This window comes from Homalodisca vitripennis, chromosome 6 (assembly GCF_021130785.1).
Source record: "Homalodisca vitripennis isolate AUS2020 chromosome 6, UT_GWSS_2.1, whole genome shotgun sequence".
Taxonomy (NCBI): domain Eukaryota; kingdom Metazoa; phylum Arthropoda; class Insecta; order Hemiptera; family Cicadellidae; genus Homalodisca; species Homalodisca vitripennis.
The window spans coordinates 89021774-89598489 of NC_060212.1; the positions used below are offsets into that span (position 1 = coordinate 89021774).

Here is a 576716-nt window from a genome sequence, read left to right on the forward strand (position 1 = left end):
ATAAACTTTGAGCTCCTGGGTCAGTTGGATTTTGTACTGATCCAGGCCTAAATCCAGACGTAAAATTCGCTAAGTTGAAGTTTGCGAAGGCCGAGTTCTTGTGCACGGCGAAGAATTGACTGCAGCGGCGACGTTCTCGATAAATCTGATGTTCCTTTGACGTCTGGGTGTAGGCTGGTTGTTTACCGAACCGGTCTTCTCGAATTTAGCTACCAAACGTTGAAGAGTTGACATTGAAGGGCCTCCGCGTTTGCTGTAAAAAGATCGCAACGCACTTAACGTTTTAAATAGTTAACACTCATTTTGATAATACAGTTCTGTACGTGCTGCTCAATCTAGTAACTTGTCATGAAGTGGCAGCACTCACTGAACAACAATACACTAATGAAACAGTTGACACCAAAACAACATGGCTGCCACAGGCTGCCAACATCTACCCGCCTAAAATTAAAAACCCTTTATATTCCATATGTAGAAGTATGTTTCATAGTTTCAAATCACGTCGCTGTCTGTGTATTTTTATACTACTTTGCAATGTTGTAATATTTTAATGGTTACTATTCCGATCAGATTTTTACATTGGCTCTTAAGGGCCTTAAAATTGTTACATAACTTTCACTTCCGTCAAAGAGTAAGTATACACTCCACAGGGCCCCTCTTAGAGAAGTGAAGAGTTATTAGTTGCACAAAAAGTTGACTTTTAGGTACTATACTGGTAGAATGAGATTCTATTAAAACGAATTGTTAAAAATGATCAAGTGATCCTAAAGATCTCACTGAAAACATCACCAAATCATATTGCTCTTCTTTAGCAAGACTAAATTGCATTTATAAAATTATCTTTTCTATGATGCCAAAGTGTTGTATCATTTCTCACCAACTTTATGGGGGAAAAAATATTATATCACGTATAATATACTGCAATTCTTACAGAGTAATGCATACCCATGAGTACAGGATGTTACTGAATAACCCGATTTACCTTTTCCACTTGAGATATATAACAACTCATCTGAATTCCTCAGGAAATATATCAACGATTTAATATCAATATTGTGTAATTGCTTGCAGTAAAAATAATAACCTTTGTTTTAATACTGCGGACTATTTTATTTGATAACTACGAGATATTGTAAATAAGAAATGAATTAGCAATATTAAGTAAGATGTAGTAAATCATTTCCAGTCATAAACTATTCAATACCTTACTAATAATAATAATAATAACTAAAGAAAATTTACGAGAATATACAGGGTTTTTGTTTCTTAATAACTGTGTTACCAATTATATGCAAAGTTTTATGTTTACATCACAGTTTATTCTTCTTGCTCTAATACACCATTCAGCCACATGTTTCAAGCCCACCATATTTATCATTTGCGTAAGCTAATATAAATTAGTATACAGCTTGTATGTTTACTCTCCATGTTCTCTCTGAATCCTAGAGAAACAAAGCTATGAGAAAGAGAAGACTCGCAGTAGGAATGTCATTAATGATATATTGATATAAAATGTTTCTCTATTATATTATAAACTAAACCTTTGGACAATTACTGGCCAGGCTTTGGGATTTCGTAACTGTAGCAATACAGTACTTATGATTACGTAGTAATTGAATATCAATACTATTGCAAATGAACATTAAGTCGCGTTTTAGCTCATTTGATAGTAACTTATTTCAAGCAGCACACAATTCTTTACCTTCTACGTACAATTCTTGAATATAACAAACGAAGAAAGCGTGCAAAGTGACCGTTTTTTATTTAAAATATTGTATTCTGCTTGGATACGACATAAATTTAGAATTATCCTAAAGATAGGATGGCACAAAGGAAAGTTCGTGAAAACTGTGAGAAAATAATTGTTTAATCGAGAAAATTTATCGAAGAGGATCGCCAGGGAAATAATCTGCATCGTTTGTCGAAGAGAAACAGGATCCATCACGAGCAAGTAGGGTAATTTTATGTATATATTTTATGCTTTAGTTCATTCAATGGCTTACGGCACCATGACTTGACTGACGTACTTTAGATTGCATAACATGGATCTTTTTAATGTTTCGCAATTTATATTGCCATAAAACTTGAATTACTATATAAGAAGTTTATGTATATCATGTCTCATCACAAAGAATGTTACTTTGGTTGGTGCAGTATTAGGAAACATTGACATTTTAATCAATTTGGCACGAGATTAACCAATTTCAAAATTGAAATATCCAGTTAAAAAAACAATAATACAATTGAAATAATCACGTAGTAATTTTGGTATATTATGAAATCTAGTGCTATAATGGGGCGAAACATTAGGTGACTATATTCACGTTGAACCAACTCGATTAAGGTAGTGTATCTTTCGTTATACTGTATTATATTTCAATTGTTCTTCAGATTTTTAAACTTAATATCTTTGATGTTGACGTATACACATGACCATTGCTTAATTTACCCACGTTACTTTCTCGCTATGCATAGCATATTCTCCTATCTTGACCCACAGAACCCAAAACTACCATGGTCCAAAAATTATTGTGTACACATACAACTATAAAAACTATTATTTTTTTACTTTTTGATATCTCTCAGGGTTTCAATATGGTGAGCGTTCAAAGTTTGAAAAAGAATTGGTGTAGCTCAGTTATTATGTACAAGCACTTACCCGCAGCTTCGCTTGCAATTTCTCTGCATTACATCGCATCTAAAATTTCATGTATTTGATTGAATAGTTCCAACGATTTTAGCTACACTTGAGAACTATTCCAGACCAATGTGAAGAAACCCGCAAAGTCGAAGTTCTTAGCTTTCTTAGTGAAAGCGTTTATAATATAATACGATGGAGTGAAAAATGGACGAAATACCCTTCGACGATTTTATGTAACTAAAAATTGTATTTAATGGTTTTGTGATTTCAGTTGCAGTTGCCGCGACGTCGCACGCAATTTCGTAGGCTTAGTATTTTTTTGTTCCATAGTTGATTTTGCTTTGTTTCCCGATCAATAAAATATCGGGAGCCTGCTTCTGTCAAAATACAAATATGATAGATTGTATAATATGGTCTTTAAATGTATAGGAAAATTTAGATAGTAACCTGTGGACTAACGTAATGCAGCCTGCACCACAACCGATAAAACAGAAGTTTTACACAAATTTGTAGAAATTTCTAAGTTTAAGAGGACCTTATTATGATATTTGTTATTCAATCAACTACAGCACATTACAACCAAGAGTGCCGATGTAGCAACAGAGCAGCGCGACGGTGACTCACTCACTACAGCTCGGCGAGTCTTTGATGTGCACCGGCGCGGCGCGGCGCCTTACAAAAGTCTCGAGGTCCACCTGAGCCCCCACCACCGTCTGCAAGGCTCCTGTACACGCGGCACATACATATCTCTATACGTTTGTCGGCGCCGCAGTCAGCTTGTTTCAGTTATCCAACGCCAGTCTGTTATCTACTTTGCATGAAACTTATAGTTGCAGTAGTTTTTTTTTTGCATTCGACATTTTGATTATATTGTTTTATCTCATGTTATTGCCGTTATGCCTCGTTCACAACTTACTCAAAAGAGGAAAATATAGAACATGAGTGTAGAGTTTTAACGAACAGAGGGCTGTAAAATATTGTTTTATTGAAAGTATAGGAAAATCTCTTTGTTTGATTTGTTGGGAAAGTATCTTGGTATTGAAGGAATACAATTTAAAGAGGAATACAAATTTAATTTTAAGAAATATTTGCAGCAAAGTTAGGAAATTTGATGAATTCAGTTGTAAATATGTAAGCTACATTAGAAGCCGCACTTAACGACCGATAATTTAAAGAACTTGTAGAAAGTTGCATAGCAAATATTCAGATTCTATGAATGAAAATTGCAAATGAATCTGCGGGAATGTGCTAATCTTTAATATAATTAAGTGTAACTAATGTAGCCTATGCTCTGTATTTATGTTTAGAATAACCTGATAGCGTGTCTCAGTCCAAGCAATCTTGGAATTTCCTTTTCAAGAATCATAAATTGAGTCCATGATAATGGTTTCCCAGTAGGGTTCACTTCTGAGTGGCTTATACCATTCAATAGAACCTACTTATTTGGCTTAAAATGTAGTAAATATTAATCTATTATGACAATTAATAGTTACGGCGACAAGATTATATTTAAGTAACATGATTATGTGTAAGTGATACTGTAAACAAAGTGGAACTTTACTTTGTTTTGTAGAAATTTAGATTGCACCACTTATAATAACAGAGCGTTTATAAAAGCAGCCAGCCAAACAGACAGGCACAAGCGGAAATGGAATAGTCGGAAAATGGAACAACTTTAGCATAAATTAATGACGACGTCGGAGTGAAAACGTTTGTTGCTCAGAGCGGTGTTTAAATACTCGTGACAGACGTCTTAGTCAGAAGTCGTTATTATGTACTTTATTGGAGTTTATTGAAAGAAACAAGCACATTTAATTTAATTTAATATTTATAATTGTAGAAATCTTAAGTTACAACAAATAAGTAATAAATTTAAATAAAAATATTTGGTATTTTTAGAATAAATATTACCATTTACATAGTTTTATTCGTAAGGCCTCTAGTGTAAAATGTCCATACGTAGTTCCTTTGTGACATTTTTTCAGTTCTTAAAAATTATTCTAAAATCAAAATAATTATCCTTAGGAACGTAATGATTAATCAGACCAAAAGTGTTTAGCCTCTCCCTGTTCAAAGTATAACGGAAACATGTAAAGGCACAAATAAAGCATTTTTACTCTCATGTTAAGAAAAGAGAACGATTGTAACTGATTACAGATGGATTGGCTTTGTCCACGACACGAATATCCCAATAACAGCAACATCGCCGGTAGCTTTAATCATCGAGATTGGACACAGCGAGTCTGCCGGGAACTGATCAAGAATTTAGAAATAATCTCAAACAAATGTACACCACTCTTTGACGTTGAAGTTAATTCTCAGAACTTCCACGAATTCAACATTTTTACTTGACATTATGATTTTTATAAAGGCAATATTGAATTACTTGAATTTTCATTCAAGAATTTGGAATCAAATAACAGTTAAAATTGTAGAAACGCGGTCAACTTTAGACTATATGATAATATTATTTCCCAGTAGAGGGATATCAATTGATAACCTGAAAATGTTTATATTTATTCAGTCTCATGAGTAACTATGATGGCAACGAGTAAATTGCAAAATAAAATTTTAAACAAACTGAGTACAATAATTTGACATTTTAACATGTCACAGTGTAACACATTTGGCCTAATAAGATGAGATATAGACTTAAAACCTTGCATGCAATCTCTCCAAATGCTGTTAAGTAACACGTTGAGTGGCATACTCCTATGTTATATTAGTAGACAACATGATATGATATAAGCATTTACCGAAACTATTTTCGAAGTGTATTGCAGGTTGAACATATCCATGTTTGTAATAAAATTTCAAAGACGATGGCATTTACATTGCAAGAAATACAATATAATAAAATGGCTATATGGCTAGATATCAGATATTGCAGGCGTTCTTTGTAGTAACTAATCCAAATATCGCTATACTAACATTTCCCTAAACAGTCACCATCACTGATTACCAAAAATCGTCAACACTATTTTCGAGTATTCCGTGTAGACTATCTAATATATCCGAAAATTAAAATGATATTTTAACATCATGTAAGTAAACCAATACGTAAATCACCAATGCACAGGTTATGAGTATTCTACAATTTTAATTAATTCCTAAAAATCAGAACGTTCCAATAGTGTAACAGTTTCTTAATCACACAAATGTAAATCGCTTGTAAATTTTGTAAGCGTACAAAGATAGACACATGCGGATTCATAACTTCGTCGATACCTGTTACTAAAACTGATTAGATTTTTATGTTCAAAAGACCACAACGCTGAGTTATTAGAGTACTAAAATGTTTGGTATATTTACCCCACATGGTGTAAAATTAATTATTGCCTACATATACACTGTGACACTTTTGCCGCTTGCTATATATTTATGTGAGTATACAACAATGCTATGTTTATTATGTTATTATATTTTCTGTGTTAGTAATTTTCAGTCATCGTCGCCATACACTAAATATTCTTAAAATACACTCTCTATATACAAATTCGCTGAATACAGTATAAAAAATGAACGTTCTTATTTGATATAGTTTTAAAAGTAAATATTAGGTCACGTCTTGTCTCGTTTAAAAAAACTGATTTCTGCCTAATAATTAATTTTCAAGCAGTACGACATTTGTAAATGCTATGCACAATTCATGAATTTAACAACTGAAATTCGTGAATGTAGTCCGAATGAAGTACTTTGATATACGATGAATTCGGAACCTTCTCATTCTTTTTATATTCATTTCAATACTTTATCCCGAAAACGTCACAAAAACAATTGTTATATATTTCTATATTCATTAAAAGTAAAAACGTATACACTTTTTTAATGGTAGGGTTTTTAGATATTAGATTTTAGGAGACTATTGAAGATTAAATGGTTATTAATTTTAATATAATTAATGATTCTACCACTACACAACTTGCCAAGTAATAAAAGCTAGCTTCAAAACTAACGAGAGAAAAATTATTCAGGATGTGTGGGAACGAGAAGCATGCAAGTAAAGTTTTGATCTGGAATCCACATTACGCGGGGCTCATTAGCACAGACCGGGGCTGAAACAATCTGCCCAGGGCGATGAGATAGCAGTGCTGACGTAGATGTTAAAATAGAGAATCAGCTCTCTGATATGACAACTGTTACGACTTGGTAATCCCGCCACGAATTATACAATGTGACAGATATTGGAATATAGAAACACATCTTCACTGTAACCCAAAGGTAAACGAGTATTTATATTATATTAGTACCTGTTGAGATACAAATAAAATAAGTTACAATTTGTCTCAATTTACCAAGTGAATTTAGGGCTAGGAAGTCCCTCTCAAGCAGTTAACTGTGGACAGACGACTTCCTAACCATCACCAACGGCCGGGCAGGCGGGCTGCTAGATTACTGGTCACCCATCCAAGCAGCAGTTAAGCACAATATTACCTAACTCGGTTACCATGCGATGGCCGTAGTACCCACTATACTACGTCATTGGCAAATACAAGTATACATGGAAAAGACATTTTTTGTATACTTCCACATTTAATTTATTAAAATAGCGCTTTCGCCGGTTAAGGCATCATCAGTTTGACATTGTTTACAGAAAAAAACATATGTGTAAAATAGAATAAGCATATGATAAAAATAGAATAAAATTTAAAACTAACTGTAAAGACCAAAAACTAATAAATTATAAAAGAATTATGTAGAAAAATATGGTTTGCAATTCATAATTTTGGAATGGATTTCTTTTTTCACACAAGTATACATTGCTGTATACGTTGCTCACACATTGCTGTTAAAACCTACCAAAGACGGGATTCCTTGCATATCTCATGTAAAACAGATTGAATGTCAATTTAGACCGCCTTCACAATCTTTCTGTACATTGCCATACCGTATCTACATTGCCAGAATACGTGTATTGTAGGCGCTTTCTGTACTAATAGGCTGTTACGTCGCTGTCTTGCCAAACTCAAATTGTTTTATTCCTTACTGCGTATAATGGAAAATACAGAACAATATTTAGATTAATTTTATAATTATTATGCCTTCAACTTGTGTATAAACGATTGATGTTTAGGCCTACATTTAGATTAATCATAATATAAATATCTTTTTTCATATTAAAATATTCATTTATCTAATTGTTTCAAAATCGTTACATTCATTCAAATTTAAATCCGACATTTATACTATGAACAATTTTACAAAATGTTCAACGTCCCATTTTTTGTTAGTTTCAAAATAATATTAATGGCAACACTGTTTAATTTATTATTATCTTATTCATATTCACTCAATACGGTTTACCTCAGTGTCAACAAAACAGTTAAATTAATTATAAGTGACATATATAACTTCTATAAGGATTTATTTCATAATTATATACATAACGTTGAATGCATTACTCATATTCAACTATTGCTGGTCTCTTATAATTAATGGGTTTAAGTAAAATACATAGAATTTGCTAGGATTTCTTCTCATTACATTTGTTGGATGATTCCCAACAGGGAGAGGGAGGAATATTAACAAACTCAAAATATTCAATAGATACACTTTCTTTATAAATATGTTCTTAAATTGTACAAACGGATATAGATTATTCATATGTTTTGATACATTGAAAGTTTAATTCTATCTTATTAGGCCCGTATACCATAACAGTTTTTAACTCCAATATTAGGGGTAAGGATCGTTTTGGGTGAAAACATTGTGGGGAAAGAATTGAAAAAGAAGGTAATTGTGTAATCAGTTTGGACGAAGGACAACCTTTTTACCTCTGAGACTAACATATAATATTAAATATCACAAAGTACTTCGACATAGAATTATTTTCTGAGCTACCTTCTTGTAACATTCTAATCAATAAAAAGGTAGCATAGGTGGAATTTTTCACCCTTATTATTAATATACTTAACTTATTTAAGCATGATTATTGCGCTAAAGTTGTTTTGAATCAAAGTCTTTGTTAAAGAAATCCACCTAATTAGTCAACTGAAATGACCCACCTAATGTGAAAAGTCATTAAAAACAATTACTCCTTTGTGCTAGTTTTTACTCTGTGAGACCTTCTGAACTTTCAATAAACTCGAGATAATGGTGTTATAACAGCTTATTGTAACACCAAAGGTTGAAGTGTAGAGACATCTACTCACTTTTAACTCCACTCTGGTCCCTTCCCCCATCCCAATAACAAAGTTGTGTTTTTCATTATAATAAATCGTTTTACCTTATGTGTTTGACTAAAGGTATAATTACTACAATACAACGTTGTTTTAGTTTTTCCTTAATATCACAAGGATTTTAGGTGTGCTAACAACATTATTAGTTTTTATAATAACATGAACTGTAGCTAAATTGAAGGATTAGACTAAACTATGAATTTTATTTATTAGCCCTTAGTGTATAATCCTCAACCTTTGCTCACAGATAAAAAAACACACAAGTATAGTTTAAAAATTAATTGTAAAAACAAAAAAGAACAAATAATACTCTATGCTGTATCTTTTTTCTAGTCAGGCATTAAAGGTCAACAAGCTTATGCATGGATATTAAACTTGACTTTGATTTAACCTTAAAGATGTCTGTACTATTTGACATTTTTATCATAGCGGAACGACTCATTGAAAAATATATTTGACGCAATAAATAATAAAAACATGTGTGTTGAAAGTTTCATAATGTAAAAGTGGTAAATCAAGGGAACGAAACATTGAGTTTATATATATATATATATATATATATATATATATATATATATATATATATATATATCAGTAAGACATGATACGCCTAGATATATTCCAAATGGATTGAGATATCATTGTAAAATTGTCACTATACCTATTAAAATACTTTTTTGGAGAGTAAAAGTCAAAGTGGGATAGACCACTTCAGATTTTCAAATTGCAACCCATATCTTGTGACATGTCATTTTAAAGGTTAATTCAAAATAAACACAATGCCATGAGCAAAACATCTCCAGGATGACCCTAGCAAAAGTGATAGGAAAACAACCCCTTACATCTAAGGGTGTAAATTAAGTGATGATACGCCTGGATATACTATTCCAAACGGATTGAAAAATCAATGTATAACTTTCACCAAACTTCTAAATTAATATTATGGAGTTTTTTGAGGGCAAAAACTCACCCCCCTTTTCAAAATCTCCAGTGCCATACTATACGCGCGCGCGCGCACACACACACACACACACACACACACACACACACACACACACACACACACACACACACACACACACACACACACTTGGACTGCTTTAGTAGTAACAGTAACTGAAACATGCACCTGTGCCATTTTATGAGTACTCTGTAACGTATAATCGGTTACTGAAAGTATCGGGTACAGGTAGAAACCATAAGAAATAATGATTTCTAACCTCACTTTCGTAGTTTGTTCTTAACGATAAATTCAAATATTGTTATTATTGTATGTGCACTGTTGTGTATTTAGTAAATTAAAACAGTTATAATTATTGAATTAAATAGTTGATTATGATTTAATTGAAAGTTCAAACAGAAATGTATTTTTTTTCGTATATAGACTATTAGGTAATTGATTATTTAGAAATAATATGCTAAAGGGAGGGGGACAGGTCCTGATCGTTACCCGTAGGTGCGTCCATGTTACACATTGCTTTTAAAATAAAATAAAATGACGCATTTAAAATAAAATCTGAGAAATTATACATTTTAAAACTTTTAATGATACAGAAAAATAAATATACACAATACATTGTGAATAACAATTTTCATATAGATTTGTAAAGACTAATGGTATGCTTCTATTTATTTAGTTTTTGCAAGCTGTCCCATTGCTGTTTCCCATTTTATTTGACACAAAGATCCTAATTACCTCATTCAAATCCAGGTGTCTAATTTCTTCGCTTTAATGATTAGTAATTCAAGCCATTATGTCTCTCATGAGTCATAGAGCTATTTAAATCTTGTTAATTGATCTTCAACTTGGTAAATGGGTATTGTACACTCGCCCACCAATAAACATGAGGTCAAGAGCAGAATGGAAGCAGGGGGTAAATGTGGGTATTGAAGAGTAAAAAATGCAATATGAGTAGGTTTGCTTAGATATCGATCTGGCAAGGGTAGTAGCCTATCACCTAGTCTACTGCGGGAGATGACGGAGTTGTTGGGATTCCCTTAGAGTCATAGGTTCTTGCAAGCATTGACATAAGAATGCTGCCTACTTTGACTGGAGAGGCTGGTTCAGAACTAGCTTCCCCTTCTTTTGAGGGGACATGACTGGACTAATGCCTTATATTTTTCTTCATGGATCTCGACAGGAGGCGGCCTCTACTCCCAACATCATACATCCAGAATATCCTGTCACTCCGGAAGCAGCGCAATGGTCCTTTAAGGACATGTGTTTATGTGTATGTGTGTGTTTATGTAACATAAGTGATTGAAAAATCAACATTTCCCTTTATTCAAAAAGTGAAAATAGACATAATCTGTGACATGTTCACCAGTTATAGCAAAATTATGAACAAGGTTTTTGATTTTCGACTACAAGCTTTTATTCTCCTTCACACTATTTAGAGGGGTCACCCCAAAATACGTACCCTCCCATAATTTATTTTGTGTTGTAACTCTAAATATAGATTGTTTACTTCCATATCTATAAAAATAAAATCTGATCCATGTGTATGTGGTTTTTATGCGATTTTAGCATTTTGCAGTAGTAAGAATACAATGTATGAAGATTGGATTTCAGCTACCGATTTTCTTGTACGGTAGCTTCATTTGTATAGTAAGAATACAACGTGTGAAGATTGCATTTCAGTCACTGACTTTCTTGTACAATGCATTTGTATAGTGAGAATACTACGTGTGAAGATTGCATTTCAGTCACTGACTTTCTTGTACAATGCATTTGTATAGTGAGAATACTACGTGTGAAGATTGCATTTCAGTCACTGACTTTCTTGTACAATGCATTTGTATAGTGAGAATACTACGTGTGAAGATTGCATTTCAGTCATTGACTTTCTTGTACAATGCATTTGTATAGTGAGAATACTACGTGTGAAGATTGCATTTCAGTCACTGACTTTCTTGTACAATGCATTTGTATAGTGAGAATACTATGTGTGAAGATTGCATTTCAGTCACTGACTTTCTTGTACAATGCATTTGTATAGTGAGAATACTACGTGTGAAGATTGCATTTCAGTCACTGACTTTCTTGTACAATGCATTTGTATAGTGAGAATACTACGTGTGAAGATTGCATTTCAGTCATTGACTTTCTTGTACAATGCATTTGTATAGTGAGAATACTACGTGTGAAGATTGCATTTCAGTCACTGACTTTCTTGTACAATGCATTTGTATAGTGAGAATACTACGTGTGAAGATTGCATTTCAGTCACTGACTTTCTTGTACAATGCATTTGTATAGTGAGAATACTACGTGTGAAGATTGCATTTCAGTCACTGACTTTCTTGTACAATGCATTTGTATAGTGAGAATACTACGTGTGAAGATTGCATTTCAGTCACTGACTTTCTTGTACAATGCATTTGTATAGTGAGAATACTACGTGTGAAGATTGCATTTCAGTCACTGACTTTCTTGTACAATGCATTTGTATAGTGAGAATACTACGTGTGAAGATTGCATTTCAGTCACTGACTTTCTTGTACAATGCATTTGTATAGTGAGAATACTATGTGTGAAGATTGGATTGCGGACACCAACTCTATTATACCATTTTTGAATACAACGTTTGAATATTGGATTAGAGCCATCAGCTCTGTTATATAATATATTGTATGCAACGTGTGAAGGTGTGATTGGGGCTAAAGCCTCATATATAACGAAAATCAGACAAATGTTCTAACAATCAAGAACAATAAAAGTAGAGTATTTTAATATGATGTCTGAGATAAATTATGAAATTTCCTTTGAAAATAAGTAATATATTTGTTTTAAAATAATAATAAAGTATCATACTGTCAAAACGAAATTCTATAAAATTCTTGCGTTAATAAACAGACTGTATTTTTAACTTCAAATGGAGGCGGTAAACATTTAGTAACATTAAGGAGATGAAAAAGTAACCATGTTATGTAATCTAAGGTACGTGAGTAAAGTCATGTTGCCTTAAGCCATTGAACGAACTGATGCATAAAATATATAAATAACATTACCCCACTTGCTCGTTATGGATACTGCTTCTCTTTGAGAAACGATGCAGATTACTTTCCTGACGATGCTCTTCGATAAATTCACTTTAAAGCCAATTACTTTGCTAAGGTTCTCGGGAATTTTTCCTTTGTACCGTCCTACCTCTAGGACATCGCTTAAGTAACATTATGCCATATTCAAAGCAAAACATAATTGTTTTTATATTCGTAAATGTGTTTGCTTTCAATTCGTGTATTTCATTCGTTTCCTTTTTTCTGCACTATGCGAAAATGAACGAATAAATTATATAAGCTATTTCCAAATAAGATGGTACGCATAACATTTGAAAGCATTCATGATGTAATATGATGCCCTATGATAGTTTTAAAACAAAAGCAGGGATATTTCTGATACTTATTATTTCAGTGCCCATGATTAAGATATTATAATTTTAAAACAATTTTAATATTATATTTTAACATTTTTTTCTTATAAATAACATATCTGACGCTGCAATTGAGTTTGTATGCCATAATAGCACTAATACCCCGACAAAGTACATAATTTAAGGTCATTAGTAAGCCTTTGAAGCTTACTTCAGGTCCTTGCAATCTACTTTGTATTAAGTACGGCGGTAACATTTAAAGTATCTGTATCGTAAAAGTACCTATAACAGTAATCTATACCAGGAACTTTCTGTTTGCGGTTACTTGTACTCTCGGAACAGACGAGTATCTGGTACAAAGGTATCTGTTACAGTTGGCACAGTAGTGACTTGCCGAGCTCTGGGCAGTTCTGTACTGCGTTTGATTGTTGTCATTCGTTGTCACTAAGAAGTAACACCGCCCTGGGCAGTCTGGCGAAATGCGCGTTAAAACGAAATGTTTCCGGTTTAAAGTAAATTAACAAAACCTGCTCAATTTAATTTGTGTTAAAAATTAAACGTTTTAATACTTGTTTAAAAAATTAAACGCTCTAGATTTGACTAATGCCACATTTTGTGGCACCCGGTCAAGAATAAAAGTTGAAATTATAGTTTAATAATTTAATTCTGAAATTACTCTAAATTCTAAAACTACATACACAATTACTGTATACATGTCTTACAATATATTTCGTCTTAATCGCATCACAAGTTTCCAAGGTGTGAGCTTTCAAAATTCCAATTTGGTTGAAAAGCACTAAAAACCTGTATTTTTCGTTGTTATTGATATAAAAACTGGTTTATTAAGTTTTTGTTAGTAAACAGTTTTACATGTAGAAACGCAGAAATAAACAAACTAAATTTTATATAACTCCTGTTATTAAAGTTCTTTTACTTAGTTTGTTGTCACCTTTCAATCTCTGATATCTGTACTTTCTTATCAGAGGTAGGCTAGACATCAAGATTTACATTTGTCTTTATTTGTGATTTGTACTTAACAATATTGTTGTTAATGTTATGAATAATGTTTTAGTACAGTACGCTTCATATAAACTGGTGATTGGAGGTAGAGGGATTGTATTGTTAACTATATACACTCAGACCCGAACTTTTCTCTCCTTTTAGTAGTTCAGAATTAGCATAGAATAACTACTTTAGGACCTAATATTTCAAACAACCGGATGCCCGTACTGCTCTGGAGGGTTCTCTGTACCTCCAAGTCCCCGGTGTTCGGAATACCTCCAATAGAAGATTTCTGGGTGTGCATCTGATGTGTAATAGTAATTTCTTTAACATTTTTTAACAATTTTCAATTTTTATTTCCGATTCATGTTCCGTGTAAATTTTACTATACGACGTGTGAGATCAACAGCAGACAAATTAAACACGCTATATATAATGGCGCTAGAAAACAGTGTTATAATCTAGTAACATGGTTTCACACATGGCTTCTTACACGATATTCACGGGCCACTTATCGCACTCTTTCCCCATTAATATTCTCTTGATAATTAGATATGCTGGCGTTTCAAGTCGGTAATTATGGAAGAACAGAATTGTGGGAAACTGAAACTGTTGTACTATGAATTTAAATAATTATTGACGATGCCTTGTATTAATTTAGACTAGCCTTCGGCAAGGTGGGGATTTAGTTCCCAGATTTCTATTAGGGAGTTTGCTAAATTATTGGAAGTTAGCTTAATTTGTAAGTTAAGTTCACTTGATCAGTCCGACCACCAGCATCCCACCTAGAACAAAAAGTATTACCATGAAATATATTAACAAAAGTTCAAACTGATACTTTGTTTAATACCAAAATATCTTGTTTCATAACTTACCTTTCAGTTAGCAAAATTTATCCTAAGTCCAGAAAGCTATATATATATATTAAAACAATTTTTCACCACGGGCTTTTGCTATATGTTTATTAGAACGAGGGACAGAGTGCAAATGATAACATTTGAATTGTTTGTCATAAAATATTGTTTATTTTATTAGTTCCATTTTTAGGTTAATTGTAATAAGTATGATGATTATGATTGGGTTGTGCAATACGTACCGAAGCTAAATGTTTAGAAATTACATTTTATTTCATAAATATAAGCAAAAGCGAAAACAAAAAGCAAAAAAATCAAGTAATTGTTATTTTCGCAAATGTTGACTTACGTCAATCGTTTTTCCCGATAATTTTGAGGAAATGTTCAATGTTACAAATTAACCATCCTTATAGGCTACTTCATTTACATTTAGAATCGTATTAAGATTTCCAAACACAGGTACTTACTTAATTCATACTTAGGCTATGTAATCAGAATTTCTGGTGTATTTAAAAGTTTTGCGGAAACATCGTAAAATCACATTTCTTGACAACAATGTTCATTTTAATATAATAAAAGACCTATTGTCTTGAAACATGCCATGCAAATAACACACACCGTAAATCTGTATGTTTTCTTACAAAAGCCATACGCTGGAATTCAATACTCAACATTTGTTCAGTGTTACCACATGTAAAGAAAACTACCCCTATTCAAAACAACATTTTTAATCGTCGTCTCCAAAGTTTTAACATTATAATCCCTCATTATTGGGTTCTTTTTCTTCAACCACTGTCTTCTAAACAGATTTAGACCGATGGCACGGTTTGGATTCGACTTGGCGAGATACCTAAACAGAAATTTGTCCTTTTATAGATTAAAGTTTTATAATACATGTACCTAATGCTATTTATTTGATGATTATGATAATGAATACAAAGCTTTGTATTCATCTGTATTGGCGATTGTATTTTTATTTATGTAGAATTATTTAATTACTCCAGTATTTCTCATGTGAAACTTTTTATATATTTTATGAGTTATTCAGGAAAAAATTTTAAACTTTGTACTTTACGTAAAACGTTACAATTAAATATGAGAGCGTAAAACTGCACGAGATTTAACATTGCTCTTATGGGAAACAACTCAAGGTCGTTTTACTACAACTACCTCTTAACGATAACGTGGTCGACAAGAAATTCGTCCTTAAAATTATCAATACATTTTTGAATACAGGAGTTTAACTACCATACCCCCTAGTGAATTCCTAAAATAGTTTTAACCCACACCAAACTTCATGATTACATTACATTTCAAAAGAGGTAGACTACTGTAAGTATGTGTAGTAGTGATTGTAATGAGTGGCTTTACACTACAGTACCAAACAAACCCGTGGAGAATACAGTGAACCGATGATCGATAGTTCAAAATACGTCTACAAACATATCTTGAGGTGTAGAGTTAGTTTATCCTTGAACTATAATTCATATTTAGTAGAAAATTTAAATTAATTAAACTGTAATAAACTTTCATGATTTGTCATTCCCGCAGCGGAAGAATCAACGTTTGTATACAACTAAACAGAGCATTCAAACTTGAAACGAATTCCCTGATGACGTTCGGCAACAGAGAACAGAAAAATAATCTAGATAAAATATTTGAATGTCAATTGAATTTATTAAACCCGCGGGGAGTTGTAAAATGACTGAAATCAAGTAATTTGCACTGCGAGCAATAGTGAATATTGCAGTATTTTAATCCACAGAATCATCATTCTTTACTTTATGAAGTGAACGTAGTGCACGTCAGATACTGAAAGTAACAAGCTTGTATTTGATCTCGAGGGATATATACAATAGAGATGAATTTAATTAGTTGGTATCTCAAATATTTACAATGTAATAAAACGTAACTTTAATACGTTGGGACATTTGTCCAAAGTAATAAGTATTTATGAAACAAATGTACAAATCAATGGAATGTATTTTAGTTATTATTTTTTCTTTCAAGAAATTTTGAACCATTTCGTTATTTATATAAGAATCGCCTTAAGACTTTCAAGTGAATTTTCGAGGTTCAATGAAATGGAATTGCAATTGTAATTCATGAGGTTTGGCATAGCGAGACTCCCTACAAAAAACATAACGGTGTTAGAATATCTCTCTTCCCTTATTATGATGTTCGAAGACACTTTTTTAACCTCCGGGACATTGGCACAAACAGATAGAAAAGTTCCAAAGGTGCAATTTCCATCAATGGCCATTATCCTGACAGGATCAGAATTATTTGAGAGATTAAGCCTAAAGTAAATTGTACTGTAAAGAACGCCTCAATAGATTTCTTGATAGTCTTACTTGTCTTATTAAAAACGAAAGAAGAAGGTGGAAACGTGATAATATTTTCCAATATAATTAATTTTAGGCAGCAAATCACTGATAGGTTTATCATACTATTTATTTTGGTACAAACTGCAAAACTTTTAAATCGACTGCACATTTTAGTTGTTCTAAATTACCTTGCTTGTCTTACTAAAACTGAAAGAAGAAGGTGGAAACGTGATAATATTTTCCAATATAATTAATTTTAGGCAGCAAATCACTGATAGGTTTATTATACTATTTATTTTGGTACAAACTGCAAAACTTTTAAATCGACTGCACATTTTAGTTGTTCTAAATTACCTTGCTTGTCTTACTAAAACTGAAAGAAGAAGGTGGAAACGTGATAATATTTTCCAGTGATCCGTATAGATACCATCGAGGGCACTAGGCATGTCAATTCAATGTAAGGGTAAAGCACAATGTATATTCATGACTTTCGATACCACTTCCAAGCACGACGAAGCTTTGCAAAAAAGTATTTTACCTTTGACAATTTCATCCAGTGAGATAAGGTTATGTAGTGCAGATCAAATTTCTCGATGGGTTATATTTTTATGTTCGCTGAGAAATACAAAGTGGACCTGATCAATAGAAGAATTATTAATACTCAATATTAGTAAGACGTTTTTATCCATAATATATGAGGTGTAAGGATCAACTAGCTATAATGGTTTCTTTAAGTGTGTATAATGATTTTTCTAGTTTTGTGAATGACCTTAACCTTATTTTAGTGGTAAGGCTGTGTCTGTATGACCGATCAGGTCACAGGTTCGATTCTCTGTGGTATCAAACTATTTTGAAATGGATTTAGAAATTCTCCATTTGAACGATTAGTTCAACAATAAAACATTTGCAGCGCCTTTCAAACACACAAAACGCTATTATAATTTTCATACAAAAAGTGTATAATCAGGGGAATGGTTTAAAGAAGTACATTGCGTGATAAATCTGCAGCACATTAAAGTTCGATGAAGTGTCGGACGTCTAATGCACAGTGATTGTACAGTCCACCTCCACCCTCCCCCCCCCCACGGCTACACCTGTTAATGTTCAAATCGTTGTAGGAAGGGAATTTAGAGTTAGGATATGTATCTAAAGCGTTTATTTTGTTCCAACTGAAATCGAAGCATTACCGCATTTCAGATTCTTTATTAAATTAATTAAAGAGTTTACATGAATAGTAATTAAACCATAGTAAAACTGAATTAAAGAGCCATAAAACGTTGTTGTCAGAATTTTTATTTTATCTTCATGTTATCGCATATTGAAGATTTAGATATAAATTGGAACCACTAAAAATTGTAATAAAATCTAATAATTTCGGAAAAGCTAACCTTTGTGTGAAGAATACTCGAAGTTAAAGCATTTTAAAGCGATTGTCGCTATTTCACGTTGCATACAAATTTTAAAAAACTTGATTATATCCCCGTATTGAAGTGTTAACACCTATGCAAGCCTACTCTGGAATTTATTTAATTATATTGAACATTTATTTTGTTTATTGTTTACTTTTGGCCAAAACGTGTATGTATTCAAACGCTACAGGTACTCTAATAAGAGACAAGTATGTCTTATATTTCAAGATTCTTCGGGATTGAAATAGGCACCACAACACTTTATTAGTACTTATAAGCACACTAAAGTACACTTGTGTAATAACATCTTCATAATAAGATTTTTTACAAAAATAATAACGTGTTGTGATTTAATATCTCAATTAGTCTACCAGTGTCGAATTTTTAATATGAAACAGATTTTAAGTAAACTTTCATTCAGTTCCACGGTTAAAGTTTTTGCAAAATAATTTTATGCAAACGAATATATTTATTGGTACTGACGTAAATATGCAAACACACTTAATTTTTTCAAAATTATTATTGTAAGCTACGGGACCTTAAAAATTATCAATGTGTGATATTGTAAAAACACTGCGAAAATTGAAGACACCTGAACTAATTAGCCAATATTTTTTTAATCCGATCTACACAGTAAACAAATTTATTTAGTGTATCAGTTTAGAGTGAAAATCTATGCTTCTCCTACATGGGCAGTTAACTTATTTTCAATGTAATAACACTTCACATACTCAAATAATTTTAGAACACTATTTTTTATGAGATTTAGCTTCAACACGTAGTTCTATACAAAATATAAGCTTGTTATTGTTAACATTTTGTCAACTTCTAAAATGATAATGATACATAGACTCAAAATATTTTAAACTATTTTAGTGCTAAATTATTAAAACTCACGCGATATTTATGATTGAACAAATGATGAAACACACTACTTAAAAAGTATAAAGGAATACAGGAAAAACAAAATGTGTTTAGTAAACATCACTATAAACAACCGCGAGTCAGAGTAAGTAGCCTATTATTACATCTTCCCTCCTAACCTCAACACAGGACGGTCGGGCGGGCAATGCCGCGCGACCTGTACAGTGCTGCCCCTAGCGGCGCGTCAGTGTAGTGCGCACCCGGTCTGCGCAGAGTCTGCCGGGCCAGTTCAGTTCGGGTCGCGCGATCGCTGCTGATTCTATGCTCTCTCGACTAGTGCGTGCTTTTGATGAACCTGGATACGGATTGTGTTCAATCACCCTTCTGATAACGCTAGATTTGTGCAGTGATAAGTGTCAGTGAGTGTGACTGTGTTGGTTAAATGCAAGAACTGTTCCCGAGAAGTCGCACGTCGACATGGACCACCTCAAGGGGATGCTGTCTTATCTCTTTCTGTGCTTGACGTTTTCATACGGTAAGACGCCCTTTAGGTTAGGTTCATTCCTCTTTAGGGTTATCAGGGAAAGGTTCCTCCCTTATTGGCGTTCCTAACCTCTAAGTAAATCATTACGTAAATTATACGTTACCGACTATAAAAGAGGTAAACTTAATCCGACTAGTATTGCAGATCCCTTTTAAAAATTACAAGTAAAGCGTTCAGTATTTTTTTTAGTTTGCGATACGTTTTAGACTACGGAACAAATAAATTTACACGACGATCATTTACCATAGGACACGCCTAAATGGAGATGTCAAAAGGTCAAACGTTCAGTTCAGCGTTGTGGGGTTGGTGTTCAATAATTTATTTGATGCAACTATCAATAAATATTGTTAGATTAAAATAAAGTATGTGTTATTGCCATGGAAGCTGTAACCTGTAACATCAACATTCTTGAAATAAATCTAACTGAGAGGTTATTTAGCATCCCTTTACAGTTGGTACAAAATCCGGCGATTATATTTTATCTGGTGATTATATTTATCTTTGTATGATGTTTTAATTGTATTGTATGTTTGAATACAATTAATTCCATATGTATCGATAAATAAACATTCCTATCTGCACATTAGGTCTCCTATTACCCTTTACGGCCCTTTCCATCTACCACATTAACTTAGGTTATTTCATACATTCTTATCAGTTTGTTTATTTACCATTCGAAAGTATGGTATTTCTGTATACAATTTCAAAAACATTCGGCCATATTATGTAGTATTCTTTATTAAGTGTCATATTGCTTGAGTGTTTTCCCACGTTTCTATAGGGATACTAAACTGTCAATTACTTTTTGGCACAGAGATCTTTATTTGTACAAGTTTATCCCATTTGTTATTATGTATTATTTACCGTGTCATTAAATAGCCATAGCACATATGAAAAAACTAATTGAATCTTTCCCTGTTATATCGTTTCATTTCGGATTATTTCATAGAATGTTTCCCAATTTAAACTTTTTAATTCATTAAAAGAAATTTAGTAGAACACTTTTAAAATTATAAATCAACACTAAAAATCTGTCAAAAACCTAATAAACCATGCAAGTTATTTAAGAATCAATGTAATTCATACGTTGTAAACTAATAAAATGTTGATTCCCTGCTCAAAGTTGAATACTGCTGTAGTTGTCCCTAACAGATGCTAGCTAGATTCCTGGTTTTTTACCCTACGGCGAGACAAAAACCAACCGTTCCGCCCGCCGCTGTGCCTTTGTATAAATGTGAGATTCACAGGGCCCTGCTGGTTCTCGGGTACTCTTGGATCCCAAATTGTAGATAAAAAATTACGAATTATTAAGACATCATACTGGTTTTCAACATATAGTGTGATTTATCTATTAAAAAGGAGACATTTTGTATTCTAACTACCTTTTAATAAAATAAGTACAGGTCAGTGAAATTAACTAGGAATAAGTAAAGTACTTTTATTGTATTCATCCGTTGTTTATTATTATCTTAATTTTGTATTATTATATTATATAATTTCCCAATATTGTAATTTTACTAGAGACCTTCATTATTTTGGACACTTTCTGTTCTAGTTTATTTATTTATCCCTGAACATATTTTAATTATTGTGGTTTTGTTTTGAGCTATATTTTCATCGGTTGAAGATAATTAAACCAATATACATATGTACACAAAAAATATGAGGAGTTTTGAAATTAATTTTTATTCTATGACAGCATTAATAAACTTAGTAAACCAAAAGTATGTATATTCTAAAAATAAAACTTTTTTCACGGATTAGCTAATTATTTTAAGCGTTTAAAAGCTATGAATGCGAAATAAACCTTGTACTTAATTGTATTATTATTATACTTCGATTTAAAAAAACTTGTGACGTTTATATAAACAATAAAATTCATTTAATTGTAGGTACAGTCGTTTTTTATCTGTAATAGCCTTATGGGTAATCTAAAACGCTCCAGTCAAAAAAGATACCGGATGCGCCTAATGAAATAATTTTCAACAAGCCTTGTAATAGGTATAGAGCTGCCAAATTACGTGCACAGGGGCTATAAACTCGATGGCGTTATTATTAAAATGAACTTACAAAGTTGACGGCCTTGGATAAGACGGCATCCGGCGTGAGACACGTCTTGTTACGTTTCTTTTGTCTCACAGTGTCTGAGAAACGGGGCAATGATTACTAATTCAAAATGTAGCTAAGGACCAGTAGCGCATGAAAGATGCACAAGTTGTCTTATTGTTGTCAAAGAGGTCCAGGTCCTCCAGCGCCGCGAAGCCTTTTGTTTTGTCAGGACAAAATACCATCTCATTTGCGAAAGCACGAACTGGGACGCGCTCGCTTTTTTAGGGACAAGCGTCAATTGTAAAACTAAAGACGAGGCCATGAACTTGTTTGGCCTACTTTACAATTCCATACATTAAAATAAGTATATGCACTATAGTAATTTAATTGAACTTTTAAAATTCCATTCTTAACCTTGTATTTTAAATTTAAAATTAACTGTGCATAATTAATTAAGTACATGAGGTTAATAAATTAGTTGTAGGCCTATTATAATATTAAAACTAGCCTATTATAAATAAATCGATAATTTATGCGGGCACATTAGATACTCTATGTTTATCATATTTGTATACATTAGCATTATCCATTTGTGGAACGGTCGGTTTAAATTACTGTAAACAATTTTACAGAGTTGTTTAAACATATGACATCATAGGTCAATTAAATTAAATGTTATACTATATTAATGGTGTTCGGAACCCATTTCTAGTCATTTCCTGGTTTAAAGTTAAGTCGTTAATTGTTTTCATAGTTTTGCAACGATATTAAGTTGGCACCACTTATTTTTTACATGATTGGATTTAATTATTAATTATGAGATAGATATTTAAAAAATATCGTTAGTTAAGACATTCTGGCCGTCTTAGACAGATAGGTACACTGGACAAAACTGAATGAAAAATAAATAAATAAGATAATTAATATAAAATCGTAATAAGTGAGGTAATTGTACTGAGTGATATATTTAGTTATAAACAACAAAAGAAGAAGAATATTTGATCAAACTAGAATAAAAAATGATTCTTTTATACATTTAATTGACAACCGTTTAGGAGATTATTATCAGTCTAAAATTAAATAACAACCAAGCTTTTTAATCGTTTTATATTAATTTTACAAATAAAATAAGCTTCTTTAAGAAGTAAAATAATTAGCCTACCGATAATTGTTTAATGATTACATCAAGAAACGTTTACAGTTTAATAGTTACGTTAACAATTAAACATGAATCAATATCAGTCTAGTTCTCAATTTTTTTTTTCATGATTGCCCACAACAGCAATAATGCCACTATTTGCTAACCTAACTGATTATACAGGAACTATTGGCCAATAACAGTTAAACATGAACCAATATCAGTCTAGTTGGTAGTTTGTATAATTGTCCTGCTGGATGTACCCTTCAGAGTTATTACTGTCTACTCTGCGTGGAATTATTCCCGATTCCATTAAGAATCGTTTTATTGTGATTCTAGTTGATTTAAGTACCTGAAAATTTTATTTGGAAATTAATTGTACCATAATCTTGGAACAAAGTTACATTTATTAAGTCATGTCTGGAGATATTCAAGACATTTTCAGTAATGTAGGTTTCCTAAAATTCCATAGTCATAAACATTTGTTGCAGAAAACCTAACCACTGCGATCCTAATGCTCTGAATTAGATGACAGTAATTTGTCTATTACAAAGACAGAGATAATTTACTAAGTAAACTTGTAAAAGAGAAGAAATTTGAAGCAGCTTCCAGAGAATTTGTGCAATCTAAATCCAAGCATTTGTTTTATAGTACTGACAAAAGTTCATAATCGTATTTCAGATTATTCCTTCCAAAAAGGAAAATTATTGTTTATTTGGTAACATGGAACTTATTTGAAAAATATTTTTAAAATGTGGGACTTTCTAGGAGAGTAGGGTGATAAACGTGTCGCCTTTCTGAGTTGAAACATTAGAGGACTATGAACTTCTAAAATACGAACGTAAAGGTTTTATTTTCACCTCTTGAGTACACCCGAGATACTATGTCGCTTTTCAAATATGTTCAAATTTGGTATCCTACAACTGACTAATACACTAATTAACGGAATAGTGCAGTTAACACAATCGTGATTTAGCCCTTAAAGGACTCTGAAGTTGTAAAATATTTATTCTATGGAACAAAAACGTTTTATTTTGACTTCTAGAGTGCACCTTGTAACTTTATTTCACTGGTACAGAATACACTGTAGAATGTACTGTCGTGAAAACCTTCTAATATCACTTTTACATCATTTAGATATTTTGAAAACGTATTTAAGAAAATTAATTTCTGAAACAAGTTGGATTTAGACAACTTTATGGTCATAGGTGTTTCCAAAATCTCTAGATTTCTGAGCTCAGACAAGCATAATTGCACTGGGCAAACGATCAATCAGACCCGATTAATTGCATCTAATAAAAATTCAGATTAGACCCTTTGTTATGCCGCCATGTTTACCTGAAACACATAAATCCCTCAATTCCGACGTGTCCATGACGAATCGGCAAATCAGCGCCGTATTATTCACCGCTCGCGTTACCGCTGTTGTGCCATTAAAATGATGATGCAGTCGGCTGTATTCAGCGGATGCGGTTGTCTGAATTCAGCATTCAACGTGCGTTGTATTGCGGCTGGTATTTATGTCCGGTACGGCGCTGCCCAGCCAGCGGCGGATATGGAGGTAATTATTAGGTCCGGTTATGTCCCTGATTATCCGAATTGTGACGTCGTTCTCTGTGCTACAGTAGTTTAACACAAGGAGTTAAAATGTGCCGTTAGATGCTTTTACTAACAGGGAGGGTAAAATCAGTAGACTACTATTGGTGGAAATTATTAACCCGGCAAGTGATAGATCCGGGTTCGACTCCCGGCGGAGCAAGTACTTTTTGTGATTGAATATTTATTGAAATTAAATAAGGCTATTGCCATTTATACAATTTAATGGAAATTATTAAGAAATGGTGCGGGGATAACATTTGAATGTGTTTTTCGTCTAGGTGGGATTCTAAAATAGCATATCGTCATCCTAATAATTAGGAAACGTGAAAACTTTACCTTATGCCGGGTCCACACCAAACCAACAAAAGAAAAACAAAACAGCAACTCAATGTTTCCAACATTTTTGAAAACAAAAGCGAAACATTTCGGCAACAATTTTGTTTTGTTCGTGTTTTCAACAACTTTTTGTTTTCCCGTCGCCTGGCGGTAAAAGATCAAACTGTTGCTGTTTTGTTTTGTGTTTCTGGCAACTTTGTTGGTCTAGTGTGTACGCTTTCCACAGGAAGAAAACAAAACTTAAAATTTGTGGTTCAGTTTGTCTCGTGCTGTGTGCAAAATGACTTCATCGGGAAAAGCAATAAAATGGAGTGTTGAAAATACATGTAAATTAATCGAACTTTATAGAGAAAGTAAATTGTTATGGGATGCCCGACACCCTGATTATAAAAATCGTTATAAAAAGGCAGCAGACGCCTTAAAGGAAATAGGAATATTGTGTAATGTTTCTTCAGAGGAAGTAGACCAGAAAAGATAAAAAACATCAATACCCAGTACCAAAGAGAATACAGAAATTATCAGTTATTGAAAAAATCCGGAGCTGGTAAAACTTTCGTTTCGAAGTGGTGTTGGTTATTCACTATTAAGTTTCTTAAAAGATAAAAAAACAAGCCAAGACCAAGTGGGAATATAGGCGGATTATCGAATACACAGGTAGATATTTATTTATTTATTTTATTTATTAGATATAAAATTTTACATATATTTATGCATTAATTTATTTATTTACTTATATTTATTCATTATACATTCTATCATTTTATCCTTAAAAATCAGTAACTTTTGCTCAATAGATTAACAAAATTTTAACTGCCATGGAACTTGTTATTAGTTATTAATAATTAGAATAATAAATCATTAAATCAATTAAAAAAATCATTTTTCCCCTAAAAAATCAGTACTTTTGCTCAATAGATTAACAAAATTTTAACTGCCATGGAACTTGACCTTGCTCAGACATAAAATATTCAGCAAATTCTTTTCTTATTTCCATAGCTTCTACAGATGATTTTCTTGCAGTCTGTTGTAGATTAAAAAACGACTGTAAGTTTGTTGATCTTTTCTCCATGCGCCATCTTCTAGTGTACCACTATCAATATGTTCTACATCAAAGCTGTTTGGTGGATTATATTTATTTTTCGACAAGACACACCTTAGATAATTATGCAAACAAATGCATGCCAAAGTCACTTTTTCTACCTTTTCTGGTTGTAAACAGCATTGGTTTGCGAAACACTCGAAACACAGCGCTAAAATGCCAAACACATTTTCAACTATTCTTCGAGCACGTGAAATTCGGTAATTGAAGACACGTTCTATTGACCCCTTATCTTGATGGCCGCTATATGGTTTCATAATGCATGGTTTAAGGGGGAAAGCCATCATCTGCGACTAAAACATAAGGACTTTCTTTGTCCCTTCCAAGAAGAACACGTTTTTGTGGCAAATTTAGTTTTCCTTCAACCAATAGTTTGTAAAATGGCGTATTTTTAAAAACACCTCCGTCAGAGATTCGTCCTTGACAACCAACGTTTGCATACAGAAAATTATAATTTGCGTCAACAACAGCAAAAAGAACTACACTGAATGTTCCTTTATAGTTAAAAAATTCACTGCCACTGAATGTAGGTGCCGTCGATTACAATGTGCTTTCCGGTCCATTGCGCCTATGCAATGTGGAAAGTGCCAAATCTTGTTGAAATCATCGCTAAACTTTTTCCCATTCCTCTTCACTTTTAGGAGTCTGAAATAAAATACAAATTAAATTTTAATTGAAAGTTCTTATTATATATTTTTTTTAATATACATTTTTTTAATATATTTTTATGCAGTTTTTAATAACATACATTCTTTACTTTACAGGAAAGTGATGATTCAGACAGTGATGAAGAGGCAAAAGAATCCGAAACAAATGACGATGATACCGCTAGCGTCAGCCAGAGTACAAGTAATATGGGAGAATTACAAGAAAGCTACGAAGATTTGCAGGCTCTCAAAAGGAAATTACTGATAAAAACACCAAAAGCTTAAAAGCAAAATCTACCACACCAAAGAAAAGAGTTCTAACCACTAGTGAGAAGCAAAATGCAGAAGTTTATGGAATGCTACAAGAAGTATATAAAAAAATCAGCAAGGAACATCTGTACAACCCGATGATTTTGATATATTTGGTGAGCTAGTTGCTAGAAAAGTGCGAAAAACTTCGTACTCCTTATGCGCAAGCTACTGTGCAGCATTTGATCAATGATCTTCTCTACAAAGCAGAAATAGGAGAATATGACCAACCAAAAAACACAGAAACTCAAGAGCAATTGACACCGTTCCTTCATTTTCGATCTCCAATTGCAGTTCACACTAGTTCTACAGATACAAACAACCACAATTATATGAGTCCAGATAGCATTCGGTCTTGCGCAAGTACCCTTAGCGTTGGAACCTACTCAAATCCAGGCGGCATTACAACCTTATTCAAACCCACCCAGCGTTCAAACCTACGAGATACTGACTAGTCCGTCTTGCTCATCGAATCAACATACCACCCAGATTGATGAATTCCTGGCCAGCTACGCGGATAACAACAAATGAATCAGCTCAGTCATACATGTAATTTTCAGATACATTCCAAATAAAAGTTATTTTAAAAAAATCAGTTTATTTTTTTTAACAGCTACCTATTAATATGTTAAATTTTACCTTGACATATGTATTTAGGGCACTTATGAGAGCATCGCAGGTTTCTGGAATTATTACTGATATTGCCTGTTTGGATACTTTGAAAAGATACATCAGACTCTGGTAATACTCCCCAGTTGCCAAAAATCTTAAAGTAATCACTAAACGTTCTGTTACACTAATGGCATTTCGAAAATTTGTATTTTTCTTCTGTATCGAGGGTCCAATGATTTCTATTAGATTTTCAAGATCAGTACTGGTCATTCTTAAAAAGTTTTTGAAGCTGCATCGCATTTCTCCACTAATACTCTATCGTCTTTTCTTAAAATCTTCCAATAGTTCCTCAACATAGTTTTTTTTGTCGGTTCTTCAAGCTCGGCCTAACCCAAAAAACGTTTTTTCTTTTTTTTGGTTTAGGAATAGAAAAACCAGCTGCCATAATAAATAATTCATTGTTCCTTTGTAATTCCAAATTTCGAGCTCGCCACATTTTCTATCGGGATCACAAAGTTGACTGATTTTTGTTTTCATAATGTGGACAGCAGTTGACAATTAGTTCCTGTTTTCGAAAACTTGCAGTTTTGTTGTGTTGCTGATTTGTTGGAGTTTTTGTTTTGTTGGTTTGGTGTGGACCCGGCATTAGGAACAAAGTGATTTTATCCATGTTTAAAATTCCCTATTTCAGATTCTTTAAAACGTATTTTTTAAGTATTATAAAGCACTGTTGTAATGTTGAATGTTGTACTATCATAACTTTTTTTGGCATTCTGTAAAAGGAAGTCGTTTTAGAATTTAGTAATTTACTGCAGTAGTGATGTGATATACGTATCGAAAACGATTCGTGGTACATTGAATACGTCTAAAGTATAAATTTTACAGATAGTATAATATATAATACATAGTTTTAGCTATCGTGTACCGCATATAAATTTAGATTTTCTTTTAAATCAGAATTAGTGTCCACTTTCAGTATTAGGCTATTTGAGTATGAGGTCCTAAAAATAATTCAATAACATTACTCACTTAGTAATGTTTTCCACACTGTGCATGTTACGCTGTTCATTTCAATTTAAACATGTTCACAAAATACTCGGAACATGCATTGCTCGATTTAAGGAATTAGAGGTGACGTTTCAAAGCCTAACTTTGTTTATCCAAAATTCTTAGTAGGGTAACTAGACTTTGTTACATTAAAGTTCATAATGACGTAGCTTAAAATTATTATAAAAGCAACTGCAATATTGTAATAAGATGTACTTATTTATGTAGGCTTATTAATATTCATGTATAAGAAGTCTAAGTCTAAGAAAACAAAAATAGATAGGATATAAATCATAAATCTTGCTATGAATTGAGGTTTAATATAATTTTAGGTTTTTCGGTGTTTAGCTAAAAACCTAATCATAGGCCTAATATTGTTAGCGTGTATTTCACACATTTTTATTACATTTTTTAAGATTTTACCTAACGTTTGACCGCTAAACGTCATTTAGGTTAGTTCTTTTTTCTTTTAAAAAACTGGGCGGTTATTTTTGCACTACGCGACGCGGGGGTCTGTGTGTATACAATTGACTCGACCGAGGGACACATGTGATATCTACAGCCACATGTGCCGTAACACTGCCAGATTGGCAACTACCCCATGACTCATACAGCAGCTCTGTTACTGGCCCTTATCTCTTATCGCACCCCTACTATCCCTAGTGGTGTTGATGTCGCCACCCCCACCTTCAGTATCTGTGCAGCCCTATCTACTGTCGACATTTCAGATTTACTGTAGTCTCTCCCTGACACTCCTCATTCTTTACGTAAACACACAGACCCTCGTCTCCAGGAGATTGGAGGATACCGAACCTCCAAATCCACCCCCTCTTAATATCCACTAAAACTTTATTGGGCAGAGCGCCATCTATAATGTTAAACAACTTATTATTTTATGGCGTACAACAGACTGGTAAATGTTATTAAGAAGAACTATTTGCATAAAACAGATTGAAAATATAATTAATTTTCTACGTTTATCATAGTATTTATTTTGATGAAAACTGGATAATTTTGATATCGACAACACATTTTAGTTGTTCTAAACTACCTTGAGGCATCGATTTTTGTAAAAATTCTTTAAGAAAGGAGTCACTTGCTGTTAACGTGATTAAATACATCTTGAATTACAGTTGGATACGTTTGCTCTATTCTTCATAGGGCAATTTTGGGAGAAGCTGTAAATTTTGTTTAAGATAGTGCACTCGGTTTTTGGTTGGAAGTAGTTGCCTCCCTAAGGACCATAAACAAACATCTTTCGTCTATCAAACAGGAATTACACAGACTACGGTTTTTTATTGTATGTAGCCCTACATGACGTAAAGCTTCATGAAGTGGCATATTTTTTAAATGATTTGTGATTGAAGGAAGGTTATATGTTATATTCTTTTAATACAATTGTTATTTTAATACGGTTTCATTAAAATTTTACTTCTGGAAATTATTAGTTTAGTAGGAAAAACATGTAATTTCCTCGTGCTATTACGTATACCACGTCGCTTTTCCTTGGACCTGATTATAAACTATGCTAGAATGGAATTATCTAAAATCTTTTTCCTGTGTTCAGAAAAATTATCTTAAAAGAGCGATGACCTGAATTTTATAAAAGAATTATCTTAACCGGAAACCTATGGAGCCCTTACAACAAATAAAAACTGCAACAATTGAAAGTTAAATCCTGACCTCGTAGCTTAGGCTGTGTTTTGCCAGGTTTTCCGTCTGCGAATCATTACACAATGTCTGTTTACAAGTTTACCAGTCTCATTGTGGATTTTAGTCCTAATCCTGGCGTGCAAATAATACGGTAACCATAAAGCGGATTTATAAAGGGGCTACAAAAGCGGGGAAACCCATGATATAATACACAATGTAAAGTGTTTGCGCGAGGCGAGGACTACGATGCGATATTTATGTTAAGAGAGGGGCCGAGATGGTGTGGGGCCCGCCCGGTTTATACTGTGGCCTGGCCCCAGATCTTCCCTCGCACGTTTTTGCCAAGACCTGTGTAAATATTGGGCTCCCCCCCCACCTCTCGCCAGGCCTACACCCCTGTGTTTGTACAGAGGCTTTCTCGAGAGCTGCTTTCAGACAAGCGATGTTTATGGGGTAGCACCCAGCTTAAGCCTCTTTCCGATCAATGTCGGTGAAAGTCAGTGATTCTCATTAAATGTAATATTCTCTATTATTATAAGTGTAGCAGCTCACGGAACCAGCCAATTTGCAGTATTTAAGCACTCAATCTGTATTTAACGAATTCGTTAGAGGAAATCTTGCTAAAAAATATACTAGTTTGGTTGAGGTCAAAATGAGAGGCTTCGACAGAATTAAGAATATGAAACAATATTTTTTCATGCAGCTGGTGCTGATTTGACATTTTACCTATCTAACGTTTTGTTTTCAGTGTGTTGAGCTAAAAAAAAAAAAAAAAAAAAAAAAAAAACATGACCTGAGAATAAATTTAAATTTCCATCTTTTTTAACCCTTTAGGTACCCTCCCTTTTCAACCCTCCACCATGTAGCGTGACTGAAAATCGATTCCATTGCTAGGATAAATTCCTGTACGTATTTCAAGAAACCAAGTTGTATGCTTTAAAATTACAGTTGGCTCTTAGATTCTGAACTAAAATTATCGTACGATCTTTCCCTAAATTCTATATTCATCCACAGAGTGAAATGTAATTCTTAGCTCTAGGCTACTCTCCAGTTTTCCGGTACAGCAGTGATAAGTCGTACTATCGATTGTTTCTTAAGTTGAAAACTCTATAGCCTGTGTATGCAGTAGAAGTGTATCCTACATCTATACTGTGGAGGTTTACCAGATTAAAGCAACCTTTATTTTTGTTTTAAGTTAGTCATACTCTCATAGTACGAATTCTAATTCAAACTGTTTGAACCGTTCAGAAATTTAGAAAGTAAAGCATTCATTATATACGTGCCATTTAACACAGGTACTTTATGTTACGAAGAGCTGCCGCCGCAGCTCAAATCATTGCTTTTTCTAGAAACAGTAAAAATACGAGCTTCTCGATTTAACGGCATCTTACGCTAAGAAAAGCTCTTACACTAAGCTTGTCAACTTGAAGCGTACCCGGTTTGTTTTTTTTGTGCGCTTGTGATTCTATAAATGCGTTGAAATGGTTCAAACTAAAAATGTTGAACGTATGTTTATGGTATGTTGTTGGCTACTTTTCTACTTCTACTTATACAAAAAAACAAATCCATTATGTTTGTTAATTTTATTTCTGTTTGTTAGACTCTTTCAAGAGGGCAGTAAATGTTTATACAGTAGGCTGATAAGTTCTACCCCTATATTACATCAAAACACATATTTGTAAAATTAATATATCCATATTTTATACTAACTTTATTTTAATAAAAAGGCAGCGTAAAATGCATTACAGTTTTACAAAGGGAATAGGGAAAATGCAAAACGTATTATATCTTAACAAAGAGAGTAGGGAAACTGTTAAACGTGTTACATTTTAACAAAGGGAATAACGAAACTGTAAAACCGATTATATTTTTACAGAGAGAATAGCTAGACTATAAAGCGTATTATATTTTAACAAAGAGAATAGGGAAACTGTTAAACGTTTTATATTTTAACAAAGGGAATAACGAAACTGTAAAACCCATTATATTTTTACAGAGAGAATAGCTAGACTGTAAAGCGTATTATATTTTAACAAAGAGAATGGGTAAACTGTTAAACGTATTATATTTTAATAAAGAGAATAACGAAACTGTTCAACCTATTATATTTTTACAGAGAGAATAGCTAGACTGTAAAGCGTATTATATTTAACATAGAGAATAAGAAAGCTGTAAAACGTATTGTATTTTTACAAAGAGAGTGGTAGGGATACTTTAAAATATATTATAGGAGTACAGCAGGAACCCTGTGAAACGATTGTTTAGTTAGTTTACACTAAATCTCATTTTTCATTTATACACTGACAAACACGGGCTCCGACAAGGGCACAATAAATATTCAAATGTCCCTCTATGTAAAACATGTTTGGGCGATGACGGATTCGCAATATCAAAAATGCTCTATTCATCGTTAGGAATTCGCAACAAAGATGTCTAACGGACTGCGCTTTATCTTTGTTTCCAAAACATTTTACCGGGACTTTGTGTTCAGCGCGCTAGTCAAAGCGCTTTTGATGTCCGCTGATGTTGAAACGGAATATAAATTCACCAATTAGGCCTAACTGATGTTTCAGACAGATTACCACTTCACACGTCGCCCCGTGTCTGATGTTAAATACGGTGGAATATTCGAGTTTTGATTGAGACGCTATCCTGCAGTAATCATCTCTTCTGTGGATATATGTCTTGTGTAACTCTCACTTTGAAGTCGGTGGAAGAATATTAGACGAATCTTTTGAAACACTTCGTTCATTGCGAGAGTTATTTTTGTACAATTTAACTACTAAGTGCAGTACCATTAGAGGCGTAGTTTGCTTTACAGTGAATGGGGTTTATCTGGTGTATAGGAAGTATTTTTGTAATCAATTAGATGGAAAATTTTATATTTGTCTTTTCAGCAGAACTAAATATATCTAGTTAAAAACATTTGATTAAATGCATATTCCAATTCCGTCTTAAAGTGTCGAATATTATCGGCGCCCCCTTACAAAACTGACGACTCCAAAATATTTCCATCCTCAAATTATTCTTTATTTTCAAGGGTTAGTATGTAGCAATGGTAATTATTGTATATCAATAAGAACCTACCGATGTATGTAAGACTGAAATTTCCGGGATTCGGAATCCACGTGATAACGGACTCCTTGGTTGACATTGCGGCTCGTAATTGTTCGCTTAAACAATGGTGGGCCTCACCCAACCTTGACATTCACGCATTATTTAGATTTTTCTAATGCACACTTGACTGTGGTGACGTCAGAAAATTGAATTTCTTTAAGAAGATTCTTTGTACGCCAGTGGCATGTAAAAAGTTTTTTGCCCTCGGTTAGCCTGCCCTAGGTAAAAACCGAGCCCGCGGTTAGAGAACCGTAGTCTTACACGTACGCCGCGGTTAATGTCAATGTATTAATATTACTAGTAGTAATAGTAACATAGTACTGGATATCTTGTAGCGTTATTATGATTCTTGTTTTAGAAATAATTTCACTTATGCTAAGTATACTGTTGTTTTTTAGTGTTGACATTTGAAATTCTATCTATAAAAGGAATACAAATATAAACACTCTCTTTCACAGACTTATTTCCTTTTTAAGGATTTTAGGTATTTAATCACAATAATTATTTTACCGTTTAGCCTTGCCAAAAAAATTGTAATACTAACTCATTGAAATTTGTGGTTTAGAATAATATTTATTATATTAATATAAATTCCTTAAATATATAGTTTAAAATAAAAATGCAGTTCTGAGGATTTTCTCGAGAACGATGATGTCACATCGGTGCTCAGATACGACAGAAAGTAAAGCTTTGTCAGAGGTTAAAGTAACAAAATACACTGGTGGGATACGGCAGTATAAGAGGGAAAGTGAGTGAGGGAGGGTTGGCAGCAGCTTAGAGCGTCCTGAGATTCGAGCATTACTGGGGAAACATCCTTAGCAAATCTCTTGCACAAACAATACAGGACTACTCTGCTTGCAGAAGCTCCTTAGGGACGGAGTTCGGGGAGGAAGTAATGCATGTTGAATGTCGTGCAGCACACCTGCTGTAATTGATAGTAGCATTTAACATCTGCGAATGTAAGAGCAACTTTATTATTTGCCATCGGTAGGAAAAATCAATGAGGCTCGAGTTTTGCCAGTGGTTTCTTCACGGATGAATAAGCAATTATGGTAATAAAATACATTTCCAAGTCTTCAGTTACGTTCTGGCTGTTTGAAATATTCGTAATGATGTGGATTCTAAGGTTTTATTTTAATGTTAAGGACGAATCGCAATAAAATATTGCACTGGAAGATATTTTTGGAGGCGATTTATGAAATAGTAGGGTTTATTATTAATGATAAGAATGTGACTGTGGAACATTACATTTTAATATAACTTTTGACGCGATATGTGAAATGATTAGGTATACTGTTTGCACATCCAATCTTGCTCACTTTGGTTATCGTCTACCCCAAACACACAAGACAGATAATAAGAGTAAATAAATCTAGGTCGTTCAAGCTATACTACTTGAGCCTTGTTTTATAATGATTAAAACAAATATGGTTGCTGATGTAGTTATGTAGTTGTTATTGGTTTATAGGAGTAAGGTAGTATGCAAATCAGTATTCCTCGAATTCTAAACAGTGTAGATGTGCTTACATCATTACTATACATGTTAAAAAATACATAATTACGCAATTTACGTCGTCAAAATCAGTAAATATGACTAAAGGTTGTAGAAGAGAATAACACAAGTAATGTATGCCTGGTAAATTATCCCCTCAAATCTTCATCTAAAGGCTCAAAAAAGTATGTTCTTTTGTTATACACCCTTCTACCAAACTTTATCTGGGCCACCAACGATGGGAAGCACACCAAGGCAGGCAAGTACAAGATAATCATCGTTGACCCATAAATGAGTAGCTACAGGCTAGTTGTTGCTTGACTACAGTTATCGGGCTGCTACTCAGCTGTGACAAATATTTGCCCGGATACGACTATCACGCTTAGTCCACAGCTTGACCCTTTCGTCCAGCACAGTGTCTCCCACGCTTGACCAAACTTGAAATATCAACACTTGGATAACTTCGATACAACTTGACAACTGCTAGACAAATAAACTGGTAGACACTTGCCAGCAGGACGCACTCGGAGTAATGTCCAAGTTTTGTGCTTTTGTTTCTTTTCACACTTACAGTATTTTTTTTTCTTTTTTTTAAAGTCTATTACCCTTGAGAATGGTTGGTTTGCAACAGTTTATAATAGGATAACGGGATTTCGAACATTTACCATCGTTATGGTTACAAAATGTATAACAACACAACGTTTCGAGGACTAGAATTTATCCTCATCGTCAGGTGGGGGAGGAATTAGTACATAAAAAAACTTCTCCCACCTGACGAAGAGGATAGATTTCAGTCCTCGAAACGTTGTGGAATACCTTTTGTAACAGTAACGATGGCAAATGTCCGATATTCTGTTATCCTTCAAACCTTCCAGCGTCAACAACAAACTTTAAACAAGGCATTTTAATAGTAATGAAGAGATGAATGATGGGTTTGTTTGAGTAAGGAGGGCGTTGGAATTTGATTGAAAGCGCACCACACCGGGGAGTATGGAATATATCCAAATTAACATAAATTCGATAAGGTTAGTTCTAAACATTTAACCACTCTAATTCAAATCATTTGTATGACTGTTATATCTTTTATTGTGTGTGTGGGCGGAATGCTAACCACTTCGTCCTCCCTCTAGTTACACTACTGACTACATGAGCATGGCAGTTCTTATGTTAATTATATAATGTCTAAGATTGAACAAAACGTAGTAGTTCTACATAAATTACCATAGTAGCATTTTTCACCTTACTCATACACATGATATTTTACCTCATCCAGATTTTACCAGATTTGAACCTGCGTCATCTCCATGACATCCGGTTTTCCTCTAGTCAACGGGTGAGTTTTTGGTTCTTTTCCCTCCGGCGTTTCCTTCTCAATGTTCATCAGGAACGACCTAATCTCTCTCCAGAATGGCATTCCACCTCCATCGCCTACTTCTGAACTCCTCCACGATGTCAGGATCCATTTTGTGACCAAGGGCATCCACATCATAAACATTGGAATCATGCTGATTATTTCAACCAATTTCCAACTTTTAAGCCCACTTTAAAACTTAATAGATATCCTTGATTTTAAAATTGCCACGTTATTTAACATATGTTCCAATATATTGCCCATTTTAATAATTATTTAGATCTAAAGTTCTTCTTATATGGATGTCTGCTTTAGTTTTCTTTATTACAGTTTTTCTGGAACAAGGACAATTTTAATTAAAATACACTTACTTTTTACAATTTTGTTTTATCCTATCTTTTGTTTATATTTTAAAAATTAAGATCAGCTTATCTTCTACTAATATTCCAATTTTACAAACGAGAATAATTTTTTCACTCTATAAATGTCACTTCATTATTTACACTACTTTACGATTATATTCGCGTTGATATACCTTTTTAAAATGTTCTTATCATAAAGTGTTCGATTTTTGTTTCTGAACACTCCAAATATATGGGACCATCTTATTCTTAGAGCAATAAGCCGTTAGTGGTGTAAAGGTTGGTTTATTACATCTAAGCAGTGCACTGTACCCTATTGTTTTATACTGCCTCAGAGTAAATGGGGTTGAATGAAACATACAAAAATTCTATTATCCATCTCTCAACTTTCGCGACTCAGAAATGCACGTGTCGCGTCGCGTAGACAGGACGCATCGCACAGTCCAGTGTTACGTTCTGGAATGACATTCTTTATGGCGCGGTGTTGTCTTGAATGTTGCTAAGACATTTTTATGTGTCTCGGAAATCATAAAAGGGTCCTCTCTAGAATTATTACAGGAAAAGGTGCTCTCATACGGTGAGTCAAGAACAATATAATATTGAGTTTGTACGAGTAAAGTAGGTCTCTTTATTGTGCAGGTGCGAAATTGAACTTTTCCTCCGAGAAGTGCATCCTGAATTGCATTTCCTATAATAATGTGATCTTCGACACCTGTATCTAATGGTGGGAAGTTTTGAAATACCCATCTCTGCAATATCTACATTTTCTTTTGTCTACATTTGATATTTATTACATTAATTTAAACTGTGTTAACGGCTGCTTTTTCATAAATCAAACTATGTAACCTCCCATAAAATGAGTGAATGGTATGTTTACTAACTTGTATTCGTTGTCCAATTTTAACAGTAATAAAAGTGGCATATTTTTTATGTCAGTCAAAATGGTTTCGTCCATAAAAAGCAATGCGGATTTTTTAACCACGAGATCAGAGATCAGTAAAAATATAATTAACTGTTTCAAGTTATACCTGAAAAATAATTTAAAAAACTCCATATTTCAGGTTATAATTAAATGGAAGTATTACTTATTACACTATAAATAAGACACAAACTGTAAACAAAATGGGATGAGTACTCTGCTTATAAATCGGTACAATAAAGTATACTCTGTACAATCTAATCTTTCCTTCTATTAGCTGAATAGGACAGCCCGTTTCCGAGGAGCCCTCGCCTGCCTGACTAACGGATCCTTGTCACGCGATCCTGGCCTGGGAACCGCGGCAAGGGTCTTCTCGCCTCGTAAAATCCGGAGACCCTTCTCGGTCCTTACTGTTTATACCTCCCAGGCAATTTTGTTTGCCTTTCAGGTAGGAATTATGGAATAGCTCAAAACCAACAATATGGTTTGTGTTGAGGTTACCCAAACCTTTATAGCGATAAAGAGTTTTTTTCGAGTTTGTCAACACAAAGAAGTTTTATTTAGTTATGACTATGTGAAAAGAATTTTACGAAATCGTAGCTGATGCATTTGGTTTGATATGGAAGTTAAATAAAACTAAATATGGAGTTTGATATGGTCTAACAATAAAAATAAACATAGCATGTTTTATTTATATTTAATTCCATCAGGACAGTATTTACCATTTGTGCAGAACGTATTTAATAATACCATCTATTCATTTCTTTAAACTATAAGTGAGTTTGCTTAATCTCGCGTGAAAAATGTAATATTAATTAACATGGATTAGACATTTTATACAACGTATGGTATTAATGAACTGTAATTTTTTAACCGTTGATGCATCGAATCATCTAAAATCCTCATATAAGTATTGTAGCTGCTGTAACGTATTTTACTATACTGTAAGTAAATGTATAAACATAGTTCACGGACCTCGCGACAGGATAAACATAATCATACAAAGTAATGGGGGAAGTTGAAATGTGTGAGAAAGGTGTGAAAATGCGATAAGGAAGAAGTAGGTGAGTCTTATCAGGGTTTCAGGGAGCCAACAGGGGAATTGTGTGCGCCCTGACGTTATTGTGCGCTATCACCGGACACATAAATTGTGTACTTTGTTGTGTATCTAGAACTTTTGTAATTGTTTCATTCTGCTATCACGATCTCATGGTCTGAGAACAATAATCTCCCAGTATACTTAGTATCAACCAGTGTTTTGGTACGTTTTATTTTTGTATCACTAAATTACTGACAAGCTTTATTTATAAGAAAATAACACTTTTTTACTAAATTAACTATTTGATCAATATTAATATGATCAATTATCAATTGTCTTTAGTTAAGTTGCAAACTACAAATGTCTAATAGAAAAGGCTAATGTTAATATAATTGTTTTAATGATGTTTTAGTGACAGAATAAATAATTTGTTTTATAAAATATATTTGTTTTATGCTCTTCCTAATCAGGATAGACTTAATAATAATAAAAAAGAGGTCAGATACAGAAAATATTAGCGCTGTATGTAATTTTGATTCTTATGCCCGAAGAAACTCTAGTTTATTTAAGAAAATAGTCACAAACGTACATATGTGTATTCAAAATGTATATTATTCATATATTTTATTTTCTTCTAATATCCTGATGATAAGCGTATCGTACTTATGCTGCACCTAATACCACAAATTTGGTGCTGCGTGTATCAGGATATCAGAGCTTACACATTCCCCTCGATAAAGTAACAATTACGCAGCCGCCTAAGTTGTTGATTACAAAGGGAACTATTTAATGATTAATCTGGACTTGTAAGATACAACTGTTTAGGTCATGCGTTAATACTATTCAAATAAAAAGGTTTCTATCGAAGTAAACTATGAATGTGTAGAAACATTACACTGGTTATGAAGGCTTTTTATCTAAAAGAATTTAATCATCGAAACGATCAAATGTATATTTGTATTACCACACAGAAATAAAAGAACTTTGTAAAATATCAAAACAATTTTTGAGACATTTGTTATGTAAATAATGGAATTATAAAAGAAAAGTTAACTTATCAGTGTGAATTTGGAACAATCTTGGCAAGATTATAAGCAAACTAAGATATCTGCTGAAATCCGCAATATTGGTCGCGGTGGCGATAAAAAATTGCGACGTTCCAATCGTAGTGATTTCTCTTACTGGTTCACCGTATTAGACACTTTATTAAGTGGCCCTTAGTAAATCAGGGTTTCGCCTCGGAAGTGTAGCTTTTGAAGTGAGCACTTCCGATAGCTTATGGTTAGTTTGACCTGGATCCTAGTTTGAATGTAATCAACATACATTGTCCAACATTTAATTCAATTTCGTTGCAGTGACTTTCGGTGTAATTGATGTCGCTGTTCATTTAGTTCGTTTGTTTCGCGACTGCACTACAATCATTGTACAAATTTAATTTAAATGGATTTCACTCTGCCGTGATATATAAACTGACGCTGTTATCAAAGATGTCTCACTATTTTTAAATTTTGCTCTACGTACTTTCAATTTCTTGGAAGCCTACAAGAATTAATTATCCTGTTATGGAATGGAAAAACTAGTAATACGCTCAAAAGTCTAACTTTTTCATATATAACAAAAATAATTTTCATTCCCCTCAAATCTTTAAATAAACAGTTGTAATTTGTATTAAGTCAAAATTCCATTTTTATGTACATAACAGTAATAATAATAATTGTTTTATCGCCTCTAGATCTACAACTTGATTTATGGTTAGTTAAAACCTTTTATGGATCCTTCGGTGAAGTACGATTGTAATATGTGAACATAATTCTATTTTTTAACTTCCAGTCTTTCCCAAGGTTTATTTGCGTACTAAATTTGAATCAAATTCAGGGTTAAAACCAAGCCTATGATTGAGGTACTACACAGACACGGGCAGGATTTAGCTACCTGACTGAGTTAGTAAATTATCTAACGCTCAGCCATTTATCCGTTCTTAAAACTGTATAAAATAATATTTGTTAAAGGAATTATTCGCAAGTTTTAAAAAAAATGAAGTCTAGCGTTAGATATTGGTTGAAGGGTACATAATTACGGTTATGGCCAGGTTATGCCCGACAAGTAAACAACTATGTACTGCGGATGACATTGTCATTAACATTGATCAACGCCCAAACTCCCATAATGCGTACCAACCCTATAGTTATCGACGTGCGTCCCTCATTCTAAATTCCAGTTGGGTTCGTCGCCATTAACGGTTCCGCAGAGCCAATGTTTATGTTGCCCTCACTGTCAACTCGGGAAATTGTGTGTGTTTGGGTGGGCAGATTTTTACGGAACGCACGATGGAAAACTGTCCACGGTCTGGAATCTTGTATTATTGTTACAAATTCAATTAAATTAGTAATTTAGAATTAAAATAAATTTTCAAGCAATACTTTAAAAATATTACTCTCATACACTCTGCAATATAATTATATATATATATACACACAATATATATGTGTGTGTGTATATATATATATATATAAAGTTCTTATATATATATAAGTATATATATATATATATATATATACTTTAACACGATCATATAACAAATTAAAATAAATAGTTCGTAATATATGTTTAACAATCTATGTTCTAATTATTTCTTTTTTCTATTTAAGTTCCAAAATTTGATTATATTTTATATGTTTATATATATATATATATATATATATATATATATATATATATAAACATATATATTATATCTATGATCGAGTGAAAGTAAAATAATATATGATATGTACTGTACAGAGGAATTAATTTATTTAAGATACTTTGATGGAGACTACGCCAAGTACTCGCGTACTATGAAGTTGTTTTTTTTATGTTATACATAGTATTAAAAGTATAAAATAAAATATACATTATCATTACTGTACAATGCAGCATTATCACACTTACGTATTTTCTGCTGTATTGTGCGTGCATTATTTCAATTTTTTAATGTCGTTGCATAACGACAATCTTTAATTACTACATCATTTACCTTTTTTGCATAGCGAACTGAATGTATGTGAGAGAACGGAAATAATATGTCAAATCGTACAAAATAATATCTTCCAATCCCCGTTCATTCAATTACGTAACTCTACAACTTTCCCGGCGTCCCGGTTCATTTGTCGCCGTAGTCTATAACTTCCAGGTATATCGATGCAAGTCCTTTCGTAACAGAAATTGAGTTCCTTCAGGGAACAAGTGGACGATAGATTTCTACATCTGTACTCTGGCGACGGGTTGACCTGGTTTTACTGATTCAGTTCAATAAGATGTTATTGTCCAAGTTTAATCCAATCATCGTGAGAAATTACTCAGTACTGTTTCTCAATAATGATGTATCAGGTTTGTCGTTGGTTTTGGATTTGTTCATAGTTAAACTGCTTAAAATAAAAAAAAGGACCAAGCGAGGAACTCCCCGTTTTAACTTTTATTGCAGTAGATATGCCTGCTAAATTCCTTTATTGATCTTTGACGCTGACTAATTGCAATCAGCCGATACAAGGACGGAACCAAAAGAACATGACTAAAGGGTTTTCACACTGACGGACTCGGAAAAGGGCAGACTGCCCTTTATCCTTTGGACCCCAGTATAAATACAGTTCTTTTATATACCAAGATGAAACCGTATACCACATATTGAGTCCCTAGGACTCTTTACGTCAGGAATTATCTCACAGACAGATGGACAGACGGACGGAGAAACAACAATGTGATTTTAAGAAAGACTGACGCAGAAGGACCTGTATACCAAGTTTTCATTTTCTAGGATTGTAGGACTCGTTCTGTCAAGAAACTGACGAAAATGCAGATGGACAGACTGACGGACCAACAATGCGATTTAAAGAAGGACCTGTCGGGTCCTTAATAATCCGTTTCAAACGATATTCTACAGAAGGTACCGTTATTTCATTTTTTTACTATTGACTTGGTAACATGAATCTATTTCGGATATAAAACTTAAATCGTAATTAGAGAACAGAAGTTGGAAAAAAGAAAGAGTTGCCCAATTGGATATTCCGAAACTGCTTACAGTGTAATCAGATGGAACGCCAGGATCAAGAGGAATAGAAAAGGCAGGAAGGAAAAAAACGTAATAAGGGACTAAACAGGTTAAAATACGAGAGAGAGGTGTAGAAATCCGATAAGGTCAGAAGCAGGATCCTCATCAGGCCTCTGAGAGCCGGCGAGGGAGATGTGTATTCTATGTTACTGCAACCTACTATTGTGCCACCCTCCGTATAAACAGTACTGTCATGTACATGCCTTAGGGAACTTTATATGATAACAAAGCGAATTTGGTTATACCAGTAGTTTCAATTTGTGAATATTATTTGTATTTTGTATCTCACGGTGTTTTTGACTTTCTTGAATAGGCATATAGGCTGACTTTTGACCATGCTAGAATATTCTATATAGTCTGTCTTGGCATACTGTGACCCCAATGCAGTATATATAAAGTCATTTACTTCTTAATTTACACAGAAAATAAAGTCTAATAAACTCAATAATTTCCCGCCATTTAAACATACGTTTTGTCATTTGAAATAAAATAAATAATGTAATGTGATACTAGCATAAAGTTTGCTAAATATTTGAAGACGTTGATTTTCAACGTTATTTTTGGATTGATAGAATGTGGCTGGAGGTCTACTCGAGTGCGTTTACAGGTGTCGTGTTGGTGCGCACGGTAACACCAACACCAACAATTGACCTCCCCTCGTACCCTACCCTCGCAACTCATCCACCCCTTCATTGTGTGCGTACAAATATGCGGGGTGATTGGATGTGGCGGCCGAGCATGTTTACTCGTAGTTTTCTAGGATTCTGGGGAGGTTTCTGGGATTCCTGGCGAAATTTGATCTCAATTACAACGCCACATTAACCACGTGGTGTGTTCCGTGGAGATGGAACCTGAAATGTGAATTTCCGTGTAGTGCTTTTTTAAGGATATATTGGAGTTCCAACCAAACCACTGTAAAAATTGGGCTACTTTCTAAACCATTTGCTCACAGTTCCTTTCATTAGTACAAACCTATACATGCCAGGCCAGAGATGCATGTTTTTCTCTTTAAACAATTGTGTAAGTTCTGATATTAGAACATAAAAAATATTGAATTTAGAGCGTAAAAGTGTAATGTGAGTTGTGACCCCCATATTTCAGCGTCATTATCTCAAAGTTTGGACTCGATAAGGCGGTGCATCTTTCAAATTTTTAGTGTGTTCTTTAGCACTATTCGGACATTACAGACGATGTACGTAATAACTTGATGTAAGGTTGTTTTGACAATAACGCCTGATGTAACTATAGACTCGTAACTACTGTCCACTTGCATAATTACACCATTCGCTTTTGTTTTACTTGCCCTTATGATTGATCGAATATAGGTTTGCTGTATTACAGTTTCCTCTGGGAATATACTTGCCCCTCCCCTCGTACCATACCCTCGCAAACTCATCCACTAATTTTAATACTTGCTCAATTGCTATAGTTTTAATGATTCTAGATGAAACTACTATGTGTTACTTAAAACTGTACCAGAAGAGATATGTTTGTATGAGTAGAATTAAATTTAATTAGTAATACATATTTAGGGTTTTATTGTTATTTATGTTCACGTTTTTATAAATTAGTGGTGAATAGTTGATTATTGATTCTACTTGAGCAGGATGATTGCATTTCAAACATTTTCCTACAGTGGCAGTCGTTCTTCATCGGAGCAAAGAACCGCCGTGCAGTTTTTATCCTCGGATTTAAGAATGATCGAGTCTCTCAATCACTCCAAATTGTCTCCCCTCTTTGTCCCAGAACTATGAGATTCAGAACACGTGACAATCGCCCTGTAATCTGCCCTGCTGCCCCCGGTCATCAATGGTGTAAATGTGGCCAGTTCGTTAACGCGCTCAGGTCTGACGTGAACGCACAGCTCGATGCCAGTCGAGGAAGGAATGATAATCACCGGTTACAGCGGAGATGAGAGCCACGCATGGGCAAACAGAACTCCAGTTTCTGTGGAATCCTCGGGCTGGCTTCTGTCATTAGTTGTGTAATTCGTAATTAGAACGTCTTCTTCAGCAGGAATTCTTTTGGGGGTAGCAAATTTTTATATATGCTACTCATCAGAAAGAACTGCCAGAGAATTTTAATTTTAAATGAAATAATAACAGGCTATAATAGTCCAGAAGCCGAGAGCCAACTTACATTTTATAAACCCACAACCTATTATTTCTTGAAATCGATTGAGGAATTCTCGTAGGGTTAAAATCGTACATCAACCCCGCCAGTTTTGATAAAAGTCGAGATGGAAGGGGGTATCTAAAAGGTTTATGAAAACGATATCCTCTCCCCCTTCACGTATCATATTTTCCTTAGACTTATAAACTTAAAACCAACGTAAATTACTACAGATGTTTATCTATGTATGGCGGTCGGTTTTACGTGCATCATGCTATTGAGATATGATCCGGGCAGGGGAGGGAAGGATCATCGTTTCATACGTTAACCCTTTTGATTCCTACACATTTCAGACCTCCCCCCCCCAAAAAAAAAAATATAAGCGCAGCTGACTTTCGATTTCTTTCTTAGGTGAAACTCTTTAATCGATTAAAAAACAGGTTGTGTGTTATACAATGCCAATTGGTTCTCGATTCTTTGACTATAAAGGGTTGGTTTATAATTTAGTTTTTACATTAAGGTACTTTCTTATGTACTATATAAAAAGGGGGAAAATATACTATGTGTTACGCTCAGACTACATTGGCAATTTATATGTATATATTTCATTTCATTTCTCTTAAAAAATGTTATAAATTAAGATTCTGCAAGTTTTTTTTTATTTGGTATGAAATTCGTTCAGATAGTTATCAAAATAGGTTTCAATTTATGTAGGGGTGCAATCTGTTGTAAGACTTTTTCAGACTTTCGTGCCTCTTGTACTTCTGCCGATTGTCTTAACTCACGCCTAAAATATTCAATAGTGTTCAAGACAAATTGGTGTAGAACGTACTACACATAAAGTACTAACCGTTTTTATACGAAAGATATTAGCACTTTTAATGCCAATGAAGAAAACAAAGATCAACTGCGGTACTTCTACAATAGAATGGAACTGAAATATTATCCATACTTCCCAGTCGTATCGTCAAAAATGTAGAGTTACGATCGGAGACTTTGGCACGAAGATTATGCACCGAGGGGATTTATAGTTATAGGAGTGGTGAATGAATTCATGAGTCTCTCCGACCCCGACCTCCTCCCAACCCTCCTCTTGTACTGAGAGGCCAGGTCACACCGCAATTATAACTTTGAACACTCCCCACTCGTCAAGGAATAAACGCCAAGGAGAATGTCGTGTAATTAGGTTTGTTAAATTTATTCGCTCGGTTTCCTTAAAAGTTGTTTGCAATTTTTAAAGCACGTGTCCCGTTAGTTGACTTTTTACAAATATAATTGTTTAGGCCGCAGCCTTTATGAAAAATATCAGGCAACGAATGCGGTTTGCGAATCATTTTGACAACATAAGGTATTTTAATAGTTAGGCATTGTGGTGTGGAAATTAATTTGGTCGTTTAGCAAGTAGTTCGATCAATTAGCGAGGATACATTCTTCAGTTCGGAGATAAGATTTGGCTCTAGTGAAACGACCTCGAACTCTACTTTTACTAACAATGTTAAACTTGTTGTTATCCTCGTGGAATTTGGGAGGGGTTTCATTTTAAAGGTGTGTCATCATAACGCTTTTAGGGGTTGAAACAAATTAAATAGAAATGGATTCCAACAATTAAATACAAACAAGTTTTAGTCTCTTTTCTTAATAACCTTAAACATTCGAAGAACTACATAATATTGGGATGGGAATTAATTATATCTTTTCTTTTTTAAGAAGTCACCACTACGTCTAAAAATATGGTGTTTGAATTCTAACATTGTTATTATGAGACGGAACACCCTAAAGGGCAATAAGCATGGCTGCTTTTACAATCGACTCTTAAATATTAAAATATGAAATTTAATAGATTTTATCATTATTTATATGTGAATAGCTTTTATTTATATAACATACGTCTTGTTGATTTTTTTCTCTTAAGAGTTTTATATAGTTTGCAATGTGATGCACTCAAGTATAGAAATTTGTTATTAACAAGTTCCAAAAACGTGCTAAAATCAGTTAGTTCTTGAAATTACAGTTCAGAAGAAACTGAATAAAAGTGTACGTTTCGTTGATAAAATAGTTGAAATAAAGAGAACAGGATCGGATGAGATGGCAACTTCCGTTTCCTGTTCGTTATTACAGCAGTGAGGTACAGTAACAGCATTGACAAACTCACTTGACTTCTCTTCTATGTATCCCTCCTCTACTAACAGGCTTTTATTTTGTATCATCACTCCTTTTATTCTCTTGAATCCACACTTTTTATGAATATTAATGTGAAGCGTAAACTTGACGTTTACATTGTTTTATTTTAGCAGTATTATACACTCGTACCATTGTTTTTGTTTACAATATTAATGTTTATAATGGGGTCTGACCTATAAACGTGGAATATTCCTAGTCTAAACTGCATAGTGGATTTTAGGATTCTGAGGAATCTTTCTTCAACCAATCCTTTCAGAAAGCGAGCTGAATTATTACTTTGTTTAATCTTTTTTCATCGCAACCAATGAAATAATTATCTAAAATATTTGTTTATTAAAAGAAGTCAAGAAAAATTTAAGCGAAAGTTTTAATTGAATTGTATTATGACGATTTTTATCGAGGCCATTTACTTGTTTTTGTTTTCCGTTGTTCTTGCCGTAATGAAACGACTAGAACAAAGACAAGAATTATCTAACGGAGACTATGATCAGTAAGGAGTCTACTCAGCTCATTATACAGTTGAGTTTGATTACTGAATAAATTATAAATTCTCCTCAACCAGGTTCCACCCACCTGCGGTTGACGTGCCCGCCTCGGCGCTGACCTCCGCCACTCCTCAGTCCACCTGTGACCCACCTACAGTGTCGCTGCTCCATTTCGCGCCATATCGCTCGACCAGCTGATGACCGCGGTGACGTGGCAGAGCACGGCGCATGCGCTCGTGACCCACCTTCACGGTGAGGACAAGTGGCGCACGTTTTGTTCCTTTTCCCCATTGTCCTTTCCAGTACTTACACTTGATTAATTGCTCTCAGATAGATCACTTTTTGATGCTGGCGTCATTCCGTTCGACAATTGAGTTCTTTTGTGTTGCACTTTTTCACTATCCTCGGATTTCTACGGTGTACTTTGAACTTATTGTGTAATGCGATTAGTGTAAAATGGTTACTTAATTGCTTCTAGGATTTCAATATCCAGTCTGCATTTATTGGATCTCGAATGTGTCCTTTGGCTGTTAATTATAAAATGAAGAAAGTTTAGAGAATTGAAACACAACCAAGATATCACACGATGAAATGAAAAATTTAAATAGTCATTGTTTAATCAAATATATAAAAATCGAAATAATTGTATTGTACTATAAGAATGCCTTATCTCCAAAATATACCATCATTGTCCAATGTTGTTGAAAAAAATCTTTCAAGTTGTCCGTTTTACAATTTAAATCAATAAGCCAAGTTCTTGTAAACAGGAATAAGATCGCGCGGAAGATTTAAATAAAAGTGAGACCGTTCAAAGGAAGGTAAAGTATAAAATAAACTTGGAGATGATTAAATAAAAAGAATGAACCAAAACTAATCTATTTCCACCTCGAGTCAAAGACGTTATTGCAGTTCACTCAAAGAGTCTCGCCCAGAAATAAAACTCCAATTGGATATTGGAAGCTGCAGATTACTCAGAAATCCTTTGTTCCATTAACCGAGCTCAGGGCCGTGTTCCACTTGAGCCGCAATTTAGTATTATCCCACTCATGGCTTCTACCGCTGCCTAAGTGCGCGGGTCGCGTTGCTCAGGCCCGACACTTGTGTGTTATGTACTGATCTTGATACAAGAGCAATGCAAACCTGTGTAAGTTGCCACTGCTATCCTCGTTTGGGCTACTGCATTTCATGGAGCTTCCTAAATTGTGCTATAACAATTAAAATTTGTGAAAAATTGTTTCTCCGATTATTTATTTTATTTTATTTTCTGTTTTATCCAAACCAGTAAGTTTTAACTAATGATATAAATAATATGAACACTGAAAAAACGTTGAGTTAGTTATGTAACTCCAGTAAGTTGTTATTAAATAATTCCGAGATTTCAAGAAATTTTAAATCAGTGTATTGCTGATTTTCGATTGAAAAGAATTACTTGATTTGGGTTATTTGTCAGAACAGAATACAACGTGTCACAAAATGAAATCAGCCCTCGTCTCCAGATGTCAAAAACATTAATATATTAAGCAAGCACAAAATACGGCGACAGCCAAATCCAAAAATTTTACAACGCAAATATTTTTTACGTGAAAAATTCAAACGAGTACAAGAGATTCGTAGCTGTGCAAAAAGTAAAAGCCCGTAAACCTTCAAAACGCAAATGTATTACACAAATCATGCTACAGACTTACCACAGAAGTTGAGAGGCTAAGAAAGTATCAGTATCGGGAAATTCCGGAGCAAGGTGCATCTACAAAATTGTATTTGTTTAAGTTTCTATTTGTTCCCTCCCCAAGGATTTTTAACGATTGAAGAAAAGGAAGGATTTTAATCTTCGAAACGTATCGGCGTTGAATGTTTTAACATTTAAATGACTAAACTCCTGTTATCCTTTAAATGTTATGGAATGTTTTACCTACACTTTTAAAAAATCTTGCAAACTAAATTTAGTTCTTTTAAATTATCTATTTATCAATGCTTTGTAAAAAATATATATTTTTGTCCAAATATATTCCTATAGTCTAGGTTTTGTCACTTACAAATGTTATATGGATTTTTATATAAGTTCTAAATTATCTCTGTTGTGAAACTCGTTAAGTATCCTGTAACAACGTGGCATCTATTAAACAGTACGAAATACATTGAGTATCTACCATTTTGTAAAACGCTTACTTTGTATCGAAGGGCTTGGAAAAAGTAGAAGCATCGCTTTGAGATCTTGACTTTACCAACGCCCAACTCCCACCCTCGCCTCGACTCGACTATTTATCGACTTCTCTCCCTTGTTTTTCCCGGACTATCTCCTGTTTTAATCTTAATGCCTCATCAAATAGAGTTTCACAATTTACTAGCCAATTCTCTTCCTGAGCTTGGCTCCATGATAACTTCTGTTTCCCTTAGTTAGTTTTTCTCCTCTGGCAAACTCGCGAGTGTTTCCGTCGAACGATATACTGCAAAAGGGATTTTTTTATCTGTAAAGAACGGATTCCAATTTATTACAACTGGATTAGAATAGAATTATTATCTTGATTTCTGTACTATTTTCTGTTGCAGCCTATTGATACCAAACTGTAAATATTATTGTTTAATTTCGCATCCATTTCCGTTCAAAGAGATAATAGATTTTTGTTACGAATTTCCACAACAAAGAGCGTGGAAATTAATCCAGTATAGGCTACAACATTCAAGTTTTCTGTAAACTTGAGCTGAATCAGTTTACATTTGTGTTTTGTTGTTTTTTTTTTCAACACGTGGGATATTACGTAGGATTATTGTGTAACTCATTAGCTCACTTAATAATCGCAGGATCAAGTAACTACCATTGCTTCCACTTGTGGTTTATTAGGGATGATAATTAATTAACGCATCCTCTAGGGGAAGAGGTAGTTGGCGTTTTACCGCTTTCTAGGAGGAGAGAAGGAAGATGAGGTAATTTAGGATATCCTCGCTGATATAGTAAATATTTTACAACTGTTTTTATCGTTTTGTTTATAATCTAAGTTTATATCAGCAATAAAAGATTAATATGACTGTCATTGAAATTCAGAATCTGAATTCTAGTGTAGCACGGACTCTTAAGAGGATACGACCCTAATGTCTGAGAGGGTATATAAGGACTTCTCAGCAGTTGTTCGTTTTTCGAATAAACGTAACCAAGTTTGGACACATTTTCTTCCCTTTCACGTAGAGGGTTGCTAACAAGAGAAGTAGCCTAGGGGAGTCGTCGAGGGAGACATCTAATTTCACCTTCCTTTCCTGTACTCGCAAAATGTCTCGGTTCGGTCTTTATTAAAAGTGACAAATATTTTGCCGTATTGGAAAAATAGTGCAGGTTTCAAAGTTTTTCTAGGTTTCTTTCAACTATACCTACAACTTTGCAAGTCTGTCTCTTACTTCAAAAGTGATAACTTAATATTCTTTATTTCTGTCTCTCCATCTTTAGTTTGTTCTTAAATGCATAATATTGTAATGATTTGCAGTACATAGGTACTTGAAGTTTTCAAGTCGTTTAAAATTGTTCGGTTTCGACATCCATTTGCAAACCCAATCTTTAATACTAAATATTACACAATTACTTTTCAATAAAACTCTTATTTTTAGATCATTTGTGCTTTATGTGCGTCTTTGTACTTTTAGTGCTTTACGTTTGTAATTGCTTCCAAACTGTATTTTTAAGTTTTCTTTATCAATGAACTTGCAAAGACAAATAGTTGTAAATATACTAGAACATTGATAAAAACTGTAAATTAGGATACCTTTGTCGATAAAACGTACTTTCGACCTTTTATGATCTTTACAAGTACGTGGGATAATCACCGTTGTTGGATAATATTACGCAGTTAACGTGTAATCCAAACCAATGCTGCAACCTATGCGCTTGCGCGTCAGCAGATGACACGACACATGTGTCGCGATACCTCAGCAGAGTGGTGCTGATATTCAAATTGCTGATCACTCCGAATCAATAACCCACCGGTGAACCGTTCTGCCATGGTGCATAAATCACTTGCCCTCCGAGTTCACGTCTCGTATTCAAAAATCTGACCCTTATTTACAATCCATCTCAGTTTGGCCAGTCAGAGCAGTTAAAACCCGCGATTGACCTGTAATTGTCCTTCCAACGGTGGAACTTTGAGGACATTTATTTACTGTCGCATTTTAGATCTATCCGCTCTACCGATTACGTATTTATTATAATACTCAACTCTAGATTATTTTCAGGTCTCATTTAGTTTGAACTGGTTGATTTTTTGTGTTCTTTCTCCATCGTAATTAAAGGAAGGGACGAAAACATACTAAAGATTAGAGAGAAAGAGTATAAAATATATTTATAAAGTCCATATGAAACCATATAATAGACAGCAATTGTTACAACCGTACAAATTACTTTGTAAAACCGCAGACCTTATTTGGTTATAATAATTTTTTTTTCTTGAAGTAGAATCCTACTCATGTCAGTTGCACTAATTTGTAGATTAATTAGTCCATACACTTACAGTACGTTTCCATAGTTTTTAATGACACTTTTTAACAACGCTTTTACATTACGATTATTTTTAGTTCAGGGATTTAATAGCTTTTTATGATCATTTATAACAGCCTGAAAAATAAACTGACAGTTTTAATTTGCACAATACAGGCGAAGTAAAATTAAAAAGAGCGTTTCAATAAGTTCGAAGGTAGATCCCTGTGGAACACTCCACAAATGTATTCGCCGAATAGGGCGAATCCATCAATCAAATCCGACTGAAAGTCAATGTACAGATCTCATAGCAAACGCCAGTGATAAAACACAAAAATCAAACGATTATACAGTTGGCACGTTAAACAGCTCGGTCTGGAGTGAGGCGTCTCGCAGGATTTTATTAATTTTCATTAACAGAAAGCCCGGAGTCCCGGTCTCCATTGTATGGCGCTCGAGATCCAGACAAAGCCCCTGGTAATGGATTCATTCAAAGCAGGGTGACTTTTGTTAGTTTTGCTCCTCCGTTTGTCTGAACTACGCTGTGAGGAGCATTACCTAGGCTTTTGTCCGCTTTATATGTGCAGAATAAGGACTCCTCGTTCTATAGACAGTGACGGATTAGTGAGGGAATCTCTGAGCCATTCTGCTGATGCCGGTGTATCCAGCGATATCCCGCTGGGTAAATTATAACAAGCCCATACAAATATGACTTTCCGTTTCGACACGGTTTTATACGGCGTTAAAGATCTGTATTCCATTATACATGATTATTCGCAGTTTTTAATGTGCCACTGTTTTTCATTTGCGTTTATTTATTTTATCAACTTGTCCCCTTTATATGTTGGTACAATAAAACATACATTTAATACGTTTTGTTACTTATTGTGTACACTTATTTTGGAAGCAGTTAAAATAAATTTAGTTACGCTTTATAAACCGGTGATACCTTCAACTATGTGAGTAACTAACTCTTTTTTTGTTTGTTTTAACCTAGCGTTAAAACAATGGCTACACATTTGCCGTATATTCTTTGTCGCAGCAGGATTTGAACTAATGCTACCATTAAAGACGACGCTTTGTCGTAACACATTGCTCGGCAACCATTTGCGTAATATTTTAAACATGTAAAAATTTACCTTCATCTACCGATGTACAAGTACATATATTTAATATATAGTAGTCTATATAACTAAATGTCCCAAGATCATGTCTTGCACAACATTATAAAGTCGTACAATTTCATAAATCCAACTTTGTTCTCGACCTCAAGAACAAAGTACTCAAGCATATGTATGATTGGTCTATAAACTGTGTTTAGTTACAACTCCTTGCTCCGTGCGCGATATAACGGTCTAGCGCTCAGGTAACATACAGTAATTGTTAGATCCGTATCCTAGACTCGGCTATGACAAGTACACCTGAGGTCTTTGTCTCGAAATGCCAAGGCCCCGGTATTACCGCTCAGGTCACTTTTACCGTCAGTGGTGTACGCTGATCGATCATTTACGCGGGCCGGTCCATTACCGCCCTCATGGACCACGGTCGAGTGACCGTCGTAATGGACTAATGGACCCCACCAGGACACCACAGTCTTCCGTACAATCAGGCGTAATCTGATTACAATCGGCGCGAGAGTCCTCGTGTGGTCATCGGAGAGAGCAATCGAGGAGTCGGACAGGAATTAAGAATATTCGCTCAGAACTTTACAATAAGCAGTGATTCGACGGACTTAAAAACTTGAAAAAGTTATTCTGACGCTGAGTTTCTATGTAAACAAACATTATTCCGCAACAGTCCCGACACAAAGAAACCCGATCGGCTCCAGTCTCTTTACAAATGAAACTCATCGGGGTCTTAGCCTTTCAAAGGATCCAGAAGTTTGTGAATCCTTTCTCTTTCAATTAGCCTCAAGCCTCTACTGTTTCTGCTCGTCGAATATTTTTTAACGAACTCCACGATTGTTTTGTAGAAATCGTGAACATCGTGTAGGATTAGAGTGGTTAATGACGAGTTAATAAAAGCAAAACAGTAAAAAGACTATTATTTAAGTTTGTGTTTATGGATAACATTCATTGTTTTCTTACCCTCTGTACTGATCAGTATTAAATAGATTGAACCGCATAGAGAACAGTATACTCAAAACTGTATTATGTGTAGTCCGTTGATTGATCTTGAAAAAATGGCAAGAGAACCTTACCATTTAAATACTCATCTCCATCTTATTTGTTTTATCAATAAAAATGGTGTACGCGTTGTGACATTCCAGTGGCTTGGACATGCTCCTTATTAAAAATTATATCACAATACAGTGTGAGATTCCAGTGTCAGAAATACAGTTTCGAAACAACACAGTTTACGATCCCAGTAGGATAACGCATGCAATACAACACAGTGTGAGATCCCAGTGTCAGTAATACAAAACAGTGTGAGATCCCGGGTTCAGGATAACGCCTGCAATACGACACAAGTGTGAGATCCCACGTTCAGGATAACGCCTGCAATACAACAAAGTGTGAGATCCCACGTTCAGGATAACACCTGCAATACAACACAGTGTGAGTTCCCAGGTTCAGGATAACACCTGCAATACGACACAAGTGTGAGATCCCACGTTCAGGATAACGCCTGCAATACAACAAAGTGTGAGATCCCACGTTCAGGATAACACCTGCAATACAACACAGTGTGAGTTCCCAGGTTCAGGATAACGCCTACAATACAACACAATGTGAGATCCAAGTGATCTAGATTATGCCTCTCAAAAAGTCATAACGCAACACGGAGTCTGATCCCATCTTTCAGAAATTAATAATTTTGTGGTTACAATGTTATAGACTTGACTCTTTAGAAGACTTCTAACTCACTACATTACTTTTTTGGTCGAGTCCATTTTGATTCCTGGTGAATTCTTACAATCTGTTACTATGACAATGTATTTTTTATTCAGATTGTTAAACAATTTCGTCCTAGAACATATGTTCGCTTTTTTGTGATAATTATAGGTGCACGCAGACTGCGTATATCCTGCAGAATGGCAGGTCACATCCTGCCCGTCCCTCCTTACTCGGGTTTCAATCAATTAGCAGCCGGGTGGTAGTAGTAGCCATCTGCCATAACACTTTCACGCTCGCTTGAGATATGGCTTCCCTTCACTTCCCTTCCTATCCACTTCGGCTTATAGCCGCAACGGCAGCCCTTTGTTGTGTTATGTGCCGCGGGCATTAGAGAAAACAATTGCTTTAAATGGAGACCACGGCGGTATCTGTACCTGACATTTCTACTCATCGCTTGGTTGTTTTCTACATTAATTAATCGGGACAGTTGTTCTCTCTGATTGATTGTTTACGGTTTACGTTAAAATTTGTTTAGAAATAAGTTAAAATGGTTTAGAAATACATAAAACCTAACGATAAATAGAAGTTAAAATGTTCAAAATTTAAACCAGGGATTTTTTTACTTTTTTTGTACAAATTTCCTACACCTTTTAATCATATTAATGTTGAAAATTTAATTTTCAGTACGTTATCAATAATGCAGGTATCCACGCATACTTAATTCATTAATATTAAGGAAGTTCCAGTAGTAAGAATGAACTGCAATTACAAATAATTTATGTATGGTTGAAGAAGAAACATAAAATTGTGTGAACGTAAAATTCTGTGTTTTTAATTACTTTAAATATTACAATCAATATCTTGTTATTAGCGATATTTGGAGAGTAGAGTGGCGGGACGATATATTTTGTGATGACCGATTGCTGCCGGAGAGAAGGAGATACAGAGGGACCTCGGTGGTGGAAGCGATAAATGCTGCTCGTCGTTAGCGATAATTGGTGGGCAGAGTGGCGGGACGATATTTGTGTTGACCGATTGCTGCCGGAGAGAAGGAGATACAGAGGGACCTCGGTGGTGGAAGCGATAAATGCTGCTCGTCGTTAGCGATAATTGGTGGGCAGAGTGGCGGGACGATATATTTGTGATGACCGATTGCTGCCGGAGAGAAGGAGATACAGAGGGACCTCGGTGGTGGAAGCGATAAATGCTGCTCGTCCTTAGCGATAATTGGTGGGCAGAGTGGCGGGACGATATTTGTGGTGACCGATTCCTGCTGGAGAAAAGGAGATACAGAGAACCCTCGGTGGTGGAAGCGATAAATGCTGCTCGTCGTTAGCGATAATTGGTGGGCAGAGTGGCGGGACGATATTTGTGGTGACCGATTGCTGCCGGAGAGAAGGAGATACAGAGAACCCTCGGTGGTGGAAGCGATAAATGCTGCTCGTCGTTAGCGATAATTGGTGGGCAGAGTGGCGGGACGATATTTGTGGTGACTGACTGTTGCTGGAGAGAAGGAGATATAGAGGAACCTCGGTGGTGGAAACTATAAATCCTGCTCGTCGTTAGCGATAATTGGTGGGCAGAGTGGCGGGACGATATTTGTGGTGACTGACTATTGCTGGAGGAAGGATATATAGAGGAACCTCGGTGGTGGAAACTATAAATGCTGCTCGTCGTTAGCGATAATTGGTGGGCAGAGTGGCGGGACGATATTTGTGGTGACCGATTGCTGCCGCCGTGCCGCGCTGCGCAGAGGCGTCCTACTGATGAATTTTACGTCACCGTATTCAAATAACTTCAGGATCTGCCCACCACTTGTTTGTCTCGGGTTAGTTGCGTCTGGAGCAGGTTACAGTAAGCCTACACCAAGCCTCCATATGGTAATACGGGGCGATATCGAGAACAGTTAATGGGAGAGCTGATGGCCGAGCAGTCTGAAATTGACTTTTAAGTTGAGCTAGCGTGTGCAGTTTAAATCCTGCTTAAACCGTTTAAACCGTTGCTTTTTTATCAGTGCCGTAGATCTTGTACTGTATCGAATCCTCTCTTTAGTCTGTTTGATAAGAACTTGTACATGGCAGTGGCTCTTGAGGGGAGCCAGAATCATGACGAAAGGATAATAGAAATCGTCTGAACCAAGAGCACAGAAAGTCTGGTCAGTACCATTACAAAAGGACTGTAATATTTTGTCGACCATAATAGGGTCATAGGATTTAGTACTATAATAATAGCCAAATGAAAATTAGCTTTAGATATTTATGTCATACTAGTCTGATGAAATAGTAAGAAAATATATTACGAAAACGTGTACTATACATAGGAATCTATTTATGTTTCTTAATGATTGAGCTGCAGTATTTGTGCAAAACGAGCTGCATGATTATCACAAGAGTTACTGGTGATTCACAAAGTGATTATCAGATCAACATATGCTGATTGCTGTACATTGAGCATAGCTGGAATTGGTTGAGCTGTAGAAGTGCAATGTCACCAGTAGACGGCTTGTGATGTGTAGATCACAGGCACAGCAGGTGTATATAATGACGGCTCCAGACATAGAGCTGTTGCAGTGGTTAGTCAGGAAATTCTGAGAATTATTTAAATAATGTAAATATATTATGTTCTTTCTATCGATATTTCCTGGCCTCATTTCTTCTAAATCCACTTTCAACTTTTTCACCACCCAGCATAGTCATTTGAGAGCGATAATTGCAAGCATGGTAGGTCATGTGCACGAGCTTAATTATGCGACCATTCCAATTCCATTTTGAATCATTTACCTTATAAGAAGCACGTATGGGTGTTCTTATCCTAGTTTCCGACTGGTTTGTCGACCTTATTTCCAAGAGAGGTGTCCTTGGCTGTCGCACGTGCAAACGGCAAAATGCGCGTGGGATTGGCAGGTGTGGAAGTGGCCAATTGAAAGATCTAATCTGAGCGAAGCTATTGTGTAATCCTCAGTACTCCTGTATTTGTACATTTCCGCTGTCAATGTAGATTTCTCTTGTCTATCTCGTTGTACTCCAAGCAAGTTCTTGTAAGTACAGAGAAACGGTAAGAATTTAACTAATTAAACTCTACCTCGAATTATCTACTTTTAACGGAGAATAACAATTACGCCATTGTTAACTTGAATTGTGTTGTTAAGGTAATAATGCCAGCTTCAAGATCGGAACTAAATTAAATATAAAATTAAATTTATAACACCAGTATAAAACAAATGATAAATCATTATTATTAGATTAAAAAAAGGAAAATAAGTAGTGCCAAACCATGGTAAAACTTGTGTGTATTATCTCTTTACACAGCTCTTTCGAAGTCAATGTTGAATATTAAAAAATTAGTAATTCTGTGCTGAAGTGTATCAACAAATTTTAATTACTTTATATTAAAATTGCCAGACCCTTTGTATGTAAATCCTTTTTGTTTACTAGTTTTATAGGAACAGGGACTTTTGTCAAAATAACTAAGATATTTAAACTAAAAAGGCAAACAGTTTATCTAGTTATTCACTTATTTACCAAAATTTAGTTAAAAACGTGTTGAAAAAATTAATTATGGAATTCCAATAAGAATATTGTTACAAAAATGGAATTCCATTTACACCTTTATGATATATTCTTTACTACTCTACATGGGGGAGAGAAGAATTTAAATTAAAATGGTCTTCATATTACGTATTTTTACCCTGTTTTTTAGAGCACGTCGGACCGGTTGGTTGCACGTCTAATCAAATATCTGGTGTACAAGAAAAGTGAAATAGGCCAGTGGAAAGAAATAGAGGAAGATTTACTGGCGAAAAATTTATCGCATCTAACTGAGCTAGTACACAAGCGCAGTAGCCACGAATGTTGTATTCAGTCTCTATTATTGTGGGCGAGTAGAAGCCGATTGTTTCGGTAAGTATCCCATTGACAAGCCGCGGAGTAATCGCATTTCACCGATTCACTGATTACATCGAAACAATCGAATTAAGAACGGTTTTAGCGCTATATGTTGCAAACAACTGTATTATCAGTGCTAATATCGAGGCGTTGTAGCGACTAGCGTGTGACGGGCACACGATACGCTGGCTAGCTCGTGTAAAACTAGTGCTCTTGAATGTAGATTTAACTGTACTATAATCTACAACTCCTCTCCGGGGGGAGGGGGGAGGGAATGAAACCTGTATAGCTGCGTTAGGCGCTTTTTGTCAGGATTCAATCGAGTGAGACAAAGTTTACTCAAACTTTTCGGAATTCTGTAATATTAACAGCTGAATCAATAAACCGTTACCACGGAGTATCGTAGGACCGGACTGACTTTGTTCGCGGTTTAATGCAAATTTGCTGCCCTTGACCTTTTGCATCCCAAAATCTATAGTAGGCCAAGAGGATCCTATGTACCAAGATTTAAGTCCGTGGTGCCTTTCAATCAAAAGTTGACGCTCAGACGGACCACACGATGTTTAGTTGGATCTCTCGGGTCCCTAATAAAAACCTTTTGATTTTTTGTTTTTACTTATGGTGTGTAGTCTTGTACACTTTTTGTTTTTGTTTTTTAGTAAAATGCAAAAAAGAAAACATTGCAGCTAATCCATTACCTTAGAAAGGACGTCTGACTTCTTAAGTTGTTTTAAAACATATAATTATTACTTGTTGTACCGTAGAAAAACACTGTATTTCCAGATCAGTAAAGAAAAACATATTAAATTGAAATAACATCATGATCTAATCTTAATCCCTTCCCCTGTTGTAGAAGTCATTCCGGAAAGATTTACCTTTTAAGTGACTTTACAATGTGAGAAAACAAGTAAAATAGTATCATCTGTACCCAATCTACTGCTTGAATATATTCTTACCATAATGTATAAGAGACTCCTCCAAAACTGAATGAATACACCTGAGTGCAAGTTAGATGTGAGTCGTTGAAACCGTACTGTAAATGTTTGAAGTAAAACATTAACTATAGCGTTAATGTGAGTTTTATTTAAAACGAAGCTTCCATCTGGCACATCCGTCTGGATTTTGTAGATGTGCTCGGGTAAGTTATTGAATAGTTTATCCAAGAAACGGTTTGACGGGTTTTGGAGGGAGGTTGAATGCTCAAAACAATCTCTCCAACAAAATGCAGACTAACTAAAGATAAGTTCAAGTCTGTATCGGTTCTCAGAAACGTCGATACAGTGAAAATCTTATAAGCGGATAAGGGTAACGCTACTGATGTGCTTGGTACTTGTAAGGAGTAAAAATCACGGAAAGTCAAATATTTTTCTTTCTGGAACTTATTTTATGTTTAATACCAGTTTATTTATTTTGTTTAGCTGTTAAGTTTACATTAACCTTCTTAATATAAAATGTAATAGTGACCGTTTAACGTACAATAAACGAATATATCAATGCAAGCTGGACTTAAGTGGGTAAGATTCATACCCACGTTGATCTCAATTTTACTATGAAAACGGCTAATGGAATTGGGTGGATTCATCGTAATTGAGATTAGTACGGGCATTTTCACTGTTCAAAACACATTCTTGGAACTGTAATATAGAGAGAGTGAGTTGTTCTATCTGAACTTTCAGGGAAATTGCTAACAAGATCATCGGTTTCTTGCTTTAGGCGAACTTTGCTCGTGGAAAGTTGGCAAAAGTCGTGCTTACCCCAGCAGTGCTTTCATTTAATTACGCCCACTTCAATAAATTTCCTGATAGAACATGTTTATAGGAGTGCAAGTTTCCTGGTAACGTGTTATTAATTAATCAAACTTTTTATGTATATTTAGGATTACAATCCATTTTTGTGCTAAATAAACTGAGATCATAAATCAATTCTCACATAGAAAATCTTACTTACAAATATCGCTTGTTATTTAAATTTGTATTTAATTATTCGCCATTAATTCTTGGGGAAATGTATTTTGAAAGGATATTATATCCATATTTTATATTTTATTATGTACTCACTAATTGGCGATGGAAATTCTGAGAAAATACTTACAAAATATTCTTTCAGAATGGAATTAACATTATAAGTTTAACAATTTCACTGGGAAGTCCTAATGAATATAGTTCTTATCGAGTGAGTTCTACTACATCACGTATTCCGAGAAATACTTAAGCTTCTTACCATTAATAAAACAGGATTTAGTTCATCTAATACCCAAAGAGAAATTTTATCTTGAATTAGTTTTAAGTATTCATCCCGTGATTGGTGGAGCTTAATTATTTCTCTGTTTTGCGTTCCATTAAACATATTTTTATTGTATAGATTGAATAATTTCAAAACTGAGTATCGGGAATAGAAGGGAAACTAATTACTATTATGCAATTTTTAGTAAAAAAATCTAATTTCAGTCCAAATCAGGGTTTAAAAAGCTCAATTAGGCCATACAACCAGTTACTGTCCTCATATTCAACAAATGCGTCCTCATTAATGCGTGTGTGAATACCTATTGTCCGTGTACGCACCAGTTGAAAGTCCACACTCGTTGTGTGTATGTGGATGTGTGTGTTCACTGTAACTACTGAGGATGTACAATGCCATCTGTGAGGATGTACTACCCCCACTCCCCCCCCCACAGTTACGTCCCGACACTGTTGTCATGTTAGTCAGTTTTACGGTTATTGTGACGTTTTATCATTAGCTGTACGTTCCGGGAACATATTGTCGTCCTGTTATGAGATTCATTTTCCATTTTATGGTTTTGTTTTACGATCTTACAGCGTCTGTCTGGGGATGTGGGACTTGACCCGGTAAACGGCGAGCCAAAATAGTCGCTTAATACATTTATGGAATGCATGCGTCGTCGCGGCCCGTTTGATTGGTTTATAGCAGGACAGTTGCAGACGGAGACCAATCTTATATTTATTCTCCTTTGTCGTAGTGTGTCTGGATAGTTTTGAACTCTGTATAAAACCCTAACAATATTTCCTTTAATATTTTACAATAAAAAATTACTATTAGAAAACCATTAAAGGTTAAATTTAATCTCACCTGTTCTGTAAGTATAAATTTATGTCTTTAATCTATGATGCAACAATTAAAATAATAATAAAAAAAATAATGGAAAAAAATAATACAAATAAATATAAATGAAAATAAAATAAATAAATATAAATATTTAAATGATAAATAATACATTGTAATAATGGAATTTATATGAACGTATACAGAGTACGAAGCTGATGAAATGATTGATGTCAGAAATATCTAGGACAGCTGCGAAATCTGATTGGAACCGTATTGGTTTTAATTTACCTAAAAGAAGAAAATTTCATTTTGTTAATATAGAACACAAAGCTGTGTGCTTGTACTTTCCTGGTCGTATTTTTTAAATTTCTGTTTGACTAATATTCTTTTATGAACTTCTATTTCAGTCACACTGTACTTGTACACAACAATAAATTATGTTTCAATTTTATTATGAGTACTTTGTATTAAATATTTTTAATATGCATTAACTAAAAACGTTCTCTGGGGATTTGTAGGGCAAAACTTTTAAACCTTTCAGGTTACAGTATCAGGTGGTTAAATATAAAACTGGCTTGTACAAGACAGATATAGTGAAAAAACATATTACCAGAATCATTATGTCGTAGCACAAATTATTGCTTCTACATATATTTGTCAAATTAACGAAAAAGACCATAAACACCACTTCAGTTCACGTGTTCCACGATACTTGTTTAGGAACATGTAATAAACAAACTCGACTGGGCCGGTGTCTCAGTTCACGAAGTCCACAGTCGGTGTAATACCGGCCGTAAAGGCAACAGTATTTATTGAACCATTAAGGTCTGTTACAACCAGGTTTAAGTTCCTCCCATTGTTGGGGTTCAATCCTACTGTGCGGGATTACTTAAGTCCATTGTCCGAGGAGCTGTTTATAAATTAAGACAAATACGTTACGTTTTAAGAAGTCTGCAATAAAGAGACGACGAAAATATACTATTCCCTTGTGATTCCCAAATGGACCTGCCTTTAAAGCAGTGCCTCTTGAAATAATTACAAGACACTGTTACCATAATATTGGCTGACTATTTTAATCGAAAGCTCAGGAATTGTTCAACAAATTAGGAATAAACAAATCTGTTACATTACTCACACGTTTTATAAGTAATGCGCAAAACGTTTCAAGTAATTTAACTTTGGACTGCAGGAAAATACATTAACGAAAATACAAGTTATGTGTTTCATTTGTAATATAAAAAATACGCAAAAATAAAATTAGAATAAATGTAAAAATATCACCTGCATTCTGAGTAATACGCGCAATAACGCTCTTTCCTCGAAGTTCCGCAGAAAAATTATGAATATAGATAACAGTCCAGCTACACGTAATAAATTGGTGGTTGCCAGTATACGATTGATGAGGAATTCGACCGTTTATAATTCTTCCCAAAATTAACAAACCTCCAACAGTACGTAGTGTTTTTAATGGAATTAGGAGATTTCTCCCATTTTAGCATTGCAATTTATTGTAAATAAAGCAAAAAATTATTTCACTATATCAACGGTTGTTTCTATTCAAATTAGAATAAGCGTAAATTTATAGCGGAACATTTGTTTGTTTACTTATTTATACTTAGTCTAGATTAAAAAAGACCTCCGTTTACTACATTCAGTGCCATTGCTTTTTAAGTCTGCTGAACCATATGTATCAACCCCCTCCCCTCCCCACGAGTATATCTTTTGCATATGCAGTCTAACGTAGTTCCAATAAACATATAATTTATAAGTCATTACAGTATTTTTGTATGGTACGTACAACTTATTATATTTAAGCGAGAATCAGGTTGATGTTCAATAACAAAAGAAGAATCTCTCCCATTCCCCCAGTTGTATTAGTCCCAGTGTGGTGGTGATGGTGCTATGGAGGGCGATGGCGGTGGTGGGTCTTGGCTAGGGTTCAACTCGCATTTTCCCGACACCCAAGGCCCATTAGGCCTAATTACCCTCAAGTTATTGCTCGTTGCAATTATAATTGCCTTACTTTTGTTATTAAACCTAATTATTGTTTTAATTTTATTCATTAATTTATCTCATTAAGATTTTAAAGCCAATTGATATAAATGTAATGTAAAATGGTATGTAACACAAGCACGTTTATGAAAAATGGTGGACTTGTTTTTAATTAATACTGGATTAGAATTCTAAATTTTAAAGGTGTTTACTTATCTCTCAGTTTAAAAATATTCTGCTCTTTTCATGTTTATATAGGCAGATATTAAAGCTTATGAAAACTTATTGTTTTATCAATCATAACATTTTTAAAACCTGTTTTCAGTCTTCTTTCTTTACTAATTTTATGTAATGGTTGTACAGATTTCTGAGAATATCCTGTTCAAATCCGTTTCGAAAATTTTTATTGACCTCCCCGGGAATCGAACTCGTGATCTCTCGATTAGAGAGCCGCAACCTTACCTCTACGCTACAGTGAATAACAAGTAGCTTTAATGCAACTAACTTACAATCGTATGAACAGATACTAAACTATACCGGGGAATGATCAAGTGTCCATATCCAATGTTTGTTTCTCAGACGTGTTGAGATTTGTTTTATAATGTATTGCATATAAAAACTTCCCAAGGGCTTTAGCTGAAGTACAGCTTTATCTTGCCAAGTTCTCGTATAGTTCTAGGTCAATAACGTGTTGAGAAGTTTCCATTCGACTCGAGACCGCTGGCGACTTGATGTCACAATCTTGGCCGCGATTCAATATCTCACCACCCTTCCTGTGGTAGAATTGCTTACGTCACGGGCCGTGGTAAATAAGAGATCTAAAACTATACATTTCTTCGCGGTTTTATCTCTCTTTGATAATGTTAGTACCTGTCTAAATCCGTTCCTTAATGTATAATTTTTTAGCATTTTAAAAATTTTGTAAGGAAACCACAATAAGTGAAATGGAAGGCGAGAAAAGGATTATAAAATGAGATAGCCCTTGTAATGCCAGCAACACATGGTGGTGGACGACACCAAGACGGAGATGCCACATTAAATCGTGCGAGGGTTTTCCACCCTTCCCCTTACACCCGCACCCTTCAGCTCTGACTTATCGGCAGGAGACGATGCCAGGGGTTGTTTCAAACGAATTCTCCATGAAAAATATAAATTCCATCTCTATACATATAGTGAACATTGAAATTGATGATGTTTCCATATCCCGGTGTGTGCATTTTCAGAAACCCCGCCTGACGTAGAAGGTTCAAAAAGGAATAAGCCGTTTTGCTCAGGGTTAGTGGTGTCTTAAGACCGCATTATACCAGCTGTAGGGTGGAGAGAGTGGATAAAAGGCGGCGACAAGAATGAATCATGCAGTGGAACTGTTGCAACTTTCATGGCAGTCGACGTTTCGTCAAAACTAAGCCGCTCTTCCCTTTACCAGCCTCGGTTTTATCTCTTATTCCTCCGCTATGCTAGTTATTTGAATTTAAGTTTAGTTACAGCTATTGGATTTTGTGCAAAAATGTACCATTGTATGGTATAATTTGTAAAAATTAAAACTTTCCATAAAAGAAACCTAAATCAAAATTCCTTTAAAATCCAAATCTTACTCCGTTTAGCTGTGATGTTTGATACGTCTTGGAAAGAAGTTGTCTCGTAGTTTAAAACCTTTTCTGGAACGATTACGAGGTTAAGTACAAATACTAAGTGATTTCGAATTTTTAAATTGTGGATTTTACAACTTTCTACTATAAAAACTGCAATAAAATTCATATTGAAAGTAAACACCTGCAAACTCAAACATCAGGCCTATCCAACTCTCTCGCTCTCCTCTCTCTCAATTCAATCCAATTAACTCTGCCCTGCAGCTAGCGGCCTGTATGGTCCAATGATTGGCTACGTCTAATTTAGTCGCGTGTGGGTTTTTTGTACTTTTTTCTGTCCACGTATCACCCCCTCTCCCCACCCACACTTTACACATCCAGTCTACATTTCCATACTCATATTTACCACTAAAAGTTTTAGATTCTAGTTGTGTAAAGATATAAATATACTTAGGCGAGCTTTAAATACTTTGCATAACGTATTTATTAGCCATGAAAGGCGACGAGGGTTCCATCAATATTGATGGCTATAGCTCCAGGCAGGATATATAGACTTTGTAGTGGAGGGATGTTCTCGAACATCTGTCGTTTAATACGCTTTCGTGTTTGTAAGGGGGAGGGTGTGCAGGGAATTAATTTTTGTTTTTTGTTGGGCTAATTTCAACGCTATTAGCATTTTTAGTTTTTAAATCAAATAGATTGGGAAATAGATTTAGATACAATGAGCACTTATTTACATTTATGGGAATTAAATACTTGGCCTTTGGGCATCTCAGGTTTAATCATAGACTACTGAAGAGATCTATAAGAACAAAAATATTAGAGTAATACATTTTTCTATATCTTTTAACAATAGCGCTTACCAACTTAACATTCATAAACTCGTATTTATGGTTTTATAGTTGTATCGATTGCACCTGAAATTTTAGGCCATATCGTGTTGTAGTATGGATTTTATATACGAGTAATTTCATCTGATCTAAACCTCTCAGCGTGTTTAACATTGTTAACGACTCGTTTGATTATTGCGATCATTGAAAGTTGACAAACAACTGTTAATTTACTTCGATCCTTTCTTGAAACGATTTGATAATTGGACGAACTTCGTACGTGGCAATTGTAACTTTAGCTAAGCTGTTTGCGAAACGCATTAAAATAATTATTTGTTAACTGAAGTCAGTTGATCTAAAGCAAAGTTGACTGAACATGTAAACGGAGTATACTTAGAGTTCTTTTCCTTATTGCAATTATAATTCCAATTTGCATTACACTCCCTCTTCTTATAATGACATTTCTCATTAAAACTTCTACAATCAATCAGTCAAATGTATTGCCATAATAATAAGTAGAAATGAGATGTTGAGGGAGTTTATAAGTGTTGGTAAAACTTATCGCGTCATCAATAAACTACTTTTAAACTGTAGTCGACTCTAGATTGGGTTTTCACTGTCACAATCGAACAAACATTGACAGTAATTCTTCTGTTTTGTCGGAGTTGTGTCTTGGCTGACCGCTTGACAAACTTTGAAGTCCCGACGGCAAAGTTTCCATGACTTCTATCCTGTCGATTTAGCGAAAACTAATCATTTCAACCCAAAAATAAAAAAAAATTGTATTATTGAATTCAAGAATGAGTGAGTATGCATTTTGTTACTTTGTTTTTCTTTATCACTCATGTGTTCAATATACCGAAAATATAAACATTTTTGTAATTGTGATTTTGGGTTCTGAGGGCGTTGATATGATAAATAAAAAATACACTCGAAAGTTGAGTCATGAAGATTATTGCATTTTCCTTTATTTCCTTTCGTATTTCATTAACTAAATATATACTCACCTGACGAAGAGGATAGATTTCAATCCTCGAAACGTTGTGCTATACTTTTGTAACATAAAACGATTGCAAATGTCCGAAACTATTACCATTTCAAACCTCCCATCGTCATTAACAAACTTTAAACAAACAACATAGTGAGCTTGTAATTTTTAAATAAATGGATTTATGTGGCGAACCCAATGAGGTTGGTTTCACACTTCCACTAGTGAATATTAAAATGGTTATTGATGATTGTTATGGTTTTGTCGTATTTATTCATTAAATAAACGAATTTCACCTAAATTTACGGAAACAGGCTGAAAATAATTGCGGTAACGTCGTTTGTTATTGGAATAGAATGGTGCATTCAAATGAGATCATTAAATTCATTATATAAAAAATGGCGACGTGAATTATATTAATGAGGGTTTACGCAGTGTTTGATCAACAAATGGTGATAAAATATTCTCTTTTACGTAGCAATGTAGACACATTAAAACTTTTTTTTAAACGTGATGCAACAATGTTGGTCAACTTTAAAATTCCATTGTCATTTACAGTAATATAGTAATGTCATAAAATAAATTAGATTATATAACATAAACTGTTGGCAATTTATTTGTACCGTACTTTACAGGACTGTGGTTAATATCCTTTTTTAAAGACAGGAAATGTATGTAGCAGTTATGTTATTTATAAAGCTGAGTAGCTTATATTAGTAATTGATTTTTAAAATTCAGGTTTTTTAAATGAAATGTGTGCTTATTTTTAACTCCCCTAATAATGAAAAATAACTAAACGATCGTTTAATGTTTGAAAAATAACATGATTTCACGGTTTCGAGTCAAGTCAAGGAAATATCTTTATTTGTGAGTTTATAATAAATATTAATTTCTGATTTACAAATACAGTAATGCGTATTATATTGGTTCCATTATTAGCATACGACTTAGGGCATTTCAATTAATGTGACTTTTGAATTTTTAATTAAACACTAAAATGTTTGATGTGCACAGTCTAAGTACAATATGCTACAGTGCGATTACAGTGATGGGCTAATAGATTATAATACACCTCTCAAGCACCATGAAAATAAAAAGTGTTAACCAAGAAAATCATGTTAAATAACATAACATTGAGTATGGGTCTTGTTTCGTTCAGATTTTAAAAGATATTTTCAATGAAGATCATCGAATATCCATTGTTCCATGGGGTTTGTCCATATTGAACAGTTTTTTCCAACACAACTAACCCTCAATCATAATCTCAAGTCATCCACGCTACGTTCGAAATATTTATTTATTTTACTACTTTATAACTTATGTATGGTTTATTACATCAAACACTTTCATCGATCTGTTAGATTGTTTTCTTACGAATAATGAAGAGGAAGTGTGTCTAATATTCAAACTATTGCCACTCCAAGACAACGTTCTGTATGAAAGCATGAAGTCGATAGTTATCGATTCCAGTTTAAATTCCTTTATATTCCATATGAGTGCTATTCTGGACAATTGTATGTTGTAAAGACCTTGGATTAGTATTTACGTACATATGTCCCGTTTCTATATCAGAGTTCGATCGACAGTTGCTATCAGCACGGTTCAAATGTGGGTTTTAACAAGCAATCTTGGCTGTAGCGCGAACAGCGTGGGCGTCTACACTAGATCTCAACTGGTTTATTGACAGAGCTCTATTACACGCTCGTAGGGGCAATTCTTCAGCACTACCTGGAGATAACGAACTGTGCGTGGGGTCGGCAGGTGTTCCAGGAACTCAGATGCCAGACCTGTAACAGCGAGGTCTTGCAGTGACCATGGCACACAAGTGCTGTATGGATACATTTCGTCAATAATATTCCTACAAGTAGTTAATTTGCTAAGTAATGTTTCTTTTAATATTTGATGTTACTCAATATCTCCTTAAAGTGTAAAAGACCAATATTGTTAATTAAAGCATTCTTCATCAGGGATAGCATGAGAATCCTGTATTTTTGGCTAGTTCCTTCTTCCACAACATTGGGAGCATCATAGTGTAGAAGCATAAACCTGCTTTGTATTGTATAAGCACACATAATGTTTTTTTTTTATAGACAGAGAGAGACATTTCTTTTAAGAAAAAAATCGACTGTCAGCCTTGCCAAAGGTCAAAATTGAAGGGTAGCGAAAGTGTTACAAATATGAATATTACATTTTTCTCTGACCATATTTATCCTTACTTAAAACCACCTTTGCCACACAAACAAATAGTTATATTATCGAGTAGCTGACGCGGACTTTACATCATATACTTGTGTATGGTTGGTTTTTAATTTTTAAGATATTAAAATGTGACGTGAGAAAACATTTTTTCTTGTTTTAATCCTTTCGACACCCTCCCATTTTAGTCACCACCAAAAATAGCGCGGCTGACAATAGATTTTTCTTTGGAAAATTCCTCCACCAATTTCTAGAAAAACCAGATTATGTTCTTATAAAAAGCAAATCGGCTCCGGGTTCTTGGGTTATCATTGTAAACTTATATCCAAAGAAAATCGTAATTTAAGACAAATGTATTACATAATAAGGAATTGTGTCGGTGATACTAATAAAATTAAACTTTTTCGAATATTACTTATATTGTTTTAAATAAAACGCATATACTGCAGAAAACAATATTGTATATTTACATAATATCGATATGTTATCATTCCTGTCTGGCACAATACCACTTCATAATCGTGCCATTGTCTCAGAAATGTAGTGAATGAAATACACTTTTGATTGTTGAGTTCTATAAAAACGGCGACATTGTGAGCAAGAGCAGAGGTTTCTAGCTCGGGGAAAACTTTGTTCGAGCGAAGTTTGCAGGAGTAGTGCTCGCCGCGTTATTTCTACTGTTTCTGGGAATGTAGTCTACACGGCCCCGGTCACTTTATGTGTAAAGTCGGGACATTTTGAAATTACATGAAGAGTCTCAGAGCCAGTCTGTGTACTTTTTTTAATACAAATGTATTATATTCACTGGTTAAGCAAGTATTGTAATTAATACTTTATTGTGTTCAAATGATCTGTAAGTATTCATTCCTTAGTTCAAATGAAGTTGACAAGTGAGGTAACAAAGGATTCTCATCTTTGTGGATATCAGCTAGATCCATGGATAGGTAAATCCACACGGACATATTTACAGAAAGCACGCGATGCAACTGTCCGTATTGTGCCTTTGATCCTCTTTTACCTCTTGAACAATACACCGACATGTGTAAGGAAGCTGTACAGCTTGACGCTGCAGCGTGACGTGTGCTTAATTTAAAATTGAGAATAAAACCGTTCATTCTCCGATATGATTTATACAGTAGAAATTTTTACTACAGAACATTGCTTACAATACTGTTTTTCTTGCATTGTCTCTACACTATTTTAAATTAACACTTATATTGTAGAATAGATTTTTATTTTCAGATCCCAATCTAGTTGCCAATAAATAAATAATTCGTCTTCGACACGCCCGCCGTTATGAATTTTTAAGATTTAATAGAAACGGTAAGCTACTTACGGATATTAATCAGTTCTCGGTTCACTGCTTCGTGCGAAGTTTTTATCAAAGTGATAATTTTACCGTAGAGATTTTCCCTGTAATAGAAGAGTTGTTTTGAGCAACTGCAGTCTGGAATAATATAAACCGCTTTCAATAATTTTAACTTGGATATTCTACTTCTATAAAATTGTTAAGCGTGTTAGAATGAAATACGTATAAGTTTACTTTATTTAAAATTGTAGTGTTTAGCAATTTTCTGTTCTTGTTCTGAATTTTGATTGAGGATTTGTGTTTTACGTGTTTGCGAATTCATTCTGGGTCAAAATATATTACAACATTTAGTCAATTTTCCTACAATATTCTATTACCACAGTATGTTACTTGTAACTGAGGGTTTGAGTCATGCATTTCGTTGGAATGTTTTTGCACTATCGTTAAAAATTTTTACGTAGGATACGTAATTTTTTTATTGTTATGGAAGTATCCGTTTTGACGTACGTACGTATTTTAAGAGGTCATTTTATAGAGTTATAACAATATTTAAGTCTTTAATGTATTTTATTTTCCGCTAGTAATACTCATCGAAGTTACTTCGTTGTTGTTTGAATAATCCCGAGAAACTAATAATTTGGTTTCAGGTTTATGGAAATATAAATTGATGTGACAAAATAATACTAGCAACACATTGTAAAACGACAAATATAAAGTATTTGACTCGATTCGTAGTTTTCTATTGAATATTCATTATTCTATTTTCACTTTGAAATGGGAGAACAAAGAGTTTCATGGTATGATGACGTCACTAAAGGTCAATGTGAATACAGTAGTTGCCAATAAACAACATATAGGCAGACAATATGCTAAGCGGGTCGGACCCGCTATGTTGGGGTTGCTCCAGTATTTGTTTATTGAACTGCTTCACTCCTATGGATCTAGGTCGCTATGGACACTAGTCATGTTGTAATATTTCCAACCCTTATCATGGTTTACTTTGATAACATGGAAATGTGTTTCAGATGAACTTCACTCGCCGGTTCATTGTTGAGAATGTGTACTCGCATTGTACCATTATCTGTTTTTATTGTTTATTCTCCTAATGTGTTTACGATTAGTACTTAATGTGTTTAATGTAATAGAGCAAATTAATTTAATAATATGTTTTAAATGATATCCATAAGGACTCCGGCAACATACAACTTTATAATATAATAAATGTGATGTTAACGTACTGTTACGTTCTTCTATTCTCTGTTGTATCGGTATATTGTTTCAACTTTTTGCCGACTCTTAAAAATCCATTAACGTTTTTTAAGAATTGTGAGGCAGTGGTATAATAATTTTTTCCTTACTGATTTAGAAAGTTTACATTTTTACCGATAGTATAACAAATTTCTGGTATTATAACGTACGTTTCAAGTAATTTAAAACCACGAATTAATTATATTTTGTGTTCAAAAATATCTTTAAAATACTATAAGTGAAATTATAAACACAAATGAAAATAAATACATTACCTTTTTTACGAGATAATGTACGTTTCTTAGAATAAAAGCAATATTTGCTAGATTGATGCAAGCTGAAATCGTTACACTTCCAGAATATTGTGCGAGTCAGCGGCACAGGGACAGGCGCACACAAGCTTTTGTAATCGTTTGAGTCGCTAAGCCAGTGATGTAAGTTGTGCCTTTCAACTTTGCTGGCTCTTACAACATTCGAAGACCTTCCAACGCAAACTTCTTACAATTTCGTTTAGCTGCGACAAAGCAAACTTTCGCCACTAAAAAGTGAAAAGTTTCCCTAACTGGCAATCATATTCCCTTCTTCGTGACGATATAGACTCTCCTACCTCTATTTGCAATGTTTTGTTTTCCGTGTTTATGTAGTTAGCGACAGAAATGTGACGGTGTTAAAAAACCTCATCTAAATTTTTTTAACTGTTAAGTTGGAGCAAGAATTTGAAATCTAGCTACTCTATTACACCTGCACTGAATATGTATTTATTGTTACAGGTGAGTAATAATGATGACACGTTAGCGCTCTCAATCACTATGCAGGAACATCGGTAAGTAATTTATTTAATCCACTTTGTAATATAATTGTTATTCTGAGAATTTGAGTTTAAAATAAACCTTAGTTTAAAGTTTGACAACCATTAAAATGACAATATGAGATGCAGATTTGAAACTGTAAGAAAATCTAAAAACACTATAATAAAAGATGGATAATGTTTTATGAGGATATTAAAAAATAAAAGATAGGGAATACTTTAGAAGTTCATTAAAAATAAAGAGTTGTTGTGGGAGAGGCATTAAAATACAAGATTAGAAATACTGCAACGAGACAGTGCACACAATTATCATCATTGGAATTAATATCCACATTCAATATTCTACTTCCCAATATTAAATATTAAATGTTTCTTAAAAATATTTATAATATATTATAAATATATTTTTTTAATATTATTAAACAATACAAACCTGTTCTATATTATAATCTGACAATATTTCATATTATTGATTTGATTGATTAGTATAATTAATAGTAATTTATTTTCATAGATATTTAGGAAACGGTATTTAATAATCAATTGTACTAATTATAGTTATTAATAAGCATTTAATAAACGTAAATTTGTAATGCAATTTCAATTTGTTTCCGTATATGAAGGTTTAGAAGTATTAAAACTGCTTTATTAAATTCAATAATATTCCGATGAGATCAGTAATGAGTTCCTTAATAATGTAACTGGCTGTGTTGTATAGTGGTTATTTAAGGTTCTTGCATCATTAAAATGTTCAGAAAAGTGTTCCACATGTCCACTGTGCATTACAGTACGTGGGGAGTAATCCTCTCTCACAGACAGATAGCAATCGCATTGAGACTAAATGGACATAGACCACAAAGCTTGGAGTGAACCATATTGATTGTGTTATATGGGGCTGGTTTTAGTGTGGGGGAGGACGTGAGGTCATATCGCTATTGAATTAGGCGGTGAGTTCTATACGCTGTGAAATAGTTTGTGAAATTTATACTTGATCAGAGTTTCAAAATGGTATTATCGATCGAAAGTCCCAATAAATAAATAAAAATCTAGTCAATAAATACCCAAAGAACATTTTTACAACCAAGCTGAATAACAGGGTCTTAAAATCTAACTTTGTGCTTTACTTGCTAAAACAGTTATTGTATATAATATAATTTTTATCCTTAAAAATAATAGCTATTATAATAGTGGCAATATTGAATAAATACATACAATATTGATATAATATCATCTTTTGACTCAGATGTATTCTATAGAAATTTGTCATTGCTTTATCGAAATTTACATAGTCAGAGTTTCAAAATTGTATTGTGGATCAAAAGTCCCACTGGAACACCATATAAATTAATACAATTTAACTTTAGTTAATAAGTACCCGACGCACATATTTAAACCAAATTATATAAGCTTCCTTCAAATCCAATATACACCTCGATAGGGTTTCACTTGCTAAAATAATAATTTAATTTAATTTATTTTGTGTACTTAAAAATAGTGATTATTATAATATTGGGAATATTGAAGAAATACATATAATGTTGATATAATAGCATCCTTTCACTAAGATGTATACGACTTTGCCAATTATATTTATTTAATATCTGGCTCTGCACTAGGTTTACAATGACGAATACATGGAACATTACACATAATTAAAACCTTTTTCTCAAAATAATAAACAAGTTGCAGGTGGAAAAAATTACTGGTGTGACAAACTAACCTACATTGGAAATATTTGATTCTTTATCACAATTTTTTTAACAGATTATTTTAATATTATCAGAAACCTACCGTAACTCGGAAAATTTGCAATCAGAATAATACTGTGTTAAGCTGCGCCGTAATAGCTGCTGACCAGTTTTTACCGGACCTGTTCCAGTAAACAGCCAAATTGCGAATTTATCTATGTGCGGGTTGGATTGTATTCAATACGTAGTGGGGTCAGTAACCCATTAATTACAATGAACTGTTGCCTTCACGGCACGGGCGATTTAGGTAATCCATATACGAGGTGGAATAAAACGTAGAAAGTTGGGTGATGGAGGGAGTTTAGTTGTTGGGAATGTGGTGCATGTGGAGGTGGGGGTTGTAATGGGGGTGGTAGTGCGCGAGGGGGGGAACTGGCCTTATTTTATCTCCCCAAAATTAATGGCCTTCGTGACAACTCCCTGTAGTTTTCATTTTGTGCGGCATTGTGAGAATCCATCACCAGCGTCATTGTAGCATTGCGATTTATTTATAGAAAATCCGACATTGATTCGAGCGGCCCGGCATTGATTTATGTGGCGGTCGTCCTTTTATTGCAATCGCAGTTGGCGGGATGTTATTCAGCCTGAAATAAAGTTAAATCGCGCTGTATCCAAACTTTGCTTTATTTCTCCTAATTGACTGATATTGTTTTTACTGCTCAACATTTCAGCAGTGCTGTAATTAATAAATGATCAAGAGTTGCGAAAACTAGGTAAAAATTGGGGAATCGATTTCTTCGATCGATTATTGATTTACTGCATCAACTGTGGGTTTCAGTGCAACCATATCGGAGTTTCATATCATTGACTGATTTATTTCCTAGTTTACAAATAAACAAAAATAAATCTATAATGTTTTTCTGGGAGTTTTACCACATCAGCTGTGGGTGGGGAAAGGTTTTTATCAGACTGAACTAAAGTAATCACACTCAAAAATCTTAAATTACAAGAAGGTACTGAATTAACGTTACTAACATAATGTTTAATAACAAATGAATTAAAACCTAATAATTAAACGTATAGTATAAAAGAAATCTTAAGAGACTAGTGCATGGAATGCCTGTATCGATTTATCCAATAAAGATATTAAAACCCTGTAATTATTTGATTAATTTAGTTGTTTTTATAAGAAGAAAGGAATTTGATTTAATTAACCTTGTTTGAGATTGATCGATTATTAAGTGTTATAATACGCCTCTGCGTATTATAACACTTCCCACACCCATTCTGTAGAACCATTGGCCCCCCTAGGTCTATAACATCAGACGTCGGGTGTGATCGAACTTAGTCTGATAAACCAAAGTGTACCAGGTTTTCTTCAAGTTGAGACACACAAAGGTCCGGTCAGTCTCAAGTACTTACGCAGTCTGCTCGTGTGTATGTGCGAGATGGTACACCAGAGACTTTGCCCGTCCACCACTCACTTCCAATCTCCAACCTAACCCTGTATGCCAAAAGGATAAAACGTTGAACCAAGTCGGATATGACGTGAGGAGAAGGGCTTTAGAGGACAGTGGCTCAAATCCCGTATGTGGCACTTACTTTTCAGCTAATTCTATGTTATTAAATCCTCACACGTGTCTCGGGTTCATGGGAATTAACTTTACATTGATTATCGGAGGTCTCTTCTTAAAAATATAACGCCAGTAAGTTAATCACAAAATGAAATCAAATAAAATAAATAGTTAATCTCATCATTTTTTTACATCTCCTTAACAATTCTCCAACATAAGATAGATACAAGAGTACATAACATCCAAAGAGAGTTTATTTTGTTACTTCTAATTTTTATCTAACAGGAGGGAATGTTTAGAAACAGATGAGAGCGGAGAGGATGAGTATTTTCGCCCAGAAACTGTGGGGGGCCTCGCGGGTTCGGTGTGGCGGCGCAGAGCTGCGTTGCGTTGGTCTTGGCAGAGCTTCAACCGTTATTTCCTCGACAGGCGAGAGCCATTTGGTCTAATTACTCCTAATTTATGCTCCACTGCAGTTATTATCCTTATTGGTAAAACCGTTTAATTCAGTGCGATTCGTCCGTTTATGAGAAAAAATAAGCGGATGTCGTCATAAGTTCATCCTTCAAGAGAAAACTCGCCCTGTAAACCTCTACATATTTATTACCGTGTACTCTGGAAGCTCGGGTATCTCACGTGTATAAAGGCAGTAACGGCAGAAACAACGTCGCTATGAATCATTCATACCTTGTTACATCGGCCTAGCTCCAACTAAAGTTACTTTCATGTGTTACACTGCACGTATACAGGATACGGCTTTTGATTTACCGACAAAGTGCCAAAGGATCCGACCCTTTTGTTGGTGGATTTCATATAAACGTTTTTCGCTCGGGAGGGAGTTTATGTTTACGTACAAACACACCGATATTAATTAAAACCGTTTGGTCTTGGCAGTATGTTAAACATTTTTCATAATTATTACATTTACAGAATATATTGAAGTGTGTCTTTGAAGATGGAAAGTGTCAATTCTCTTACTGATGTACGGAGTGAATGGCTTACTTGGTTTACTTACTACTAGGACTAGCCAATCTATAGCGCTTCAAATTGATATCCAGTGATGTATAAAGGTATATCAAACAGTTTCATTGCTTGATGAAATTAATTTTGATATTTTGATAGATAATTATGACAGAAATTTATTGTATTGTTTTTTTAATGCATGTGAACTTGTAGCTATGTCCTTAGGAAAAATGAGAGTAAGCTTTTGGTACGCCTTGTCTACGTTTCAATATACATTGTTTTCCTGCGGTTTCGAAAAAGGTATCTACAAGAACAAGACAATAACAATCGAGGAAGGAGGCGGTACATCCTTTTATTCAAGTGTCAGCCATATGTCTTAAAATGTAAACTGCCCTTATTTAAAAATATGTTGTTAATAAATTGAACATAGATTTAAAAGTGTATATGTAATAATAGCAATATTTCAGTTCTCACGATATACCAACACTCTGATAATAGCACTACCAATTTCACTAATTAGCTAAATTTATTTGAAGAGTTAATACGGAGTTTGAGAATAACGCGTGATCGCCAGCCTTCCACTAATACTACATAGTCTACTCTCATTCCTTTTTTTTCGATCGAGTATTTTTCCTCGAACGGTTTTGCTTTACCAGCCTTGGCGTTGATCCCATCAAAATTGACAATAATCGCCTACGGCTTGATAAGGGCGGACAATGACATTGGTGGGTGGCGGACGGCGAGGGGTGGGGGGCGAACAGAGGGGTGGCTTTTAACCATCTGTCGCCTCTTGTATAATTTAGTGAGGCTGGTGCGTCTGCTTCTACTTAGGTGGGTGGGGGTGTTATCACTTCTGTAATTATAAAAATTGTGTGTTTGTATTTTCATACGATACATTTAGTATTCTAATATGTTTTAAATGTTGTCTGCTCATATATTGAAAATATCAAAAGATTTTTTAATAAATAATATGTGTTGTATCCTACACACAATGATATATCAATTGTTTATATAATGGAAAAATTGTAGCTATTCAGTGCTAACTATGGACGCATTCCCGGAAAAATAACATAAAGCATCATATCTAACTCCTTTTCCTGGTTACAAAAAAGCGAATTCCACTTATGAGACAAGTTGCGCAACACTTTGGGAAAATTCCTGTGTGAAGCTTAAAGATCTATAGATTGAAATTGATATACAAAAGGTATAAGTAAAGAAGGCCTTTTTCACCAAGGCAGCATTAGGATACGAAGCCATTTTAACACTTATCTTGGGACCAACTGCTTAAAGGTGGCTTCCAGAATCAGGCAGACGGGCTGCTTGCAAGGACAGGATCGCTCAGCGGTCACCCATCCAAGCAACAGACAGGCTCGACGTTGCTTGCTTGACTCGGTTATCTTGCGACAACCACCGCACCCACTATACTGCTCCATGTAGAAGGCCCTAGGAAGCTAAAGGAAGTGTTTTTCTCGCCCCGGAGAAAACTGTGCGTACCAAAAACCACCTTGAGGTCATCAAATTCTGCTACATTGGGAGCAGTATCGAATCCTGTGTACAAATTTGCATACAAAACGTTAGTCATTACTCTCAATTACTTGGTATTAGACCGTGGAAATTGGTATAGATCGCTTCGATTTGGTACGGCATGTCAAATAATGGCGTGTTACGAGACTTGTTATTAATTAACCTTTGGCACATCAGCTCAAGAAATTGTTAATATTTTTGTTTTAAATGCCGGTGGAGCAGAGCTCTTGAATTTTCGAGTGATTAAAAATTGTAAGTCTGATTGTTTTTCTATCTTTCGGTTTTGAAATTGTACATTTAACATTAAATCAAACGTAGGTCTTAATAAATTGAATGTATTTAAAAGCAAATATGTTACAGTATTTTATCAAAAAGTACCCAACATGCTGTTCGTATGTGAAAAATATCGCTTACTTTGTAAACGATATAAAGACTATTCTTTGCGAATGTTCCTGGATAAGGTGTTACATGTATAAAAATCGTCTATGATGCAATTGTGATGGAGTAAAATGTTTTAATCAGTTCACAGCGTTTTGATTGGATGTCTTCGTCATTGAATAAGATTGTTAATTCTATTCCCAATTAACGTTTCTAGGCTAAATTTCAAAAGCTAAAAATATCAAGCCTGATTTTCTTATTGGGTATAATACCATAAAAATTAAATTCATGGATGTATGCAGTGTTATCATGAACTTTTAAGAAATTTCTTAAATAGTGAGGAAGTAGAGTGGTATCTAGGGTTTAAACATAAATTTACCGCGCTACAAGTTTTCAAATAAGGAAAGCTCAATAAATATTACGCTTGGATGTTAGTTTTCACTTTCGGAATATTCTGGTTGTGTGAGAAGCCTCTTCAAACTCCCATCACCGGTGTGGAGAAAGGCTTTCGATTAGGAAAGTTTTAATTCTCGGCTGATCCAAATCAAACACGGTGAATTGTTGGAGAAGTTGATTACTTGTTTGCTTAGCTCTCCAGAACCCGGCTAATATCTTCCAGACGCGGCGATACTATTGAGCTTCCACATTTAAAATTACCGGGACTAAGTGCGATTAATTTGTCTTTAGGAATGTTTGGCTTAAAGTAAATAGGTACGTTTTGGATTAGTTAGTAAATGAGAATTGTATAATAAATCATTCACAATATTTTAAATTATGCTAATTCTTTGTAACCCTTTCTCATTTTAAGAAGAAAATAAGTTATCATTCTGAATTTTACAAAATTTATTACAAAGCAATGAACAATTCACAATCAGTTGATCAATGCTACAGTTTGATTTATGTGATCTTATCATAAATCGAATAAATAATTATTTAAAAAGTAAACATATCGTTGATCTTGCAAGTAGCAAGGTAAGAGGATTTTGTTAAATGGCATATTTCCTCGAATTGACACATATCAACCCCTCGTTTCGATAAACCGTTGTAAAAGTGTTTCCAACTTAGATTGGGTTTTCGTCGACGCTGCCGAACAGAATTGAAAGAAATCTTTCAGTTTTATTGGAGATATGTCTCGGATAACCACCGGACTAAGAAACTTAGTAACTGTTGTGGTCTCTCAAGTTTCCCTCGTCCCTCTGTCTTCGTAATATAATAATCTAATTTCCTTCATTCTTTGCAATTTTTATCATTTTTATTTGTATTTCATGAAATTGGAAGGTAAGATTGCCTACGGTTTTCATTGCACTTATACATACGATCTGCTTTTGATGTATGAAAAAATATTGTTTTCTTATCATTATATAAAAACATATGAAGTATATTTTTCTCGTGTTACAGTGTAAATAATTATTTAGAAGTATAACTTTTTGCTTTTTATAATTTATTTTGATTTTATGGTAGTAATTTTATTTTATAACATTCACGTCCATTCAGCCTTAAAGCCAGGTTACATATTTTAACTTATTTGGGATTTATTACTTTATAATTAACAATTAGTTGGTAAAAGCACATTTATATCAAAATTTGTTACAATTAATAGAATCCAATTAAAAGAATGAAATCCGCAAAACAAGCAATTTAATTCAATATTACATACTTATGTATAGTCTATTAATAATCTTTTCAGCTTAATCGGAAGAAGTAGTAGTTAATGTCAAATATTAATTCTATTCTCAAAGGATTTAAATATACTCAATATTTAAAAAATAGTTTATATAGACATTTTTTTATAATAAAAAGCTTTGGAAATATAAGCATTACGGAACAGTTTTTGTTTTTTCTTTATGTTCATAAATAACGTTGTGATTTTTTAAACAAGGAACGAAATATCATTGATTACAACCAAAATAACGATGCAAATTTTTCCATAATTACACTTGAAAGCGTTTCTATGTAGGTAATGTGAGGGAAATTTCACTTAAAGGCTACGCCCCTATTCACCCAATAATCTAAATCTCATTAACTAATTGAATTCTCACAGAGAAAATCAAATACATTTTTCACAGTGCGGATCATTTCTTCATGGTAAAATAATTAGTTAATCGCGTTTTACGTATTGTCTTATTGAGGTGGATTGTATCTCACTCTTTTTAACGAGGTTTATTTTGCCATATTGAGCGCCAAACCTAGTAAGGTTGTGAGGTGGAAACGAGTAACGAGTGCTATCACTACGATTGTTCATGTTTTAACAAACCCCTGCCAGAGCAGTTAGCGTTTTACTATCGCATTTTTGTTAATGATGTCGATTCTTTCTAACGTTAACGCGATGATTATATATGTCTGTTTGACACTGAGGAGCATTCTGTCAGGGAGTTTGACATTGAGGAGCATTCTATCAGGGAGTTGTTTGTGTTTACTGATAAACAAACTTCCGCGTATCACAAACACGTCTCGATTGAGTGTTTGTCGCTGTTCCAGTTTAGACTAATTTACCGAGTCTCAAGATGTCTCATCAACTTCCTCTCAGGTCCTCCACTTTGAATATCAAACAAGGAGCGCGGAACTGCAAATCTTAGTGATGCCGCATAGGATATCTTCGATGCTATTAATATCACGGTACTTGGCAGAAATCTTGAAAAACTTTAAATAGCGTATTTGTGTAATTTTTTTGGCAGATTCCGACGCCACCAAATTTAAGCTACTAAGTGTAGTAGTATGAATTCTATGGAAGTTTAGATACTTGGACCTGTACCATTAATCCATGACCACTGCATTTTTATCCCTTATTCCGTTTTTTTTTATTAATTACGATGTTCGGCTTTTATAATAATTCAAAATCAATAATTTAAGTATGCATCAGTATAAAAAAACCAATTTTGTTGACTTAACGACACATTGTTTCGCTCTGTCACAAAATAATTGGCTTTCAAAAAATCGTAACATAATATTCTCTCTGTGATATAATAAAAGTTTATTTTGGATTCATATAAACTGAAAAATGGTTTTTTGCCGCTATTACTACAGTGCGTTGTGGGGTCTCACCGGCCGAGTATCTTCCCACTGACCATCGCACGGCTTATCGCATTGCGATAGGATAAGACAGGAGTGCACCAGTTGGCGGTTGTTACCGACTTGTTTACAAGATAGAACTCCACATTGAAACAGCACACTGCTTATAATGTTATTTACATCGTAGTAGTAAATTAATTGAATAAAGAAAATACGTTTGGTTGTGAATTGACAGATAAGGTGCAATACTTTGAGGCGTTTCTTGTGGATAATTCTAAATTTTTTTTTATTGGTTATTAATTAAAAAAAACCTTATATTTGGGTTTTAAAATGATTAATTTTTGTGTTTGATTATTTATCTACTTTAATTTTTCTAAATTTACAATTATAACATAGACAACTTTTTAATAATTTCATATAAATGTTAAGAATTGTTAGTGAATTCTCTTTTTGTTAAATGAATCATGTTTTTCCGCCACAATATTGCACTTTTAATTTATTCAACTTAATTAAAAATCATATAACTTTTAGACCTAAATATATTTTTTACCTCAAATTTTGAAAGTTGTTTAAAGAATATCAATAATTCCTTTTTAATATTTTACCATTAAAATTCTCTTCAACCATGATGAGTGTTAAAACTAAAGAAGTAAGAAGGCTGAGAAAAACGACATTGTTGAGAAGCACCACTTGTGTTGTCTGCCACCTCATCCTTCTTCTCTATTTGACGGGACTTGTGAATAGTTTTAAATTTGGGAACTGATCCAAAATTGGTTTTACTCCCCTTAAATACAGTGCTTGGATCACCAACAGTCCAACTCTTGTTAAGTGGCAAGAACCACCAAATTATTTTCATTTGAAAGTCCTTTTGCTACAATATCTGTGGTAAACGGAATACATCTTAGTTGAGACCCAACTTTTAGTACTTCACTCATAAGGCTTTCAACTTTGCCAATTCTAATTTGTCAAGGAAACTATCAGTGTTTAACCTAAAATTGACTGTTTAAGAATTATTTTTTGTACTTAATTAATTTTAGAATTTAAAATTGCTGAAATATTCCATTTTATAAACTTTAATTTATTGCAATATCCAAAAATATCCAGGATGAAGATCTTGCTGTTCTACCACTAGCTCATAGAAAAATATATTTAATTCGATATTTTTAATGTAACTTTCGTTTTTAAACCCGTATTTCATTATTGTTCCGGAATTCTCAGCATTGCAACTGTGATGTTTTGTATTTTACTAAACTTATTTTAATTAGCTATAAGAAAATAAATTCAAAACAATATTCACTAATATTTGTAAAGGAAACAAAACTAGAGTATCTATTCTTTAGCTTAAGCATTCTTGTATCTAGACTATAGTATGACATAAAAATAACAGAAACTAAAACCAATTTTACAGTAATAAACAACACGTGTTTCTAACAATATATCTATGAATAACAGAATCAAAATTTCGTTTAAATTCTTCGGTTCTATATTGCGCGTACAGAATGTTGTGCCAAAGAAGTGTCACAGAATTGTAAAAAGACCAATATGTTAAAACGGTCTTGGCGGGTTGAAACTAAAAACACGCCTTTGAATTTATTCAATGTTTTGACATTCTCAAACGTGCTAATGATTCCCGACTTTGAAAAAGTTACGAAAAGCGTTATACCCTTGAGAGCGGATTAATAATTAATTGGTGTTTACTCGAGCGATGTGATCTCTTTCAATTAAAACTTGTTTTCTACGTTGGTTCCTATCAGAGAAAATTGGAATTTTCCGCGCAACGTAAAGCTAATTGGAGGTGTAGTTTGTAATAAAGAAATGTCAGAGGATTTATTTCAAATATGCTAAGTATGTACAATTAAGTTAAAGTAGCTTTTTTTATTTACATAATAATGAACTTTTTTTATTGTTTTTGTTACAGCAATCAAAAACATTTATTGAAATGTAGTCAGAATTTTCTGACTCGTCAACATTGTCATTTTCTCTTTGTGGGATTGTCAACACTTTATATATATTTATATTGTGAAGTATAGTATGTACATTTATTTTTGGTGTTCAAGAAAAGTATGTTCACCAAATTAATTGCCTCATCAAGAAGGCCAAGCAAATTCTCAGGAGGCATTCCAAAGTTACACTCACCCTAAAAAAGTTACCGTAACTTTTTTAACTTGGGAATTTTAATAATAAACTAAGTAAACTGGAAGTAAGTAATAACATCATATAAAAATAGTGACCTCCCTTCCAAACTGTGTGGAGGGGTAGATTGGCGTCAATTAAAAAATTGAAGTGGGATGACTCATTAAGATGACCTAAATGTAGTAACCTGCGTCCCAAATGTTATATTCCTATGCCAATTTCATAAATCAAACCATTTCAAATCTATTTTGGAACTAAGTTGAGAACGTATTGTATGAATTTCAAAATAATCTACCTTTCTCCAAATTGTGCTAAAGGGTGAACCCAAAAATCTAAATTGAATAACCCGATGATTAATATCTGCAAATATAGGTATTGGTTAGACAAATCCGAATACAGAAAGAAAATCAATTTCTGACCACTCTGCCCAAAAATGGGCTACGTTTAGCTATGTTTAAACAAAAGTAAAAGTGTTATGTAGAATAGATTCAGCTTCGATATCTCTAAGTTTAACTATTCCTTTTTCCCAAGTGTGGTATCACACGACGGGATTATTGCTAAACCCATTTTTACTCACCTCAACAACCCATTTTTGGGAAGGATAAAAATTCTTCAGATTTTTCAGAAAGCTGGCGTACAAGAAGCGAATGACCATGGTCATTTAAAATGATTTTCTGGACGACTGAATACTGATCACTTCATTTTATTTAATTTTGTTCAAATTCTTATAAATATTAAGTGATTGAGAAGATTAATAAGCTTTGCCAGTGGCACAGAATAACTAGTACAGAGATTATCGCAAGATAACCGAAATCCAAATCAAGCAACGTCGAGCGTGGCTGCTGCTTGGATGGGTAACCGCTAAGGGATCTTGTCCAAGCAAGCATCTCGCCTACCCGGTGCTTGGTGTGGGTTCATGGTCCCCAGGTTTTTTTAACGAGGCTTTCTTAGCCCTATGTAGGACATCCTTATTTTTTATTATTTTTTAAGCTTTATCCTAAGTTATTATCCGACGTGCTACCAATGAATGAATTGTGGAAACAATCACTAATCTGACTGGAAGGGTTGTTTTATTCTCTGGGTCTCTAATTGTATTGGTGTATTATTTTATGTACCGGTATCTGTTGAATATTATAATGGTTACGACAGAAGATCTCACACAAATCTGAGGCAGCATTCAGTGACAATAACAAAATGTAAAGCATTGAAATGCGCGGAGAATTCGTTTCTCGGGCACCTTCTAACATACGGCACATCATCTAATGGGCCATAATGTTTCGAAATCACGCCACCAGGTGGTGTCTGTGTGCTCAGACAACTACCGTTTAGCCTTCGTGCTAACAACCAACAACAAAGTTCCGGATTACGGGAACTTAAAAGGTAAATAAATTACAGCCCCGAGCACCTGCCGGGCCGCCATATTGCGTTAAATTAGTGCAACCCGGTGATTAATTTACTGGGGTCGGCGCTAAGCACCTCATCCCACCCTACACCTCCCAACCCCCTGGTGGAGAGGGGGGTGGCCACCCCCTGGCGGTAACATGCGCTAATAATGTTACAAATTGGGATCTCCATCATTCTTTCATCATTATCCGATTTGGGGAATTTTCGGATAAAGTTATTTAGCAAGGTTTCCATTACTCTATGACAGCCCTGTTACTTGATTTCCTAGAATAAGGAATCTATAACTAATTTTGAACAGTAAATAATAAAAAAACAGTCTGTTATCGTGACCAAATTTTTCCCTGATATATTTTCCCTTCAGTCATGATAACAGCTTTCTGTTAAAATTTCTATTTCAAAGCAGTTATAGATTCTTTTATGTAGGAAAATAAGTAATAAGATCGTCATTGGTAATGGAAGCTCTAGCCAAATACCTTTAACCTTAAATTCCCCCAAATCGGATGATGTTGAAAGATTGATGGAAATCCCAATTGATATAAAGAAAGCGTTTCTGAGAATACTGCTCTTCTCCTTTGTACCATATACAAAGTACCACTCTTACATATATTTTTGAAAACGTGTTAATAAGGGTTAAAAATTTGTGACATGTGTCCCTTATAACACCCTAACAAAATACCCCAACTATATAACGTTAATAAGGATAACAAAAATATAGCCTTTTCCTCTATATCAAAATTAAGCATTGATTATATATTTATTATTGAATTTCATTTAAACTACATGTAAGCATTATACGTTTGTGTATGGTAGGAAGGGAAGCGCAGTAATCCCAGGAATGCTGTCTTCTCGCTGCGATACGTAGCTCGGGGCAGAGACGGATCCACGGTTGTGATTTCAGTGGGAATTTAGGTAAACAGTATGCTGGGGAGTCTGGAAATCTCTCTATAATCCTCTTTTATGCCATCATAAAGTATAACATATTTCAATCCAGTTTTTAGCAGTATAAAAAGAGGTTATTTTAATGAGTCTAATTTTGAATTGTAGGTCTATGGAAAACACAACGAAAGCCCCCCTTTAAATCACTACTGGTTAGAATTCAGATAAGACCCTTGATTCAATTATAAGTCTTAATTGAAAGTCATTAAGTATTTATTTTTAACATAATACAGGTTTTGGGGTAGAGATCTAAGTGGGACTTATTGTCTCCGCTATATATACTTTTTACATACAAGTTACATATAAAGTTTAGACCGTATAGTCCTCATTTAAATAAGAAAAATCTACTTGAAGCTTGACTTTTCCCCTTTTGTTCATATGCATATTTTTATAACTAGGAGTTAGTTCGATAAATCCTAAAATTATATATTCAAAAGTAATATTAGTCTTTGTTGAACTGTTCCAACCGATTAAGAAATTTTAAAAACAAATTCGAAATATTCTATGCCTCTCAGAGTGTGTATAAGTACACCCCTTTCACCGTAAGCATTTAAACAATGGCGTACTTTTGTTCGAAACATAAACCACACACAAAGAGGCGGGTGCTGTATAAACGAGTAATTGACGCGCTAACAGGAGGTGCGATATCATCATAATTGGCCTTGCTAATTGAGTTAGACCAAGTGGTAATAATCGTTCCGTATCACAGTTGTAGTGCGATACGGTGCGCTACCGCCACGCTAGGGCGCGCTCACGCTGATAACTAACCAACGTTTACACGCATCGCGCCCCGACACGCCATTTACGACGGTATCGCACCGCGTATGCGTGTCCGCTTATCGTAAACGGGCAATTTGTTGCGCTACGTCGTAATCAGCAGATCGCGTGTAGGCCCACCTCCCTTGTAAGTCGTTTCTCCCAATGGCCTTTATGAGAAATGTATTTCTTATTTATTTTGTTGTTTTGTAGTCGTTCCCAACGCAATCAAGATCTTGAAATGTCGTTTATGGAGTACTTTGGACTACTCTTTCTACAACCAAAGTAGTAAATTTGTTTTCTTCTCTCCCTCTTTTACAAATGAATAACAACTGCGGCCCGCAATTATTTTTAAATACAGTACGGTATTAGAAAAAACCAGACTGGCCAATATTAAGTACATTGTGTGATAGCAAAGAATAATAGAGACCCTATGACAAATTACATTCAATGATGGTACATGAAGTGCGAAACTACTATATAACTATTTATAAACCGTACATTTAGTCGGATTTGTCCTGGGTTTGGACCCGTTATTAATCTCATAACAAAGTGATCCTTGCGCAAACAAAATATTAATGTATCAAACGAAATACAAAGTGATAAAGTGGCACCAAAACGTCAAAATATGAATAGTGACCAAGTTATGTTTACGATGATAATAATAATAAATTAATGAAACACTGTATGAATAGACTGTAATGTAATCAGTAACAATAAATCAGTAAAGGCTGGTTGTAACTTTTATGGTACACGAATTGGTGGCAGTCCACCATAACTTTGTTTGCTATACCAAAAATAGGTTGACTGGCAACTAATTGACCCTTGAGTAAAACGGTTAGTGGCCGAAAAGGGAGTACCATTAACTGGACGATCCTTTAAACACACCCACAGTAGATGCACAAATTGACCGATACAGTTAGTAAGCAACTTGGGCGTTACTGTGTGGGGGAGGGGGGCAATATGGTCCCCACTTTTCTGAAAGGTCAGTTCGCGCTAAAAGTTGTGTTATCGGGAAAGTCCAGGCACCGTTAACCGCAGCTTGGCAGTAAAACAAGGATTGGCCACGTTGTACATTGCTCTGGCGAGGGGAGGTGGTGTAAATACAGATATAACATTATATCAAAGTGGTATCAGTACAGAGAAAACATTTATTTTCCGTAAATAAAGTACAGTTAATCTGAAATGGACCTATAAAACTAATTGAAACCCGATTCTGATAAGTTATGTGTTTCTTACGACGAATTTAAAAAGTTTTCCTCTTGGTTCATTTAGGAAAAGTATATGACAGCTACCGGAGTGATTAAATAAGCAGCAATCTGTGAAATTGGTGTGAGAAATGAAAGCGTGAGTAAAGAAGTTGTAATTTTTTTAAATCGCCAATAATAGACATGAGTTAATAGAAGTTTTATGTAAATAAAAAAAGTATGCTTTTTTTGTTTATATCGTAATCTGTTTGTTCCATAAAGGAAGTAAAATACAACCTAAACGTATCTTTAAACGTAAACATATTAACTTTATTTATTTAGCACATTATTTACTAATGATATTTATTAATCATGCAGTAATAACACATTTTTGGTAATAGTTGTTACATTTTAGTTTGAATGTAGAAGGTTACATGATATTGGCATTCATAATACCAAAGGTTAATGTAACAGCCTTAGAGGAACCAAATTATAGTAAATACAGTTGAAACCTTTCCCCTTCTGACTTTGGATACAAACATCTGTTGATCTCGCTGAACCAAAGGGTTGGTTGACCTTTAGGGTTAATTAATGGTCTTTCATCTTCGCCGCACCCTACAGCTTTTAGTTTAGCATATTTACATTACCGACCCTCACTCGGGTTAACTCCGCCCTTTTGAAAACGTAAGACTACGTAACCAGTACGAAAAGTTTCGTATTCCAGAATTTTCTTTGTTTAAATAAATAATTTGCAAGTGTGGTACAAGTTCGTTGTTTTAATACCGAAACTGATTACATGTAGCGTATTTATATATCTTATGTGTTAATCAGATTAATGTTTAAGCATTTTAAACCAGTAAAATGTTAGTTTCCAATTATAAGTTATATTGTAAGAATATTTATGTAAACAGTATTAAGTTATACAAGGAAACAATTGACGTATATTAAAATTTTATTTCGGTTTGATTTATGTGAGGAATTCAGTAAGCAGAAGCGTTTGGGAACACTGTTTAGTAACGTAAAACGCTAAAGAACCGAATGTAGTTCAATTCATTTGTGGACATAACGTTCCTACCTTCATAACATAACGACGATGTTTCCTTTACTTATAAAATATAACTGAGTCTCACGAATATCGTACGATAAATATTCAAATCTTGTCATGATTGATTAAAATTCTGTAATTCCCAACGCTAGTTTGTTTAAAATTGCAGTTAACCGGGTATTCGTGATCGCACCTGAGCTATTAAAGCCTTCGAGCGGTTTGAATTAATTTAAATTCAAATGTTAAGGAACCGTTTTGGGGTCTGAAGATTTGAATCCCGTTAGGTTTTATGGAGAAATGTGTATATTGACAACCGAACGAAACACTTAACTAGCAAATTAGTTTTTAAATAATTTTGGAGTCATTATTTTTTATATGAAAACGTCAAGTCAGTTTTTAGAATGGTTACTTAGGCTTAGTTTAAGCTTCTGTTTACGTTACAAGACGAAAATAATGAATCTTGATCAAATGACTGTCATGCTTAACAACGTGCAGAATGTATAATTATTAATTTTTACATTAAATTTATAAACCTGTAAAAATGAATTTATGATTGTAGGACGATTACCGGGTGTTCTTCAAAAATAATATGATAGTACGCTTTTTCGAGGGCGTAGGGTGAGTATTCTAACCGTCAAAATAATTATTTACTGAAACTGCATTTTAGTGGCATAACAAAATATTTTTTTAAGCCATGTGCAAATTGATTTCATTTCTATCATTCGAAGGATTGAAACAGTAATAACCAATGTTATAACAGACTTGGCTGTGGTCGCATTCAAAACGTTAAATCTGTAGCTCATTCCATTAAGATAATGTGTTACTATGTCACATATTATATCGTTATGTGGTTGTACTCAATTTTTTTTTAAATGTGCACTAAAGGTCAATCGAATACCATGGAGTAACATGTGCTATTATTGAACAGGATATTGCTTATCTAGATAAGGAGGTTCATGCAAATTATCGTCTATAAGTTTGTTCTCGAGATATCTACGCGGAGATATAGAAATGTTTCTCCAGCCCCTAGCGGTATGGAATGACAGTAGATTACTGATAATGCTAATGAGCAACACTGTTTAGAAAATAATAATAAATGTTTATTGCAAAGCAATTTGACATTGTATGGTAATCGTCTGAAAAATAATTAAAACAATTTTATAGTAGTGGTATATAACATTTGTCATTCATTCTTCCATCCTTTCAACGTACAATTTCTACATTTACTCATTCTCATTCATTCGAATTGTCCCACTTCAGCATCTGGTCAGTCTGTCAATTCTCAGTCTCCCAATGATATTCCAAGAATTCGTCTGTGCTGTGTCTTTTGCAATCAACGCACTTTTCAGACGAGTTTTGAATGCCTTGAGCATTGGAGCATTTTTGCCAGACAATGTCAAATTTTCTTCGCAATAAACAATTTTTATTATTATTATTATTCTTGTTGTTGTTAGGATAGCTGTGTCCGCTGTTTGTGGAGCATAAGCGGGCGCATCCATTGTTGGGCTCGCTGAGCCCGCTGTTTGTGGAGTGTCAGCGTGCGCACCCTTTGTTGGGCTAGCTGTGTCCGCTGTTTGTGGAGTGTCAGCGTGCGCACCCATTGTTGGGCTAGCTGTGTCCGCTGTTTGTGGAGTATCAGCGTGCGCACCCATTGTTGGGCTAGCTGTGTCCGCTGTTTGTGGAGTGGTCAGTGTCAGCGTGCGCACCCATTGTTGGGCTAGCTGTGTCCGCTGTTTGTGGAGTGTCAGCGTGCGCACCCATTGTTGGGCTAGCTGTGTCCGCTGTTTGTGGAGTGTCAGCGTGCGCACCCATTGTTGGGCTAGCTGTGTCCGCTGTTTGTGGAGTGTCAGCGTGCGCACCCATTGTTGGGCTAGCTGTGTCCGCTGTTTGTGGAGTATCAGCGTGCGCATCCATTGTTGGGCTAGCTGTGTTCGTTGTTTGTGGAGTGTCAGCGTGCGCACCCATTGTTGGGCTAGCTGTGTCCGCTGTTTGTGGAGTGTCAGCGTGGGGCGGTGTTAATTGCCGTAGGAGTTTACAAAACAATCGAGGAAAATAAACTGTTGCAGCGCGCGCGCTGGAGATTCTCTCTAATCAAACACTGGCCGACAGTGTATTAACGGCGTGTATTGTCTCTGGACAGATGGACTAATTAAATGTTTCCCTGCAGCCAGCCCAAACAAACCCGAGCCGTCCGCAGCTGAAACCACACGCAGGGTAAATGTTCAAATCTAGTTGTGAGATTTGTGATTGTTTCTGTTTGTGCAGTCCCTGTTAGTTTGTGAGCTCACCAATGGTGTTATGTCGTCAGTGATTGTGTTCAGGTACCAGATGGCGCTGGCAAAATACTGGGGGTCCGTTCGCTTCGTTGAAATAAATAAATGTTAATTCTTATTTTATAGGTTTTTAGTTTACTAATCTGATTATCAAGGGTTTTATAACAAAATATAAGTTAATAAATTATAATAGTAAAAATTTATTTATATCGTTTTCACAAATGTGTACGTGCTAAATCTTAGGTTCGTAAATTGTGTATACGACGTGAATTTTCTAAATATGGCTTCTTTCTCAAAGAAATATTTTGTTGAAATTTAAATTGTCAAATAGGTCGTTCAGTTGAATTATAATTAATTAGGTTACGTTATCTTCGCTGAATTCTAATAATTTACATTAAGATTTGTTTAATTTGAGTAAAATTTATAAAATTGTATGTATTTTTAAAAATTGTATGATTTTAATGTTCGATTAAGTATTGTGCATTTTTTGACAATTAAATGTTTAGAACGTTACTGAAAAGTTAAAATAATGTTTGCGACAAAACAAATAACCAAAACCATTTTATGTTTTATTCGCGAACATTACAAATAAAACACTTCAATTAAACATTCAATTAACTCAAACGAGTCGGCCGATAAGGAACCGACTGGACATGTAAGCTGTCTGTTAAACAAAAAGGATGGGAGGATGAAAGTAAACAATATATCACGAGATTCTAATTAAACATCTGATGGCAAAGGAATTACATTCCAAATACGTCTTGGGATACCCAACTCATTGCTTTTTAAGGATGGTTTTAATTAAAACATTCCCTAAACACAACTCTGGCTCACAAGTGGGTCAACGAGTTGTGCTCCTATGGGAGTTCCCAACACTGCCAACATGGTGGCCCCAGCTCGGAGCCGCTCTTTGTTTATCTTCCAGAAACGTAGCTTTAACGAAGTGAGCTTCCTTAATTAAGGATTAGTTATTTATTTACTGTTTATACTCACACTGAGTATTTAAATTTAAATTGACGAGGGCGGATGGGACTTCATTACATACCGTGCTGTAAACCAGACAGCGCTTGACACTTAAGTGCTTTGTGTATTGCGAAAGTGGCCAAGATGAAAGGTTACCTATCATTAAGATTTCCTTTGTCTCAGAACTACATTAGCCCATAATTCGACCTTCTTGTCGCGCGGAATCACTTGTTGCATGATCTTCTCGTCATTCGGGATCACTTAATGGGTGATCATCTCGTCCAGCGTGATCATTTTGCGCGTGATCGTCAGGTTGTGCGGTAGGCTATCTCTTGGCCCGAGATTTGGAAAATATCGCCTTAGGGGAATTACACTTATAATCTATTGAGAGGACCATGGTAATATAAATAACATTCTTTTAATCGCATGTTAACGATATATCATATTGTATGACAAACGTCAACATTCCTGTATACAATACCTTAGTATACAACACATTCACACACGGATAGTTACACATATAATTAATACTGATTCGCTCATCATGAACTCCTCAACAGAATAAGACACCTAAAGGCGTTTGAAAGATTTTTTGAATTTAAATTTATTATTTGAATATTTTATATTTCAGCTAATTGATTAGACCGAGGCCGACTTGTCGCTCGATCTGCGTAAATGCTGTGTAAAACCGTCAGTCTATTGTTTTGGTCTCGAAAATTTGTGCTGCCCTTGTAATAATACTGGTGAAGGTCCCTGTTCCGAACCAACTCGCACATTGCATGGAACCATAGGATCACCTAATATATAAAGACAGGGCAAGGACACCAATCCAAACCCTGTACATAAGAATCTCTACACGACTCTGTGTGATTTTACAATTTATACAATGATTCTGACTGCTATTTTGTCTGAAAACTCGTTCAATTTTGTGTTTAGCACAACCCCAGCACAGTCTGAATTCGTAACAAAATGCGCATTAGATCAAAGTACGGCGTCATGTAGACTGCTCCGAAAAGCAAATATGCCAGATGTAACTTTACTATACACGTTGTACACATGATCCTCCCAGGTCAGACCTCGATCATATAAGTACATTCCCAAGAACTGGGGGAGTCAGTTTCCTGTAAAAGGATATCATCCACAAATACAGCAGGTAACTCTACAGACTCCTGAAGTACAAGGCATGGTTCCTAAAGGATTATAGACCATTTATTTATACACACAGCTGGCCGTCTTGAATGATGATTTTAATAATAGCCCCATGCGTTGAAAACTAGCAATACAAAATTATTTTTTAAAATCAGACAGCTCACTAATAGTCAAGTTTCTTCGTGTTCACCAAGAGAAGCTTAAAACTATTTGTTGACATAGCACCTAAAATGACGCTTTCATCAATAACAATTATAACTTCAGAAACTGATGAATTTCCCATACGGATCAAGAGTATTATACATTTATTCTTTTCAAACAAATCCCTTAAGCGAGTATGAAAGTTTGTGTTTGAATAGTGTTATAAATAAAAGTCGAGGGACCTGAACCCCTCTGGGTGCAAATTTGTCGACTCTGCAATAGAACTATATTAACATTGATGACCAGCCCGTAAGTCAAGAAGTTAAGGGCTTTGGGAGACGAGATATCGATTCCGGACTGTCGGGGCGCCTGGCGGCCCAGCCGGTAAGAAAAGGGGAAATCTTTATTGTTATTAGGTTTGGGGAAAGGGCGCTACTCCCTCGCTGTCCCTCTCCCTTCCCTATTCAAGGGCAGGGTAATGTCATGGCATCACGCACACATTGTTGCTGATAACCTTCATCTGTGTTTTCATTTAACCGAAGACTATTTTGTTTCATTTGGACTTTTCTGGCAATAGCGAATTTTGTGAAGTTCAACAAGCATGGTTCTTTTTTGCGGTATCCTCACATACCGCAGAAACGTTTTTACCAATTCTTGGTATCGCGGCCACTTTCTTTTAGGATACAAACATTAGTTTAATAGACCATCCATCATGCCAGTCATGGAATCCATGAAATATAGTTCGTAGAAAGTCACATAGGTCCTTCAGTAATTAAAGCGATTGTTATAGTTTGGGTATATTATGCAACTCAAGCCAGCGATACAGAAGTAATGCATTTTCTCCAGGGTGCGGTTTAGCTAAAAAGTTTATGTTTTTTTTCTGAGAAGAAAAGTTTCTTTAGAAACCACAATTTACCAAATTTTGTTGCCAATATCTGTTTATATTTTATAGAAACAGTGGTTTTTCAAATATCATACTGCTATTATTTTAGTTTTAATATTTATGTTTTCAGTACCGGTATGTGAGGGTTTGTTTTGTGGTATGTAATGAGAAAGTCATGTTGGAATCACAGTTAGTTGTTTTACGCGGTAGCATACCTCAATACATTACGAAATGTTACTTTTAATTAAACGAGTTTATTTCAATTCTAGGAATAATGTATTCGTGAACTTTGTGGAATCCCAGTATTTGAAGAGTATTTTTATAGTGAAAATAATTATTTATTTACATGTTTTATTGAAGCAATATAACTCTTGATAAAAACATTTATTAAACCGTTCTAACAGAAGACTGATCTGCTGAGGTCGTTTTGGAATTTCACTCCATCCGTATTACTGGGAATTCGCAGTCAAATGATACAAAAACATTTCAGTATACAATTCTATACAGCTCATGTACCTAAATTTAGTCGAGTCTCTTTAAAATCCGTTTAAAATTTAATGAATTCACATGACTGTCGTTGACTTATTTTGTTGCTTCGATTGCCTTTTGTCTAATTATACGATAATCGTGTTCACGCAATATGTGCATTGTTCTGAGCATATCGTTGTGTTGCACAGATGAACAATGTAGGACAAACCCTAACAATCCCCTGTCACACAAGTTTTCTGACAGGGTATTTACCACAGCTGTCTCCCGTCCGCTAGATTTACTGTCACCCTGAAACCTATACACTTCCGATGTTGAAAATGGACAGACATCTACAGACACTTTGTCAAAGCGTTTGTTTCGTCTCTTACAGTTTCTTTAATTTAAATACACACACTGTCTTATATGTGTTTGTAACCAAGGATTCACATCATGTCATATACAATTTGTATTGCTTATTCGCGAAATAATTTATTTATGTATTCGTTTTAATAACATCCTCTTGGTTACTTTTGTTACACAAACTATATTTCTTTTTCAATTTAATTTGCGGTATTTCATACCTCGTTGCTTTTACAATAATAAAAGAAATATGGAAATGAAAACACCATTCCAATATTTAAACATTATGGTGTATTGTTTTCATAGACCAATCTTTCACGGTTATGTTGGAATTATTCAACTCCAAATTCAAAATCTAACGAATGTTGGCAAAAATAAGCAATCTATTCAGTGTTTGATTTTGTAATGTTTTTACTGGCACAAAATGTATTCCTCAAACACTTTGGATACATGTATATGCCATAATATTTATAAAAAAAAATAATATCTTATAATTTTTGTTACTACTTAATTTAGAACCAAAGTGCACGGAACATAGCGATCATAACAACGTTGCTGTGGATTGCAGCACCTTAAGTTTAAATAAAATTAGTTCCCCTAAAAACAGAATTTTGGTGTTTCTCACAAAACACAACTCTGGCATCCGGTTTCAACAAAACTGTGCAAGGAAATAAAAAACAATAAGATGCGATTTATCAACCGTTTTGAGTATAACCTAATGTAAATTTATGAAATGTTGGTGTCGTTATGAGTTGATGGTAAATTATATTTAACAATTTATGATGTTTGTCATCTTTCCCATCTTGATTGCTTTTACATTATAACGAACCTTAAGAACAATTATGAAACCCCCCTTAAGTCTAGGGGAGAACAACGATTATAAATCTCTATAGTGTTAGAAGCACTGTGACAAGGCAACATTCAAACTGACCATCCGTAAATTGTCTGAAAATGAGAACTGCGGCACTCCTTTAGAGAAACTCTTTGGATAAGGTTCATGTACTTGTAGACTACGCGGTGTTGCAGAGGCTACAGTAAATACTCAGTCATTAATATTGTTCGATCTAAAAATGTAAGAAATATAGTTTTTCCAAAATGTTGTTTGGACAAAGTTTTGACACTTTGTAAGAGATAGTGAAAAAAGAACTACATTCACCTCCAACATTAATTTATATAAATAACAGTTCCTATCTTGCAAACATGGCTTTAATTTTCTAAACATTATGTAAATCTGTAACCAATTCAGTGGATTCATCAAACATTCGGTAACTGGAGAACAGTGAGTTTGTTAAAAATGTGAAAGGCTGAAAGCGAAAGGGCAAGGGTTCGAGGTCTGCTTTTATTGATACCGACTGTACTCACTCAGAAGGGCGGGACTGTGGAAGATTGTTATAGACGTCAGTTCTGTCTCTAGAATAATATTCTTTCAGATCCTCCCCTCCCTTAATAAACCGTTATATTGATTTTTAATAAGGCAGAACCCCTTGTACTTGCGTTATCTTTGATCCTACGGCATATCCAACTAAGTGGTTGCTTATAATACGCTTTAAATTTAGAAATACTCGTACAAAGACAGTGAGAGTTCTACAACTGGATGTCGATAAGAAACCTTTGATTAACGATTTGATGTAAATTAAAGATTCAAATATCTTAACTTTTTTTATTTGCTAAAAATTTTCAGTGTTGGCATGTTCAACAATTTGCAAAGTTTTTCACCAGTTGCCGTCGGCTGGGGTATATTGAGGTGGAGTCTGTATATCCTTATCTCTGTAATATTCTCACGTCTAAGGAAAATATGCGGGATAAACAAATCCTTTATCCTAGCCGTACCGCCATACATGTCTCGTGTCGCATTTTCTGCCAAGGTTCCTCACATGCTCTTGCTCTCTATGTCATAAATTATTAATGCAACAAAATGTTTTTATGTACGATACTTCTGTGAGTTCGATGATGGTGTAAGTAACTCCATTGGATGTGGCTGAACGTTAGTGAACATTTTTACACTGGTCTTATGACATTTTGGCATTTTGACATATGACATCGTATCACATGTCAAAATCATCGATATACATAAACACACTGAATTGATGGTACAAAATAGAAAGAACTTAAAAAAATAAATTAGGTATAGACTTGAAATTTTGTATGCAGTCTCACCTGCTTTGTGACACCGGGTGTGGCGTACCAGGTATCTTGTATTAACTACAGTCAAATTAATAAATTATAACTATCATTAAATTATTATTTGATAAACTAACTTTTTTTATTGATTTTCTCTGGTTTATTTTTATGGTTGAAAATATGTTCACTACTTCCTTTAATTGTTCGTCTTCAATAGTGCAAGGCTAGAATAATTTTATTACTCAATTACAAAAAAGGATATTAAAATTAAAGGTTTTAATTTAATAAGTAATGACTACAATAATAGCTTTTTAAACAAAAAACATGACCCTGTGCTTAAACCAGCCCATCAAAGATTCAACTGTATTTTGCTATTTCAACAAAGATAACAATGAAAATAATTGACAGAGTTTGCAGTTGAATCGCTTCTGAAAATATGCTTTTTAAATTGTGTATTATTATTGAGTAAGTCACAAAAAACATTCAATTTACCGGCGTAGTCGATACATACAATCAAACATACATGAGAACGTACCCGCAGACTCAATTGGAGACAACTTTCCCATTCTTCAGCAGACAGTCACAACAGAAACATACAATTTACGGTCAGATATCACTGCAATAATTGGCCTAGCATGATTGAGCACGGTTTCCGGTCCACTGGGCGATCGAGCTTGCCGCAACACGATACGAGCACTCGTTTATAATGAAGCCGTACACAAAAACGCCTAACATACATATCCGTGCAACCGTGATGTTTTAATGGAGAATCAGCGAAACTGTCGAGTGTTTTGTTAGAATATCTGATTTTCTGTACACCCTTATACAATTATATTATCAAAACAGTTGTAACGTTGTCTCTTTTATCTTTGGTTCGGAAGCACCGAGTGTAATATTGAATTCGCAATGTAAAAATGCAGTGACGATGCAGTAATTGAGTCCTTTTGATAGAAATATTGTGTGAAACACACATGATATATGCGAAATAGTTCTTTTGATTATTCTACTTACCGTATGTTATTGCCAGCATCAAATTGGATGACAATGGAAATAGGACAGGGTAAGAGTACGTCATACTACAGATTTCGCTAAGCCTCAGAAAATTTCAAGCCTATAGCTAAACTCATTCTAGGGAACAAACAGTCAATCATTTTGAAAATTTTCACATTCCCGGCGGACAAAAGGGAAATGTACCAGATTAATGGGTGTTAGGTTTCGGTTACACTGATATACATTCCATGGAAGGACATGGCAATTGTAGAACTCATTCCTATTTAGATTTAAATGAAGTTTCATGCAGAATTTAAAGTTTGGAGATGATATTTTGGAGACATCTTGTGGATAATTAGGCTATATGTTTTATTGTGTCATATGTTAAACTATCATATCGTTTGTCACACCACCTAACTTACCCACTTCAATCCCGTTAGCTATAATTAATAATGACTAATTAGAGTAATTAATTTATCACTTTGACTAGTGAATTAGATCATTATGCTTCATAACCAGACATTATATAATATGACCGATGAAGGAATCAGTAATTGAAGTCAGAAAATTTACATCTTCATCGTTACGAAATATTTTGTTGTTGATTAAAGTCCAGGACTGGTGTAATACAATATTCTATAGTGGGATATTTATAATAGGTGTGCTAAATCTATTTTGCTACGGAACGAATGGGTGGTGTGAACTGAGACGTTGGCAGTTTATAATAATTCATTTCTCTGGCACTGGCGAAGACACCTGGGCAGGACAATATTTTACCACATTACTCGCCTGTCCTTCTAGATGCTCGACTTTTCACACCGTCGTCGCGGCTTTGGCTACCTTACGCTGGTATTTATTTTACTATTATATCCCATTGTGCGACAGTGATATTAGTTTGGTAATGAAAACTGAATATAATATTAACACCGTAGTAATATTTTAGACGACAATTTGAAGAAATGTTCATTACAGTGGTCTGGTTCCTTGTTTCAAAATAGCTTTCATTTTAGATAAGGAACATGTTAAACTTGAAGTAGTGTTACAACAATTATTTTGGACGCGTCAAATTATTAATGTTTTATACTTTTTTATACTACAGCCTAAAGTAGGCAAAGATGTGTTACTTTTATGAAATCTCATGTTTTATTTGGTATATTGTGCATTCCCTTCTTTATCATTACAATCTTCATGATACTTTTGGTCCACGCATAGATATTAAAGAAGGCTTCATGAACGCGTATATCGAATTTATTATATCCAAACACATACATTACTGGATATCGGATTGAGATCCTGTATAAAAAGTTTCGAGTAGACGTAAAAAAATGGTTAAAACTACAAAACGTATTATGTAATTTTTTTATACATATTTGTACACGTAAAAGTTTTAAGAAGATTTTAACGTGTAATTTAATAAAAGTCTAATCGTGTTGTAGAATTGTTCTGAAGTCTACAAAATGTATTAGTAGAAGAATAATTTTTAAAAGACGAATTTATCATTGTTTCAGAAAATGAAGGGAGAATTTAAGTTTTCATGGTTCCTATCGGCCGACAAAGACTAAGACAAAGCTAATGTTTGATATGATTCTACCTTTGAGCGTCTGATGAAGAGCAGCACGCTCTAGCGGTTGTTTAGCGAAGCTTAGCCTTGTCCTGCACCGTTAGATGCTCAAGGGATGGAAACGTACTCCTTTGTGTCCTCCTTAATATTACTCTCAATTGTTGATCTTCCATTCTCTGTTTAAAGCTCATAAATTCATAGGTGCGCTCTATGGAAACTTTAGATTTAATTCCATAAGAGGCTTTTCTGGTAATCTAAATTTGCCGTAGCGTAGGGGTAAGGCTGTTATGATTCGGGGAGGCTTTAAAAATTAGTCCGTGGTTTTGAAACATTTGCCCCTTAAAATGTTTGTAGTAGTGAAAATTAAAGTAGCTTTAGCGTAGAAAAATCCCTTGCTTGGAAAACGCATCCTAGTCATTTTAGATTATTGGTTCAATTACTAACAATAATTTGTATAAAAATTTAGATAAAACCAGTAAATAAACTAAAAAACATTGTAAAATTATGACTTTGTATTTGAGAATTGGGGAAATAATTTTTATGACATTCCATTTTTTTCTACTCTCCAGACGTACAGAGGAAGATCCCGAAATACACTACCAAGTGACTTACAGATTGTAAGCGAAAGATTTAGCGAAAACGGCGGCTGTAGTCGGTATTCCCTGTATTGACTGTGTTTGACAGACCATTGTGTCTTGATGGATGAACTGGGACTGAGTGCGTGTATGGTAGATAGTGCTTACTGCAAGATGGAAAAACATTCATCATCTGGGTTCTAATGTAAAGTACTTTAAGAGGTTGTATAAAGATTCCATGTTTCCATGGCAACATAAGTATGTCTCTGAAACCTTGTTTATTTTCTATCACAGTACGACTTTCTTATACTCTTCATCATTACATTGTATATTATTTTATTTCTGTATTGTATTTTCCTCGTTCTGTACAGTTCCTTCCCTAATTTTCACATCCAAATTTAATACTTAAAGCATCCTTTTAAAAAGGATATTTTCAGAGTACGCCAGTAGCGTAAGTAAGGGGAAGATGGGGGAATAGAACCCCCTCATTGGACTATAAATTTAAAAAATTTATATAAAACAATCCAACCGGTTTTAAATAGTGAAATATTTTATTTTAAATTAGGCCAATCCAATTGGTTTAAATTTAAATTTATTAGATTTATTCCATACCACGGTGTGGTGTGCTCTTCAAAAATATTCAAGCCTCTAAAGCCAAGCCCTAAGTACGCCACTGGATTACGCCCTGGCAAAAAAAGTTTCCAAAATTAACTACTCTATTACTTTAAAAAGTAGAATTTTAGAATATTATACTGTTTTAAATGCGATTTAGTATCCTCTAACATCTGACAGACTAGGTTCACTACAGCCCAGAGTTTGTTGGTATGATTCAGTGTTTCAGTAATGTTCCATAGCATAAAGTAGATTTGTATGACCATACCGGTAAAATAATGTTGCGGCCACTGTGAGTGGCGGTGGGGGGGGGGAGAAAGGAATATGGCCACTTTTCCATGACTGCATTGTTTGTTTTGTGCCCTTGGACGTATTGTCTCTTTTGTAATAACGAGGTCAGAAAAGAGGAACACACTTACCGCTCGAGTTGCAAACAAACTTAGTCTTATACTTTGGACATTTAATATTAAAACAAGGTCCTTTGTACAAATGTTAATCTTTATTAGTTGTGGAGGCGTTACATTTTTTTGAACTCATAGAACTGTAGTATTGTTTTGTGTGCGTGCGTGTGTGTTTTTGTGCAACTATTTGCATTTATGCCACTGGTATAAATACATTATATTAAATATATGTATGTATTAGTAGGGATGGTAGTAATACATTCATTGAAGTGCAGGTGGATAAAAAGTTAAACATAAAAAAATCTAATATTTATGTAAATATAAACGCACCAAATTAATGGACAACAACTGATTAAGCTGTACGTCACCAAAACCCAAGAATACACCAGATGAAGTTTAGTAAGTTACATTTAACGATGTCAAATATCTGAAATACTATTATTCTTTCAAATTTTTCAGCGTCATAGCAAAGGTCAAACAAAATAATTAATTCGGTCGTGAACAGAGTTTATGGATACATGAAATGAGTTGCAAGAACTAATATTGTATGTGCTTAATTCATAGCGTTTATGGAACATCAATGGAGTTGCACGAACCAATATTGTATGAGCTTAATTCATTGCGTTTATGGAAACATCAATTTAGCTGCATGAACCAGTATTGTATGATTTAATTTATTGCTTTTATGGAAACATCTATTGAATTGCATAAACCAATATTGTATGAGCTTAATTCATTACATTTAAGGAAACATCAGTTGGTTGACTGAACCAATATTGTCTGCGCATAGTTCATTGAGTTTATGGAAACATCAATTGAGTTGCATAAAACAATATTGTATGAGATTAATTTATTGCGCTTATGGAAATATCGATTGAGTTGCATGAACCAATGCTGTATGAGCTAATTAATTTCGTGTATCGAAATATGAATTGACTTCATAAAAAAAAAATTACAGGTGGTGAATATTTCACTGTACAAAGAAGGTGAGCGAGAAATTAAATTAGCCGTGTTTTACACAGATTCCCCGAGCAAGGCTTTTTTAACTGGAGGGTTGGGGGTAGAGCTGATGCTGGAGGTTAGGTCGTTGGTGGGAGAGGGAGGGGGTTTACCATTACCATCAGTCAGTGGGCGACATCACAGACCCCGCTCCTATTACATGTAAACCTCTCCCTGCACTTTTTCCTGATATTTAGCTACTCACGTTTCCCGTGAATTCTCCATATTTGCGCATCAAACTGTTTAGAAATTGCGGTTACGGAACACGTTTCTTTTCTATTACTCATAGTAAAACTATACGATTAATAACTTATTCGCGTTTTAGAAGCTAGTCACACCATAAAACATTATTTCTTAAAACTAGTTTTCACATGGAAGCTAAATTGAAAACAAGCCTCTCTGGAAAGCAAAACACATATAAACGAGATCCTTATATTATTTTTAATTGTAACATAAATTTATGTATTATTAAGTAGTAGATTCTCATAATTTTATACAAAAATCGGTTAAATGTGTTAGTTAAAAATTGACCGGGCAATAATTTGTAATCAATTTGATTAATGGGTTTTCCACCTTATATTTCAGTAGTGTGAAATCAGGAAAATAACTGACGATTAATACATTTATTGTCATTAAGACAAAAAGCTTGTAACACTAAAAACATATTTGTATATATTTCTATAAAGTGGTAGTGTTGAGGTAAACTAACATTGACATTAAACTTACTTTACAGAACATATCTGTACTGTGTATATATAGTAACCAATTCTTTAATGGCTTTCAAATCACTCCATTCTTTAAGTCCTATATGTGCGTTAGCGTTAAAGGCATTATCTGTGGTTGATATAAATACAAGTAGTGATCTGGCTGTAATGGTCTGGTGTTTATCTTGATTTAAACCTCATACGATAAATGTTATACCTCTAAAACTTCTACGCTCTCGTTCTGTGATTTTTTTCTTCATCGTTTAAACTTTATAATAGTATGATAAGAAAGAATAGCGCTTGGATGCGTATATTTGTTTTTAAAACAAGACAGGTCCCATGAATCTGAAGTTTTGCTTTAACATTCACTGTATGGAGTAAAAGTCAAGGTAAATTCACTGCAGCCAGCTCTTATGTAAATTAGCCAATACTGGAAGGAACGGGAATACCAGTTTGCTTTGAAGAGACGAGGAACCATCAAAATGGAATGTTTCAGTAACTCAAGGGACGAGTCCCCAAGTCAAACAGGAGTGCAAATGAAATGACAGCACCGACGGAAATGATTAATCAGGGAAGGGGGCGAGCTAGGAGAACCCAAGGGACCAGGGGACTCTTGAGTGGTAGAGGGGTCGACGCTGTCGTTAACTGCAGAATTACAAGTGACTGCTCAACGCGCTCGGGAATAAATTGGGCGTGGGTGGTATAACCTGGTAATCTGTGGAGTTCTCCAATGATGCATTTCCATCTGTGGAGTTCACAAAAACCAATATCGTTTCCTCATTTATTATACGTTAAAGAGCTTGTTTCATATTAATATTCAAATCTTACTTTCTCTTATTTTAATGTCTATAAACTACAAAATCAGGTGAATTATAATATGAATTATAAATTACCAAAACTAAATTAAGAATCTCTAGTGAAAAATACAGTACTATACACTACCTAAAAGAAGGTATCGATTATTGCATTTCAACTATCTGCAGTATCGGATACGACTGCAGATTACTTTATCCGGACCTCCGCTTCATTGATTTATTGATGAACATCAACAAGTAAAATGCGAGAGACGGTCCAGTATTTTTAAAGACACCGAGCACAACTGCACGTTTATCTGCAACATCAAATTCGTCTAGAATTTTTGATATAACTTGATATAGAGATATAGTTGGATCTCAGCTTCACTGATTTATTTATGACCATGGACGAGTATATTGCAGGAGAGAGTTGGTGTATTTGTGAATTCCCAAATCACAACCATGTTTATGTGCAATATCAGATACGTCTGTTATTCTTAAGATGGCTTTACCTGTCCTTCCGCTTCGCTGATTTATTGATGTCCATTACTGACGAATCCTGGATGAAATCCAGGAGACGGTCGATATCTAGTTGCAGTCACCGATCACTATTGTCTGATTTTCTGCAATATCAGATATGTCCGGAACTCTTGAGATGGGTTTTACCGGCCTTCCGCTTCAATGATTTATTGATGAACATCACTGATAGATGTAGTCCAGGAGACGGTCGATATCTATTTAGAGTCTCCGATTATCTACAATATCAGATACGTGTGTTATTCTTGACATGCTTTTATCTGGCCTTCTAATTCACTGATTTATTGATGACCTTCACTAAAGTATGTAGGTTACAACTGTCCGATCATCTGCAATATCAGATACGCTGATACTCGAGATGGTTTTATCCGGCCTTCCGCTTCACTGATTTATTGATGACCTTCGCTAAAGGATGTAGTTTACTACTGTTAGGTTATCTGCAATTTCAGATACGTCTATTGCTCTTTATTTGGTTTTATCTTGACTTTCGTTTCATTGATGAGCTGAGATTACGTAGATAATTTATTTACAAAATAAACATGTACAAAAGCAGAGGTAGATAGGTGAATCCAAGAAAGCATGTTTGCTTTCCTGCATTGGGGGATGCTTTAATATGGCATTTATTGACTATCATGATGCCAATCAGGATTTAATTGACGTCTTTCCTAATATTAAAAGCTACCATTTTAGTTTTTTTTTCTTTCAAAGTGGAAGTTTTTGTGATTACATTCAAAATTCTTCATAAATAACAAAGCCTTTTTAAGTCTATACTCATTATTGTCCTAGAAATATTGTCTAATGCATTTGCAAAGCCAGTGACTTATATATACCGGAGTTGATTAAGGGAACATCCTATACGTCATATAGAAGTCAATCTAATAGTATAAATCTATTTTTACTTATTTTTCTAGATTTTACTTTTGCTTATTAAATAGTATTAATGAGCATATTAATTCTAATAGTTTTGATCGATTGAATTATTGTATAATTTCTATTGAGTAATTCTGAGAACAAAAACTTGTAAGCAATGTTACTAGAAGCCGACTTACTAATACTAAACATACACTTTAGTGGTATATTTTCGAAAACGACTAAATTAAAGAGTTTAGTCCTTGAAAAATCCCACTATTCTATATAATTCCGTGATAACTAAAGCTCTTCCTTTACAGCAGTTTTAATTAAACCTCTACGTCAGATGCTTTTCGCCCAGTCCTTCTGTTTGTTTTCCGGAACGGCTGACTCGAATGTTTCTCTAATGAAAATTTCTTTCAGATCTGATGGCAGTTCGCCAGACGTTGGTTACGTTTTCCACTTTTATTTCATCTCTGTCTCTCTAATGAAAATTCACCATTTGACATTAAACAGTGTGTAATGATGTCATACAGAGTTTGTAAAAAATCTGAAGTTTTATTTATAATGTCTGTTAAAAAACATTAAAGGAAGAAAATTCCAGTGCCGTGATTTAGTACTGCATAAATGTAACAGGAAGTAAATTCACCTGTAATATTCCATTGTTAAGTTAAAGGCCATACTACAAGTAATTAATACAAATATGGTAATTAAAGTATAAATGTAATTACCTATTATGAAATATTGTTAATAAAACTTAAGTGATTTTTTGTACATTGTGAAGGTTGAATTGGTTACTTTGTACAGTACCCAACTCTTCATCTTAGTCAACTAAATCGTGGAAATTTCATTCGCTTTGATGGACTCAAAGTACTTGTTAAGGTTAAATTAAGTTATTCAATTAAATTGTAGGTATTTAGTTTTTCAATGTTCCTTGTTTAGTCTTCATTTCTAATCTCTTGATAGAGCAATATTCAGTTTTCGTTTAATCCTTTTAACCTTACTGAGTGATTAGTATTTCTTTCTGTTACATCTCGTTTTAAAAATACATTTTGCATTATTAAAAGGTTAATGTAAGTAGTGTCTTAAAATTCCTGAAATTATTAGCAAATGAAACATTTAAAAGCGTTCACTTATAAAAAACGATTTTAAAATAAATATTTAAGTACGTATTAAATATTACATCATCAGAACAGGGTCTAGAACTTCTTACAAAGTTTAGTTCTTAGTATGTAAACGACAATTAATTACTTGAAACAAATTAAAAACCCGATAATTTATTTATATTTAAATGAAATAAAATTAAATGAAAAATGTCTTTATTAGAGGCGAAGTATATTTATAAGGTCTATATTTTATTTTTTATGTTCTCATTACATATTAACGTATCTCGTACATACGTATATAATTAACTATGAGTTACTAATGGACGTACCAGAGCTCTATCTCACATGTCGTGTGCTTATAACTTAGTCGTATTAATGCTTAGCTATTTAAATCATGAATTATGGTTTGTCAGCACTGAATAGATGGTTAAAGCATGTTAAGGTGAATACTACATTGTACATATAGCAGTATTGTTGACAAGTGTAAGGAATATGCACAAGCTTTACGAATATTTATGCTGAACTTGATGCTGCATCGCCTGATGAAAATTAACAAGTTACTTTACGTGCTAAACCCAGACGTTATTAAACAACAATTCCTTGTAGTTATTATCATTAACATGTTTGTCCAAGACGGGCGGGTTTGATAGATTAGGTTATACAGATAACACCACACAAACATGTTTGATTTTTCAAACCGCATGTATTTTACAGAATACTATACCACCAAACAACTCGTTATCATAACAATGATAGTATGAAAAACAACTAAGTATATCCATATATATACATTTGCTATATACATTGTACTTATAGCAGTATTGTTGACAAGTGTAAGGAATATGCACAAGCTTTGCGAATATTTATGCTGAACTTGATGCTGCATCGCCTGATGAAAATTAACAAGTTAACTTTACGTGCTAAACCCAGACGTTATTAAACAACAATTCCTTGTAGTTATTATCATTAACATGTTTGTCCAAGACGGGTGGGTTTGATAGATTAGGTTATACAGATAACACCACACAAACATGTTTGATTTTTCAAACCGCATGTATTTTACAGAATACTATACCACCAAACAACTCGTTTATCATAACAATGATAGTATGAAACAACTAAGTATATCCATATATATACATTGCTATATACATTGTACATATAGCAGTATTGTTGACAAGTGTAAGGAATATGCACAAGCTTTGCGAATATTTTATGCTGAACTTGATGCTGCATCGCCTGATGAAAATTAACAAGTTACTTTACGTGCTAAACCCAGACGTTATTAAACAACAATTCCTTGTAGTTATTATCATTAACATGTTTGTCCAAGACGGGTGGGTTTGATAGATTAGGTTTATGACAGATAACACCACACAAACATGTTTGATTTTTCAAACCGCATGTATTTTACAGAATACTATACCACCAAACAACTCGTTATCATAACAATGATAGTATGAAACAACTAAAGTATATCCATATATATACATTGCTATATACATTGTACATATAGCAGTATTGTTGACAAGTGTAAGGAATATTGCACAAGCTTTGCGAATATTTATGCTGAACTTGATGCTGCATCGCCTGATGAAAATTAACAAGTTACTTTACGTGCTAAACCCAGACGTTATTAAAACAACAATTCCTTGTAGTTATTATCATTAACATGTTTTTGTCCAATGACGGTGGGTTTGATAGATTTAGGTTTATACAGATAACACCACACAAACATGTTTGATTTTTCAAACCGCAATGTATTTTACAGAATACTATACCACCAAACAACTCTCGTTATCATAACAATGATAGTATGAAAACAACTAAGTATATCCATATATATATACATTGCCTATATACATTGTTACATATAGGCAGTATTGTTGACAAGTGTAAGGAAATATGCACAAGCTTTGCGAATATTTATGCTGAACTTGATGCTGCATCGCCTGATGAAAATTAACAAGTTACTTTACGTGCTAAACCCAGACGTTATTAAACAACAATTCCTTGTAGTTATTATCATTAACATGTTTGTCCAAGACGGGTGGGTTTTGATAGATTAGGTTATACAGATAACACCACACAAACATGTTTTGATTTTTCAAACCGCATGTATTTTACAGAATACTATACCACCAAACAACGTCGTTATCATAACAATTGATAGTATGAAACAACTAAGTATATCCATATATATACATTGCTATATACATTGTACATATAGCAGTATTGTTGACAAGTGTAAGGAATATGCACAAGCTTTGCGAATATTTATGCTGAACTTGATGCTGCATCGCCTGATGAAAATTAACAAGTTACTTTACGTGCTAAACCCAGACGTTATTAAACAACAATTCCTTGTAGTTATTATCATTAACATGTTTGTCCAAGACGGGTGGGTTTGATAGATTAGGTTATACAGATAACACCACACAAATCATGTTTGATTTTTCAAACCGCATGTATTTTTTACAGAATACTATACCACCAAACAACTCGTTATCATAACAATGATAGTATGAAAACAACTAAGTATATCCATATATATACATTGCTATATACATTGTACATATAGCAGTATTGTTGACAAGTGTAAGGAATATGTACAAACTTTACGAATATTTATGCTGAACTTGATGCTGCATCGCCTGATGAAAATTAACAAGTTACTTTACGTGCTAAACCCAGACGTTATTAAACAACAATTCCTTGTAGTTATTATCATTAACATGTTTGTCCAAGACGGGTGGGTTTGATAGATTAGGTTATACAGATAACACCACACAAACATGTTTGATTTTTAAAACCGCATGTATTTTACAGAATACTATACCACCAATCAACTCGTTATCATAACAATGATAGTATGAAACAACTAAGTATATCCCACTTTATAATGCTACAGAAAGGTAAAAGTAAAGAACGTATTTATTTTACCAGGCGAGGTTAGGGTTAAGAAGCCCTCTCTAACACTTAAACAGGGGGGGCCAACAAGTGAAACTTAGTAGGCCAGGCGAACCAACTCAAAATCCAAGTGAAATATGAACAAAAGAAGATGACACTATACACAAATACCGGTGCTGTGTATTTTAAGTTAAATTTTTATGTTGTTTATAGCATAATTTTGTTTTATTTTTTAACAATTAGGGATAATAAATCTTATACGTTAGTTTCTGACACTCTAAAAGAAGATATCTAATATTTTTTATACTTACTTAATAATGTTAAGGAATTGAACATGTACATTCCACTATAGATTACTTAATTTAAAGTTAATTTATCACATAATAATGTGACACTGTACATTTTCTACACAATACAAATACCTGAACGAAAAGTGACTATACAAATACCCAGTCAAGTGTATTAAATAAAGCGACAGCATTTGTTCTGTCACTATTGCCGTATTTGTGTAGTATACAAACAAAATTATCATTTTAAAAAGTTGAAGTCAAAACAAAAAGCATTGCTGTTGTTTTCGTTTCCTTTTGTAGGACTAAAATACCTTAGTGATAACATAAAATCCCGTATTGGAACGGTTCCCAAAATATCACTTATCGCTTTTAAGATTTCTTCCCCCGATATTCCCTCCCTAACGCCGGGTAAGCCTTGTGGAGCATTGCGATAATACCCTCTCGACTCGAGTGCAGATTGTAGGCGAAACGTTCCTGTTAAAATGGCGGCTGCTGTTGGGCTCTCGGCATTGGCTGCATTTGACAGACTGGTCGTTGTATTGATGGATAGAATTGTGTGCTTGGCGTGTTCTTGTTAAATTTTAAACTCTGCAGTAAATTTGTATAATTAGGTAAACAGTATTTTTTGTGGCAAAATTTGATTAGTGTATTAGAAAAGGCTGTTGCTTTTTTTGTTCCGGATAAAAAATGTATAACATCTGGGATATTGCGTATTTACGAAATTCAGTTGTAAATAATCAAAATTCAGTAAAATATTTAACAATATACGTTACGCTCATATAACATTTTAACGAAATACGGTACATTACAAGGCTATAGTGAGAAGTGACTTTCGTACAGTCTATTGTAGTAGGTCTAATGGAGATAAAACTGCTTGGTTTATTATTGCATTAATTGTTAAAATATAATGTGTATGTACTTTGAAAGTGACAAATGACTCATTTAATCACAACTATAATAACTAGTTTTTTTAAATATCAAAAAATTAGAATGCATCTAATCTGAATATTTGATTCTTGTGTTCTGTCATTAAATTGTTTTTGTGTACGCGATAAGGACTCTCTCACTTCTTTGAAATATAAATTAGCCAGTAGTTTAAATTCCAATTTTAAAAATGTGTTGTTTTTTTATGCGTTAGGAATAACAACTGTAAAGTGGCGATACAAATGATATTGTGAAATCATACAGCATGTACAGGTAGATTTACTAAGTTTTTGATACTCAATTTGGATTTATAGATAACCATAACCCGTAGTGTTACGCTGCTATAAGGTAAGTAGCTTGCATGATTCATCAGACTCTATAAAGATGATTTGTACAATTGTACGGTGAGGGGCGAAGCGTTGTGGTTGTCACAAGGGGAAATATAGCCTCCTTTCTGCAACTTATTACATTGTGTCGTAATGCTTCAAACTAAAAGATGTCACTTTTGTTTTAAAAAATGATACCATCTATATTTTTGACTTGTGACTAGCACGGTAGACTATATTGCATGTTTGCCTTAATTTATTGTTTTGATGATTTAATGATTTTGTATATTTCAAATTTTTTTAGTAAGTTCAGTTGTTGACAGATTGTTATTAGATTCATATTATTTACAATATAAATAAACCTAATAGTTTTATTTCGTCAAAACGTTTAATACTTAGTACTAAATTAGGTTATAATTCACGGTTTGTGAATTGTGAATAATAACTCGCTTATGAAATAGTAATTGTTTCTGAACGTGTATCAATTCAAACACTACTGCTAGTAACTGAAATTCGCTCCAGTTTAGACTGACAATTAAGTTTGAATGGTCCAATCTCGAATCAAACAACTTGTGAAGCGATGTTCAATCAGTATCCTTTACCGCCGGATACTGTTATGGCACATATTTTTCGCTGAATATTACGATTTTATAGTTTACTTATAAGGTACTTTTCCATACAAAGTGTCCGGAAATTATTTTACCAAACTTCACCGATTGATTTGTTAATCTAAAAATAGACGAGAAAATTCTGGTGACGTACGGTTCTTCGTCTGTCTGTACAAATCGAAGAAAAATACGCTTGTCTAAAGCGGTTTAAGCTATAGTGTTTCAATTTGGTATGCATATTTATCACATATAAAACATATCCTCACTGGTTTCAAAATAATGATTGTTTTAAATTCGAATGCTACGTTTTGAGAAATTGAATCCATTGTCTTCTTTAGGTGTCAAAAATCTTAAGGCATAAGGTTAAACATACTCAATTATATATATTTCTAAGGTCAATCTTAACAGCAGAATAAGTTGTTTGTCATGAAAATGCAAACATGTGCCTTGGGGATCTACTTAATAGACTAATCACAAACCATCTCATTACAAAATGTTTGGTGCGCTATTTCAGTTTTAGTTACTTCAACCAAAAGGATAGCATCAAATTATCGAAAAACTGGCAGTTTGTGGCAAAGAAACCAGATCGATCAATTTTATCGTTGGTTGGTTAAGCTCAGTCATTCCCATTGTAGCCCTTTTAACTCGCTTGTACAGCTGGGTGCGTATTGTTCACAGTTTCGGTTTAACATTAGTGACTGACAATAGCTCACTAAGAGGAGGCAGAAGTATTTCAAAAATCGTGACGTGTGAAGCAGAAAACTTGACATCATCCGCGTAAGCCTAAGATAAAGGCACCGTATAATTGAGTTTCAATATTAGTCAACCAAGTGTTATAATTATATTAAATCTGTTTTGTAAGTGCTGTAAAAATAAACTAAACAAGTGTATTATGTTACTCCGACATTTTGTCCCGACAGAATAAAGGCGGGGTGAGCGAGAGAGAGATTAAATTAGCCGTGTTTTACACGAGTCCCCGGGCTGGGATTTTTTAAAAGAGGGGTGAGGTGGAACTCGGTGGATCGTGGGTAGGGGTGAGGGGGGCGCCATTATCATCATTCAGTTTGAGGCATCAGAAAATGCGCTCCTATTACACGAAAACCTACAGTTCAACTTTTAACTCATAGTTTATCGTCACATTACAAATCGACAATTTTAGTTATGATTTGATTACACGTTGAATGATTGTTTTTAAATTAATGGTTTGTGCAATGTTGATAATTTTAATAATCGGTTTGAACAATATTTTACATTTATGAATTTTTAATATAAGGAGCGAAGTATGTTAGACCTTTACAGAATGAGATTGACCTTTGTATTAAGTGGATTATATACTCGTAGCATATTATTTAGTTAGTTACGTTATTATATAACGTTGGGTTCAATATTGTAAACGTAACAATATTGAGAAATGAGTTTACTGTACTTAAAATTAAATAAGTCGTTTAAAATACGTCATTTAACTTTATTGTGATAATTTGAGGGTTGCTGCAAATTGTAAATATATTGTTTGTACTTCTTCTGACACTTAATGTCTGCCAGAAATCTGTAATAATATAACTTGTGTTGTAGAATAAAACGGAACAAACCTGTTAATTATTCATCAACCAGTACCTCAATGGAACTATTAACATTGGTAAAGTGCTTCTCTTATTTATTTACCATAACATCATTTCCAAATATCTTTAAAATTGTTCTAATATTTGGCCTTTATCTCGTTAATTATCCAATCTTCTATCGTGTCTGTCTCAGTAGATAAAGATGTTTTTTAAAAGTTTAATTTAAGAATTTTGTGTGAAGGCCTAGCTTTTTTCTAATAAGTTAAAAATTAGTGCGATTATTTAAATGTACATTGAATCATGAAATATTGCAATGCGGTAAAATCAATAAGCAAATACACATTAAATAATTAACATTACTGTATAGTGAAATATAACATTTACAATCATTATGTTAGCTGATCTTACTCGTATGAAGATTAATTTGTATAAACTGGCTCTGTTGCCAGTAAAGTAGTCTAGTTTGAATTTGGCAAGACTTCGTAGTTTACTGGAAGATTGCAGTAGTTAAACTGAAGTTTATATTGCAATATATTCAGAATGACATGACCAGTTTTACTGCCGTAATATTGTACTATAAAGTAACTGATCCCAAAAAGAAAATAACTATTATCTTTTAAAACTGTTTTATGCGCTTTTATAAAAACTAATTCTCGGAAGAAAAAGAGTTTTATGAATCGGTTATAATTTAAATTGTAAGATATAATTTAAATGATTACATTGATTTTGAAATTGAACGGTCAGTCTCTAAATATAATGCTCCCGCTTGCTTGTACATTCACTAAGTAATTTGATCGGTTCGTTACAGTCTTTATAACGAATACTTAGTTTTATTACAGCTTTCAAGTTGATTTCAAAGTTTTAAGAATTATAAATTATATCCCTTTTAAATGTTTACCTCCGCAAGATTGCTCCTGTTTTAATGATAATCGTTAAACCGTGATGTTGTAAAATGAAGGAGTACGGCCGGTGTTCCATGGACTGGTTTATTGGCTGGAGGATGTTAAGGTGAAGTCTGCATATCCTTATCTCTGTAATATTCTCACGTGTAAGGAAAATGTGCAGGATCAACAAACCCTCCATCCTGAACGTCTTGCAGCATCTCTCGGGCTACATTTTGCTCTCTAGTGTATCGCTCTTCCTTTCCTTACGATAAGGTTTGCAAACTTATTCCATATAACAGTTTCCTTGTAACGGTATGGATGACGCAAACACGTTCGCGGAAGTATGATCTTCTGTAGAACTTAGTTTTTCGCAATCATTGAAATTAATTAATGACCCGATTAATTAGTGCACAGTCTAATCATTTATTACGAAGGTGACGGGAACGTAATTCAGAACAGAGAATTGATTAAAAGGTCTCACATTAAGATACCTATAATTTCATTCATTAAACAATAATATATAAATTAATACTAAATACATTTGGGGAGAAATCAATACTATCTTCTAGTATTGCATTATTCATTGTAATATGTTTTGGATTAATAAATACTTTTTCTAGTAATAACCGGGTTTATTCAATAATTATTAGCATTAGGTTGACTCATGCATTTTAAATTTAAATTCTATTACTAATAGTATGATTTAGTTCAGAGATAACTAAAAAAAATTTACATTATAATATTTGATGACAAAATTAATAATTTATCTTTTATACTGTTATTTTTTATAAAAAAAAGATCAATAAAAAAGGTTATAATTTATTTTGTCTTGAGATAAAATCTCGGATTTATGACCGTCTCAAAAGCATGTTACGTTAACCGTTACACCTCAGAGCCCCTACGTTTTCTCTGTTATTTCACATTGGCCATTTTCTATCCCATATATTTTTATAATAACTAATTTGTTATTGGAAGACAATACATTTCAAACTAATTCGAACACTTAGTTTATTCTTGTAAGTCTATAAATACATACACCAATTTATACTCGCTCTTCATGAAATTATAAACATCTTTTGAGTAGTTGTAAGTTAATACAAGAGTTCTAATTGTAACAAAGAAACTACTCTCGTTACATATCTACAAACGTAGAACTGCTGGGAATATGATTTATTAAAATAAAGTAATTATTAAACCCATATAGTGTATAATCTCTTTTGGTGAGCCAAAATATAATGCCTAGTAATGTAAATTTAGTAATAAAAGGGTGTACATTCTTTGGTTAGGTTCCAGCGTTAGAGAATGTATAAGCTGTATTAATATTCATTAGAATAAATGTTTTTGTAAATAATATTATTGTGATCTAATGTTGATTTAATTTTGCAGGTAAGGACTACACCATGTGAGATATTTACACCAACCAGTATTAAACAGGTTTGTGACCGTAAACTGTTAATTTTCCAAAAAAATCTAAGAATCAAAAGTATTGGCAACGGTAAAGTCTTAGAATAATACAAGCGTCTCAAATTCACCAGTTTGCACGTGACTGTACAGGGGTCCAGTGACGGTAAGAGGTAGGGATGGTCCCGGTAAATGATGACGTGTCAGCCGTGATGACAGGAGGCCCGGGACTGATGACGTACGTTATTGGACAACTGCTCAGAAATATGACGTCACATCCAGTCTCTTCTCTCTACCTCCAGGTCTCGAGTGTCGTCAAATTCTCATAGGGACAGGAGCTCATATGTTGGAGGGAAAATGAGTGTACTTTCTACAATATAAATTAAAAAACAAGTAAATAATACAAATTTTGTAACTTTAGTGTCAGAATTAAAGTTTAAACATAAAAAAGTATTTAGTAAGTATAACAGCAGTTTTGTAACTATATGTGACATTGACTATCAGAAACTAAAATAAACTGCTGGATGATGACAAGATGTATGACAAGTAAAGTAGTGACCCACTTGTTGACATTTCTTTACCAGCGATGGACTAGATTCAAGACCGACAATCATGCAGCGGCCGCTGCGAGTCAATAAGTCTGTGCGGTGATTGATCCGGGATGATCGTGCACGTTTCTGTCCTACTGAACATTAAGCCTTTCTGTCTGCCCTCGATACGGTCCATTCACTTGCGATGGCAGCCTTACAAAACACATATTCCTCAGTGAAGTCCGACAAGAGTGGTGATGTGGCTGTGACGGTCACTCTGAGGATAAGATGAGATTTTGGGCGCTAATTGAATAAAACATGAGCAAACAAAGGACCCATACTTGGACATGCTGAACGTTGAAAGTAATAAAATCTTTTGTGATAGTCGTATGAACCGTTGACTTATAATGAAAGAAAGATTGTCAACTAAAAGCCATTATTGTTTTATTCCATCAAAAAAACTTTCAATATCAAGGATGAAACATTTAGAATCTCTTAAATGCTTGCAATTTGTGTTTATTAAATTTTATATGCAATATAATAAATACGAAGGTTTTTTTCAAATATAATTACTGTATATTCATACAAGTTTTGCTTGATGCCTCTGCCCCAAGCATTACAGCATTGGTGGTAGATCATTTTTATACAAATTAGTTTTTGCTGCGATTATTTTTCTTATGCATAAAAAATACACCAGTATGGTGTAAAAGTTTTAAATAACCTGAAAACGCCATTAGTTACATTGTTGTTTTTTTTGGGGGGGGGGGAGGGAAGATATGACATGGTCTTTCCATCTGTCACTTTAACGAAGACCCCCACATTTCAGCTCCTTCGGTTTTATGTAGAGAAGATGGAACAATTTGCTTTTGAAATTATTGTTAGTTCAGAAATTAATTAATATTGAAAGTGATTCGGAATTTTTAGACTAGTATCCTCGACCCTGGAAAAACTCGATTCCGCAGCGAAATTTTTATCTGCATTTTAATCTTTATAAACTTTTGAGCAGGAGTGTGTAATTCAAAATTTACCTTATCCTACTTGTCCACTAAGATTACGATTTATCATTCATATCTGCATATAGTTGTAAGGACTTATAGTCCGTAGATTAAATCAATTTCCGTACGGAACAGAATGGATAGAGTGAACTATGAAGCCGTTTATAATAATTTACTCGGAGCACGGCGAACACCTGCAGCCAGATCGTATTTTAGTACCTTGTCTACAGGGTGGGTGTCTGACTCCTTATGTAGTTTTGTGAGTTCTTCATTAAACTTTATTTCCTTCGCATAATTTTTGTAGAACGAAATATAAACTATGTTATTCTATATATTTGAATAATTTTAGATTTGTAAAAGTAAGACAAATACTTTATAATTTTCTTCATACTTTTTAATTCCAAAGTAGGTTCATTAAAAAAAAAATGTATTCTATGATCAATTCCAAGTTGGTTATTTTTATTTTATAGTTTCACTAATAACACCGGTAAACAGATCTTTCACGTCATAATTAATGTAGAATAATATTGTATGCACTCCATATAGACTTTGTAATGCAGGTTAATCATTTTAAGGTGAATTTAGCTCACAAGCGATGTACCACCTGGTAAAAAGTGAACAAGAAGTAACACCTTGGTTAACGAAACTCCGTGAACGGAACAAAGCCCAAGTTTAACCTCAAGTGAGGGATTTGGCAAACTGGCACGCTTTAGCGGTGTCCAGCGAGGCACGTTGTACTCTTCCCCGAGTCATGGGTGCCCCAGAGACGAGGGAGAGCTACTTTACAGACTTTACTACCCAGCCTATACTCATCGATGTTGCCATGTCTGTTATAGTTCTTATCTGTAATTTGAACTCTTCAAATTTATTTGCCGTTCTTCGCGTAATAAATAAATGCGTACTTTTATTTCAACAACTAAATGTATAAGATTTAGAACCACACCCATGGTAAAAACGGATTTCTTAAATGTGTTTGAGCCGATTGTAGTGCAATGTAAATAATTGAATTAAGACTGAATTAATAGTTTTCCTAGATATTCTCTAATGGTTTCACGTTCCCCATATACTTTTTTGATAATGGTACTCTAAATTAAACTGCTAAATATATGTTGTTTGAGGATACCGCTTGTCAAAAGGTTTCCGCTTTCAGGCACAAACCTTCTAACGGACGGATCTGTATAACCAGTTGCCCCAGGTGGGCGAGAGACGCGATGTAGACTACATAGAATTAGGACTTGTGGTACGTTGCTCCAAAGAGCTCCTAACAACTTGGCAGCTAAAAAAGGGATTTCTTGATGACGCTCCATTTGGGGGTACAAATCCTGTAGACAAGAAAGGTTCTTCCAATGTCGGTCACTCACCTTACTTATAATTTAATTAATATATCTAGGAAAAGTTCTAGGCGTTTTACTCATTTCAGTCAATGCAGTAAAATAAATAATGAATGTGAATTGATATTAAAAATAAAAATTGTTAAACTTTCATAAATATTAGGCTATAGTCTTCACAAATTATGATATTTATCGATAGGAAAGCTACGAAAGGATTACCCATTCAGCTGAGTCCTTTTCGTTATTGAGCATTTCCTTTAAACGCAGAGGGATACTCATAATACCCTACCGAATGGATGCAGATTGCAGGCAAGATATTCCGACAAGATGGCGGTTGTTGTTAGGCTGCGTTTGGCAGACGGGCTGATAGATATCGGTGTCTTGATGAATAAAATTGTGCTGAGTGTGTGACCTACATGTTTACAGCCTTCTGTAAGGAAAATTGATGGAATTATAAGACAACATAATAATTTATAGTGGCCTGTCAATATATGTTATGAGTTTTATGTAAAACAGATGATATCGTGTCGGTAAATATATTTGTATCAAAGCTGTTTCATTTATTCTAAGTTATTTTAAATTATTAACATAAAAAAGGTTTTTACTGTTTTTTTCCCACAAATCTGTATGAATCATTTTTAGGTAGCATCAAGTATATCGTATTCAAAAATGACAAAGCATAATTGAAAACAAAATAAATTATCGGTGTAGTGTATTTTAATGGTATTTTAAAGTAGAATTGATTTGAACCAATCCAATTAAACCCTTGTTTCCTTCCAGCTTATATTTGCAGGCCTCGGTGATTATTTGTTTAATGGAATAATAAATACAGAATGCAAAACAGTGCAAATAGAAGTGCTTTGTTAATTGGTCTTTAGTTATAACGAAGGCCCTTGAGTTTGCGAATAAATTGAGAGTAACAATAATTCATTAACTGCACCAATTAAATTAGAACAAACCTTTGCTTTACTATTATATAGTCTAGTGCATTTCTAGCACGGTCACACTTTCTGTCGTTTTCTTGAGAGCCCCTAACTCTTTCCCTATCAAATCTGTTTTTAATTACAGTCACTGTCTTGCGGTCTTTTTTGTGTATTTCCATTAATGTTTCAAATTACTTACTCATCAAGCATGTTTTTGATATTGACGTCGTTCGCGGGAGGGTGTTAACTGCCAGGAAGAAAAGTAGACAGGATTGCTATCAGCCATCCTGTAACACAACAAAATAATTTTGTATAACACCTAAAACCTCTGCTTGCACAAAAACTATGGTTTCTATTTCCTAACTAAACAGATATGCTACTTGGAAGATTACATAGAAGTCTTATATAGTGAATTCCTAATATAATTTTGTACCTTTTTTGTATTATAGCAGTAAGTAAAAAGTACAAAAAGGAGAGACGTTGTGATGAAATATTCGGTCAGAATTTGGAGCGGAATGAAGAGGAATAAAGAAAAAAGTTAATCTATTTTTGGAATTAAGCCTATCACTCGAAGACCTGCACAATTTCATGTCTGTCTGTGCACACGAAATGTCGGAAATGATTTAACCAGATAGACAGAATAGTTTTTCATTTCCATATAGCAACAATAACATGGAACCATTAACAAATTTGAATACAATCATATGATTTTTTTAGTTCCTGACATAGTAGCACATGTAGCCTAATGAAATAATAATATAGTTGATATTTCCCATATAACCTTGGCGAAGCCTATCATGCCATGGCAGTGTGTTGTACTCCTACCTTGAACTAATTTTAAATTTTATCTGGTGATGCACTGCGGAGGATTATTGTAGTGGGTAATGTACTTTACATAATGTCCTTGTTTTGGCTAATTATACCTTGTTTATAGTCAAACTAAAATAACTAAGTATTGTGTCATAATTTTATCTTTTCTCCATGTAGACTAATGTCAATCTACGAATAAATCGTGTGATTTATAAATATTTTTGAGATTGCAGTATTTTAAATAAACTCTAACAGCAGAGGTAGTTACATTGTTATGGAATCTTTCATTCCAACTGCACGTGGAGTTGTCAGGAAGTCACTGGCGAGAACATGGAAATATTGACAGGAATCATTACAACACCAGAGAGAATTACAGTGTTGTGGAATCTCTCCAACAGCACGCGGAATTGGAAGGAAGGCTCTGGCGGGAGTACGGAGGTATTGACAGGAATCATTAATCAGACAGAGACAAAGCGCTGGCAGGGAGCACAGTGTCCTGGGGGACCAAGGGGAACTGTTAACACTGGAAGCGGGAGAGCGTGTCGTTAGCGGCAGAATTACAAGTGGGTCTCCCCTCGCACTGTGAATACATAACACGTGGGTCGAGTGGTGTGTTGGTCGTCACCGTGCTCACTAGTTACGCAAAACTACTGTTAAAGCACGTTTTTGCTAGTTTAAAACCTAGCCGTGCATGTCTTACTGGTGCCTTAGTGAGTGAATAGTGAATGGCAGGCCTGAAATCCTACTAAAGGCTTTTTCAATTTCAACATTACACGCATTAAAATAGAAATGTACAATTATAACATTAGAACCGAATCTTTATTTTATAGATGTATTTTTATTTTTGTCATGACTTATTAACGTTTGGGTAGGTTAACAATAATCCCCTATTTGAGAATTTTCTCAGCTATTTTTCTAAAAGCACTTCTGTAAATGAGAATGATATTATTCTATCGAATACTGTCCAATATTCTTCTACATCTAAGGGATTACTGAGCCCGTTGGGTTAGTCCACGTAATTCATGGGAAATATTTCAAATATATAATTCAGTGTTTTGTATAAATTTTTGAAATCAATGCAAATAATATACGGTACACCCCGACCTTCAAATTTCAAAATAGGGACGGGGGCACCTAAAACATTATAAACTGGATAATCCGTCAAGTGAAAGTTCATAATGAGACAAAACCAAGACTGCCAATACCTGACTGCACGAACCAAAATTGAAATCTTTTGAACCAAAGTGAAGTTTTTACTTCTATTTATTGATAAAGTCAAATTAAAAGGACTAGAAATCTGCATTTTTCTTGTTTTATCAAGACGTGTGTTAATTTACACGTAAGCTTTTACACTTACGACTTGTTTTAATGAATGTTATATGTAATGTATTTATAATTAATAATTAGTTTAATGTATGAATCAAGTAAATATTTCACTAACCATGTTGTTTTTGATGAAATGCGTCCCCATTAAAGGAGAAATGTATTTATTCAAGGAATAGTTGGAGATCCATATGGTTCAACGATAATTAAAAAGTTACAGTATATATGGTTCAGTGGCACATGCGTATCGTTCCTTCTGGTGCTATCAGCAGCCTGCCTCACTGATTTATCAACAAAGCACTCACTCTTAATTGTATTTATTGGATGGTTAATATAGCAGAAGAACTGGTCGATAGTTAGGTTTATCGCTATACCACAACGATATATAGGTTGTGCTTGCTTTTACGTACAGATTTTTCGTGTTCTTAAGATACACAATTATTTGACTTTAGTACTGTTTTGGAACAAAACAAATAATACTCAATGTCTCTAGAGCTAGACGAATAACATATCGGTGTCTCCTGTGTTAGACAAATAATTCTACATTGTCTCCAGTGCCAAACAAATAATACATAAAGCTACACAAATAGTACTTCACTATGGATGTTGGGTTTAGCACCAGTTCACATTTCTCTTAGCCTGACGCTGTCACAGACTTTAATTTAAACAGTTTCGACATCTGAGACACCCATATTAAAAACTTTCAAAATGTATGTAGTCTGTATTATATATTTAAAAATACAATAAAATTATAATAAACAAATATTATTAATCTTACAAATATTGTATTATTTATTACGATATATTTTATTTCATTTATACAATTTTTTAAGTTCATTTATATAATTCATTTATTTAATTAGTATTATATTAAATATATTTTGCAATCTAGGTGTCTCTGATGCCTAAACTATAATATTGTATTATTGTATAATATAATATCTTATAAATATTGTATTATTTATTACAATATATTTTATTTTATTTTTAAAATTCACTTCTATAAGTTATTTATTTAGTTTGTATGTTGTCGTCGACTTACTTTTTTTATCACTTCAAACGAACATGACTCCAGATATCAGGAGTCGTCTCTGACAGCGTCAGATTCCAGACGCTTTAGTGAGAAGAAGGTGAACTGGAGCTTAACTCAACATTCGTATTGAATCTACCCTCCCCACCGTAGCTACGTTAGGTGTTTAATACTTCAATGTCTCTAAAGGTGGAAAGATAATACCGTATTATCTCCAGAGATAGAGAAATAAAACTTTACCTCTTCTAGAGCTGTAAAAATAATAATACATCATTGCCTCTAGCGATAGACAAATAATACTTCACTCTCCTAAAGCTAGACAAATAATACTGCAGCCAGAAAAACACTACCAGAACGTAGTAATAATACATATCTTACATCAGACCGTACAACTTGTATATAATGTCATATTTAGTGCATTTATTTTTAAATCCATTAAAAAATTCATGCCCAACTGTACATCCTCTTCTTTTTAGTTCTTAGAAGTAAATATATGCTTAATTTGCGCTTGAATTGGTTCATACCATGTCTAAAAATATGGAGTTGTTTATTAATAACGAATAAATGTGCCTTCACAGAAAAGTACTTGATATCATTTCGTTTAAAATCGTTTTAAACTCGTTTAAAGGAATGTTATCCCCATCCAATTCGCAATTAGTGTACCAAGCGAAGACGGCCTAAAGTTTGCCTAGTATATTAGACCTTAATTAGACGTTACAGAAGTAGTTTGCTTTTCTCACTCCATAAAATTAAGACTCTCTATACTAAGTAGCGAACATGAGGGAGTGGCCTTACGTTTTTATAAGAACTAACGTGTGTAGATTGTATTTGTGAAACTTAGATTAAACCGCAGTTGATGAAGTCCACAAGTACTGCATTGGAAGAAGAGCGTGTAATGTCGACCGACGATCGAGTGAACAAAAGTGCGGTTTCCGTGAAAAGAGCTTTGAAAGGTGCGTTGATTGCTGTTTGTGGAGTCTGAAGCGATCTTTGATCAACGTTTCTGCAGAACGAGGCCCGCTTGACCCAAACAGCGTCGCTCGCACATAGAGTTGAGTATAAAGGAGATACCCCTCATTAAAAGTCCCTTCGAACGTTTGGAATACGGTTTATATTTGTGCATTGCTTCCGTTCGTCTTCAGGTTTGTCATTATTTGTGATGTTGAAACTTTTTTGCATTAACCTGTGATGTTGGAATCAGTTCGAACGTTTGGAATACGGTTTATATTTGTGCATTGCTTCCGTTCGTCTTCAGGTTTGTCATTATTTGTGATGTTGAAACTTTTTTGCATTAACCTGTGATGTTGGAATCAGTTCGAACGTTTGGAATACGGTTTATATTTGTGCATTGCTTCCGTTCGTCTTCAGGTTTGTCATTATTTGTGATGTTGAAACTTTTTTGCATTAACCTGTGATGTTGGAATCAGTTCGAACGTTTGGAATACGGTTTATATTTGTGCATTGCTTCCGTTCGTCTTCAGGTTTGTCATTATTTGTGATGTTGAAACTTTTTTGCATTAACCTGTGATGTTGGAATCAGTTCGAACGTTTGGAATACGGTTCGTATATTTTTGTTGCCTCTGTTCACCTTTACGTCTGTTATTATTTTCGATACTGAAACTTGTTCTGTGAATTAATTAGTTGTGTTACAACCCAGGTTATAGTAGTTGTAAATGGGTACACTACCGGGCCTCGGATTGAAATCGCAAAAAATACAAATACACACAAAAGAAAATAACTTTTATTCATGTTAGTCAAATCAAGGCCGAATTCTTAATGAATTAATCGTACTTAGTTTAACTAATATTGTTTTCCCACGATAACGGGAATAATTTACGTGTCTAAATTTATAACATAAAGAATTTTCAAGAATTCTTGTACCTAAGGAAAGTTCAGACTATGTCGTAGGCAAATATTTTGCCCCATTACTATTATTACACAAAAGGTGCGCTCTTTTGGGAACACCCACTTCTATTCCTTAAAACTTGTTTTACATTAATTAGTTTCTTTATATTTATCTATATAGTTTTCCTTAAGATTGCGTCCTTTTGTATTTCGGAACATCAGTAATTGAGACGTAAACTGATAATAAAAAAAACATGTTTCGCAGTGCTTCTGACGTTTATGTAGTAGTTAAAATTGAATTGCGTGCCCATGTAATTTCTGTTATTACTTAAGAGACAGCAGTCCATCACTGACAGGGCTGTAAAAATAACACAACTGATACGCGATCGGTCGTCAGAAAGAAATATCGCTGTGATATTATGCCCTTGGGAGAGCCAATCTGTACCCAGGACGTGAGGCAATGATGGACATCTATGGTCCCTGACGCGCCGGACCGTGTCGGCCGCCTTACATCTGCAGAATGTCTAAACACGGGCTCGAGTGCTCCTCGGGTTATAGCTCTATACAACATTGGCTTTACGTGCACGCGAGTCTTTCTCCGAAATAAATCCGATATTGCCCAAAATATCGCGTCGCATTTTTTAAAATTTGTATTATACGTCATACTATAGTATTACATTAAGGTGGGGTACGATAAGCGGACCCGGTATTTATATCGAAATTGGCAAACGGTATTACTTAATCATAACCATTGATATAACCAATCGATACCGATTAATTATTTTGAATAATTAATTTAATCTAACATTGTAAAAGTTAACAATTAACTGTAAACACAGTCAAATAATATACTTAGTCGTATTATTATTATATTTACGATTACGTGTATATATAACAATAATTACGTGTGTATAATTATAAACAATTCAATAATTATGACATAAACAATATGAATTGTGGCTCATAATAAGTTTTCCTGTTTGATCATTCTCGTTATAGTTCATTTATTATGTATGTCATTTCTGAATTATTTGTGAGTTTTCCTATATTTATACATATTTATATTTTAAATTAAAACACATTATTGTTATTTAGGACTATACTGATACTTTTATATCAATTGATAGGCTAGGATTCGAGATGCGAATATTAGGTATCGATTATTATATTCTTCGATATAAAAAACCGGGTCCGCTTATCGTACCCTACCCTTATGTTAACCTAAGTTATATACTCTCATTGGAGGATAATGTAATTGGTCATACAATTCTGTTAATCATTTATTGGGAAAGAAATAATGATAACTCGAAATACACATCTATTATAATAATAAATATGTAACTTTACTCAATACCTTGAAGTATTACTATTAAATTATTAATTCTGTAATGGTCATATCCTATTGGAAAGCCCTATCCTTCTACAAAACACACAATAGTGGTTATGGATGTTTATGTTTGAAAATGCCAGGAGAATATATTTTTTCAAAATGGGTCCGCATTTTGTGATGTACGAGAATACACTTTAATATGTTCTCTACACTCGATTCGTCTATGACGTCACCGAAACCTTTTTGAATCGTCAAACTATTGACAGATTTACCGGGAAGGCGGGGACTTGGAAAGATCGAACATTCACCACCACATCCTTCATCAACTGTTTAGTAAATAACGCCCTTTGCAGGCACTGTAATTAAACCTCGCCGTCAAAAGTTTGCCGCGCAAACCCCTTGTTTGTTTTCAGCAGAACCTGACTCCAGTGTTTCTGTAATGAAAATTCTTTCAAATCTGTTGGCATCTCTCCGGTCTCAATTTCTTTTACTTTTCTATTTGTTTCACTTCCTAGTAGTTTTAATAAGCGTGGAGTTGAAATATACAAACTAAATTACAAATGTTTTATTTATATAGGTTGATAGAACTAAATATATGTAGTTGTTTAGTTTTCAAATGTTATTTTATATCGAATCTGTATAGGGTACCACAAGGTACATTATTGAGACCCTTATTATTTCTGGAGGCTAAAGTCTGTTTCTATACATTTTAACGTTTATGATATGTTTCAATCATCATGAAATAACAAATATTAATTATATTCTATGTTACATTAATTAACATAGAAATATACATTAATTTCTAAACATGACTAATCCGTACTACGTATATTTTTGCAAAAAAGATATATTTTGGTAAAAAAGTAGTATCGGTCGTATTTACTCTGCTTATCTATAAATAGATATTGTAGTGGATTTAGATAGTTTTACTCGGATGTATATAGGTATGTGGTCCGTATGTTCTAATGTAGAGGTCAGTTGTGACCAAGAAAAGTTAGGGTTAAATTGAGGATATTATGATAACATGTAACATAGTAGCTTTAAAATGAGCTATCATTCAAGTACAGCTCGAGGTCGTAAGCGTAAAGTTTCTTTTGTACATTTAGATAATGAATGGTACATTCCGGGGAAGCAGCAAATGGAGAGGCAGTATTGCTGGATAATGTTGATTTATATTCCAGTTATCATAACTCAGGGCTGGGACAGCTCCAAGGCATGTCCTGCATTATACAGCGATGAGAATTTTATGGCATGTACACGATGTTATGAGATGTTTGTAACTAAATCATTTCTAAAACTCAGACTTGTTTAAATTATAATTATAACAACTGCTGAAGTTAGTGTTAGTTATTGTCCTGTTACAAGTGCAATGTTCATTATATCCCTTGTTGACTAATCTCTTTACTTGTGTAGATTTATCTATATACTGATTTATCATTTAGACAGTCGACTAAGTACATACACAGCAATAGTTCAACTTTCTGGGTGAATCAATTTTGTAAAAATGAAAAAAGGTAAACTTCCAGTACAGTATCAAATTAAGCATTTATAAATTATGACTACTTTATAAATGTACAGTTTAAATCATAACGTGGTGTTAGTGAATTATATCCCTAATATGATTCGTGCCCGAACACATTCTATCACGTATGGTGACGCTAACTAAGCACAAGTAATGCACCCGAGTCACATGTTAACCACGAAAGCGTTTTCCGCATGAAACCGTCCTCAGTTAAACAGAACCCAAGAAGTAGCAACTGTAAAACTAAATCATCATCTAACAAACTCTAACTCAATTAAGGCAGTACGCTGCCGCAATGCCGTTACCGCTGGTGCAGTTTGCACAAAGTGCACTTCTTGTACGGCGATGTTATGTATTCCAGTTTCGCTTTGGCTTTCTCTCTAAGGACATTCCTTTTTATTTCCGCGCATATCGCTGAAGCGCGGCGGTGTTTCAGAATATTGCAGACCAATAGACCGTGTACGTCGCTCGTGTTTTCCATCGTCATATCAAAACACCTGAGACAAATGGACTGGCTCTGAATTCCTTAGAAAAAACTTCATCATTTTATTCATCAATATTCTGAACGATATACTCTATTTTAACATAATGTGCACAACAAATATTTCGGTAAGCGATTACCAATGTTATCCGAATTATCGGTAGAGGACTATCATGTGTATTCAACGCAGCGTGTAAACACCATTAGCAAAACACGATGTTTAATTCGGTTTAAACCTATTTTTCGTTTTCAGGCTAATCATGAGTGGTGAACAAGTTCAATAGGTATTTGTTTAATTCTACGAAATCTTTAATTTGTAACGCTTAATGGTATCTATTTGTAATTCTGTTGTTAATTCTCATCTGTTATTTAAACTCGTTATTGTTTAGTACTGTTGAATGTTTACCTGTTATTATTACTCAACCCAACGTTGATGTCATTAATATGTATGTTTCAAATTTAGGATTGTCTGGTTACATAAAACTCGTGCAACTCTAAAAATGTTGCATCTCGCTGAAATGCAAAGCAAATATATTTTTCTTTTTAGTCTGTGATTTTTATAGTCAAGCGCTACAACTTCTCGTGGGACTAACCACGAACATGCTGGTTTAAATTTATATTGTATAAAAAACGACAATGAATAAAATTTCCTCCACAATCATTCCCACAGTTTATAAGTTTGCTCAAAATCCTAAAAGTATAGGAATATTATTATTATTATTAATTTAAATATTATAACTTCTTGTATCTAAAATTCTGGGTAGAAATTATACCCATTGGGTCAACGGTGAAGGAAAATATAGATTGAGCAACTGAGTTTGACTTTACACAAACGACAAGTTGGGTTTGAAGACTTTTCATTCAATAAGACTTCACCCAATAACGATGCGGTTCGTTTCTTCAGTCATCGATCAGACTAATGTAAGACTAACGATGGCTAACAGTTCTACCTCATTAGACTTTCGCAGAACTCTCTTAGACTAACATTTACTTTGTTCATACAATGTTTTCCTTAGATAATTTGTATAGGATTTTAATTATTTAACAATTTTATTTTAAATCGAATTGTTTTAGAGTACCACAAGGCACCCGACTGAGACCCTTGCTATTTGCATTTTAATTTCTTAGTTCTAAATTAATAATAACCTTCTTAGTTCTAATTGGTCTCGACCTTAACCTGTGAAAAGTAGGCCTACTAAATAAGAACTATCATAGAACAATCAATTAAGTAAAAAGGGAAATAAGTGAATTTGGTTTATTAATTTTCAGTTGTGATTTTGAATTATTGAAGTTTTTTACAATTAAATAGTACAGACAATATTTAGTTGATTCTAACAATTTCCAATGTAACCATTGTTAAAAAAAATGTAATATTATAAAAATAAATTGTATTCGTTCAGTACATTTCCCACCGTTGTTCGGCACAATGCCGGTTTGGTTAGGAAGACAGAAATCTAGGAAATAAGCATAGACTTCCTCCGGTTCCACCGCCTTAGTGCGTTAGAATTACTTTTCTTTAGAATTATGCAGGTCTAGATGTATGAACAGAAAATATAGGTCAAAAAGTAGACAAGCATATCTTTCTATACAAGACTTGTTCGTTAGTCCTATATTGGAGTATGTGTGCATACATCGTATGCACTGTAGATTCTCTCGATAACGACGTAGGTTTTTATTCACTTCTCAAATGCTATTTTATATTGAATCAGTACCCCACGATACTTTACCGAGACCTTCATTATTTCAGATATACGGATCTATTTAGATTTAGTTTCTGTGTTCCAAATTAATAGATTGTAACTGCTTTAGAATGACTGCATTTTCACTCAGCTTGTTTTAAGTGCTACGTTTCTCAGCCGTTTGATGTTGTTTTGCTATGGAGCCGATTTCAAATATAGATGTTTCGAGAGTTGTGCTGATTGGGCGTCAATGGCCATCGGTCAGTAAGAGAATCGGTGAGATGTTGAGAACCTCTATATAATAATCATATATGAGCTCTCATCTCACTGAAGTGGGGTATTGTCTATAATAGCACGTACAAATTCATACAAGATAGAATAGTTTAAAATGTCAAGAATATAATAATGGTGTTACTTATTCAAACAAGATCTTAGAAAATGTCTTAAAATACCGAGCGGAAACAAAGGTTCCTTGTCTATTTAAGGATGTTTTTGAGGTTATAATACCTTGTGAATTGTTACAACCTCTATATCGAATCTTAACCTTATTGAGACGACATTTCATGTGAATGACGTCGCGCCGCGTCTCGTTCACGGATGTGTTAATTACACGAAGACAACGCCACCCTCCGCGTAGCGGTAACAAGCTGTTGGGTATATACTCATTAGTGAGAGAACTCGAGTATGAATTCGTCTCCGAGATATGAATCTTTGATTCGGTTCATTCCGAATCGATTGTTGTGCTCTGACTGAGCTTTATTAGATATTTTATCGATCCCTTCCCACCACCAGTCTGAACTCGTATCGCGTGCGGTTTGTTGAAACATGTCCCAGCTTTTGTGTTATGAGAATGTAATCTATCTGTCGTTACCCTTTATAAAGGCATCACGGTAAATTCACTCATGAAAATCCGGTTTCATTACAGTGGCATTTGGAATCCGATCCGGAATGTTTGATGAAATCGGCGTTTATTGGGTAAAGGAAATTGTTATTTTTAATTTGCATTGTTTTACCAAGCTAAGTTAAGTTTTAACGCTGTAAAAAACAGACATCAAACATCTCAGGCAGCGTTCTTAAGTCTGTTCGTATTTATTTTGATGTTACTTAATCTGATATACTCCTAGATAAATACATGGTTGATACAAGTTCTTCTCACTCTTTGAAAATATGTGTTGTTGAAACTTTACCAAGTTGTTATTTATAGGAATGTCCAATTATTTTTCCCTATCCTCAGATAATTATGATCACGAATGAAGAAATCATTGCTTGTTGTTAACGTAAAACTCGGATGTAGATCTACAAAAAACTTCTGGTGTAAAAACCATCCTAAATGAGCGAATCCTCGTTTCTTACATTTAGACAGGAATATACTTGTGTTGATCTTGTACTTTAAGATCTTATTTTGGTAATCGAGTGAAATATAATCAGTGAGCTGTATATATCTGTGAGCACTAAACACTGGATTTCAGCTAATACAACACTAATACACTCACGATATACCTAATTTAGTGACCGAGAGGTTAGGGATCCGGGATTAAATCCTTCGTCATTTAAAACAAAAATACACATCATTGCCTAGCCAAAACATTTATAAAATTATTCTTCTCCTTGGTTCTGCATTTCACTTACATCAATGGGGAGGACTCCCTTGGATGGCTTAGATTATTGTGTTAATATAAATTAACAGTTTTGCAATGAAACGTTTAATATTGCCTAAGACTAGATACATGTCGTTCAACTATTATATTCAACTCTCACTCTGAAGCTTTTACATAGTGCCCGTTACAACCTCAAAATATTATAAATGCCTTAAAAGATTATGACCACATTTATTTTTGTATGTCAGATAACTTTGGTTGTGTGGACATAAACCTTACCTTCAGAAACCTTTGGATCTCGCTTTGCCAGACCCTGCGGTTCAAAATAGTCAACAGAGGCGTCACTTGGAACCTACAGCAAGATTGGGTAGTGATTGGTATGGATCCCAGAAATCGGTTATGAACCTTGAGTTCGTCGTGTAGGCCTTTGGGTCCTAACAGAGAATTATCAAAAACCTTCAACAGGATGGTAATGGTCCTATCTTTTCATCATTTCTTTTGCCATCAGAGCCAATGAAAACAGACCATGTTTTATTTTAGGTACTCGCCATCGTGTTGTAGATATATTACACATTATAAATCTTAGAAAATAAATCTATAAATAATATTGACTTAAAATTTATAGATTAATGTAACTATAAATATTATATATATATATATATATATATATATATATATATATATATATATATATATGTGTGTGTGTGTGTGTGTGTGTGTGTGTGTGTGTGTGTGTGTGTGTGTGTGTGTGTGTGTGTGTGTGTGTGTGTGTGTGTGTGTGTGTACACACACACATATATATCATATATGCCTAATCTTGAAACTACAAAACGGCTGGCATTAATTTAATACTGTGTATGCTGTATATATTTAGACAGAACGTGTTTTACAACTCTGAGTTAGTGGCTTCGCTAACGTTCAGCAGGCAAATATAAACGTGTTTTTATGAATAATATTAGCTTCCTGTGAAGCTATAAATGTAAATGAATCAAGTTGGTACTAAGCCTTTCAAAGTGACGCATCGAAGATGCCGCCATCTTGGATCAAACTGTTACAGTCCCATAAAGCCTTCCAAATCTCTTGTATTGCAGACGCTGTATTATGGAAGGTTATTGTGAACGTTTTTGCATGGAACACTGCATTATTTTATCTCCGTTCCAGAAATATTTGTTTGGAGGCCCTACCCATATTGCCTCTAATATCAGATTTATTCTTCAGAGAAAACTTTTCATCCGAACGCGTTTGCATATTTGGTAACAGTTTATCTGCTCGGTTCTTTCGTAAAGTGATCGTATTATTGGATTATCTCTGGGTAGGCCATGTAATATTTGTATCAGCATTACAAATATATCGTGTGGGATTGAAAAACATAGTAGACAACATTGAGAAAGTGTATTATTTACAATTTGTTAACTGAATTTACATATTGCATCCATTTACGTATTATTGTATAAGTATCATGTTTGCACTTGATAGTAAAGTCGTAAAATTTCTCCTATTGAAAATAAAAGTTAGAGAAATTGTGTACACGAATGTACTTAACTTAAATGTTATAGTTGTAAAAACCAAAAATAAATAAATTGAGCAAAAATATTTATCATGTATTTTGTACATTTCATTCGTACAGTGAAATTGATTTTTACTAGTTTATCGTAATTTTTAGTGACATTTTACTACTTGTTAATAGATTTATTAACACCTTAAAGACCTAAATTATACAAACCTTCAACTTGTCTTAGGACTTTTAGCCATCGTTTCAAATCCAAAAACGTTAAAATGATGTGAAATGCGGTGAGGTCACATCCTTTGAGAATACATTAAAGAAGCCGAACTAATATTTGGTTACGAATCCGTATTACTGAACAAACAGGCTGCTATCTCTGGCCATATTTTCTTTGCGCCGCGCCGCGTCGCACGACTGGTTTTTACTGTGTGACAAAAGCCTTTCCGGATCTCTGCCAGTGTAAACTGTGTTATTGGGAAGTAAAAACTAGGATCATTACATCGTATTGCACTTGCGGTCGTTTGGACTTCTGTTACGCTCGTTTTATACGAGAGTGTAGTGTCCCGGGCGCTTATTGGTCGTTGGGTGTTATTTCTATTCTCGGCGGTGGATGGTTTCGTCGATCTGACGTTTTCCATTAGCTACGAACATTTTCGGTCCTCATAAAGCTTAATAATGTGTTATAATTTTTTGATTGCAATATCGCAAGTAGAATTTATTTAGAAAATAATGTTATGTCGTTGTATCTCCTCCATCTCAAAAATAGCTTGCAATTATATACTCTTTGATACTTAAGTTACCATACATTACCTCTCTTTCTACTCATTTCAAAATTTTTTATGAGTTTTTAATAAAACTAATCTAGAAAATGCCACGTTTTTTATACAAAATATCCAAATACAAAGCTTTTATTGAATAGCATCTGGTATAAATTCTTCTTTTCTTCTTTTTAAAATAGTATGCAGCTAAACTTACGGTAGTTTTCTTTTTATATTTTACCGATGTCTTCAGTAGCTAATCAGTGAGCGTAAAAGATTGCCGTTTCAGATTCTTGCGTGGACTGAAATTACGTGCAGGATTTTATTTTAATGTGTTGAACCATCAAACAGCTTTTCTAGGATCCCCACCCGACATCATGCCACTGACATTAAACTGCTAACAACGAAGTTTAGTACCGTCTCTAATCAGTACCTCTAAATTACAATCCGATCATTTAAGAACACCCGTTTCCGGTCGTAGTCTAAATTGTATTGACCCCGTTAGCAGACGCTAGGCAAGGTGGAGGATAGCTGAAACAAAGATGATTGGGCCTCAAGCTGGGCACAATAGGATTTCTAAGGGCCAGCGGTGGCCAGCAGACGGACAGACAGGTGGTTGGCAGGTGCTCTCGGAGGTGAAGGGGGGGGGGAGGCGCGTGCCACCACCTGCCCAGGCTGTCACCTGCAGCGTGCATACGTCTGACCAGAAACTGCGAGTCTGGAGATCCACAGAGATACTGAATCGTATTCAAGGCCGTCCTGTCAAACCGGATCCTACCGAGAGAGATTTAACATCCAAATAGAAAAATTTTGAATAGAAAAAGACCATAATTGTGATTGAAACCAGTTTCTTTTATGAAGGTGTGGAGTCTTCCGTGCATCAAGGTGTGTTCAAAAATTTAGAGGCAATCTTAACCATATAAAATACATTTGAGTTGTATCTGTTGAAAAGCCTACCAAGGTCTGAAAGTGCCTAAAAAGCGAGATAGCTAAAGATAATTTCCTGATTAAAAAAAAGCCATGACGTGGTTGTTCGTAGTGAGTTGTAAGTGATATTTTTCTATACCACTGGATTTTGTGTTGGTCTCAGAATAAAAGGGGAGTTAGCTTAGACTTCTTTGATTGAGTTAACAACGTATTCCGTAGCTAAAGATGTATTATAGTTTAACACATTGATGGAAACTAAAGTCGGTACGTGATTTGAGTCTTAGTAAAGGTAGTAAACTTATATAAAGTCAATAAAAATCGAATTACCTTTAACAGGATGTTTTTATATTATATACGGCTATTTCTTCTGTAATGTAACAAACGTTTTGACAACAATAATGAAAAAATTTCACTTTCCTTTGGGATAAATTTTTAGTGTATTTCTCAAGGGGCTGCTGAGTTGGAAGAGTGATTTATATGAACGCATTGCACTCAATACAGGAGCATGCTGCAGCGACGGAACTGCACCGATAAGCGTCAGTATAATCTATGGCACTGTGCATGGCTGTAGCCTGGCCTGTTTAGATAATTAACTTGTCAATATTGCATTGTGCTCTGAACTATATTCAGTAAGCTACAAATATTCAGAAGGTACAATCGATTTGCGGCTAGTATTTTAAAAAATTCTACCTTAAAGAATTACCGGTATCGGTACGATGTTCGGACGATGAAAAACTGTAAATTTTTTGCAGTATGTACAATACTTCGTGATTTATAGCTGCAAGTGTTTTATTCATTTATAACTCAATATAATTTAATTTTTAATGATTCTTTCCTCTTAAAAATACTTTTTGTATAATATATTCTTAGGTATATCACATTTGTATACAAAATTTCAGTCCCTCTATCCATCTTTCATATACCTTATAAACTTAAAAAAGTTTATATACCCGAACATATCTTCAACTGACTTGCTTTGGGCGCTACCATAATATGATACTCCTGCTTTAACTGCTTATTACCATCCCTCATAGAATGATAAAGAATTTCATTCTTCAAAAATGGTAGAGACTGTAACAAAAGTTTTCTTAAAAAAACATATTCCATCCGAACACCGATTGAACCATATAGAATCTCTTGAGCAAATTTGAAAATTAATGACAGATTAAAATGTGAAACTGGATGCATGTTATGCAGATAATGATTTCGCTACGGTAAGTGAAAATTAGCCGAGTTAACTTGCCTCAGCAAGGATAAGTTCCACTCGCGGACGGTTCCCTTGGAGTACGCCGTCCTCTGTAAGCACACCCTGGAGTCCTGTTTGTTGGCGCCATGTTTTTGTTTCCCAGTAATCAGTCGCTTTTTAGTTTCTTTCATTTAGGAAATGTCTCCGTCGGGCGCCATTGCTGCAAACTCATCCCGGGATGATCTTTACTCAAATGAAATAATTCCGGCGATTAATATCCGGCGTTACACAAAATGGGGAAATTTCAGAATTTCCGTGCTGACTCGGAAAAAACAATTGTGTGTTTCTAATATATTCCAGTTTGAACAAACGTACCGAAGTGGATTTAATATCGAAGAGTTTCCTGGACGGTGGAGCCTGTAAAACACATCACGTGCCCGCTTCCAGCGAAGACACTCTCCTTCTCTGATATTACTTCTGATACATTGTTCAGAGCTCGTCTACGAAATACAGATACATCTGGATATTAAACTGCCCCGGAGTGCATTGGCGTTGCTCGCCGTTTTGCTGTTATTCGCTATACGTCTTACTCGAGTTGGGAAGGTTGTTTCAGCAACCGTGTGACGTAATACATCAACGTATACGAGCAGATTGAATTTGACGCGATTGAGATAAAATATATTTGAGCACTCAATATATTTGGATTTATCTAGCACAACGTATTGGAGCCATACTCGTAGTACTTTAATGCTTTTTTTCGCCCTGGATAAATTTATTTTAAATATTTTGCACAAAATCTCCAATTGTAAATGTTTTTAGATCGATTTTTTTGTGAAAATATTTAAAATATTTCACGGCAAAAGGTGAGTGGGTCTCTAAAATTAACAGTTTTTTTCAATGAAGACCGTTAAAAAAGTCCTTTCTGATTTATGAGTACCCAGCTAAATACGACAAAGTTAAGAGTGTATGAGCTATTTTATTTACTACACGGCAGTTTTCAAGATTTTTGACTTTTTTAGAATGTTAAACCTCATCTTATAAGTTCTATAGAAAATTAATTTTTTTAGACTGGAATTATTCAAACAAACATAGTTTTTGGGATGTATAGAATTTGTGACATTAAATATATTAAAACTTCTCTCCTTTCACAACCAAGAAGATTTTAAAAAAAAATATTTTTTCTGCGCAACCTGATTGAGTTTTAATATTTTCTATCCACTTTTTTAATATTATTGTATATGTTTCAACTTAATTGAATACATTTTATTGCTTAATGTATGGTAAATTATACTCTTAATAGGTTTTAATGCTTAATAGGCTCCGATTTAATTTGTAAACTTTAAGCATGATTAATGATCTTAAATATAAAGTTTGGCCTTATCATAATCACATTGTCGCGTAACAAAACTCTTGCAAACAGCTGATTATATTGATTTATCGTTTATTTAGTTTATTCCAGAATAATACGTATTTAAATTATAATTTCTTATATTGATATTTCCATTGAGTTTCAATCTTAAGTGTTATTTAATATTTAATCTTTGCTCGATCGAATCACATAAAGTTGTCGGGAACTAATACAAAGCTAATAAACCGAGCAGTAAGATTAGGAACCGAATGAAGTTGTCAATTGTTGTTAGAGAATATCGCAGCACTGCGAGGGATATTGCTATTGTATCGCGGGGATTAGAGGCATAATATCACAACCACAGCCACAGCCTTGCATATTGCAACCGCAGGCTCCCCATGGCTGATATATTGGGACTGACAGAAAACTTCGTTAAAGACAGTACCTTTCAACGTAAATTCCAGCCATTAAAAATATAAGGTAATTTTGTATATTATGAAACAAAGTTTTTGTTTGGTTAATGCAAACATCGATGAAAAGCGAGGAAATCTTTTGAAATATTCAACGATATAGAACTGCCATTACTATTCGGTACGCTTATAAGTTCTTGAAGTAACTATTTTAATAATTAAACATCAATAAAGTAGAGCTTATTTATAAACATTTTAAATGATCGTTTGCCGATCCCTTGGGTTTAATCCTATAAAACAATGTTATTTTAAAAATACTTTTACGTTCTTATATTTGATTGCGGAGTTAGAAATAGGTGTCACATATTATAGAACTTATAATAGGAACCAGAACGCTTTTCAGTTTCTTGTGTGAAAAATATATATATATATATATATATATATATATATATATATATATATTAATTCAACAGTTATGATTTTTTTCTTAACTACCAATAACAGTATTTATATAAATTAAATATGTTGGATCAATATTAGTATTTATTTCTAATCATCATACGATTAAGAATATGGGCGTAAAAGTATTTTAGATATAACATTGTTTTTATGGGATTAAAAACAAAATTACCGTCAGTACAGTCGGTTTTTATGCCTATACCGTTAGTAATGTTTTGTCTCTAAACATTTGGCTGATATTTATGTTTCCTTATTAATAAACTTTTCTATGTATATGTATGCAGGTATCTATGTATGTCTGCATGTATTGAGAGCATACAGAAACGCGACTTCGCGAATAAAAACACCCAGCCTGAAATGTTGTACACAACTTCGAATGCAGTGTATTTTTAAAATATAAACAATACAGTTTTATCCTGCAACAGAAATGAATCTATTGCTCCTTTTTGACAGATGACAAGTGAATATTAAAAGCAACAGAAATATAGTTCTCGTGCCCTGTCACATGCCGGGGAACTGACTCCGCGCCGACATCTGCATATCATCCTGCTTATGTACCTGACCTACTTTGGTGCCTCGAGTAAGGAAAATTGCTCCAGGATATATTATCCTGTTAGATGTGTCATACAGCGGGACGCTGGTGTATGTCATTTTATTATAGTTTTGAAGGAAATCAAATACCATAAATATTGTTGTGGTTTCATATTATAGTGATTTGCTACCACTGCTTAATCTCTTGCCTCATTGACCTCCAGATTGTCAAATTTTCTTTCGTCTGGTTATAGTTCTGTAACTTCCTAGTACAGGTTGAATACTCTTGTAGATATTTACCTTAACAACAAAGGATATTGATTTCACTGTAAGATTACAATAACACTCATGTTAACAATGTAGGAGTACGTCACACCGTGTTGCCTAACAGGCTTCGCTGAATTTGCATTCAAGAGGTCTCTAGATCATTCAATTCTGGAGATGTCCTGTGGACAGACACATGATCATGTGACAGAAAAGAAATATTGCCAGTCTACTAAGTGATATGCGTCAATGGTGCTCGGCGAAATCCCTTGCAGTAACACGCAGCATCATCAATGTCAGTATGACCTAAATGGAAATTGAAGTTCATGCAAAATTTCAAGTTTATAGCTCAATCGTGGGCGAGATAACGTGCGGACAGACAGACAGATCTAGTATTCTAGGCTTCGATAAACGCTCAGCCAAGAGATGTTAAAACCCCATTCGAAATCTATTCTCGTAATTAATATCGGCTATATCTTGATTTATAACATTCATTGCAAAAATGAAAAATAAAAAATGCTCTATGTAGTTATTATTAAGACTAATATACGTTAATTACACACAACCAGTTATCCAATATCATCAAAGGATTACTATTTCCTCAAATAGTTTTGTAAATTTTAATTTCTCCAGTTCATTAGGAATCTCTTTGATAGAGAGCCGTCTGAAATAAGATAATAAACAATCTAAGTTCCACCCTTATCAGATTGATTTTGATTTTAATTTTTAAAGTTAATTAATTTATCGCTATTTTCCTTTAAAACATGTAATTAACTTGAAATCGAAATCAATAGTATCGTATAGGGAAAATGTAAGTAATTATTAAACTTAAATTAATGTGATGAAACTCAATTTGTGGTCGAGGAATATTGATGAACATTTCTTTGCCCGTAGGACAGCAAAACAGAAGGATTTTCAGTAATATATAAAGTCACCGAGGAGAGTTTTATTTTGCGAGCAAACATCAAATCTTTTTGACGTATTAAGATCAAAGTGGTAAGCTCGATTTTGCCTTTTTGGCAGTCGTCGAGGGAATAGACAACTGCAGATATTACACTCTCCCCATCCCACTGCGAGCTGACCGGATATGTCGGCAGTGTCCCCTCCTGCTTATAGTTCTGACCCATTTTCTGTCAGGCTATTTTCTTGTCATCTTTCGTGAGTTTCTGCGATATGTAGCCCTATTACCAGTTTCTATTATCTCGGAAACAGAGCAAGTATAGTGAACGAGACCGTTTTTAAACCCCAGTCCATTAGAACTTATGTTCCTCTGCAATTCCCAGAAATAGAAGCGTACTCGACGCCCACTTAAAAACATGATAAATTTCCCTTGAATTTCATACATACATACTCAACCGCACTAAAACAAGTGGAATTTTTTTAATTGATGTTATAATTCTTATCATCTCGGTACACTTCACGTTACCAGTTTTCCTTAAATCTATGTATTAAAAGGTAAACTCTGTAATGCGTGTACTCAAATGTTGAATAACGAATTTCGGGTTTTTTTAGTATAACAAGTACTTTAACGTTATCTTAGCTTTAATCGTAACATAATATAACATAAATAAAAATTTGAGGTAATAAAAATTTAATGCATATTGAAAAGTGAAGTATAATTTGTATATCTATATTACAGTAAAGATCCTCAAAATATTCTAAATATATATCAAAAAACGAGACAAATCCGAGTTTGAAAAAATAAAATGTCAAATATAGAAAAATGATAACTATGTTACTGTAATATAAATTAAACAAATGTCTGAGTATTTCTATGTATATAATTACTAATGTATTTTTTTTAGAGCTTACTAAATATTTTTACACTGACAATGGCTTAATACCTAAACATTCGCCTATAGTAAAAAATATTTTTTGAATTGATTCTAGTGTATTTGATTTATTAATGAAGAATCAAAATATTAATATTATAGTTATTCCCACAACTAACCTAGCAAAGTTGCTGGGGTTTATAATTACATATCTGGGAGTGAACTAATAGTTAGAATATAATCTGCTCGCCCCACTTGTTTGGTATTACATACCATGAGCAGTCTGCCAACTTTGAAGTATGTAAAGTACTTTACGGTGCCGACGGCAGACAAGTGCTGTAGTTGGTTCCATTTTTATAATTGTATTCTACTTAATTTATGTAAATTAGCAGTAATAAAGTCTGGAGCTAAATATTTGTTAAATATTAACAGATGGAGAAACAAAAAATAAAGTCAATTAAGAATAATACGCTTGTATACCCGTATTTTGTCTCCTAACTCACACGATAATTACGTAAAAAATAATTACTATACCTTTCTTGATGCTCTTTGAAAATCAAGTAATTGGTTTCATAGGTAATTTGAAATCGAATTGTGTTTATTGTTAAGGATGGAATTACACAAAGATCCTCTCTCTAAATTTGTCCCTTATTCAATTGTGTAAGATTTAATAGCATATCGCAAAGACAATCAACATACAGAAATAGTTTACTGCAAGACACATAATCTTTATTTGTGTAACTTACTCGCTGTTGGATCTGCAGAAAGACTCAGGGACGGGAGAGTAGAGTCCTGCACGATATCTCCAAAGTGTTTGTGACAGCGACAAAAGGTTTTACTCGTACAAAACCCAGCCAATCGATGACAATCCATTTTATACAGGACGAATGTCTTTTTTATGGGCCATTCGTTATTGGCAGTTCAAATAAAACGTCCCACTTAATGCTTAGGGTAAACCACTGTCTCTCTCAGTACAAGTTCCTGAATCCGTTTTGGATTTATTTCCAATTTATTTCTTTACCGTATGCACTGCACGATTATTTGAGAGTATAGTTTTTATATTTATTTTTAATTTAAGTTCATTATGGCACCTATTCTGATATGTAAAAAGTATGTTTTGCCAATGTAGACTTTTTTAAGTCGATGAATATTTGAAACTAGTTCTCGTTTTACGAAGATTAACTTAGCACAGTTGGACTTTCGGTGGAAATGGAATATGCAATATTAACTGCAAAGTAAGCGCCGGATTAGTTGACGACCGATGTTAGAATAACTGGGACAATATCGTGGCAGCGCGGGGATATTGATATTGTATCTCGGGGATTAGAGGATAGTATCAAAACCGCGACCGCAGGCTTGTATATTGCAACCGCAGGCCCGTCGGAGCTGGTATTGGGAATAGCAAAAAATATCAAAAACCTTCCGCAAATTTCGTGGGATAATTATTTTGACACATTATTTGAGCTAAGAAAACTGTAATATAATCGATCATCATAGAGTTGTATTACTCAACACATTATTGGTTGATTAAAAATTATTAATTTCACGTTCATAGAAAGAACCATAAATGACAAAGAAAATATGCTTTGGCCGTCAATATTCAATGATGTTTCGCCACTAAATGATTAAAAATACTTATCTATTTAAAGCTTAAGACATTTAAAAGTAGTGCTTCTTGAAATGGCGCTTCAATGCTGCTTTCAAAATAGAGGATTTTAAAGTACTGTGTTTCAAGCCTCCCCGGAAAAATAAATCGTAGTTTTATATTTTACTGTTGATTTATTTTAAAATAATTTGTGTTTTTCTGTGTAAAAAATATCTTGATATTTAAATTCAGTCTCAAGGGTACTTAGATTTCCTTTACAATGGAATAATAGGTCTCTATGCAGTGTGTTTCTGAAAACTTTAATGCAGAAATCGACTTCTTCGAAATGTAGGTTGAACGGAATATGTCGTCTGCATCGCATACAGATTCAGATTATGACCTGTTTTTTGTACCTCGATATGAGCAGGAACACCGCTCCAGGGCAGATAAGCTCTATCTGCAGTTTATTGCAAGTGCTTCAATTTCTGAACAATGTTATTTCGCAATAAACATCGTATTGAGGTTTTGTAAACGGCATCTTCGTAATATTCGTAGATCGTAAATTTGGATCTTTAGCTCTCTAACGCAACCTCAAATTAAAGTTATAATCAGAATTTTCATGTTTGAAACATCCTATTGGCTATTTAATATGAATTAGAAATAAAAGCATAAATTAATGCGAAAGACAATAAAAAAGGTACAAGCATCGAAAATGGAATATATTAAGTATACTCGTGCATGGCCTCCAACCATTACTACTGCATTTGTTATTGCGCATTTTATGCCTTTATGATAATGAATATAATACAAATTCTGGAGTTTGCTTTATTTTAAAACCGATGAAGAGCTTGAAGAGCTGGATTTTAAAACCAGTTATTCTAGCTGTACGAAAACTGTTATAACAATTTTTTTACTACGCAGGAAAAAGATAAATTTCCATATTATGCACACAAAATATCATCCATAACAATCCCCTTTAAAGTGTTGATCTTCATTTAAGCATTTCTTTTAACATTCAGATTTTTATAATTACAGTCTCCTTATTACAATTTTACTTTTAAAGTGGAACGGAATGATATTGTTTGTAATGGAGTATTTATTTCCAACATAGTACGCCACACCACGTGTTTTACAGAATTGCATGCAAAATTTCAAAACCAGCTTATTTCATTCTCGAAATGTCCTTCGGGCAAATAAAACAAAACAAAAAAAGAATGTTGTCACGAAATGTTTGTATAATGGAACGTATTCTTGTAGAAATGAACTTTCATGCAAAACTTAAAATCTACAATAAATGTCTATGAAATCTTTCTCGACATATCTTGCCACATGATACATTTAGATCATCATTCATCAAATTGTTTTTCATATCAATGTTTAAATTATACAACTCTACACACCAAGTAGTATTAGGATTGTTAGGCTACTTGTATTCATGTATCACATTTGTGAATCTCTTAATGGGTGTATCTGGTTTTTTTACATTTGTATATTTCCTGTCCCAACGAGTGACAGACGTCGCTTAAGCTCAGCCAATAATAAACTATACTTGACAAAACGATACACTAGTTTTTTGCTGCTAGGAAATTCGTTGATGTGTGTTTATTTACACATTTCTAATCAAATGACTTTAAAAGATTCGCTAAAACAAGGGCGTTTCTTGTAATACTGCCTTTTGATCATAACGTCCTTAGGTTATCTTATGTAACACTAAACTTAGCAGCAATATGAAATAATAAAAATACGTATCAAACAATAAAAGAATTTGAGACAATGGGAAAGTCGCGGAAGCGAGGGCGGCCGGTGGCTAACTGATGCAGCCAGTGCTGGTCTGAGATGCGACGTTTATCAGCCTGACATGACAAATATTGGCCGCAACGAGATATATTGTATCGTGGAGATTACAGGGATAATATCACAACCGCAGCCACGGGCTTGTTGTACAATACATGGTAACCGCAGCCCGACATAGCCAATACATATTACGAAAGTTAGACCGATAGTTTTTATTATAAAGTTATGTAAGTGCTCATTTAGTGCTCTTGAACATTGGGCACTTTCTACTCACATTGTGACACAATCTGTGTACTTGTGTGGTGTAAGTATTTTGTTATCGCGTTTCACACGAGAAATTATTTTTGTGGTTAGCCCTTTGTGGCGCCCCAGCAACTCCATGCAGTAGGAAACATATTCTTAACTAAACGTATATAAGGACTCTGTTTTTTAACTACAAAGATTAAATAAAGCAAAATAAAAAAATAAAAGTAAGTTTTCTAAAGTAAATACTTTGTAACAATACTCGATCGATATCGAAATTTCACTACCGGTAGCTAAATTATTCGCCAATATAACGAACGATAACTCGTATTACACGACAGTTGTAAAATATATCTATTTTATTAAAAAGTATAAAAATATCTGTTTTACAAAAGGTTTTTTCTGATATTAAAAAACGCTCGAACGTCCCACGGAGCGAAGCTTAAAATATGTTGTCAGATTTAAATTAATTTTCCTCGAAAACTAAGGTAGAACAAATTTAAGATCTTTTTACAAAGTTGTAACATATCTGTCCAACTAGTTACATTTAATGGAACGCATAATAAAATGCTGCAATAATAAATAGAACTCTCAAAATCAAATTTTTTAAGTTGCATTCTAACAGTAACTAAACATACCCAAAATAATGAAGAAAGGAAACGGTTGTACCGAATTACCTGTCTAAAAACAATACTTCCAGAACTGACCCATAATATTATACAGCTAAAAGTATGGTGCTACATACAGTATCAATAATGTTTTTGGGAAAGGATGTATTTTGGTATGTAAGAAAATGAGGTGAAACAAAAATATATCGATGGGCTTAAATTATGTGCAAAGGCCTTTGGACTTGGTATAAATATTATAATCCATACATCTTAATACTCAACGTAATAAATATATCATATAACTCAAATATATATATATTCATACATTTCTAATCAAATGACTTTAAAAGATTCGCTAAAACAAGGGCGTTTCTTGTTTTAACTCAAATATATATATATATATTTTGAGTTATATGATATATTTATTACGTTGAGTATTAAGATGTATGGATTATAATATTTATACCAAGTCTAAAGGCCTTTGCACATAATTTAAGCCCATCGATATATTTTTGTTTCACCTCATTTTCTTACATACCAAAATACATATATATATATATATATATTTATTTATATGAAAATATTACATTCCATAATATTGTTCAAATGTAATGTTTATAAATATTTTCTTAGTTACTCTGTACAACGTATTTTTTTACATGACATTTTGACTAATAAAACTATAGCTTCGGGATTTCAAATGTTTATTTTATTATTAAAGTTTTTAATTTCCACTACAGTAGAATCTTTGCCAGCTCTAATTGCCGTTGACATCAGCCATTGTAATTAAAACTGCCAAATTATCACGTCTCCCTCGACCGCCTCTGAATAATAAATCAATTAAATTCCCAAACCTCATTTCCACTTTAATTAAACTTGGTTATAGGTCCCAATCAGTTTTCCAATCCGGCAACATTCGCAGTCCGTCGGCGTTGTGAATGAAATTTTAACTTCATTATCGGTGGAGTTCTGGAACAATTTCCGAAGGTCCAGTTCATAATATCTTAATTAAGTAAGTACTCTACACCCTACTGTCGCAATAGTAATTCGGTCGTCTTGGCTGTCTTGATCAGATGTCTACGTCGTTGTGGTATCTTGAAACTTTTAATAGCAGACTAGAACTAGTGGACTTCTGAAAACATCAACTTGGCCACAACTCTATTTAGTCAGACACAAGGCATCATTTGGAATAAATAAACTTTAACATCTTCATCCTTTAGACATTTTTGCGAATTCATGTCTTTTCTATTGGATACTTCAATATACACCTCAGCCATCAGGTTCAAGGCATCTTTTAGTTTATATGAACTTTCCGTATTTCGTCCGGGATTATTCATGACATCTTACTTGTTATCATGTTCACAACTTAGATGATATGTTAAGATTGGAGAGGTCACCTATATAACTAATTGGGTAGAAATGCGGCCGGTCCTAATCCCCTGAACCTGTGTGTTGGTATAAAACTATTTGAGCCTCGTCCCTAATCGCTATTTGCTAATATTATATTAAGATTTATTTATTTGCACTACTTCTCTAATGCTCTCATTGAGAAAGATAATTTCTGTGTAACGATAATAGGTAGATATGAAAAGGATGCTTCCCTTCCTTAAATTCGTGTAACTTTTGTAAACTTTGTATCGATTTAAATTAAGAGATTCTCATAATATTGCCTGTAGTACATTTATACATTCAACGCAATTTACGTCGTAACAATATAATATATTTTCTCATGTATTCAACTCTATCTACGGTTAAGAATATGTTGTAAAACACTTTTTGGAATATCTTCAATTGATAAGTTAATTATAAACTTAATGGATCCGGTTTGGAACTAGACCATCGCTCTCCTACAAGTACTCAACCAACAGTTCTAATGGATTCGGCGTTTTAACAAACTTTAATTGAATTTCCCATCAGAGGTGCATAAACCTATAATTAAATTTGCATGGTTTGGCACTTTCCACTTACTAGTAATACGGGCTGCAATCATTATGCAATCAAGCATTATGTTATTGCAGATTAGACTTTAAAAGCCTGGTATTAGATTTAGCATTGACATTCATTTATTCCTTTGTGCAAAAGTGGCAAAGTGTCTATCAATTATTTACAAAACCTATAAATAGAGTAACATAGGATTGAAAGAGTGTATACATTTTGTATATCAATTACTATGGTCATAGTTACAAATCATGTTAATTATCGTAGTTAATTAAATTTAAATTAGATAAGGAGTTAGTTACCTTATGTTTTAAAAGTTGGAAATATTCTCCAGTTGGAGTGAATGTCTTAAAATAATTAGAAAATAGTCGAAAATTTATAATTGATTGCACATTTTACATGATTTGTATAAAGCGAATACAGTACCTAGCTTGTACAATCAAATACTATATTTCTTATACATGGATGTGTTAAGCAGAAATTAAATTAGTTGAAATTAACACAACTAAAGTATGTGTATCATATAAATAATTCTCTTGTAATCCAATAAGTGGTTAAATACTTTAAGAATACAGAATTTTCTAGCTGGAGTGGAGAAAATAAACCAAAGATGGTTCGAAAATAGTTTAATTCCAGATTTTTTTTCCCTAACTTCCTAAGTTACATTAACAATTAAGTCATAGCTGTGGCTATATGGGAGTAACAGACCTAACTTCTGAAGTAAACTGTTTAAACTTTATGATATTTTATAATGTTTTGGATATTATTTAAATTGTCTTAATAGTTTCGAATGGTTAGATTAAAAAAAAATATTTTTAAATATTAAAACTAAGTCTAAAATAAGCGATATAACACTTGGGTCTTTGTAAACAGACTTTTTGGGATTTTTAAGCAAAAGACTAAAACCACTATATCTCTTAATTGTTATGTAGAATACCAAAATTTAATAGAAGTAAACATATGGTAATGGTTTTATAAATCCTCTTTCAATTACAGATTTTACCACTGTAAGACAGATTTTCGTGTGTGGTTTAAATCGCGTTAATAGAAGTGGTAAAACTTTATGTATTCTGGAGAAGAACGCTGGTCCGCGTTAGGAAATGGAACTGTCATTTGTAGTTTGCGAAAGAGTGGCGCGGATCTCCGGAAAGCTGGGTTATTGTGCCCCCGAGCTCCAGCCAGCATATTGCTTCTCCGACACGACGCGCAGCTCCCTGCTAGCGAATCAACCGTTCTGTCGATTTCGGCCATCGTCACAAATCCGTCGGAAAGATTCCTTATAATGTCTGATGTCGTTCTTGGATGATCTTCTTGTGTCGTACTCGTATATACTCGGCAAATTGATGAACAGCATATTTATTATCTCTATACAAAAGGAAAACATTTTCGGAAAGGAAGACTTGATTCACTTTATTATTTTAACTAATAAAAAGAAATTCAGTTCATTGATTTAAGACTAATTAATAAATAATTAATTATGGATGCTTGAACGACTATGAGCACACACCATTAATACGAGTGCTTTAATCATTTCACTCGAGTGACTCAAAGCCTATCGCGACATTCACTGTATCAAGTGTTCTAGTCGTGTGTGCTGAGCAGTTAGACGTGTCGGTGTAGACTACAGTATATACCCTTGTGAAGGGACAGGGTATGCAATGTGTACACATCTCGGATCCTGTTAGTGCAGTGTACGGCAAAGACAGAGCACTCTGGGGACGAGTAGCGAACGTTACTGAGCACACACCATTAATACGGGTGCTTTAATCACTTCACTCGAGTGACTCAAGGGCTAATCGCGACATTCAATGTATCAAGTGTTCTAGTCGTGTGTACTGAGTAGATAGACGTATCGCTGTAGAGTGCAGTATATGCCCTGGTGAAGGGACAGGGTATGCAATGTGTACACATCTCGGATCCTGTTAGTGCAGTGTACGGCAAAGACAGAGCACTCCTGGGACGAGTAGCGAACGTTACTGAGCACACACCATTAATACGGGTGCTTTAATCACTTCACTCGAGTGACTCAAGGGCTAATCGCGACATTCAATGTATCAAGTGTTCTAGTCGTGTGTGCTGAGCAGTTAGACGTGTCGGTGTAGACTACAGTATATACCCTTGTGAAGGGACAGGGTATGCAATGTGTACACATCTCGGATCCTGTTAGTGCAGTGTACGGCAAAGACAGAGCACTCTGGGACGAGTAGCGAACGTTACTGAGCACACACCATTAATACGGGTGCTTTAATCACTTCACTCGAGTGACTCAAGGGCTAATAATCGCGACATTCAATGTATCAAGTGTTCTAGTCGTGTGTGTACTGAGTAGATAGACGTATCGCTGTAGAGTGCAGTATATGCCCTGGTGAAGGGACAGGGTATGCAATGTGTACACAGCTCGGATCCTGTTAGTGCAGTGTACGGCAAAGACAGAGCACTCTGGGACGAGTAGCGAACGTTACTGAGCACACACCATTAATACGAGTGCTTTAATCACTTCACTCGAGTGACTCAAGGTCTAATCGCGACAGTGTATCAATCGTCCTAGTCGTATGTGCTGAGCAATTAGACGTCTACGTTATTCATTTACTTTACCAATCAATTGTTTAGCATCCGTCAATAGTGTCCACCGATAAATACAGAATGTATATTTCTGTCATCTTGAAATATTAAGTTAAAGTTAAATTATTGAATTGTTAATTTTAACATTTCAAAAGCCTACCGGCTCGAAATCATACAATAGTGGTTTCAACATCTATGGCGTTTTAATTTTGTTGTTTTATTACGTGAACGTTATCAAATTATCTTTAAAATTAGATTTTTTCTTTTAGTCAAACTATTTCCAAAACTTTTTATTCGCTTACATATGTTGAAGTTGTGGATCTGACATTCAAAGTAATACTACACTGTTTATTTTTCGCGCAGATTCATCAACATTTGACTTGCATACAAATCTGAAAATACAAGATTACAAAATATTTATCGTAATGATGTTCAAATTACAGGCTCTAGACAACTAAAAATAGCTGGTATAAGTAGTTTTTATGACTGAGGACCACAAAGAGTCTTCTAATGCGTAATTTGATGCAACGTGCTTAGTATTATTACAAAAAAAATTTTATTCACAACGTATTTAGACGTTTTTTATATTATACTAACAATCGTATGCGGATAAAGATTCAGCCAGTCCGCCAAGGGCTGTTCCGGCTCCAGCTCCCGCCGCTTCACACACGAACCAGCGGGAGAGCGGGTTGCCGACCTGAGGCCGGAAGTGCTGCCCCGGTTTCCGGTGACGTCAGGTCAATGCTAATGCGATCTTGAGTCATCAGATGCGAGTCGTGCAGATTTACTGCAGCGCAGACTTCTCCCTGTCGGACAATGCCTGAAACTTGATCCGTGCTGACAGAAGCATTAGAGGATTGGTTCGCCGACCTGTTCTCTGATTCTTGCTCACTAAGAAAGAAATCTTGTGACATCCATTGGTGTAACGAATTACGCAAATTGTACTCCCAAAGAAATTTAATATTTATAAATAATGTTATTCAAATCTAATTTTAGAGTGAATCTTATAATATCCTATAAATATTAAAATATTTATTAGCTGTATTTATATTTGTCATATGCGACCTCGTGTCGTCGCAACAGGAAGAGGGCACCTTCCAGAGGAATAATAATTAACTGTGGATCCGCCACTAGATTCCCCCTATCCAAACCTCACCAGCTTTGATGACGAAAGATAAACTAACAATTTAGATATAGTTCCGAAAAGTTCCCTAACAATTATACTTAATCCTAGACAACGTACGTTCATTTCTACCCGGTCCTCTCTACTCGATCGCTGCACAACGACTCCCCACACGACCTCCGGTCTCTGCTTGCTAACCTAGCAGGAATCATCCTACCAGAACCTGTCCAGAAGAATTCCGGATGGTAGGAGGTTCCTATTGTTTAAGCTATGACCTAGAGGTCGGCGCAGCTGGCTAACGTGTTCGCGGCTACTGGTAGATTACGCGTGCAAATTTCAAATCTATAGAGGCACTCGCCGCACATATAGAAAATACAGATAAAAAAAAATACAGAAAAAATACACAAAAAAATACAGATTAATACAAAAAAAATGCAGAAAATACAGATATACAAAAAAATACAGAAATACAGAAAAAAATAAAAAAATAAAGAAATACAGAAATAAAGAAATTAAATAATACAGAAATACAGAATACAGATTAATTAAATAATTAACAATAATAAACCCATTATTTTCCAAACTTGCTGTTTTATGGAATTTAAACGGTTTTTTATAATATTCATACAAACACTGACAGATGTGTAACAATGAAAATTGCACACTACGGAAATAGAGCAGGGGCGGTAGAATTCATTAAAACTTCTCAATAGTCGAGCTCCTCGATGGAGAGATAGAGATGAGCGGTGATGTGTACATATGAGCACAAACATTGTACATCATCGTTGTGCTGACAGTTACTATGTCGGTATTGACCCCATCCATACCCTACCCATACCCTCTGCTGCGGCAGAGGTCAACGCGCTGTTGAAATCTATAAATTGTGCTGTAAGTGAGATGTTGTTGGTTGTGTTACGTTATGGTATACGACGCAAGTGTTTCTCATGCTTTGGACGGGAAGAGGGTTTAAAAGGGTATATTTTATCTTGTATTTATTCTATATAAGGTAAATTCCAGTCAGTATTGTTTATGATCACCAATCCAGTAGCCAACACCAGTAGAAGAGATGAGAGACAATGTTCCACGGGTTTTTAGTAGAATCAAGTCTACTGGTGGTCTATACCTCAGGCAGTGTAATCCGTTGGTAATCTAACACAGACTGATCAGTTTTTGAACAGGTTGGCCTTTTTCAGTAATGGTTGGAGATTCTCGTTGAAGAGTAAAACCGTCGCATTCTGTAATAAAGATAACTGACTTTCTAATGAAACCGAATACAGCAAAAATAAAACACAACGTTTTTACTAAAAGAAAGGAAATTATTTTCATGTACGATTCGCTTGTTGATCTCGTACACTTGATCAGTCTGAAGCAAGTTCACAATTTAGTCATATTAAATCAACCGGATTCAAATTGAGTGCAATGTACTGCACGGGGAGGAAATAATTTGTTGTTCGAATTGAAACGGGCGAGTTAATCAGTATTTAATAAGCGTTAGGACTCGCAACTTGTGAAGTTGAAGTGAGTTCTTAATCAGACGAGCTTGTGCAAATTGACGAGTGGCGTCGCACCATGCGGCCATTGGGCAAACTTCATGTAAAACCTATCGATAGAAGATTCTGCCGGTTTCTAGAGAAGCTGTGCTTTTTATATGTTTTCATTTAAATCCACATATGCAGTTTGGCTCATATTTTGGAAGTTTATTCACTCTCCAAAGTTTATGAATAACCAATTTCAAACAAAACGTAAATCCTAATATTTTAGATCTTTCACACCTACAAGTCGTATGTATAAATAATGATTTGGGTATCCAAAATTAAAACCCCTACCCCGATTGTACTACACTTTTTGAAGTTGCCATAACTGAACCATTCACCTTCTTTTCGTCACGGCAAGAAATATTAATACAGATTTCGGACTTTTGCCAACGTTATATATTACAAAATGAATACATCGTTTATTTTGTACATTAATTAATCTAATTTGAAAAGTTAAACATGTGTTATTAGTTACAAAATGTATAACACAACGTTTCGTGATTGAAATCTACCCTCTTTGTCAGGATCTTAATAACTGATAAGGGAAACACTATTGTACTTACTATACACAGTAAAAGAGAAAATTAAAGGTCCTCACCTGACGAAGAGGATAGATCCTCGAAACGTTGTGTTATACATTTTATAACATAGAACAATACCAAGTGTCCGAAAACATATTATCCTTGCAAACCTTTTATCGTCACTATCTAATTTTGGTCAAATAAAACTGTTTTTTGACGATGCCATATCAGACGATACCTTTGCATGTATAGCCTAAATTATTTCATGATTTCCCCCTGGCGAATTAATAACCTCGTGATGAAGTGAATATTCATTAGCAGATTCATAGGCACTAAGTACTACCTGCAGGGGTTCATATTTGAAAGTCGAACCTTCTTCGTTTTATAATTTCTTTACACCCTTTACGATTCGCGAAAAGGTCCCTGATGTAGTTTAATATGGGGAGAGGGTATTTGTGTTACTAAAAATATGTAAATATTGTTTCTCTATTATTCATTGAATGTACTTATTCATTGGAAGTAATTGACCGAGTCCGGCCGAGCGTCGCGACCCGGCGCGTAGCAGCGAGGCGAGCGTGAACTCTACAGCTGAAATATCAACGAGGTCAACACAGTTGAGGGCCAATCGAGCTTGAAACCAATTAAACAGAACATTGTTTGGAATTCCCGTCCAATAGCCAATATGGACCGCTCTCCTGATATATATTCATAGCTTAATGACAATAATTACTGGCTCAGAATTTCAAACAATTTATTTCTGTATATTTAAAAATGGCGTTCAATATTAGCATATGTAGCTCGGTAGTATCACTAGTGAAGCATACATAAAAGGTTGCCAATATCATGATGTTATATATGAACAGCGTATGTCCTTGAGATAAATTAAACACTGCAATCATTAGTAATTTTTTTGCAGTTTTTTCGATTGTGCGATTTTGTTTCACGATGTAATCAAATTAAATTCCCTTCTTTATTCGCTTTATTTACAACATTATATACGCAAGACCACTTTGAAAACTGATTTAGATTCCTTCAAGACCAGTCATTCCATTACTATTATCTCAAAAATCAGATTGCATTCGGATAAAGAGTAAATAACAGCAGTTCAGGTGGTTCTGTTTGAATAAACAGAGCCCAGTATTTGGAATGATATCGGAAACTGTTGGCCGCCATTCAGATGCGCACCGACGGTTCTCATTTATTTTTGGCGGGCGAAATCCATTTAAATGAGGAGAAGCTCTTGGATTCAAAAGTCTGCGACGTCACCGGAATATTTTACCAGACAAAAGGGAAATCTGATTTCTCAGAGTTCGGAAAACTCGCCGCAACTCGACTGGAACTGTATGAATGCGGGGAAAGTGGTTTTATATTTGTTTGCCAAATTAAGTTTCCTTTCGCGAGCGGCGGTATTTTCTTGTCGGAATATTCCTGAGTTTTCGCTTGACACCTACCACCCTGACTGGATGATTTAGGTTAGCTGTTTTGTCGTGGTGATTAAAAACTTTGGAGTTCTTGTGTAGTTTTTCTTGTTATCTTGTTTGGAAGGTTCTTGTATTTTGTCTTCTGTTCCACAGATGTTTTCCTTTATATTTCATTAGGTGATTATACGTACTATATATTATTCTTTTTTACCTGTTTTACATTTACTACTGTAATTATGATTCAAATAGATAGTATGCGAGATAATTGTTATAAGAGAGTTTTACAACGCCAGTGGCATTTAAATTCTATCATACTAAGTATGTTTAAGGGTAAACGGTCCAAACACATTTTCTAATATTCTACGACCAACCCGGAAATCGAACTCGTGACCTCCTGTTTAGTCAGCCTCAGCCTTATGGCAAATATAATACACGATACATCCTGTAATTATTATGCTTCGTTCTAACTCGGATCACGATTTTATTAATCACATCCTGGACGTATTTAGATTGCTGGGTAATTGAGATACGCCACTTGGGAAGTAACAAGCTCAGCGGTGGCAAACAAATGAAGTAAAAAGTGATGTATAAATATATTTATTTAATTTTTAAATTATTTTTGCCAGCAATATCTAAAAGTAAAAACAGAAAAGAGGGTGAAAATAGGAGAGGAAATGAATGAATAAAGAACGTTGATACCCATAACATTCATCCCTTTGAGGTTGTCAAACGTGGAATGGGGTGTCTGACCCACATGGCACTACAACCTTAGTAAACTTCTTGTTACACCTTGAACATTTATAATTTTATTTTGGAAAATCAATCAGAAGAGGAGCGAGACCCAAAATGATAACAGTCCTAAAGAGAAATTAGGTCTCACTCTGATACAATAAATTATTACAACAACAAAAATCATCATACAATCGCATGAAAAGAAAACACTCGAAATTAGCATAGAAATCGGTAATATTTCATACGTCACGTACCGTGTATTTTGTATCGTCCTGTTTTACAAACAATGCAGGGGAATTTTGTTTCAGTTTGTTGGTAGCCGTGACAAACTGACGGGGATGAAGGTGACATTTCGGCGTTGACACCCGACCGGCGCGCAGGACCGGGGCTATGTGTGACAAATTGCCCCATATCAAACACGGAGCCATCATGCGTCATCAGACACTGTGACGTCACTGTTTGTTTGTATTGCGTCGTGCGAGATACCTAGTTGAGTTACGGGCGGTCCTGTCTCGTGTTTTCTGTTTGTTATTTTTTGTAGCCATAAATTCAATCATATTGTGTAAACTATTACAACGTCGTGTGATTGATAAAATAATTTTTTTGTATTTTCCAAATATTTCAAATAAATTTGGGCTCCTTACATACTTTTTACTTATACAGTATATTTGATACGTGTATGTATAATTTAGAATAGAGGTCTCTTTTCAGAAACATCAGAACTTTTATTCCACTGAATTTTGGAACTAATGTTATCCACATAAGTATAACCTTGTCTATTATCAACATTGGTGCTCCCCGACTTCAATATTCCGCCTCTCTAGTGTTTATATTGAAACCCTACTCACATCCGATACACTATAGAAACTCACGGATGCAACGAAGTTTTAATGAGCCGAAAGTACGTAACGATTGAATGTAACTTTTCCCGGATTTGTAAAAATTGCTTCTTAGTTTTGACTTTCTTAGTGAATTTTTTTTAATTTTTGGCCCCAAAATCATTAAGAGGAACCTTAGCTCTAGAGGGACCTATGTAAACCGTTTAAAATCTCTCGTTATCGCAAAGACTGCCAACAACACAATTTTAACATTGTTCCTCGGAAACACAATAGAACCGGCCATTGTGTCAGATCTCAGGGCTGTGCCTCATTACCCGTAACTGTTCGACTAACAATTTACTGATATCTTGGGAAGTACTGTAGAAAATGGCAGTACAACACTACTGCACGTTACGTCATGAGTGTTCATGAAGATAATGTTTCTCACTCTATCCTCAGGGCTACGACCCACTGACCGTCAAAGGTATTCAGTAAGTGCTCCCGATGAGATGTCCTTCAATAGTCATCACATGTTTGGGATGCCATTTGAACGACTCGGTTATGGCGGCCAGGATAACAACTTATATAAGTTTGGGAATTAGCACCAATCCCGTTGGCATTTCTGTGCTGAAATTCGAATTATATTATTTCTGAACTAATTAATAATTTCAGAATAAAAAAGCTTTAAAAATCTTTCCCAAGGACTGAAAAATGGAAAGTAAAATTTTGTATTGGCCACGAGGAAGTACAGGTGTTTTAGGTATAAATCCAGGGAAAGTTTTCCAATTAGTACGACATCGGGGCTCTACATATATTGTAAATACTTAAATATCAAAGGAATATATTGTTCAATGAAATGTATTTTTTAATGCGTTTTAATTAAAAATTGTAACGGTAGCTACATTATATTTTATTGCATATTAATATTGTATAATATTCATATACCGATCATAACGTTTTTTTTCTGCAGGCCTGATTAAAATATGCACCTAAATGCTGCTTAAAATGCCTAAAACTCCTCGAATGTTTAAAAAATATATTTGTTCTGCCTTCAGCAAAGATATCTTTAAAAAAATGTTATTGAAATATTGTGTTAGTTTCAAAAAAGATTATTCTAACCAAGCGCCAATTCTGCTAAATTTAAGACCAACGTAAACATTTCAAGGTCATTCAAGGTGTATACATAATTGCCTCTAACCTTCAGATCACCTGTCGAATACTTAGATTGCAAATAATAATTGGTTGACCAGAACATCTCATTAAGTTTTTATAGCAAAAAGACTTTTGGGTTTTATTTTTAGAGGACTTTATAGTTAAAAAAGTCACTACTGGATCAAAATACGTTTATGATCATTAAATGTCATCCTTTGAGTATGCTGGTTAAGGCATGGTATCAAATGTAATAAGCTGAATTCCCGAAGTTTAAAACTTTTTATGAAAGGATTCCCTGGAAATTGAATTAAAGATCAAAAGGATTTTCTATTCTGTAAAAGCTCGCTGTAGTAGTGGTTGACAAGTCTTGCAAGTAAGTTCCGGCCAAAACATCAACTAAGTTTGTCCTGGACAAGTATTTGGACGGGAAACTTGGGTTTATCCAGCGGTTCCTGCGCAAGCTGACTCCATTGTTATCCAATTTAATAAATTGTATCCTAAAAAATAATTCATCATTTTCAAGAAAGTGAGAATTTCCGATGAAATTAAATACGACTCTGGTTTATTACGTTTGTAAAATTTGTTAAGGAGTATTTACTTAGTCTACGAATAATTTAAATGAACCATACAGGAATTTATGTTGAAATCTACACAATAACTACGTGTTCATCAAATGTATCCGTTGCGTAACACGGGATAGAATGTGGAGTCCGAATTGTGTAACAGTAGCTGAAGTACTGGATAATGCTACACCTGACTTCTTAGTACAAAAGCTGTCTTTGTGTCGATGTAAAAGTACATGCGATATCCAAGACCTAAGTGCCACCTTAGCCAGTCGTTATTAGGCGCACGAAGTTTTCAATGGCGGCGGTAAACATTTTACAGCGCCCGTTGACAAAGGTTGTAATCAAAGGAAGTCTTTCCATACTTATTCCTTTGTCTTATTGAAAGTTGACTGTTTGATGCCCATTGTTCCGTTTACTGCGAGATAATTGTACAGTCGGGTGCGGAAACAGCGTTCAACTTTGCACCAAGGTGAGCGCCGGATTCCTGACTGTGTTCGCGGAATACAATTTTCATGAATGAAAAATTCAAGGCAGCAAACTCTTTTTCTGATTAGAAATTTAATCCAATAAAATCCTTTACCGAATAGAATCCTTTTTGTACACATTTTTTACAGCTTCAGTGATGTTGAACATTATCAGTAAATATAATTTCAAATTGTAATGTATTACTTTTTAGTTATATCCTTGCATTTCACTAAAATAATCTGGACTATTTCACAAGTAGCAGACTGTACAAGCTGTGATAACATATTGTACCATTCATGAAATTAAATTGTATAAAAAAGCTATGTAGAATAATCTAATTGTATAATTGATGTTACAGTTAATGTAATTTTACACTGTTTTAAGTATAACATTAAAACAGTATTTAGTGAAAGTAATTACTATTTTTGCCTAGTTGATTTTGTTCATATTCATGCTTTGATTGACACTCATTGGGTGTGCGTAAACGAAGCTTATCTCTGGTAATCATAGAAAATTTCTGTCAGTCTGTCTGCAAGATAGAGCGAATCATCATATTGACTTAAACACTTTGCACGAAGCTTAATATAGGCAACATCGGATCCATGATCGTGCATGGTACTCCATGGTATATGGCTGAGCGTTAGCGAATTATTTTTTCATTACACTGATCTAATGTATAACCATCATGGAACGGGACACTCGTGAAATAAATAAATGTGTAAACAAACTGAGTGTAATCATATTAACCTATGAGACATTATAAAATGTGTATCTTTACAGTGTATCCACGAGATATTTTGATAAGATTTTACCTGTAGACTTTAAATTTCCATGGTATTTTATATCTTCCTACACAAGAATGAGTTCTGTGATTATGATGCATGTAAATCCATAAGAGTTTTCTGATCGTCATTGAACCCTATCACATAATAGGCTGGCACCATTAAGTAATTTTTCTACCAGGCCTAGAGGTAAAAAGATTTCTTGTCCCTATAATCGTTTGTCTGTCCGCAGACACCCTATGACTGAAAGGACAAAAGGTATGGGTCAACTGCTTACACTAATTCGTTTGTTTAGAACATTTAAAATGGTTGATACGTTTCGGACATTTATTACATTAGAGTGAAGATGGATACAAATGACAAAGTTCTAATTACGATACATTGCACTTTGTTTTTTTAATCTTCAAACTTAATATCATTTTAAATTATTAGTGCCCCGTACATTTCCTTACCAGAAGTGCTTTCCGTAACAAACCCTTTTAATATACAAATTACTTCTCGTCTAGGCTTGCATTGTAAATATTCAAATTCTATAGAACAAGTAATTTGTCCAACGGAAGCGTACAGACTTGACGCCGATATTAACAGTGCCCAGCCGCTGTCTGTTACGGACCGCCGATAGTTCATTCCGGCTAATAGAGACGCTGTGGATCTCGGATATAAATCAGAGCAGAAGCAGGACACTCGCTGCTGGGCCAGCAGTCTCGTCGTGCTCGCCCCCTCTCATTCTATCCCGGCTTTTGTTGGCGTTGCATCTAATGCTATCAGAGGCAAGGTTGGCTGGTTCTTGTTACATTAGTTTTTCAATTATTGTGTTAGTGAACTATCTATTTTATGGTGGTTTTATTTCCAGATATTTTAGTCGAGTAAAGTCTACTGGCAAATTGGATTTACGAAATATGTTTTACCACGACTGTCTGTTGGGATTTTTAATAAAGTAGATTAGTAATAATGGAACTAATGGTAGTAGTTTATGTTTGAACCCGAATTTAAAATGAATTATATCTAATTACTCCAACGGTCATATTTGTGCACAACTTAATTGAGTGGTTACAGCTTTGGCTTTCGAGAGAGGAAATTTGAACTCCATGTTTATGACATGTACATGAATTCATAATTATAAAGCCGAGTTTACACTGGAGTTGGTTTCTTGTAATTAATGGAACTAGGACAGTTCCAAAATAGATTTATCAAGACAAATTTTACTAAGGGCACAACCACCCCCTTCCGCACTTAAAAAGTTAAGTATGTTTGAAGTATCGTGCAATGATTCCTTCCGATACTCCATGTTTAAAAAATACAAAATTGGCCACTTTCAATCTCAAATTATTTGCTATTGAAATTAATTTCGAACTTTCAATTCCGGATTTCATGAACTGTGGCGATAACATTGATCGTATTGCATAATCGTAAAAATTTTCTTTGAAAACGTTTGTTTATGAGTGTTAAATTTATATTTTATAAATGGATAAAATTATTGACAATTAACTAGTAAATAAATTCAATAGAGTGTGCTATAGATTCGGACATCGAGCGTTTCTGCGGAGGCATACAAACCTATGTTATAAACCTATAGTGTAAATTCTAAGAGTCTAAACATCACTAAACCCTGAACTTGTGAATGAGGTATGTTTGAATTCCGGCTGCCCTATTCTATGTCGGCCATCTAATGATCTGAAATCCTATACTTTCTTATATACTCTAAAGGATCGTCTTTATTAAAAGGGATGAAATAATGAATCGCGAAAACTTTATGTCTTACAGGTGGTATAGGAAACATATTATCTGCATAAGTCAGTAGTGCAGAAAGTGCAAGTAGAACCAGTGTGAAGGATACGAAGACAAAGATGGGTGTGCGAGAGAGGCAATTGTACACTCCGATTATCATCATTTGTCATGCCTGTCGTTTCCTTGGCGACTATTATTCAGTCCCGCCACGAAGCTCTAATCCTGCCCTTGTTCGCGGCGATTAATGGATAACCTCATACAACCCGGCATTAATCAACAAACTCTACCCGCGACGCCGCCTCAAGTCTGGAAGGCCGCAGGCCTGCTTCATTTTCTACTCTGTTCTGCGGAAATATGAGCTTTTCTTGAGGTTCGTGGAATAGTAGGCTATAGTATTTGCATTCATTACCCTCCTCAAGTTGTACCGCAGTTTTCTGAAAGCTTTTGATTAGATTGATGGTTCATATAAGCATATGGTAACCTATCTAAGATAATGAAATAGCCTTTCATTCTTTTCAAGAATCTTTTGCTTTATTTGAAAAAAGAGGGTTTTTATTGATTATCCAAATGTTTTGTAGGGTTTAACATCAACCACCATGAACTTGAGATGCGGATTTAAGAGGGTAAAAAAAACAGAAATTGGCAAGAAATCTGTTAAAACTACTAGAAAAACCAGTATCAATTCATCATCCAACTGAAACTGGCATTTTCTAAAACTAACACCTCATCAAGTCGAACATGCGATTACTCCAGATTTGTGGGCGCGTTTTCAGATGCGTCTTGCATGTTAGTAAAATTTCAAGGAAGGTAATTGCGCCACACTTACTGAAGGATAATAATGTTAAACAAATGTAAATTGTTTGTGTTTCTATTCTGCTCTATGGTTTGGCAGAGGTAAGCAAACTCGTTTTCACAAAGAATTTTCTCTTTGTTGTTCTATTTTATGTAGGCTAAGTAATACAGTATTTGCAGGAAGATAAGGCACATTGATAAACTTGGAAAGAAAAAATTAAAGTTTTTATTACACTCGTTTTTTAATTGTGCTTGAATATCTGAAACCACACCTAATATCTTTTAGTAAATTCGTCTAGAGACGTTCTGTACTTCCTGTTAGAATTATAGTATAAATATTAGTCTACATATATAAATTCTTTTAATGTTAAAAGGAATGTGTGCATTAAACTAGCAATCCTGTTTTTTTATTAAAGGCGGCTTCTTTTACGCAAATGGCATTTTTATAACTAATAATACACGTTTTATGGATAAACTATCTACTAGAGAACCGCAACCTCCTTACCTCTTTACGATACGGTGAAGATCGTTTCCATTTATGAACCACAGGATAGTAAAATGACGTCAAGTATAGTTCTCTTCATCTATTATTTTAATAAATCATTTCCCGCATTGATCCACCAATAGTAAAACACTAACACCGTGACCTGTTCATGCTCAGTACCGGACGTCGAGAGTGAAAGTGTCGAATGACGTTCCTCTCGATTCCGCTACTGAGAGTTGTGCACGTCACCCCCGTTGTTGAAGAACACTAAAGAGGTGGCTCCGCACTGTTGAGCCGGCTCAAGCGGAGAGTTCCCGGCTCCCGTTAATTGCAAGTGGAGTGCGGGGGTCGCACAAAGCCGCCTATTTATCACGCTGCTCCGTCTCCAATCGCTGCTCCGGCTCCTTCAATCAGGAATGATCACTTCTTTAACGCCGATCGAATCAGCTCTTTAGCCCTGGTCTTTACTTTGCTCTGTAACCACCTTTAGACAGTTCACTTAGACATCTCATCAAACCCATCCGAGTTGATCGATTCCATTGAAGTTCAATTAAACAAACGAATTTTGTGTTATCTGCAACTATCTCAATTTCGTAGAAGCACTAAACAGAAAATTTGATGTTACTAAAATTAATATCATTTAGAGCCATTTTATTATCTCGTTGTTCAGTTTGCATTAAACACGTCTGACTGTAAAAAATCTCTATACCACAAACGTAATCACAATAAAGAACAAAATAAAGCACTTGCCTTTGATCATAAGAGGAGCGGCAGTGGAGCGCAATTTATGATTCGCTCATAACCCGCTATTTACAGCGTCGTATACCATGTGCTCGACAAATTAAAGTATCACTTTGCTCTAAGTCTGAGTTATGAAGGCAGTAGAGAGTATGTCTGAGTGTAGTACGCTACTTTTGGTAGGGATTCTATCATGTTTATACGTCGACTACCGGTTTGCTATTGGTTTGTGATGATTTATTTAGTGAATTCATTGATTTTTTTATTTAGCCAGTTGCGGTAAATGAGTTTGTATAGTGTTCACACAATGAGAAGGCATTGGTTAAGCATGGGAGAGTTGAAACGAAACTTCTGGGTGGCCTATAATTTCTACCTACCTAGTTGAACCTAGGTACAGCAAGTACCGATATCTGGGCACTTGGTTCTTATATCTGAGCAAACTCATGAATGTTTAGGATAGCCTCCCCTTCATCTAAGGTGACATGACTAAGATGTTTCACCTCACGGGATCTCGACAGGAAGCAGTCCCTTCCGCCGACCTTACCTATCCTGGAAATTCTAAAATTCCGGAAGCAAACGTATAAGTCCTTCTAGGACTAAGAGCAACGAGAAGTTTTTTCAGTCAGTGAACAAAAAAAAAGAAAACATATTCTTTATTGAGTATCAAAGCAATATGTAAGAAGCCGTACCAGCGGCGGTGAGATATTTGGAAAGCATGAACAGAATGTCCAAGGCAGATTGTGCGAGACGATTTCTTTGCGCTAAAGAAACTGATTTGAATAGGCCTCTCTGAGAACGTTCCCGGGATGTACGACGGGATTCTCCTCGCCCTTCTTCTTACTGCCCGTGAACGTTGCCAAACCGCCCAATAATGAAGCTATTCTGCACCTAACCCAGTTCTATATTCTCACCGACTACTGACGTTTCCATTTATTTTTTATCTAGTTTCCCATGTGCCAGATCGCTGGATGACTGCGGCCGCTGATTTTTACCGGAATATTTGCAATGTCTTTCCACCGTTTTCTTTTATCCTCTAACTGACCATGTAGCGACGTCGTATTTTTTATATTTATGGTTCGATTGGAATTAATTTTTTTATATTTTCTCTCTATCTCGCTCTCTCTCTTCCTCTCTATAATATTAATTAAGATTTTGTGTTTAAACTACTTTATCACTTTTACTAAAAGTATTTTAGCAAAAAGTACTTTTACTACCCGTTTTACATGAGAATAACATACAAAGGGTGTCCTCGTTATTCCACTTTCTATCGTAATTACGCAATTTAAAAAAATAGTTTTACGTAAATACTTACATCTCTATTCGGTTGTTATAGATATAAGAGATATTTTATGGACTAGATTTAGTGTGAGTGAAAACAGATGAAACCGGGTATTTCTTTCTCAACTTCAATTTGGAAAATTCTATATAGGCAAATTCTCATAAAAACCCCAAACTCTAAACAATCAGTCAGACTATCAGGTTTTATACCGACAGTTTTATTTCAGTCCCTTATCTTTATTATATATTCAGAGCACGGTGTGAAAATACAAACACATATTTCGTAGTTGGTGCGGCTTTCTTAAATCGTATTACATTCTAGTAATTACAAAGGACAACGGGAACGGGGACGTCTCATCGGGACAAGTCCTAGCTTAAACATCTCAAGGATCGAGTGGCGCTCTCTATAAATCAGGATATTATCTGCTACTGAAGTAGGCCATAATGGATCGCATAATTTGAAAGCGTTTAATGGTACGAGAGGGCTAGGATAAGGTCGGGTGAGGGAACTGTTTGGATTAGGGCGTCTCGACTGAGAATTATGATCCTCTGTTTCTGACGCGAGAACGGTACCGGCAGATAAAGTAGCATTCAGCATCAACATTTCACCCGGTCTTTCTTTTACCTGACCTTTGAGAAAGGAATGTTGAAAAGACGGCTCATTTCCTTTTCTGAATTATGGTCACAAACAGTTCATTAGTTGAATTCTTGTATTATGTAGAGATTGCTTAGGTGACGAATGTAAAAGTTACATTTGAAAGCAGTTGAATTCAGATGGGCGATAGTACATTAGCAAGGAATAGTGAATAATGTTGCACAGCTTAGAAGCGTTGTATAGCTGTAGAACACAGTCCAGACTGTCCATTATCATCAGCCGGCTCAATAATGTTGAGTGTATGGACGTGGTCTCTTGCGGGGACCGTCATAAATGAAAATTACATCGCCATGGCGACTAACAGCGTCGCATCGCGCTAATTAATTAGTCAGAAGTAATCATTAAATCAAACGTAATCATGAGTTGCATGGCGATAATGGAGTGGTGGTCTGCTACATGTTGTCCGGTGATGGATTGCATTCAAACTCGCCCTTCACCCCGTGGCCTTGCCGACAAGGGAGGACATTCAATCATGCTCATGCTCATCACTTCGTGTCCTCTGGCTAGCAACAAGTTGTGAATCAAGTTTTGTTCCCTTGTGCTTTTCTGGAAATTTAAGTAAACAATATTCTTTCTGCCTGTGACGGATTATTTTTTTCTTGAGTATTGTGTTGTTAATAAGTAAATAGTAACATAGTAGTGTGGTTCAAATGAATCACAACGTACAGTCTAAACCTTAATTATTGAATTCTAAAAAGCCACTTACAGCATTTCCAATTTGTTGAATACTTGACGTTATAAATACTAATCCGGATGCCGTCGATCATGCTAATGATCCAGAACAATGTATACGTCTTCGCCGAACTCAGACCTAGATGGCGCCCAGCTTGCTAGTCATGAAAAAATGTACAACTATGCCGTTTGACTCAAATCTAGATGCCGTGGAGTATACAGCCATTACATTACATAATCCTCAAATAGTTTTTCAAATAACTATTTGGCTCTTTGTTTGTATAACTGTTCAATCACTCCTAATTGGATTGAGTTATATATTGCCAATGTTCGTCACTAGTCTAGTTCATAGTTTTTATATCCTTTTCCGATAAATATTAATCTAATACACTTTTTCATCCATATAAATACACATCAATATTTGCTGACCTCAGATATAAAAGGGTCCGCACGTCGCAGAGATAACTGAATATTCCCACATTTCCAATTTCGCGGATGTGTGTTAGTTGAGCTTTTCATTCCAGTACATGCACCAATGGCTCTCATGCAGTTTAGTTTTGATGAGCGTCGCTGGCAATTCCAATCATTTCTTCAAAGCAGATCAATAACGGCTGCCTCCGATATTAGTTACGGTCTCGTCACTGGATCTATCGAGAGAGGTACTCAGCTGTCACCGACCGCCGCGTCTCGGGACCGGTTTTTGTCGACCAATCAACAGTTTATTATTCAACACGGTCATTCCCCGTCGAACTGAAATCTACTTTGTGGTTTTCTTTTTCAGTTTTTACGACGTTGTTGAATTTTCTCTTAAATCGTGTTATACATACGTAGAACTGATGTAGTAGTACGAGAACTAGATGTAGTAGTACGAGAACTGATGTAGTAGTACGAGAACTGATGTAGTAGTACGAGAACTGATGTAGTAGTACGAGAACTAGATGTAGTAGTACGAGAACTGATGTAGTAGTACGAGAACTGATGTAGTAGTACGAGAACTGATGTAGTAGTACGAGAACTAGATGTAGTAGTACGAGAACTGATGTAGTAGTACGAGAACTGATGTAGTAGTACGAGAACTAGATGTAGTAGTACGAGAACTGATGTAGTAGTACGAGAACTAGATGTAGTAGTACGAGAACTGATGTAGTAGTACGAGAACTAGATGTAGTAGTACGAGAACTGATGTAGTAGTACGAGAACTGATGTAGTAGTACGAGAACTGATGTAGTAGTACGAGAACTGATGTAGTAGTACGAGAACTGATGTAGTAGTACGAGAACTAGATGTAGTAGTACGAGAACTGATGTAGTAGTACGAGAACTGATGTAGTAGTACGAGAACTAGATGTAGTAGTACGAGAACTAGATGTAGTAGTACGAGAACTGATGTAGTAGTACGAGAACTGATGTAGTAGTACGAGAACTGATGTAGTAGTACGAGAACTGATGTAGTAGTACGAGAACTGATGTAGTAGTACGAGAACTGATGTAGTAGTACGAGAACTGATGTAGTAGTACGAGAACTGATGTAGTAGTACGAGAACTAGATGTAGTAGTACGAGAACTAGATGTAGTAGTACGAGAACTGATGTAGTAGTACGAGAACTGATGTAGTAGTACGAGAACTGATGTAGTAGTACGAGAACTGATGTAGTAGTACGAGAACTGATGTAGTAGTACGAGAACTGATGTAGTAGTACGAGAACTGATGTAGTAGTACGAGAACTGATGTAGTAGTACGAGAACTGATGTAGTAGTACGAGAACTAGATGTAGTAGTACGAGAACTGATGTAGTAGTACGAGAACTGATGTAGTAGTACGAGAACTAGATGCATTATATGTATAATATGTTACATGCATGTAATGCGACTTCTGGAAAGTATACATTGTAAAGTGACAAGAGCTGAACATTCCTTTCACTCAAACGATGTACTGCACAGCTCAATTGCTCTTCAGTAACAACACTCTGTAAGGAATGCATTTTTGTTAGTAAATTATTCCTCGTACACTCAATTACACCAGTCCGTACACGTGCCTTTAAGAAGTAATTTGATAGCCAGTTTCAATAAAATGTTCAAAATGGAATCCGTTTGTATTTCTGAAAATTATATCAGATAGCATACAGTGTAGACCATAAGTTAATAATGTAAGTGTTTTAAAAATATTTAAAACACTTTAATATCATTGTATTTATAGATATTTTATCTTTAGGGTTTCAAAATAGTGTCTGTTCAGTTTTAAACGTTTATCTCTTATTTGTATCACAGTAGATCATACCTAAAAACGTACTTAAAGTGTTTTATTTATTTACCTCATAACTAACATTAACCAAACTCTGTATTTAGATGGATAGGCATGTTTGGTAGTGAGCTTCAATAAAAAGTAATAAAGTAACTTAAAACTATTTAGAGAAATTGGAAGAAAATGGAGGTTCTACATTTTTGAACATTATCGTGCCATTAAAGGACCTCTATAACAACAAAGTTGTACAAATAATATCCACTACAGGCTATTATTATTATTGGATCTTTGATTTCTTCTTACTAGATGATACCCACACGTTAAAGATACTCTCTGCCGAATGTATCAAATAGAGATATGTAAGAAACCCGTAGTTTTCCTGGTGTCAGTGACGAAAGTATATGCTCAGCGTATCTCCGTATATCCAACGCTCCCCAGTTGACGTATTTTACTTGGCCCGTATGAGACACCCGCGCTCTTCACCAAAGAAATAACGGCCATTCATCTCTCCCGACTCTTTAGTCTGCTATTGGAGTGAGTGTTACGTGTGGGCCCGGAGCAAATCTTCGCCTCGACTGGAATGTGGGGATGCGGCGTTATTGGACGCCTGCTATCGCTCCGTTGCGTCGATCAGGTTTATGTTTTACCTCTGCCACGTTTATGTGTTTCCTTCTCTTATAAATCTTCGACGAGCGCGCGATTTGCATCTGCACAATAGTTGCTCTCGGAGAGCGATCGTATACTCTTTAGGTTCATAATTTTCCCTCTTTTGAACCGTCTGTAGTCGTAACTTTAGTTATCTCCATTGCTGAAAGTTTGTGATAACGAAATGTAACTAATTTTCCTCATATTGTATTTTACATTTCGCATACTGGCATTTTAGTATACTTAGAATAAATTAGTATTTTGCTAAAGTTGGTAAATTATGTACAAACAATACTGTAAAAGTTGATAATTTTGAATTTAATTTCAATATTTTATTAACTTGCATATAAATTGAATTGCATAATATATTGTTATGATTTCAGAAATGATATAAATAAAAAAATAGTTATTTCTTTAAAATTGTACATTACAATATGAATAAATATAAATGTGTGCAGTGATATTACAAATATTCTGACGAACTTACTGGCAATACGGCCATTTACGTTTAGAATGTAACTAATGTTCTATCAATCGTTTTAAAGTTGTATATCAACAACAAATTGTTATTAATACGCCTTATTGATCACTGAGGTCGCTGCGGTGTCCCTGGATCGAATCCTGGTTTAAGCACACTACTTACTCAGCCTATCAATTAATATTGTCTGCCAATCCTGACTGATTCAAGTAGAGTTACAATATACAATGTAAAGGTAATCTACTTTACATTATTAATGGTCGGAGTGCCGACACCAGTTTTATCATGGAGGTGTTTTTGGAAAAAATCATTGTATAATGTATTACTCAAAATTCAATATTTTTTTAATGATGTACAGTGGCATAGACTTCTGGAGTAAATATCTTAAATTTACTATTCGCTTCTCAACACGCACCAAAAATATTCAATTAGTAATGTCGTGAGTTGCAAGTCTTGATGCTATATATTTTTTCTTATGTCCGAAAGTAACAACATTTTTCTTGACTGTAAAAGTAGTTATATTGAATTGCATTATAATAGTGTGTGCAGTTTATTCCGTTATCTTTGAAAATCCAATTTAAATCCTTAACTATCGAATGAAATCGACGTATGATACATTGGCGGGGGTGAAACGTTACCCCTCTTTTAATAATGCTCTTTTTCTTCCAGAATGTTTTCGTGGAGGGTGGATTTGATCTATTTATAGCTTCCAAGTCATTGATTGCCCATATCAGGCTACTAGGGGAAACCCCCTCCGTTATTGTGACGCTTTTCTTTTCTTTTTCTTTGCATTCCATCCGTAAATAATGTTTTTTTTCTTCCGCTTTGCTATTTATTGTTCTTTATACGAAAATAGCACCTTTAAGTTTTGTGAAATGGCTAGGAATGAAAATAGCTAAATGAGCTTATCATTTACAGCATTAGAAACAAGATTGGAATTACTTTTCATTTCCAAAGAAAATATCTCAGGCAATTGTTGAGAGTCCGTGTAGGTCAGATTTGGCGAACCGAAAATAAAAATTTAATTTAGGATTATAACTAAATCTATAAAATAATAACAAATGTAGAGGAAAGGAAAGGAATAGTGTTCGATGAACTTAATAGTTTGTGTCAACTTTAAAGTCACTTAGAACTTAACATTTTAGATGTATAAAATAAGAACAAATGTAAAAGATCTAATTCAACGTTTTTTATTCCTTCTCTGTAAAGAAACGGATACCCCCAGACTGTAATAAATAAGTGCAAAAGAAACAATTGAAAAATCCAAGAGTCAGAGAATGAAAACAAAGAAAAATTTATGTCGTGTCGCGATCCCTTATGTGCCGGGATTATCGGAGAAAGAAGGGTAAGCATGAAATATAATATTAGAACCGCTTTTAGTAAACAAAACACTCTTAGACCAAGTCTTGTAAAAACCAAAAATTGTCACACAGAACTCAAAAAACTGTTTACAGCACAACATGTTCTTGCTCTAGGAAATACAGAGGCAGGACAAAAAGACCACTGCATGTGAGAATTAAAGAACATAGAGACAATACGATGAAAGTACAAGTGGAAAAGTGGAAAATTGCTCAACATTGCTGGTCTGAAAATCATCACCTAAAATGTCATGAAACCAACATAATAGCCTATACCGCGAGGAGAATTTTTTCAAACACAACTTATTGAGTCTTCATATATAAAATTAGGAGACCAACCGCTAAGTCAACTTTCTGTTGAGGTTCGGCGACTGTGGGTATTAATATTAAAAAAGAACTAACTAGGAAACCTAAAACGATTATAACAATGAAACAAACTTAAACCAATAAAAATTCGTACATAGACCACAACACTAACTCCTAGGACCAAAACTTAGGGACGGAAGCGGCTTGCCTTTACCTCTTCCCTCTCCTGACCATCACCTTCCTGTCCCATTGTTTCAGACGACACTGCGCGGTGCCGACGAAAGAGCCGACATCGACATTCTTGTTAGTGTGATTGTGATTCTCGTACCTGTGGTCTGTGCTCAGGACTTGCATTCTGTGCAGTGACGATGCCTAGACTCCAAGCAGCTTTTGAGTATGTTTGAACCCTTTACTTTCTCTTCTTTTCTTCTTTATTTTCTCTATTTTTCTATGTACTAATACTTCCCCCACCTTATAAAGAGGATAGATTCCAATACTCTAAACGTTGTGTTATACCTTTTATAACATATAACGATGGTAAATGTCCGCCTGTTATCCTTTCAAACTATAAACAAAGCATTGACTCTCGAGAGTCTTAGTAAAGCCTTCGCTGAACGCGATGTTAATGGCATTTTGCTGTCTGACACTTACCGTATTACGTTGTAAGCTACTGTACATTAACCGTGAACTACTCGCTGCACTCTCTAGGAACACAATGGAAGTATACAGAGAAGATTTACCATCTAAGATTATGTTTACTTTGATAATAGTACGGTGGTTGATAAGTAGTTAGTTTTGTAGTAACAGGATCACTTGAGATCCCACAGGATATGATACTGGAAAGACATACTTGACAAGTTGGAATTTCTCATTAGTTAAGTTTTGGATACTTGAAGTATTGAATATGAAATTACTAAAGATGAAGAGCTGAATCCAGGGCTCTTATATAACTATCTGAATAGTGTACTTAAATTAATTTTAGGCAAGTGGTGAGCCGGCTTTAACCGGCGGCCATTTTGGTTTCAACCTCATAAAACTGGGAATACCTAAACATAATGAGTTAATATGGTGGGATTTTGCTATCCACAAACGTAGTAGTATATTAAATATACAATTTTATCATGATATATTTGTCATTCTTTAACGCTCAATAATTCAATCTTTTTTATATGTAATGTAACCTACATTATCTGGAAATGGTCTCTCAGACAAAATCAAGTTTTTTATATTATTACCATTAAACACTTGTTGAGTGAGAACAAACAAAAACAAATATAGTGTCGTACCAGAAATAAAAGAGTTATTTGTAAATATATTGTCAATCTGTAATTAATTAGCATATTACCAATTATTCGTTCTCAACTAGTGTAATATGAACATGAAAGACGAATGTAAATATGGGCTATTGGAAAATGCTGGAACTTTTCAATCAAAAAAGCACTATCTGCCCATTTATAAAACAAGTTTGCCCTCTTTTTAACCTCGGAAATGGAAAGTCGGCCCCAAAATGCGTCATAACTCAGCGGAACAGTTTTCACACAGAAGGGAAAGCCCATTTACTAGAATCTGCGGGATGATCAAGAACATTATTTATCCGGGATTTACATCGAAAAGCAATCCGCCCCTGCACCCCCCACCACCACCACCCAGCAGATATTCCGAAGTGCCTGTTCGCGTTAGTAGTCTGTTTCATGTACTAAGTGTATAATGTTTAAGCTCATCCCTCCTCTCGTATGTTACAGGTAAGCGGATTCCAGCTAAGAATGACATCGCTTGATTGGGTGCTCAGAGCGCCATCTCTTGATGCTGTCGAGGTACTGTGGTTTTAAACTGTCTCACTGCATCTCTTTCCGGAGTTCACCCTGGCGAAGTGGATTTAAATATAACTACTGCACTTATTCTATTTTTATAATTCGCAAAGCAGGAGTTTTTATTTTACAGTTTTATGCAAATATATCCTTCTAATATATATAAACTCGTATTGAATGATGTCGGTGTCTTATAAAGAATTATTGTTTTTAATCCTGGCTGATTCTTACAAAGTTTATACGTTCACGCTTAGAAAAATTTAATATGGTTCCTCCGCGAATATTACCTTTGCCCTTTAATCAATCAAACTTGTCTACTTAGTTTGTCTGTACAAGAATTAAAAAAAAACAGAACTATTTTTTTGTGAATAACTTTAAATATTTGGCGTTCTATGCGATTTTCATAAAATTTATGATTTGAAATTTTCTATGGAGGATGGATAACCTTTCGAGGATTAGAGTCTATCCTCTCTCTGAGGTGTAAAAATACAATACACGTAACACATAACGATGGAAATTTTCCTAAATCGTATTATACGTTAAATTAATTTATAATACAATTATGATATGTAACACGTATTATATTATAACTCATGAAAAGTTGGCAAAATATAAATATACATATCGAATACAAAACGTATTCACAGTTGTAAAATATTACATACACTATATATAACTATATGAAAACCCCAGACACAAACGTCCCGAACTCTAGTCGAAGTTGAAAAAAGATATTGTCCTACTAACAAAAATGGAACATGTTGGTGAATAACTCACTGCGCAAAACACCCAATGGATTCCATTACATTCGTGGCAGCACCACAAAACACGAATTGAAATTTGTCGCAGATACGAGGCCTATGACCTGAGTACGATGTATTTGTGAAAAACAAAAGTTAAATGTACCTACAGGTTAAGTTATGTTATCATAGTGAGGCCAAACATTTGTTAAACGTTTGGACTGTGGTAGCCACAACGACGGCTATTAACGTTTTGGCTGTGTCCTGAAAATATTTACAATCCAGGTAAAGATTTATATTAAAATTGTTTTATATTACGTTACGTTACTTTTTGGCAACAATATTAACTCATAGAAGCCACAAGTCCGGATTATTAATACATTCTAATGCAAATATTAAATTACTTACTTGAAAAGCAACTGTAGTATGCAACGCTAACATATTAAAAAACAGTATCTCTATATTCTTAAACCTAAATATAATTTTAGTTTACGCATGTATGATTATTTATAAACTCATATATTGCAGGCGCAAAATTATTTTACATCTTTAACAACTTTTCTTTTCTTTTTTTAAGGAGAAGCCGATTTATTTTTAAGCCTTATTCTGCCCGTCCTCATGGGCCACTGGCCTGTGCGAGAATCTTATCAGTACAAGGTCGATGGTACTGATAAAAAGTGCAAGGGTCACAGACAGGATTCGAACCTGCGCTATCTCCAACTCACACTCAAAGTCCAACGTCTAAGACAGCTCAGCCATCGGCACTCCCAAATGCTATGGAATTCCAAATACCATCAAAGAAAAAGACCTCAATTTTAGCCTCTCACGAGAAAAATAAACGTACTTCTAAAAATAAAAATACATTAATACATAAAAAACTGCTCATCCGCAACGTTTGGTTTTGCCGACGCGCACTGTATGAGTAGTAAGCCTAAGCAATGCCTCAAGGGAGGCTCGTATCTCTACTCGGTATAACTGTAAACTTAGTCCTCAACTTCTGTTTTTGTCACAAAGCCGCTTCAAGTAGTTAAGTGCTCTCTCATAAGTTCTAACTTTACCACTTACATACAATATATCACGTTTGGAAGAGCTTTTGATGAAGCACTAATTAGCTTATGTTGTCGCGGTTTCCTAAGTTATTTAATTGATGCGTAATACTATTGGAATTTCTTTAACAAAAATGGTAATTTTTTGTCGTTTAGAAAACAGCTTTTTAGAGGAAAGCATCACGCTGAACTTTTCTGTCCGGAAAAAATATACGCAATGTTTTTTTACCTCCAGCCGGAAAGTCAGTAAATGCACATTTAAGCATATATACTTTACTACCCAATGTAAATAACACTAATAGCCTCAATAAGGAACATTTTTGGTTGGATTTTGAAAATAAGGAAAAAGTTGGAGCGAAAAGCTAAATATACTTACGAATTGAAATTTACCGCTTTATACATAAGTTATAAATCAATTTCTTTCTTTTAATGACTTTTTAAAATATAAAAATCTTTTACATTTTGTTTGTTTTAGAACAGTGCACTTTATTTATGTAGGGGAAGTAAGTTACATTTTTATAAGGTTTAGATTTTGAAACCAAATAGAAATAGGATTGGGTCATGTATTAATAAAAGTATTCTTGGTACTGTAAGTGGGTGCAATCTAAAAACAATAGCAATGGCATTATTTCGCTAGACTCTGTATAGTTTACCTAAGGCCTTATTTCGCTTGTTGCTGCATAAGTTACCCCAATACATTATTTCGCTTGCGTCTGTATAAGTTGCATTATATAGTGTGATGAACTCAGCAGTTGCTGAATGGAAGGAATTCGTTGCATTGGTTGTCACAGAAGATCTGCCTACGTTATACTGTCAGTCCTGAAAACATTTTTCAGCAAATACGTAACTAACTTACAATAAACAAAAAAATGAAATGACCGGAATTTCAGTTTTAAAGTAACTAATACAATCAATGCCCATGGCAACGGGAAGCCCGGATCTTCCCTCCCCCATCCCTCATCGCTCTCGCTACTATTCAAGGGCCCGCCACTTCAGCACTATTAGTACATTATCACGATTGACGGATTCCATCAAATCAACAAGTACAAATAACATAGTTACAGTAAAATTTTCAACGAATATTTTAAAATAACAAAATACACTCATAATTAGAACACAAACCGATCACAAACGAGTTCGCCAATCACCAGAAATGTGAATTTGTGACAGGTATGGTTCGCGATATCGTTTCTACAAATTGAATTCGCCCATTTCAATCACAGAGAGAAAGAGTTGTTATTAAAAGACAAATTCTAGTAAATACCAAGGTATCCCCGCCTAACCCGCAACCGTTATTTGATTAAGGTAAATTCTTGTTTGATTGGATTCTGATTGAATCAATTATTTAGCATCATTCAAAGAGCTATATAGTTATCTGTATTTTTATCAGTACTAGGGCTGTTTTTTCACTTTTATTGATTGTTATCGTGTGAATTTTATTTCATAGTTAATTAATAATATTATTAATAAACGTTTCAAAAGTCTACTAAATGCCGAGTAAAAAACAATCCATAGAGTTCGTATTTGACGCACACCATTCTCGTGAACTAACTTGAACTATATTTGTAAGTAAATTATAAATAAAATATTTGCTTATTTAACATAGTAGAGTATGGTGAAATAATTAAATGTATGTGTAGCCATTCTGGAATCTAATTTTCAATTCTTCCTGATCAAACTGAAAAAAGGCACAGAAATATTTTAGTTTTGGGTCAATGCTTTCAATTTGTTGAAAGCAGAAAATAATTTAAGGGATCGCTTTAAGATGATTAGATACAATGCTTTGTGCTAAATTTGTTTCCATCTTGTGCAATTCTCTGTAAAATTGGAATTGAATTTTAATCTGGGTAGAAAGTAACCGTAGATTCCGTGCTATTTAAAATAAGAGAGAAAGGATCATACGTTTGCCTGGGTAAAATTAATGCCACCCTTTTGCAGAAATCAAACAAAGTCTAAGACAGTTGTACGTTGTATCAAATAAAAGTAGAATATTTAAGATTTTTCACGAACGTTACTCCTGCGTTACTCACAAACAGCAATAGTTGACTAACGAGAAAACTCAGGAACACCCAAACTCAGCAGTTTGCGCTTGTATTAGCATCTCAAAGAGCGACTAGCGCCCAGTTCCCGCTCAGTGTATCCCCGCTAGACCCTTCAGAACAAAATGTACTACTCAGCCGCCGCGCGCCGCTCCCCGACACACAGTCTACCCCTAATCTGCCTGTTTGTTCCATCGCTTTCTAACCCACCATCAAGCAGGCTTTCGCTTTATGGCCCATCGCCGTTTCAATTCCGGCCCTCTATCCCTCTTTACGGCGGGCTCTGTAAATGACTCCCTTTTCTTCCAGTTCGGGCTATCGCCCTAGATGTTCTCACCAACCTGGCATTGTGTCGCCCAAGTAATTTGGCAGTACACATACTCATGATCCAACTTCATCACTTATAAGTTTACTAATTTTCCCTACGAGGGATTTTACCATGAAGTAAATGGTTATCAAATATTTGAATACATAAATAATACATTGTGCTGGAAAACCTGATTGGGTCTAATCACCTGATCTGCATCAAATAAAGCTAATTGATTAGAACACTCAAATCTTAATCAAGCTTTAATAATGTGTGCTCTCTATTTCCATAATTAGTGGCCGGACACATGATCTGGGCTTATTAACTTCAACAATCGTGTTTGTTAATGGTTTATTAGTAAATTACATTTAGTTTGTGTAAAAGTCAAAGAAAGGTGGTGGTAACCATTTTTTAAATATTAATTATGTTTATACATAAGATAAAAGAACACTCCTGGATTGTTTATTATACAATGCTGACCAGTGCAAGAACTTTTTGGATTGTTTTCTTGTAATAGTAGTCAGACATTATTACTTAATTAATAGTTATTCCTTTGTTTATTTATAATTAAAGGAATAGCGTTAAGAAACATGTTAAAAATAAAGAAATCTTTGTGCGTTACAATTTTATAAAATGCAATATGGCGGACGCGCTATAACAATACATGTAGAGTAGTTTTCCTAGTCACGGTTCGTGACCTGGCGCCGGCATATGCCAACTGATTTTGGAGGAAAAGCTGTTTCGAATGGCAACACGGCGCGGGGGTTGTTGTCGGTATATGTAGCGAAACTGTATGTCGGATGTCCAACTAGTACATAAATAGCCTCTTTTTACAGAAAATTCCTGGCGTAAGAAACAAAAGCCTTGTGAGTAGTTGCTAAACTTCAAAAGTTTATATAAATGTATAAATATATTTAATGAATTTCGCCTTTTCTTTTACAATACAGTGACGTATAAATATAAAAAATATTCATTGATAATTTTACATTTTGCTTTATTTTAACAAATAGTAAAATTCCATTTTAGATGTATAACACTTCTTGTTTGGACAGTAAAAGTTAAATAATAAGACTTTTTATTAGATTATGATTTTTTGTGAATTGTTATATTAATACGACCTTTTAAAAATATTGCGAACTAATTTAATTTAAAAGCGTAATGCATATGTGCTCTTTTGAAATGTTAACTCGTTTACACACATCCTAATGGGGTATTAAATATATGAAGGTATACGGATGTAAATTCATCCGACTGTCTCCCTCGACTTTAAATTTAAATTAAGGAACTATCAACGTTAATTTGTTACACTGCATCATCCCGTCGTATAGTTTTATGGCTTGTTATTGGATCGTAAAAAGCGCAATATTTCCCATTTAGCTGTCAAATAAAATAAAAGAATTTTCTTAATTAACATTCAGATGACATAAAGCCGGCGGGTTATCAGCTCGCGAGAGGAATTTTCATTTAGACTGAATAAAGTAAACTTATTCAGGGTGGCCATACATCAGGACAAAAGGACATGGACTCATTACAGCATTCCGGAGTAGAGTTAATGAAGAACGTGTCACAAACAGGAACCTTGTGGCACTCCTCGTGATGTCCCTAGTGTTAGGGAGTCGTATTAAACCTCACATGTGCTTCAGCCTGGCGGGACGACTCTTGCTTGCTCTCTAATGTATGGTTTCGTTTGACTAAGTTTATAGCTGGAAATCCGTTCAACGTTGTTGCTCAAAGTTGCAATTAGTTGAAATATTGAAACAGGCACATCAAAGCATTATTTGTAGCATTAATTGTAAAAAGTAACGCTGTACAAGTACAAATACATAGCTTTGGCCAATTATGTTGTATACAATTATCTTTCAATTCAATTAAAGTACTGTTCAATTATTAAAGTGCTAGTTTTTTATTACGTGCTTGGAATTGTATTATTTAAAAAATTCATTAGTTTTTGTACCTTTTGTTTGGATTTTGAAATACATTTAATAGGACTCTGTCCTACGGCCTTCCAAAGTTGCAATTATAATGGTTTTTGTTGGTTTAAAACAGCTGATTGGTGTTAACATCCAATAATCAGCTTAAATATCAGCTGCTTGGTCTTAAAAAGATGAATGCTTTATAAGTTGTGAATTTCACAGGTATGGGGAAAATTTACATTGCATAGTTTATGTAAAAACTATTAAATATTAAAATAATAAATTTATATAAAAATTATTAAAATAATTTTCAAACAAACTAAAACAATTAATAAAGATTTAATACAGCTGTTGCATCTAATCACACACTGGTACTAACAGCTGATTTTTCACCGTCATATCCTCACAAGTGGTATAATATTCAGGTACTAGAAAAATATTCTGTCCTATCTGTCGAATTTGACTGTTATCTGCCTGGTATATTAAACAGATATTCTACAGCGAAAAAAGCTTTTTGTATTTATTTTGGTTAAAGTTGTCCGTCTAAACAAGTTATTAATATAGTATAGGTCAGTTTTTAATATAGTTTGTTCAGATATTTTTACAAATAAGTATTTATTAGGGACTCATTTTGGTAAAGTATTTCCTCGGCTTTGACATTTGACATAGGTATACAATGTGTCAATTAATTAAAAGATAGATAGTGCAAAGTTTTATTTTGAAGTTCATAAACATAAATGGCAAGCAGTTTACATTTTAGTCAGTAATTTCAGCTCTAGATTTAATATTGGGTTTGAACAAATGTAACCCGCCAGTTTCAGTTTATATATTTTTACCTAATTGGTCAAATGTAATGTATTATGGAAGTAATTTAAACAATTACTTGGTACATAGTAAGTATTATATGATACGTTACTGTTCTTTATATCTGTTCAAATATGGGCATTTCAAGAACATACTTTTATTACATTGTTTATTTTACACTATGATTAAATTGTGTTAACAATTTATCATTTGTGTTTTTTAAGTATTTCTCTCTTCCAGAACTAAACAAGTTTATGCTTTTTGGTCACAATTATACAAAACTTTTTAACTTTTGAGCAATGCGTTAAAAAAAAAAACTACTGCTCTAAGAATGTAATGAAAGGTAATGCTGGGAAAATGAATCAGTAACTGGTGAATACTTTTGGTTGATTACTCTCCGGAGTTTATGTCTTTATATAGATTAATTTTATTAAATTATATTATATATTATGTGTTAACTATAAAGTGAAAACGTATAATTATTACTTTGTTCACAATACGGACTCTATTGGCATTGGAAAGGTACGAAGTTACAAGTAACTGTATAAATTGACTTTATCGTCGTCACCACCGTTATAATGTTGACAAACATGAAGTATAAGCCATTGAAGTGTACTTTGTAATACTCGATAGTGGCCGAGATGCGATTTGCCGGCAGCTCAGCGAATGTTTACCCTAGTGAGTGCCAAGTTGCCTCAGTTCCTCGCCGTGCTGATGTCGATAGGATCAGCATCAGCACTCGCTGATACATCACGCCAGCTCGGCGGCTGATCGTACTTGTCACACTTTCTGTTGACTTATTACTTGCTGAGGGTCACTGCATCGTGAGAGTACTCCTAGATCGTGTAGTAGACGACTTTATCCATCCCATCTAACCTAACCTAGTGAAAAGGGAGCGTTGATCTAATTTAAACCTAAAGTAAAAAAAGGAGCTGTACATCTCCGGAGCTGAGAGCTGGTTGGGATTCTTCAAGCACACAACCTCGTTTTTCTTTAGATTCAAATCATACAGATTTCATCCCCAAAAAGAAAAAGATCGTCAGCTCCAGCAGACCCCTCATTTGGTGGAGGTCAATATGAGGGGGTATCAAATGGTTATAATAATAAAGTAATAATAATAATAATAATACATAATATAACATAACATAATATTTTATCTTGACACACAAAAACCAACCGTCAGATATGTAAATAAATGTTAACTCAACTAACGATTTACAGGTACTGAAAATGGCGACTCTTTTTGTCTGTCTTTTCATATTTTTGTCTGAAAGTGATATGTGTCTGACAAGCTTTTAAGTGTATAAAGCTAAGAAAAATATATCATTTCATACACTTTAACCCTTTTTATACCCTCCCATTTTTACCTCAACTATAACCTGTGCGTCCGATAGCTACAGTTTTAGGAAAATTCCTTCGTTTAATTTTATGAAATTTAATGTTGTGTTCTGTTGTTATTATTTACATTGCAAATTGGCACTCGGCTCTAAGACTATCAGCACTAAAATAACCCAATGTTTAATACGAATTTTCTGAAACTTAAATATGTTTATATTTGTTTATACATCTACTTTGATAGTCAATTTCACTGTATGTTTTGTTCTTTGGCCTTTGTAACATGATTAACTCATTCGTATACCAATTACTTACGTAATATTGTTTTACCTAATTTATGGGATAAAAATGTAGCATAAACCTTTTACCGCATTTATCAGATTAAATCATTCATGATATATTTATGATATGTCATGCTTTATTTATTTTTATATCAAACATAAAATAGCAATATTTTATAAATGTCATAAGTTAGGCCTTTGTTAAAAACAATCAGATTATTCTAGTACAGCTAAAGCTGTTTAGTGACAAATATGAAATATATAAGGCTGAAAGTAAAAGAGCAGCTAGGAGATGGCGCGCGACCGTGTCTCCTAGTGGGATGCATACACTTTTACACAGATTTACTTCAGTTTCAACTCGAAAATGTAGCCATTACTATTTTGTCGCTGCACGAATTATTCTACGCTGTGAGTAGCGTCAGCACATAAATCAGCCAAACAGTGTTTCCGCAAAAGACCGCCCATCTACCACCGAGTTCCAGTACGATTGAGGTATTATTTTCCGGGAATTTACATCGAAAAGCAATTTGGCCCTGAAGACTTCGGATCAGTCAGGGATATTCCCGAACGAGTATGTGTGTATCTAAATCTTACTACCTGGGAAGGGAACGAACAAAATTTACATATTTAAATATATTTAGTTGAAGTTGAGTCAAAGCTCAATTGTAACTGAATTCCGTACGTTATGTTAAAGTAAGAATTATGACGTCATAAAATGGGCGGTATAAAAGTAGGGCTTCAGTCGGCTGAACACGCCGTTGCCAAGTTAGGCTCTACAACTTCGCTTTTGTCAGAAAACCTATCCAACAAGTCAACAAGTGACATGTTTCCTCATACAAAGCTACTTACTTTAATGTATAGCCGTGACATTTTTCGTTGAAACATCAACCAGCAAACAAAACTCTTTTGCATTTTTTATGGATTAAGGATGATATGAAATGTAAGCTTGGCAACCTGCAAGTTTATGTTTCTAAACCAGTTCGAGCCTTTGTCGTAACTGGAGCTAATAGTTTATGAGGTAGCCATACAGAATAAATTACTGGTTGTTCCCATCCATTGCAGATTCAAATTCGCACGGTTAATTGCTTATCATCTTCTTAATAATACCATTTAAATTACTGCATGAATCTTTTTGATTTAGAACGTCAGAAACACATCCATTACCCAATACAAGTCCAGTTGGCAAAACGAATTTCAATATCAATTTCACTTTCAGTTGTGAGTACCAAGCCTTTTAAACGGGCCAAACCTAAATGTTAATTTCTATTTGCCTCCTTGAGAATCGAACCCGCAGCCTCTGAGTTCGACAGAGCCGCAGTATTACCCGAAACTATGGCGGTGCTCAATTTAAATAAGAGTACCATAAGGTGTCTGATTTATTTTCACGGTGAATACTTCTCAGTTTCTGACGTTGAAACACCCTTAAAAAGTTAAGTAACACGATGTAAAAAACTACACAATGGTCCACGGCCACTGCTCACAAGCAGGGACTAACGAGAAAACTTACAGACGCCCCCAGCCCTGTAGTTTGCACTAGTATTTGCATCTCAAAGGCCGCCAGGCGCCCAGTTCTCTTTCAGTACATACGGTACGGCAGACTCGTAGATATCTACTGCTGCTCAACCTGCTACACTCTCTACCCTTGACCTCATTGTCGTAACTACGACTAGCCTTTGTGGAGGGAGGAGTAGATCTGATAGGAGAGCACACTACACTTGTGTGGAAGTACTATTCAGAATAAATATGAATGTCTAAATAGAAATATATTAGGTAGGTATTATTTAAAGTAAAAGTTAGATTGCTTTAATAGATAAGTTTTTTTTAAATCTTTTTTGGTTTTAAAAGTCTACCCCCCCTAATCGCCCCATACTTACGCCACTGCTTGAGCTGATTGATGATGATTTGTTTATTCTTTTTGTCCTTGTTGGCCCCTCCCCCAATGTACTGAAAATATTAAAAGTATTTTAAGAGTTCTAAACATAACCTGATGTGTTAACTTTGTGTACACGTATATAAAGCTCCCTCAATTACTGTAGACTGCCTAGAGGCGGCACAGGTGACATGCGTGTGTAAGTGCGGGTACCCTTCATACTCATCTCGCACCTAGATCTCTCACTGGTTCAATTCATATCGCACTAATTGTAACATATTTGACTTGTTTAAATCTCTTTAAAGTAGGATACTTTGATAAGATGAACTGGTTTATCTAAAACTTATTCGTAATCGCTAAAGTTTAAATATTTACCTACACTGTCCAACTTCAGGAAACATTTCCGGAAAATATTATGAGATTAATATCCGTTCCGGCCTAATAAGTAGTTTATTTCCAATGATTCACAAAATATATCTTATTTTTTTAACGTAAAACAGGAAATAAACGAATGTTATCTCTTTGTATATGATTGCAATGTTTTGATTATAATGTACTTTCTAAAAAACTTAATTTGTAATAGTAAAATTAGTTGTCGATATAGTTTATGAAGAAACAAGTATATTTAACTTGGAATGTACTAATCCATTACATACTTACTCTAAAGCCACCAATAATTTGTGGTAGTACTTTATTAAGGTTGTTCTGTAATAACAATAATTTAGATCGCCGTTTTGCGGGAATTAATTCGTTAGGATTTTGATTATTATTGGAAGTATAAAAAGCTGTGTAATTAAGTGCAAAGTAATTACACCCGATAAGGTTTACCATTGCAAAAATTAATGCAAATTGGTTTGCTGATATTCCAAAATTATATTTTGAACACAGATCCGCAATTGTTTATAAAACGGTGAACCTATAAGAACATGATTGTAGTAAGAGAAAATCACAGTTAGTAATCTGTTTGGAAGATAATATAGGACATGTGCAGAGGGGAAGGATGTCTCATTTGTTTCGTCAGAGTGAGGGGAACTTACTCTTGTCAACATATGAACATATGATCTCATTACACCATTCCGCAGTAGAATTAATGAAGAGGTGTCAGAAACATGATCCTTGTGGCACGCCTGTTATTGTACTGTTTGATATTGAGGTTACAATTTTACTTTCAATTCTAAAGCAATTCAACAGAAATCTCGTAGTTTGTGATTGTGTGCGTTATATTAAATGGTTTGGCAATTTTAAGACGTAATTGTGGTCATTAGATTTGATATGGTCCTAAAACTCAGATGTCAGGATTTACAGAGGTATTGATTGCGTCTGCGTCTGATAATCGAGAGAATGTGCAAATATTGGATGCATCCGAAACTCGGATGTCAGGATTTTACGCAGTTACTGATTGCGTCTAGAAATTCGAATGTTTGGGTCGGAATACGCCGGAACATTGCGAAGCACAATCCCAGACGCAACGTCGTCATTTCAGACCTGCAACCTGATGACATAAGTGTACTGTACCGAGAAGGCCAGACGCTGATGCTTCCTTTTTGATATTACGTGATCTGTAACCACAGTGTTGATGAAGAGATACATCAGATACTGATCTGAGTCATATTGCCGTCTCACAGTGACGTAAGTAGATCCAGCCAGTGACGTAGTAAGAAATGAATACCCCGGCTGGAGGAGACTTTAGTGCTGGGTAACCCCTGCTAAATAGCAGTCCGCATCCACTTTCACTAGATCCAATATCCTATTTATCTGTGAACAAGTGAATGCTTGTCACACCTTGATCAACCTACGTGCGGACCGTAATATGCATACTTTCTCTGCGAAGAGGAAGTTGTGTTCCTTCCACTGTCAACGATTTGAGACGATGTATAGTATCCAATAAAAGATTATTATGGAATAGGTCGACCGTTGGATTTAAATAATACTGTCCAAATATCTAGATATTATAAAATATCAAAAAACCCGTTAAACAGTGTTTTGGTTAACTTCAGTGTTTTATTAAAACAGTGGTACCAAGCTTATGCTATGACGCATATCAGATGTGCTGTTTATAAATTTATATAGTTTTTGTGCACACTTATTTCTAGCATAATGTATTAGCCAAATAATTCCATTTTTAAGTGACTGAGCGCTTGAACCCGTAGACTAGAATCTTGATTAACCGAATATCCGGTTTATCCGAATTCATTCTAAATAGATAATGACATTGTAGTACACAGCAAAACGTGATAAATACTGCATATGCAGAAGCATTTTATGCGCACCACATTTTCGCCGTAAAAAAAAATTATACTTTGTAGATAATGTTAGTGTATTACAAATGAAAGCGTGATGTATTTTCAGTGATAAATAATGCATCTGCAGAAGCATTCTATGCGTACCACGTTTTCGTCATAAAAAGAATTATACTTTGTATTGCCGGTATTACCTTCCGATTATAATCGGATAAGCGAGACTATTGTATTTTATATGTTGTTTAACCCTGCGGTGATTGTAGTCATGTAAACAATCAGTGTAGCCAACAAACTTAAAAAGGCATTACTGCATTGAATGAATATGTAATCTGCGGTTTACGCCACAATACGGTTGGCAATCATTCATACTGATAACGTTCTGAGGTAAACACCACAAATTAGTGTCGACCGGGTTTAACGGCATTACATCGCAATGAAGAATGGTAATTAGGCGATTTTTCGCGTTGTGATTGCGGAGCATGGTAATTGGACACATAAAGCTGGTCTAAATGCAGCAGCACCGCATTAAATGGAGTCACTCATTAGTATTATCTGGTAACTTGTTAAGCTCGGTTTGAATCCAGTTACAAAGAATGTTCTTAGTCTGCAGTTCCCAAGCCGTTTGTTCCCCGCACTGTCTCTGCCATTGTAAGATAATACCGCTACAGAATCACAATCATTATGAGAACATCGAGTGTGATATTGATTCTTGTTGCTTCTTCTATCGTGTTTAGTTCTTCTGTCTTCCTTTAAATTGCGTTTGCTCTGTCATACTTGATAATTTTAAAATATTAATGTAGTATGAAGTTTTGTTCTTTCCTATGAGCAACTTTTATTACTCTGAAGATAACAACAGTGGTAGCGTACTCATATAATATTCGGAGACAATGTTAACACGTTCGTTTTTATTTAAATACTTTTAAAGATAATTTATCGATCTCAGTAATCCATCGAAGCCAATCAGTCCTAACAAATGTACAGTTAATGTGTCATATATTGTCAACCGACTTAAAACCAAATAAAATTGTAATGTACAAATTTATGGAGCTTTAAAGGAAATTTCTACTCCACACAAAAATGAATCATACGTTTCATTGAAATTATATTATTCTAGATTGTCATAAAAAGAAATGATTGTCCATTGTATTATAGACTTTTAGTGTGTGATACGGGTGCACCTTCAAGTGACAATGAAAGTTAACCCCGTTATTGTTCACATCAAATATTGACTCTTTCATCCGCGCAAGCGAAAATATTATAAACGTTTTGAATTTATTTCGCAAAGCCATGAATAATTCCTCGTACCCGTCGATTCAGACCACACCCGCCGAGTCTGCGAGTCCGCGACGCGCCGAGGGAGGCAATTTGGGGCTGGAATTTGACTCACAAAAGATAAGGCGGAGATAAATCTCCGCCGTTTCCTCAAATTAAACAAGGTTTCCACGCAATTTGTGGCGTTGCGGCCGGCGCGGGCTATTCTAAACCCATTTCTTAACCAGAAGAAACCTCCCATTTCCATCCTCTCAGTTCTGTCTCGGCAGTGGATTCTGTTGTGTAAAATGTGATTCAGCTCCAGTTGGGTCCCCGATGTGATGGCGGGAGGGGGGAAGGGTTTAACGGTGAACCAGTTGGACTGCGGACTATAATTACCAACCGGTTTGTGGACGGGCGTCTCAGCTCTAGTCCGGTCAGCTAGCTGCTAGCCGGTGGTTCGCCCCAATTCCCGGCATCGCCTGTCCATCTCCGGTCATCGGCTCTTCGGTCCTAGCATACAAGCGCCGCGCCGTGCAGGCGTGACAGATCTATAATTTACGATCGATCACCACTTCCGATCGTCTCGTAACGGGGAGCCCGATAATCGTAAACCGGGGAAAAGATCGTCGAAAAAACAACTCTTTCACTATAAATTGATGTTCCTTTTGTAAGCTGACTTTTCGGGTCGGGAAGTGTTTCGGTGTCAGTAGCTCGTGAGTTTGTAAACCGTGATTTACAAAATCTGGTTTGTCGAGATCAGCTTACAAATTTAGTGTCGGTATGCAGAATTTTACAAAATGAGGTTATCACATTGTTTTAAATGTTAAAGTATTCCATCTGAAAGAACTTGTAACAACTGATCAAGAGAGTCGTAATTGTACCACTGTAATGAAAACAGTATCGTAGAATTGTTCATTGTTCCAAGATAAAACTCACGTAAAGCCCACCTCTCCTAACGGCGCGGCGAGAGTGGAGCAGAAGAGGCGAGTGACGTCATAGTTGGAGCGGTAAACTCGAGGGCGTCACAAGTCGGTGCCGGGCAGCGAAGCGGCAAATGGAGGAGGTCGCTACGCCTTCGCTAGTTGAGCTTGTTCATTCTCAGCCCGGCCTTACACGACAAAGCACTAACAAGCTGTCTCTCGGCACTTGAGAAACTGCCATTTTCTCACAGGCCCGCGTCGCGGCGCCGCGCGTCCCTAGGGCGTCGTCATACAGGCGAGTGGACGTCTCTCGGTGTTTTCAGGAAGATCAGTTTTGAATTTAATTGGTGCAGATACTAATACATTACTAATTGTGTATTAGAAAGCAATATTCGTACCAAAACAATATACATTTCAAAACTGTACTAATGCATTGGATATCAGCAAAATCATTAAACATACCATTGAAGTTGAAATTATTATAACGAATCAACAATTGGACGGCCGTTTTATCAAAATTTTCCTTGGTAATGTAAATTTAGAATGAAATAATTATATTATTTGTTAAAAGTTTAATAATAATAATAAAAACTTTTAAGTACATTTAAGTACACATTTAAGTATATGACTACATGTTTGGAATGAATTATTATTTTCTAGCTTTGCCAGTGATTATAGTATGAACCTAACCCCACGATCGAAGGGACCGAACGCGAGGATCGGGCGGCCAAGTATTCAAGGGCACAATCACAACAGCTCGCGTTATCAGCTGGGACATCTAGAGCTCGCCTTGTACCTGTGTGCTAGCGACCGGCGGCGCTGGGGAGGGGGAGACCGGCCCGGCTCGCACCTGCTCCCGATGTTACGGCAGCCTGCGGGTATACTAGTGGAGAAGAAAAACACATCCGGCCGCCGCCAAGCCGAGGCGACCTCAGCCTGGCCAGCTCCGGCCGACATAAGAACTCCATTCCCCCCCCCCCCACACCTGCACACAGGAAACTCTCACGCCGCGCCGCGCCGCCCTGCCTAGACCACGTAACACCATTGTTGACAGTAACGGTGAGGATTAGCGCTTTGACGCTAGATCGTTAGGACTTCCATCCTTAGCATCTTCCTTCGTCCTCCTATTTAGAATTAGAATTACCTCTGCTTTGTATACATCCTTTGCTCTGTGATGATCATATTTTTTGTAATACCAATTTGAAAAATATAAAGAGTGTTAAGAATATTACGAGTTTATTTGAGAAACACCTATAATTTCACTTCTTGTGATAAAACAGATACCTGAGTAGTTTTGGAGATTTATTGAACTTTCGCTCAACATATGCGTTTAAATTAAAATAAAAAAAATAGTACTCGCCTAAGTGCAACGTTTAGGAATTTATAGAGATTAAAAGAAAAATTATTAATGTTTGAAGCTAACAATGATTTTCATGAACACGTCCATGAAATGGTGGTGCAAGTGAGTGTTCATGAATTTGAACCAAATTAAACCTGAAATATTGGTTGCCATCTTTCATCAGAAGTTTAAGTGGGAGTTAAGTGCTTAGGGTATTGTTTTTTTTTAACTTCTCTGCTTATATCTTTCCGAAATATTTTACCTTTTTATACATAAAAGGTAAAAAGCACTTTCAAAGTAGCTAACATTCTTTGAAGGTATGTTTTAAAATTATTCTAATATGATTCCCTTATACATTAATGCAAAATGACACAAATGTCTCTTTGGAAGGTCGGGTTCTCTTTCCATTCATACATAGATAAACTATTCTCTAAAAAGAAAGGTAATAATGTTTTTCATCGCATTTGTGTGTTAAACACATACAAGCTGTTTCCTCAGACTTGTTTGATGTCGAGCAAAAGCTCCCCAAGGAAAACAAGAGTTGTTGTTAAGAGGTCTTAATAACGAACAGACATTTGCGCAGGGAGCCGACGCGACTGAAAATCTAATAAGACGACTGCATAAACTGCAATATGTGTTGTTGGTGGGGAATGATTGTCGAAGAAATACGCGAGGTTAGCGTAGCGAGCGTACTACGTTACCGTAGCAGAGAACAAAGAGTGGGCTCGGGTTAGCAGGTGGGTCCCCCTTCCCCCGTAGTACGGATAAGTAGAGCTTCCTACCTACCCTGCCACCGAAACCACAACATTCCTCCCTTCCCTTCATAGCTGGCAATAGCTTTATATAACACACCCGGCGCGCCTGTTCCTTCTCCTTACAACCCCGCGTCAGACTTACCCCTTTCTTGCCCATGTTTACATGTTTTTATGTAGTTTGCGCCGACAGTTATTCCCATTTTATCATCTCCTTTTGTCCCACCTCGAGATAAACCGGGTTTAACATCCGTCTATTCTGCTCAGAGCGGGTTTTGTTTGCGAACACAAGGGAATATTCTCGGTGCGAATATTGTATGGTGCGCTGTTTTTCTAATCTCACGCCAAAGTTTGTTTACAATCTTATTTTTTGTGTAAGCGAGATTCGGTGTTTAGACACGTGGGATCGGACAGTTTGTGGACTTGGATATGCACAGTTTAGGAGGACAGATTGTGTACTCAGTTAAACAAGTCACATTACAATTTTTACAATATACAAAAAGTTTGAAGTATTTCAGTCCAAGCAACCCGATTTTGGTCTAGTAGATTGCATTTGGCTCTAAGTATTCCTCTGCAAGATTCCTCTGGTTTAAATTCTAAGAGAGCGACCTTTTTGTAAAGATACCCGTAGTTAATCAGACGGTATCGATAAAAAGTATATTTTATTTTGCTTCCATAGTAGTAATTGTGTGGAGTAGGAAAAAGAAGCAAAAACCCTTTGGGTAAAACCTTCTAACGAAAATAGAAAATGTGTTTCCTTAGGGACACGTAAATGGTCTTCCCGCCTTTCTGTCAGTCAATTCCATGGAGAAATGGAGTCGAGGTGGTAAATGGTGGGTAAATAAACAAGCCCGGTGTCCAGTGGCGAGTGTGAGGTTAGTCGAGTTCAATGTCGCCAGGCCGGCCAACCTGGGGGATCTGGAGCAGTCGGAGCAGTGCTACCAACCCATTCCCACGTCCTGTTCTCACAGACTTCTTCTTCTTCACTCCACGGCCTAGCTAATTGCCACAATTTACCGTGATTTCCTACGCATATTAATGAACGCTTTTCACTTATTTTACTTACTATAATGCGCGATCGAAAAGTGTCAATTAGTTGTGTTCGGAAGAGCGCGGCGTAGGCTTCAATTTCGTAGGTATTATTTTACGGAGCCTACTTTAATTGAGTACGAATGAGGTTTTAAATTTGGGCGCGTTTTGATAGTCGCCTCTACTTCGATCACACTTATCTCTGTTGTAATTTGATTCCTCGTTAGCTTCTCCTCACTTGATATATAATCAGTATTAAACATGATGAGAACCAGGACCGAAATTATCAAATGTCAGGTATATGCCGAACCCCGAATAATTTTAGCATTCAAAACTAATGAATGCTAAACTATTTAGAAAATCGTTAAAAACATACTGGTTTCAATTGTTGATCTGAATATTTCCCCTAGAGAAAGTAATAGTTTATATGTGTTTAAAAATGCAAGGAAATATAAATGAATTTTCTTAAAAAATATAAATTTTATAATAAAAAATTTCTTTCATTTGTTTTGCGGGAGAATTTATCTGAATGCCAAGGCTCCATTTTGCGTAGCCTCCCTAGTTGCACTTGTAAATAGTGGATGTAGAAAATACGGGAAAGGGTAGAAAGAAAGGTGGAAGTATGACGGGAGGGTAAAAATACTGCGGCAACGTGTGCAGCATATGAGCGCTGACGCTGATGTGGGGGAAAGGGTTGCGACCCGCTATGATAGGGGAATCAAACGAGGGGAAAGGGGGGCAATAAATTCCCTCCCCCACAGATAGCTCCAGACCAGTTGTGTTACACATAACACTGCGCTCCGATTTCCTGCCGATACTATCTTTTTGTTTATTCCATTTTTACTATCGCCCTTTCCTTCCCCCGTTGGTGCTTTTTATTGTCCCGTTCCATTCTTGCCGTTGACGCCGACTACGCTTCTTTATAAGGTCGGAGGTAATTTTTCACGTTTTGTTTTCTCTTTTAACCACTGCGGACTTTAAACGACTATTTTCCCTCTATTGTACCTACTGCGGATGTCGAGTTCAGCACCAGTTCACCTTCCTGTTAGTGCAGCGTCTGCAATCTGACGCCGCTTAAGACTTCACTCCTGGAATCTGGCTCCATGTCCATTGGAAAAGATCCAAACGAAGATGAAGGAGCTAAAAACGAATTATTTGCATTTTTTAACATCAGAGACACATATACTACAAAATCAAGAAGTATTATCATGGTGAAGAGGTATTATCATTGTCTCAGGTGCACAATTGAGTGATTTACGATATTTTAGACCCGATTCCAAAGCACAGTAGAGCTACCGAGTTTTCTACAAATTAGTAGCTATGCTGGGAAAGTTTAATTTAATGTGAATGGTGGGTTTAGCTCCAATTCACCTCCCGCTTATTGCAGTGTCTGGAGACTTGACTTCTGTGATATGAAGTTTTCGGCCAGAAAAAATAAACAAAAACTGAATGCGGTGTGCATAAGTTTCCATAAGTTCAACGATTACCACAGTCTGTATAGTATTCTTAACGGAATTATTGGTTTACAAAAACGATCTAATGTTTTATTGTTGTCAAAGTTGATACTATTAATGGTGTATTTTGATAACAGTGCATTAATTTTATGAAAACAAAAACGCTAAAACACGAGATATTCCGACTAATCTGCAGGCAACCTCTCCGTTAACGATTTCCTCAGAATTATTCACACCAACAAACTGTGGTGGGTGGCCGACGACAATCGGAGGTAAAAGTTTTGAATCGCTCGATGCTCGCCGACCGTAAAATTGCGTCAGTTTTTTGCCCCACCACTTTGCCCAACGACTACGAAACAATGGGGAATGCCTCAGTTGGAGTTAATTAGGAAAGGTAGAATTGCAGTTAATTGCAGTTCTCACTTTCCCATCAGTTTACCGTAAGGAGTACACTTTTGATTCGTTTTAGCGAACCATTTGTGGAAGTCGCTAGTATCGATATTTATCATTAATTGTATTTATTCCTTTAATTAAGCGCTGCTTTAAAATAATATATTTTATCCTCAAGGTGCATAATGTGATCAATAAACAAATACATCCTTTAATAGTCAATGCAGCAGCTACAGTAACACAAAATTATCTAATGAGTTCTGGGAGCGAAACGCACTCAATTAAATTTAGAATTTGATTAGACCAATAAGAAACACAGATGTGTCTTACTGCAATAACTTTTCGTAGCACTATCTGATGGCCAAATCTAGAACTACCATTGATTGTTCAGCTGTATATTAGTGATTTCTGTTGACAGTCCTAGTTTAAAACATCAGTGAGACTTGGATTGTCATTGACTTCAATTCTTTGCTACCACCATTATTTCCATAATGTGCCAAATGTACATTAATATCAATTATATTTCAAGCGTTTCTAAAATAAACATGAATAACGCATGTGTTCCATCATGAATTCTTGATTACTCAAACTCTATTACTAACAGTATACTTGCGAATACTACACAGCTACAACAAGGGCGCCTTGTATTGATGCCAGACAGAGGAAAAGCTCGGACAGAGTGAACAAAACCTCCGTTGTTTGTCAAGGCAGGAGGTGCGGGATGTGGAGGCAGAGCAGACTAGAGGAGAGCGGATACAAAGAAAAGGTGATGCTGAAAGTGCAAGCAATCAGGCGGATAACCAGTTCCTTCCCCCACCAGTGCCCTGGGAGCGCGCTGTCCACGCGAACCGATCGAGGAACCTGTCCGTCGGGCGGAGCACTGGGCCCGGGCCATTCACTCTTCCCCCTCGCGCTCTCGCTCTCTCTCTCTCTGTACTCTACATCGTAATCATAGGCCGTCGCGTCGCCGTCCCACGGGCTGGAATACCCATTCACTCTGTATGAAATTACTGTTGCAAATACCCTTAAATTATTAGGGGATTGAATTTGGAATAGATTTTGTTTCGATGTTTAAAATAATATACGAAAGTGTTAATGGAAGGATTATTATTCCTAAATGAGCGAAATTGCGTTATCTTATTACGCATTTTGCCATCTGTTAAAGTGAAGCTAACTATGAAACAGCAAATAATGGGTGATGACAATCAAATCAAGTTTGGAATACTTTAGATGTTAGAACATAAATTACAACACATATTTTATAAAAATTTCTTTAATTGTATAGGCTATCCGAAACATGTGACTTCTCTCAATACACCCTTCCTCATGTGGAAGAATGACAGATTTTTTTGGAAAAATTATGTGGACGTTGAATTTAGATATTAATGATAACAATGAATCTATTTATGGATGTTAATACGAACACCAGCTAATAGCGAGCGTCAGTTATAAATGGGGTATATTAACCTATCCTTCACATTAACGCATTTCTGAACACATACGTTGTTTCTACACTCACGCAAAAGGTTTATCAATAATCTATTACCAATATCTCAGTGACTATCAATATACTGCCCAACAGAAAACAATTCCTTGAACATCAATTCACGGTTAAGTTCAGCTTTTCATTTTTTTGAATCATTCAGGGAGCCCATCAAACAGAAAATACAGCCATAAAGTAAAAAGAAATTCCAATACAACTTTGATGGTGCCGATCTCGTGGAAGTCTAGCCGGGATCTCGCCCCTCTCGCAGCGCTCACGGCCTCGAGCCGGAAGACCCGGCAATAATTGCAACTAGCACGTCCAGCTCGCCACCGCGCCTCGCCTTGCTGTAGCGTGCGTCTCCCACGGTCAGATAGGCTACAAACAAAATCCCATTGTGCACGTGAGACTTCCCGCGTTCGTTTCCTCTTCTAATTAGCCCGCCATCTTGGAATCGGAACAAAAGGGAAACCGGTGATTCATCCCCATCGCCACCGACTTCGACTATCTTTTGTTTTCTTACGATTAATATTTTTCGCCCTTTTGTTTTTTCCGCGAGCCGTTTACTAATTATTCAGCCCGGTTTGAGTTATAAATGGCCTCCCCCGGCAGTTTGCTTGCGGCCTAATTAAAACTTGCCGAGATCGTTCTCCGACGATAAATGCAAGCCCGCGTGTTGAGAAGTTACTTGTGTTGCCCTTGTTATAAAGTTTCTCTTTTATTAATTGTTCTGCCTTTCTGTTTCTAATCAAAACTTTGGTTTTCTTTAGTGACGCGATTCTTTTATTGTACAAGTTGCCTTTTGTCAATGTCATTGGGGTTTCTTGAACTTTAAAAACGGCTTTGAATTGTTCCTTTACTTTTCTTTACAGACGCTTTGGTCATTATCTTTTCTTTCACTTTTGACCCTCTAGAACGGAAAACATTCTTTCTTTGCAGAACCGTTATAATGGAATTTATTTTTGAGAATTTTGTCGTAATATCGTATTTTTATTTACCATTTAGACTGTTTTTATGTTACTTCTGCTTATGTTTTGTAGTATATTTTTTAAAGTTTTATATATGTTTGTTGATGGATCCAAGACAATTATTGTCAAATGTTTGAATGTGTAATAAAAACTTTTGGTTTAAAACCTTTCAAATTAAAAGTAATACACCTTTGCCAGTTACTATTTTCAATCATTATAGTGCACATTATGTGCTTGTTTTGTAGGCATGCATCCTAAGGTAGAAGTAAAATAAGGTAAATAAATATGAGAATAGCCAGCTGTAAGTCAATCTAATTATGATTACCTTGAGAAGGAAATAGGATATCTATAATGTAGGTTAAAATAAACAATTATACCAGAGCCGTGTTACATGGAGTTATGTGCTACGTTAGTTATTCACATGAGGAAGAGATCAGATAGCAGATCTCGAAACGTAGTATTTCTGATTATTTTGTATCATTTAACGTTTGCACATGTCGGGATAAATCCTGTCTCCTTCAGAACCCTTTCATCGTCAAAAACAAACTTTAAACAAATTATTGTCATATTAGATATATCTATTTGTCGCCGAGAACACAAAACAACCATTACTTGAGTAATAAACAAAATCAACGTCATTTCGGTTTTCCCACTAAAACGCCATAAAATGTTTAAAATTTACTGCACGTGATCGGCATCAAAAAAGGGAAATTTAACTAGGGAACCTTTATGACCGAAATTTGAGACCAACAGTAGTCGTATTGCGGGCAATGTCCTGGGCGAGGTGTTGAGCTGTCGGCCAGCCACCGTGAGAAACCCTTGAGCTCGTAAAACTCCAGTAGCGCTAAATTAAGGTGGCGCTCCGGTCCTATCAGGTCTATAATGTACCGGATTAATTAAGGTCGAGCCTGAATCAGTGCCCATCTCGGCTGGGAATTGATGGAACCATTAAAGTTCTAAATAGAAATTGACAATTCGACATCCGGTCATTCGTTTCACCTCCTCCATCCCGAATAAGGAAATAGGTGAGCAAATTCAAGCGACTCGATTTATGCATGTTATATTAATATTTAAAATTGTAGTAAAACGTAAATATTTTTGGGAGAAACCAGTGGTGAATGGTGAATTCTGTGGATGATCCGGGAAGGGGTGATACAGATAATACCTTGAAAAATTACAAAAACCCCAAATCCCTAAGGATATCTCTTATAAATTTATAGTTATACTAAATTAAATTGCATGTTCATTTGTTCAACGGTAAACCATTTTTACATTCAACATTTAATATAATTAAGATGGCTAGGCTTATAAACAAAAAAACAACTGTACATGCAAAAAAATTGAAAAATAACATAGACGTAATTGATTAGTGCTAGATCGGAAATATAAATAGGTAAACGATAAGCATAAATATTATAAGACTTAACAGGATAAGTAGGAAATTGCTATTAAGCTAGTTAAACTTTAAATTAATTGTTGATTTCTATAGCTGAACTGAAGCAAAAACACAATACTCATTTTTGTTGATAAATTGGCATTGATCACTTCAATGGCTAGGTATGAAAAACCATAAATAATTCCAATCAGTTCAGAGGAGTGGTGGTCGGGAAATATGTTCAAGATGATAATTTCACTACCTTCGACATTTATTGGGGAACCAAAGCGTAATGAAAGCCTGCAATAAACCACGCCTGGTTTAATACAATCCGCATTGTATTAGAACCATTGATTGGCAACGAACAATTTAGGTATAATCACGATCTCCAAGTATTTACTTGCTAAAAAGGTAGTTACCATTGTTACAAACTAAACGGAACAGTCGATTATCAATCTCAGATACTTAGTTTTCTTTAGAACTGAAAGCGTTTAAAATCACTCGTTTACCGTGGGAAACAGCTGGAAAGCATAAGGTCCGTAATTTGTCTTAAATGATTACAGTTTACCTTCGCTACGGGTTAACAGCGATTTAATTAATTACGTAGGGAAATAATTAATAACGAAGTTCACCGGGGAAGTAATTCAAGGTTGATTGTAAAATGTTGAAAGAAGTTTCCGCTGGCTCTCTCTCCGGCTCGTTTATTAAAACTAGTGGCGTAACCAAGTTTGTGACTGAAGTTGCCGGGTAATATTTCAAATGTGTTTGAATCCACATCAAGTTTTTAACTGGAGAAACTCGTTTAGCTCCGTAATAGTTCCGATTTCGTTCATGCAGAATTCCGAAATATTTTCACCTTTACCAAATTAAGATACGAACTTTTTTCCGTTTTCCTTTTAGTTATTCACATAATTGATTAGTATAGTGTTCCATTTGCTTATTTCCCAACTTTCTTCGAAAACTACTGGCAGCTAAGTGGCTCTAAGCTAATCATTAATTTTTCAGCTTGTCATTATTTTGTGGATCCTATTCAGAATGCTAATTTGCCTAATGTATTCCATACCAGTTCAATTACAAAACTCAAATTTAAAGGTAGTTGTAGTATATTGTAAATATTTTGTAATACTGAACAACGAAGGAAGAGAATTTAAAAAAAGAACATCCGAAGCACGACCTCAAGAGACTATAAACATAACAGACTGTCGCTGCACTAATGCCTCTAGCGGCTGTCCAACAATACTAACCCCTTTTATAAATGGGCCGTTAGACGCCTGTTTCCAACTTGTCTTCTGTCATACAGATCAATACGGGTGACAATGGGGATCGGTTGTGTAGCTGTAAGATAATAGAAAAGTTGTAAATGTACGTGTACATTTTAAAATGTATAGTAGCCTACTCTCTCATCTTGCCTACAAATCGTTATGCAGTATGACGTTTCAAAAACTTATATCCATCCTTTTCGTCAATAAGCTCAAGAATGCAAAAAGCAAACTACTCAGCAAAATCTGTGTTGTGTCGTAATTTTTCTTTTTTGACTTTTTTGAATTTTTGTTGGGTTCAGGTACATGTTTATTTCTTAATGCACAGAATTTGTGTTGTTAACTTTGACCGTGTTGTCTGTATTGTCTTGAACTGTTTAAGTTTTGCATATTTAATCTCGATTTGACACCTGAAGAAGTAAATAGATACGGTACCATTTCCCGAAACTTCGTATGTTTCTAGTTGTAGGTATATGTTGTGGGAAACGGCCAAGTTTTCAAAAAATCCACCGTCATCATGAACAAACAAAGGACCCGTACCAATATGTGAAAAGCCCTCTTTATTCATGATGTAAGTTGCTGAAACTGTTGTAGAGCAACTACAAGAGTTATTTTAAGAAGATGATTGGCTCCTAATAGCGAAGATTTTTTGGCCCCTAATAGCGTCAAAGATTGGAGGTGGATCTTAGGAGCGTGCATTTACCGTATTAACTTGCAGATTTGGAACAACGAAGTTACAGACGAAAGCTTTTCTGACAGCGCAAGTAGATTAAGCTTTCATTTTCTGTAAATGGAATTGCATTTGACTGTCAATGGAAGACTTAAAAGGAGATCCTTCTTAATCTACTTATGTTGGGCTTAGAAGGAATATAGTCTTTGGAGGATTTCCTACCGAGATTATGAATTAACCGTTCATTTCTGAACGCTCCTTCTTGTTCTGTAGACGATTTTCACACGTCTTTGCTCCTCTTATAGGTAGATTATCACCACTTCATTGCACGATATAGGCTACTCTTAAATCCACTACTAAGAATCCAATTTTTGTATATGAAAGAACCTAAATTATAGTGTGGAAGGAAAGAGCCAGTGTAACCTCATATTGATTCAATCATTTAAAAAATTATGTTTTTAATATAGATTGTTGGATTTTTTCTAGAAAAGAACTAATGTTAACTTTAGTACAATTCGAAATGTAAGGTAGCGAGAGAGTTGGCACAGAAAATTAAAAATGAAAAACATTTTTTATGAGATAGTTTTAGTTTGAAACACTTGTAACCAACTTTCAGACAATAAAAGTATTTGAAGTACCCATTTCCAGCTATTTTATGACGTTAGCTTACACTGATAAACTACTATTGTCTGAAGGTTGGTCTACATTTTATCAAACTAAACAAATACGGATTGAGACAAAGAAATAGCAATTTGTATTGTTATTCTTTTTCTACTCTTCTAATTGACCCTAACTAAAGTTAGCGGGTAACTTTGGACTTTTGTAGTATCCGATGTAGCTCAATAGATTTTACAACCGAATTGTATTTTAACCATAAATTGAAATAATAAATTATTTCTGTGTCCTAACTCCTCTATAAAGACAAGAAAGACACAATATTTATTTTCATATGATTATTGAATCACTAATTACTGTATGATAGCACTTTGTAAAATTAAGTGGCTGCTGGGTTTTTTCTGTGGCGTATATATTGTGGTTTTTTTTCAGTAAATCGTTTTGGATGTGTTACTTATTGCTTATTAGTTATATAATGTAAGTACTACTGAATACACGATGAAACACACCCATTACTTTATATAGCTTGCTATTAATTTAATTGGCTGAGCTTTAGCTAAACCTATCACTCTTGAGACTAGACAAATTGTGTTTCTCTCTGTCCATCTGTCTGTGCGCACGATATGTCAAAAACGAACTGACTAATCTGTAGAATTCAAATTGGACATGAAGCTCCATATCTATAAGAGCAACACTGAGTTCGATTATGGTAAACGTGATGGGTTTTTGCTGAGCGTTAGTGAAGGCGACTATTTAATAATTATTAATATATTTTACGCACATAAAAGATTCAAGCACGTGATGCATTAACATATATGTACCCTAACTACCCCAACTCAAACATTATTTTATAGTAACATGGCGTGAAGACTTATTATTTAAACACTGGTGTAAAATCGAAGTTAATGAACAGAAATCAAAAAGCAGTCATGGGGCAATAAAGATTTTATATGTTGAATTTAAATTTTACACGAATGTTCATTTCTGCAAGAATGAGTTCTATGAGGCGTCTTTTTCTTGGTAACTTTTCTTTATATCCTTTTCGGTTTATATTTCCGCAGGAAATTAGATATGGAATGAGGTATAGCCTCAGCGAAGACTGTTATGACACATGGCGACCAATTCTAACTTTTATAAGTAAAGATCACAGACGAAGGAACACATTCCTTACTTGATATAACTTTCTAGTAGTGACAATTAAGTATAGTTCACCACTTCAAGAAACATTGCTTACTCGACACAGCTTTCAAGAAACATTGCTTACTCAATACAGCTTACAAGACACATTGATTACTCGATACAGATTACAAGACACATTGATTACTTGATACAGCTTACAAGAAACATTGCTTACTCGATACAGCTTACAAGAAACATTGCTTACTTGATACAGCCTACAAGAAACATTGCTTACTCGATACAGCTTACAAGAAACATTGCTTACTCAATACAGCTTACAAGACACATTGATTACACGATACAGCTTACAAGAAACATTGCTTACTCGATACAGCTTACAAGAAACATTGCTTACTTGATACAGCCTACAAGAAACAGTGCTTACTCGATACAGCTTACAAGAAACATTGCTTACTCAATACAGCTTACAAGAAACATTGCTTACTCGATACAGCTTACAAGAAACATTGCTTACTTGATACAGCCTACAAGAAACATTGCTTACTCGATACAGCTTACAAGACACATTGCTTACTCGATACAGCTTACAAGACACATTGATTACTCGATACAGCTTACAAGAAACAATGCTTACACGACACAGCTTTCAAGAAACATTGCTTACTCGACACAGCTTTCAAGAAACATTGCTTACTCAATACAGCTTACAAGACACATTGCTTACTCGATACAGCTTACAAGACACATTGCTTACTCGATACAGCTTACAAGAAACATTGCTTACTCGACACAGCTTTCAAGAAACATTGCTTACTCGATACAGCTTACAAGAAACATTGCTTACACGATACAGCTTACAAGAAACATTGCTTACTTGATACAGCCTACAAGAAACATTGCTTACTCGATACAGCTTACAAGAAACATTGCTTACTCGATACAGCTTACAAGAAACATTGCTTACTTGATACAGCCTACAAGAAACATTGCTTACTCGATACAGCTTACAAGACACATTGATTACTCGATACAGCTTACAAGAAACAATGCTTACACGACACAGCTTTCAAGAAACATTGCTTACTCGACACAGCTTTCAAGAAACATTGCTTACTCAATACAGCTTACAAGACACATTGCTTACTCGATACAGCTTACAAGACACATTGCTTACTCGATACAGCCTACAAGAAACATTGCTTACTCGACACAGCTTTCAAGAAACATTGCTTACTCGACACAGCTTTCAAGAAACATTGCTTACTCAATACAGCTTACAAGACACATTGCTTACTCGATACAGCTTACAAGAAACATTGCTTACTCAATACAGCTTACAAGACACATTGCTTACTCGATACAGCTTACAAGACACATTGCTTACTCGATACAGCTTACAAGACACATTGCTTACTCGATACAGCTTACAAGACACATTGATTACTCGATACAGCTTACAAGAAACAATGCTTACACGACACAGCTTTCAAGAAACATTGCTTACTCGACACAGCTTTCAAGAAACATTGCTTACTCAATACAGCTTACAAGACACATTGCTTACTCGATACAGCTTACAAGACACATTGCTTACTCGATACAGCTTACAAGACACATTGATTACTCGATACAGCTTACAAGAAACAATGCTTACTCGATACAGCTTACAAGAAACAATGCTTACTCGACACAGCTCAGTGTGAAAGTGGCCGGCCATTCCCCGCACAGGTGCGGTAGTATAACAATAGCTGATCTCGCCGCACTCGGCATTAAGATGGAAATGGCAGCAATGTTATTCATGGGTCGCGCGTCTGGCGGGACGCTCAATTTAAAAGCTTGTAACTCGCTACAATGTAAGTTGTAAAGTGGCGCGGTCGGTGTTCAGAAACATACATACGTTCGTAGGAACACTCAACCACTTCACAGCGCTGCAGGCCTCGCCCCCGCTCAAGTGGTGTTTGTTACATTCCTCCCCCCTCCTCCGCCAGCCGTTTACTCGCCTGTGAAAGCTCACTTAAAAGGGGTTTACAAGAGGTACTTGATACTTTGGTATTTTGTAGCGCTTTTTTTATAAATCCAGACGGCTTATTGACTCGGTTCCCTGAGCTCGGTTTTTTGTTATCAAAACTTTCCGGGTTTAATTAATAATCCAAATCCAACTTTAAAAATAGTTATTAAACTGTATTGTTTTTGGTCAACAATGTAATAAATTTTATAAAACTGGTAATACAATTACACCTGTCGATGCAGATCGAAATCTCACACTCAATGCTTCAATGTTCAAAAGAATATCTATATTACAGGTTATTAATAAACATATAAGAAAGAAGAAATTTTAGATAAACGAAAAAAAACTGAATTATAATAATTAACCAATGTCTAACATTCAATGCATAATAACATTGTTAAATGTACTTTAACCGTATAAAACAACCAATTACTTTGGGTAATTCGCGAAGTATTTTATAGAATTACAACAAATTAATATTGTTTCGGTGATTAAATTTAATATACTCTCTAGCATAATATTCTTTATTAGAGAATGAGTTACAACTAAAGAAACAACAAATGTGTTGATATATCTGTAAAACATGTTTAGAATCTTGTAGTTAATATTTATTTTAATAGGATTCTTTCGACGGCAGTGGCATTTTAATCACTTCTAATCGTGTTTAGGGTAAACGTCCAAAGCCATATGCAAATTTGTATTAACCCCCTAGGAATCGAACCCCTGACCTCTTTGTTGACCTTAGCCTTATCTCTACGTGGCGGTGAAGATATGTCTACAATGTTCATAAAATTCCATACGTGATTTATTGTTCATAACACATACGTGGACTTTATAATTACTACATTCCTATTAAAATAAAGCCCGCATTCACGTAACTCTTTAGGAGTGAATAATGTATTAAACAATATAGATTTTAAGAAAAACAAGTGGAAGGAAACAGTTTTAAAAACAGTATTCAAGAGATAGGGTACAATGGTGTCCCTAATGTATCAATTCCTCCCTCCCTCCCTCCACACCTCCCCACGCACAGCACCCGAAAGGTATCGAGCTTTCAAACAAAACGCCGGGTAAAGTAGAGTGAGAGCAAAGCTTTTCGCGGCGTGGCGGGCGGGCGGCAGTGTTTCACCAACCCCAGACGTATGCTCCATTTCAAAGACAAATAAGACTGCCGTAAGTTGTCGTGATTGCCACTTAAGAAATACTTATGTCTAACGCAGCCGAGCTTGACAGACTCCCTTTGCCCGCCGTTATAAATAATTAATGAGCGTGACTTGCGAAAACCTGGATCACAGTTTTCATCTTGTTTTTCTTTCTTTCAGCTGCCTTCATCTTTGAAGGGAAGTTTCTTTCGATCCGGTACCGTCGCTTCTATATCGTATTTATTTTAAGTTCTTCTCCATGTCGGAGGAGTTCTTAGATCGTAAGGAGTAAGTTAGACTTCCTCCAGATGTTTGTGTTTCTTCTTATTTCAATATTATTTTATAAACTTAAAATAAAAAAATTAATATAACTTTAAATATTATACTAGCAATTTACTTACTCTGTATAATATTCCTTAATTTAAATTAATGTATTTTATGACTTAATAATATAACAATGTCTTATAAACTTATTAATATTCACTATTTGTACTTTTGTTATATAGACAATTAAAAAGTAAACTGTAGCAAAATAAAAGGGTAACAAAATTAAAATTGTTAAGTAATGTTAAATAATCAGTGTTACTCTATAGTGTTTATTATTTGCCCTCATTGTTTTGTGTAGTCAAATAATAGTATTAAATTAATTCATCCAAAATTAGGGTACATATTGTCTCAAAAATAAAGCATTATTAATAACAACTGAATAAATATTTAATCAATCAATTCATACTTACTTCATTCATCCCTACCGAATACATTTTGTAAGGGTTGTGTGTAACAAAGATCAACTGATTGGAAAGGTTGGAGCAGATGGGAAATAATTAATTTAACAGAATTTCACAGCCAAAGTTAAACCAGCTGATGGGAAAGTGGATTATCTTAACGATTCGAGGGCTGAAAGAAGAAGGCTGCTGCGCTAACCTGATTAGGCGACATTGCTTCCCCTCTCCACCCCTTGCTAGCGCTCGCTGGGGGGGGGGGGGGTTAGCGTTGAGTGGGGGTCGAATCTGGGGGTAATCAAGTAACGGTTGAAAGTGCAAGGCCGGAAAACCGGGTGACAAATATTTACGCCTCTAATTGCCAAGGCTTTGACAAATTAGGGGAACTGGCTGAACGGGGATTGGAAAATTTAACATCCACTTGAGTGACAGGAATGTTTCAACTGGTCCAGGATGTTCATTGTTGAACTAGGCCTTCTACCCTCCTACCCGACATTCACCCTTCCGTTTTACGTGGTTCCTAATTTACGGCACCTGACTGTCAACGCTTATTTTTATTTCTTTTATTTTCGTTAAGAAACATTGTTCTGACAAATGAGTTAATCATAATTAAATGCAAATAAAGAAATAATTTTGCTTCAAGTATGTTATTTACCATCGGTAATTTGAAAAAATAAGAGGATTTCAGACATTTCACGTCGTTGTATATTTAAAAAATCTGTGTGTCGAGCATTTTAATTTATCTCGTTCTTCGCGTACATTTTGGACACTTGGAGAGGACCGATATCAATCCCCGAAAAGTAGTGTTCTATTTTTTAACAATGATGATGACAATTATCCGACATCTATTACCCATGTGCGATGCATCATTTACCAAAATACTCAATATGATGCCTAATAAATACTAAATCTAAGCCTTACAATTTTTTATTTTGAGTGATTCCATAATCAATGGAAAGTAGTTGGAAACTATTTAATTATAATTTAGCTTTGACCTTTTTTATTTATCACGTATAATCGAAAATTCTGAGTACAAGGAGTGATTGATCTCTCGTTGGAAAACAAGGGTATTATAGATTTATTAATATATGGTATGAATAATTTAGGTAGCATTTGTTACTATAAATCATACTTAGTGGAAAAGAATATTTATCGCAGAGCACAATATCAGTAAACATGAACAGTACTTCTTATGGAGTTATGTTTAATGTTTGGAGATACAAACCAACAGTCTAGTTATTCTTCTTTGTTTGCAATAAAATAGTTGGGTTCCACCCGCTTTATATATTTATTGTGTATACTCAAACGCTCGCGAAGTGCATAGATCAAAAACGTTCTTATTAATGTTTTAACGTGGTTTGGAAAAGAATGTTGTGATACAGATGTGATACATCGGTGAAGGTAGGGTATTGAGATCGTATAATCAATGTATTTCTATGAAACAATCATATAGTGTGATTTCAGTGTCGTAGTTAAGGGGGGGGGGTGTAATTGTCATAAAGTCAACCCCTTCCTGAGATGTCACATAAGGACAGCACAATGTAGCCATAACAGAAAATTATAAAATGTTATAAACTAACTCACAGTCATCGGGTTTTCTCGGATTTCTCCACCATTATAAAATAAATCCCGAAAAGTGCCCTACCTTTAAAAAAAATTCTAGCTCACTACTGTGTTTATTAAAAAAAATACAGAATGTTCTTAGTGTTATTATCTGAAGCAAAGATACAATCATTGACAATTGCAGTATCATCAAAGTAGGATTACTGAAATGTGAACTAAATTGTGTTTAAAGGGTGTAAAAATCCTTGCAGCGCTTTCAACGGAGCTGAGTGGGGGCAAACAAACGCCGAGTTCACCGCCTATGGCAGACGGCGAGTCGATACTAACGATATTCAGTGTTGATCAGCTGATCAAAAGTCGGCGCGAGATGAGATCAGCGATCAGGCGAGGCGAGATCAGAGCGCTAGTTGGCCTGCCGGCAATATTTGCAGTGTTAATTGCGCCCCTGATTGTGTTCGGGTGTGTGCGATTGTAAAATCCCGAGTTCGGAACACCCCCTCACCCACGTCACCACACCCAATCACACCCTTATGCACCCGTGCCACTCGAACTACTGCAGATGTTGTTTACCGAACTTAATTGATTATAGAGATATCAACAGAACCAACCCTATCGTGGGTGGAGGGGAGCTATGATTTTACGAATGCCATAGACCAGATGTGTATTCTCAAAGCGGTACATGAATAAATAATATGTTTACAGTGTACTTTCATTGAAATGATGCAATGTACTGTTATGTATTAACATATAAATAATACAACTAAAAATTAACAAATCCTATTTGTACACAATATAGTATTATCAATCAGCATGACATTATTGATATGTGTGCTATGTTAATACTCAGCGACAGTAGTATGTTAATGATGTATGCACTGCAGTTTCTCATTATCAAACATAATGACGAACTAATATTAACTAATGTCAGCTAATATAGAAATTAGAGTGGTCAGTGCAAAGTGCAGTATTTAATTTCATGTTTCTATTGCTTATTCAGGAAGATGATCTACGTACCTTTGAAAATGAATTTAAAAGCATTTGGATAAATGGTAATAATACTTTAAAGTAAGACATTTAACGTAATTCTAGCGTAGTACTGTTTTTAGCGAAAAATCGAGGTATTTTACCTTTAAACCGGCTCGTCGTAACAATGGTTTAAAAGAAGGGTAAGGTTCCACTTTTCACGCACATTTTTCAATTAGATGTAACTTAGATGTTCCCTACTAGACTAGCTATCGTAGAACATCTTGTGTGGTCATACCCTACCCTACCCGTGCAACCCTACTGCCAGTGCACCATCCTCGGCGCCCCTCCCTTTTCCGCAGCAGCTATATTGTAAGTTGCGGTTACTCCCTAGCTCTCCCCTCACCCACAACAACCGCTAACACAATTTAAGGCTGCGGTCGCCGCGTACACCTCAGTGCTCGTAAAACTGACCGTAATCTCTGAGGTTTAGACTGATATATTCATTAACCTCCTCTTCATCACATGGAACAAGATGTAGGAAGTGTTGCAGCAACACACAATTTTCATATAATGCGACACTGGAACCTAGCAAATCACATTTGGCTAACTGCAAATAATGTGGACACAAGATAACAGATGAGTCTTCTGTAGTTGCATGTTGTGATATTGGAGCAACATTAATCACGATATTTATATACTCCGAAACTGGAACCTAGCAAATCACATTTGGCTAACTGCAAATAATGTGGACACAAGATAACAGATGAGTCTTCTGTAGTTGCATGTTGTGATATTGGAGCAACATTAATCACGATATTTATATACTCCGAAACTGGAACCTAGCAAATCACATTTGGCTAACTGCAAATAATGTGGACACAAGATAAACAGATGAGTCTTCTGTAGTTGCATGTTGTGATATTGGAGCAACATTAATCACGATATTTATATACTCCGAAACTGGAACCTAGCAAATCACATTTGGCTAACTGCAAATAATGTGGACACAAGATAACAGATGAGTCTTCTGTAGTTGCATGTTGTGATATTGGAGCAACATTAATCACGATATTTATATACTCCGAAACTGGAACCTAGCAAATCACATTTGGCTAACTGCAAATAATGTGGACACAAGATAACAGATGAGTCTTCTGTAGTTGCATGTTGTGATATTGGAGCAACATTAATCACGATATTTATATACTCCGAAACTGGAACCTAGCAAATCACATTTGGCTAACTGCAAATAATGTGGACACAAGATAACAGATGAGTCTTCTGTAGTTGCATGTTGTGATATTGGGAGCAACATTAATCACGATATTTATATACTCCGAAACTGGAACCTAGCAAATCACATTTGGCTAACTGCAAATAATGTGGATACAAGATAACAGATGAGTCTTCTGTAGTTGCATGTTGTGATATTGGAGCAACATTAATCACGATATTTATATACTCCGAAACTGGAACCTAGCAAATCACATTTGGCTAACTGCAAATAATGTGGACACAAGATAACATATGAGTCTTCTGTAGTTGCATGTTGTGATATTGGAGCAACATTAAATCACGATATTTATATACTCCGAAACTGGAACCTAATATTGACAGTCACGCCTGATTAACTGAAACCATATCCACATACGATAATATGTGACTTTTTAAAATGTATCATTTATTCATACATTTCGTTTACCAACTTGCAAGAATGCTAAATATTTAACGTGATGAAGCATATAAAAAACCATGCATACATACCCTACAAAGACGGATACAGTAGTTCTCTACATTTAGAAAATCACTTGTTAACCCTCATAATTTTCTGTTAAGCTGGGACAAAAATGTTTCTTCACACTGATCAGAATGCCGCACCGTTTTGAAAAAGAAGAAAGTGTTATAGTGAAAGAAACTATATGTTACACTATATGTTTTGAAACTTGAGCAAGTTCAGTCAACACATATTTGACCAAAACTGGCAGGACTTGATGAAGCTGAATTTCTGCAGCTTCATCAAGGTTACGAAGCTTCATCGTAATTACCTGAAGCTTAATCAATCAACGGTCAACAAGACAGCTTTATCACAAGCTGCCAAGTTTCGTTAACCTGACGCTAACTTCTTTGTTGAAGTTATTTTCCTTCTTAATTAGGTGTAGTTTATGTTAAACGGTGTACAGACTTACAGTCCAAAGGACAAGCTAATCTGAGATATCTCCGCCTCAAACTAATTTTGTTTTCTGTTTGCATAAAACTTTATCTTTCGTGTTGCAAAGTCACTTGTTACTTGTTTTGAATCTCACATTTCCCCTGAATGAAGAGGGGATCAGAATGAGACTTTTTGAATGCAGATTGAGTAATAATAAATAATATAATCGCCATACAGTTGAGGTTGTATAGAGAGGATTAGTAAATAATTAGTATAAAAATACTATGGGAGATTTTGGATGAATGTTGTGAAGTATAACTGGTATAACTGGCCTTTATGTATTTCTTATACTCGAAGACCTTCTAAGCTATATACTTCAACGATCCATTTCTGTTTATTTATGTGTTAAACTGTTGCAGTGAAACCTAAAATGTTTGATGCTGGACTCTTTCCTATAACTTTTTGATATTCTCAAACTTTTCTGTTGTCAACGTAATAGCGTAGGGGTTATTTTTAGTGAATTATCAAAAATGCTTAAACTTATGAATCAGACCCGTTCGTCTGGTGAAAATGTCAAATACAGCTCACGCAACGTCGTGTTTAAGTTTTTATAGCATATAATGATGGCAATAAGTATATGCTTTAACATAAACAATGTTATTGAATAACCATTCATAAATAAAGTTTGAACCATATAAGAAATTTGTTATATATTAGATTACCAAAATATTTTATATTCAATACTATGGGGATTTATAGGATTTCTTTAATTTGAAAAATATACACATTAAGTATACTGTAAAGACAAATTGCAAAGTGGAATATTACGTTCCAAAGTATAAAAAGTAGGATTATTGAACATCAGTCAGCATGGCTTTAACGATTTGTTTGTGTTGCTAATAATCAGTATAATGGTATGTTAATGGTAGAGTAGATCTGTTAACTAATGGCTAGCAGAACACCAATAAGAGACATTTCATCATTATTCGCACAGTTGATTCATTAGAGTTACAACCAATAGTGGAGCAATTTATGCACATACTAAAAATAATTGGATTTCCCTTGTACATCCGCATTCATTTTGATTCTTTCATTTGTCGCCTTGACTTAATCTGATGTGCTGATATGACGACATTCATTACGAACTTGCAAAACAAATCCAACAAAATAAATTTATTTTTATTTGTAACAAAGTAGCTGAGTTCTGACGTGGCTAATGTTATATGTAGTAAATAGTATTTAGGGTTTCTCACGCTGGCAATTCTGAGTGGCAATTCACTCAGCGTAAAGAGAAGTGCTAGTTCTCGGTACTGTACTGATTAGCCAATGACTGATTAAATGTGCTCTCTGTGGTAGCTGAGTGGCAATTCACTCAGCGTAAAGAGAAGTGCTAGTTCTCGGTACTGTACTGATTAGCCAATGACTGATTAAATGTGCTCTCTGTGGTAGCTGAGTGGCAATTCACTCAGCGTAAAGAGAAGTGCTAGTTCTCGGTACTGTACTGATTAGCCAATGACTGATTAAATGTGCTCTCTGTGGTAGCTGAGTGGCAATTCACTCAGCGTAAAGAGAAGTGCTAGTTCTCGGTACTGTACTGATTAGCCAATGACTGATTAAATGTGCTCTCTGTGGTAGCTGAGTGGCAATTCACTCAGCGTAAAGAGAAGTGCTAGTTCTCGGTACTGTACTGATTAGCCAATGACTGATTAAATGTGCTCTCTGTGGTAGCCGAGTGGCAAGCGTTTCCGCTTACCATCCCAGGGACCCGAGTTCGAACCCCGTTTCTGGCATTGCATTTTTTACACGCTAACAAGTAATTACCTGAATTGAACATTGAATAATATGATGCGATTGAATGGGAATTAGTTATAGATTTAAAATGAGACATCTCCAATAATTCTAATATTAAAAGAAAATTGCATCATATAACCATTGTTCTATGGAGCTAAAACCAAGGTGATTGTCACTATAGCCGACTCTTAATCTTAAATTCGCACTTAACTATATTATTTACAACGTACTTATTCAACGAACATTTCTTGTATCAATATGACTGGAGGTAGTGCATCTTTCCTTTTATTGCTTATCTTCTTTTGGACTGGCAAACTATGAACGTTAGCGATTATCACAAAGATATGGTGATTACATTTCGTTTATTATGACGGTCAATGACACACACCACCATATTGTATGTGCACCATGCTGTGGACATTCTTTACTCGTTGTAGATTGTTCGATCGAGTCATATTAAAACAACTGCATATAATGGTTCCTTTTCTATTTAGGCAAGGAAATTGAACCCATGCTGTTATTATTAGTACAGTTAATATTCCATGCAATCTGTTTGTTTATTGGGAATCCACTCTGACGAAAAACTATTTAACGTACACTTCGGAATAAATTAGGTCGAGAAGCTCCAGTAATTGACAATTCGATCGCGCAAAATGTTTATCCTGAATTAATTGATCTTCCTTTTATATTTGGTGATGATATTTTCTGTAGTTCCTAACATTTTAGACGAAACCTGGAAATGATTTACTCACCTACTGTTTAGATTTATCCTCTCCCTCCGAAGGTTATCGTGTTCTCCAGATACGTTATCTGCTCGTAAGTGTACGATCGCAAAAGTCTCCATCATCTCTGCACGCTTATCTGGAATATTCGGACGATTACAGTATTCTCACCTGTCAGAGGCGAAGCTATGCCGGAGGCATTCCACCCATCACGGCAGAGCCGTAACCGTAAAAACCCGTGTATATTCTGATGTGCACCCACGTCGGCGCGTCCCTGGCGTAAATATTGGGCCTCAGATAACTAGTGATTTGTTGACGCAATTTCCGCAACCCGGCGAGCCTCCCGCGCGTGTGATGGGCACTTCCCGCCAGCGCGCCGCGGCAGTACGTCAACACCGCCAGAACGTCGGTTATCTATCGGCCGCGTGACGGGCGCCCTCTGTCCGGTCGTGATAAACACACCCGGCGTTCGCACCACAAGTGAGCTCGTTGTTGTAGCCGAATTCAGGATGGTTTTGTAGTTCAGAGCCGATAAAAGGGAGATTTATTTTTTTTAATTTCACATCCAAAATATTTAAATAATTCCACTGCAGGGTATTAGCTTATCATCCCATTCCTCCTGGATCAAATCTCAATTTGAGGTAGAAATTTACCCTAAAAATTTTCATTTGAGCCATGTCTGAAGTAGTGTGATGCACGGATTCGACCTAGATCTTCAATCCACGAAAGAATCTTTCGCTCAAATATTTCTCTGTTTTAGTCTTGAAGTTGCTAAAACCAAGGGTGAGAAACCGAATGAGCAATCTTTTAATGGTGTGGATAATTTACAGAACTAAAAAAATTCAGTTAACTTATAGGCTACGTGTTGCCTAATCAATTAATGTTAATTAAATTACTCATAACAACCTAGAATCAATCACTATGTCCAGACCACCGTGTAAGCACAAAACTGCCAATGGAAATTAGGATTATTAAAACTAAGAGATTTCTTCATGATCTATATATATATATATATATATATATATATATATATATATATATATATATATATATATATATATATATATATATATATATAGGTATAAACAGCCTCTACATCATTGGCAAAAGTTATTACGAATCCAAAATTCTTAATAGAAAAGTTTACTGAATTGAGTAATGAAAAGGAAATAACTATATTTGTATGCATTTCCTATGGTTATATTTTACAATAATGGTGGTAAGATAAGTTTGATTATGAAGGGAATATTGAATTCCTTTCTTATCACTTCTACTGCTGATACTCGAGTAAGGAAATTACTGAACAGGCATGGCTTATCTAGTTGAATGGACATTATCTGCTTCAGTCGACTTGGGCACTTCTATAGGCTGTTCCAATTGAAATGCGTAGCCCGGTGTTACACAATGTCCAGTCAAACTTTGTAGGACGATAACGTGAATTGATTCAGTTACTCAATCAATCTACTCCGATACTTGTGAATCCAATGTTTGATTAAATTTAGGTTTACTAAGGTGGAAAAAGTTGATTTATACAATAAAACTAAATAATCTGAATTCTCACGTCTCAACGTACAATCATAATCTTGTTATTTTTTGTCAGTACCTTCGTTTCCGATCTATATGTGAAGACGACCTCAAAACCGACAGCGCTATGTATGAAAGGTATAAAATGCATCCTATAGCCTATGTATTTCACATGGTACAAAGCGGTTGGATGCTGTGTGCATAAATAGTACAATAATAGCCCGTGTCACAAAAGGGACGAACAGAGTAAAAATGCCTGGAGTTAAAAAGAAAAAACCCTACCCATTCATGGCGGACAGCATTGTTGTTAGAATTACATCCGAACATAAATGGAATCGGGACAGTTATAGCAATATTTCTGGCGACAATATTCTGGCGGCCTTTGTCCAACGCCACGGCGTCGCGAGCGGCGACTCCGTCTGGAATCTACACTAATCAAATAGAGCCTTTTGTAGGAGGCGAAACGGTCCGAGCGAATCCATCAATGTCCCCTCCCCAACTCCCCTCCCATCATCCCTTTATTTACTCTGCGACTTTGCTCCCACGGAAACTGAAAAAGCCTTCGGTATAAAGGCTCGTCGTTGCCTCCATTTTGTTGGAAATTTCGGGATAATCGATTTACAAAGCTGAACAAATTGAAAAAAATATAGGGATTATATTCATATGTAACTTTAGATAACCGGCTGTTGTAAAATAATCTTAAGCGTTTTCCCTTTAGGAATAATGTTGATCCTCGTGAAGTTGTTTTAGTTGTTTAGTCAGAAGATATCTCGAACTTTATTTTACTAAATGTTTTAAGTATTCATAAGATATATACACTTCACACAAAATATTGAAAAGGAATTGTATGTGTAGTAATTGTATCTTTAAAAATGGCAGACTGCAATTTTATTATGAGGGAAAACTCAGTCATATTACGAAAGCCGGCTTTATAACATTGTGAACAATAAAATTGTAGTTTGTTTTATCAAACGCTTACCGTTGTCTCTTGTATAACATCACAACTCCTGTGTAATGTCTGTAGCGAATAAACATAAAACCGTTACAGTTTGATTTAGGCTAATTTCCAAGTGCCATAATTTCCAAAGGAATAATTGGCTACGCAAGCAGCGTAATTAGTTCGGATATCAGTAAATGCGAGATAGTATGTTTGCCGTCGGTACATACATCAGCCGTGTTTAACGTTCCGTACATGTAATCTACGTGCAAATGGCTGCCTGATAAATCCATTTACATTTATACGTACGCGAATACTAATGGAATATTAGTTCTATATTTGGCGGAATTTGGTTTTTAGATGGGCCATGTTGTTGGAGTGATTGACGCTATATGATGTCGTCATGAATGTAACATCATTATGTACAACTAATAAATAGGAATTTCTTGGATAATGTTTTGCTTGCCTGTGCCAAACAAATTTTCTCCACTTATCGTTTTTATTTAGTCTCAAATTTAACTAACTCATTTCAAAATTTAACAAACAATAAACAAATGTAAAGAGTGTTTTATAATTAAGTTCCTGCTACTATTTCATTTCAAACATTTTTCCACAGTATCTACATTTGTAGTAATTAACAACATACCAAATCAAGGATTAATAAAGGTGTTGTTTTTCGTAAATATATGCAAAAGTAATTTATGATCAATTCGGATATTATAGTGATGGTATAACATTTAGTTTTTATTTTTGTAACAAAAGAAATAATTTCCTTTACATACAATCTTCCATTAAACATTTAAAAAATTATAAAATAAAAAATAATAATAAATATATTATAAAATATCATTTAGGTGCTAGTGGCAATGTGATATTGCGTCGCCCCTTTGTTATCACATTTATATTTATTCATTAATTTGTACAGCTTATGTTGTAATTGCTTACCTATTGGTCAGAATACCTATGGATGTCAGAATATGTTAATTCATGATTTAATGTAAAAATTTATGTATGTAAATTGTATTTTATACAACTAATAATAGTTGTGTTTAATTATCATTTAGAGAAACAATGGAATTTTGTATGTATGTAATGATTTTATATAGCAACCCATTTTGTTGAATATCTTTATTTGTAACAATAAGATATATTTACATATTATTACTTATATTCTAAGAACTCAGAAAGAGCGTTTACAATTTCAAATTGCTATTTGATATTATACAATATTTTATATTATATTTTATATATATATATATATATATATATATATATATATATATATTTATTTATTTATCATAGTAATGACCTTAGTATCAAATATAAATGTAGCAACCTAGTAATGTATCATGTATAAAACGTAAATGTCAATCCGTAGTATATTCGAATTGTCTGTTTACGACACAACTTGTTTTACTACAAGCATTGTATACTCAGAAGTGGTGTATTTCCATAATTCCCTATTTATATCTGTATAACGGTTCAGTGATGCGGGTGGTGTGCTCCCCCCCCCCCCCCACAGAGTGAGACCGCGGGCGGGTGACCTCAGTTACTTCCCAGAAATACCCTACCCGGCCGGGGGATCCGATCCCAGATGTTGAATAGTCGTTATGTACACGTGTTGTCTTGATGTCTCTGTCCAAACACTAGTGACTCGATATAACAGTGGGTAGTACACGGAATATAGTGGCGCGGCTCGTTTGATAAGGGGTACCAACAGTTTAGTTCTAGAAACACTAATGGACCAAGAACTCCATGAACAGAATTCTTAACATGTTTAATATCCGTGTTGCTTGCTTAAGGTTGGGACACACATAACCGCACCGCGCCCGACACGTCAGTCAGCCGTATGCTGGCCGTCATACGGTGAAAGAATTGCAGCGCAGTTTTCAACCTGCAAGTCCACACATGTCCGCACCGACACCAGACCGTCGTGGCCGCACCGTGCCCGCACCGTCACCGATATGTTTAGTTTGAATTTTGACGGGCACAGGTGCGGTGCGGTCTACGAGCGGCATCATATGTTGTTTACTGTTGCGTTCTTCTTTTTAAAACTATTTAAGTAGTCTACACGTTCTATTTTAGTGAATTATTTAGTATAGCCTACTAACGCTACATCCTGTGTTCGCGTACAAAATCATATTTATTATTTAAAAATTATTACATTTTCTTACCTTAGAGTAAACTAGTCATATTTTCTTATTACAACAAATTTGAAACCCCATGTTGTACATTAAGTGATTTTAAACAACTAAAATTCGAATTATGAAAAATCTATAAACATTTTTCATTAATTAAAAAATAACAAGCATGTAATTATTTGCTAAAAAAAAATCTATTTTTCTTCGATGTATTGATGTTACTTGATAAATTTATTCCGGTATTTTGTAAGGTTTATATTTAGAATGTTTCTATGACATTTATATTTTTTTGATTCTTTTCACTTCAGTAAAGTAAAAATAAAATATTTTATTTACAATAAGATTTTTCAAGCAAGAAAATCCCATGTTAAAAATAAATAATAAATAAATCATTTATTTCCCGATAATAACAAACTGAAATATTACAAATAAATACTGTATTGTTGCCAGTGCTTAATAATAAATAATACTATGAAATAACGTATTTACAATAGCAGCAAATAACAAAATACAAAACAAATGTAACAAACGTTGTACAATTTTCTACTTAATATTATTTCTAATTTATGTACTTAGAGTAATAAAATACAAAAAGTAGGTTACATCCTTTTAGGTTTTTTCTTTTTTTTTAAATAATAATTAGGCCAATAGATTTAGAAAATAAGGGAAATTTAGGTACCCCATAAGGCTGTGCCTGTTGTTGGGGGATACTATATACAAAAAGGGTAAAAAATAAAAATAGCGGAAAACTAGCAAGAATGAAATGATAAAAAATGAGTTATTGTAGCTTATGTAGTAAATAATGTACTATTACGTTTCAAAGTTTAAAATTTAGTATAAAACTATTGTGCTGTATTAAATAAAAAGGATTTATGCACGATTTACAATTAAAATATATAGGCTTTAAACATGCAACATTAAATATTATATTATAAATAATTATTTTATAATGCTCTAACGTGTCTATTTAAATATTATCACTTAGCAGACAAGACTAACCATACACTATTTATTATCTTAAAAATATACTCAATATCATTTTTGTCCGATCAACCGTACTCTAATTTTTTTTAGAAAATATATTTATGTTTCTACTATTTTTGACTAATTCTGGCAATAAATTATATGTCCTCGGAGCTATAAAAGAAAAATATTTTGTAAAATGTGTGTTTTGTATGTTCTTCAGTATATATATTTTACAATATATTTACTATGTGTTACAAATTAATATAAACGGGCTTGCAACATAGCAAACTCTCTGGCATCACACTATAGCTCTTGGGTTTAATACAAAAAAAAACACACAAAATATACTGTTTATAGTGTATTTGACCGAAATTCACTCCAATGAAACACAATGAACAAGAATTATAGAGATAAAAATATATAACCAAGATAATGATATTTACAAATTTTACATACTAGCTGATTGTACAAAGCTTTACTGTAGCATTTCGATGTGTCATTCACCACAGCGATTAATAAAAATAATAACAATGAAAATTAACAATTATCTCAATCAATACTTAATCTTCCGAATATTTTTTAAGTATCTGTCACTTCGAATTCAAAAGAAACATGCTCTAATACAAACAGTGAGATTGTTGCGCTCGGACTGCATACGGACATGTGTGGCCTCACGGTAACCGAGCCGAGCCCGCACCGACACTCGGCCGACTCACGTATCGGGCACGGTGCGGTTATGTGTGTCCCAACCTTTACATGTGTTGAGAAATGCGAGAAAATGGAAAGGAATGGATAGTAGATATTAGGACTGCTGTGGACATTTGTCAAGATTGGTAGGAGTTTAATTGTTACAGTTTGTTTTTCAAGAAAAGGTAGAAAAGAGTAGACTATGGTCAGCGAATTAAAACTTATTTTGTCCTCGATCCCCCCCCCTCCCTACTGGCGAATTGTACGATCCACAGATTTAAAGAAAAAACAGAAAAGTGGTCAGTGTTGCATTTCCACCTTTTCAACTGACCATGCTTTCAAACAAGTTAATTATAAGTAGAATTCAGTATGTGCACAATAAACCAATCTCAACTAAGCTTTTTACACCGGCATTTAGCTGACTTGGGGATTATGCCAAAATCTTCAACTCTTAGTGAGCCTGTTGAAATCCTTAGTGTAGTCCATGATAATCATTGATCACGTAGTTTTGACTGGTGGTTTTGCCACGCTGTAACCGGTCGATATCAATTAGGAATATTACCTGATTATTCTTTTGTTAATATTTCCACTTTTTTCTACAAGTCTGCGCATGTAAAGCCAGTGCACTGATAAATGTATATTTCAAAGTAGGCAATTATTTGCTACATCTATCTGATCTTTTTTGTAAAAGAAATATTGTGACATGAGTAAAAGTGCAATGATGTAACAAATGTTGACAGACTTGTTTTTTTCAATTACTGTGGTGTTTATAAGTGCAGACATCTTCTTGTATATTAGTGAGTTTTTTTGAATATTCGTTTGAATTTCTTTTTTTAGGAACTTCCACTTGAAGTAGCCAGGACAAAATATTTGTGGAACATCGTCTTTCCGCTGTATCAATAAGGATACGAAAAATGCAAAAATGTATGTTAATCTTTTAAATGAGCCATCGTCAATAATGACTAAGCGATGGATTGTCAAGTATAAACAAACACCAAGAGGAGTTCCATGGGTGATCTATGGAATACGTATGAGCGACCAATAGCAATTTAACGGTTGGCAACTACAACACCGTGTTTTCCATTCAAATAGACTCTAAACGAACGTTCCTGTTTACAAAATGGCCGCTTTGTAAGCGTAATGAGATTCCTGCCAGTGACCGCTGTTTCAGTGCATGTAACTACCCCGCCGCAGTCCCGGAGCTGTTTGGCCGCGATGGTCGGCTGACGGCCGGCTGGCTGGGTTCCTCCGCTTGGGAAGCGCCGCGCTTTGCCCTCTGATCGGATTTGGTGCGGAACATTTAGCGGAACGCCGTTGTTGCGTTCAACAGCGTAGCTGGCCGGGGTTCGCGAACAAGCACTAATCGGAGAAGCTGCGAATAATTGTGTTTTGATTAGTTTTCTACAAAATAAACATTACCGCCACATAACGTCAATTCACCCAAAAGCCTGAGTTGTAGAAGGAAACAGTATAAAGTTAGAATAGCGGTAACAATAACGTGGCCGATATTTGATTCATACTAAACTCATACGAACATGAGCTTTGGATATATTCTAATAAATTCATAACTTTATCGTAATGGCGGAGCTGCATACAGGTGAATAATACGTACAGTAAGAACACACGTTTATTAATTTGTATTACTACTCAATGGAGATACACATATTTTGGGTATTTAATGTGGTAATGTTTAAAATCTTTTCGTAATTTTTTCTCATCTTATGTATTCTCGAAATTTTATATCAATGTTCTCCATTGTTGGCATTTTAAATCCCGTAAAATTTAGTTTAGTTTTGCACGCCATTATAAATCAGCATTCATGTGATTACGAAACTTGTGCAATTTCCTGATGCTTATTTTCGTTTCTACACAATGTTGCAATATGAATCGAAGTACGGTATATTTGAATGGTGGAATTTAAAAAAAAATAATTTTTATATCTCAAATCCTCCCTATGTAGTAGACACTGGGCATAATTTGCGCACCGTATTTGTGTAAAGGGTCGTTTACTGTTTGAACGATCGTGTTTTGATATTCCAAAGCCAACTACTATGAGCAGGATTCGCGACGAGAGAAGTGCATCTGTTGTCACGCCGTGTGGGAGATAACCCTACTTGTTCTTCGTGTGGGAGATAACCCTACTTGTTCGTCGTGTGGGAGATAACCCTACTTGTTCGTCGTGTGGGAGATAACCCCACTTGTACGTTATCTCGGTAACACTACACCGCTTTCATTCGGCGGGGCGACTCGCTCTGGTGGTTCGTCAAAGCGCGAGCGAGTATGCTGGCAGGAGGGGGAGTAATCACACTAAGATGGAATTGTCGATGCGTGGAGAAGGGAGGGATGGGGAGGGTGTTACAGGGAGGGCGGGAGATGACGGGGAGTCAGAAAATTGGCTTGTACTCGAACTTGGGCGTCGCGAACAGTATTGTTGAGCGTGCCTCGCGTCGCGGGGGAGAGTCCCCTATCTGTGCAATTATTGCTGCACCAGTCTTCTTCCATCTCGCGACCAGGACCACCCGGATATCCTTGCGTTTGCGAGTCTTTCAATAAGTCTCCTCCGTTATTTGTCTCTATTTTACCCCGAGAAGGGGAATTTTTCATTTGTCAGTATCCCTTAATGAAAACTTTTCACAATCGTTCTTAATAAGTGAAATGCCATTCTTGTTTACGCTTTTAAAATTTATGTACCTTATTTCACCGGGAGATTGGTAGCGAACTTGAAAAGGAAGTTCCGTAATCAAAAAAGACTTGATTTCAATTTAATCTCACATTCCAGGTTGGAAACGAATTTTCCCGCACGAAATGGTTTTTTAAAGAAATCCAGACATTCTTGAGCTCGTTTTACCGAGGAAATATAATCAGAAGTTGATATTAAGAAAGTTCCGACTTTTAGCGCACTGGGAGGTTTAATCTCGGCCCAGGGAAACTTATTGTGCAAGATTAAAATGTGTTTTAAGGTAAACCGGTGCCGGTGAATCGTTAATTAAATGTTCGATTATGTTATTGTAACAACACACTTTAGGTGATCCTTCCTTAAAATAACGTGACACATTACAGTGGAAGAGTGAATCAATCTCCAGGTGATAAGATAGGTTATTATAAAAGTTGCAACAATGGTTCCCGTTAAAAAAAATACATAGCTACTTATAAATAATATTTATATAACCTTCTTCGTTGATGAAAATGTCGTAAATAAATGGTTAAACATATATCCAGATAAGAAATATGCTACAGGAAAGTAGCAAGAATGATATATTGTTTTCGTAGTAAGATTCGTTTGTTGATTTTTCGTAACAAAGGCCACACAGCAGACACGTCTCTGAAACTCTGTAAAAGCTTTTAGCCGTGGAATTGTAAAGTTCACGCAACGTTCAAACATTATCTTTCCATATTTTCAATTCGATATAACAGTCTTATTTTACAGTCCATATCAATATTATAACACCTTATAGAGTCACATCGTTATATCTGTTGTGAGGTGCTACCATACAATAAGTCATGTGGAACAGAAGTGTTAATGATCCAACGAAAATCTTTTAAACATTTTAAAAAGATAGTGGACTGAACAATTTATATAATTTCACTAATGTTGAAAATTCTTTTTTTTTATTATTCAACTGATAAATCAGCCTAATATGCAATAGAAGTAGTGGAGATGATGAATATTTTGTTGTGTTTTTGACAAGTTTTCCATGAGTGTAGTTGAATCGAAAAGACAATGTTGTCACATCCTTCTAAACTTCGATGATTTCTATAGAAAATGTGAATTAATTCATATAATATAATTTTATTATATAATATATTAATATGTTCTTTGTTAATATAAAACATGTACGTACATGTACATAAATAAAATATATATTAACCAGTCACTATGAAGTCTTAGGAACTATAAAATACCCAATGAAGGTAATTAATGAAAAAAATTAAAAAAATCAAGAGCTACTAAAACATTTAAGTGAGAAAAGTTAAATAACTAAACTAATAAACAAAACTGAGTTTTAAATTAACAAACCTAAAATAAGCATTAAATGTGAGTCCACGTAGAATCCCAAATTCTTACAATAATTACCCTATTACTGCTATATATTGTAAATATATATATATATATATATATATATATATATATATATATATATGAGCAAATACTTGTATTAAATTACAGTAACATGATAACTCACGATCTAGACTAACGATATACAACACAGAAATGAAAACAAAACTAGTAACATCTCATAGTTTAAATACAATTAATTTTTGAGAACATAAACATTCGTGCTGTAGCAAACCGAACAGATTTTTCAACCGCAGCAATTAGCTAAAAATAAACCAATTTAAAATACACTATATACAAAACAAAAAAATCCAGGAAATATTGTAAGCAACAATTTCAGCAAATATTTTTAACTCAAATAGAATCGAACTCTCAATCAATCAAACAGAACCGAACTCAATAACTCAAATAGAACCGAACTCTCAATCAGTGAACCAGAACCGAATTCTCAGTTACTCAAATAGAACCGAACTGTCAATAACTTAAATAGAACTGAACTCTCAATAACTCAAATAGAACAAGTATGAGTCAGCAGTCAACAAAGGTAAGGTCAGCGCGAGTCAATTACTCAGGTGGAAGTGTCAAGCAGTCGAAGAAGGGCGGAAATGGTTCAGGTACTTGCACTCACAAGCGGGTTCCCATGGAGGTCTTACTCGCTTCGCTCTATCATTACATAATTAGCCGACACAAGCGACAATTGGAGACGGGACCGTCCCTTGTCCTGCTCTAATCTGATAATTAATTGTGCCGGCTTCGTGTTATTAGCAAGATGTTCAAGGTGTGTTCATGCTGTAATTTTTGTAATTTTCTCTGCAAAGGGTTAATTAAATTTTATGTTCTCGACTACTCAAATTCGCAAGCATGTCCAACCCAGATGTTGTCTCTTTGAATGGGCCCATTAAAAGTGATGTTTCACAAACTCTGTGAGAACTGTTCTTTATTACGGATACATTTTGGAATAGTCATTTAAAGTCTAAATAAGAATATTTAAAGTAACGTTGTAAATGGTTGAAACAATGTTCGAAAATGTCACTGGTTCAGTTTTGTTTCTAGTAGTTGAAACACACATTTCTGTATTAGATGTGTTAAATTTTTACCATATCCTCCCCTCTACAAATTAAACTAACTTCGCCTATCACTGTATTCTGAAAAAATAGTTCCAAGTTGTTCGCGTTAGACATAATAAGACTATAAATTTTCTCAACGAAATTAAATGAAAGTACGTTTTGTGCAGCTCGTCTGTCCTAAACTTGTCGTAAACTTTATAACAATACAAATTTTGTTCCAGGTCATAAACATGGCAATGGGTAAAAATTATGATAGGAAGGAGGAAATTAAATGTAAGGAAAAAACAATGAATGTGTTCTGCCTATTCACGCCTGTTCTTTTGTGAAGTTTTGTACCAATAATCGGTTATAGACAATCTTATTTTACTTATTTATTAACACTGTTGAACTGAAGTTATGTAGACATTTCTTTTGTAATCCGTCACAACAAAGTATTACAGAAAGACGTATTTGGTGGAACCTTTATTTGGAATAGTTAAATTGAGATTCGATTTGCGGAGGTCTAAACTTTAAATAAATGTTTTATAAGTCTTTCAAATATGTATAAAGTTGTACAATAAATATTGGTTTTTGCTACTAATGTACGGAAAATTACTAAATTACAAGAAATAAACAGTATAAAGTGCCGTTGAAATTATAACTTAACTTCGTCCAAGTTACTTGTGTATTTCCAACTTGTGTTGTGATTTACTTGTTATTAACGGCTCAAGAACCCCCCCCCTCCCCCCCACATCATGCCGCAACCGCCGACGCAGTTTTCAGACAGGTGTAAATGGACTGAGCCCCCAAATCGGATTTTCCAGCCCACCACACATTTGTTTGCCGTGATTACCTAGTAATGCGGATGAGCGCAGTTTTCATCTTTGCCAAGCCGATTTTCCCGCCGACGTTATTAGCAGTCTGCCCAATGTTTGACCGGGGGTCGCGGTACTGTCTCTTCACCAAACACTATTAAAATAGTGAATTAGTTCCTCCTGTAGACAGTGGCATATTGTTGTTTTTGTTAGACATACCGCAGGAGTGTCATTTATGCAGTGTGATTGGTTTTGGTTAGGATCACATTTTTGAATTTCCAAGTTAAAGCCCTCTAAAATTATTTACTTGAGAATAGGAAAAAACGCTATTTCAACACTTTTTGACGTCTACATAAGGAATCACAAGCATTTATAACAAGAAATTTATGAACATTTATATCAAGGTCTTAATAAAAAGATTAAAATGTGATTTTTACAGTGCACAGTGTAGTGTTTGAATTACACTTCAAGAAGAGATGTTTTTAATTCTCTATGATTTTAGGAAATAAAACTTTGTTGAGAAAAAATTGTTTATAAAATCGACCTTTTCATAAGTAAAACTATCTTATACACCCCAGATATTTGAAATATACACATACCTGTGCTTCATTAATTATACGCTCATAAGGCGCTCATAAATTATGCTTCAAATACTTACGTCTCCGAGTGGAGTAAAACAAATAAAATTGGATTCAGAATCGGTACCTTAAATAGATGTATTTAGAGATTTTTTTTAATATTCAGCAAACTATTAACGGTTTTACTTCCTCATGTGTAGTTTCAGTTGATTCCCAACGCACGAGAATATACATACAGTTTTAGCACGTCTTATACAAAATAAACAGTTGAATAAGCCCCTTAATGTTTACAAATGTAACTGTTGTGTTGCAAATGTAACTGTTGTGTTGCAAATTTAACTGTTGTGTTGCAAATGTAACTGTTTGTAGGTCAGCCGTGGTTGTAATTAACAAAATTATGGTTTTAACATACGATGTATAATTTACGGGATGTTTATGGAAAGGCTTGTCAAATATTACAATGGTGGAGATTTCACTTAAACCGAGAGTCTAATGATTATCAGCAACAATAAAGTCCAGTTTTGTTTGTCGTAATTTATCTGATCGGTACACGTGGCGTGCAGATTATCCCAACGTATTGAATTGGAACCGAGCCATTTATTTCGTCTTTATCGTTGTTACAATTGCATTTCGCCCAAATTAAATTGTAACAATCAATGCGCAAGTGGTGAAAAATAAGACTGTTGATTGTATGGAAGGAGTTAATTATTTAATCGTCTATACCCTACGTCAGGTGTTTAATCAAGGAACAATAACTATACATCGTAGAACAGTGGTGTTCTTGTCATTCCTTGAATGGAAAAATAGCAATATTACTCATATGTTATGAACAGAAAAATACTAAAAACTCGATTATTAATTACATTTACGTGCACTCATTTTAGGACATTGAATCTTTTTTAAATTGTTCCGGTTTTAAATCACACAAACCTTATTTATTTACACTCGTGAAATTTTTAAAGCAACAATTCAAAAGAGACTAAGGGAGATTAGTACTAGTAACAACACAACAAAGTGCAATGCCATGATAAAAGGTCAGTTGGATGAAGGGTAAAAGAATTAAACTGCTGTGATATTAAGCGTTGCTTCCCAATAGTAACAACCCCTACATTACAGTAACGCTGCCTCGCGGGAAACCCAGAAAACACACCCGAAACAAATCTGGTTTTAAACAGCAACATTCCCCTGATTTACATTCATTACCCACTTATTTGAATTTTTAATGCTGTCCTTGGTAAAGCTTGCGTTAGGATTCCCTCGTCAGTGAGTTGTTAATTAAATTGATTAATTACATTATTTTGGTCACCCATTAGCAATATAAATAACGTTGGTTCATGTTTTTGTTGCGTAATTTTTGTACGGAGATAATATTTGAACTTTAGTATTTTATGTTGATGAAGCAATCCCCTCGTTCCATGTTTAAACAAAAGAGATTAAATATGGTTTTGCATTAATATGCTCAATACAGTAAATACACATTTTTAAAATACAAATTTGAAACTTGTCTTAAGCGATGTAGTTCAGTGTAGCTTGTGACATTTTCTTCTAATTTAATATTTTGTAAATGTTGAAAAGGATAATTCACTTAATTTGTGGTACCCACTAAAATATTACAGTTTAACTATATATTTATTGTATTTCTTTCAGCGTTATATATCAAATCCAAAAATTCTAATTTATTACATTTTTATTGTATATTATCAGTTTCTGTTTTAGTGCACTAATTGTAATATTTGTACTAAATACGCGTAATTAGACTGTTGAGGAGAATTATAAATGTGAATACACGTAGTATTCCGTGAGATGAAGGCCACAACTTAAGGAAATTATAGTAGATACAAAACAAGCGACAATGTTCGTAATGATATTTTCTATATCCCTATATTTATTGAATTTCTTTTCACAAGTGTTTTGTCGCTTTTCATTTCTAAAGGGCGTCATTAAAAACATTTCAGAATTAAATATCTCGAAAACTGTTATTCGTATTAACATTTTGAAGTATCACTGTTGTTTTTTAATTTTAATTACGAATTCAACTGTATCCTTTTGGTTTGAATTGTTTGGAAAGTAAAAGAGTTAAGACTTTTTTAATGTTTGGGTGTTCATTGTTTCTTGGTGGTAGATCCAAGTGCAGATTTTTATAAATGATTGGTTTTTACATCATTAACAGCTGTTTTGTACTAAAATAGACAAAAATGTAACTGTTTTACTATATATTCGTACTCTTGAGAGCCCGGAGAGTAATACAGCGGAACAAGTACCTTTGCAGCAGATTTAACCACGACTTGAGACGAGATAAAAAGTTCATGCCAGTGCTCACCGCTCGAGTTCTGTTTAAGCCTGGAAATGGCGCTGAATCCTATTTGACACTTTGCCAGCAGAAGGTATTAATAATGTATGAAACTTGTGAAGACGTCACCATAAATATTTAAACTTCACTTTCGTGTTTATTGCGACACTAAATCATACCCTCTTGGCCCAATTCGTACGTCGACACCAGTGCAGCGTCTTCCGAGCGGGTCCATAATTTATTGTGTCTCTAGAATGTGGTTCCCACGAGATAGATCAATAACTTCTGTCGCCGGAACTGTTTTTGGTGTTATTTTGTCATAAATATATTCGTGGGTTACAACTCTCTATTGTTCGAGTGTTGTACAACAAGAGAGCCATCTGTAATAATGTATCTGTAGATGTTGTGAGTACGAAACTAATGTTGGAGCTTAGCCCATTCATATTTTATAACTAGAGTATAATGGTTTAATAATGGTGTTGAAAATAGAAACGTCATGAAATGTTCTTAATTGAAATAAATATTAAACTTACATTTTAGAGAGCTATCACATAATATCTCTCTTTCCTCCTCAAGTAACTCATAACTAATCAAGGACTTGTGTACCTCTTATTATAATAAAGCATTATTATTTAAAATTTTAGATTTTTTCGGTTCATACGAAATAATGTTATGTGCAAGATTAACTAGTAATTGACAAAAAGATTGAAAAAAACTTTAATGTATATATTTTTTTTTTGAAAATAAGAGATTATTGTTAAGAATCACATTTTACTGTACATAACTTCTTATTGTATACGTTTAATTATTTTTTTTTAAATTTAACTCCGTTCTATCCGTTTCTTTTCAAATACTTAAAATCAGTTGAGGACGATTAAGAACTATTTATGATTTATAGATTACATCATACAAAATCTACACTTAAGATACGTTTAGAACCATAAATTAGCCAATTTTGTGATACTTTTAGTATAGCTTACGGTGAACAGATTTAAAAAGAAACATAGAAAATATTAAGTCATCGGGCAACCAAGGGTTTGGATTACCCAAAAGAGGGGTTTATAAATTGATATAAATACTTCTGGATCAAGTATAAGTACTCTGTACAGTAGTACAAATATAAGGTTATATTCCCCTCCAAAAGAGTTATCATACAGTTTTTGGTAGAGTCTTAGTGACAAAGAACTCCACAAAGTTCGATAAAATGTGAAATTAAACAATCATCGTAACGTATAAAAATGTCTTAGAATGAGTGTGCATGGTGTCTAGTGTGTTCTAAAATACTAAGGCACCGCTCAAAGAGAACGAACCAAGTATTAGTTGATATCAGTCAAGGGATCGTTTGCCCTCAAGGTGACGATAGGAATATGATCCTCCACCCCAGGCGCACTTGTCTCCAGGAATGGAAAGGGGAACGGCAAGGACCAGGGCGAGGCGGAGACACACTTGACTACCCCCCCGTAATTATCGTTCTTATTGGGGGTTATGTCGCGTGAAGAGGGGGAAGAGGGGAGCTCTGTTGAGGCGTAGCTAGTCCAAGTCATTGTCATCCTGTATGACAGACGGCACAAATGAAGTCGTTTCTCATTCAAATAACAACGGCATTCATTATTTAACAGTGGTCTTAGCTATTAACAGATTATAAAGCTATTGTGCCCCGTCCCTGTCCTACTAAGTTAAGCTTTTATTTATTTCGTCGCTACAGAATCGTTTAAATTGAAAACATTGTGGTGAATCAAATGTATCGACAGTAGAATTTGTTTGTATACTGTAACTACAACAACTATAATCATTTATATTTTCTATTTAATAATTTCCTAGCTATTAGAATTCCATTTCGTTTTATATAGAAAATAATATATTGTTTATATGTGTACTTGTGACCAAATTAAATAATATTTCGTTGTAGATCAAGTTTTACCTCAGATTTTCTTGGGTAATTTGAACTCAATTATTCTCTCAGAATGTACCCGTAATGTACGTTGCGTGTACAGGTTCTTGATTATTGATTTGTTACGGATTATAGATAACAAAATACTATGGTAATAAACTCCTAAGTAATTACGGAGAACTCGCGAAATATTTGTTAGTTGTAAAAAGTGACTGTACTCCTTTCGGAAAAGAGCTGAGTTTTAATTGAAAGTTTTCTGGAAAAGTTACGAGAAAGGGACACCATAAGTCTCCGAGCGCGTTAATCTAATCCATTTTAAAGTCCAAGAGGATAACTTCCACTTTGATCCGAGGGGCTGGAAAGCAACGTTGCCGTAAATTGAAACTCTTTTCAACCAAAATATTCTTTTCTTGATTGTAAGAGAATCCGAGCTAATTAAAAGAAGAAGAATTATCCTGCCTCATTAATGATAAAACAGAGCTTTCAGTCTGGGACAATGTTTGTTTTTGTTGCTTACTCTTCAAAAGTACCCCCTCCCCCCTTTACCCGCCACCCTTCTTAAAGTTAATAAACAGCAAAGTGCGTCGAAGTTTCATCGAAATGTATTTAGTATTTATATTACCGTATTAATTCAATATCTTCTTACATTAGTCAGTCAACATTTAAGTTTCCAATACATTTTCAGGGGACAAACATTGTGATGAAAATTTGTATATAGATGCCATAAATTCACTATTTGACACAATGGATGTTTTTGAAATATAAATCGTGAAGTAAGAAGGTTTAGCACAATGCTGAATGGAAACCAGCTCTACTCTCAACTATCTCCATTTTATCTCGAAAAGAACGTTGAAATCTTAGATACGTTTATGACCTTTGTTTACATAGAACTGTGAGAGACGTCTCATTTTAAGATGAAAATGCTTCGTAAAACTGTTGCTACACCGAGGAAATACGAACACAGTTTATTAAACAAAATAACGCTCAGTAAGTCCTGCGAAGGTCAGGCGGGATCGGATTCAAGTAAGAGTTGAAAGGGATATTATAAAGTTTAAATGTAAGCACTCTACATAATGAGTTTGCCGACAAAACACACTGAAAGACTACAGATACATCAAATACATGTCTCCAGCGCAAACGACAGGATTATTTGAATAATTCAGGAGGCTGCAAATCCTTCCATGCTCGCGGTTGATTAAATGTGGCACATTTGTTAGGTTTATTGTGAGATGTTTGCAGTGCGGAGGTCGGGGCGGAGTTGTGAGCTTCTTGTAGCAGCCGCTTATACATAATCGTGTGTACACAGCGCACAACGGTGTCCCTGCCGTGTGTTCAGCGCCCTGCGCCTTCAATTCTCCTGGCTGCGATTTCCACACCCTTTAGTTTACTTGATAACCTCTACAACACATCGTCCTTATCAATAACTTGAGTTTAGGTAGCGACTCGACTCTACATTTGTATAATTATTTGCGTATGTATAATGTAGAAGGTCATTGCATAAAGTAATTAAATAAGGAAGCTAACAATACCACTTTGGCTCGACTCTATGGTGTCAATATTACATTCACATATATAAGAAAACACCTCTTTTTGTAAAAGTTATTGATTAAAATTTATTTATTAATATATTCTGTTTGTAAGTGCATAACATATATTTTTTCGACAATACTTCAATATAGGTTACTAATTAGTTACTAAAAGGTACATTACAGTAACTAAGATATCCCATTGCAAGTAAGAAAATGCATGAATATGCGTACCTTTTTTAGTTAAAAATGTTATTATAATAGTTACTAAAAGTATATTGCAATACATTCAAAGTAAGAAGGTGCTATAATAATTGTGCCCACCCTAAAGCTGCCTTGTTTGGTTAAAAAAACAGAGATTATAATAACTAATACATTACATTCAAAGTAAGAGAGTGAATAAGTGTGTATCCTAACACTGTCTTCTTTAGTTTCAACAAGGGTCTTGACGTACAAATACAATTAAGATGAACTGCTTTTGCCTACTTTATAAAAATGTTTGTGTTAACCTATATAAGACTTTGCATTGATTTTTAAATTGATGGCTCAGTAAGAGAGAATATATATATATATATATATATATATATATATATATATATATATATGTAATGGAGATACACATTAATGAATGGCGTACATAGTTAGAATCCTGGTCATTAGATACGATATGAGATTAAATGGTCGTCATTATGGAGTTCATAAATGAGATTTTAGTAGTCGAGACAGAGGGAATCTAGCTATAAATGTGGTTAATGACAATTAAATGTTGATAATAGTTAGTAGGAAAGCAGATTGCCAATTAACTGTTGTATTACGATACTTATAATACTTACGTGTTGTGCTTAATACTTCTACTCTTATCTCAAAGCGACCCACATCATTTTCGGTGCATTAAAACGTATTTTATACCTACAGCATGTGCTATACCTCCTTCCTTCCCGCTATAAAGGCACAACATTACATGCATTAATGAGATTATAATTAGCAACAAAATAGACCGATATTACGTAGCACGTAACGAGTGTTTTCTGAACTGAATATAGCATTTTCAGGACTGTTAATGCTGCCTTTAGAGATTTCGAGCCTCAAATAAATAGACATCGTCCTTGGACCAAGAGAAAAAGTTTCTAAGAGCTTCCTATTAAAAGTTATCGCACAGACGGACAAACAAATAACACAATTCTAACGAGCACCTGTCGGGTACTTAGTATCGAGGAATGGAACTTCAAACTATTTGGAAAACATTAAATATGCAAAGAAAAACACGAACGTATATATTTCTTTTACAGTGAACACATCTTTAATGGGCTGTTAGAACGATAACTATTGTGTTCTGCGCCATACAAGTCGTTAAAGAATTGTGTATCTTTTCTCTTGACATGACAAGAGGATGTTTCTAAGCGAGCGGGCACCAGTCAATCACTCGTTACAAACGAGGTGGGGGCGTTGCGACAAAGACACTGATCCAGACGGTCACAGATTTTTGGCAAATGCGTCATTTTGATTGATAGCCGGCCCGAACTGTCCGGTTTTTCAAGAAGAGGTCTAAATGTTTTCCTTTACCAAGATAAATGGCGACGGTCTCCACGGACCTCTGTACTTCTTTTGTATCACCACACTTCGTTGTTAGCTTAATAAACGTATATCAGTAGTGTGCCGTTTATGAATGTATTTTCCTTATTCAACAATTTCAAAGAAGATGTCTGCTATTGTACGAGTGTGGCCGTAACTTTAAAATGGTATAAAAACGTGTTATCCAAACGTTCAATTCAATATTTATTTTAACTTTAAGCTCAATAATAATCATATTGTTTTAAAACTAAATTTAAACTGCTCAGTGTACAATTAAACAGATAGCGACCCGACCTGAATATGAAATACGGTGAACATATGGAATAAACTACACAAATCACGACACGCTTAGTGTATCTTATTCCATATGTTCACATACATATCATAATTTTGTTTGTGTATTCGTTCACTTACTCATCACGTAGTTTAAAAATCTTAATAAACAAATACTTAACACAACCTTAACAGCTTTAAAAAACCTTTTTCGTCTCTTTTGTAAAATATCTGATACGGGCGGACTTACTTTTGAAAGGCCTCAAGAAATAAAAAAGTGTTATTGTGATTTTATAAGTAATTAGAGTATTACTCATAGTGAAAAAACTGGCCTCGGTGAAAAATTTCAGAATTGGACCAACTGTTACCGCAACTATTTACACAATAGTCGGTTTTATTCGGTTTGGTTCTTCACCACTTGTCACTTAAAAAGCAAATATCATGTCAAACTAAGAAAGTTCTAGCCGCTTAGAATCTTAAGTGCGATGAGTATGTATGTTTGCATTCATTGTGTTATTACAGAGAGTCCATAACTCACAGAATGTTGAATTAACTCATAGAACGTCGAGCATAATTGCTTTGTAGATCTTTGTAAGACCGTTCAGCAAACAATCTGGCAGGGCCTTTATAAGGAACAATAAGCCTACACCTACACGTCTGACTAAAGCTCTCTGCATTGAGTCTCAAGATATAGCTATAGAGTTATTAGTGTTTACGCTAGGTAATAATTTCCAAGAGGCCAAATGAGTTGATTACCGTACTCAAATTTGTATTACTGTATTTAATTTGTTATGATTATTGATGCTTAAGACCTCAGGATGTCAAAAAAGTAATTCTTTATTTGTGACAAGAGTACGAACGTTTGCCTGCCTTACGTCTCCCAAAACTGAAACACTCAGTTTTGAACCAGATATCTACTCTCCTCTTTAGGTTCTAATCCTGAAGCATGAGGTTAAGCTTGTATAAAGGAAACAATCGTATATACTATGAGTTGTTTTTTGATTTTGCGTTTACATTTCTCCTGACTTGATGCCAAGTATATTTTGTGTTTTAACATTGTTTGTTCGTACTGTCGATTTTGTTTTGGCTTGTTCATAGATTTATAGATGTAACGTTTTACAAATTTGCCACCTGAAGAAGAGAGAAGATACTAGTTCTAAAAACGTAGTATTTTTAGTTGTTATAACAAATTAACGAGGTCAAATATACGTTTGACTAGAGCTCATTTAGAAAAATATATCATAGCCAGATTCTAAACAAAATTCCAATATAATAATATTTATAGAACATTCAGTGTTCGCAATAGATGACGGTGTTATTGTTGCATAATAACTCACATCAGAATGTAACTGGTATATAATGGTACATCCGTGTATCATGAAGGAAACAAAGGCTGTGACGAAACCCTAGTAATTAGGAGCACTCGCTGTTTACAGACACAAACAGTTCGGGCGAGATTATACGTACACATTATCGCTTTTAAACTTATTTAAGGACGTTTGGAATTGAATAACTGTTTACATCTGACCTATTTCCTTAGTCAAACATTCGCAAACTACGTACAGGGTTTCAATGTTGATCTTTGCTAATCAACTTTCTGATAATGTTTGTTTACCTTTGGGGTACACGATGGCTCATGGTAGTACTACGGTGTGTGAGTTATACTTACTATAAATGCTACTGAGTAATCCTGAATTTAATTTTTGTTCGTAATCGCGTACCAGTGTATTTCATTAAAAAATATACGTCTATAATAATCACAATAGCATAAATTTCTATTGCGCAGTTACCTAATTTTCTTTTAGCCCTGAATATGAGTACTAATAAATTATAATAAAATTACTTAATTTTAACAACACGATTCATGGAGGCCCATACTCACAGGTCTCTGACTCAATACATAAAATTAGTTATCATCGCCATTATTTTTATTTCAGTAGGGTCCACTTTTAAATTGCCTAACATAAGAAGCGTGTTAACGTAGTATTATTGACTACAATAAGGAACAACTTTACAGTTGTCAGTGAAAATATTTCTAAACAAAGTAATATATTTCGAGACAAAAGGTTTCAGGTAACAAGTTAATATATAAAATGTTTTTGAAAGCGTAATATGATTTCGGTAACATATTGACCGAAATCGGGTATTGATGGCAAATGACCAAAATCATATCATCCTTCCAAACATTCCATCATCAATAACTAACTTTAAACCAAGAAAACCCGTTTTTATTGTTACCTCTTAATGAACTACAATAATAAAATAATCAAGCATTAAAAATATTAGCAATTAAAAGGTCAGTCAGTCAGTCAATTTGAATTACGAAAATACAATCTGTATAAGAACATGCAAGGTGAGTAGATTCGTTATGTTTCTCTAAATAAAACTTCTTAGGTGTTGGCGATTCGTTTGCAATTGTCTTCTCCACTTGACGTTTAGAAAACACTCAGATGAACTGCTTTGTGGAAAATGACTCTTCGTTGTGAAGATACAAAAGTAAGCGCTTTTGTTTCTTTTAATTGCACCTCTTCGTCTTCTCTAATTACTTAATTGTATATTTGTACAAAAGGAATTTTATTGCAAAGTTAAAGAAGTTCTCTTAAATTTGTAATTCCACATTTCGCAGTGAATAAGATAACTTTTAAAGTTGGTAATTTGATTTTTAGTGTAACTTTATCCTCCCTCCCCCCCCCATCTTCCAGATGGTTCGCATCAGTCAGATGAAGTTGCTCTTCACTCAATTGTTATTACCATTTGCCCTTTGATTAGAGAATTCTCGTAGGGAAAATTAACTATGCGTCGCAGTTGGAATAACATTCCAGCCTGAAAGGGAAATGTTCAGCAAGCCTTTGTCATAGTTGGTACTAAGTTTCTTTATGAATGATCTTTTTAAGGTTTGATAACGGGTGAAATCTTACTGGAGAAGAGTTTTTTGGAGGGAAAGAGGGTTTCGTTCTCAAAAATAAAATGTTTGACAACATTTTACTAGGAACTCATTAATGTTTTGATTGAGAACAAAGTTTTTCTTCCAGAGTTAAATTTGTTTAGAAAATGTAAATCACTTTTTAAAAATTTTTAAAGGGTAATTATTTTCAGTAACCTAGGTTTCTGATTTAATAAAAATACTGAAAGAGGCACGGAAGATATTTTTTATTTTACTTTGATGTTAGTCTGTTTTTATAAGGTGATGGAGCTGTTTTATGGGGGTTTTCCTCTACGAGGAATTACTGGCTTAAATTGGGGGACAAGTTACTGATGTATAGTATAAAAGACAAGGAGTTTTGAAACAAGCCCCCCAAAAAAAACGTGTCAAGATTAAAATACGAATTTCGTACACGTGCACCACTTACAAGACTTCAGTGAGTCACATGTTTTTAATGATTTGTGACTGTAGTTTTTAATGAAATATATTTTGCGAAAATGACATGTTGATAATACAGTTTTTCCTGAGGTACTTATTTTTTTATAGTTTTTATACTTATTTTGTATACGGCAATATAATAATTATCTGCCGTAATCTTTACTATACACACTTTACAAAATTCATATATTTTTATCTTCTACAGTTTTATACCTTGATTATATGATGCTCCTAAATTCTGGTCAAATGCCTACTACTCATCCTGGACATGCACAAAACATTTTAGATAATTTTCCTGTATTAAAAAAAGTCGTCTTAAAGGGCTGTGACAAAACATTTGTTTAAAAACATATTCCAATCAAAAAATGATTGCAGTGCCTGTAGTTGGAGCTGGCTCCAATAGCGGCCATCTTGATTTTGATGCCGTAAAAACAATGATCTATCTCAAACACTTTTAGGTCCTTCTTTTTAATCGTAGAATAATGGAAGTTCTGTCATTCTCATGTAATCAATACGCTTCCAAACAGATTTTAAAAACACTTTAAAGGTAGTGGGTAAAACTGTTTTGTACTTTGAATATTCCAAAAACATAAATTGTTTGAGGTTTAACACTGTGAATACAGTGAAATTTCGAGGTCGTTACACTAACACCAGGATCGAACGCTAATTCCACTATTCCATTAGGGAACATATTTATTTTCATTCATCTCTCGTTGTGTAGTTAAATTCTATACGGAGATTATATAAATTGCGACGCAACGTATGTAAATAGCTCGGTGATGAGTGTATGCCCCCTTATTGGTGATGGAGGGGAGGGGGTTGCTACCGCGGTGCTTTTTGTCCCGCCGCGTCGAGCCGACTCCGCTACTGAATTAATTTTGACATGCTTTTACAGAGGCGAATTTAATTTGCGGTACGACCTGTTTGACATATTGCCAGACGCATGGCCATTGATGAGATTTGGAATTCGGACAGCAAGTATTCTAAACTGACAGTATCTCCCAGAGTTGACGTGTGACGTACAAATTCACCTCACATGACAAAATTAACTCTTTTGAGTGGAACTTTTTAAATTTAACTTTAAATTTTATGAAATCAAAATGGTTTAGGTTTATTAATTAATTAGCTATTTAAATTTTGTCTTAAGAAAATACGGTTAATTGTTGTAACACTTTGTTTTAATTAAATATTTTTATGAAGTTTACCTGTTAATTTCAGTAGTGAAGAGAGTTTTATTATTTTTATGAAATTGAGTTACAAAAGAGCTTTCGCCGTTACGGGTATCATCATTTAATGTAAACAGAATACATGTGTATGACATAGAATAAAACATACGATAAATCAGTGATAATAACATATAAAACTTATGGTAAAGACGAAAAACTAATAATTTATAGAAGTATTATGTGAAAAAGTATGGTTTGACAATGTATAATTTTTGACCGGATTTAGTCTTTGACCAAAGATAGAAAATATCACTGAACTTTATGGAAGGTCAAAAGGTACATTCCTCTTGTAAAACTGTCATACATCTACTTTCAATTTTGTTTTGTTTGGTCCATGGAATTCTCTAACAACTAACTGGATGGTTCAATATTTATATGGTTTCTTTAAACCTCAATTAAACTTTAATTGACATACTACATAGAATTTCAAAATATCCTGTGGTTTTTGTTTGAAGTAGTTCTCAAACACGGCATATCTTGTTGGGTTTCTAGACACACTTAACCTGTATTAAAGTAAAATAATTATTATTTTTTAGTATTTTTATAGTGCAATTAATTTTTACGTGATGCTAATAGAGATTAATCACTTCGACCTATTAAATACTCTTTGTGGTTGGTCGAAATAATTAAACTTGATTACGTTTGTGCATACATTAGCACGCATCGCGTCAGACTTGCAATTGAATAAACGGTAATTCATGAATGGAATCTTCAGCATTACAAGGTGTTGTCAATGTTTGTTTGTATACTATCGTTGTTGTAGAGTAATGTATATCTGGTTAAAATGTTTTGAAACTTTGGTTCGTAACTAGCTATCCCAAAAACTTAAAAAACGCGTTTTTGTAAAAAAGTTTCAAAACGTTACAATAATTGTAATTACTTTGTAGTTAACACTGAATGCCGTGTTTGTCTGCATTGTGGGAAAATGTTCTATAAAGGAACTATGGGAAAGACTGTATAGTTCAATATAATAGGATTTTAAACGTTCATAATTGATGAAACATGTATTTAAAACTTCGATTGAAACTGATCGTTTTGAGACATACTTTTAATATATAATAAATAGTTAAAGCTATCATTTTCATTTTGTTCCTGCTTTAAACAATAGTCAGTGGACAATGTGTGAAAAGAGTTGTATTTATTTCTTTTTTGTAAAGTTTGTGATTATTAATTAATTTTTAACTAATTGAAATAAAAATCCAATGTTACTCGTTTCGTACTATTTAAAGTGATTTTTTTCTGCCCTTATAACTAAAACTAGACGTATCCTACAGTTCCTCGATTTATTTGTTGTATTGTTCCTATTCATGCCCTAGACATTTAATTCACTTCAGAAACAGCCGTACGGATTTGAAAGGCTCGACGCTTTTAACATTTAGACACGCTCCGGTGTTTTTTCTCTTTCCTCTTTCAGGAATTACATTCGAACCGTCTCCTGAATCAAACATGACGTTATGCATGTACCTGTTGTTTTTATCCACGTTTCCGAACGGTGTCGCACATCAAAATGCATGAAGGCCGCAACAGCTCTGCATGAATATTTATATCTGCATGATCAAAGTGGGTCCAATTTGGCTTTAACAGCGTTTGCGGTCAGAGAGCCTTTGTGCTGTATCTGCATAACACGTCCGTCTGCTGATCTCCGCCGCAGGACGCGACAATTCGCGTAGCGATCCTCTCGTCCTGCTCTTCTTCTACAACATTCAATAAATAACTTCGTAAACTAGACGAGTATGTAAATCGTGTGAAAAACTACGATCACTTGTGTAGTTTATTTATTATTGCTGAGGTGGATGGATTCTATCGCCTAGAAATACTTTTCCTGAAGCTGCCCGTAGGAGACAGCGGCGTCTCTGCTTATCCCCCTGAGGATTAAGGTCCTTCGCACAGGTTTTGCAGTGAAAATAAAGTCGCCTGAAAGGTTTATCTTTAAGCAATAAAGTTAGAAGGTCCAGCTGATCTACAGCTTCAGTTTATTGATATACAAGCAATACTTTTTGCAATGTGTGTATACTCTAGTACGGGGAGTGGTTTGAAGGATTATGGGCTTCGCCTATCGAAAGTCTCCCTCTTTCACACGCGCGCTCACAGACCAAATGGTCGGATTGCCATGTCTGCATTTACCAGTTTTATTTATTCTTACTACATATGCAATGTTATTACTGAATAATTTATTCCCCTTATATAAATGAGTTTTTTTATTATTTATTTGACGATATTTGTTGTAAAAAAACCATTAAAAAGTAAACATAAGAAGTTGTGGCATGAAGTCTAATAATTTCATGGTTAAACTTGAATTTATGCTTGAAAATATCGTCAAGCTTTTTTTAGTTTTATAAAATTAGCTCTATATTTTACTATAATTTGTAAATATTTATGATATGGTCGATAAGAGTACTCAATTTACTACTATTTGAACTCTAAAGAAATCAGAGTCAGTCTATCCTAATCGTATGTAACAACAACGTAACTAAAACGTTTAGAGACTTATGTATATCTACCGTCTTTTTTAGGCAACAATTCTAAAACGCAAGGTTCAAAATTATAAAAAGGAAACATCAGTTTGTCATGTTGTTCTGAGTTTTGTCTTTGATGTGATTTTATTACCGTGGGGTTGTATTTACTTGATCGATTACTTACGTTTCAGGTTTCGCACCTGAAAAGGAGGTCAGATATATGCTGTCGAAACCTCGTGTTTCTGTTGTGACACATGTCAGACAAATCCGTAATCATGTCATCCTTTCAAAATTTCCACTGTTGATAATGAACGGTAAACACAGAATATTTTATTCCAATTTATTTTTTTGGCTTTAATTAGCAGATAAACAATCATGACTTTCAGTTGGGTTTGTAATGGACATGTGACTGACTACAAAGCATGTGGTTTTGTTTCGGCATAGTACTAGTGATAAGTGTCAATAAGTAAAAGGCATGGAGACATTTGTCGCCATGTCTATATTAGCACTACTAAACACTGTTGTCGAAGGTCTTCTGTAAATACTTCCTTGCCTTACCATTACGTCTTCATCAGTGTTATGGGTGGTCACAAAATTGTAACTATATAGCTTCTGAAAATCATATTTTACCGAAGTATACCTTAGGCAGTATTTTACATTTTACCAGAAATATTTAATTTAATGTATGTTATATGTATTATTTATTTATTACGGGCTCAAAATAGTTTAGCCCTGCTAAAATCACTGTAAATAAAAAGATTGCAAGACATTTTAAAGTTATAAAGTAATTAAAACACATGAAAGTTAAAGTTTTGTAAAAATTATCTGCTGTCTTCTTTAGGTTAAGTCCCATCTTTTTGTCTACATAACTGTTTTCTCGGGGTATTTCGAAATTAAAATTTAAAATTTGTCAGTTTTGGAATTCTTTTAGATTAAAATTATTTATGGGAAATCTAGATTTTATGCATTATCCGTACATCATTGCTTGTAAGAGATTCATCAGTAAGTTTTTTTATCACTTATCACCCTCCACTCTTTATATGTTGACAAATACTCTCGATAATCAATAAAATACAAACGCTTTTAATTTTATAAATTCTGAATGCAACCAAAAACAGAATATATTATTTACATCTCACAGTGTGACGAAATTAAAACCTCTACGCCAAACCGCCCTCTTCCAAACAGTAGAATTATAATTCCGAATTGTCATGTTAAATTCAGCGAACTGTAAAACAAACGAGTAGATTCAGCAACGCTGAAGCACTTGTGCTGCAGAAGCGTTGTTTTTGTATAATAAACTGGCTGCATCTCCGCTGACAGCTTTCCGACAAAAGCTTTTTACACGTTTCAGTTTGTCTTATAATTGTTTTTGTTTGGCATTAACTTTGAAACGGGACACACCTAACCCTCTCTTGTGAAACAAATTGTAAAATTACATCATGGTGGTAACTTATATACTTTTACCAGACAAAAATAACACGACGTGTTTTAGCCAACAAATGTACACAATTTTCTTGTACGCATTTATTTTTATACCTTAAACATTTCAAGAGTTGTACTTGTTAAATGTTATTAATAAATTATTTTTTATTTTTAGGTGAGTACGAGTATGTGGTTCAAGTCTCTGAGTACTTAGGTGAGTAAAATAAGATTATCTGTTAAAGATTACTCACCACAACAAATTAATTATAAGGATATGTCACATGGTACTAAATTTCCTCTGTAAAAATTTATCCATTTTGGACATTTTATCCTGCAGTATCAATATTTTTTACTGTAACTAATAACTTAAAGGATGTACAGATAATAACATTAACTTGAACTGCACATAAATCTTTATTTAATTACCACGGGCATAAATAGATTGCTTGTGTTTACGGGTGCAAATAAATACAGTAAGTGACACTATGTATTCAATTGTTGATTTGAATTGACTTAAATTCAATTAGTAGATTTTCGTAGGTAAAAGATTAAAGTTAAATAGCACTAAAGTTAGAATGAAACGAGATTTTTCATACCTAATAAACGGTTTAGCGAGATTCTGTTTCACTCCAGATATCAAGTAGCCTATAATTACTGTTTTTTTATCATAGGGTTATTGAAAATCCTTTGGTATGTATATTTTAATTTGTTTATTTTATTTTTACTTGTTCGCACACAGTTTGTAATTCATTCTCGAACTGTGAATAATTTAAATAAGTCAGCAACTCTACCTGAAACCCGTCCACTTATGTTTTATGAACAATAACAAAATGTTTTTCTTTTCATTGCCTTACAATCAACGCTCAAAAGGTATGCGATACTTTTATCTTAGTCATAAATTGAATCTGATCGACTAAATGGGAAATATAATGTTGCCTATTGAGATATAGGTATTGGTATGTACCTTCCACATTGCTGACTTACTACCATACGTTTATAAATATGTAGTAGCTATTTGACAACAGTTTCGTTTGCGTATTTGTAATCAGTATATATTTGGAAAACTAGTGGAAGCATTTTATGGTGGTTCACAAATCAAGTTGTTAATTAAATATGCCCCAGCCACCAATAATTATATTTTCCGTGCCATGTGATGTTATAGAGAGGTAATTATGTAGGCAGTAATTTGATTTTATAATGTGATGAAAACTCATTTAATTTACCCACTGGATTTTTAAATCAATTAAAATATGGAAGGATAGCAATTTATGTGATGAATTAATGGAGAAATGCGTACAAATTCACATTATCGAAGTGAAATTATTCATTGAATATCCTGTGAATTATAAACTATTGAACAATTTTCTGTTTTACATTTGTTTGTGTTGTTTCACTTTGTTTCCTTTGCTTTGTTTGAACAAGCAGTTAAAGAAGTCCAAGAAGCAGTGTAGTATTGTTACATTTAATTAATCGGAGTTAACAACACCTTGTCCTGTCTGGTCTGATAGAAATTCATACGTATTTAAATTTTTGTATTGGATTTAATTTGTTATTAGATCTTTTTAGTGTGTTTACCAGTTATAATAAAGTTTTAAGAGCCCGAAGGGATAGGTCCGCTTAAGATCGTGTCCTTGTCTGTCTGTCTATCCGATCGTGCGGTAACTCTTGATAGAAGGACATGGCATTTGGTACATAGTTTCCTCCTTTTACAAGGAAGAACTACATTTATTTTTTGGAACCAATAGGTCAAAAGTTGAGGAAAAACATAAAATTCTAACAGTGTAAATTGGCCTTTTTTCTGTAACCACGAAGCCAACGAGAAAGTCAAATTGTAAATAAACCGAGTACAATCATATGAAATTGTATCACGTGACATTTTAAAATTCGTGATAAAATATCTTTGGATTTATTAGTAAGACTTACTTCTGTTACTCCGTTGCGGTAATCCTCCGATCAATAGCCTAACCTGTCTTTTGTATTATAATTATTACTAAATGTCATTTATTTTTTTTTAAAACCTTTTACACACCAGGCATGTGTTGAAATTGCATATAAAATTATTATTACTTTTCATTCGATTTGATACTACACTTTAACTGTTGTAGGATTTTATTAATAAATACTTGATTCACTCATTGTACGCATTTTAAAGGTTTTTTAGTACAATATTCTTTAATTTTAAAATGTTTTACTACTTTAAGGGGAGTTTTAACATTCGACTATTTTTAGATATGCATTTTGATGAGGTAAATTACATTTTAACTAAATTTTTTATGAATTCCAATTTAGTGTTTTATTATCAAGACGAACACTATTAATAAAGGACAAAATAATGTTGCCATTTTCAAATCCTACAGGTTGGACACAATAAAAAGAAAACAGGAGTTAAAATTGACGGTCTTGGGTTTATTGAAATGTACAGAACTAGAAACTTGGCAAGGCAATAGCTCTATTTCTAGAGAGGATTTATGTGCACATGTCGTATTTGATGACTTGGAACAACCCCAGTAACTTGATGATAAGGACAAGGCTAAGGATGATAAGCTAGCTAAACAGTGACGGGAGGGGTTGGTAGATAGATTAACCTAGATTTTGCTTAATTTGTTGCAAGTCATGAGCTAATAAATAGACAAAACAATTTCTTCCATTCCATTATCTTGTGATAGCTCTTTACGACGTATTATTATAGTATCTAAAGAAAAAGTCTTTATTACTCTAGCAGTTAATATTCTGGATTAGATGTAATTAGAGTAGGTTTTTTATGCTTTTATTTTAATGCCTCTTACGCCATTGTTCACAGAAACTATTCAGGAATTTATTAATCAGATTCACAAACTGGAGATGGTTCGATGGAGTGTAACTATTTATTTATACATTTTGTTTTGTTTTTGTAAAACCTATATAAACATTAAAATGGGCACTCATGTCAGACTTTAGGTTGGAATAAATGCACAAATTGAAAGTAACCGCATTTTGATGATGAATCGGGATTTGGGCATCACGTTCACGTTAATGGTCGGGCTAAACGCTGAAGTGGAAATTATATCTAGCTTGTCAATTTTCACAATGGATTAGGATTTCGACTTAAAGAATTTGGAGTTTAAGTTATAGAATCACGTTAATAATTAGGCTTTGGGCGTAGAACACAAAATAGAAAAATATGTGTTCTATTTACACAAAAAAAGTTTTGGTAAAATGAAAGTTTATAAAGTACTCCTAAATGCAAAGGGTGATTAAAGTTACGTTTGGTCTGCCATTACCGTTGCATTTAAAGCACAAATGTAACAAAAAACTGTTTCACCTAGACGGAAAACTTGGAATATCCATTAGCAGCGAAAATTTGCAGGGAGAACACGGACTAATCCTCAATATCCAATGTAAAGTTATTCCCCCAACATCCTGTAGTTTATCAACTATTCAGTGAGCTCTAGTTACCATCGCTGTTTATTGAAATTGTTTCCTCCTTCGGTCTTTTCTTTATTTTAAAATACGCTGCTTCCGCGAGAATTCATACTTAAAGTAAGTTTTCGTTCAGATTTATGGAAATTAGATGATTTGTTCTTGAAGGTGGAGAGCGTTGAAAGCGAGTTATCAAATCGGGTCTGCAAGGAAGTTTAAATCGACTTCGAATTTTTCGTCCAAGTTGAAGTTGTCGTTTTAAAGAATCTTTATAAAATCAAAGTTGTTGAGTTAAAATCGACAATATAATTGTATACGTATTCATGGTGTAAACAAAAGTAGAACCCATCAGGATATATGGAACGTGTGCAGACAAGGGTTAAAAACTACTGTATTGATTAGCGAATGTGAAGTTTGAGTAGAGTTTAGTGTACATAACATGATATAGATATTTATTTCATCTGTACTACGTTAGCACATCTTGAAAAGTGAAGTATTATAAACAGTTTGACACAACCACTGAAAAACGATTTTTAGTCGAAATTTTAGCGTATAATCTTATAGTTAGAAAGGCTTTATAGCTAGGACACTACCACATCCGTCTTTACAAATCTTTATAGCGCTAAATTTGTTATGTGAACATTCAAAGGAGGAACAACAGAGTTGACATATATAATGATCATGAAGCTGCGAATTAAAATGGAATCTTTTACTTTTTGTATTCATTTCACGAGTTCTTTATTGCTGAAATTACAGTTATGAATATTTCATGTTACCAAACAATGATCCGCTTTACCAGGCAAAACCCTAGTGAAGCATTGAATATTAATATTATTCCATAAAAGAACTGATTTTAAAGTTTCGAGACTAAAATTTTACTAATTTCTGCTGCAAAATACTGGTCTGCGCTAACAGGATTTGTTTTATTTTCAACAGACTGTCTCCATATCTGTCTATAAGATCGTTGTCTCCTCTTCTTGTAGACTAATTAAAGTTAGTCCATTTGTATTCTTCACCTTTAGGAATTTAATCCAGGTGAACAATTTTTAGCCAATGAACCATATTCTCAATCTTAGACATTTGAGCAATAGGTTGTTGTATAACGATAGTAATCGTTTGGTGAATTAATCCCACTCATGATACTACCCTAGGTCTGTTATTTAGCTAAATATTCAATTACTCGTTGTTAATACACACCTGCATATTACCCTTTAACCATAAAAAAACCTTAAAACAAAATCCACATTCAAGACTTTGCTTATATCTGTGCAGTTCGTGTTATTTAACTAAACTCTTCTGAACTTTTCAAGGTCACAGCTTAATTTAATTAAATTAATTAACTAAGCCAAAATCCAAGCTTTCCGGCGCTTTGTTGTCTCTAAAGCCCAGATGGCGCCCTGTAACACTTCGCTGCGCATTTAATTAGTGCACAGATGTTATACTGAAAACTTTTAACAATATTGTTGATTACAACTTTTAGTTTCTTTCAGCTAAATTAACAATCGGTAATGTAACCGAAACTGTTAATTAGGTAAAAGTGAGTTGTTTCTAATTAGTAATTGAGAACCATTACCAGTTTAGAAAACAAAATGTACATATATAGATTAGCAACCAAGTAATTATGATTACCAAAGATAGTAATGGTAAAATTAATAACAAATAACCTTTCTTCCAAGGGTAAACATGTTGCCATGAACGTCATAAAATCAGTACATAAAAAGTTATATCTTAATTGAATACGGTCAATCAACCACTACGTACATGAACATTATATATTGCTTGGAATTTAAAACTGATCTGTATTTGTATCTGTAACATAATACACTTGCCTAATTTAACTTTGATTTAACTTGAGTTAATATTAGACAACGTCATGTTTTTTACTGTATGTGAGATGATAATGAAATAAATGTTTAAGGAGAACCTATTGTCGAAACAGTGTGAAAACACGTTATTCAACAATATTATTGAAACAGTGTGAAAAGCACGTTGTACAACAATATTGTCGAAACAGTGTGAAAACACGTTGTTCAACAATATTGTCGAAACAGTGTGAAAACACGTTGTTCAACAATATTGTCGAAACAGTGTGAAAACACGTTGTTCAACAATATTGTTGAAACAGTGTGAAAACACGTTGTTCAACATTATTGTCGAAACAGTGTGAAAACACGTTGTTCAACAATATTGTTGAAACAGTGTAAAAAAGTCAGGCAAATTTAAAACTGTGGTAGTAGTTAAGCAAAAGGTAATCTTAAGGACTGAGAGATAATAGTGCTAATGAAAAGACTGTTCGAGGAATGCGGTTACAATTTCCTTTAATTGGGTAATCAATCTATTACAAGTTTCTATATACAATACGTGTAATATTTTCAGAACACCAGTGATACAATGATCCAATTACCAACAGCACACATTCTTACAGTGCTTGTGTAGATGGGAGCCGTGTTTGGGGATTCAGCCTGAGATACATTTTGCAGCGGTCGGTAAAGTCTGGGGACCGTAATTGGGTAAAGTCACTTTTAGTTGTCTGCAGCGACTGGTAACAAGGCAGGAACATTGCCTTTCCTTATCCGGCTATCGTGTTTTAACCTGAAGGTCTCTGTTCTTATTAGTAGAGAACTCACTTTTACCAGCCGTTACAATATGTGACGAGCTTCATTAATGTAATTTATACTTAAACACGAGTATGTTATATTAATTAGCTAATAAAGAACTCCTTTTTAAAGTGTATAAACTGACTAAGACCCATTTAGACGTGATATTTTAAGTTTCATACTGAATATATCAACTATTTCTTGAGTGTTTAAATTTTGTTTGCAATGAGTCTGTTCAGTTATAGATGATTTTCCAATTCACAATGGATGAATGGACAATACATAACCGCTAAATTTCTTAGATTTTCAGATATGCTATAATTACAGTAACATGAATACTTGCTCGTTTTTATGTATTATTTTTATTTGTTTATTTCTGTAATGGAATGTGGGTAATATATTAACTTGAAATTTATTATTTTACTTGTTTAAGTATAAATTATTACTGTAATGAAACTTATCATATATTGGAACAACTGGTAATAGTGAGTTCTCTACTTTAGTAAGAATGGTGACTTTCAGGTTAATAAGAAAAAAAATTCCTTCTTGATGGCTATTTGGAAAAACAATTAGTAATACTGTTTTAGTATCAATTATGTCGAATTATGTGTAAACCGCTAGTTTTAACGTTACGATTTAATGTTTATTTATTGAGGATATTCTTATTTTTACAATCACGTTGAGTATGCGTAGACCACGAATAAAACATGTTTTGTTAGTGGTTACTGGGCTCTTCTTTAAGTTAATTTGACTACTTATGAACATTTCTTTGCTTTGGAGATATGTTATGTTTAAAATGAACAGTAAAACATGACACGGGCTTGTCCCTTTAAAATGGGCGTAAAAAGAGCTTAATGCTATTTGGGTGGAATCGAGCGGTTCCAGAACGAAGTCCGACAAAGATGTTAACACGTGACCCTTGTTCATTTCAGCGGGAAGATTCCTCTCCGATGTCCTCAACAAAGCGCTCGTTCCACAACCCATTTCTCGGATTGCCTGGACGTTAACGTTTCTACATGGACTCGTTTTTGTGGACGAAGACGATTTGCCATGTTGACGGAGCCTGTGAATGGTTGGCTTTATCGCACACATTGCGCCCAGCAGTTAACAAACTCTTCCCGACCCTTTTATATCGCCGCGGAAGTTGCGTGTTTATCAGCTTGGACATGTTTTCGCTAATGTCTCCCATGTGTTACACCCAAAGTAGAACAGTTACCTCGTTCAATGTAATTTATTGTTATGGTTTAGTGTTGCACTAGGACCGTGTCCTTTTTCCTCGTCACAAATTGAGCGAACACTATACGCCATATTGAAAAGTTTAAATGGGAGATTTAAACATTGGATACTAAAATGGAAGGAAAGCAATAATAGGATGGGTATCAAGAACCCTGATACCGACTCTCTCAATTTACCTAATCCCCTAACGTGGTGATGTATAAACGCAGCTTCAATCCCACACTGGTACGGTTCCGCACTGAAAAAATTCCATCGTTTGAATCAGACGAACTGGCTCCACAAAAGATCCGTAGTTCTGGTAGCCGTATTGTTCCAATGATGAGATAACCAAGAATTTTAATACCGGCTCTCTCAACTTTCCCAATGCCCTGACATTGGAATGTTTAGGAGACACTTGATGAGGACCATGATTCTACGCGAGGAGTACAGTGTTAAAAACATACGTACAGTGGTCACGGTGTTGCGAGTAGTAACTTGAGGGTTCCCACTTATAGGTTATACAATTGGTGCCGCCGATAACTAATCGGTCTGAGTTGTCGCAATTTAGATCTGTGCTAGAAAAATCCAACTATTCCCTTAGCGTTTTTATCAGTACCCTCCGCCTTGTACTGTACTGACTCTCCCCTTATTCTGTTTGATAAGATCCTCACACAGGCCAGTGGCCCATGATAACAAGTAGAATAAGGCTTAACAGTGGGACAGCCTCTCCTTTTTTCTAAAAAATTATATATCGTATCAGATAAATAGTTTTATGATTTCCGCCGAACAATAATTACATAGCTAATCGCAAGAAATATATTTAATCATTCATACAAAATTTAAAACCCTCTATAGAACCTGAAGATAAAAAAAAATTATTCTTGGAATGCAATTTCAACGACTCTACTCTAAATGTTTTCAATCGCTGCAAAGTAATATGAAATGTTAATACCATCCAAGTTTGAAAACTATTCACATTTTAATGAGCTCTCTGACTAACGTTAGTACGTTACGTTTCATTACCTCTCTCGCACTATTCAAGCTTTAAGCTGTGTCGTTAAACAAATTGTGTCGTTATATTTACCACAGCGCTACGATTTAATTTAAACACGATAAAGTTTCAAATGATTTATTTCGTTACCGTGAATTATGTTTTTTAGGTACATAAGTAACTTATAAACAAAGCAACAGTTATGGATTCACTTTATAGTGTAATTTATGTTCCATACGAAATGGACATCGTTTCCGTTTCGTAAATTCATGAAGACTTTTAATTAAACTTCGTCAAATAAATGAATTATTAATAGTAAATGGAAAAATTTAGAACTTAACAGAAATTAAGATACAGTATGTTGTAATATAATTAAGTAATGGATGAAACAATGGTTGTATGTACCTTCATTAACTTAATTAAATAATTAAAACCGTTTACTACTTTTAATGCTGAAAATTAAATATTTTGATCATAAACCGCAAATATAACACTTTTTGTGTTTTTTAAAAACCTGAATTTATTTGGAATGATTTTACATTGTTCAGATCCGTTTTTTCATGTTATTGTGTTATTTTATTCGTCCTAACTATCGAATGGGACGAATGAATGGTGTAGTGAACGTGCAAAATTTTTGATTATTACAGTAAAATATATATGTCTGTAAGATAAAATTACATATCTATTAAATACACGAATAAATTGTTTTTGAAAGCAAGAGAAAATATTTTATCTAACTGTTTCTTATAAGTTCTTAATCAAATTTTTGCAACTATTCGATTACCATTACTAATTTTTCTATCAGATATCATATAATTTACATTCTATATGTAATGCCGCAAATAGTTAAATGTATTGTTGTATGATTGCTCCAGACAGGCACAGCAGTTGTAGGCCACAGCAGCAGTGACTGTACCGGGTGTGAGCCCATTGACAATGAATACGGGTCAATACTAGTCTACGTTAGCAGTGCAAGCTCGGTACCATTCATAACACTCTATGGCTACGGCCCATATCTTGAGCATAAGCCAATAACAATATAGAGTATATTTACGTAAGTTATTTATCATACTTATGTATTGGATTGTCAAGAAACGAACAGAAAACGCAGTTTTTAATTCTAGGAAACTACACTTGCATATGGCATTATTCAATACTTTGCGGTTTTGTGAAAATAAGGTACAACACTTTAAGCAACATAGATGTGTCTCAAAACCTTTTTTTTAGAGGGAAATCTTTGTAAGTTAAACCATTGTACTGTCTAGGAAGGAATTTGACAGAAGCCTTAAAATCATGGATCATCGTATTTGAACATGACTAACATTTTAGTTAGTGTAATAATTTTTTATTAATTATTACTTAAAACAGTGTAACTTCAGTAACTATTTCAAAATCATAACAAAATATTAAATATGTCATTCTTCCAACTGTGCTGGAAGGGATTTCGTTGTCTGACATACTTCCAGCTGTGTATTTTACCTGCCATTCTGGTAACTGTGCTGGAAAACGTTTTTATATATCTCTATCCAAATTTTGCTGAAAGGAAGTTTTCTCAGCCTTTTTATTGATATACCAACATAGTATTGTTGGTACAGACAGGGTAACTTGCATCATTAGAAATGTTAAAAAATTTATTGCTTCGTAGAAATTTGTCTTTGATTACAATCGTATGCTAATTCTCCTTTTTAAAATAAAAATAGTTATAAATCCAAAATGAAAATCTATGAATTACCTTCGGTCATAATGTATAGCAATATACATTACATATATTAATTGTTATTTGTAGCAATTTATTCCTATACAGGGTATAAAAGTTACTGAAAACCTTTTTTACATTTTTTATCAAATTGATTTGTAATTTAGACTAATAATCAAAAAGAGAATTAAAAACATTAGCCTACATAGTGATTGAGTCCAGTTGGTTTAATAACGCGGTCTTCAAACCTAAAGGTTTTAATTTTGCGAAAACGGGAGAGGAAAAATAAATAAAGAATAACTTTTCTGGGGTTAAATTAAGCACGCTTTCAACCAACAGCTTTCCAAAGTCGCCCCGTGCTGTAATATTAAACTTTAATACAAACTCATAGAATCATTATACAATGATTAACATTTTGATGAACTCCTGAAATTAGTTGAGGCTTGAATGTTATTATAAGCCGTTCTCAGGAGGATTATTAGTTTCGGTTTCAGAGAATTCATAATTTGAAAATGTTTTCGGCAGTTATTGGTTGGAGTTATCTGGACATCCTAATATTTCATTTTACCTTTCAGGATGCGTTAACTTACATTTAGGAGTACATCATCGTTTTCGTAAATGAGGTTTCCTAAATTAGTTTTTAAAATGAGAATTTTGGAGACGTTAAATGCATCCTATGAGACTATGTTCATATTTTGTTGTTTTTGGAAGTCATCTGGTCTATTTGTAAATCTAAATTGGTTCCATTCCTTGGGAGTAAAATTCAGAATTGCAATTAGATAATTATTGGTTATCGAAGAAAAAATAAATTGTTTTAGGTTCAATCGTTAAAATTTACGTAGATTTTTGTTGTTAGTTTTTTTTATGATTTGTTCACACAGTTGGGTAATTAAGGGTATTTTACCAAAGCTGTTCGTCTTATGTATAGGCACAAAATTTTACTGTCTCTACTTTTATACTACTCTAACAGATTTGTTCTGTCTTTTTTTAAAACAACAAATTCAGATGCAAAATTTGTTTTGGTTTAATTTGATAAGTCTTTATACTGTACCTATGATGCTTGTGGGAATTTAATGCACTTGAGGATCTCGACGTGTTCTGATGAACTCTGCGATCTCGGAGGTGTAAGTGTCTTGTAAGGGAGATAACCGCAGCCGCCGAGGGTGCAGGAGAGCAAGGCGACGCCTAGGTGCGGTAAGGGGACACCTCGGTTGTGCAACCTGGGAACCGCACCACTAGCAGCGACTTGGGTTTCCACTCGGGTTCTCGTGGGAAGTCGTCAATGGAGCTGGTTCATCAGCCGGACCAGAGACCGGGACCGGAGTAGTAAGGGGGAGTCGAGAGGCTCGATATGGGGTCGTCGGTCACTCCGTGTCTGCCTTGAGTGACAAATCTGCAACATACCCTCTGAAACAAGAAACCTTACCCTCGGTTTCTTGCCTTTACAAATGGTCGAGTAAACATTAGAAAGTTATTCATACACAAATTACTAGTACTCAAATGTGTCTCTCAAATCAAATATTGGTTTATTTCTCCAGAGGTTTTATCAATAAATTATAATTTATAAAACTTTTATTGGGTTTTTTCTAAATATTTTCTGTTAGATAATAAGTAACTTACATGCATCAGTTTGCTACGTTTGTATCTGCAGAGCCGTATCTGTAATGTTTATTATGCATTACCAAATTAAACTTGTTTCAGCTTAAATATATAAATCATTCTGTAATTAATTAATATACTTACAGGGTAAGAGTTTCGATAATTTGATAAGTTAATTTAATTTCGTAGTACTCTTACTTTGCATGAGAAAACGTGTGAATAATTGGGAAATCGTGTGAATAATAGTGAGAGACGATGTTTGAACTCTAGGGTGCTTTCTACAAATCTAACGATACTATTTTTGGATTATAACATTGTTATTGTAAGAGCTGAGTGCCAATTTGTATTGTATGAACACAACCTAGTTTATATTTAAATTGATAGAGAAACTTCTTCTAAGACAGAATCAATCGTGGGCCGCACTGTGTAGTTTGTGGGAGTCGAAATGGATGGATATTCAAAGGGTTGCACATATAAAGCGAAAATATTTTCCACAGATAATATTTATCCTGACACACTTAAGATTGACCGTTGGAAAAATAAACAATAGCTGTATCACATTTCACAAGTGTATTGAAAGACATTTTCCAATTTCAAAAGAGTAAACAGCCCGTGTATGGTTAGCCTACGCTGATTTTACAATTTGTTTGTGATGGTTTTTGTGTGTGTCAAAGTAATAAAAGAATAACGTGGGAAAGAAAATCATAGTTCGATATCTTTAACCGTTTCGGTACCGTCCAATTTCGACCTTGACCAAAACTAACGATATCTCCCTATGGGAAAGTTTGTCTTTCGATTTCAAGAAAACTCCCAGTTGTATGTTGCTCATACAATGTATTGATTACGCAATGCAAATTGACTCTTGGCTCCTAGACTAAAGTACCAAATTCCTAATAGTCTATATTATTTATGTTTTATCAAATAACCGCATTCGATTGTATGCCATCGGAACGTTTTCAACAAACCAACTTTAAGTAGTGCAATAAAAGTTGTTGAATTAAATCGTTACGTTTTAGCTTTATCCATGCGCAATTGAATTTACGAGAAAAAGTTGCCCTTCGTGGAACTTGGGAAGGAATATGCCTCTGAACACATTAAAGTGTGCGATAAGAGAACTCTCTTGGACAGATTCTGGGCAGATAAATTATTCAGTAAGCTAGTGCAATAAACTTCCAATATTCAAATCTCCGAACTCCTAATGGCCCATTAGGCATCGTTGTAAAATGTCCTTTTAAAATTCTTCTTGGGTATTCCATGTCGAAACACTCTTCCAAACTTTCTTTCCAAAGTGTTTCTCGCCGGGTTATTAATTATTCACCAGGTATTCCTGATGAAAAAGTTAGAGATTCTAAAGGTTTCATCTGATTGCACTTACTCCTCTGTTTTGTACTGAATTAATAACAATTCGCTTGTAACGTTGTTTATAATATTGTTGGTATTGTATTAACAACAAATGTAACATTCATAATTATTATTTATGGTATTGTTGTACCTTATTATATTTTGTAATATTGTAAACAGATAGTGTCAAACGACGATCGCTACATTATTTTTAAATCGGTATCTGGAAAATATACGTGTTTTTTTTTCTCTCGTACTTACCCATTTTTCGAACGGACTAAAATAAGAGCCAAGCATGCTTAATCCCCTTATTTATTGACGTTTTTCAAGGTACTTTGGTATGATACGGAGGCCACTTTGTCTCTATCTACCACTTGTTATTACGCGGTATAAGTAAGTGTAGTTTGGGTTATGACCAATAATTACTAGTTTTACTAAAGTTAACCCTTACCCTTACCAGCGCTCATTTTATCTGAGCTTGAATTCGGGTACTATCTCGAGGGATCTATTGCTTTTTTCGTCAGAAGTGTGGGAGGGCACCACAGAGGCCTGCACTGATGGCCAGGAGCATTTCTGATCGATACTTTCCCGAACTTAAATCACGTGCAATATCGTTCAACGTGATCTATCGTCGGAAATGTAAAGATCGGAAATGTCCCTGGCCATCAGTGCGGGCCTCAGTTGCTCTTTCCTTCACTTCTGGCGAAAAAAGTAAAACTTCTCTCGAGATAGTACCTCAGTTTAATCTCAGATCATGTGAGCGTTCGTAAAGGTTAATTTTAGCTTTTTTATTTATAATACATACTAAATACAGCTGAAATGAAGATATTATATGAATAGCAATGTCTATGTGATCTCTAATAATACCTGTGAATGATCAGATAGTACGGTGGAACATATTCCTTACAGCAGAATGTAACTGGCAGGCAGGATTCACGCACCACCCTACAGCTGAATGTGAATGTAAATGCACTGCGTCATGGCAATCGATACAGACGCCGGATGCTGCCACTCTGTCCTCTCTCTTTGTCACACCTCATCGTGAACCATAGGTTTCACTGTTTCTCTGAGTGAAAATAAAATATTTAGAGATCCGTTTTAAATAAAAATGTATGTTTTGGTTTTGTAAAAGTAAGGATGATTTACGTAATTATATTATTGCAATTAAAGTACTCGGATAGTAAATTTTCTGGAATAAAAACAGCACACACGATAATATATTATGGGTGTGCAAAGAATTACTTTTACAGTAAGTATTTTGAAAACACGGATTTATTGTAATCACTCAATGTATTAGTATTACCTAATTATCTCTCTCAAATAATAATTTTAACTGTACTTTACGTATTATATTTTCATCTTTTTATGTATCTTTGTTTCCCGTTACATATTCTTATCAAAGTTTCACTGAGTCAATACCCGACTATCGATTTCTGTACAGATTTATTATTTTTTAGGTATCAAATACATATTTTGTTAATTAGCTTTAAATTTAGTAGAAATTAATCTAGTAACTCTAGAACAGATTTTATTACTATAAATCTATCCGAAGATACTTATGTTCGTAGTCAGATAAATTGCCATTCTCATAACGGTAAACATAAATTTTGAACAACCTCCATTCACAATTTCTAGGTAAATTGCTACTTCTAAAAATCACACCTAAACCTACAAAAGTTTTCCAAAGGACATTTCAGTCTGCACTCTTATCAATATTGAAGCAAGGCTATCTAGAGATCAGGATCACCTAAGCACTGCGCAAACACATATAAAATTACAAAATCCAGACTGCTTTACTCTTATAAATTGTGGACATGGTAAAGTGCTTTATCAACGGTCCCTTGACAATGGACAGTTTTACAGTCGGTTTCCTGGGGCGGTTAAAAGCTGGAAGCTAGGACATTTCGAGGCGATGGATAGCGGTGACAGAGTTTCAGGAAATGGGAAAGAACTGGCCAGAACTGCGGAAGTAGAGAGGGAAAAGTTGGGATAAGTTGAACTTGTTATGGAACTTGCGGGGGCCATTTATCGATCAGTGAGGTTGGCCTGGACCCAGCTGTTTGTCGCAGTGCATCTTTGTCGTAACTTAATTTGTGACTTAACATCCAATTGTATGATATTCGAAGTTACAATTGTTACAATTTGGCTATAGATATTTATAAAACAGTAAAGCTGACAGGGACTCAATTGTTTGTTACAGTGCATATCTGCTAAGCTTTATTCGTAATCAAACCAGTAGTAACAACAAATGCACTAGTTATGTGAATGTACTCATTTATTGATCAATGAGGTTGGCATGGACCCAGCCAGCTGTTCATCGCAGTATATATCAGTTACAGCTCCATTCGTAATACAGTCAGTACCAACAGCTAAGTTATCTGACAAAACGCTGGTTATATGTGTACTGTGGTCATTTATTGATTAATAAGGCAGATATTGATACTAGTGTATTCTAGTTACAGCTCCATTCATATTACAGTCAGTAGCAACAGCTAAGTTATCTGACAAAACGCTGGTTATATGTGTACTGTGGTCATTTATTGATTAATAAGGCAGATATTGATACTAGTGTATTCTAGTTACAGCTCCATTCATATTACAGTCAGTAGCAACAGCTAAGTTATCTGACAAAACGCTGGTTATACGTGTACTGTGGTCATTTATTGATTAATAAGGCAGATATTGATACTAGTGTATTCTAGTTACAGCTCCATTCATATTACAGTCAGTAGCAACAGCTAAGTTATCTGACAAAACGCTGGTTATATGTGTACTGTGGTCATTTATTGATTAATAAGGCAGATATTGATACTAGTGTATTCTAGTTACAGCTCCATTCATATTACAGTCAGGAGTAACAGTAAAGTTATCACATAACACTGTTTATACATGTACTGTAGTCGATCAATAAGGTTGGCTTTGGCCCAGCTGTTTGTCGCATTGTATATCAGTTACAGTTCTATTCGTAATACACAGAATAGTAACACAATTTTTTTCCCCACAATACACAACAGCTATGTGTAGTTTAGTAATTTATCGATCAATGAGGCTGGTACGGACACGTCTATTTCTCACAGTGCATATCAGTTACAGCTCCATTCTTAATACACTTAGTAGGAATAAGTTATATCACAAACACTGGTTATACATGTAATGTATTCATTTATCGATCAATAAGGATGGCATCGATGCTGTCTGTCTGTTGCAGTGTTTTTATCCGTTACAGCTCCATTCTTAATACACTTAGTAGGAACAAGTTATATCACAAACACTGGTTATACATGTAATGTATTCATTTATCGATCAATAAGGATGGCATCGATGCTGTCTGTCGCGGTGTTTTATCAGTTACAACTCCATTCGCAATACACTTAGTAGGAACAAGTTATATAACAAACACTAGTTATACATGTAATGTATTCATTTATTGATCAATAAGGATGCCATCGATGCTGTCTGTCGCAATGTTTTATCAGTTACAGCTGCATTCGTAATACACTCAGTAGTAACAACAAAGTTATATCACAAGCACTGGTTATACATGTAATGTATTCATTTATCGATCAATAAGGATGGCATCGATGCTGTCTGTCGCAGTGTTTTATCAGTTTCCATTCTTCATACACAGTTTATATCACAACACTGGTTATACATGTATTCATTTATTTCAATAAGGATGGCATTGATGCTTCATTCTTAATACACTTAGTAGGAACAAGTTATATCACAAACACTGGTTATACATGTAATGTATTCATTTATTGATCAATAAGGATGGCATTGATGCTGTCTGTCGCGGTGTTTTATCAGTTACAACTCCATTCGCAATACACTTAGTAGGAACAAGTTATATAACAAACACTAGTTATACATGTAATGTATTCATTTATTGATCAATAAGGATGCCATCGATGCTGTCTGTCGCAATGTTTTATCAGTTACAGCTGCATTCGTAATACACTCAGTAGTAACAACAAAGTTATATCACAAGCACTGGTTATACATGTAATGTATTCATTTATCGATCAATAAGGATGGCATCGATGCTGTCTGTCGCAGTGTTTTATCAGTTACAACTCCATTCTTAATACACTTAGTAGGAACAAGTTATATCACAAACACTGGTTATACATGTAATGTATTCATTTATTGATCAATAAGGATGGCATTGATGCTGTCTGTCGCGGTGTTTTATCAGTTACAACTCCATTCGCAATACACTTAGTAGGAACAAGTTATATAACAAACTAGTTATACATGTAATGTATTCATTTATTGATCAATAAGGATGCCATCGATGCTGTCTGTCGCAATGTTTTATCAGTTACAGCTGCATTCGTAATACACTCAGTAGTAACAAGAAAGTTATATCACAAACACTGGCTATACATGCACTGTAGTCATTTATCAATCAATAAGACTGGTATGGACCCAGATATTGGTTGTAGTGTGTCTGACTGGTCTGGATTTACATGTTTTGTAAAATTGACGTACCTTTGTAACAATTCGTATTATTTTATTATATTCACATTATTTTGTTTGCATTTATTGTATTTATTCTGTGCTTTAGGTATTTCTTGCAATGTACGTGTTGCTGTATTGTTTATTTAAGGGTCCATTATAATTCACTTAGGTTGGAAATTTGTATTGATACAAATATTGTTTGTCGTCAAAGCTATTTACTGTACCGTGCGGTATTGTTGGTAAATCATTTGCAGTAGTTTACATTTATTTTCCCAGAATACTTTTACTTAATGTAACTGAATAAGGGGAATATCATTGTATTCTCATAGTTCAAGAACATGAGGTTGAAGGTTTGCCCTAATACAGGTAAAATATAATATATCTCTCATTAAAATCTAATTGCTTGCTGTAATAATAGATTAATTCACACCGTGTTGTCGTACGTATCGTCTAATAGATAAATCAAGTACGTTAATCTGTCAATGTCCTAAATATCTGTGTGTTGAAATGTTAGTCAGTGTAAACAAATTCTACGTCTACTATGGAAATACTATAATGCATGGAGATACAGAAATATATTTATCGTGTTACAAGCCTGCAGTATTTAATTTAGAGAAGAAACAGTAACAAGATTACCTCTTGACAAAGGGTACGGTGCGTAAATGCATTTAGATTCACTGCGCCCGTCACAGAACACGATTAGCATCTGTTATTGATCCTGGAAACCGAATTACAATTGAACCTTCCCAGCTAGATTTTTGTGAACTCTTGTGGAATTAACGTTACTCAAATCCCACCGATATGCCGTCATACGGACTGACATATTCCCCTTAATGGAACGCCCTACTCGATAACGGTGAATGGTAGTGGGAGTGATCACTTCTCTCTTCATTAACCGAGCCTCAGCTGCATTCCTAGTTAGTTGCAGTCGAGTGCACGTAACATGCGACTAGTCGAGTAAATTAGTACCATAGTAACAGTTACAACGTGTGGCCGCCACAGCGGAACCAAGTAACTTGTCAAGTAATCTCCGCAGGCGGATGCAGCGCGTTTTTTTCTCGAGGACAAGAAACGGAGGAATCTCTCCTGCACTTAAACATGAAAGGTGTTTTGAGTAACTGAATATTCATAATGGGAAAGAGTGAGGACATGCTGCCCAGACCATTGGTACAGCCATCATAAGGGAACGCCTTGTAACATCTCAGCAATGTCTCTGGAATTAATAGAGACTAGCTCTGTTCCAGCATCCACCGTTTCAATTGTGCGTTGGAAGGGCTCTTCGTGTTGAGACGTCGTTTTGCCGAGACAAGATTCAACCATCTTGAGGGGATTGCATTGAATATCCCAACAATGCCTCTGGAAGGAAGTGAGGCTAGCGTGTTCCAGCATCCACCCTTTCAAATTGGGCATTGGAGGGTCTCTTCGTGTTGAGACGTCGTTTTGCCGAGACAAGATACAACCATCTTGAGGGGATTGCGTCGAATATCTCAGCAATGTCTCTGGAAGTAAGAGAGACTAGCGTATTCCAGCATCCACCCTTTCAAATTGAGCATTAGAGGGTCTCTTCGTGTTGAGACGTCTTTTTGCCGAGATGTAGATGTAGAAAGCAGATGGTAAGTATAAACCACTCATAAGTGAATCGTTTTTGGACACCTGAACAACTTGTTCGTCGATCAATATTCCAGACATTCTTCCTAACTGAGTTAAGTTTACTTGTTTTACACGTGCAGTTATGTGAAGCAAATCCAGATGATTTATTAATTCAGATTAAATGGTTTTTTAACGTGCTTGAATTATTTTAACAACCATCTTGATTTAGTCACCCTTATGTAGGATATATTATATAAACATTCTTTTTTCGTCATCAGTAAACCACAGGCATCCGCGTCATCTACGTTGAAATTCAAGTACTGCACTCAGAATACCTGATGCAGCCAGTTTGTCAGGAAAAACGTTTTAGTTTATTCATTTATATTAAAATTTGTCAGTGGAATTTAATTTCTCAAACCATGAGTGCAATATTCATTCAACTAAGGGTCGTAAATTGATTATAGTTACAAAGAATAACATTTGAAGATTTAAGCACTACTTCAACAGTTATAAAAAAGAAAGATAAATTTCAATTACGAGTACTATCAGCTTGTAACCTAATCACTTAATTTATCTTTCAAGTTATTAATTTAAAGTTAATACCGTAGGTGTACTCGTATTTATGTATAAGTTTTCATGTTATGAAGGATTTACCTAACGAGAAATCGTTAATATTACCAAGGTGTGTTTTTGTAAAGATATTTAAAAGTTGGTTGTAAGATCTGGCCCAAGGGATCCAGATAAGGTGGGGAAATTAATTTGGGATAAGTGCAGGGCGGGGTAGCATTACACTTACTGGAACTACCCAAGAGCAGCGTCTAACCTTCACATCGAGCCGCGCTGACTTTATATTCTATTGCAGCTTTTTTTCTGTAGCTTACATTTACTAACAACTTACAACATCAGATTTTCGCACAACCATCTCGGATTTTCCATCTAATTCTAGCATTCAATAGAAACCTATTTCTGTTGGTTTTGCAATCGCTTTTCATTGATTTAAGTAAGTCTTAGCTCGGTACAAAAGGTGATAACTCTAGGAGCTGGAACAATTTAATTCCTGTCTGTCTGTCTGAAAATAATCTAGGAAACGAAGTGCCTTGAAATTTGGCATGGAACCTCGGCGAAGTCTCTTACGTGATACATACAGAGAGGGTTTGATAGTTTGGTTACTTGAGACCCTTTAAGGGAGGATGTGGTCTTTAGTGATGTGGTCAGCTTGGTTCCCTACAACCTGTAGTGACAGGATTTGTTCAGTACTCTAATAAATATTTCATTTGGTTACAGGTCGAAGAACTTATATAATAAAAATTAGAATAACGTTATGTTTTGAATGCAGTAAGGAAATAGATTTATGAGAAACAATAAGCAGAGTACTAATTTGAGTTTTAAAAGTACTCTCCGGAGTGTTAAAGAAGTCAGGAACTTTCAAAGACCGAGGAAGTATCCCGCTGTTGGTGGGCTACGAATTGAATCACTCCGGTCCTATCTAAACATTAGGGAAGGTCCCGTTGCCAACACGTCCGGTAATTGAACTTGCAAAGGAACAAATTGAATTCCGTCCGGACCGAAAGTCACTCGAACTTGGCACTTCCTACCCGTTCTCGCCAACTTACATAATTATTCATTGTCCCCCGAGTGAGCCCATTGAAAAACAAGCACCGCTCGCAAAGTGAGCGCTAATAAATATCCCAGTGGCATATTATCTTCAAACGTGGCGCCATAAATTGGCCTGACGTCACCCTTTTAGTAATTTATCTTCCATCCACTTAAAACTGAATTAAACTTCGCTGTATTGAACACGTTTAATGAATTATCAGCAAAGTTTATCCTCGGTTAGGAGAACTTGCCAGTGTTTTAATTCAGCTGCGAGTTTTCTTACTCGACAGTTCTTAGTGACACCTTTGTGTAAACTTCGACGCTGAACAACTTTGGAGTAAAATTTCCCTGAAGTATTCGTCGTTTACACTTTTCCATTGAATCCCTGTTAGTGACAGATTGTTTTTACGCTAGCAATACTCGGGTTTATATTTTTGTACAACACTGTCCAAATGACTAGTACAATCTAGATTATATATGTAATATTGACTCGTCCTAATTATTGTATTTCAAATGAAGTTTTTTTATTAAAATCTATCGTAGTGGTGAATTTATAAAATTTATTTCCTCGCTTGACACTTCTTGCCTAGGAGTATAGTGCACGGTATTAACATATACAAAATCAAATCAAATTCTTGAATTCACTAATTTCAATTACATTTAGTTTGTACTTCTTTAAGATTTTAAGAATGTATTTCGATTGATGTCACATATTTTGTAGTGAACATAATACACAAAATGTTGTTTTCATCAGAGTTTATTTGTGTACCTATTTAACTTTTGTACTAATTATATTTACCAGTTCTGAATGAACAAATTTGTACCATTTCACAACCGTTTTACTTAATAAAACCATAGTTGTTAAAGTAACCAAAATGGCCTTAAAAATTAACAATCGTCACTAAATGTCAGTATGGTCGTTTTTACCAAAGTGACAACTAAATCCTGCGTTGAATAAAAATAATTTCATGATTAACATCCATTCACAACCAAGTTCAGAAGGCGTAGGAACAAATATATATGTAAATTAGTTCATTAAATATGTTTGTTGGGTTGTAAATATCGCGACAGTAACAGCTCATGAAAATCTAATGTAAAATAAATATATTTGTAATAGCCTTTATTATATAAATAATTAATGAACAAGAAAAGAGGTAAACGATTATTTATTCATCAATACCAAATTTTATGAATGAATACGTAGTAGGTGCACGTAATACGAAGGCATCTAGAAGTGGACGAAATTAAAACTGCCAAAAATTAATTAAATTTGACCGGTAAGTGAGTCATTAGTTTTTAAGAGGGGAAATTACGTCGGTTTTCTACTAACAGTAGTTATTAACATACAATGTCTATCCAGTGAATGTGCTTACCGAATGCTCTGTCACTTAAATTAGCATAATATCGCTATTTACATTTATCGTGGTATTACGAGCAGGGATGCTTATTAAAAATTCAGATTATGAAAGCGGATGCACGAATTCACTCATGCCTCCCCCACTGCATAAGCTTAGCCATGGCTGAAAAATATTTGCCTTGTTTATAATAGTGATACAATTTTTTTAATTAGTATAATCAAAGTTACTTGCCCTTTGTTACATAGTATTTCTTTCGAATGTGAATTCTAATGGACTTATTTCAAATATATGTTTTAGAATGAAAACAAAAATAAATGAAACATGTAATAGAACACTTCGCTTCGAAAATGGGAATCTTTCCACCTGCACAGGTTTAACACCGAATTCAATAACGATGGAAAAGAAATTCTGTAACCCTTTCCAATCATTCATATTTGAAATAATCAATAGTAAATTTTAAGCAAATGAGGCATAAAGTAGCTATAGTATTCGGAAACGGTTGATTCGATGTGAATGTTGGGTTTAGCTCCAGTTCAACTTCCTCTTAGTGCAGCGTCTGGGTACTGTCACAGACCTGACTCCTTGAATCTGCAGTTATGTTTGTCTGAAGAGATCCATAAAACTCGGCGGCGGAGAAGCTCAAAATGAACTATTTACGTCGTTTCAACATCAGAGAGACATACACTACAAATATAGTGCAATTTAGTGCGTATTCTTTTTGTCTCATCAGGTGCACAATTGATTGCACTACGATTGTTTGGATACGATCTCTAAGCACGGTGGAGCAACCGAGTTTTCTACGTACAACGTAGCCGTAGTGTGAAGGGTTGATTCCTTTCCTCTTAGGGCAGCGTCTGGACGTTGTGGCGGTGTCACAGATTTGATTTCTGGAATCTGGACTCATGTTTATCTAAAGAGATGGGATCGTCTAACCCAGACGCTGTCTTACTTAAGAGGAAGGTGAACTGGAGGTGAACCTCAACATTCACAAAGAAGCTATAATAGTTGTACTTCATAAAACAAGCATTGTTGTAAATTTATTTCATGAGTTTTCTGTAACAAAATGAAACCATTTTTAGTTAAATTAATTCATTTTAAACACAATATTTGGCGTCATAATGTATAGTAATGTATTTTTACGCTTTTTGGGAAAAAATAACTATTTTGTTTTTCCAATATGTAATATTAGCATGACAGCTAGTTAATTGTTTTTTTAAAATACAAATGAATAAATTAAACGATAATTTTAGTATATACAGTTTACATATAGTATAAACACTTTACTAATGTTAATTTCAAGTACAATTTACTGCAGTGAAAACATTAATACAACACTCTTTTAAATACAACACGTAACATTTTATAAATGACTTATGATAACACACTGGTGTATTATAAACTCCGAGATACTAATTACAAGTCCGTTTAAAACAATTACTGATACTATAACTAATTATTGTACATAGTGTTCCTTTCATTATCATACTTGTAGTATTTTCATAATTACTTTAATAAGTAATTATTTTAACGTTACATACAGTGCATGAAGACACAAATAATCTATTGGTATTTTGCGATGTGGACGTTTAAGGTAGAGGTACCGAGCAAATTTTGATTCCATTTTATTAATTATCTGCAACAGTTTACAAGGAAAATACTAGTTTTTACCAACAATTCAAGTGTAATTAAAAAAAAAAAAAACTTAACTATTCTTACGTATTCTATTGTTTTGAGCCGACCACCCGTGTCTCTTAAAACATCGATTGGTATTTCGATTGGTAAGTTTAATGGTGGTGTCAATCGATTATTAAATAAAGTTCGGTTGTTGTAAAATAAAATAATGATGAACAATTGTTTATTTACACCGGCATCCCTCGGTAAACACGATCCCTACAACTTATTGGAAACCCTACCTGAAACGCTTGGTACATCTGGGTCGAATATTTCACCTCCATTTCCGCAGTGAGGGCGAACATTTCAATTTCCTTTTCGGCGGATCCGCTCCTCGGCTCCAACATTAACCGGCGTCACATTTCTGGCCGGCTTTAACCCGGCGAGTTCCTTTTTCTAGATAAATGCACTTCGTATTTGTGATCGATGTCTGAGATGACACCCAGATTTAGTGATATTCACATTACATGATTCTGCAACAAAATTGTGTTCATACGTGTCCATAATTTATTTATCTCGTAGCAGAGTATTATGATATGTGTCTTCTACCATGTGTATAAAATTTATACGATTATTTTCGCCAATCGGTACTTTTTTGGTTGTGCATAATGGCTTTGTATTTATAAAGAAACTATTTATTGCTATATTTTATTGTTAAATCGTATTGCTATTCTATGACAATCAATGTTTCAGTCGGAATATGGTCATCCTAAGAATTGGTTTCAGAAGGGATGGACTTCCTTAAAAATGTAAATTGTTTTCACTTAATAAAGGACATATTTAGTAAATATAAGTTACTGTTATAGTTACATTTCAGAATGCAATGTCAATTAGTGTTTGAATCTGATGATGAAGGTCACGGAGGTCCAACCTAAGGCAGACAGGTTGGACTTCCTTGAAAACTTAAACTATCGTCACTTAAACAAGTAAATGTTAATTTAGGAAATGTAAGTTACTGTTTGAAGCCAAATTGTACTCTGTGTCTTTTATTATATTGGCACACGATGGCAATCAGGGTTTAAGTTTAGGGATGAAAATCGCGGAGATTGGAGGCAGTGTAGAATTTCTTGAAAGTTTTAACTGTTCTCACTCATACAATACAATATTTAGTAAAAGCAAGTTACTTTTGTTTGGAGTCAAGTGGTGCTCGATTCTAAACAACCCCTGTTTGTTCATCCCTCGCTCGGGCCTCTGAGGGTGAGCATAACCAGTCCCTCTGCCAAGCGAGACAGCTCTGAAGTGACAGATTGCCCTGTTGACACCGGGGCCCGAGCTAGACCGGGTTGTCGGACGAGAGCGAAGGGCACTAATTGCTGTACAAGTGGACGATATAAAATGGCAGCCAGATTCGGAGCAGAGCCCGTTCAATTAGGCGATAACCGAAACCAGTTTGTCGGCCGCGGGGGCTTCCCACGGCCGCTTCCGTTGACAGCAACCGGGACACCCGCCCTCTCCTCCTTCCTTCCTCTCACCTTCAAGTCGACACGATACCTTCGACTCTTCTTTCATCGTAATGATGTGGCCGGCTGATGCAATTCGGACCACCGAGACACGAACTGTGTACGTTCCATCGATTCCGGGCTTAGCCAACTGGCAATCAGCGGTTCATTCGTCGATTTGTATCGTTCAATGTTGTACTTGATGTATTATAAATACGGTGAACAATAATGTGGTTTATTTACTATTGGAAACTTTTTGAAACAGAGTTGATAAAGTAAAATTCTGTTTTTAAAATGTGTTATGTTTGTACAAGGTACGATTTTCTCTTACTAATTAATTTCACTGTATGTATTAACAATTCATTTAATTATTAGACTATTTTAATTTGTTCACCTCACTTCGTTTTTATATTTAACAACCTGTTTTTGTATCCGGCTAAAAAAAAGATTATTAAAGCCTTTATATAATTGGGAGTATCACGTAGTTCTTTCTGATAAAAATTGTCTAACTTGTTATATGGTAATAAACAAGGAGTTGGAAAAGAAAACTTCTTTCCTGAATTACAAGTTAATTTACAGCAAATGTATGTTTTAATAAAAATAATACGGATATTAAAAAATATGTAGTTTAACTAATTTTATACCTATTTGTGTCTTTCTTTCATTGAGAGCATGGTCTGTCAATTTCCATGATATAAGTCCTCGTAATTGCAAAAGCGAATATTCAATTTCATGAGTGATTTTAGATATGCCATTCCATTCCACATTCAGTTATCGACTAGGTCTCATATGTTATTGCTCAGCATGCCAAGATAGATGTCCTCTGTGGGTTCTCTACATTATAAATGTATCCCTCTTCACGAAGGGGTCTCTCTACCTGAAATTTTAGTACTATGAATTTTCTTCCCAGCAGAGTTGTTGGCTTGTTCTGTGTGAAGTCAGGACACCATCACTGCCCCTGATTACACGGTTGTCCTGCAGTCTCGGGCGGGGGACAGGTCCTTTCTTCAGCCAAGGAGGAGAGCTGGACGTGTCCAATAGATTGGATGTGGTCATTAGCGTGTTTGGTTTCCCAGTGGTCGCACCGCCACGCCGCTCTACCGTCCCGGCCTCACGTTCCCCAGATCACGACAGGACATGGCTACGGGAAAAACTTATAGCGGTTACAGATTTTAGCTGAGCTAAGATAAGGTATTTAGAGGAAATCTACTAAACCAATTGTGACGCTGAACATAATCACTAAGATTGTCTCTCATGTGTATTAGGTATTACTATTCGTATATTACCATAGGACTGATGCAAACTCTAGTTGAAGATAATGGTTGATGTAGTAATAGTTAAATGAAGACAAACAAATATGATATCGATAGTGGGGATGGATAAGTAGCGTATAGGTAGAACACTTATTGGCTGAATGTTAGCGAAGTGTGCGACTGGAGGCGCTGGATAAATATAAATTCGTCTACCTACCCGTTATAAATATCTCGAGAACGTTATTGAATGTCGTCGTTATGAATATGTCTATAGACTATAGACTTTAAATATAGACGAATGTTGTGAGCAATAGTGAAGATTTTTATATTTATCTTTTGGCTGACCGTGATGGCAACGATTAACCACATAATAAATACAATTGAATAAATAAATCGAGTATAATCGTATTCCATTTTAACAGGTGACGTTGTTAAACATTTGACCTATTGAAATTCTGCATGCAACCTCAGCGGGGCTTGTTATGCCTAGGGCGTACTCCTTCCTTGTTATTCTACAGACAAAGCATTGCTGATGTTGTATATAGTACCTTATTTTCTTGCACTTATTGCTATAACACTAAGTAACAGTTTTTTTACTTGTTTTAATTTAAGAAATGTTTTAAGAAGCAAGGAAGTACTAAACTGTGTGATAATTTTAAGAACTTCTTGGATAGTGAAGGAAATGCATTATTACGAAGAAACAGATATGCAATTTTATTATTCTAATTTTAAGGTTCTGAAGCGTCCTTTTTATGCCATTGACCTATTGTGAATTTCAACTAACGCTTGAAATTTTCACTAAATACGAGCGAGATATATAGATTCTATGCAACTTAGAGTAAAACATTAATTTCAAAACATTTATAAGCTACAGTTACGCTGTGATATATTTTCGTCAACATAGTTCTAGCTCTAATTAAATCAAAGTTATAAGGCAATTTTACAATAGCGCTACATTCGTTAGGTTATAAAATCAGAATAATTATGTTTATGTTTCTTATATTATTATATTACTACTTAAAGGTCTTATTGCAATAATTAAGATATCTATTGTTTTATAAATTGCAATTCGTTCATCGATTTAAAGTACATTTATTCGTGCTTGGAAAATAAAAATGCATGTGCTATGTATTCTAAGCCTTCTCATTTGACTACTTAAGTCCTCAGGAAAGCCTATTTAAAGAGACCATTTCTTTCGAAACTCGCTGCGTCAGTAATGAGTAGGGGATCCCTAATTACACCCCCGCTCACTAAGACTCATACAATGGGTTCAAATAAACAATGTAAGGATTAGAGTGAAGAATGGACTGACTCGTCTCCCCGGCCGCCCCCTGCCATTTTAATAAAAGTAGGAACGGGGAGCTCTGCTAACACACACGAACCCCGTGTTTTTTCAGCGAGTTGTGAGCCACGGCAAGGCACCGGGTAAACGGTAGAGCGTCAAACGGGCGCAATCTTTGATACTTTGTCAGGAAAGCACTTTATCTTGTGACGGGCGGACAATTAATCCTCTGGGAAAAACGGTACTTGTGTTCCCCCCCTCTCTCACCACTACCCCTACCGCCAACGCCCGCTCTTCTGGCTCGTATTCAAATAGAGTTTTAGCTTTGTTGCAACCACTCCCATCAAAAACCGTTGTTATTGCGTTTTTCCTTTCTACGTCCGCCTGTGATGAAAGTGACTTCTATTCCTGTTCGCTGTTTGGAAATAAATATTCATGTACTCTGTGAACGAGTCGTATTTAAAACTAAATCTATTCTGTCATGTATTTGAGTCAAATTGTTGATACTTTTATTTAAAAAACCGATCCAAGAGAGCGTCAAAGGACCCGACAGATAATGAAATAGTCACTGCACAGACCAAGGACCAGCGACGTATACAGACAATTATTTCCGTGGGAAAGGGGATAACACGAAGGGTTATTTTGGAAATACAAAATATCCTCCATACAGGGATTGGGAATCTTCCCCTTTGGGAAATCGTTAAGCTATGCAGCCTCATGAATAAGTTCTAGCTTAAATCAAACCGCTGGGCGCAGTTAAAAAATTTGTGTTCGAAAAAAATCTGGGCGGGAGCTTCAGCCCTCGGTGACCCCTTTTATATGGGAAACTTAATAAATACGGTTCAACCTTGGATCACGAGGAAACTATGAACCAAGTCTTCAGACATTTTTATTGTTATCGCTTGGACGGACGGACTGTCCTTAGAGCTTTTGACTCTACAAAAACAGGGTTTATCCTTGGATTAAGAGGAATCTGTGTACAGGATTTCAAGTTTCTTTCAGAGGTGGTCAGACGGACAGAGAAAAAGATATGGTTTTTGAAGGCCGTGTCGCGTCCTTAATAAAAGAGGAATTGTTAGTGTTTTAATTTTTCTAACTTAAAAATGCGTGAACAATAAGAAATGATTAGTTTTTATTCTAAATATATCTACGATCCATAAAAGGCAAATAAATACGTTAAACTTGGAAGTTAAATATTTGAAAAGCAGTGAACTTTTATCTTTTAGAAATACATCAGGAAACTGATGTTACTGTATAGAAATAGAAAAACAAATTATAAATTACAACTGGGAATGTTTTCAAATATGTTCTCTGAATAATTCCATTTAATGTTTTATTTACCAATTTGTTTTCAACATATGAGCCACGCCAGTGCAAGCTTAGTAAATGGATTATAAATGAATGCATCTAGTTAAATGTACGGTGACACATATCCTGTAGATTAATTAATCAAATGAACGATCATACGGCTGGTGTTCCTATCTCGTTTTCCTGATCCAAATATCGCTATTAAATCAAATTATCTCATGTAATGCTACTTTATTCGGTTTGTTTTAATCAAATGCATTCTGTAAATGGATTGCCTCAGTCGTACAATACTTGGGTTATCTTTTGTACATCTTTTTGGAAAGGTCTATATTTTTCGCCAGTGAAATGCCATGCCGTATGTATAGAAGCTATTCATGAAAGATGAAAAACGGGTTTAAAGGTGATAACTAAAATTATTGTGATACTTTACCCAGACGTTTTATCTTAGTACTGTTTAGATAATTGTATTTTTTACTGTAGTTTCAGAACTTTTGTGTTCTTTCAGTCATACTATTTATTATGTAAAAAATATGTGTATAATTGTAAAAAAACTCTCATGGGAATAAACTAGTCCAACAATATGCCTAGGTGATTGTAAAATTACATTAACTTAGTATGAAATGTAATTTTGTACTAACACTTTCGCAACAAAATAATCGTTCTGATATAATACAAATTTAATTTACAATTCTTCTTGCAAATGTTAAGGTAATGGGTTCTTGGTTTATTCATGTTTGTTGTGATTCCGCACTTATTCATCCAGTAACTCTTTGAGGTGACTTATTCCACTATGAAACTAGAATGCAGTTAAAGTATACAAACATTATATTACAACGTGTAACTCTAATTGGTGTAATCTAGCAGCGTATATTGAAGCAAGGTTTTGCTTTCATGAAAAATATTGATAATATTTCATTTTCTGTTGTTTGTTTCTGTTAATTTGTTGTTTCCGTTAATCCATAGTATCAGATAGAATGTGCACGATTAATCGAGAGCAAGTATTCAAATCGTATTATTTAGTTTTTACATGATTTATAAAATAGTTAAATCCAGAGTATACGTCCCATACTATCACATCCAGTTGACATTATAAAATGCACGCTTCAATCTAAGCTCTCCCTGTGCCACCGCACTAAGATACGGAACCCTCCACTTGAGAGCGACAGTATCATCACCCCCCACCCCTCTCTCCGCACATCGCTCAATTATTTCCACAGGTGTGGAGTGGGGATGAATTCATCAACCGTACGCTGCGCCGTAGCGTACCGTAGTTCTGTAATTGGCTTATGTGAGACGCCTCAGTTGATCTACGTAATACCCAATCTAACATGATCGATAATACTGGTTTATTCAGCGTAAACCTTTGATTAACGTACTCAGTTAAATCCTTGCTCATCAGAATTATCATTGGGTTTACAAACATTTGGAGTTAATTCGTTTTAGGCTAATAGGTTACGTAAATTTTAAAAGGTCGTCTTGTTTTAAAATACTGTCAGTATTGATGTGTGTTTAAGTGGGAAGTTCGAACGTTTTTGAATAATTCACTAAATAAAGTTATTTTCGGATTTTTTTAAAATTTCACATATAATACTCAATAATTTCTATATTTTGACTGCGGTACCGATGATATTTCAACAACCAATCAAATTCTTGCAAACGCTATGGAAAGAAGTCTACGATTATCCTCACTTTATTTTACTTTGGCAATTCAAACACTACAAACTTAGCACAGCCTGTGCAAATTGAGAGAACATCTCCGAACAGCTTATGAAACTGTGAATTCTTCACTACGGAACAAACTTTTACTCTTGAAAAAAGCTTTTAGTTGAACTGTTTCATAATTAACGTTTAGAAACTTTCAGATCCCAGATGAAGGACATTCAGGAATACAAATTGAATATCGAAAATGTTGTCTACGTAGTAGCAAAGTACAAATATAATAGTTTTGGATGTATGAGTACAAAGTAAAAAGTGGTTGTTTACAATTTTTATAGGTCGATCTCAAGATTATGAATACATATGTATGACAGGTACATATTCAATTGCTGGATAGTTCCATAAATAGACGTTAGTCGAATACAATTCCAGCTGAGCAGTATCAGGAGACTGAGAAGGCTCTAAGACAAGCTGTAAATTGTTCGTACCTGATAAACCTAGTAAATATTTATAATAATGATTAACCTACTAGTTCAATATTATTAAGTGTTCAGTGCTCTGTATAGTAGCACCTCATGTGCTGCGACTTGTGAAAGGGAACTCTGAAAAAGTGATGCTTGATAGCGAGAGTCTGGAAGGAACGGACACAGTGAAAACTCTTGGAGTGTTCCTGGACAGCGATATTTCGTTCACGGATCACGTGACTTCTGTCTACCAGCGTGCTATGGAGAGATAAGGGGTCTGTATCGATCAAATTCCTTGCTACCTCAAGCTGCTAAGTTGCAGCTTATCAACAATCTCATTGTCAGTGTTATACTATTGCTACTCAGCCTACGTGAATAACATTTTGAAAGAGGTCGCTGAGTGGATCCAAAAACATGGAGAACACTGCATTGTGTTTCGTTTATGTAATCGAGACAGGGCAACAGATAATCGTACAGCAACCAATCTGATGCCTATGAAGGTTGTTGTGTAGAACACTGACATGCTGCATGGTTCACAAGACCATGACAATTGGGGAGCAGTTGTACCTGTCTGAGAGGCTCTTGTTCTAGGAGGTCGCCTTGCGTGGCACCCGTCTTCCCGAGAGTTCGCCTTGAGTCGGGATGTGGAGTTTTCGTTACTTTTAACTGGCATTTTATAAGGCCCTTCCTGTGACCTTATGTCACAATCTTTGTCTACTGTAAGCAGTAGGTTCAGCGGAATCATTTTAAATGTGTTTTTTCTCTCAACTGAATCGTTTGTAAAATATTTTAGTAGTTAATTAATGTAGTATAGTTTTGTAAAACCTTTTGCTCTAATAATTATATTAGTAACGTGGCTTTAAACTAGTGTTAATTCGAAAAACAGAATTTGTCTGAAACTCGCTCTTCAATACAGGCATTTTTATTTATTTATTTATAAACGCTCCCTTATACAGGTATAGATAGCACTCAAACTCCCAACCACTAAGTGGCAGGGAAGCATGCAAGGGGTGTAATAGGAAGTATAACATTACACAAGGGATGCTACTGTTGCTACTACTATCCGACACGCTACCTTCAAGCTACTTTTCCTACTTGACTGACTTTGTTTATCTAATAGCTTAGACTCAGGTATGTGGTTTACATTCGCTGACTTCTATATCACATAGTAATCTTATTTTAGACCTTGTTTTCACCTTTCTTTCTTCATGTAAGTGGCTTCTAATGCATTTTTATTTCTCTTTCATAATTTTTTCGAAACTTCTTCTTTTCGTAAGGAGTATTAATTTTCTTTCATCATCTACATTATTGTTGGGTTTTACTTTGTTATCAAATCGTTATAAATCATAAAGGCCGACTGATCCATTTTCATTTATCTTGGTTTTTTATCTTATTTTTGGACAGTCTCAACATTCTACGAGTTTGCGATTTAAAAAATATTTTTAGCTCTTCTTTACTATGTTGCTGGACATTTAAAGGACGCTAAGACCATCTGTTTATTGGTTGTCATCAATAGTTGCCTCTTTATATTTGCATGCGTAAATAATAGTTAATATAATTTTATTTCTATTCTGGAAGTTCGTTTTAAATTTCACCATTAAACGAGTGACAAATCACGAATCGGACATCACTCAAATAGTGCGTATCAAGAGGTATTTTCGTGGTTTACGAATGTAGTCTATATTGTACTAACCAGTGCTAATAGATATATTTGGATTGTGCCGGGATTGATTGAGTCATTTTCGTCATTGTAGAAATGAATATATAAGATCGCTATAAAACTACTTAACTGTGGAATCAAGGAATCGATTGGTTGAACTTCCTTTTCGCTTGCTCCAAGGTTCAACCCTGCATTGCTGTTGAAGCAGGGGAAAACATACAAAGAAACTTTTTAAAGCAACCGTCTTTGTTTAGCGTAACAGCTGCCTTGTTTGTTTGGCCCCAGGGATAGCGCTAACAGGATGTCGGGTTGTACCGTATTGTCTTCAACGGTTGGTAACACACGACATGAATAGTTTAGTCATAGTTTCGAATGAAAAATATTCATAAGGTGTTAATAATTTATAATACATCATCAAGGACTTGACAGGACCTTCTAGAAATCGTGTCGTCGTCCGTACGTTCGTCTCAACGTGCGTAATTCTTGGTAGAACGGTCCTGAAGATTTTAAAACTGGAACATGGATTTCTCTTTACTTTAAGGAAAAACTCTATTGATTTTGTGGTCAAAAGGTCAAAAACCAGTCTGTCCGTCCATCTTTGCGCTACATCTATCGTTACGTCTATCAGATCTTCGACGTTCTGTTGTATCGGTTTATACATCAATATTGCCCAAACTTTTTTTAAATCAGTATAGCGTCATATTAGTTTCAATATTATTTATTAACAATGGATTCGGCTATGATTTATACAAATTATAGACTATCAGTTAAATAAAATTAGTATATCTACGTCAAATCTAATCGAATAAGAGCTGTACTTTGTGAATAAAGATAAAAATATCTTTCTTACAAGTGGCTTTGGTACTCATTCGGTTATTATGCCGGTTATTACTCGTTAGTCACTCTGTCTATATCTATTACTTGTTATTACGCGACATATTAGGTTTAGATTAGGTTAGCATACTAGTTGTACCAAAGTTAACCATCAGTACGGGTTTCGGTCATCGCCATCCACTTAGCGTGATAACAAATGGTAGATAGGGACGTAGTGGCCTCCCGAAAGGTACCAAAGTACCGAAACCACTTGTAAGAAAGATATTTTGATATTGTTTTACAACTAATTAATAATATACAACTAATTTTAATATTGTAAAAAAATTATACAGCCGTTCTGTGCAATGTGATAATCAACTCGCTAAAACCATTGTGGGATTAATCAGGGGCGATTTCAATGTTTCACCCCCGGATGAATTTTCAAAGGTGTTCCTTTCTGATTGATTGATTGATTGATTAACTCAGCATAGGCCGATGACAAAAACAAATTGATCAGAGTAGCGATACAGAGGGCAGTTTTAATCAACATATTGTCCACGGTGCCGTAATCCTGGATCCCACGTCCACGGCGGGACGCCTCAGGCTGCGGAATCAAATTCAATTTGTTCTCCTCAATCCGGCGAAGAATGGTTTATTGATTTTTGTCCCGTAATGATGCCGGGGACACAAAGGGGTTCTACGGTCATAATCAATAATGTGCTTCATACGTGCTCGGGAGTTATTTACGATTTGCTCGCTGCATACATACCGCCGCTCGGCAGCTTTCTGGTGACGTCCCCACTAGTGGTGGTGCGGCGGGGCGTGGCGTGAGAAGGTTTGTACGGAGCGAGATTAGCACGAAGATTATTTTGAGAACTGTAAGAAGTATATAACAAGAAAGTTATATCGCTCATTTAATTATTGGCGGATTAAGCAATAGACAATCATTCGGAAAATAACTATTTACATGCCCCAGCAAACAAAGGAGGAATTTTGTCTGCCTAAGGAGTGATATGCTTCTATAACGCTCAGCAAAATCCCACGGTGTGATATATACGATCATCGAACTCAGTATTCCTTCATATATAAATATAGGTCAGTTTGTCTTCCAGGTATCATGCGGACAGTCAAACAGAGATGAGATTTGTCCAACCACTTCGCTAAAGCTTAACCAATTATAACAAAGGATTTTTCAGAAACTGTTACTACAAAATTAAGGGTATTTTGCTCATTGACCAAATTTCAATAAAGTAGCCATTTAATATGTTGAAATTAAAATATAAAATCTGTCAAGTGTAGACTTTTTGTAGCAAAATTATTAATAAATCAAATGACTCGTATGTATTGAAATTGAATTACATACAACTAACTTATTGTAAGTTTAGTACGACTATGCATCATTCTTAAATTTCCTCACAGTTTGGTAAAAGTTCAACAGAGGAATAAATTCTAGGATTACAGCTAACACATAAGTTCCAACGTGAAATTCATTTACACTTGCCGTTGTTCTATTACCGACACAATCTTTGGTTTAGTACATTAAAAAATAGGTTGCTCAACCCTGTGTACTAAGTAATTTTGTACTGAAGGCAATGTAGCCCAATCCTCGAAACGTAGTGTTCTATCATTGTAACATGCCCGAAATACTAATTTACATCACATCACTAATGATGCATTTCAAACAAAGTTTCAGTTCAATAAAAACAATTTAATAAAGGAGTAATAAATTATGTTGTACTAAATTTTTGTTTATCTTTTACAGGTATGTTGGAATGAAAATTGCAATCAACTAAAGTCCAGTAAGTATTTAGTATTATTGTGGTCCATAGTATGAAAATTAAATTTTAATATATTTACGACTGATTTTTGGCGAAGCATATTACTCAAGTATAATTTTTGTATGTCTGTCTGTCGACGCGATATTCCGAGGGCGAACTAACCTATACACTTGAAATGTTGCGTGTCGCTTCAATGAGAAAATCAAAAGTAAATTCGTAAACAAAATGAGTACACTTATCCATTTTAACACGTGACATAGGAACGTAACGCACAGTTATAGACTTGAATTTTTTAACGTAACCTCGACGAAGGTTTATACGCGACACTTAGAGAGGCATACTCCTACCGTGTTTTCATCTTCGCATATAGGTATGCCAGACTCTATTTGATATACACTGACAGTGAATTTCTAATGCTTGGTTTGTCAACAATATGAATTATGTGCAGAACGTAATATCCATTCATATAGGGGTGGATGGAAACACACCTTCACTCATTGAACACAATGGTGAGAAGTTAGACCAAAAAGCGTTTTATTAATGATGCAACTTTATCGGACAAGTGAAAGTGGCGGTTTTGGCGGGAAGAGTACACTGTTGAGTCCTGCACTGAGCGGTTGACACAACTATTAATCAGAACCCAAAGAAGCCACAGGACGCTCAAGTATGCCGGGAATTCTTGCCCTCGCCCGACAAATATTTCATTATTCTTTGTACAGAACCCCGACATTTCAGCGTCTGTGGCAAACGTTCTGCGACGTCTCTCGTCTGTTTGAACCACCCCCTCCCCCTTAACCCCTTTCCTTCTCCCAGCCCTCTCGCTTTCTGATCCTTTGTATTGTCACTCTGCGAACTTTCAGTGCTTTTTGTTGTCTTTAAAGTCGAAATTACTTTTTCTACCTTCATATGAGGGTTTATTACAGAAACAAAAGCAACGACGTGTGGAAACCACAGTTGGGAATTGGTCTCTAATTTTGAAAACAAAGAGTTTTTGAAATAAAAAATTTCAATTAAAAATATAACAAAATAATACAATTTTTAAGATTATTTAATTTTAATTAGATCCATTGACTTTTATAACCTATTTTGAATATATTATTAGTTTTTTGCTCTGTATGTTTTTATGAAAGTCACCAGGTTTTAATATAAAAGACATTTTTATTCTTCCAACTTTTAATTTATTTTCAAAGCGCTTTCGCCGGTTAAGGCATCGTTATTGAATAACAGTATTAAAGCAGTATTAGTTTCCAACCACAACTAAGATACTTAAAGAAAATGTTTTTGTAACCTTTTTGCGTTACTGGGTCCTTTATTTGTCAATTTAATTATTGTATTGTACTAGAGGGAGGAAACTAATATAATACATGATACTTTTTACTTTAAATTGTATTGGTTTTTTTTGTGTGAGGATAAACATAGCTTATACGTGTTAATGCTTATTGAAGAGATTATTAAATGATTACATGATTGCCACAATCTGACATTATAGTCGGGATGGAGTTTAATGATATTTAAACAGTTATTTATTTATGTGGCTCATTTTCATAGACATGTTTATGTTAAATTTATCTTTAGAAAACCTTACATTTATCTTTATTGAGTTAACTTTAGCCTGTTTCCTTTAATCTGGCATGATACGTAAATATGATACGTAAATATACATTATATTAATTGAATCCTTAAGAATATCCGTACAAGGTTTACCATATTCTTGGAGGACTCTCCTTCCAAGAACTGACACTTCGTTGAAATAACGAGGGACTGGTTTGGTACTTGAGAACGACAAGATTTAATGCGGACGTCGTTAATGTTGTCATTAACAAACGAATGACGCGTGGGACCCTCCACCATGTGTGCTCCTTCAAAAAAAGGAGAGGCCGATCCCCTTTTAAGCCTTATTCTTTCTGTCCTCATGGGCTACTGGCCTGTGCGAGAATCTTAAATCCTCATATGTGGGCATATGTGGATATTGTCACAATGAACCAAATCACAAAAAATGAAAATATTTCCTGTCATAGATTTTAGTCTATTTTAATATACTCATTGCTTTTTAAAAATGAGACAAGTATTTTTCAGTGTAGATGACAAGCATGATTGTAGTAATATTTAGCAATTACGAAAATTTCTACATTGATAACCATATCAGCCAAATGGAAACTTCAGGTGGATGACCTGTTTTCAATACATCCCGGCATCAATGCATCTTGGTCTAAATACTCTATGGTCCTGATGTACTTCTGCATCAGTGCAACCTTACTTCATTACACGTGGGTTTTATACATCTTCAAAATGTCACGTCATTTCAGAGCACATCTTTCCTATTCTTCTAAAGACATAAAAATTCTTCAATGTGATACAAAATATGAAGTAATGGACCTTATATATATATATATTGAAAACAACAATACATAGGTTCTACCAACCCTGCTTAAAAGTTGATAAAATCAAGCAGTCTGTAATATCTTTTAGCAATTCCAACAAAATAAGTTTGAACATTTACAGACATCCATTTATTCCTACATTTATAAATATTTGAAATACTCTCACGTAGACTTAAAGCATGTGAAGGTGAGCCTATCAGAACTTATGATATGACAAAAATTAAATCCTAAAGTAGCCTGAGATTCTGGAAAAACATATTTAATATTAAATTTAATAACTAAACATAATTCCAAACTGATTAATAGTAATTATATACTTATATATTCATCAGGGCTGTATTGTAATAAAATGCTCGCGCTTTATAAAGACTGCGTTATGGGTTTTGCATATTTTTCGAAATAACGCTTAGTTATTCTAGAAAAAATGGGGCTATAAAAATGTCAAATGTTATGGGAATATGTATATTTTTACCGACTCTGACCAGTTATTTGTACACTCGAGAGGTAATTCAGTTCTGTTTGTAAAAACTGTATTTTTAACGAATATTGTCGGATGGCATTAAACAATCCACGGTTATGGGAACACTGGAATAAAGCCCTGCTGATGTAATCCCCAGCAGCCTGAGCTGCCGGACATATTACAGTTCTCTGCTAGTTGGACTAGATTAACTTTATTGTTGCAAACAGTTCATCCACGTTGGGTTAATTCCACGTGGCATTTAATCTTTTCTGAGTTTCTATACACTCTTTAACTCATTTATCATCATTAATCTACTTTGCGTTTGTACTTTTGCCCTTGTCGTGTTGTTTTATCGGAGGATTTGTCCTATTATTTCTGTCGACTATGTCAGATTGAAAATAAAACATCTAGTGTTCTTCTAGATAATTTTAAACTCAGATCGAAGAGCCTTAAATTGTGAAAATCAATACAACTATATATAATATTTGTTAACCCGTATATAAAAATAGTCTCTGCAGAATACTAAAAAAATCCAACATTATATTATCCAATTTGAATGTAAACGTAGTGTGTATGCTCGGTTTGTAATTGGTTATACTGATATTAAGTGAAATATGACATTTATGCAACATTTTAAAAGCCATAACTTCTAATAAGTGCGTCTTCTGAAGTATTTCTCTAGAACAAAAAGCCCTATTTTGACTTGCATATTTCAGTTAGTTACATAATTTTGGTACAACTTGCATTTGTTACAATGTTTCAAATACCCATGAAAGTAAATTTTAACAAAAACTTTAATCGAGCATTTTAATTTTGTTATACAATTTTCAAATATTTATACAAATTGAGTGTAAAAATTATAGTTTTAAAAGGACTGATGGTTTTTGCGATATCTTAACCATATTGATACAACATATTTTTATAACTAACTACTTTGCAAATATTACAAATGAAAATAGACGTGGTGAGTTTTTCGAACATGTTCGAATAGTCTACTTGAATTATTAGTTCGTATTGTACGGGTTTTAATGAATTATTTTAACCACTACAAACGATTGGTGAGTACAATAGTACTCTTTAAAACGCATGACTGCAACGCAGTGTATTATATTTAACAAATACTTGATTCATTTTTATTTTCTTAAAATAAATTTGCTGTCTCTTACTAATTCCTGTAATGATCGTATTTTTGTAATAGGCATTTATCTGATTTTTCTTTCTGAATGACCTGACGTGTAAAGTGTGTTTATAATCTTAAAGTAAAATATTTCGCGCGGTTTAACTTATGTACAATGAATAATAATACATTACTAAAGAAACTTAAAACCTATATTTTGTTAGATATGGTAGCAATTAAAATTGTATTGTGAGAGTACTAAATGTTATGTTATACTGTCGTTTATAGCGCATAAGAAATATTTAAAAATTAATTGTAGAGAATATTGTAAGAAACAGTTCGTGTATTTTTGTTGAATAAACATTAGAATATTCCCTCTCCAGCAGACCAGTTACTAGGAGTGTTAGAATTCTTTGAATACCTCAATGCGACTTGTTTGTTTTTAATATTAGGCTGAAACTTTTGAAATTTGTTAAAAGTATATACACTTGATTTCACTGAAGAAATATTAATACGTACCATTCTTATATTATTTTGCTCGTGGACGTTTTAGATATTACTTGTTACACGTTTTTCATAGATTAAATGAGTGGGTTCATTTACTATTATTATTATCACTTTCATTGCCTAAATTTTTGCGAAGGTATAATGTTTTGAAGTTTGTAAGAAACTCATAAAGTAAAATTACATTTCAGCAAACAGAATGTTTGTAAATGTATCACGGAGTTTTTTGGTATTCAGTATAAAAATTAACAAATATGTATAAAATGGGTAATTTGTAAATCTCATGCCGTATCAGAAGCATTGGGGAGCGAGTATTAGGGACACAGGAGTGCCGTATAGTCAGTAGCTTACTCGCGTTGGCACTTGGCGAGAATTATAAATTACAATACAGTTCGCCATTAAAATGAAACGTTTCATCGATTGAACTTCGACATTTTCCTTTACCGTTGCTACTAGCTTTTCATGAGATAAATATGTATTTTGTTATAAAAGCGTTTATATGATGTTCTATAAAACAATTTCCTAAGTGACTCGTTATTATCGCAGGATATTAATGTCGTAAATAGTTCATTTTCAGTGGTCGTAAGTTTGAATCAAATAAAAACTTCGCTTACTTACAATGGTGGTTAAATAGAAAGATGACAATTATTCTAGGTCGTGAATTTGGAAGGTGACGGAAGCTATAAGAGGATTAATAATAATAAATAAAAATGTGAATTTTGAATTGGGTAATAATAAAAATGTACTTTTTAGAACACCATCCGAAATTATAAAATCATTTTATAATGTGTACGAGTATTTAAGCAGACTCATACTATATGTTTAAAGTACAGTACAATAACTTCATGTAATAATGACTAAGTAATTGCCTTAAAATCTTTGAAATTCTTACGATATTTAAAATTTTTTTAATTTTATGTGTGAATCTAATTAGACCAAATATCTATTGTTAATGTTTGTCATGCACAGTAGGAATGATTATATTGTAATAAAAAAGTCTATATTTAGTTATAAATTGGTCAATAATTCTGTAAGTTAAATTTACGCTTTGATATGACAATATAAATCTAATTTAGTTGCCTTTTTGACGTGACAACGTCTTAAATTAGGTTGCGGCTCGGAGTCACTCATGAAAAAGTGCAACGCCCGGTAACGTTACGATGCCCGTCCAGTGGGTCCGCCGCACGGGATCCGCACGGGATAAAGCAGATAACTGTGGGTCCGCCGCACGGGATAAAGCAGATAACTATGTTTATTCGTGAAAATGTGGAGTGCTTAGATTCGTCATTTACAACAACTACAACAATAAAGGTAAATAATTGTACACTGATATTTCATTATCGTAAACTATGATTGATTGATTAATTGTTAGATTGACACAAAAGTTGAGAAACTGAGTTCATAGGTTATGTCATACTATTGACAAAAGTTGATAGTGTTAAGTAAATTATTAGTTTAAATCACTCTGCAATCAATCGTAATTCAGTCGATTGAGAAGAAACAGCGCGTATTGCTAGTCAAACATTTAAAATAACAAATTATAACCTCTAACCTGTCATAACAGTGCGACCAAACAAACGAACTAAACCGACCAATCACCACGCGCGGAGTTAGAATTTAACTGTGTTTAGCAAGAATTTCAAATTCCAATTTTAGTAAATGTTTTATTCAACTTTACCATTTACAATAACAAATTTTAATTAATTTCAAATTATGTACAATGTTTTAGTAAACAAAATATATTTCTATAGTTAAAATGTGTGCAATTCTTATTTTCATTCAATTCCTTGTTCCTATTGTGCAATTTAATAATATTCATATCAATAAATATTCTACCGAGAAAAAGACGTTGTCACGTAAAATCTTCGCCCGTAAAACCGACTTTACAGGCAACCATAGTTTTTTTAATAAATAATGGTGTGACATGTCGTCCTTGCTCACCCTAATGGACACAGGACAATTTAGGTTTTTACCTGTGTGTTTTTCTAACCGTCCCTGCATTCGTGTTTGAATAAAATGCGAAATAAAAGCCAAACTATTCTTAATTATTTTTATATTTTCCACCAAAATAAAGTAAATGATTTATTCTGCTTGTAAAGGTAATGTTTTGTTTACACATGACACAGAATAATCTAAATGATTCAATAAACGAGTTAGATAAAAGCGCCCCTGTTGTAAAGCCCGGGTTCACAAAGACAGAGTTATGTGACACTTGGACTAGATTACACCAATTGCTGTAATTGTAACATAGCGCTAATGCTGTAGGCTACTAATTTTGATTTTGATGCAGTTGTATGTTTTGTTCTTTTTCACTTAATTCACAGTTTACTATATAAAGTAGTCTGTCTATATATAGAGTTCTCGTTTAGTTCAACGAAACATAAAATATGATCAAAAATTGGTGCAATGTGTTTCGGTTGGATTATTTTCAATTTCTGTAAACGTTCTTTTCGATAACTTTACTAAAGGAAGTAAAATCAGAAAGTTAAATATATATATATATATATATATATATATATATATCTTCATTTATCTTCAATTATCTTCATTGAAAATATTATTAGCTTGAAATTGTGTAATTTTGAAAATTTTAAATATTTTATTATATATATTACAATATTTATTTCAACCTAAAAATGCCTGTAAACGATGTGGAATAAATAATTGACCTTCCTGTGTTTTCTGTGGCCCTCATATAAATGGTCAAAGTTACTATAATTAAAATTCCTAGAAGTCCTCTTGATATTATCTAAATGTTTTTTAGTCTTAATTCCTTTTTCTAATACCAAGCCAATGTGACTCTAAACATCTTTTAATATCAGAAATCAATTCCATCATATCACCTCAAAACTCACCTTTAGCGATTTATAAAGAAAATCTGGTTGATACCAATTATTGTCAATCATATAAATATCAATCAGTAGTCAATATAAGTGTGAATCATATAAATATAATTGAAATATCGTAATAATAGTTGTTTGCTGGTAGCCTATAGTCTTTACATACTAGACGTCATGTGCGCAACACCAAACTGAAAACTGAAGTGTAAATTATAAAGCCCTATCTATATGTGTACAAGATAATAAGTTTATTTTATCCCAAATACTTCTATTCTTAATAATATTCAAGTAAACTATTATTTATTCATTCTAAATGTAATTACATCAGTAGTTGTTTAGAGAGACGAAATGCCCACCAATAATCCGTGCAGTATGAAACATCGTGTAGCTTTTTTGAGCGACAGTAATGAGAGCAAGCTCGTTATTATTCTGGGAACACCATTCTTCACTCGTTGGCCGAAGTTACAGAGAGGATGCGCGGCGTGGCAACCCCTACTTTTGCCATTTGTTTTGTATTTCCTGGTTTGACGTGGGTTTGGATTCGTGACGTGGGTTTGAATTCACAATGAACCGGTGGTCTCCATGCAGTGAAGTTTGGCATAATTGGTAGTAGCAATACGGCTATTAGGAGACAGTAAATACTATTATAATTCTTATTAGAGTATTTTCTACGGATTAACATTTATGTAATAGACACGTTATTAATAAAACTTAGCTATTGCTTGACGGATGGAAAACATCAATTAAGTATTTCATTTGGATTGTGTAAACGTATTTGACTTACTTTACAAACGAAAGTATATGGTTTAATGAGATTGATTTAAGTGTAGATTTCTTCTGTAGGTAAATAACTAACCTAACACATAATTATTACAAACTAGGTTAAAATAAACAAATCATACCAGAGCATTTTGACACGCATAGTCACGCGAGTCACGAATAACAACCACTAACTCTAAAACGTGCACTTAATCAAAACCAAACACAACACTAATTATTAAAACAGAACTACAGAATACGGGTAACATTAGGACTGCATTCGCCAACCAACCACCTACGGCGGATTTTTGTTTCACTAAACAATGGCAAATGTCCGGAAAAATCCGGTTTCCTTTACAACCCTTCCATCGTCAAAAACAAACTTCAAACAAAGAACGAGATTGATTTCACCCTTTTAGTTCTGTCGAATGGTCAGTGGTAATTGAATGTTTCTTAATTTCATTCAATTTCATGTTTCTTCTTAATGAGCAATTAATTAAAACAGATGGGGGCCTCTACTTATAAAATGTTCTTGGAATGTAGATGGTGAGTGTTTTGGGTTTCACTTCTTTTTCACTTACCCTCATCATGCTATAATGGGTGTCATTACACAACTTGTTTGGCAAACTATTATAAGTGATTGACAACGCACAAAACAACAATTTAAACAAAGCGAATTTTGGGTTTCATTGCATTTGTTGTAACTCAGTTACAATTGAGGATTAAAATGTGTTTGAAATGTTGTCCGAAAATAATACTAACAATTCCATATGGAAAACAATTCAGAAGCAGGTTCGAGTTGGCAGTGTGCGCGGAAATTGCAGCACAGTAAACACGGTCTACAAACATGCCACGGATTAACCTCTGACCTTTCCTCTTGAGGTAATGGGCCATTGTTTAATTTCTATTCTTTTTCAGTTTTGTATTTCTCCAATTATGCTGTATGTGATTTATTTCTGTCAGGAATTCTGTATTGCACAAAATTAGTTTAACCTAGTACTTAATTAATTATGAATTAAAACAAAAATTGTTTCTTATTACATTGTTTTAAAACGCACTAAAACGGCACTACAAAAATACATAATAATAAGCATTACCTGAAGAATTACATTTCATCTTAATAAATACTTACAAATTAATTAAAGTGCAAAAACTTCTCTATTAAATGCACAACTTAAAAGTGGTTCCATTACGAAGCACTGTTTCATATAGTATTATGTAAATAATGTAAGTTAATACAAAAAAATAAGTAGTTTATTCAGTGAAAACCAAAATATTTGTACAATATAACATTAAAGGTAGGCTTTTTAATTTATTAACATTCACGAGTGGTTAACAACATTCAAAATTTGTTGATTGATTCATTCCCAACAATTAATTAGTATCCATTACGAACTACTTTTGTGAAGGGCCTGCATATAGCCCATCTGGTGTCGGTTACCACGAGTGGGGAGGGGCCAGGGTTTAATGATAACGTTAATGACGGATCATTAAATGCTTGTCGTTCTCAGGAACCGATATTGTCCATCATTTCAATCGTCGAGTGCTACTTATCGGTTGTAAGCGACTTCCAAGTGCCACTAATTGCAACTGGTAAAAGCTTCCATTAATAATCTGTGGTCTACAACATCGGTTTATAAGTAGCTTAGTAAAAATCGTTAAAATATTGGTACTCTAAGTATTAAAAAAACATTCAGTTATGGAATCGATCGTCTGTGTGTGTAAAGAAATCTTAGATTGCTGGAAAATAAATCACAATGTCCAATTACCATAATTACTGAGTGGCTTGTTTATATTGCTGTGATTCTTTAAAATTACCATAAACTATCTCATAAATAGTTCCAATTTCATTAATTTAATACACTAACTCCAGTGGACACACATCACTACTACTCTGGCTGTCCTTAAGGTCGGTACATTATTCGTGTCGCAGTGAATATGTTAAAACAGTGATTAAATCAGTCGCCTGTGTGTAAAGAAATCTTTTATAGATCACCACTTGCATACAATTTGCAATTACCATAATTAAGCTGAGTGGCTTGTTTATATTGCTGTGATTCTTTAAAAATTACCATAAACTATCTCATAAATAGTTCAAATTTATTAATTTAATACACTAACTCCAGTGGACACACATCACTACTACTCTGGCTGTCCCAAAAAAAAAAGAAAAAAAAAAAAAAAAAAAAAAACTATGCAGGAATTGCATCAAATTCAAAGGTTGAAAAATAAATGTGTTTTGTAGCAGAAGTTATACATACAAAAGCCTTGTTTGACCGTATTTGTTTGAACCGAAGTAACTCGGTTAAGTGAAAATTCGGTTAATGCGAAATAATTAACACAATTTTTGTTTTATAGTGGAAGTGTGTCAAGCTAATATTGATTTCAACATGTCAATTTGTGTTACTTAGAGTGATTCAGATATCACGGTAATTGACTAATTGAAATTCCAATGTATTGTGAATGAATAAAAACAAACAATAGTTTTTACCGGACTTTTTGCAAATATGATGTTTACCATTATAGCCTTCATTTTTTAGTTTGGCAGCCTGTTATCGTACTCTACCGGTAATTGGTAATTTAATTGAAGAAAGTGCAAAATATTCATAAACAATATTTAAAAATATTTTTTATTTCATTCACATTGAATGATCAATGATACAGATTTATAAGTGGAGCATTAATAAACGTGCAAAGTGTAGTTGCTAAATGTGTCACTAATGTATAATTAGGAGGAAAAACGTTATGAATAAAAAGATAAACACGCGCTTGGGACGCGTTTTCTTCTCCTCTCCTTTTATCGCGTCGAATTTATCACTCGTAAACGAAATTTCTTCGCAACGAGATAAAACCCCTTTACGACTTGTGCAAATAATCCAAGAGAGGATGTTTCATTTCGACGGGATGATTGCCTTGATGTGCGGAGCAAATATAGATATCTCCGGAGTGTTCAAACACACGGGGCGCAATAGGAAATCCATCGAACATGATTTAAGCAGATTATTTGTACTTTTCATATAAGTTGTTAAATATAAAAAAGGGGGTTCAATTTAGTATGACCTGTAATGTTTTTGTATGTTTGTAATCTGGAGCGGCTAAAAAATTATTACAAGTTTCTTATATTTGTTCTCTATGTAAAAGCAAATTTTCTTGTGGCGCTTAGTGAATAACAAATGTCCATCCGTCCAGCTGATTTTTAAAACAATGCACCAAGTATAGTTCACTTTATACTATTCAGCAAGCATTATGAACCCCTGGAAAGCGTAAGTCTGACTTTCCGGGACAAAGAAAGGATTGTGACATGGAAGTCCACATATTGTGACGTCCCAAAGGATCAGAAAGTGAGAGGGCTGGGAGGAGCGAGAGTGCTTGAGGGGTGGGGGGGATTCAAACAGACGAGAGACGTCGCAGAACGTTTGCCACAGACGCTGAAATGTCGGGGTTCTGTACAAAGAATAATGAAATATTTGTCGGGCGAGGGCAAGAATTCCTGGCATACTTGAGCGTCCTGTGGCTTCTTTGGGTTCTGATTAATAGTTGTGTCAACCGCTCAGTGCAGGACTCAACAGTGTACTCTTCCCGCCACAAATATGACCAGAAACACTGCAAACTTATGTCATTAATAATAAAAATATATATTTTACAGAAGGCCATTTCTAAATGTCTTTACATTGAAAATCCCATAGTTATTGAATTATTAGTTAATTTCAATGCCTCTCTTAGGTATATTTCTATTAATAATGGATCTTCTTCTGTTCTAATTAATACTAGAACAGGTTGCATGCATTTTAAGTCTATTGCTCATTTCGTTGTGATCGTTAAATTATTTGTGTTATTATGTCGCGCTTCTAAACCTCGCACGATTGTACTCAGTTTGTTTACAAAGTTATTTATTCTGCGATTGTTTTAGCTGTCGGTTACCTACAAGACTAATGTAAAAATTTGAAACCTCATGGCTTCAATGGGTGGAGTGACATGGACCATCATTAAACTTTTTTTGGAAGCTCCCCAGTCATTTAAAAAATATAACAGAAAAAACAATTTTTTTAAAAACAACTAAAAGAATACGTATTAGAGGATTGTTTTTATTCGGTTGGGGAGTTTCTAGCCTAAACTCTATTTTATTAATCATTTGTATTCTTTTATTATTTAATGTAAAATTAGTTATTATTCAGCTTGACTTTCATACAAATATTGTAATTTTATATGTTAAGTAGACTATTAATAATGTACTATTGACTTTTGTAATATATGTAATACATTTCTACGACAGTAAAAAGATTACAATTGAAATTGAAACTCGATGATGCCATACATAATAATGAAGCTTCGTGTAAAACGTGTATAGATCCGTTCGTTCTCGAGATTGCGTGTGTACAGACGGACACACAACAATGAAGTATTCCACCCCCTCGAGTGATAGGCCATACTAACGCTCAGCCCATTATAAAATATTGTAGCGATTATCATTGAAAAATCGCTATTAATATCGCTTTGGAACCCACCCACGTACGTATTCACGAAATGAACCCAGTTATAAAACTGTTTAACTTGGATCATATAGTACATCACGTAGAGTTTGATTCAGGGATATTATTATTTGATCACAAATGCAAGCCCATGAGTAACGAGCAGGAACAAAACAAAGGCTAAAAGTGGGGCAGCTCCTCGCCGCGGCCGCGGAAACCTCTAACTGCGGAGGACGAGTTAAGAGCGTTACGCCACCGGCATACTAACGAGGGCTGCTCCCCGGCACGGTCCGGGTGAAAAATGCCATCGAGAATTTTGATTAGGCGAGTCAGGGTCGTTTTGCTTGGCATGTCACAAATACCCCATATTATGCTGTACTTATGGATCAGTTAATTTAACATGTTATCATTCATATTGTTTAAAAGTATTAAAAATTTACATAGTTCCTTATTCAGTGTTAATTTAAGTATAAAATGTTAAATTGTTTGATAGCACATGAAGGCAGCGTGTAGTTGTCCAATTCAATAAAAATCCTTTAATCTTTCCTACGTACTTTCGTACTTACTTAAAAATCTATTATTAAACCTACGTTAACAATGCTCAACAAGTATTATTTAAGTAAATAATATAATAAGTTGTCAAATAGATGATTAACTTAAGGTCATGATAATAATAAATTCATAAATAACCAATGTCATATTAAAGAACCGGTATGGTCACGTTTAAATGAATAATTTTGGTAATAGATACTAAGCCAAATGTATAACAATAGAATATCAGCTACAAATAAGTAGCCAACGACATGTTTCGATAAATTACAATAAAAACATAAAATAAAAATACCATTGCAATAAAGAGATTGCACTAGGAGATGAATATCAAGAAAGAATCTAGTAAGGATATAAGAAAAATGTGTACATAGAGAAATTTTTATCAAAAATATTACTCTTTAAAAATAATATTTTATATATATATATATATACATATATATTAACTGACTGTGGTAGGTATAAATAAATAAAACTAATGAAATAAACCAATGAAATAGTAACTATTTCTATTCATAAATTCGGTGTGATTAAAAATAAAATAATTAACAATGTGATTGTTACTATGTTTATGGTTTATTTTCGACATTGTATGATTTGAAAGTCTAACATATTTTCGTACATATGCTATCTTTAATGTTACAAAAATGTGGCATATCGCTCTTACGTCTAGAAATTCTTTCCCGTATGTACTTGTATGAATTGGAAAGGTTTGTTCTAGTCGTTAAAAATCTAATAGTGCAGTGCTCAATAATAAAAGAATTCATAGTTGAAGAGAAACATATTCGATATATATTGTTATAATGAGTTTACAATGTGATAGTTCTTAGTTAGTAATAGTTCTTAGTACAAATCGTGAGAGGGTAATTTGTTTAATAACATTTCATGTAAAAAGTGAACCGATTGCGTGAGACGGTTAAGTGAGAAAAATTACCACCCAGAGCGAAGCTGAACCAGCCTCGACCGATTTCTGAGAAAATTAACCTTCCGCTTCCGGCCTCCGCGAATCATGACAAATCGCCGGACACCGAACAATCTTGTTAAGGCACAAACGCAAACTGGATGATAAACGAGTTAAAAGGTCAACAGAAGCGGGGGAAAGATTAAACTTCACACACGTCAACCGGGATTAACCAAACGTGGATGCACTTTTGTAACAATTGAAGTTAATCTATTTCAACTACCAAAGAGCAGGTGTAATATGCCCGGCAGTTCGGGCTGTGGGGAATTATCCAAGCGGGGTTTTTATCCCTGTGTTTTCATAACTGTGAAATGTTGATATTCGATAAAAATACAGTTCAACCAATAATTATAGGTCTGTTTTGTTCCATACACACAGTTCAATCTCTGTGAGAAAAAAAAAAAAAAAAAAAAAAAAAAAAAAAAAAAAAAAAAAAAAAAAAAACTGTTGGAATCGTTTTATATTCCAATAGGTATTTATGTCCTAGGATTATATATTTAGCCGGTTGAAGTCGTAGTGGGTTTGATTTCTTGTAAATCGATATAACAAGTTCAGGAATCACTGCAATAGGAGAGAGATAATACAATATTTTATTTGCCTGGAAGCAAGTTTATTTAATCTTGATACCTTGATAAAATATATGAGAATTTAATTTACTTTATACAATAATAAACGTTTTTAACACTTTCCGACATATTTTTTATTTGGTACAATGTACATTTCAATTCTAAGAATTCATCATCAGGCACTTGTAGATTAAGGTAAATAATTATGAAAATAATTCAAATAAAAAATATATCAAAAAGTGTTAAAAAGTTTATTATTGTATATTTGTATCAAACACTTTTCGAGGCTACAAAAGTTACTTTTGTATTAAACCTGTTTCGTGAACTGTTGTTGTATAAATAAACTAATAATGTTATTTTCGAAGCCGAAAAGATATTTCATTTCATATAATTCAAAATAATGTAACAATTAATTATGATGGAAGAAACTAGATTAACGAGTTAAATAATAATGAACCTATAGTTATTTGTTACAAAAAAGTATAACAGCTCGTTTCGATGAATGAAATCTACCCACTTTTTAACTTAAAACCCCTAAGGCATTAAAATACTAAAAAATTAGCTGCCAAGAAATGGATTTTTTCACCTGAAGAAGAGAATAGATTGTAATCCTCGAAACTTAGTGTTATACTTTTTTGTAACATATAACGATGACAAATGTCCCTTATCATTGGTATAGCGAGCTGTTTATATTTTTCAAAATCTTCAATCGCCCGAGATTGGGAATCAGACTTTGTTTGATTATATCCAAAAATCAATACTTTTTCTATTGACCAATTTTACCAGTGACAAAATTAACAGTGTACAGTTTGACCATAAAGTGAAGTACTTCGGGTAGACTGCGTGTACAAGTCTATTGGACCGTATTTAGTGCTTGTTAAGTACAAAACTTGGCGAACACGAAATTAGCCACGGGATCCGGCAGGAACCAGGGCCCAAGACGTCTCCGTCGTTGCCACACAAAGGCTGCAAGTTCGGTAATGGCAACCAACTCCCCAAAACTCGCAAGTGGCGTCTTAATGGAAATCTAAGTTCGGTTTACTCAGCTCTAGACTAATTATCCTGGCACGGTTTTCCGTCAGTGGTATGGTATTGCGGGGAGTGTTGCAAACATGGGGCAGTTTTTGGTAATGAATAAACAAAACTTTATAAACAACCGTGAATTTTCAAAATTGTAATTTAATCAAATTTTAGCATTACTGTAGAAGCAATAATGGTTCCTTTTCGTAATACTTACTTTGTCCATAACCCCTCCCCCAACAGATTGAAACAACATGCAATACTGTAATCTTTTTAGGAAATATTTACTTGGATAATTTTATTGATTATAATCCTTTAGGGCATAAATTTAGGTGTAAAACACTTTACTAGTTTATAAAACATTCGGTAAATTTTTAAGGTAAATGATTATACCGAATGTGCGAAATTAGATTTAGTATTAATTTAATTTAAGGCGGAAGAAATAGCACATTTATTTAGTTGGTTCAAGGTCTGTTGGCTCTATAACACGTAGTTATTATATTTTTAACCAGAAGAAAGAAAATTTCCTTAAAATGGCGTTCTCTACTATTACTATTATAAAAGTGCAATGTCAAAAATGTGTTAAACACATTAGTAATGTGAATTAAAATTGGTATATTTGTACTGGTGTTTTCAAGCGCAATTTACAATGAATAAGCCAAGTGCTTCGAATTTATTCAAATCTTCCGACGTCTTACTATGGAATTACTATGGAAACGTATAATACGAATATATAGGTTGTATAATACAGATTTTAAATGTAACTTCGTGAATTAAAATTAGAGCTAAACCAAAGTGTCTTTGTAAATTTAAAAATAAATACACATATTATATTAAACAAATACTGTATGGATACAATTACAAAGAATAGACTATGCTATAACCTATTATACAAGGGTATGTATCATAGTAAAATATGAGTATTAGGTTCGCGAAATAATAGGTTTACAGATCAGTATTCTTATATTAGTGAATCACAATGTTTACATTAATTCTATAACATGATAAAGAACAAAATTTAATTCTTTTACTACAGCTTATAAAAACCATCTGTTGCAAACTATACGCAGAGGGTTTTGTGAACGCTAGGAATCGAAATGAAAAATGAGCAGACCTGAAACCAGTTTCAAATTCGGCCGACAAGGAGACACGGTTGTGCCGGTATTGTGGATGAGGCGTGCGTGATTGAAGACTCCGCGCGGAGACAAATGGGCAGGCAAAGACAACAGTGCGGTAGCCGAGGCAGGAAAGGTCAGGGGTCAGGCAGGTGGTAGCCGCGGCTTGCCGGTTGTGAATGAACAGCAGTTACAGCGGCTGCTAGTGATGCTGCGGCTAGCCGAGTTGACCCCAGGTCATAGGACCGGTCCGGGCGCGTGGCGGCACGAGAGTTCCACGCGTTCTCTCCCTCTCTCCCTCCTAGTTCCCCTCCTAACCGGTAGGACTCCACATCCACCGGCTCGCCGCGCCACTCGCCTCAACACACATGTACTGTGACTGCTCCGGAGTCGATTATACACGATTATCGATGTTGTCATTCGCATCGTTATACAAGCCAATGTCGAGCGTGGCTGCTGCTTGGATGGGTAACCGCTTGACGATCCTGTCCTTGCAAGCAGTTCGCCTACCCAGCCTTTAGTGGTGTTTCGGAAGTCACCTAGCCGTTGTTTCCCCAGGAAATGGTTTCTCAATCCAAACTTCGCGTGGTAAAATACTTTCTTTACTTAACTTTTTTTACGTAAACTACAACTCAAGTAACTACAACGCGAGGTTTCGAGAGCTGATTTCCGCTCCCTTCTTCAGTGGATGATAAAAAGGCAGGTTACGTATTCTAAAGGAAATGCAGGTCATGCATTTTATATTGTACATCCAATATATCACCAAGTTAATCAAAACTCAAACAGCAACAAAGTTATCACTGCATAACTAATTAATCTTTATTTACATACAGTCAGTTGTTTTGTTTTTAATTGAGTGCCGCCTTAGGTTATTTGAAATAAATGATCATGCCACAATCGGTAAAAATTTCGAAGCTCACTCAGAATGACGTTGCTCCATTTTAAATACAGAGTTAAAAAGGTAATGAAAGTGGAATTTATGTACATTGTTTCAAATTAAGAAGAAAATAAAACACCAGCAACGAAAAAGGTTATTGTTCGTCCCTGAGACTGCGCACAGTATTGTCACACCCCCATTCAATAATACATGTAAGCTCTTGCAAATTTGTAAATGAAGCTTCTAAAGGGGTCTTGGGGAAGTAACTTTCCTGTTAGCTCTCTAACTCGGTGAATTATAACAACCTACAGGTACTGAACAGTGCCTAATTATACAGAGTACAACTCGACAAACTCGCACACAGTGGGACAACTTTGTTACGCACGCTTCGCGGTTTTAGTTTACGTATCGAATACAAACAAAAGTTCAAGTTCGTGTGCGGGTGTGAGAAGCCGCAGACATCTTTTCTCCCAGCGCTATAAACTGTCGACCAAACCAAAGCATGCGCCACTACACCGCAAGCTGGAGAGGCAATAATGTGTTCAGGACGCTGTAGTTTACACTGGAGACCAGTAAAACCGCTATACGCAGGGGTCCTCAAAGGCTCTTTATTTTAGAGACGGATTGGGCGGTCATGTTTGTGCTTTGTTCCTCCGCCTGGTGCTTTCTACAGAAATCTACAATAAATGCTAAGGAGCGATACATGTGACCAAAATTTACTCCTCGAATTTCCCATTCTTGCGTTATAGCGATCTGAAACTTCTTAAAAAAAGAAAAACGTGTATGGTATTTTCAGTATTGGATTGGTTGAATTCTTGTACCATGCGCGTATATTAATATAGCACTGATAGAAATTATTAGCCTCTGACGTTTTGTTTTACTTTTAAAATATAGACAGACACCTTATGAAAAAGATCGAGTAGAAATTATTATTAGATAAAGAAATATATTAATTAAAAATTGGAAGTTACTTTTGTTAATGAAATGATTTTTCATCAAGTTACTCTTTTAAACTTTAAGAAAAGGATGCAATGCTGAACATTTTTCTATTCATTTACGACAAGAAGTGAGAGACTTCTCATAACATTAGAATTAATTGACAATTTACGCTTGTTTCCAGAGTTACAGGATATTCAGGATGAGTAAGGTTGAGGGTAGAGGCCGCTTCCTGCCAAAATCCGATGAGCAGGGATAGCGGGCTATATGGCAGTCATGTCACATTGGAAGAACTGTAGGCCAGTTATGCTTTAGCCGAAGGTTGCACTTTCTTACGTCCAAGCTAGCAACAGGCTTTAACACTAAGAGAGCTCCACACTCAAACAGTCATCCTCCCCAGTGGACATTGTCTGTTGGTGTGTCGATTCTGGACGTCCATAGGTTGACCGTATATAAGTGGTACGTTGCTTTTTGCTGTACCCAGTATAGGTTAAACTTGAAGGTATGAACCGTCTCCAAGTGAACCTTTCGAGGGTAGATTCCGTTGATGTGGCATTAAAGTAATGTTCTGCAATTGTTAAGTGTATAAGCATGTTTATGTTTTAAAAGTGATATAGATAATTCCATAGCATTCTTTTCAGCAAGTTGTATTTTATCAAGTATACATAGTACAAAGGATTTTGTAATTTTAAATAATATTTTAAGTACATGTTCTATTGAATATATAATTTTTAATGGTTGTTTACTAGTATTTTAAAATGATTTTCGTAGAAAATTAAAATCATTCTTAAGTAATGTTAACAGTACAATATCTAAAATTATAACTGAAAAGTATTCATTTAATATTATTAGAAAATACGCTGGATTTAGGTTTTGATAGAAATAATTTCTCCATCGAAGCGTCCATGCCTGTCATTCCGCCTTGTTCCAGCGACTGTCGCAAACTTCTCTTCCAGTTTCCAATCAGATTAACAACCAACTTCGTCTGAATATTTAACAGCTTCAGACACTTGTCTTCTTCCATTGGTGGTCTCGAATCATTCCCTCGGGCCACTGATTATTTCTCATTAAATAACACTGAAATTCTCTCCAGCCTTATGTTCATTAACTCTTTACTTGGTTGTACTCGTATATAGTCAGTTTGTTATACTTCTGAAAATAGACATAGTCATGCCGTTGTGTCTAAATGCATAAATGCTAGGTAAGGGGCTAAGCATTTTACATTATTGATCGTTTATCTACCACAGTGGTGAAATAAATCTCGTTTTGTTAACATTGTAACTGTTTGGTTTTACCTCTTATTTCAAAGTGGCGTTAAATCAAAATTACAATTTGTTACACATAATTTTTTTTAGTATTATAAATTAAACTGATTTTATATACCTAGTATTAATATTATTGCATTGTATATTTATGTGACTTCTTTGCTAACCGTTCTAATAAGACACAATTTCCATATAAAATATACGCTGGAGCTATACGGGTTAAATATCTCGTTATTTTAATGCGGAAGTTGCTAAAGTAAAAACTTAGATAACATTTGATCCACGCCATGTTTAATTGGAAAACAGTAGTTATGCTATCCATAAAATCGGTATCGTTTGTATTAAATGTTCGGAATTTAGATCCGACCACGTCGAAGCCTTTGTTCTGCAAAACGGTTTATTTTTACCTCTGTTGATCGGGTAAAATTTCTTTAGGTAGAATTGATTACAAGTCTGAAATCATATAAGCTGTAAATAACACTTTGTGTTCAAAATTAACTTTTAATCCGAAAACAAATACAATACATTACCTGGTCTCTGAAGGAAGTTAAGCGTAAATAACAACAAAATACTAAAAATTACTTGAATTAGGAACAACGTAGTTTCAACAACACAAGATTTCAGATGTTGTCATCAGAACGCAAATGGACACCATGATGGTACTTCAGCTCATCACTGGAGGTGAATTAGAGTACTTTAAGTAACAGCTTCGGTCACATGGCTGTGAACCAAGTGATCCCTTTGTACCTGCCCTATGGCATGTCGATTTGCGGGCGCACTTCACTAAGGGAGTTACGCTATTCCGGAGTTCTTCTCAGATATATTGACAGTTGTATTAATGCTTTATTTGTAGTACAATAATTAGACTAATGATCTGTTATGAATCTATAATAAACAGAATGAATTTCGAAATTTTATTTTAATGTTAGAGATATTAACTTGTGATATGAAGTTTTATGTGTGATTTATTGGCTTAAGTAAAAGCATTGAATACAAATGTAGCTTTACTTTATAGTTGGGTATTCCATCTACTTTAATTTTTAAATAAGGATATTTAGATTCCCCGAAATTAAATATCGTAATATTTACCGTCAACCTCAAATTGTGACTTCGTCTATACTTTTACAACGGGGTTTCCCGATCATAGGCAGATCATCTTGGTACTTGAGTATAAATGTAAGATAAAAATCGGGAATAAAATAAAAAGTTGATGTGTAATTATTATTGCACCTCTAAGTGGTGTACATGCCAGCTTTATTTGGTGTCGTCGCTGTTTGTATTCCCAGTTCTACGATTCACTATTCACCTATAAATCACACCTAGCTCGTAGTCGGCCGTAAATCACCCCCGTGATGCCGACATGTATAGCTGCCGCAACGTCTGCGGGATAGCCGGAGAAAGCGGCCACTCGGCGTATTGTGCGGGAGTCGATTTGGGTATAAGGTGTATATGGTGTATAAGGAGATAAGTGCCAGTCATTTCCCGAACCCTTTGCGTGAAACGGCGCGGCTTATATTCTTTATAGGCAAAGACTCGGTTGACACCTATATTCGTTAAAACCACAAAAAAAGTATGTTGAATAATGAATATAATCTTTCTTGGTGAATTCGTTTTTAACGTGTGGATTGTTTAAATGTAAACTTATAATATATGGTATGAAAGGGCACATATGATTATTTAAGAAACATGCCGTTTTAAGAACGTGTATTTGTCTCTTAAGACTTAAGCACACATAAAGAAATATATTTTGTAACTATACATACATTTAACGTGTATTGTCTCGTCCGTAACATTGATATGTTAAATATAAACGTGATACCTCACTATTTAGTTTTATATACATTGTAGCATAATAATTATCAACATAGATTTCACCGTGAAGTAGCAATTAGGCAGTTTTGCACGTTCCATTTTGCGGTATACATTTTGATTCGTTTGTTGATATTAAATAAATAAACGATCTATTTAATAAGATCTTAATTTGTTTTTAAATAAACACTGATAATGTCCAATATATATACTAATGTTTTAGATCGATGACATCTTAATTACGGACAGTTGTCCTAATTATATTATTGAATGATAATAGTTTATATGCATGTCATAATCGTAGGTACTCTGTAATAACTCATGTTTTTGTTAATATATTTTAAGTTTAACTCTTAAAATATCTGAACTGCAAGGATTACAGTTGATGATTTCAATCCGTTCCTTGATTTGAAGCTACTATCAAACACAGGATGTTGACCTGCTTCACCTCAATAATCTGGAAAAGACACCGGCTGCCGTCCGGAGTGAACAATGTTAGCACTGAGAGGATCATAAGTTTAAGAGTGCCAAGCACGGTTTAGAAGCGTTCGAAAGGAAAGCTTATTGTAAAGTGAAGAACTAGGAAAGAAAACAGATATCGTTTTAATCCCGGTTACTTTAAAGTTGACCGGATTGCGGAGTTTAATACTTCCCCTTCGATGCGATGATACTGTTTGCTTTTAATCCGCCGCTCCTGGCTCGACGTCCATTTAACCAGAAGCAAAACACGGCCGGGCGATTCATTAATTCCCGTTCCCGCCTTCCCGCCGTCCGCAGCACCCTCGACACTCCATTTTCACCTTCCCTCCGGACATTTTTTATTTACCCACTTAAACACACACGTTCTTTCCTCCCCGTTTTCCAGGATTTAATAATTCACCTTTTAATTCCTTTTGAGCCCTGGAAGCGAGCTTACAAATCTCGTTATTTCTGGATTTCGCATCCACTGATTCCGCCTTTATTAGAATTCTCACTGAAATAAACACTAATAATTTCTAAATAAACGTTCGTTCCGCTTGTGTTCACTAATCCGCTACGATGTTTAATATCTCTCAGTATCAAAGATTATTTATTTAATACACTGCTCAGTAATAAAGACGAGTTTTGGTAATCTTTTTCCCTCTAAGATGTATTGATATTTCTTGACACTTATCTAATATTTAAAGAAAATAACAGCGAATATCTTCGAATCCATCTATTTCATTTAGCGAATGACAAGATTTTAGTCATTTGCAATTGTTAGGTGTCTCCGGAATGATGTTTCAGAATAGAATTATCTTCTTCAAGCGTAGGCCTATATGATCAAGTGAGTTCACCGTCAGCTTGCCGTATAACGACAGCCCGGTAGTTTGTCTATGATATCGGTATATAGAGATTGTATCACCGAACGTATATAAAATATTTAACACGTTCCTGAACTCATCGTAAAGGTTGGGTGTTTGTAGTAGCGCGTGCGGTACATTATACTCTATACCTCCCAAGAGAAGCGGCAAGTGATTTCACCATCTCTCCGTACAAAGACAGCTCTGTAGTTCCTCTATGATACCGGTATATATAGATTATATCACTGTACGTACATAAAATATTTAACACGTTCCTGAACTCATCGTAAAGGTTGGGTGTTTGTAGTAGCGAGTGCGGTACATTATACTCTATACCTCCCAAGAGAAGCGGCAAGTGATTTCACCATCTCTCCGTACAAAGACAGCTCTGTAGTTCCTCTATGATACCGGTATATATAGATTATATCACTGTACGTACATAAAATATTTAACACGTTCCTGAACTCATCGTAAAGGTTGGGTGTTTGTAGTAGCGAGTGCGGTACATTATACTCTATACCTCCCAAGAGAAGCGGCAAGTGATTTCACCATCTCTCCGTACAAAGACAGCTCTGTAGTTCCTCTATGATACCGGTATATATAGATTATATCACTGTACGTACATAAAATATTTAACACGTTCCTGAACTCATCGTAAAGGTTGGGTGTTTGTAGTAGCGAGTGCGGTACATTATACTCTATACCTCCCAAGAGAAGCGGCAAGTGATTTCACCATCTCTCCGTACAAAGACAGCTCTGTAGTTCCTCTATGATACCGGTATATATAGATTATATCACTGTACGTACATAAAATATTTAACACGTTCCTGAACTCATCGTAAAGGTTGGGTGTTTGTAGTAGCGAGTGCGGTACATTATACTCTATACCTCCCAAGAGAAGCGGCAAGTGATTTCACCATCTCTCCGTACAAAGACAGCTCTGTAGTTCCTCTATGATACCGGTATATATAGATTATATCACTGTACGTACATAAAATATTTAACACGTTCCTGAACTCATCGTAAAGGTTGGGTGTTTGTAGTAGCGAGTGCGGTACATTATACTCTATACCTCCCAAGAGAAGCGGCAAGTGATTTCACCATCTCTCCGTACAAAGACAGCTCTGTAGTTCCTCTATGATACCGGTATATATAGATTATATCACTGTACGTACATAAAATATTTAACACGTTCCTGAACTCATCGTAAAGGTTGGGTGTTTGTAGTAGCGCGTGCGGTACATTATACTCTATACCTCCCAAGAGAAGCGGCAAGTGATTTCACCATCTCTCCGTACAAAGACAGCTCTGTAGTTCCTCTATGATACCGGTATATATAGATTATATCACTGTACGTACATAAAATATTTAACACGTTCCTGAAACTCATCGTAAAGGTTGGGTGTTTGTAGTAGCGAGTGCGGTACATTATACTCTATACCTCCCAAGAGAAGCGGCAAGTGATTTTCACCATCTCTCCGTACAAAGACAGCTCTGTAGTTCCTCTATGATACCGGTATATATAGATTATATACGTACATAAAATATTTAACACGTTCCTGAACTCATCGTAAAGGTTGGGTATTTTGTAGCGTACGGTGTGGTACATTATACTCTATACCTCCCAAGAGAAGCGGCAAGTGATTTCACCATCTCTCCGTACAAAGACAGCTCTGTAGTTCCTCTATGATACCGGTATATATAGATTATATCACTGTACGTACATAAAATATTTAACACGTTCCTGAACTCATCATAAAGGTTGGGTATTTCTAGTAGCGCGTGTGGTACATTATACTCTATACCTCCCAAGAGAAGCGGCAAGTGATTTCACCATCAACTTGCCGTATAAAGACAGCCCGGCAGTTCCTCGCTGTTACCGGTAAATTGAGTTTTTATCACCGCACGTATATATAGTAACGATCTGCCACGTCGAAAGGTTCCGACCTGCATTTAACACAATTCTTTACTTGGAAATTCTATATGAGCTATTGGCAAAAGATATTTATTTCGAAGAAAAGATTAACACTTTGTATTGGTAAATTCCGCAAAGGCGTAGAAGCTATTTTGAAGCGCAAAATGTTCCTTGTGTGTATTATAACCATACAAGGATCACACCTCCTTTTGATTAGCAGTTTCATGAAAATATTGAATACTGAACAGATGTATTATAACGGCTTTCATTTGTAGGTATGACAAAGGAATTGTTGTGTTTTCAAGTTTACAATATCAGGAATCAAGATTGGTTTAAGATTGTGTTTCGGTGTATTGTTTTATTAATTATTCAAGATTTGATGCAGTGTGTCTCTCTACTTTAACTTATTATGAACTGAATATGAATCTCAAATCATTTAAAAATGTATAGCTGTATTTTTAAAGCATTTAACTGATTTTATAATTTTGATTTATTTATTTAGCGGGAAAAATATAAAGCCCTTGGACAACTTTTAGTTTGCATTTTTATTGATTTTACGTTTTCAGTTCCCATTAAAACTTTTAAGCACCGTATGAAATTGCAATGTTTGTAGGGAAATCGAACACTTTTATAGAAGAATGTAATATTCTTACAGACTTAAGACTGTTTCTAATTTCTTCATAAGAATTGGTGTGTTACATGCACATCTAGGCGAATACTTAGTCAATGGCACGTAAAGGGGGTTGAAAGGCTTCTTGCAAGGCGAGAGCACATGATTATCTGTATACCACTTTCAGGGTTTCACCCGCAAACAAACATGCAGTGCTGTGATTCACATACCCCGTACTCCAGCAATGTTCATGTACAGCATGTACACTGCACATGAACAATTTCTACATTGCATTTGAATTTTTAAGATATGGAATATATATATATATATATATATATATATATATATATATATATATATCAATTTTGTTAAAGACTTTTTACTTTAGAAGACTTAACGTGTGAAGTTACAATAGAATACACGAAGAAAATAAAACACGTATATTTAATATTCTGCTGTGGGATAAAATGTCATTAAAAAGGTGAGCTGCATAAAATATATGAAATACCCGCGTAATGTTCAGTGAATGTTTTATGTGTTTTCCTCCATTGTAGTAAAACCAGAGTTTTAATGCAACGTATAATTTTTATGTAAATATTTTGAGACCTGCCGACGTTGATTGAATTAACTATCGTATATATAATTTCCCAAATGGCCGACTCCCAGAAATGAAATGTCATAACATTTAGTTGAGATCAGAATCAAGATTTATTATAATAATTACGGTAAATAAAACTGATAATAGTTATTGTTCGTCTTCGAAAGAGTTCTAAATTTAAAATAATATGATATGAAAAACTGTTTGTAAGTCTTACATGTAACTTACTGTTTGTAATGAAGGTATACCATTTCAGAGTTTGTAGATCTTGTAAATGCAACTAAATTATTTCGCTGTTTGTAAAACTTACACATTATAACTGATATAATATGTAGATCTTTGAAGGTTCTCTTGAACAGATTTCTTTATAATTTAATATTTAAATTGTACATGTTGTGTGATTCTAATTTAGATAGTTGGGCTATGAAAAAAAGTAAAACAACTGCTACTAGCAAGGAACTTTGTATCCTCACATATTCACAAACATAACAGATAAATCAAGTGAGGTAGTACACTGTTCGAGTCATGAGCATTCATACTAGTTCGACTCCTTTATCTCAATCCTGCCTTATTATTGCATAATTAGTGAATAGTTAAGGGCTGTAGAAACAAGTTGAACATCTACCAGTTTGTGTGTGAACAACCACTGGCTCTTGTGTTGATCGGTACTATCATTCCAGAAATTTCAAATTCCTATGAAGACATTTGTGTGAAAAATACCTAACCTGATCTTTTTCTCTCTTTCTGTGATATATCGGTCATTCTAATGACCATTAAAATACCTAACCACGCCTTTATACCTGGTTTATACAGTTATAAAAGCTTTTAACAAAAGCATGTAAACCCTTTTGGACAGCAACAGTTTCACTGTTGTGACGCTTTTTAAGTGATACATAACATTGCCGTCTCTTGCCTTGATGTTGATGGTAGTAGGGTTTCATTACTATTTAAGGGTACATCATGAGATATTCATTGATAAATATTTATGTATATAGTCGTGTCAAGAAAAATTTATTTCATCCAGAAAAATTCAGTTTATAATTGAGAATAAAACGCGTCACGTTTCACGATTAAAAAAGTGAACTTAACCCGCAGCTCTAGTGCCTCAGACAAGCAAACACAATAAGGATTAGTCTTTGCTATAAAACCTTTGCAGTTCAAACACTGCATTACCCATGAACACCCTTTACTCTGTAAACAATCTTATTCCTTTGTCACAATTATTGAGATCAAAAGTAAGAATCAAAGGGTGTAATCGTATCAGCAGACAGCAGGCAACAAGACTATCCAATCACAGTATAAAAATCGTGTGCACAGTAAACATCGCGTGTGTCGTCCGGGAAACCTTAAAATGTAAAGCTTAATCGTGTTCTCATGGCTGGCGGAGAAGCCTTGTAATTTGCAACGTTTGTCTTTGATTTGACACGTGGCACAGGCCATTTCACGCCCCCGCAGGCCGAGTTATTAATGGGTTATTCCTACGGAGGCAAAGGGTACGTGCTTCCCGCAAGGGGTGGTATTGTAATTTGCATATTTGTCACAAGGACTTTATGGACCCTCTCGTTGTCTGACCCTTCCCCTACCTTTTGTGGGGTGAAAAATAACACTTCCCTCATTACTTTCCAACGAGCTCGATGTAGGTTACCTGCAAGAACATGAGAGTTATTTCTAGACATTTTCTAACAGAATACACCGTTTTTTATGTTGTTAGTTATAATGTATCAAATATTTTTTTTAATATTTTTACTTTTATAAAATTGAGTCATGGTAGAAGAATCCATCCACCATATTATTCTCCTCCAGTAAGTAACAACAGATGATAAGCGAACGGAAATTGTACAATTGTGCACAAAGGATTTGTAAACTAATGAGCTTTTGAGACCTGAAAATAAGATTGAGTCAAATTCAAATTATATTGACTAACAATATGCGTAACCCTGCATAACTTCAAACGGAAATTCTGCAAAGCACGAAGAACTGTGTGTGCTTACCTACCGGAAGCAACAGAACTCGCCTTCTGGTCTCAACACCAGAACTGCTGAACCCTCAGTGATTAAAGAGAGGATGTGATGCTCCCACCTGCACCACGGGATTGATCTTACCGTCTAGTTACCATTTCCTCCTTGTGAAGGGCGACGTGGTCATTTCCGCCATAACCGGCCGCTGCCCAACGCCCAACAACCGCCGCGCCGCCGTCTGTTGTACTTAACGCTGTATCGTCTTCTGCTCGCTTTCTTATCAGTTGGACAATCGATACAAACTTTGCTAATCAGGTTTCCTTAGTGAAGCACCTAGTATTGAATTTAATTTTATTGCTTTGGATACGCTAAATATAATTCACCTTATGATGTAAATTGAGGCACGGAAAAATGAATGCTTAGACTGGTCTCAGTGGTATGAAATGCTCTGGTGGGTAATATTTAAACGTTATCAAGCAAAGTTATGTGGCGCAGCCTTAGCATCAGACCGTAGGACTAACTAAAACATCCCTCGGAGCTCAGCACACCTTGTCTGTATGAATGCTTCACCTCCTGTGTAACTAATACTATCAATGACATTGACTCACGACCAAATTCTCTGACAACTATGGAGTGACATTTAGTTGGCGCCTATTCGATTACGTTACATGGTTTCACTGACAGTATTTTTAAAAACGGATCTCACTTTTGTACGAAAATACTTCCCAAAACTGTAGAAAGAAACACATACTTTTGTTTACAACATAAGCTATTTTCCTCTCAACTTAATTAATTTTTTACATAACTTAAATCTTCCACAGATTCCATAACATGATATCGACACTTCTTCAAGACATTTACAAAAAATACGTACTCTTTCTCTGTTGAAGATATTTAAATATGCATAGCAAGGTTGTGAAAAAACACTTGGATTAAACACATGAAAGCATTCTGAATGACAAAAATTAGTTTTTCACTTCTTCGATTTTAGGCGACAACATGTATTATTAGTTTTATATTATTAATGGCCGGAGGAGCCTGGATCATACACGTGAGATACCAAGACATTAAAAACATGTGATACTTAGACATTATACACATGTGATACTAAGACATCTTACACATGTGATACTAAGACATCGTTAGGGGCTCTAAGGAAGAGACACGAGTGTTAAATATGCCCACTATCTCAATATTTGGATAACGAACGGATGGATTATATTCAATATATTATTATTATTACTTCTCTTAAAACTCGTAAAATAAACAAAATGTGTACTATTTGATCCAATTTTCGCTAACCACATACTTGTGTTACATAGGATACAACCCAAGATATTTGATATTTTTAGTTTTCATCTTTGACACCACAAAAATGATTTATCATGGTCTTCAATCCACCTTTATTAAAAGTTTCTGCATATAAGGTGCCCAAGTTTTTGTTTCTCGAGTAAAAACATGATTGACATATTTATGAAAATTGCTTGTTTCAAGATGTGCCTTACCTGGATAAAATTGCACCACCTTTCCTCAGCGTAAAAAATGTCAGCGCCCAGAGGTGTTCCCTAATGTTAAACCAAACCGGTAATATTCGCCCCTGAGAGAGATTACGAGTATATCCCGCAGTGGTTCTGTTGTAGGGGAAGCAGTGGCGGGGGGGGGATGAACGGCTGGAAGTTTTTATTGAGTATCTCCTGCAGCGGACTGTTTGCCGATTATCATTTTTCAACCTATCCACCCTCGACCCCACAACATCCACCGACCGTTCTAATGACTGCCTCTTCGTTATGTCCCTCCCCAACAGAAACAACCGTGTTTTATTTCGGTACTTTAAAATAAGGTATCTTTTGCTCCAGCTCAATGTTTTGCCGTGAGTGCAGAACACTGTACCAAAAGCCAACTTGTGACGTCATAGAACCAAAGTCGTATTCTTAGCTCATTCAGTAATAAATAAAGTATGAAAAATGTTAAGGGTCAAAAATGAGTATGATGTAGTCCGGGGCCAGACATTTTCCCCTATCATAAACCGTTTTAGAAAGTTAATTAAATACCTGCGCAAGTGTAGGCGTACAATATTATTCATAACTTCAGTATTAAAACCTTTTGTATATGTCATATCCTAAGGGCATTGAAAACTCAAGTGTAAACGTATATAAATATTTAAACATGATATATTTTACACGTCACTTCCATCCAAAAAGGGATGTAAACACATGATATAATTATTTATATGTTCTATATTACAGGTGACGCCAATTACAAAATAGCATTTGTGTGTAATCAAGGTACAGCATGTATAACAGGCGTTCTTTGCACTTGTTAATTTGTTGCAGCAGGGAAACAATTTGTTGAATAATCGGACAGGACTAGTACATATCTTTACATAGTTTTAATTATAATTATGGTGTATACTGTTTAGTAGTAGTAATAGTAATTCAACAAAAATTACAATTTGTGTAACAATAATTTACAATCAATAACAGTACAGTGTTGCTAAGGTAACAACTCTATGTAATGTAACATTAAATACGTTATATTGACAACTTTAAAATGTTGAAGATGGAGCTAGTATTGGCTACTATTAACTTAATTACATTTAAACACATAAACCAGTATTTAACACTTTTATTGTTGTGGGTCCTTTCGATTAGCAAGGCTATTTTCGTCAGACGCATCTCAAAAGTTAGAACTATCGAAAGGCCTTACAAAAATAAAATTGTTAAGTATTATATGTTTAAATGTCATTGAAAAAAAAAATTTAAACTGATTCGAAAACTTTAAAAATAACAATGTTAACAGAGTAAATAGGCTTAACGAAATAAATTATTGCATACATGTTGTTGTTTTTTTTTATTTTTTGATTTGCATCAGAAGAAAATGTTGTCTTTAATCATATCGATCTAACTACTGCTCAAAGTATAAATTGATGTTTTTAAATTATTGTCTACACAAAATGTAAAAAAAAGAATATCGGTATGCCCCTTCTCCCCCTCATGAAATTTGAGATGATGGATGTGGTCCACCAAACCTCAAACCCTTACCACAGCAAATAAACAATTCTTTTGGTTCAAGTGGTTGGCTAGAATCACACTTCTCAAGGAGTAAAGGATAATAGTTCTCAAAGTCCACAAGTCACAGACCTAGAATCACGCAGAAAGCGGCAGTAAGGCGATGTTTTGTTTCAAGCTGGCTCGTAAAGAACAGCCTTCGTAATGACAGTAGTACATTAGGTGTAAGTGACCCACATCTCCCCTCTTGTTTATCCTTGAGGGATGAGGTGATGTAAGGGGGGGTGGAAGGGGGTGTGAAATGTTCGCAATTAAACTCGCACTGAGCCCGAGACTCACCTGGCACATCTATTGTGCTCGCGAATATATTATAAAGTTCCCTCTTGCCGGTGGCAGACTGTTCTGCTTATCTTGTAGCCCAAACTGCTACCACTCTGGGATAGCCCGATAACTCCTGCCTCCTTTGTTTGCGCCTGGAACCAGAGCACCCAGTTTTAATTAAAAGTTTATAAACATATTGCTGGGTTAGGCCCTGATACAATCTGCTGATCCTAACAATCTTTACGGTCTTTGTAAATTCTTCTTATTTTTGAAAGACCATGAAATCCCCCTGCCTTCATGTAATATGAATAAAACCGCGTCAATACTTAAAATATTGTGTTTAAAGCAATAGTCTCAGTTCTAATTGGACCCAAATCTACTCATTTTCTCTGGGTGATGAAAACCTTTCTCCGAATTAGGGTAAATGAGAAGCAACAACTTATAAGGTTGAAAAATGCAATAAATGATAAGAAATTTTGACCTCCTCATACTAACTTTTAGTAAAATCATCATCATGGAGATGTATATGAATGTTGGTAACCCTTTGGAAATAAATTGTGGAGTGATTTTTCTGGGCTTGATTGGTGATTATACCTTTAAAAGTGGCAAATCCTATAATTGTGAATTGTACCATGGTATTGGTAAATTACTGAAAAAACCTATGTGGATCTCTTTTCACAACAAAATTCGAAATTGGAATAGGCACGATCTTCTAACGTCATTGGAGCTCTGGACTTTGTCCGAAATGAAACCAGAACGTATTAAAAATAAAGATCTTTCCTCTGAAGTATTTCAAATTTTTATCGTATGCACTAAAACTACTAGTGCTATTGTCGCCTGTTTCCACTCTTTTTTAATTAACCTATTTTCTCAGTGCTCTCCCCTTCACAAAAATTCAACACGCATTTTAAAAATGTTATCATATAACTAACTAACAATAGGCGCCCGTATTAACTATTTGATTCAACTTTGAACTATTATAGCCCAAAGGTATTTAACATGTTAAAACTAGTTCCCTGTACTAGTAGTTATTATTTTCAATTTTAATACTTCCGATCACTTGCACCTTACTGATAATGATGTGTTTGTTACGAACTTAACCAATTTTTAGTGAATATTTGTAGACTCGCCATTTCATTAAGCACTGTATATAAATATTGCACGCTCCCGTGTGTTTGATATTGAATGCAATACTATTGCTTGACCGTAAACGTCAAATAAACCCAATACCACTAAATAGGCTAATACACTGACATATTTCGTTCTTTAATGTGTACACATTTTATAATATTGAATATAAACGTTGCATTTACAACATCGGGAATTTAATTGTCCATATATTTACATCGGAGTAAGTATTTTTTAATTTCGAACACTAATTTCACCTTTATAAGTGTTCTGTAGTAGAAATGTGTAGTACATTCAATATACACTAAATGTATTCAATGTACACTATTATTGATAGTACAGCAATATAGGTACGTGACATCATTGTTTTAATCAGAATCCGTAGTAAGCCACATCTCATGATTATCCACACCTATAATTTGATTACGTCCCTCGTGATGACAGTAGCAAAGGCTATGTACCTTGTACGATTTCAGCTTTCCTCAGTCATATTCACTAGGGAAGCTTCATAGTTATTTATTATTATGACGAGAACTCATAACTTTGATCACTTGGAAGACCAATCACAATTATCTTTTAATGCCAATTTAAAATTCCTTTTGGTACAGATGAATCATCCGTTTTGATTGAATTGGTTAAAGTCTAGTGAAATCCAAACTAATGTCATCCAATGATACCTTTAGTAAGATGGATAATGTTTCATGTTTCTACTGTCAATTAAGACACAGGAAAATTATAAAGAAATACAGTGTTTATAATATATATTTATACAGAACCACCATTATAATAATAAGTGTAAGCTTATCCTTCCCGTAATAGGTGAGTCAACTCTTGTCAAAAAAATTAAAAATTTCATGAAGAGTTTAGAAATGCTTGTTGTATGTACAAATAGAGTAAAGCTATACTATTTACAATCAAGTAGTAAACCCATATTACCTCTAATTCAATTGTTGTTTGGACGAGGGAAAGCAAAACATTGCTACTTAAAAATAGCTTTAAAATTACCAATGCAATAATCAATATCTGTGAACTCATTAGAATATTCACGGTGCTACGTACACACTAAATGCGTCAACACGATCCACAGAGACGGATTTCCTAAAAAGTGAAGTTGATTTCAATTTCAACTTTCAGTTTCTCTGATTACAATCGGAGATCGTGGGCAAATCTGGAGCGTGACGAGTTCCCATGGTTACACCGCGCCGAGGGCGGGACAGGTGTATGTTGCTACCTGTCGGGACAAAAAGTGGACGGGCGACCAGTGCAGAGTCGGGGCCCGGCAGGTGGGGAGATCCAAGGTTGGGGCCCGGGGCCTGGGGCCTCTGGAGTCATTCACATGGAGCGACCGACGTCGTAGTCTAATTACCGAACCAGTTCTAGCGGACCAGGACTGGTTGCACGGAGCGGCGCGGCGCATTGCTTATGTATGTACATCTCTCAGGCTATTCAAAATATCGAGTCGGATTTTACCGTAAGTCTGGTTTTTTATGTTACGGCTGAGCCGGCCTACTTCACTTGTACACTCAAGTATCTCTAAAGTAACGAATACTGAGTATACGTTAAGTGGTGAAATGTCCTTTTTTTAATCAAACACGTTTACGTCTTTACCTTTTCCTGTAGCATTGCGAGAATTGTGGCATAATTAAAGATTGGTTAGCATGCACGCTTTTTGAGTTGAGCCATTAAAATTTACACTCTCCACTAATTTTTTAGGGAATAATGAAGTTTCAGATTCTGGATTCTAATAACAAATTTAAACGAAATGGTTTTTATAGTTAATATTACCAATTTACATTTATTTCCCATATTTATGCGGCTCTCACAATAAGGATTTAAATGTTCTAGATTTCACACTATGGAGGCGAGCACTAGATGCCAGCCAATACAGACAGCTCTTCCAGCTCTATGAACTAATTATTGCAGTTAATATTTAGTTCTCTTTGTTAATTCATAGTTATTCAACTATATTTTTTGTGTTTTGTAAACAGGTAGGTGAAAAATTTAGCTTATTTATATTCATTATTTACAGTCCAAGAATCGAACGAATATTATAGCCGTTTGACAATTCATCACATAAAAATGTAGTATTGAAAAACGTTTACTAAATAAAATGAGCTTATTACTATATTATTTCAATTAATCTCGGAAATATCACATTATCATTCATTACAAATGCTACACGATTGCATTGATGATCGATTATCGGTATGATGTACGTGCATATTTGTTGAGGTTGAATCAACAATGGGCCTAAGGGAGGATCTAATGATAACCGATAATCAGCTCAGGGAGCGAACAATATATATGTCGCGGACTAATCTCGGAAATATCACATTATCATTCATAACAAATGCTACACGATTGCATTGATGATAGATTATCGGTATGGTGTACGTGCATATTTGTTGAGGTTGAATCAACAATGGGCCTAAGGGAGGATCTAATGATAACCGATAATCAGCTCAGGGAGCGAACAATATAAGTCCTGGAAGGTCCAACATTGTGTGACGCGATTCAACCAATCTGCTAAGTGGTGCTTCCGTTCAATAGCATGTCCGGGCCCGAGGTCCCCTAACTGCAAGAGTCCCGTTAGCTCCAAACAATAGCGCCTATCAATGTAGTTACTATTTGTCGCTTCTCGCTTCTACTGGTATGCGCGAGGAACGTTTTCCGATGTTTTAACAGCATCGGAGTCTAAACATTAAATGAGTGGGTAGATGTATTCATCGTTATTCTGCAAGGATAGTTAAAAAGATCTAAAGATCAAATAAGCTTTCAACAGAATTAACTGTACACTACACCAAGTTTCGGATAAAAACTTCCGAAAGATTAAAGATAAAAAGATTTTTAGTCTGTAGCTCGTACTATATACTACATATTGTGTTACTATGGCACTTGTTAAAATGTCACACTATTCCACTCAGTTTATTTGAAAAATTAATTATTCTGCGATTTTCTCGTTGCGTTGCCATCGTGGTTACCATAAGACAAATGTAAAAACTTCGCTAACGCTCAGTGAAATCACATCCAAAGAGTCAGACATTCAGATATGAAATTTCGCTAATGCTCAGCCAACGATTTCCGCTCATTTGATTTTCAACCAATCTGCTAAGTGGTGCTTCCGTTCAATAGCATGTCCGGGCCCGAGGTCCCCTAACTGCAAGAGTCCCGTTAGCTCCAAACAATAGCGCCTATCAATGTAGTTACTATTTGTCGCTTCTCGCTTCTACTGGTTGCGCGAGGAACGTTTTCCGATGTTTTAACAGCATCGGAGTCTAAACGTTAAATGAGTGGGTAGATGTATTCATCGTTATTCGGCAAGGATAGTTGAAAAGATCTAAAGATCAAATAAGCTTTCAACAGAATTAACTGTACACTACACCAAGTTTCGGATAAAAACTTCCGAAAGATTAAAGATAAAAAGATTTTTAGTCTGTAGCTCGTACTATATACTACATATTGTGTTACTATGGCACTTGTTAAAATGTCACACTATTCCACTCAGTTTATTTGAAAAATTAATTATTCTGCGATTTTCTCGTTGCGTTGCCATCGTGGTTACCATAAGACAAATGTAAAAACTTCGCTAACGCTCAGTGAAATCACATCCAAAGAGTCAGACATTCAGATATGAAATTTCGCTAATGCTCAGCCAACTATTTCCGCTCATTTGATTTTCAAGCGTGTTAAAGAAAACTAGTTGAGTTTGAAATCTATAAAATTAAATTATTTAACCGTCTGTACAGTTAGAAATTAGTAGCAGGTTTATAATTTTATGTGGATCCTTGCAATAAAAAATAAAGGACTATTTCATTTTTAATTGGACTTTATTTAAATTTATTGAAAGGAATTTAATATTTTTTCACACATTTACTTTGGAGTCCTGAAAAAGACATAATTAAATCTCAATTCCACAATGTAAGTGAACTTGCACTCATTCAAGCTAAAAATTAACATAACTCAAATGGTATGATCTATCTAATATATTGAAAGGGAGAATAACTAATGTTAAAACAGAATAAGAGGACGCCCAATGTTTTAATTTTTATTCTCTGTACGCACATTGTCAATTGTATTTTGTAGTATCAGGCCTTGTTGAAAAGTTAGTTAAACGATAATTAAAGGAAATATGTCTTTGTATGCAAAATAGGATCAGTAAGAACGTGATGGGAGATTTTTCAACGTTCCAATCAGAGGAATCCAAACTTGTTAAGTGCCGTGAATCAGGGGGTAACCACTTCCAATTTACACCATCCAGCGTACTTCCATGATCGATTTGATACAAACTACCATTTTCCAGCGCTAACGAGTCGGAAGACCAAAAATAATTCTGGAGCACCGAAGTCGATGCGTGCGGTGATGACATAGAACTCTCAACGCGTGATGACCGGTCGGGCGGCGGTCAGGACGTGATGATGAGATAAGTGGGGAGGATGAGGGTAATTGTGCCACAGAGAGAATGATAAGCAAGAATTATCCTTGTGAGTGTTAATCACGCTGGTTGTTGACAGAAGCCCTCTCTACACACAGCAGTAGCTGTACTCAGTTATTCCTGTTGAATCGGTAGCAGAACATCAAGAGAAAACCTCCCTGATTAATATATTTGCGTCTTTGTACATGGGTTTTCTTTATTCATGACTATAATTCCCTATAGTTCTTAGATTCATATTATAAATCTGTTACTGTTATTACGTTTTGAATTAAATATATATAATAACGGTAAAAAATATTTGAAATGAAATTGGTACTTTTCAGCAAATATCGTTATTACCATATTTTAAAAATTATTTTTAATTCACAGATGTTTTACCATGAAACCTTGTTCTTTTGATAGAAAAAAAGTATTCTCAACACATTTTAAATTTATGTATGTATTCGGTCGTTCTTCCATGTTTGAAATAAAATGCTTTAAACTATTGTGTTAAGGGAACAGCGAAAATAATAAAACACTGATGTATGAGAGTTTGATAAGTACACATGAGATATTGTGGGATGCTTCCTTCTTTTATTCTAAACAGGAACTTTTCGAACTTTTACTGCGCTCATCTCAACTTGTTATTAGTAGATGCAGTCTATCCAATTTTACTGATTCAAAACATGATTCTCCATGTCTTTCCTTTGATATACGTTACAATAATTACGTAATATTGGCACTATATTAAAGTTTGTTGAACTAGTTCCTCACTTCGTAACCGGATGAAATAGATCGTGAAGAGTGGTGTTTAAAGAGATACTGCAACTCTTCCTTTCCATCGCCAATTTTTAACCGGAGGTTTCCGATGAGTGAAACTCGAAAGTGCGGCCCTTACATTACCGTGAGACTGGACCGCTGTGCCGTAGCCAACAATCACCTTATTTAGACTGTACGTGAATCGGGCCAGATGTGGACTGATACGTGGTTTCCGATGAGTGAAACTCGAAAGTGCGGGCGGCCCTTACATTACCGTGAGACTGGACCGCTGTGCCGTAGCCAACAATCAGCTTATTAGACTGTACGTGAATCGGGCCAGATGTGGACTGATACGTGGTTTCCGATGAGTGAAACTCGAAAGTGCGGCCCTTACATTACCGTGAGACTGGACCGCTGTGCCGTAGCCAACAATCAGCTTATTAGACTGTACGTGAATCGGGCCAGATGTGGACTGATACGTGGTTTCCGATGAGTGAAAACTCGAAAGTGCGGCCCTTACATTACCGTGAGACTGGACCGCTGTGCCGTAGCCAACAATCAGCTTATTAGACTGTACGTGAATCGGGCCAGATGTGGACTGATACGTGGTTTCCGATGAGTGAAACTCGAAAGTGCGGCCCTACATTTACCGTGAGACTGGGACCGCTGTGCCGTAGCCAACAATCAGCTTATTAGACTGTACGTGAATCGGGCCAGATGTGGACTGATACGTGGTTTCCGATGAGTGAAACTCGAAAGTGCGGCCCTTACATTACCGTGAGACTGGACCGCTGTGCCGTAGCCAAACAATCAGCTTATTAGACTGTACGTGAATCGGGCCAGATGTGGACTGATACGTGGTTTTCGATGAGTGATCGAAAGTGCGGCCCTTACATTACCGTGGATGGACCGCTGTGCCGTAGCCAACATCAGCTTATTAGACTGTACGTGAATCGGCCAGATGTGGACTGATACGTGGTTTCCGATGAGTGAAACTCGAAGAAGTGCGGCCCTTACATTACCGTGAGACTGGACCGCTGTGCCGTAGCCAACAATCAGCTTATTAGACTGTACGTGAATCGGGGCCAGATGTGGACTGATACGTGGTTTCTGATGAGTGAAACTCGAAAGTGCGGCCCTTACATTACCGTGAGACTGGACCGCTGTGCCGTAGCCAACAATCAGCTTATTAGACTGTACGTGAATCGGGCCAGATGTGGACTGATACGTGGTTTCTGATGAATGGCAACATAGCAGACCTTGAGCGTTGCTGAGGTCAGCAAGGTGCTCTCATTTTATAACCAGAGTAGACTCGCTCGTTCCGCACTCGGACCAACCAGTTTTTGAAGGATCGACTTTTTTTGTGTACGTCCCAAGTAATTCTACACGTTTTAGTATGTTTTATCCAATCACTCGTAAAAATACCTAAAGTTGTGCTAGAAACAATGTAAAATTCAATTGTTTTTACTGATTTTTCATTGGTGAATTTTTAGTACAGGTACAAAAAGATATAATTCTAAAACTAGAACTGAACATTCTTGGGATAACACTTAATTTCTTCCACATTCTTCTGCAAATTACATGTACCAAGTTTACCGCAATATACGAGTACCTCAAACATTAACATATGTTGGAAGCGAACTTTAAAACATTTTACTGTGTAGCAAAGTGGTACTGAACAAATTTTCTCCAAGTTTGTTACATATCACTCAAATGTTAATTATAGTAAGATAAGCTTCATGAAATCATCTCAGCCAATATTGATGATTAAGTGTCTCAGACAGTAGAACCTGTATGTGATATTGGTGATCTATACTATATAAATTGTTGAAATCACTAGTTCAACATTTGTTCTTGTTATGATTTTAATAAATTGAATTTCGTCTAAAGCGTTTTCATGAACCATACTTAGGAAGTGTTTATTTACATGGAATTGGGTTTATTTTGTCCAGAGGAACTTAATCCATTAAAAAACCGTGTTAGATATCAAGACTTAATATATGGATCAAAATCAAAAGGCTGATTCGCGACGCACTACCACGCAAAGCCAGTGGTGGAGTTTGATTCAGCGAGCACAATCAAGTCAGGAGCACCACCGGAACAATGATTGAAGAGGAGAACAACAATTGGAGAACAAGAACAATAATTGGTGGTGCGTCAACAGGCACAATTGTGAGTGCTGTCATCGTCTGAAGACTGGAGAGCGGCCCACACGGCTCTTGTGGCGTACCTCGCCGTCCCAGGTGTGTTTCCGGCACATTCAGTCCTCCTTCTCCTCCTGCCACTTCACCGATCCACTCCACTCCGTTCGCCAATCACCGCGGCATGATTCATATCGGCTCGGACCAGGCCTTTCTTCCGGCCTCGGATAGATCTTGGACCGATTTTGACATGGATGTGGTAACACGAGTTGTCCATCTCGATTTAATCCAGCACCGGGCAATAACATTAATGTTTTTTGTAATGAACATGATTCTAATTAAGGTACTTCAATTAAAATTATGAATTCAAATATTCCTTTTTGCCCAATATTTCTTGTTCCGCCGGAGCTATTACGAAAAGACACGATTTGCGCAATCACCGCTTCGTATTCGATTACATATCGTTAGGAGAGTTCTTAAATCTACGGAGATTGAAAATGGAACTTCACTTGTCTAAATAATGACGTTTGCATAATTTTCTGATTCCCCTGATAACTAGGTGCTTAGTTTATCAAAGCCTTTCCCTGGCGATACGGTTCGAAATACTGCTTCGGTCATGCAATGACCTCACAAATAATTGAACAACCTTATAGTAAATCTACAAACAGCTTCAAGGGTTGAGCTTCAGTATGAGAGAATTGGTACAAATTTCAAACTACAAAATACGAGAACAGTTATTGCTTCCAAATAACTGCTGGTTGTTATGCATTGAATTGCAACTCAACCTGTATTTTGGTGTTTATTATGTCAAATATCAAAATAATAGTCTTCAAAAATTTATTTCGCCTCAAGCTTATATTATGTAAAGTGTTTCAAAGCGTACAAAGAAAACATTTAGCTTTGAATCAATAAAAATACTTCGTAGCTTACTGAAGGTGTGTCCCGAGACGACCCGTGGTCTCTTTGCATATCGCTAAAATTGAAGATGCTGTTTTGAACTCTAACTATAACAGTATGCATTAATGTTACACCTAATTAATGACTTAAGTGCCTGCAAAATAAGGTGATACCACTACAATACACAGCTGCACAGTGTACTGGGTTAGGAGTAATCTCGTGACTCGCCTACAGTATCTAGCTTGCACACACTTCAATAAAACTTAATATTCATAAAAGTCCGGAGTGCATTTCTATTGCAGTAGAATTTTGAACTCTTTTGTATAAAATCATTTCTTGCGTGATTACGGATTTCTAAAAGGAGTCATCAACAAAAATGCCGAATAAGTATGGGTAGTTTATGTATAAAGCCAGCCAAGCTAACTTTTTACGGGACCAACCACATTTTTATTTACTTTAAGCATGATTGAAATTAAAAAACGATGACACTGTATATACTCAACATGTGAGGTAGTCATGACTCTTTTTTCCTAGGTCATTCGGTATCACTATTATAATTGTGTAGTATTTACTATTGCGTTACATTGTACCGTAATACGAAAATGAGCGACATGACATGCATATTTAAGTGCTGCCTATTTAAAGTTAAACAAAACAATATTAGTTTTTTCTTCTTACACGATCATATTTCCACAATTACAGGTTTGTATTATAAATCTTTCTAATTGTAATGATTAACCACTCTGTTTTAAAATATAATTTTCAAGTATGGATATTCTATTTCTGTTCTTATTTTCACTAAAATCAGTTAAGATTTTACATGTTTTTTTTAATATATATTACTTTAAAATAGCACTAACAGTAACGTAAGATGAATAACAGTAACCTTTCAGTAACAGTAACAGAGATAAATAATCCGAAGCTTTTTCTGTACACCAAACGTTATTAAAAGGCTGAAAAATATGAATTCCTACCGTCTAAAAGGTGGAGAGTAATTAACATTAATGAAGGGCTTCCGTCCAGAATAAAGTTGCTACAGTTATAAGAAAAATGCTTTTCGCGTGTTGTTTTACCAGTATTACATTTAATGGCCTCTCGAAGATTGTTTAAGTATTCGCGTTAATTTCAAACAGTTTTAATTTGAGACGTTTTTACGTCTCGTCCGCACAAAACACGGCCTCCTCCAAGGAGGAATTTTATATTTCCGTCAAGAACGAAACATCGCGTTGCAGTGTACAAAGTAAATGCACATATTTTCACTGCAACATATCGGGTGTGTAACCGTAGGGGTGAGCGCCCAATATTCACGCGTTACATGTGCTATTGACATGTAATAAGAGCGTGTGCATGTCACATACTAACTGCATTGTGTGTTTAAAGCTCACGCTAGTCTATTGAACTGCCGCATGCGACAGTGACGCCCTCTGCGTCGAGTTGCCGGGTCGTCATTGTTGTGCACACACTACTTCACATATGTATCGAACATCGTGTAGGACTTTTATTGAACCGCCCGCGCCCTCCCATTGTAGTGCCACCTTCCCTTGGCGCTGTTGTCAGTCATTAATTAACTGCATTAAACTTTTCTATTCTTTCTATTTTATCTTATTAATTAACTATCTTACACGACCTTGAGATTTATTGTTGTTAGTTATTATTGTAACATTCATAATAAAGTATTGAACATCTAATATGATTTGTACAGTGTGTAATATGTGCACCAGAAAAATGCACCTTTGACAAATATATTACATATTTATTACAATGTGTGTTTGTAATGGTAAAATATAAGAATAAATTTATTCAGAATATCTGATTTTGTTGTGAGAATTTAAGTTTTTTGAGAGCTGTTTGAGAGATAATTGTCTCCAGATATATGTAATTTCTATGTACAGAATGGTATGAGAGCGATGCAGTCTACAACTGGTGATATAATTAGCTGAGCATTAGCGAAGCCTATAACTCGAAGGGATGAACAAATTTTATTTCACTCTGTCTTTTTCTATATATTATTAGGCAGCAGCTTCATTTTTATTAAGCATAGCGGTCGAACTCGATGATGATGCAAGGCGCCCCATGGGATTGCTTAACGTTAGCGATAAACTTTACATTGTTTATGGATAATTATGGTGGGAGCAATAAAACAAATAAATACATTTGTGAGCAGCTCAGTACAATCATATGACATTTTAACACATGTAGCCTAATGACACGAGGCAGAACCATTGCTAATATACATACTCCCACCTTATATATTGTATACGCAATATGATAGTCATCAATAATATCATTTGTTTGTTTCAGGTATGTGCTTTTACCATCGAATGTACTCACACTTAGAGTACGAGGTAAGTGCAAGGAGGTTCAGACGCTCATTTGGTAAAAACAGTTGTAATTTTTCTGTACTAAGATAAAAGTTGTATTTTACTATTAAAATGTATTGTACTACTCGTTCCGTAACAATTCTCCGTCATAAATCAGTGTCGTCATATACAATTCTTCTTAAGCGATATCCCAATCCATCCTGAGATCTTGATGATCATTGAAATCTCCGGAACAATACACAACGTTGAATCATCTGGTTTGATGGCCGATTCTTTGGAGCGTTTTAAGCAAAAAGTGCAATTGTTTATAAGTGGAAACTATGTGATAATAAGCATATATAAGCAGAATTTTTAGTGCATTTTTCACAATGTTGATATATGCTGTATTTTCTTTAGGTTTATGTCTGAATTCAGTTCCCATAACTAATTCTTCGTGCTCCTTTGTGAAGAAACAGACACATTGGCAGCAATTCACAATAGACCTACACATCTGTAAATAAGGATAAAATCCGCGGACATTGATTTCAACCTAAAAAAAATAAAAAATAAAATGATAATGTTAAATGTCAAACACTTTTACGCACTTATTAGTTGAGTCGTACAATTATGAAATATGATTCTTGTTAAAGATACAATTAATACAAGTTTATATTCTTTTCTATGTAGTGTAGATAGTTATATTTAGGCAAAAATCAATTTTGAATATTTCGTCATTTTAATCGTAATAAACTGTACACCTTTAGAATGCAGAGTGAAAATTGTTTTGACGCGTATTAGTTTTATCTTTGAAAGAGACATTTTCAATTATCTTGAGACAATAAAGGGCGTAAAGGTTTTTTAAGTTTAATATTTATTTATGAAGTAAAACTCAAAGTTGTTTCACTACAACAGGATCTTAAGAGCCATGAATGAGTGGGAATGTTTTAGTCAATCTCGGTGTTTTAATTACATTCATTAATGTATTTAAAAGATCTAAAACCATTAGGGGTCAAATAATTATAGTAATGTATTATACATAAATTATTTTGCTATAAAGACACGTCCACTCGTTTATTAGTTAGAAAATGAATATAACATGTATTGATGTATGAACACATTAGAAATAACAATACATACTCTATTGATGATGCAAATAAACTGTGTAACAATAATATATTTTGATACAAAGCGTTGAATGAGGACACTTCATTAGTTTATAATTAACTTCACAGTGAGAAAGAGACCAACGGTGAAGGTTTAGTATTAAAATTATCGTCACAGGTATGGAAATAGTTGCAGTTTTATGCAGTGTTCTGGTCCCGTAATACCATAACGCCTCGGTTGAACGTGTCACCGACTAAAGAGGGTCGCTTTATGTCGTAGAGAATTTCAGAGCCACTAATGAGCAACTTTTGAGCCAGTTTAAAAGCTGATTAATTAAGTGAGTGGTGTTCGCGCTGTTTATGATCCAGTTTCTCTTCTAAACTCGGTGGACGTTACTTTTCTTATTATTAAACTAAGTAAATATTATAAGTTTTATCATGCGATCAAGTATTTATCCTATCCTCCTCTGCTTTTGGAATTAAAACTTAAGTTAAAAATGAAGTTTCATAATAAATAATTAAAAAATGTGTGTGAATATATAATATATTGCTTAAATATTTCAATACAGTTTTAATTCGTTTATATAATACATCACTGTTTTAGTTACATTACATTTATAGCCTAAAGTGTATTTCAAAATTGAAAGAAAGAAATAAATGAAATTGTATGTGTGGAAATGTAAAAACCTGTAATGTGTTGTAAAAACACATGTGCACTAGTCATTGTAACGTTCCCTGAAGAAATACAGTGTTCATTTACATTGCTACTGCTATGTTGAAAAAAAATATGCATCTTTTCTCTTTTTCCAAGTAGTAAATGCATATATATTATACTAAGGTTTTACATATTATGTAAATGTAAAAAAGTGATAAACCCTTCGAACTCAATAATTCATAATTCACTATGAAATGAAACGTAAGACTTAAGAGGGTTTTTAAATATTGTTAACACAATTAACTTATAATTGATTTTTTTTTAACACCCAGACATCAGTAATTTATGTTAATATTAATCATTTAATGCAACTCTGGACTTTTGCAATATTTTATGTCTATTTGATAGTGATATGAAAAATAAGATTGCAATTTTGTGTGTACAAAATCATATGGTGATTACAGAAACTTAAGGTTAGTGTGATGTTTTGATGGGTTGATGAGAGTTCCTTTTTCACGGCACTCAACTACCTCCGCAGAAAACATAAAATTGATAAGGTTTGTCTCACAGGTCTAAATACTATGTTCTAGTATTTTATTGTGATATTTCATAGTGTGGCATTGCTGAACTGTATTTAATTACTATACAACTATTACAGCCACTGATATAGAAACACTAAAACAACTTTTACAGACAGGTCTAGCTGCCAAACTGGATAGCATCTGAGTATATGCTGTATAAACTGATATCTGCCGCGGATGCGCATTAGTTATTTCATACTTCTGCGCACATGTCTATCAGTGTCTTTACTCACCTCAACTCCATAATTATTATGCTCTATTCGTAGCATAAGAAAGTAAGTTGTGTCATTTAAGTAGTATCTTTAAAAGCTTCCGTTTCAAATAAAAAAATGTTCTAAGCAGTCAAAACTTCAATGTCAAAACTGTTGGGTTATTTTTTATTTTTTGTTTAACTGACCTGTCTGAACAATTACAATTTTAGGATATTGTATTAGAAACTTCATTGTTATAGTGTTAAAAACGCATCGCATGAGTCCACTTATTCCTGTGATATTCCTAATTTATTTTGCTTCAAAACCTGAATTTAATTTCTTGCTGTTTAAACACATTGTTGATATTTATAATATTTTACTCTAAGTGCATTAGTTTAATTATAAGTTTATGTTCACTGACGTAAGAAATTGACTAATTTGTTAAGTATTGTTTTTATAATTAAAATCACATTTCTGTAGAATAACTCATGTCTTACGAACCACCGTTATTTTATTTAGTAAATGGATCGGCCGAACTAATTCTCTTATTATTTTACGAATCTTTAAGGATTTATTTAATAGTTTTTAATCAGAACCCATGGTGTACTGAAAAATAAACTCACACATGTAACTAAGTGTAATTCGTGTTTTAACTTCAATTGGTGTATTTTAAAGCACGTATAGTGGTACAGCCCGCGATATTGTCTCACTGAACAGAATTTGGTCACGCTATAACAGAAGTTAGTGTTAATAACAACACAATTTGGGACTAACCGGACTGTAGCATGCAATTGGGGTTGTGGGGAGGACATAAACGTTTACTCTAGGGACGGGTAGCGTCATGGGCGTTTATGGACGAGCCGCCGTTAAACGTTAAACGCGGACCCGTAAACGTGCGCCCGTGTCCCTGTAATGTTATGAGACTGCCCTGATTCAATCGCCTGCAAACATTCACTGTAGCTCTCCAGTTATAGAGGTCATCCATGCCATATAATGTATATGGACACCCCGACCGGACATTCTTGTAAACTTCTTCATTTCGTGTGTTGTTACTTGCGCATAAGGGATAGGCTACAACACTGTACCATACCTCTTGGAGATCAATTTAATTCCAAATTATGAAAGTTTTCATCAGTGCTTAGGTATTTTAGTGTCTTATTTACTTGATTAAAATATATTCTTACTTTTTTTGTTAATCACTGTGTACAATATTATTCCATCTCCTCCGACTATTACTTTGGTGTGGCTTGAATGAGGCTTCGTTTATTCAGTGTGGTGGTCATCTAAATTGAACTATGAATTTGTTGTGGGGTCGCAAACCGATTGCCACAATGCGATACTGATGTAAATGTATGAAATGTAAGAAAGAGCTGCTGTATCGGAGGTAAAATGGGGTTTCACCTGTAGCGAAACACAGGCCTTATGTAAATTGGACACCGTTTTCGAGAGAAATATGTTGTATAGCGAGACCGAACGGAGGAAATTGGTAAAGCGGCTGGGTTGCTTCTATCTCTTCCTTTTCAATACGCTATAACTGAGTCCTTAAAATTGGATTATTACTTCCATGCCTATATTGTTGTTCAATACTTTATTATTGCTTTTGCTCTCATAATCCCTTTATTCTCATCTTATTCAATCGTGTTATCCTTCTGTGTGCAGGATTAATTTTAAGGTCCTTGCTCCGCAGTGTTTTCACATAATTGAGAAAATTTAATCAAAAATGCAATTTTTCGTAACAAAATTTTCAATCAGTGAGCGTAGTCTTATGAAATCGTCAGTCATTCCGTCATTTCTCGTTGTCTATAGGATCTAAACAAAATAAACAAAACTTCCGAATAATTTATTCCGAAAGAAGACAGATCAGAAGGAGTAAATTTTGATCGTCACTTAAATAGTTGTGGAAGTTTTGAAGACGATCTAATTATTTCCTTTTTGAGGATTAACTAATTTTTTTTGCATTGGAGAAGGCTTACATGCAACCAAAACGAGTTTTCATTAGAACACCAGACAACACTGTTAAGCTACTTTGATTTCCTTAAATAATAATACATATAGCACGCATACTTAATTTTGTTTTTTTGCTAACAATCTTCAACAAATATGGAAGAAACAAAAATGTGGTTGATATGCTAAAGAATGAATTTTCCTTGCAATATGGAAACATTTGTGAAGAAAAGGTTTTGGCCACAAAGTAAACATTTTTCTCTATCTGCTTGAAAGTATTTGAACATTTTAGTAACAGTAGTCAACTTCGACTTCGCGAGCATGTACTCTGAAGATACATCAAATTCCATAACATTTTTAGATTTTTAAAGCAGACTTTCCGCATATGAAGGAAATGGTTCTATAAGAAAAATAAATTATAAAATAACCAAAATATGTTTTTGCTGAATTTGAATAGCAAAAAATAATTCTCCACTTAAGGCAATCCAATGAAAAACTAAATTATTATGTTTTGTACCGTTGAGAAGATCTTGATGAATAAATAAACTAACATTAGTAATCATTTATTTAAAGCTTCCGTTTCCAAGAACGCCAAGGCAGTCATTACGGGGTTTTAAGAAGTAATACACCGGGTCTTAAACTAGTTTCTTTAAGATTATAAACACATCCACCCCTCCTTCCCTTTCCTACCTTCAATATTCGGAACTCGGCGTTTCATTAGCGCAAATGGTGTTTGAATGCATAATTTAGCACCGCTATTTACTTCAGCTGACAGTTTTAATTAATATTAACTGGAAAACTTCCACGGCCGTCTGTCCGCGAGGACTTTCACAAGCAATACTTCTGCTTGCAGTTCGGGGCGTCCACTGTTTACGATATATGTTGAAGCACTTGGAAATATTTCTTTCGAATGACATGAAGCTTTAATTAAATGTTATTAAATGGCACCCGGTAAAAGTAATTTCCGGCATAGCGTTCCGCCAGCAGCTGTTACATTCTGTACGGCCTAAACGTTGTCTCTGCTATTTCCAAATCATCCCAATTAGAAATTAACTTCTTTTAATGCAACTGAACATATAATATCTTATCTATGTTTACAGTTGAGATTATTATTATTATGGAATTCTAGAAATATTACATTTATGTAATTAAATTTTATAGAATCATGCATTTATCCTCAGTTGTGACTTCTGATGTTTTATCACAATATAAAAACCTAAATATTTTTACTGTAAGAACAAAACATCCGTAAAACCTTATTTGTAACTCTACTTCAAACAGCTTTTAGAACGGTTTAAAAATTATTCTAAATTTTTGAACTTATGTTTTTGGTAAATATAATAAAAAAGTAATAAAATATAACTATACATGCATTTTTCAAAATAAAAATTGCACCAAAAATATGGGCTGTCTGTGTAATATTTCCGTAGGCGGTATTTGTATAGACTACCACTTGTTCAATGGCGAATGGTCCAGGTAAAAGTAGATCTCCGTTCGGTCAACACCATGAATGAATTCATATATAGATAGGTACTTATAGCCTATTTATTGATTAGTTAATCCAAATAGACACGTCCATGTACAATGCAAATACAATAAGTCAGGAATAAATAAGTAGAAGAAGAGGACCAAATTTACAACAAAGACAGCATGTTACAAATAGAAGATAAAAATAACAAGAACAAACTATAATTAATACAATAAAGTTGTAACTATAATCGGATAACTCAAATATGGTAAATATGCAGTTAATTGATGATTCTGCGTCCTTGCCGCCGAGTAGGAGGGAGTTAAGTGCAGTTGAGAAAGCCTTTATCCAAAATCCCATTTAAATCCTGTCCTATCATATTGCAAACATAGTGAATGAGACATAGCATTAATAATTTGCTAATACAGAATAATTGAAAAATGCACTATGCATTGTCCCATCAATCAAGAGATTACACTGTACATTGTTAAGTGCAAGAAAACAACTTGACGGATTTCGATGAATTTGGTGCTATTATTTTCGTCTCTTAGCACACCGACGTATCTTAAAATTTGTATCTAGAGCGATGGGTTGCAATTGTATTATTATAGATAAATAATACATTCCATGGATTGAAAATGTATTTTCTATGATTTCCCTGGTGATTTAAAATGCGTATCATAGATCTTTTAATTTTCTTACAATGGAGAAAACGGATTTTCAGATCCTTGGTATGTTCACGTATCTTTAAATTACTGTTATCCATGTTAATTAATGTTCGGATGAACTTTAAAGCATGATTTTTCATAATATTTGTCGAATTTGTAAAAATAGATTTTTTATATAACCTAAGTTTTCGGTTTGATTGTGTATTAACATTTATTAGCTGAAGATGAAACAATCATACAAAACTATTTTCGGCATTTAAATGTTGAATTATGGGAAATTTTATAATCAGACACAATTATTTAATGACCAAAATTAAGTATTTTATATTTTATTGCAATATTTAAAATGAAATATAACCTCTGGACATGATTTTTGACATTTACAAGAAACTATATTTATTAAAATAAATATAGCATTTTAAACATGATTTTTCGTAAAGTATTAATTTGTATACATAAATACACAGTTTTCCCTATAGGTAGCTAGTAATTGTTATGTATATATTGTAAAAAACATTATATTCGTACTATTAATAATTTTCTGTGGGCATGACTATAAGAAACATACAATCCTACTTTACTTTAAATACTGACAATTTCTCTGGGAATGATCCATTGTTATTTTCTTTTCATTTTTTCCTGTCTTTAAGAACCGTATCTTAAACAGATTGAAACACCTTAAGGAAAGAGTTTAGTGCGGTTTTGTTATATTCAGTCGCCATATATTTTAGTTCTCTATTCAAAAAAGTTAATAGGCTAGAGTTTTTCGTTTGAAATGAAATTAAGAAATATATATTACTCTAATTTTCAACAGTATGAAAAACGGCGCAAACTTCAATATTAGATAGAGTAGACGATTCGAAGTGTTCTCTATTGAACCAAACGTAATTCGCCTTCTTCACATGTAATAATGACCTGACCTATATTCTATCTCACACTCAGCCTGTTATCATCCAGTAATGACGGAGCTGTGAAACTCAACACGTTTGATCGTGTTCTATTTTTAATCGTTTTCTTGGTAATGGTGGAAATATGACAGAGAAGAAAATTGAGCGCTGTAGTGATTTAGTATCAGAGTTAACGAAGCGATTCATGTTCCTTTCCATTATAATCAAAGTTATAATGTGTTTCCATATCGTTCCACCAAACAAACGATACCAAATTTTTAAATCTTGTTTATTTTACGTTATAATTATATGACGCGTTTATGATAGTAACTTAACTTGTGGTAGAAAAAATATTGCATTTATAACAGCAAATTTCAACCTTTATCACGGTCCACGAGCCGAGATGTGATTTGTATTGTTTATTCTTTAAAAACTGAATATTAAACTGTTTTTCTTGAAATCGATAGCAGAATTTCCCCTCCAGAATGTGATTAATCGTCAGCTACGCTAGTTTTCGTTGGGGCTGAAATTGGAGTGTATCAAAAGGGTTAAGTTCATTAAACGATATATTTCTTTGAAAAATTTTTTCTCAACTTTACACTAACCTTCCTTAAATGTTAAATCAGTATCAGTTAACCATGTACATACCGACTATTTGGCTAAAATAGGTGACTTTCATTCATATTATCCAGTTGTCTGTTGGTAATATAATTATGATTTATGTGTCTGTCGATCGGATTTAAGTGTGTCAACCTTAGGAAAATATGATCTGAGAAATATTTTTGTTTCATATATATTTGTAACCCTTTCGATGCCCTTCTATTTCGATTTCTACCAGTGAGAAAAACCAAAAAAGTTGATTGGTGCTTATCTAATGCAAAACACCAGAAATGAGGCTCTCGTTTCATTGCCTATAATGTTATGAATAATATTCTTTGAAATATATCGCGTTATTAAGTTTTAACTGGATTTTCTGCTTATGGGTCTAGACAACAATATTAACATTTTGAAAATGTATTAATTAAACCGTAACTAAAAAGACATTATGATATTACAAAAGATAATTTAGAGGAAAATTGTGTTTTAAAGAAGTTTGTCAACCGATACTGTACATAACTCAACATTAAACCGCTAAAGTTAGCGGGATGTATCTTTCAATATCATTCATACCGGGAACGAATGGCAAGCGTTACATCACGATGGCGGTGTCGTGTACCCAATATCGTGTTGTATGGCTGATATTATTCATGGGTTTTACACTGTTACTGACACTGCAACGTTACACCGATCAAGATTTAGAATTGAATTTACTCAACTAAAAAATTTGAGCCAACAATTAAATTATCTTTTGCTTAAAAGTTAAAAGTTCGAAATAAAGCATTGTTTAGGTATAAAAAACAAGTTTGTATTTGATTTACTCATTTATTTTGCATCATATGAATGAAAACACATGTTTTAAATAAGTTGTATATTTTATATACTCAAATCATATCATAAGATTGTAAATATTTATATTCCTTTTGCATACAATAAATCACATTAGTGGTGATTGTTACATTATATGTATTATTTTGTTAAACGGATAGTATTCGGTATAATGTGTCATTTTAAAATCACACTTAAAGAGGAAAACTTTTAAGCATCAGCTAAAAGTTAAATGGAAAACTAGAGTTCCATAACAACAAACCATTAATAGCTTGTGTCTAGTTTCTCATCTGAAACAAAGGAATATCCTCCGCCACAGTATCCAGACAAAGGATCTTTTATCAATTAAGAATGCCTTAAAGAACAACAATGCAATTAAACGAGGGAATTAGCAAGAAGTGGGTCAAACTGTGTTTAAAGCCCTTCAGCCCTTATTTACGATGACATTTTGGAAGTAGAGATAAAACTCATTCTCGCCGTAAAGAAACTGTATCGCTTTGAAACTTGTTAAAAAATTAAGCTTGAGTTCGCGGTTTGTTTATCTGTAATGTTCCCCAAGTTGTTACTCATATGCGCTATCCAGAACTAGGTCAATCTTTTTATACTACCTCGCTTTTGTCGCACCGATAAAATAAGTATTATAGTTATTGTTATAGCTTTCTCATTAAACATTTTTGTTTCGGAAGTTTTATTAACTGCAACTATAAGTAAATAGTGTAAACATAAAAGTGTAACGCGGCCTAAAAATTTTGTAACTAAAAAAGTTGAACGATAAAAATGAAAAAAAAAATTAACAGATTTAGCATTCCTACAAGATAGTAGTACACCACACCACGTGTCCGCGTAACCAGCTTCGCTGAGGTTGCATGTAAAATTTCATGTCTGCAGCTTATTTAATTAAACAACATTCTTACTGTGTATCATATTAAAATGTCATATGTTTGTAGTCAGTTTGTTAAAAAAATAATTTATTTTGTAATTTTCTCATTATCGTTGTGGATTACCTATAAGACTAATATAAATATTCGCTAACGCTCAGCCTAGTTTTATGTTTCGTATATTAGAATGAATAAGCAAATTTTGGAAATGCTACAATCGTTTGGGGGGAGATTTATTGTGTAAGTTTAAGAGTCTCAAAATTACAATCATCTAATGTAAATCAAATTTAAAAAAAGTAAAGAAATGAGTTTCGAATGCATTGGGGAGAAAATTAAACAAAATAGTCATTATAACAAAGCAAAAGAGACCTATTACAATTAAAGTCTTATTTAAAATTGCATAACACCACATTTCTGATGAATTAGAAACTGCCACTACTGGTTATTAACAGCTATACGCAATTTATTCATCTATTTTCACGGTAATATCCCTTACAATAGTATAAATAAACAAGGTGTCTTTGTAGTAGGATATAGGAAATATATGGTACAAGTAGAGTAAAACTTAAAGAAGTCATTCTTTTTTGTAATTATAGTCTATAAACATATTAACGGTAAATAATAACAAGAAATAACCATCAAAAAAACCATGGACCACATATCAGCAAGAACATGATTGAAAACAGTAACTAACCCTAGGGCATCACAAATATGAAAAGATTTAAAATATATGTATGTAGGATCCGAGGAGCTCATAAATACACACACAAAAACCCTGTCCCATACAATGTGCCAAAATCCCCAGAAAATGTGGGAATGTAAACCACCTAAAAGAAATTACATGATATTGTACGTATGATTTAGTAATCAGCTGTTTTAAACTAAACAAATTGAGTCTTGTAAGAGTAACTTTAACAGAGCCCTATAATCGGATGCTTTTCAAATTTTCGTAAGGTATATATAGAGTGTAAAAGCTTTCGATTGATATTAAATAGGTTTATACAATTCTAGTAGGTACCAAAAATCGCCCTAAAATTAAAGTTTTAAATGTATAGATTTTCCATTCACAATTTTTAGCTGCTGTATAACTTTAAGTCTACCACTCATTGTGCTCAGAGAGTGCGTTCATTTTTGTGCTAAACTGCGCACTGTTTAGATACAATCAAATAGCGTTAGCAATCCTTCAGAGCTTTACAGAGTAATTACAATGGCTGACATTTATGTAGAAGCGGCAGTACACGCCTAGCCACGCCCTGCTCAGCAGTTATCTCCGTCCGGGTCGTGACTCAAACCTGATCTCATTACAGTAATTAATGTGACCACGGATGAATTACACAGCGGTAATTCAGTCATTTGTCGGGCCGCAAGTGCGGGAGTGTGGGAGGGTAACGGTAGATGTGACGCGAGGTCTGTAGGACTGTAGGACTGTTAGGACCGTAGGACTGACGGGTTCCCCCACACTGACGCAGGTGGGCGACCTGGACAGAACCCGGTATGTAAACAGTGAGTTGTTGCCTGGGTGGGCCATGTGCTATTGGGGTTTAGTGGTCAATTGCCGAAAGTCCCAACAAAATTCTTAATACATCAAGAATCGGACTTTTTTTGAAGAAATTTAGAATAGAAAGTGTACTTTATGTTTTGATAACAATGAAAAAAAAAAACTAAATAGAAGATTGAAGAGTCAAAACTTTAATGGTTACGAAGCTTTTCTATCACTACTTAATTAGTAATTAGTATTTTATTATATCTCTATTAAACATGCTTATTACTTAGTCCGGTTATGTCTAGAGGTATTGCTTGTCAATCTTGTTTATTGAGACATATTATTGTTAAAAAATTTAAATAATTGTTATTGGTAGTGCAATGTTCGGAATAGGTTTATTTCTTAATAAAACTGAACAGCTTAAACCTAAAATCAATAGAGCTCGTCCTTGGACCAAGTTTCAAGTCTCTAGTGTTTTTGACGAGTTATCACACATCCGGACAGACAGACCTGTGACCTTTTGACCTCAGAATTAACAGAGTTCTTTCTTATACCAATAGAATCTGTATAAGTTTCAATTATATAGGATCGAGAGTTATCCCACTGATGGACGGACAACGAACGATTTCAAGAAGGCTGTATAGGACAGTAAATGAAAGTTTACTTATTTAACATCAAAGAACTACTATAATAAGGCTATGTAAATACTTTATACGCTAATTTTACAATCGTTTTTGACCATTTTTAATCCAACTAATCCAACTTTATTTTACTTCTGAAACTGTTATAAATAATTGTTATGAAGGATTTTACATGATTTTCAACTAAAAACTATTTAAAAACTAATATTTTCGTTAATGCTATTTGTGTATTGGTTATTTTCGAACTAAAAGCTGCTACAGAGAGACTTGTACTCGGCATCCAGCGTCAGGCGGGTAACAATTTGCTTTCAGCACAGCAATCATATTTAACCGTACATTTTCCCGTTTCACTATTTTACTGCACTTTTCGTGTTCACAGGATAAATATCTTTATAAGTGAAGCCATATTGAACAACCCAGTATATCTTTTCCCGTCGCGTTGTATCAAGATAAATTCCGATCCGATTGACATTGCTGTTGTGTACTTGTATTAAACTTAGACACATTCCACTTGCGAGTGGTATTCCAAAATCGGTGAACCGTGATTATAAAAACGTGCTGTGGTGTATCGGTTGGAGAGACCTGAGATAATAGGCATATGTCACAAATATGGGTGTTTGTACCTATCAATTGCTTGTTTGAGACAAAAACTGCTTTTGACTTAGCAATAGAGGTTTGCAAGCACTTGCATTTAGCCATTTATGAGGACTCAACAGATATCAGTAATAAAATAAAAACTGCCTCATCAGAAGGGTTGAACACTACTAGTTTCCATCGAAAACAAAAAGGAAGAGAACTGAATTAATTACTTATAATTTACCGTGCAATACCCTAATATTGATATTTATATACGCACAAATTTGCATAGATCTCGAAACAAGAGTACTTCGCTTTTGCTTCACTTTGAACCAGTTTTTCAATCTCTTAATTTTCCAGGTTACGCCCAAGCTGTCAAATATTACTTTATTATGAAAAAGATGAACTTGTTACCAATTTAGAGGTAATTTGTTTTTGCAGAGATTCGCAAGTAACACAATTGTTTCCAAGTTGTTAACAAGCGCGTTTCAGACACATTTCTGTCAGGTTCCGCGTAACGTTAAAGCAGAAGTTAAACCTCCTCTTCCACTCACTTTGTACTCTACCTGCCATTAAACATAAAGCTTTACAGTGATACGTTTTAACAGTTATGCTAACATTAACTCTATATATGTATCGTTATAAATTATTGTTCTTGCATTTGCTTTACATACACGAGTAGAATGACCGTTCTGTAAGGGAAATGCATCTGTAAAGAAACGATGCTGACTTATCTATACCACCGGACCGGCAACAAAGATTTAAGTTAATACATTTTATTATCTTTTTAATACGAATTTAATTTGACATACTGTTTCCATTTATTCGGCCTACGCTATTTAGACACTGTGTTTCTTCCTGGAATACGTACTGTCAATGGACATCAGTGAAAACATTTTTGTTTACTATTTTAAACTTAAGATGGCGAAATCCTTTTCTTCCCAATAATTTCCCCATAATCATTTACTGAGGGGACGCTTCTTGGTGTCTGATGAAGTTTAAATGTCATGAAAGAATAAAAATGCTTTAGATACTGTATGTACTTTTGTGGTCTTGTAAATTTTTGGATTGTGAATAGTAACAAATAATCCGTAATCATAATGTCGTACATTATAGTAAATTGTAACACGCTTCCTATAAATAGTTTTACACAGTAGTTGATTAATAGAAATAGATTATAAAAATACTTGAATGTTTTTTTTTTAAATATTTTAAGTTATTGTACCATTGATTAAAATACATCAACTACAGCTTATTCTGTACAGACGATAGTGGCAATATTGTACCATTTATAGAAAGTAATCGGTGGGCACTGAAATGGGAAGACATTAGTCTAAGAACAGGTAGCGCCTTGGTCATTTACGACCTGCCCTCTCCAACACCAATAAAATGATGAGCTTTTCGTGTCCTAGTTGCAAAATGCTACGGTGCATCATTGTCTCGAACATTTATTGAGCTTCGAGGAATGATAAATGAAATGTTCAATTCTTGCAGTAAGTGTATCTATTTAACAATTTGATAGAGTAATATCTTTTCTTTTTTGAAGCTCTTAGTTTAGGAAATAAATTGTATTTACCGTAATTCGTTAATTTAAGTTGTAGTTATCGATTTTCATTTTAAGTTTTATTTAAATAACTTACAAAAAGGTAAAAAAGCTTACAAAAATTAAAAAACTTAAAAGAATTAACAGAAAGCCACCCAGATACTATTTCTGAATATATGAAAAAGTAGAAAAATTTTACAACATATATTTAATAATAGTAGGTATATTCAACCGGAATTTAGAGGCATCAAAAGTTCGCTTACGTTCAGCCAAATCCCATGGAGTGACCTGCTCCATAATTTAAATCAGCGTCTCTCATGTGTAATTGAATCTATAGTATAGTTTCAAGTGTATGTCTGTTAGTTTTCGAGCTATCGTGCGACCACACAGACACGAGGAGAGACAGAAATTAAATTGTTGTAGCTCCACTAATAAATGGCTTCGCTGACGCTCAGCCAGCAAATAGGTACGCTTCTGAATACAAGACTTTTTCCACCATGAATGATTTTCAGTACAAACACATTACATCTTACTAGAACTGTCCTGCTAGCTGTTAAAGCTTGCTGTTAACAGCGGGTCATAAACCAAGATCCCGCCTCCATCCCTGACGTCACATTCAGGTTCTATTCATACCTGGATTTGATTCGCCAAAAGACTATAAACATAAAGTACTTGACGTTTCCTGTTTCGGATAGGTTGACTGTTTGTTGTATTCGATGTTTCTGAAACTGTCCCTTAATAAATCGATAAAACCGGTGTTTTACATTACGTTAGCCTTAATGTTGTTACAATAGTTCTGGTTTTCTTTATGTTTTTATATGTTAAAGTACATATTTAAACAAAACACATATTTTTGTGGTAGTATTTATTTAATGCTACGTTATTTTATACCGTATTACATGATATTATACGTAGTAGCGCGAGATGTTATCTTTGTAATACATAAATGTATTCCCTGTGTGTTGTAGTTAATGCAAAATACGTAATAAGTCACAAATAATGTAATACAAAAATAAATCAATAAATGCATTCATGTTACACAATTGTTAATATGTTATGGCTTTGTTGAAGGTTGTAAATTTGTTTTAAGAGTCTCCTTCGTGCATCAATTGTGTAAGAATAAATTCTCGTTTATAATTCAACATTTATAGTACAAACATGTAAAAACAAAATTAATTCCTTCTCAAACATATTATAAGATTATTATAATTGTATCATATTGGTAATGATTTAGATTTTTTATCAAATTTCTGTCCAAATTTTGTTGTTAATAAAGTATTTGTCAAACTTCACGCTTAAAAATAATCCTAAATTTAAAATATAAACAAATATGTTGCAAGAGGAAGTTGCACGTAATTCATTTTGAAAATTGGCAATTCATGTTTTCCCTTTGAGTGATGTGTCGCTCACAATGCAGTATAAAAACAACATCTAGATCCGAGTAGTTTCTCAATGCGTTACCCAGAACGTAATACTTACATGGAATAAAACACACAGCCAATAAACGAATCAACCTGTTACAGATTATGCGCTATCTGCCACAGCTGGAAATCGATTTTAAGCAAGCAGTTATGGACAGGTTTCAATTTAAACTTTGTTTTTTTAGTTACATAAAAAACCATTTTTATTCCTATTTTCAAATAAACGAATCAACCTGTTACAGATTATGCGCTATCTGCTACAGCTGGAAATCGATTTTAAGCAAGCAATTATGGACAGGTTTCAGTTTAAACTTTGTTTTTTAGTTACATAAAAAACCATTTTTATTCCTATTTTCAACTAAACGAATCAACCTGTTACAGATTATGCGCTATCTGCCACAGCTGGAAATCGATTTTAAGCAAGCAGTTATGGACAGGTTTCAGTTTACTTTGTTTTTTGGTTACATAAAAAAACCATTTTTATTCCTATTTTTAACTAAACGAATCAACTTGTTACAGATTATGCGCTATCTGCCACAGCTGGAAATCGATTTTAAGCAAGCAGTTATGGACAGGTTTCAGTTTAAACTTTGTTTTTTTTTTGTTACATAAAAAACCATTTTTATTCCTATTTTTAACTAAAGGTGCACGGCATCTTAAATAAAACTTAGCATTAACACATAATTAGATTACCTGATTTGGAAGTTTATTTTTTAATTAAGATTTGTTTTCCAGCATTTATTGGAAAACAGTCACTCGTAGAAATGTTGTTGCATAAGCCTTTTGGTCGTGATTTATGAAAATATTGTATTATACAATCGATTTACAGATTCAAACAATTGATAACATTAACCTCCAGTTTTTTCTAGAGGTTAGTAAATTAAAGCATACGTATTGTTACATTTATGAAGATGGGTTGAGAAGGGGTGACTTAATAATCTCACAAGAGGTAACAAGGTCTGACATAGCGGCCAGACATTTGAAACAATCAATAGTAAAATAAAAGTAATATAATTCCCGTAACGATAAGAACTCAAGCACTTTTCGTAACTTCTAAGGTCGAAGTTAATTGGTGCTTGGTGATGTTACATAAATAAGTTTATTGACGATTAAGCACAAGATAGAACGACGCTATAACCAGCTGTTTATTGAAGATAGTGTTTATTGTCCTAACTAATTGGGTGTGGGCAAGCGGCGACAAGATGGCGGACTGGCGCTTTGACAATTATTGTCACCCCTTCAGTGAAAATCAGTTTCATCTCGTGACTCATGTTTAAACGCATCAGTTGTAAAGCACACGATAAATGCATTAGAATAGGTCACAAGTTTAAAGAGTTTTTTAATACTTGTAAAGGATTCATATATTTCTTTAATTATAAAATGTATTATACGAGTACACCATTTTGTGTTACGTGTAGGCTACGTCAATTTTTGATTAACTTTTCTGGAATGTCTTTTTTGAGATTTCTTATTATTTTTTCCGCTACATATTCACATTAGTCGATTAATGCCTAATTCGAACAGAACTGTAATTTTATAATTTTGACAATCAATCCAAAATCTTTTTCTTCGGTTTGGTTCGCTGGTTGACAAGTTCATTTAAATTTTATAAGTAATTTGTACTAAAGTGGAACAAATTCTAATGTCCTTTCAAGTGGTCTTACTTAATTATTCCCAAGTAAAAATGTTCAAAAATGAGTAATTTGGAATTTATTATATACATGTTTTTCTGGTTGCCGCAACGAGGAAGAAAATAAGAACTAACCTAGTTCCCAAAATAATTACATTTAAAACAGGAGGGAAATCGGTCTCCTTATTATGGTATCTGAGACACTCGTTTTCCTTTTGAAGACCAAACATTACTTTATTTGGATTTCGAGCCGTAGCTCCTGTAGAATTCAGCACAATGTGCGTGCCACCGTGGCGTGTTTGGTATTACAAATTGCTTCACTCGCGTTGCTTCAGATTATGTTTCTATAGAATATATTATGCTTCTTTTAGAATTATTATGAATATTTCGGTTGATTAAATGCTCTTTACTGTCACGTGGTTTGTCAGTTATAATCGGTACGTACGTATACCAATTCCTTTTCTTCCATAGTCGCATTCGTGAGCTTGAATGAGGACAATTTTTACGACAAGTAAAGGATCGTGATTGCCTTATCGAGAGGGGAGCGGGGAATCACGATCAAATCCCGTATGAAAGGGTTACGGATGGAACATATTATGGAGATATTTTTATCACCATAAATATTGCGCAGTATTGGGGTCGGGTTTGGTTGAATTGAGGATTGTATCGAGGTAGAAGAAGGTAGCATGCATGTATAAGTTTACCTTTTCAGTCGCAGATTTTACATCCCATTTCTGTGTTATCTGGGGTATATTGTAGTAAACATGTTCTTTAGTACTCAAGTTTCTACCTTATTTCACGTGACCTGACATGGTTTGGTTTTATCTAAGTTTTATAGGAATTTAACTGAAATTTACGCTATTTGATAAATTCAACGATACCTTATATAATTAAATGTTCATTAGCCTAAAACTTTACAAATTACTTTTGAACAGTGATTTAGTATCTTAAGATACTATCAATTTGACAATGATATCTGATCAATCTTTACATGAAGAAGCTATACGAAAAGATATGCAGTGTGACATAAAGCGTACTTACAGAGTCGACCAACAAATACTTCCGTAACATCTTGTATAGTATAACGTCTCGTTTCCATGAATTTAATAAATTACATCAGTTTATCGTATGATGCCACGTCAACTGTCGTCATACCGTTATAGTATAATATGACACTTGACAGCATTTCAGTGCAATTTCATGACTGAAATTGGTTTTCTATTGATTATTTCCGAGAACCTATTTCAACACATTTTCAAAGTAATGATATTAGAATAAATTATGAGTCCCACGCTATCCATTATGACGCTGTTAAAGGCCAAATTAGCCGGGGATTAAATTGTTTAAGAATTATTAGGGATTGAGGTGAGCATTTTTCCTTAATATTCTATAAAATAATATGAGCTTTAGATATTTTTCCGTTTTGAAAGAAAGTAAGCATGTTACTGCCTGTTAGAACTTAATACCTTCACTTCTTCTAGTAATGCCACTATCTACCATTTTCTGTCATTACTATTTCGTCTTCTTGGTTCTGAGAACAAATTTATTAATTTTAATCTCAATAAGAGGTTTTGACGCGCCATTTAATATTCAGGAACTTGTCGTATACCTAACAATAAATATCTCTAAATTACGAACAAAGGTGTTTATCGATGCCTAGATGTCAACAAAACTATGTAAAATACATAGATTGTCAATAACTGTGTGATGTGGTTCTGACGATTTTTAGCAAATCATGACCCTTTATGTCGAGAATCTTACTCAAACTTCATGACAGTTCATGGCACTTAATTCATGATTAGTAGTTACATTTTTCCCATGTTATTATCTTGTAATAACAATTGCCAGTATTCGCAGAATATACGAGTACTTAACTTAATTATACGTTTTGTAGCCTTAAGTACGTAAAGTAAATTTGCATTTTCTATTGTTATTTTTTGGAATATAGTAGAATATATTTATGCATTCTTTCTAATATGACAACAATAACAAATTACCTGGATTGAATCAACAAATAATTGATTACAAGTAGTAATTTTTTTTCTTAATTTAAAAGTTATATTATAAGAAAATGCGTTGACCACTAATTTCTAACATAGCCCCAGACTTTTTGTGATTTACAAGTTTTTAAATCTAGTATACATTTGTTTCTTTTTTTTGCTTGTAATTAGGTCAAAAATTACATAGTACGTGGCTTGAATACAAGTATAATATTTTGTAAGTATTGTAGAAGACGTTGTAATTGTTAAAACTCTCACTTGTGTTTAATAAACCCAAGGTTTTTCTATATTCCAAGAGAGTATTTATCTTAATAATAAAATAATTGTTAAAAAGGATGTTCACAGAAAAAAGAAGAGACATTAGAGGTGTTCTGTGGGGTTCTAAATAACAATAAACAAGAGCCTGAAACATCTCTGCTACTCGGCACCTTGACTCGCAGTAAAGCGGGCACGGCTACTCGTGAAGACGCTTTTAGTAGTTATGTTGGCATCAACTTAATGGATAAAAGCTCTTTAAAACACTTTGCATCCACCGTTTGGTTACCGTAATGGATCCGCTTGTCTCAGGCGTTTATTGTCCCAACATTATTTTATTGTGGAGTGTTTTCTATTGTTGATGGATGTTGCAACAGTTCAAACGTTGCTTTTTCTGTATTTGAAATTAAATGTGTGTCATTATAATTGCGAGTTAAAATTATTGAATACCGATTGATTTAGCTATTCAATAGGAAGAAACTGAAATCAGTTTTACTACTTTGTTTATTGGACCTCTTTAGATGTTGGTAATGAGTGCTCAGTTACAGATAATGTTATGTTTTTTACGAGATTTGTACTTTTGGTTATTATATTTGTTACAACTGGAATGTTGAAAAAATCTAGTAAACATTTCTCAATTTCCAATTTTTTATAAAAGAAATTATCCAATAATTAAAAAGTACAGTTGCTACAACTGATCATAAATAAGTTATGATCATCATCTATTCCAGGAATATTTATCTTCATTCATGCTTTCTCACTGCTATTAGGAATATGTCTACAAGTACCTCAACAAGGGCGTCATCATATTACTATTACGTATTACAATTCCATATGTGTATAATGTTATTATTGTTAATGGGATTTTGGACATTTGCCATCGTTATTTGTTACAGAAAGTATAATACTACTTTTTCCATATTCACCAGTTTTCAAAAATCGTAATACGAGTACATACACATGTACAATAAAATTAAATTAAAAAGTGCGGTAATGGACTGCCACTTAAATGTTCACGTAATATGAAGTCCAGATTGGAGAGAATGCACCCAGGATGCGTCACTGCACAGAAGCAAGAATACTAACAACACGCCACATGCACCATAGGAAGTGGAAAACTGATACCCTCTCAACCATCGCCTTCCAGTTTTCTTTGTTTTAAATGACGCGCCGCGGTACCACAGGAAATGCCGACATTCATTTTTATGTCGGTCTTTTATATGTAATATAGTCTACACTCACGGTGTAGTAAGGATCGAACAAGCTCGAATAGAAGCAAGTAGGAGAAAGCTTTGAGACGTTTTGGTAGATAACAGAAGCGTAAGTTTCTGCGAACATAACGCTACTTGTAGGTAGTCTTAGAATTGGCAAATTACGCGATAATATATTTTATAAATATTACATTGGAATATAATACCTACTACATTAATGTAACGTACACCGTATGGTGAATTATAATATTCATTGGATATACTATAAGATGAATCAGTTTTTACCCTAGGGTAAGATAACATCTAAGTTAGGTAATGATAATTCACGAGTTTCACGTGAACTATTAATTTACCCTTAAATTAATATAAGTGACTCCCCCAAGTTGGCTGCAAAAACAGTTTCTAGAATTGAAATACAAGTGTCAGACATTTTGCTTGACAGTTGAGTACAGGGAAAAGCAAAAGTGTTTCTACGCGTTTTTTATTATTAATGGGTGTAAGAATTTATTTTAAAGTTGAGTTTCACTGAATCAGCGTTCCCTAAGTCTCTGTTAAACGAAAGTAACCCCTAAGGAAAAGGACACGATGAGTTTGAAAGCCATTTTGAGCTCTACAATTATGTCTCAAGGGCGCATTACCAAGAAGACAGGAGTGATTGTGCCCCAGGAGTGAGGAGGGTAAATTAATGACAACGATACTGAGCGGGACGAGAACAGTTCCTGAGAGAACTTGTCTTGAGCTGGAGAGTTCCTGGAAAACACTCCTCATGGAAAATAATTGTAAACTGTTGTTTCGTTAACAGCGACCTCATTTGCCAACGCCACTAAAGTAATATATTATACCAACAGTTGTATTGTGATACATTCAGTACCGGACTAAACAGTTTTGAATATTTATTAGTTAATCGTTATTGTATTCTAACCTGTAACTTTGTAAAATGAGTGATCAAATACCTTAATCATTATGAAATACTAAATGTTTTTGGTGTGGAAAAATATGTAGTGTTAGTGAAATGTATCGAAAAATGATTTGCTCGTATTGCGGTACGCTATTTTTTTAGTATTTTGAATGAACCATGAAAATTGAAAACATATGAAGAATTTCTCATGTTATGATATCTTGAGGACAGGTAGACAGACTGGCAGGTAGAAATTTAAATGTTTTAGTCTTAAACAGCTTTTTTTAAAGCTCAGCCAATAAATATATAGAAAATATAATTTATATTAATGATAAGGCCGCACGTAATAGTCTACCAATTAAAAAAAGATATGAAATTGAATGTTAATGTACATTAGTAATAATAGTCTACATAAATATATATTATTTAGATGACGTGGGCTACTGTAATACTTTCACGCATATAACCTCGTTCAGATTCGAAACGGAAATGGAGTTTCACCTGCAGAAATAAGAGGCATTATGCAAATAGGACACCGTTTTGGGAAGAAATATGTTCTATATCGAGAAAGGGCAAGGTAAATTGGAAAGGCGACCGGGTTACTTGTATTGAGATGTCTCCTCCAGCGGAATATTCTGCTAGATAGGATTTTACGGAGACTCAAAACGTGATCAGAAGGTCTCATTGTTATTTCAGTTGACTAAGCTATCACATCCTGCATTAAAAAAAATTTAATAGTATTTCTTTCTTGTATATTAAACATATTTTCACAAATAAAACTGAATTTAATCGTTACATTTTATGTTTCACTATTTATTTTACTTTTTATTCTTATGTAAAATATAAATGTATGTTAAACAATTACATTTCAATATTTACTATTAAATATGATTCTATTTATCGTTAATTGTTTTGCGATATCCATACTATTTATAATTCACTGTTTCTTCCGCCTCTTACGGGATTGTAGGTACAAAAATATCGCTTGTACGAAGCATGTATTTGGCATTTCTTTTGTTAAATCTCGGTATTTTAGTAATGCTCGTAATGCTGGAGCTACCTGACGGTGACTTCCCCGTCCCGTCCGTCCTTAATGAGCGGCTCACATTTAATTGGGTTACCTTCATTAGGACAACGCATCCTCATCTACTTACCTCTTGGCCCCCGCTCCGCACAAACAAACGGGCAAAAATATTATCTCTTTGTTTTCATTTTTGCGTACACTCTAGTGATAAGTTAAACTTCATCATTCGTTGCCGTAACGTGTTTTGGGTTTCGTAGGATCAAAATGAAGAATTCTGTTGAGCAACTTGGATTAAACCACAGAGACATATAAGACAGTCGTTATTTCTTATGTATAACAGTTAAAGTTAAAATTAATGAAACCATTTTAATTCTTTATGAATGTGCAAAAAAATATATCATAGCCAAGTTTTGTCTTATGACTTACATTAAAATATGGAATGATTGTGAGCAATTTGGCTAAAACACAGTCAGATAAGAAAGTCTTTACTTCTGAAGTATAAGAGTTCAATTTCAAATTAATTTAACATATTAAATTCTTCATAAATTTGCAATAAAGATCTGTCAAAGTCAAGTTCTATTTTTTATATTTAGAAAAAAACATCTATCCGTGTCAATCAAATTATTTTTGAAAACTCTTCAAAAACTCAAAATTAAATATTAAAGAACATATAAAAGTCTTGTGGATGGTTTCTGAAAACTGGATGAAACTGTAATGTGTTCAAAGACTTTCATATTTTTAATAATTTATAATCATTAACGAGGTATCAAAGATATCACAACCAATGCTTATCATGCGTGGCGCACATAGTTTGTAATAATTTAAAGGCACTTAAGTATTAAATGTCGAATTGTTTACACCAAAGGTTTTGATCTGAAATTTAGTGCATAGCTTGGAACGAATTTAATGCATCATGTAGGTCTTTTATTATTTAAGAATGATAATATAAAGCTCATTGGTTGCATAAAAATACACAAAATAACTTGGGTAGAGTAATTCATGGATGTATGATTTTGACAAGTTGTACCCTATGTGTAAGATATTGGGTTTTTTTGTGGTTTCCTCCTGTAATTGAACTTTGTTTTATCATAAGTTGCGTTATATAAACAGCCATAAATCGAATTGGTGTAAACCCTACACAGAGAGTCATGTGTAGCCATTCATTATACTAGATTTGATCGTTCTGAAAAAGTGTTACCAGTGAAAAGTTAATATTTTATTTTGTGGCTACTAATCCTCATCAAATTTTGTTTCACCAATCCTCATCAAATTTTGATCCTGGAGAGCATGCAGCATGATAACTACAAAAACGCAGATGCCGTTAACTACAACACACTCCTATTTTACATTTACATTATGGCACACACCAAAATTAATAAATTATCAAGTAGAAGTGAATAGTTACAGGATATTAAGAATAGGCGAGAAGAAGATAACTTATGACAATCTTAAAAATTGTGAAAATAAATTCAAGTGCACACCAGTGTTGCCAACGTTGAATCACTAAAAGGATTGGAGACAAATGTGCTTTCATATTATGATTGTGACAGACTGAGCTCGTATCGATCGAAGACCATGATGAAATCCCACCAGGGCGGGGAAAATACGGGAGGAACACGCATTATGGAAATTGGAACTCGTTTTAGGAACAGAAATATGGTGCGGGATCGAGATTGGGTGGGATTGAGAGTGGTATCGAGTTTGGGAAACCTGCAGCACAAGTTTACCTGCATGCTCGTGACAACTTACTGTATGTCGCTAACTTCTTCCTAAACACATACAATGTTCTGTATTTTCTAACTTTCAATTGTAATTAGAATAAGAAAATTAATTTCATATCATCATTAAAAATAACAATTTGAGGTGCAAAATGAGATGTAATAAAATATAATAACTGTATTGTACATTTCCACTACAACACACATTGGCCACAATTTGGTTCCTACAACTAGTTTACAGGCCTCCATTTGGAGTTTTTAATAATATGCCAAGTTGGAAAACCGCCATTTGAATTTTTAATTATATAGCGACTCGTGGGCTACCATTTGGCATTTGTCATCCACGGTGAGTTGGGAGCAATTTGGATCTTTTATTATACGGTGAGTTTGGGGACCACCATTTGGAATTATTAATACCATGGCGAATTCAGAGGCTGCCATTTGAAGTTTTTGGTGGTACGGCATGTCTGAAGGCTGCGATTTGGCATTTTGCGCAGTATTTACATTATAACTTAGTATGAAACAAAAATAGGCTTGTATAATCATGATTAGGATTTGTAACATTAGTCTGCGCTTTCAATTCCATATCATGCATTTCATAGTATATTGTGATAAGAAACTTAGGTAATTATTGTTGTATAAAAAGGGGCAATCATATATTCATCATAACACTGGATTGTTTGAATTATATTATGAAGTATTAGTATGACGCCTATTGGCGTTATTTTTCTCTCAAAGCATTTGCGTATCTTAAAGACATGTTGCATCCTAGTTTCCCATTAGAGGGCTAAATTCTTTTTTCAGCAGTAAACGTTTCTTGAGGGGTTTGAGATCGTCCAGTAACGCTTCTTAAGGGTTGCAGCATAATCTCAAGAGGCAAGTGGAACGCTCACACTGAATGGGCGGGCTCCTCCACATTTCAGAAATTGGGCCTCTCCAGGGGCAAGTTTCTAGTTAGCTCTCTTCCAATTCAAGAAAAGGTCACGTTTGCTTTTCTGCACTGGGAATAGTATTTAAACTTTAAATATCAAATAATAATCTCAGTAAATCTTACATTATCATATTCTATTTTAATAAATGTTTCTATTTATAGTTGTTTTGCTTACGTATCCGCTACATCTGCAACATAGCGAAAATATTCACTCAGCGATCAATATCACTTAGATTGTCAAGTTTAAATTATTATGCTGTTTAATTCAGAGCAATTAAATACGTGACATTAGGGCGGTGATCGAGTAACAGCAGTGCAATACGATCTGACCACGCCTGCGTGCGAGATTTGCATGAAAAACGTATAATGTAGATCTTATCTTTATTGTAATTACACAGTCAGTGGGTTTTAATAAAACATATAACCGTCTCTCACGGTATTCGCTGACTCTAGTGAATTTCCTAAACAAGGATATATACTTTGTATAGTAAATATACTTTGTTGTAAGTAAATTATCTATGCATACTTTTAATGTCAAAACTTTATATAACGAAGATTTGGAATAAATTGACAACACTTAAGGTACATCTGTAGACAATACCATTGTTTTTGTTTTAATTGTCTTCTTCATTGAGAGTAATTCCGTTGTTATCTACTTAATACACCTCCTATGGTCTAAGAGCATCCGACCTTCCTTGTCCTTTCAAATTATCAAGAGCCATTTCTGGTCGTAGTCGTCTACATCTTCAAGTATAATGGAATTCTTAAGCCTGAATAAATTTTAATTGTAAGTATTAGATGTGATAACTAAGATTTTCAAGTGCTCACTCCTTGCCTTTCGTAAAGTATTAAGATCTACCTAATGACGAAATTGCCCTCCAATTTAGTAATTTATTCAGAAGACGTTATCTCTGCTGGCCGAAAATTACGTGGGTTTTTTACTCTTTGGCATCATCTCCTTTAGTTTTGTTACTCATTGGAATAAATAATATCGGCAATAATCAGAGTGTGGATGTAATGACATTACTATTCAAAAAGTGTAATGTCACTTTACCGACAACTTGTATCACCTTTTTGATGTCCAAAATCTGAGTCCAGTATGCCATGAATAATGTTCAGAAATGAAGTTTGTGTGTGAAGACATTGGTTGAAATAATTCTGATCGCAGAAATTTTGGAAACAATGATAGTGCAAATTTAACAAGCGTAATAGAAACAATGAAAGTACAACATTTATAAGTCCTACGTATTCATTCTGTGATTCAATGTATCAGTGACTTAATCAACAAGTATTCGAATAGTTTAACTAATTTTCTGTACGATTATCTAAAAGACATTTTTTGTGATGTTCATCCAATGGAAATTCAATTCCTAGTACATAAAATCCAAGATCGATACTAAACGTAGGTTCATGAAAAGTTTGAAACTAGTTTATAAGTATGTATTTTCCTAGTAACTAAACCATTTCAATATTTTACCGTCAGAAATATACTTGCGTGTACCAATCATATTCTTATAATACGGTTAATTTTTGTTGTATACTGTTGTAAATTACGAAAAAAGGTTGATAACAAACGGCCCGGGAGTAGCCCCAATACCGGGGGTTTCCCGTTTAAAACGCACGAAGCCATTCGCTACAATACCCGCAGTTTAAAATCAATGGCTGCGAAACAAAGGAGGCAACTATTGGATTGAAACATTTATAGTCCGCTGCCAGCTCCTGTCCTGATACTGTTATCAATAAACGTCCAATCGAGTGAAACCGGCTTTGTACGTGTGTAGCTGAAGAACTGGCGAGGTTTTTTGATCGGAGATATCGTAGTTGGTGGTTTATCAATTTATTGGTCAATCGTTTTTCCTAGTTTAACTGTGTTTTTTTGTTTCTATATATTTGCTTTGAGGTATGATTTCTGTAGTTTATCTTAAGATTGGTAATAACCGACAATTAATAAATACCTTCAATAACTTAGTATTGGTATCAATATAAATCTACAATATACTATTCAATCCATGCGTCCGAAACATATCTACATTTTCTAAGTATTTACTCCAGAAGAAAAATATATAACTCGATTCGTGACTATCCACTAAAAGTAAAACTTCAGTATCACAAAATATTCCCCTACACTTCACATACTTTTTAAAGATAAATTCAAATATAACAAAATAAAATTTCCGTACGTATCAGGCAACTTAAGAATATTGATTGAAGACGTAGAACACAGTTTCTTAGTAGCATTCTTTCCTGAGGATTAAAGGCTATATCAGCTGGCTCAATAGTTCTTTACCATGGTCTTTCATCTGTTTGATTATTATTTTTTTGAATTTTAATAAACATTGATTTAGTCTCGAAAGTGTATTCAAAATGTATTCTTGGCATTAGAGAATCTTTGATATTTGATTACCTGAACACCACGTTCAAATACTCAGTAGATCTGAAAAATTAATTCATCAATTGGTCTTGACATTGATGCCAATGCGACGTAATCTTTAGTTTCACTTATTTATCTTTACATATTTGAGTATATGAATACCACGCCCAAATACACAGTAGTTCTGAGAAAGAAATCATCCTTTGATCCTGGTGCATGCCAATGCTGCAGGATGTAATAGCAATATTTGATCTGTGCATCCTGAGTACCTGGATAACAATATTAAATCGTTAAAGACGCCCTTCCTAATACGTGTCTGATCTGGAATTTTAATGAAATGTGATCTTTAATGGTAATAAAGCATCTCAGCATATTTGAGTACCTGAACACCAATTTCAAGCCGTCAAAGGCGCTCTTCCACATGCTCATTATATCGAGAATATTAACGAAATCGCCCATCGAGCTGAATAATTAAATTCTCTTCTGTACAATAAAACAAGTATTGTATCCTGAAATTAAATTTCATCGGTCGCTGTTTATTGGACAGTAAAAGCTCCACAGTTAGGGTTGACGATATCATTAACCTGAGTCACGTTTACTGTTCAGGTTTTCCATCACTTAACCAACCCATTAACTAAACAAACATCAGGGAACGTGCTTTACATCTTCTTCCGGTGCACTTCTATCACCACTTAAATGGCCATTAATTATTCATTCCTTGTCATAAAGCACCACTCAATATTCTTTCTCATTCCTTTTATTTTGAGCGACTGGCTGACGTCCTGTTTTGAAGTTAACGAATAAGCGATACTTAGCTTAGTGTTTTGAGTAAATTAAAATTGTTGCCTTAATTTAATACAATTTATTAATCTCTTGATGAAGAAGAGTTCCCGCTAATGATCTGTTATTTTTACGCGTGATAAGTTAACAGTATCTAAATATTCTCACGTATCTAAATTTATAATAAACGAATTTTATATAAACATAGAAGTGATCCTATTGTGAATTAGATGATAACTGAGTAAATTTTAATGTTCTTGTTCTCACGTAGCACTTGTAAAATTACTACAAAAGTGAAGACACCCATTAGTGTGTATTTTCGAATTAAAAATAGTATATTATTTGTACTACATTAACAAATTTTATTTACAGTTACTCTTAATTATGAGTAAGAAAATATTTATAGGTAAACATTCGAATTTCGGTAATCTAAAATGTAATGTAGCCATTAGAAATTCGGCTGTTTGCTTACAGCTGCAGTAACCATGTCCCATGAATAACTCGAAATTACCCGGTATTTCAGCTCATATTAGTTGATATTCCGTATATACAATTAATTACAACAATTCTTGTTAGATGTATTTTAGTGAGACTTATTTGCATACATATTCTTTTGTATTATAGGGAATATTCAATTGCAGACTGATTGAAAAATCTTGTTTAAAGAAAACAAATAATATTGTTTCCTGATCTAAATCATTTTAAACCTTAAGCGTTGGTTTGACGAGTTATCGCTTGGCTGTTTAGAATAAACTCTTCATCGCAAATGTTAATAAAAGTTGTGAAACTTCTGGAGACGAAGAAGAAACTCATTTCGCGAAGCGTGCCGCGGAAAATGAACAGTGCATTATTTATAATGACTGATGGGATCGCTGCCAACTAACAACTATTTTAAGTAAAACAATAACAAATTCCGTTTGGATTCAAACAATTTTCGTTAATGAGGTATGTTTGCTCGGGTTGGATTTAAATAATGGAAGTGTGACGAATTAAATACGATTTTTAGATTAATAGAGAAATACCTTTTTAATGCATATTTTCATTATTATCGTGACGTGATTTCTAATAAATTTTGTTTTGTTTTTACCAATGATTGCTAGACTTGCAAATCGCCTGTTGTTTAAATTTCATTTCATTGTATTTGCGCTCATTCGCGCTTGTGCGATATATAACGGGTTAAGTGGGTACCATATTTGTAATATGTGTAATCTCACTCAAGCATTTATAATCAGATTCTATCAAATTTTATTGTGATACGTGATTTACGCTATCTCCGTGAATATTTTTCCTTCGTAGTGAATGTACTGCCGCAGGTCGCACTGATGCCCGAAGGCAGTATCAGATCATTCGGAAACTAGAAATATGTTCCGATCTTGTTCAAAAAATCATAATGACATTTATTTTGTTTATATTACCATGTCAGTATTTACAGTATACTATAGAAAAGTTTGATTTTTCAGGCAAATAGCGGAATGGGTGGGCAGTTTCGAAAATTTTCCATTTGGGAGTGTTAAATTTAGATTACTAAATCCAGTAAAAAACATTCCAATATTAAAAAAAATACTTAGTTGATTATTGGATTTATAAAGTTCCATTCTAAATACGTAGTCTTTTGGATAGCGACAGATCTAAACTTATTTGTGCGTATTTCTTTTTATGAACGGAATGCTCCCCATGAGAAATAAAATAATCCCTAATTCATTCATATGCATTAACAGATGCAAAGATATGTTTAGGGACTAGTTTTGTAATCGGACGTAAGTTGCACTTCCAATCAGGTTGTCTCCTGGGAACATACTGAAGAAGACGAGTGATTGTGTCTCTGGAGTGAGGCGGGTAAATTAATAACAGCGATACTGAGAGAGATGAGAACACCCCCTGAGAGAGTTGAGAAGTTACCCTGACAGGTCCTGACTAACTAACACACGTGACGTGTTTTTCTGTTCACGTCATCCAACCTTTGAGATGCCGTGCACGTTTAACCTATCTCATAACAGCGTCAGCGTTATCCTCCATTACAATCATTATCGTACTAAAACTTCATTTAGATTCTAGTTGTTAGAAAAGTCCCATACAAAAAGGAGCTGTTGAAGGCACCTTCGTAGCTGTTGACTGAGCCTCTAAAATGAACGTAATTACTTTTGAGTGCCATTTAGAACCTATATATAGTAATGGATACGGTCAAAAGGCAACTTAAATACTCATGCATTAAAATTGAGGACCAAAAGAGATTTGTCGATGAACGGGATTGTGATTTTTTTTAATATCATTATATAGTTTTAAAAGTATATAGCTCTATTGCAGTAATATGACTTTTCAGGAACTTTATAATTTTATGTTGTAAAAATATCACGTTTTTACACTTTATCCTATAACCTTGGTTGATTGGTATATTTATTTGGTATGTTTCAGGTATGTACCCATCTTGCTGTCATCGTCGGTCAGCACTTGGTAAGCTAATTGGTATAGTTAATTATCTTCGTAATTATCGGTATCGTATGAAAGTTCTCCCAAATTATTATTATATACATTGTAGGATTATGCCACATCACGCATTTTGTAACAGGCTATGCTGAGGCTGCATGGAAGTCTATTGCTGTCTTGTGTTACTATGTCATAATGACTGGTCTGATTGTATTAAAAATATATTTACCCTTCGAATTTCTCTTTGCCGTAATGGTTACCCATAAGACATATGTAAAAATGTTCTATATAGCTAAAGCTACGTTTTCCTAGCTCCGCGACTGGGCTTGCTGCGTGCCACGTAATTAAGGCCAAGTGCGCAGCGTGTTTAGTTGAAGTGTACTTAAATACTGCGCAGCGCAAATGTGTTTTCCTAGGATTTGTCATTTTACGCAGTGTAACGCGCGACTTAAAGTCTCTCCTCGTCTGGTTTCATCTTTTGAAGAAATGTACAGTTTTCATTGATATGGACCGGAAAAGGAATGTTTTGGCAAAGTTATTGTGCTCTTCGCAGACGAGGAAATGGACGAGGATGTCGACATTGCTGTTACTCTTTTATACAATTTTATACAATTCAATTTTTTCAGGTTTCTGGCTACGGGAGAATCATACCGATCATTGGCTTTCCAATACAGAATTTCTGCGTCTACAATATCAAATTTTGTCCTAGACGTTTTGACGGTTGTCAAGGACAAAATAGAACATGTGCATTTGCCACCACCATCGGAAATTTATTGGAAACAGAAAGCCGAAGAATTCTGGGTCAATTGAGGCCCAAATTGTATATCTGCAATAGACGGAAAACATGTGATGATAGTTGCACCAGCTCATTCAGGATCCCTTTTCACAATTTTAAGAACTTTTCTCCATTGTATTGTTTGCTATGGCTGACGCAAACTGCAAATTTGTACTGATCAATGTCTGAGCATACGGCAAAGAAGGAGATGCTGGAATCTTAAAAAAGTCTAAAATGGGGAAATTGATTCAAGAAAAACTATTTTCCCACCTCCTGAAAACCTACCTTCTTCTGAAATTAAGCTACCATTTGTTGCAGTAGGAGATGAAGCATTTAAACTGAATAATCATTTCGTGAAACCCTACACGCACAAACAAGCAATCGCAGATGTTCATAAACGACACTTTAACTACGCCACTTGTCGTGCTAGAAGAGTAACTGAAAATGCATTTTGTATTTTGTGTCACATTTTCAGAATTTTTTTCATACCAATAAACTTGAAACCAGAAACAGTCGATTTAGTCATATTCGTAAGTTGCTGTCTTCATAAGGATCAGGGATGACTTTATTGCACGCAACCCCAAAGGACTGGTGACTCATCCGCAGCACGAACTTCCTACACAAAACATGATCCCTTTGGCTTATGTCGGAGGCTATGCTAAAGCAGAAGGGTTTAAAGTAAGAAGTAGTTTTACTGATTACTTTAATGGAGCTTACTACTCAAATAAAATAAAAGCTCTGTATCAGAAAAAAACTTTGGAAAGTGAGCAAACTTTGTAGCTTAGTAATTAAGGGAAAGATAGTTTATTTATTTTAATGTTCACTACCTCAGGTTTAAAAACGCAAAATTTAAAGATTTGTATTACCATCAGTAGAACTTGTACATTATCTCATCTGTTCACTATAAGTATTAATTTGATTCATCTAAATTTGTTCAAGTTAACATGAAAGTGTATATAATAATAATAATAATATACACACAGTTGTCAGCCCTGCTGCGCGGTGCGTGATTGATTGCTCTCGAGGCAGTATTCCCAGTCGCGCAGCAAAGACCACGCAAGCGCGGTTAAGGCTTAAGCACGCAACGCGTAGCTAGGAAGACACCTCCATTGGTTTACAGAGAACCGGTGGTTTCGTCAGTTACCAGCACGGAGCACGCAGCGAAAAAAGGCCAGTCGCGGAGCTAGGAAAACGTAGCTTAAACCAAATGCTAGAATGACATACACATTCGTCAAACTCGATGTTGCTTATGAAGAAATGAAGCCTCGTGCAAAGTTTCAAGTTATAAACCTTTTCGAGATATCGTGTGGGGAGACAATGAAATTTTTTGTGCCTCTTTCGCTGACGCTCAGCCAATACAAACCTTAACCTTAAATTTAACGCTTACATGTTTTAATAGTGTTGTATTTTAAAACAACGTTGACCATAACAGTTTACCCGTTAAAGGCATTATGAGCGATTATATACCGGCGGCAATGAAGATGAAACTTGATGCCCGTAATGTACCGTAGTTACGCGAAATGGTTCTAATTCAATTACTTGTAAAAGTTTTACTCTGTGTCTGGCGACTGCCACGTATAAAGCACCTTTTGCACTATATTATTATATTCTATATTATTGTAAATCATCTAGTAAAACACACAATAGATCATAGAATTGTACCTCTCTCATCACATGCATACCTTGTTGTACCAATCTTAGCACTTGTATATTATAGTACCTATTTTACTACCAATATATATTATTGTTACTATATTGGTATCTAGCACAATATCTTTCAACTTTTAAGAACTGTATTATTACGTTATTTATTCGTAACTAATGTAACGCACTTGAACTGTGACATCTTACTTTATTGTGATACCATCTTTGTGCTTGGGCTGTGTATGTTAAAGTTACACAAAGCATAAACACAATTGGCTGTATAAGATGTCACATACAGTCAGCCAGGTAACCTAAACCCCCCCCCTCCACCCCCGCAGTCAGAAGGTCTGTACAATTCTCAATCCGACCCCTGTCGATATTGCGCCATATTTCTGTTCCTAAAACGAGTTCCAATTTCCATAATGCTTGTTCCTTCCGTTACCACTTACCTGTAGGGACCCCATGAGGCCTTCCCAATGCCGAGGGCTCAAATCTCAAGCTGTTCAACGTTTTGAAAAACGTTAATTTCAAAATACAACGTGCTCGAATAATAAAATATGCCTCCTACTGTAAGTAACTAAGCCAAACACATTATTTTATTAGTTTTCAAATACATATCTTTTAGGAAACCAAAGGGGTGTGATTCCATTGTTAGTATAGTGCTTAAGTAAATAGTTTTTCTGGTGTTAAAAATATTCTTCATTTTGAAAACAATTCTTTAAGGTATAGTTATTTAGTCAGTTAAACGTTCATTTTTAGTACTTGTAGGGGTAAATGTGATTAAAATACGTAGAATCGTGAAAGAATTTTACGGTATTGAAGATCACTCTCAAGAGAAAACATATAAGCCACTGATAGAATGTGCAAAAAAACCTCTTCTGGAATTAATTGTTGTCTGAATGTGTAAAAATATAGAATACCGGTACTATAATTATTGATTTTTGTCATCAATATTTAATATTATTTTTTATGTCAGCTGTGCTAATTACTTATATTTAATTAAGTTTTTAATTTGTCAAAAACTAAACTATTTCAAAATTATGTTAGAAGTGTGTTAAGAATATTTACTGTTAGTACTAAAGTACACTTTCAAATTATCAGTTACAACATATAACGTTGTCAATCATTAAATTTATAGAATTGTTTAACATGGGGCAAAGCTGTATAATGCTCCCCGTTCCGCACCATCCATGACTTGACGTTCCGTCACCTAATGGCCACCAAGCATTCTGTGACGCGACGTCACCTGCTGACCAACAATTATTCTGTGACGTGGCGTCACCTACTGACCACAAGCAATCGGTGATGTGACGTCACGGTACGTCACCTAATGGCCATCACGCCTTCTGTGACGTGACGTCACCTGCTGACCAACAATCATTCTGTGACGTGGCGTCACCTGCTGACCAACAATCATTCTGTGACGTGGCGTCACCTACTGACCACAAGCAATCCGTGATGTGACGTCACGGTACGTCACCTAATGGCCATCACGCCTTCTGTGACGTGACGTCACCTGCTGACCAACAATCATTCTGTGACGCGACGTCACCTGCTGACCACAAGTATTCCGTGATGTGACGTACGGTACGTCACCTAATGGCCACCACGCCTTCTGCGACGTGACGTCACCTGCTGACCAATAATCATTCTGTGACGTGGCGTCACCTATGACCACAAGCAATCCGTGATGTGACGTCACGGTCGTCACCTAATGGCCATCACGCCTTCTGTGACGTGCCGTCACCTGCTGATCAACAATCATTCTGTGACGTGCCGTCACCTGCTGATCAACAATCATTCGTGATGTGACGTCACGGCGTCACCTACTGGCCACCATTCTGCGACGTGACGTCACCTGCTGACCAACAATCATTCTGTGACGTGGCGTCACCTACTGACCACAAGCAATCCGTGATGTGACGTCACGGTACGTCACCTAATGGCCACCACGCCTTCTGCGACGTGACGTCACCTGCTGACCAACAATCATTCTGTGACGTGGCGTCACCTACTGACCACAAGCATTCCGTGATGTGACGTTTCACTACTGTATTTAACTTAAAGTCAGACAATAATGAAACAATTCTTATAAACTAGCTTGAAAGCGTACCATTCCACAGTGTAGTGGAATATGCGTAGCTTAATGCACTACGAGTTGAATACTCAATTCATGATCTGCAAAACCTGTGTGAAACTCCTGTGAAAGTCAGCCTATTATAGGCAGGAAGTGAGTGTTTTTGGGCAACAGTTCGCCGAGCCGCGCCGAGCCGTCTGAATCAGATTACGGGCTTAATGGAATCAGAAGTGCGCGTTTCTGATGGGAGTCGTACCTTGGTTTATGACTTCCAGTTAATGTAAGGCTATAAACATGAAGATTTAGTTCTTATCGGAAAACGTTTGTTCGGTGAATGACTTTTACATTATATAAACATTTGATATGCCCTGAAACAACGAGGAGGGCATAAAAATGGACATTCATTGTAATTTAACAAGGCCTTATTAACTTTACTACTAATTTAATTCATTAGGTATGGATATAACCAGGCATTGAGTTAGGAGTATTGTAATGTAATATAATATCTTTTATAATCATGCAAAATCTCTTTCTTTGAAATTTTGTAGGTGGCACTTTTTTTGGTACGTAAACATGTTTAGTATGTTTTAAAACGGTGTAGAAGTGAACCATCATTTCAAATTTAGTTTCAATGAAGGCCAAAACATAGTGATAAATCGTTTCCTGAAGCTGGAGGGACTGCGTGTCATACCCACGAATTTAATTTATATCCACCTGAAACAGTTGATAACCATTTACTGTCGCTCTGGATAATACACATTTTGTAGATCTTTTATATTTACTCGAATTTACTACCTTTAGAATAACAATTTGTTCTTAGTAATTAATAGTCATTGTTCCATACTCTTACAGAATTATGTGTTAAAAGTTTGTAGTTCTCAGTTTCCAGGCAGGGTTCCAGTACTCGTGTGGTAATCGCTTTAATACCAGTTAAACGGTGCTTTAATTAGGTTTAATCAATTTAAACAAAACCAGAGAAGTAATATTCAGTGTGGTACCAGTTACCACCAGCCGGTACAAACTTTGCGCACATTGGGATGTAATTAAAATATCCTCGTTCATCTTAAAGGATTGTAATGCTATAAAATTGTTTATCTCCGTAAAAAATACTTGTTAGTGTCTTCTTCAGTATTCTAATCACTGTTAAATATGTCGATGCATGCTATAAATTATATATAGACGTTCTAAGATCACCAAATTAGAAGTGTCAGGTATATTTCAGAATTCTAAAAGATTCAGGAGTATTCTAGATTTTTTCAGCGGCAATCAGTAGGGAATGGCGAGCACGCCCGTAAATCTCAAGGTGCTGGAAATGTTCCTCCCAGTGATGAGCTTCTTGGAGATAATGGCGGAAAAACATCTTGGAGTCATTTCAGATACGGAGTGAATTGCATCTCTGTGGGTGATTCCAGCAGAGATACGATCTCCTCCTACCCGAGGCTGTTTTTGGTAAATCGCTTTAAATATTAGATTCCAGCTGACTTGTACTAGCGGTTTAAAAAAGTTTTACATTTCTTGTATGTATTTTTATATAGATACATACTATATTCATATAGATACAGGACATAATTCACATGTAGCTGATAAGCTACATCTTGTATTCCGGTACAGTGGCGTTATATAGTAAACCCATTCGTTTACAGTTAAACCGGCTTGTTTACAGCCGCACGTCAACCGTGCAACATAAACTGGGCTGCTGCTTGCATTACTGGGGCACATTGACTTACTCTATTGGCTGGATCTGATTCCATCAACGGTCCATAAACGAACGTTCTACAAACATTTATAGGGTATTTTCTCTTTGAGATAGGTTACTTACTGCTTACAACTAGTTACACTTTGTGTTATAGAAGATATTGTGTATTAACCAATACAGGGTGCAGGAAAACAGATATTTATTAAAAATATAATATCAAAGTCTTCATGACCTAGGGTTAAGGCTACGCCTGTTTAAGGCAGGTTTTTAGAGCAGGAGTTCTATTTCGGAGAAAATACTAAATATTTCAAATGGTTTTAGACAGTCTTTTCTCAACATTGGCATAGAAAGAATCCATGAACATTAAATCGAACTGTTGTAAAATAAGGGGTGAAAATTACATACAATCAACCCAAAATTGCTATCAGAACCAAACCTCTTGGGTTCCTCTTTTGTGCAGTATCATTACCCCTTCCATAATGTATGAAAATACTTACTTCCGTTTAATCTTGTATATTTAAAAACAGCTCCGTGAAAAACTTTTTTAGTTTCTATATAAAAGGATAATAACAGAAAGTAAAATTTAAAATATTTATATTAATTAAAACTTTTTAAAATTACAAATTAATACTTAGATTAAATAATAGTACGAAATTAGAATATTAACAACCCAACCAATAACTGATTCCATTAACAACTCTATCGTTTTAACAGTTAACATACGGTAAACGGCATTCAATTAAAGGTTAAGTGAATTATGTCCATACACATTTGATAAATGCAGACACTTGATTGTTTGTCTTATCTCGTTTAATTATCTAACACTCACTGAGAATCTGTATGATTTTAATTCACTATCCTGCTCTAAAGTATAGTCGTGTTACCTTTACTATTTTTACACATATTATTAACAAGTCAAGTAATTGCGCACATGTTCGCTCAGAAAGAAAATAGTATACAGCGATAGCAACGACTCACAATGGAGTAAAATACATTATTCACTTGTTACACGCTGTGTTTTATTCTTGTTTTAATCCTGTGGATGGTCTTAGCTGTGGGAGTTTCCTAATCTAGTCATGTCATCAGTCTTGCAATTAAGGAACTCCCAAGTATAATCGGGTGGGAAATGACAGTCTCTACAACCCATTCCATCATCCTAGTTAATATTTCATATTGAATAAATCGTTAATTAGTTATTACTAAGGTTAGTAATCGATATTGAAAGGATCACATCCTTGCGTGTATCCAAACTACTGTAGTATAAGTATGGAATATCAAGAACTTGAGTAGTGGCCAGATTTCCCAAAACGTTCCAAAAGCCAGTTATAGGAATTTGGAGAACTCTCTCCATCTGTTGCTTCAAATCCCCCATGTTGGAATCTAAATTAGGTGCTTCATCACAAATCTTCACCTGTCGTCGAGTTGTTTTCAAACATTAATGAAGTCACCAAGGATATTGGGAGGAATCACACTACGTCAAAACCCTCCATCACCGCACCAGAATCTAAAAATTGAGTCTTCCAAATGAGGCATCGTAGAGAACCTTTCATTTTGGCCAACATTTGCACCATATATTCGAGTGTTAGTGTTAAAAGGGTCATTGCACCAAATTTGAAATACTTAGTAAAGTGCATCGTGTTTCACTGTATACATTAAATCAATCCATTTTGAACTTTTCAAAAATGAAATTTGGAATAAAATCCCACACTATTATTCGTACTGAACCTTATTAAGTAATGTGCAATATTACGGAAAAGGCTCCGTAAGGCAATGGGAGTATATCGATGGTGTATTGGGTAACGCTCTTGTGTGTCAAAACTCGTTATTTGAAAGGGAAGTTTAGTTAATAAACTATTGGTACGATAAATATTGGTACGATATTGTGTATGAATTATTGATATTCCCTGCTTACACGCTGTTCATTTCTCAACAGCGCTTTCAATTTGTTCTCGCTTTATGTTTCAACACATATAAACTATCGTTTTTGGAATATTCAAACAAGTGTTCTAAACAGTGTTGAATGAATAAGTGAGGACGAACGGTATCGTAGAACACCACCAGGGAGGTCTAAACTATTGGCATTTGTTTCATTACTTATTTTTACTCCAGAGGTTGGAAAAATTCTTTTTCGGTCTGTCTGTCTACCCGATATCCCGAATGAACTGACCCATAGAAATAATCATGAAGATACATTTGTAAATTGGCAACATTGCGTTCAATGATGGTACATGTCACTCCATAGGATTTGGCTGAGCGTTAAAGAACATGTTTACATTGATCTTATATATAAACCATAATGGCAACGAGAATTTCTCGGAAAAATACACTTTTAAAAAACTGAATACAGTTATATGACACGTTTACATGTTACGCAGAACTTATATTTATATATCTAAATATGTCATACAACTTCAGCGAATCATGTTACGAGACATATGGTGTGTCGTATTCCAATCTCGTTTTATCAAATACTACCCACATTTTCTGTTTTATACTGACATAAATAGGCAACATCGAGTTCAATGATGGTGTATGTCTCTCTGTGGAATTTGACTGAGCGTTAGTGACCACTTTTTGCATATGGCAGCGAGAATTTATCAGGAAAATAAATATTTTACCAAACTGAGTATATTCTTATTACATTTTTACATGTAATGTACTTTCATATGCAGCTATTTACATTTTGTATCAAACCTTAGCGAAGCTTGTTACGCGACATATGGCGTGGGGTATCCCTATCTCGTTTTATTAAGAATTACCCACTTGTTCTATTTTATACAGATGGTGTTGTGACTGATATACAATTTGAGACCTCCATATTTTCCAGTTGGAGCTTCCTTATTATTTAAAAAAATGCTGTAATACTTTCTAACATGCGTTGCCAAAGGGTAAGCAAAATTTCGCACTAGTTTCACTGGCGGGATTTACCGTCCGAAACGCTTTCAGTTGTTAGCATTGATGGGCAAAGTTTAAAATCGATGGCCCCGGAACAAAGGCACCAACTATTGGATTGAAACCATCTCCACCAGCCCCCGGCTATCGCCCAGATAGAGTTATCAATAACGCCCATCGTATCTCTGCCTCTGGTCTTGCTCCATGCATCGTGCCTCTATCGTGCTTTACTCCATCCATTCCGACGTAATTGCTTTTCCTATGTTACATCATTGCACTAACCGCAGTTACATTTCTTATATTAAAACGTACTTTCAAAAAGTAATTCTTGATAGTAAACCAATGTTCGTATAAAATGTTGAGTATACTTTTAATGTTTGTATTTTCATGCCAGAGTGCTCATATTTTAAAACTATTTCCTACAGGTTGTAGTTCTTACAATCAGAAAAATTAATTCAATTACAGGGTTACCAAATAAGATTATCTAAGTGCAAAAAACTATGTGTAATTAAATTACTAAAGTTTGATATTTTAATCCTTGCGTTATAATGATATAGGATACCTACCTACCCATTTTAAGAAAATATCATAATTTTTTTATTAAGGAAAAGCAGTTATTTTCATTTAATTCTTTACTTGCGTACATTTTGATTATTTGATAAACTTACGTAACATTTTTAAGGTATTAAACCCACAAACATGAGTGTAGTGCGCATTCGTAATATGTACGTACATTTTATTTTGTACATCCGTTTTGTAAGTTATTCACAATGTTTGTGAAAATAATTTCCTTCCGATAAATAAACTGTTCGTCCATTTACGGGAAGAATAAGTGTTGTTAATTACCTGCTGTTTATACTCGTATTCATCTTTCAAAAAACCACCGCGTCTTATTTTTGAGTTGAACTTATGTATTTATCTATATATATAAAAATGAATGTTTGTATGTTTGTCCTTTATGGAATCGTGAACTATTGGACCGATCATGATGAAAATTTGTACGTATATGTATTTTTCCACGGAGAAGGTTTATAAGCTATGCCCATCCCTTTCCCGATTCAGGATTCCGCCCCACTGGTTACAGAAATACCCATAAGAAATGCATTGCAGCAAACATATGTTAACGTCTTTTCAAATTTTTAATCAGCTGTTCTTTGTAAACATATATTACACTTATAGTTTTAAAGCATAGAGTAAGCTTAAGAGAAACGACAAATTTTGTTTAAACTGTTTTTGCAATCACTGTTAAACATAGACTTTACTATCCAGATAATACAATTCAAGTTTGACGTAAAAAATTCACCTTTAACTGCAATATTTATTTAATATAAACCATGCTCATGCTTGATCAGAAGAGTAATGCAGATATCATAATTACTATCTTACGTTGGCTACAAATATAAAGAATGTTATAAAATCAACCTTAGTTGTTTTTTTTTGACAGAAGTATGGTTCTCAAAACTCCGTGTGTACATATTCTCTCGATCGAGACAACAAAGCAAGCTCAATCGTGGCATCGGAGATATAACTAATTTAATCTAAAATTTATTATAGTAAAAAAAAAATTTACTAAGTAATATAAGGACTTCGGTTCTTAAGATTTGCGTGCGAAGCCGTGGGTAACAGCTAGATAGAGGCAGGAATATGGTACATACCTTCATAATACGCCCAAGAGGCTCACGATGGAACGACTATCAATTATCTCAGCAATGTTTAGAATGTGATAGAAAAAGAATAAGTGAATATAGTGTACTGTTTTCAACGGGAAATTGCGTGCGAAGCCGCGGGCAACTTTTGCAAAAAATTATTGAAATGCGCAGCAAAGCGCGCCGGGCCCGCTAGTATTTAATATTTCTTTGTGTCATCATGCACGAAAGTTATACTATTACTAAAATTAGATTAAAATATTTTATAATAATGATAGTAATTTTTATTATAAGAACTGTCCAGAAAAATATTTTCTTCTTGGGTATGATCTGTATCGTGTCTAATTTATCAATAAATGTATGACGTGAACACAAATTGTTACATGTGTTTTAATCTACATAACACATGTTTTTGAAATATTAAGAACCATAAGTGGAAGCATGTTGTAGAAATTGCTGGTACGAAATGCGCCTGTCTAGGGTTTCCATAAACTCATAAATATTCCGGGAGAAGAATATAACACTAATCGCCGCCTCTTGAAAAAGCTTCATGCATAATTAGTGTTTAATATACAGCGTAATATTCCCTGCAGCAAATTGAATTACGCCAACCAGTACTTACCGACGACGAAAGCACATGTTCAAGAGTGAACGTCTCATTACCGCGCCACAACCACACTTGCTGTTCGTGTAACGTCTCTGATCAGATATTTTACAACATATTTATGCAGCTTTGACGCAGTTCGTAATCAATTTATTAATCTACCTCCAGGATCTTGTTTTTTCCTTAAAGGCTATACCAATATCGTGGAATTCGCATTAAGAAAAAAAGGTCTAATTTTACCTAACATTTACAATTTATTTATTTAGGCTACAAATACTTGCACTCTTGGCGACCAGAAATGGGCTGCAAGTAGGGCAGATATATGTTTTGTTCATTCCCTATGACGTAAATGGGAACGAAGGTGAATATTGATGAACATAAGAACGGGAGTGTGGCATATGTACTGGTACCCTCAATCAGCACCATGCACTTAGCATGGCTTGACGGCTGATAATGTTGCGATGTTCAGGATCAATAATTACGTATTGGCTAGATTTTATAAGCGAACAAACTACAAAGGGGCGGCGTGGCAATCTTTGTAAAATCTCGACAAAATTACCAGCCATTAAAAGTGGATTATAGCAGTGATCTAAACTTTCAAGTAGCTGGTTTAAAACTTGGTCAAAATCCATTTGGAAAATCACAATAGTTGGCTTTTATAGATCTCCAAATGTTTGCAGCACAACATTTTTTGGAAACTTTGAAACACATATAACTTTTTCATTCCAATTTATTGAAGTTCATCAACATTGATGACTTCAACATAGGAGTTCTGAATTATGCTAACCCCCCCCCCCCCACCCGGCATCGTGATATATTTGAACGCACCAACACGAGTGTCTGCGACCGGCGTCCAGTAGGCCTACGGCCATCGACAACGTCGTCACAAATGGCCCAGATATTTCAGTCTATGTTCTGAACGGATCTCATCCCCTAGAAAGCCATAATTACTCAACACCAAACCAAAACTCGAACTTTCCTCCGAGAAAATAAAACGAGGTGTAAAGCCTGCAAACGTTGATCTTTTACGTTCAAGTTTTTCTCGAGCTACCAGACAGACAGACAGAAGAGAACCTTTACCAGTCCTCTGAATAACTATTATACTCAATAATAATCCACCAACACTTTTACACAGCAACTGTTATATATAGGGGTAGGCTTCTTTACCAGACTCTACTGGGTTTGCGACACTTTTCTTAAGTGGTAGAAGAAATGTGCAGATATTTAGAAGTGTAATAAAGAAATACTTATTAGCATCATACATGTAAATAATGTTGGTGCAAATTCTCCAAAACATTAGCAATGTTGACGTGGCTAGCGACTGATGGTTGTTGCAATTTAGATCGCGCTAGAGAAAAGATAACGCAAAGCTGTGACATTTACAGTACTTCAAATTACATGAATTTGTAACGTTAATTGGCAACTTGGACGTAATTAAGAGGAGTTCCCATGCAAAGAGCGTTGCATAAATTAAAACAAATATTATATATTACCCCAGTGCAGTAATAATACGCTTGAAGCTTTGTAGTCGTTCTACTTGTATGTATAACAACCGGTTTGCGGTTTGTTCTCAAATCAAACATGAGCGTATGTTCAACAATCTACACCAGATAAACTACACTGCGCGCAATGTTATTGGAGCGTAAACAATCAGGTCTGCTTACTGTATAAACTGTAGAGTGGTCTAGTTGTGTTGTACATGACGTACGAAACGCAGACCGTATTTTAGTGTATTAATAACACACTGTGGTTCGTGGAATAAAACGGGCAGTGGCAACACATATGGGTATTTCTGCGCTTAAAAACATTTTATCACAAATCATCCGGTGTTTTTCCTGATTTCACACGTGTCCTATAACTTTATTTATAACTTTTTCGATAATTTTTGTTTAGAGGCTTTCACTAAAAGTTCGCTTTTTAAAAATAACATGAACATGTTTTTGCACGATGAGGTATGTATGATAATATTCGACCTTCGTGGAACCATTTTTAAAATTGAGCGTTTGGATTACGCAGGTCTTACAATGCATAATCGGTATAATCGAGATTTAAGGTCATCTAATATGGTGTTGAGAAACGTCTTTGACATATTAGACGCTTATAATAAACTTGCTTACGTACTGAGAAATGTCAAAGATTATCATTAAATGAGTTTCTTTTAAAATGTGTTCATTAGCAATTAATTATCTCGTTGTAATCGTGGCTAACCGTCAGACCTATGTGTAAATAGAATTTGATTTTTCCTTGAACTTTGACCCCAAAATCAATAGCTTTTCCTCGGACCCAGTGGAACCTATATTGAAAGTTTAAAATATCCAAAACCTTCTTATCAAGAGTTATCTCACATACGAATATACCACGAAAGATTTTAAGAAGAACGTGTGGAGTCCTTATTAATTCACAAGGAAGTGTACAGGTACAACTGTTTTTTCATTTGTGCAGTTTTATTTCAGAGCAATTTGTTTCTTAAATTTCTGTATATTTCAGAAATGTTAAATCTACAAAGGGAATACTCGTTCTGTTAAATGGAGTTGATCTGAATAATTTACTTGCACCTTGACAAATGTTGATAAAGTTGTGGAAGTTCCAGAGAGGAAGGGATCCTCCGATGAACACTCATTTCGGGAGGCGCGCCGCGGAAAATGAACAGTGCATTATTTATAATGGCTGATGGGAACAGTTGGTTCTCCAGACGTCTTTGGTCTGGAACAATAATGATTGAGGGTAGAGAGAAATAAATGGTTACCGTACATTGGTTTTAATCGTCCGCTTTTCCAACTTCGTGTTATTTGTGCTATCAAATTTCCTTCACCAATACTCTTCTGGTTGTAAACACTATTGTATCAGATAACTCAGTAACAACACATTCTAGCTTATACAAAATAATAATCTTAAAACCGATGTTGGTGTTGATTACATCATATATGCTCACAATTATCTCATTAATATTGTTTAAGGAAATCGTTATAAGAATGCCTTTATATGAGTTTGATATACTCGCTATCTAATTTATAAACTTACAAGATTATTAAAACATTACTAAATTGTCATTTCGTGAAAATTTTATCAATTTATTAAACCGTTTAAAAAAATATTTCTAATACGTAAAAGTAATTCCAAATGTGTTCATTGTTAAATCTAGTTTATAAGTTTCATTTTAAAAATTAGTCAATCTCTATATCACCGTCTTATGGTAATATTTGTACGTCTAGTAATTTCCACCGTCCTTAAATAAGCATAACTTACAAACCCAATGCCTTAAAAATTTTGAACTTTAGAATAATCATTTCAGAATGACTTTTGAACATTTTGTGAACAAGTTAAGCACGTCACGTTTTGTTATTGTAAACGTTCAAATGGTCTGGCATTAAAAATTCTTTTACAGCATCTTTTAAAATTGTTGGTGAACTAACTGCAATCGCTGAATGCAACCGTTGACAGTGTGTATATTATAACATTATCAGCATATTCTACAGCACACGGGGTATTAAATCATAAAATGAACTAATTAAATTGCAATCATGTGTTGACGCCCATAAGAGAGATTTGTAGTTGAGATACATTTACTGTACAGTAAATTTCAGCACTGTACGCTTTTACATTATCGACCGAACAGGACTGCCACTGCGGATAGTTTGCTGAGTGGTCAGCTGTTGACGTCAGCAGGATCAGCAGTGCCCCAGGGCCTGCGATGGCGTCAGCACATACGATGGGGACCGAGTTAAGGCGTAACTCAGATTACCTAAAGTGGTTTTCAAGTGCTGTTCGTTCAATACATTCATTTAATTAGTCTTAATATGATAATTAGCTTTTACAATCTGATAATAGTATTGCTATCACCTATTTGGTTAAAAATATAATAATCTGCTAAGTTTACGTAAAAGGTTTACTTGAAAAGAAAGAAAAATAGCGGCACACTCATTTTTACTGCAGTCTATTCCTCGTTTTTAGGTTTGCAATTAAATTAGTTCCATACATAATTGCATAATATTGCCTCCATGCCACTCAGCTAGTAATTAATTATACCTGTATTGTTCTAACCAAGATGTTTAAGTAATATCCAACTTACTTGCATTTTTTTTCATGGACTCTTCGTGTACCGTCCCCTGAGGTTCCAACAGTCTTTAAATCACTGGTAACCTTCCTATGGTACACGACTCAGTAGTTATTAATTTGGATAGTCTAACTTGATCGGTTCTCGACATCCTACGGGCAGACAATCAAAACAAATACGATTGTTTTGCTAATTCATACCAATGTATTGTCTTATCGAAACAGCATTTATGTAAAAACTAATTCCCAATCGTTAGATAAATTCCAAGTTAAATTTCACCATTGTTACTAAAATATATTGCAAGACATTCAAATATAAAAAAAATGTTTCAATCTGGAATGGTTATTACGTGGTAATTGATATTCCAACAATTGATAGTTAATTAATTCAATTTCTATACTCCTGTTTCAAAACAATAGTATTTGATTTATATCAAAGTACCAAAGAAAATCTGTTACGAGGTGTCCATTCATCATTCCTTTTGCCGGGTTTAGGAATAATTGTGACGTTTCCACTTCAAGCGAGTAATTTATGACAATGGTTCTATTCATTTAGGTTGATTGTACTGTGTTAAAAATCGCAAAAGTAATTTTCCAATGGAAATCTTTTCGTTATAAAATCCCCTCATTGATTGACGAAGCTTTGTAAACTACTGTGTAGATATTAATTAAAGTCTAGCAAGAGAGAGTGGTGGATTATTTTTCCCTTATTGTAGCATATAATTTACGGACTCTGGGAAATAACCGAGGTAGATCTCGACTGTGCTGAGACTGTTGGTTGGTACCTGGGTTGATCAGCACGATCAGCACTCTAAGAGTGCCCCGGGGCGCTACCTCAGCACTAAATTGATAGGTTACGTCAGCTGATCTGATTGTCATTATTGTCAACAAGTTTCAATTGTGATTCGATTTTCAGTTTATTACAAAGTACATCTACTCTAACATGCTGCTTTAATGAAAGAATACGTTTTTCCTTTTACTAGGAAATGTTATTACATTGTAATTGATGATTATGAACAGTTTGAAGGAAAACTGGCTAAACCAATTTAAAAACTCTACTGACCTCTCTTGGACTCGAACGTCTGACTCTTGCTTAGAGGGCCGCAAATCTACTGTTAGACTACGGTAAAGTAATCGTGTACTATTATAATTCCCGCAAAATAACTTTTCGATTAATACTCAGTAATTAGATAGTAATTGCTAGAGAATCTACGAGTACATGGTTCATAGTAACTTGTGGAATTATTCAAGCCATGATATTATTAGTGTAGTTTAAGAACGGAGAGCTAATTTACTCTGTATAAGGTTGTGCCTGGTACTTCTTAAAATTGATGGGTGGTCTTTTTCGTAAGAAAGAAATCTATTTTCACTCGCTCTAGTTTTGTTGAATGAAGTTGAAACGGCACGGTACCAAATGGGTATGAACATGAAACGAAAATGTTTGCATGTTTTATTTTTTGTAGTTTGATATACTTAAAACCGACCGTCACGCTCTTAAATTGTATCACCGTTATAGACAACAAAACAAATCAGCTGAAATTTGCCGAAAAATTTAAGATTCTATGTATAATTAGTATGATGTCCTAAGGAACATGAGATAGAATTTTAAATTATACTTTCATTATTTGCCCTTTCGTTACAGTTCAATTTCGAGGTCCGCCAAAACTAGCGTCACTAATGATTAGTTTCTTTTTTAGAGAAATCTTGATCGATTTCAACAAAAATCAGTCGTACTAATGCCAATTGGTTTTTTTTTTCGTGGATCTTTTCAACACAAATCAGTTTGTGTGGTTGAAATACATGCCAATTGGTTTTTATCTAATCGTGGATTTTATCATAGTATTTAGCGCTGAAATAACCAAAAACTTAATTTATGTACTCTAATCGAGGTTGATAGTTAGGCCAATAGGGGTTGTATTTTGGGTAGATACCGAAGTAATATCTGATTATGTGTGGTAAAAACAAGACTGCTGAAGTGGACTAAATCGAATGTTTTCAAAATACTGTAGTTATATTGCATGACGAACCAGAGTAAATATTGATTAATTTCCCAAAAGTACAGTTGATTGCCAACGTCAATTTTAACGTCATAAGTAACAAATAAGACTTTCTCTCCAAATAAATTTATGAAAGGGAATATAGACTTCGAAAATGTAACTACAGCGATACTGGAGAGTTACTGCATTGATAATAGTCTTTAAAAATGAAGCAAGTTATGATTTATGATTTCCTTTACGCATTATCGACAAGACATATAACTATTTTCAGTAACTTGGCGCTGCAAATATGTCGCATCTGTTGGTGAGAGATGTACACCTCCCACCTTTAAGTTATGGCTCATAGAGGAGACATTCAGGACGTGACAGTAGGAATTATGTGAAATTGTTTTCGCCGCGGGAGCATTATCAGGAGGACGAGAGTTATTGTGTCCCTGAAGTGAGGAGGGTAAATTAATAACAGCGATACAGCGAGCGATGAGAACATCTCCTCAGAGACTTGAGAACCGAGAAGTCTTCTAGAGAAGAGCGGTGGTTCAGCAGAAGCTTTTATTGCTGTTGTAGTTTATTCTATCTCTATCTTGTAAACAAAGTAAATCAATGCTCACACCTTTTCCTGTTTACTTCCTTATTTGTCATCCACTTACCATTAAATGTTTAGTTTGTAATCTTTGTAATTTATTTACGAAGATAAGAAGTACTATGTCAATTTAGTTAGAATAAATTAGTAGGCCCTATTAGTAGGAATAAAATATCGGGAAAAATGTAGAGACTCTATAAGAAATTATGAATTAAAAATACTAAATAAGATTATTTTACAAAAACAAATCTCAATAAGATTATTTTACAAAAACAATATAATGTATACGAGTGATTAAAGCATCCAAAGAAGTAAAATTCAGTTTATAGTAAAGTTTGGATAGCTTGTATTGTTAATTTATCGATATTATCGTATCATCCTGGTATTTTAAAAAGCCCCTAGATAATAACAAAATATGTTACGTGAAAAATAGTATAGGAGCAAATAACAGTAATATTCTACTACGAAAATATATTTAATCATACGAAAACATTGAAATGGAACCTTATTTTAAAACTTAAATAATTAAATTCTCGTTAACTCATGAATGCGAATGAAAACAAAATGTTTTATCCATAATTAGAAATTCTAGGAAATTTGCTATCTACTTTACTATATAATTCTGAGAAATGTTCGTTTTTTACAATTCCTGAAAGTTCAATTATTTGGTTATTCAAGAGAAATAACTGTTCCCTTACTTTATAGAAACTCTTTTTTATAAGTGATTACGTTAGGTAAATTAATAACGACTGTTGTAGGGCAATGTAATTAGATATTTTAATAAAAGTTGTTGCAATGATTTACTTTGTTCGTTTGTGTTTGTATAATTTATCTTTTATTACATAACTCTATATATGTTTTGTTGGTTACTAACAGTTGTTTTTTTTTAACGAGATACGACGGTTATTATGAATTTCGGTTAAAATAATACGAAAATAGACTAAGATAGAAAACCCATGTAATTCTCGTCCGTGATCTTGCGGAGACTGGATCTTTAGATATAGTCACCGTTAATGCATGCATACAAGTAATACTGGCGAAATAGAACGACACCTTAGAGGAATAGAGAGCGAAAAGAGTCGTTCTCAAGAGTAATCGCTCGCTTGGGATTCTCTGGAGGCTGGCCTTCTTCTTGGATAACTTAGGTTGCCGTCATTATTTCTATACCTTTAGGCGTTTTATTGAAAGAACACTTCCATTTCCTTCGAATTTCCAGGAACAAACTCTTTCCAGATTGCGTAATCATTCACTTAAAATAAAAAAACCTACAATGTTGTGTCAATCTGATTGTTTGTTGGAAAATCACATTTTCAGAGTTGGCAGTTATTATTATGACGTAATTTAGGGTTTACGATAAGATCTTGTTAGATAACCCCTTACAGTTGGACAAAAAGTAATACTCTCTCCCCCTGTACCAGTCGATATACCTTGACAAAAAATCTATCTGAACACAGCCATTATTTAAAATGTTGGAGGGGTAGGGTCACCCTACTCGCCCGCAACAGCATTCGCACGCAACAACTGACCTCTCAGCTACAGAATGTCTAGTCTTCTTCACGAATTTAAAAATAATTAAAATTTACTTCTCTCCATAGCAGACACTTGTCAAAACCCTTTGGAAACTTTAACTTTTTCATTAAATCAGGGTTCTCGCATTAAACCCCCCGGAATGGCACATTTTTGATACTTGGTTCTTTACTTAGATTACATTATACAAGTTTAGCTCTTTTTCTCTATTTTGGAGGGCTGTCACTCAGAGAGTCAACTATCGGATGAATGACCACATGAAAAACTGCTTTCACTTTACTGAAGGAAATAGCTCTAAAAATTAAATGTCTGCCAGATTTTAACAGCCCACATACTAAAATCTGTATACATGATTGAAATTGGTTTTTGTTTCTCTTGTAATTATTTAAAACAGAATTGATGATGCTTCCCAAAATAAATGGAAAATAAGTATTCGGTCGCATTACAGATTAGAAAATCAACATTTTGTAGACTTGACAACGGACTTTGTGTTTGTGATACCTAGATGACCAAATTTACGTCTTTTTTTTAAAAAAAAGGAAGATATTTAGGATATTTCAATGTTTTACACTGTGACTTAACCTAGTATCGGCACGAAATAAATGTTCAAATAATTTTGGAAAATAGAAATGTATTTAAAAGCGTTTTCTTAATATGCTATAGTGTTAGTCTACGTTTTATTAAACATGATGTTTAAAATCTACTTAATAATGTATACTTTTTAATATTTGAAACTTAAAAATTGTTTCTGTCTGACCATAGAAGTAGTTCCGATAATTGTATTCATCTTAATATGTATCGCCTTGGATAGTGGCATCTTAGTAATTTGTTTCTGTTTTATATAACGTGAAATACTTATATATTTTTACCACCACCTTTACAAAAGGTCATTTTGATTAAATACCTCATTAAGAAGTAGTTTTAGGGAGCGAGCCCCGAGATATGAACAGTACATTTCTCTGCAGATTATGACATGATAGAAATTGTTCAGAGGAAACCTCTTTCCAAATAGACAAAATTAGGCCAAACGCAGAACAATAAATTATGTACCTTGATTGTGTTTGCAATATTTTCTTATTGATATCTGTTGTTTAGTTAAATTGCGAATAAATTGTTTTATTTGCTGCTTTTAAATATAATAGATGTTTCTGTAAAAGGGGAATTTTAACTGCGTGTGCCACATTGTTGACAGTATAATATTTATTACTGGCAGATCAGTTTTATTTCGTGTAGGAATATGAATTATATATTTCAATATGGAAGCGCAGTAATATTTTCAATTTTATTCAGTTGTGATTCACTGAAAATTATTTATTAATTTTTATTACTTTTTTTTATTACTGAACAATTTCTTTCAAAAGAAGTTAACATGATGAAACTGAAAAATGAAAGTGGTTTAGCGCATAAAATTTATTAGACGATTTATTTTATTAACGAACCCTTTCGAAATATTCATTAAAAATTGTACTTCTTTTTCATTTTATAAAACTTTCTTTAATATTTACTTACACACATATGCAGTCTGTAAAAACAAAGCTAAAAACTATACAGATAGTAAACCTATTACGGTATCGTTTATTGTATATTTTTGATTATTGCCATAATATATCTTTATTAGGTAAAATATGACGTGCTGTCCTTTAGGTATAAAATTGTTATCTAAAATTATATAAAGGAAATGCAATTATTCAGCAGGCTAAGGTAAAACTAGATATTAAATAAAATACTTAAAGGGTGAAACGGCTAAATGAGAGCAACTGCTTAGAGAAATGCCAGGAGAGCAACCTGAGGAAAGCATTGTACTTAAGGGAGTTAAGAGTAGGTAGGTTACATGCTTCTTCCATTCTTCTACCCCACAGTGAAATCTCGTACACTTACAGGAGGCCCGTCTAATGTTAAGTGTATTCACTAGACCATCGCTTATCGACAATGCACTAATTGGCAATAGTTGGTTATCTGAATTAGTCGTAACCTTATTTAGGCTACAGATTAATTAGCAATATATTTCTCTCAAGTAGAATATATATGTAATTCGATCCATGTATATTAAATTTTCACAGAAATATTTCAGTACAGACTATTTGAGTTTGACCTTTGGTGTGAAATCAATATCTTACACCTATATAACACTAAAAATATTAATATAAATAATGGATGTTACGTGTTTCCACTGTAATAATGGCGTTCAATACAACAAATTTGATGGTTCAGCGTCTAATATATTAATTAACTTTTATATTAAATAACATTTTTAATCAATTTTTTAATCTGGGAATATAATAGTTTTCAGTAAAAACTATGATTAGTGAAAGTCGAAACAAAACTTGTACATACAATTATAAATAATCTACAATTACAATTTTATAGGAATTTTTGATGGCTAATTGGAATTATTTAAAATTGTAATCAGTTTATTAATAACTTTTTTAATTCCCATAAAAAAGTTATTAAAAGATTGAGATTAGATACATAAGCTACATTCACAACAATCGGCAATAGTTGACTAGTATTAGACAAGTCTAATTGTCCACCATAAATAAATTCACTACTCCTCTTTAGTTAGAATTGATGATATAAAACTGAACGGAAAACATCAAGACACGGTCTAAACATTTGTGGATTGAGACGCCAGTATTTCAGAGTGTGAAATCAAATTGCCTCACGGATTCAACATTGGCAATCAATCAAATCAATCAGTTGTTGAACATGAATCAATGTGATTTGTGGGTCGGTAATAAACTAAACATATTTATAACCAATTTGAACGATCGGTTGAATTATGTATGGTGTAGGAAATATTCTCTCATATTTATAACTCTACTACTGTCATATTTATTCAATTTACTTTTATTGTTTTATTTGTCAGCTTATCAAAGACGCTTTTCTAATTTAAGTAGTAAAACTTCTAACTTTAGAATTTATTTGAATACTTTAAAATTATTTTATACGTATTTCACTCTCTTCTATGTTGCTTCAACTTCATTTTGCATTCATCTTGTACAGATATCGGGTAGATTCTGTAATTTTTACGTCACGTTGACAAGATTTTAGCTGTGTTGGAAAATTCAAATATTTACTTTTTCCTCAAGTAGATAGTGATAGAATTACTGTTCTCGTACGTCAACAATTAATACAACGTAATTTATAATACAAATATCGAATTTTTATCGTATTAATGTGTTTGGAGAATAAATTAACAATAAGTTATCGTGCTTATAGAGATCAAAGAAATGCTTTGTTTTTTTCGCCAAAAGCCTTTAGTTTTTCTCCTTATCTTGGATAAATGATAACACGGAGCACGGTAAAATTTCTTTTCAGTAAGCTCCTCTTATCATTTACTTTGTTCGTTGGTGTATGCAAATACATTATTAATTCAAAAAGGATGTTGACTTTTTGAAGGAAGTTTCTTTAGGAGAACAACGGAAATTACTGTTCTTGCTGGCGGATAATAATCTACAAGCTGCTCTGTGTATTTTCTCTTCTCTGAAGCCTTTTCATAACGGTGTAAAGAGAGAAAAGCTTGTTTGTTTCTAGGCTTTGAAGTGGCTATGCTTTGAGTTGCAACATCGTCGGATTTCTGTTCCATAGTTGCAAAAACATTTTTATGGGTTGCAATACAAACAGTTTGAACACAGAGTGCAGTTTCCGACCCGGTATTGTAGTTCTGACTTGTGGTGAATATAGCGAACTAAAATATTTGTTATAATTTATCCTGCTGTTTGTGATTTCCGATCTTCGGCCTGTTTAATTTAAAAAAAGTAGCGTACTCACTCTACTGGACTAAAAAACGGAACTGTTTTAATATTATTTTAATTTTAAATATTAAAGAAAATTTTAGTTTATTCAGATTACGTGACCTTGGAACGATTAAAAGTGAGAATAAGGAGGGGATGTATGTGAGAGACACGTTGCAGTAGTACCAACATAGACTTCCTCGAGACAGCCCTTACCTCCATCTTAAGTTGACCTCATTATTTTAACACCTGTAGGCTTGGGTTTAAGACCATTTTTACTCTCTGTACGTAGTAAGTTTGCAGAAACAGTACTGGAGGCAAAATTAATTCACACCGTGAAAATTTTCATTCTGAACATTTTATAACTACTCGTATGTCCGAATTTTTTAAAGATACGCACATTGTAAAACGACTTGGAGAACAACTATTAGCTTTTGTTCTAATAAAAACCGTTTGTTACTTATTTGTTAAATAATAATTGATGTAAAAAACATTTTTTGCTTACATTTTTCAACACCGCAAGACAGTCAGTTGTATTATCCAAGCTCAAAACATCTAATACTACAACATCTACAAATACGTTTTTCCTACTGTTAGGTTGTAGTGCTATTTTAAAAGCTTCTGTTTTTTTATAAAGCCGATTACATCTGTTAGGACACAACAAACTGTGATAATGATTATTCAAGTTATCTTTTAATAAAGATTTGACCACAAAAAATACGTGCAATGTCGGGTCTCGAGCTCGGATCTCTCACTTGACGGACGAGCATTCTACCACTACACCATAGAGCCCTTATATTTTACGATTTAGTTGTTATGTATTTGACCGTTTCTTACATATATGTGTTTAAATAACGATACTAACATATGAAGGAAGTCCAAATACCTGTCAAATGACTTAACATTCATTGAATTTGCACTAACTGCAATAGCCTAATTCAATTTCAATAAAGATTTAACTCGAAAAAGTTTGGGACTCGAATCCGAATCTCCCACTTGCTGGGCTAGCATACCACCACTACACCAAAGGATCAAACCGATTTCCTTTATATTTCTGCATATATTATTTGCTCAGATTGTTCTGAGTATGTAGATTGCCAATATTTATAATTTGAAAACCTTGAAGAATTAGAACACTAGGCTTCCCAAAAGGAAGTTTAAGACCTCTTCTTTAGTGTTGTTTTGGAGTATAATGGTCCTTCGTTATCGACTGTCTCTTTTGGGTCGGGGTGAGAAGACGGATGGAAACACAGCGTTTCTTCTTGCAGTCCGGCCGTTAAAGAGTGTAAAACTCGAAGATCAGTAGAACCCCGCCTGCTCGTGATCGACACTAATTGTAACACCTGTAGCTAATTACAAGAGCTCATTGCTATGCGCTGGGAAGATCTCCAGATATAGACCGGCTCCTTCCGGCGTCACACTCCGCGGACTGGGAATACTCCCAGGCCTTTCGCTCTCACACGCCTAATAATGCCCTCGGCCCATGCCCCCTTGGCTTTTTGCAATAAACCCTAGCCACCGCGTCGTAGACCGACCGATGACATCCCAGCCAGTGATCTCTGATGGCCTAGAAATCCGCGTGGAAGTCGGGAAGTAATTAATTATCTAGCGAGCAAGGTTTTATGTTGCACGTAAGGTTCACGCCGGAGGCACTGATAAGGCGACAGCTTATGGTAATTGGCAGCGTGAAGACATATCCTTTCGTGTTTATCGACATCCTGTACAATAATAAACCCTGATATTTCTTTCGTTCACTTAGAGTTTTATAATAATGACAACATTACCTTTTGTAGATTACAATTTACCGAAGATACGTCGTAGCATACTTGAAAGTCTTACCGTACGTTACAGTACGGTAATGGAACTGAATATCAATCATACAGATCTAAGGTATTTTACTTTGTGGTTTACAACCAACATCAAATTGTGTGTTTCAATTTGAACATGCACTTAATACTCTTTTTTATCAGAATTTGACAATGTGTTAATATGGAAAATGCCAAAAATCATCAATTTTTAAAGTGAAAATGTTTGTTAAGGATTGAATTTGTTTAAAGATGTAAAATTTTACACTGGAATCGCATTTATTGTCGGTTTATGCAAATTTATATCATGCATTTAATTATATAAGTAAAATATAGCTATAACTATATGTGTGATCATTCTAAAACTCACTTATAGTTTCTACGTAAACTTATTGAGCTATGCACTAAATGTTGCATTGCAAGTTTACGTAATTTACCGCTGTACAATGAATAACTTAACATATCTGGAGTTTTTTCAATGAAATTTCTTACTATAAAAACCTAAATGTAATTTATTCACATATCTGTGGCATGTGACACACTGAGTACACAGCATCATCTTAATCGTAATTAGCATTTCACATAGGGAAACTGTAGTGTTCGTAATATTTTAATAGGATTTATAGTCTGTCCGAAGTTTGCCGCTTCTCATATTAATTACGCAGATGTTACTAAATTTCTCTACTTTGTTTATATAGCTTTCAGAAGAATACTCATTTGACCCTCCTGTAATTGCTAACGATATGCATTCATATTTATTAAATTTACAAATGTAATAATAATTTGAAAAGGGCGAACTCACGACGTTAAAAACCCCTTTATATTTTTGGGCATGTTATAATAGACGTAATAATTATACAACAAAAGATTACTGTTGTTAAAAATAATTCTCATTCTCAAAGTAGTGTATTACTGCTAAGTTATTTTACTAATGGCTGCATTCTTTTGGACAGCTTCGTTCCCAGTACAAGAGGTACCAGGTAATGTAGCAAATGTCCCTTCCGATGTCCCTGAATATTAAGCATGTCGTGACGTCGATAGCTAATGGCCCGTGCGTCTGTATCGATTCTATCGTCAACATCGAATATACGAGGCGAGGCGGCCCCGACCGTGGGGTGAAAACTCGTCTCTCCATCACCGAGTTTAATGAGGCAGGTTGAAAACAGAACCATAACAGTTAGAAGCGTGCCATTTAGGTAATGAACTCTAACTTTGTTATACGGCATTTACGATCCATGTTGTAAAATCGTACTGCGTACATCAGCAATTGCATTACCGGTAAAGGAAGAACATTAGAACCTGATTATCGTACTTTAATTTATGTTTACAATTTTCAATAATTAATTTTTATTTGTATTTTTCTTCTTTAATATAATAATTGTATTTTAATACGGCCTTCATTTCTTCTAGGTGACACCATGTTATTTACTGTGAAGAGTGCTTTTAAAACTAATAATAACAATATAACTTATTACCAACACCCCTTTATAGGCTAATTAATCACAAAGTTCACTTATGCCAATTGTAAACTCAGTGAACGAGAACCATAACAGTTAGAAGCGTGCCATTTATATAATGAACTCTAACTTTGTTATACGACATTTACGATCCATATTGTAAAATCGTACTGCGTACATCAGAAATTGCATTGCTGGTAAAGGAAGAACATTAGAACCTGGTTATCGTACTTAAATTTTTGTTTTAGGTTTCCAATAATTAATTTTATTCGTATTTTTATTTATTATTATTACGTGCTTTCGTTTATTTCGTAACAATCGTTTTATTTACTACTAAGAGTGCTTTTTAAACTAATAAATAACAATATAACTTATTACAAACATCCATTTATAGACTAATTAAACGCAAAGTTCACCTATGCCCATTTAAAACTCAATGAACGTGTAATTTTAGGGCTGTAACGGAATACACATTACACATACACATCTGTAAAACAATAAAAGGGTTAAATGTGTTTTATTTTTAGTAACTATAACGTACTAATTTTAACTATTTCAATACATATAGAAGAAAAATGGTTATAGATAGAACGAGGCGTATAGATAGACAGAGAGTGACAGACATATAGATCGGATAGAGAGAGATACATGCAAATACACGGTGAGCAACTGTGTGCTCTAATAATGTATCTGGATCGGAGGGGGTGGAGAGGCCGGACTCGGTGAAAAAGGAGATAAAGTCTATCTCACACTCCATTTATACAGGAGGATAGAGTAGAGCGAGTAACATACAGATACGCAAACTGCAGAGTAGCATCATTGGCTGACAAGCAATATACAGATAAGAAAGTAGCTCAGAGATATTCTAGATTTTCCGTTAAGATATTTAAATACCACTAAACAATTCAAAAATCACTTTATTTACACCGCTTTCCACAGAACATAAATATCATCAATAAAAAACAAATCCCGTTTTTTTCTTGTATTGGCTTGAACTACTCAACATATTCGCAGACGTGAGCATTTTCATTTCCGGACACAGCGCTCAGTTTCTGGACAATTCTGACCGATTCTGCACAGTTTCGTAAAAGATTCTATCAATATTCCAAGTTTCTATTGCAGATGTAAGCGAATTAAATTCATGTAATACATTATTACCTCTGCAACGTTGCAACTTATCCGTATGCACAACTACTTTCTGATTTTCCGGCCCCATTGCCGCCATCCATATTGTTTATTACTTAAAAGTTATAACATAACATGTCAATATTTAATTCGTATTATTCCTTAAGACGCGTTAAAGAACCAACCTAAATTCGTAATTTTGTTGTTAACCCATTGTTACACTATCGAAACTAGAACAGACCATTGTTATAACATCATAAAACAGAAACTAGATTGTTATATACGACTAGTTATTATAGCTCCCCTGGGTTCAGAATAGTAGAAAGAATACTTCGTATTTGATAAATTAAGTAGTTTAATTGCATTCAACGCTAAATGGAGCCTTTCTTGCTGTTTTATGCTCGCTATAAACTGCACCTGTTTATGTCTCGGCAGTAAACTGACATTAAACACTGTAATTAAACTCAGCTCTCTGCGTGAACGTGATGTTAACCGTCTCCTGCTCACGTACCGTTCGTTGGTCCTTACTGCACCGGACCGTCGCAGTGCGACTAAACGTTTAATTACGGTTCTACAGATTGAGGGAAATTATACAATTATAACAAAAATTGAGACTGATCTCATTTTCAGCCTTATTCTGCGCGTCCTCGTGGCCCACTCAAGTGTGCGAGGATCTTGTTAAAACTAAATTCAACGTAGTATACGTCTTGCTTCGAGTAAAGATATATCGAGAAATACCGATATACGTGCGGTCTAAGGCATTGGACTTAAGATATTTTTATCAGTACCATTGGCCGTGTAATGTACCGACTCTCCTTCTATATGATAAGATCTTCATACACACCAGTGGCCCGTGAAGGATCTTTTTATCAGTACCATTGTCCGTGTAATGTACCGACTCTCCTTCTATTTGATAAGATCCTCATACACACCAGTGGCCCGTGAAGGATCTTTTTATCAGTACCATTGACCGTGTAATGTACCGACTCTCCTTCTATTTGATAAGATCCTCATACACCCCAGTGGCCCGTGAAGGATCTTTTTATCAGTACCATTGACCGTGTAATGTACCGTCTCTCCTTCTATACCCGTATGATAAGAGCCTCATACAGACCAGTGGCCCGTGAAGGATCTTTTTATCAGTACCATTAACCGTGTAATGTACCACCTCTCCTTCTTCTATATGACAAGATTCTCATACAGGCCTATGGCCCATGACGACGGGCACAATGAGCCTTCAAAGTGATCGACCTATCTTTAAACAATGTTAAATCCGTGACCTCCCGTTTAGATAACCGCAGCACTTCCTCTACACTTCTGTGAAAGTATATATTTTTTAATATTAACAATAAAAACTACAATTATTTCTCAGCTCCATTGTCTGTACACTAAATATATATGGAATGCTTAAATTAAAGCAGTCAGTGTTTCCGGCTCGCTCTTCCCAAAAGAGACAGGCGGCCTAAACTTGTCAAGGTAAGAGCTTTGTAAGTACATGAACTTATTAAGCACAGGATTACTTATACTCATATATCGCTTTAAAGGTCTCAAAGAGAGGAAAAACCAATAAATTATGATAAAATAAAATTCTAATAATTTATCTTAAATGAAATATCATTTAAACATTTATAAATTACGCGGATGCTCAGCGTGGTGTAGAAAAAATCGTTGCAATTGTGTACTACTATTTATCTCGCTTGATTTTTGAAAATCACTGTTCATTTCGAATTATTATTTCAATTTCTACTATATAAGCATTTAATCTCGCCTTTTTTAATATATATTTTGATTCTTAAACATTCTTAACACGTTGCATTTTAAAGTGGCCTATTATAGTCGAATGTATGCCAAATACCTAATAATATTTGCTTGGCGGAGCAGTTAACATCGTTAAATAGGTAATTATTCGAAACCGGAACGATTAATAACACATTGATTAGATTTTACCTAATTATTTACTTCGTGGAACAAGCATATTGCTTTAAGTATGAGTGAGCAACCGGGGCTATTTCATTAATTAGCGTTTGAAATCATTACAATAATTGTCAATTAATTAATGCGACGTGGCGGCAATTTCGTTACTGGTAACACACAAATTCCAGTATCATTTGACACAGCTATCTTACTATCGCATAGTTTTAGATTGTTGAAACTTTCAATGTCTGGGCTATTTCGATAACGATGTTATTGTTTTCCAGGAAACGTTTAGTTGACATTTTAATTATGTCCGTGTGTCCGTAATAGCTTTTGCCAAGTTCTTCCACACAAATCGAAATTAGAGTAAAGCTCGTTAAGTACTCAGTTTACCGACACAACAATGCTTTTGGCGGCAACAATCAGGCGAACATGATTGCTTGATATTCTTTATTCGTTCCTTATGTATATAATTTCAATAAACATTGAATCACAAAAAGTACTTTCTCCGCCGGGACTCGATATATACACCTCTTGGCACGGTTCTTTTACCTCTGTGTACGTCCAGTGTCAATGGCGGGAACCTCACAGTTTAAACAAGTATCGCAACCAACCCTTCACTAGGCTCCAATTGCACGTTATTTTCAACTGGGAAAGAATCTAAATTGAAAACAAAACTGGCGAGCTTCATGTAAAATTATCATGGACACAAACACAAACGAATGAAATGCCAAACCGGTTGGTACGCTCAAATACACGGATCAGTACGCTTAAGCACGCTCCGCTATCTCAAGCACGCTTTTTACACCTTAAATAAATATACAGATTATTTGCTACTGTGTTAATCAATTTATATTGCTTCAAAATAATCAGTGTAAACTGAATGAAGCTGTACCACACGTGTAAAATAGAAGAATTGGATACTTTCAATCTGTTTTAAATTGAATTTCTGTTTTGAATGTTGAATGTAATTTGAATAATGTATTGAATTTCTAATGATGGAAATTCATCCCTTCCTCATCCATGATTTCTGGAAGTGTATGTGAGAAATTTCACAACTTGATAAGACACTGCAACCTCAGTTTGCCCTACATAATAAACTTGTTTTGTACTACGGAAGTTTTACGAAATCCAAGTCAAAAATGTTTTGTAATTTTAAGAAATATTTTCCCAAAATTCAAAACATTTTTTTCCAATTCAATGTACTTTAATTTAAAATGTGGTTCGTGTCATCCGGTGTTTCGCCATTTAAAAGATTTAGTGGACCTAATGAATTATAACGCTATAACACTGTGGTTGGTTTAGTTCTAATAAATCCTCCCACTATTTCACCCTCATCATTGGAGTTTTGTAACAGTTACGAAGCCCACAAGACCTCTTCCTAGTACATTTGTCGCATGAATTATATTACACTAGAATTACGTACTGTTCAACTAATTACTTCGCTGGTCCATTCGCTGTCTTAGGTCATACGTAAAGGACAATGATAGGTAACCTTCTTTTTTCAACTTTTTCAATTTCTCTTTTCACAACTGGAGGTAACCGTCGGATTCTCCTCTCTATCTCCTCTTTATCTTTAACAACATGTGATCAAACAATCATGAAATAACTACCCACTAACGTGATTTACGACTTGTTATAAAATTAAAAATAAATTAAATTTAAATACGATGTGTTATAATATTTTGTATAAATCTCGTGCAACTCTCATTTTTAAATCACTTCAAATGGGCCAAAACACTCTCATATGTATAAATAATATTTTAAGTAAGACAAATCCAGAGAGATTGACAAAACACATTTTCGATCATGTGTGTCAGTGGTGTCACAAACGACCAACCAATTCATTTACACCTTTCAGCAATATAAACGCTAGATTTTTCAGTTTTAAGTGGGATTCGAACCATGTATGTATCGCTCTTAATTAGACACTAATGAAAGCAAGGGGTAATCGCCCACAAGCCACGCAAATGTGGTGATTGTCTGTTTAATTGCCGTGGTAAAACTTCATTGCGTCAAGTTAGTAACCCGAATGCGTTCGCAGTTTCTCGCATTAAAAAATATTAGTTCGGCATTCCTGACGAACTCAACCGGTGCTTCAAGCCCTGTCATGCTACAAGCATCACATTTGTTTACGGGTGCAATAAAGGCAAACAACTGTAGTCAAGTTAACCTCTGTTTAAATCTCTATGCAGATGTAAAAGCGATGACAACACGTACAAGCAGTTGCGCCCGCCTCTTCGCTGTTTTTGCTGTGTCGCTAATAAATGTACACAGCGTGGCTTGCGCCATTTTGTAGTAATTAATTACTTGTTGGTAAAACGCTGAGTGGGGTTTTGCCGCCAAAATTAGGCGCCCGTTTCGCCGACAACGCAAATCTTGTTTGTACGTCAAAGCTGCGGAAATTGAAAGTAAATTGCGCACAACGCGCCTCCTGTTGTCGCATTAGTGGAACACTACTGCAATGTTGTATTTCAACGTAATTTTAAGTAGATGAATAATGCTTAGAAGCTCTTCTCAGAACTTATATAATATGTGATTAGTTCCACTGCCCATGTTTATGGTCTTCTTGTCCAAGTTATTTGCTCAGTACTTTCTATAACGGGTATGTGTGTTATTGTTGCATTGCTTTATTTCTTTCAACTTTCATTCGTCAACAATAAAATTTTGGTTTTAGAATCAACAAAACCTCTAGCATAATCTCGATTTGTAACACGATTTATTAGGTTTGTAATTTATTAATTTGTTCATTAAATGATCATCCTACCACTTAGCTGGAGTAGCTCTTCAAGTGTTTTACAATAAAAGTCTTTAATATTATAAAAATGTGTTTATTTAGATATTTAAAAATGGATGAAATAATACCAAATTTCAATACAAAGACTTTTCCAGTTATTGCTTGTTCAAAAATGTGAGAAACTTGAAATGAGAGAGTTACACAAAATTAAATACTTATAAATTGTTTTTACATTTGTAAATTGTCCTAAATATTAGGAAATTGTTTTAAATGGCATGGCGCCATATTTAAGTATGGGAATATTCTGATATTGCAAGCCTTTATCAATATTTGAGTAGTAATTCGAAAGTTAATATCGTTACAAATATATTTTTATATAACTTTGCTTAATGCTGCCCAATTAGAAATAACAATAATCAGATTAGTCTGTGTTTAGGTTAATTTGTACGAATGCTGGAGATAAATGTTAATATTTAGTATAGTCTCAGGCTATCTATATTTAATAACTATAAATATTTATGTAATGAAACGATAGAACGAGGCAATTTCCAGAAACATATCTGAGTCCAACGATCGAAAGGTTTCATTGCGTCAGCCCAACGAAATAATCGTAGCTATACTTCATCCCGTGACTTTTGGACCGGAACGGTTAAACAACACAGGTTTCGTCTGTCTTTGAAATCGGAAATGGGGTGAATCGGGGAGTCGGCGGATTGATCTGGTTAGGATAGTGACACGTCGCGTCGTGTTCTGACTGGACAGGCTGTTATTGATGCGAGTCGCGTGCGGCCTGTCCGTCTGTCCGTACGTCTGTCCGTCCGTGTGTCACGTCCCCAGCTGGACATACTCCGTGCGCCCGACACGCTCATAAACCACGTGACATCTGAAGGCAGTTTGGTGTTCGGTAGATTTGTTCCTTTGCTCTCGCTCACGCGGGAACTACGAAATACCTGAGTATTTTTTAGTATTTGTCCGAAGCGGATTGAAATTTATTTACTAGGCAATTTATATTGTCTGAGCGTTAACGAATCTGTTATTCTAGAGGCTGGGAAAATTTCGTAATTGTCTGTTTGCTCGATATCCCGAAAACGGACTGAGATATAGAAGAACGGACTGTTATTCATGAAGTTTATCATCTATAAAGGCAACATTAAGTTTGCTTACTGTCCATGTCGCACCATAAGATTTTTCTAATGAAAATCGTTACTATTGGTAACCATAATGGTAAAGAAAAATCGCAGACAAACACATTTTCAAATGGACTGAGTACGGTCAGATGACATTATGACGTGTAACATGCACAACAGCACAAACATACATGTATGCTTCAAGGTCACACATGTTAGTTATAGACATTTCATGCATCCTCTGTGAAGCCTATTATGCGACGCCTACCTTGGTATTTTTTATGCTATTAGTTTAATTTTGTTATAATTTCAAAATTTCTCTTAAATGCATACCCATTTTAGCTCTGTACATTTTTCAAGGAACCCAAAAACAGACAGTAAAAATCCTGATGTGTCACATTTCTAGTTTAGCCTCAGCTAACATTCCGTCGTTAAATGTTTAAATTTAATCAATGATTGTTTTAAATTTAGTTTTAATTTTAGGATGCTTTTATAAGAAAAATTTAAGAACGCTATAGAAAATTTGTACGAGAAAAAGTACGAGTGTTTTTATAAAGATACTAACATACGTAATGTAAGTTTTTGCTTTGTTTGATAAAATTATGCATCCCTTACTTATTTATAGTCCGTACACAAAATTGCAATCTCTTGAGTCCCCTCCCTCCCCGTATATTGTAAAGAGTAAGAAGTGGAGATAAGAGAGTTGATGTTTGTATCGAAACAGAACAGCTTCTATTGTGAACCCTGTAAAGAACACAAAAGCCACCCACGTTTGGTTGTTGGTGGAAGAGAGGGTGCGAGATCTACAGCCAGTGAACACCCCCTGGCGTGCCGAGGAGAACGTTTGTAGCCTCTAGGTAATCAGCAGCCAGGGGGTGTAAACTTTACAGGAAGGTCGGTGGCATTAAGTTAAAAGTTAGTACAATCGATTTTGGATTTTCAAAATATTTATTTATTTACTTCATAGTCTATTAAGATGTAGCTCCAGGAACTCCCTTGTCTTTTATTACTTTATGACTTAAGGAAATTATACTTATTTAATTAAATATAATTTAAGAATATTTTTATGTTATAAATATAGGTTTTAAATATTTTTCATAACGTAGTTAAACATGAGCAAAAAAAAAAACGTGAAAACAAAAAAGATTAACGATTTGTTCTTGTATTATGTCAATTCAGATAACTTCTATATATTTTTCACTGATTTAGCACACATATGTGTAAGGAATCTCCTGTTGTGTATTGTGTTTCGGATCGATCATTAAGAGATAGAATAGTTCAAACATAACTTTGTCAATTTTTTTGAGGTTGCACTTTATTTAGCTATAGCTACTTTGCGTGGTACGTGGAATAAAAGATTTTTTATATTTGCCGTTGCGTAAAACTTTTTCTAGTGAGTTCCCTAAAAATACAATAAAATCAGTAATAATTTTAAAGCGTTGTCATAATGTTCATACTTATACGATAGTATGTAAAAGTATTTAATTCTACTTCTATATTGTACAACAACAAAAAGACTAAAAGTGTCGAACCTGTTTAAAATTCTCACATAGGAAAGGAATTTAGAGTCGTTTTACTGAGGTTGGTATAATTTTTTCAACACACGCCTTTTCTGACTAAATGAGCGGTCGAGGCCATAGCGCGATATGTCATTCGGACTGCGGACGTGCGACTCCCGCTAGGCGCCAAGTGCCATCGTCAAGTGCCAACCACTCTTCGGTATATCTCGGTCGTGATTGAGATCCGAAGTGCTGCTCTTTACCAGCTAATTCAAAAGTTCCGTGAAACGCCACTAAAACTAAAATGGCGACAACCACCCACTCCGGTTAAAAGTCCTGCTAAAAGGTTTATGTACATTGGTCGTGATGAAGCATTTTACACTTAATACATTTCGCACATCTCTCTCTTTCGTCCATTTCTCGTGTTTGGAATTGTGTCATGTGAAATAATGCAGAATTTTCTTTTTAGATATTCTGCAGTTGTTCGGTATACAATTATTATTTATGTATACTTTATTACCCTCCACGTTTTAGTGCCAATTAAATTGTTTTCATAAAAAAATACAAATTTAGGTTTCTTTAATCTATAACAAATTAAATTGACAAACTATTCGAAGTCGATGCGAAATATTATGAAAAACAGAGGATCTATTCGACGTTTGCTATAATTCAATGAATTATAAAGTGAATTAGTTAAAAAATAATGGTTTATTAATCATAGTTTAAATATCCATGGGCATTTGTAATATACTGTGTTCATTTTTATCAATGAATATAAATGAAATGTGTACCATTCAATGTATTTATTTAACCTTCGCCGAGAGTATATGAACCAATCACATTATACTGGGAGGCTTACGAATCGAATTTGGAAGATGACTCCACTGGCGAATTTTACGAAGAACGCATAAACGCTAAGCATAAGCGAGGATCAACATAAAATATGGAGGTTTATGGTCCAATGGACTTATGAATCTATCTCAGCGAGAAAGTTTCGGAGAAGACGAGGTAAAGATGAAATTTGGAGTTTTATAGACGAAAGTTCACACGTTTCGCTGTTACAGCAGCTCCTCGCAAGATATGAAGGCGTATTATATAACTTAATGTTGTTGGGTTGAGCGTCGTTAATTCGAGAGTATTTTGTGAGAACAAAGGTTGTGCGAAATATTGATACGAATATTAAAATATTGCACTGTACGCCAATATACGGCTATATTTTATGCACATGGCGATGCGAATGGTTGCGGTACAATCGATTTTGTAATGTATCATACTTGTCCTCGTAAAACAAGATGACTCAATAAAGTATACATAGACTGTGATTTACGCGTTGAATTTAATCTACTTTTCACAGTTTGTGTTTATGTCATAATTTATCTACACATGTTTTTTATTCATATTATTAGCACATAATCATTATTATTAGAGAGAGGTGCTGAAAATCTACACGTGTATTTAAACTTGAAAAATGAGATTTAAGGATGTATTCGGTTGTAAAGAATAGAATTCGATAGTTTACATAGAAAGTGGCATTAATTAACAACCACTAAATTTGGTAGTGAAGGTTCTGGTTTATTTGGAATCCGAACCGTGCTAGTTTCGTTCGTATGAATGTCTATTGGTTAATGGGGCGCCTCTTTATGGCTTTACCTTCTGAATAATGAGGAGTTTAGCTCAAATTGACAAACAAACACAATTTCATAATCGAAATCCGCCCGCGGCTGAATATTTGTTGGAAAACAACATCAATATCGAATGTTTTTAACACAATTATGGTTGTATTTTAAACCTGTGTATGTACGTAAGTGTGTGCATATTTTGATAAAAATTGTCTAATTAAAATAAGCGTAAAAACACAACTAACACTCTTTTTGGACAATTTCATAGGACTACTTATTCTACTGTGCTTAAGTTAAATTCTTAAAATGTCTTCAATTTCCATGAAAGGTATGAACAACAAGGAATGTTTTGATGAAACAATTCCTAAAATCAATCGTGTCCACTCCTCCTATTGAGATCACCTGCTTCATGACGACCTGCAGACAGAATATTGCCGCGTTGACTCACGCGAGCCATTGTCTAGTCCGGCCACCTGTTGTCTCATTGTTGTCTCGTCTGTCACCGCCGTTGTCTCACGGTTGACCTGTCGTCCTCTGCGGAGCTTCCTGAAATCATCCGTCACTCCTCAGAAGTACATGCTTACTCCGCCCATCCACCCGTCAACGATAGTCCGCTCTTCTCCAACGCTAGCAACAGGTCTGACACCAGCTTATAATGTTTGAGTTTAAAATAGTTTCAGTAATCGCTGTCTAAAATGTGAATAAGATTTCAAGTTCTTTTGTGATACCCATGGATCCCGACTTCCATGACTCAAATCCGAGATTCTCTTATCAAAACGTTTCCATTTTCTATACGACTAACAAATATTTTTAAATAGTCTGATTTGAGTTTCTCTTGTTTATTGTTTGGTTACATATTAAAGATCGACCTTTTTTCAAACTGTATTCATCAAAGTATTGTATTTTCTATTAATTTATCATCGTTGTTCTGTAGTGCTACGGTACCGGTGTTACGATACCTACTCAAGGTTCTTGGTATAACGTCAATGATGTGTTATTTTACACAGCATTGTATTCCAGTTTGATCTCTATGTAGTATATTTTATCTCCTTCCTCATATATATCCTGATATAAAACTGCGTTATTTGCTAAACAACATATAAAGTGTGATTAGTTTAAAACATAATGAAACCGTAATACTCCAGAGATCTTTTGTCTCTTTTAAAGTGAGTCCAAAGCAATAAAAAGCTTTTAAAATTTTCTTTAGTAAAATGACCAAATTGTATTAAATATTAACGCAAGGTTGGCATTGCTATAAAGGGTCCGTATTCTGTCCAGCGATAAAATGCTTTATTTTCAGGATCTAAACGTTTTGCGGTTTTTCAGGTATCGGGTATTGTTGATAAATACGTTGGAAAATTTAATCGGAGATACTTTTAAAATTAGACAGGTTTTAAAAAAATACGCATCCTCCCCTCACAACTACAACCAATAAACTCATAATTTACTGTATAAACTTGTGTACCAATATTTTCGATTTAATTAATGGTTGTTATATTGATCAGTTTGGAATAATGTTTCGTAATTATTTCAACTTTATATACTTTTCCCTTCGAAGTGTCGGCATTAGTGAATTCCTCATTATGAGACTAATTTAGGTATAATATGACATTTTGGAAAAATCTATTTATTGGAAAGTGTATAGTAAAACTAATTTTACCTTCATTACAATTTCAACAAGGTTAATCACGTGACACTGCATCAAACCACAATAGTGAATATGTATGATCATGAGCTAAATAGTGAGAAATGACCCTAACTATCCAGACGTGTTAACATATTTGGCAACAGTAAATATCTCTGTTGGATAACATTGACCAATCGCTTATGATTAGAATAAAACAATAGATCATAAATAAATCTGTATTTTGCATAAAGGCTACTGAAGGTTATGTATTAATTAAAATCAGTGGATATATTTGAAGATAATTAGACGTCGATATTGAACAAATACAAATGTAAATCTCACTGAGGTCTCGTCAGATGGATTGGCAGGAGGAACGAGAAGGAGACAGGAGCAACAGTTGAAGAGTTCTCGTCTAGAGGGCTCTCAACGCCCTGATAACAAATGTTATCACTGGTTAACGACGCGCTCTGCAGCACTCGGCGCAGCGGTTCTTTGATATACCTCGTCCTCAACTGACGGTTCGCCGAGCTATACGTCACGGCTGAGCTTTCTTTACATACAAAGGCATCGTGCTCAAGTGATTCGTCTGAATTACTCGCAAAGGTAAATATGGTTATGAAGATAAAGCACTTCAAGTGTCCTTTGTTGTCCTATATCCGAGCTAAATGTGATCGTTTCAGTTTCTGGAGGTGACGAAAATGTTGGTAACGATTACAGACTTAGTGGTAAGAATAATAAAAGTATTATTAAAATTGCAGGTACATATTTTATACAAAACTATCTTAAGTAATAAATTAATTTAATCGTGGAAAATGTCACTCTTATTCTTGAATATTATTAACTTGATGAAACTTCTGTTCAAGTGTTTTCTAATCTTAAACATATGTTACAAATCCATCATCTTCCATTGAGATTTACATAATTTAATTTAATTTAATTGTATTTGTATTGGACAACATTAAACATTGTATTACCATTGTCAATGTACATAAAATACTAAAACTAATTACAGTTACAAAAACACTTGAATAAAATAACTACATGAAGTAGCAATCTTACCATAGTAAATAACACAATAAATATAACTTTACTAAGAATAATGATCAGTATAAAGCACAATCGATAACGTTTTAAAAAACACAATCAACAAAGATATTAGAAAATGCAACCAAGTTTATGGAGACAATATTTTAGATGTCTTACATAAGACGATTCAAAAATTGTCGTCGCGGTATAATTATAAAGTGGCAAAAACAATTTCCTTAGTCTAATTTCATTTGTTAGAATGTTTCGGGATATTTCATTACAATGGGGGGGTGGGGGTGGGAGAGTACATTACATTCGGTAGTTCGATCGGTTTTTAATTAATTGAGTTGTTAAATAAATTCGACTTTACAATAAAAAAAATGAACCCAATCAAAAATGAATTCTTATTTTAAGTAATGTTTGATGTATATCCGTAAGTTTCCTTATTTTCAAACAGTCTCAGCGAATTTCAACGTTTGAGATACATTATCTTCATTCTCCGAAAGTCCGAGTCCATCTAAAATTGAAGAACGTTGTTTACTTCAAGCTTGTAAAGCAAGAAAATAGAACAGCTCTTATCTTATCGCACTCGGATGCCAGTAACCAGATAGGGGATTTCCCGAGAAAAGCTATCACAGTTCCACGAAATCATATTTTTCTTACTTTAGAAAAGCCAGAGTAATGCAATACAAAGCGCAGGATGTTGCAAATACGATCGGAGCTGAATCCACTCCGCAGTGTTTTTGTTTCGTAGGATTTCGGAATTGATACCTATTGCTTCGGAAATGTGGCCCTGTAAAGTACAATTTTGATACAGAGAGAGAAATATTTTGGGCAATGTAACGGATAATACAGAATAGAAGAACGTCTGTTGTTTTATAATAACAGTTGCCGTGTCTTATTGGATTTTTGCATGAAAGGCCGTCACAATGATTGTGATAAGTTTTACGTGGTCAAGGCCCCATTCACTGCAGATTCTTTTCTACTGCAGGTTTTGTTACCGATGGTCGTAGAGATATATTGAAGCCAAACAAATTAATCATATTTTGTTTATACACATGAAATAAACATTTATTTTCTCTTGTATAAACATGTTAAATGTATCTATTAATTGAATATTTTTACAATTTTATTATTAATTTTGTGAAGCTTGAAAATTTTGAACACTATTAGTCCAAATGAATGAATAATGTATGTTTGAATTTAATTATTTCAGAGAAATTGTACTAATTTCAAAAGTATTCGAATTCATTTTGAGGTATTCGAATATGTGAATACCCGGGCTGCATTCGATTCTGTATTCGATTCTCCCATCACTACTACTAGCAGCTAGTATTAGTAGGTAGCACACTGGCTTTGTGCGATTGGGTCTTTAATGCTGCCTGATTCCCTTCTTCTGTCATTGAACAATTGTTTAAGAGAGGCATAGGTGAACATATTGAGATATCTAAGTTCTTGATCTAAAATTTTTTCGAGGACGTAAAATAAGTTTGTTTACATTTCACTCAGGATGAAAACTTTCACATAATGAGTTACATTTTACAGGACAGGATGATTGTAGTTACCTTATTTCACTGCATATTGGCTTAATCGTTATTGTCTATAATATAACACCATCGTTCAGTTTATCCGAGTTTTTGGTGTCGGTTTTGGTCGGCACTCTACATAAAAAAATACTACATAGCTTTCCGTGGCAACACGCTGCCCTGGATTGCGCTCAACCACTACACAGATGATTTCAAAATGGCCGCCGCCTATCGTTGGGCCTCTGTTGTCGCTGTGTAAGCACTGGACCGCGCACAAAAAGGCTCCCAACAGGCTGTGAATGGCTGTCGGACACCTGTGCGCCTGGGAACTGAGCGCTTTGTGCGCTGATTACTGCCTCTGCACAATGCGAGAACAGCGCTTCTTGCGCGATTTATTGTCTAATTTTCCGCTCACAACTGCTGCCGCCTGCCGTTACCACTTTGTTCTGACGGTTTGATATTACATCATCGGAGCTGTATTGGTACTTATAATTGGTTTCCATCTGGAGTCTAGTAATTATCCATGCGGTTAGGAATTTTACTGTAATGCCTCAAAAAGCTGTATTACAAACTTGTTTGAGAATCCCTATGTTTATCCGTCTATTGGTTGAGGGTTAATATTGTCTTCACTGAAGGCAACTTAAAAAGTTCCTTTCTGTCTGTATAAAATAAATAATAAATACAAATACCTTTTATTCTGAGCTATTAAAATGTGACTTTTAGAAGTATAGTTATTTATGCTAAAAATATTATAATCCTTAAAACAGGTTCCCTTCACCTACCAGGGAGGCCCAAAGTAGGAGAAGGCCTTCCTGCGAGCTTAAAATCTTACGCATGGAAAATGGAGCTTACTGTCATTACGGATGCAAGTGCTGTGATTATGTGAGAAGCTAAAATTACTTCTCTATATATCTGGCCGCACGATATCTTGAGAATGAACTTACTCATAGGCTACATAAAAGCATCTATATAAGCAACATCTTGATCGATTGGTAATAACAGTTACCGAATGTTTTTCCGTATCAGTAAGATGCTCCAAGCCATTGTGTAAACTTAGGTCTTATACCCACACCACGTAAACTGTCTTGATGAATTTATTACTGTGAATTCTTATTCGACCAAACCATTTTATTACTGTAAAGCAAAACATATTAGTACTGTTATATAAACAAAAACATTAGATTCCCTGACATTGGAATAACCACAACTGCGTACCAAGAAAGAAGCTACAAATCAGAAAACTGTAGTTCTATACTCTGCTCGGATGGCCGTGGCCCCCACTCCCACACTTGATCGCCACAACTCTACCACCTTCTTCCAGTTTTGAGTCACCAACTGGAGTTACCACGCTAAGTTTCCACGAAGTAATGCATACTACCAGTTTTCACTTCCACTTTAAGCACATTTTATTTTTTAATATAATAACAGGAACATTGTTACTAAGGTGAACATGTCTGCGTGACAACAACAGCAACGCCATGTTGTAACATTCCCGTGTAGCTCGGCTGCCTGTCATCCACAACTCCAGATACACAATGGCCCCGGTATTTCTCTCTGTACGTGGTCTATTCTGCAGATCTGGCTGAGCGGCGAGGCTGGCCGAGGGGACACACTGCCAATCATGCGCGGGCGAGAGTCCGGCCCACCTCGGAGTGAACGAACTCGATATTTGTCTCGCCAACCTCTTCTCGGCGACACACTTTCATCACCTCCCTTGTCTTTTCGAGGACTTGGGAACAGGTCTCTTCAGTCAATTTGTGAGGAATTTATTGGAGGAGCAAACGTAGCCGTTGTCAGGTTTTCAGCGCAGTTTTTATGTACAGACTCTTCGTTCCACAAATTTATGATAAAAACTAGTTAAGAAAAGTTGCCTGACTTGCACGGGCAAATTCGATGGAAACTGTTTTGACGGGCATAAGATTACTATGCAATATTGAACTTTCTGTTTCCAGTAAGTTTTCAGGCAATTTAAAATGTTGATCCCTGTAGTCAGTCATCCATCCCATAAAATTAAGAGTTGAATATTGAAAGGATAATTCGGACTTAATGCCATTTTTATATTTCTCGAAACGTAGTGTTATACAGTTTGTAACAATAATGCCCGAAATCATATTATACTTCTAAACTTTCCCTTGTCAATAACAAGATTTAAACAAATCAGTTTAAAGTAAAATAATAAGTTTAGTTAAAAGTGAGTTCCATATAAGACACCCTTAGAACATTTTCAATTCAAATTGTAAGGCTGGCATTTTTGTTTCTTTACAAATATAATACTGTATGTAAGGTTTCCATTAGTATTAAGTACAAGTAAATTATTTACTTTCAGTGATTTTAACAAAATTAAATTTTCTCTAGGCCAACATATTCAATATGTATTCACGAACAAAAATCTAAATAAAACTTATGGCTCACGTCATAAACTAAAAACAGATAGTTGGAAAGGTTATATTAATGTTGTATAAAGAACAAATACTAGTTAATAGTGTTTAAACGAATAGTTTAAAACAATTAGATTTCATTAAATAGACAATATTAGATCCACAATTTCCTTAGATACGGTCCCTGCGTTCCATTACTGAATAATTGTCCGTAATTGTTATGTTTGGTCATCTGCTCATTTATTATTTCATTCCCAGTTGGAAACGTAAAAGCCAAAACCTGTACGTTTCAGTCACTGTCAGAACTACAACGAGGCCTGAAGGGTTTGAGGTGACGAGTGCTCTCGTTGGCACGCGGAAACAACGCAAGGTATGCCCCGGGACGGGAAACTTCCAGCGGCTCCGACAGACAATGTTCGCCAAAGTTGACTCGCTCGCTACGTGTTTCCATCTTGGTGACAATGAAATTCCAGCATATTGAGCCGAGGTGAACAACGGTCTGTAGGAATCGTAACACGCCATGTTAATGGAATTGGCTTTGCCATTATCAAGCATTGATCCATCAAAATTACCAGTGTAGACAATTCGCAAATATTGACGTCATCCGATTTTTCCACATTGATTTTAAAATGTTTGACATTATTTTGTAGTTTTAAACAAAGTGGAAATTATATATATTCTTCCGCAACAAATTATTGCTATTTTATAATTCGCAATTGACAATGATAAAGTTTAGATTTTAGTATGTTTCTTCATGCGGATGGGTAACTGTGATGAATTAAAACTATGTAGAGACCGAACCTTTGGTGAATTGATGGCCTATACCACCCAGCTCTAAGTGCCAAATTTAATTTCTCCACCACGCAGAGTGTGCTGGACTCCTTTAGCGCCAAAAGGGTTTGCACAAATGTTATGACACAGGATTTCCTATTACAACTATTATAAGAATTGGGCAATAAACGTTTAGAAGCTTATTTAACCAATAAAAACTTTGAATCATACAAAAATTTAGAATTGTACAGATTTTACTATATTATTGTATAGAAATATCCAGGGACCGGGGAAAACAGTTCATATTATCCAAAAACATTGAATGTTGCAAACTTTATTATAACCGCGTGGAAAGTTTTAACTATGCAAAATGTTATAAATTAAAAATGATTGAATTATCCAAATTAGAATGTTTTTGGGCTACAAGATCATATAGGCTAATGACATTTAAAAGTATTTAGAAGCCCAGTGGAGCTGTTCTGCTAGGGATCTTGTAATTAATATCGGAGAATTCAGAACAAAAATATACGATTAATAGACTAATGGTTAAATGGGAAGTCCAAATCATATAGTTACTGTTCTGCCTATAATCCTTAGGTTATCTAAAACCTTAAGTTGACTAGATTCTGAATTGTTACTAACAGTCAGGATATAGCGTTTTTATCAAAGGGGGAGAAGGAACAATTTTAAGCTTGCCACTTTTCGCTTTTTTGTAATTAATAAAAAATGGGACTAATTAATAAATAAACACTGATGTATCCGGTTATAGATTTACATTTAATATTGTAATCCATAGCATGTATTGTAGAATTTTTCAACACGTTGTGAAATTTCGAAAACGATTAACTGAACCATTTTGACGAGTTTAATGAGAATAATAAAACAAGTTGTGGTGAACGGTTTCGGTTAGACGAAGACAGATTGCCTGATGAATATCGGCACAAGGAACCTTTTATGAATTAAAACGACCCGACAAAATTACAATTGATGAGGTAAGAACTAAAAGGATTATAATTTCCCGCACGCCCCGGCTGGCAGCCAATCATCGCGAGTGCTGCGACTTAAAGATGATTGATTCCTCCGGTCGTATCTCGGCACTCCGGCCGTTATTGGAGGGAAGGTGTCGAGAGCAATCTTTTACTGCAGCAATGTGCGGCCGCAGTGTCGCACGTCGCGTCGTGCTGCCTTTGTCGTGTCATCAGACGTGGAACGTGCCCGCGCACGTGCGCAGCGGGCGGGCGGGGGAAGGTAAGGCACGTGCCTCACGCGTGGCTCGGCCGAACTCTGCTCCTGCAGCTTCCCTTCCATCCCTTCTCGTCTGTACTTTTACCGTGATTAGAGGAGGTGTTTGCACAGTGATGGAAGTTTCCCCGCCATACTTCGCAAATACTCGTGACGTTTGAAGAAAGAAAACAGTACATCGTTCTATATATACATGTATTCACTGAGTGTTATTTGGTTCACTCTGGAGAGAGCGGACACTGAGTCAAAATGGCTTTGGTTAATTTGATGAACCTCTTCTCTTGAGAGAACGTTTATCAAAATTAGCTAAATTATATCTCATAAATAAATCAGAATTTTCATTTACGTATGTTGGAATCGATTAGCATCATTAACCCTATGAGTGCTAGAATCAATATATCAGTAACACTACAGATATCAACTCTCATTCCGTAACAACCATAACGTTGTGTAACACAACTTTAATTGTGTATAAAAGCAAATTAATTGAATCGATTGAAAGTAACAAGCTTAATTATTAATTAATTACGATGATGCACACTGCATTCACTATCGCATCTATTTATTCAGTACGTTAATTAAGTCAAAATAAAATTAAACCGAGATAATTGGCTTGCAGTAAATAAAGTAATGATGACATCCAGTAATTGAGAATGTCGAGATAGAGATGGCGACGGAAATATATATTTACAGAGGCCTTGGCACGGTGCGGCCCTGCAGTAGTGGTAATGCAAACACCTTGCAAGACAGCAGCTCAACAAGTGACTCATCACAATATAGAACTTAGCGATGTACAGTTGGGCCTTGGCACGGTGCGGCCCTGCAGTAGTGGTAATGCAAACACCTTGCAAGACAGCAGCTCAACAAGTGACTCATCACAATATAGAACTTAGCGATGTACAGTTGGGACCTTGGCACGGTGCGGCCCTGCAGTAGTGGTAATGCAAACACCTTGCAAGACAGCAGCTCAACAAGTGACTCATCACAATATAGAACTTAGCGATGTACAGTTGACCAAAACTGCCTTGGCACGGTGCGGCCCTGCAGTAGTGGTAATGCAAACACCTTGCAAGACAGCAGCTCAACAAGTGACTCATCACAATATAGAACTTAGCGATGTACAGTTGGGACCTTGGCACGGTGCGGCCCTGCAGTAGTGGTAATGCAAACACCTTGCAAGACAGCAGCTCAACAAGTGACTCATCACAATAAAGAACTTAGCGATGTACAGTTGGGCCTTGGCACGGTGCGGCCCTGCAGTAGTGGTAATGCAAACACCTTGCAAGACAGCAGCTCAACAAGTGACTCATCACAATATAGAACTTAGCGATGTACAGTTGGACCTTGGCACGGTGCGGCCCTGCAGTAGTGGTAATGCAAACACCTTGCAAGACAGCAGCTCAACAAGTGACTCATCACAATATAGAACTTAGCGATGCACAGTTGGACCAATACTCAATCATGGTCTGATTCTTTAAACCTTAATTGGAAAAGGTCATAAGAGTAATTCAAAGTGCACTCAATTTATCGATTAAATCTTTAAAAAAATACAAGTATGAAATAAGTTTAAGCCTCTCATTTTCGGTAATTACCTTTGAGAAATTCCACAATTGAGTTTTGACAATAGATTTCACTAAGCCTTCAAAATGGAAAGGTATGGACGGGTAAGGAGTTTAAAACAAACTATAACTTTCGATTTGCATTCCAAATTATAGCTAGCCTATTGATGAGACCGAGTACGAAGCACATAAAAAGATTTTCCGTACAATACATTTCAGAATTTTGATTCTTTCTTTTACCCTCAGTACCTCCTTAAAATCACGTGTAAATGATTGAAGTATGAAATAAGCATTTGCTGATTGTATATGAAAACTGTCTGTCATTAAGTTTGGATGTGCAGTTCTGACCCAACCTAATGAACAATTCTATAAGTTATGCATGCAATACCTTTCGTTTCGCTTGTTATTTAATCGTATACAGTCTGAATAGACACATAATTAACGTGGCATCATATTTTAAGCGAAAACTGTTACATCGGCCTTACGTGTAAGCATCGTGGCAACGAAAACATTGCAGTACGAATATATCTGTATATAAAATGGTACAACCATATAGCATTTATACGAGTGACGTAGTAACAAATAGCCTAATGAAATGACTTGAAATTGTATCTGCAAGCTCAGCGTAGACAATTGTCGCTTGGTGTGGCGCACTCTTACCTTGTCTTTAAACAGAATTGCTGACCTTGAAAATTCTATAACACTATAATTACAGAGTCTATAATTTGTGAAGTCTCCGAGCGCTCACATCGGTTTAGATTACAAAAATTAATTTTTCTTCAAATCCCAAAATTACTACTTTAGAGTACCAGATTCCTGTAGTAGATGTTTTATGAGCACATTCTTCGAGAACGGTTCCTTATTATATAATCAGTTCTATAGTTCAATTGTGAGTTTCAAAGTCTCGAACCAAAAACGAATTGCAATGACTGTTTTACAACTGTACTCTACGAGAACTTCATTGAGTCTGTGGAAGTTGTATTGAGTCAGCACGTACTCAGTTGAGTAGCCTTGTCGTGATCAATATTATCTGTATTACTCAACGAAATTCGGTCATGTCCACTATTGTACCGCGAGGCGGCAGCGCAGGCCTGGGTCCCGTGCCGCCCAAGTCTTGCCCAACACAGGTCTCTGACGAAACAGATCTTTTTGCTAGGTTTGTCTAATAATCTACCAAACACACTAATGAAGACTTGCGCGTTTGTGGTTAACCATATTCATCAGATTCGACCTCGCATTTAGAAAGTGGCTTTGATTGTTTTCCAGAACACAGCATTTGTGGACTTTGTGTTGGTGTTGTATTGTATCTGATAATATTGTCTCCGAACAGATGCAATGCACTATTAAAAATTTAAAGAACAAATAATGCCACTTCAGGTGAGATTAATTTGTAGTACAAAAGAAATGAAAATGGAAGTTTGATTTTACATGTTTAAAAAAGTTTGGTGTGAATAAGAAAGCACAGAGTTGAAGCTGCTGAAGCAATCCCAAAAAAATACACTCACCTCCTCGAGTTTTAAAGATTTAAATTAAAGCAAAAAAAACATATATTTATAGTTTTCAAAGTGTAGTTTAATGCTTCAAGCACGCTGTGCATATATTTGTTGAGTCTGCATTCTGGACAGTGCCGATGCTAATTTACTTTGAGTTGTAGTTGAAATATATTCTGATGTATTAAGAACAAAAATACTTTTAGTATTACGTACCAACCAGTTGTAATAAGTGGCTGCAACTTCTTGCAATCATCACTTATCTCCCCATGAAATAAATATCCATAAAGTATTATAGAAATTTATAAAATAATATAAAGTGAAACACATTTTTAATGTTTAATGATGACTCACGCGCAGTATGATTTAACTTTTGTTAATCAAGTATTTTAGAATTTTGACTTTTTGTCATATCAACTTGTAATAATTTTCTTTTAATTTTGTAAGTACGAGTCTCTACAATACAAAGCTGAAGAATTTAGTAACAACTGTCCCCTTTTGTATGGGTTCGTGTATGTTTCTAAATCATTACCTGAAAGACAAGTTAAACAAGTCATTGCCAGGCAATCTCTGCGGTCGCAATAGTAGACGCATTTGACCTCACTGTCGAACAATCTCATTTGGAAATCTACAGCGTTCTCTTTTCGCCAGCCGTTTCATAATTCAACAGCAGCATGTGGCCGCGGACATGTGCGAATTGACGCCACCTCGACACCAGCTGCCGTCCAGATCACTTGTCTTGTCCCGGTTTTCTTTCGGGAGTTTTTCATACAGAAATCTCCCGGGAACCATCTGTAGCCACCACCCGCGGCCCCGCCTCCCAGATAGTGAAGCATATGTCGCGATAGCGGGCCTGGACACGTGTTCTGGTTTTTATAACGGTTTGACACGTCACCGCGTTTATTGTTTAAGAATACTAAATATACGTGTCGAATTCCTTCTTTATCGACTATTGTGTTACAATAGTTTTTTTATTTATTTGACCTACATTAATTCATGTATGTCTACCTTTAATTAATAGAGTGTAATGGAATTGTATATGATATTTGTAGATTCAACAATATTTACAGGTTTAGTAGCTATTTAACTTTCACATTTATTGGAAAATAGGCTACAAGAAATGTATTACAGTTATTGATGCTCGTCAAAATGAAACTGAATCATGAGTTAATCACAAAGTTTATTTTCTATTTGTTATTATTTCGAGAATAATAAGTTTTATTATTTCCGAATATCTTATATTCTTATATCTTATGTCCGAATCTTGATTTTTAAGATTTGATGGAATTAGATCTAAATTAAATCACTTTATTGTCGGAAGTTCTCGTTATTTCTCATATTTTATATGCATTAATGATAAGAACTTTTTTTATTTAGGGAAATAAATATGTAACGTAATCCAGGGCTTATAACGCCTGGTCAGAATGACAATAAAAGAATATTAAAGTATTTTCAGAAATTAACACTACAATCGTAACCAAAGTGACCATTCAACAATAATGGTTAATTAAATTCATCTGCTGTTTGATGTATTAAGCTGAATGTTTTCGTTAGCATAAATCTTTCAATACGCCTTTAAATCAACAACGAAACAATTTATTGGACCTGAATAGCAATAGACGCTCAAGTGAACCAGGAGTGTCACATTAAGCGCAATGAAAGAAGGAACTAATGACGGAGAATTATGTGTATAGGCCAAGCCATCATAAGTTGGCAACACTGAGCGTTGGCACGAACCAGTAAACAACTGGGTACCATTACCATTAATGCCAAAACTGGGTTAGTCCAATCCTATCGTTTCGCGAACTATAATATACAGTATATATGTGTGCATGCTTGTACTGTATGTACGAGTATGTTTGTGTGCTTTGTTTGCAGACCGTGTTTGACCAATCCTTACTACTGATCGAAGCGGCGCGGTGTTCCACAGGTTGCGTTCTTTTGCCCTTTATTATTGCCGATGTCAATTAACTGTTTGCTTAATTCATTTAATGAGACACATGAAGTATTTAATTGACTCTTGGACTGGAACGACCGAGTAATTTCCCTTTGGCATCGTATTAATTTGTGGAATGAAATAAAAGAGGGATTTTATTTTGTAAATAAACGATTAAAAGTGGTGTATAATTAATTTATAGATAATATTATGTAGATTTATAGTAAAAGGTAGCACATTCAAGGTAATAAGGATGCGGAATATTTTATTTAGTAACCTGGATGAATCCCAAACAAAAACGACTATAATCTTAAATATCAACAAGTAGCGGAGATGATGATACTAACTAATGAACAACGATGAACCGCCCCGCCAAGACAATTAGCCGCCAAATAAAAATCCTAATGGCGTATTTTTTTTTGAATAAAATGTATTGAACTTTACAGTAGTGTTTTAACTAGATAAAATTACAACTAATGCTTTTTCAAGTGTAGAAGTAGAACGTTGTAGCTTCAGTGCATAGTCTTTCCGCGACCTCAAGTAAATTAAATTATATGAGACTGGCATCAGTTTGTCAATAATTTATTTGCATTGTTTTAACATTTGTGAGCATGCGTGGAAAGAAATATGTTAGTTTTCCGAAACTATAATGGTATTCCGAATAAACTAATTTTACTCATTCCATGGTTTCTGATGATGAAGGCTGAGAAACATTTGGACATATAATATGTCTGTCTGCATTCTCATTACATAAGCTTTAAATAAGATATATTATTTCGCTACAAATTTCTGCATGCTTTAATGCCAACTAACCAAGACATTTTTTATCAGCTTCTTGGTTTATAAATACACGTCAGGATCTGATTAAACAACACTACCAGATCCAACACTGTGACAGGTGTTGAGGATCAGGTAGAAATGCATGTCTTTGTAAATGTAAGAAAATTACGATTGATCATAACATTGCATAAGATAGCTGTGTAAGGCTGAGATAATCAACGGAATTGCTCTCTACCATGAAGTACAAGTTCTTGGGGGTCCTTTAGGTTGGATTCTCCACTTGGTGGCGAGGTAGCTTCGATTTCCTACAACGAAGCAGGCTCTTGGAACTTGGTGGCGAGGCAGGTTGAATTTCATACAACGAACTAGGCTCTCGGTGGTCCGGTTTGATTCTCTACCATGAAGTAGACAGAAGTTCCCGGTGGTGCGGTAGGTTGGATTCTCTACCATGAAGTAGATAGAAGTGCTCGGTGGTCCGGTTGGTTGGATTCTCTACCATGAAGTAGATAGAAGTGCTCGGTGGTCCGGCAGGTTGGATTCTCTACCATGAAGTAGATAGAAGTGCTCGGTGGTCCGGTAGGTTGGATTCTCTACCATGAAGTAGACAGAAGTTCTCGGTGGTGCGGTAGGTTGGATTCTATACCATGAAGTAGATAGAAGTGCTCGGTGGTCCGGTAGGTTGGATTCTCTACCATGAAGTAGATAGAAGTGCTCGGTGGTCCGGTAGGTTGGATTCTCTACCATGAAGTAGATAGAAGTTCTCGGTGGTCCGGTAGGTTGGATTCTCTACCATGAAGTAGACAGAAGTTCTCGGTGGTGCGGTAGGTTGGATTCTCTACCATGAAATAGATAGAAGTTCTCGGTGGTCCGGTAGGTTGGATTCTCTACCATGAAGTAGATAGAAGTTCTCGGTGGTCCGGTAGGTTGGATTTCTCTCCTCAGTCGCAGTAGCTCGCTGGAGCGGCGGTGTTATATTTCGTGCCACACGTCTCTCGCATGCAGGTGTACCAACTGTCGCACTCATGCTGGTACCAGGATGGCCAACCTTTGTCCCCATGTTTTTTCTGCCTCTTTCAAGGGAAGGAATGCGAGTGTGAAGGCTAATCATTTCACGAGGGGTTAAGCTTGTGTTTATTATTAAGTTTAAAGGAACTCCATCAATATCGAAATGCAGATGTTAAGGGCATGATCTATGACTTCGTATTTTTTGTATAATTTTGTATAAAGATGCAACTTTTACTAATACGTAATACAATATTTTATGTAGCAGTAAATGTAGTGCCCCTTAAATATATGGATAGGCACTCCTCTTATGCAAGCAATTTACTTTCCCAATCAATTTTGATGATTCCCGGCATCATTAAGTCGTTTATTCCAATTTTGGGTGTTGGAGCGGTCTTATTAGTTTAAACCTCTCATTTATGATATCTTCTTTGACTTTTAACCGCTTGGAATAAAGTCGGATAAAGTTATTGTTGATGTTTTCTATGGATTTCCCCGTAAATATATGGCTTTTCTAGTGTTCCTACGTTTTGCTTGTAGTATGTTTGAATTGTGCCATTTTAAAATTGAATAACTTTGCTTCCGAAAGCACAACCTATAATTGACAAGCTATTGTTATTTTTAGCTTCATCGTTATTTAAATGTTTTTAAATAATTCTAACACTAGGCATGGTTTTAATAAAATCTGATTATATAAAAGTTCTGTTTAATTTAATAATCTAAAATCGTATTTTTACAGGAACAAATATTAAGATTTTCAAAGGTAAAGATAAAATTCTAATATTGATAATAATTTGTTTTTCTTAATTTGCTATAACTCAGAGATATTAGAATACGTTTTCTTGAATGTGAAATACAAACTGGTGCTCTGATTTCAAAAGTATAGTTTGGAAATAAACAATAGAATTCCAGCTTGTACGATTTTGCAACGCACATCCGCAGGCACAGTTAACATCTTGCCGGAACAGTTAAACACAGTTGGTCGTCTTCAAACAGTCCTGGCGTCATGTCTTCCTTTGGTCATAAGCTGCAGTATTGCCATCTGGGCTCTTCCCGCGCTTGTTTACACCTCTTTGACTTTACTGCAAACGTCTATTTACCGACTACTTCCTGAGCAGCGACCCTGACGCAATGTGACTTTGTAAGTGAGTGGAATCCGCATAACTCACCTGGGTGTTTTTCAGGCTACGTAAACAATAATTAATAATCGGTTTCTTCCGGTAACTTCTTGGTTTCGCCATTAACTTTCAGTGCAGTAGCAGTTTAACAAGTTGCATAATAAGCTCAAGGAAGGATTTCAAAAGCATACCGTACTCTTGCAATGAAACCATGAAATCATTACGGAGTATTAAAAAAGTAAAACAAAGAATGTCTTATATCACCAAGCGAAGTTAGGCCTAAGAAGCCCCTTCTAACACTTAAATTGGGTGTATTGTTTGCTTTTGTAGGGAGGCTACATTGAGTTTTTGCGCTCAAAACAATGGTTAACATCATGCAAAATTACGACTTTAGTTTTAGGCGTAGAATTTTGGGAGATTTGAATGTTTAGTTTAGCAGAATCTGAAGTCTTATGCTTTCGCAGACTTGACTCCTGAAATATGGAGTCATGTTCGTCTAAAGGAATTCAAATATAGGTAGCGACGAAGAAGCTCAAAACGAACTCTTTGCATTTTTTCGACATCAGAAACACCTAGACTACAGAATGTAGTGTAATCTAGGTGTAGAGAAAATCTCGTTATGCTCCAGGTTTCAGGAGTCAGATCTGCGATAAAATCAGATTTCAGATCCTACTCGTAAAAGGAAGGTGAACTGAAGCTGAAGTCAACATTCACATTGAATGAAAACCTTCCCACCATAACTGTGTTATGTGTATGGGGGATGAGTCATTTCAAAGATTGAAATTATAAGTTTCCAAATGCCTTAGGATTTATTTTCAATATTGTTATATGTTATTCAGAGAAAATCTCATACTTTTTTTTAATCCGTCCTTAAAATATTTAAAAAAATTTAAGAAAAACTAACAAAAGTGTTTCGATGTCTATTAATAAGATCTTCAAAATGAGATACATGTTATATAACGTTACGATTAGAAATAACGCCATAAGAGTGCATGAGGTTTAACATTGTTCTTACGCAGGAAAACTCGGCTCGCTATCGCCGGTGAGCCGGATAAAATCTACTGTTTCTTTCATAAGTAGTCGTATTTCAATAGATACTAATAAAATTGTATCTTCACTTCCGTTTTGTAATTTAAACAATAAATGCACAGCGGGATTGCATTTTCGTCTCTATCGTTTGTCACAAATGGGAACATGGGCACTAATCTAACGTACCCTGTAGGAAGAATCCCACAGTTTTAACATCCAGACTCATTGAGTCGCATGGAGGTACATAGGGTTAGACCTGCTGCTAGTTAGAGCGAGAGGAACGTTATTGGGTTGGATCGTGCATCGAATTCCCTGCAAATTAAAAGGCAAATGGTGGTCTTAAAGCAGCCCTCGTTGGGGAGCTGGTCACGTCCTCCTTATCGTCTCCGAGACACAATTATCGGCCCTGAGTATCGGTTACTGTGTCACAGATCACCGCAGGTCCCGCTATCGTGCCGCTCTTTGTTTCTTTCTACGTTTTGTTTAATTTTGCCATAGAATTAATATTGCAGTCTTGTGTACTTTAACATTGCCCCAAGTAATATAGTACGCATACGATAGATATGTTTTTTTCTCCATACGTGTCCAATAGTCAAGTACCCTTGACGCTGGGAAGTAGGTTTTTCGATCATCTGTCACGAAATATCGTTAATTAAGTATCCTTTGTAGGAACAATAAATTAATATGATGCCTCAATCCCAAAAACTGAGATTAAAATTCAGATCGTACATTTTGCATGCAAGGCATAATAATCAGAGAAATACTATATCTAAAGACTGTTTCATTGGGTTAAACTGCAACCATCCCTTTTCTAAGGTTAAGATCAATCTAAACAAGCCAAAGGCCTGAAATGGTGTCTCAGAGCTCCTAATTAAAATACGCAACATTACTTATTTTAGAATTCATCTTTTTTAACTCAGTTGCTGTAGGGCAGTTTTATTAACACTAATTTCAGTCGTTGAAACAACATAGTCGTTAGTTGTATTGTTATTATTCCTAAATGTGATCTAATTCATCTGGATATCTCTTAAAGGGGGGCACTCCACCCTAGAATTGATGAAAATGCCAAAAATGTACAAACATTTTTTGTTGCCTGGTTTTGTCCCTTGTACTTTTCTGAACAATTTGATATATAAAACAAGTACAGTTCAAATGCTTATAACTTGTTTATTGTATCTATAAATGAAACGCTAACACTTACTAGCTAGCATCCATCGCCTTTCTAGGCTGTTTTCCGAAAGTTTGGTTTTCACGCGTTTTCATTTTGTTGTGGCAGACATAACTTAAGTTGTATTTGAGATAGTCTTATAATTTTTTTTTATTTGAAACAGGACATTTCATTCTGCAACCTGTAGTATGGATTTACATTAGTTACTTCAACAAACATTTTTTTTTTTAAATTAAAAAATAATTTTGTAAAAATATTATGAACAAAAAGTAAATAACTTTTTTGACAGAAATATTTTATACAATTTAGTATCCATACCAGAGGTAGCACAGTGAAATATCCCATTCAACATAAAAAATAAATTATGAGGCTATCTCAAATACAACTTAAGTTATGTTTGCCACAGTAAATCCTAGTTTTATCCGTAAAAAGTTACCCCTAGTGGAGAGGGGGGGGGGTGAGGGACCAAAAATTATGGATGTCACCCGTAACTAACACTCATATATAAAAAATAAAATAATAAATTTTGCTATAAAAATAAAATAAAAACAATTTTGGGTGGAGTTCCCACTTAGAACTATAATATATGTTTTAATATAAAGTATCACATCTAAAAACAAAATAAAACAATAAATTTATATACAAAAAGTTTTTTTAATGTACTTTTTCTAATGCAGTATGAAGAAAACCCAAGTATTTAAATGCTCCTTTTCCTTACTCTATGTGACTAGTGATCTATTTTTGTTTATTCTCCAAACCATAAATATACCAAACCTAACCTCTCACAGCTATTGAACTCACCCTTGAGCCTGTAGTCCGAGAGAGAGAGAGAGAGAGAGAGTTGCGTAATAGTGGTTGCGAATTGGAGACAATTACAACGGTGATGACGTCATCAACACGGTTCAGCCCCAATCAACGTTCCACTCATCGTGACCTCATTGTACATAATCACGAACGTGTGGTCACCACAAAATTATTGGACAACTATAATTTAGTTTACTTCGAGAGTTAGGTTGATAACGGTTTAATGTCTTTGTTGAGACAATAGTAAATTGTATAGTAATCATCCCACAACTAGTTTGCACGTATAGGCACACAAACTATTTTTTCGTTAAATTTCGTCTAAGAAAAAAATCAACTGACTTCCAAGGTAGTTTTTCGTGGTCAGAATGGGAGGGCATCAAAAAGGTTAAAAAAATATGAAATATATATTTTTTAAATATTAATTTTACTACATCAATACACTTAAAACCGACTTTAAAAACTAATGAATGAGGGTTATATCACAGTTTGAAAGTTAAGAAAAGAGGCTAAAAGTCGCCTTTTAAGGGTATGTATATGTTTAGCTTATAATTATTTGACATTTATTCACTTACTCGATGTTTGGTACGCGATCTTAGAAAAAAATATCATTTCGAATTATTAAACCTTTTGATACTCTCCTATTCAGACCTCCACTAACTTCAACGGGGGTAGCGAGCGATTAGTTGTGGGAAATTTCTCTATCGATTTCATGAAAACATTAGTTTGTAGGCGTAATGTAAATTTGCTATTGGCTCCGTATAAATTATTTGTTGATAGCAAGAAAAAAAAAAGAAAAAAAAAACTAACGCTTAAATCTTATTTTGATCATTACACATTTCTTTACTACTATAAAAATCGTTTTTCTAGACGGAACCGAGAGAAAAGTAATGAAAGAAGTAATGGTTGTGGAGATTGGTTTTTACTTTGAATTGGCACTTTTTATTCTTCTGGATACTTGCAATTATTATTACATTACATGGAAATGTTTCATTACTGTGGCAAACATTTTTTAATATGCCTAAATTGTGTACAGTTCTAGACAAATCGTACAGAAGATGTTTTTATGAATGGTCCTTTCTATTTTAGTTTCTGCTCTATCATGATGGATAAGAATTATAAAGTAGTTCTGGACTATTTTAATGGGCTCTTTTATATTTACTATTTATAATTTATCATTATTATTTAGACAATTTCAAATATATTGAACAGATCTTTTTGTTATTAATTTATGAAAAGTGTGTTAAGGCCAGTCAACCTTGCCACTATCGTAACGCCGATAGTGAATTGACCTAGAGCAGTCACACAACATCGTATACTACGCTAGTGAGATGTTGAAAAATAACCCCTGACCCAAAACCGATATTTATGGTCATTAAATGGACGTATATATAAGGGTTAACGAACGGGTTGTTTATTGTCATCATGTTTTCTTGGTTTAAAAATTCACAAATTTGATGATGAGTCGCAAATAAAATGTACATAAGTACCTTTTATCTTATTTAAGCCGCATCTTTAAGCCATGCTGGTATCGATGTACACTGATATTTATTTTTATTACACTAGTATTTATTCACAAATTACTGTACACTAGTAATCGTATCTATGCTTATTCGCAACGTAAACTATCAATCGTGTCTATTCCTGGTTGGACCTCCCCCAGATTTGAACCCGTGATCTCACAGATAAAGAGCCGAGACTAGTACTATTACGTCGAGTCACATGATGGTACATGTCACTCAACAAGGTTTGGTTGAGCATTAGTTAACTTTGTTACATTGGTCTACGGATAACCGTGACGGCAGCAACGAAATTGCAGAATAAATACATTTGCAAACAAACTGAGTACAATGCTATGTTATTTTAAAATCTATTATACTAACCTCAATAAAATGATCTATTTACTTCAAATTTTGCATGTGACCTAAGGGAAGCTTGTTACGCTCACGTAACGTTGCGAACCCTTAGTAAAAAAAATAAAAATACAAATAAAGCATTATTTTTCTAACACATTCCATCACATTTTCACAGGAGATAATCAAGGGTATCCCGAATTCTAGCTAGTTATTATGTATCATAATATGCGCTAAAGTTATTAAATTTGAAATAAACGACCCTTTAGTTGCAAAAGTATTTATCAACATGCAGCACACAATTATTACAAATATTCCCAAAATTAGTAGCGTATTTGAATGCTACAATTTGGATTTAAAAGGTTTAGAACGACTTACTAATATTATTATCCAACAATGTGAAATGTGGCTTAGAGATTTAAATATAATTTACTATATTTACTTGAGGGTAGGACTATAAGTAATAGTTGGTGATAAATACAGTGTTGGCGCGAGCGCGGGAGCGGGTGCGGCCGCGGGAGTTGCAGTGTATGTGAAATCAATGGGCCGGGTCTGTGTTGTATGAAGATAAATCTCGGATTTTGGCACCGGCTGGAAACTCGCGACCACATATACTGTCGATGGCGGGGACTAATCATTGCGACCCGGGTTGGGGTCGACGTTGAACTCCGTCCGGCGAACGTTGGAGTATACAGAGTTGAACAACGCAACCATTTGATCAAACTTTACCACGTCATTTAGAATCTATCTGTATATTTTTTAAATATTTCATATCCTGAACATCCTACTGCCATTTTGAAACGGATACTTACAGAAGGTCATTGATTTTTAACTCAGTACGACAAATGTGTCTGCCTAAATTTATGAATTCAGTTTAAACCGTTCATTAAATAATGATTTTTTACAAAAACACATATCCACACAGGTAACTTCTAAACCAAACTAGGTAGGACACATGTTATCATATATTACTTGTTAGTTTTTTCGTGCTAAACAACGTGGTAATGTTTAGTGAAATGGTTGCGAGACATTCTATATGTGAATAAAGAATTGAAAAAATGTACTGAATTCAATTGTAATGCAAGATTTTACAGATGATTTTATTCGATGTAGTAATCCCATGTATTAAGATTTTCAATTCTTATAAAATAACTCCTGTAAATTTTTTTCATTTAGCGGGTTTTATATTTGTTTAATACTATCTGAATAGCACAAGTTTGGGTAGTAAATGTTTCTAAGAATTCCTTATGTTTACTTGGTTTGGCCCATTTAAAACTTAATTTTCTTGCGTTTTAATATTCTTTGTTACAAATTAAGAATTCAGATAAACTCACTCTTAATGTACTTTTCATATATACTGCCTTGCAGAACAAGAATCACAAAACGGACACGAACTGAATATTTTGCATACTAGGATTTTAAAAAGGTTTAAATTGCAACAATAAATAACATCAAAAAATAAATGCCACTTTTATGTGTACTATAGAATATACGATTTAATTAAGTTAAAAACAGAAAATGGTGTTTTGAAATAATGAAAAAATGCAATATTTGTAGAGTAGACAAATGCATTTAAACTACTAATCGAATGCGGTGCAAATTGCGATATCCATAGGACTTTATTACGTTTTAATTTCATTTACCCTACATTAAAATTATATATTTTTCAACTTTTCGGCTAGAATTTTCATAGCGAATCAGTTTCTTGAATTTTCTTTTAGCATTTTTGGCTATGCATAGTGAATATTAATGAAAACTGATTACATCACTTATTTCTTTAATAAGTTTATAGGTTTATTTTACTAAATCATATGTTTTGCAATGAAAACTCCAAAATGTATAGAATATACAGTCGACGTTTATTCAAAAATTTATATTGTAAGAATACGATATTGGAATTTAGTGTGGTGTTTGATCACGATTGAAATAGGTGAGCTCTTATACATATTACATAAAGCTAAAATATTACATGCATTATGTTATTAAACATGAATGGTGCGATAGGTTACATAAACCGCTTCATGTTGAAACAATACAAATGTCTGCATTATAAAGCTCGTCTGTTTATAAGATATTCATTCAAGGTAACTGATTATTCAGTACTTCATTTGAATCATTATTGCAAAATGTCTTCTTTGTTGTTTGTATTGCTGTGTGTATTGTTGTTTTCTGTCTGCCTTCGATATATAAATTGTATTATTCAATATCCACTGAAACCTGCCCTCGGATATTACTGCATTTTACCGTATCGGCTCAACTGAAAAATGGTACTTTGGGATTATACCGACCACACCAGTATGAAGAACACAAAAATATAAATTTATAGAAATAAACATGATAGTACGAAAAAACAACTCTTTAATTACAAAATTGCAAACTTACAAGCATTTCCAGGTATTGTGATCGGTATTGTTGTCGCTGTTATCTTATCTTTCTCGAGAATCCCGATTACGGCAGGCCGCGCGGCATCACATGATTTGCACTGTACATAATTGCTTTTCCATTACAATTCAATTTATATTTCTGATCAGCCCCTCTAGAATTTGATATTTTACTGATAGGTACTATCTCGAGGGATGTTTTTCTTTCGTCGAAGCCCGCGCTGATGGCCGGAGGCACTCGCATTTTGGGTGGCGGAATGTGATCAAGAATAAAAACAAGTTTTGAATGTTTTTTCAATAAAGAGTTTAGTTTTAGTTTGGTAATGTTTGTTGTTGTTGAATTTTTGTGTTTGGAGAAATGTAGAGGTAAAACACGGAAGTACAACAAAGCGACGCACCAGCTGAACGGGCGGCGAGACTCTGCAATCACGTTATCTACTAGACCGCTCGACTTTGACCTCTGTTTGAGGATGGGGAGGGGTTTGCGATAAGACAATTCCTGTTTTATATTGACGACATATTGTTCTACGCTAATCTAGTAATCAGTAGAAGGAAAAAGGCAAATAACGATTCATGTCTGGGTGTGGTCGGTATAATCCCAAAGTACCTGAAAAATAAATAATAAAGTAAGGAGTAAAAATTAAATTGGTGGCATTAAATATTTAGCCGAAATAAATTATGTGACAGTCACTCCTCTTTCATTGTGTGTACTGTCGCAATAACGACAAATCACGTTTAGGTAACGTTGTGAATGAATTACCATTATTATTAGTATTGCTGATTAAAAAAGACTTCAATTAATTTAACGCAGTTATCACACTCGTTGAACTGTTTGTTATGTTTAGCTCCGTGCGCAAATTGCAATTAAGTCTGGATAATTACTTTTGAAGTAAACCCTTGTTTAGTAATACTGTAAAATTTGACTCCGTCGCTAATTGTATACAAGAAAATGCTAACACGTGGGATTTTATTTGAACTTTGAATTCGAATTAATTTTCCCGTACAAAATTCTATTGCTTGTTTTTATATTATCTGATGGTTTCTATACCGTTATAGTTAATTCCACAAAGTTTGGTTTTACATGATAAGGCGCCGCCATTTTAAATCAATTCTGTGTTTAGAGTACCCATAACATTGCCAATATGCAACATTTAAAAGATTATTCGTTTACGAATCAGGAATGTTAGACTGAATTAATGCTGAATTATAAACCACACGTATACAACAAAATCTACAACTAGATGATATTGTATTGTTTTCTTTCTTTTAAACTATAATTTATTTCTCAGATTCTATTTTTCATAGTTTGATACAGTTAACCGTTGTAATACATATAAGTAATAGTAATATAATCGTCAGATAACGTAATAAAGAAACCGAAACACGCCACTTTATGGTTGGCTGACCCTGATTTAATATTTAATTTATTCAAACCGATGTAATTCGACGGTGGGCTTCAATATGTCAAGCTAAAATAAATATAAGTTCATACACATTGTCATTTCATATTTTTAACCCTTTCAATACCTTCTTTTTTCGATCGCCACCAAAACTAGCGCTGCTGACGACTTCTTTTGGGAGATTCCTCTATCGATGTCTGGAAAAACCAGCTAGTATGCTTGTATTCAAATTGTCTTCCGACCCCTAGACTATTAGACTAGGGAATATCCGCCATAAGAATAAGATACCACTTTGTTCTGAAAGAGCTCGTGTAAATCATTAAGCATATATAATCAGACACTACCATGCAAGATTGACACATGCATTTTTCTCTATAAACAGTCGAGCGTTCTAGCACATTTTCCTGTTGTGTAGGAACCGCCTACATGCGTTCAGCGTGTTTAATGAACACTACATGCATACAACTGACTCCGCATGAGATATTTGCGCTATTCAAGGACGGCAACTCCATATTTTCTATGTTCTCTTGTCAAACCTGGACTCCTACACAATACCGATCCTGCAGAACTACATTCATTAAAGCAATACAACTCTCGCTGTCAGCCGTGTAGCCTGACGTGTGCCTTGTAACTGTAGTACACACATATATATGTGTCGGCTCTATCAGCTGTGTCTCGCGGTACGCAGTCTGACTGGAACAATAATTGGCCAAACTCCAACTGTGTGAATGACGTTGTAATGGGAATGAATGCCCATAGTTTTCCTGGTGAACAATTCAATTTTGACCAGCCTACTGCTTTCCTCTCACAAAAAATTCATTACGACACATTAAATACCATGTCCGTTTTTATACAACTGTTATGTTTCACAACGTTATATAAATAGTTTTCTGGTTTGTTTTAAGACCTTAATTCCGTAATTGGACAATGAGCGTCAGACTCAAATGGCATTCAAAGACTATGACTTCCACTAATTTTGGCAGTCTTCAAAAATTAATATTCTTACTGAACAATTACAAGTGGAACATTACGTATCCCCTTAGATTTTCCTTTGGGCATTTACTCAGGCTCTTCCAACACTTGAAAGCTTTAATGCTTGCCATGCCTGTTAAGATCGTTCACTAAATTTGTTTTGATTGGCAATGTCGCGAAGTGTAGTGGGTAGGACGGTTATCGCTAGAAACCGAATCAAGATTCTGCTTAGATAGTTGGCTGCTGAGTGATGTTAAAAATATTTTTATAACACAATAATGTTTTAGCGAGCCGAATATGGACTATTTATATTTATAAAACATATATAATTTTTAAGTTCACATTCTAAGCTAATATCGTTTTGCAGAAGCAGTTATACTGAGAAAGATACTTCCATTCCAGTAGGACATAACATAATTTTTTTTACGGTGCCTTATTTGTGACATCCTTTCGGATGTAGCTAACAATCAGTTTTGTTGTAATAATAAATTTTACTCAGTAAAACATCCTTACAACGTGTTCGTCGCTCGTTTGAGTTCATAACTGTCTTGTCCGTCGATGTAAGCGTATTTTTCCCGATAAAACGCACACTTTACATCGCAAACGCATCGCACTGGAAAGTGTCGATATTGAGGACGGGGAAAGTGACGATGTGAATACAAAGCGGCAAGTAATAAAACCGTAAATATTGACGATGGCTGTTGGAAATACATTTATTTTACTTCACAGTCGTCGTGTTAACTCCACTTTGACAGAGAACTTGCAATAACTTAGCTTTAAGCGAAACAAACTCAATGCTCAAGTTTGTCTGAGACATCACGTTACTTATTACTCTTGTAGTTCTTTGCAGCAGCGGCGCGGCGCCTTTTTGTGAGTCATGTGTCAAGGAGAACTTTTTGTTGAATAATATGGTTACGTTTTTATCCGTCATAATATTTATTTTATCTGGAATAAAATAAGAAAAATAATTGTAATCGTCATGTACTAACTGTACATGAGTATTTCTGGTGTTAAAATTTCATTAGAATGTTTTACAAAACAGTTACAGGTTGGTAACAGTTGCCAGGAAGTAAATATTCACTTAATGTTTGACCGGGACAAAATGTAGCTCCATCCCACGGTGCGTTACCATGGAATGAATTTTTTTTATGGTTGGAGTTAGATAAAACTGTGAATAATACTTCATCTGAAAATATTCTGACCGTGAAACAGGTTACACTTAATGCCAATGGCGTAGTGTAGCTGGTACAGCGGTTATCGCAAGACAACCGGATCAAGCAACGTCGAGTGTGGCTGCTGCTTGCATGCGTGACCGCTGAGCGATCCTGTCTTTGCAAGCAGCCCGCTTGCCCGGCCGTTGGTGGTGGTTCGGCAGTCACCTTTAGGCCGTTGGTCCCCAGGTTAAGTGTAGAGAGGGCTTCTTAGTCCTAACTTCGCCTGGTAATATAATACATCTTTACTTTACTTTACTTTTACTTATTACTTACGAACCAGTTTCCGTACGCAACACCAAGTCTCACTCCACGGTGTGTCGTTCTACAAAGACTGTTTATTGACGTTTAGAATACCAAAATCTCTGATTACTTCAAGCGTAAACAGTGCCGTCTGTGAAACTGGTTACAGTTAACAGTTGCGTACCAGTAATAGTTATCGGAGAGTATCGTGGGCTCGCAGCTTGATGCAACACCTACCCCCAGCCTACCGTGTGTCATTCTACAAAGACTACTCACGTTTAGAATTCGAAAAACTCTTATTAATACCCCAACATTTCCGACTATGAAACAGGTTACAGTTAACAGTTACAGGACAATATTGTGGCCTGTAGGTTGGCGGAACCTTGCCCTCAACCCACACCACTGCTAGCAAGAAGGAACTGTTTATCGATCCTAGCAACTGTCACGCACCATAAACGGAACAACTTTATTATCCTTTTAAATGACAGTCTGCGTTATTACATATATGGACGTGTAATAAGAAACCCCCGTTTTATGGTCAGCTCGGACGCTATTTGCTCCATCTGGAATATTACTTCCTCCATAAACTGATCTAAGTTGTACTGGAAACGATTTGTTTTTGTAAGTGGCAAAAACAATTTGCAGTTTGCTCGAGGAACTGGTTTTTAGTTTGCCACGTTTATATTTGTGGTTGAAAATTTTACTTCGTTTTGGAAGGATAAAGGTTTTAAACATTTTCCGTCGTTATAATAAGTTTACAAAAATTAAACCCTGCGTTTCAAGCTTTTAAATTTATCCTCTTTTTCAAATATAATGGAATCTTAAGACATAAATGAGTTTAAGTATATAAGCTTCCTACTTGACCAAATCATTGTATAAACCAGTACTTATACTCAGTACTGCTGTATAACTGTATCAAAGGAAACAGTTATGATGAAATACACCTAATACACACACACACACACACACACACACACACACACACACACACACACACACACACACACACACACACACCGCCACGCCACGCCACGCCACGCCACGCCACACCACACCACACCACACCACACGTATATATATATATATATATATATATATATATATATATATATATATATATATATCATAGTATATATCATGTTAGACCAACCGAGCTTTTTCCATTACAAAATTTATTATCTGCTAATAAATTTAAGAATCGCAAAATTAACTAGTTCCTCAGAATACATTATTGCGAATAACGGTATGAAAAGTTACGTTTATAGGTTTGTGCTGATTTATTCCATAACTCTCACTACCACTTATTAATTGTTCTCCATAAAGCTCTCCGGAATCGATAAGGGACGATGTCGTTTACAAGTCTCGACTTGTCAATCATGGAGCAGTGATGGTGAAATACAACTAAATATATTACCTGGCAGACCAAAAACGCTATTTTCATTAAAAAAACGTATTAACTAATATAATAGATAAATCACAAAATCAAATAGTTCATCAGAATTCACTGCTGTTATTTCTCATATTAGTTATATGTTTTGTAGCCAGAAATATTCTTTATTCTAAGAGCCTTTCGTACCTATTAAAACTTTTAATCTCCTTGTCCTGTTTTCCTAGATGTTTTAGGTTTGGGGTTTGCCTCGCAATAACATGTCAATTCAGGAGTCGTCATCGACTTAGCTTATTGCACCCAACTCTATGTATGTACGGTAGTTGGATTCTGACTGACGTACTTTACTATGTTGCAGTGTCGGGGCAGCTGCAGTATTTCCGTGTGCAGCCCAAGGATGTGAAGGTTCACGAGGGGGGCGAGGTCACCCTACAATGTGAGGTCGCCAACAGGGCGGGCTTTGTACAGTGGACTAAAGATGGATTCGCTCTAGGTAAGTTGTAAATTTCTCATCCAAATACTTCATTTTATTGTCTTAATAATGTATTGAATATAAATAGCGTTTAGTATTAAACAGAGCCCTTCTCAGCTTTTAATCAACAAATTATGATCAGCGGAATCTGATTATAATAGCATAATTGAAACCTTTGTGTTATTCCTGAAATTTTAATTATTTATACACTGGTAAGTATCACATTAGGTCGAGTTTTCGGCAAACAACATAATTAATAGACAATAAATAGATAATAACATTAATAGACAATATGCATAATAGCTCTCTTAAATTAAAGCTGCTTATACTCGTATTCAGCATGATTCTACTCGTGGATAGAATAAACTGTTTAAGAGCTTTTCAACTACATCGAACTATTATTGTGAATAACTTATATATAAGTGAGTGATTATGTTTTAACAAATGCTCATTTTGATGCATTGCAAATTCTGTACAAGCTACATCACGTTTTTAGTATATTTCAGAAAATCAAATGTTACGTTTTGATTTGAACCTTTTGAAAGTAACTCGAATTTCAAGATTGAAATTTGCGGTGTTACCAAAAACTAAACTAAATCATAGCAATTTAATACTTACTAATGACTATACATGTTTGAAGAAACTATTAAATATCGTAGAGACTAAAGTAATTTTAAAATGTAAATTACTTAGTATAGCGCTGCCTATAATGTTAGTGCACCGTGAGTAATAAACCCTCAGTGAGTTATTATTAGATGGAACGTTGTTTGCCTATCGGAATATAACTTTACTGTCTCATTATTATATTATGAATATTAGTTTATTCAGTAGCCAGGAAACTCACCACGCAAATCATAATCCATACTTGTAAGTATAAGTGGAGGTGGGTATGTATCAATTATCATTACGAGCCCAAGAACGCGTTCTTAATAAGGTCGGGTTGGCGTCATATCAACATGACACGTATTAATTGGGGGAAGCGACCTAAGTTGGCCGTATAATTGGGGGCATACGGTGGGGGGGGGAGGGTGCAAAGGGCTGCTGGAGGGAAGACTGAAGGGCTGGAAGCGTACAGATCGTGTCAATTACGACCAGTTACTCAAAGTGACGCAGACAAAGGACGCTCACACAGAATTTGAAGCACGGACAAGACGCCATCTTGAAATGTGGACAATGCTAATACGCGAGTGACATTCCTGTTACACCCGGCTCAAACGGGATTGCGGAGAAAACCCCGCCAATAAACCGCGGCATTAAAATGCTTTCTGGTCCACTGGCGTGGAAAATGCTGCTTCTGGAAGACGCCGTTCGAGGCATCTATGTCACGGGGCAGTGCGGAACAGCAGGGTAAGGGGAGATGGGGATAAACGAATCAACACAATTACCCCCCCCCCCCACTGCAACCACCCCCGGCCATTCTGCATTATTAGTGACGGATTTTACGAAATGCTACCCGATTTACTTCAAGTGCCTTCCAAGATACTGCCGTTAAATATGCCGCACTTTATTACGTCATTTTTCTTTTTTAACGTAGTGGAGATGTAATCTCCCTTTTATTGCGGTTTGCTTTGAGCGAGAAAATGTATTCTTTTTGAATGAGTGAACTTAGCACTAGGTGAATGAGCACTAGGTGAATGAGCACTAAATTGGGGCTGTTCGTGTTTGTGTCAAGTCAGTAGTATATGTTAAACTTAATGCTTCTTACAAACGTAAAAGTCAAAGCAATACAGTTTTTATACTGTACCATTATTTATTTGTTTTCTAAACGACTTTAACTATGAAGAAAATTGTATTTTTCAATGAGTAGTATAATTGGTTAATCTAAATAACCCTACAATTGACAGCGTTTAGAAACGTAGGATTATAAAACCGGTCGAAATTCCGTTTTCCTTAATAACAAAAAAATTTACAACTTTTTATGTCAGACCATATTCTTTTCCTCTAAACTGTACTCGAGTAACCGCTCGGCCGCCTACCAGACCCAAAGCGAGCCTTCGACCCAAAATTGCCCGTAGAGTCAGTAAACCGCTAACATGTTAGCTGTGGGATGTAATTCATTACAAGGGACAATGGGATATTATCATCTTCCTCTGGATGGCTTAGCGGGTAACCTGCCAATTACTTACTTAATTACCGAGGTAATCACCGCTCCTGATGGAATACTGAGAAGGATCTAATTGCGGAGCCCCGGTCTTACCTTACCACTTCAGACGGAAGTAAGGAGGAAGATAAATTCGATTGCGTTGTTTTGTTAAGCGTGTAAATTGTTTTGAGTTAAGCTTTGAATGTCGCAGGAAGAGAGCGGGTTTTATAAAGAACTGGAATAGTATTGCGGTAGTATGAGTGGAGTAATTTACAAATAAGATATTGTTTATTGTAAAAATTAAACAATCTATCTTATTAATATACAAATGGCAAAAAGAGGTTCTTTCTCACGCACCCTGTACCATTACGAAATTTATTTCAAAACTTATAAATCTCAAAATTTATTTTTATTGAGTGCAATCTATAAGAAATTTGAAGAGGTTGGCTGGGGAATTGTAATTGGTTTGCTTAAATTGTTTTTTTTCGGAAAAAATTGGAAAACAATCTTTATATTTCAAATTTATAAAATACCTAGAAGTGTATTGCTATTGTAAAAAGTAAAGCATATTTTCGTCGTTTATTTTCAATGTTTTGTTACGTACTCGTATAAAACATGTTGTACCTGGAAATAAATGCTGTTTGTGGAAAAGTTTTATTGGTAGTGTCAGAATTAAAAATATTCACGAATAAATCAAAACTCTTACAATATTATACAGTTTCTCCAAAATGGTTGTTTATAGTAGTTTCTAAAACTTTTAACTGTTAATCCTTGGAAAAAAGGAGGAATTCGCTTTCTAGAATAGAATTATTTATTATAAATAATAGGACCACCTCTTAATATAAATTGATAGTTTAATATATACACAATGGCAATTCATTATCAAGAAATATGGAGGAAGTTTCAAAACAAACTTGTGAAACCTTACACCACGTAAAGTTTATTGAATTATTTATGGGCGTTGCATATACTTGTTAAAGGCGAACTTCCCCTAATGCTTACCGTGAACTGTCAATACACTCTACTTCGTTAACTATTATATGAGCGTTCGTGATTATTACTCCGTATTTGTTAAATTTTGCTACTCTCCAAGGAGCCCGACACATTTCGCGAGTACACTGTTTTCTACGTAGTTGTTAATTTTATACAAAAAAACTCTTGCTTGCAGGTATTATTTAATTTCGATAGGAGAGATAGAATATTTCGGTCATTCTCATAATACGACTGCGAGAGTAACATTTGTACCCACCATAGTCTCCAGAACATGTTTTAAGTGGTTAATTAAATTTTACACGTGGGCGCTAAGTATGTCAATATTTAGACAATTATACGCTAAATTTACAAATAATTTTCTTCTTTAAAATCTAACTTATACCTCCCTTTCTGAATCATTTAAAGAAACTTGTATCTTCACTTCAACAATTCTAAGACTATGTTTATTGGATAAATAAGTTGCTCATCACTTAGTTGTCTGTTTAATTTAATGGAGTCTTAATACAAATGAAATATATTTTAAAATTTCTAAAAATAATTGAGCATTTTGTGCTTTGGGTCTTAGGCACCGAAGTCATTAACACAGTTATATTAGTGGTAAATAGTTATTGCATAAGGTTCCATGTAACTCCTAATTTACAGTCCACTAAATCCGGTACGAAAGATGTAACATACCGTATGGATAAAACACTTAAATTCCTATATTAATTTGGACACTATCTTTGGGCCATCATAAAGATACATACTTTCATACACTTTTTTTGCTTTGTTGTATGTCTAAAAAAATGATATTTCGGTTCGTATAATCGAGCGCGTCCTTTAGTGTTTTCTAAAGATTTTCACTTCAAATCAAATTAACTTACGATGTTTATTTAAATAAATTCTTAAATATCACGAGGAAGTGGTCTACTTACGAAGTACGTCCTAATATATCATTAATAAAAATTCCAACTCCTTCATAGTGACTTGTGAATATCTCGTAACTTGAAGTCGTTCTATGTAATTTGGAGACGATAAAGCTCAAACCATTGGTTTTAATAGTCTTATCCCCGAGTGGAGGACATGAAAGACAATGGACCAGCAAGAGATCTGGCTCCGACCCAAGAACCACTGACTGACGTGTAATGCCAAGGTTAGTGCTTAAAGAATATGCTTATTTCTTTATCATTTAAATCACAAAACATTACATTGTAATGTGTATCTAGTGTGGTAGTTAATCAAAATGTAAATTTTTACTGTCTCGAAATATCATGAGGACAACTTACGAGGCTAATCAAATAGCCTATATGTACCGATTAAAAAATAGACACAGAATGTATTTCCACTGGGACGTAATAGTTTGTGTTGTAAATCGTTAATGCATTAAAGAGACTTCCCCCGAAATATTAAGGTATAGTGTTATCAGATAGTGATTGAGGCTGTGATTGCGGCTGGACCGGCCGCATTTCCGTCCTATTAATTTTATCTAGAGCACTTCCCCAATCACACCCATATTTTGTTACTTGTAATTTAATTTGATCCTAAAGTCATTAGTATATATAAAATGTAAACGCCATAACAAAAAATATTATATGACACAACGTATAATACACTGAAATTATCACAGCGTATTATTGCTTAGTCTTGAGTCTAAGATAACCCGGGACGGAAAAAACATGTTGGACTGGCCCGAACACTGCGCTCGTCAGTGTGGGGGTGCGTACGTGCGAGGCGACTAGCTGGCCTTTAAGCTGCAATCCCCAATTGCTAAAACTATAGTACAATACATTTTTGGTTGGATTAATTTCTTTTAGTTTTAATTACACAGCCCTTCATGAAGACCGGACAAAATACAGTAACTGTACAGTAACACTTGTCACAGTACTATTAACAAACATGTTAATGTTGATTGTGTTAAAAGGATTTATAGACATTTACATACAGATAATTGAGCACTTTTGTGACAGGCACAACAACAGAAAATAATGGAGATAGACATAATTTTGTGTATTTTTTCTGTGCCCTCCAAAGGTGCTTTTTCCATATTTTTAGATGTCTTAAAGGGCTGTGACAGAAATTATTTAAAACGTTAAAGAATCTACCCTAACCGAAGATCCATTGCATCAAGCGCCATTGACTCTTTACTGTTAATGGTTTGTGGAAAAAATATGAATTTGTATTTTATAACTAGTAATTAAAGATGGGCAATTTAGAAGAATAATGGGATTTTTTATATTTACAATCGTCTTGTATTACAAGATCTGAAAGACTACGTTTCTAGAACTGATAGATCTTTAACTGTTAGAACCTAAGGCGTAAGGGGGGCATGCAAAAGTAATTAACAAACAAGCAACACGTGACAACGAACATGGCAAAGTTAAAACAACTTGATAAAAAAATCTTTGACATTTAAATGTAGTGGATACTTGAAAAAAATGTATATATCTAAAGCAGCTTTATTTATTTTTTTCGGAAATTAGTTACTAGTTGCTAGTACTAGATACTAGATATAGGCCCTACTGCTGCAATAACCCCACTCATTATTAGCCGTGATTGTACTAGTTGCACTGTGTGAGTAATACAACCAAAGGTATCAGTCTTAATAGAATTTCTATGGATTCTAAAGTACACTCATTGTTACAAAGAAATCTGTGTATTTTTATTTGCGGGAATTAACAAAAGCTCAATATCCATAATAATTCTTTGAGATTTTTTTTAATTCACCGATGGTTTTTAACATTTTGCGATAATAAATTAGACTTGGCTGGAAATTAGTAATATTTTCAAGTATAACACCAGTAATTTCTGAATTACGGTTTTACCATTAAGTATTAATGGAAAGATAAGAAAGTTCACACAATAAAATTTGTAATCCAATTGTTTCTATAGTGGTTTTATCTTCTTTCCTCTTGCCGGGAAATTAGGTTTCAAAATATGTTATGAATGGTTAGAAATGGTTATTAACATTGTTTATCTTAATGCAGATGTTTTGATAATTTTAAACGTTTTAACAAACGTACTGGCACGTTGTCTAACAAATGTTGTTGTATTTAAATAACCCACCGCGATACAAGAGTATACAAATGATGTTTATTCAGGTTATATAAACGTATGTTGTCGGGCAAAAGTTTACTTACGTTATTTCCTATCTACTCTGCCATAAAATGTGTTGTTGATAGTTTGTTACAATCAAGTTGCAATATTTATTTTGCGAATTACGGTAACACGTTAGTAATTAATGCAGGTAAACTTTGTCAGCCACCCGTGAGCACCTGCCCTGGTTTAGTTTAGTCAAACCATAACATACTTAGATTATAATTAACGAAGAGTAGTGAGTTTCTCTAATAATGAAGATCATTAGTTCACCTAGTTTACTTCGTCAAGTAGTTTCTTATGGTATTAAACCCACACTAATTTCATCTTACCCAGTTGAGATTTAATATTGAGTTTTAATACAATCTTTCAAAATATGTATAATTATATTATATAAAAGTATGTAATAGTTGTTATATTTTTCGAAGTATTGTTTCTGAAATGACAAAAACACACATATTTTTTACATGCTTACTTGAGTACAACAATGTGGAATTTTGTAGAGTTTTCTAAGAATCAAAAAGATCTATATAATTGTTGGTATTTTCCGAAAGTTAGCCAGAAATCTCAGAATTAAACAACTGGTTACATTAACGACGCTGAATATATCGCCCCAGAGGTACCAGTTCTGCAACCTCCGCGAATCCACATTGTTACCGAGATTGGTAGCGTAAGGAATGGTGTGTTCCTTGTACGAATGAGGAACTATTGAACGCCTTAGTATGGTTCACTTACTACGAATCTTGGTAACACTCTTAAATTGTTGTTAAAACTTTCCACGACGTACTCAGTGAGCTTAAGCTCAATAATGGTTCTTTCACGAATAATCACTGAAATCTGATTTAGAAAGGGTTCATTAATTCAAAGATATTTTTAAGGTTACTGTTTGACGTTTTCTTCTTCTGCAGGTACTCTTGTTATGATAGTTTGTTCATCGTGAAATCCCATAAGTAAACCTGGCATAAGACTCACCGATCTATTGTTCTTCCTTTAGATTTCTTGGGTAAGTATTTCTGCGAGCCCTGGATTCCCGAAGTACTTTGGCACTCTGTAGTAGCTGAGATAAAACACTTTGTGTAATTTTAAATGTTTTTTTATGGATGATTCACAATTCCCAACCGTTTTTCTAGGTTTTAGTTCTGTGATCCCCGGATTTCCGAGGTATTCCGTTATCGGTGACAGCAAGAACGGCGTCTTCAACCTACGGGTGGTGAACGCTTCTCTGGAGGACGACGCCGAGTTCCAGTGCCAAGTGGGACCTTCCGCCTTCCACAAAGCCATCAGAGCGGACGCCAGGCTCTCCGTTATCTGTAAGTATAAGCCACCTTGGTTGTTTTACCTATCTTGCTGTGCTGTTTCTGAATTGTTCTATATTTTAACTTTACAAGCATTTACAACATTCCTTACTTTACTAATTTAAAATCACATATTCAACTGGTGTCATCATCCTGTCTGATTAAAAAAAGTAACAATTCGTCCTACATAGCTGGGTAAATATTTTTATCCAAGAAATCAAACCACGAGTTCAATATCTGAAATAGAATAATATTAATTAAATAATAAAAATTTAAATAAATTTTTTACACCATATTTTCCCTTTACACGATATCAACGTACAGTGAAAGACCATTGAGTTGAGGCGCTTTCTGAGCTTAATCTCCAGAAGTTGTTCCAACAATAGCGGAGAATATGGAAGCAATCTCGAGCGCTCCCCATTCAGAAGTCAGTTTGTTCAATTTATCGCCCGAACTGTGAGCATACCTAAATCGCGCCCTCAGGACCGCTTTATGTGTCTGGTGCAGAATAAACTCGCACAACAGACCGTCAGAGATGGCAGAGTAGTTTTTAACTCGTTCCTGCCGCGTCAACATTAACCATGTGGCATCTCAGTAGTAGCTTACCTGTCCAGTTTCGGACATTGCTTATGTTACAAAGATGTTCTTGAAATAGTATTGAGTTTTGTTGTTCAGTTTTGGCCCCTATTTTGTCATTCTGCGAAAACAATATGTTCCAAATGCGTCTCCACTCTTCTCAGTGTAGCGGGCGGTTGCGATGTCAAGCAACGACGAACGTAGCTGCTCTATGTATGGGCGACTACTGACTACCTTGTCCTTCGAGTAGTTTTCCCGCCCATTTATGGTGCCTCGGAAGTCACCTTCAAGCCGTTGGTTGCCAGGATAAGTATTGGAGAAGCCTTCTTCGGCCTAACTTTGTGTGGTAAAATAAGACATTATTGTTTACTCTAGTGCCCTTTTCGGTAGAATAGACTATCCCGACCTGCAGCTCTCTGGTAATCAGATTATGCTGTCAGCTAAAATTTGTCTGTGCTGTTGTCTTGGTAACCCTTCGCAACATAGATGTGGGGCATCAAAGATCCATGAGAACTTAAGACTTTTAAAGAACTTAGGATTAAAAGACCTGTTTACAAGTTTGAGTGATGTACACAATTCGAAGATTATTCCACAATTCTGCTCTATTTTTGGTTATGGTCGAAACATCCTTTGTTATTAATAGAATGGGGGTACTTATCCTTTGGTAGCAGATTATCATAGACTTCGCGCTGTTGGCCCTTCTCTAGCGTCTACAATGAAACGTAAATCGTGCATGATCTGAGTCAGGAGAAAGTCGCGATCAGCTTCCTGGCCCTTTGTTGTTTCTATTAGAGCAACTAAAACAAGGTCACTCTGATTAGGAAAGGATTAATTAATTTTGCAAGTCCTCCACAAACAAAGGACAGTACACTCACTCCATCTCGCGATTGTTCCGGCCATTGTCGGCTGTGTATTTGTGTATTCACCCACTGCTGTTCACAGTTGTCCGAGTAAATGTCGATTGTATACTTGTGTTCTCAACACTGGTCTCACGATTGTAGTTCCCATCGACGATTGTGTTTATTATACATAACTAGTGCTACTTATTACTGTTTTCGGCATTGTCCATTTAATACTAGTCTACTCAATCGCTGCTACTCACGATTGTTCTCCCCATCGGCGATTGTGTTTATTGTACACAATTACTGTTACTTAAACTTTCTAAGTATTGGTTGAATTGTGTACACAAGTATGTTAGTCAGATAAATATGTGCCTGCTTCGGAAATGGGATATGAATACTGCTATATGAAGTTAAATATTTGAATACGTTGATAACATTTAAATTGTAAAATATACGTATAGTACGTGAAATGACTTGGAAATGAAATGTTGCTATATCATTGTAAATACTAACAACTCTACATAATACACTACATGGTACTGTATTTTCGGAAACAATTTTCAGAATTGTATTTTATTCGAATTTTTCATTTCCTTGCCAATGGCAACCTTCACACATTTTCTAAAAATTTAATTTGACCAATTTTAATTTGACAACAGCGCCGTATTCGCCAGGCGGCAATCCAGTTACTCTTGTGTTATGTAAGATTAGTATCACCTAAATGAAGGGGCGTCACCGAGCCGCCGGCCGTCAGCTCAATAAATTTGGTGTAGAGAAACCGGTTTATACGGTTACAGTAGAACATAATACGTGTTGTGATCTAACAAAATGTTTATGTATATAATGTACATTATGTATTTATGTATATAATGTTTTGTTTGTTAAAAATAAGATATCTCCATTGCCTTGACAAAATTTAGAATTGTATTATAAGATAATTAGAAAAAATATTTTATTTTTTGTTTCTTGGGTTTAAAGCGATTAATACTTTGATTAAACAATATTTAAGATAATTATTATCATTATGCTTGTTTATATACAAAAAGAACAGTCTAATTTTAAACGTAAACTTTCGTCGCTATTATGTTAATAAACAAGAAACTACATCTGTATTCAGAGGACATCTATCTAGCTCTAGATGAAGAGGGGTCAGATGACAAACGGCATCGCAAAACGGTCTCTAGATCTCAAAAGAGACGGTTCGATTGGGCGCCGTAATCATGAGACAGCGTGCGTGGCGGAGACGGGAATAAAAGATTGGCCTTCAAAGGTTAGGCGGAAGGGCGAGGCAATTCATCAGACCAAGATGTACCTGGGATAGTCCATGAGGGAGTGAGCAGGAGATAGGGTGCGGCTGGATAAAAGAGAGAGAGGGAAGACGGCATCGATCCTGTCGCGCGCATGCGCACGGCGCGACCCGCTCTCTCGGGCCTCAAATGTACGTTTTGGTCCAATTAAATATGTTTATTGTTAGGGGAGCAATTCCACTTTTCATTTTAATACCCTCGTGGCATGTCGCTCATTGTGGAAATGTTTTCCCGTTCGTCCCGCGCGTTATTCATTCAATTTTAATTAGCATTTTCATCAGGATTATTTTTTCACGTGCCCACCATAATGAGTTTTCACCGTTTAAACGCTATAAAGCTAAATGTTAGATTTATTATGCAAAAGTGACAGTTCGTTAACACTTATTCTAGTTGCAAAAGGAGGCTACTTTGTTAGTTGTGCTTTGCTTTATTATAATACCTACTGTAATGCCGTAGTAATTATGACAACTATAGAGTTTCATTAATGCTAATTCAACTTTCTTTTGGGGTAGGTTATTAGTTTGAAGTGATTAACTTATCATTGAAACATCAAATGTTTATAAAATTATTTAAAATTGATAATTTCAAATTTAATGCATTGTATATTTTATCTCGGTTATTGTTTTCAATACTATTTATAATTTTTAACTATTACATTAATTTAAAACCAAACTTTGGTGTCACCAATTTTTCAATCTTTCCACAAATTTCTGCCAATCATAAAACAATAAAAAGGTAAATGTGAATAGTAGATAATTACATTGATTGTGATCAAGTGTAGCACAATGTTGTTCAGAAGAATTGTGATAAGAACAGGTTCTGACAAGTCTTCATCCATAACATCAATACTCTCGACACACACGTCGACTTCATTAACCTTAGTGTTGTCGAGGTTTCGAGGAAAATTCAGCAACAACTTTGTCGGAAGCTGGGAGACTAATTAGGAAGATATAACCACTACACGGGAGTTTTGTCGTTCCCGCATCTCTTCTTCATGGCTGTGCACGTGATCGATTTTTTATTTTTCCCAAAACCATCCAGCAAAACATTATATTGACCATTTACTTATAAATATAAGTTAAATTTTATTATTTTTTATATATAATTTCTATTTTAAATTTTGTGGAATATAAATATATTAATCCTGTATTTTCTTCATAGGTTTCAATTTATATCAACTTGATGTCCCTAGTTTGAATTTATTACATCAATCAAAGAAAAGGAAACTGTAGGCTGCATTTTATTGTATTTTTCCTGACTCAGTTTTTTAAAATATTGTTTTCTCTTAGAGATTTCTTCATTTAGAAGTAGACAAAACAGAACAATGAAGCATCATCCTCCCATTTAAAATATCCTAATAAAGATATTTATCCCCCCAGATATAATGCTTCGAGATTAAAATTTTCTATAATATCAAAAAATTACATTCTTATTAATTATTGCAATTGCGCTAATGTGAATTGAAACTGGATGCCTAGTATTTCTCAATTTAAATTGATCAAAGCAGGCGCCGCGTCTTTCATTAAAAACTAATACTTATTAAGGAACAGTTACTTTCATTATTGAGTACTTGACGGTGCTTGAAGATATCTTAACAAGACAACACTAATTGGAACCGATCCAAGATCAAGATCTCGCTCCCAAGAGCTCTTCATGGAACGTTGGCCCGGATCTAAAGGAGTTGTTTAAAGTTCAGTCGGTTTTAAACTTTTTGGAACCACGATTGACTTGCATTATCTTTGTGAGATGGAAAAAGTTCTTACACGGTAGTCAATAATATGTGATTCGTCAATAAAACTGAACACTTTCTATGTGGGCTTTCTACGAACACGCGTTCGAATTACGGGACCTTTTCCAACACTCAGTAACTGGTGCAAATGCCTTAAAGATAAATTCCTACGATATCTTTTAATAGCTGAGGCAAATAAGTTTTACTCAAGGCCATCAAAACCCTCCTTATAACTATTGAAAACTTGTTGTTTACTGACACTGTATACTGTGTTACTATTTGATTTGTACAAGAACAAACCAATACAAGGGGGTGTCGAGGGTCCTGACAAAACGTAACGAAATTCTTACCAACCAAGCCAATAAATTAACTTAAATACAAGTTTTGGTAATTTACTGCAAAATTTCAAGATTGTGTTTCTTTACAAATTTTTCTATTCCGCGATTGTCTCGTTGTCATCATGCTTGCCCCATTCATAAGGCCAATTTAAAATGTTAGAATTGTTTTCCTACTTTCAATATTGACCTTTTTGACCCAAAAATCTGTTCTTCGTTTGGCTAAGAGGAATCTATGCATCAAGCTTCAAGTCTTTGGAACCTTCCTATCTGGAATAACCGTACGGAAGGCCAGACATACAGGTTGGCAGAAAAAGATGTGATTTTAAGACGGACAATAAAACATCTTATAAGATCTTTTATGTAGCGACAGGATTAACGTAGGCGCTTTATGGACAGGATTATCCAGACTTCTTCATCCTAAGCCTTTTTCAGCTTACACGAATTAAGCATTCTATTTCTTATCTGAATGGTTTTATGAGCTTCGAGGAACGTTACTGACATGTATAATCTCAAGCGGTGGCGAAGTGGAAGATGAAAGAAAGACTCTATCTCTCTCGCCCGTAAATCTCGGATTGGACTCAGCGTGTTTGTACGTGCGAGAGCAAGTTGAGTGGCTACACTCTCCACCAGCGATCGCCTACACAAATATATTTTCTCTCCTGCAATCTTACGCCGGCCGCGCAATTGTTCATTTATTTTGGTGACATTCATTCAATCAATCATGCATCCACCGATAGAGTGGTGTCGAAAGTTCAGTTGTTATTTTGGCATTCCGTTGATCGATTGCCGTACTTTAAGCGCGATTGAATCTTTGTAGATAATGTACTCTAACCTGGGGATATGTTATTTCATACAAAGCGCTTTATCAATCATGAAAATACCCTTCAAGATTTATCCAATCTCCACCACTACCGTTATGTCAACAACAATGGCTCACAGGGTATTCTTAAAAAAAAACTTTGTTAAATAGTTATAGGGATTTCATGATAAAATATGATGAATTTATCATGTATTTATAATCATTAAATCAGTTTCAAGCACATGAAATTTGCTATTGGTTTCAACTGTTCAGAAACCGACTGGTAAGCGCCGTGAAGTGTACAGACAAAATCTTTGCCGATACTTATTAAATGCAATAAATAAGTCGTTAAATTACAGAATGAATCGCGTAATATAGTGGAGTTATGAAGCACATGAAATTTATAATAAACTGCCATGAACTAAAATATTGAAAACTTAAAAGTTTATGGTTTTTAAAACTACATAGATATGGCGTGAATCTTTAGTGGCTTTAGGTTTGTATGTATATGGTTACGTATCAAGATTTTACATCTGAGGAAGAAGGTAGAGTTCAGTCCTTGAAACTTAGCGTTACGCATTTTGTAACATTTGAAGATGGAAAATGTAAATCCTATTTTCCTCTATCGTGGATCTTTATTGGAACGTTTTTGACATTTAAAAAGTTTATATTATTAAAATTTTTCTGCATTTAAGATTATTTCCGTTTTAAATTTTATTTCCATCTTTAAGATGTTCTATTCCGTTGAAAAGAACCCGTAGTATTGTATGCTACCATGGTGTCATTTTAAGAATTTAAAATTATTTTAAAATCAGCTTTTGACCTTATCCGTATATTTTTAACAAAAGAAAACAAAAATCTCATGCTTAATATTCTATTGAATGTTGAGGGTCTATTTTAAGTTATAAGTGAGATTAAAAAGTCTCCTATAAGAGTGCCTAATAATGCTAATGTGAATTTTCCAAAGAATATAAATTTCAATTATTAAACCCGACACAAATTTGTTCAAAGGAATCATTTAATCAGCACTGACAAAGTTTTATCTCAGCTGAATGAGCATATTGTACTGGAAAATTATTCTAATATAATGGTTTGGTTTATCAGAGTATGTAACATGGATAATGGACAGATCTATAGTTGCACGTGGACACAACGATCTGGCTGTAAACCTTCTCATGGGATTGATACATCCATTACATGTGTCCCCCTGCTTTTCTATTGTCATAGCTACCACTGCATGATTTAATGAATTAATTCTATGTGTTAACACATGTATTGATTTGCTTATGGATATATTATGGTAATGGTTTGTATAATCGGATCTATTATAATATGCATAATAAATTGTCTAGGAGCAATAATTGTCTATTTCTTCTATAATAGTTTCCATTAAGCCCACTTTTAATCAAATTGTACTTGTACAATTAACAATGAGTCTGGATATAATTAGAGTATTCTGTGTTTCTCTTAATTCATATCATACGGTGTAAACGAGGCTAAGTGTAATCGCTCGAGTACGGTATTTTTGCGGAGGGCGGTGTTTCTCAGGATTTGAAGTCCTTTACAGTCTTCACTCATCAAAATTGTACTGCTGATGAGCGCATGATGTCACAATTATCTTTTTTACGTGATATTACCGGTGTGGCAGTAAGTTAAAATCAAAACCTTACTGTTCTTATTAAAAACACTATTGTAAGTACAACTATAGCGATGTTCAGCGTGGTTGTCAAATCAGAATAAAGTTGAGCTTCGGCTTTGGCAAGTCAAGGAATGACAATTTCAACGAAAATTTAGACGAAGGCGGAAGCAGTTTCTTTCTATTTTGCAAGAGGTAAAGCTAGTTACTTCACGTTTTGGACAGCAATCTGTTGATGCTCTTCCAATCACTTTATGACTAAATCACAAATGCGCTTATTCTTCTTGGAAACGCGCTTTATTCGAATGAATTTCCCGTATTTTCTCAAATATTATTTGGTCTGTCAGAACTATACATAATATCTAAATTATCTCTATTTGATATTTTTTTATTTAATGGTTGTTATTCATTATTATTATTATAAAAATTTGTTACGATTATGTGTCTGTATTTCTTGCGACAGCAGATATTCTTACGTCCTTTCGAAATAAATATTCATCACAAAAAATTACTCTACAACGGAGTGAGGTTTTTGTTGATAATATTCAATGTACCTTACTATAATTTTTTACAGTGAAGGTAGAAAATGTCAATGGTATTCCCTCTTTCATACCTACCTGTACAGCTCTTGAGAGAAATGACTACTTTTTATTACTCAATTCACTTTCTTTGATTATTTTAGAGAGAATTTGATCATATTTTAGAGTGAAAAAACTGAGTTTTTCTGTAAGAATTACAACGGTAGCTCTTTATATAAAAATTAGCTAAAAAAATATACTCCTTGCTAATCTCAGCGACAAAAAGTAAGGAAATAAATTGGTGTAGAATTATATCATTGTTCTTATTTATCAAAAACAGAAACGTCGCTACCCGCTGCCAAGCCGGTATTAAAACCAAAGAGTGATATTTAGAAAAAGTCGTTATAATACGAGCTGTGAACACTTAGGTTTTGTTCTGATTGTTTTCTGTCATTATCTTCATAGCCTCATTAAATTTAATTCTCGCGGTCTCATTCTCCCACTCCTTCACCATTAATTCAAGTTATAATATTCAAGAGGCACATTTAAGATCTCTTAAAGGAACTGTTAAGATTATATTACTCTTTAGAATTATCTTAGTATTTCAATACGGCGCATTCACGGGTTCCTCATTAACACACAGGATTAATGTTTTGTATTTCGTGAGCGTTTCGGAAACTCCCGAATTAAACATTTTAACGAGATGTTCTACCTTTTGAGACAGGACAAAGAAATCCCGCCTACCATGTTTATGAGATCAACTAATAGAGATGTCCTGGAGTACAGAACACTTGTTGAGTCGTGATGTTTTATTCAGGAGCAGGATCAGAAATGGCAGACTCCTGTCAGAGGACACTTTGTCCTGTTATTAGTTTACCACCTTGGGTCCGTCGCGTCGGGGCTTTGTCCCCACTCCATTTCCTGTGAATCCCTTCAATCGAGCGGCCCTTGACAGCTTCTTAGACGTGCTTCATTGAGTCAAGTCCTTCATCTTGTTACCTCGACACCCTCGCTTATCCTTCAGCACATCCTTGACAGCTTCTTAGACAGCTTCATTGAGTCGATTCATTTATCTTGTTATCTAAACTTTCCCTCATATTCTTCAGCACATAATTGGTCACTTCCGTATTAATTTCACCACGGCACCCTGGCTTATCATTCAACACCTTTGAAAGCTTCTTAGACCGCTTCAATGGGTCGATTCATTCATCTTGTTAGCTAAATTTTCCCTCATATCCCTCAGCATATAATTGGTCACTTCCGTAATAATTTCACCGTGACACCCCGGCTTATCCTTCAACACACCCTTGACAGCTTCTTGGACGTGCTTCATTGAGTCAAGTCCTTCATCTTGTTACTCGAAAACCTTGCGTATCCTTCAACACACCCTTGACAGCTTCATTGGGCCGAGTCACTTATCTTGTTTTCTGAACTTTCCCTTATATCCTTCAGCACATTGGCCACTTCCGTAATAATTTCACCGTGACACCTCTCCTTATCCTTACACCCGATCTTCACAGTTTCATTTTCTTGCCCCTTTGGAATCTACACCTTTCATATGGGACAACCCGTTATGATAATTTTGTTATCTTCACTTATACTTTGTCATGGCTAACTTATCCTGCTTTTGGGCTTATATGATCTTGAACTTTTTAAGATAATGTTGTTATATTCTGTATATCTTTTCCCACAAAATTAAATTAACTTTGAAAGTAATGAACCGTGGAAACGGTTAAATACGTGTTCTACAGTACAACTTAATATCGTGTACTATAGCTATAGTAGTGTTGATGTCAACACGTTCGCCACCAGATGTTACTAAAAGAAGGACATGCCGACAAGAGGCACTGCGTTCGATAATCAAAGAGTTATCTTACTTCTAAATTAGTGTATATGTAATCTTTGTTTGTATGTAATCTAAACACAAATGCAAGTTTAAAATGAAATTGTGTGTTAATTTCTATTTATGGACTGAGAATTTATATCTTATATATGTGATTTATTAGGCACTTTTTTATGTTTTTCATTATGTTTCGATTTAAATTCCCACTTACATAAGATAAAAACAAATAGTTATTGGTATTTACTACGTAATTTATGCAAGTATGTTATTCGAATTTATCTTAAGTTAAAGCAAATTTAAATACATACATAGGAAACTAGCATTACATTAAACCTTCTAAAAGTACAATGACTAACATCAGTAGAAGGGTATGGGTGTTTTATTCAGTAAGCAAACCCTTAATTTGACAGAGACCTCATAAAAGCAAATGTCAATTTGGAAGTACTATTATTTCATGTCTTTCTTATATCATATATTTTTGCACAATAAATATCGGAAGATCTTCCATTTTGCATAAAATTAAATAAGTAGTTCAAGTATTCCATGTTTTGGATTTTTTAATTAAAAAACTTGAGGTACCATCTTCAAATCAATGTTGAGAGGTTTTATTTAAAATCATATATAATTAATATTTTAAAATAAATAATCTTTTTTACCTTTGAATAATAAAATTTACAAGTATACCAATTTACAATTGTAATAAAAAGTATATAATACGTTGTTGTCCCCATCCTGTCACCATCCCTAGTGAGTAAGCTCTTAGATACTCTGTGAACCATGTATAATTCCCGTTAAGAACTATCGGGGAATCCATAAAGTTAACAGAACACTCTTGGTATGAGGGTCCAAGACAAACATTCCGTATTTATGATGGTTTGAGATTATTGGTAGGGCTGACTTGTAGACCCTACTACCTACTTCGTTTCTCACCATACCTTATCCATCAGAATGAAGTGTACTGTGCAACTTTAATAATTTGAATATTCATGTATGTTAATTATGAACATTCAAGCAATGTTTTATGAATGTCCAATGTGGGTTGGATCAAATAGACTATAGATAGAAAGTTTTTAACACATTTTTAATGACTTCATCTTACTGCAGAGATTTACTTAAATGAAGTATATAAATACAAACAACATTAAAATAAATTTTTAATTAAAAATTTTATAATTAATTTTTTTTTTAAATAGTTATTTAACATAATATTTAACTATGTAATAGCTAGAAATAAATATTGTAAGTATTTTAAAAATGCAAATGCTTACTCACTAAGTTTTTATATAAAATATTAAGATTAATCTCTTTTTGTCACATTAAAATTCAATTTAATTTCTCTTGAGGACACTTTAAGCTGAAAAAGTGGGCTTAAAACACTTTTTTCAAGAAACATTTTTTGATCTAGGAAATCGGAATAGATATTACTGCAGTTGAAAATCTATTAATCAACGTCTGCCAACTTTGGAAATAAAAATTCCGAAAATCCCTTTCTTAAATGCATTTTTCGGGTCAATGAACTTATCCAAAACAATCAAGAAAGCAAGTTTGTAATATTTTTTGTAATAGTTACACCCTAGAAGCTAGGGTAGGTCCACTTTCACAATCTCAGCTAATGTACGAGATCAACTAAAATATTTTATTTTCCTTGAGGGAAATATAACACATGTTGTCTATCATCACACAGTACATAACAATGCCAGTACACATTTCTATATGACTATTAACGCAATCTTCTCATATATTTGTATGGATAATAATAAATTTAATGTAATTCAACAAACAACTTGCTTTATAAAATATTAAAGCAACACATTGTCACAGAAGAATTAGAGTTGATAGCCTTTCTGTTTGAAAAATAGGTAATTGGTATAAAGAACTGAATAGGTACTGAATTTTAAATAAATATTTTTCAATGAATTATTTGTGAAAATAATGGTTTTTTTAATGTATTATTAGTTTAAATTTATAGATAGTGGTCCCACCGAAATATTGTAATATTTCATAGTTTAATAATTATTTAAAACAAAAGTGAACCTTTAAGACTGCAATCACACTCAGATTATAAGCTGAAATGGCATAATTTTCAAGACAAACTATTTATTTGTAGCTCCACCTTCTTCAATTGAAATGGTCAACCACACAGCTAACTCCAAGATAGAAATCAGAGAGAATGAAGAGTTCCAACTAGAGTGCCTTGTAAAGAACTCCAAGCCGGCAGCGAAGATCGTCTGGTACAGGGGACAAGTTGAGCTTAAACTAGGTGAGAGATTTGTCATACAATACTAATTCCTACCCTCAATATAGTTTATTGAGTACTTTGCGCAACCTTAGAGTGAATGTAAAGTACAAATTTTCCTTGGTTGTTATCTGCACTTATGGTCAAACAAAGAAATCAAAATGTACTTCCAACTCTACTAATTTTTGATATGATGTAGCAAACTAACATATTTCATAATTTTGGCTCATTTTCATATCATGAACCATTTACAAATTTATCATCGTAGTATTTTTAAAAGATATGTTGAGAAAGGGAGTAATTACTTTATAAACCTTGACCTCTCTTTTATAATGTAACAGTTGGATAGAACATTTCAAATAGTAAACATATTTTTAATATGATTAAAAGTGATTAATAAAATTGTGTTCTATGAAAGAACTCCAAAAAATAACTTCATGTAACAAATTTAATTTTTTATACTAAAAAATAAATTATTCTGAACAAAAACTACAATATAATTATTCAATTATAATTTTCTAGAATTTCAGACTCAAACAAAATTCTATCAACAAATTAGTAGTTGTAAATCAATAGATTTTTAACTTTTCTCTACAACAACAGCATTGAAACATTTATAATGTCGACTCATTGCTAAACCAAGTGTTTAAGCTGTTGAGTAATACATTACTTAAAGTAATGATCATCTGCAAACTGTTCTTGGAAACCATTTAGTTTCTTAATGGTGTGAATTCAATGCAATATGTGTCTGGAGGCTTGTAAATGGCTCAGTTTCTATTGTGTTTCAGAAGCTACATTATTGTTATTGTTCAACTTTGCACTTATTCGGCTTCTCCACTTGACTTGTATTGTTGTTGGGATCTATTTACTGGGAAATGCAATACTGTTTTCTTACCATTAGATAAGATTAATTTCTAATTCTTTTCTGATATACACAATAGATATATTTTATTATTTACAGTTTTATTAATTGTTGGAAAAATTGTAAACGTAAGTTTTACTGGAATTCTTATCTATTAAATTAAATATAAATTGATACAATGGAGTATCAAAGGATCCAGAAGAAAGTCTTAGCAACAAATCCACCAAATATCACATATTAAAATGTTTTCTGATTGTAGTCAGTCTGTTTACATATTTGTTTATTCTATGATATTCTCGTTGTCATTATGGTTACACATACTACTTATGTAAAGATTTTCTTCGCTAACGCCCAACTAAATCCCAGGGAGACCAATTATTATTAGCCTATGATGACATGCACCAACACCAAACTCAATGTTTCTTCTATAGAAATGAAGCTTCATTCTAAATCTCCAACTCTATTGGTCAGTTTATTCTCGAAATATTATGTGAATAGCCACACAGAAATGAAAATTTTCCAAGTTTTCGAGTAATGGACTCTGCTAATGCTCAGCTAATGAAAAAGAACTCAACAAATAAAGGCTTTTATTTTATTTCGAGCTGAATTGATGACTACAGCAAATCATATAGGATATATAATATATATATAAAATTATTATTGTACATGGTATAACAATCATTATATCCTTGGTACTCGTAATACTACCCCAATTTGCAATTATTTCCATGAGAAACTTTCTTGTATATCTGATATTATAATCTTAATAGTAAAGCATGAGTTGAACAACTGTATCTTATTGGGAATTCAAGCTCCTTGAAGCTGTTACGTCGCCATCTAGTAATTGCTTTTGAAATTGTTGAACGCTGTAAACTAAGTCTTCCTTATTAAATTAAAATGTAACTAATTTATTTTCTTATTTACGCGATAATGTACATCAGCATTGAATTTGGGTGAAGATATGTTGATTCTGTTGATGTAAAATAAACCCAGTTATTAATTAATAATTGAAAACCCACTACTGTGTATTAATTCATAATTTAATAACTAACAATAATAATTTATAACACACTGGATGAGGTCCCTTTATTGATCATTATAATCGGAACAAAATGTGATAAATAAACAGTTTAGAATGTTGTATTTAAAATTGGCCTAGGATTTTCCAACCAAGAGTTCAGGGACATTTCATGACAATTGTATCAATAGCAGAAGATACATTTATTACTCTTTGTTTTCAGACAAAAGGACAGATAAGACTATAGAGGTTGAGCACCCTGGACAGAAAGCCAAGAGGTACACGGTTTCCAGTAAGATATCTTTGCAGCCGACTGCAGAAGACGACTACGCTGATTACACATGTGCAGCCAAACATGAGGCTCTGCCTGAGGACATGCCTCTACGTACCACTGTCCAACTTAGTGTACTTTGTAAGTTAAACATATGTATGATCCACCTGCATCTAGATTATATATTGCTAATTCCACATATAATGGAGAGAAAGTACCACATGTGCTGAAATGTTCTTTCTTTTGTATAACACCAAATCCTCAACTCATGGGCAAGTACGAAATTACATTTTGAGTAGGAGTAATAAGAGTAACTTGCCTAGCCTTGTTTGCTATCTTTTTTGAAATTCCCAAATTTAAAAGTTTAAGTGGAATTTTGCTCATTGCAATTGGTCCTAAAAGAACCTTTGTACTTGTTTTCTAGAGTGATAGGATTTTCAGGATAAGTGCAGTTGGTGGTGGTAGAGGCCAGGTGAGATCCCTTTAGAAGGGATAGGTTGCTCTATATCTCTTATCAGACTCTATGCTCTATATCTCTATCTAATGTCACATTAGAAGAAGAAGAACCTAGTTCTGTTCCAGCTTCTCTAGTCAAATTGGGCCAGTCATGACAATCCATGACATTCCTTTGTGTCAAACTATCAACAGCCTACACTAAGGCTTATTTTACACTAAAGGAGCTCCATTCACTCCAATACTCAACCTCCGCAATAGACTAGATCTTTCGATCCACCTTTTTACCCCATTATCTCAACATGTGCGATTAATGAATGCTCCTTTACATCCATGGGATTTCCCAGATACAACACAGTTTGCCATACACAGTGTAGACTCAACTAGAAGATATGTCAGAGTTGAACAGAATTGAACAGTTCTGGGATCTATCTTTTTTACATTTGGACTAATAGATCTATGTTTAATATTTTAGTGTAAATAAATGGACAAGTATATTATTAACAAATTCATAGTTAAGTATTATGTATACATTTTATTATTTAAATATCATTATTAATCAAGTAATCAGTTTAACAGGTCAATAGTTAAACATTCCAGTTTGTAAATAATTTAACTAACAATATACTTATTTATATAAATTTAAATTTGCAAGATTCGAAATTCTATAAGGAAAAAACAAGAATCGAGTGTAAAGAAAACACAACCAAAATTTTCTATAGAAACAAAAAGATTGTACAACTTTCATTTATGTTGTGAAAATTTTTACTTTTTTCATCAAAAGTTGTTATATATTAATGTGCCTGGTTACAGACCCACCCGGCCTACCATACATCGAAGGGTACACAGAAGGAGAGACAATACGACGGGGGCAGACTGTGGAATTGATCTGTCGGTCACGAGGTGGCAATCCCCCAGCACAGCTGATCTGGTACAAAAATGGTGAACAAATCAGGATGGCGTACCGGACAGCTGGACGGCTCTCGGAAAATATATATACTTTCACGGCAGACTCCAGTGACAACAAGGCCAAGTATCGGTGCGACGCCTCCAATGTCATGAGTCCAAGTCCCCTCAAGGCGGAGGTTACACTTACTGTGCTATGTGAGTAGAGGAGAGTTCCTTTATAGGTTTGTGTGTTAAATAGTATAGGTGTTGGCAAGAGCTGCTGAATTGTAAAATTGGTGTTGTATCATTGAAATAAATAAATTACAAATTTGTACTTCTACTCTTTTTTGGAAGGAAGTTTTTACACATAATTTGTAGATGTTAAATAAATAATTTAAATTGTTGATCTCTGAAAAGTATAGAAATACAGAGTTTTATTAAGAATTTAATATATTCATCTTTAAATATATAACATAATACCTGTGAAGACTTGTAGAGTATAGCAGCCCACAGTGGAGATTTCTAATAAGTATTATATTTATTGATCCCTGTGCAGGATAAATGAAGGCAAGGTTTCTAATAATGAAAATAACTTTGAAGGTTTTTTTAAAATTGTTATAAGAAAAAAAACTTCACCTCCAATATTTAAAATATTTTTTATAAATGCAGTTTTACATAGTAAAATAAAACAAAACATAAGGTTTCTCTTAATATAGAAGTTTTTTTTAATATGCAAATGCCTATAAGTTTTGAGTCACAGTTTGTTGTAAGTGAATGTGCTTGAGTGGGAATTTGAATAGTCCAATAAATAAATACATCAGGCCAAGAATAATATTATATTATAGTATAGTACATTTTTTGAGTAATCTATTTTTGCAACTGCCACTCTCCCATTCCCTCCTAGAACATAAAAAATTACTATTCATATTCTATTTCTATATTTTTTAGCTCTATTGAGTTTTCCTAATTGTGTATTCAGTTTCTGCAATGAGAATCAAATAAACAGCATTGTTTTTGTTTATTGCTTAAAATTTTATGAGACCAACTCCTTAACTTCTGCCAGTTTTCTAGCAGTTGTTGTTCTAACTTGGGAGAACTTTGCAGAACTTGGTACGCGTGGATAACCTTGTTTACTGCTCAAGTTTTAAGTCAATTCCTGAACGGCGTAAAGTTTAAAGAGCTGTCATTTACAAAGTTAACCTACCTGTCCTATTACCATTAGTGGAGAATCGGTTTGATAACTATGTCAGAATTGAAGGCTTTTATACCATTCGCTCGTAATTAGCAAATGGAATTACCATACAATCTCAAACAAATTTGTTTATTTGGATTCATGTTTACATATAAAGAAATTCAATCTACAAAATTAACTGTAAGCTTTGTGCCATATATTGCACCATATAAGTTTTATGGATGATAGTTTCAAAACCAATCAACAGAGATCGGTGGAATCAAACAGTAATTCAAATGCAACAAGTTTCAGTTAATGATTAAGCAATTGAATTTTAAATGCCTGTGGGCTGGGCTGATTTACATGATTCAATTACTAAATAAATTCAGTAAGTTTATTTGTTTAATCAGACAGCCTGTCTAGTGATTTACACCTGATGAATGGATGCATTAACATTTGGTTTTGAATTAATAATTAAATCAAGGGAGGGTGAAATACATTACCTAAATAATGACTGAACAGTTTTGGATAATGTCATTAAAATTTTTGCAACTTATAATAACTTAATTGCAATCACATGCAATCTGAATACAGATTAACTTGTATTTATTACAGATTTTTCGTAATGAAGAAATGCATTACAACATCTAATTTTTAGATAAAACTTAAAGGAAATATTAACAACATATTTTTAAGTATCTTTTGCAACTGGTTACTGTTTATATATTTAATATAATTGTATCCACAAGGTAATAGATATATTAGTCAGATATAATTATGTTTTATAACATTTTTATTTTTAGTCATAGAATATTCTATAAATTAATTTGTATCTGTACTAAGAATGTTTTATTAATAAATTTGAAAAAGTTAATGGCCTTTAGTGGAAAATGTATGAGGTTTCAGCAGTTATGTATATATCGGATCCAAGAATCAGTTTGAACTCTATCATCACTGTTAGGTAAAAAGAATAATACTTGGAATACCCAAAATGTACTGACTAGCATTTTCTGTTATACAAAAGTGATAGTGAAGGTAGGCTGTCAGACCTGTGCAATTAAGATTAAAAGATCCTTAAGATTTTCAAGGTTCCTTAAAATTATCAAAATGTAGTTCAGTAATAAAAAACTATTTAAAATCTAATTTGTACTTTTTATTACTGTATAAACTAATTTATTGTATTTTTCACACAGTTGCACCAGCACACGTGACAATCTCAGGTCCCACGGAGGCCCGGGTTGGCGACACTGTTCCGCTCACATGTGTGACAGCAGGAAGCAACCCACCTGCTGACATCAAGTGGTTGATAGGTGGAAAGAGTGTGCGTAATGCCACGCAGCGTACAGTTGCCGCACCTGAGGGCGGCTGGATCACCACCAGCAACACTACGGCAGTCGTAGACACAGACAAGAGGGCACTGGTCGTCATCTGTCACGGGCTTAACATGCAACTTTCCGAGAACATCGTCAGCACACATACCATCAACGTTCTGTGTAAGTAGCCATGAGAAACCTTTAGGATGGATTTCACAAGTAGTATTTTCTTCAGCAAAAATCTTGAAAACCATGGTGCAGCTTTCTTTGTTCTGTCAGGAAAGTAAAGATAAGGTGTACAAATTATTAAAACTATAAACTGGCCATTTGTCATTTTCTTGTTCTTCCAATATTTAGATAACAACACAAATATAATAGTCAATTTGAGATTAGAACACTTCCAAATATTTAGTATTTGTGTGCATTAGGAAACACATTGTAAAAAGTATTTCTTTGGAATCAAAGAAAAGTTATTCTGCACAATTTTTTTAGAATATATCAGAAAATATTTTATAAAGCATTGTTAATGTCCTTGAAAAACCTCTAAATTATCTGTTTAATTTTGTAACAGCATACAAAAAAACATAAATTGGAAACTTTTGATATAAATAGATAATTTACTTATGTATCTATCTCTCTTATGTCACCCATCTGAGTCAAAATATTCTAAAATCAATTTAGAAAAAGTAATAAATTCATTACAGATGAGTTTTAATCCCTTAGACCTTTAGTGCCACTAAACCATCCCTATGCATTCAGATCCCCCAGGACCTCCTCTGATCAGCGGGTACACCAAGGGTCACCATATTGCGGCTGGGACTGTCCAGAAAATTTCCTGCATCTCTTCAGGTGGCAATCCTTTAGCCACCATCACCTGGTATAAGAACGATAAGAAGGTACTTGAAAATATTTATATTTATTACTATAACATATTTTAAAAATATATAAATTAAGTTTTTTTAATCTGTTTGCTATATTAAAACAATTAATTCAGTTTCATTTTACGTCAGAATATTCGTTGGTTGTTAAAGGAACACTGTCTTCATTGCAAAAAGAAGAAGACAACAACAAAATATTTTCTTGGGGTTTGAGGTTCAAAAGTATTAAAAATTAAGCTTTAAAATGTTAAAATTTGGAGTTCAGGTTGATTATATACTATAGTAATGTATTATTAAGTATATTATTTATACCTTTGCATGATTCACAATTGCACATAATAAAGAAAACAAGCCACATGATTATTCTAGTATAAAATTAGTACATTATTTTTTGTGCATAACGTTTTTGTACACTTAATATCAACCAGATTGAAACATTTTCAACATTAATAAAACCACAAATATGTTATTTCACAACTATCTACTCACTTTAATTAATCACAATTTTGCTTGACCTCCCACAGATCCCTTCGGTGACCAAGATCACAGATCGCTCAGTCTCAGCAGAAGTCACTATTCTCACTAACGTCACCGACAACGAAGCTGTGTACAAATGTGAGGCTGCTAACTCTGCCACAGAGATTCCGCTCTTTGAGACAGTCACACTCAGCGTCTTTTGTGAGTCGATACTACTTTGCTCACTTCTACTCGAATAGGGATAAGGAATCTGTTTGAGCCAGAAAAGGAATGATATATTCAAAGGCATTAAAGCTTTACAGTTGAAACCACATCTTTTCCTCACACATGTATCATTTGGATGAACTTGCCCTATGAGTGTTTTACATAAAATTTCATCTTCATATATTAAATAATAATGTGAACAGTATTTGACTTATTTGTAATTTAAATTAATTTTAATACATTTTTCTAAATGGTCTTATATTACTAAATAACTTATTATTGTTTTATATTTACTTAAAATTTAAGACATCTTAATTTATAACATACATTCTTTACTTTAACTAAAACAATATTTTAAGTTTATATAACTTAAGTATCTAGTAAATTCTTTTCTGTACATTTTTTAAATTTGTATTTTAGTAAGTTAGGAAAATTTTAATGTGGTCTTTTGTTAGAAACCTAATGAACTATTATGTATTTCTATTTCATATTGCTTTTCTAATGTATTTTTTCTCCCTAAAGCTTATTTATATTTTCCTTATTCAAATATCACCAATTTCCTGTCCACAGTTCCCCCTGATCACGTGCGTATACGGAAGGAACCGGAGGATCTTCGGGCTGGTACGACAGCCACTCTGACCTGCGATGCTAGCTCCAGCAACCCTCCTGCTCAGATGACCTGGTGGAAGGACGGAATACCGATCTCCGAGGGGATTACCAATTCCAGCAAACCAGGTCTCCACCGGGGAACCTTCTCTAGTATGCAGCTCAAGGTTAACATTACCCCGGAGATGGACGGGCTGGTTTACACATGCCAGGCAATGAACTTGGCCCTACAGCGTAGTGTTCATGATGCTGTCACCATGAATGTCCTTTGTAAGAAGTGCTTTTGATTGAATTATATTTTTAAATACTTTACAGTTTTCCAATTTGATGTCAGTTCTTATGCATAGCTTTAAAATATTGTACATTTTTTATTTGTTGTAGATTCCTTATTTTTGTGTTATGAAGCAGTTAGTATAAACATTTTGTCGTAATTTTTTTGATACAATAGTAAGTATAATATTTCTGTACTATTTAAAAAGATTAATCCATTCTCTTAGTTTATTTCAGGAGTCTTACTCTGAGGTGATACTCATTACAAAAAGTCTTAAGTAACTACATGAGTTTCAAGAACATGTGGCATTAATCATATCTTTCTCAACTTTCAACAGACAAGCCAGTGTTCAACGAGCTGCCAGAGAAGGAAGTCACAGGAGTGGAGGGGGACAGTCTGCTGGTTGCCCCACAAGCAACAGGGCGTCCCCACACTATCTCTTACACCTGGACCAAGGACAAGGCCCCACTGAGTCCTGGACCTCACCTAACCATTGAGGGTCCCCTCCTCAACTTCACACGACTGAACCGCAGTGACTCTGGAGTCTACTCGTGCGAGGCGGTCAACAGCGAGGGGTCCACTTCTGTCTCTCTCACCATCTCAGTGCAATGTGAGTTTTCAATCAAACAATTCTCATCTCAGGATTAGAATAATAAAAAAAAATGTATGGTTAATCAAAGTTTTAAAACTCTTTACGTAAAAAGTATATTCTAAAGTTAACCACTGAAGGTATGACTTAATGATAATTACTCTTGCTAACAGATCCAGCAACAGTGGTTGCTGTCAGTGAAAAAGTCGTTGTGGGAGAGTCGGATGTTGCTCAATTGTGGTGCCGGGTCGAAGGCAACCCATTGTCCGGAGTCCACGTCACCTGGAAGAGAGACAATTATAACATTGCAGAGAGATCTGAGGTATCATTCAAGAACAACACTTCTTTTCTCATCATACATCGACCAACCAAAGAAGACATTGGGACCTTCCGCTGTGTAGCGAACAATGGTCTCACCAATCAGAGTTCTAAGGATGCCTACTTGGTCGTCAAACGTGAGTTGAATGCAAAATGTGCTTAACAGAATATATGCAAATATAAGAAACAATTGTAGACCCTTTACATTAAAACATGTTTAAAAACATTCAAACAGAGTAAACTATATTTATATGAAGCAGCTCAATGCATTAAAAAAATTTAAATAATAAAATAAATATCAGTAAGGAAAAATTGTAGGAATAATGAAATATTATTATTTTTTATTATTTAGATTTTCCTTTCTACTTGTTCTTTGAGTGTGGTTTTTTTTTATAATATTTAATCTGAGAAATATTCTAAGGCAACCCTTAAAAAATCCTGTTTCCAAAAAAATTATAATCGTAGAGCATTTAAAATGCTGAAAACATTAACAAAACCATAATTATTTGTGGAACATAATTTTGATTTTTAAGTTAACAGTAAAATATTTTATTGTAGCAGTATGATTGTGTAACTCTATAAGTAGAAAAATTGTTTCCAAGTTGACTGCAAAATGACGTTGTCTTTGTAATAATATTTATATCACAACAATGCTTATGACAATTTAAAGTCCTCTAAATCACAGAAACAAAGAAGTTTTTGTGTTTCTAGAATTAAGAACCCTATTATTAATAAATATTTGTTTATTTTTCAAAGTACTCCATTAAATACCTTTACCTCATTATAAAGTCTATAGACTTTTAAATAATGTCTGTATGGAACAGATAAACCGGAGATGGACCTCTCCCCGCATCTGGCGAAGGCAGCCAGTAACAGCGGAGACAACGGGCGGTTGATCTGTCGAGCGCGCGGAGCACCTGCACTCAACTTCACCTGGCAACGTGAGGGTGCCACTATACCTTTGGATACCCCACAGAAGTACAGCTTCGAGTTCAACACGGTCAGTAAACAAGTGAATCTTGTTATCAAAATACCTGTTAAAGTACAATAATTGTTAAGGAGTAATATTCTATGGTACACCATAGTTAACGAATAATGTTCATGTATAAATAACATTAAGTATAGGCTTGTTATCATCATGCAGCAAACGAATGTTTTTATTATTTGTCATTACATACCATCCTGGGTTGAATGTTTGGTTTATCCTTAACTTATTGGGTCATTGAATAATTAAAGTTCAGTTGCATAAAAAAACTAGAATTAAATTTTAAAATAATTAAATAATTCAATAATTAAATAATAAAATAATTTAATAATTTTTGAAATAATTAAAATAGGTACATTGGTTAATTTTTTTGTTTGATGTTACAGGTTGACGAGGTAACCTATGAATCGATATTGCTAGTCCGAAATGTCGAACTATCGGACTACGGTCGTTACGAGTGTGTGGCTCGTAATGAACTCGGTTTTGCCACTTCAACAGTGAAACTGTCTGTTACGTCCGCACCTGAAGCTCCTTACAATCTTCAGGTAACTCTTTGGCAAAATTGTATTCAAGAAGTTGACAAATGTCAGGTTTTCTCACTTTGCAAGTTTGTAATATTTCCGATGTAATCGTGACTGGTGTGGTTTGCAGGTTTTAAACATAACTCACGACTCTGTGACGCTACAGTGGTCACCAGGTTTCGATGGTGGACTCCCAGCCTCTTACCGGCTCCGGTATAGACCACTGCAGCAGACCAACCAAAATTACCACTACGAGGATACCGGTAATGATACCACTTGGACAGTGCGGAGGCTCCAATTGGGCACAGAGTACAGGTTTAGCGTGATGGCCACCAACCATTTGGGCATTAGTAAATACACACCTGATACCTTCAAAGTCACTACTTCAAGTAAGTTTATTAAAATTAAATGAATTTTGTTTCTATGTATTTGTAATGGTTGACTGGATTATTATATATTTTTTTAAATTTTGTAACCAAACTTTCAATGTGATAGTAGTAAGAATGTATAAATTTTATATATAGATTGCTTTGTAATCTTGTAATCTTTGCAGTTAGTATAGTATCTTAACATCTATTTAAAAAAATACAATATTAGTCAATTCAACTAACTTGTTCCTCTAATATGATGTCACTAGGTCATATTAGAAATTAGCCAAAACAGTCAAGTATTACTTACAATGTAGGTTTATACACTCCAGTTCTGAGTCAGTATGTGAGACTTTGGGCTTATCTTAGACTTCTACTAGGATTCATGCTTACAGCATCAGCTGCATCTCTTTTCTTTCATCCTACCTTTTTGCTTTGTAACGATTGTATAGTTGTGTCACCAAAATCGATCAGTGGAGTGCTCATTGTAAATTTGTACACTTCCACTGGCAATATACATTAGATACCAGTTGTTCAAAATTCATTTATGACTTTTAATTCAGTGAATCTGCTATTTCCCTTCCAAATTTTGCATGTACGTAATGAGCTTGTGTTATTTTGTTTGAAACATCGTTTTTGCAACAGGATCTGAAGCAAATATCTCCCTTCTCATGAGTTGTGAAACAAATCATCGATTTTAGAGATTTGTTCTGATAATAACAGTACAGTTACACACACAGAGGTGGGGTTTAGAGCTATGTAAACAATAAAACAGTACTTAGATATACCAAGGTGAGCTCCAGAGCTATCAAACAATATAAGCCAGACACATATCAAGGTGGACTATACGCTAGGCCAAAACTCTAACAAGATAGTCAACAGCAAACTGAGATATAGGCTATACAACTAGAGAAACAATGCGTTGCTACCAACACTACTAATTAAAAACAGAGATACTTCTTTGACAGCTCTCATGTTAAATGTGATTTTATAACATGATTGATGGAGTCCTCATATAATGAGGCAAAATTTATTATGCATTGGAATTGTGTTTTATATTGTGTAATAAATTATTTGTATTTGTTAAAATCTTTATTGAAGGTGCATGAATAATGCATTTTGTAGCATGTATTGACTGTATGTTGCATGAAATAAAAAAAAATAATTTTAGCTTTAAGTTTTAGCATTGTTTTATAAGAAAAATTGTATTTCTAGTTTAACAAGTTGAGTAGAAATTAGTAGATTTTTATATTAAATTTTTTAATTGATTTCAATCTTCAGAGCTATGTTTTCAACAAAATAAACTAAACCATAACGTAAAAACAAAAATCTAGTTAAAAGTTTTGGAACTGAAGCACTTCCATGAGGATAACAAATGTAATACTTGATTTATTGTGATGGAGGAATATTTAGATATTCAGCTCCAAATAATCCAGTTACGACTACAGTTGTTGTAAACCCACGGGGAGGTTGGAGCCGGGAATTGAATCCATCTGAAGTAGCAATCTGCCAGTAATCCTCAACTGAGACTGATCAGATACTGCACTTGGATCAGCCAGCTTGCCAATAACACAATTTCTCGTTCTCATCAATCATTGATCAATCAAAATTTTATTTCTAATTTTTTTTTGGAAATCGGCAAACTTAAATTGGCCGGGTAATTTTACTTTAATTTTTAATCAATAATTATGACCAGCAAATAAATGTTAGGTACATAATGAAACAATGTTAGTGATTACAAAAAATTTTTAGTACACTGGCATTCCTTTTTTGAAATTCCGATATTTTTATTTTTTTGTTGGTGGTTTGTAATAATAGTGTACATCAATTTCCGTTTTGTTTTAGAATAGTAATTGTTGAAGGATTTTTTTCTAATCAGAATACTTACTGTTGCATGTAGTCATTGTCCAGCTTCTTATGTTGCTGATTTGCTTGTTGCATCATGTCTGTAGATACCATGACTTTGTCATGTTTTATTGTGTATGCCCATTACTAATTACTAACTCAGATGTCATTCCCATTTTGTTCATGCTTCATATTGGTCACATCTTCTTAAACAAAGGATCTTCTAATAATAATGTTGTACAAAAACAAACGGATTAAAATGAGTAAACCAATAACAAAAATGTGAAGTAATTATAACAATAATTAAATAACAAATTAAATAAAACATAATACAATTATTACACACACATAAAGTGTCACTAAGGAGCAAAAATCTTAGTTTTTCGTACAATAAATCAAACCTATATAACGATTGATTAAAATTAACTGTATATATTTATTCATATTAAACTTTCATAAATACTTAAAATTGGAATCTTTCTAATATTTTCTTAGTAAAATATTTTATGTAATTAGGATCCTATACTACTTTTAACAAATTCCTGACACAATAAACTATAATCATTATAATATTTTATTTTTGAAAATTAAACTATGATTAAAAAATGTATTTAAAATGAAAGCCTGTGATTTATTACTTTCAAATTTATAATTAAAATAATAAATAAATAATAATAAATAAACCAAATTATAAACAATTTAAATACTGAATATTTTGTGGAATTGTTTAAATTTTCCTTCAGTATAAGTACTTTAATAGTTTAATTCATTTAATTTGTCAGTTGATTAACTTATCACAATAAATGAAGGGTTAAATAATATATGCCTTAAATCATGAAGGATTTAAAAAAGTTAATTATAGATTAAAATTAGTTCTCCCAAAACTTGCTGTTGATTATTAAAAATAATTGGACAAATCAATAATTTAATAAAAAGATAAATGTAAATTAGTTTATCCAAACCTGTTGTCAATTATTTAAAATGTATTACAATATATTAATTTTACAAAATCTTTTAAAATATGTTGTATTTATAAAAATACATAATCTTTATTTACCGACAAATAATTTGACCAATAAAAATACAAATAAAAATTAGTTTATCCATATGTGTTGGCAATTATTTAAAATTTATTCCAATTAATGATTGAACCAAATCCTTTAAAATGGGTTTTATTACATATTATAAAAAATACATAATATATCTTTACAAATAAATAATTTGATCCAACCAAATTTGTATAAAGTGAATTCACTAAATTCCGTGTAAGATGTGGCTTGTGTGGGCTTACTAACTGCTACTAACCGGTGGGTGGTGTAGGTGTGGCTCCGTTGTCTGTGGCGTCAAGGGGCAAGGAGCAGGCGGGTTCCAGTGGGGGCAGCCTGGTGCTGGTGGTGGGGGCAGTGTTGGGGGCAACCCTGCTACTGATCAACGTACTACTCGTGGCATGCTGTCTGCACCGTCGTGCCAACAAACGCATAACAGGTGAGACACCCTCACATTCTACCTTGTGTCTCTAGATCTGCCTGAGGCCGTGCTGACCTCTGACCTTCCCCTGGTGTTGACCCTGGCTCTGGCTGCAACCGGGGCAGTCCTACTGCTCCTCAACATCGCACTTGTCGCCTGCTTCGTCTACAGGAAACGGAGGCGCCGCTCTGGCATCGAGTCTTCAGGTGGATTCTTGAAACTTTCCCTAAAATCACCATTATTACTTATATGTTCGAGGAAATGGAAACATCGTACATAATTATTTCAAGCATAAAAAAACTGTTTAATTTCCAAAACCATGAGTTTAATTTTCAAATTATGTTTCAATGATTAAGTTACACCGTAAAAGTATAAAAATATAAATGAGTTTAGATTTGAGATAGGTATTTGTATTAAGTTAATGTTTTTCTAAACAAATTGTGAGACATATAATTAATATTTGTATTAATTTATTAAAATTAACCAATTATTTTAAATCCATTTAACATTATTTAAAGCCTTTAATTTTTGAAGAAAGAAATAGAGTATGAGGTGCTAAAAGACAGTTCTCATCTGCATGCTCAAAATTGTATTGAATTACCAGTAATTTTCATAAATAAGTATATTTAAATTCTGTATGTCCATTTAGTATTGGTAAAGTGTAATAAAAATAATACATTTTTGTCCTAATTTGAGTTAAAAAGGCCGAATCTTAGTATAAAATTGTAGCTAATTTTATAGTTCTTCATTAAAACAAAATAGCACACTACATTTAAAAAAGCTTGAAAGATATATCTATTGGATTAGTATTGATTTCTTCATTATATAATTATTTTTATCACAGTATATAAGATTCCTCTCATAATAGTTAATCTAATTTTAGAACAAAATTTCTACTTTAACCATATTATGTGTATCACACCTAGTAGTGTTGAATTTGAAAGACTTAAATAAATTATGAGCCAAAACCATTACCATAATACACTACCAACATACCAGTAATTATTACCGCATAATGGGTTAGACCACATTAGATCTGCAGTAATGCCCAAGTCCGAACTGTAACTCCCAAAGGATTGCTCCTGAATTGTTAATCAAGAAGTGAGCCTTCCAGTGAAAACCACATCAGCCACACATTCTGACATTGTTTATTAATGTCCCTCAGCATTGCTGATGCCCTTTTGCCAGTCTGAGCACCTACACACAATGCCCTTGCTCTTCCTTACATTCATTTTCTCCCCAGGTAATCCCACTGTTAATAATTCAGTTGGGTTTCTCTCGTAGCTAACTTCAGCACTGCTTATATAGTAAAATCTAGTTATTGTGCTTTGTATTGTGAAGCATAAATTAATTTGTATTGTGGTTTTAAGACTTATTTCGCTAAATGAAATATTATTATTCACTCCATAAATATGTTTTAATTGAATGTTCTTATAACTGAAATGTTGTTAAACATGAAATTTGGTTAATTTATTTACATTATTCAGTTTGTATGTAAACCAATGCAACAATATGGTCTTGAATAAACTCATATTTTTTCTTTGGATTCCATACAAGTCTTTGATCCTCACTGAAAGAGGTAATTAAATTTTCTTATATTAAAAAATAAGTAAATATCCCTACTGTACAATAATGACCTACTGACCTTACCATTTAGAATTAGTACCTTTAATCAGAAGAATTTAGATGTTTTTCTCAATAGAACCCAATTATAGTTCAGGAAAACATAAAAATGGGACTGTAGAGTCAAACCGAATAATAAAGCAGTTTTGTCCTTCAGTGATGTGGGGGAAGGGAAACAATGTTTTCTTTCCTTGTTTTGCTGATGCGAATAAATTTGTCTGAAAGTCAGATTTGAAAATCCCTTTTGAGTTACTTTGAGGACTGCTGATCTTTCACAGTACATTTTCCCATGGATAAGTGTGGAAACTTAAAAATTTGGGAATAATTTGTGAAGCTCTTAGATTAGTGGTAAAATGGCAATCGTTATTGCAGTTACAGCTGTAAATAGTGAAAGTTAAATTTTCTATAACTCAAAAGACCTTTTTTTCTATCCTCTTTAAATCAGATTTTGAATGAAAAAATTTAATTTAATAATAATGATTATAAAATAATAATAATAAAACATTATAATAAAAATTTAACACAATAAAAATTGAACAAGTTTAATACTGAATAGAAATTATAGTTATAAAAATCCTAAAACTTTAGGGATTGCAACTTTCGTTGAAGACTCACTGATTTGCTGACATCACTGTTATGTTTTGTCAGGAGTGAGCGAACAGAGCAGCAGCAAATCCGCCACCATAGAGATGTACGCTCCTAGCAGCTACAACGAGACTGTGACTGGCGAGACTCTCAGCTCTGTTAGCGAGAAGAGCGAGAGCTACTCCGACAGCAATCCAGAGTACACGGTAAGTTTTCCAGCTGGGTCAAGTAGAATAAGTTTGTAAAATCTAGGATGTCAGAGCTCAAAAGCATACTTCAGTAGAAAATTTATTTGATTAGCTAAGAGACATTTTTTGGAAGGACTTTTGTAATGTTACATATAGAGGTTCTTGTGGTGAACTGCAACTTAGAATTTACTTTACTAATGAAAGAAATGGAGGGTATTTTTTACATCCTTTCCATGCAAATGTGTGTACTGACTGGCAGAGGAAGTGAGATCTATTCGTAATGCTATGCAGTGATTGCTTATTGACTGAGACCTAATGGAGTTTGAATTATAGATCTATGCAACATTTTATGTTTGTACTTTGCAAAAAATCCAAAAAATCCAAAAAATCCTGAAAATAATAAAAGTATTATGAGTTTGTTTTTGAAATAGTGTTCAAAAACAGTTTTGAATAATGGAGTATTTCTTTTGTCACAATTATTTGTTAATTCACTTATCAGCTGTGTACTTTAAGTCATTCAGTATCTTTACTCATGTTGTCATTTGCAGGCTCCTGGCCAAACTCAAATTTAACCAAACATAATTTGGTTTTTTATATTAGCCACATTATTTATTGCTGAAAGCTTTGTTTAAAGTTACATAACGTGGCTTTATCGTATTTTCTCATCATAACTGTATTTAGTAAGGCTGTTTGGTTATGCACTGTATGTACCAGTAAAGTATTCTTCATCAAGCTACAATGTTCAATTTTCAAACTATGTGTTAACAATTTTTAGTTATTGTGAAAGAAAGACAGCTCAAAGATACTCAAAGAAATATTAGTCTGGGAGCCAGCTCAAGTAGTATAAGAATATAACTTAATTTTTTTATATAAGAGACAAGGTAACAAGTCAACCCATATCATGTTGGTTAATGACTGAACTTTAATTTATGTCTGATATATGATTGTAAATATGTTTAACTAAAAATATGGTGTGTGAAAAATGTATGTTTGATGTTTTTAAACTTCGTTCCTTTCCCTTTTCAACATTCACCAAAACTAGCATTGTTGAATATATTCTCCTGTGGTACTGTACAACCTTGTAGTGTTCTGACGTTGAACTGGGATTGATGTTGTAGGAGGATGCCAGGAAGGCCGCCGCTAGTACCTACTTGATTGAGCAGATCGAATATCCGTTTCAATATCCGGGATATGAGCTCCAGCACCAGATCAAAGAGGCAGAGACCATTGGACTGCATCGTAACACCTATGCACATAATGGTTAGTCTTGTTGTTGTGATATCCGTGCACAACCTTTATATTAAATTCGTGATAAAAATTATCACTGATTAATTCATAAAATATTTAAGCCTCTAAATTATTTTATATATTTTATTACCTAATGAAAGTAAAAAAAAAATTCCTGTCTCCACAGATGGAAAAAGTAGATTTTCGTTGCTTTTATCATTTCCAAGTATTATATTGGTGAGTTATTAGCAGTTTTATTAGATTATGTTTTTATAAGTTGTTAATATGAAAAGATTGTATTGCCTAGTACATAATTTAAAAATATTATTAAGAAATTTAAATTTCACCTTCTCTAAACATTTCAAAGATATCTCAATTACAAAGGCTTACGCAGTGATTTTTAAATATTTTTGTTTTTGACACACTTTGTTTTTTCTCTATTAGGGTTGTAAACTATCCAAATAAAAACATGTATTTTTAAAAGTCTTAGTTGGACTAAATAATTTAGTTGGACAGTCGATATTGTATAGTAAAAACATTTTCCACAAATTATTACAAATGGCCACCATACTGAAACTTTTAATTGAACAGAGATGGCTAACAAACTAGGTCAGGGCTTATTGAATGCAATTGTGCCAGAATTGGTCGGAATCAATTAAGGTTTATGGCAGTTATTGTTTTTATTTGTATTGTTGCTATATATTACGGTTTACTACTCAAAACTTGTATGACCGCCTTCGTAAAGCCTTCATAGGTATTGGAAAACTGATTTTTTTGTAAATTAGTATCAGTGTGTGTGTGTGTGTATAGACAGATTCCTATACAACCAACATATTTATATGAAATTAATGTTGACATTCTTACGAATATCGGAGTTAAAATAAAAGAAAAAAAAAACTAAATCACTTTTTATATGCAGTAACATTTAGTTTTAAGTATTTTAAAAACTATTGAGGTTATGTATAGAAAAGTTCAGTTAAACTACTGTCCAACTATACTGTAATTTATTTGAGTAAGTGTTGACATTTGTAGGTATGTAAAAATTTTAATAGTAAAAGAATTTTTATTTGTAAAATTGTATTAAAGTATGAAAGTGAATTTATATAACATTATGCAATATAACTCAATATTAAATTATTGTATGTTATTAAATATAGTTACAGCCAGTAGGCAAATATCTTACTTTTTGCGCAGCGTATGATGGGGTTCATCAGCAATAATGTATTGAGAGTATAACAGTGCCTCTGCAATTACCAGAGGATTGAATGTGTAGAGGTTGTAGCATCCCTGGGGCAAGGCTACTGAGCCAAGCAATTACACAATGGATTAATTGACTTAAGAGCATTACACTGGGTGAGAGCTCACATGCTACGTAGCTCAAGCTCATGCTTGGTTCTCGACGGGGGTGAATATTGCGATCGATACTAATAAGGCAATTATACATTACGCATTGCAGTTAGTTCATCAGTGTTTCAATTAGTTTTCATTAAGCCCAGTTTTAAAATATGTTTTTCTGCTTTTTAAAGTTAATAAAAATTTAAAAACATAAAATTATTATTAATATTAGTAAAACTGAGAAAAAGCAACCAGTGATACTTAAAGGAATTTAAATAATTTTTTCAGTAATTATTTAAATTATGATTTTAGAGCAAATGTAATATGTAGATATGTTCCAGCTTTATAAATCTTATTGAAACAATTTATGTAGAATTCCATTATTATTAACAACATATAAAAACATTTATGTCGTACTTTTTTGACAATGTTTCCGAGCATGTATGATTTAATATATTTGTTTAATAGTAACTGTACTACATAGTTAAGCTCTGTAGTATGTAAATTATAAATGTGAAAAGTATGGTTTTCTAATTCAGTTTTTAAAGAAATTAACTATTGCAAAAAAAATGTATTTTGAAGTGCGGGTTGCTTAAAATAATAATATTTTTGTTCAAATTTATCATGACTTAGTCTTTTATTGTAATGATCAGTTCCTTCATACTACCTTGTTTTACTAATTTTTAAGAAACCCGTTTCAACAGCCCTTTAAAAATGCATTACTAGATAAGAACACAAGTAAATAATGTCAGAGTTGGTATCTTATAATATAAATGGATAATTTATAATAAAAAATTAATAAATAAACAAAATATAGTTTCAGTCATATGTCTTTTATTTATATAGGCTTTTTTTGTTCAGGGAATTTTTTTATACTAATGAAATTTTATTCCATTACAATTTTTTAAGGAGAACAGTCTAAGTTTTTGCAATGTTTTGTAGATACCAAAGAAGAAAAAAATTAATACTGACCCAAGTCAGGACTAAAGAGTTTGAGATACCACAAGGGTCTTGTTCTGGTTCAGGTAGTGGGTTAAAAAGGCCATATGGCTGGGAGTCATTGTTATGTTGGAGCTTGAAGACATTTTCAATTTGAAGCCTGACCTGCGTGACTCGGCATTTCAGGCTCACATTGAACACGTACACATAAAAGGCTGTTCTTGCAGTACAAACTCAAAATTGATGGTTCCTCGGATGTTAAAAAATAAAATCAGCATTGTTTTCATGCAATATTTGCTCCTGCGCGAACTTTTGGGGCTTGGGAAAAGATTTTGTGTGCCACATATACCGCATTGAGATCTCAAAATGCATTCTTACTCAAGGGCCTCTTAAAGCACTTGATAAGTTTCCATTGCACTCATCTCAAACTGCACATAAAACTAAATTGTGTACTGCAGTTCCAGCGAGCACTTTATCACACCATGACACAACAAAAAAACAGACTTCATGCAAAGACACGTCCTGCCACTCTTACGGTTTGGAGCGAACTTAGACTGGGCGCATTTGGAACAGTAGAACCCTCATCACATTATCCGACTATCCAAGCTAACTGCAATAAATAGTTGCATCACAATAAAATCAGCACTACTTTCATAATATACTCTGTATTCCTAGAAATTTAAACACTGGTTAGAGAGCCACAGGTTTACCTCTAGGCTATGATAAAGGTCAATTATATTATTTTGACAGAATGTTAATATTATTAAGTTGTTTCTTTGTGTAACTTTCTTTCATTTTAATAATTTTTAACTTCACATTGCTCTTGGTTCTTTTTCTTGTTGTTTCCAATTAACATTTAATATTTTTTAACAATGTTGTAATATTTTACAGGTGGGCAAGCCATGGATGGCTCATATTACAATGTCTCGCCGGACCCCCGCTACGTGGCTTACCCCCCTCCAGTGCAGTTCGCCCAACCTCCACTGCGGGGCCCTGTGCCCCCACCTGACGTCACGGTGCTCAGTGCACCCCCACCCCTCCTCTCAACCTTCAGCTATGCCAACTCCATCGAGACCGAGGGACACCTCGTGTGACACATGACCACTGTTCGTTGACATCGACAATACTGAGAGTCCGCAGAATCTGCCCGAGATACACCCCCGCTTTCCGATGTGCTCCTCTAACTTGTGCCAAATATCGGTTCCGTCAGCCTTTTATAGTAGGCAGTGTTTTCGTTACAGCCCACTGTGATGGCTTCTCAAAGAACATCAAATTCGAAAACCCTAAACCTTTTTTTTCTTTCATTTACTATACCATGTACATATCACACACTCCCTCTCTATAACAGAACATATATTCTTGTTTTCTCCGTTCAAGCCTTTGACAGTTAAATGATATAATCCGTTAAACAGAGCAGATTCGTCTTCCAGAAACTATCGAAGTGCAGTGTTGTCGGTGTCTAGTTCTGTGTTGTGGACTCGACAGAGCCTGATTGTTACCACAGTCTTGTGGTTATTGTTGTAAGGGTTTCGCCAAAATATATTTTCTACTGAGTGAAGTGATATAGGAGGAACAATGACTAGTCGACAAGAATCGTACCAAAGTAGTGTACATAGACTCGATAAAACAGCTCAATCCCATTTTTATACAATTCAATTACAATCTATTGTTAAGGATATTCCAAATTTATCTCGTTTATCTGCAATACATGAAAATTTCATTCCATTAGTTGTGTAAATACCTTTTGTAATGTAACCAAAGTGTGTATTTTTTATATTCCTTATTTTATACTTTTAAGTATTGGACGTGATTCCTTGGCTGTCAGTTAGTCCTAAAGTAAAACTTAGGCCTTAGGCCTTTTCCATTTTTTAAAATCATGTATTTATGTGTTTTTTGATATTCCAACTGCCTGCTTGGTGTACCAAGATGTTCGTAGGTAATCTTTAGCACAGGATAATATTTTACTTTTTTGTGTTTTAAGTGAGAATGCTTCATGTATACCTGTCTCAATTATTCAACTTCTTGTGGCAATAACTACACGATAATTCCAAGTATTTCTTTTCGTATTGTAAGTAAATAGTACTTAAACTAATGTTACTTCATTGTAATTTTTATATTAGAAACGTGTTTTTGGTTTAAAATAAACAGAATTGATTTTATTCATAGGATAGTAGGTTATAAAACCTACATTTAATTATTTATGTTTGGCTGGTAATATAATGTTAGGTACGAAGAAGAGCATTTATTTTATACCTTAGTGATATTAATGATAATCAAGTCTGCGCACTTGACTGCTATAGAGGTCTAACTGCGTTCTGTGCCAAACGCTTGTCACTTCCAAGGGTTTCGAATGATATTTTCATGTATTCATCTCAGAACAATAAGCAAGAGACTTATGTATTCTCAATCACGTTGTGATCCATGTTTAATAAATGTTTTGATCTCATTTCTTATTGTAGACATCAATACGTCCTCGGCCTCAAAGGCACAATGAACCAGTTCTGGAGTTCTGTGGTTTTCGGTTATCAATTTGTACAGTCGTTTGTCAGCTTTTCTTCCGTTGCGTTCCACCCTCCAGAATTGTGTACTTATGTAAATATTGCGGTAATATAGATGGATGCTCACTGTTAGGTGGACGGCCTATGTAATAGTATTTTTCATAAAGAAATATATTTCGTCATTTTACCAAAAAACTTTAGTTTGTTTATTAGTTACATTTGTTCAGTGATGTGTCTAATAAGAAAATTAATTTTGTTTAGTTAACTATGAGTATGTTCGTTTAATAGTTGTTCTTTATTTTCCACAGAAAACAATCTTATTTATAAGCTTCCTGTAAAAATGTAATTTTATTTGTATCATAATATTGTACATTATAGACATTTTTATATTCTAAAAAGAACACAAATTAGGTTTTTCACGATTTGGGGATAAGCAAGGTTTTCAGTATCTACCATGTATAATATAAGACTGGCATTATGTATCAATATTATATGTTAGTTATTATTGTGTTTCTCATCTTATATCCATTTTTACATATACAGTTATGTAATTTCCAAATTGTACTATTGTAATAAACTAATAATGTTTCTAAGTTTAATAAAATGTTTCTGATGTTAATTGTTAACTCTATTTTTAAAACTTTGTTATATCTTCGAATTGAACAATAATTGAGAGAAGGCTGTTCAGATTGGACTTCTGTGTTTATTTGTACAGTAGGTAGTTCTTGCTCTGTTTTCTACCGACCTGATGTGAGTGTTTAGTTCAGTATCCAATGTGACACAGAGTTGGCACTGATGAATCCATGATAAGTGTTGTTTACCAGATTACTATGTGGTTTCTCATTCCAACTCGTATTTGTATTTACAATAATGTGCATTATGTTGTTAAATAAAGTTGATTTTTAATTTTTAAATTCTGGTTTCATTTTTGACTGCAACCTAGTAGCAAGTTGTTTATGTTGGAGTATGCGTTATTTTGTGTTTCAAAATTATATCTTCTATTGCAAACTTTAATAATTTGTATACCTCTGATTAACAATGGTACCATATCCGTTGGTTAGACCCTCATTTATGCCATTTCTGGTCCACATGCACACAGCATTGTTGGAACACCAGGGATATTTTGTTCTAGAAAATTATAAGTTGGGATTTTCAGTCCATTGCAACCCCTGGTGCTTTTGAAGAATTTCTGAAAAAAGAATACAAGGGATGGGCATGAGAAGAAAACACCAATAGTCGTTTACAATACATGAAAGATATTTTGTCTTGAAAGAGTAAAAGACTGTCAGTAATTAATTACTGGCACTATGGTCAAGGCTGAACCATTTTCCTTAAGCATTTTTACATGTAAGATTGCATATAACAGGCATTTGCAATCGTGTGTGACGAATAAGTAGAAAAACTACATTTTTAGATGTTCAATTCAATTTTGCACTTAGGTTTCAAAACACAATACTAGTGAAAGATCAGATGTGCAAGCCTCAACATTTCTGATTTTTCGTTTTCTTTAACTTTATCAAATGTTTTTGCAAAAATATTATCTTTTCAAATCCTCCTTCGTCTAAAATACACTTTTTTATTAGACCATCAAAGATGTAATGTGGTCAAGTAAAGCCATGATGTACCGTGGCCATGATGTACCATCTGTGTCTGGATCTTTAGAGGGTTATGTAAAGAATAGAAGGAAGTTGAAAGCCTTGCTGGAATATATTTCCTCTAAAATAAACCTTTCCCAGCATTTTCATTAACTAGATCATAATACGGAGCATGAAGGAGATAAACTTGCTACTTGACGTCTGTTTAGTTGCCCAGATGCCTGTTCTTAAATTAATTCTATTAGATGTGAATTAAAAAGCGAGATGTCCTTTTAAAAGGAACATCTAGGTTGGCTGGAATTGTTGTTTAGACTTCTGCAACTTTGAGCAGCAAGCTTGTCAATTGAGCTGGAAAGTAAATCATTCATTTTATCATAAACAGTGACTGTACTCAATCTGAATTCCAAAAATGCATGCTACTATATTATCAACTTGATAGAAATATGTTTTTGATGATAGAAGGCGAGTAAAGAAAAACATGATTTTTAGGCATTTGCCGTTGTTCAGTGATACAAAGAATCAGTAACACTATGTTTTGAGATCTGCAATCTGGTTCACCCGAGGAAGAGATCAGATTGCAGACCTTGAAACTTAATATTTACTCTCTTATTGTCACGCCACGCCAGTGTGACGAGAGTCAATGGATGAAAAATCTATTTCCGTCATAATTTTCAATATTTTTTAATATCATAGTAATTTTCTGGATGACACATAGCAAACAACTAATTTACTTTTTAAATAAAATGGTTAACTGAGCATTTTATGTAAAAAAAGTTTTAAATTTTATAACTTAGCCTTAAATTTTAAACATACCTATATTAGTTAATAGAATACAGTACATTACAATTTTGTATGTAATTAATACGGTATTGTAATATTTAAAGAACATTTTATACTACAATAAATTTCAAGAGTTGTGCTTCTGGCTTTCACTTATATATTTCTTGCAAACAGCTTTAGATTCTGTAGTTAATAAACCTAAGCCATCTTAGTTAGGATAGAGAGTGCTAAGCTTATTTCTTTGCCAGTTTTGAAACAGTGCTATTTTATCAAAAAACAGGAAACAAAAACATGATTTATTCATCTAATATTAAATTTGCTACACATTAATTATCCTGAAAATATTATTAGATAGTTCTAGATTATTTAATTAGTAGTGTTTTTTTAGAAATGTATCATAAATTACGTTATTATTTTACAACCTAATCTATTAGATGTTTTAAGTAATTGCAAAACAAAATAACTGTATTTATTTAATTTTCATCCTTAATATTTCCTTCATATACAAAAATAACTAAGTTACAGCAAATTTACAAAATTTTTGTATCTTTGACACGCATGAGTGAAGGTGTAATTTTCACATTATTTAAATATATTTTTGCAATTTTTTTAATATGGACAAAATTTAATGAATATTAAATAGTTTATTGTTTATTTGTCTAGAGAAATAAATCAAACGTAAACGTATTTAATAAATTCAGGTAGAAAAAAAATAAGACTATCTGCCCTTCAAATTTATAAAGCAGTAAAAGTAAACCAGCTTGTTATTTAAATTAAAATGTGTATATGTGTACCATATTTGTTAACAAATCTTGAGTATTCCTAAAGTGTTATAGGATTTGGTCACATTAATGTGTAGTTTATAAAGGGTTTTGGAACCTCTTCATAAAAAACAAGCATGGCCAGATAATTTTTAAAGTAAAAGGCTAGTAGATCAGATTACTGTAATCGGAAACCAACAGTTTTCTAGTAAAAAGCAATAAGATACCTTAAATGTCCTTGGAGAACTGTGCTGAGTAGTTTCGAAGAAGCTATTAAACATTTGCTACTGAAATGTTTAAAGCTAGTGGAGTGGTAAAGAAGTTAGAGACAATGGACAATGACCTCAATGTGTATCTCTGTTACCATACCTTATATCTATTGCAATTTCATGGTCTTGGTATGTTATGGCATTTCAATGGTTTCTAATTTTATATGAACCTTAAAATCAGAAAGCATAACCTTTTGTATTAAATAACTGATGTTTGGCAATTATTAATTGTTAAAAATGTCCATGTACTTAACTTTTTTGTAAATATTTATTTAATGTTTCAGAAAATCTCAGTATTTTGATAGTATTTATATACGTTTAATAAAAGTCTCTAAAGATCGTAATTTTTAAAATTTAGCAAATTTTTTTGAAAACTGTAAGTTTAACAAATAAATCTTTTACAATTTAATATTTATATAAAAAATTTGAAAAATACAACAAGTATTATTTGTTTTAAGACATTCTCATAGCCACATTTCTTTGTTAAAATTTACCAATTCGAAGAATAATCCAAATCTGAAAAAAAGGTTTTTAGACAGTTTTAAATAATTAAGAGAAAAGCGGCCTTTAATGTTTCTATATTCTTCTAAAACACACATCTATGTATATGGATATAAACTTATGATACGAAGTTACGACAATTATCTGCTTTTCCATAGTTGGACTGAAGTAAATTGCAGGTGATTCCAGGTTAGTTGATTGCTTGAGCAATGAATCTGTTGGAAGAAACAAAGTGTTAAGTCCAATCCTCCACTAAAATTTAACTATAACAACTATATTCATAATTTAGAAGTTTCTGTTTGTAAACTGATATCGCTTACACGCTCCAGATAAAAAGAGGGAGTATAATTTCAAAGACTTACCTGAAATGTTACACGCACGTAACAAGAGTACAATGCATTTAATATCTGGGACGAATCAGAGCTAAGCAACTAAAGGATAGGAGCCGCGTCTTGCATACTGATAGGAGCAATTAGAGGCTCCGAGTGGTGTGGAGGAGAATGGGAGGCAACCAGGATGTTACTGTCATGAGCCTTCACCCTTCAAAGCTACTTTGTGTTCAAACTTTGCATAATGGTATGTCTAACCTGATTAACTGCAAACGTAAACAATTAAAACAAATTAGTTTACCACGTACAATTTCTATTTCTTGTTCATATTGATCATAAAATAAAGCTTAGGACGCCAAATTTAGTGTTTTGCGAATCGGTATTTTGAGTTACAAATAAAACAGCAAATTCAAACGATTAAGAAATTAATTTACCTGTGTATAATATTTATGTCTATTTCATGTTTACCGTAAAATAAGACTTATGTGACGCCATATTTAGTGACTTTACAAGCTAATATTCGTATTTTGAATTACTACTGAAACAAAAAAAGCTGATTTACAACTGCAATTTTAAAAACTCAAAGAAAGCAAATTCCTCCGAATATAAGAGTTTATAAAATTTTCTCAAATAGAAAAATAAATAGTAAAATTATGATAGTAGTAGGTAGCTAGAAGTTGCAAATACACACACGCTATGACTAAGACAAACGATTAAAAGATACAGTCGTTATTTAGATCATATACCTCTATCATGATAAGGAATGCTCCACCCTTATCGGTCTCCAGTGGAGATTCAGATTTATCACTGCTTATTGTACTATTGCTACAAGTACATTGTTCCCTTTCACTGTAAACATTCTTAATCTCTAGCGCAAACAATATTACGAGTTTGGTATTATAAAATTATTTTTAACATTTTTAATCAATGAGCGATAGTACAGGATCAAATTTAATCATGCCCAGTTCAATGTATTTTTGGCAGTTCGGTCCCTTGCGAACTGTACCGACTCTTTCTCTTAATCTACTACGCAGATCGCGTTTAATATTAGGTAGAAAGAAGCTAAAAGAATATCGGTCTCTATAAATAATGATTGAAGAAGTGAGTGTCCTGAAGCAGCTCGCTAGAATGAGGTTTGTATTGCGACAAAAAGCTTGCTTATCTTGCAGGCCTATACAATAGGAACGCTACTGAAATAAGATCCCCTAACATCTTTACTGAGGAAAATACTGACGTGTACGTTCAGGTAGAGAGCCCTCAATGTTTATTCACTTTTGACTGCCTGTAAAAGAAATGAATTATTTAGGACTCTACAGGACCTTTAAAATTGTGTCGTGTCTGAGTGAATACTCTTGATAGAAAGGTCTTAAAGATTAGAAACTTGATAATAGGGCCCTCTTGGTCGAAGGGAAAACCATACTGAAGTTTGGTTCAAAATATCAGAGGCAGAAAAGTTTCAATGGGTAAAATGTAATAGTCAGTTCGATGAAGATGACACTCTCTCATCACTCATATTCCGTTGCATAGTTTTATTTTAATTTACACATACAATATTACAATATATGTTGTATAGGTAGTAGTTATTCTAGTGTAAGCTACAACAGTGCAGCTACTTATAGGTTAGAATATATATATATATATATATATATATATATATATATATATATATATATATATATATATATATTCAGTGATTTGATCTAGATACTTTCAAAGACAGACTCAGTAAATAATAAATCGAGTCCAGACACAGTGAGAGTTTATAAAGAGATTATTTAGGTTGAGATCGCATCTCAATTCGATTCTTTGTTGGTCACAGACAAAATTTTAATATAGTTTTAGAGTTTTAGAAATAAGATACGAGAAAATCAATGAGTATGAACGTATTTGTGGATATCTCGTTTTATTCTGAAGCCCTTAATTTTTTTAAGGTTGTTTACCTTAATGTTTTTTATTAATACATTTTAAATCGAGTTTTAAATGTAAAATTATAAACATCCGTGCATACTTATTTATGTCTGATATCTGAACAACGTTTTTATTTGAAGGTAAAAAATGAATTTATAAAATATGGTATATATTTATTTCTAAAGCAAAAAGTATAAATAATAAATACACGTTTTTATTAAATATTTTTTATTTGAATTAATAATTATCTAAAGATGCGGAACCTAGCACGCATAAAAGTCCTTTGATGGATTACAGTTTTGAATATAATAATCGGATTGCCTCAGAAGGAAGTAATTTTTAATAAAAGTTGGAAGGGATTAAAGCTCCGAGAGTTTAGTGTTGGGAAATTTGTATTGCTTCTGATAAATTGATTTGATCATGCAAAACCAGTCTTTGTTTAATAAAACTACTACCTCTATTATAAGCTAGAAACAAATTAAACACAATATGAACTGTTTTTCCTGGTGGGTTTATCCATGATATACTAATAAGTTTCAGATTATGTACATTTACATAAGTTACAAGTACCATTACTTTTAGAAGTTTCTATTGAAATTGACAATTTAAATTTGGTAATTATCAATGAAATTTATGTTTTTCATTTGAGTTCTTTCCATAAAACATTAATTTGCGTTTGTAATTATTCACCTTGAGGAACTGAAGCAAACCATCTAACTCAAACTTTCCCAAACTTTTTTAACTCAAGGCCACATTTAGGCCTTGATTAAGGATACTTCCGAAGGATCCATATTCAATCCTTTAGGATTTAACTTCTTGCAGCGGCGCCCCACCCCTCAGCTCATCTCACTGTATAGTCCACGAAGAGTAACAATAATGTATTGTGAATTCATAATTCACATAATAGTTAATTCGCATTGGAAAACTCTTTGCACGTATGCATATTTTAATCTAGCCATTATAAAAATAAAACTATGTACTATTATCTGCTATTCATTTTTAAAGACGAACACCATTATTATATTGTTTTTGTTATTTTTCTAATTGAGACCCCTATCTTGTGACGTCATTTTAAAGATCTATTCAATGGAACAACAATGACATGAGCAAAACATATTTACGTTGATACTAGTAAAAGTTATAGGCATATAACCAACCTTACAATGTAATGCCATCTAGAAAAAGACACCTCTTATCGAAATTATGCGCACCAGAAACATTAGGTAGTACGTATATGGATAAGCTGGGACTAAAAATTATAGTTTTGTTAGTCAGATTATATCTAACCAAATTCATCACATTTTGTAATATTCATTTGAAGTTTCACACAAGTCAACCGGACATATTTGTAAAATTCTATACGAAGGATGAGATTTTTTCCTTAAATTAGTATATCAAAATCTGGACTCATGTTTTAAACTCTAACACAAACTTCTTTTACAATTTTTAAGTTTTATCTACATTTTGATTTGATGTCCGCCACAGTTGAGAAGCCCGTCTCACAAAGGCAGTAGGAAACAATATCAACAAAAGCAACGCTTTCATTCCAATTTGGGAGTTCACTTTTATGACGTTACACCAAAACTCTAGCAAATAATTCGTTTTGAATCCAGTCTTTAACGAAGTATCTGTTTGGAATTCGACCAGTTGTTTACTCTCTTCAACGTTTCGATGCATTCCTTTGTTAAATGGATTTGATACCCACATAATAGACATCGTTGATAGGCAGATATTCATCAAAATACACTCAGTTTGGAAAGATTTGTGTTCAATAAACTGTTTCAAGCCGGAAAATCTAGTGTATTCACCTTTAGGCATGACAGCCTTCAACAAATCTAGCTCCTTTTTGAAATCTTCCACTTTAATATTTGTCTTTTTTTCTTGCAATTACTTACTTAGTACGTTCAACCTTTCAAAAAATTCAGCAAGAAAAGATATATCTGACGTAAATTTCTTACCAATAAATGTATCGGAAATGTTTTTAACCTTGGGAAGGATACAAAATTATACAAAATTTGAAGATCAGAGGTAGGTCGCCAACATATATTTCTTTTCAGGGTTTGTTTAATAAGGCTAATATGTCTGAAATTAATCTTGTAACATTTACAGACTATTTCGGTATTTCGTCTGATTCCACACGTTATTTATGAATGCTAAAGCTATCTTGGAAAAATTGTATATTTCTTGATTTCCAGATAAGGATCTGAATTTTCAAATAGACCTACGGACCTTTTTGTCCGTCTGTATTCTCAATGGAACCCTAACTGCATATTTAAAATCTCATCTAGACCATGTTCCACTAGCTACAGAGTTCCTCTTTCATCATCATCATCTTGTTTTTAGTATAATGAACTGGAATTGAATTCCTTGAAGAACGTGAAGCGATTACATCAGCAATGAGAGTGAAATGTAAATAAATTTATGTACTTTTGTAACAGTACTAGGTTAATGAGTTCTTGAACATAGCAGGTAACATATCATTGGTGAGCCAAGTGACCCACTGAGGTTGCAGTCTTCATTGACTTATTGACTAATTTGACAAAGTCTACAGTCAATACTTACATCTTGATTCTCTCCGTGAAATCTGAACACTCTTGTCTAGTTGTGCCCATTTTGAAAATTTTAGGAATATCAACATAGAAATTTATGATTAAGTAAGTAGCAGTGCTTAAATAAATAGTATGATTTATTAGTTTTTAGTATTTTTATTTATTTTTATGACATATTAATACATACATGAATTTTATGAACAAATACAATTTTTAATATAAGATTAAATATAAAGTTTTTAATTTTTCTTAGAACGGTATAAATAATTTACAATTATTTTAAAATTGTACGTATATTTCTGTCGTTTGACTAAATGCGTAGCGCTAATCATTAGATTTTATCAGATAAACGAATGGATGCTATTCCAGTAGATATGTTGTGATGTAATTTGAGTAGTATGAATATAACATGATTTTTTTCTCATAAACTTAAAAAGAAAACAATTATAGTTTCATCCCTCACATAGCTTTAACGAATACTCAAACATAATTATCATAATTGTACACCGATTCCGTTATTTTATCGCTTGGCGTCTGTTAGACATGTAAGGCTTCATTTTAGGTCCCCAGAGTTACGATGTTGCCTCCTTGAATAATATCTCGGATATTAAGGAATTTAAGATACATTTTATTATTTTATATATATTACATATAGACCATCCAATAAATTTCTGTCTAAATGAAAGGATTCCAAAATAATCTTTCGTTCCAATTTACATTTTATCCACTCGAAATCTCAATCTACGGCCTATATCCAAAAAATTTAAATTTAATTTGCCATTTAAAAATGCACAGTAGTAAATCACAGCACAGCCTGGAGATGATCCATCCTCCTGAAAACTTGTGCAACAATGTTTTGAGTACGTTTTATTTCTTCCTATCCCTCCTCCTAAAACTAACAAACACGTATACAGGATTTTTATATCATACACAGTACTTGGCTATTAAATATCGTGATTATTAAATGGTTTTAGTTATATTTCATAGAATCATTCACCTTCATGGCGGAATTTTCTTAAAATATACTGCATTTTCTTCGACCATGACTTCAAAAACACGCAACTACCGTAATCCAAAAATGTATATGTATCTATGTATGTATATTGCTGTTCAACGTGATCTTGTGAACATGTTAACTGCTGTAATCTTTAAAGATCTAGACAAAACTTAGTATAGAGACTGTATTTTTACGTAGCTTGAAGTTCGCTATTCAGTCTGATCTAATACAACTTTGGAAGATGGTGACCATCTGCATTTGAGAAAAACACACAGATATATAGGCCTACTTTAGATTTTTATGTAATAATATAGATTAGGTTGAATGATGTCGCGTTCGTTTGTAGTTATTAATTAGACATAATTATATTGTCTCTTAATACTAATCACTTGGGCTGTATATAAGTATGCTAAACTAATAGTCAAAAGAGGAGTTTATGAAAAACATTTAATGGACATAGTTATTATGTAAATGAAAACATAATTGTTTTATAGTTTTGTGTGGTCAAAATATTAATTTTTCATCTGTTGAAACCTGTTTAATATGTATAGATTATATTGAAACATTTTCTTTTATTCTTTTTTGAGCTACATCAAGACAGAAACATTTTCTCGCCAGAAAGTAGATCAAGGATACATTAAATATGAGATGTCACTCACACAAGCCAGGATCAATCTCTGGATTCTCTCTGGATATTGGTTTTCGATGGGAAAGAAAATCCACATCGATTTAACAGATTGGTTAGATTGACCTACTATTGTGTTCGCTACATACCCAGTTTATTTTTAAGGAATTTAATAGTGGGATAAATAATTAAGTTTTTTAAATGGCCAGTTATAGTTATAATGAACTAGATATTTAATAATTAATTCCTAAATAATTACATCAATAACTTACGTTAATAAATTAACCGACATGCAGCTCGACGCAACATATTTTAAACTCAAATTTTTACGCAGAAACATAAAAAAGTATCTGGAATTTTATGGTATTTTTATATTGAATTCGGTTCTATTATTACACCTGTAACTGATATAAACTGTTAATGTTTGACCCTAATGTTCCAACCACATCGCAGGCGCCTAAGGACATCCACTTAACCGTGCGGCATAATGTGACTATCTAATACTCGTATAAATCGGATAGACCTAATCGAAATAAGAAATACTAACAACGCAAAGAGATTTTGAAAAATATGGAAGGCTTTACAAAAAGTACAAGAACCCTCCATGATAAGAAAACTACCCGAGTCTTGAAATCTGTCTTGTTGGATTGTTCACCAATGTTGTTTATGACTATTCAAACTATATTGGTTTTAGGTATCTTATGGCAAGATTTACGTTATTTAGATTATGTACAATCTATCATATACATACATATATATGATATATTTACAAATTAGTTGGTGTAATGTTTTAGTTCTCTACATAATGCCTTAATTAATATACTATTTTCAACACTGTAATGTAGAAAATGACAATTAAGTTGATTGTTAAGGCAATAAATTATATTTATAATTTCATAAGAGTATTCATTTTTATTTGAAGAATTATTAGCGTATAAAATGCGCTACTACAGTCAATAATTATAGTCTTCACTAGCTATACAAATTATAAAGTGATAGTAAAAACTTTGGATAGGAAGGATGGAAGCGTGGTTTAATTAGGTTTAGATTCCAAAACAATAAAAATCAAAGTATCAGAATTTTATTAAATTTTAAAAAATTTATTGTTAATTCAAATAAAATGATTACGATTTTAATAAAGAACTGAATTGTAAGTAATTATCTCAATTATTTATTTATTTATACATTGTTATTAATTCAGTATCACTATTATTTCATTATTTGATTTAATTTGTAATTATTATTATTATTAAGAAAATGTAACATTAAACGTGACATTTTCGTACTCAAGTGCTGTAAAGAGACACGAGAAAATATATTAGGTAAAATATTTAATCCAATTCCACATAGAGCGTGTCCCTAAGGCTGTGGACCTTTACTATGACGTCTATGAATTTTTATTTAAAAAAACTGATAAACAGTTTAAACAATTTAAATGCCATTGTTATAAATTAATGGAGTCTAAAACTAGGCACCACTCAATTAAACCTATAAATTATTAAAATACAATAATGATACAATACAATAAGAGAGTTTTTCCCCTGCTACGCGCGTAATCCATATATTAGTATGTATTTACATGAAGTTATTGAAGATATGTTGTATTGAAATCCTTGTTATTACTATCTTATAATTTATGCTTACATATTTTTTAGGTTGAGTGGTACAGTGTGCGTGATCGCCCAACTACCGCCTCTGTAACGAAGACATTTTTATTTAATTTAATTTATTATAATAGTATTAAAATTTAATGGCTCAAAGTACGATATATGTGTATATTTTGTTTACATACCATGCGTTAACTATGAGTTCTGATTAGCTTTAGCAAATTATGCGATTAGCGCTAACTATATTATCCTCATTAGCTTATCGGAGAGCTACGTAATTATAATTAATTGGCTCAATACGCACAAATGGCCCAATTGATGTCATTACAGTGTATAACTCCTGGAAACGATTCGATCAACAAATGCAGTTCAATAAATGTGGACATGTATGTTTCTACATTTAAAGAACTTTCTCATTTAGTACATAATGTATAAAAAGTGCAGTTACGCACGTTTTTCAATTAAGAGATTGCCATTTCTTTTCTTCAAATGTGTAAGTTTTTTCTTAGAATTACAGATTTACAAATTTGAGAAATATATATTATACAACATGTAATAATACAAAATGTTTACTCCGATCATTTGAAACTGACTGATATTCCATTTAAGCGAATGTTTTATATTTTTATATAACTATATATATGTTCTTTGTAAAAACTAACAATTAAACAAAAACTATAAGGATTCAAATTTATGTTAATACAGCTAATATGTATTAAACAGAAAAGAATAAAGCATATCTAAGTCAAATACTTCCAAATATCTTTCATATTCGTTTTGTAAGATATTTATTTCTTGTAGTTCTTAAATAATTTGCTTGTGAGAAGTGGCGTAATTCAAATTCGGTTTACTCTGACTCATAAGGAAAAGTCATCATGAGGAGCCGTCTCTTTTGTATTTCTTTTTTATTTGCTATAAAAACTGATGGTACAACTCCTTACCGAAGCTCCACTTGTGATGCTGAAGTTCGATCAATATCCTCTTAACATCAGTGTACTGAGCGGATCCTGATCCACTTCGTAAGCTTCCAAACTTTTATCTTTCTAGTGTTAATCCATTTTTCAATTGTTTTTAATTTTTCTTAATTGTACAAAATGTAACTATGCATTTTGCCATACTAATTTACTTTTGTATATAATTTTTAGATATAATGACAATTGTGAAATTTTCAAATTATTTTGGCCTTATTTACTGATAAAATGATCGTTACACTATTAATAGGTAATGTGTTTTAATCGTATGCTATAAATAAATATTCAGGTAAAGATACAATTTTTAATGTGCAAGCGAATGTTATTGGTTCGTTATATGTGGACAAAATTTAACGTTCTCAATATAAATGTTTCAAACTATTTCATTATTTTTGGAATTTCAAATTTTATGTAGGTTACAAGATTGTTTCCCGAGGCATACGCATTTCCTCTTGTGTTTAAGTGTATGCTACTTAACAAGGCAACAAATTTAAATAACAATCTATAAATCTAAATTGTAACGTAACAACATATTAAAATAATTCATTGTTAAATTTAACGCTCATTACTAAATTACATATTAAACATCAAGTACCGTTTTTATTTCAAGTAATAAATATGACAGAACCTTTTTATTTGTACAACATATAGGTGTTTGATCAAATAATTTAACTTACGTTGTAAAACGAACACGAATTGTTTTCAGCGTAGCAGTGACAGTGATTTTTTAATATTTTCCTGCAAATTCACCTCCTCATGTAACTGTTTGGAAGTTGTGACGTCGTACAATACAATAAAATTAAATAATAATTTTGATAACAACAGCAGATCAGGAAAAAACTAGACGGTAAAAGTGTTTATATGATATTAAAATTCTATTTTCCGTTAAGTTTATTGATAACACAATAGTTTTTACCTGTGACATGAGACCCTTTCAGTCTTCTGAGAAGTATGAGTTCATATATATATATATATATATATGGCTGTGTGATTTTGGGTTTTGGTTCGTTTAAAACTACTTTTATCAATAGTAGTTACAAAAATTTAGTTACAAAAAGTTAAACCTGTACAATAAGTAATAAAACTTAAAATGTATAAATAAATTATTTGATAAAACAGTTAAATATTAAAGCAATCATTCCATAAATGTTCGGAATCTAAACCGACAATGTTTTTAAATATGCTAACCTGTCTCAGGCAATTACTACTGCAATAAATGTGCTGTGTTAACAGTTTGAGAGTTACTTCGCTTCTGATTATAAATTTTGAATGAGGTACATTTGTGAGATGACTTGAATTTAAACTTTCTGTATCCAGTTAAAATCTGACAAAACTCAAAGTATATTAACTTTAGTTCTAGTTAAGTTTTCATCGCCAGGTATTTACTATATATTTTAATTTTTGTGCATACTTAAGCTTACAGCTTAAGGTATTTTTACAACTGATGAGGAAGATAGTATCCAGTCCTCACAACTTATTGTTGTATTTTTGTAATATAAAACCGACGATAATGTCCGATATCCTATTATCATTTTATGATTCACTCTCCCCAATTTTAGTTAGTTAAAACAGGGTAGTAAAGTGTTATATATTCAAAACAATGTTGTTTTAAAACGACAGCAAATACCATACATACTATGTTATTATACATACACTTCTGTAATTTGAGATGAGAACCTTGCAAAAATTGATAAGAGCATTGTTGTTATAACCAGGCTCACATTACAGAATGTAAGTGTGATAGGAGAGGCAGATATTAGATTGCACGGATAAGGTGCGAACCTGCGTGGCGTCATGCAATCAAAGTGGTAACTTTCTTCCTCACCATCGACTAAGAAATTTACTTCATAACAAATGAAGCAAAACCCTATTTACATTGTTCTCTTACAAATTCCATAGTGTTTATGGGAATCCTTTAATGTACTTTTTTACTGCTTAGTTAATTTGTTATTACTTAAATTATTATTAAATTATAATTTAATTATTACAGAGGAAATATTTTTCAAAAGTCTGAAATAGTAACGATGTAACTGAGTACTAAAGGACCGGAGACAACGTAACTAAAGAGGTATTGCGCCGATGGACAGGCCGTCCTTTTGCCTTCTGATTTTAGTGTAATTATTGCTATTACTTTCGCTAAAAGGACCCAAGTTACAAGTCACTAGGATATTCCTATCAAGGTTTGCCAAACAGACGGCTTTTCGAACGTACATAAAGACAGACGGAGTGTCATTTGACCTGTTGACTTTAAATCACTATGGATCTTCCTTGGAGTAAAATTAATTATGTATCAAGTTAAACTCTAATGACTTTCTATCAAAAGTTTCTGCATGCATAATTAAAGTGAAAAATGAATTAATGAAAAATGCCTTTATTAAAGCATCGATATATACTACTCAACCTTATATCTATAAAGTAAATTTATAAATATTTGATAAAATTGTGGAAGATTATTAATTTATACTTACGAATAGCAGACGGTATTATATTCATTATTAGGTCCTTAATAAATGGAGAGCTAATTAGAGCACAGTTTATTTACAATCTAATCGAGTTTTATTAAAATATTGTTTTTCATTAAAGGTTAGTAGTTGCTTGAATTTCTTTTTACGTATCGTAACGCATAGCAAATGGCTAAAATACGTAACTTACTTGTCTGACAGCAACAACAAATGAGATTGGTGCTAGAATGTAATCAACAAGCAAACTATAACAAAATCTTCACCTGGAGTGGTAGGTGAATCTGAATACTGCACTAACAAGCCAATTATGGAGATAAATAACTAGAAGCACGTTTACTCTAATTAAATATCTCGTTTATGTTGTTTGCTTTGGAATTAGTCTTGTATGGTTTAATGAATAATCTGTTAAATGTTCTAACATCAATTAGTTTGAAGTGAAACAAATTGTATCATGACTTCTAAACACTTGTAGACAATGAAATTTTGACAAACATCTTTGTTTTATAATAATAATTATTTATTATTATTGCAGAGATTCCTATGACTGCAATAATTTCATCTTGCAGCAACATCTTTTAAATATTCCACATGAAAGCAAAAAACAGCGCTAACTTAAAATTATTATAATTATATTAATAAGTGCTTAGTGCAAAAATTAAAATTTGTACTATACCATAATACATTTTAAGAGCTGTGCTTCTGGTTTTCTCTTGTTGCATCTCTTTGCAAGCTGCTTTAGCTGTCAATTTTTAAAATTAAAGCCATCTTATTTATAATAAATTTTGCACATAAGCACAAAAATGCTAAACCTTTTTCAATTTTGAAATATTGGTTTTTTTAACAATTAGGAACTGCAAAATCACCTTTTACTAATATTAAACTTTATACTAAATATCCATCCTGAAATGTTCGTTTCCTAGTTTTAGATATTTAGCTGTGTTTTTAGATTTTGTGTTGTAAAATACGTTTTATCTTACACTGTAATGTATTAGATGTTTATAAGTAATTAAAAACCAAAATAACTGTAGTATTTCAATTTCCTCTGTATACATAAATAACTAAATTACAGCAAATTTACATAATTTTGGTATCATATATTACACATGAGTGAAGTGGTGATTCTTTCATTTTTAAAAACTAATTAATTAATTCTTAAAATTATTTATAAGTACTATTTCAAATATTTAATGTATAAAAAATGTTATTAATTAAAAGTAAATGAGTAATTAAAAGTTTATTGTACATCTGTGAAGAAAATTAAAACTTAAAAATTTGTATATTACTAATTTAGGTGGAAAATAAAATTTAATACTTGGTCTTGAAAATACTAAAGTGGTAAAAGAAAACCAGCTTGTTATTTAAATTAATAAATTTTTATTTTTATTATTTATTTTTATGGTATATGCATTTATTAAAATCATGTTCGTTAACAATTTCTGATTACTAAAACTATAGTATTATACAGTACATTATAGGATTTACTCACATTAATGTATATTGTATAAAGGTTTTGGGGAACTACTTCAAGAAAAACAAACATAGCCACATAACTTTTAACGAAAAATTATAGAAAATGAGAGTACCGTAGTCTGAAAACAAAAATGTTGTAGTCTAAACAATGAGAACAATTGATTATTAATGGAGAGTTTTGAGTACCTAGAGGAATAATATAAACGTCAGAGACAATGATCTAAATGTGTTTCTCTGTAACCATATATATCTGTTAAGTTTTTTGATTTTTATATAAATATTTTATAGCATTTCAGTATTTTCTATCCTTATATGAAACTTAAAATCAGAAAAAGAACAGTTTTTATTAAATAACTGCTGTGCGGCAAGATTAATAGTTATACATTTTCAAGGTGTCAATTTATGTTTCATTTGGAATTTTAGCTATTCATGTTAAAGTGGGAAGACATTGTTCTGGCGTGAATAAGAATGTCTTTAAATATCAGTTGTTGTGTTCTGATATTTCATTATCTGCACATACAGAATAAATAGACGATATATTTTTTACATGTTTCTCATATAGTCTAGAGTACGATTAGCACGTTTTTGAGTACTAAATAGCATTTTTGTTATTACACCACTTCCCAATTATACACTGTACAGTATATATATTTCCAAAATAAAATAAAAACACCACTTTTAACCCTAATATTCCAATAATTCTTTTGATTTCGACTGACTAAAATGTATAAATACTACATATTAATAATAATAGAATTATATGTACCGTAATATATGCCTAGTTTATAAGCTATAAATATTGATAATTTAATGTTTCTGGACGTCTTAGCGTTTTGATGCTTTTTAGTCACATATAATTAAAAAATTAAAAAGTAGTGGTTGAATTTTAAAATATTTCTTAAGCGTTTTTTAAAACTATGCTTAACAGATAAATATTTTTCAAAATTAACAAAAATGTGGTCAAAATGTGAAAAACTATGCGTTTTGTTTGTTTTAAGACATTATGAAAACCACATGTCGTTGTATGATTTTGCCAATTCAAAAATTAGCGTAGTAAAAAAAGGATTTTGGGTTATATGGTTAATTGTGAGCGGTCTTTACTGTAAATGTGTAAACAAACACACAACTTTAATATGTATTGTACAGGGTGGCGCAGAGAAACGGGAAATTTTGAAATAATCATATTAAACCAATGAATTGTACAACAAAGTTTGTAATACTTAAAATGTGTTGCGCAAGAGTGGAAATTACATGAGAAATATTGGAAATAACAATAAAGTTAAAGTCACTTATTAAAAAATAACATAAGTTAAGTGCTGTCCAATGCGCCTAACACATTCATTCAATCGATTTAGAAAACTTATTGTCGACGCAATGTGTTCTCTGGGATGTTGGTGACGTGTTCTTCAATCTGAGTCTTGAGCTCAAGAAGATTTCTTGGCCTAGTCTGGAACACAGCGCTCTTTAGATGTCCCCTTAGAAATAAGTCGCATACTAAGAGGTCTGGAGACCGTGCAGGCTAAATGACGTTAGCGTTCCTTTAAATTATAAACAAACGTCTCAGTGCTGCCATTGACAGATTTCAGTTTGTGAGGTGGCTCCATCCTGTTCAAACCAGATTTGCTGAATGTCAATATCTGGAAAAGCATGAAGCCGTGGAGCAAAAAATGGCTCCAGTATATGAATGTAACGTTCAGTGGAACAGTTACAGTGGAACCATTATCATCCTCAATGAAGTAAGGTCCAATTATCCCTCGATAAGACACTGCACACAATACAGTAACTTTAAGGCTGTGTAACGGACGTTGATGAAGTTCACCGGGATTTCTCCGAGCCCAGTAACGCATGTTCTGCTTATTGACATGCCCAATTAAATGAAAGTGGGCCTCATCAACCATCCAAAGATTCCCGAGGGAATTTGCGTCCTCAATGATTTTAGTCAGTAGCTTTTCACAAAATTGTAAGCGTAACTCACCGTAAGGCGTAGCTTGTAAGGATAAAACTGTAGGCCGTGGAATATTCTTTGCACACTCCGACGCTCAAGTCGCAATGGCCATTTTTTGTACAGAACGACGTGGACTCCCTTCCACTGCGACTCGACTGCACCAACATTTTCTGGGGTTCGAACAGTCACTATACGCCCAGGAGGTTTTTTCTTTAAGGCCAAACCAGTCTCTTCAAAATTCCAAACCCATGATGGTATTGCATGTGAAGAAGGAACTCGACTGCGGGTAGGAATTTCATAATGGAGTCGGAACACTCGTTGTGCAGCTGTTACTCTGTTGTGCCGTTTTTGTAATACGCTCTCACGGCAACGGCATGCTCCGCACCACTCCACTGCTCCATCAGAACTAAATGACCGTTACTACTTTGTACCGTATGACGATAACACATGGGGGTGGTGACTTCTGAGGTCGTAGTAATAAATACTAGAAATACAAAGTTTACTTATAAGTTCAGTTTAATTACGAAAACTTAAAAGCACCACTTTTAAATGGTAAAGGAAAAGTTATGTAATGCCACGTTGCTGCCAATTAGAATATAATAACTAAAAAGTATATCTTCTAGGTGGGCCTAAAATATCCAATGTTCTATTGAATTATGCGTACGACGTTTTACTTTACAAAACAATAATATTTCACTTCCCTTCGCAATAGGTAGACTCACAACCCGGGTGTCGGCGTCTTGGCACGAGACATTGAAGCTGTAGTCTAAGAACAGTTATTTCTAGAAGAGGAGTAGAAGTTGGGAAGTGGTAGCCATCTATTCAAACAACACGTGAGATACATCAGCTACGTAAACTCGCGGACAAAGCGCGTGAGGTCAGATCGGTTACGTAGTTGGGCTGCTACAAAGGGTTAGAAGAAAAAATTCATACGCGTGCCAATTAGGTAGTTACTCCGCCCAATAATTTAGTTCCGGAACATTGGATGTAAAATAATATTATATTATACTGGCTGATTAGTTTGCGAAATTTAAATTGTATGAAATTTAATTAACTAATTTACGGTACAGAATATCCCCCCTGTTTTGATTTCGCAACCTAATTAGTCGCTTTACTTTAAACATATTCTAAATAACAAACTTAATTCAACCTTTTATTCATTACATAAATTCAAATTCAACCATAACAATACGATAGCGCGGGGTTTCAAAAGTTTCCTATGAAATCCGCTAGATCGCATGCCAATGCAGTTCTATGACTGCTCGCTTAGGGACCAAAAATAGAAAATCAATTTAGGCAAACTATTTTCATGCAGTGCACGTTGCAGCGTTTTAGAATTTGCGGGTCGTTGCAAGAATAAGGGCATTTAAGGCGATTAAATCGTAAACAAGTGTAGTGTAGTGTTTTGTTATATAGGCGCCACATTCAGACTTCTTTTTGCATTCATACCAGTGTTTTGTGTATAGTGTTTTGCCATTAAATACCCTGAGACTTGCGGACAAGTTACCAATATGGATCGAATACTTTGGAATGAAACGCCCCCTCACGAGAAGCTAAGTCTCACATTTCTCATTAATACTGCATCACTCTTTATATATATTTACATACAACATCCTATACATCTTACATCTACATGAATTTTAACACTTCAAATATATCTACAAAATTCAAAATTCAACATTTCGGCATACATACAAAACACAGACAATTTTTCATATTTGATTCCCTCATTACAAACAGTCAGGATCAACTTTGTCTCATTTCTTTATACTAATTCTATTTACAAATTCTTTTTCTATATTTTATTTCCATTGACACATTCGTTAACAATTCACCAAACAGTTGACTTCCTGGATTTTATCTTATCTTTTAAATTTGGCAGCAAGTGGTTCCTTAAGCTAGGGATGCTACAAAAATTTTTTTTTATACAGAACAGGTCTTAATTTAATTTTAAATCTACAATATGAACCTTTTTTACATTCAAAACATTTTCAGTGTGTTGTACAATACAAGTTACAGGGCTTAAAAAATATAAAATTCTATAAATTCCTATATATTTTGGTGCTAATTTTGCACAAAACTTTTCTACCTTATTGCTTAAATAGTGGGTTCTAATCCATACTAAGGAATGCAACTTAAAGGGATGTTTTACATTTTGCTCTGAGTACTTTTGTCTATTACTGTTATGTGCTATACTCCTTTTTACATTCACCACAGCTCTCTTTAAATTGTTTACAACAGTTTCCTTGGACAAATTCTCACCAATTAGATCATTTAGCTTCCATAAATTAGATAAAGCATTATTACAGGAATGATTAAACATTAAATCAAAGGCAGCAAAACCTGTGCTTTCATTATGGGCGGTGTTTAAACTTAATTGTATATAGCCTAGGTCATTATCCCAATTACTATGACAGTTGTGATAGAAACTACGTAATAATGTAGATATGTTTCTTATATGCCTTTCTGATTGATTTCCATTAGCCCTGTAAGGCGCTAGTCTACGGTGTTCAATAAAATTCTTAAATAAGAACTTCTTAAAATACAGTGATGTAAAATATGCGGCATTGTCTGACACTATTATTTTAGGTACAGAAAAGTTGTTAAAAATTATGCGGTCTAATTTATTACATATTTCAGCACTCTTACATTCCCTCAAAGGGATTAGCCATAGAAATTTACTGGCGGCATCTACAACTACAAGTAAATATACATTGCTGTTTCTAGTTCTCACTAAGGGACCTAAAAGATCTATGAATAAACAATCCATATTGTTCTTAAATGGCAAAGATACTAATTCGCCTTCATATTTTCTTTGGCACACTTTACTCATTTTACAAACATTACATTCTTTGACTTTTGCCTTTATAATTTCGTCTAAATCAGGTCTATAAAAATACTGATTAAATTTTCTTTGCGTTCTAGCAATGCCTAAATGACCTCCTATTAAAGAACTGTGGAAGAATTCATATACTAAATCAACTAACTGTACAGGCAAAAATATCTTACTCTTACTTTTTACATTCCTTTTGTACATCAGTAAATTGTTTTTTATAAAATAACATAAATTGTTATTATTGCTTTTTACAGATTGAATGATTCGCTGAGTTTCTTTATCTTGAAGTTGATATTTTTCTAAATCTTTAAACGCTAATGGCAAATCATTAATTAACAACCACAAATTATCCTTGTTATTGCACTTATTATTTATCTGCATTTTAGGCTTTACATTAGATGTTCGTTTACATGTTTGCCTTTGGGAGGAGTTTGAATGGCAGAAGGAAATCGATAATCTATTTTTATCCTGGTCTGGAACGTTCCGGCAGTCACTGGGGCTCGGATCATCTGTTCCCGTCGACTCGCCCTCAAACATACGTGAAAGGGCGTCTGCCAGCGCATTATCGGTGGAACTTTTAAATTCCACCTCAAATGGCAAATTCAAAATCCTCTCGATCCACCGGGCAAGTCTTCCTACCTTCCTTTTGTGATTGAGGACATAGGATAAAGCTTGGTTATCAGTTATTAATTTAAAGGTTCTTACTTATAAAAATTCGTGCCATTTTTCTATACAAATTAGTGCACTCAAAGCTTCTTTTTCATAAACAGCATATTTTAATTCGGCATCAGTAAATTTCCTAGAGTAATAGGCTATTGGCATTAATTCATTTTGGTCGTTTTCCTGTAACAAACAACCACCTGCGGCTATTCCACTAGCATCTGTCATTACTATAAATTGCTTTGAAAAATCGGCTAACTGGAGTACAGGAGGATTCATTATAGCTTCTTTTAACTTTACAAACGAATCTTGACATTCACTTGTCCAAACAAATTTAGCGTTTTTCCTTCTTAAACGATTTAAAGGATTACATAATTCGGCATAATTATTTATAAATTTTGAAAAGAAATTGGTCATACCTAAAAACTGTGAAATTTGTTTGGCGTTCTTAGGCGGCATAAATTCTCTTATACTCCTTGTTCGCTCGGGATCTATAGTTACTGTATTATTTTTTATTAAGTTCCCCAGAAAGGAGATTTCCTCAAAACAAAACTTTGCTTTCTCTAGGTTTGCCGTTAAGCCATGTTTGCTTAGTCTATTTACAATCTCTCTGACATGTACTAAATGCGAATCAAGGTCTTTACTGTACACTAAGATATCATCACAAAAATTTATCACATATTTAAATTTTATATTGTCTAGGACTTTATCCAGATAGGCGGACAATACAGCACTACCAACATGTAAACCAAAGGGTACTCGTTTAAATTTATATTTACCAAATATAGTGCTAAATGAGGTAAGATCTTGACTATCAGGTGATAATGGACATTGCAAAAAACTTTTTCTTAAATCTATTATTGAAAAATATTTGGCTCCACTAAGATGTTGATAATAATTATTTAAATCACCAATGGGAAAATCAATTTTCTGTAACTTTTTATTTAATTCGGTATAATTGACTACAAGTCTGTCCTTTTTGGTTAAAAAGGCTGGACTGGAGTAGGCTGAAGTACTGGGTTCAATTATTCCTTGGTCCAACCAATCCTGTATTATTGTTTTCATCTTATTTACAGTAGGAGGGCTCATAAAATAAGGCCTAATATTTACAGGTGTGGGGTCATTTAGAACTAATCTCACTTCCAAATCTAGAGCCTCTCCTAATTTTGGATTAAAAACATTTGGAAAATCCCCTATAAGGTTTTGTATCTCAGCCTCAGCTCTAGTGCACCCTATTTTTACATCAATGCTGTTTACTTCATTTTCAAAAGGCTATTGTCTGACAATAGTTATTTTCTCATTACAATTGAATTTAAAATAACGTGAATCTCCATGAAGATCTAAAATTAATTTGCTATTAGATATAAATGGGTTTCCCAATATAATGTCCCATTTTAAATTATCCAATACAATAAATTTTACTTTCCAACAGAATTTAGAAATTTTTATCTTAACATAACAGTAACCAAAACATTTTATTTCAGTGTTGTTTGCAGCAAACATTCTATCATCTGACTTCATTAATTTAGAAACATTTTTATTCAACAATAGGCTATCATAAAATTCTTTACTCATTATATCTCTTGTAGCACCAGTATCTAATAAGCAGTTTGTTTTTACATTTTTACCCACTATAGCTTTAATTAAAGGCATATTGTTACACTGTCTAACATTTAGTCTTAAATTAGGTTTTCTATAGTTTAATTTACTCCAATTTTTAATTACCTTACCATAGACTCTCATAAAATAGTGTTTTTCTTTTCTTACTGTATTACTATTTATAAAATTATTATTCTTAAAGTTATGAAACCGGGGAGGGATATTTTTAGGTGTTGTGTGTAATACCACTCCCCTATCGACTAGTTTTTTGGATTCCTAAAACAATTTTTTGCTAAGTGACCAGGCCTATTACAATTGAAACATAACTTTGGGTTTTTGACAGTAGGCCTACTTTTTCTAAGTTCAACATGTGGTGGATACATGTTGTTAACATATGTCTTACTTAAATTGTCCCTTAAGTTATCATTAAAGGTTATATTGTTACTAGCTATACACACATTTTCCAAATCTGTAAAACAAATGGGATTGTTTTCAAAAATTAACTTATTTTTCTATCTGTAGGCTTAATACCTCTTTTTATACAAGTTACCAAGTCCTGTTCACTTATGTTACACAATAAAACTTGACTGAGCTCTTTGATGTCATAGATGTATTCATACAGTGGCTCATCAAACCTTTGTGGCCTATAAACTAAATCTAGTCTCAGTCTTTCAATTAGGCCTACAGGGATAAAAGCACTAATTAATTCCCTGTGTAGATAGTTGACATTTGGCATGACAGACTTACACTGTATTATTTTGGCTAAAATTGGACCTTTTGCATAACATGGTAACAATGCTAAAATTTCATTTTCTGATAGGCTAGTTTCACATTTTAGTTTTAACAAAGTTTTCAAAAAGTTTATTAGCTCAGGTACTACTAAGCCATTTGTTACTGTAAAATTTTGTAAATAACATTCTACAGGGTTGTTTAACTTATTAAACATATTTAAACCAGACATAGGTTGACTAATACAATCATTGTTTGCATTATAAATAGGCATTATAGGCAAAGTGGTGGTACTGGCAGTAGGCTGTGATATTGTTGGTGGTTGTACAGAAATAGGGCCTATTTGTTCTTTCACTGCCTGTTCCATAGCCTCATCTTGTTCTAATGATTCATTTAAATTGGCTTGTAACACTTTAAGCTGTTCTAGGTTCACTGCAGGTAGCAAGTTTTTAGCTAACTGTTGTTCAACATTTACTAGCTTACACTTTAAAGCTGATAAAGTTTCACTATGTACAGAACTTAGTTCTAGCTGGTTGTCTAAAAATAAACGGTTTATTAAATGTTTACACTTTTCTTGGAATTTGGTGATTTCTAAAGGTGAACTAGCACTGTTCAATTCACTGCACCCATGTTCTAATAATATTACTTTTTCACTGAGAAGTTTTACTTCCTGATTGTGATCTATTTTTAATAGGCTACTAGGAGTAGGTAAAATATTGTTTCTCAAACACTGTCTTAAGGACTTTCTGAGTTCATTTACTGTACTGTCACTATTTAATTTAATACCTCTAGATATCAGTTCAAATACCAACTCATCTTTAGACAAATATTCTATTTTAATGGCAGGCATTGTGGCGTTTTCACTCAGTTTCACCCAGTTGATGGCAGAGTAGGCACATCAAAAGCAGAGTGGCGCAATAATGTGTGCCTACTTAAATAGCAGATTGGCGCAATAAAATTATGTGTACCGTATGACGATAACACATGGGGGTGGTGACTTCTGAGGTCGTAGTAATAAATACTAGAAATACAAAGTTTACTTATAAGTTCAGTTTAATTACGAAAACTTAAAAGCACCACTTTTAAATGGTAAAGGAAAAGTTATGTAATGCCACGTTGCTGCCAATTAGAATATAATAACTAAAAAGTATATCTTCTAGGTGGGCCTAAAATATCCAATGTTCTATTGAATTATGCGTACGACGTTTTACTTTACAAAACAGGTACCAAGGTACCAGCACAAATATAGTATTGAACGTATTTCTGGATACTTAGTTTTATTCTGAAACCGATCATTTTTTACGTGTCTTTACCTAGAAGTTTTATTTTACATTTACCTTTTCAAGCGATTTTTCGATAGAAAATTATAAAAACCATGCATACTTATTTATATTTGAACAAAGTTTCAATTTAAAAGTAAAATTCAATTTATAAGATATAATAAACATTTATTTTTACAGCAAATCTAATAAATAATCTACGATGTTATTATATATTTTAGATTTGTATTAATACTCATATAGAGATATGTATCCTAGAACGCAAAAAACCCTTTAATGGGTTTTTACAGTTTTGAATACAATAATCGGATTTCCTCAGAAGGAAGCAATTTTTAATAAAAGTTAGGAGGGATTATTTCTCCGAGAGTTTAGTGTTGGGAAATTTGTATTGATTCTGATGAGTTATTCCTTTTTTTCTGGTGTGTTCTTTCATGATGTACTAATATGTTATAGATTATGTACTCGTATAACTAACTTATTTAATTAGTATCTTGACTTTTAGGATTGAAAATTACAATTTAAAATTGTAATTATCTACGGAATTAATGTTCATGATCCATTGAAGATCAATTTGCGATTGCAATTATTTGCCCTGCGTTACTGAAGCGAATTCCGTAATAAGGCAGCAAATAAACCATGTTTTTCTACTTCCTAGGCTTCTAAGGCAAGAAGGGGATTAAAATTATAATTTTTAAATTATTTGTACATGACTGTAAGAAATTAAGGTTTGCACCTAACGTGAAATTTATTATAAAACCGAACCGTCTAAAGTGTATCATGAAAATTTCACTTACTATTTTGGGATGTCAACACACTATTCAGGAATATTATAAAAACCATCTTGTATAAATGATATATTCCTTGAAGATTCTCCAGGTAAAGATCTGAATTTGCAAATAGACCTGCTGGCCTTTTCTCCATTTGTTTTCTCAATGGAACCCTATATGCATATTTAAAATCTCATCAAGACCATTTTCCACCAGCTACGTGCATTTATAGAGTTTTAGTTTCCTTTTCCTCCTTTTTGTTTAGTGAAATGTATTGTATTTAAGAACGTGAAGCGATTACATCAGCAATGATATTGAATTGTATATATTGTGTACTTTTGAAACATTATTAGGTTAATGAGTCCTTGAAAATAATAGTTAACATTTAATTGGTCTTCCAAGTAAACCACTCAGAAGGCCGTCTAGTTGTATTGACTAATTTGACTGAATCTACAATCAATACTGACAATGTGATACTCTGCAAGCACATCTGAACAATCTAGATTTGTTTAATTGTGTCCATTTTGATACGTTTAGGAATTTTAAGATATAAATTTATGTTTAAGTAAATACTGGTACCTAATTCAGTAGAATGATATTTGTATTATTCAGTTATAAATTGTTTCATTTTATCATAGAACGTAATAAATAATTTATAATTTTTATCAATAATCATTAAGATTGTACGAGAGAACGAATGGGTCCAAACGTGCTAAATATATTTTGCGTTATATATATATATAAAATGCGTTTAGTGCTATGAATTGCTTTATTTTGATCAACCTAAAAAAGAAAATTATGATTTAATCTAAACTAATCCTAACATAACTATTACGAATGTTAAAACGTAACTGTTTCTACACCGAATCAATATTTATCCCTGGCTTCACACGTGCTGTTAAAAGTTTATGGTTTAAATTTCATACTCCCAGAGTTACGATATTGTCTCCAGATTGATTCCATGACCGTTACAAACTTTTAGATATATTTCATTAGTCTATAAATATTGCATTTAAACTAAATGAAAGACTCCTAAAATAATCTTATTTCGTTCCAATTTACATTCAATCCTCTCCATATCATAATCTTACACTATACAAAAATATGAGCCCTGTAAACTGACAATTTAAACGAAAATTCAATTTGCCATCACATAATACTCAATAGTAAATCACATCTTGGAAACGCGTGCATGGAATAAGTCCCATTTCCTCTAGACTAACAAACGCGTAGGAAGGATTTCAAATCCGGCACAGTACCTGGCTATCAAATTAACAGGTTATTACAGATTTTAAGTAGATTTCATGGAACAAATCACCCTCAAGACGAAATTTCTGGGGAACGTTTTGCGTTTTGTCCGATTATTAGTCTCAGAAACTCACAATCTCATTAATCTAAATATAATATATATGTATGTATGGGTGTGTTTATGTAATATATCGCGACCTTGTGAACACGAATACTATCGTAATTTTTTATGAATCCAGACTAAACATGCTATAGGGGCAGTATTTTTACATAACTTGGGTGAATTCTTTAGTCCGTCTTAACATATACATGTATATATATATATATATGTTACAAGAAGGTGGCCATTTGCATTTATGCAAAAATTCTAATTCGACTATTGCACAATACAGACATAAAAGAACACATAAATTATATTTTAACCAAATTTAAGTAACTTTTATTTCACATTATCAGTATCTCTTATGGTTTGAAGATGGCAACTGTTTCACTTTTGGAAAAGGAATGGTGTTTTAGTTATTACGCAATTAAAGAATTAAAAGTCTTTATAAAGTGTTTTTAAAGTCTCACAACATTTACATTAATGTATATTTTACGTGCCTTTCATATGTCGTAAGGTTTCCAGATAGTGGCCATACAATTTATGTAACAGGATTGAAGAGATAATGGTAAACACCATGATTTCCGTACGTTCTAGGCGATTCAAACTTAACTTGGCACAAAGACAAACTGTATACGTTGTTTCAATAAGTTCATTAGATTAACAATAGGTTACAAGGAGTCGGGAATTGGCATTTGTGCTAGACATTCAAATCGAGTTTTTTCACAAAATAAATAAAAATTAACACATTTTATTAAATTGTTAAATTTTAAGCATAATTTATTCTTTTATATTGATCACTCTAAGGTTATATTTGGTTGGCCGGTGAGTGCAGACCTATTGTGACCTGTAATCAGTAATTCAGTTTTAATTATTAGTGTTTAGTTTTAAGTGCAAGTTTTAGAGTTTGTGAGCGTGGAATAGACACACAACATGTTTACTTTAACTTAGGTTGTAGTCATGCGTTCGTAAAGTTATTTACCTGAAGAATATTGCAGATCTCGAAAGGTAGCGTTACCGATTGTATTGTATTCCTGAACGATGGCAAATATCCTGAAAAATCCTGTTTCTTTCATGCATCAGTTATATACACTTCTCACGACCCACATGTTTGCTTTGAATAATATAATTGATTTCCATTATAATGCACTATCACAAATTCCTGTTTCCATCAGAACTCTTAAGGTTTAAAGATGGTGACAGTTGGAAGTTTTAGTATATATATAATTAAACCGTCATAATGGAATATGTTTTAAAACATATTTTGATATTGTTTGTGACAAAATCAAGTCCGCGTCTTTATAAAACAATTCATACGCATATGACGATTTTCGTATATTGATCCTGGCTTGTGTTAGTGACATCTCATATTTAATGTATCCTTGATCTACTTCATGCTGAGAAAATATTTATGCCTTACCCTAGCTCCGAAAATATCGTATTACCGTACCGATAATGAAATGATTAGTATATTGAAAGCTAGTTTAAATGACCACAGCTGTTATTTAATTTGGCAAATGAAAAATAGTGCTACAGTGAATATGTATGGTCAAATTAATAGTTTTAATGGTTGACAAGTGTTGAAGAAGTAAAAGCTTTATTTAAAATGTAACGGCGAATTAAGGTGTATCTTTGTATAAAAAATATGTGATTGTGCATACTTAACTTAAGCTTATGGTTTAAGTTATTTTGACACTTGATGAAGAGGATAGTATCGAATCCTCGAAACTTAGTGTTATATTTTTGTAAAATTTAACCAATAGTAATGTCAAATATCCAGTTATCCTTTTATAATTGTTTACACCTGCCGGTCGTTAATCGGTTTCGGTTAGTTTGCATAGTGTTTTTTTATAAATTATTATTGATATAGAAGATAGCCATCTACAAAGGTCTTGGATATTAACTCAGAAAATATTAGCGAAGGACCCCAAAGAAATATAACGAAGTGTTATTTCATAGACGGACGGATAGACTGATGGAATGCTCTTTTACACTCTGAGTTAAAAATAAATACGATTATTACTTTGGCTAAGTGGGACCCACGTACTGAGTTACAAGTGATTAGGACCTTTCTATCAAAAGTTATAGAGAAGGCGGATAGTCAGATATAGATATACACAGCCGGGTAGTCCGGTAGCTTAAATCAATAGCCTACAGGGTTTTTTTGGACCAAGAAGCAACTATGTACCAAGTTTAAAGTCTCAAGTATGTGTCTCTCACTAGTTATTACACAGACGACAGAAGGGCGAACAATGACACATCTGTAATAAAGCACTATCACGTCCTTCATAAGTAAGAGAGCTAATTAGAGTTCAATGGATTTACGGTCAACAATGAAATATATCATAAAAAAATATTGTTACTCGCTAAATGTTAGTCTTTTTTACTTAGTACAACTGTCAGAAAATTACTATTTAGTTCAACGAAGCGTACTTGTCTTATTGCGTCAATCAATATTAGATTGATGCAAAGTTTTAGTCAACAAGCAAACTGGAACAAAGCCTTCGTCTATACTGGTAGGTGAGTCTGAATACTTCACTAACAATCCTATTACTGAGGTAATTAACTAAGAGCAAATTTAACCCAATTAGTGTCTCGTTTGTGCTGTTTGGTTTGGAATAAGATTCGTATACTTTAATAAATAATTCGATAAATATTCTAAAATCGATTAGTTTGACGTTAAACAAATTATAATATTTCACAGCACACTCATTCGCTAAGAAGTGTGCTGTAACAATACAGTTTTACACTAAAATTATTTTAAATTTTGGTTGTGCTGGTATAGTGATTTAGTTGAATATTAAAATAATCATATTAACTTGACTGTTTTAATCTGTATACTAAAGCGTACAGTTATATTATGATACTTGTATAATAATTAGTTAGAATTTTTAAACGTAGCAATTGGATTTTAGTTTTTTCATGACTATCCGCAAAGCCTGATCCATACATATACACAAATTATTTGAAAATGGCGTATAATCAACTAAAAATTACTGAATGGTTTTCCATTTATCCACTCATTATCTTCTATCTACCCTGATTATTTTATTCCACATTTCACCCTGACAAATTATCTGACACATGACAGCATATTACCGAAAAAGCCATCATTGCAGTCAGTTCGATAAATATTCTTAATATAAAGGATTTCAAATCACCGCAAGTTAACTTCTTTAACGATCTTGAACTAAAGTGTATATAAAATTAAATAGGTAAACAGAATTTGCCATAACACATATCATTGGAATCCTTCCTGGAAGACTGAAAGATTGTACACTCTGTATACATGCTCTATGGTGTTCATAATACGTTTTATTCTCCAAGATAAGTTTCAAACTCAATTTCGATTCTTGAGTATGTATTGTATCTTTAGCTAATCGTGTGATTTAAACAAATGTGCTTTTGTACTGTGAATCAGTGCTTTTATACACATTATCGGTTTTCATAAAAATATAAGTTTTTACATAATTTTTAGTTTCCACCAAATTAATGCCAGTTTAATAAAAAACATCTAATGAACATTTACTTAAATGTAATATCAGTTAGTTTTGTTACATTTTATTTAATTTCCAATATAAACTGCTTAATTATTAAGTATGTAATTTGAAGATAACTGTTGTAAATTGAATGAAAAAATGCTAGTTACTTTGGTTAAAAACGTGCGTTACTGTGCCTGTTTTATATACGTATACTTACTAAATGTACAAGTTGTTGAAATTTAGAAACATATATGTCCGCCTTTATTTAACTAAGTGTGTTGGTAGAATCGGTTCCAGGAGTAATATTTTGTAATTAAATAAAGTAGATCACTTGTGTGTAATGATCCCATAAATTGTAATTAGGTAACGGTCCGTTAAGCTAATGAGGATAATATAGTTATACGCCAATCACGTAATTTGCTGAAACTAATCAGATCGCTCAGGTTAGGTTGGTCAAGTTTTATAAAACTACAAAATTAAAAAAAAATTATCCTAGCTGCATTAGACTTTAATATTATTCTATTAAATTTTAAAATAATTATGATGGATATAATTTCAACATCACTTAAATCACTCCACGTAAACACATACAAGTATGTGTAAATTAAGAGGTATAGGTTGGTAAAAAGAATTTGGGGTCTAGCTTGGGGGTTGTCTTTTCAGTCATGGAAGTTTCTCGTGTATTTATAGAAACCTTACGCATCTTTCTAGATCGCAGTGCATTGTTAATCTCTCCTCTTTCTCACAAATCCTTAGAAAAAATGAATCTTCTTTTCACCGTTTTTTCTAACCAATTTATATCAGATGGTCACAGCCAGAAGCGCGGTAAATATTCTATTAGTTACAGGTGTGCTGTTGCACCATAATAAAACAAAAATTTTCTACACTTACTCAAGATATCGTGTAATGTTTCTGCAAAACATTATGTTGCATAAAGCTGCATGGCGGGTCCAAATAAACTGTTGAACGAAATTAGTTTACGTAATTTTAGTTGAATATCTATAAACTTACTTTCAAATAACTGAAATATTTTTTCCGCAATTAAAATCCTTACAAAATATACTGAGTTATGTAATGAACACACACAGGTCAATCCATCCAATCTGTTACGGCGATATACATTTTATTTTACATGGAAAACCAATATCCAAAGAGAATCCAGAGATTGATCCTGGCTTGTGTGAGTGACATCTCATATTTATTGTATCCTTGATCTACTTCCTGGCGATAAAATATTTCTGTCTTACCTTAGGTCAAAAAAGAATAAGGGAATATTCGTCAATAAAATTCATACTTTTTCAACAGGTTTTACCTATTCTTACAAACTATTAAATTAGACAAGTGAGTAGGCTTATTTAATTTCATTTATGTTATTATGTTTTAATTTAACAAACGAAATATCAACTTTGACAGTTAAGTTTTTATAAACTACATTGCTTTTTTGTTGTTTTTGCAATAATTTAGAAATACTGTTATGAAATCTACTTTAATAGACAAAGCTACGAATGTTTCCACACCAGATGCTAAAAAATAGTTGGTTTCCTTGAATTTACGATAATATGTAATTTGTATAGGGTCTTAGTTAAAAAGCAGGGGAATAGATACTAACATGCCTTATAGACCTATTCATTCTCAGACTACAGTCTGGAAAACAATAAGGCTTCTATTACACAGAACCTATTATGAACGATTATTTTGAAATGTTGCAGGAACTTAGTGCAAAAATTAAGTGGTAACAATTTGCGGTAGTGTATTTTCCATTCTTTGTACTAGAAGTAGGCTACAAGAACCTGAATTTGATAGCTTATGACCAAAGAAATCGTCTCTAGTCTAATTATGTATTTATTTCCTCCATCGGGTATAAAAGCAAACTTAGCCTTAGTACCAGAAATATATTAGACTTGATTTAGTATACAAAGGTCGTAAGTACACACTTTTTGATCATTGTTGGTTTCAGATACCTACATATATTTTCTTGACAAAATAAACTGTTACGTGGGAAATATAATCAATTTTAACCAGACTAGACTTTTTAGTGCATCATAATGCACTTTGTGTGATTTAATTAAGAAGGCTTTACTTGTCAATTCTGTGGAAATTGCGTATGAAGAGGAATTATGTTATCAATACATAACCCTATATATTGGGTATATTCAACATATAATTGATATTTTGTGTAAATGTTAGTATACGTGTAAAATATATTTAGACAAAGTAAATTAATTTATTTATTAATTTTGTAGTTCAAATACTATTCAAATACCATATTGTAAGGTATTGCATTTCATATATACGTAGACTATAGGTTGTGTACTAGGCTCAAAGTCCCATACTTATATCAAACTATGCATGAAAATTATATACATCAGAAGAATCGCATCAGTACAATAACACATTTCATTAGAGTCTTAACACAAACTAGTGCATCATATTTAAAATATCCTTTTGGTAACCTGGATATTTGTTTGATAGCCAGGAACTTTGTAGTATTTGAAATTCCTTCCTATGTATATGTTACTCTTGGGAGGAGGGGTAGAGGAAAATGGACGTATTCCACGCGTTGTAGAGCACGTTTTCAGGAGAATGACTCTGATGCTGTGCTATAATTTGCAATTGTGCATTAGAAAAAGGCAAGTTAGAATTTTATTTAAATTGCATGGATATGGGCTGTAGATTTTTGTACTGTTTAAAATTATGATTTGGAGAGTATAAAATTTAAATTAAGCCATATGAAGATTATTTCAGAGCCCGTTTATTTAGGCATAAATTTATCAAAAAAACGTTTACATAATACTTACATACAATGAAATATATCTTAAATTTTATAACAGACAACCAGACAACATAAAATTACAACTCAGGGGCCGTGAAATTGAGACCATAACTTCTAACAGCATGTGTGACGCTTAGCGATAAAATAACATTCGTTTCGGTATAGAATTATGACAGTAAAATGTATGTTTGGAAGAAATTATATAATTTTTAGTTTGATAGAATAAAGTATATTATATTTGTTGTACTTAGAATATATAAGAAATGAATATTATTTTAAAAATATTTGCCAGGATATCATCTATTCGTTCATCTGGTAAAGTCTAATAATTAGCTATCTCTTCGTATTTAGCCAATGGAAATAAAATGTAAATAAAAAAATTTGCCAATAAATGCAAATTATTTATAATTTTATAAAGAAGAAATTAAATATTTAATAATTAAACTTAAATTAAAATAGCACTAATTTTGAAAAGTATTTTATAATTGAATACAGCATATAAAATCATACTATTAACTTAAGTATTACTTACCTAATTATAAATTTGTATTTTAATATTCCTAAAAACCTCAAAATAGACAAAATTGATGAGTCTAGAGAGTTTTGATTGGACAGAGAGTATCAGATTTTCAATATTGATTGTAGCTGAGGTCGAATTAGTTAATACAAGACTACAACCTGATGGTTTTACTTGTCTGATCAATGACATATAACAACCCTTTAACCTAATACTGTTACAAAAAACATACAAACTACAATTCAATTCAATGCTCATATAACTGACGCACGTTCGTTTAGGCATAAAATTCCAGTATATTTTGTTAACAAAGGAGGAAAACTAATAGAGAACTCTCTAAAGGTACGCAGCTAGTGGAGGATAGTCTAGATGAGATTTTAAATATGCAGTTAGGGTTCCATTGAGAATACAGATGGAGAAAAGGCCAGTAGGTCTATTTGCAAATTCAGAAACTTATCTGGAGAAACTTCAAGGAATATAGAATTTATCAAAGGTGGTTGTAGAACATTCTAGGATCGTTCTAGTTTATTAAATAGCACTGTAATGAATTTTATGACTTTTAATTTAATAATTTATGTTTTGATCTTCCGTAAATTCTTTATGTCCCTTGCAAGAGAAAAAAATAATACTTACACGAATTTAAGCATCTTTCTAGTTTAAATAAGACTTTGAATAAAAATTACTTTGTAAACTTCATTCTGAAATCCAAAACGAAAAAAGATGTGTAAAACTAATTAAATATGATTATAACTGAAATCGCTGTTCTCCTCATTATTGCCTATGAAGTATGGAAACATGGTTTTATTAACTGTCATGTAAGGGCATTTACTGTATTTGGGCAAGGCTTGGTTTTTAACTAAAAGGGCACAAGAATCAAGAACATTAATTCTGCTGATATTTTACAAATTAAAATGAACACTTTAAATAAAATATTGAAATATATATGTTACTTTTAACTTATGTAAATGGCATATACGATTATATAATATTAAACGTAAACAAGACATCATATTGGTGTTTAATTGTTTACTTAATTTATAATAGAGGTGGCAGTTTTATTAAACAAAGCCTGGTTTTGCATGATCATATCGACTCATCAGAAGCAATACAAATTTCCCAGCACTGAACTTTCGGAGCTTTAATCCCTTTACTTTAAACTTTTATTAATTATTACTTTCTTCTAGAGAAATCTGACCAATTACTCTAAACTGTAATCCCTCAACGGGCTTTTATGCGTGCTTGGTTCAATATCTTCAGATAAGTATTAATTAATTAATCTAAAATGTGAAATCGTAGATTGAATATTTATAATAAAAAAAAAAATATATCTCATATTTTTAAATGCAATTTTATTTTCATATAAACACCTTGTCCAGATAGCAAATAGTAGGCATGTATTTGGATAACAATTTACCATCGAAAGCTCGTTTTGCACATTTATCGATTGTCTGGCTTCAGAATGAAACAAAATGCCACTAATGCGTTCAATACTTACTTTTGTGCTCGTATCTTATTCTTCGTACTATATTAAAATTCTAAAGTTAAATTAAAGTGTTGTCTTTGAACATCTAAGAACTGTATTGAAATTTTAATTTTAAACTGAAATAGTCGGATTCAAATGTTTAGACGACCCTTATTGTTTTTTGAAAGTTTGATTAAGAGTATCTTTACCTAATCGCTGAATAAATATTATAAACCATAATATTTATTCAGCGTTAATGTTGTGGCTTAAATTAGAAACATAATTGCATATAAAACATATATTACAATATTGCGCGTGTAAATAAAAATAAAAATTTTTAATGAACTATCTATCGAACGACGGCAGAACGTGATTCTACATCGAACATTTACTTTTGCCTGGATTATTGCAAGTGTTCTGCCTATGATATTTTAATCCAAAAATCAATAAGGATATACTTTGATCCAAGAGTGTCCTAAATATAAAGGTCAACAGAGTAAGTGAACTCCTAAGCCAGTGATATTCACATTGTTTATCGCAAGGACTGGAACAGAAACTATTGTGACAAACTCCGCTGAAGCATTCTTCCCTTATCCTAGATTATTTCAATTAGTCAAAATAATATGAATTTTTGAGCATTATATTAAAAAACTTGTTTAGCATAGGAAATATTTCTTATTATTAAATTATATTTCTACAACAAAAATTCATAGGGAAGGAGCTATACAAATAAAGTTTGTTAAACATTTCTTTAATGGTTGTTAATAATTTTACCTTGTTACTTCTGAAATTAAACGAGTAAAACTCTAAAGTAAATAACAAAAACGAGACACTTCATTGGATTAAATGTGCTCTAGATAATTAACTCAATAATTGACTTATTAGTGAAGTATTCAGACTCACCTACCAGACCAGACGAAGATTTTAGTCCTTGTCTGACTGTTTAGTATAAACTTTGATATATCGGTTGTACCATATTAGTAAACACAGTAAGAAAAGTATGATTTTCTAAACTATATTTTCCAGAATAAAGTGTTGCGAAGTAAAAATAATTGAGTAGAGGCAAGCAACCAAAAAAAGATTAGCAACCAAGAATTCAAATTAGATTTAATTTGTAATAAATTAGATTACATTGTTGAAAATTCAACGCAAAACGCAATTTTTACTCCATATACGATCTTATCGATTAAGTGAATTTATAATACATACCATACCAACTACACTTATTTTTGTAAAATTGCAATTACTATTAGTGACATTCTTCCTTAATCTTTATTTCTGGAATGTTACCAATGTAATACAATCATGTAATATCACACGTATATTTATCACTAGTCTCATGTTATTATTATTTTATAACAACGTAATACTACTGTTGAAGTAGTTTAAAGTGACCGTATTAATACCAAACAATATAAATGAAATTCTATATACATACATATATATATATACATATATATATAAAGTCCTAACTTAAAAGAAGTAATGCTGCACAGTTAAAAAAGTATTAAGTAGAAAGAGAGCAAAAAACATAAACTTCGTTGTAGAGAAGCTCCGGAGAGACAATACACTTCGTTACTGACTATTTACATTTCACAGTCAACATTGACACCTTGGATTCTCTTTATACTGCACGTTCCTCATAAAGTAGCAAATTTGAACGGGGAAGGGGTTATTATAATTCTTAATAACGATAAAATAATTCTTTGAATATCAGTTACAGTAGGATAAACAAATGGATTTTTTTCTGATCGACATAAATATCATATTATTTATCTAACGTAATTTCAATGCAATGTGATTACTTCAGAGTGATTAATTATAATTTTTTCCTAATTTATTCTGTATTAGATTTGCCATTCTCATGTTCCGGATCCGAGTACTAAGTCACATATTATAATATGAGATTCTTGGACTGAGACTCGTTTTATTATATGGGCTCGGTGGAATGATATTATTATTAGTATATAAGATCTGGTGGTCTTGTATAAAATTTCAGATTTAAAGCTTAAATAAATCTTGAAATATCATCCTGAGTGGGGTTTGTAACGCTTAATCAAACTTCATTGAGGAAATATATCACGACTGTATAAAAAATTAAATAAATAAAATGAAACAAAAACTGATAAAACAGAGTATTGAAGGACCTGTCAGTTTATTACGAAAGACCAACCAATCCACCAAATGTACATGTTGGAGTGTCATATGATCGAGTCAGTCCGTTTACAAATATGTTTCTTCTTTGATTGACAGAGCGTCATTGAATCCCATCACCCATATGGTTGGCACAATTAATAGTTTTTCTTATGGGGGAATGGACAATTTCTCAATAAAATTATGAAGCCCAAATTATATAGATTAATGCTATATTTATAAGAAAGTAATAATTTATGATAAATCATGACTCATTTCCCGTTTGATATGACGGTATGCTCGCCACGATATCTAGAGGACAAAATGGTAACCAAGGATGGAATTCCTTAAGTACCGTGTGAGTACTTTTAAATTTTATAAAAAGTTTGTCTTAGAAGTCCCTTACTTGTTGTAGTTGTAATAAGCACATCAAAACACATAAACAAATAAACAGTACAACTTGTAAAACACGCTCAATTGTACAATAATCTGTTTGGATGATACTTTTAGTACCAAAACTAACCGCTGGTAATTAATTATTTAAAATAATTTTTGTTTTTAAAATATTAAAATTGTAAATATAAGTTTTAAACTAATATTGTTGGTTCACACACTAATTGTCATATTATTAGGTCATGAAAAGAATAATTTATTGAATAAAAATTTACAATTTTCGAAATGTAATACTCTTATTGATGATAAATTTCTATAGTAATAACAAATGCTTATAGCACAGTTAGCTTGTTAAATGTTAGAGACGTTACAGAACTTAAAGTCTACTTTCTTATAAACATTTTACGTCTACAGCAAAGTTAAAAGATTACTGTTAACTACTAGTTTCAAAGTTCACTGATAATAAGAGAAAGAGTTTCGTCTATGAGCAATTCATATTTAAGAGATGTCGCGCATTACGAAGAGTTCTTGTCCCAAGAATAAGTGGAAGCAGCTCTGTAATTTACATCCTCAGTTTTTATTGATGAAGAGAACTAGGTCTAAACAACAGTTACTAGTCTAATCATTAGTTTCAATAGTATGCTACAACCATTTCGGGTACTTTTTCATTTGACCTCCACAAAAAAAAGAAAATTAAAGAAAATACAGATTGAATTCTTTTATACAATGCAAATTAGCTCTCGGGTCCTGGAATAGTACAAGTAGTCACAGAGTGGTTTTTCTGTGCTTTAGTTTTATTTCTTTATTGGAGAAACTGAAATTTTTAATTGGTACTTCGTACTAGAAATTTAATTTTATTAACAAATACTGTTGCTATTTCATATTTATATAAGATACTCAAACATCCGTAATACACGTAATATTGCTGAACTAATTATTGTGATAAGGACTAGTGCGTGATAAGTAAAGCAGTCCTAGACCATATCTCTATCTCAGATATCTGGGATTTTACATAAAACGTAGCTGTAGTGGAAAGAATGTATGAAATTCAATTCATCGACATTTCTGGATCTCTTCAATTGGAATTGATACCGAATTCCAAGATTCACGTGTCAGAGCGTCAGATTTCAGACAGATAAAAGGTGAAATGGAGCTGAGCCCAAACATGAAATCTATGATTTTTCTTGGTAGAAAGGGGGGGGGGTTACGTCATGCCAAGTTTTGCGTAACAGGCTTTGCTGAGATTTCAAAATTTCAAACCTACAGCTCATTTCATTTTAGAAATACTTGTGGTCTGATAGAGAAACATACAATCATCCAGAAAACAAAATTTAAATTTTTTTAACGCTAGTACTTTGAAATATACTCTTATCATTCACTTTTAACATTGCCTTTCCACTCCACTATTGTTTTTCAATAGTTGATTTAATTTTTTAAACGGTAAGAAAAATCTCATGGAGAGGCATGCACCATTTTTGGACTCTATGTTGCTTATACTCAAATGAAGCTTTATATAAATGATAAGTCTACAGTATATGTTAGTTCATTTTCATTATATGCTGTTCATAGACGAAAATATAGATAGGCAGAGATGAAATTTTTCTGCCCCTAGAGTAATAGGCTTCGCTAACGTTCAATAAATTATTAAGCCTGAAGTGGTATTGTTTTAAATATTAATTATACTTGCCTGTTGTAACTAATGTATTATACAAAACCGAATAATGCAGCCTAGGGCGAGTGACAGAGAGAATTGGTTAGTAATTATCTACCAGAGGTTTAATATTAGTATTTATGTTTACGTGGCTTTTCATGAAACAGATTACACTCTCAATGAAAAAAATGTGAACGTCAGCACACTGACGAATAATATCACAATATTATTCAATTTTAAACTATATCGATGTTGGAATTTGATGATATATGATTATTAATACTGTATTATATATTTTATAAATAATAATCATAAGTTTTCACTAATATGCAAAAGCTAGAAAAATATTGTAATAATATAATAATAACACGATGCAAACGTACATTTCATATTTGTTTTTTTCTCGTAAAATATTCAAACGATTGTACTTAAATTTTACCTGGGTTTTTACGTTCTTAAGGGCCTAGGTATAAATATATGACAGTTCTTACCTCAAAAATCCCACCGTCTACGCTCCACTGCTCTCTACGTAGCGAAAAATAAAATCTTGGTCTACAAAGTTGCGGAATATTAATTGAATGAATGAATGAATTAGTTTATTTCTATCAAAAAGAAAATTGAAAAAAAAATTGAAAGAGCCTTATAATGTAATTAAATACTGTACCTAAGCATTAATTTTCTACAGTATAACCATATGTTTAATTAATCTAAACATTATTTTCAATCTTTTTCATTAATACCATGAAAGCATGAGGTAAGCTTAATAGTAACAACCCTTATTTCTTTCTTTTTGCAACTTCAGGTCTTAGCAAACATTAAGTATGTATTGCTTGATGAATACTGTAATGCCGATATAATATCGTGGGAGCTATGTAATGAAACACTTGGAATGTTGCACAGAAATGGCGGGCGAAGCCGCGGGTATGTGCTGGTAATTTTAAATATTGGACCGCTTTACAGAAATTTAGAAGACATTGCAAGACTTACTGTGTGTAATATCATAACTTAAAGGAACTAAAATAACAGAATTGTGATAACAATTTAACTTGTTTTTTAGGTCAGTATTACATTTTAAAACGTTTGGTTTGTTACCATCATAGAAATTTAAGCAATAATGATCGACTAGTTTTGAACAGCAATAAGTGGTTTACCTGCAGAACAATGGGGATGTGTTGGATATGTGTTACTGCTCTTTTAATTATAAATTACTGCGAGAGCTGGCCCAAGTTCAGTTGTTCTGGTCAGAAAACTACATAGTGGACTCTACATTCTACCTGTTGTGCGGTTTAAGTCCTAGGTTGGAGATAAACCATCCTAAGGACTTACCTTACGATATTGTTTATTTGTATTTGTGTATATTTAATTACGTCTTGTTTACACCAATATCACAGACTCTCCACTCGCAGTCATTAGTTAACTCTATGCTGTCGTGTGGTATATTTACGTGGATACATCTAGGCCTTTTTCTAGATGAGACGCATCTAATAATTTGTTCATCATACACAATAACCAGTATGATAGAAATGCCAAATTTGTATCCAGTGATGAGTCAAACTTATGCCGGCCGTATCCCGGGCCGGAGACTCTATATTCCAGTCTTGTTTATTGTGGTCAAGTCCGGGGATCAAGGGAGGACGTAAGCCAGCTAATATAAGAACCCTTCATCCAACACGATGTTTTATCGCGGTCAGTTTGATTGCGTCTACAAGTAATAGTCCAGGAGTCAAGAGCTAATTTGCATTGTGGAAGCACTTAATATGTTTTTTATTGAAGTTATATTTTTTTAAATGTCAAAATGGAAGTTTTTTTACAAAATTTTAACTGTAGAAAGTAACGGTACAGCCTAGACGTTACTCACTTCAACAATGGAGACTGAGAATGTAAACGGCAGAACTGCTCCAACTAATTCCTGGAAGAAGAACTGCTGGAGATGAGCCAGAACTTCTCTTGAAGATGAATTATTAAATCTCAGTAAACTAATAAACTTGTAGTTATCAGTAATTTTAAAACTTTGCTGAAACAAAGTACTTATATAATAAAGTAAGCAGCGAGTTTCGTAACATGTTGTTTTAGTGAGAACTAAATCTATAACATTTAACAAGCTCTAAAAATTTTCCCGGACAATAGAATGTTATCTCAAATAAAATGATTATAGCAGAAAAATTGTAAAATTTTATTCAGTAAGTAATGCTTTTTGTGTAGAAAAATGTAGTATAAGGACAATAATTATTGTGTGAACTAACGGTTAAAACATGTATTGGAAATATAAATATTTTAGAAAACACATACGGTTTGATACAATTAATTATCATCTAGACTGTGTTACAACTTTAAGTATAATGTAAACACGCAAATATCTTAATCGTGCAGAAATGTGAGGGTTTTATGTTTATGCTTCATACGATGGTGATTGGTAATTCTAGCGTAGTTATTAAAATTCTGTTCTCGTGATATCGTGTCAGAAATTGGTCAGAATCTATCATGCAGTCTATTTCTGTCTTATAAATACACCTTTACTTTTTATAAAATGAGCTTCAATCTAGTTGAATGTAAAATTTTTAGTCTATAACTCATTTAATTTTGAGATTTATTGAAAATTGTTTTATCTCCTCCGCAGACAATAGATTAAAGGACGCCAAGCGATAAAATAACATTCGTTTCGGTATAGAATTATGATATTAAAATGTATGTTTGGTAAAAATTATAATTTAATTTGATAAGAATATAGTATATTACATTTATGTACTTAGAATATATAAGAAATGTATATATTTAATATATTTGCCAGTATATGATCTATTCGTACAAATGATAAAGTCTAATTATTATCTCTTCGTATTTAGCCAATGGAAATAAAATGTACATGAAAACAATGTTCCAATAATTTCAAATTATTTATAATTTGATAAAGAGGAAAGTAAACATTTAATAATTAAACTTAAATTAAAAATAGCACTAATTTTGAAAGGAAATTTATACTTGAACAGAATATATACTGATCATATATACTTAAGTACTGACTTAAGTAATACTTACATAATTATAAATTTGTATGTTAGTATTCCTAAAAAACTCTAAATAGACACAATAAATAAGTCTTGAGAGTTTTGATTGGACAGAGAGTATCAGATTTTCGGTTTCGATTGTAAACCGTGGTCAAATTAGTTATTAAAAAACTGAAACCTGAGTATTTTACTTGGTTGACCAATGAAATATAAGAAATCATTAAACCTAATACTGTTTTTAAAGTACACACTAAATACAATTACATTTCAATGTTCATATAACTGAAGCACATTTTTCTAGGCATATCATTTCAATATATTAAATTAAAAAAGGAGGAAAAGTAATAGAGAACTCTCTAAAGGTACGTAGCTAGTGGAAGATGGTCTAGATGAGATTTTAAATATGCAGTTAGGGTTCCATTGAGAATACAGATGAAGAAAAGGCCAGTACGTCTATTTGCAAATTCAGATACTTATCTGGAGAATCCTCAAGGAATATAAAATTTATCCAAGGCGGTTATAGAATATTTCTAAATAATGAGTAGAAATCTGAGACATCCTCAATAGTCTGCGAATTTAAACAGTAAGTTTATGAAGTTGGAATTATTGGCCATTTCTCCTAAGGAAGTGGAGCGGGCGACCTGCCTCTAACTTAAAATGGTCTATTTTAAAAAGTGTACAGATAATTTAAATATAATTAGAAGAAGTATGTGTATGAAAATAATTAATGTGTTATATTTTGTAATTTACACTTCTCCGTACAGTATTCACATCCCTTCCAAGAGAAAACACATACTTATTAGAACCTAACCACCTTTATAGTTTAAATATAATTTTGAATTAAACTTCGGACTTTTAAAAGAATAAAGTTACTTTATAAACTTCATACTAAACTCCAAAACGAATAAACTAAGTAAAAGTATTTACTTATTATAAATGAAATAATTTTTTTCGTCGTTAGTGTTTATGAAGTATAGAAACATTGTTTATTAGCTGCCATGTAAAGGAATTTACTTTATGTACGTTTGGCTAATAATTGAAAGCGCGAATTGACTCAAGAATCAAGAACATGTGGATAATTATCAAATTGAAATGGACACTTGTAAAAAAATTGCAATATATATAGTACGTTTAACATATGTAAATTGGTTCAACGAGTACATAATCTAAAACTTATAAATACCAGGTCATGTTGTTGTTTAATTATTTACCTGACTTATAATAGAAGTGGTAGTTTTATTAAACAAAGGCTGGTATTGTATGATCATATCAACTCATCAGAATCAATGTGCAAATTTCCCATCACAGCTCCTCTTAGAGCCTTAATCTATTCAAACTTTTATAAATTATTACATTCTTATAGAGAAATGTGATTATTATATATTAAACTGTAATCCATCAAAGGGCTTTTATGCGTGCTTGGTTCAATATCTTCAGATAAGTATTAATTAGTTATATCTTAAATATAGAATGAAGTCGTAGATTGAATATTTATACATTTTTGTAAAAATAAACATTTATCATATTGCTTGAATACAATTTCATTTCCATATAAAAACCTTGTCCAGATAGCAAATAGTATGCATATATTTTGAAATGTTAACATCGAAAACTCGTTTTATACATTTATCGATTGTCTGGTTTCAGAATGAAACAAAATACCCAGTAACGCGTTGAATGCTTACTTTTATGCTCTTATCTTATTATTTGTAGTATATTAAACTCTAAAGTTAAATTAAAGTGTTGCCTTTAATCATCTAAGATTTGTATTGAAAAATGATTTGAACCGAAATTAGTCCTGACCAAAATGTTTAGACGCCCTTTATTGTTTAGTGAAAATTTAATTGAAGTATGTTAATCTAATCGATGAATATATATTTAAAAGGATAAACCGCGTTAATTTTGTGGCTTATATTAGAAAAATTATTGCGTATTAAACATTTATAACAATATTGTGTGTGTAACTTAAAATACAACTTTGTAATTAATTATCGAACAACGACAGAACGTGATTCTTCATCGAACTTTTACTTTTTCCCGGATTATTAAAACTGTTCTGCCTTTGATATTTTGTTTCCAAAATCAATAAGGATATTCTTTGATCCAAGAGCCCTATATATAAAGGTCAATAGAGTAAGTGAACTTCTAATCGGTGACATAAATTGTTTATCGCAAAGACTGGATTGAAGTCTATTGTGACAAATTCCGCTAAACAATTGTTCCCTTATATTAGATTATTTCAAATAGTCAAAATACTATGACAATTTATCATTCTATTAAAAATCTGTTCAGCTTATGAAATATTTCTTGTTATTAAATAACATTTTTACAACAAAAATTCTTAGAGAAGTAGCTACAAAACTAAACTTTATTAAACATTTAATTAAATGATTGTTAATACATTTACCTGGTTACTTCTGAAATTAAAAGAGTAAATCTCTGAAGTAAATAATGAAAACGAGACACTTAATTGGATTAAATGTGCTCTAGTTAATTAACTCAATAATTGGCTTGTTAGTGAAGTATTCAGACTTACCTTCCAGTACAGATGAAGGTTTTGTACCAGTATGACTGTTGAATATAAACTTGCACCAATATATTGGTTAACATAGTTAAAAGTACGCCTTGCTAAACTACATTTTCCAGAGCTAAGTGTTGTGAAGTAAAAGGAAATGCGTACAGGCAAGCAAGTAAAAAAATGTAAAAGTTTTCTTACGAAATTCTATTATATTGTTACAAACAAACAAACTAACCTTTTTACTTTATATACGATCTTATCCATTAAGTGGATTTAAAAACCATAGCAGTACATGTATTCTTGTACAATTTTAATTACTAATAATTTCATTCTTCCTCAATCTTAAATTCTGAAATTATAACAAATGTAATACATGCACATATAAATATCACACGTATATTTATCAACTGCCTCATGTTATTAATATTTCATAATAACGTAATAGTACTGTTAAAGTAGTTTAGAATTACCGTAAATAATACCAAACAATACAAATGAAATTCTATAACCCTAACTTTAAAAAAGTTATGGTACAAAGTTTAAAAAGTATAAAGTAGAAAGAGAGCAAAAAACAGAACTTCGTTGTAGAGAAGCTCCCGAGAGACAATACACTTCGTTACTGACTATTTACATTTCACAGTCAACATTGACACCTTGGATTCTCTTTGTACTGCACGTTCCTCATAAAATACCAAATTTGAACGGGGAAGGGGTTATTAATAATTCCTAATAACGATATATTAATAATTTGAATATCAGTTACAGTAGGATAAACAAATGGATTTTTATTATGGGCTTATTATTTCGTACGGGTATATGAATTTTTCTTACACCCAAGTGTTAATATTGCTACTATCGTTGTTTGCACTTTTGTTTGTAATGAAAAATAAAAAAATGAATTTACAAGAAAATTTATTTTTGTCTACTTTTAGCAATGGAATTAGCGGCTATGTTATTTTTAAACAAATGGAGACAATTAGGATGCGATTGAATTTTTTGTTAATTATCAGCAAAAACTAATTTTATGTTTCATATTACTCCTTTGGATTTGACTGACCGTTATAGAACATATTGTATTGGTATTTTGGGTTTGTAGAATAAATATATAAATATATTTGTATAAAACTGAGTTTAATCTTATCATAAATTTACATTTGAATAAAATCTCAAGTCACTTAATAAATTGAAAATTAAACGGCAATGAATATAAATACTATTAGAAATATATAAAAATTCAAAGACATTTAAGAATGTTTAATTTCATTTACTTATAATGAACCAATCAAGTTCAATTAAACTTAAAACTTTGTATCATTAACAGAAAATGTATTTATAGGAAACATATAAATGCACCTTAAATAATAATAATCTAGCTTTATGTATTTAGAAAATAAGGGCGCAATATTAAAAAAATTTTAAAATTATATAAAATTTAAAAATTAAGAAAGCAAAAGGAGTAATTAAACGCTTTAATATTACGAACGAGTAAAAACAACTGGAATAATGGATGAACTGTCTAAAGATAAACATTTGGAAGCTTTTGAAGTGGTTCAGTACACTTCTGTCAAGAGGATATTGCTCGAACTTCACCATCATGAGTGTAGCTTCGGTAAAGGCGTTGTACCATAAGTTTTTCAAGGAAAAAAAGAGAAATATAGAAAAGACGGCCACTCGTGATGGCTTCTTTTGACTCAGCCGTAGACCAAATTTAATTGCACCACTTCTAGAAAAAACATAATTTAACAACACTATAAAACAATATAAGTCGAATAAAACAAATAAGTAGGACAATTGAAAATCGAGGATATATAATAAGGAGTAAAGGAAGAAGTGAATAAAAAATCTTGCTCTCTCTCTCTCTCTCTCTCTCCTCTCTCTCTCTCTCTCTCTCTCTCTCTCTCTCTCTCTCTCTCTCTCTCTCTCTCCCGGAATCCCGCTATTAAATTCCTTAAAAACATACTGAGTTATATAATTAACACACTTAGGTCAATCCATCCAATATAATAAGGCGATATCCATTTTCTTTCCTATAAAAAAACCCAATATCCAGAGAGAACCCAGAGGTTAATCCTGGCTTGTAAGAGTGACATCTCATATTTAACGTGTCCTTGCTCTACTTCCTGCAGAGAAAATATTTCTTTCTGATTTTAAGAGAAAATAAAATAAACCTGTTAGTAAGATTTGTACTTCTCAAACAGAGTTTAACAAATAAAAACTAGCCATGAAATTTTAAAATAGATATTTAATATATAATTATTGTGCTTTAATTTACGAAACTAAATAACAACGGCAAAAATTACAATTTTCAATACTCAAAAAGTTATTGTAGTGACGACTTTTTTGTGTGATATGATATGGATATATGTTCTTTATGGGAGAAAAACTTTTGTTTTATTTCATGGAACGAACCGTCACGCTTGTTTGCTCTGTATCCGCTAGGGGCAGGAGTATCATAGCCATTTTGATGTCAGGCAGTCCGTTCTGCGTTCAGTGGCTGTCGTGCTATAGAGAGGTTAATGTCGCTCCTTATTGTGACTACTTTTGTTGGCCACGTATAGATTGGTTTGAATAAATATATACTAATTTATTTATCAATGAATTAATTAATTTATTGCAAATTTTATAAGCAGAACTTAAAGCGAATCGAATTCTAAATTGAATCGAATTAGCACGGGTAACATTAATTCATATTCCAATCCATTGCTAATTTAATCCTGACGAGATTTAAAAATTAATTAATTGACTCTTTTTATTAACTAACAAATCCGTATTGTAATTTAATCCTAGAATAAAAATTAATCGTTCTGTTGATTATGTTATAACCTTAAATCAATTAAATTGGGCCTTACCTTACATTTAATAGAAAATAAATTATGTAAAAACCGATTCGTATACACATTTTTCTAATGAAACGTCAAAACCATTAATCTACTTTTTAAAAGACAAATTAAATTAATAATGTCAAATTATAAAAACATAAGTATTACGATATATGGGAAAAGAAAAGTTGCATTGTTTACAAGATATTTAGACAGATTTCATTTAAATTATGATGAACTCATAATTTTATTTATAGAATTAAATACAATTAAAATGAAGTAATTATCTTAGAAGTATGAAATTGTAATACAAATGATACTGACCAAATTGTAGAAACTAATACAAACTATAATAAAGAAAATAATACATATTAATTATTTACTATTTGCTAGTCAGTGATCATTTTAATATACGAAATGTAAAAAATATTACATGTTTAAAATTAGCAGAAAATGTAAAGAAGTTTATGTTAAGGAATTGAGTGCCTAATATTATTTTTAAATATAAAAATAACCATTTAATAATTACCAAACGTTCTTTTTCAAGATATATATTCACCGCACTTTGTAATACGTACAATAAGTCACTTCTGTCGCTCAGTCAAACGACTGCCTGTCCATTGAAAAAACTATTTAATTACTTATTTTTAAATTTTCTTTATTTGTTTAGCAATATTAGATACTTTAGCCTAAGTAAAAAAGTATTTTTTTACTCGTACATATTAGAACATATAGGTATAAAGTGGCAATATAATTGCATATAATAAATGATTGGAAACGTACGCGATATATTTCAATCGTACATATACTAAAAGTGAATTTTTAAGAAGGTATGGGAACGGCTGAAATAATTAGGTAAATTAAAAATAATCGTTGAAGTCCAAATAAGAGTTTTATAAAAAAATATAAAGGTAAAAACAATAATAATATTCAACAAACATAATCCAATTTTAATCAACTCTAAACAGCTATTGATACCTTCATTCTAATTCTTTATAAAGGCTGAAAAATAAGTTTCATTTAAAATTTTAGACAGTATTAGTATACAGTGCGTGATCATCAGTATAATGAATACAGAAAAGAAAAGTTACTATCTACTCTTTTAACTTTTATACACAATGTTGATACTTTTATGGTAACAGTGATGACTTTAAACCATTTATTGCATTATAAATACTATTTAACACCGTTGTAACCCAATACTTAATAGAAAAAGCTATGAATGTTTCCACGTAGCGTAATGAAAACTGCTTGGCTTACTTAACATTGTAATAATATGTAATTTTTACAGTGAACAAACTGAAAAACATAGGAATTGACCATAACATACCTAAAAGATCCATTCTGACCCAGAATACAGTCTGGAAAGCAACATTTCTTCTATCACGCAGAACCTACTAAGAATTTTTTAAATTTTATTTGATGTGAAACGCGAAGGGACCAAAATTTAACTGAACATACTAAAATTCATAAAGTCAACCTCTGTTTCTCGCAACAGTTTTATTGGCAATGCATTGGTGGTAGTGAAACTTGTCAAAATTGTAACAACCGCACTAGGGTCTTTAAACAACATCCACTACATCAGTTTATGGAATATGTAACGGAGGTAAGAAAATCGTTCAAAACGCATGTGCCATTGCTTACAACGGTCAGGGATCCGCTTTCCAGTTTTTGCTAAAGTACATTATTGAACAATCTACATTCACTCCTGAACTGATAATGCGAGGTACAAAAATAAGTTTTATGGAACTGGGCAATGTAAGATTTATAGATTCCCTGAGCTATTTCTCCATGGCCCTCTCGGCACTCCCCATAGCTTTCAACCTTCCCCCAGAGAAGAAGAAGTGTTACTTCCCTCATCTTTTCAATACATTGGGATATCAAAATATATGTAGGTCTCATCCCATCCAAAGAGTACTACTGCCCTTAAACTATATTTGTAAATTCATAAAAAGACTGAAAATTGGCACAACGAATAAGTCGCAAACAATGTAGTATTCCACTTTCAAAAAGAGTTGATCGAGTACTGTATCTCAGATGTAGACATAATGGTGCAAGGGTGCATTAAATTTAGAAGCATTTTCTTGAAATAGTGCAATGTTGTCCCCTTCATGGAAGCAGTCATCATTGCGAGCGCATGCAATCTGGCTTTCAGATGGAACTTTTTAAAATCGAACACAATCGGCTTGATTCCTAAAAAACCTTTCACCATCCTGAGGGATATGCTCTGGCTCGTCAACCGCCTTCTCGATGACACTTCCAACGACTAGATTCTCCTTATCGCGTATACACTTTGAAGAGAAGTGCTCATCGCTGGAGGGTATACTGCTCAACATCGGCGAGAGGATGGAGGCGTCCTGAAGGGCTCCCGCCGACCCTGAGGAACCCCAGCCATCGCCCCCGGCGCAGCACATTCAGTGTTCGGTGTGTATGGACAGATTGCCGACGGCAGGGCTGAGGCCTTGTGGCCACACCCTGTGCTCAGAATGTGCTCATAGGCTCTTCCGTTGTCCAATCTGTCGGACAGTTATTGTTATTGTAAGTAGTTTCTTTTTCAAGTTCCATATGTTGTACATTATATGTTTAATATATTAATAGGATCTGTTCCCGCCAATTTGAATTTTTTAGTTCGCACTAATGGAATTTTTTTGGTCCCCGCAAATCCGCCATATTGGATTTTTTTATAAACAAATCACGTGGGCGCTGCCATTTACCGCTAAACTACGCGCCATGGGCGCCGTCATTTTGGATCACGTGAACTTCTCTCGACCAATCAGAGGCCAGGGGCTATCCTCCGGGGTAGTCTACTATATATTGTAAATGTAATTTAATTTTCAAATAAAAAAATAAACATTCCCCAGATAGCAAATAAAAGTAAGTCTCAATTTTATCAATTTTGAATTAAAAACTCGATTTACACATTTACCGATTGTTTTCTTGCCGAATAAAAAACACTCACAAATTCTTTCAAATACTTTCTGTTGTGGTCGTGTATTATTTCTAAAACCCAAACATTTAATTTAGGATTGAGCTATCTAAGAATTGTACTTAAACTTCAAGGTGTCTGAACGCGTTCTATTGTTTACTGAGACATTTAGTAAGAATATCTTGATTTCATATCTGAAAATAAATTCTAACCAATAAGCAGCTTTTATTGATTTATATGAGGATAAAGATGAAAAGAAATGAGAAACTTTTGTTATTTGTATTTCCAAGCCTTTGATACAATCAATAATGAAATGCTTCTGGCCAAGTTGAACTGGCTTCGGTGAGGGTCTGATAAGATCATAACTGCAAGTAAGACAGCAGGCTACAAGAATTTGGCTATGGGACAGCTCAAAAACTTTTCACATTGCGTTGGGTAACTCAAGGTAGCTGCCTCGGCCTATTTTCGTTCAACTAGTACACATCAGACTTCCCGTTGTATGTGCAAATTTGCACCGCCCATTTGTGCGCATATGACGCGTCTCGCTTATGACTCTGATGTGATAGAATGGATATCAGTCAGATCATTGCTGACATACACCACGTGTCAACATGGTCAATCCAAAATGGACTTTGGCTTATTATAATCGAATACACAGTTCTGCATATTACTCCGCAAAACCTGTTGCAGGCCCTTAACGAAAGGAGGTGGCGGTAATGCTCAATGGTGAGAGCTTGGCCGTGTGCGATAGAGTTACTCTTGTCTTCGGTCAAACCGTGAACTCACTTTTTATAATCACGTTTTTCAATATGCGATCGGCGGATTGAGGAGTTTTTGCAGATTTAAAACATTACTGCCGGAGACTGCGAACTACAGCTTATGGAGACGTTAGTCCTGTCAGTCTTGAAGTACTGACTACCTATTTATGAGAACACCATTTCGAGAGAGGATATTGACAGAATCCAAAAACTGCAAAACTCGGGCATTATTTTTAACCTGAGTCGGTTGGATCACATCTTTCCTTTCCAGGATGCTGTAAAATTATTTCCCCAAGGGTGCAGTGTGCAGGATGCTGAGTGTTGCATCATGGTTCAAAAGGTTCTCGAATTAAAAAACTTCACTAACTCAGCAAGGAACTCTTGCATCTGGAGGAGGTCTCTCAACAAAGAACCAACCAAGATAGCAGGATTCACTTTTCGGAAGAAGAGGCTTCTCTTATGTTGGTCCAGCAATTGCAATAAACTACCCTAAAATATTAATTTATTTATTCTTCCAACGGAATTACACCACTTGTATATGTAATAAGTTAAAAGGAGTATAAATTATTAATAACACTAATATAATGTATACATATATAATTAAATAACAAACAGTGTTAAATTAAGTAATAAAAAAAACAGCGAATTAGTAATAAATATAAGTTAACAAATAATATAGAAACAATATTAGAAACATTGTATCTTGTTCGTCTTTTTAAGATGAATTTAAAGCATGTTAATGACTAACCAACTAGTTTGTGGGTGCCGAGCTTTGATTTAGGTAATTTTGTTAGTTTAGTTGGTATTTAGTGTTGACCTAAGTTGATTTAAAAACAGTCGTTAGGTGAAATACTCTCATTGATAAAGACATTTTTAATGTTTTAATTGATGTGAACCGGTGAATTGAAAACAGTGACATTCACATTGTTCATCGCAAGGACTGCTATGATAGGAGGTGTGATAAGTCTCCATTCTATCTTATATTAGACGATTTAGAATAGGTAAGATAGTATGATTATTTGAGTACTCGTTTAAAAAACTAACCGCACTAGCAAAATTATAATACGAATCTCATTATTAAATAGGGTTGTTACAGTCTTTCCTAGAGAATGTGGCATGAAAAGCACTGTTTGTTTCAAGCTAAACTAAATGGAAGTTAACTGATTATTTATTAAATTACAAGAGTCTCATTCCAAAACAACCAACAGCAAGCAGTAGACGCCTAATTGGATGAAATGTATTCTTATAACTGTCTCATAATTGGCTTCTTAGTGAAGTATTCAGACCCACCTAGCTTTGTTCTTGTGTACTTGTTGAGTAGAATCTCACATCAATATTGGTTGATCTATTCAGACAAGTACGCTTTAATAAACTAACATTTCCAGAGATACGTTTTGTAATATGTAAGAAGGCAGTACGTAAAGGTTAGCAAGTGCTAAAATGTAAAGAGTTGCATTATTGAAATACAGTTCGATTGAATTGTTGATGGCCAACAAACTATGCCCTACTTTATTAAAAATCCGACGAAGCTTTCTTGAATTCATGTTCTTATCTGTCTGTCAACAATCTGTGATAGAAAGGGCACATATAGTTATATATAGATAGTTATAGTTATAGTGATAGTTATAGATAGGTTATAACTATTGATAGAAAGATCCTAGAAACTTGAAAATTATTCACTGCGGATAACGAAGTAATATTCATTACAATTGATAAAGGTCTTATCCATACAAGTCAAGTTATAATAAGGACCATAGCAATTCTATTTGTTATAATAAATTGTTATTTAGCAATATTCAATTCTTCTTTTCTCTTTATTGCTTGAATCCTACAACATGTTTTAAAAATAAATACCAATAGCACACGTACCATCTAATATTTATGAACTGTCTCGTTTTCTTTATTATTTGCAAATCGTGTAATGGTTACAATATTCTAGAGTTACCTTAATAATTACGAAATTACATTAATGGAATTTTATATATATATTACATAAACTAATAACAGTCAAGCAACAAAGTTAAAAAGGATAAAGTAGTAGAAGATCTAAGAAAACAGAAACTTCGTTTTAGTGCAGCTCCCGGGGGACAATACATCTTTACTGACTATTTGAATTTCGCAGTCATCATTGACACCCTGCTATTCTCCTGCACATTCCTTATAAAACTGCAGATTTGAGCGCAGAAGGAATTTTATAATTTTTAATAACGATAAATTAACATTTTAAATAGCAGTTACAAGGGATAAAGCAAATCTGTATGACTTCAAACTAAATATTTCATTATTTACATATCGTAATATAAATATAATGCTTTTCTTGATATAGCGAATTATTATTATTAATTTCGCAATTTTTCGTAAGTTATTATTTTCGTAATTTTGTAATTTACTGTAGTTTTTTAATTACAATGTTCACATGTACTCAGAAGCCTATTACTGTACAGGATCGAAGGGCTGCATCACAAATTACTACACTTAATGATGTTTCACCTTTTCACCTTCCTCTTAGTGTAGCACCTGAAATCTGACATTGTAACAGACGAGAGTCCAGGAATTTTGATCTATTTCCGCCTGGAGAATCTAAAAGTTTGGTGAAAAAGGAGCTTTGAATGAATTCTATGCTTCGGTTTGACATCGGGAACATATACTGCAATATCAGATGTTATCTAGATGAAAAGGTTTCTTTATCAGGTGCATAGTTGTGTAAAATACGATTTCTTAGACACGTTCCCAAAGCACGGCCCAGTAGCTGAGTTTTATACACATAACGTAGCTATGATGGAAACGGGGTTCTTTCAATTCGATTGTTGAGTTCAGTTCCACATCACATTCCGCTTAGTTGTCGTATTTGACTTTTTCTCTCATATCTTGGATTTTGCTTTTCTTTATAAATAAGGTAGTATTACCTGGCAATAAGTATAGCGTAACAGGTTTCATTGAGATTACTTGCAAAAATGTCAAATCTATAGGTCAATTTTCATTCTAGAGATTCCTGCGTTCATAGATAATAATTCAGAAAATAAATTTTTCTTTATCCGGCGAACAAATGAGAAACTATTAGCTTAATAAACCTGCCAGCTCAACTTTAATTATGCTCAGCAGAATTCCATATTTTGACTAAAAACTTTTAATGTATTCAGATGATACCTATTCCTAGATATCCTGCAGACAGCTGAATTTTCCTTGTTGAGATCATGGTAAATTCTGTAGGTAATTTTGTTCTCGATTTAATCTATTGACAGGCAGCCGGACAAACTGATAGAGTTGTCATTTTCCTGTTCGAGTAATAATTGGCTTCATTAAAGCTCGGCCAATTAATAGGCTGTTACATGTAGTATTGTTATTCATTGCAATTGACTGTTATGATGAATATATCATTAAAACCATGCAAAACAGCCTCGGGTAAGAGAAAAAGAATAATTTTGATAATAATGAACTTCTACAGAAAATATTAATATTTATATGACTTTTACACAGTCACAAAATCGTTTGCATTTTTAAAGCAAATTAAATTGTGATAAACGGTTTCGTGATTATTTATTTTATAACTAGAATATGTCGGAGTTTGAAAAATGTTAAAGAATAAGATTAATTTTGTAACTAAAAACAGATTAATATAAAAAAGTTTATAAAATGGTCCACTTCACAGAAAATTTAAAAATACCAAGTGCTACTTATATTGCATCACAGTTTAAAATATTGACATTCATGAATTTTTGATTACAATGTAACTTAATTCTTAATTCAGTATTAAATTTAAAAACATTACAAATATTTATATTAGAATGTTCTATGTCTTAAAAATAATTGAAAGGTTTTTTATATCTAACATTCCTTCTAAATGTTGAATTATTGCAAGATCTGGCCCAAGTCAAGTTATTCTTATTCAAAGACAACTCCAAATAGGTGGAATATATACCCATTACATGTTGTGTATGTTGGATTAGTTAAGTCTGGTGATAAACCAAGCATATCTTGTATTGTAAATTTGAAGACATGCCATACGTTATGGTTGTACTTAGTTATGCCCGGTATACACCGACATCATAGGCTCTTTTCCCACAGTCAGCAGGTAAAGTATAAGTTTTAATTTGCTCATCCTACCTTCTAAAACATGTATGATAAAATAGTAATTGTTTATAATTAGCATTATATTTTACATCTCCTAGTAGAAGTTATATATTTTGTCTAGACAAATGATTTTGCGTAAATTTACTTCGCGGCATGTAAAAAGTGGTATGCAATCTTTCCATGAAATTAGAAGTAATACACGAATTAACTGCACTCTATATCCGTCACTATTGTATTGTATTGTAAAGTATTAAATTTCCTTGTATAAACCAATTGTAAGTACAAACGTTTTGACGTATAAGAAGTGATTTTTAATCTTTACAGGAAGACATGTTACGCTACATGGCATAGGGTAACTTAAATAATTGGTAAGATAAATATAAAAAGCCAATAAAAATGTTCAGTAACGTGAAATTTTGTTATAGGAACTTGTGAACAAACAGCAGGAGTTTCTAATAGTTTAGTCGCAAAAACAAATTATACTTGATGTCCTTTTAAGTAATTCATGCTTACCTCCAGGGTGTAAAAACATAAGTTTAGAGTCATATTTTCTGAAGGACTGAATCAGGATAGATAATATTATATTTCTATATCACGTGGGTCAAAATTACTCCGGGGAATCATGTGTTTTCCTTATTTTGCTCAAAATGGTCCTAAAAATACTGTATAAGGCATTTAACAAATATACACTTGTTTATTGAAACGTCTGTTCACATAAATAATTATCTGTAAACATTATTGCAAGTTGTAACGTTTTCAACTTAGAGTAAAAGCGTACCTCTGGTTACCAATCTAAAGTGGCCACATAACCTCTCCGTACACCGTAAGAAATAAAGTTGTAAAATTGAATTAGATTATTTGTAGGGCCATAAAAATTTGAATATGAATGCTTACTTAAAATTACTACAGATTTACTGACTTTCTGATAATGGAAATAGTATTATTGATAGTTATATTATAAGCTCTATAGAATTTGTTCTTTTTATAAGAAACGTGAAATAAGAAATGAGTGTATAGATGTCAATTTTGACTTTTAAATACAAATAGTTAGTAACGAACTGTATTTTCTCACAGGAACTGTTCTAGTAACTGCAAGAGTTTCTGTTTTCTTAACTTTTTCAGCAGTTTCTTCTTTACAAAGTACTTACTAAAAACTTATTAATATTCATATGGTGTTACTTACTGTTTATCTTATAAGAGTATATATCAATATATGAATACGTTATGTGTTAAATAAATAATATAACTACAAATATTAATAGAATGTATGCAAGTCATAACTTGATGTTATGTTTACGTGGTTCCTACATTTTCAAAAATTAATGCAGAATAGTAAGTGATTACTGCATGAAATAAATATAAATTAGCATGTAAACATGTGTTTTTGTTGAGGCTTTATAACTAGGAATAATTCTTATTATAGTAAATATTTACTAGAATGTTACATTTGTATAACTTTTGACAATTGATCTTGTCGCATTAACAATATCTGCACTAACTGATAAGGGCTAAAATTAAACTAGTTGCATTATTTAAATTTATTTTTGATTTTACATTAATAGTTGAAATATGACTGAAGATTGCGGTAAATGTTTAGGATTAAAATTTGCGATTAAAGAAAATACATATTAACAACGCTAAAACTATGTAATACTATTGCAACTTTTATAAAGATACTAAATACGTTGTTTATTCTAGCTCGAAATATCCATAGTATTGAACAGGATTTGTCCAAACAATTTCGTTGTCTGAGTTTAATATACTTGAATGTAGCATAATTGTTCTATGTATATAATACTAGCAGTTATCCTCTTTTTCGCACGCAAGATGGGATTGATAAAAGTCGTTAAATTTATACTAAAAGTTAGATAGTAACTTTGTATTTTATATATACAACCTATAATACGTGACAAAAGAAGAACAGTTAAAAGTATATTCTTACTAAAATTTCAATTTTCATATCTGGATATTATAAGCTCTATATATATGTTTTTACTATGTGCTCAACAGCCGTTGCAGTAAAGATTGAAACAAGGAGTGTTGTGATTGTCAAGTTTAGTCTATGCTTTAACACCTTTAATATAAACTAATTGGAAATAATAATTAAATTAATGAAACTTAAGGTTGCGCTGTCATAAAATAATATTTACATAGAACATGTAATTACGTTTAACAGGATTTTTCAATTAATACGAGTATTTCACAATTTTAGAGTCCAAGGTGTAATTTTTCGCTAGTTCTGAGAGCAAAGAGGCGTAGCATAAAGAGGGTTTCTAATTAAGAATATGCATATATATTCATACCAGAGCCTCAAGTATGTCCATGTAAAATTTCAGTACAATTGGTTGAATAGTTAACGCGTGTAAGAAAAATAAGGAAACAAATTAATTTTCGCATTTATAATATTACTATAACATGTCAATATTTGTTATTAGTGTTAAAAGTGTATTACTCCATGAATGGTTCGACCTGACAGTTTAGGACAGAACGATTTACTTTAAGTGATGACTAATGAATAAAAATGATTGGTGGTTCTTGCCACGTCAGGTAGTTTGGTCTGAACCATCACGTATTTCCCTCCCGAGTGTCCCTCAGCCTCCCTCCAGTTTGAGACTTCCTTGCCATTTACCCCAATGTTTTTATAAACAGCCCATTCCTCCTCCCAAGATCCCATCCTGAACGTAAATCATAATGATTCGATACTAACCACGTTGTGTTTTTATTACGTAATTCTTATTAGGAATAATAAAACTACTTTGTAATAAAAATCTTTATTGAAACTACCGAAAAAGTTTACATTAACTTACGAAATATAATTAGGTAACAAACTAAGCTAATTTCTATTGATATCCAACTGAATTATCCGACCTATTTCATATAGTTATATAGAATAAGATTTTAATACAACAGATATTTTTTTAGCCCTTTCGTAACTATATTCGACTAATTCCGACCGTTATAAATATTCTTCCTGTTATATAAAATGCAACACGAAATATTATTAATCGTTAAGACTCCAAGGAAATTCTTACATTATTATTCGTTCCCTGTTTTATATGAATGATCGGTCAGAAAAGAAAATGAATTTCCAACTATCTAAAACCTATAGCGTTCGTGTTGTTTCTAAAAAAAGATTTAATGACAGTTCTTATGCTTAATTTATATGGCCAGTTTCCTCATATTCACTTCTAGTAATTTACAATCTGTGGCACTTCTAATGAAGTATAAATTTAAGCAAGCAATGGTAAACTAAATTCTGTTTGGAAGTTAGTGTGTTAAAGCTTTCTTTGTATTAACAATCAAGCGTTAAACGAAAAGTTTAAGAAAACTGTATAATAAATTACAATACATTTATTATACAATACATTGTTCAGGAATAAAACTATTTGTAACTGGCGATGACCAAGTTTTACTCACTATTTGTTAAAATATATTATTCTCATACCAAAGGAAACAAACCAATGCAGACAGAGCTCTTAATTGCATTACATGTCCTCTTAGTTAATTACCTACGTAATTGGCTTGTTATTCACACTCCAGTACTTGTGCTTTATTGTTGTTTACAGCCTTATAAAGCCCTTATTGTGTCATTAAAGTCTTTTAGAGGTAAACAAGAGTAAAAAGAAAAAATACAAAAGAGAGTAGAGTCAATATAGAAATTTGATAACAAGATGTTATTTACAATCAAACCTTTAGTTTCCATACAAAAACCGTATATAGCCTTCTTTCCTCCAGATATTCTTTAAGTGGAGGTCAAAGTAAAAGAGTATTGAAAGGTTTGTAATGTTGGAACTAATAATATAGATAAAGACTTTAACTGAGGCTGATATCTCGTGACTGAATAAACATATAAATTCAAAATTTTATTTGGGATAATTTGTATTATTTATGAGTTTATTCTTTGTATTAATTTAAATTTTAGTTAATTTCAATATATTCATTTCACAATAATAACTAATTTGTGTGATTATAAAATATTTAAATAAAATACTTATTTTATATCTTAATTTATTGAAAGAATATTTAGCCTGCTACACTTGTCGAAGTTTGGTGTATTAATTGGCAATTATACAGGGTGATTCAAAACTAAACGGCAATCTCTCGAGAGCTTATTCTATAGCTAAAAACAAGTAAAAAAGTTCATATAACCATATGCCCGGAAACGCTTCGTTTGCGAGTTACGCCTAGCGAAAGATTTCGCCCGGATTTCAGAACCCTTGGTGAAGTCAGGCCGTATAAAAATGGTAAAGGTAGTTACAAAGATACAAATACGATTGTTTTTTTATGTTTTTATATCTGAAAAATTTATTAAAATTCGTCCCAGAGCTGTAAATGCAATACTTTCAGAGATATCTTACGTAAAACACAAGAATTGGTGCAAAGAAATAACACATTTTTGTGTTTAACGTAAGATTACTTCCATAAATGTTAAATAAAGGTCATTTTTTTCTTAAACAGATTTGTAGAACATTTAATTCTGAAAAGATTCATGTGAATTACTTATCAAAAAAATTATTAATAGGTATTGAAATTTAGCTTTATTTAAAAATAAAACAGACGCACAAAAATGCATATTCTTATCTGCATAAAATATTAACTAATGTTTAGGTTGTGAGTAACAGCTGATCATTTATTGAACACTTTTTATCGTCATATTTTCTTTGCAAAGGTTTGGCAATATCAGCTGATCAACAATTAAGTTCATGAAGTAATATTTGAATAACCTTTATGGAGGTTTTTGTATTGTGGCGTGTGAAGATTGTATTTTGTGAGATCCTGTGATTATTTGGAAATATTTTATACAAGTGTATAAAATATTTTATTAAATATTTTTATAAAAGTGTATGTAATTATCTTAGTAAATAATGGCAGATAATGTAAATGGTATGTATTCGTTTGAAGAGTATACGGACATGATACTGATTTACGGCAAAGTTAACAAGAATGGTTTAGCTGCAGTTCAGGAATATCGTGGTACTTTTCCACATCGAAGAACACCAGATCGCAAAACATTTGAAGCTGTGGAGAGACGACTTAGAGAAACTGGTAGCTTTAAACCGAAGCGAATAGATACTGGTCGTCAACGTAGCGCAAGGAACTATAATAATGAACAAGCAATAATAAATGCTGTAGAATTATCACCAACCACAAGCACCAGACGATTATCACGTCAGTTAAATATTTGCCAGTCAAGCGTATGGCGGACACTTCATGAAGCACAGTTGTACCCATTCCATATAACACGTGTTCAAGACTTATTACCGCAAGATCTTAATAAACGGAAGATGTTCTGCCGCTTTAACCAGAAAGAAGAAATTGTTTACGACATCAGTATTTTCTTCGGCGTATTCTCGTTACTGATGAATCCTGTTTTACTAGAAATGGAATTGTAAATTTTCGTAATACCCATACTTGGGCGTACGACAACCCACATGAAACTGCGACGAGGCATTTTCAACATACATTTTCAGTCAATGTATGGCTTGGTGTTCTGGGTGATAATTTGATTGGTCCATTTTTCCTCCCTAATCGACTTAATGGAGTAGCGTACTTAAATTTTTTAAGAATAAACCTGCCTACCCTCTTGGAAGATATTCCTGTTCAAAACAGAATAAATGCATGGTTTATGCACGACGGAGCACCTCCACATTTTTCTAATGATGTGAAAAACTATTTAAACGATACATACGGTAGACAATGGATTGGTCGAAATGGACCAGTAAAATGGCCACCACGTTCTCCTGACCTCACGCCAGCAGACTTTTTCTTTTGGGGTTGGATGAAGTCAATTGTTTATTCAAAACGGATTAACACCATAGAGGAGTTACGTAATCGCATTACAGAGCGGCAGAAACTATCAAGAATGCTCCAAACGTTATGAAACGCGCTAGAAAAGAGTGGATTCGTCGTGCGAAAACGTGCATTGCTAACAACGGAGGACACTTTGAGCAACTATTATAGGTGATTATTACAGTTTTATAAAGGTAAATACATTTTATGTTAATGTTCAGTCTAGAATAAATGATCAGCTGTTACTCACAACCTAAACATTAGTTAATATTTTATGCAGATAAGAATATGCATTTTTGTGCGTCTGTTTTATTTTTAAATAAAGCTAAATTTTAATACTTATTATTAATTTTTTTCCTAAGTAATTCACATGAATCTTTTCAGAATTAAATGTTCTACAAATCTGTTTAAGAAAAAAATGACCTTTATTTAACATTTATGGAAGTAATCTTACGTTAAACACAAAAATGTGTTATTTCTTTGCACCAATTCTTGTGTTTTACGTAAGATATCTCTGAAAGTATTGCATTTACAGCTCTGGGACGAATTTTAATAAATGTTTCAGATATAAAAACATAAAAAACAATCGTATTTGTATCTTTCTAACTACCTTTACCATTTTTATACGGCCTGACTTCACCAAGGGTTCTGAAATCCGGGCGAAATTTTTCGCTAGGCGTAACTCGCTAACGAAGCGGTTCCGGGCATATGGTTATATGAACTTTTTTACTTGTTTTTAGCTATAGAATAAGCTCCCGAGAGATTGCCGTTTAGTTTTGAATCACCCTGTATATTGATATGCATTCTTGTAAGTTAAAGAAGTGAACTATAATTTTATCTACGACTATTTGATAATATAAACCCTACTTACATATTGCTCATAAAAGATATTTTCCGGAAAAATAAATAATTATTTCGTAAATATTAGTTTTTACACTAATAACCTAAATATTATCAAAATTCAATATATGAATTTGTATAATTTTATAATTTTAAATTAATTTAAATCATGATAAACCGCTGATAAAAAGGGTTTCCACACACGATGAATGATTAAACTGCAAGGCTAATCAGGTATGTTAAACAGTCCGTGAGCCGAGCCTCGGTTACATTGTGGGGATAGTTATTGGAGTAGTTGCTAGTGTCTTGTGTAAAATACTGGATTGCATGTTGGTACAAGATACTGGTACTGTAGTTGCTGTATTGTGTTGTAATTAAAATATGCCTTTCAATACATTTTCAGGTGTGAGCCTACTAAATATAATATCATCATATCGAACTTATTCAAATAGTTGTCACTCTCTATTTAAATTATCAATAGTGTAATTCTAAGTTCTCGGGAAACATATTCTTGCCTTTACAAAGTGACACAACAACTCATTTTATTAGATATATTTTGTTAGATAAGGAAGTGACTTCTTAGATAATATTCCTGAACTGCTATATCATTCTTTACACATCAGTAGTGATCAATTTCTTTATGTAATAATAATAATAATAATAATAATGTTTTATTGCGTGAACATATTACATGTTATGCAATCGTCAAATAACTGAATTAAGCTAAAATTTTTCACTCATACTTGCATCAAAATCCCTTTCTAACATACAGTTTTGACGTTCACTCTCTCCCAGTCATTCGAATTGTTCCACCCTTTTCCCCAGTCAGTAAGCCAATTGTTATGTCTCCCAGTTGTGTGCCATGAACTCGTCCGTACTGTAAAATGCGTAAGTGGTCAGTGTTGTTTTTAGACGAATCTTAAATGCCTTCAGCATTGGGGCACTTTTAATCGAGCTTGGCAATTTGTTGACCAATCGAACTCCTGCCTGAGAAGGCAGTCGTTCATGAGCTACCGTTCTATGTCTCACAGATCGGTAGTCGTCCCTGCCTCTCGTTGCATAAGGGTGTATGTCACTACCTCTTATAGTCTCGCATTTGGACTTGAAAAAAATGCAGGTTTCCAATATGTAGAGGCAAGGAAATGTCAACAGTTTCAGGTTTTTGAAAGCTGGTCTGCATGACTCTCTCCGTTTCAGTTTTGCAATTGTTCGGACTGCTTTTTTTGAAGGATGAAAATTCTGGAAAAGTTTGCGTTTGTGCAACCTCCCCACAAAGCCACTCCGTAAGAGAGGTGCTGGTAGATTAGTCCGTAATATGCCGTCATCAGTACCTGGGTTGGGCAGTATTCGGACAGTTTCCGCAAGACATAAATGCCTGAGGATAGCTTTGAACAAACATGATCTACATGAGAATCCCAAGTCAAACCTCGATCTAGGTGTATTCCTAGGAATTTCATAGCGTAGACTTCAGTGATTTCAGTTTCATCCAACATGACTGTTGGACTATAATCTGAATCTGTTTGTCGCAAACTGAATTTGATGAAAGATGATTTCGATGGGTTTGTTTTCAGATTGAGCTCGTTGAAGTGTTGAACTAAATTGTTTAGCTCAATGAAAGACATTTTTTCGAGCGCCTCTTGTGATTCTGAGTTGAGATAGAGAGTCGTGTCATCTGCGTATTGGACGAGCCGCCCTTGTTGCACAGATGAGCCAACATCATTGACGTAGATCAAAAAGAGAAAAGGGCTGAGTATTGAGCCTTGAGGAACTCCATAGTTCAGCCCCAGCTCCTCCGATCTAACGCCTGAAATGCCTACGAATTGTGTTCGATTACTAAGATACGATTCAAGCCACTTGAGTGACCTTCCTCGTATCCCGTAATACTCCAGTTTGTGAGTGAGGATTTGGTGGTCGATACAGTCAAAAGCTTTTGATAAGTCAAGGAATATACTCAAAGTATTCCCTCGACCTTCAATTCCCTCTACCACTGCATCGACTAAACGGGCGACTGCGTCTACTGTCGATTTACCGCTTCGGAATCCGAATTGGTTTGCAGATAGCAGGTGGTGCTTATCCAGAAAATTTAGACATCGGGAAAGAAAAAACTTCTCAAAGATTTTGCTGAAAACCGGCAGCATTGAGATTGGGCGGTAATTTTGAATAGAGAAAGGGTCGCCCTTCTTGAAAATTGGCCTGACTTTGGCCTTTTTGAGAGAGGAGGGAAAGGTTCCAGCGTGAAAAGAGAGGTTAATGAGATGTTCAAGTGGCCCCAATAAATGCTTAGAACACTGTTGTAGGAGCCACGTTGACACGTGATTCGAGTCATTTGACCGTTTTGTTGGAAAATCTCTTATCACTCTGGCAATCTCCTCCTCTGATACCGGGACCAGTGCCAATGAAGCCACCGGGCTCGGTACTAAGGGGGGAGCAGGCTGACTATGTGGTGTACGAAGTCCTTGGTCAGCTCCAACCGAGGAAAAGAATTTGTTAAACTCATCAGCTATCCTTGAAGGGTCGTTGATGAGTTTATTTTTTATGTGCAGTTCAATTGGTTTGTCAGTCAGTGGTTTTTTATTGTTAATGATGGCCCATGCGGTTTTTGAAACGTTTTTTGACGTGAGCAATGCTTTGTTTACATCGTAAGCTTTTGCAGCCTTGATGACTTTTTTATAAATCCGTTTGTAATTTTGAAAAAATGTTTTGAATTCCTCGTTGGTTGTGTGCTTGTTAGTTTCTAAGAAAAAGAGGAGTCTTTCTCTAGAAACCAGGATACCTTTGGTAATCCATGTGCACTTCCTTTTTTTGCGTTTTTGTTGGGTATTCCTTAGGGGACAGCTCACGTCTAAATTGAAATTGAAGGTGTTTTCAAATGTTTGGAATTGCAGCTCAAGGGAGTCTTCAAAATTTAGAAAGCTCCAACTCTCTTTTTTCAAAAGAAAGTTGAGTAATGCTATGTTTGCGGGCCTTATGTCTCTAGTTGTTTTCTTTTCGACTGGATCCCTTGTAGCTTCATGACCATTGACGATGACCTGTTGGCCATAGTGGTCTGAAATGGCTGTGTCAACCACCAATACATCAATGTCTGTCATGTTTGTGACGACATTGTCGATCGCAGTCGCCGAATCGGCCGTCACTCTTGTTGGAGAGGTGACTGACCACTTTAGGCCAAACGACCTCAGTATATCGGCGAATCTCCTCGTCATGGGGCTATCAACATCTAAAACATCAATATTGAAGTCCCCCACGACAATGAAGCCGCGATTTTTCTCTGTCAAGTCAGAGAGAGTTTCTTCGAAATTCAGAAAAAAAGATGCTTCGTTTCCGCTGGGAGACCTATATAAGCCAATCAGATCAAAATTTGAGTTTTTTGTTTGTACTTTCACCCCCGTGAGTTCAAAGTCTTTGTCTGTAGGTTTGGCAAGGGTGAGGGGGGTAAAGGAGATTTCGTTTTTTAGAAAAACTGCTACACCTCCTCCTTTGAAGGAGTTGCGGCAATAAAAGTTTGCCAATTCATAATTTTGAATTTTGAAATTTTCAATGTTGCTGTTGTTAAAACCGTGCTCGGTTACAACTAGCAAATCAGGATTGAGCTCCTCACACATGAGGAGGAGCTCATCTCCTTTATTTGTGGCAATTTGTGCGTTTTGGTGAAAAATTTTGAAATTGTTTGAGATTTGTGTTTTTATTGTTTTTTGCTTGTCAGTCATGTGATCTAAAACCAATATCAGGGAATTCTAACAAAGAGTTCAACATTTTATTATTGACAGCTCTACATCTATTATTTCTATTACCAAATCCACCAATTTGTCCTGTATTGGAAAGCTTATATTTATTGTGAAGATTTTATGAACTGTAATAATCACATTGTAGAGGTTATTTACATTTTTTGAGTTTAATACAGTAGAAATGTTATTTTATAGTATAATAATGGATTAATTTGTCAATTGATAAGGAAAGAGAGCCGGCTTGAAGTTAATTACTGATAAGCGGTAAAAGAAGCAAACAGGCACGGACGAGTATAGATATTCTATGGATAAAAGGGGTTAATCTGCAACCACCCTCTCACCACGCTGGTCACTATATAAAGAGAATGCACTACGTTCCGGGTTACGGGTTGTATGGTAGGTCATAAGCGCAAGTTACAGCTCTCTTTAGGCATCCAATATGTGCGGTTAAATTTAGTATGAGAAACCTACGTAACAAGTTTCAAATGACTAGGAACATTCTATAAGATTTATTGTACAGACTGAGAGAAATAAAATCGGGTAGAGTATTTTTGATATTTTGATCGCACAGTTAGCGCAGTATTTCCTTTGACGAAGAGGAACCTATACACCAAGTTTATAATTTCTAAAACCAATAAATCAAGCGTTATTCCAAATGCGACAGTAGACGCGTGAACAGACGCAGAGACAACGACAGTTATTAAGAAGGCATTGTCGGGACTTTAATAAGAGCCATAGTACGTAGGATACGAATGCTCATGTGAATCCATAGTCAATGAATTCCGTATTCTAATAGGATCTCAGTTAACGTATCCGAATACTAATATTCCAAGAGTATCAGTTCAAAAAATTAATAAACAATTACCGTTACTAACAGCAATGTCAGTCCTCGAATTCCTTGTACTAGTAGGAGTGTCAGTCCACGGATACTGTATACTACAGTTTTCTCCGACTACGAACTCCGTATACTAATAGCAATGTCAGTCCTCGAATTCCTTGTACTAGTAGGAGTGTCCGTCCACGGATACTGTATACTACAGTTTTCTCCGACTACGAACTCCGTATACTAACAGCAATGTCAGTCCTCGAATTCCTTTTACTAGTAGGAGTGTCCGTCCACGGATACTGTATACTACAGTTTTCTCCGACTACGAACTCCGTATACTAATAGCAGTGTCAGTCCTCGAATTCCTTGTACTAGTAGGAGTGTCAGACCACGGATTCTGTATACTATAGTTGTCTCCGACTACGAACTCCGTATACTAACAGAAGTGTCAGTCCTCGAACCCTTACACTAATAGGATTGCCAGTCCACGGATTCTGTATACTATAGTTGTCTCCGACTACGAACTCCGTATACTAATAGCAGTGTCAGTCCTCGAATTCCTTGGACTAGTAGGAGTGTCCGTCCACGGATACTGTATACTACAGTTTTCTCCGACTACGAACTCCGTATACTAACAGCAATGTCAGTCCTCGAATTCCTTTTACTAGTAGGAGTGTCCGTCCGCGGATACTGTATACTACAGTTTTCTCCGACTACGAACTCCGTATACTAATAGCAGTGTCAGTCCTCGAATTCCTTGTACTAGTAGGAGTGTCAGACCACGGATTCTGTATACTATAGTTGTCTCCGACTACGAACTCCGTATACTAACAGAAGTGTCAGTCCTCGAACCCTTACACTAATAGGATTGTCAGTCCACGAATTTCGTATATACATAGGAGTGTCATTTCGTGACTTCCGTATGCTAGTATGTGTTTCAGTCCACGAAACCCGTATATTAATAGGAGTGTATTTCCACGGATTACGTATATTAGTAGTAGTTTCAGTCCGCGATCCCGTAAATAAAACAGGAATTTCAGTCCGAAACGTTAAAATGGCAAAACTAATATAAAGTAAATGAGCATGGACATAATATATAATCATTGTGAATGTAAATAATCATATTGTATTTAAAATGCGGTAGAAAAATAAACTTTAGTTTATTCATAAATAGTAATTTGTCAGTTTTGCTTTATCTTATTGTAACTGTTTCTTAAATAACAAATATATTGTTATTAGGAATTATAAAAACATTTTCAGCGCTCAAATCTGCAATTTTATGAGGAACGTGTTTGTAAAAAGAATATAAGGGTGTCAATGTTGACAGTGAAATATAAATAGTCAGTAACGAAGTCTATTGTCACTCGAGAGCTGCTCTAGAACAAAGTTTCTGTATTCTTGGCCCTTTTACTACTTTATCCTTTTAAAACTTCTCAACATTACTGTTGTTGAGTTAGGGGTTTTATATATAAATATACATAATTCCATTTATACATGATTGATATTAATTAAGGCAACTCTTAAATACTTTAACAGTACCGTTACACAATTTGAAAATAAAAAAAAAACGTGATATGTCACATTTGACATTGATATTAACTTGTAGTTAATTCTGTATGATTCTAAGAATAAACAAAAGGAAGAATATACGTCGTATTTGTTCCTAAATTTAAACGACTAAGAAGAATCGCTATGGTATTTATTCTAAATTGAATTATATGTATAATATATTACTTAAAATAATGAAATAAATTTTTACTTCGTTATCCACAATGAGTAATTTTCTAGTTTCTAGAACCTTTCTCTCAATTTGTTGCACAGACCACAAACTGGCAGAGGAACAGAAGACGACACCTAGCGTTTTTTTAATGAAGACGGGAACAAAAAGGTCAGATTAACAGTAATTCATTCCAACATTTTAGTAGTTACTTGGCTTTACGCATTTTCTTTTATTTATTACAACTTTTTGCTCTGAAAATTAAGTTTTGCAAAGTGTGATTGACTCACTGCGCCAACTAATATGAGTGTGATGGAAGGTTGTAATTAACAAGCAAACAAGAACAAAGCCTTCATCTGCACTGGTAGGTGAGTTTGAATACTTCGCTAACAAGACAATTATGGAGGTAATTAACTAAGAGCAGATTTAATTCAATTTAGGTGTCTCGTTTGTGTTGTTTGCTTTGTAGTTAGACTCGTATACTCTAATAAATAATCGGTTAAATGTTTTAACGACTATTTAATTAAATTGTATTCAAACTGTACTTCTCATAGCACATCCGCACGCTAAACGATAAATCTTTCACAACTTTCTTATGAGGGTATACTACTTTTTATACTATTTAAAATTCTTACCATAGCGTCTAGTGAACTTGCAATAGATTATTTTTGAATATTTGTTATATACCACTTGCAAGCGACTTACATTATTTAAGTAGCACCAAACATAGCGGGGTAATTCTGAGAAAGGTGTAGTTCATTTGTGACTATCTAAAATGACTTTTACCAGTATCTGGATATGTATGTATATTCTAACAAAACTTTCCAACGGATTTTTAAATTTGGATTTACCCTGGTTTGTTGTATTCCTCATTCCTTCTTAACATTTTCTATATACTCGTATTACCGGAAGCTAGTATAAGAAAAGAATGGCTCGGCCGAATTTTTCACACTTGTCAATTAATTCCTTACGATAAAGGATAATAATTATACTTATCGTGATAACCATACTTACGTTGTTGGCTTAAGGAACATATTGCACTACTTAAACGGGTAAAAAGGGTTTGCCATATGTCATATCTCTGGAATACTCACCGTTGCCATATTGTCCCATTTTAGTATATAACAGGTTGATACTTCCAGTAATGACCGAAAATTCAAAGTAAGTGAAAGGCTTAGTGGAATATAATAGTAATGTAACAGGCATATGAAAATGCAAAATTGTACTGATTTGAAGTTGACATACTTGTTTATATAGAATAGTATGTCTCTGGTGCAGCGAGGCTGGCAATAATGCAGAGTTCTCTAATAATCATAAGTAGCAGCAGAGAATGTAATCTCATTATGCCTGTCTATTAGTATTAGCATAGGGGTTTTATAGCTAATAATTAAGTTCTCGTTTGATTGTGTTTATAGGTTTTTTTTTTAAAATTAATTGTGTTAATTTTTTAAACTGCTGTTAGTAATGTTTGTTAAATAAAATCATCAATCGTTGGGAATATAACTAGAATTTTATGAAACTAGGTTAAAAACCGGTAGACGAGATAGTAATCAGATTGAATATAATATACTCTGAAAGAGTTTGTAGACTCGATGATTCATCATAGTTTAATCTGTTTTAATTGTTTGTATTTAAAAAGAAATTACATACGATCACCAAGTGTAACTGGTTTTTATTAATGTCACCATATTGCATTGTGAATGAACGATAACGAAGAAGGAGTTCTTAAATTGGTTTGACTATTTGGAAAGAATATAACTTATAGAGTCAGATTACTATATTTATAATAGTTTTGATTGAGTGCAGATTAAAATAGTTTTTGCACCCTTCATATACGGTTCAGAGGTTTTGGTAATAGCAGCTGTGTCTGACTCATTGAACTCGCTCGATAAACAAGATAGAGATCAACAGCCCGATAAGCGACCGAAATTGGTTTTATTAGAATATGTTTTCACGTGAATATTTCACTATTTACTAGAGACAGAGTTAAAAGAGTGCATTAGCCATACAGACGTGTTTATAAAATGGGTAACGAAACAAAATCTGACCGTTTTAATATTTTTAATTTTTTAAGAATACATTATGTTCTATATACATATACAGATCACATTTCATTTATTTGTATTATCTAAAATTTTAAGTTTTGCGATAATAAAATTATGAAATATATATTGAACGACAACTAAAACTTGTAATGACTCAATTTATAAATTATGAACACTTGATGGGTTATGAAAGTGCGAAACCAGATGCTGCAATAAAAGGAAATTAAACTGAAGCAAAATTCAACGTTCAAGTAGTTAATAAAACATATTCCATTATTTCTAGGCAGTTATCATCTTTTAGTGTCGGAAGATTGATCAAGTTCAGAGAACTGTCTTTTCTAAAATTACAAATTATATTTGTGAATCCACAAAGCAAAAACATGAAAAAATATATTTACTGTCAATAATTTTAATTAATAAATACGTACCAAATTAATTAGATATAATTTCAATAAATATTGAAAAAAATTGTGAAAAAATAAAAAAAACAAAATATTTTAATAAGTCCAGTTTATGTCTAGGTCTGCACATTGATAGAACTAACAAGCCTAGCAGTTTATTTATTATTTATTTACAATTTAAAGATTTCTCGATTTATAATTTTAAGACTAGTTTTATGACAAAACTTATTCTTTTGTACTCATGCAAAGTTTAAACATTATATTTTTGCATAAGTGCTTAAAACAACAGTTTATTTGCCACAATCCAGGCTTGCGTTGATATGTCTTGTACTATTGTAGGCAATATTTTGTTAACGTGATGAGATAAATTTCCGAACACGGTAGATAGAATCAGTGCAACTTTTCAGTAAATTCAGTTAAATAATGAAAAGAGGAAATGTAAGGAGCTTTCACTGATGTTGACAAGTTTTTGCGACAGGCTGGTAACGACCCTACAAATTACCTAAGGACAATTAATGCCCTTCTTAATAAAGCAGTTAACCCCCAAACGAGGCCATAAGTCAGTGGTTTACAAGTATGCAGTTTTGGTACACCTTCTTGCGACTTTCACGTCTAGGATAAAATAGAATCCTTTAATTTACCACCTGTTGTGTGTTTCAGATTAGAGTAATAAGCTATCAGATATGGCATAACGCCCGAAATTCAATGTTTTATCGGCTGGATTTATAAGAATATTTTATTAACTAACAAATAAGAAACATTTTACCTCACACACACAATGCAATTTACCTTGTCATAGTAATATATTTTATACTAAATTCCATTAATGTTAAAAGTCACTGTTTTAAATAAGTAAACATCTGTCTGAAAAAATAAGAAAATAAACATTTCTTTAGACTATGTATTACATGATTTATTTACATAAAAATATCTTTCTTCTTAAGCAATATTTTATAAATGCTACAACATACGGCTCTAATGATGTCTGTCTGTGTGTTACTTCTTTCACACTCGATATAGGCTTGGATTAATCAATAGATGGCTATTGTTTTTTTAAATTTTCTTTTAAAGTTAAGAATAATAAATGTAATAATTGATACTAATTTAAACCAGGTGGATATTTGTTGTTGTTTACCTGTCAAATGTTTCCTTTGCGAATGTCATATATTATGGTCAGAAGCTTTTCTTTGTCTCGGTTTGTTCTTATGGTGATGTCAATCAGATATATTAAAATAATATCATAAATTTATTACTTCATAATTGTGTAAACTGGAAAGCTAAGAACTTCGACTTTAGTCTCTCTTTAGACCTAGGATTTTCCACACTGCTCAAAAATAGTTGAACTGTATTCAATATTTAATAAAATGTCAAGAATTATAGAAGAAAAATTTCAGAGGTTTTCATAAAAAAACAGTTTCACTCTTCAAATCAACCCTTCCCACATAAGTTACGTTAAAAGTAGAACTGTCGGTTACTTCGCTGTCCTTTGGGATATTGTCTATTACATCGCTGTTCCAGACGTGACTCTTGTAATGTGGAGGTACATCCAACTGAAGAGACCCGATATTGTCGGTGACGAAAACTAAACGAAAGGTGACATGAAGCTAAACTCAACATTCAAATTGAATCAACCCTTCCCACATAAGTTATGTTACACGTAGAACTGTCGGTTGCTTCTCTGTGCTTTGGGATATTATATCGTAACGGATTCATTGTGCACCTGATAAGACAAAGAAAACACCTCTTCATGTAGATTATACTTGATTTTGTAGCCTAGGTGCGCATTTGGTCAACACTGACATCTTCAGGTACCCACGCATTAGCGTTTTGTTTTAGGAAAACAACTATATAAAAACATATATTGCATGACACAATAACATATAAATAAATAATACAAATAATTACGGAAAATAACAGCGTCGACGCGGTACATTGCGCATACGAACATAACGGTTTTTAACTACTGGAGAAACTTGTGAAATTTACTTTATTCCCGACATATCATTTGTAAGCATTGCCGTGTCAACAAATGAATAGGCTTGACTGTTTATTATATAATTCAGTAAGTTTTCAGTGGTCACTTTTTACTGCTTTGTATACCTCATAGTTTTCAAGCGTGGACATTAACCTACTTTTTGCATTTATGAATTATTTATAGACTTTGATTTATATTGCAGTACTGTAGTAGTGTCCAAATTGTATGAAATGTTCAACGTAATTGAACCGTTGTGTAGAAGTATTCTGTGGAAGATGTTCCTCAGAACGGGTTTGGAATGATCAACCAGTTTGACCTAGACAGTACTTGGGACAAACACAACACCTTATTATATAAATCCTGCTGCGGAAAAAATTGTCCTCGTCCGGACTTTTACGAAGGGGGGTTTTTCAATAATTTTATTTACATACACAGTGTATCAATATTTTGTAAATGTGTTGTTAATTTTGTTTGTTTAAATAAACAATTTGTCATTTAATATCATTTTAACTACTATCTCCTAAGGACCGCGTACGGAGTGCTAGTTTGGAAACCACATAAAAGGTTGGACCTTTTTTTTTCTTTTTACTCATTTTTTGGACATCTTTTAGAAATGAATCTTTAGAAAGTGGTAGTGCGATTATGAAAACGTATTAATAAATTGTAGTGTAGACATATCGGAATATACGTATTTATTATGTCTGTTCCCACATATATCAGGATCCATATACTGTATTGGAAAAATCCAAATATACTACAAAATGTTTACTTACTGTACTGGTCGTATTTTGTAACATTAATATGATCCAGTACGAGTCTCGTATACTCGTATTTCAGTCTCAGTTAATGAATCCCGTATACTAACAAGCGTACCATTCCACGGATCCGAAAAAATAGAATAGGAAAACTAATATAGGATAAATTCAGAAGAAAATATTAAATGACTACTGTAACAGTAAGAAATCACATTACATTTAAATTACGTTAGATAAATAATGTAATATATATTTTGTTCGAAGGAGACATTTTACATATTCACTATTCCAACGGATCTACTCTTTCAATTATTACTTTATTGTTATTAGGAATTATAAAAACGTTTTCAGAGCTTAGATTTCCAATTTTATGACAAACGTCAAGTATATAAAATATAATAGAAGGGTGTCAATGTTGACTGTGAAATGTAAATAGTCAGTAACGAAGTGTATTGTCTCCAGGAACCGCTCTGGAACAAAGTTTGTGTTTTCATGGCTCTTCTACTAACTACTTTGTCCTGTTTAAACTTTGCAAAAATAACTGTTGTTAAGTTAGCAGTTATATATATAGTATATATATATAGTAATATAGTATATAGTAATATTTTAGATGTCCTTAATTTAAACCAAAAAAAACTTAGTAGAGTAGGTTATACGTAACTTAAGAATGAGACAGCAAATAATTTTTGTCCACTACTAACACCACATTATTCAGAAGTTACTGTAATAACTATATATATTGCAGGTGGTTTTGACTTTATTTATAAAATAGGATCTATAAATAAGGAGATACTTTGAATTAATACATTGGTTTACTGTTATTGGTAAAACCACTAAACTGCGCAGTTGTTGATCAAAGCCATGCATACCATACTAGGCCTGAAGAATATCAAAACCCTTTTTAACTTCACATTCAGATAAGGTTTAAAAATGCAGCAACTGTTCCCGTGGAACTAGCTGAGCCATTAGACGTTCTGAACACACACACATATATATAAGTATATATATATATATATATATAAGTAGATATGAATATGCCGATTCTAGACCACTTTTGGGACAGACAGAAAATCAAGGGAAAATACTGTTTAAAGGACAATAAACGAATCTGTAAAATCAAACAGTAAGGGGTTCCTAGACCACTTTTGGGACAGCCCAAAAATCAATACAAATACTGTTCAATACACCATAAATATGTAAAAACAAGATAATAATATGGCGGTTCTGGACCACTTTTGGGACAGCCCAAAAATCAATACAAATACTGTTCAATACACCATAAATATGTAAAAACAATTCACAATACAATTTACTTAAATAAACTATGGTAAACTGTATTCAAGCAATTTTTCATGACAGTATGACAACATAAATTGTGGAATTTATAATACTCGAATGTTGAATTTAGAATATGTTGGCATTACCGTTGAGCGAGAAATGTTGGTAGCACTGCGCGGCACACAGGAGAACAGCCTTTCCCGTCCAGACCTCACACTAGTCAGTCATATTTAAATTTTACTCTATACTTTTGATCCAGGAATGTTAAAAGTTCACTGTTTACTGGTTTAATATCGCATTCTCTCTTCATCTTCAGCTCTATTTGGAACAAGACTTAGTGAAATTAATCCGTAGTGACAAGTTCAGTGCTTTATATTCTACAAATTTTAACCACGTTACACCATCTTTAAGACTCATCCATCATAACATCTCTTCCTTCAAGACAGTGTGAATCATTCAGTTCATCAAGACATTTTCTAATCATGCCTATTTCATTACTTCAAGCGACACTATGATGTGGTCTACAGTCACTGATCTGCGTTGTGCAACATCTCGAAGCAGCGGACGTGTTATCACCATGACGTGATCTGCAGTGTTGTGCAACATCCTGAAGCAGCCGACGGTCAAGGACTTGTTATCAACCGCAGCCTCACACTCTGAACATCTGGCTACACTGCCTCAACACTCCGCAACACCTTGTTTCATCACTCGACCCCTTTCTGCACCCTCCAACCACGTCATCGCAACCCTCACGAAGAATGAAGATCTCAGATGAGTTCTTAAAGAAATTAAGCTTAATCTATAGATTTAATAATGTAAATAGCGCTTATCAACACCTTCATGAACTAATTTCAAAAACCTTTCTAAAAAATAATAAACCAAAATTCAAAATTCATTCAGATGACAAAAATTGGCTTACAATTGGCATTCAAACCGCCGTTAAAGTTAGAAATAAACTGTATAGACAAAAGAAATTTGAACAAGCAAAATTTTATAAATCGAAAATTAAACATTATAGCAAAATTTTAAAAAGAAAACTATTATAAAGAACTGATTGAAATGTCATCTGATTCAAAAACCAAATGGAATATTATTAAATAAATTCTTAAATAAATCCAAAAAACTTGTAGATACACAGGTGATTTAAATACAATGAACAAATTCTTTGCAAACATTGGTTCAGAATTGGCTTCAAAGATTCCAGATCTAGAAAACGAAAAAATGAAATCAAATCCGAACTCTATATATCTCTCTGAAATTACCAAACTAGAAATTGAGACCAAAATTAAACTTTTAAAGAATGATAAAGCAAGTGGATCAGATAAAATTCCAATCAAACTAATCAAAAATCTTGTATACATAATAAGTGAACCACTAGCATACATTTTTAACTTAAGTATTCAAACTGGCATTTTTCCCGATAGATTAAAAATAGCAACAATCAGCCCAATCTACAAAAAGTGAAGGAATTTTATCAGATCCATCCAATTTTCGACCAATCAGTCTACTACCAATAATTGGCAAGATATTTGAGAAATGTTTGTATGAGAGATTATATAGCTTTTTGGAAAAAATACAACCTGTTATCTAGAAAACAATTTGGCTTTAGAGTTAACAAAAATACAGAGGAAGCAATCAATTTAGTTGTTAACAGTATTGATCAAAATACACTAATCTCATTTCTAGACCTTAAGAAAGCCTTTGACACTGTAGATTTTAAGATATTACTATACAAATTAGAACATTTAGGAATTAGAGGTAAATGTTTAGATTTATTTGCTAGTTATCTTGATAACAGGTTCTGTAATACAAAAATTGGCAACAAAATTTCAAATTTAGAAAAAATCACCTGTGGAGTTCCTCAAGGAAGTTGTCTTGGTCCTCTTTTGTTTATAATATATATCAATAGTATAACAACCCTTAATTTACATGGCGAATTAGTACTCTTTGCCGATGACATAGCCTTAATAGTTAAAGGTAACGATTTATATAAAAAAACAAACGAGGACCTGACGAAAATTAATAATTGGCTACAACAAAATAAATTAACTTTAAACTTTCAAAAAACAGAATATATAGATTTCTCCAGAACTAATGACCAATTACCAATAAAAAAGGTAGAATGTTATAAGTACTTAGGCTGTATCATAGACTTAGACTTAAATTTTAATCAACATATTAACCATATAGAAAAACAAATTAAAAAAGCTTTGAAACCGTTATATGTATGTAAAGAAGAAAACTTCAAAAAGTCAGTATTTTCAGCATTTGTCATGTCTTTTCTAAATTATGCAATAACCATTTGGGGTAACAAAAATATTTCAAACCTTTCTAACATTCAAAAAACATATTATGACTAGATTCAAGATAAAAAATATTATATCTTTAGATTCTTTATATACATATAACAGGATAAAAATTAGCCCGTAAAAATAAAATAGATGTAAGTAGTTTAAGTAACATAGAATTAGATATTTTTAATAAAAATTTAAGCGATACCAAACTTAAGGCATATTTTAACTACGAATATATACCAACTAAAAGTTATTACAATCTGTAATTATCTTGTTTCAAAATTCTTTAGGTTCAATTGGGATCACTTGGCCATTACTTTAAAACAGATTTGATTGTAGGAAGTATGGCCGAGTTTTTCTCATTGTATCTCCCTTATATTACTCCTGATTACATCATATTCAAGCAATTTATCAGACACAACGACAACATAACAAACCGCATTGGTAACCGCACTCTGAAAATCCATATTGATAATTATATCGTTCTTTGAACCAGAAATATTTGTCAAACTCTTTGTTGTATCAATGACATAAATAGGTCTATTCGCTAAAAATTCTTTAGGATTGTAATACATTTCCTTATTATTACAGTAAACTTTCTTAAAATCTTGATACATCTGATACATGATTCTGAAAAGACCTCCGGAAATGTTTAAATTTTGTAATTCATCTGGATAATAAGAACCATTCAATTTTACTCTGATATTTTTTACATCAGAACTATCAAACTTTGAAGGATTTTTTTCTTGATTATTCTGTCTATCTGTTTGAAAACCTATGATAACGAACTTGGGATTGAAGATATTTCTATAAATATTTGTAATATCGAACGAATAAGTTGTTCCGGAAATACCTTTTTGTTCAATACATTGCCAATCTAGAAAATTAAACATAATGTTTTGACTTTTTGTAATTTCATCAATCAACCTAATTTTACTCGTGGTTTTATAATCAATCATTGGAACTCTAATAAAAAAATCTGTAATTGTAATTTTGCCATCAACTGGCATATCATTTCCAGTTTTTGTTTTTAATATCGCATCATCGTCTTCTGCTCTTATAAAACTTAGATAAAATCCTCCTTTATAGATCGGAATAGTAACATTTTCAAAAAATCCTAATCCAAAATGAGATAAATTTCCAGCTGCTTCAAAAACACCAAATTTAAAATCTGATTCAAAGCCATTAGAAGTTTGAGAAATAACATCACTTTTTGAATACGAAATAGTTCCTTTAATAGTGCTTAATTGGCCACAGTTTTCGACTTCTTCTATCAATTTATTGTGTTTTCTTACTTCAATCTTAGAAAATAAAAACGGTATAAAATTATCGATTAATCTAACATTATCAGTTCCAAGATATGCTTGACCATCTTGTTTTGTTAAAGTTCCAGAAATATAAAACTGGAAATTAGACGAGCAAAAGTTATCTCCAAAATCAATATTAAACTCAGTTCTTTTATTCGGTTCATTCAAATGTTGTTTACTAATTGGATAGAAATTTTTAAACTCCGCCCTTTCAATATCACTAGCATATTTTCTGTAGTCCGCCATTTAATAAGAGAAAATTTAAACATCATGTATCATTTTTTCATCGATCTAATGTACGTTTTTTATAAGAAAAGATATAAATTAGAGTCATTTTTTAATGATCTACTTCGTCATATTCAGGATTCTCTTCCTTAAATTTTGCGATCTCGGTCACATATTTCAATAAAATTTGCACAGGATAGTAACCGCTATCTATAATACTGTTCCAATCAACTGTATCTTTATTTTCATCCAAAAACTTTATACTCAAGTGTTGATAGAGACAAAGAACAGACATATGATCTTTTAATTGATAATGTATATTTTCTTGAATGAACTCTGATGATAAAGTTTGATATTTGGCAATGTTATACCAATTCAATTTGTTTACGTATAATCTCATCATATCTTCGGATAGTTCATATTTTTGAGAAATATCGTCCCAATGTTCCTTTTTCAAATCTCTTTCGTGTTGCATTATAAAAAGATCGAAAGCACTGTAATGTCCCGCCATCTCTATTTATTAGGGAAAAATTTCAAGTTTTTGTAAATTGGCTCTTTTTTGAGTTACATTCAGCACATTTTCCAGAAATTCTCTTAACTCCGTTAATGTTCGCATAGTATTTTATATCGTTTGTGGCAGTTTTCTCTTTGCACCTCACACAGTATATGAGCGCCATTTACAAAAGAAAAATTTAAATTGAATCATCGTAACCACCTACTCCATTAAATCTGTTGTCGATGTTTTCAAAAGATTTATTAACATCTTCTTTAAATTTATTAAAGTTTTCTTCTAGTTTATTTACTTTATCGAGATATAAAGAGTATTGATCATCTATTCTTTTAAGTAATTCATTATTATGTGTTACTTTCTCATTGAAACGTGTACCAAAATTTTCAAAAAAGTTTATTTTTCTCATTGAAACGTGTATCAAACTTTTCCAGAATTTTGTTAATTACTTCACCAACTAATTCATTAACATTATTTTTATATGTATTAAAGTTTTCTTCTAGTTTATTTACTTTATCAAGTAATTCACCAACATCGTCTACTGATCTTTTACTTCTTTCTTCAAGTTTTTCATAGACTTCTGTTGTAAAATCTTTAACATGCTGTTTATGATTCTCGTAATTTTTGTTTAGTTCATTAAACATTTTAATATGATCTTCTAATTGAATCATTACAACAACATCAAATGGATTAATTCCTTTACTAACACTGCTAATTCTTTTTCCTTTAAAATCTAAGGCATTTTTAACATTCGGATCATGTAAATCAACAATATCGATGTTTTCTGATAATTTTAGAGGTTTTCAAATTTGTTCTTTAACAACAACATCATGTTTGTCAATACCAGGTCGAACACCGACAATTCTTTTTTTATTAGCCAAACTAACATAATTCTTTTCAACTTTGATCGCTTCAGTAATTTTATCAGCTTTTTCGATATGAGACATTAAATTGGTAAATAATTTTTTTACACCATCATCAACTTCTTTTTCCAATGTTTTTTATTTTATCAGCAACTTCATTTGAACTCATGAAATTTGCAAGTTTGTTATCATATTCTGCTTTAAAATCTTCAATCTCGACAGCAAACATATCTGAATCTGGAAGGTTTTGTAATAAATTTTCTAACTTGTTATCAAACTCATTTCTCAAACTATCAAAATTCAAACTATTATCTACATTTTGAATAATTTGTGTTCCAAATACGTCAAAAATATTTTGTGAATCCATATTTATTAAGTAATAATTTGTTAACAACTTCTTTAAAATCTTTACCAGTACTCAGTTCATTCAAAACAAAAACACATAAATGACCACAAATTGGGGGATCTTTATAGTCTTGAATCTGAGAATCATTGTAGTAGACGCTTGATTTTTTCAAATATTTAATCAATTCTATAGGTGGTTTGTCCTCAATTCTTCCATACGAATCAAAATAACATGCATTCTTATCATTTTTATAATAACAAATCCAATGCGTTCCACTTCCCATAATCGAGTCTAAATTCACAATTCCACATTCAAATTTCTTAACTTTTTCAGGTAATGTATCTCTCATGAAGATTCCTCTAAAATGTTTAATATTTTTGCAGATTTCTTCCAATTCCCCTAATGTTAAAGGTTTAAAATTTTTTTTTTCAATGTTTGATTTCACGTAATTCAAAGTTTTTTCATCTAATCCAGATCCTGTAACATCTTCCAACTCTTTATCTAACCAATTTAAAATGTTTCGAACAATAGGAATCACATCTTTTTTAACGATTGGAGCAGCTTTACGAACATAAGGAACAACATTTTTAACAACTGGAATATTTTCTCCAAAATCTAATAAATCTTTCAAAAGTCCACCATTTTTAAGTTCTTTCAACTGATTATAAGAAAATTCTATTCTGGTTCCTTTATTGTTTTTTCTTATGTTTTTCGAGTTTATTGTATTGTCTATTTGTTAAAAATATCTTATCTTCACCATTTTTTAGTTGATCTATTTTAAATTGAATACTAACGGGTATTTTCTTCTTAAAAGCGGATTTTATTTTTTCTTTCTGATTTTTGCTGAAATTTACATTCACCTCCATTTATATAGTTAAAATTTCAAGTTCTCTTCGATTCCCATTCCTAGTTTTCTCTTCAAAAACATTGCTCCAGCTGTTGGAAGTGCAACAAATCTTTCACCTAATCCAGCATCTTTTGATAAAAATCTATTCATTGCCTTATCTTGCAAAACTTTATCTGCTATATGTCTGGAATTTGTGTCTCTATGTTTTGCATAAAAAATATCGTGTTCCATAGCAGCTTGATCTAATTTATTTATACCAGGATCTCCTCTTTTCAATCTTTTTTCAAGTTTTGTGCCAGGTCCCAGATATTCATAGCCTGGTACGTGTAATTCAAAAGGTAAATTGTTGATAAAATCATTCAAAAGTCCGCTACCTTCAATCATAGATGAACTTATTGCCGGCAAAACTCGTTTTAAATATTTAATTCCATCAGGTTTTTCAATCATTTCATCAAGTTTGTTCGAAATAAAATCTTTAATCGCTTTCTTTTCGTTCAAAAAATTGTTGTTTCCAGCCTTTTCTTGAGCATAAATATAATTAATAATTCCATCGAGTTTTGTCAAATCGTCGATATATCTGTATTCAATCTTATTATCACTGTATTTTCTTACACCTGATCCTTCGATTCGTTTTTCCCAAATTGGTTTAATCAAATTGAGATATTTTTTACCTTTACTTGACTTTGGTTTCTTAGTTGATGGATCATTATTTTTGTAAATTGAATCAGATTTCCATAAAATTTCTGTATACTTTTTCAAGTCTTCTTCAGAATATAAACCGTCTTTTGGGAACATCAGTGCCTGTTAATAATCTCCATAAAACTTGAGTTCCTTTATATGTTTTTTCATTAATAATGATATCATTATGCTCAAAATTCACGGGCAAATTTCCAATCATAAAACTTTTCTTTTTTCTGTCCCAATACAAACCAAATTTATCATCCTTTGCTCTAGGAAGAAATTTTTTACCAATTTCACCAATTATTATATCCGTTGTTCCAGGACTTATTGGTTCAACTATGGTAGAGTCTTCAATGATTCGAGGTCTAAATGGTGTTGAAGATGGTAATTTTGGCAATTCAAACTCAGATTCTGGAATCGAAATATCAGCAAATTGTCGTACAACTGGAACCAAATTCATTAAATTTTGATTATCGCTTAAAACATTTTCAATTTTGCCCTCAACATTTTTTATTGCAGAAGTTACAGGTTGATTAATTTTTTGAATAAGTTCTTGTTCTTCTTCATCCATTCGAATCTGTTCTTTAAATTCTTTGATTAATTTCTTTTCTATTTGGTCAAGTTTTTTCGCTTCTTCTGAAGTTACGTTCACCATTTAATTAGAAAAATTTTGAAACGTGAACGTGGAACGTGGAAACGTGAACACGAAACGTAAACACGAACGTAAAACATGAACGTGAAACGTAAACACGAACGTGAAACATGAACGTGAAACATGAACGTGAAACATGAACGTGAACGTGGAACGTGAACGTGGAACGTAAAAACGAGAACACGAAACGTAAACGTGAACGTAAAAACATGAAAACAACTAGATTATCACACGTTTATATTGGAAAATTTATTCAAATATTTGCCATTTTTAGGCTTCAAAGTTAGATTAATAGTTAAAAATCCGTAGTCTTCCTTCCAAATTTTATCACATAACTCAATAAAGTGGTTAAAACTCATATCAGATCCCACATAATTGTTATAAATCTTTCTCGAATAGTGATCGTCTTGCTTAAAAATACACAACATATTCAGGTTATTTCTTATAACTTGTCTATCAACCTTTGAAAAGCATTGAGAAAGATAGATACAAGAGATATTTTTGTGACGGGACATTACGAAATATTCCTTAATAACGTCTTGATTTTCTAAAATACAGTCATCGAAAACGATTAAAGAATTCGGTTTACATTCGCTTAATGGAACTATGTCCTCGGAAGCATTATAAAAATATGATATTTTCTTACTTAAGTTCTTCTCAATATTCTCAAATCTTTCTTGTAATTTTTTATATGCGTCTTGTTCTAAAGATTTACTAAAAACATACAAATTGGAATAAGGAATCAACCTATTGTAGATAAAATTCAATAATAAAGTTGTTTTTCCACATCCACTTGAACCAACAATTAACAATCTGATTGGTTGATCTTTCTTACTTTCTTCAAACGTTTGAAGTTTTATCTAATCTTTTTGCTTTAAAAATTTCTCCATTTAAATAGAAGATTTTCATCTTGAAGCAACGCTTGCGAAAATGAAGCTGTTCAAGTTGACTTCAGAAAGCTCTCAATTATTTTTAAACTTGGAACATCCTATACACTTAGAGGAAGAATCAAATTATTTTATCGGTTTAAGCGGTTTTTATTCTGACAATTTTGTAATAAATATTAGTGAAAGTTCTCCTTATTGCATAGGATTTAGTGAGAAGAACATAACAAAATACTATGGGTTTGAACAAAGGATATTATACTTTCGATCAAATAAAAAATTCCCTTAAAAATTATCTGAAAACATTCAAACAATCAGATAAATCTTTAAACTTTGACGAAAACAAGTTTGAAATGCAAAAAAATTATCTCTCTAATAAAATTCAAATAAAATCACCAGTAAGAATAATGTTTTTCAGCAATTATTGTAGATTTATTAGGGTTTGTTCAAGAAACTATTGAGCCAAATCAGGTATATTTAGGAAAATAAAACGCCAAAATTTAGACCGTTTGATGTAATTGAAGTGCACTGCAATCTCGTTGAACCTAGTTTTGAAAATCATACCGAACATTTACACAAAGAATCTGAAATTTTGTACACTTTTTTCCCAAGTGTTGCTTATGGATCAAAAATCAGTGAAAAACCAAATGAAATCGATTATATTCCAATTAGAAAAAATATTAAAAGAATTCAAAAAATCGTTCTAACTATACAAGACTCTGAGGGAAATTTATTAAATAATGAGAGTAAAACAACAATATATTTAAGATTGAAAAAGGAATAAAAATGAGTTGATGATGATGACAAAATTCAATATTTTTACTTAAAAAACAAGGGGCTATTCGAATGGCCCCTTAACAATCTTCATCCTGACACTGTTTTTATCAATGAATCTGGCCTTCATTCTCAAAATAAAAATAACTAGTTAAATTTCTTTCTATCTAAATGGAGTCAGTTGTAGACCTACTCAATAATCAACTAAAATTCAATAACAAACATATCTTTACGATTGTTGACGAAAACAATGTGATCTGGTTTAAGGCTAAAGACGTAGCAAAAATTCTAGAATATGAAAATACTATGCAAACGATCAGAATAAACGTTGACGAAGATGATAAAAACTTCTATTTTAATCTAAATATAAGGGGGGGCTATAAATAGCTTACCTTCAAACTTCCAAAATAACACTGTTTTCGTTAATGAATCTGGACTTTATTCTTTAATTTTGAGATCGCATAAACCAGAAGCGAAATTGTTTAAAAATTGGGTTACGAAAGAAGTATTACCTTCCATTAGAAAATATGGTGGAGTACAAACTCAAAAACGAAAATAAGCAGTTAAAAGATGAAATAAAACAGTTACAAATTAAAGATGAAATGAAATCCTTGAAAATAGAGAATCAAGAATTGCGAATGGAATTAATGAAGAGAGATATGATATGTAAAGATTTTGATAAGAAAAAACACCATGTTTTTGTGTTAATTAAGAAGAATCACATGTGGGAATGGCCTTATTACGTTATCAGAGCTCAGAAACGAGAAATACCAAACCGATTAAAACATCTAAAAATAAATTATCCTGAATTAGAGATTTTGTTCATTGATGACGAACCAAATTCTATCAATCTGTATAACCAAATGAAAGAATCTTTGAATATTTTATACAAAGGAAATCATTTTACTACAAATATGGCAGAATCTCGACTGATTTATAGAATATCTAAATTACACGATGAAAATGTTAAACATTCGAATTATGATAGTTTGTTTGTAAATGTCTTTTAAGACTATAGAAATGTTGAATTTCTCTTCCGCATACGCAAAGAACTGGTCTAGCAAAGATTTGTTTAGCACAATCTTTACAATATGCTTGTTTGTTGTCTTTACTATAATGGAGATTATAAAATTCTGAAATATTCTTAACTTTTTTACACCGTGTGCACTCTTTCTCTTCTAAAGTTAATTTTTCCATTTTATCATATAATTCTTTTCTATATTTCTTATTACAATCCTTACAATAATAGCATAATCCATCTTTTCTAGTCTTATCTTGAAAAAACTTCGACAAATCTTTAAATTCTTGACACTTTATACATTTCTTTTTGGGCCTCCATTTTATATAGAAAAAATTACAGCTTTGACTTTCAATTCATATTCGTAAAAAACTTCCGGTTATTTCTCAATTTTCAAAGTTTCCTAGTTTATTTAATTCGTCTAATATATCAGATTTTGCTTCGCCTTTATATCCATACGGTACTGTATCGATCTTATTTTCTAGGACATTTCTCTTATCATCTTTAGCGTTCAGTGCCAGCTTGTTTATGGTGATGGTATACAAATCATGTTTATAGCTTTTGATTACTGTCATCTCCCTAAATTCTTCTTTATCTTCGAACAAACATTTCTTCAAGTTTTCGATATTTATTGTTTTATTTACAACGCTTCTCTTAATTCCTTTACATCTTACTGGATTTTTGTCTAGATTTGTACGAGTACATCTTAGACCTTAAACCACAAAATTCTTCTAAAACTTCGCTATTTAACTCATCTTTGAATTTCCCTATTACCTTCTTATTTTTAGTAGTGAAACATTCATGATCTTTTGGATAGTCGCTCGTATCGAAATCATCTATATTTTCTTTAATAATTTTAAAAGGATCTCGTTTCAATTCTAGGAAATAACTGTCTGTATCCATGTAACACAGATTCAAATCTGGATCAAACTTCTTTAATTTGTTGTAATAAAACTCGTACATTAGCAATTTTGAGAGGTCGAGAACTGAAAATCCTATGTAAATCGGTTTGTTAAATTTAACCTTTTGTTTGTACATGTGACTCGCTATACAGTTGTCGTCAAAGATGTTAAAGCATTTGAAATTTGTTTTCTTAGCTTGTTTCATTGAAAATTCTTCATTTCCAAGCTTAATATCACATCTGTTTTCTCACATTTTCCATAGATTTTCCAAAAACTGAGTTGTTCATCAGCTTATAAAAGTCCTTTTCAAAGTCGCTTGTAGCTTTGGTTCTCATGTTTGTGTTAAAATCAATGTATTCTTTCATAAAAGGCTTCTGATCGAATGCAATAACTCTATTCACATGTTTCAAAATCATACCTTGTTCCAAATAGAACTTCAAATTTCTCGAATGAACAACGTATTCAGTTTTATCCAGTAGAGTTGTGCAAAGTTTGTTTTTAAAATGTTCTGGAGCAAGAGGTAAATCCTTGTGATGTTCGTGTAAATTTGTTGGATATTCTAGATCGACTTCAAGAATATAGCCATAATCTTCGTCGCCAGTGAGTTCCAAAATTGTTTCTTGCCATTCTGCTGTTGTGTAAGTTTTAGGATCCATCCACTTGATTTCGTTATATGGTAAATTTTGCATGAGGCCATACCCATAAAGGTTGTTTGCATCGACGTACAACAAATAGTTTTCGGGCTTTGTCTTATCAAAATCTTTTAAATATTTGTTATTTGCTTTCACATATCGTTTAATACACTGAGAAATGCCTCCGCGAATACCTTTTTCGATCATCAAATACATATTATAATCACTAATTAATTGTAATTCTATCTTCGTTAATTTTAACATAGCATCCCATGCAAGACTGGGAGCTGTTAGATAGTGTGCTGGATCAAGCTTATAGCAATTCAAACAAATATTCCTAAAATTTTCAAAGATATCAGCGAGCAATAGAACATCTTGAATGTTATAGAGATCAGAGTAATTTCCTAGATTTTTCTCTTTTAATTTGTTCCAAACATTTAAGTAGTGTTGAAAATCTTTCTCAGATATGCTCTCATCTGTCAAAAGTGAATAGAAATCTTGAATAAAATGATTTGTGTATGTTTGAAGTCTTCTTTCTTTAGATTTTTAGCTAACTTTTCTATAGACGAGGCCATGAATCTGAACGTGTCTACAAACGAAAACTTGATGAATTTTCTTGGCTTATCACCTTCGAATTCATAGCCATATCCAGAATTTACAGAATAATTTATATATTTTTCATCGGTGTTTGCAATCAAATCAACATTTCCATATTGTTTAGCCAATTCTTTTATGTACAAATGAGTATCGTAATTTGACATATTGTGGCAGAAAACGGGAATATTCTGAGGAAATTTCAAATTTAGATTGCAACATGCATGAGCTGCGCCTCGAAACTTGCCGGTTAAATGACAATGATCTCTCACTTTATTATAACTCTTATCTTTCCAAATATCAGGAGTAAAACCATACTGAATTGACCCAACATCATAAGCAGACCATTCGCAAATATGACAAACGTTTGCATTTTGGTATGAAATTTCTTCTTCTTCAGTCAATTTCATAGGTTTTTTGTTCTTAGAATTATATTTTGTAGCTATGTATTTTGATATTTTATTGAGTACTTCAAACAATTTTGCAGGAACATTTGGCAAATCTTCTTCATTTTTTGCTCGATAACATATCGGCTTGTACATACGATTGGTCACATTTGACACTAAATATAGAGTAAAACCATAAGGAATGTGCTTCTGAATCTTGGTTGTAGTCGATCTTTGTGGATTGTTCTTGCATGTCGGAATTTTTTCTAATATGCTCTCAAAATCCATATAAATAACGTACGGATGGCTAAACTTCTTTTTGATAATTAGTAAATTTAGTTGTTTGACCTGGAAATGGCATAATAGGTTTGCATACTTCATGTTGCTTGCAAATTTCTAAATGATCTGCTAAATCTCCAGATTTGTAGAAATGGCTTAAACATCTTCTACATAGAAAATTTTTATGTCCATGTTTGGATGTTTGAGAACTCACTAACCTACTTAAATCCGTGATCAAAACATAATGAGATTTGTCTCTTGTTTAACATACAATAAATCGATTTCTAACTCGGCATCATATTTTTCAGAAATTTGTAACGGAACAACCTTAATATTTTCATCAAAACTGTAGACATTGATAGACATTTTAGGACACTTATACTTGGAATTGTAACTTCGTTTTTCAAATGATTGTATATCTTTTAAGGACATTGGATACTCGAAACCTGAAAATATCTCGTCATTTACAAATTTTTCATATTGTTTTGCTCTGTCTACATGAGTTTCTGGTTTTTCAATAGCACATCGGATAGAATAAATAAAACAGAAATCATCTTTATTTTTGATATATTTATACAAGCTTTTTTATCTTTGATTTTCTTTGGTAAATCGATATATGATCCTGCGTTCATCATTTCGTGTTTATTAATGCTCAAAACTAGTTGTTTGCAGCTTTTAAATGTCCATCCAGAACCCTTATTTGGATGATTTGTTTGTTTCACGATGTGTTAATTTATTAAATTGTTTGGTGATAAAATCATTTACATCGAAGATTTCATCTGCTTTTATAGTAAAGTACATTGGACACGTTTGTGTTTTCACCGTTCACTAAAGTTCTTTCATATTCACATTCCAACGAGAGATAACCCTTCATATTTTTAACATTCTCTTGAAATTTTTCTATTAAACTTTTAATTTCTGGCCTCATAATTGATAGATATTTGTAAATTGACATGGAATTGTCGTTCAAGTTTGTTAAAATGTATTGCTTGAAAAGACCGTGTATTGAGGATAAAACTTCTACATCTATGATATTTTCAGGTTTTTCGTTAAGAGTTTTATCAATTTCTTCGATCATTTCAGACTTAGTTTTATCGTTTGTTTCTATGGACAATTTTTCAGCGATTGATTGAATTTTTTCATCATTAAATAGATTGAGATCTTTTTTATCTTCCATAAAGCTTTTCTTTAATTCACGCAATTTTTCTATATTGTACATCTTTTCGTGACCATCGATTTGATTCTCTTTAGCCCAAGTCCTCAAATAATTTAGTTCTTTTTCATAAATATCTTTGTTCTTCAAATGATTTTTTCGAATTGTAATGACGAGTATAGTGATGTTCAAAAATGTCTTTTTTGCAGTATGGGCACTCTATCTTTTTCCGCTCCATATTTAAAGAGCAAAAATTTGTAAACTAAAATTTTGAGAAGTGGTGATTTTTGTGACAACTTGACACAAATCAGCACAATTTCTGGTCAAATGTTTTCAGATTGTTCTATTTATTATAGAAAAATCTTTTAACTAAGTTCTCCTGTGTGCCGCGCAGTGCTACCAACATTTCTCGCTCAACGGTAAAGCCAACATATTCTAAATTCAACATTCGAGTATTATAAATTCCACAATTTATGTTGTCATACTGTCATGAAAAATTGCTTGAATACAGTTTTACCATAGTTTATTTAAGTAAATTGTATTGTGAATTGTTTTTACATATTTATGGTGTATTGAACAGTATTTGTATTGATTTTTGGGCTGTCCCAAAAGTGGTCTAGGAACCCCTTACTGTTTGATTTTACAGATTCGTTTATTGTCCTTTAAACAGTATTTTCCCTTGATTTTCTGTCTGTCCCAAAAGTGGTCTAGAATCGGCATATTCATATCTACTTATATATATATATATATATATATATATATATATATATGGTTATAAACTGACTACTTCCCCCAAAGTTGGGGAATAAAATTACGTGAATACTATGTAGAGATAAAATTTGTGTTGTTCTATAAATTGTGTAACATCTATAAATTTTTTTATTGAAGAGACAATTTACGAATATATTTATATACATAATTTATAACTTGATTTAAATTTATTGCGATTAATTCTGTTTCGCTAAACAAAATATTTTCAGTTCAACACATCTTTTTTGTTTATTCAATATTGTTGAAAGAGCATACTAAATAAAATGAATGTTCTGAAGCAATTTTATGATGAGTTGATATACTAGTATTTAAATGATTTATTTCTAATTCTTATTTCGTTTTGATTATTAAATAATTACAGAAACCCAAGGTTTTATACACAACTTTATTTTGAAAAACAGAGACACCACGTCCATATTCTTTTTAAATGGCATTCTAAACAATTCCGAGATGTGATATCACTAAAAGATATTGTAATCTCTTGATCCATGTCAAACTTAAGCCCTGTAATCGAATAGAAAAGTTGTTTTTAGTTATACCTTTGAAATCTAAAAATAATAATCTAATATAATTATCTAATTTGTAATATCTTTGCAATTTCTCTGCAATTCTCTTCATGGTAATTTATTGAATCGCAAGCATTACAATAACAATTGAAATATTTTAGGAGAGTATGGAGATATGCTAAGACTAAAGGGAGACTAAAGTCGAGTCGAAGATTTCCGTTTACACACTAGAAATCTTTACCTTGAGCAAACTAAATAGATGGATTATGTTTCCAAATGGAGGTAATTTTATACTTACTCGTAGTACTTCAGCAGAAAAACGTGCTTCCAGTTGTGGTTGTAGTTTAATGTGATGATATTTTAATATCTTAAAGTTTGTTGGTGTAATTAATCTGTTTTGTTGTAATTGGGGTACTAATAAATAAAATCGTGTATCCAAATAAATGTCTCTGTTATTAACATATGATTTATTATCCAGATAAAATAAAAATAAGCTATATGATATTGAATGTGGCTAACACTGGAGTATAAGCAAGATTAACCGTTTGTTTACATAGCAACTGAATTAATATTTCTAAAACATTTTTACAAAAACTGTAATACTCTTTGATATAATAAATGAGACAAATATTTTACTATGTAAGTAACGGGATATTTGTAATGTGTAAATGACTTTGACAGAAAATAACAACAAATATTTACTATAATCTTTTTAGATGTGTAAACATTATTATATTTAATATTATTGATTTTAACAGGCGATTAAAATACAATTATTATCTCCTGATTACGCCAAATACACAAATGGATATTGAAGTGAAAAGGGAGTTTTGAAGACCACTGAGGAAGAAATAGGAACAAGCCTTTGTGTTAACCTGGAACCCTTAGAATGCCCACGTAAAATTTCAGTACTATCGATTCAGTGGTTTTTAAGTGGTTGCGCTACACGCACACAAACACAATATTATATAGAGGGACAGAGATTTATATGATAGAATTGATTAATGTATCAAATACTTTTATTTTATAGTTTTATTAAATAGTTTAATAAAACTATTAATTTTGGTTAGTTTTCACGACATTCAGACGTGGGAATAAAATGGATTTCTTCTTTTCTTCGCCATCCGTTTGTACTCAAGTATGCTACATAATACAATAATGGACTATAAGATAACGATAACGTAGTTTTTAGGAATTTGAGTCAAGCCATTGTTTTGTTTATTATTTAAATGCGTCAGAGCATTTGACTATCTATGAAATAATAAATCTTTTAAAAAGCTTTGATTTCATTATTTCCTGATAAATGAACGCAGAATAATTTTGTTAGTAATAGTAACAATAAAAGTAATTGTGCAATGCACTACATAAAAATAATGCAATTCCATTGTAAATCCACTTGGCATAAAACCCTAAGAAAAAATAATCTTCTTTAAAAATTAAAATTTTGTATATAATTTTCCTTTACCAAACTAATTATTGACAAATAAGAGTGAAAAACACATTGGATATTCACTAAATAGTCTATTTGAACTGCAGTAGGTCAAATTTATTACCTTATACAATAATGTATAATTCCCTTTCGAAATGTAATATATTTGCTGTACATTATATTAAAGTAATCGTAAGTAGTATTTCCAATAATAAAGGTATGTTTATCTAAAATATTGGTATATATTGAATGAAGCATACAACTGTTTTGAAGATTTTCATTTAACAAATAATTAGCGTATGGATTTTAACGGTAGCAAATGTTTATCGCTTTGGAAAACAATAATTACATTGTTGTTGGGCCAAGTCAATTTATTTCACGTACCTGTGGTATGCTCACTCGTTGCTACTACACAACCTCACATTACCGCAGTAACCGCAAACTCTTAGGGACGTAGAGTTAATTAACAAGACAATTACAATTCACTGCGTTCCTCGTCTTGCAACAAATTTCTTGTATGGGCGTTGCCCATATCTTTCGATTCTTATTCTATGAGGCATTTCTATGATTAATTTTTGTCTGTATTTCGACAGTAAGTAAGATTCTGATTATTGCTTTACACGTGGCATTTATACGTCTCTCCCAATACTATCGCAGAGGTAATAACATTAAAAAGTTTGTTAACTGACATTAAAAGGTCCTATTAACAATATTACAAAAATTTTATCTCACAATTTTGGAGTCTGTATACTCAAGCAATAAAACTTTACAGTCCTGATATATTATCAGTTGAAAGGAGTTCATTTTGTGGACGATACACAAAATTTAAGGAATAAACTTTATACTTGTGCTGAGGTCAGAACATTATAAAAAGTATTTCCGACTCTTTCTTTGTTGAGACAAAAGTTTTTGGAGATGATTATGAATTTATCTGTTTTGTTTACATTATTTTGGCTGAAGGCTATCACTCGAGGGGCTAATCAAAATTAATTCCGTATATCTCTCCGCACAATATCACAAAAAAGAAATGACATAGAGACTTAACATCATTTCGAAGCGTCTATTAAAAGGTTGTTCGAGTAAGTCATTAAAGAAATAAGGAAAATATCACTGAGAGCACAGATCCATCCGGAACATCTGCGTTTGAGGTTTTAGCTTAAATGATTTCCGACTTTAACTTTCTGCATTCTTCTAGAAAGAAAACTTTCAAACCGTTTTAATGCTAATCCACTGTTACCAATATCTTCCATTTCGCCCTAAAATATTATGGTTAACTAAATCGAAAGCATTTAAAAACACAATAACATTCCTAAAATTTTGTTATTGTAAATAAAACTGTTATAAATCTGATCGTAAGTCATCTTCTGTGGATTTGCCTTTTGTGAAACCATACTGATCTTGACTGATCTTTCAATGACCTGTGAGAAAACGCAGAGTAAACTTATGGGTCTTATAGTGGTAATATGTAACGAGTTTGTTTTAAAAACAATTGGGATTACAACACTTTGCTTTAATTTATCACGAAAAGTCCTATACTTATATTTAAATTTATAATATAAACTAATACTTGAGCAATCTCCTCAGAAATATTTTTATCAATTCTGTGCTGTTGTTCTTTTCGTACCCAGTTGAATTTTTATTCTTGAGATTTTTAACTAAAACCAATATTTTTGTTTTAAATAATGGAGTAATAAAGATGATTCTGGTCTTTAATACAAAATATTTGGTCGGAAAATAGTTTTACTGGGTGTTCCAGACTGTACTTCAATTAAATGTTTGTTTATCATGTCTGTAATGACAGCTGATCCATTAGCAATATCATTCTTTTCTACAGTTATCTTATCTAAATTCTCATAATTCACCGATCCATGTAAGTTATTCATAATTTCCACAGCCGTGTGGTATCTCTATTGAATATATATTTATTTAATTTATAAAATACACATTTTTATCATAATCTATTTCTTATATTAAGTTAATAACGAATCAATTGTAATAGGTAACAAAATTCATAAAAATTTTACGTAATATATAAATTGTGTAGAATAATACGAGTTATCCATGGGCTTTTTATTGTGGCTTTACAAAGCTTATTATTAATATATCTTTTTAAACTACTATTATCTACAATAAAAACTTAGCTTTTCTATAAATTTAATATAACAGCAGTTTATAACTGAATAAAATTCGTTCAATTGAATGTTTTTCTTGTAGTTCTGACTAAGTTATAGTCAGTTAAAACTTAAAAAAAATATTTTACTAAAGACAAAGCTATACTGTCAATTCTAACATACGATGATCAGTTAATTCTATGTTCAAACTTTATGCTTTTAAACAACTCAATTAGCGTGTGTCTTTTTAAAATATCACACCGGTCAAATATATGTTTATATTTTACTCTCTGCAAGAACTGGCGTGTGTGTTCATCATCCTTGTGTATACATTTAACCTTTTGTTGCTTTTGGTACTCAAGATATAACTCATCAAAGCTATAAACTGATACACGGTAAAAGGGACCTTTGTGACTAAAATCATTTAAGGTATTATTCACAAATTTAAAGGTGGATTTAGGCTTATCACAACTTGCTTACTTCTTCACTTCACCGAAAATGCCAAAAACCTAGTATTACAATAAATGAATAAGATATGACGTTCAATAAATTTATTCCTCAGAATTATAATTTCACTTTTACGAAAGTTTTTAGGTTTTACAAAATAGAAAGTTCGGTTACGGTGTTGTCCGAAAAAAAAAAGCATGTAATAAACTGTTGAATGGTTATTTGTAAACTATATCTTTTGAGTACTTAAAAATACTAATATTTAGTACGTTATAATAATAATTTCAGGTGTCTTATTCATTTAAATATAATGTATTCATGAATGTAAACTTCCTATAACTTCAACTGTAAATAACGCTATGTGAATATTAATAATATGCTGTATAATGCAATAAAGTAAAAGCAGTAATAAAGCAAAAGAATAAACTGCTGTTTTCAGAGAAAAGACATTCTTGCAGTTACTACAACAGTTCTTGTAGGACAATAAAGATCGTTATTAACTATTTACATTTCAAAGTCAATATTGACATCTATCTATTAATGTCTAGTCTCACGTTTCTGAAAAAAGTGCAGATTCGCTTTCGGTATAAGAGGGCTTTTATAATTCTCAATAATATTCTCTTCTTGTCTTCAATATTTGTATTTTTATTATTATAATAAGTCAAAGTAAGCACAAAGATATACACTTCTTACGGCCTTAGAAATAATCTATATTTGAATTAATGTCAATGTGATATCTCGATATAATGTATATGGATATGTTTTATTCTTGCATTTTTATGTCACGTTTATATCACTGCCATTATAATTAAAAAACACCGTACCAAACAAGATTTAAGATGAAAAAGGTAACAATCTAATAATTGCCCATCAGAATATAAGAAGCATGAGAAAAACTTTCGACTTATTCATATTAGAAATATTTTCATGCAAAACTTTACCAGATATTATTATTTTAACTGAAATTTGGATTTATGAACATGAAAAAGATTTGAACAGTTTACCTAATTTTACTATGATTGGCAATTATAACGAACAGTACAGGGCTGGTGGAGTAATGATTTATATTAGAGTTGAAACTATTGAAGGAGTAAGTGTTTCTTCGGAAAAAAAAATATTGTCTGCGGACATTCTAAAGTTTCCTTTTTTGGCTTATAAACACCATTTTTCTGTATTGGCAGTGTATAGATTACATGTATCGAGTATAGTAAATTTTCTCAATGAATTTGAACAATACCTTGACCGTTATTGTAATAAAAGAATAAATTCAATTTTTTTTATAATTGGAGACATTAGGCTAATATTGATATTTTAAAGGATGATATAAATACAGATAATTATAAAATTGTATCGTCAAGTTATGGGTTTGAATCTGTTATAAATGGACCCACAAGAACAATCCGTAGTGTGGATGACTTGCACGTCGTTTCAAGCACATGCTTAGATCACATCTATACACAAATATTGGGATAAGAGCAGATTTGTGTCTTGGGGAGCGTGGTGGAAGTGGGTATAACCGACCACAGGCTGTGTGTGGCGCGCGTGCAGGGGCACGCCGGACCTGTCGAGACCGCGTCCACTGCCACCGAAGCTGCCGTGACACGTCGCAGACTATCAGCTGTTGCACGACCAGCTTGAAAATGCGGATTGGACAGCTGTTTACAACTGCATTGACGCGTCTCTTTGCTTATGACACATTTGTAAACGTTTTTAAAATGTATGTCGAACAATATTATATTAAAACTACAAACATAAATAAGGGAATGAAAAAGACTAAACCGTGGGTGACAGACAAACTAAGAGAATCAAATTTAAAAAATATTCATTTAAAATCGCTAAACGGAATCCAAACAAGGAAAAATTAAGAAAACATTTTATACTGTACATAAATATTCTGCAGTTTGATATAAATCAAACAAAACAAAGTTATTACAGAAAATTGTTCCAAAATTGCAAAGGTGACAGACAGTAGAGCGACGTGGAAAGTTGTAAATGAAGTTACCGGGCAAGCGACTAAAGGGAGAGAAACATATGCGCCGGAAATAAATAATGTTATTGAACGAGATCCTTTCGTTATAGCCAAGGAGATTAATTAATATTTTTTTGGGGGCTGCTAGATATTTTATTTATTTAGAGGAAAACTATGTTGATACCTTCCCTCAAAATATCGTACATTTTTTGTAAGGAAAAAACAGAGTTATCGTCTACGTTCTTTGAACCTGTTTCAATGTATGAACTGAAAAAGATTGTAAATTCATTGAAAATAATAAATCTTCTGTAATTTATGGTTTAAGTACTAACTTAATTTAAAACGTATTTTCAAAAATTTCAAACGTTCTTTTATTTTTAATAAACTTAAGTTATAAGTGGCATTTTTCCAAATTAATTGAAGGAAGCAGTTGTGGTGCCTTTACATAAAAAAGGCCATAGTACCAAGTGCAGCAACCATAGGCCTTGTTCCCTTCTCTCGACCTTCTCCAAAATATTTGAAAAGGTAGTTAAGCAGAGACTGATTAAATATCTTTCAAAAACTGAGTTTTTAAGTAAAAGTCAATTTGGGTTCAGAAATGGGTGCAGTACGGAATCTGCTTTGTTATATTTTATGAGCAAGGTGGAGCATAGGATAAATGATAATATAAAAGTAAGTGGGATATTTTTGGATATAAAGAAAGCATTGCGATACGGTAAATCATGAAATATTATTAAATAAAATTTATAATTGTGGAATTAGGGAAGTCGTGTATGACTGGTTTTGCAGCTATTTAAAATCGAGAAAAAAGAGGGTTAGAATAAATGGAGTTTTCAGTGATTTTGGGGAAATTGAGCACGGAGTCCCAAAGGGTTCGGTTTTGGGCCCGACTTTGTTTTTTGATTTATATATGATCTTTGCAATGCTAAGTTCAAAGGATATGTTACATCATTTGCTGACGACACTGCCTTGTGTTATATTGAAAATAGTTGTGTTGATGTAGAGCAGCATATCAATTTCGATCTGATATTGTTGAGGTGGTGGTTCCAAGTTAATAAGATGGTGCTCAGTCCAGAGAAAAAAAATTATATACATTTTAGCCTAAGGGGAGAAAGAGCAACTAAAAATCCGTTAGTGTACAGATGTTTAAACTGCTTAGAGGTTCCAATGTTTTGTGACGAGTTTTGTTTCAAAATTAGGGAGGTGGATACTATTAAGTATCTGGGAATCGTATTATATAGAGAACTAAATTGGAAACCACATATAGCAATTTTGGAGGGAAAATTGATGAATCAACTTCGTATTTATAATTTTCTTAGACAATTATGCCTATCAGACGTACTTCGCACGGTTTACTTTTCTTTAATTCATAGTAGGCTTGATTACGCTCTCTCCTGCTGGGGTGGAACTTATATAACACATTTAGGAACATCAATAACAATACTAAAGACTTTTACAAGATTAATAACCAAAGTTAATTTTAGGGAACATTCTTATCCTTTATTTGTAAGCATGAACATATTACCCCTTCGTTATATGTACATTTATAAAGTATTAAAATTGTTTCATATTAGAAGTGGTAATGCTCTGAAAAATGTAAATAAAGCAGAAATGAGATTAAGAAATGCAAGTAATTTTTGTGTAGCAAAGCCTAAAAAACACATTTTACAAAATTATTTTCTTTTATAGCTCCGAGGACATATAATTTATTGCCAGAATTAGTCAAAATGAGTAAGAACATAAATATATTTTCTAAAAAAATCAGAGTATGGTTGATCGGTCAAAATGATATTGAGTATATGTTTAAGATAATAAATTAGTGTATGGTTAGTCTTGTCCGCTAAGTTATAATAATATTAAAATAGACACGTTAGAGCATTTTAAAATTTATAATATAATATTTAACGTTAAATATATAAAGCCTAACATTTTCATTGTAAATCATGCATAAATCCTTTTTATTTAGTACAGCACAATAGTTATACTAAATTTAAACTTTGAAACATAATAGTACATTACTTACTACATAAGCTCCAATAACTCATTTTTATCATTTCATTCTTGCTCGTTTCCGATATTTTTATTTTTTACCCGTATTGTATATAGTATCCCCAACACAGGCATAGCCTTATGGGGTACCTAAATTTCCCTTATTGTGTAAATTTATTGGCCTAATTATTAGTTTAAAAAAAGGAAGAAAAACCTAAAAGGATGTAACCTACTTTTTATATTCTATTACTCTAAGTACATAAATTAGAAATAAAATGAGTAGAAAAACTTTTTTGTATTTGATATTATTACTGCTATTGTAAATACGTTATGTCGTGGTATTATTTATTATTAAGCACTGGCAATAACATTTGTTTGTAATATCCAGTTAGTTATTTTAGGGAAATAAATGATTTATTATTATTAATATTAATTATGTGGATCTTCTACACTTGCTTTGTGTATTTTCTATACTATATTTTTTTAAAACAAAAACTTATAATAATTTTACAGTGAACTATTTGCTTTAACTTCTGTTTTACTACACCAATGAATTTTTTATGAAATGTTGTTATATCGTTGAGAACATATTGAGCGAAAGATGCAAAAACATGTTTTCCGGAATAGTTTACATTTTACGTTATGAATGATCCATATTTTTTGAGTTCGATTCAGTTCTTATTTTTTGGATAGTGATGTCTTATTCACATCCGGCAGGCAAATACGTATTGTAAAGCAGGGCAAGCAGGTTAAATTGGTGCAGTGACTAGATAAATTATTTGACATTCCTGTGGTTTGTTCACACGGTACTATCACAAGATCTCTCATTACAGTGCAGTTTGCTTGGCCTCTTATAAACATACATCGGCAGCCGCGAAGTTAGGAACGTCACTTAATTAACAAGGCAATTAATATTCACGGAGTTCTCTGTCAAGTGGCACAATCCATATTACTCACTAATTATTATGTAGGTTTCGATTCAACTATCCTCATTTACAATTTATTTCCTTAAGTCTCCATGTTAATTTTGGGTAAATTTAATCAATGACAGGGAAATACCCTTTTGTTGTATTTGTACAGTTTTAACCATTAGATAATTGAGGAAATCTAGACTGCATTATATAAACTCATATTTTATAATAATTGTATATATAATTATTTACGCACCTAGTACACTATTATTTTTATGATCCTATAGTATACATAAAAATGCTCATTTCCCAGGATTTTTATAAAATATAATAGATTGATAATGTCATAATATCAAACAGTTAAGATATATTAATTCGTGCGACTTCTCTCCACGGAAAGATTGCATATAAATTTTTACATGCCACAAAATAAATTTACGCAAAATCAGTGTCTAGAAAAAATATATATCTCATACTCGGAGATGTAAATTATAATGCTAATAATAAACAATCAGTATTTTAATCATACGTAATAGGTGGTAGGAGTAGGAAATTAAAAGTTGCACTTCACCTGGAAAAAATATCAAGATTTTTTAACTGCGCTGGAACAGTTCAAAACAAGCATTACGGACATAGAGCAAGACAGCTGACTGTGGGGAAAGAGCCTATGATGTCGGTGTACGCGTATACCAGGCATAGCTAAATACAACCATATCGTATGCCATGTCTTAAAACTTACCTGTATACGATATGCTTGGTTTACCACTAGACTTTACACATAACTCACCCAACAATACAACAACACATGACGGACATAGAGTCCACCAACTAATCTTGGAACAAGAACCATTGGACATGGGCCAGATCTTGCAGTGATTTATAACTCAGGAGGCAAGTAGGAGATCTCTATTATGTTGTCATGCAGGTAAACATCTATTGCTTTTCAAAACAAGTCTATTAATATTGTTTAAATTGCTATAATAATGTAGATAAGAAACCGAACTGTTCTCAGTTCTTAGCAAGAAATGTACTACATTACAAATATGTATAATGATTTTAAAAATACATTCTGTTAAGTTAGATTGCCATCAAAATTCCATGAAATCGATGTTTTAAAACGGAATATAATTGATAAAACCTTTAAAAAATTTAAATTTTACGTTAAGTGGTCAAAAAGTGTGTGCTTTATATGTTTTACATAATAGAGATGATATATTTTTAGTTGTTAGAATAATCGGACAGTAGCTGTTTCGATAAAATTCCAATTTGTTTCGGATGGCTCTGTTTACTTTATTATTCTGAGTTGAGTAATGGGTTTATTGTAACTGATACTTTCCAAAAGAAGAAAGTGAAACTTTAAATTTGATTTTAGTTTCTGAAATTGTAATTGATCTAAATCAATCTTATTGTTAATATCTTATATTTATGCAAAACATTTAAAATGTCCTTAATGCACGTAATACTGCGGAAGCTGATTGATAGACTAGTCAGCGCTGTGTCAAGTGCTTAGGCCTAATTTAGCGCAACAATACCAATAAAAGCAGCGGATGTAAATAACATAACTGCTTCGACTAATTCCTGGAACAAGAACTCCTGGAGATGAGCCAGATATTCTCTTAAAGTTATCTCCAAACTTTAGTAAACTTTTAAAACTTGTAGTTATCAATGGTTTTCAACTTGTGAGTGAGTTTCGTAACGTGATATTGTAGTAACAAAGTAGTTTCAAGCATTTAAAAGGAATTGAACATTGCATTAAAATTTTAACTTAAAATAATTAATTATTATCTAGATAACTTTTCCACTAAAAGGCTAATGCAAGTATTGTACTTTATTAGTACGTAAATGTGTTTGCTTCATAAATGTATGTGCTTCCTATAAGTACTGGAAGGGAATTGGTGAGTCGTTTTGTTATACAAGTTAGACAAAGTAGATAAGTACGCCACACTGCATGCTTCTAAACAGAAATAAGTTAGAATTGATCGTTCAAACTTCGTCTTTGTTATAAATGTAGAGCCTTTTCTTACAAATATGGATTTATCTGAGATATTGTGCAAAATGTCAAGTCTATGTTATGATATTTATTATGAATTACATCTATATCTCCTTGGCAGATAAAAGAGAAATTATTTCACTAAATGATAGCCTTCAATGACTATTTTTTATTAAAGTATTCAAATTATAGCTTTCTCGAGATGTCTTGCGGATTGTTACGATTTTATTGTTGCCATCATTGTTACTCATAAAACGAATGTAAAAATGTTAACTAGCACTCAATGAAATCCCATGAAGCGGCATGCATTAACATTGAACTAAACTAAACTTTGCCCCTATATAAAATAAGCTTTATGCAAAGTTTCAAGTCTGAAAGTCTATATCGAGCAGACACAGAAAAGAATGAAGTTTTTCTAGGCCCTCGAGAGATAGGCTTCGCTAACGCTTGATAATATAAAACATAGTTTGATATACTCTCATATTGCCATGTACGAGAAAAGAGAATTATGCAAACTTGAAAGTCGCGCATACAAAAAAGACATACATTTTTTCAGTAATATATAATAGAGAGTTTGATATAGCTCGTCGGTTACTTTCATTAACCTAGTGTACTGTAAATATACAGGTATTGTCTTGAATCTAATTCTACTATTATTATTTAACCTAGGATAATAATAGAATAACGTTAATATAATATATTTTAAATACTCCGGTATTACAATATAAACTAGAATATTATAAATGGTGAGGATAGTTCTCCAAAACAGTGTGCAATGCATTATTATTATTACCTAGTAATAGTCAGATTTTTCTTCTATCCTACTATACTGTATGTACCCAGATATTATTTAATATACAGTAGTCTCCACCAATTTTAAGGTGATATCGTTTAACCTAGAGGCCTTTAACTATTAGATATTGTCATGTATTCTATTAAATCTCGAATATGAATCATAATTTCATCTATATTTAAATCATTACGTAAGTATTAAAGTTAAACCATTAAAACCTTTATTGTCTGATTTTTACGTACGGCTACAAAAGTGTTTTGTAATGTTCTAAATCAAAATGTTCTTCTTAAATCCAGTATTCCACTTTTATTTAAATACATTTCTCTGTATTATTTTATAATTCACTGTTATGATTCTTTCACACTCATAACATCATGGGTATACACATTTGCGATTATTATTATATATGATTGAAGTGTAATGCTAATGAACGGGTATTCGACTCTTTTTACAAAGCTATAAATTGAAGTTTGGATATTTTTAAACTGTAAGATTTAAATGCCAAATTGAAATAAAATTCAAAGTTCATTACATTTTAAACCTGGACTTTTTAAAACATTGTTCCAATTTATAATTATTTATCTTGAACACAATATACGTTTGTACCTATGTTTTTATTTACGTAAAAAGTATTCGATTTCATAATTTTTATATATATTCTCAAATAATGGTATAAATCTGTTATATTATTCATTATACATTAAAATATTCATTCCGTTAACTGATCTTAAACCAAAATCAGGAGATTTTAAAAAGATTGCCACATTCCATGGTGACAGCGTGGTGACATGGTGAGTCTACATAATATCATGATTTCTATATTTATATCCGTCGGCACTGTATTTAAGAACTCTTATCTGTTATTAAGATTATTTGTAATTAAACGTAATATTTGTATTTAGAACACGTTAATTTTACTGTAGAATTTTTATTTTATTGAAAAATATTGTTGATATAAGTTTTATAAAAAGCGATCACATTAAGTGAGTGGTAAGGAAAGAAGCAAGAGTCTGCCCACAAATACTGTAACATTTAATTCCTTAAGACAGTAAATTTTGACAGTAAATATGGCTTATATGCCATTGTCCAGAATTAAAAACAAATGTTAAATGAGAATTAAATTTAAATTATGAAACGTTTATATCAAGTTTGTACGCCAATATATTTATTGTAAGTGGCGTATACATCACCTAAGCACTGCATTTCCACAGTGAGTTTCCAGCACTGAATTCTGGGTTTACAGTTGTTAGTTTGATGTTATTTAATAAAGTTGGGGAATAAAACTGCATGGATACAAGGAAGGGATTAAAATTGAGTAGCTAAAAAATAGTGGGAAAAATATTATCATCTCACAATTTTATTTGTTTGTAGGTAATAATAAGGAACTAATTAAGGTATATTTAGACATTAATTTATAGTAATCCGAGAGAATTATAACATACATACATGTTTTCAAACTTGATTTCAATTAATTAAGATTAATTTTTATTTAAGGAAAAACGTTTTTTATAAATATTTTGAGTTAGATATATCAAGTTTGTTTTAAAAAATATTACTGATAGCGTATACCAAATCAAATGACTTTACTTGAGCACTATTATGATTATTTGATATTTGATTTAATTATTTGTCCGGAAAGTGGGTATTTTAATTTAATTGTATGTTTTTGTTTCATATTGGAATGTAAAATTATTTATATTTTAGTTGATATTTTAATATAAACCCGTTTTAATTCCAAAAACTAAATATTTAAATTTTCACTTCTTATGCCGCACACCAATGCTAATGAAATACAATTAGATTTTAATAATGACTTAAGGATATTTTCTTATAAAATACGATAGTGAAAATTTGATATTTTATTTCAAAACATCTATACAATAAAATTATACCTGTCAATTAGGTATTTTTAATATAAAGCCATTTTAAAAATAATTCATTGAGTACAATATATTGTTGTAGGATATTACATGAAAGTGAAACATTTTAAATATAAAAAAAGAAAAAAAACTCCTTCCAAACAACAATTTTTAGTAAGAATGTAATTAATATTTATTAGAAATAATGTTTTAAATAAAATATGGTTTTAGAAACTTTGAAAGAACAGCTTTACTTAATAAAATTATGTAAAAAAAAAAATACCAAAAAGCAACCTTTATCAAGAATAAATTATTATTGTAACTGACAAGAGAACTGAAATTCTTGCTTTACTATAACAGTTCCTTTAGGACATTGCAGTTCATCACTGATTACTTTCATAACAAAGTCAACATTGACATCTATCTATTTGTATATATCATAAAATGCAATTTTTAACCTAAGGGGTGTATTGTGGTAGCATTATTCTTCATAATAAGGACTTCATGACTGGTAGATTATTTAAAGTTTAATAAGGTTTAACAAATATATTATTATTTCCTACGTACAGAGATTCATTCCATGAATATTCAAGACTTGAATCATGCTTAAACAAGATTTTAATTGATCTTATATAGGTTCTAATAGGAAGTGTTTTATTTCCTAGGTCAGCTGTACTATACCTATATTTTAAAATTTTGACACCCGTAAAATATGTATTACTGTATTATACAACGAATTGTTTGTATAACCCTCTGTTTAACGAGAGAATAATACAATTTTATTAGTCCTATCTTTGCGTTTTAATCTTATCTTGATTTAGAATTTTGTAATATAGAAAATATGTATATATGATCAACAAAAGCTTTCTGAATAATAATTTTGGAAAAGATTATTTAAAACCTTTTAAAATATGTCATAATGGTTTATAGTTATTTTCCAGTGTACTTTAGTCTACGAGATCCAAATAAACGTGAATCGATGAGCTATTAAGTTTGAAGGAGCTGTTTATATTTTATAAGAATTTATTCTAAACATTGGTTTATTTAAACATAAAGTTTTAATTACTATCAGTGACGGACCAAAATTAATACATTTTATTAAATCGTATGATTTCACACTAGCTATACCCAAATCTCTGAAACATGTTTTTAGTAAATGAGACTGTGATACAGCCTATAAGTGACATATAATATTTATGTTGGCTTTGAACAAAAAATATGTTTTTTAAAAGTACATAGCCGAATATATTTTAATGTATTATTATTATTATATTTAAACAATTTAAACCTTAAATTTATTGAAATTTTACAGTTTCTGCGTAAAAATATTAAAATAGATTCCAACTCAACCAAAATTACTACATTCTAATTTTAATAAACTATGATCTGGAACTTATAACAAATATTTACTAGTCAACAGGAAATCAAAATGTTCTAAAAATATTTTACCCTACGTATTTTGTTACTTTTACATAGAGAAAATTCATCTTTACTTTACTACAATTGGTATCTCAAAAATCAATAATTCAAGTAAAAAATGTAATGTGAACATACCTGCTTTTTTGTGATGAATAAAAATATAAACATAACTTTCAATATGGTGAGCAACTTTAAAACGTGTTATAGGACACACTATATTCAAGAAATTTAAATATAGAATAATTTTTAAACTTTATTAAGATTTGAACAGTTTTGAACTTACAAGTTTAGAAGCTTAATTCCACGAAACAATCGAACCTTAAATTAAGCAAAATACAAAAAAACCTTTAAAATACAACAATTTTTCACAGTTATGGACTTATTTAAAAGTTTCTTGCAACGAATAGGAGGAAAAGCAAAGCTGAAATGCAATAAATTAATTATTCAACCATCTTTCTTTTTTCTGTAAGAAAGAAGATTGATTTTATAATAAATGAAACTCCTTATACTTACTTAAGATAGTTAGTATTCTAGACTAGAACTACGGTTAGTACTTTTTAAATAGTTAGTAGCATCATGAATAACACCAAAATAGTAGCTTTCCTGATAGCCATTATCATTATCATTATAAAGGAGATCGATATCTAGATGTAGACATGTAGCAGATAAGCGCGCTTTTTAACAATAACAGATTAGCGCGTGCACAAGTCACACACCTGTTGGAGGGGGGGGATTCAAATGAGATATGATTAACAGTCCGTGGGCAGAACATCAGTTACATTGTTGGATTAGTCAATGGAATAGTATCTAAGTATTATTTCACAATCTACTTTACCCATTTGGCTATAAATGTAATGCTAATCAAACGACTAAAATTATGATCAATATTCGGTAGTAATGAGTTTAAATGTATTTCGTAAAATATAGAATAATTACACCATACCATATAATACCATTCATTTTATATCTATATGAATAAAAAAACCTAAAAACAGAATAATTCAAATAAATTAAACTTGAACGTTTAAAACAATTAAATCAGTATGTAGGATAACTTCTTTCAATATAACGAAACAGACCTGTGGAAATATTTTAAAGGATTACGGACATTTCTTTGTCTTTGAAGATGGAAATATTGTGAAAGGAACAGGACATTTCCGGATATTTGCCATTGTTTAGTAATAAAAAAAATCAGTAACATTACGTTACGAGATTTGCAATCGGATCTTTCCGCGGGTGATTAATTACCTAACTACTACAATCTATGTTAAAATAAATAAATCGTACCAGAGCGATTTGAAATGCATCAGTCACGAATCTTAACAACTATTTTTTTGTAACTCCATGTAGACTTACTTTTAAACATGAACTTAATAATTGCAAAACATATTATAACTAAACTACAGTATACAGATCACATTGATCCTTCACCCAGTGACCTACCACATAGAACCGACCTGATGCTAATAGTAAATGGTGATCATCATGGCATACATTTCTTAAAACCATACTATGAATCCATGTTGGGTTTGCAGTAATTAATTAGAAATCATGACTTCGATTTAGTTGGAATATTAATTTGTTTACTGAGATTGAAGCATAAATTAAATTAACTTTGAACAAACTAATCTATATCGGTTTACAGAACTAATCCTTTATCTTCCCTACTACTGAGATTTACTAATAACATTATAAATTATAATTTACTATAATATATTTTATTATTATTATACTACATTAGTGTTATATTTTTTGTTGCTAATTCTTATAGTACCCAAATTCTTATATTAGTCAAATCTGGTGATATTTCCTGTTCATAACACTACAGGCCGATAATTATTCTCAATACGTTGTCCAAAGTCTTTGAGATCCTGGTGCTGGATGGACTTGAATTTGAACTTAAACATCCAGGTACCACAACAATATGGATTCCGTTCTTGGATAAACACAACCTTTAACGATGTATTTTTTCATTGTAATTCCCCAGCATTTGCCAGAGTTTGATTGAATTTATTTAGATTTATCCAAGGCCTTCGACCAGGTGAGTCAAAAGCACTTACTAGCAAATTTGGTTTTTTTTGGTTTTCCAGCTCTCTCCTGAAATTCTTAAAATTATGTCTTCAGGGTCAATCGCTGAGCATTATGTGAGGTACAGCTATCTATCATCCAATTTGTGCGGAGTCTGCAGTTCCTCAAGGGTCGCATATGGGACCTTTCCTTTTTAACCTTTTTGTCAAGGAATTCCCATTTATTTCGTTTTATGATAATGCAAAACTTTTCTTGGTAATTGTTTCGGAACATGATATTTTACCTGTTCCAGTTCTTCACTCATATCAGTGGAAGATTGGTGATTTAAATGGATTAAAATTCAATGGACATCAACATATCTAAATGTTCAGTCATGACCTTCTCCAAGTATCTCAATATATCTTGTCAATAGCTTCTCAATACTTTTTCGGCAATGAGCTCCTTCATATAGTCTGGAAGATGAAAGACCTTGCTGTTATAACAACATCTCTCCCCACTCTAAAGAGCATGTGCAGTGCATTTGTAAGAGATCCCCACTTTCATTTTCCGTTTCTCCAGAGGTCTGTGTGTAGATGTTCTTGTGACAAAGTATTAGATACTGGTGCGTCCACTTCTCCTCGTCAGAGTCGTCGGATAACGGATGGGATACAAATACTTGGATGTTCCTATGTCACTGCTTAAGGTTCGATTGTGTCTGACCTAGATACTAGCAGAAGAATTCAGGATTCAGTCTTCCTTATGAAGTTGGTGAACGGTTTTGGTGTGCTGTCCTGAGCTGTTACGGTAGCTTCCTCTTCACTTACCAGGTCGCTGCAGATCCCAAGATATGTTTGAGAGGCTCCAGTACTACACAATGCACCAGCAGCGTAGTACCCTTCCCCGACTTTGGCTACTCGGAAACGATATAAGTCGGAACTGTGGACTCTTTTCATCCAGTATGGTACTCTTTCGAAGCCAGGTCCTGCGCCTTTTCACTGCATCTTATTTGAATGATTCTTAAATTGGGTGATGTGTGTGAATATGTGACGCCTTTAAAGGGCTAACTCGAGTTCAAGATTAAATGGTATTACATTATATTATTGATTGTGTTTGTTGAAATTTCATATTTTATCATTCGTTGTTTCTTTATAACACTATCTCACACATTCGCACGCGCATACTCACACACTCATACATAACATATATTTATTATAGATGTATGACTTATTGTCATTTTTTTAATTGTAATTTTTATCGATAAGTTTAATTTTGATGCTTTTTATTTATTGGTTACTTTGTTAAGTTATTAAGGAGTTAATTATATAAATTTCCTAGGCTCGATTTTTAAGTTTATATTATATACAGTATTTATCTACATAAAACTAAATAAATGAAAATACAAATTCAGAATATTCATAGAGCGATAAGGAGTGTGGCTAAAATTATATATTGGTTTGCTTTACCTTATTACAATTTAACTAATATTGCATTATTAAAGATAATACTACCAATTTCCTACAGCATTAACATTTAAATCTTTTATAAAGTGTCTGAGATAAGAAATTAAAAACACATATGTCAATGTTGGCTTTGAAATGTAAATAGACAGTAATGAACTGTATTGTCTCACAGGAGATGTTATACTAACTGCAGGAGTTTTTATCCTCTTAACTTCTACAACAGTTTTAATTTGTATAAAAGTCCCTTATTTATCGATACTTTATTATGTACGGCATCTATTTTGAAGTTAGTATTACGTACGTTTGGGCTTTGTCTATGAAGAGCACGCCATGGAACTAAAACCAATTTGAATAAATATATTTATAGTTTCTTTAGTTTCTGAAACAACTTTAACCGTCGATTAAACATGGTCTAGAACAGTAAATATAATTGAGTTTAAACAAATATTTAAACTAAACACATTTTAAATTTCAACTATTATCTAACTGCAAAGGTCAATAAAGTATAATCAAACCCAACTAAGGAAAACCTATAGATACATTGATAAAAACTAATCGATTTTGCTAATTTCTATTATTTATTCCATGTGAAAATAGAACTTTACAACAAAATCGTAAAAAAATATATAGTTTTAAAATAGTGACTGTATTTTGGTTTTTGTTGTATAAAGGAAATAATTTCAAGTAAATTACGTGTTAAAAGAGAACCTTTCAATAAAAGTATAGTTAATAAATAAATTTGAGAAATAAATATATCCACAAGTTGTTATTATTTATTTAATTATTTTGTATGTTATTTTAAGGTGTGAAAATTAATATTATTAAAAAGTATTTTAATTTTCACTGATTATAGTATTATACAATAAGAAAAAGCGTTATTCAAGTGAAACTGGCTAAATATTCAATGAAGTTTCATTTATACAGCAGTTATATTTATTTTCAAGGTCTTATATTCCTTAGTATTCCCTTTGTGTAATATATCATTAACCGATTTAAACAATATGAATCGTTTATAAAAAGTAATGCATTTATGATGCATCACAACGATGGGAATGTGCTGAAGACCTCCCACTTGCCTTCTCAACTATAACTCACTGCAGGATCTGGCCCAAATCCAGTGTTTCTTGCTCTACACCCGTCATGTGTTGCATTGTTGGGGGGTTTATTTCTAAGGTCCAATATGAGATGGATGATTTATTAAAATTTCTATCTTTTGTATTATGTGAGGCTTCTCGACTGAAAATGTCTGTTTCCGCACACATTTACGTATCATTTCACTAGATATAGAATCAAAAATAAAAATATAATTTAATCAATATGTGCCAAAAATACGATATAATATAGATGACTTCAAATAAATTAGTTAAATTGAAAAAAAAGAAGTGTACTATATAAATAATTTTATATATATATATATATATATATATATATATATATATATAAAATATGAATGATTATAAAATATGATATTACTAGAAGAGTATAACATGTTTTGAATAAATAATATATTTTACAAAATTTTGGAATATTAATGAATGAAACAAAAGCCTTCATATATTTACTATTCTATCTTAGACGGTAAGTTATAAACGTACCGCATCATATTATGTCTTATACTTGTACACTATATTCTATTTTTTTTAATTTATTTTCATAGTTTATTATGTCATCATTTAACTTACGAAATATGCATCAGTAAATAATATATATATATATGTCAATATATGCAAATAATATATATATATATATATATATATATATATTTACTGATGCATATTTCGTAAGTTAAATGATGACATAATAAACTATGAAAATAAATTAAAAAAATAGAATATAGTATACAAGTATAAGACATAATATGATGCGGTACGTTTATAACTTACCGTCTAAGATAGAATAGTAAATATATGAAGGCTTTTGTTTCATTCATAATATTCCAACATTTTGTAAAATATATTATTTATTCAAAACATGTTATACTCTTCTAGTAATATCATATTTTATAATCATTTGATTACTATTGCGGTCGTTTCGTCCCATATTGGGCTTACAGTTTAAATAAAAACAAATTAATACTACTTACAGTAAATGAATGATACTATTCTAGTAATATCATATTTTCTAATCATTTGATTATTATTGCGGTATACATAGATATTACTGGAAAATTTCAGGCGGATCTTTTCGTCCCATATTGGGCTTACAGTTTTAAATAAAAACAAATCAATACTACGTACAGTAAATGAATGACTATTCTCAATTCCAATTTAAATTCTGTAGACAGAAGCCATGATAATTTTACCATATCAAAACACTTTTCGTAACTCTGTTCTTTCCAGGCTGTATTGTAAAGTATTTCCTACTGTGGAAATCCGATTATAAATCTGGAACTTCGTCAAAGGACTCTACATAATTCGTCTCTCGCTTTGAATCTCTAAGTAGAAATAGTTTGACGATCAAAAAGTTAGTATATAATTACTAATTTATTATATTTCTACTCCCCCCCCCCCACCCCCCCCCCCCCCCACCCCCCCCCCCCCCCACCCCCCCCCCCCCCCACCCCCCCCCCCCCCCACCCCCCCCCCCCCCCACCCCCCCATTTTAAATAAATATATGTGTCAGGGATTAAGAACAAGTTATAAAGTTTCAGTTTCTCCTTTTGAGTAAACTTAAATCAATTTAACTAGTGCCTGAAAAATGTATGCAACGTCTACATAATTCATATTTTGGATTTTTATTGTATTTCTGTATTAATTCACACCAGTATTAATATTTTTAATATCAGTGAGAATTATTATATTTTTTAAACTGAATTATAACTTAAATAAAGCCAACAGAACAATACAATCGTGCAAGAAGTTATAGAGCTATTGCGTCAATATTTATGTTGAGTACAGAATATGAGATATACTCATAAAACGATTACCTAAGTATATCGCATTAAATTATTTTAAATACGGATAATTGATTTAAAACCCATGGATATTCATAAGTTTTGGAACTTAATGGAATGAGATGCTTTCTTAATTACTACTTTATAAAACTACAACCGAGTACTTACGATAAAGCAAAAAAGCGAAGCTCATCCAGATGATAGTGAGTAATTTGGTTTTTATTAATTTCATCAGATAAATATTTATTTTTTACATATACTTTTGATTACTTTATAAAATTGTGTAATATCTGAAAACATAATAGTTTGCAACACAGATGATGATTTTATTCACCTCCTAAATAGACACCTAAGTTAAACAGGAATGTGTTAAAATTGTATCGAATTGTATTAAAATTGCATCCATGGATTCTAACAGCAATAAATATCTCATCCCTAGTAAATAAAAATGATAAAGCAAATTGTTATAAATTACTCTACTTTAGTGAAAATTTTAATATATTAAATGGTTTATGAAATGCAATATCACATTTTTTTATCTTCATGGAATTTCAATGATAATATAGATAAATTCTTTATTCAGAATTACTTTTAAAAATATCATAGCAATGTAAACAATATTATTTGACTCATTTTGAAAAGTAATATATGTTTACCAGCACAACAATTTCCCGGAGATCTCCTACTTGCCTCCTAAATTATAAATCACTTCAAGATCTGGCCCAAGTCCAGTGGTTCTTGTTCCAAGATTAGTTGGTGGACTCTACATCCGTCATGTGCTGTTGTATTGTTGGGTGAGTTATGTGTAAAGTCTAGTGATAAACCAAGCATATCGTGTTCAAGAAAGTTGTGTGTTGTGTTTGAGTCTAGTACGCACCGATATCATAAGCTCTTTTCTCGCACTCAGTTGGCTGACTCTATGCCCGTCATAACTGTATTGTAACGTTCCAGGGCTATATCTAGATCTTTGTCCAGATAGGGCGCAAGTTTTAATGTTCTCGTTCTGCCCTCTAACAAGTATGATAACAATGCTAAGTTTCTAAACTTTTATTTTATATCTTCGTGAGGAAGTTATTTTATTTATCAATCAAAATATAATCAAAAATTTGATTAATCATAAAAAAATTAAAAAATCATGGTTGTATAGAAATTTGCTTTGCTATATGTATGAATTAATTTGCAATATTTCCACAAAAAGCAAACTTGGCAATTCTCCAAGGAGAGTAACGCGGAACTGCTAGATATTATATCATTATCTTTGTACGAGATCTATATGTATACAAATCCTGTGGATTGCAATATGTAAACAATTGCAGGATACCCATTTATCATATACAATATAAAAATAACAGTTTTTGAGCGCAAAGATAATGTTATGAACTAATATACAATACATGAATATGTGTTTTAATACTGTCTATATTTTTTAATTAATTATACTTAGGGCTACTCTATTAACATTAATTTAGCGTATTAAATTACTAAAACCAAATAACCACTTAGAAGAATACATCAGTTCTTCTTTATTTGGACACAATTAAAAAACAAAATTGTTTTTACAGGAATAGTAAAAACACTTTATTTTAAATCTGATTTAAACTTGCGATAGCAATTTAAACTAATTATCTGCAGGTTTCGCGCCTTTGTAAATTGTATAATAGTATAATTGCACAATGAAGTAAGTAAATCAATTACGTTTCTTTAGTCTGTGAGAGTTTTCTGAAAGAAATGAATGGAGAAATAACTATAAAAACTTTATAGATACAACAGTAGATCATTAACAAAAATGTACATGGGCATTTAATGACATAAATAGTAAACGACGACAGTTTATTTCAATTGAAATTCTTAAAAATACATACATAATAATTAGATGAATACGGATTTTGTTACTTGAAAGGGTGAGTTATAACTACCTGATTAATTAACTCTACGTCCCCAACATCGCGGCTGCCGACGTATGTTTATAAGAGTCCAAGCAAACCGCTCTTTAATGGGAAGATATTGTGTGAACAAACCACAGGAATGTCAATTTTTTAACTAGAAACTGCAACAATTTAACTTGCTTGTCCTTCCAGAAAATACAAGTTTGCTTTCCGAATTATATATATATATATATATATAAAAAGCATAGTACCTATAAAAAGGGCTGAATAGGGCTAGGAAAAGTATGTATCCCTCAATACGTAAGTTGTATAAAACGCGTAAATAAACAAAAATTATTCCCTAAAACACGTGTTTTTTAATTTTTTGCTTAACATGCGCCTAATAATATAATAAGATTTGATATAAATGTGTTTGTTTTATAAAACGGAATTTTAGATAAATACTGTAAATAATATTAAAATGTTGTGATACAGCATAAAGCCAGTGTAAAAAAGCGACATAATACTTTGCTATACGAATACGATAGCAAAGTCATATCATATTTTTAAAATGCAATTAGTCACTCATCATGCATCAGGTACTCATTTTTAGTGTTCATGATCAAGAGGGCCAAACACATTTTAATACTTACATTATGACAGTTTCATTTATATTAAAGATGACACATGATAAAGTAAAATGCATGTTCTTGGTTCGCAAGCCGTGTTCGCTTTATCATATTATTTCCTCGGTCCAGTCTAGGAATTATATCATTATTTATATAACTAATCGGTTTCGAATACCCCATCAGTGAGAGATGGATACGATGTCCTCTAGGCAATTTCTGACACATAAATTAAATTTCGTGTATTGCTTTGTGATTTCACTTGCTATAATCACGGACTAACTGCAATCGCTTGTTTCCTCACATTGTAGTCACGGAGCGAATCGTTTGTTGAATCCTGCTAGTACCCAGTTCCTCCGTTTTAGTTTCCTTAGATGCTATAAATATGCCGTCCTACAATGTGTAAGGAAACCAAATTCAATACCTTTACATGTAAACGTACACATTTACTTCATTGAGGAAAAATATAGAATAAATTAATTGGTTAGTCTTGTTGCTACGATGTTGAAATTGGAAGTACTATTACTTTTGTTATGCTTTCATTCTATAAATGTAAACAAATTAAAAATTCTATTTAAAGTAGTTAAAACATTATTTTACTGTTATAATACGTTTACACAGAACAGGCTTTATCATCATTACATTTAACAGGCTTTTTCAATTAATATTTTCCAACTTTAGAGATCGAGGTGGGATTTGTACCTGCTATAAGAGACCATTGGGGCATAGCCCAGAGGAACTTTCGAAAACATAATAAACATAACTAAATATTCATCCTAGGGACCCTACAAATGTTTATGTAACATGATTGTATAATCCGTTTATGCCTCAAAGTAAAACAAACAAACTAAGCTACGTTCATAATATTATTAGAATTACAAATATTCAAGTCATGAAAATATTATTCTTGAGAAATATTCAAACCCTTTCCTATTGAATACTAACTTGCACTTTTTACACGGAACGTAAGACAAGAAATGAATAGATAGATATCAATGTTGACTTTGAACTTTAAATATTCAGTAACGACTGTGTTATTACATAGTAACACTGTGGAATAACACAGTGGAGTAACACTGTGGAGTAACTGCAACAGTAGTACTCTTTTCATAAAGAGATTGTTTTTACTGGTAGCTTATTGTATTATACAACAATTATTAGCATCCTATTAGTTGATTTTATAAGAAATTATATTAATGAGTATTTTTCTAAGTTAGGACAAGTAATTGAGAAATTATATTTCAAATGAATAATACACCTAGAGCTATTATTAATACGTACGTAAATATCCTTATTTGTTAGTACTTTAAAGATATTCTTTCGGAAAAATCCATTATCCACTTTATTATGTGCGCCTTCAGTCAGCAACGTTACTGATCCTGCGATGATGTGAAATTTATAGCATTTGTTTTATTATCGTCAAAAATTCAATAACAGTTCTTATGGCTACGTTTGTTGAAACAGTCATCTCATCCAAGCAAGCTATAGTAAACAGAAATCCGTTAGGAAAACTATTGAATAAAGGTTTTGTATTAGGAGATAAATCACTCATTCTGCTGAGGTCCTGGGGATTATTTCAGTTAGTTCTGAGTTCCCAAACTTTATCTGCACCTCGTAGCAAATACTTGCCACCTGACCTCGCACTCCATTAGGGCAGCTATAGCACTCACCTTTAACCTTCCTCAGTTTATAGCATTGATGAATTACGTCTTGTGTACCTAATAGAATAAAAGATTAAATATACATACAGGGATGATGAAAACACATCAATTCATGTAGGCAGTAAAATATATACATAATTGTACTCTAAGTTAACTCTGCAGCGTTTGAATTTATTTTTAAAATTTAAATTATGTATTGTATAAGTTATTTCGCTTAGAACAAGAATATAATGATAATTTGACTATACTAAATTTTAAAGGACATAAGCAAAACTTCCGGAATGACAAGATAATCAGGATGGATAAGGTTAGGAATAGGTTCTGCCTTCAGTGATTACAATTAAGTTATTTCTACGTATAGCAAACATATGTAATCAATTGAAATATGCTACGGATTAAAAATATTACATGTAGCCTGAGCAAAGACGTCGATGACACATGGCTTTGCTTAATTTTACATTTTATTATAAGGTACTAAAGGCCACGTTAAAGGTGCATACCTATTAAGCGCATGCCTGAAAGGCAACCGTTTATTACCGTGAGTGTTTTATAGAGCTGTTTCACCTCCTGAAATGAAAAATAGGACTACATTCTTAGGCGTTGATCAAAGAATTATCGCAATTGATAACTTATATGATTACAAGAACAAGCACAAATATAATACATTTATGGCAAAATACTAACTTTTTGATCAATAACTCTTTATAGTAAAAGATTTAAAGCAAGGACAAAATTCAATAGACAATCCTTTGATGAAGTTGCAAATTTATAATTGAATTTCTTTAGGGGGAAATAATTTATAATAAATGTCAGAAAGAACAGTGTTTTATTATTGGACAACTTGTGTGGCTTCTGGCTAACGAATATGTGTTGCGATTAAAAATACACCTATAGTACGTAATATGTATTTGTTTTATACACACTGTAAGCCCAGTACGGGACAAAAAGATCCATTAGCAACATCCAGGTTATACCTGCCACGTTATTAATCAAACTATATAACAATATAAGACATTATTAGAATAGTATTAAACTAATAACTTATTCAAACAACAAGAGTTAGTAAATAAATGTTTGCGCAAAATTTTTTACATAAAATTTTTATATTTAAATAATTGAAAGTCCTTCAAAAATTGTTTCATTTCATCGCAATAAGAATTTCATTGATAACTCTATATTATGTCTTATTATTACATTATAGTGAATAATTCTAATTTTATTCTATAGCTTAACATGATTATCACAAAAGTATTGATTCAGGATATAATAAATATGTACTAAGCGTACTAAGTTTCATTTTTTTCAATTTACATAAATTATATGATAATATAATCTATTATATTATAACATCGTATTGTTTGAAGATATGTATTAGGCTGTATTGTTACTTTAGATAGTAATCATGTCCCTGTGTATAACAGTGAGCATAGTGTTCATTAAATATCTGATGAAATGGCACATCATTGTTTATGGAAAGAGACAATTCACCCAATGACCGGAGTATTGAAACATGGTTACAAAATATGGAGATTTTGTAAAGTCCTCCATCTGATATAACTCCTTCAACAGTACAACAACTCATGACGGATGTAGAGTCCACCAACTAATCTTGGAACAAGAACCACTGGACTTGGGCCAGATCTTGAAGTGATTTATAATCAAGAACGCAAGTAAGAGATCTCCAGCTCAGTGCAATCGATGTGATAATAGACATCTTTCGCTTTTCAGATAATGTGATTATCATTTAGATAAGCTTAATTACCTGCCTTATTTTCCTTCATTAATTACATTTATTATTTCATATGTAAACTTACAAAATGAATACCGAAGAATATAAGAATTTGAAAAATTCATTCAATTTTTAAATGAAACTGACTTTTAAATTTAGTCAGTTTTCTCTTAAAAAAGCCTTTCTTTGATGTTTTAATCGGTGACGATTAAAATATTTTGAAGGACATGTAAATGAGTTTAACTGAGATCTTTTTATACGTCCTGATGTTTCCAAGAAATTTGAAAACTGTCTTATAGGTTCTGATACCGTTAGAACTTAATATTTTAATGCTCTTTACTTTAAATTCTCTTAATTAGATTATACAAGAAAACCTACAGTTATTTTGTGTCCAAGAAAATTATAAAGTTCTATTTAAAATTACATAAATAAAACCATGATAAGAATAACACTATTAATTTATAAACTGTATTATTAATATTCTGCTTAGAGTCACATTGTATTTTTCAGGTGCTATGTGCATGGATGACGTTTATCTATAAAAGAGACAATTAACAAAATTACAATGAGTGTTTAAAAGATGTTTTTTTTTTAATGAAAATTTCCTATTTAAATTTGGTTTTTAAGATTTATAAGTAATGTGATTAAATAAGAATTTGTAAAGAATTGTAAATAAATAAATATTTCATATTTGTAAAGAAATTGTTCAAAGAAACGACTTGATTCGTCAAAAAAAGTAACAAAGATTACACCACAGAAGAAGTAACCTTCGAAGAGGTATACATATACTGGATACTTCACAAATTCGCTTATTTTTGTTTTCACTTGGCGTAACATTTTCGTCACATTTATTGGTCCCTTCTGCAGTAAGTTATAGGATCGTTACACAACTTTGTTTACTTCCTTTTCCTAATATAAATGCTCATCATTATTCAGGGTGTATCAGACATTTCTGTCTTAAATGTCTAGCGAACTAACTGCAGAGGTAACTGCAGCGATTTAGTTTGAACACATTCACCACCATTTCCTAAGAAATGTGTTTACAATATTGAAAACTCTGTAAAAGTACAGATTATTCTGAAAAACAGAAGGCCCCATACATAAATCTCAATAATTTCAAATTTAAGCATAATTCATAATGTAGATCATATTACTGTAAAAGCCATTCCAACGTAAACATTTTAAAGAACAAAAAAATGTGATTTTCTCTATTGTTTTTAATATCGCAGTTATATTTTATCTGATTGAAACAACTAAAATTATATTTGATTTTTAATAACTTTTATACAGTTTTTTGCGCTTTTTTGTAAAATTACTAATTTTTAAGACATTTTACTTATATTTTAAATGCCTGTTATTTTTAATTTGAAAATTTACCCAAAACTTTTTTACTAAAAAAGAAAAGTGTTGTTTTACTAAGTAATATTTTAAAGTGTTTTCCAATTACTCCAAGAGGCTTCAAGAAGTAAGATGTTTGTTATCCGATCTCAACAAATATTTAGTCATTCATAGATTAAATATTTTCATTACCAAATATTTTCGTCACTTCTTATAAAATGAGAACTATTTAAGGCATTTTCGTTTGGATATATATGAATATAAATATAATGTATTTTTTAAATTTTATTTAAAAAATCTACAAACATTTATTTATTAGTATATCCTATCCACATAGCTTTTACTAAATTTAATTGATTATATTTATAAAATATGTTAATATTTTTATATCTATTAGAATTTGAGTCTGTTGGACAATTTTCTATAAAAAGTTATTATGTTTAAAATTTTTACTAAGTAATATTTTAAAGTGTTTCCAATTACTCCAAGAGGCTTCAAGAAGTAAGATGTTTGTTATCCGATCTCAACAAATATTTAGTCATTCATAGATTAAATATTTTCATTACCAAATATTTTCGTCACTTCTTATAAAATGGGAACTATTTAAGGCATTTTCGTTTGGATATATATGATGTAATATAATGTATTTTTAAATTTTATTTTAAAAAATCTACAAACATTTATTTATTAGTATATCCTATCCACATAGCTTTTACTAAATTTAATTGATTAATTTTAAAAATATGTTAATTTTTTTATATCTATTAGAATTTGAGTCTGTTGGATAATTTTTCTATAAAAAGTTATTATGTTAAATTTTTTTTTTAATTACATTAGGGACATTTTTAAATATTTTAGTTGGAATATTTTAAATTTTCACTATTTTAAATTTGATATGAATACTCTAAAAAAAGACATTTTTATTGGTATATACTGTCCAATGAGAGTTTACTAAAAGTTCGTTGATTAGTTTTAAAAAATATGACAATTTTAATAAAGAAAAACGCATACCTGCCTGTAAACGATAATAGATATATTTTAAAATAAAACTTCAAAACAAAGAACTATTGGTTACTTTATTCTTTAGATTCTCTGGGTCCATGGGACAGTATCATATAGCTTTGCAGCATTTGAAACATGATGTACAGTATAGATGGTACATGTTACATTACGCGTTT

The 576716-nt window shown here is 33.6% G+C and overlaps 1 protein-coding gene across 2 annotated transcripts; it reads left to right on the forward strand.

Annotated features, from left to right (window-relative positions):
- The first annotated feature begins 19922 nt into the window (after positions 1-19922).
- On the forward strand, positions 19923-456486 carry LOC124364541 (nephrin). 2 transcript variants are annotated; one of them, XM_046820100.1, is made up of 19 exons: positions 19923-20184; positions 413292-413426; positions 420684-420863; positions 432544-432696; positions 434776-434964; positions 436090-436380; positions 438529-438828; positions 439408-439544; positions 440051-440204; positions 440778-441083; positions 441422-441694; positions 441847-442128; positions 442816-442991; positions 443363-443521; positions 443628-443886; positions 447031-447195; positions 449449-449591; positions 450692-450833; positions 453966-456486. In XM_046820100.1, exons 1-19 carry the CDS (start codon positions 20127-20129, stop codon positions 454166-454168), a joined length of 3705 nt encoding a protein of 1234 aa, XP_046676056.1. In that variant the 5' UTR covers positions 19923-20126; the 3' UTR covers positions 454169-456486. The 2 variants fall into 2 exon arrangements, with proteins under 2 accessions (XP_046676056.1, XP_046676057.1); XM_046820101.1 differs by lacking the exon at positions 447031-447195 and adding an exon at positions 447231-447383 and having other exon boundaries at positions 19924-20184.
- The last annotated feature ends 120230 nt before the right edge of the window (positions 456487-576716 follow it).

What these genes read in the sequence shown, in the direction of transcription:
- LOC124364541 (XM_046820100.1), top strand. Translation starts at nt 20,127, where the DNA reads ATGGACCACCTCAAGGGGATGCTGTCTTATCTCTTTCTGTGCTTGACG. An exon ending in TGCCTACTTGGTCGTCAAAC is followed by an intron (nt 442,129 to 442,815) that starts GTGAGTTGAATG and finishes TGTATGGAACAG; the next exon opens with ATAAACCGGAGATGGACCTC. An exon ending in TGCCAACAAACGCATAACAG is followed by an intron (nt 447,196 to 449,448) that starts GTGAGACACCCT and finishes ATGTTTTGTCAG; the next exon opens with GAGTGAGCGAACAGAGCAGC.